The 576,716-nt window shown below is 40.5% G+C and overlaps 1 protein-coding gene across 1 annotated transcript; it reads right to left on the bottom strand.

Moving 5' to 3' along the window:
• Window positions 1–99,735: 99,735 nt before the first annotated feature.
• Window positions 99,736–337,079, bottom strand: UNC5D (unc-5 netrin receptor D). Its single transcript, XM_032593062.1, has 17 exons — window positions 337,073–337,079; window positions 336,281–336,499; window positions 322,911–323,054; window positions 296,656–296,759; window positions 208,678–208,858; window positions 207,624–207,791; window positions 205,706–205,870; window positions 188,041–188,073; window positions 172,457–172,642; window positions 168,438–168,815; window positions 163,487–163,571; window positions 142,827–142,995; window positions 140,943–141,170; window positions 131,890–132,039; window positions 125,438–125,602; window positions 119,309–119,487; window positions 99,736–105,943 (listed from the first exon to the last, which is right to left on the bottom strand). The coding sequence occupies exons 1-17, from the start codon at window positions 337,077–337,079 to the stop codon at window positions 105,739–105,741; spliced, it is 2,766 nt and encodes a 921-aa protein (XP_032448953.1). The 3' UTR covers window positions 99,736–105,738.
• Between the last annotated feature and the right edge of the window lie 239,637 nt (window positions 337,080–576,716).

Below are 576,716 nucleotides of genomic sequence, written 5' to 3' on the forward strand. Positions count from 1 at the left end.
ATTCATTAAGTGAATAAATTTTGACACCCCCTAAATGAAAAAAAAAAAAAAACAATAATTAAAGGAATGAATGGTGCTGTCTCCAAATGGAACTTGATACAATATTTACAATTGAAAAATTATAAACATTTTTCTCAGAGAAAATGTTTATAAAGCCTTAAGTGAAAAACACTTAAAAATAGGTTCTCAAACAATGCGTATGATCTTTAGAAAAAAGATATAAAGTGTGTACAATATCGTCAACAATAGCTGTCTCTGAGGGCAATTTTCATTTATTTTCCAGCTGCCTTCCATTTTATAAATATTCTGAAATGGAAATGTATAATGAGGAAAAAAAGGAGTCATATAAAATGTGTATTATAAATATAAATGAATATCATAATATAAAACACATATGTATTTTTTGCCTTTTAGTCTTCCCAAAGGCACACCTACCCTAGGAAGGAAGGAGTTTTCCAGCATAGGAACTCTGGGGAGCGATGGTAGAGTCAGAATAAATGTTTAAAGGTATCTGAGTTGCTTTGCTCCCAGCCAAAAAGTCCATGACCAGCTGTTAATAGAAATATAAGTAATAGGGCTTAACTTCTTCCTGAAGCAAAGCTTCGGATGAACAAATAAAGAAACTCTAAAATTCACCACCATTTTACTGGTTACTGAGTGTTTTCCACATATATTAACTCTGGTTAATCCTCACAGCCACCCTGTAAGTGGTCCCAAGTGAGTTTATTGCCAGAGTAAGACTATAAATTTTGAGTTTAAAATTTGCCAGCAAATAAAGGTAACTCTTCAAATGTTTTATTCCAAAGTATAAACCTTAGGGGTGCTTGGGTGGCTCGGTTGAGCATCTGACTTCGGCTCAGGTCATGATCTCACAGTTCCTGAGTTCTAGCCCCACATCGGGTTTGCAGCCGGCAGCATAGAACCCCCTTCAGATTCTCTCCCTGCTCCTGTCCCACCAGTGCACTCTCTCTCAAAAAAACAAAACAAAAAAAAAATAAATAAATAAACTTTAAAAAACCCAAAAGTATAAACTTTAATAGACATCACTTTATCAGAGGCTTACTTTGTACATCCCACATGTGCAGGTGCTTGAGGAGAAAAGCCACCATGGTGTGTTCCAGTGAAGGATATACTTGGAGATGCCTTCATACTGGCTGTGAGCAATCATGGAGCTATAAGTAGCAAGCTAGGTTCTGGGTCTCTGGAAGTAGATCCCTAAGTAAGAAGATGAAGGGTATTTTTTTCTTCATATATCTCCTCTTCCCTTGAATCTCTGCTCTCTCCCCATCTCTAATAATGTTCCCCTCAGTGACTCGTGAGTGAACCTAATTCTAAGACTTGAGTTGAGTAAACCCAGATCAGTGCCGTGAAAGCTTCATGGTGTTGAGTAGATCCTATAATGAATGCTCTCTCGGGTCCCTGCTCCAACCTTCTACAGGATTTTCCATTAGCTTTTCTTGGAAATGGGTAGGCGAACCAGAGACATGGAACTCACACATATGGAGCCAGGCTGAAATAGAGCAAAGTCACCTAACTCTCTTCCTCCAGAATTTTGAATCCTTTGCGGCTTCTATCTCTTTATTTATTCAATATATTTAATTTACTTTATTCACGTCTGCACTATGATTTTATACAAAATTTTTCCCAACCAGATTATAAGCCGTCTCTTATTTCTCCTCTTGCTCACCTCTGCATCATTTTTAGAACTTTGTAGAAAGCATAGTGGCTTTGTACATAGTAGGTGTTCAATATGTTAGTTGAATTGGTTTCATTGGTTTGCAGTCCGTTTTGCAAAATGCTAACAGATTAATCTGCCTTAACAAGCTGCTTTCCTCCTACTTTTTCTGGCTTGATGATCTTCAGGAGTGATCACATTGTCACCTAATGTGATAACCCAATGGAGACAATGGACTTTCTGTTTCTTTTGTGGGTTTGCTCTATGCTGCCCGCCCCCCCCTGCCAATTCCTCTTCCTCTCATCCCAGCAAGAGAAATACCTGCAATGGTCTCAGCATCTTCAGTGTGATTGGTGCTATTTCTAGTTCTGGCATGTAACTCCTCTGAACAGAATCAAGAACTGTGAAATTTTACTCCACTTGCAAGCTAACAGGTTAGCCTGCCACAGTTTCATGGGTTTTCTGGTAGAAAACAGACAGCTCCTATGTCAGAGAAAAGGACATTTATTACTCACAGCAACGGCAAGTGCCAGAGTATTAGCATTTATGCTGGTTTTCTGAGACAGTGACACAAAGAGGTCCTAGTGAAACCATCACACACAGTAGGTTCCATGATAGGAAAGGGGTCCTGAGCTTAGGGAACTGGAATCTCTTATCATGGTCCAAAATCAGGCCTACTTTTTGCTCCAGAAGGAGACTTCACTTCTATCTTCTAAGACTGTAAATAAATCTGTCCTTCTGTGGAGGGAAACATGACCTCTACCATCCAATGCTAGAGTAAAGGCCAGTCAATGCCTTGCTTCTCAAGTTACGTACCAATACAAGAGACTCAGAGAGAATTGTCTCCTAACAACATGTACCTTTTACTCCTGTGTCATCCCTGTTTCTAGAGAATTTTCCCATGAGTCTCTCACTCCAGTGCCTACTCTGATTAATCTGACCAGTAGAGGCTGGGACCAAATCCATTCAATTTGTCTCATATAGTATTTAATAAAGGCTACTATCAGCAGGACTCCAAGCAGCAAAATGAAGCCAACCTACAGTCATAGCCTCAACCATGCTTCCCAGGATCCCAGACTCAGCCAGCTGAACAAACCACATAAGCCATCAGAGTTTACTTTAGAAAGTCATGTGACTTTCTCTTTAAGTTTCTATATTGACTTTTCCACTTGACCTGAAACATTAATTCATGTACTGCATGATACATTTGCATGTTCCCAGATTCTGTGTCTTGGTCCATAAGAAGGAAGTCTAGAACAATTTCATAGTCCATAACAACTCTTACCAGAGAATTGGAGCTAAACGGGATGCTTTCTAGGGTAACGTTTGTGTAATTGAGACAAATTTCTTACCACTGTTTCTAATTGAATGGCATCTATCATATGGAAAACTGTCCATCATACAGATAACTGTGTACAGGGTAAGCATAAGTAATGAGCCATTTACCCCTCCAAGAATTTCCTTCTGATATCTAAGGGTAGCTTTACTTTAGAGAGATCTTGTAGTCACTTAAGGGCTTCATGATCTATTTTTGGTGTTTCCTTAAATGCTTGACAGTCTCATGATTGCCAACATGGTGTCCATCACCATATTTTTGGAGAGAGGCAAATTATTGAAATGTCTGGCTTCTTCACAAGAAGTACAATCTTGAGGGCACAAATAGTACCATTTGAAAGAGTTCACAATTATTATTAGGGCCTGCCAAGTGGACTCCATGTCAGTCTGATGGCAGAGGTTGAAAATACCTCCAGGATAGCCTCCCAGATGCCATCCTAAGATGACAAGTCTTAGGTTTTCCATTTCAATTTGAATAAGTGTTTTTGGAGGGACATACAAAGGGCAGTCAGTTCAATCTGTCCTGTTTATCCATGCCACAATGAATGACTGAGAACAGGGTGGAGAAGACATCAGAAAATGATGACGGGTAGAAACTGGGGCCATCCCTTGCTGTTATCAGTACCCTGATAGACATGTCAGAAGTTTAAGAGGAAATGTGATCAAATTCTGGTCAGGATTATCTCACTAGGAATGGCAGACCCAACATTCAGTTCACTTGAATAGTTTGGGAGCAGGGCAACAGGGTTTTTGTTTGTTTGTTTTGTTTTTAATGAAGAAAGCTCCAGAGACAACTCTGAAAGACAGAGATCATTAATATTTGCCACCCCCCAATATCTCTCAGGATCTAAGATGTTCCCTCCCAGATGTCAAGACTTGTTCTGACTCCATTGCCACAATAATGTAACCTATTCTCTACATGAACTCAGAACTTTTGTCTAGAAGGGCCAAGTGCAAGGGGGAAAAGTAAATGTTTATAAATCTTATATCGACCCATTATATCCCCAAATTTTGGCCCATGGGTGCCTCCATATAGGAATTCTGCAAGCAATGTACTCAACCAACTGGTTATTATCTTTATGCTCTTGGACCCAGTCAACCAAACAAGAGAGTCCGAAGGCATGAACCAGAACTAAATTTCAGTCTTCTGGGTCCCCTTTTGGTTGGGCTGTCATCCAGTGAGTGTGCTAACTGGACCTGGGTATTTCATTAGGGAAGAAAAAAAAGCAACATTCCCAAGAATGGTCATGGGAGAATCTCAAATTTTCAAAATAGGTCTGTATTATTTCCTATTTTATTCATCTTCACTATTACTCATAAAATAGCTAAGAGAAAACAATCTCTCTCTAGGGAGAACTCGTGCAAGGACCACACAGCTTTACTAAGGTAGAGAGCAGATAAAGGAGGTAGAGTCAGAAATCTTTTTGAGTCAACTTTTGAGGAGGCCATCCCAAACTCAATAATAGCAGGTGCCCATGTATGACAAGGAATGTGGAAAGTCCATCAAATATCTTTACTAATAACCATTGTCGAGTGGTTGTTGCAATAATATGTATCCCACTGCATCATATTTTTAGTCCGAAAATTATCTGAAAACCTGAAAACATGGCACGATTAGTTTCAAAGACCACATGGTGAGGCCCAGGTCAGCTGGTTGGACTGGCACAGCCACACGGTCACCTGAATCAGCTACATTACAGTCTTTTGCACCCAGTCTACAGTGGAAGATGCATCGCTGTGTATGGATGACAATAGACCCAGGCAGATTTGGTGATTTGTGTAGTTCAGGCTCCATGAATAGCTTGATTACAGTTGTTCTTATCAGAGAACAAAACCTTACCACAAGCTTCTTTGTGAGTGATACAGATGGTTCAATCAGCAGTCCCAAAAGTGCCTTTAATCTGCTCCAAAGGGTGCCTTTAATTTGCCCCAAAGGGTGTCTTTAATCTGTCTGCCTCTGGTTTTCCAAGAGGCAGACCAAACAGCCAGACCAAACAGCCAGCTGTCTGGCAACAGCTCATGAATCGGTAAAAATATAATAAATTCATAAAGGCAGGTATTGGCCAAAGCTATGAGAACAACCTTTGTCCTGTCCACTGGTGTAGAAGGGTTTAGAACAAGCACTTACATTTTCCCTGTTATATAGCTGATGCAGCAGCACAGTGAATGCCATCAAGTGTCAGTTTAGCCAAGTCATCTGTTAACCAGGCCCAATCATTTAGGAGAACCCCTGGAAATTGAGAGTCCCATTGAGCCAGTGACTTTGCTACAGACAGTGGAGTTGGAAGTGAAATTTCCCACAAATGGAATAGCTGTCACTTTTTATGAAAACTGAGATACTGGAAGAGCCAGGCCCTCTATATTCTTGAATATGTCATTTCCAATTGAAAAGCAAGTCTCTGGGGCGCCTGGGTGGCTCAGTCAGTTGGGCGTCCGACGTCGGCTCAGGTCATGATCTCACGGTCCATGGGTTCGAGACTCACGTCAGGCTCTGTGCTGACAGCTCAGAGCCTGGAGCCTGCTTCAGATTCTGTGTCTCCCTCTCTCTCTCCCCTCCCCTGCTCAAGCTCTTTCTCTGTCTCTCTCAAAAATAAATAAACATTAAAAAATATATTAAAAAAAAAAAGAAAAGCAAGTCTCCTTGGACCCCTCCCACCTTATCAGTCATTAAGTATGAATTGATCCGCTGCAAAATAGAAACATCAAGCTGTAGAGTATCAAATCCCCTATAAGTTAAGGTTTGGTTTTGACAAAAGTCCAATAGTAAACTAATAGCTGATTTTCAAAAGGGAGGCTACGAATCCAAAATGCTTCCAGGCAGAGGCTGGCTCTCACTGCCAGATGCTCCAATTGGTAAATTTGTAAGTCACAGAGACTTGTAATTCAAAGTATTTTGAGTTAAGGGACCTTTAGAGTTAAGGGACCCCAAAGGTATGACTATCTCTCTACATGCAACAATTCCCAATCAAAATAATCCTCTCTGTCATTTATGGGACAGAGAAGTAAAGGCATATAACACAAAGTTCTTCCAATGCATTCACTAATGTAGAAACATCAGTACATTGAATCCTCTCAAAGCCCCACCCACAAGGTCATATTAGCTTTCCTTTTTCACTATTCTTGCCGAAAACCCATGAGTTGGACCCTTCTTTCAAGAGAGTGAGTAGAAGGGCTTAGCCAAGTCATCTGTTAACCAGGCCCAATCATTTAGGAGAAAAATTTAGGAGAGTTTGACTTGGATGCCTGTATCAGTAGAACCAGAGGAGTTTAAGTCTTGACCCATCGAGAAGTTCCCTACCATACCCAGACTGCTACGGACTGGTATATATGGCCTTCGATAGTCATTAAGAACAGGGAAACCTCAGTCCTACTTCTAATCATCTTCTCCTTAAAACAGCTGGGTTTGGAGTGGAGGGGGAGAGTTTAGGTGGCACTAATCACAAGGTCTGCTTACTTTTTAGTTTTGAGAAATGGGGTGGCAGCTTGAGACTCAACCAAATGAAATCCACTCAAAGCCCATCTATTTCAGCTTTAGGAACCCTTTGACTCAGCAGCCTTAGGAGCAGGATATTCTGCCTAGGACGTTGGGGTTTACATTTTTTGTGAACTTGGGCTTGACGTGCATCGTAGCACCCTTTTTTATATACAGATAATAGGATATAAAGATTTATTAAACAATTTCCTTATTTATGGGTACTGCATAACTTTATACTTCTTAAGCAGATAAAATTTTTGTTCTTTTTATGACAGTTTTGTTGGTATATAATTCACATGCCATAAGGTTTACCTGTTTAAAGTATACAGTTCAGTGGATTTTCATGCATTTCATAGAGTTCTGCATCCACCACCACAATCAATTTTAAAACATTTTCTTCACCCCCAAAAGAAATCTCATACACATTGGCAGTCCCTACCCATTCACCACCACTCCCACCCCCACCCCAGCACCTGACAATCACTAATCTACTTTCTGTCTGTATGGACTTGCCTATTCTGGACATTTCCTGCGCAGGTTTTACTCACTCTCCAAAAGTAGAATGTCCCTATGAAACTTTCGTAAGCCAAAATGGCCTAAAGCAAAGAAGCAATTACCACTGCATGAAAGTGAAAATCCTCTTCATATTTCTTCCAGTTAACAACAACAGAATCTAACATGGGTCTTTTATGAAAGCCATGTGGCATAAAGCAAGCTTTCAGAATACAAGGGAAACCTGTAAACAGAATTTGACAATATGTGGCCTTTTGTGTGTTTTTTGCAGTATTTTACTATCGAGATATAATTCACACAACATAAACTTCACCATTTTTAAAGCACACGATTCAGTGGTTTTAGTATATTCCCAATGTTGTGCATCTATCACCACTATCTAATTCCAAAATATTTCCATCACCCCAAAGGGAAGCTGTGTACTTGTTAGCGATTCTCCATTGCTTCTATCCTCTGGCAAGATTCAACTATGTTATACCATGTGTCGGTTCTCCATTTTTTTTCTTATGAAATGTTCCATTATGTGAATACCATGTTTTATTTATCCATTAATTAGCTGATGAACATTTCAGTTTTTTCCACTTTTTAGCTATTATGCATAAGGCTGCTATTAACATTCATGTACCCATTTTTGTGTGGACATCTATTTTCAATATTCTTGGGGTATATGGCTAGGTGTGGAAATGTTGAGTCATATGGTAACCTAATGGTTAACTCTTGAAGGAGCTGCCAAACTATTTTCCAAATAAGTGGTTTTACCATCCCACCAATGATATACCAGGATTCTAATTTCTCATGTTCACCCATACTTATTATTATCTTTTTGATTATAGCCATCCTAATGTGTGTGATATCATATCGTGATTTTGACTTGCATTTTTAAAATGATTAATGATATTGAGCATGATTGCATGCTTAGTTATGCTTATACGTCTTTGGAGAAATGTCCACTTATGTTCATTGCTCATTTTTTAATTGGAGTGTTTACCAGTTTATTATTGAGCTAGACATTCTCTATATGTTTTATATGCAAATTCCTTATCAGATATATGATTTGCAAATATTTTATCCAATTCCAATATTAAATCCAATTTATCCAGGTTTTTTTCCATTTTCTTGATGATGTCCTTTGAGGCACAAAATATTTTAATTTTGATGACATTCAATTTATCTTTTTTCTTTTTCTTGAGATGTCTTATCAAAGAAATCTTTGCCTGATCCAAGGCCATGAAGATTTACTACTATAATTTCTTCTAAGAGTTTCAAAATTCTAACTCTTACATTTAGGGTTATGATCCATTTTGAGTTGTTTTTGTGTATGTGTAAGGAAGGGGTCCAGTTCCATTTTTTTTACACATGTACAGCAGTTGTCCCAGCACTTTTTAAAATTGAATTGTCTTATTATCCATGTTGAAAATCAATTGATCATGAATGTAAGGGTTTATTTCTAGATTTTTTAAATTCTATTTCATTGATCTATACATCTATTCTTATGCCACAGTAGCACTCTTTTTTGAGGAGTCCATCTTAATCCCAAGCATTCTCCCTCACTGTCATGGTGAGATCTTATAAATTCTTGCCTGACTTCAATACTAGGATTAAGAGAGTTTTCTAGGACAATGGGGCTGATCACAAGGATATATTTGAATTCCTTTGGGACAGTTTCTCATTCTCCAGTGGGTCACTTCATCAGCATTAAAACACTCCTGGGGCAATAAGAGCCAAGTATAATTCGCTGCCTTTTCTATGATTTTCCACAGGATTTTATCTCTTTCGGGGAAATCTCCCCAAGGAGCTAAACACTCTTAGAGCTGCCAGGTTCTACTGTAAAAAACTCTGAGACTTTTTGTTACCATCTTCAAATAGACGTAAGGTTTGCATAACAGGCTGCAGCCATAAGATGACCTTGCTGTTACCTTTCTTCCTTCACAAGTGTTACGTGTCCTTCCCAACCAAGAGAGTCAGCCAGTATTCTAACAAATTGCCTGGATTCTGACTATAATGGCTCTAAATGTCATGACTGCATAGATGCATATCCCTATAACTGTTAAGGGCCTGAAATGTTACCTTACTTACAAGCTAACGAGTTAACCTCCTGCATTTTCATGGAAGCTGGCAGAAGACATGAAACCTCTAAATCAGAGACCAAGGACAATTTGTTACTCACAGAAATAGCACTGATCAGAATAACAGCATTTGTTCCTACCTGGTGATACAAAGAGATCTTGAGAAGCTATGAGATCTTCACCAGCAGTGGATTGAATTCCATGTGTAAAACCCAGAGCTTTGGAATCCCAACCTTCTGTAATGGGCATAAGCATGTTTACCCCTTGTTCTGGAAGGAAACATCCTCTCTACCTTCCAAGGCTTTAATCCAACCTGCCTTTTGCTCCAGAGGAAGACATCATCTCTATCTTCTAAAGCTGTTCACTATATAAACATCTTTAACAAGATAATTTGAACAAAGGCTGGTCAATGTGTAGAAATGTGAGAGACACAAAGAATCGTCTCTCAACAAGCAGCAATTGCCAAAGTTCAGAAGTGTTTTTCTCCTGCTAGTGGGATCTTTCCCAAGCTTTTTTTGTAAAAACATCAAGTGTGACTCCACAGAATAGCAGTAGGGTATGGGGCCATACACTCTATTTTGTTTATTTTTTTTCTTGTAAGTTTCTCCAACAAAGCTTATTCAGTGCTTAAACCAAGTGATTTTTTGTGGGATTCTATGTTTTACAAAAGTCCTAGTTTAACAACCCCTCTTCCGAAAGACACTTGAATGGATCTTTGGTGGTAAAGGAGGGGCTGTGAGAGAGGCGTGTGTGTGTGTGTGTGTGTGTGTGTGAATGCATGTTGTGGATTTTTTCAAGGCTTTATTTTTTTGGAGAAGTTCTAGGTTTACAGCAAAATTGAGAGGGAGATACAAAGATTTCTCATATACCTTTTGCCCCCATGCACGCATAGCCTCCTCCATCACCAATATCACTCACCAGAAAAGTACTTTTTTTTTTTTTTTTACCAAGGATGAATCTACATGGATACATTATAATGACCCAAATATCATAGTTTATCTTAGGTTTCATTCCTGGTACTGTACGGTCTTATGGGTTTGAACAAATGTCTTATGACAAATCCATCATTATAACATCATACAGAGTATTTTCACTACGTCAAGTCCTTTGTCCTCCACTGATTTTATTGTCTCCATAGTTTTCCCTTCTTCAGAATGTCACGTAGTTGTAATCATATGTTATGTAGCCTTTTCAGTTTGACTTCTTTCATTTAGTGATATCGATTTAAGTTTCCTCCATGTCTCTTCATGCCTTGATTTCCTTTTAGTACTGAATAAGATTCCATTGTCCAGATGTGCAAACTTTATTTACCCATATACCTCCTGAAGGACATCTTGATTGCTTCCAAGTTTGGCCAATTATGGATAAAGTTGTTGTAAACCTTGTGTGCATAGGTTTTCATATGGACATAAGTTTTCATCTCCTTTGGTAAATACCAAGGAGTGCAACTGCTAGACTATATGGTAAGAGCATGTTTAGTTTTGTAAGAAAACACCAAACTGTATTCCAAAGTGTCCGTACCATTTTGCATCCCCTCCAACAATGAATGAGAGTTCCTGTTGCTCCATAGCCTCACCAGCATTTGGTGCTGTCAGTGTTCCACATTTTTACCATTCCAATAGGTGTGGAGTAGGTATTTCATTGTTTCAATTTTCATTTCACTCATGACACATGATGTGGAGCATCCTTTCGTGTGTTTATTTGCCATCACTATATCTTCTTTGCTAAGGTAGCTGTTAAAGCCTTTGGCTCATCTGTAATTGGATTGCTTATTTCCTTATTGTTTGTAGTCACCTTTTGAATTGCAGGACACTGCATTTTTCCTCTGCTTCTTTTCCTATCATTAAAAGGTGCTTTTTTTCTTCCTTTCTCCCCCCAAGTTTTATTGAGTCTTCCTTTTATTCTCTCTCCCAGAATCTATACGTTTGAAGACTGAACCTTCAAACTACACATATTTTTTAAGTTCTTTGACTACAGTCTGTGCTCTGATCCACTTGTATACTTTCTTAGCAATTTTACACTTAAGGTAGACTCAGTCTCTCTAGTGGTGTGTTGCGATTGACCCCCGGCTCCTTCACTGTCTTTCCTTTTCTGTCTTCCCTGCAGTTTTTCTTAGCCTGTCTTTGCATGACAAAAAGCCTGCTGTGGAGGAGAGGTGGGGTAGGAATCTGAGAAATAGTGCACTAAAATTTGGTCATTTTTCTCTACAGTTATTTTGAAGTTTGGGCACCCCCTGTCTTTAAGTTATGCTGAGGCATTGTTTTGGTGTCAGCTTGCCTTTCCCTGTTTATTATTCTGCATTGTTTTCTGGAGGAAATATTGGGAGATGGGAAGGTAAGCAACCCCCATTGCTTCAGCCTGAAACACCTAGAAAGTTAATTAAAATATGGATTGAAATATGGATTACTAAAGCACTTCCAGAGTTTCTGATTCAGTAGGTCAGGGGTGGGGCCTGCTAATTTATATGTCTTACAAATTCCTAAGTGATCGTTAATGCTGGTGGTCTAAGAACCACACATTGAAATCACTTTTTTGGTACAAAACAAGCCACATGAGGAAATGAAGCAAGAAGAAAGGACTGTCCTCCATGATGGAGGAGTGTGCACCTGACCCCAGATTACATTACACTTAACCTGATTGCACCCATCTAACATGACTTCAGAAAAAAAAATAAGATCAAATTATCTTAGAAATTTAAACTATGAAGTCATGGCTGTAGAAGATGGAGCTTAACTGGAATAGTAACTAGAGATGGAGTCTTAGCAGTGAGGCCATGAAAGTGCTATTATCAGAACTCAAAGTCTGAGAGAACAGACATACAGAGGGAAGGGACAGAGGATGAGACTGACACATGTCCATATTTTTAAGCACTGAGAAAGGCTATGAAGAAAATAATATAGGATTATGGAAAGGAAAGGAAGTGGTACAGAAGTGAAGTTGGGCAGGGAGGCAGACAGCTTGTGATTTGTATACATGGATGGATAAGCAAACAGCACACACAAACAAATATTTGTATAAATAAAAATAAATGTATATTTGTATAAATAAAGATAAATAAATAAAAAAGGTTTCTCTGAGGAAGTGATATTTGATTTGAGAAATAAATGATTGGCAGCAGTCAGCCATGCAAAAAATCAAGGGAAGAGAATTCCAAAGGGATTACCAAGTGTGACTGTCCTGAGTGGGAATGTAAATAACAAAAATGACAGCTTTGAATTGACATTTTCATAGCTCTATGACCAAAGGCCAAAATGTCTCTTTTCCACTAGATCTTGCCTGAAAAATCCTGGAATTGGAAACCTAATTGGTCCATATACTCATTGCTAAATCAATTACTGTGGCAAAAGAATTAGGTTCCTATCTGAAGGAGGGGGGGTAGAACACAATAGAAACAGCCACTGGGAATGTGTTGGAAGCCAGATAGTCACCCCAGTTTGTATCTAATACATTGTATCTCTTCTTGGTGTGTTCGTGAGTGTACAAACACACATGTACATGCACACACACACACTTTCCTATACATACAATTTAAAAAATGTTCTTGCTTTTCATAATATGATGCATTATATACAACCACAAATATATTGATCTTCCTCACTAGAGAACAGCCAGAGCTATGTCTACCTTCTGCATCCCATTTTCAAGTATAATCAGACCTTACATACTTTCCCAAGAATTTTTCAATTTGTGAACTAAAATGGCAACCATCTTTAATAATTTCAGTTCACAAGATATAAAAAAAAAAAAGATCATCACATTAAAAATTCCAGTATTGGGGGAGCCTGGGTGGCCCAGTCAGTTAAGCGTCTGACTTCAACTCAGGTCACTGTCTCCCAGTTTGTGAGTTTAAGCCCTGTGTCAGGCTCTGTGCTGATAGCTTCAAGCCTGGAACCTGGAACTTTCTTTGGATTCTGTGTCTCCCTCTCTTTCTACACCTCTGCCTCCCGTGACCTCTCTCTCTCTCTTTCTCTCTCTAAAAAATAAATTAAACATTAAAAATAGTTTGGGGGCAGGGATCCAAGATGGCGGAACAGCACAGAAGTTTTTTGTGTGTCTCGAGTCCATGAAATACAGCAAGACCAACACTAAACCATCCTGCCCACCTAGAAAACTGCTCTGAGGATTAACACAACAATCTGCACAACCTGAACTACAGAACTCAGGATGTACACGGTGCAGAGAGGTGAACTGGGGGAGAGAGAAGCCCCAGAGGGCAGGGAGCCACTTTTGCGTGCAGAGAAAGGACAGAGACAGGCAGGGGAGAATACAGGAAAAGCACCCCCTGCCAAAAGCAGCTGGAGAGAAAGTGGAAAAGTGGAAACAGCTGCAGGAACTGAACTAAAAAGGGAGCAAGGAGAAAGGAGAGGGTTTAAATTCCATTAAGACTCTATAAACAGGAGGAGCGCAGAGTCTGAAACTCCACAGCTCGATACCTGGCAGTGCTCTGGTGGGAAGGGAGAATCTCCAGGAGCAGAGTGGAGTCTGGGGTTCTTCAGGCCACAAGAGCAGAGGCAGTTCCCCTGCTGGGAGGACACCTGGTAGAAGCTGTGTGGTTCCCCCCAAAGGCGAGGCCACAGTGGATCAAGGAGAACAACCACATCCACTGGTGCTGGAACAACATCGTTAAGGGTGAAGCCTGGTGCCAGGTATGTATTGTGATTTTCCATCCCTGAAACGCTGCCGCTACACTGTCTCCCAAACTATTTCTGGGGTGGGCTAGCACCTGGCTGCAGTCTCTGGGTATCAGCAGCAGCACAGACCCACAAATGTTCCTGGGTGTGGCCGGCATCCAGCCATTGCTCAGTGAGACCATCCACAGAGGGGCAGAATGGGTCAAAACCACAGTCTCTCAGAGGTAAGGGATTGGGAAAAACAGTCGCATCTGAGACAAAATTCAGGAGGGAGGTACTACATGGGGCTTGGTCACGGTCTGTGTAAAAGTGGGGAGTAGACGGTAGCCAGAGACAAAGGACAGGTGGGCAATTGCTGATGGAGGAGAACAGAGTTCTGATACTAGATACTGGGTAGCTGGGTGACGCTATTTTCACCACTCCCGTGTATGTGCATACGCATGTACGAGAGCCACAACAATCCACCCCAGTAAACTAAGCAGTGCCATCTAGCAGAGAACGGACCCATTACACTAAGCCCCACGCAACTGGGCCAACCTTGCTCTTCAGGAACACAAGTCTCCCCCCCTGCTTAATTTATGGACTATGAAGCACTTAATAGTTTGACTTCAGGGGAAAACAAAGTAATTTCAGTCATATTTCAGTCTGTTTGCCTGTCCATCTGTTCAATTTTCTTTCTTTTTTTTCTCTTTTCTTTTTTCTCTTTTTCATTTCTTTTCTTTTTCTTGACTACAGAAAGAGAAGACATTCATTTTCATTTTCAATTTTTATTAAAAATATTTTTCTTTAATTTTTTTCTACTATATTTTCTACTTTTGTGTAAATTTTTTCAAATTCTATTTTACTTCCATCATTTCATTTTAGTCTATTTAGTGTACTCAGTTTTTCAAATTTTCAAAAAATTTCCTTTTTTTCCTTTCCCCTTTTTTCTCTAATCTATCAAACCCCCTTCAACACCCAGACTAAAACACACCTAGGACCTAGCATCATTTACTCGATTTGTGTGCGTGTTTGTTTTTAATTTTTTAATTTTAATATTTTTAAAATTTTAATTTTTTAAATTTTAATTTTTTTACCTCATTGATTCCTTTTCTCCCTTCAAAATGACAAAATGAAAGAATTCACCCCAAAAGAAAGAGCAGGAAGAAACAACAGCCAGGGACTTAACCAACACAGATACAAGCAAGAACCAGAATTTAGAATCACGATAGTAAGAATACTAGCTGAAGTTGAAAATAGATTAATATCCTTTTCTGCGGAGGTAAAAGAAGTAAAACCTAGTCAGGATGAAATAAAAAATGCTATAACTGAGCTGCAAACTCCAATGGATGCTATGGCCCCAGGGATGGATGAGGCAGAACAGAGAATCAGCAATATAGAAGACAAACTTATGGAGAATAATGAAGCAGAAAAAAGAGGTAGATTAAGGCAAAAGAGCATGATTTCAGAATTAGAGAAATCAGTGACTCATTAAAAAGGAACAACATCAGAATCCTAGGGGTCCCTGAAGAGAAAGAGAATGAAATTGAAGTAGGAGGGTTATGTGAGCAAATCACAGCAGAAAACTTTCCTAACCTGGGGAAAGACACAGACATCAAAATCCAGGAAGCACAGAGGACCCCCATTAGATTTAACAAAAACCAACCATCAACAAGGCATATCATAGTCAAATTCACAAAATACTCAGGCAAGGAAAGAATCATGAAAGCAGCAAGGGAAAAAAAGTCCCTAACATACAAGGGAAGACAGAACAGGTTTGCAGAAGACCTATCCACAGAAACCCGGCAGACCAGAAAGGAGTGGCAAGATATATTAAATGTCCTGAATCAGAAAAATATGCAGCCAAGAATTCTTTATCCAGCAAGGCTGTCATTCAAAATAGAAGGAGAGATAAAAAGTTTCCCAAACGAACAAAAATTAAAGGAGTTTGTGACCACTAAACCAGCCCTGCAAGAAATTTTAAGGGGAACTCTCTGAGGGGAGAAAAGATGCAAAAATATATATATATAAATAAATACCAAAATCAACAAAGATTAGAAAGGACCAGAGAACAGCACCAGAAACTCCAACTCTACAAGCATCATAATGGCAATAAATTTGTATCTTTCAGTACTCACTCTAAACATCAATGGACTCAATGCTCTCATCAAGACATAGGGTAACAGAATGGATAAGAAAACAAGATCCATCTATATGCTGTTTACAAGAGACCCACTTTAGACCTAAAGACACCTTCAGATTGAAAGTCAGGAGATCGAGAACCATCTATCATGTTAATGGTCAACAAAAGAAAGCCAGAGTAGCCATACTTAGACCAGACAATCTAGACTTTCATATAAAGACTGTATCAAGAGATGCAGAAGGGCATTATATCATAATTAAGGGGTCTATCCATCCAAGAAGACCTAACAATTGTAGATATTTATGCATCAAATGTGGAAGCACCCAATATATAAATCCATTAATCACAAACATAAAGAAGCTATAATAGTAGGGGACTTCAACACCCCACTCACAGCAATGGACAGATCATCTAATCAAAAAATCAACAAGGAAACAATGGCTTTGAATGACACACTGGACCAGATGCACTTAACAGATATATTCAGAACGTTTCATCCTCAAGCAGCAGAATATACATTCTTCTCCAGTGCACATGGAATATTCTCCAGATTAGACCACATACTGGGAAACAAATCAGCCCTAAGTAAGTACAAAAAGATCAAGATCATACCATGCATATTTTCAGACCACAACGCTATGAAACTCGAAATCAACCACAAGAAAAAATTTGGAAAGTTAACAAATACTTGGAGACTAAAGAACATCCTACTAAAGAATGAATGGGCCAACCAAGAAGTTAAAGAGGAAATTTAAAAGTTCACAGAAGCTAATGAAAATGATAACACCACAACCCAAAACCTCTGCGACACAGGAAAGGTGGTCCTAAGAGGAAAGTATATAGCAATCCAGGCCTTCCTAAAGAAGGAAGAAAGATCTCAGATACACAACCTAACCTTACGCCTTAAAGAGTTGGAGCAAGCACAGCAAATGAAACTTGAAACTAGCAGAAGACAGGACATAATAAAGATTAGAGCAGAAATTAATGCTATTGAAACAAAACAAAACAAAAACAAAAAAAAAACCCAGTAGAACAGACCAATGAAACCAGAAGCTGGTTCTTTGAAAGAATTAACAAAATTGGGAAACCACTAGCCAGCTTGATCAAGAAGAAAAAGGAAAGGGCCCAAATAAATAAAATCAAGAATTAAAGAGGAGAGGTCACAACCAACACAGCAGAAATAAAAACAATAATAAGAGAATATTATGAGCAATTATATGCCAATAAAATGGTAATCTGGAAGAAAGGGACACATTCCTAGAAACATATACACTACCAAAACTGAAACAGGAAGAAATAGAAAATTTGAACAGACCCATAACCAGTAAAGAAATCAAATTAGTAATCAAAAAACTCCCAAAACACAAGAGTCCCAGGCCAGATGGCTTACCAGGGGAATTCTACTAAACATTTAAAGAAGAGTTAACACCTATTCCCTTAAAGCTGTTCCAAAAAATAGAAACGGAAAGAAAACTTCCAAACTCTTTCTATGAAGCCAGCATTACCCTGATTCCAAAACCAGACAGAGACCCCACTAAAAAGGAGAACTATATACCAATTTCCCTGATGAACATGGATGCAAAAGTCCTCAACAAGATATTAGCCAACCAGCTCCAACAATACATTAAAAAAATTATTTGCCACAACAGAGTGGGATTTATACCTGGGATGCAGGGCTGCTTCAATATCTGCAAAACAATCAATGTGATTCATCACATCAATAAAAGAAAGGCAAGATCCATATGATCCTCTCAATAGATGCAGAGAAAACATTTGACAAAATACAGCATCCTTTCTTGATAAAAACCCTCAAGAAAGTAGGGATAGAAGGAGCATACCTCGAGATCATAAAAACCATATATGAACCACCCAACACTAATATCATCCTCAATGGGGAAAAACCGAGAGCTTTCCCCCTAAGGTCGGGAACAAGACAGGGATGTGCACTCTCACCACTGTTATTCAACATAGTATTGGAAGTCTTAGCCTCTGCAGTCAGACAACACAAAGAAATAAAAGGCATCCAAGTCAGTCAGGAGGAGGTCAAACTTTCACTCTTCGCAGATGACATGATACTCTATATGGAAAACCCAAAAGATTCCACCAAAAAACTGCTAGAACTGATTCATGAATTCAGCAAAGTTTTAGCGTATAAAATCAATGCACAGAAATGGGTTGCATTCCTATACACCAACAATGAAGCAACAGAAAGAGAATTCAAGGAATCGATCCCGTTTGCAGTTGCACAAAAAACCATAAAATACCTAGGAATAAATCTAACCAAAGAGGTGAAAAAACTATACACTGAAAACTATAGAAACCTTATGAAAGAAATTGAAGAAGACACAAAAAAATGGAAAAAGATCCCATGCTCCTGGATAGGAAGAACAAATATTGTTAAAATGTTGATACTACCCAAAGCAATCTACATATTCAATGCCATCCCTATCAAAGTAACACCAGCATTCTTCACAGAGCTAGAACAAATAATCCCAAAATTTGTATGGAACCAGAAAAGGCCCCGAATAGCCAAAGTGATCTTCAAAAAGACAACCAAAACAGAAGGCATCACAATCCCAGACTTCAAGCTATACTACAAAGCTGTAATCAACAAGGCAATATGGCACAGGCATAAGAACAGACACTCAGATCAATGGGACAGAATAGAGAGCCTGGAAATGGACCCACAAACATATGGCTAACTAATCTTTGACAAAGCAGGAAAGAATATCCAATGGAATAAAGACAGTCTCTTCAGCAAGTGGTGCTGGGAAAACTGGACAGTGACATGCGAAGAATGAACCTGGACCACTTTCTTACACCATACACAAAAATAAACTCAAAATGGATGAAGGACCTAAATGTAAGACAGGAAGCCATCAAAATCCTCGAGGAGAAAGCAGGCAAAAACCTCTTTGATGTTGGCCACAGCAACTTCTTACTCAACACATCTCCAGAGGCAAGGGAAACAAAAGCAAAAATGAACTACTGGGACCTCATCAAAATAAAAAGCTTCTGCACAGCAAAGGAAACAATCAGCAAAACTAAAAGGCAACCGACAGAATGGGAGAAGATATTTGCAAATGACCTATCAGATAAAGGGTTAGTATCCAAAATCTATAAAGAATTTATCAAACTCAACACCCACAAAACAAAAAATCCAGTGAAGAAATGGGCAAAAGACACGAATAGACACTTCTCCAAAGAAGACATCCAGATGGCCAACTGACACGTGAAAAAATGCTCAACATCACTCATCATCAGGGAACTACAAATCAAAACCACAATGAGATACCACCTCACACCTGTCAGAATGGCTAACATGAACAACTCAAGCAACAACAGATGTTGGTGAGGATGCGGAGAGAGAGGATCTCTTTTGCATTGCTGGTGGGAATGCAAGCTGGCGCAGCCACTCTGGAAAACAGTATGGAGGTTCCTCAAAAAATTAAAACTAGAACTACCCTATGACCCACGAATTGCACTACTAGGTATTTATCCACGGGATACAGGTGTGCTGTTTCAAAGGGACACATGCCCTTCGAACCCTATAAACCCCCATAAACCCCCATGCCCTATAAACCCCCATGTTTATAGCAGCACTCTTGACAATAGCCAATGTATGGAAAGAGCCCAAATGTCCATCAATGGATGAATGGATAAAGAAGATATGGTGAGTATATATATATATATATTGACACACACACAATGAAGTATTACTCGGCAATCAAAAAGAATGAAACCTTGCTATTTGCAACTACGTGGATGGAACTAGAGGGTATTAGAGAAAGACAAATATCATATGACTTCACTCACATGAGGACTTTAAGACACAGAACAGATGAACACAAGGGAAGGGAAGCAAAAATAATAAAAAACAGGGAGGGGGACAAAACATAAAAAACTCTTAAGTATGGAGAAAAAACAGAGGGTTACTAGAGGGGTTGTGGGAGGAGGGATGGGCTAAATGGGTAAGGGGCATTAAGGAATCTTCTCCTGAAATCATTGTTGCACTATATGCTAACTAACTTGGATGTAAATTTAAAAAATAAAATTAAAAAAATAAATTTTAATCCCAGTATTGAAAAGCAGAACATAGAGGGCAATATCTCATACCATACCTGCCTTTCTAGGAAAAGCACAGACTTCCTATTGAAGTAACCTGGCCACCTTCAGTTTTATTCTTTGGAAGAATTTCCCTTGTCCGTTATTCTTCATGGCTAAGAAGGTGCACCGCACAAGCCTTTTCTATTACAGACCATTCTTTTTCAGCAGATCCTTTATAGTTGGCACAAATATAGAAACCCAGAGTTTGCCTAAAATAAGATGAAAGTTCTAGATCTTAAAATGTGGGCCTGGCTGAGCCAGTGGTGAGCACAAGAAGTGACAGAAGACATCAGGTATGGTTAACTTACCTCTGACATAGGACTTGGTACTTTTAAACAAAACCTTGGTTCACGTAGGCAATGGCTTGCTCTTTGTGGTTTGCAGGAGATTATAAGTGTCGAAATCTGTGATACAATATTTCTAAGAGAGTACAAACATTTCTTAAATATTCACAATTTTGCCATTATGGATTTACTATTTCTGAACATATTTCTACTTTCAGTCTTTGTATATAGATTATATCTGGTGAAGAAAAGAAACTTCGTAAAAGGATCACTTTCTTTTCTTTCTTTCTCTTTCTTGGTGGGGGAGGGGTTATAATTTTATTTTCTAAACAAGTTTAATAAGGGCTTTATTTACAGACCACTCTGAGGGTGGGGAGCAGGGAAATATCCTCAACCCATGACCCTATAAAAAGGAAAAGAAGCAGTGATCTATAGAATTTAATTCTAATAGAGATCCTGGATAAGTTTTATAAAATCCATAATACATACATACACATATACACAGAGATACATACATGCATGTAACTTTAATCTAGTAATCTATCCAAATAAATTAGTAGATGTCAGTATGCCCTCAGACACACAAAAATATTTCTTTCCAGGTAGCTATTTTATCTAGATGTTAGCCAGTAGCTCTGATGCTTTTTATACACTCCTATTTTACTAGAAAAAGTACAGTGATTTTCAAAATTTGTAGACATAGAATCATGTGTATTTAATGAAATGCACACAAACTCCCGATGAATAAAACAAATAAAAGCACATTTATTCATGTATTTTGAAGTTACAAATATTAACTAAATTCAAGCTTATCACATATACTTGTAAAGCTAATCAATAAATAAAGCTAATGATTGGTCATCCTCAATGTGTTAAGTGTCATATAACACATTTGAATATGCATACTATATTTTTAATTCAGCTTTTAAAATAATTTGAAATAAAGTATAAATAGGAGATTTAAATCATTTGTAGAACCTATAAACACCTCTGAGGAATAAACATAGTTTGAAAGGCACAGCCTATATTGCTATATTGCTATATCTTGCTGTATTTCACTTAGCAAGTTTCTGTAAAGCACTCGCTGTACTAGTTTAACATCCTTGCAGTATAAAAAAAAGTCTTTCTCCAGTTTCTTTAAGAGCAAAGTACCTTCAGAGATATTAATTCACTTTTTAAAATTATCCTGGTTAGGTAGTAACTCCAAAAGCCATCAATAACTAATGCGTCTACTAGATGTCCAGAAAACATCAATCATAGGTTCTATCCTATCTCCCTCTGAGACACTCTTCTTGGAAATTTGCCAATATGGAGATTGCTATTTTCAACTTTCCATTGCTATAATTTTGTTAAATGTTAATTTATAAGAGACTATATTTAATATCCTGTTTGAATCAGCTTACGTACATGTTTATATAGGAAACTGGAACTCTGGATGGTGTGTGTGTGTGTGTGTGTGTGTCTGTGTGTGTGTGTGAGTATGTGTGTGCGTGTGCATGTGTGCACATGTAAGAAGATATATGGACAACCACTGATAAAATGAAAAGAAAAACACCAATAACTTCCTAATATGGAAAGATTTGGACATTCTTTGGGCAAATATTAGACAACTAAATAATTGGAACATTTTGACCCTGAGTTTTCCAAGAGGGGATGATTATAGAACTTAATTAATAAAAATACAACAAAATAAAAATGGTTAATACTGGCTGAAGGATTAGGACACCTGAGTTAGAGTTCAAATTAGTTCTATGACCTTGGTGAGCAATTTCATTTCTCAGAGGACCCCCTTCTTTCATTTGCGTAATGAGATTGTTTAACAAGTTGTAGACATCAATAGGAATCTCCTGAGGTGTTCTTAAAGATGCTGATTCCTCAGGCTCATCTCATACCAAACAAATCAGAATTTCTGAAACTGAAGCCAAACTTTGGTGCTTGGAATTTTTTCCCTAGGTAGTTCTGATGAACAGAATGGGTTGAGAACCGCTGTTTATCCTTAAAATCTCGTTGGCCACTAAGATCCTCTTTTTCATTAAAAGTCTTCTGGTACTCCAGCTCAGTGTTCTGCAAACTTAAATGAGCGTCAGAATCATCTGGGAGACTTACTAAACAGGTGTTGGGCCCCGTCCCCAGTGTTTCTAATTCAGGAGTTTAGAGGTGGAGCCCCACGATCTGCATCTCTAACACATTTCCAGGTGATACTGATGCTACTTGTCTGAAGATCACACTTTGAGAATTACTGCTCCAGCCCCAAGCTAACTCAGGCCTATTCCACAAGGTATAAGTGGGCAGACAGACATTATTTTTAGAAGCAGGGAAGTTTTCAACTTGCAAGCAAGCTTTGAGACCATCTCCTAAATACTTTATTTTACAGCTGAAATAAACTAAGGCCCAGAGAACTGAGTAATTAACAAGGTCATGGTTAAAGGCTGTATGGCTATTAGAATCCCCATCTCCTATATCCTTTCCAGTGCTTTAGAGAAGAAGAATGTTTGCTCCCTAAAGAATTGTTGTTGGGGACAACAATCTTCTTAATAATTATTATTAAATAATGAATTAATGAGAGCTAAATTCAATGAGTACCTACCATCATCACAGTCAAAAATAAAACTTAACTGAGGCCTTATATGCTAGGCACTGTCCTAAGTGGCTGTCCATGTATCGATCCATTTAATTTTCACTAAAGCCCTTGAATGTACACAATATTAACCTCCTGGTATAACAAATGAAGAACTAAAGCAGGGGAGGTGAAGAAACTTGCCCCAAATCACAGATTCAGATTCAGGCAGTCAAATACACTGTTTTGCCACCTTCTGCTCACGCAATCTTCCCAACAATCTCATGGGGTCATTATTAATATTCCTCATTTTGCAGGTGATCAGACAAGGTCAGAGACTATACAATTTGCTGATACTAACTGGCTTGCTAATAAACTGGTAAAGATAGCAGTTGAAGTTAACTACCTGGCTTTTTCTACTACGCCAGCTCCTTAATCTGTACATGTACATTAAGCTTAGGACCAGGCAGGCTAGGCCAAACCATGGAACTGGGGAAGATGGGCTTGTTCACTTATCTTTGGGCAAAAGAGCAAGTATGTCTCTCACCTTTCTATTTTCCAGTAGTGATTACACTGGAAAGTGGTGTGAACAGAGCATTGCTGATAAATTCTTTTCCTCCCGCTGTTCATTAGCTTTTCGTAACACAGCCTGTCCCAAACATCTCTCCCCTGTTCAGCTGCTAGGGGACATGTGTCAAATGCAGCTGGAGGGGGAGTTACATTGACTTAATTGTTTGGCTTTGCTTCACAGATTTTTCTCCTCTCCTAACTAAAATTAGGCTTCCATTTCTTACCAAGCAGCAAGAGTTTATTGAATGCCTACTATATATTCCTGGCACCGCACTAAGCATTACTGAGATAGAAAATACTGAGACCTTACCCGTGTTGTCTTCCCAGTCTGGGTTTCTGGTTGGAAAACCAAGAGAAATGAGTAAACAAAACAACACTAAATATGACAATAGAAAGAACTGGAGACTGAAACTGTCTATTAAAAAGTGTCCGATGTCCAGGGTGCCTGAGTGGCTCAGTCAGTTGAGGGTCTGACTTCCGCTCAGGTCATGATCTCACAGCTGGTGAGTTCAAGCCCCGCATCAGGCTCTGTGCTGACAGCTCAGAGCCTGGAGCCTGCTTCAGATTCTGTGTCCCCCTCTCTCTTTGCTCCTCCCCCACTCACGTTCTGTCTCTGTCTCTCTCAAAAATAAATACACCTAAAAAAGTGTCCAATGTCCAGTATACAAAATAGGTGCAAAGGAATCTGAGAACTGAGAAATGACATAAGCTAGAGTTATCATCTGAAAAGGCTTGACAGTGGTATCCAAAATTAATCACTGGTACTATAGTGATTATTACCTTTCAAAGAGAAAGTCTACACGAAGGGGGAGGGAAGAGAGGTCATTTATCGAGGAAGGAAAAGCCTAAGGAAAGTGTGTAGTGGGCTAAGGCAAAGACTACCACAGCGCTCAGTTTAGGCACTAAATAGACTGTTGGAGGAAAGCCTTAACGAAGACAGGAAACACACACACACACACACACACACACACACACACCTCTTACAACTCATCCTTTACCACCAAACAAAACTCCACTGAAGAATCTGACAGAAGAGCAGTAGTTGAACTAGGATTCTTATAAAATACTCAATACTACAAAGAGAAGGAAAAAAAAACAGCTAAACAAGAAAATCAACAGGTCCTTTCAGCAGTATTGCAAAAAGTCAGCAGACATCCATTTCAAAAGGTAAATACTACCCCCCCCCCCCGCAAAGAAACAATCATGAAACAGAAGAAAACTGCAAAATGACACTCTAACTGGAACTAGGTATACTCAAGCAGGCATGTGAGGACATGAAACCATTTTCCATGTGCAAGAACTTGAATTCTGTGCTTTACCTATTAGGGGTATGACTTTTAAAACTTCAGCAAGAGGTCTGATGGTGAACACTATAAATTCAGAATATGTCAGAGTTTTTCAACTTTGTGCCCATTGACGTTTTGTTGGAGGGATTATCCTATAAATTCAAGGATATTTAGCAGCATCCCTGTCCTAATATTTGTTAGATGCCAGGAGCAACACTACCCCCCATGCACTGTCACAATCAAAAATATCTCCAGACATTGCCAAAGGTCTGCAGAGAGGCTAAATTATTCTCAGTTAAGAACCACTGATAATACATCTGAGATTAAAACATCAGTAGGGATGGGAACGGAAGACTAATGGACAATATTCTATATTTTGACAAAGTCGAATAATAGAGAAATAAAATAAAATAATTGGTTGCCATATAGACAACAGGTAGAAGTTAAAGGATACCAATAAAAACCTGATAAAATATAAAATAGTACAACAATGGACTAAGTGATTTAAAAAGTACAGGCACAGGGCGCCTGAGTGACTCAGTCAGTCAAGCATCTGACTCTTGATTTTGGCTCAGGTCATGATCTCATGGTTTGTGGGATTGATCCCTGCACTGGGCTCTGCACCAGCAGTGAGGAACCTGCTTGGGATTCTCTATTTCCTCTCGCTCTGCCACTCCCCAACTCATGCTCTTTCTCTCTCAAAAATAAATAAATAAACTTAAAAAATATAGATAAGAACAAAACTAAAATAAAAATACAAGTATATCCAATACCAATTTTTCTAAATTACAGGATAGAGGACACAAATATTGTAGAGGTAAAAAATTGGAAATATAATGAAACATGCATAATTTCAAAATACTAAAACCAAACATATTAGTCATATCAATAAAAAAACAGACTTAACACACATATTAACTGAAGGGGATTTGCAATTTGTCTCATAAATAAATGCCAAGTATATTCTGGATATAAGAACCAAATCTAAAACAAGAAAAATAAGCAGAAAAATGAGTGATATTCAAAAGCATACCAGACAAATGGAAAGGAAAAAAGATCCTGGTAAAAGTAATGATCCTGGCATCAGACAAAGCAGAAGTCAAGCCAAAGCAGATGATAAGTAAGGACGCTTTTTATTGCTAAACAAGACAGTTCACAAAAGAAATATAAAACTGCTGAATAATTATGCACCAAATAACACAGTAGCCATCTTTATGAAGCAAAAAATACAGAAGGTACAAAGAGATGTGGACAAAAACCCACTAAAAATATACAATTTATGTAATCATTCACAGTATAAGTTGGATCAAGCAAATAAAAACTAAAGAGACAGAATACTTACACAACACAATCAATAAGGTAAAACTTTTGGGTATATATAAAATCTCCACAATATGATAATACATAAAGAAACTTCTCAAGGACTCATGGAACATTCACAAGAATTAACAAATATTAGGTAACAAAAATTTTGTAATTTCATATAGTAGGAATATTACAAACACTCTCGTATGACAGCACAGTAAAATTAGGAGCTATGAACAAAAACACAGAACATCCCTTTTACTGGAAATTATTTTAAAAACTATTATATAACTGTTAAATAATATAAACTGAAATCATAGAAATTTTTTTAAATAATGAAAATTAAAACACTATACACCAGAATTTATGGAATGTGTTTAAAACAATGATCAGAGTAAACTTTATAGTACTAAGCGTTTTCATCAGTAAAATAAAAGAATGGAAATAAATGAATTCAATTACCAGATCAAGAAATGAAAAAAAAAATACAATAAACCAAAAGAAAGAACGAGAGGAAGGAATAAAGATAAAAACAGAAATCAATGAGGTACAATAGACCAAACCAACAAATCAAAATCCCTGTTTAAAAAATAAAAATACAAAAGAATAGACAAACCACTAGCCAACTTGGAAGGAAAAAAAAAGAAAGCAATCACAGTATGTAAAATATGAAATGAAATAGAGATACAAACACAGAAATTTAAAAATAAATTCATAAGATACTACTTTGCAGATGCTTTTACAAGTAAATCAGAAAACCTAGATGAAACAGACAATTTCTTAGGAAAATAAAGATTGCCAAACTTGAGCCCATTAGAATTAGAAATTTTAGTAGAAAGATCAACCAGACTAATTTCCATTAAAAAAACTGAGAAATTTATCAAGGAACTATGCTACAAAAAGCACCAGGTTCAGATGGGTTCATATTGGAATTTTACCAAATCTTTAAAAAAAGATAGTTCCAATGTTCTACATATAGCTCAAGAACATTCAAACTGAAGAAAGGCTCCCTAATTATTCTTATCAAGCACCTTTAATATTAATACCTAAGGCTGACAGAGACAATACAAAAAAAAAAAAGAAAAATACAGACTAATATCATAATCATTTATGAATACTGATACAAAACTACTAGATTAAATTATTAACAAAGAGAATTCAACACCATAAGAAGAAAGTAACACACTATTACTAAGTGAGACATATTCTAGGAATGCCATGTAGATTTAATATTAGAAAGTCCACTGATATTGTACATAATATATCTAAAGAAACAATTATGTAATTATTTCTGTATGTGCTGAAAACTCCTTGAACAAAATTTGACACTCACCCATGATTAATGCATCCAAAAAAATAGGAATTGAAGGCTATTTCCATAAAATGGCAAAATACATATACCTCATTCTAAAGCCAGTATTCTACTTAATGGGCAAAAATATTAGAGGCATTTCCACTAGAGTCAGAAACAAGTGAAGGATGCTTACTATTTCTGCTGCTTTTCAATGTCATAGTTAAGATATTAATCAGTTCAGTTGGACAAGAAAAAAAAATCAGAGGCATAAGAAGGGGGTTAAAAGGAAAATGATCTCTGTTTGCAGAGTGAGGGACATTCTGCAAAATGCCTGACCAATACTCTTTGGAAGTGTCAAGGTTGTGAAAAATAGGTTATGAAAAAAAGACAAGAGTTCTCATAGCGCTGGGAAATACTAAGCAGAATACCAACTAAATCCAATGTGAGACACTGAATTATATCCTGAGAAGGAAAAAAGATAAAAAAGGAATATAACTGGGAAAACTGGTGAGATTTGAAAAAGGTTCATAAATTAGGACTATTACTGTGTCAGTGTTAGTTTCCTGGTATTGGTAAATTACACTGTGATTAAAGAAAACTGGATGGAGGGTATGTGGGAACTATTTTTGCATCTTTTCTGTAAGTCTAAAATTATTTAAAATAAAAAGTCATCAAATAAATGACTGTAGCAGTCCTTGCAGTTGATTCTGTTGCATGCTACAGTCTGAAAATCACTGCACTAGACTGACAGTCCTGGCCTCTTTCCTCTCATGTTATCTTTCCCCAGAGAGGTGACATTCATTTGTCTATATTCTCAAGTGGGAGAGTAAGAACCAGATGTACGTTCCTTCTATTTCTCTGTCTTCCTTCAATCTGTAAGAGGTCTTGCTCTATGGAACCAATCCTTCACTCAGGCTGACTTTCCTAAGGTCTGGACTTTGGGCAAGAGTAAGAGAGGAATGTTAGCTATTTTGACCAATGTCTCAGAGTCACATTTTACAATCACATAATCGATAATAAAACTAACATCTGCCCATTTCCTGCTTCTGTCTTTCCAGTGGTTTTGAACTTGTGAAGCAGAGACCTCCCTAAAACCCAACACCTTAGTCCAATCAGCTGTGACCACATGATTGGAGGTCACATGATCTGCACAGGATACCTCGTCAGTTCAGGCAGTAGGAAGGACAATTTCCTAATTCCTGAGTTTAGGTAGAAAGATACATCTACCAAAGGACAATAAAATCAAAACATATAGGGGAGTATATCTAAAACAATCAAGAAATGTTCCTAAAATTTGCTGTAAATACATGATACGGGCACCTGGGTGGCTCAGTCGGTTAAGCGTCCGACCTGATTTGGACTCAGGTCATGATCTCACGGTTTGTGAGTTTGACCCTTGCATCAGGCTCTGTGCTGACAGTGCAGAGCCCACTTGGGATTCTCTCTCTCCTTCTCTCTCTGCCCCTCTCCTGCTTGCGCTTTCTCCTTCTCTTTGAAAATAAATAAACTTTAAAAAAAATTTAAAAAAGAAAATTATACACAACGTGCCTAGCCAAGTCAATGGAGAAGAGTCTTCTTAATAAATGTGCTGGGACAATTGGATAACCACATGCAAACAAATGAAATTGAGCCCTTTCCTTACATTGTAAGAAAAAATTAACTCTAAATGAATCACAGACTAAAATGTAAAAGTTAAAACTTTGAAATGTTTAGAAGAAAACATGGGAGTAAGCTTTCATGATCTTCGATTAGGCAAAGCCTCCTTTGATATGTTACCCAAAGCACAAGAGAGAAAAGAATAAAATGGGTTACCTGAACCTCATCAAAGTAAAAAACATTTGTGCTTCAAAGAAAGTGAAACCAACTTTCAAGAAAGTGAAAAGATACACCATAAAATGGGAGACAATGTTTACAAATCATTTAACTGATAAGAGAATTCTATCCAGAGTATAAAAAGAACTTCTACAATTCATTCATAAAAGGATACATAACAAATTTAAAAAGAGGCAAAGGATCTGACTGTGCATTTCTTCAAAGAAGCTATAAATCATCAATAAGCATACGAATTGATGCTCGACATCATTAGTTATTAGGAAAATGCAATCAAAACCAAAATGAGATACCACTCCATATCCACTAGGATGTCTGTAATCAAAAAGTCAGATGACAAGTGTTGGCAAGGTTGTGGAGAAATTAGAACCTTCATACATTACTCAGTGTATGAGGGTGTAAAATGGTGCAGTTTTAGAAAATAGCTGGACAGCTCCTTAAAAAGTTAAAAATAGGGGTGACAGGGTGGCTCAGTCAGTTAAGCATCTGACTCTTGATTTCAGCTCAGGTCATGATCTCACAGTTTGTGAAATGGAGCCCCACATCGGGCTCTGCATTGACAACCAGAGCCTGCTTGGGATTCTCTCCCTTTCTCTCTGCTATTCCTCCACTTGTGTGCTCTCTCTCAAAATAAATAAATAAACTTTTTAAAAAAGTTTGGGGGGGACCTGGGTGGTTCAGTCGGTTGAGCATCTGCCTTCAGCTCAGGTCATGATCTCACAGCTCGTGAGTTCAAGCTCTCCGTCAAGCTGGCTGCTGTCAGTGCAGAACCCACTTCAGATATTCTGTACCCCTGTCTCTCTGCCCCTTCCCCACTTGTGCTCTCTCTCTCAAAAATAAATAAATATTTATTTTAAAAGTTAAAAATAGAATAACAATATGCTACAATAATTCCACTTCTAGGTACATACCTAAGAGAATAGAGAACATACATCCACATAAAGAGTTGCACACAAATGTTTAGAGCAGCACTACTCATAATGGCCAAAAAGTGGAAACCACTCAAATCAGTTCATCAACTGATGAATGGATAAATAAAAATGGTGTATGCCAATGGAGTATTATTCAATAATAAAAGGTAATGAAGTACCCATATGTGCTACAACAAAGATCAACGTTGAAAACATTATGCTAAGTGAAAGAAGCCAGTCACAAAAGCGCACATTTTATATGATTCCATTTATATAAAACATCCAGAGTAGGCCAATCCATAGAACCAGAAAGTAGATGAGTAATTTCCCAGGGCTGGGAGATGGGCAGGAGGGGGAGGGGAGCCATCACTCGATGGCTAAAGCAAGGCTTTGTTTTGCATGATGGAAGTCTTAAGTTGATTGTGCTGATGCTTCTAGAAATATGAGTATATGAAAAAAGTCATACAATGGGCAAATTTTACATTATGTGAATTATATTTTCATATGAATATGTGAATCAACAAGCCTGCTTTAAGAAAAGTCTTGAGGAAAAAGCAAAACCTCATACAACTCTTTTAAACAAAACTTAACCTCAAAACCTTTAAATTATTGACCACAATTATTTCTGGGTGACAAATTAAAGATTACCATTTTCTTCTTTACCCTGCTACTGGATTTCCAACAGGCACAAATGCTATTTTTAAGATGAAAAAATTAAACCTTTACTGTAAGTGATGAAAATGGAGGGGGGAAAAGCTGGCTAACGTAACAAGTTTCTCAGCATGCCAGAGAGAGCTATTTGAGGTAGAACACATCAATAAGAGGGGCCTATTAATCAAATCCTGAGATGATGATGTCTTGGGACTGGAATGCATTTGACCCAAGTTCTGGTTGGCCATGAGTGATTGACAGGACTCTTAGGGCCAATCTGGAGAAAGATCTTTCTAAACACCATTTTGATTTGCATCAGGTAGCCTGGAATTGGAATCTAAACTCCTGGAGCCACTTACTGTGTTGAGGCTTCCAATTCCTCATCTATAAAATGTGGAGAGAAAATAAATACATACCAGGTAATGATCCAGTTGTCCTAGATGAGTGGCTCCCAGCTTGCAGAATCAGCATCCCCTGTGAACCTGATAGAAAAGTAAATTCCTGGGCGCACCGCAGACCCAGGAATCAGAAACTCGGGAAACAGAGGCCAGCGATCTGTTTTATTTAACAAGCCCTCCTCATGAGTCTGATGCAGGCTGAATCTGAAAACTACTGTTCATTACGTGTTCAGGGGTCGAGAAAGAAAATCACCAATCGGTACCTGGAGAATATTTTCAAATCACATATCTTTAAACCTCAGGCATTCTGAAATGCCCCTTGGACTCTTTTCATATAACCTCCCAAACACACACACACACACACACTTGAATTGCTGTTTTAATGAGTCGCCATGACTCATGAGCATCTCTCCCTCAGGTGCCCAGGGATAGTCAAAACAGCTCAGTACTTTCATATAGATTCCCCCTAATTTCTCTCAGCTTCAAAATGCTGTGGTCTAGCAGAATGAAAGAAACCACCCCACCCATCTGGAACAACAACAGTGTCATTTCTGACAGGGGCGGGTAGACATCTTTTGAGTTGGGAAGTCATTTAACACCTCTGAATTCACACCCCCTTCTTTTTGGATATACCCCTATTGGAAATACTCGCCGTGCCTCTAACCATGGCTATTTCTCTCTCTCTCTCTCTCTTTTTTTTTTTTTACAACATTTTTCATTTCTTACTTTCATTTCATTTCATTTTAACTTTAGACTTTTTCCAAAAACTTCATGCTAACAGATTAAAGTATTCCTACCTCCTGCCTTCTTTCTCACTCGGTTCTCCTGCCCTTCATGTCTGTTGCAGAGTTTGGGGGCCAAGAGGCAGCTTGATTTTCAGAGAAGTGGTATGCCATTTAAAATTGACTAGACGTCTGAGTAGCAGGGGGCCTCTTCCTCTCTCTTTCTTTTTCTCTCTCTCACACACATGCACACCAATCTCATATGTACACACACTTAAAAGGAAAAGTGATGGCAAGGCAAAAATTTCAAAGAAAATTGCTTTCCCCACCTGAAGGAATCTGAATTCATATTTTATTTGCTTATATATTTCTTTTTCTCCACAGCTCTCTTCTGAGAGACCCATTTTCTTTGCCCAGCACGTTTTGCAATGCCCAAGACCTTCTATAAGTACCTTGATCTGAGAACCACACAGAAAATGTTTGCAGGCTGAGCAAGGAAGGGAGGATGGACCTCAAGTTAAATATCTTCTCTCACCTTTAGAAAACAGCAAAAATAAGCAGATGCAATTTGTTATACTCACATTGTTGACAAGATTACCATGAATGCTACAGGCAAAGACAGCAGCAAAGAGCTCACTTCATCTGCCAACTGCTTTGTGTCTTAAGGGAATGTGTTGACTCACTGAATGACTGAACTAAGCCATTTTGCAGAATACATGAATCTTGCCTCTGATCCTAGCACTTAATGGCTATGTCGCGGGACTGTGTTTTCCATGTCAGACACGATCTGTAACATGATAACAGCACTATATCCTTTCCTCCCTTTCTCTTCTTATTTTTCTAAGGATAAAGAAAAAAGATTCTGTCACCTACCACAAATATTTGGATCTTTCACCTAGTTTTCTAAATTCAGCCTAGAAGAGGTTGATGGAGCTCGTCATTTTTGTAGGCTTTGGTAATAATTTCTCATGCTCAGAGAATTTTATCATAATAGTAAGATGGTACTTGTCTATTTTTCACTCCTGTCAGACAAGGGACCTGAAGTAGTATGTCCATAATACATACGAAATCAACTTGGAAGGGCAATGGTATTCAAACACGTTTGTTCCCTAAAATCATCTGGTAGCCCATTTTAACACAACATGATGTTAGTTTGTATCTGGTAACCCTTTACTACCACTTCCCTCCTTAGATCTTTCTGGTATAATGGTCCTAATGGAAAGACTCGGGGCACTCAACTCCACTCTAGTTCCTTGCTTTCTTCTGAACCCATTTAACATACTCCAGGGATAGTTTTAGTTTCTTCCTGCCTCCAGAGCTTTATAGGACCAAAAGATGAAAGAATCATATTCTTTGTGGAGTGAAACCACACTGGGAGGGTTTGATGCCTTACACTGTGCCCACAAATCAACCCAACAGCTGCCTGTGGCCTTGACAGACTGGCCTAAACTTTTCCTCCATTCAGTTATTTAATCATGTCTTTGTCTGTCTTGGAGAATCCTGGACTGACGTCCCGTATCTTTAGTTGTTCCACAGGCTGCCAAGAAATGTCTGTCCTCTGGATCTGCTCCTCCCTCTCCACGTATTTGCTATAGAGCATATCCTTGGTTTTCACTCCAAACGCATCACAACAGCAATGAAGATAAGGAGGTGGGTCCCACCATGGGTGTCCTGAATCATCAGTAAGCTCGCTCACTGCAGTGGAATGAAGTGACATCACCACTTCACATCTAAGCTCCTCTACATAGAACCCTTGTGAGCTTTTCCAAGCCTTAGTTTCTCATATCTATAAGAGACTGATGATAATACCAATTCTAAGGTATTGCCACAAGAATTCACTTGTTATTTTAAAAGTTATAGGCAGCATATTCAATAACTATTCATTCTCTGTTTTGCCCCCATTTATATCATCGTAAATATATTCAGACTTATGGTATGAAGCATCATAACAGAATTCCAGACCTCAAGGAAACTAACAATGGCCTACAACTAAGCTTCTAGTGGTAGAATATTTTTTTAACCATATGGGCCTTAAGAAAACAACATGTTTCCTTTTTCTTGCCTCACTAAGTTTCCCAGCAAGAACAACCGACTGCTAGAGATGTGATCTCTATTCATAACCGATTCCTGTTACCTGATTCAAGCTTCACAATATTACCGAACTTGTGTTCTTCTGCCGAAGAAATTACTGACTCTCTTGGACATCTTTAGAAACTGCATTTTGCATTTGACACCACTGGTGGAGGAAATAAATATTTTTGCAATAGGTATGAAGGCTATTAAAACTGCAGATAATTTTTAAATTGGACTCCTCATAAGCATGTTTATTCTTTGACTTTTGACCATGATGGGCTGAAGCTCTTTTCAGTATTGAATCTCAAGGCCAGAGCCTTTCTGTGAGTATCTGCCTGGCTGTGTTTATATGCTATATACAGCTAATCAAGGCGAATGTAATCACAGGGACATGTTGCAATTGTCAGAGCTAATGACCCTCAACATTATCAACTAACACACCTTTGACATTTATTTAGTTGGAATAAGTATAATACCAAAGAGCAATTAAGATCTATTTCTTCAGGTGCTGGAGAAGCAACTGTGCCCTGAGTTAGAACACACACACACACACACACACACACACACACACAAAACAAACAAACAAACTATAGCTCTCAGATATTATGAACCCCTTGACTCAGTTCTTCACAAACTATTTTCATATACCACTACATTCGCCCCACATTTAAATCAGCAAGGTCATATGAAACTTAAAACTCTGACACTTTTTTGGAAAGTGCCTGATTAGAGAAACTCCCACTTCTGAATCACCAGTTGCTGTAAAATCACAGAGTGGTATGAAAAGAGAGCTCAGGGATAACACTTCTAGCTTGTCCCAACTGGCCTTCTCCTTTGCGGCCATTAGCCACAACAGATAGAACTTGTTGATTTTCAGGGATCCTGAAAAGCAATAAAAATCATGAAGCAATAAACACTGTTTACTTGGTACAACTCTCGTTTGTCAAATTTTGAAACTGTCACCTCAAGTCCTAAAAGTCAAGGTTTTTTTTTCCAGTCAACTCTTTGGCCCCAGCAGATTGATTTTCTCAGTAAATTTTTTCCCCGGAAAGCAGATTTTTTAAAGATAACATTGAAACCATTTCAACTAAGGCACAAGACTTCTGCTTGTGACTAAAATCAACACAGAGGAATTGCCAGTTCTTCAAAGACGCCGTTTCTGATTGTCACATAAATCCTCTGTCCGCCATCTCCCTTCAAAAAGAAGATGCATGCATGAGAAAGCAGGACGCGTAAAATCATTTACCTGAAGGAAAGCTTGTGTGTCATGAGAAGGTAGAACTTATCATTGTAAGGAAGGGAGGGAGGGAGGGACAAAGGGATGTAGAAGGAGGTAGAAAAGAAAGGATGATCATTTAATTCTGTTTGTATCCACCAGGTTTTCAAGTGTCAGAACTGACAAGCCGGGTGCAACATTGAACTCAACCCTCTTCTTAAACTGTTCGGCTTACACTGATGAAATTAATGCTCTGCAATCAATCCTTAGAATGTAGATGGATTTCTAGTGCCGGGTTCAGCAGAACTATTAAGAAGACGGTTAAGGTCTTACAGGCTACACCTATAAGCTTCGTTTATTTAGTGGCTAAAAGATGACAAATGTTCTTTTGTTTTCTAAATTGACAGAACTATTCAAATTATAAATGCAGAAGAACTTTCATTCGAACTAAATGCTAGTGTTTTGTCTAAAAGGTAATTCCGAAGTGATAATGTTAATGGGCCTTCTATTTCCTAATCTGATCAAGAAATGGCTCTTCGAATCTCTCCAGAGATCCCGTAACATTTTATACCTGCTTCATCATCATTCATCAATATTCATAGACACATCTATAATTTTTGAGACACTGAACAGAGCCCTGTTGGTGTGCAGAAACAGCGGTCCTTGTAAGGGCAGCATTATGAAGGAAGTAAAGTGTGTGCCCTTACGGACCATCTGCTCCTGCCCCCATTCTACCCGGATTAGGGTCTCCTCCCCTGGAGTGTCTTCCCACTGCCTGCTAGTACCCAGAGCCTGCTGGAACTCCCTCTGTGTTCTCCTCTCCTTCCTCTCTTCCCAAAACATCTCGCTGCGATGCTGCAGCCGTTGTAGTAACCTCATTTGCATGCACATATGAATGGTTTATAAGAGCTTCCTGTGTTCCCCTCCCAGGCAACATGCTTATATACTTGGCATTTCGGCTGCGGCTTCCAGGGCTTTAATCCAAAGGAGAAACCTAACATTCTCGAGACGGTATTTTCTGATTTTAATAGAGCCTCCAGCCACCTGCAGGAAGAGCAACTTCTCCCCACATCCTTTTCCCTGAAATATGGAAAATCAATAACCGACTTCTCGAAATGATTCTGCGACAGTGAGTCCACCGTGAGCAGCAGAAGGATCCTGTCCGGGTGACAGCGTCTGGACTAACACATCAGCTCCCCTGAACCACAACTGGAGGAAGTTGAGATGGATTTGTCACTCTGACAGCACTGCCAACTGCCCCTCAGTCACTGTGTCCAGTGAAAGGTGTGAGTGCCCCACCCCAAACACAGAAAAGCACCTTCTTTCTGGTAGTCGTCTACGGCAGGGGAAGGAGGATTCAGAAGAGCAGGTGATGTTCAAGGGCTCTAACCCAAACATTGCTAGGGCTAAGAACAGAAATATCTCCAGGGGTTCATTTGCTGCTGCCTTGACCCCTCCCCACGTTGTGAACTTCCTAGTGTCATCCCCTTTACCCCTCACTCTCTATCATCTTAACACCAGCAGGGAAGCAGGACCCAGTTTAAAGAGAAGACGTTTGTTGTTCTTTGTCACACAGAGCTCTCGGGCTACAGAATAAGGCATTTGCAGCGCTGATTATTTTTCAGAGAGAGAAAGAATCTGCAACCACTTGGAATGTTTTTTTTTTCTTTTTCTCCAGGTCCTCTAGCTTCAGATATCCATTGTGTGGATCTATTTTGGTGGCACCATTTTATACCGAAGACACTCTTCTGTCGGTATTTGTCCTTTCCCAAGTAACTGCGGAACCATCTGGCACGCAGTAAACAGGCTTATGCATTAACTGTGCTCAGGAAACCTAGCAGTTAGCAATTAATTTTATCCCTGAATAATGCAGTGGAAATGATAATCGATGGGACAGAAACAGACAGCATTGGAAAAGAGCTTGGAAATCACCGCATGTCTACAGATGTAGAAGTTCCTACGCATTCACTCAGATCAGAAATCAAATCAACGTCAGATTATCTTGTAGTTTATGGATCCTAGTTGGTTGCATAAATGGCAGCCCACTGATTACAGATTCCACACAGTCCTCCCTTAATGACCTTAATGGGTTGCCATTATTTTACTGTGCTATCATTCAAAAAAAGCCCATCTGGTATTCATAAATACATTCAGAGGAGGGTGGACTTTGACATTTATAAATGCAACTGAAGAATATCTTCAGTTCAGGTGGAATCGGGAGCTTCTCTGGCAAAGCAATTTTTCCCACAATGAGTTTCCATGATTCCTTCAACAGATGCATCAACCCAAATGCCCACCGTGAGGGACTAGGTAAAGTAAATTGTGTTTCTCTGACATGATGGATTATAATTTTCAAATATTCAAGTACTATGAAAACAATTAAGTGACAAGAGAATGACACACACTGCACATGTACCATGAACTCTACTGTCTAACAAACCTTCCCAGAGCTACCGGCAAGTGACATTCACTTTCTTGGTCTCAGTTCCCTCCTCTTCTCTATAACGAGAAGTGCCCCAGTTTGACCTCCTCCTGTGCACGCCCTGAATAAGGGTTTGGGTACAAGTAGTTTGTTAGGGCAATGACTCCAAGAGGCACAGTGAAGAGTGAGGAAATGAGATTCAGAAAAGAAAAAGCGTTAATCGATGAGTTAACCCTATGGAGAACTGGAGATAAATCCCGCCGAAGAAGCTCTGAGATGATGACTTCTCAGAATTGCCCACGAGGGTGCTTATTCATCGACACCTGCCCTTTATCGCTTGCCCGTGGCTCCTGAGACACTTAGTTCTATCTCATGTGGACCAAGTGTGCTTCCATTTGCAGAGTAGAGAGAGCTGCAGGAAACCACCAGTGCATGGGGAAAACCATCTCCAGGGTGGGCCATGGAGATGCAAGCAGGGTATCTACAGCATCTGCCAGGAGGTAATTGGTTTAGATAACCTCTAATATGCCTGCAATTGCTGAAACCTTATTTAGCAGACAGGGATATTACTGAATGATCTTGCTTTGTATCTTTTGCACGTTCTCCAATAAGCTTCAAAAGGCAGAAAATAACTAGCTGGTAGAAAGTTGGTAAGATTGCTGTCTTTGTTTGGGTTCCCCAGAGCTGATCCTTAGCCAGAGATTCACATACAAGTTGCTTAGCTGGGAGGTTATTCTAGGGAAAAAATCATAGAGGTATAGGGAAGTGAGAGAGATAAGAGTGAGACCCAGTGAAGAGTGTGTTATTAATTAGCTATTAGTTACCATAGTGGTAAACTAGCCCTCAATCCAACTGGTGAATACTGGGAGATCGTGTAGGTTAGCCCCAGAGATATTCTGTATGAGAGCCAAGGTACCCGAGTTTAAAGAGAACTCCCTGGGCTTTAACCCACCACCTCCCATCAGTCATTTGTTGAAAACCACTTCAACTGGGGCATTAATTCCCCAATATTTCTGGTCTACACCATGGGTGGCAGAGTTGGCTTGGATGGCCAAAGAGCATCCTCAGGTAAAGAGAGCAGGTGTTTGGCCTTGGAAGTCAGCCAGCTTGCATAAAAATGGCGAGGACGGTGGGAGGAGTGGGCGCACCAAGAACATCTGCCATGAAGGAAGTTAATTGCTCAAGCCCTTCGGTAGATACAGAAGCACCAGAGGACACTGTATTGTGTTATATATCCAACCTATAGCTTGCTGCTTTAATCTACAGAGGCCACTGGAGGGGTGGGGACACCACGCTGAACACACCCAATCCTACTGCCTGCATCAAGGTCCCCCAGTCACCACGGACAAACATCCTCATCTTCAAACTCTTCCCATGACAGTATTGTCTCTGCCACCTGTTCAGAACCTATAGCACCCTTTTTGGTTCTATAGCTGTAGAATTTCTGCAGAATAGAGTCTCTGTCTTATTCTATTCCACTCTCAATGCCTAGCACACATCAATATTCCACAAATACTTGTTTCTTTGGATAAACTGCAAAAAATTAAGTATAGAAAAACTAAAAGGAGACAAGCTTTTTAAAACGGCATCTACGGCTGGTGGAATTGTTTCCTGCTTTTGTTTTTGCTTTTGCTTTCTTTTATTTTTAACTTTTGTTTGTCATAAAAATAATATGTGCTTTTTTAGAGAGTTTGGAAAGCATAAAAAGAGGAATTTAATTTTTATTTTATAGAGAAAGAGAAAGAACACACACGAGTGGGGGGGGGAAGGGCAGAAGGAGAGAGAGAATCTTAAGCAGGCTCCAGGCTCAGCATGGAGCCCGATGAGGGGCTCAGTCTCACAACCATGAGATCACGACCTGAGTCGGATGCTTAACAGACTGAGCCACCCAGCTCCCCAAATCAGGAATCTTTTTAAAAATCTACTTTGCTTATAATGATGAAAGCAAGAAAACTGCCTCCTTCTTCAAATCAAACAGCCCTACATCCGTGATTGGATCTGTATAATATCGGAATGTTTCAACTCTTAGGTCACGTGGTAATTTTTAAGTGTTAATTATTCTTATACACCCACCTCAAATAGCAGTGCCACCTTTATTTTTTTTTAAGTATTAAATTTATTGTCAAACTGGTTTCCATACAACACCCAGTGCTCATTCCAACAGGTGCCCTCCTCAATGCCCATCACCCACTTTCCCCTCCCTCCCACCCCCATCAACCCTCAGTTAATTCTCAGTTTTTAAGGGTCTCTTATGGTTTGGCTCCCTCCCTCTCTTAACTTTTTTTTTCCTTCCCCTCCCCCATGGTCTTCTGTTAAGTTTCTCAGGATCCACATGAGAGTGAAAACATATGGTATCTGTCTTTCTCACTATAACTTACTTCACTTAGCATAATACCTTCCAGTTCCATCCATGTTGCTACAAAAGGCCAGATTTCATTCTTTCTCATTGCCAGCAGTGCCACCTTTCAATTAATAAGAGAAATGGTTAAGGTTGAACAGATGACACACGTAACCCATCCATGTTAATCTCCAGTATCTCAAAGCTTTCTTTACCTTGTTGCTTCTGGACTTCTCTGGATAATATAGACCACTTCCAGGTATAAAGCTTTTCTGATTTAATTTGGGAACTAAAATACACTTTAGCTTAGAACTAAGCTTGAGAGTGAGCTCTGAACTACAATGACCCTCTTTAATTTCAGTATATCATTATAACTACCAATTTAATTTCTCATGTTTTAGAGAAACCTAGGTTTCAATCACCACGTTATTAACAATTAATGGTCAGATTTCGGATGGGATACTCTAATTTTAATAAAAGCCTTCACAGGAAAGGTCAGTGAACTCTACAGAATCAATCATTTATAAGCAGTCTTTGGTTTTCACTGAAATATTTATGAATGATAAAATTATTTTGACAAGGCAAAGTTTGATATGGAGGCCATTTCTGACAACATGACATGGTTTCATAAAAATTCTTGGGTACAATTAAAATAAGGCAAAAAGTTAAGCCAGAGTAAATGGAATTCCATTTTAAGTTCTTCAAGGAACAACAGACATCTAGTGTGAACCTCCACATGATTATATATGCAAACTGTTTTCAGGATCAGACCAAAAGAGGCTGCCAGAATCAAACTTGAAGTAAAAATAATATAAGAAAATAAAACTAGCCTCCAATGTCTTAGCATAAGGATGGCATTCAGTCAAAAGCTGGTTATAAGCCTGAAGAATCAAGTCAACATTATTTTTTAATGTAGAAATGCCTACCCCTTCTAACACCAAATTCCTGTAACAGAAGCCAACTGCATTGTGTTTTTTAATACAAACATAGCAGAGATTAGAGGCAGCTAAATTAAGAATGTCCACATGATGGGCATAGTGAATTGGAGCCACCACCTTGCCTATCACTGGAGGAAAGAGCTCCGTTTCAAATACCTTTCTATGACATATGTATAAAATTAGTCCCTGTAACCCAGCGGCATCACCAAACGAAAAGGTGGTTGATGTTCCTTTGAACCAAATTGGGCATACATGGAAACAGGAATCCATTGATAAATGGGGTGACCTCACAGTGATTTGCTGCTGACCCCTAGGCAGCCCATACGTCCACAGGCCCTATGGGGGAGCAAATCAACAAGGCCTTAATGTTCACTTGGACCTACATTGTATTTGGGGAGCAGAATTAGGAATGGTGAAATGGATTCAACAACCCTAAAGTTCCACAGCTTGCTTTACTTTCTGTCGATATCACCCCATAACACAAAACATGTCTGGGTAAATTGGACTCAAGTCAAAACTGTCTGGAGCTAATCTGACCTTATTTAAATTTGATTAATTATGTCTAAACATAGGACTCTGTGAGCATGAGGAATATTAGAAGAAACAAAAATATTTTATGAATCTGATACATAGATTTGCAGTGTCAGTAAACTCACGTTAATTTAGGATCATTAGGCAGAAGTGAAATATCCAGAATATAGAAATGTTAACGTTATTTTAAGCACATATATATAATGTATTATATAATTAAACTATTTCGAACAGGAGGCTGTGAAACACTCCAGTTGCAATATTAATGAAACTTTTCTATTTTTTAACATTAATCATATGCGGGTGACTGTTGTTCAAGTGGTTTCAGAATACAGGAAAACAGTTAATTTCTTAGAGATTTTGAGGACAATGCTGGCCTCCCTTTATTAGTAATCTGCCGAAGGGGTAATTATTTTCTACAGATGGTAGAGAATTTTCAACTAATAGAGCCTGTTCAAGTGAGTACAGATTTCAAATTAGTAAAACTGTGGTTTTTTAGAGTACTTATTCCGTCTCCAAGATTATTTGTTTCTGGAGGAATAGAGTTTAGATTCCATCGTGACAATTACTAATGTAAGATTTAATTCTCTGAACTTATGAAAAATGAGTTTGGAAAATGTGGGATCCTGCAAAAAAATATGGCGTCTCTGCCAACGTGGAGATTTCCCAGTGCTAAGCCTTCTCCCTGAGCAAGCTCTTCTCCAGCACACTTGAGATTTCTCCTTCAGAGTCCCTTCAAAATCATCCCCTCTTTTTTCATTTAATATTTCACTAATATGGTCTCTTGTCCCTCCTGGGGACTGCCTCCCACCTCCTCTGAAGCATTCTAGATAGTTCCCCCAAACACAATTCTTTTTTTCTTCCCCCCAAACACAATTCTAATCTTGATATCTCTGTCTTTAGAAATCTTCGGTGGTCCCATCGTCCGGAGGTGTAAAGTTCAAGTTCATGAACAGTAAATGAACACAATTGAATAACACAGTTACACAGTTGTATCAGTCAAGTAAAAAAAATAAAATGCCCTTGTTTTTGTGATTTTCCCATGTGTTAATGTTCTCTTCTGTTGAAATGGGATACCTATGTTACCTGCATTTCAAAATAATTGGGAATGTTAATTAAAAGCATGAAAGTGAGGTTGCCCTGAAAATTTTCAGTGTAAAACTCCAAACACATGCAGGGTATCATGGTATTTCTGTAAGCCCATTGGCCTGTTGGCTTTTTTGCTCAGCAAAGCTCTGGTAGTTTTTCTGGTTACCAGATATAACATGAGGTGACACACTTCCTTCACCGGTCCTTAATTTCTGTTCTGCCACAGAGGTAAATAAGCTAGTCAGACACACTTAGCCCCTTGCTGTGAAAACCATTATTATTCTTTTGCATAATTATCATGCTTACACATTTTGTAATTCTTCCCTTGCGTTTGACATTTTACTTGGTGCTCTGTAACCAATTTTTGTGTAAATCAATTCAATTTAATCTCACCATCAGCCTCTTGAAACAACGGCTTCAAGACACCAGGCTTCAAAGTCTCTTACTCCCTGCCCTCTCTGACTCTTCACTTGGTATTTCCAACATTCATATGGTCTCTTTGGAGATCACCACATAAAAGAAAGGATGCAAAAGGCCATAAGTAAACATTCCAAGACGCTTGTAAACCTAATTTTCTGGGTCCTTACTAAGAGTCACATTTATAAAATGTGCACTAACAAAAGCTCAGTAACCTATTAGAGTGCATTAAACTTAATCCTCTGTGGACTTTTCTATTAGACTGAACTCCAACTTGATTAGGCGTAGGACATCCCAGGACATTAAAGCTGTCTAAAATGGATTGGGCACACACATACGCACACACAAAACCTAGCTGTTTGAAAACCACTGCAGAGCACATTCTGGCAAAGGTCTCTCAAGGTTTGAACTTGGTGGCTTTCACCTTCTGCATTTATGTGAATTCTCATGGGGCAGGTAATTTTATCGTGTCTTAGTTTTCCTCACCCAAGAAAAAAAGATGGAAGGAAGACAGGAAAGGAGGGAAAGAGGGAGAGAGAAACAGAGACAAGACAAGAAGAGATAAAAAAGGAAAGAAAATGGCTGCAAAAGAGTGAATGAGAATAAAGAAAGCATCCCTTGGGAAGGCCAAGTCTGATGCCTCTCGTCTCCCACTAAAAGGACGGCTTAAGCAGTCATTCACTGCTTGAGTTCCCTCCAATTCTGATTTTCAGGGCTATTAATGAGAAAGAGCCGCTTCTGTCTGCAGCTGAGGAATATGATAAAATAACAATAAAATATTGTGTTAACACATATTTTTGTGAATTAGCATGAGCCAACCTTGCTTCTGCATTAAGGCTTAGAGTAGTTCATCCTGGCTTAAAATTTATTGAAAGGCAAACACTTAACCTTTGCTACCTTCCATTCTCTGTGCAGAGTTATTTGGTAATTAGGCTAGAAGCATCTACATAATATATGTCTAGACTCTGTAATGTTCACTTTCTGTGGTTGCTGCTGGCACTTTACATTGCATTACAAAGTAATGACAAAATACGAGTTGTGTTAAGATTCTTGATGGAAGGCATGAAGTATAATTTTCAAAGGAAGGAGGAAGTTAGGCTCCTCTTTCAAAAAGGCCTTAGCAGGTACATCTTAAAATACACATTATTAATTGTTTTGGTCTTTGTATTTGGATAATACATCAAAAGGGAAATGTAGTGATAAAAATCATTACCATTTAGATAAAGTATGTTTCTTCCCTAAAAGATTATTCAAAGTTATTTTTAACTCACCTGAATGACTCCACGAACAACAACAACAGCAACAAAACAGAAATCAATAAACAAAGGGAGGGAAGTGAGAGCCAACTGTGTTGCATTATAAAACATAATCTACATCTCAACAGGAGTACTTTAATTTAGAAGAAAATTAGCAAGGTTCTGTTAACAGAATAATGAATAGTTTCCAAGGTTTACCCTATCAAAAAGCCCTAATTGTGTTCATTAATACCCAACTCAACATTATAGTGGGAAAACTAAATGTGAATAAAGCAATAATGTCCCTCATATTCTCAGAAATCTGCACTACCCCTTATACTGGCTTCGGAATGTCCCATCTTAATTACTACGGTGATATGATGAATACGACAGTCTCTCAAGATGAGGACATGCACTGATTTGAAATATGACTTTCGAGGGTTGTATGGAGAAAGGCTGAGAAGAATAAATGTGACCTTACAGCCCAACATAGAGTTATGGAGAATAAAACAAGGTCGTGTGATGGAGGAATTTATAGCAGATAGGGTAGATTTCCATCGGTGGTACCCCCCAAATGAACAAGAATCTCAGCTCTCAGAGAAACCCTGAATTTATACAATTTAGTGGGAAAACAAAATCAGTCAAACTGGTAATTTGGAAATGTGTAGACAAAATGTCCAGATGAGTGACTGGTGTTTTTCCTTTCTCAACCTGGTGTTTTTGGCACTATTAGACTCAATATTGATGTCTGTGTTCTGGGGAAAATAAGTTTCTCTGTTGCAATTTTTCATTTTTAATAATATTAGTTCAAATTTCTCCAGTGCCTCTCATTCCATTAGCTCAAAGCACTTTTCAGACCACTAATGAATTACACTTGCTGACATCCAAGCAAGGCAAAAAGCATCCCATCCATTTTCATAGCAAAATGCTTCAGTTCAAGCAGCACCAGCCCTTAGAGAATAGCCACAATTTTAAAATATATATTTTTTATTATTTGCCCACTTCACATTTTATCTCCCGCTTCACAGGTAAATCTGAGGCACTGAGAAGTTTAACGACATCATCCAAAAAAGGGAGAGATTGGACCTTCCAGCCCCACTAATTTTAGTCTGCCCTACACCTTAAATTATCCACCAGAAATTGATCCACTTAGTTTCCAGAACTCTCCATGGGAGGAGAAAGGAAAAAAGAGAGACGCTCCCAAATCTAGTCTCCTATCAGGAGGCACCTCCATTATCTTTTCAGTCTTCATCAGCCTGAAACATAAAGCATTGAAATGAACAGGTTAGGTGACAAAAGTTATTTCCCAAAACTGAGTGAATCATTGACAACATCATCCATTACACTGCGAGAGAGAAAGCAATTGCCAAAGAGAACAATGTTAATTTCAGGTCCATTTAAATTCCAAGTCACTTCTTTAGAGGAATCCATCCCGAGTCAGTCCTTTTGGGCTTATAAACAAACAAATGAGATGAGACGAAAGCAACGGAACGAGTCTATTTGTTCTCACATCAAACAATCAAATATGATAAGTTCTACAGTTACCATTTCTGAAATTTCCGTTTTGAAACTTTTCACCAAGGGCAAAGGATGACTTTTATCTTTTCTCTGTCTCCAGTACTGACCAGATTAAAATATGTAAAATAACCATGATATTCTCACCTGTGACTTGCCTCCCGCAATTATTGCATTTAGGTCCTTAACCGCGGGTTTCTATCCCTAGAAATTTAGACACTTGGTTTCTTTTTAAAGCACACAGTCCTTCCGTTTTTCCTATAGGCCCATGGAGTTGGAAAAGCCAGATGCCCCAAGTGACACGATTGTGACCTCATGACCCAAAGAATGGCAGAGCTGCGCAGGCAAGAATGGGCTGGCTGGAGAGCTTTATATTAATCTCAGAGGTGATACCGTCCCTGCTTTGTGCAAAGTGGAACAGAAAGGCAGAGCAGAGCAGAAGGACTCAGCAGAAAAATGAAACTACTTTCTAGAGTCTTCTGAGTCAGAACTTTATGCAGGATTGTAGTACTATCTTATAAAATCTCAAATTATCCCACATTTTCATCGTCAAATGGTAGTTCAAATGTCTTCTGAAGTCAAATCTGAAGCGTATGAAAATGAAACCATAACGTAGTAAAACCAGTACCAAAAAGGCAGCATAACTGCCCCCAGTCTACAGTGATAATGAAAGGCCTCCTGTACAGCCTGTCTGGATGTGTGGCGTGTGTTTCAAAACGCACAATGGAAAACACAAAGAGGTAGGACACACATTTCCTAAGCTTTCACAGAAACCCGTAGTTACTCCTCATTAACACCAGATGGCCTTCCGCCGCCAAGTCTTCACTTAGATTTTCCCCCACATTAAGGAAAAGTGACAGATATTCAGAATGCTGCCTGTAATAAATACTAAATACAAGTGTGTTGTAAGCATTTTTTTAGATAAGTATATCATCAAAATTTAAAGCTATCAAAAAGCAAAGACTACTTGTAAAGTGTTTTTTTTGCCCCTAAAGGGCTCAGGATATTAGTGTATTGATGTAATTCTATTTCATCATTGATATCCATAACAATTTCCTTTGGAAATAGAAAAATGGATATTACCCTTTCTATTTGATTAATAGTGATCAATGAGATACATAGGAATCAAATTATGCTAGAAGTCAGTGAAAGAAAAAAAAAGAATTTGGAGGAATAGAAATCACTCAAATCTTGGAACCCTAAGTAAAAACTGGATAAAATATAAATTAATAAAGTCACCAATATGTCATTTTCTATCTTCTTTGTGAAATTACCTTTCAGAAGAAGATCAGTCTCAGGCCTCAGGCAATATATGTTAAGATCCTAGAATAAAAGATACCTTATACTTTTTATTCGATACTCCTATGCCCTCCCTTTGTTTTTGTTCTTTAGATGTTACTAACTCTGGAGTATATGCACTTGTGAGACTTTGCTCAAGACGGAGAACACCAGTAACTGAGATGTTTCTGTTCCCATGTAGCTCAGACTCAACATGAATAAACAGAGCATATTAAGACAGAGAGACCAGATGAATTTCCCTTGAAAAGTTTCCATTCATGCTACTGAAGAAGTAAAATGCATCTTCAAATAACCCACTTGGCACACACACTCCTTGGTTAAGGGAATGCATTAGATTTCTTCAGTTTCCCAGAGTTGTATCAGGTAGTTAAAATGATGTCGCTAACTACTTTCTGTCACTGATAATAGTTACTGCTTTTTGTTTGAGTGTTGGGTGTTACTTAAGGATGGATGAATTACCCAATAGAAGAAAAAAAAAATTGGTGGCATTAAATTGGTGCTCAATGTGTAAATTTTGCATCTTCACCAAAGTTGGCTTCCAGCTTGCAAAGATCTTCACTTTCTGTAGACATCTGCTTAACATAGTACCAAAAATGCCACAGTTAGTTCCTCATTTGAGTGCTTCCAAAGGGCAGGGACCACATCTTCCCTGTATCTATATTTCCCATAAGACATAGCACAGTGTCTTGAACCAATTCGAGATCAGAAAATATGGGTAAATGAGCAAACTGGGCATGGTAAATAAACTTGTTGACATCAAATCAAGAAAAAAAAAAAAAAAAAAGGTTTTGGCTGAGTGTCCAACATAGTCCGGGATAAGATTTCACCAACTGGCTGAGATAGGCGTCATTCCCCTTCGGAAGTTGTGGATCCCAGCCTGACCGTACCATGGCCAAATACAGGCTTTGCTGGAGCTACACAGCATGTAACACGCAGGTAGGATCTAGAAGGGACTAATGGAACTAGTAAAAATTAACCCAAGAGACCTGATATCCTATATCACATAGGATAGGGATATACATGATATACGTATACGTAGCTTTAAAAGCTCAGAAACTTTTACATTAACCTGCTTTATACACCTCAGTAAGTATCCCTAATTCCTGAAGATAAGCTACCCAGCCTGACAATGATGAATTCCTCCTATGTTTCCGCTCCACCTGAGGAAGCACAGAGGTGATAAAACAAAAGGTAAGAATCATAGAATCATAGAAAGGGGAGACAGGGCCAAGCCAGCTGCTCATTTGTTTTCCTCATCCTCCACAGGCAACAATAATGCCTTCCCCCAACATCACTAAACAGAGGAGAAGATAGGAGTGGTAATGCCTGAGAGCTATTACTTTCATAAATAACAAAAAAAAAGACATTTTTCTGACGTTTTTGGGTGAGGTGGGGCCTTGGATCTAAAGTATCCAGCTAGGGGTGCACTGGTGGCTCAGTAGGTTAAGCATCTGACTTTGGCTCAGATCATGATCTCACAGCTTGTGGGTTTGAGCCCCGCATCAGGCTCTGTGCTGACAGCTCAGAGCTTGGAGCCCTCTTCGGATTCTACATCTCTCTCTCTCTCTCTGTGTCTCTCCCCTGCTCACACTCTGTCTCTCTCTGTCTCTCTCTCTCAAAAATAAATACTAAAAAAGTACAAAAATAAAATGACGGTGGGGGGCAGGGTGGATCACTACCAACAAAGAATTTTATATCCAGTAAAAATATACTTCAAAAATGAGTACAAAATAAAAAGTTTCCAAACAAGCAAAACCAAGTGATGCTTTTCACCAGTAGATGTGCACAAAAAGAATTATTAAATACTTCAGGCCAGAGGAAGGCAGTCCCAGACGAAAACGTGGATTTCAGGACAAATGCAGAACAACTGGAAGACTAAAAATGTGGATAAATCTACATAAATAGCGATTATGTGAAATCAGTCTTTTGGGGTAGAATGTAGATGTAATGCAAGTACTCTCCCTCTCTCAAAAGTAAATAAACATTAAAAAAAAGTTAAGGCCATAGCGTCTAATTTAAGAAATGGTTTCTTTATCCTAGTCACTATCCCATACAAATTAAGGAAAATTATCTGGTCTGCAGAACATCAAAATCTAAACATTTTTTTCAGTTTCTTCATCAAGAACTCATTTTGCCTAAAGCCTCAGAAAACATCTTCCCTTACTCCTTCTCTCCCTCCCTTCTCTCCTGCCTGCTTCCCTTCTTCCTCTTTTCCTCCCTCCCCCCTCCTTCCTTTGTTGCATGTTTCCTTTCTTCCTTCTTTGCTCCACTCTGTTTCCTTCCTTCCTATCTTGTTGTGCAAACGTCCCTTTATGTAGTCCCTAATTCTCTATTATCCTACACTTGCTACAGAGTCTCTCTCACATCCAAACAAAACCAAATTCTCTTCCAGATTCTTAAAGTGGAACAACCTGTTACCAAATAAGTGTGTGACTTTCTCACTTTCAAGTGGAAATGCTGAATCACAGAGGACGTGTATCTTCAGCTCTTCTAGGCAATGTCAACGTGTCTTTCATCGCAGACTTCATAGTTTTGCTCCTACCGGCAGTATGTGAGAGTTCCTGTTTTTCTTGGTTGGGGCCAACCAAGATGGATTGTTCAATTTGTTAATTTTTGCCAGTCTGATGGGCAGATAATGACATCCAATAATTTAATTTGCATGGCCTTGATTGCTGAGGAACTTGAGCTCCTTTTCAAATATTCATTGACCATTGGATTTCCTCTTGCCCAAAATGCTTATTCAAGACTTTTGGCCATTTTTCTATATGGTTGCAAGAGCTCTATTTTCATACTTGATACAAGCCCCTTAATGGTGATATGTGTGGCAAATATCTTTTCCCACTCTGTGGCTTCCCTTTTTGTTTGGTTCATACTATCTTTTTTTTTTATGAATAGGAGTTCTTGGATCTAATGTAGTCACTTTATTAATCATTTCCTTTGTGGTTAGTGCTTTTAACCTCTTCTAAAAGAAATTCTACTCTATCCTGATTTTATCAGTTCAATTTTCCTCCCCCTTGGTTTTCAAAGAAGATTGAGTTTACCAGGCATTCAAAGCTGCTGATTCAGCCTTGATTCAACAACGTTAAACCATACTTAGAACAATACTTTCCCATTAAATGGAAACGGCTTCAGAGAAAGAAACAATATTTCATCCTTGTATTGGTATGATGGTATGGTCAAATCTTCTCATTGTTTGTAGACCTGTAGATCTGCTGGTTTAAGGCAAAACCTTTCACACAAAGTCATCAGCAACAGATACATTCCTACCGATAGCTTGATCTTAGAGGAAATGCTGCAGAGATGTTGGTCCTTTACTAGATGACGTGGTAAAAGACAGAGGTAATGGAAAGATCACCAAAGTATCACGTAGTGTGCCTCAGTTGTATTCAGGAGGTAAGATTTTCCTCTATGGTAATAAAGAAAAATATTTTAAAAAGCAATTCGTACCAGCCCAGCTTGAAAGAGGTGAAAAAAATTAAAAAGAATAGGGTACCAAAATCCGTAGGACATGGTTAAAATCTCAACATCATCAGCCTCTTTCTGCCTGGGCTATATCACCTGAGAATTATAGGATTCTTTATTTCATTTTAATGAAATAAAATGCCTTCCGTTTTAATAAACGGCCTTCCATTTTAATAAACATGGTCAAGAACTTCCTCTTAAAAGATACCCTCCACCTCCTCACTAAGGTGAATGTTCCACACTCCACTTAGAAGTACGCCATCCTGGTTCCATGATTAATATTTACCCCTGGGCTCAAAATGCGCATTCAGACTGCCAGGGCTTGTAGGCACAAATCAGGAAAACAGAGCCACAAATTATTCTCCCTAAATAAAAAGGTCAACTGGTATTAAATTAGTTCATTTACAGAACTCATTGAAATTAGCAGCATGTTCTTAAATTGCTTCTTGATTGAGGACATTTGCCTCATTAATTCTGAACAACCTGAGAAGACTATTAAAGTCTCACAGAAAAAATTGACCAAAGGACAAGATGCACAACACACTTTACCTCAGGGGCAAATGGTAAATCCCAGAAAATGTATACGGAGAGAGGGAAATCGAAGATGAGGGAGTTCAACTTCTACCGAGGAAGTCCCCATTGTGTGTGTGTGTGTGTGTGTGTGTGTGTGTGTGTCTGTCTGTGAGTGTGAGCGCATGTGCATCTCCGACAGCCAGAGAGAGAACTTCCTAACACACAAACCCAGTCACATGATTCTCCAGTTCAGTGGTTCCCTTTTGTCTTTAAATAAAGGTCACGGAGATCTAGCTGTGGTTTCCCCTCCACCTGCCCCCCTAGCCTCACACCAGACCCTTGGTTCCCCGAATTTGCCAGTCTTGGGCTCACCATTGAAGTTGTTCACATGTGTCTCCTTCTGCACCCTCAGCCTAGGCCAATTTTGGCTCATCCTAGGACTCAACTCAGGTCTACCTTTCTCTGAAGAGATTTCTCTGAATCCAACAAGCTGCCCTCTGTGCCCCTTTTCACAGTTATCCTTACCATTAATACCTACCACATTAATACAGTTTCCTGTGAATACTTCTCTCTCCCCTACCGTAAGTTTTGTAAAGACAGAGACTAGGCGTACCTGCACAACTCATCAGTTAAGAGTCCAACTCTTGATTTCGGCTCAGGTCATGATCTCATGATTTGGGAGATGGAGGCCCATGTTGGGCTCTGTGATGACAGTGAGGACCTTGCTTGGGATTCTCTCTCTCTCCGTCTCTCTGCCTTTCCCCCACTTGCACACATGCTCTCTCTCTTTCAGAATAAATAAAATAAACTTAAAAAAAAGACAGAGACTATGTCTTGTTCATCATTTTATTTCTGGCATATTTATCTGGGTCTTAATGGAAGCTCAATAAATAGTTGAGTGAAGGAGCAAATGAATGATTTGATTAGCTTAGGTCTTGTTGAGCCCTTTTCCTGTACAAAGCCGTGTTCTTGTGGGGGATACATGATGTCGCTGTATTGGAACCTGTCCTCAATAAGCACTCACTATTTTACTGAAGAAGAGTCATGAACACAAGTTCCTAGACTGTACGTACCAGAAGCTTCAAACGATGAACATTTTGAGGAGGGAACAGCTATTTTCACTTAGAGACATCAGGAAATCCTGCCAGGGTGGGAGAAAGTGGGCAATACGGTATGGTTCATTTGGATATCAACTGATGGACTGTAGGATTTGGGTAAGAGAAATAGGGACAGAAAAGAGCATTCTGATACACAGAAGGAACAATATGAGCAAAAAGCCAAAAAAGAACATTATTCATCCATTCCTTCATTCGCTCACGTTATTAATCAGTCATCAAAAAGTTATTGAATACCTCCTTACTACAGCTTTGACATGGCCCTAGGCATTAACTGCTCAGTAATGAGTTAAACAAACCCATAACACTTTCATCAAGAGGAAAGAAAAACATTATATAGTGAATTATATCATTATTATATGCTTATAACTGTAGAGGTACTAGATATTATTGGTAAGAGCAATGTCAGTGGGGAGTGACAGTGAGAGAGGGTATTTTTACAGTGGATGAGATGTGAGCATGTTCTAGTCCTGGCAGCAGGGATCTAGGAGATAAAGGAAAGATACAAGCGAAAGAACAAGTTTAAAAACAGACAGGGGCGCCTGCGTGGCTCAGTTGGTTAGGCGTCCGACTTCAGCTCAGGTCATGATCTCACAGTCTGTGAGTTCGAGCCCTGCATCGGGCTCTGTGCTGACAGCTCGGAGCCTGGAGCCTGCTTCGGCTTCTGTGTCTCCCTCTCTCTCTGCCCCTCCCCTGCTCATGCTCTGTCTCTCTCTGTCTCAAAAATAAGTAAAAAACATTTTAAAAAAATTTTAAAAAACAAACAGACAAACACAGAAAAACAAGAGAAGATGAGCCCTGGGCATAGGGTTTGAAGATTCAGCCATGGTAAGTTGAGGTTGTACGTGTGGTTCTATGTGAAATTGGAGACCAGATCATTTCTTGATGGTAAAAAAGGAAGTTAGAAAAAGGGGCCACTGTGGGAGGTTTGAAGAACATGAAAATGGGCATCTTTGGAAAGAACAATGCAGTTCAGTTTGACTTGGGGTTTGAGTTGTGGGAAATTAGATTGGGAGCAGAAATTGGGGCCAAATTGTAGGGGGCACTGGTTATAAAGCTTAGCATGCCTGTCATTCAGCTTCTGGCTGAATTATTGGAGAAAAAGTGAGAAAAGAACAGGTAGCTAGGAGGTACCTTTTTTAAGTTAAATAAAAGAGACTTTTTAAACACCTTTATTCTTGGTTGTGCTAAAGGAGAGGAAAAGGTCTTGCCTTTCACCCTGGGCTACTCCTGGACTGGTGAGAGAATCAATTCTTGGAATAAAGGAAATCACAGAGCACCTCTTGCTGAAAAAGTACATAGACTGCCTCACAATCTGTGCATTATCAGTGACCAGAGACGGCCCTTATCAATGGTCTGTCACGGATGATCAGATGGCACCATAACACCAGATCGCCAGAACAGAGTTTGGAGATCATGTCATTTATTTACCTCATATCCCGGCTCACAAAGAACTGCTAGGAAGTTAAAACCCACTGCAGCATTCATCACAACATCACGGTTCCAATGTGGCTTCTGGATGACATTAAAATGATCACTTAAATCCTGGATTCCTTGTTTATACAAAAGAATCCCAGGGGCACCTGGGTGGCTCAGTAGATTCAGCATCTGACTTCGGCTCGGGTCATGACCTTGCAGTTTATGGGTTCGAGCCCCACATCGGGCTCTGTGCCGACAACTCACAGCCTGGAGCCTGCTTCAGATTCTGTGTGTGTGTCTCTCTCTGCCCCTCCTCTGCTCACTCTCTGTCTCTCTCTGTCTCTCAATAAATAAACGTTAAAAAAAAATTTTTTTTTGAAAGAATCCTTTGATTTCTCCAATTTTGGAGGACTTTAAATTGCAAGTTTTGCTAAATGCTATTTCTATCCCCAACAAAGCCACCAGTCAGTCATGCTTTGGCCATGGCTTCCCACAGTATATCGTTCAGAGAATATTCATCGGCCATCCTATAGCAAACTCCTTTCCTCTTCCAATTGGTGTGTCCTTTTCTAGATCCTATCAAGAGGTTACATCTTTTTTGAAACATAATCAAGTATATCATCCAATACTGGGAAGGCAAACACGATTTGGGACAAGGATAGGATTCTCTTTTCTATTTTCATCCTAATCTGCTTCAGTGATGCCTCAGATTGTGACTGCCTTTCGGTCTACAGAATAGCTGTAAGTTAATATCTTCAGTGGCCAATCTATAATGTCTCCCAGGTATCTTTTTCTTGTTTATTCATAGTCACTTTTGGCATTTTTCCCCCTGGGAGCATTCCCCTGAAGGGGGCATTTTCCATACTGAAAATATGGATAAATACCCCACCATATCTATAACCAGACTTTGGGAAATTATCTCAACGTTCCTGGTCCTGAAATGCAAAGAAATTAAATAAAAGAAAAGCACTGACATGAATCCAATCAACATCTTGCCCTGCCCCTGAGCTTTACCTAGACCCTAGTTGATACTGACTTTGAAGGGAATCATGAGGAGCGTTAACTGTAGAACAGATGCCTGTTTGTGCATATAATTATGTGCAAGATCATAACTGATGTCTACACACAAGCGAACACATTCTACAGACCAAAATATGAAAGCACATTCTAGGGGCGCCTGGGTGGCTCAGTCAGTTAAGCGTCTGACTCTTATTTTCATCTCAGGTCATGATCTCATGATTCAGGACATCAAGCCCCACATGGGGACCCACACTGACAGCATGGAGTCTGCTTGGGATTCTTTCTCTCCCTCTCTCTGTGCCTTCCCTTATTGCATGCGTGCACCTGCACATGCTCTCTCTCAAAATAAATAAACTTAAAAAAAAAGGAAAGCACATTCTGGAGAAAGTTTAAATAGTAGGTGTCCCACCACCCCTTTTGGTTTGTCTTCTTCCCCCAAAAAAGGCACTACTTTCAATGGAATAGTATTGAACTTAATTTTTTCTATCATATCTAGAGATCCTTTTATGTCAAACTACATAGTGTCAAGCATAGAGGAGACAGACTTACTGTAAAACTGCATGTGCTCAGGTTGAGTTATTAATTTAGCCCCAAATTTCAATTTCAGACAGCCCGAGGCTGGCCTCGCTAGTTACCAATGCTCTCCTCATCCAAAAGCCCTTTGCACCCCCTATAACCTTTGGCTACCTCATTACCCTCTCTTGCATAAATATCCACATTGAGTAAATGAGTTTGAGAGAAAATTGAGCAAAGCAATGCATGAGACAGCATGGAGGGGGTTCTCTACTCTGCCACCTCCAACTTGGTGACAAAATGGTCAGCATAACGTGAGTGCCAAGATAATTAGTGGGAATGCTTTTTATGGCTGCGTAATTTCTAGCACATCTTAAAAAAAATCTCCACCTGACCTTGTGTTCCAAGGTTACTTTTTTTAATGAGCTGCTATGTGTGAAATATTAATTCTGACACGTAAGAATGGAACCACTGCCGACAAGGAAGCCTAATGTGGTTTTTCAAATCTTATTTTTATTATTTTTAACTCAGTTTTGATACACGTATTATGTGGTCTGAAGACATAAAGGATTCCAGGCTCCAAAAATACAAATTCGAAATGTTCAGACCAATTGAATGAGTTACATTTCATGGCTTCATCACAGAAGAATTTATGCATCCACTGATTGGGAGTCTAAAAATCCTTTCCTTTTAGAAAACAACATCCTCTTGCTACCCTGTAATTTCCACATTTATCTTTGCAAATATGTAGGAATACATTTTAAAAAAATGAAATAAGAGAACTGTATCTGCAGCTGATATTTTGTCTTCTTTTCATGACCCAAGAAAAATATTCAGCCAAACTGTTAATCGCCAAAGACAGTTGAAAGAAAACACCGGAAAAAATGAAACTGGATTCACTTATCCAATTGTATCTTATAGGGATGTGTCAGTTAGGAATTCGTCTGGCTGTATGTCTAAGACTGGAACAAACAGTACATATACATTCATGCTCTCCTCTAAGTGATCTAATGGTAGATACTCCTGAGGTGATCAATGGTTCAGCAACGGCAGTGAGACTGTCCTCACCTTCTGGCTGCTCATCCTCACGCATGTGGTCTCTCCTTGTGTTTTGTTTGTTTCTTTTTCTTTGAGAGAGAGAGAGAGAGAGAGAGAGAGAGAGAGCAAGCAGGGAAAAGGGGCAGAGGGAGAGAAAGAGAGAATCTTAAGCAGGCTCCATACTCAACGCAGAGCCCAATGTGGGGGTCAATCCCATGAACAGCAAGATCATGACCTGAGCTGAAGCCAAGAGCTGGACACTCAAGGCAGCATCTCTTGATTGCGTGGCAGCCACCAAAGTCCTTCTATGATGAAGTCAAGGCAAGGAATAGAAACAGGAGAAAGGGTCTGTCTTTTTATACTGGAAGAGAAATTCCATCTCTCACACTTTCATTTTGTGCCTCATTGGCCAAAATTGAAACTTGAGCTCACGCTTAAGACGATCTCTGGCATGAGCGAACAGCATCACACATCCAACTGAAACCAAGCATAGTTCACCCACTGGGACTAGGAACAGAGGACTAGGAACAGAAGTCTATCCCAACTTCCACTGGGATAGAGAATCTTTTTCCACCTTAAAATTAGGGGTCTGTTACCAGAAAATAAGAGAAGGTGATTCTTGGGTAAGGAATGAATTGTGTCAGCCAAACAGAGTGGACACAGTGTCTCCAACCACTAGGATCATTAGGTGTTTCTTTCATTGACGACTGATTTGCCTCTACACGCCTTCACCCATTGACTTCAGCTCACAGCCCACTCCAGGCAGACCTCGGGGCTTCAGAAATCAGGACCCTCATTCTCAAGTCTGGCACACTTTCCCGCGCTCAGACTGTAACGTGAACCACCTTCTCATAACATATAAGAATATTTTCCAAAACAGCAACAGGAAATGATAGTTGATATCAATACAAACTTTACAGTTTATAAAGTTTTTCATAAGCATTACTTCATTTTACCACTAAAAGAAAGAAAGTGCAAGTTAGGCCAGACCTAGATGAAACTGAGGGAAGGAAATTGGCGGGCTTGTCCTAGGTTACATAGCTATTTGCTTACATAGGAAATACTCAACCGGAGATCATCTGACCCAAACCTCAAGCCTTTCTTCTGCTACTCCGAGGCTGTTCCACCTGCATCTACTTACAGCCTGCTCGGGCTGCCTCTCCCAGCCTCTGTGCTGGTTCCATAAGCATAGCATCACTATGTAACACTTTCACTTATCTTTTATATAGTTTCATCTTTTAGACAAAGACAATGAGGTACAGAGCTAAACTTACTTGACCAAAGTTCAAAGTGTCACCAGGTGAATTAAAACCCAAGCCCCTACCATTCCAAATTCTACACTCTTTCCAACACATGGCTTCTCGATCACTTTTTTGCCCTGCATGAGGAGGAAAAGGTGACAGAGAGGAAATGGGTTTTGAAATGCTACCTTTTCTCTCATGATGTTAATTTAAATTCTCAAAAAGCAGCCGATCCACTCTATCATCTTGAGTCGGGAGATCGGACAAATGGTCACTGGGAAGTTCACAGGTCAGAGGGTGACCCTGTAACTTATTTTTCTAATTGGAATATTCTTGAAAGTAGAAGACCCTTTTGAAAATTTCATTAGGATCACAAGTATAAACAAGGATTGTCCTAGGAAAATTAGGACATAGGGTTACCTGAACCATAAACTATAAAAACAAAAGCTTGCAGAAAACAAACCCTAAGGGGAGTAAAACCAAGTAATATCCAATTTAAGATTCCAGGCATCGACGTTCCCTTCCTATGCTCCAATTCTATCTCTAAGAAACTATTTCCATGACTGCTCCAAGTACAAAGTGCTTTTACAAAGTGTAACTCCCCTTATAAGATTTAAGTCAGGGATGTTTTGGCTTTTTTGTTCCAGCAAATCTTGTTTATCTGCCTTTTCCCGTCTCCCCAGCCTCATTCTCAGGCCAAGCTTTTAGGGAGGGAAGGTTCCAGGAGAGCCATATGATGAAAAGAGTTTTTATCCGCTAAAACTGTAGGGAGCAGTGCACCATGGATCCGAAAGAGATTTTAAGAGTTCTGTTTGTGCTGGTTTTCCTTCAGTGCCCTCTAGGGAAAACTCTCTGGGAAGAAAATTGGCACTTGAGCCTGACAGGATAGTGGGAAGATCTTTGTTCAACTTTATAGACTGTGTTGAACTATTTTGGGGCTTTAAGGAAATCCAGCTGGAAGGAAGCAAGCCAGGATCCCCTGTCAGGAAATGCAGGTATGACTTGAGAAAGACTATAAAACTTGGGGGGGGAGGGTGGGGTTGGTCTTGGGTTGTTTTTTTTTGTTTTTTGTTTTTTGTTTTTTTTTTGCCCTATGTCTCACTGATTGTGTAAGGTAAAAGCGTTCGGCCTTCTGACTGCTGGGAAAACGGGGAGGGGTAAAAGGGAATGTTCTCCCGCTTAGTCTGACTTCTGGGAATGCCGGAGGCAATCATAATAAGTTATCCCTGCCGCTGAAGGCAGCTCTGAGTCCCACCATCCAGGATGGGACTTGCTGGAGGACCGGCGCATGCCCCAAAGGCAGGGGGATGATTGACCTGTCTGGTCACATTCACTATTTCTGCAGTGCAGCTGTGTCTTGTATTCACGCCAGCCCTGACCGCAGGATGTGGTGATTGCAAAGGTCTAGGCCTTTCTGTTCTTCGGCCGGGGTAGAAAAACACATGTAGGCTTTGCCCAAGCTGGCCTTTGGCTCCATATGCTGCTTCCCTGCTACTCGGCCCCTGATTGATGAGAGGAGGCGGTTGGAGGGGAGAGGGAGGCGGCGGGGAGTGCCTCAGGTGCTCCAAATTAGGGATAATTCAGCATATTAGCCTAATGAAGTCAAAAAGTTAATTTGTAGCTGCCAGCTGTTGAAAGGAAAGTTATAGAACTCCACAGCCCCACACAGCCCAGTGGGGGGAACGCCGAGGCAGAGCGAGACCCGCAGAGGACTTTGAATAAACACAATCAACAGTGTCAGCTGAGAAACGCTTGGCAGTGGCCAGGTGGCCTCATGGAAGAAGAGATAATGGAAATAATGACGGAAGGTGGCCAGGGCTCCAGTGGGGAGAGAAAGGAATATTTCTTTGCTCTGGCACTGGATCTAATCCCTGGCTTACAGCACGCTGTTGTCAGTCGGTACCAGGCTTAGAGGCCCCCGTTACTTCGGGGGTGACACAGTAGTGTCATTTGTAGGTTTCCAGCCTCCCCTGGTCACTTATATTCAGCTCCCTCATAAGCTTGTTTGTTTGTTTGTTTGTTTTAAATCCACCAACTAGATAGAGGTTTTTTAAAAACTGGCTCATCCCCCCGCACCGACTCAGGACAAAAACGAACTCTGCGTTGTCATGAAGGAAGGAGAGTGGGTTCTTTTCTGAGCTCAGTGTTAGGTCCCGGTCACTATGTGATCTTCAACTTATCATGGCCCATCTACAGGTGAATCTTACCAGGCATCACAGTGGACCCCAGCATAAAGCAATTATTCACCTAACTTTGATCTATGAGAAAATGCACGCTGTCCGGGAAGGTAGTAAGTGCACTATGCTTCAAATAGTGTACAGGTGAATAAATAAAAATAAAAAATTTGCTTTATCTCTCAGTAGGTAGATATTGGTAATAGAGGATGTCTTGCACTTGTGTGTCTATGAATGTTCTGGATGTCTCGCACTTGTGTGTCTACGAATGGTCTGTTCCAGTATACTACCTTCTCCTCCATGGAGTTCCAGAAGAAGCAATAAGTCTGGAGAAATATCTACAAAATGAGTTAAAGGCTCCTCTTTAGGGGCACCTGGGTGGTTCAGTCGGTTGAGCATCTGACTCTTGATTTGGGGTCAGATCATGATCCCGGAGTGTTGGGATTGAGCCCCATCTTGGGCTCCACACAGAGCCAGCTTAAGATTCACTCTCCCCTTCTCTCTCTGCCCTTCCCCTACTCACTTGTGTGCATTCTCTCTCTCTCTCAAATTAAAAAAAAAAAGCTACTCTTTAGATGGAAGCCATCAAAATCAACCCCAGTTCTTATCTTTATTGCCATCAGATGGGAAAAGCTGTTCAAACACTTAATCATCCACAAAAGTTTTTTTAATTGCCTTATAGTTCCTCTTCCCTGAACGCTGCTCCTTAAAAGTATTGCAACCCATAATTCAGATGCATATTTAACTGGCCTGCCATCTCTGGACTGAGTTTGGGTTTTAACCTTAGAAAAGAAAAATGCTTCTTTTAGATCAGGGATTGGTCACATGTAAAATGATTATCCCCTTGCTTGTTGGAAAATTATGTAATGTTGTGGCTGTAAAACTGGGTCTTAATATCTGGCTGGTGATGAAGTCTATAATCACCCACTCAGTGCAATGATTTAGGAACTCCGCAAATGAACTGCTAAAGCTTTTTCCCCAGGGCTAGAGGCTCCATCAGCTGTACTATTTGTAAGGGCAACAAAGAGTTCCCAAACACTGTGCTCTGGCCGCGCACGGGGTCTGTCACAATTCATTAAATCCTCTCTTGGGGCGCCTGGGTGGCGCAGTCGGTTAAGCGTCCGACTTCAGCCAGGTCACGATCTCGCGGTCCGTGGGTTCGAGCCCCGCGTCGGGCTCTGGGCTGATGGCTCAGAGCCTGGAGCCTGTTTCTGATTCTGTGTCTCCCTCTCTCTCTGCCCCTCCCCCGTTCATGCTCTGTCTCTCTCTGTCCCAAAAATAAATAAAAAACGTTGAAAAAAAAAAAATCCTCTCACTACAGCTCCCCAACGTTGATTCTTCTCATGTGACCGGTGAGAATGATCATCATCTTACAAATAGGGAAAATGATGGCGCATCTGGGCGGCTCAGTCAGTTAAGTGTCCGACTCTTGATTTCAGCTCAGGTCATGATCCCACAGTTAGTGAGATCAATCCCCAGGTGGGGGGGCCTCCACGCTGATTGTGGAGCCTGCTTGGGATTCTCTCTCTCTCTCTCTCTCTCTCTCTCTCTCTCTCTCTCTCTCCCTCTCTCTCTCTCTCTCTCTCTCTCTCAAAATAAACAAACTTAAAAAAAAGTGGGGTGCAGACAAGTTAAGTAAACTGCCCAAGTTTGCATAGTTTATACGTTGTGAAGCTATCATTTGAGCTCAGAATCATGTAGAAACCCATATGTCTATGTTTCTCAATCTATAATGCAGACTCCTGCGCCCTCGGGCCAGTGAGATCTTTAAGAAAATGTGCTCATGTTGTACTTAGTCATAGTGGTCCCCAATATGAAAAACATAAGCACCTTTACCATCACTTTGACCATCTTATTTATTTATTTATTTATTTATTTATTTATTTATTTATTTTTAATGTCTATTTATTTTATTTATTTATTTATTTTTAATGTCTATTTATTTTTCAGATAGAGACAGACTGCAAGCAGGGGAGGGGCAGAGAGAGAGGGAGACACAGAATCTGAAGCAGGCTCCAGGCTCTGAGCTGTCAGCACAGAACCTGACGCAGGGCTCTGTCTCAGATCATGACCTGAGCCGAGCTGGACGCTTAACCTACTGAGCCACCCAGGCACCCCTCTTTGACCATCTTTTAACCAAATGTAACCATGTAGTAACCACATCATTTAAAAGTCTGAGTTTGTGTTTGTGGGTATATTTCATCCAAGTGATAACCAAATAATGTCAGGGGAACACCTTACAAATCAGTATTTTACCATGATTTAATTTTTTTTTTTTTTTTGAGAGACAGTGTGTGCATGAGAGTAGGGGGAGGGACAGAGGGGGGGTGACAGAGGATCCAAAGTGAGCTCTGCACTGACAGCAGAGAGCCCAATGTGGGGCTCGAACTCACAAACCATGAGATCTTGACCTGAGCCGAAGTCGGATCTTGACTTGAGCCAAAGTCAGAAGCTTAACTGAGCCACCTAGGCACCCCTTCCGCGATTTAACTAGAGAAATGGAGTAGGAAAATGGAGCCACCCCAAGCCATGCAACCTCAGACAACTAAAGTGGGACCAAAGCTGTCAGGGCCACAGGCAGATTGCTGGTCACCATCCTGCAAAGGTGCCCGTCTCTGGGTGGATCAGCACAGTAATAGGAAGCTGCAGTGAAAATTAAGTGGTTACTATTGCCATTCCCAATCCTACTGAAAATTGGCCATTTGAAAACAGACTTCAATAATGCAGCAATGCTAAGATTACCAGTATCTTTAATTGAACAAAACAACTTTACAGAATGAAACTTCATTAAAATTTGCTATCATGAATTGGTGGGCGGCAATTTTGATTAAGTAGGTGGTAGGATTAACTTGAACTAGCCAGTAATGCCTTAAAGGTATTAACACTCATTTGTAAGACACAATTACAAATTACCATTTTCTGTATTATTGAAGTAAAAATACTGAGAGAAATTAAATATAGGCTCAAATTTGAGACTGTATCATTCAATCGTTAAACCAAACATTTTGTGTCATCAAAATAGTACCATGCATCATATTAACATTATTAATTTGGATTTTATTGATTTTATAGTGTTGTTTTTATATTTAATTTATAAACTTCTTTGGTTTTACTTGAGAACTGTAAACATAGGAAGCATTGAGTTATATGTTAGTATATATTAAGTAACGTTTTCACAAAATAACCGAAGTCAGTACTCAGGGTTTACAATAACCTTATTTTGACTGTAAAATGATCCAAAATACTCAAGTTTGAGAGAGATCGCACTGCTTAACTTCGGAAAACAAACAAACGTTGAAATTACAACTTGAAAGTGAAACAAACTGGGGAAAGTTATGGATAAAATATTATACATCCCTCTAATATCCTGGTTAGAGATGCTGCATTGTTATTTATTTTTGAATAGATTCAGTGACTAAAAATAGCATTAGTGCTGTCCTTTTTTTGTTAAATATATATATATTTATGCATATATGTGTATATATATATGTATGTATATGTGTGTATATATATGTATGTATATGTGTGTATATATGTATGTAGGTATGTGTGTATATATGTATGCATGTGTATATGTGTACATATATGTGTTTGTGTGTATATATGTATGTATATGTGCATATATATGCATGTATGTATATGTGTGTATATATGTATGTGTATATAAGTATGCATGTAGGTATATGTGTATATGTGTGTGTATATGTGTGTATGTATGTGTGTACCTATGTGTATGTATGTGTGTATATGTATGTATATATGTATATGTGTATATATATATATAGGTGTGTGTGTGTGTGTGTGTATACACACATATACAAATGCCTGAAGACATGCCCGTAAGGATGATTTAACATAATACTGATAGTGGTATCTTAGGTGGTGAGATTTTAGTATCTCTTATTTTTCTTTTCATATTTTATGTGCTGTTCATTTCTTTCTCAAGGAGAATAACTGGAGTTGGGAGGGGTGGGGGGAGAGCCATTTTCATTATGGAAAAATTAAGTGAAAACATAAAATTCAGAAACAGTACCTATGTTATGCTTATCATTTTAAGATTATATCTATGCATGAACAATGGTTGGAAAGGAACATTGGCTATTGAAATCAACATTGAAAGGCTTAGGAGGTGAGAATACGGTGTGATTTTTTTAAGTAAAGGTTTCTGTTAGTATCTGCGCAATTATAAAGACAAACACTTATTTCAACAGCTCTCAGAAGAAGGGAACGACAAAGAGAGGGAGGAAAGGAATGAAGGACAAATTAAGCAGAACTTGGATTCCAGACCAGGCTTCCCAACTAGAAATCCAGAGTACTTTCCACAAATCACTTTAATTTATCAAATTATTTATTTATTAAAACTTCCTAATTTTAGTAAGTCACTTATTAAGTCTGTACTGAATGCCTATGTCACTATGGATGGCAAGCCATAGAAATCCCTGCCCTCATGGAGCTTACTTAGAGCGGGGAGAGAGATTAACGAGCAATCAGTAAGTTGTAGAGTATGTTAGAAACTGGTAAATGTTCCGGAAAATAAAATAGACCTGGGAAAGTAGCCAGGAGTGGAGGAGAGGCCATATAAAATGTGAAATGAGGTCCTCGCTGTTATTTGAGCAAACTCCAGGGAGTCAGCCAAGTGGTGGGGAGGAAGCCCTGCAGGTATTCGGGAGAACATTTCTGGCAGTGGGGGAGTAGCCAGTGCAAGGGCCCTGAGGTACGAGTGAGCCTGATGTGTTCCAGCATCAGCGAGGAAGCTAATGAGTCAGGAGTGGCATGACAGGGCAATAGAAATAAATTAAATGGGACGTATTGGGTGGTAGAAGGCAAATGTGCAGAGCCTATAGACCAGAGTTAAGAACTTTAGCATTTACTCTGAGAAAATACACAGCCACGAGTTTAAGCAGATGAGTGACATGACCCAGCACTACCAGTCCTAGCAGGATCATTCTAGCTGCTGTGTTAAAAATAGACTGGGGAGTGGGGGGAGGGTGGGCACAAGGCTATTGCTATAATCTGAGTGTATCAGTCAGGGTCCCAGCTGAAACACTGGCACACTAAAGTGGGTAATTTGAGGAACAGTTTAGCAAAGGGACTATTACCAAACAACGGGCAGGATGCCGGGAACCTGTAAGGAATGGAGCATTTACTGTTACCACCCCAAAGGCTGAAAAGGTGAGGGGAAAATTGTCGTAAAAACCCAGAGAGAGTGAGTACCCGATGGAGTGGGCTGCTTAATGGAAGCCGAGCTGTTGGTTGAGGGACATAGCCAGGCTGCCGTGACCTTGCAGGTGCCTGTGGAATACGTGTGCCAACATTCTCTCTCCCTCTCATTCCTGGCTAGTGTTCCCCCACTGACCAAACCCTGTAGGATCCACAGGGCAAGCGAGACCCTGATGGAGTCCAGGTGTTGGCCCCCAGGCCAAATCCAGCCCACTGCTTGTTTTTTGTTAAGAAAGTTTTATTGGAACAGAATCGTGCTCCTTCATTTTCTTATTATCTACAGCTGTTTCCACACCATAGCAGCACTGAGTATCTGCAACGGAGACTGTTTGGACTGCAAAGCCCTGAATATTTACCTTGCAGAAAAGGTTTGTTGGTGCCTAATTGCCCACACCAGTTTGCCTCCAGAGGACGAGAGAGAAAGCGTGGTAGATGGTGGATCGGAGGGGGCGAATGGAAGCCCTCTAGCGCCTTGGGAATGAGGTAATGATGGCTGAGATGTGCTTTATGTCCCGGATGTGGTCTATCTTGGTAAATGTTTCAGGAGCAACTGAAGGGCACGTGCACTTGCCTATTGTTTGGCGGGGTAGTCTATAAATGTCAGCTATGGCAGGCTGATTGTTAGCAGAGGAGATAGTGAGGAATGACTGCATTCGGGAATTATTTTGAAGTTAGACCCCAAAGGACTACAAATGAGTTAGATCTGGAGTTTGAGAGAAAGTGAGGAGTCCTGGGTGCCTCCAAGGACGTCAGCCTAAGGAATGGGAAGGGGGGGTCTGAGAAGAAAAGAGCTGATGAAGAGACAGGGGGTGCAGAGTGCAGTTGGAGATGTGTTTCGATGCCTGTTAGACATCCCAGAGGAGGCATCAGGTAGACAGTTTGATACATGAGTCTGCAGTTCAGGAGGGAGGTCAGTATTGGAGAAATAGAGTGGGGAGTCATCAGCATTACAGACATCTGAAGTCCTCTGAGACTTCATGAGACCGCCAAGGGAGTGAGTGTAGACAGAGGAGAAGAGGTCTAAATACTGAACGCTGGGCCATTTTAAGCGCGTCACAACTAATCACATGATGTAACTCAGTGAGTAGCCCTGATTTATAGATAAGAAAACCAATGCCCAGAGGACCACCCAGTCAAATGTCACACTGCTATAAGTACCTGTATGAGGATTTGAACTCGACTCTGAACTTCAGAGCCCATGCCTTTGCTATTCCAATGCGAGCCTGACTATGCTGTTGCCCTGTAAGCTTTTGTGTGTCACAGCCTCAGGTAGGACCCTCAGCCTGAAACCCAAAACTCTTGGGTTTTGTACCTCTCTGGTATATCCTTTTTGTGAGTCTCTCTAGGCTGCTGACAGAGGAACTGAGACGGCAAAAGGAAGCAGAGCTAACAACAAGAAAGAAGGAGAGGAGAAAAACAGGAAGCAAATATTTGGTTAATATAGGATGCTATCTAACTTAAAGTAATAATACTAATTTTTCTAATAAAACTATGAAAATATCTGTGAAGAGTAGTTCCAAATGTGTTTGCATGGTCACTGGATGGGTGATAGTTTCTTCACTAAGCTAATTCAAAAGCAAAATGAATTTTCATGTAAATGCAAATGTGTGTGTATGTGTTTATGTACAAATGTGTGCATACACAAACATGCACACAAATGTCTATATATATATACACACTAATACCCCACCCTAAAAGGCACTGAAGAATGGTAATAATCCTCTGTTATACATCAATAAAGTAGAGTCTCAGTGGTTGAACTGGTAAGTTTTTTATGTTGTGACATCAAAATCAATTTTAGTGCTGAACAATTTGGAGTTCTTGTACTATTTAAGTTAAAAGTAGGAGACCCCTCCATGACACCAGGGTGCGAGGCCAAGTATCTAACATTAATGAAGTGACAAATCAAGAAAACCAAAAGGCTTTTTTTCAAGAGCAGTCGAGCCACATGATGTCTAACACCTAGTTTTACTGTAAGATACCGCGGTATGAAGAAAACAAGATGTCTAAACAGAAGGCTATCAATCAGGTACGCATAAAGCCATGGGGTAGCTCTGAACATAACTTTAAACTGCTTTAAAGGCGCCTATGAGAATCTGTAAGGAAGTCATTCTGCATTCATCAATGCTGATAAACTTCACCATCCACCTTCTTCTTAACAAAAAGCTTACATTGAAAGTTATTTTTAATGAAATATCAATTTAAAAAAAAAAAAGAGCATGAAGCCCAAATGAACAGTAAGAATTTTATAGCGGCTCAGATGATCCTGTGTCATATTAAACATAAAATTTCATAATTACTTATGTTTCTGCCCTATCTAATCAATTTATACACAAGGTTTATAATTTCTATATATAATACATATTATATATTTCATATGTTATAAATATATTTATAATTTTATATATTATATAAATTATTAAATAAGTATTATAATATAATATTAAATAAGTCTAAATATGGTATATTTAATATATTTATTTAATATATAATTTATAGAATATATAGAATTAACATATACATAAAATAATATATATTTATATATAATATATTATATGATATATATAGTTTGGTAACACTGTGGAAGAGTTGGCCTGGAGCTCCCTGGCCGGAGTGAATCAACTAAAGACCAGTCTCACACTATATTCGAGTTTCTGCAGGAAAACCCTGCTGACTGAGAGCCCCTCTGGCAGGAATTTAAATTGCTGCCTTCAGAGTGCTTTGCACCGGTGTTCTCTCCATCAGCGTGGGCCTGTTGCAGTAAAAGAAAGTCGGCCAGCCCCCCTCTCGGCCACGTAGGCTGCAAAGACACATGGAGCCTTCCTCCTCCGGGTCATCAGTTCACACCCGCCAAGCCCGGGGCTGGCTCCCAGAGCCTGGGTTGGAGACAGTGACAGCTCTGCCCTCACCTGGGCCCCGCCAGCCTGCTGAGCGGGGAGAAAAGTCAACACAACCGCTCCTGGGCCAGCTGCTTGGGCCGGTAGTGAAAAATGTTGAATAATCAAATTGCCCATTTCTGCTCAATTGCTCTAATTTATTATCCCGGGCATTCGGCATGCAAATGAAAACTACCCATCATCCCAGTCCATGTCACTCTACTTTATGATCTTATTAAAACCTCCGCGTTTCTTAGCCTGATGACAACGAGTAGAGTTGGGGACAGCTGTCCTCATGCCTCCAGTGTGGTTCATACACCCGCCCTGTCATCGCTAACGGCTGAATGATTTAGGCCAAATGAGCCGCCTTGGAGTGATATTTTTATACCCGTGACAGGATTATATAACTTCGAGAAAGGCCATTAGCGAATACAAAGGAATAAGCAGGAGGGGGAAGCAGGTGACAAATGGGCAAGTAAATCTTTGGATTTGACTCTTCGTAATAAAATGCCCTTCACATTGAGATTTAATGAGCTGGTTATCTCACCAAAAGGGAAGGGGGGATCTGTAGCCAGAGCTTCGCAGCTTTCCTCAAGATGGACCCAATTACAAAGGGGCGACGCCGCAGACGACAGATGCCCGGCGCTCGCTGGTGCATGGTGACATTGTAGCCCGAAAGCCGCCCCGTGGGAACAATTAGTGGCCCTCAGATCTCCTGACTGGGACCGGGAAGAGAACCCAGGAGTTCGTGTGCATGACCCAAATACGACACAGAGTTAATGAACTGTTAGCTATTTAGGCTTTTAGCGGTTTGTCAGTTCTTTGTAGCCACTTCATTGAGAATGGAAATAGCAGTGTTTTGTTAGCACCATATGGTGGGAACTATTTGACAGAGCGGTGGCCTAAAGCCATATCGCTGAGGGGCCAGAGGGGCTGGGAAGAGCCAAACCAAGATTCTCCATCGCAATATTTCAGTTTCGTATTAACTATGAAAACATAGCACCTGAAAGCTTCCAGAAGAAAGGTATCACTACCATTTTCCACTCAAGAAATACATGCATTTGGTTGCCTCTTGGATGTGGTTTATTCGTAAGAGAAAAATAATACACTTGATAGTTATGTGCATGTCTTATCACTTCTCAGAGTTCTCTGAGTTTTTTAGTTGTAAAGCAAACATTAGTCTTTGTTTTATTTTTTTCATAATGTTTATTATTTTATTTTATTATTTATTTATTTATTTATTTATTTATTTATTTATTTATTTATTTATTTTGAGAGAGAGAGAGAGAGAGAGAAAACACTAGCGGGGAGGGGCGGAGAGGGAGACAGAGGCTGAAGTGGGCTCTGTACTGACTGCAGAGAGACCAGTATGGGCTCAAACACATGTACTATGAGATCATGACCTGAGCTGAAGTCCCGTGCTCAACCCACTGAGCCACCCAGTGCCCCTAGCCTTTGTTACAGATGAGGCTCGTATATAAAGCTGTGCCATTTTTATTATAGACAATATGCAGATAATATACGTATATATTCATTTATGTGTCTATATGTATATGTTAACCATATAAAATTTTTTTTCAGTGTTTTTATTTATTTTTGAGACAGAGAGAGACAGAGCATGAGCAGGGGAGGGGCAGAGAGAGGGGGAGACACAGAATCCGAAGCAGGTTCTAGGCTCCGAGCCATCAGCACAGAGCCCGACGCGGGGCTCGAACTCACGGATTGTGAGATCATGACCTGAGCCGAAGTTGGACGCCCAACCGACTGAGCCACCCAGGTGCCCCAACCTTATGAAATTTCTTAATGCCCACCAAGCTCACCACCTTATGGGTCCTAAGTCAGATCCCTGTAATCATTAGACCCTACATCCATAATATTGATAATCTTCTGCTGAATAGCAGGAGTTCATTGTATTTCTCCAGGCATTCAAAGAGAGTTATGAAAAGGACATGGAAGTTTGTTTTACATTTAGTTGGGCCCCAGACTCTGCTCTTCTTGCCACCCCAGTATCTTCTAGTGCTTGCCCTAGTTGATATCACCTACCCCTGCTCAAAATGGATTGTGTTAATATTACTTTCTGTCCCTCAACCCCTGCTGCACATATACCCCCTATTCACTGGCCTCTGGGCTTCTGAACTCACCTCCTCACTGTTTGGAATTCCCACCTTACCTCCAGATGCCTGATGCGCAGGTCTCTCGCTGTCTCTGTCTCTCTCTCTCTTGCTTGTAGGGAAATTCTTTCCCCCTTTACTTTTAGAATCATAAAATTTACTGAGGAGGTGGTGGGATGGTTATAGCCGTAAGGCATGTCCCAACACAGGCTCTTGCCACCACCTGCAAAAAATGCAGTCAATACAAGTTTAGCACCCAGACCTCTCCTCCCAAGGGAGCTGTGTTCCCTTTAGGGTACTGAATTGAGATTCATTCAAACATAGCTTCAATGTACACAGAAATATCCTTCCCTCCACTTTATGCCATATTATTGGGCTGGACTCTCCTTCCCTCTTTATGCTGATATTTTTTCTCAAAGCCTGATAGTTCCTCCCTGCAGTCCGGTTTCTATCAGGCTCTATTCAGTTCCTCACAAATATCTGTACTATTCTGAATCCCTGTAGCGGTCAGGGTTTACATTCTTACCCATCGGTTGCCTCAATTCAAGGCAATTCATCGAATGTGGTTATTCTTAGGGGTGGGGATTAATAAAATGATTTCTTAACCTCACATTCCTGCATATGCTAGATTGAGCCGCGTTTAGCTGAAACTACTACCAGATGGGAGAAGGATGAGAAGAAAAGCAAATGAAAGAAACTAAGTCTGGATCTAGCTAGCCCTGACATTAACTGATGTAGCTGGACATTCACTAAATGATACATTAAGATCCAAGCTACCAAGGGGAAACGAATGTTAGCTGCATGCTGTTAAACCTCAACCTAATGATCGTGTCAATATTGCCCATGGAGAAATTGCATTCTCAAACTTGTGAAATGTAACCAAAAAATGTGAATAAAGAAAATACTGGTTTTCTATTCTATACATCACCTGCAGTTCAAACTGTTTAATCTGTCTGAAGGTATCTTTGTGGATGCCAGCAAAGCAAAACTGTTTTCATGTTAGACTCTTTTGGTTTTGTTATTCTACTCACTCACTATTGGAAGCAACACTGCTGTAGAAGGAAAAAGACGGGATACAGCGGGAGTTCTTACTCAGCAGGCCAAAATCAAGCCCCATAGTCAATTTCATTCTTCTTTAGGTGGCTTTCTGCACGTAGATGTGTGTGTGTGTGTGTGTGTGTGTGTGTGTGTGTGCATGCGCACATGTGTGTGAGAGTGTGTGGGTATGCTAATCATCATTTCCATTCACCTTTGAAGAAAAATCTTCAAAGAGAGATTAGACTAATACTTATGGCCTTTAAAGGCAAGGCCCATTTATTATACATTCCAAGGGATGATAGGGTATGTATGTTACTATCTCAAACCCAGCTAATGCTGTGTCCTTTGGTGCTTCAACAAACATAAAGAATCCTATGGCAGAGGTGGGCAGGGTAAATCTGTAAAACAAGAAAAACTTCTTTACTATTGCTGTCTTCCCTTTATTAGCCTTTCAATGCCACCCTGTTTCTCTCTGCCATAGGAAAAAATATATGCACGATCTGGTCACACTACCATATTGGTTACTCTGGTAATCAACCTCCTTCTAGTAAGCATATGCATTTTCACAGAAGGGTATCAAGATAACCTAATAACTAAAAAGAAGGAAATAAATTGTTGAAAGTAAAATCCAAAATATCAATAAAGACAGTGGGGTAGATGTTTAAAGGGGAGTAGAGAGAGATATGCTGCCATTCCTCCAAATTCTATGTAGGCTATCTATTCCTCTCCCAACATTGATAAGCTACATGTAAAAAAACGGAAGTCATAGACTGTGAGTTTAGCTTTACTGAGAGAAGTTTTCCAGTTTGGGTAGGAAGCTTAGAGAGAAGCCACAGCATATATCCTAAAACTATACAAAAGAAAAAAAATTGAGGCAAATGTTAACTCCAAGGAAAACAAATGGTACATGAAGACAATATATTACCCCACCTGGCTCAACTGTAAACACTGAATAGTTATTTAATAAGTATGTTGGGAGGATAGAGCAATAAAAGTTATGTGGAGGGGTGCCTTGGGTGGCTCAGTCGGTTAAGCGTCCAACTTCTGCTTAGGTCATGATCTCATGGTTCATGAGTTCAAGCCCTGCGTTAGGTTCTGTGCTGACAGCTCAGAACCTGGAGCCTGCTTCAGATTCTGTGTCTCCCTCTCTCTCTGCCCCTCCCCTGCTTGTACTCTGTCTCTCTTTCTCTCTCTCAAAAATAAATAAACATCAAAAAAAAATTTTTTTTAAGTTATGTGGAAGTTGTAGTGTAAGAGTTAAATCTTCATCTTTTATCAAGAAAAATTTTTAAATGTGAGTTGCCCGGGTGGCTTAGTGGGTTAAGCGTCCAACTTCAGCTCAGGTCATGATCTTGTAGTCTGTGAGTTCGAGCCCAATGGCAGGGCCTGTGCTGACAGCTTGGAGCCTGGAGCGTGCTCTGATTTTATGTCTCCCTCTCTCTCTGCCCCTCCCCTGCTCACACTCTGTTTCTCTCTCTCTCTCTCTCTCTCTCAAAAATAAATAAATGATAAAAAATATAGAAAAAAAGAAAAAAATTAAATGTCTAAATCTAAAAATCTAAGAAATAGCAATGTTATTTAAAAACATGGAAGTAGATAGAAGAAAATTAAAGAGTTAATAGCATCTACCTCTGTTGAATGAATGATTGGGAATGGGTACAAGGGGCTGCTAATTATCATTAGAATAAATATTGTAGATCATTTTATCTTTTTCAAGTAAGTACATGTATTTTGACAAAAATAAAAAACAAAAATGTTTTTTAGAAGCCCCAAGACAGGGAAATCAAGAGTTCCCATTTTACAAGATATGTTGTAGTTCCAGGAATCCAGACCAATAGAAGAAAGGGACTATATTTTCCTTGTCTGTCCCTCTTTAAGAATGAGGAAACTTCTCCCCCAAAATCTCCCAGCAAGATCTCACCTCATATCACAGTATCTGGAGCTGGTTAGATACCCATCCTTAAACCAACTGCTGACAAAGAAATGAGATACCGTGAGTAACTTGGACAAATCAGAAATTAACCCTGAGTCATATGATGAGTGGAGGAAGAACACCCAAACACAACAGATGCTCTACCAGTAAGGAAGATCAGAACTGGGTTGGTTGGGTGGTCAACCAAAAGTGTCTGTTGTCACACAAAACAATTTTTGTAAGACCCATCCTCTATTGCTTTGCCTTTTGTTTTTGTTTTAAATCAGCGGAGGAATAATAAAAGGCTATAGGAATAAGACATATTTGGGATCTTATAAATGTGAGCAAATCAGGACTTGATGTTTATGGGAGTTAGGTTTATGTTCATGATGAAGTAAAAGTGTCACATACATAATACTGACGCACCTACATCTGTAACTATGTGTTACTGACTTTTATCTAGTTTTTACGAAAGGATCTGCTTTTATTCCTCATTATGGATTGGTTCTTAGTATTGAGTTAAACAGTCATAGGAGTTTGACAACAAGTAATCTTAGTTCACCAATAGCTTGAAGTATGTAAAGAACTTTAAACTATACATCTGTGATATGTACCAAGAGGGGGGCTTGACTCTAACAAACCACACACTTCCAGATAGTGCTTTGCTCTAAATCATATTTCCTAAAGGACTAGGCCTGTCCAATATAGTTGTGTAATGCATTGCATGGCTTATGGACATCTTATAAGCTTAGTCAATGCAGTCTATAACTCATGCAGGTGTGCTCAGTATCTCATGTGAGATACTTAAATATAACCAGTTAGTATTAACTTGAAGGTATGCTTAACAGTACCACTGCTGAACTACCTACGGGGGCTACATTAACAACTGTTATGATGTGAATGACTCAGCCTGGAGTTGGGCAACCCAGTGTCCCCACATGGGAATGTCCAATGCCTGCTAGATATTATTATTATTAATAATAATTCCTGATCCTTCTTCTCCGAGGCCAAATGAGTGATCTGCCCCTACTCTTTATGCATAGAGTGTTTGGGCTACATATTGCTATTAACTTTTTCAAGAAGGCTCTGAGATTTTTCCAGTTTTATTAAGATATAATGGACATATAGCACTATATAAGTTTAAGGTGTACAATAGAAAGATTTTATATATATACACACACACATAATAGCAAATATATACATATATATTTATACATATATACATCTATATATACATATAGCAAAATGATTACTATAATAAGTTTAGTTAAGATCCACATGTCACATAGTTACAATTTTTTTCTTGTGATGAGAACTTAAGAAAATGTGGTGTATGTTCACACACACACACACACACACACACACAGGAATACTGTACTATTCAGCCATTAAAAGAAGGAATCCTACCATTTGTGACAATATGGATAGACCATGAAAGGCATTACGGTAAGTGAAACAAGTCAGATGGAGAAAGACAGATATTGTTTCACTTCACTTATATGGGAAATCTAAAAATTCCAAACCCAGAAACATCTTAGATTTGTGGTTACCAGAGGCAGGGGGCATGGGTGGAGGATGGGAAAATTGGGGGAAGGTGGTCAAAAGTTACAAACTTTCAATTATAATATACATAAAATTCTGAGGATATAATATATAACATGATGTTCATTTTATTTTTTTCATGATGTTCATTTGAAATAATTTCTTCTTAGAATGGAGAGAAAGGTACATGATAGAATTTGCTCCTGAGGCTGCTACTCTAGTGACAACTAAAGAGATAGCATGACAGGCTCCTGGCAGGGTCATGTGTGCCTAGGCTCCCAGCACACCCCAGCACTTGTGGGTTTCCATGGCCCTGGGCTGATCCTGTGGCCCCAGGATCCTAATAAACTCCTACAAATCTAAGGTCCAAATGGTCACCTAAAAAACCCAGGACCCTGGCCAGGTTCAGCATGAGGATGGTTATCATGGACCCATGATTTTGACCCACCCCAGGACCTGGCCACCCCAACATCAGAATGGCTCTCTTAGATCCAACATCAATCTGGCCCCCAAACCTCAAGTTATAGGCTAGCTAGGCAGGTCCCCAAAGGCCCCAGCTTCCAGGTTGACTTCTGTGAAGCCAGACTCCTTGCCCATCCCCCTACTGAACCAGTTTCTGCAGACCCAGATACCAGGTTCACCCCAGTAGTCCCCAGTTTCTGGCTGGCCCTGTAGAACCCAGCATTCAGATCCCCCCAGACAGACCCAGATCCCAGGCCCATCACCACAGACTCAAGCACCAGGTCTGCCTCATTGAATACAGGGCTCAAGGCTGCCCCAACAGACCCAGGCACCAGGCTAGTTCCACGTACCCATATACCAGGACTTCCCAGCTTTTGACCCAGGCAACAGATCTACTTGCTAAAGCTTCCCACAGACACCTCCAGATGGCCCAAACAGAATATCTGGCTGGGCTGACTGGTGAAGGGCTTTCTCTGCTGAAGCCAGTGTGTAAAGACTGGAAAGGGTGCTATTTCCTCAAATGTGCAGACACGAACTAAGACCACAAGGATCATGAATAATCAAGGAAACACGACACCACCAAAGGAAACTAATAAAACTCCCATGACTGAAACTAAAAGAATGAAGAACTATGTCTAAGGAAGAATTCAGGATAATCCTGTTAAAGAAATTCAATGAAGTACAAGAAAATACAAATGAACAACGAAAGGAAATTACAAAAGATTGCATAAACAAAAAGAGAAATTCAACAAAGGAGTAGAAACTCTTAAAAATTAAATCCAGAAATCCTAGATTTGAAGAACACAATGACTGAACTGAAGAATTCAATAAATCCTTCAACAACAGACTTTATGAGGGTGAGAAACTATTAGTGAACTATAATAGTTTATAGTTTATAGGCCTATAGGATTTATAGGTTACTTGATATCATCCAGAGGAGCAAAAAGAAGAAAAATGAAAAAGGTTGAAGAAAGACTATGTGAATTATAGGATATCAGTAAAAGAAACAATCTATGAATTATTGTGGTCCCAGAAAGAAAGGAGAGGGAGAGAGGTGAGAAAAAACTTATTTAAAGAAACAATAGCTAAGAACTCCCCAAATCTGAGAAGAGGTTTGGACATCCAATTCATGATTTTAACAGATCACCTCACAATTCAACCCAAAACAATTTTCCCCACGATACATTATAACAGTCTAAAATCAAAGAAAAAAAGAGAATTTTTAAAGTAACAAGAGGAAAAATGTTTTCTCATATCTTAAGGAAATCCCTATTGAAATATCAGTAGATTTCTCAGCAGAAACCTTGCAGTCCAGGAGAAAGTGGGATGATACATTCAAAATGCTGAAAGAGAAAAACCAAAATCCATCAACCAAGAAAACTTTATCTGGCAAAGTTATCTCAGGAATAAAGGAGAGATTGAGACTTTCTGAAAGAGAAAAGCTGAGGGATTTCATCACCACTACACCTGCCTTATAAGAAATACTGTAAGGAGTTCTTCAAGCTAAAATGAAAGGATGATAATTAGTAGCATGTATAAAAATATACAATACACTGATAAAACTATATAGTCAGATTCAGAATATTCTAACACTGTAGTGTTAATCTAATACTAACGTGTTAATCACTTAACTCTAGTATAAAGATCTAAAATCAAAAGTATTGGAACACCTGGGTGGCTCAGTCATTAAGCATCCAACTCTTGATTTCAGCCCAGGTCACAATCTCATACTTTGGGGGTTTGAACCCTGCATCAGGCTCTGCACTGAGAGTGTGGAGCCTGCTTGGGATTCTCTCTCTCTCCCACTCTCTCTGCCCCTCTGCCACATTCATGTGCACATACACTCTCTCTCTCTCTCTCCAAATAAATAAACTTTAAAAAATAAAAACAAAAATAAAAAGCACGAGTATTAATAATAGGGGCACCTGGGTGGCTCAGTAAGTTAAGTGTCTGACTTCAGCTCAGGCCATGACCTCTTGGCGTTTGAGTGCCAGCCGTGAATCCAGCTCACTGCTGTCAGTGCAGAGCCCTGTCTTCAGATCCTCTGTCTCCCTCTCTTTCTGCCCCTCCCCCACTAGCATGCATGCTCTCTCTCTCTCTGTCTCTCTGTCAAAAATAAACATTTTTTTAAAAGTACTAGTAACTATAGCTATAATAATTTGTTAATGGATACACAATATAAAAAGAGCTAGGTTATGTCATCAAAAATGTAAAATATGGAGGAGTGGATTATAAAGTTGGTGTTTTATATGCAATCAAGGTTAAATGGTTAGCAGTATAAATGAGTAAAAAAGGAACAAGAGAACTAGACAACAGCCAGAACACAATAAGAAGGCAATACTAAGTCCTTACCTATCAGTAATTACTGTAAATGTAAGTGGATTGAATTTTCCAGTCAGAAAACATAATAGTGGCTGGATGGCTAAAAAAACAAGACCCAACTATATGCTACCTACAATTGACTCACTTCAGGTTTAAGAACACACATAGGCTCCTAGAATCATACAACCTACCAAAACTGAATCATAAGGAAATAGAAAATTTCAATAGACCAATAATGAGTAGGGAGATTTAAACTGTAATCCAGAACTTTCCAACAAAGAAAAGGCCTGGATCAAATGGTTTACTGGCAAAGTCTACCAAATTTTTACATAATTGATAAAACTTTTTAACTCTTCCAAAAGATCAAAGAGAAGGTAATACTTCAAAGTTCATTCCCCCCCCCAAAGTTTTCCTTTTTCCATTTGCTAACAAGAATAATTCTCAGTAGCAACAAAGTCAGATCCATTATCTAAATTTCAGGAAAAATTGTAACTGCTATTCAAGATTTAATACTTCAAAACAAAGGTCAGTGTTCTGAAAATTAAGCTTTGGTATTTCTACAGGGAAAATTTTATTTCTCTGCTACTTTTCTATTGAAGTATACTTGACACACCATGTTACATTAATTTCAGGTGTACAACACTGTGATTGGACAACTCTATGCATTGCGTGATGGTCACCATAAGTGCAGCCACTATGTGTCACCATACAACACTATTGCAATACCATTGACTATATTCTCTAGTATATATAATGGGAAAACATATTTATAAACCATCTATCTGATAAGGAATTAATATTCAAAATATTTAAGGAACTCATACAACTCAATAGCAATGATGATGATGATGATGTCGATAATATGTTTAAAACATGGACAGAAGACTTGTACAGACATTTTTCCAGAGAAGACATACACATGGCCAACAGACACATGAGAAAAATGCTCACCATCATTTATCATCATGGAAATACAAATCAAATCACATGAGATATCACCTCACATGTGTTATAATGGCCATCATCAAAATTACAAGAGGTAACAAGTATTGTCAAGGATGTGGAGGAAAGGGAACTCTGATGCTATGGAGGAAAGGGAACCCTTATTCCTACTGTTGGTAGGAATATAATTAGTGCAACCACTGTGGAAAATAGTGTGGAGATCACTCAAGAAATTAGGGGTGCCTGGCTGGCTCAGTCGGTGGAAACTGCCATTCTTGATCTCAGGGTTGTAAGTCCAAGCCCCATGCTGGGTGTGGAGATTACTTAAAAACAAAATCTTTTTAAAAATTAAAAATAGAATTATCATCAGATTCAGCCTCCTATTCCTGGTTGTATCCTAAGGAAATGAAATCACTACCTTGGAAATATATCTGCATTCCTATGTTCATTGCAGCATCATATATATGTGTTCATCATCAGATGGATGAATAAAGAAAATGTGATTATATATATTAGGCAACTATAAGAAGGAAATCCTGCCTTTTGTGACAATGTGGATGGACCTCGATAGCATATGCCAAGAGAAATAAGTTCGACATAGAAAGACAAAGACTGTAAGTTCTCACTTTCATGTAGACTCTAGAAAACCTAAACTGATAGAAATAGTAGAATGGTGGTTGCCAGGGGCTGGGGGTGGAGAGATGGTAAGGTATGGGGCAAAGGATACAAATTCTAGTAAAAAATGGATAAGTTCTAGGGATCTAATTTACAGCATGCTGAACATAATTAACAGTACTGTATTATATACCTGAAAGTTGTCGAGAGAAATCTTAAATATTATCACCATACACACACGAACACACGCACAAACATAATTATGTGAGAGTATCAAGGTGTTAACTAACCGTATTGTGATAATCATTTCACAATATATGTGTGTCAAATCATCAAGTTGTACATGTTAAACTTATCTAAGTTATGTGTTAATATTATCTCAATAATGCTGGAAAAAAAGCAATATTGCACATTTATTGAAAAAAATTAGAGAATATTGAAGAGTATCAGGAAGTATATTAAAAGCACTAAAAATCCCACTACCCAGAGGTGACCCCATTAATGGTATTAACATATCGAGGAATTTCCTTTCTGGTCACTTAACCCTTGGGTATAGGGTAAAACTGGAATAATAATTGGTAAACTGTTTTTGTTTTTTCCTTAACATCATGAATATTTCTCAAGTCATTCCAGTCTGTGACAACATAGTTTAAAGAGAGCGAGAACCTGATGGAATGAATTGTCCCAATATAAAACTTTAAATGGAGGACAGCCAAGAAATTCACCTCATTGTACTCCACCTCATTCAGTATCAATATTAATAGCAAAAACAATGTGGGCAATGCCCTACTTATCAGGAAATCAGATTTCAGGCATCATCAACCATCTGTAACAGAAGAATGACATTTTTTTTAGTAGAGAGGAATCTAAGCACAATATACTCTGTAAATGATTCTGTTCTATGAGGTCTATAGGAATGCTCCTTTCATTATCAGATATACTGCATCCCTTTTAACAAACAGAAATGATCTTCTGTGTATATTATATGGCTGTGTTAATGTCTTTGATCCTCTCTTGAATGTTCTTTCCCTCCTAGTTGTCTGTTATGCAATGATAATGGTGATACCAATGATGTATCTAAATGTTTTAATAGCTTCTGATATGTCGCAGGCATTTCATAAAGTTTAATTGTTTTTTATACACCATCATAGTACTTCCAGCTGTGTTCAGCAGCTCATGTATTCTCAGGTCACCTTTGCATATATTGTTAATAATAAGTCCTTAAAGCAGTCCACAGGCAAGGTAGGATTCTTGGCAGTCCATGTATGCTGATGGAGAAGTTGAGGCACTAGAAACTTTAGATTTTACAAGATTATGTGGGTGTTGGGGTACCTACCTGGCTGTGACAGGAATCCAGGTTCTTTGGCCTCTAGCTACAGGATCCTGCTTGGAACAAGTGTGGTCTCTGCATACAATGGAAGATCTAGAACAAATTCTTTATAGTCATAGCCCTAATTTGACCCCCAAATGCTGTTTAATTCTATATTATTAAGGACAGAATTCTGTTAGAAAGCTCTGCCTTTACATCATAGATGAAATATGATCTTTCCATTATACTTAGGGAGCCAGCAAGCAGGGAAAGATAAACACAATCTAATTCCTGGACCTAATAATAACAACCACTAACAGTTATGGAACATTTGCTACATGCCAAGTCACTGTGCTAGTGACTTTCTTATACATTCTCTTATTCAGTCTTCAAATAAAACAAAACCTCACTGAAGTATATACTATTATTTTCCCCAAATTACAGAAGAGACATATGACTTTTAGAAAGGTCGAGTAACTCACCCAAGGTCAGACAACTAGTAAATGGGATGAAATGGGAGCTCAGATCCAGGTTTTTCCAATTCCAAACCTCAGGCTCTTTGAACACTAATTTCTAGTTCTCCCTACCTATTTCCATGAACAGCCTCTCCATTAAAGATGCTATTTAGTCTAAAATTCTCTGTTAAACATTCTGAGCTTAGTCTTGATTCTCTGCTTGGTTGAGGCAATCATCTAATCTTCATGGGCTTGGCTCTACAAAACCCAAAGAAAACACAGTTAAGATGTTTTCAGGAGACCAGCTACCTCCAAACTCACTCTCTAGAGTTTCAGTACTCCTTCATTTACATTCTTTACTCTGGACTGATCTACTCCTGTTAAGTGATTACTGAGATAAAATGGGAACCTGCTTACTTTACTCCTTGTGATATTATACTTTATAATAAGTATATATTTGATCTTTGTTCCCATTTCTGGCATAGGGCTCCTAAAACCTTTGGAATTTCCAGTGATGAGAGTGGTAAAGGTGTCTTTTGTTACATTAATGAGGAAACTATTGGAAAGCACCTGAGAGTGGGGCTGCCAGTAAAGCCAAACAGGTGATTAAAGGGTTGGAACTTTCAGTCCCACCTCTGACCTCAGGGGAGGGGAGAGGGGCTTGAGGTGGAGTTCAATCACCAATGATTTGACCTGCCAAGACCCTGTAATGGAAGCTTCCATAAACCCAAAAGGACGGGGGTCGGAGAGCTTTTGTGTTGATGAAGATATGGCGGCTGGCGAAGAGTGGCTGCCTGAATCATGGTAGCTTACCCTATGCATTTTTCCATCTGGCTGTTTCTTTTTCTTTCTTTCTTTCTTTTTTGTTTTTTGTGTTTTTTTTTTTGTTTTGTTTTGTTTTTTTACTGTCCACAATATTTGTTAGTTTATTTATCAAGAGAAACTACTCCATAACCCAGGATTCATGTTTCATTGTTCAGGAACACAGGTCAGTAACAAACTTCCATGGAACTGAAACCAAAGAAATTCCTTATATTCCAAAATCACTTTGCACTCTGAAAGATACCAGCCTTCTTCATCTTCTCAAAATCTTTCATGGAATCATAATTTCTGTAGAAATCTGCATATGCCTTCTTTCCTGGTTTGGCCACAGCAAACTTCAAGAAAGCTGCAACCCCAAGGGACACAGCAAATGCTCCAACAATATGAAATCGCAGACGCTTAGCCAGAAGGCCTCATCTCTGAGATTTCATCAGAGCACTGAAGTCTCCTCAACACCAACTTCAAAAGCAACGTCCATCCTAACTGATACCCCATCTGGCTATTTCTGAAGAAAGCAGCAAGCTAGTAAGTAAAATGTTTCTCTGAGTTCTGAGAGCTGTTCTAGCAAAGTAACTAAACCCAAGGAGGGGTTGTGGGATCCTCCTATCTATAGTCAGTGGGTCAGAAGCACAGGTGACAATTTCAGTTTGTAGTTGATATCTATAGAGGGGGGGCCACAGCCCTTTGGGACTGAGCCCTCAACTTTTTGGGTCTGATGGTATCTCTTGATAATGTCATAACTGAGTTATATTGTATGATACCCAGCAGCATTGGAGGGTTGCTTGGTGGTGTGGGGGGTGGGGGTGAAGAATTATACATTGAACTTGGTGTCAGAATTCAATATCTCTCCTTGCTGGGCATTTTGTGTATTTTGTATCTTGCATATTTTGAGTATTATTTATATTGCTGGCTTAGTGTTGGGCTCCTTCTCTGTCACTCTTGCTTAGGTGATTTGTATTACTGAATTTTGCCTACGACACTGCAGACAGTATTAAATACTTTAAAAATACTTTCTTTCCCTGCTTCCCACACCCCCGCCCAGCTTCCTTTGGCCTTTTACATTTAATAATTAAAGCAATAATCGTCATCCTGTCATAAGAATTTCCAGGGATGAGAGGCTCACATTTAAAGAAACTCCATGTATACAACTTTCCCTTTAAGGTAGGAGTTCTAGTCTGAATCTTATTAACATTTAATGCCTCTGATCTCAAAGCAGATCAGAAAACTTAAATAGGCTCAGAAGGGTCATGGCTAAATTAGATTATTAACCTTACCTGGGTAAAGACAGGGATGAAGGTCCTTACCCTGAGAGGCTGTGTGAGGAACAGTGGAGTTGAGAGAGGTCAATATAAAACTAGAACAACAATAAAGTCCAGGCAAGTGTCCATACAGCCAAGATCTATTCACCCAGAAGTAAGAAGAGAAAGGATGCCTCTTTCCGGAGACATTTCTTTCCAGCCATTAGGGAAGTTATATGAAGCCATTTTTATCACTTGACTAATTCTTGCCAATATCTTGTAAAATATTTTTGCAAATATCATAAAATTGGATGTGACAGAAAGCAGACTCTGAATCTCTATTATGGATAGTCTAGTATCAGATTAGTAGAAATTATTTTTTTTTCCTATTTAGCAGCAATCCTTTCTTAATTAAGTATATAGATGGCTTAACCAACCAACATACAGAATCCGAGAACAACTGGACTGAGATAGTTAAGAGAAAGATCCATCTTTCCCCTCTTTACTCAGTTTTTCTGATTGATCTGAATTTAGAATGGCCCACGATTTTAGGTCTGTAGGTCTCCATGATTTCTTCTAGCTATCTGCAAAGTGAACAGTGGGAATTTAAGGGATGTCCTAATGGTCCACTGGCATCTGTCAGTCTTAAAGATCTAGTTTCTACAGAGTATTTCCCAAAAGGCCCTCGGGGGAGCAGTGGCACAGGTTGCTGATGGAAATACCTTGGCTGCAGAAAAGCTAAACTCCCAACTTGTTGTTAGTTTCCCCCATTTTGTTTAAAATGAATGGCCAATCACTTTCAAATGCATTTTTCACTTCCTGATCCCCAACTTTATGCTAGACGAAACGTTCAATGGTGTGTTCAAGACAGTACTCGCAGTCAGCAATAATTTTACTAGGAAAATGACTTTAATATAAAAAACCACTGTTGCAACAAAGGAAATTTAAAAGTAAGACAACAGTGAAAAATGTTTTTTACCATGTGGGTATTAGGTAACTGATGCTGGCATAGTCTCCCGAAGAAAAAGTTAAAGGACTAGAAGGGAACTAAAGCCAGAATTTAGAGCAAATTCATAAAAAGCAAACATGATACACTCTGACCACTTTCCTCTTGCTCCCCTCCACCCACCCCCCCAACCCTAAACACAGTGTGATTGCTTCCAACTTAAGTTTCTAAAGTATAAATAATTCAAGCCTTGTCCAGTCACCAGCCCAAACCCCTACCCATTTCCCAAAGTTTCACTGAAGGCCATTTTCCCCATGAACCCTCTTGCCCCTAATTCCCTTGTTCTGAGTCCTGTATTCTCCACCTTTGCCTTTAGTTTTGGTTACTTATTATTCATCCTAAGAGTTTCCAAATCTTGTCTTTACATTTCACGGATGCCAGTCATGAATCCCCAACAAACGGCCTACCTCTTGAGAGCAAGAACCATATCTTACACTTCCTTTGTATTTCACAAAGAACCTAGCCCAATGGGAAGGATATAGTTGATTTTTGTTGAATGATCTAATTCCTTGTATAGCTCATGTTTCCTGATCAAACTATGCTGAGCATTCACTTTCTAGGGCTTGAAATACTTTTTTTTCTTTTTAATTCGGCACAGAGAGATGTTTGATGTCTGATGAGATATTTGGTTGTTTGTGTTTCTGGTAGGCAATTTATCTTTCTTGCCACTGTAGCACTGACCTGTCTCAGCTCCCACAGCCTGAAGTGATGTTACATCATTGATCTGACTTGGATTGAATCTTCTATGTGTCAGGAAAGACATCTACTCGTGGTATATTTTTAATCAGGTTTAATACACATAACAACCCCTAAGAACACCATGTGGCCTGAGGATAATTATAATTTTAATTGCATCTGTAAAAGTGTGCTTGGTACTGAAGGTGGTGAGGGAACTGTAAAACTTCACAGAAACAACAATCACAGGGTTAACCAGTGGCCTCCTGCTGGTTTCTGCTCCACTCAGTTGCGGTTTTTTAAGTGCATTGACATGATTGATAAAGTTTCTTTTTTTAATCCGTCCTGCAGTTTAAAGTGAACAAATGCATGTTGGGGGCATTCCACTTCATGTAGGCACTTATTCTTTCCTTCGACCATGAATTGCCTTTGCCAGGGAAATCCTTTTGTTTTTATGAAAATACCCCCATTGTCTAGTTGCATAGTAGTTTGTTTCTGCCTTTATTACAGTAAAATACACATAAAAATTTTAAACTGTTAAATGGTACCTCTAAGCTTACCCTGAAAATTAGCAGTTTTCTCCTCTATGCCATTCACTCCTAATTCTTGCTCCCCTGAGGAAACCTCTTTCAATTTTTGGCTACTCTTTCATACTTACTTCTGTATTTGTAAATACTATTCCTGTACTACTTTCTTGAATTTTCTTTAAGCTTTATATATTCTCCATAAAATACCAATTAGCGAGGATAAGAACCTAGTTTTCTTAAGTACTTAGCATACCCACTCACATACATACATACACAAAGTCACACAACACAACTACATTCACTCATAAATATCTCTCAATCTAGTTATTCTCTTCTTCCGATGAAGTTATAGCTCATTTCTTGTTAAATTACTATTATGTGTTTATATTGTCAAGACTAGGAAATAGTCATTCACGGCTGATCCATGCAGTACATTACAATCACATTTTCTGGTAAAATGTTAGGTCCTTCCTGGTGGCCCTCATGATATTTTATTTATTTATTTATTCATTCATTTATTCATTTGTTTATTTATGAGAGAATGAGTCGGGGAAGGACAGAGAAAGAGGGGGATAGATGATCTGAAGCAGGTTCCATGCTGACAGCAGAAGGCAGATGGGGGGCTCAAATTCACCAACCGCAAGATCATGACCTGAGACAAAGTCAGATGCTTAACCCACTGAGCCACCCAGGAACCCCATGACCACGTTTTAATTTTGCTTAGTGATCTCTGTATAACTCACAAATCTATCTCCAGAGCCTCTAACAGTTTTGAAGATATCACCTGAATATATTCAAACATATCAGGTGTTCTGTTTTATTTTCTTGCTGGAGATCTTGCTCACAGAACCCAGATACTTCCTGCTCCAATTTTGATTGGTTACCCTCTAAGCTTGAAGCACAGCAGCCATCTCAGAACCCATCATCCTGGGAATCCCTTTTGCTTCTCTTTTGTTTTGCATCTCCATTTTCTGGGTTCCAGATTTTTCTCTTCCGAGTTTTCTCCCTCGTTTTCATGTGTGGATCTTCCCGGAGTTCCCTAAGAAAAGAAAATGTTGAGACCTTTCCTGTCTGAAAAGGCCTTTTTTTTGTGTGTGTCCCCCTAAATTAGTGATAGCTTGGTTAGGTATAGAATTCCAGATTGCAAATCATTTCCCTTTGAATAGAAAAGACCAATGATAACCTTCTTCATGTTCTTTTGTGTTTTTTACTCTAGTAACATTTAAGAACTTCTGTTAGGGGTGTTGTGAAATTTTAAAGTAACATGTCTTATTGTGGATCTTTTATTTTCTTTCATTCTGTATTTCACAAGCATTCTCAATGTATGTCATGCCCTGTCATTTGAGTTTTGTCTGTTTTGTTTTTTGGGGGACAATGTCTTCTAAATGTTAGAAGTATTTAACATTCTTTTTAAATGTTCAATGTTTCTTGAATTGCCATTATATGAATACTAGTTTCCAAATTTAATTACTTAATTTACTTATGTTTTCTTGTCTAATTTTCATGTCTTTTGTTCTAAGTTTAGGAGTTTTCCTCAACCATTAAGTTGAAACCACAAATATTTCTAAGGAATTATTTTATTTATTTATTTTGAAAAAGAGAGACAGGATGCTTGAGCAGGGGAGGGGCAGAGAAAGGCGGGGGGAGAGAGAGAATCCCAAGCAGGCTCTGCACTGTCAGCATGGAGCCTGATGTGGGGCTTGATTCCATGAACTATGGGATCATGACCTGAGCTGAAATCCAGAGTCAGATGCTTAGCCAGCTGAGCTATCCAGGCACCCCTCTATGGAATTATTTTACAATTTTGTTGTCCTATTTTTGGTTCTCCAAGCTCTTTTTAGTTTTCTGATACTTTTATAAATACGTTATTTTCATGTTCTATACTTGTATATCTTATCCCTCTAAGAATAGTAACCACAGATATTTTTAAGTATTTTTTGTTGTTTTGTATTTGATTTTTATTTTAAGTCTTCTATTGTCTTTATTTTCCTCAGTTATTTTATTCTCTTTCCATTTTGATATCCTTTTGGCTTCTTGAGGCTTTCTCAAATGTCTGGTTGTCATTGGCCTTCTATTCATATTTTAAAATGAAGAACATAAGCAGACCCCTATTCAAAAACTCCGTGGCTGGGCAGGGCTTGTCAACTGATAAGTTTCATGGTTGCGTAATTAGGTTGACCCTGCCTGTCTTGTTTGAGGACCTCCAAACAGCAGCATCCAATGTTCTCTCTCAGGAGTGTTTATTTCCTCACAGAAGAATCCACCGGTTTCCTGCATGAGTGGTACAAGCATTGTCTGAGACAAGAGGTGTGGGAAGGGTGTACCATGGTCTCACTGTTCAATGTATCCCTTGTCACTCTCATGGTCCTAAGGATGGCACACATTCCTTTCTGGAGCTGTACCTGAACTCTTTTCTCTACAGCTTGTTTCTTTCAGCTTCTACAAACTAAACAACTCCACAGTCCACACAGGGAAGCCACCTGGTGTGATGGGGGAAGGATCTGGGAGTCTCTCTGCAATTGTTAAAGCCTATTTCACAGGATTATTGAAAATGAATCCTGCTTGCTGAGTGACTCTGCATCCCTCCACCCCCTTCACCATTTGGTTGCTACTTATCCCCACTTAGAACAGCACTGGGCACATATGAGGCCCTCAATAAATATTTGTGGAACTAATGAATGATTTATAATTTGACTGATTGCTAAGCATCGTGAATGCTTTACTGTAGACTCCTACCCTGCAGGTCTGGGGTTCAGCCTACTCAGATAAGCTACTTCAATTACACTCCTGTACCCAGATTAATTTCTCCCCACTGCTCTTTGATTCTTTTCCATTCATCCTGTCTTTGTGGGTTTATAGACTGTGTATATTTTTTTTTTTGCCATTTTCATCCTTTTGTGCCATTTTTGTAAGCAGCAGAGATGGAAGAGATGAAGACTTAATGTGTCACAGAGCTCCATGAAAGATTTTCTGCTCGAATTTTGTTGTAATTACATATATTTTAAATGAAAATTTTCATGCATCGAGAAAGTATAGGAAGTATAAAAAACAAAATAACATATGTATCCACACCTGCTTCAAAAAAGGCTTTTCATTTTAGTCCTCTTTGCTTCAGATTCATCTTTGTCTTAGTCTCTATCCCTGCTCCTGTCATGCTCTATCACTCGTGTGCTCACTCTATCTTCTCCCATTTTTAAAGAACCAAAATATTTCAGAGATGTATGAGTAAAGCTTCTCTTAACTTTCTGCAATTTGTTTCTTTCTCTTCACTCCTCAGAGGTAGCTACTTCATTTGATATATTTTATTCCCATCCATGTGGATATCTTAACATCTACGTATGTAGCCCCAAGTAACTTATAGTTTTATTTTATGTGTTTGAAATTCTATGTAAATAGTGTCATATTATACATTATACATATTCATGATGTATACATGTGGATGCATTCACTTAACAGCTGTCAGGCATTCCAAGCATATATTCTACATCTTTTACTTCTATTTTAGATTAAAATGTGTCATGGGACACAAATTGCGTCCATAAAGTTCATTGCACACTACCACTATAAAGAAGCAGCATAGTTTTATTTTAATTTTTTTTTTCAAGGTTTCTTATTTATTTTTGGGACAGAGAGAGACAGAGCATGAACGGGGGAGGGGCAGAGAGAGAGGGAGACACAGAATCGGAAACAGTCTCCAGGCTCTGAGCCATCAGCCCAGAGCCTGACGCGGGGCTCAAACTCACGGACCGCGAGATCTGACCTGGCTAAAGTCGGACGCTTAACCGACTGCGCCACCCAGGCGCCCCAGCATAGTTTTATTTTAATGTTTTTAAGTGTGTTTATCTGGTGAGAGCGAAGCGAGAGTGGGGGAGGGGCAGAGAGAGAGGGCAAGAGAGAGAATCCCAAGCAGATTCCATGCCATGAGCACAGAGCCCGACGTGGAGCTTGAACTCGGAAACCGTGAGATCATGACCTGAGCCGAAACCAGGAGTTGGACCTCAACTGACTGAGCTACCCAGGTGCCCCAAGCAGCATAAATTTTAAAAACCTGGATTCAAATCTAGAATCTCTCATTTGCTAGCTCTGTAATTTAGGGCAAGTTGCTTAACCTCTCAGGCCTTGATATCATTTGTAAAATTTAAATACCAGTAGTACACACCGTATTGTCGTATTAAGTATGTAGCTTTCCGGAGAGTACATGACAATAGTAAACCATCTTATAATGCTGTTGCTATTATTACATAATGGCAACAATTCACTGACTCAGGATCTTTGAACTGGAAGTAAAAAAAAAAAAAGTTCTCCCTGGTAGTTTCTTCAGAACTGGTTGTGGTTCTACCGCTTGGGAATGGGGAAAGCAAGTCTAATCCCTTTTCCATATGACAGACTTCCAAATATTTGAAGACAAATATCAAGGCCCCCTGAGTCTAATTATATTGAAAATGAAAAAAAAAAAAAAAAGAAAAGAAAAGGAGGGGAATTGGTACACAGCAGTGATGGATGAAACCTCATCTATTGAGACAAACAGGTAAAAAACTGAATGAAATACCTTAAAACTTGCCCGTCTCCTGGTTCCTCCAGCAGAACCTCCCTTTGAAAAAAATCTTATAAGTGCTATGGAAATTTTTTGTTCCTACCTTTTGGGGATCTGCTTGATGGTATTCACATAAGTGCTACCAAATGGACTGGGAGATAATTTTTAAACCTATCTTATGAAGACAGTCTTTATTGTAATCTATTATATTTAAGCCTGAAATGGATAATAGAAAGGAATGCTCTGGTTTTACAAGGCAATAACGTCGTGTCTGAGCAGTCAAACTTTATTGTGAGCCAGACTACGGAGTAGTTTATCCCAAAGAAGCTCTCTGACAAGCGTAGAACCAACAACTTGAGCTGGGATTGGCCAGCTCAGAAAGAGTTGTGTTAACAAATACAGTTGTGCCTCCTACTTCCCTAATGGAGTTTCTGATTCTTACACCAGGTATTGTGTTCAACACACACACACACACACACACACACACACACACACGCACACACCCCTATCATTATATCTTCAACTGAAACCACTTTCTAAAACTGCCCACTTAGATAAAAAGCATCAATACTTGAAGACTTCTTTTCCCTAAACCTCAGCAGATTCTCAACCTGCAGAGTCATTTTTGAGATGTCAATGAGTTTAACTTTGTTCTTTGGACAAGTTGTCCGTCCTGAAGGTAATGAGAGGCTAGGGCAGAGGTTGGCAAACTGTGGCCCTCGGGCCAACCCCAGGCTGCTATCTGCTTATTTAAGATAAGAATAGTTTAAAATTTTTTAAATTCTTGAAAAAAAATCAAGTGATGTTATGTGACACATAAAAATTGTACGGAAAGCAAATTTCAGTGTCTATAAATAAAGTTTTATTGCAACCCAGCCCCTCTCACTAGTTTATATATGGTCTACGACTGCTCTCTTGTGGCAGTGGCAGAGTTGAATAGTTTCAGTGGAGACCTTGTAGCCCCTAATGTTTACACTCTGCCCTTATCAAAACAGTTTCTCATCCCTAAACTAGTGAATGTAGATCTGGTTAGGAGGAGGAACAAAGAATCTCAATTTGAAGGGAAAGAGAAGAGAGTCTTTAGTAACGTCTTGGGATGGAAGGACTTACTCAAAACTGAAAAAAAAAATGTCAATAAAGAGAGTATAGGCACTATTTGCATGCTTCAGCGAAAGCTGTAGATCAAAATGACCAGAAGCTTTTCAGATTCCTTAAAAGCTCATCCCAGATTTGAACAGCTCTGTGAAAATTGTGCCTCCTATAAGGGGGTAAAAAAAAAAAAAAAAAAAAAGAAAAAAAAGAAAAAATCTTGTAATTTCTGCAGAATTGGCTCGAGTTCTTCCACTTGGGACCAGGCAGGACTAGTGTAATCTGTCTTCCATATGACAGATTTTCAAATATTTGAAGACAATATCAAGTCCCCCAGAGTCTAATTATATTGAAAATGGGGGGAAACAGGAAAGATAGAAAAAGAGGGGCACTGGTACATGGCAGTGATGGATGAAGCCTCACACATCAAAACAGAGTCTGTCCACCCCTTTCCCCTCTTCCCCCACAGGCTCACTGCTCTCTAGTAACTAAGAAAAACCGTCCTCAAACGAGTTCAGGATTGGCAATTGTTTCGATTTCCACAAAGATGGACATGATAGTAGGAGAGGCCATGTGACTTCTGTCTTCCCCCAAGGGCTTCAGATGTTGAGTTACTGATGTTGGTGGCAAAGAGGAGAAACAGACCTGCCAATTCTTGGGGCAATGGAAGGAAAACACACACACACACACACACACACACACACACACACACAAAACAAAGCACAGTAGTGACTTGGAAAGTTGTTGAGAGATGCTGCACAAATAAAAGTCTCCCAGGAGATTTTTCAAGACACACTGAGTCTCGTCAAGAACAACTTGTCAAAGACTTGAACACGGACAAAAGGATGTACTGAGTGTCTCTTCAGTGAAGTGCTGGGTGGTGTTCAGCTGGCCAGCTGGGGACCGTTTGATTCTGCAGGGGTGTGTAGCTTTAGACCCCTGTTGACTTGCTTACATTATAGGTCTGTAGGGGGAGAAGTTAAACTATAGCAAGCCGAGAGTAATGCAAATGAATTTTGTCCAGATACAACTGCGTTATACTTCGCAGAGAAGATAACCACAAACAGTATATATTTTTTGTACTACAGGATATTAATATATACTGGCCACAAAATTGGCCAGTATCCTATGAGGCATGAGACATTAACCGGTGTTGCATCTATTAGCATTTTCCTTTCAGAATTCCCATGCGCATGTACATGTATGTGTGTACATACGTGTATATGCGTTCTTCAGGTTCTCCTTTGAACTAATATTAACCAGTTTCTTCATTAATCAGTTAAGTATATCTTTGACATATGTTCATGTTGTGTTTGCGTGTTTTTAACTTTGTGAGAAACATTTTCTTTTCACAATACAAAGAATTACATAAATATATTCACTACAAAGATAATCTTTCAGATATATGAATACATTCCAGGACACTTTTTTTTTTTTTTTAATGTATTCATTTCTTCTGATTGCACCAGGAAGAAAGGAAGGCTCAGGAGGTGCTAACATGTCTTGACCAACTCTTGTGTCTTCTGATGATTTCCAATCTGTCAGGGCTGCTGATCTCTCCTTAAAACAGGAGCACTGGGCTCCCAGAAGCCTCTTGTGAGCAGCACCTGATGGGAAGCCCATGCAGGAGGGCACCCTTACAGACCCCAGAAGCTTCAGCTAGTAGAATTCTTTAACTGTGTGCCTGGGTGATTCATTCTGTTAGAAACCCTGCAGTCTGCCCTTGAATTAAGACTTTCTGTTCTACACACAGTGTGGCTAAAAACAAAAACTTTATTTGTTTTGGAGAAATAGCACTCCAGAAGACCTGGTTTAAACTCTGCCACCGACTAGCTTTGGAATTTTTTTGCCAAGCGCTGTATTTCCCTTCTATTTCTGTTTTGTTTGAATAAGCGTATAATTATCTACCTCACAGGACTTCGAAGAAAGTTTCTAGACACAAAACAGATAATGTCTAAATGGGTAAACCTAGCGAACTTTTAATCAATTGCTTAATTAATTTATTCAGTTTTAATGACTACTCTTACCACGTCCTTCATCCCTGCTGAGGTGAGCCACCAGAGGCTGTCCGTTGGACCATGAGTCTTGTGAGGGGTTGTACGTCTGACCTATTTCCCACTTTCGCAACTTGTGAAACCTTTCCCTGGTGCTTTCCGTCCTCACCAAAATGCCTTACATTATTTAATATGCCAAGGTGCCATATTTTAAGGTTCAGGACACCTTGGCATATTGAATACCTTAAGCTGACGGAGCTTGAGAAAATGGCGGAAACAGGAAACCACCCTGACCTCTCCTCTCCCCCTTCTTCCCTGAAGGCAGGAGCTACGTGTCCCCTGCAGAAGGGATCCTCCCTGTATGGCGAGGAAAGAAGACATCCTTATCACCAGAGACAGGGAATGTAGGGCCCAGAAGGCTGTTTAAACAGGCCCTGTTACTTCTTCACCATTTACTACCCTGCACCCAAATCCCTTCATCTTTTGAATTCGTCGCCAATTTATTGTTTCCTTGTCCAAAGGGTATAAAAGTTTCCCGTTCTGGTCACTTCAGTGGCTTGGGAAGGCTCCCCTGCACATGTGAAAATTCAATAGAATGTGCATGCTTTCCTCCCGTTCACATGTTTTGTATCAGTTAAAAAAATTTTTTTTAATGTTTTATTTTTGAAAGAGAGACAGAGTGCAAGTAGGGGAGGGGCAGACAGGGAGGGAGACACAGAATCCGAAGCAGGCTCCAGGCTCTGAGCTGTCTGCACAGAGCCGGAAGTGCGGTTCCAACTCATGAACCGTGGTGACCTAAGCGGAAGTCGGATGCTTAACCTACTGATACATCCGCGTGCCCCTGTGTCAGTTTGCTAGGCCCAGCCAGGGACCCAATGAGAGCAGAGGAGAATTCTTCCTCCTTCGCATATCATGTCTCTGAACATTTCCTTCTTTTTCTTGCTCTTAGTGAAGCCTGGCTCTTAAACTACTGTGATCTTTTCTGTGATCGCTGTTTTCTCGCCTATACCTTCTGTATCACCAGAAATGGGGGAGAGTTCTCTTTCCTTCTCATGGCCATTTCCAGACCACCTCTCTCTCTTCTCCCTAATATTTTCCATGGTCTGATACTCCTATTTTGAGATAATATCAACCACGATCTCTGCTGGTTGTAATAATCTACAGATGCCCAAATCCATTCCTGTTATTCACGGAAGTGTTAGCTTCTGACTTACTGTCATCGTCTGCAACACATTCCCATTTAAATTTCTGGATTTTTGAATATACATATAGATGATTCTTCTACTTCCCTGCTCTAATTCCTCGAATTTTGATTCTCCAATGACTTGATCTTTGATCCTAGCTCAGCTGCTTACTGTGACCTAGTAGCATCTTCTAGACCAGTGGTTCTCAGCTTTGGTTGCTCCGTAGAAGATCTTCGGAAATGTCTGGAGATGTTTTGGAGCTGTCATAGTTGGTAGGAACTATTGGCATTTTGTAGGTACGGATCAGGGATGCTGCTGACTATTGTATAAGGCACAGAAAGCCCTTCGCTAAAAAGAATTATCTGGCCCTAAATGTCACTAGTGCCAATCTTGGTAAGATTTTGCCTGACAGCCATATTTAAAAAATACAACCCCAATCACACCTCCAGAAACTCCATTCTTGTATCCTTTGTCTAATTCACTCTAGATCTTCCTTATTTAGTCCTTATTCTCAGTCTTCCTTTGGAAGAATGAAATCTCTGTGAGTGGGATAGTTTTTGTTCCCTTTGTTCATAGGCTGCTTCCCCCAAAGAAGACAATAACTATTATTATTATTTTTTTAATAAACTGAACACCTGGGTAAAGGGGTGAGTCAAGAGAAGGCACACTTAAATGCTAAGTTGTTTCTGTTTTTGCTAAGAGTGTAAAGGATGACAAAAAGGATTGATAGTTTGGGCCCCTAAAGCCAGAAGTATTAACTCCTCAGCTCTTTTGGTGATGATAAATCTGTAGCTGACCTAAGCATTTATGTAATCTTTTGCTTTTGATATTGTCAAGCATACCCTCCTAATGACGATCTTTCTCAAAGTATGTGGATGTTTAGAGCTCAGGTGCTAGAAGAAGACCATCTCTATTGTTCTGGGTACTCTACCCAAATTTTTCAAGCTAGGGATCCGAGGAGATGAACATGTCTGTGTCACTTAAAATCTCTTACCCGCATGTCTAGCAATTTGGTCTAATATTTTGATCTGTAATATCTTCTTTTGGCTGTAGACAGATATAGGAAGTAGGAGAGGGCATGCATGATGCTGATTTTAGAGTTGAAGCAATTGAGACTCAAAAAGTAAAATGAATTGTCTGAGACTCCATTGGTAGGCATGACAGCTAAGATTAGAGCCTTCGTTAGTTAATGCCTTCTTAACCTACTCTGGGCTCTTTTTATTTAACTGGGCAGCATTTTCTTCAGCTGCCAGGTGACTGGACACCTAACACTCACCCCTTTACAAGGAAGGATGTGTTGGCGTTTCCTCTGAGCTTACAAAAAGCAAGTTTATTTGATACAAGTCATTTAATTGTACAGAGGCGTCCAGGCTTTAAAGTAGTCTTTATAAGGTGGGGAAAAATATTTGCAACTCATTCTTGTCAGTTTTAAGTGTGTATTTTTAACTTAACTATCGAGGAACGTGGCTCAATCAAACGTTCACGGCCAAGAACTAAAATGTTAGAAAGGTTGCCACGGGCTTAGCACATGCTCACAGATGAGAAATTTTGCAAACTTCAAAGAAATGGGTTGGTAGATGAGGAAAAAAAAAAAAAGTTGAAGAAAACCTAGACTGAATTAATTTAGAATGGAGGACCCGCCCTATGTCTTCTACATCTTTACAAAAGCGAATCCCAAAATGTTAACTGTGAGATGTTACTACATGCTCATTAAGTAGGAGGAAGTGATAAATATTTGGAAAATGTTGTAGACATTGTAGCCTTGGCTAAATGATTAAAAATTCCTATTAGCATAATTCTTTTTTTAGCTGTCCTATTTACAAAATGTTAGTAATAATAGCACTGGCTTCATATGGTTGCCAGGGGATTATGTGGGTGAATCCATGCAAGGTACTTAGCAGATTGAAGGTATTCAATAAGTATTGCAAACCCTTTGAGAATTCCTACAATAAAGAAGAATGTGAGTAAGCGTTTCCCAAATATGGCTAAACGTAAGGATCATTACCTAATAACCTAGCATAGAAGTTTGGAAAATGCTATTGTGGAAGATCCAGTGGATCAAAGACTAGAAGCATGAAAAGCAATATGGTAGGCTCTCCTGAATAAAATACTTAGGAATCTAGTTATCAATATTAATATTCTTGTTTGAATGCTTTTCCTCCCTTATTTTCGTCTGACAAATTCTTACTCTTCTTTGATGGAGAAACTGAAACCATGACCCAAATTCTCCATCCTTCCTGCATCCATACCCTTTAAAGCACTGTGATTTTTGCAGCAATTCCCATCAAGAGTTGGATTCTATTTCTCTATGTCTTGAATGAGCTGATCTCAGGGTTATGTTGGCCAGTAGAATATCACAGAAATGATGGTGTTCCAAGACTATTCTTCAAAACACTCTACGTGCTTTCTTCCTCTGCCTTTACCAGGAGAACATACCCAGCCTAACCTATTGCATCCTAAGACCTATGGGGCAGAGCTTTGTCCTACTGGTCTAGCCCTTCGACATGTAAGGAGCCTAGTCTGGAAGAGCCAGCCCAGCTGACCCCCAGAATAACAACACATACAGGAATGAATTCAGCTGAGATAGGCAAGCAGGGCTCAGATCAAGAGGACCTCCCTGCTGACCCATTAATTTGTAGGAATGATAAATGGTTACTTTAAGTTACAAATTATGGGGCTTATTGCAGAGTGTTATTATAGAAATAACTCTATGTTAATATACCATCTTGAAATCTTAGCCCAATGACCACGTATCTATGTTCTTTTCCCTCCTACACCACCACCTGGTTTTACCTGTCTATTCTCCCTTCACAGTCCGTGCTCACCTCTTTCGTAGCACTTGTTTGATGGTATGATAACCTCTTGACAGAGAGTAAGCTTCGTGAAGGTTGAGTCGATGTTTTTTTATTTATGAATGCCCACCTTAGAGTAGAGGGTCTGGCATATAGAGACTAATTACGCCCAAGCTACTCTTTAATTTGTGTATACTCTTATGATTTTAAGGACTTTGTGTTGTCTGAAAACCAGAAAATGGGCCATCTCGTTAATGGAGCATCTACTCTATGCAAGATCAGTATTTTAAACAAAATGTTACTGGTCTTAGTGACAGGTTTATTTTATTAATTTTATTTAATTTTATTTATTTTTGAGAGAAAGAGAGGGAGCAAGTGTGTGAGGGGCAGAGAGAGAGAGAGAGAAGAGAGAGAATCCCATGAGGGGCAGAGAGAAGGAGGAAGGGAGAGACAGGCAGACAGACAGAGACAGAAGTGGGGCTCACCCGAAGTGGGGCTCGAGCTCACCAACTGTGAGATAATGACCTGAGCCGAAGTCAAATACTTAACAGCTAAGCCACCCAGGAACTCCCATAGATATATTTTAAATATGTATTTGCTTCATCATCTGACTCCAATTCTTTCTTTCCTAAAATCATTTTATGTAGGTGGATATAGTGGACCTTATTAGAGTATTTTTTAAGCTTAATGTATTAAGGATTAACCTTTATATTTCACTTATTTCAGGGTTTAAGACTTTTTTTTTTTTTTTTTGCCTTAAGTAACTGAGCTAGCTATCAGAAAGATGAAAATCAAGTACATCTGTGGCCCTGTTACTTTACAATGTTTATAGAAGGAACACTCTAAGATACCTCTGCTCAGAAGCAGGACCGGCCAGAGAGAGCTAGAGATGTGTATAGTCCTTATACTATTTCTTGAACATTGACTTTGTACCCAGTGAACTTGATAGGATTATCTCCTTTCAAAGGTAGTTTCTTGGCCAAGTCATGTGTCCAGAGAATGGCTGACTCAGCATTGCTATGTTGATCTCAAACACATTTTGTTAGCTACCATGCATACATACTGCCTTTCTAAAGTAAGGTAAAAGCACTCATTAGTTGCTCACTAAGGACCATATAGTGTGCTAAGGACTTTACATGTATCTGTGTTGTTTTTTTTTTTTCTTTCACTTAATCTTCACACTTTGGAGACAATCTAAAATTCTATTATGAAGTATTATCAAGTAGAAACAGTAAGTATTTTGTCTGATATTAAATGCTAAATGACAGAGGCAGGATTTGAACCCAGGCTTTGTTATCATGTAGTCAATCTAAATATATATTTTTGAATGAATAAGTCAATCCTATCAGAATAAGTTTGATCAGATTCTAACACATGTTGGCTACAGAGAATAAACATTAGCCCAAAGTAGGTTAATCCACTCAGAATCAGCTCCTAGGTAGACAAAATATTTTTTAGATAAAACCTAAAAAACAAAACAAAACAAAACAAAAAAAGATTTTGAACAGCTAATTACAGACTCAAGCTGATAGGTTCCATTTTTGTGAAAATGAGATAGTTTTATCTGAATCTCTCTTCTGGCCACAGCATTCTTCCACCTGACCAACTCAGATTGGACTTGTTTGTTCTATTAAAATAGTTGTAGGGCACCTGGGTGGCTCAGTTGGTTAAACGTCCGACTTCAGCTCAGGTCATGATCTCAGGGTTTTGGGGTTCAAGCCCCATATTGGGCTCTGTGCTGACAGCTCAGAGCCTGGAGCCTGCTTCGGATTCTATGTCTCCCTCTCTCTGCTCACTCTCTGTCTCTCTAGGTCTCTCAAAAATGAATAAACGTTAAAAAAAAAAAAGTTCTAGGGGCACCTGGGTGGCTCAGTTGGTTGAGTGTCTGACTCTTGATTTCAGCTCAGGTCATAATCTCACAGTTCCTGGGATCGAGCCCCACTTCAGGATCCGTGCTGAACAAAGAGCCTGCTGAAGATTCTCTCTCTCACTCTGCCCCTCTTCCCTGCTTGTGCATTCTTTCTCTCCCTCTAAAACAAAAACAAGCATGCCAGCAAATAGTTCTGAAATTTTTGGCTTGGTTCGGCCTAATCCTACTGATTTACCTAGTTAACGAAATTAATTCTCCTTCCCCCAGTAACTTAAATATATTTTAATTAGCTTTAAAGCACGGGAATGACTCACAGCCACTTTGTGGATATTCCTACCCATCCCTACTAGTCCTATAAGATGATCCATGAAAAGAATGACGTGGTCCAAAATGTTTAGAAAATGTTGCGTATACTCCTCTTTTAGAGATCCACCCTTTACGTTAGCTCCATCATACACCTAATGGTTTTCAGGAATCTAGAGAATGTAGTGTCATTTAATGCCATAGTTTTCCAAACTTAATTTGAGGGGTAGGGGGGTCCTAAAGCTGTTATCTTACTATGCAGATTATATTTTGTTTAAAGACGATTTTCACCGGTGCCTGGGTGGCTCAGTCAAGTTAAGCATCCAACTTCGGCTCAGATCCTGATCTCATGGTTCCTGGGTTCAGGCCCCACGTTGGGCTCTCTGCTGTCAGTATAGGGCCTGCTTGGGATCCTCTGCCCGCCCGCCCCCTCTCTGCCCTTGCCCTGCTCGCGTGCATGCTCGCTCTCTCTTTCAAAAAGGAATAAACATTTAAATATGAATTTTGGAAATTTTGGAATTTTGACCTCTTTTAATTTGTAACGATCTAACTTAAATAGCCCAGAAATCATCTTTGAGTAGATCATACTGTTTAAACTGGGTCTGACTCTGATCAGCTCTAAGTAGTTATGATTAAATTCCTGGGAGCACTCAGCATTTTTAAAACCATTTGAACAGATTCAGGGAAGCTGCATTTGAAACGTGCAACCCCATACTTATTTTGGTAACATTTTTTCTCCCATGGAGAGGCAGAGAATTTCTATACTGTCTGTAAAAAAATAACCCAAGCATTTTGAGGACTAAAGTGAATGAATGATACCCCAATTACGGTGTAGGGCTGGATTCTCTCACAGTTGCTAAAACTATAACCGAAGGGTACTTATGTGTATGTGCGTGGTGGGTGGGTTGAGAAAAGTAGAAGATAGTCTCATCTTTGTTTCCAGTAGCCTCTGGGTGTCTCATTCTTGAGGCCAGAAGGAGAAATTAGGTTCAATATATTAACAGGTATCTGGAAATTGTCCTTGATGTGGAGGGGATTCTGTTCCTGCTAGGATGTGGCAGGAGGGTGTATAGAGGGGGTCCTTATTGGCATTTCAAATTTCCACTCATGGAGTATCCTAAAATGTCAATAAAAGACTCTTTATTCATAAATAACTGATATGCGGTCATTTACGTCTGTACATTGAGCTCGAAAAGTCTGTAACCATCCAGTTTTTTTTTTTTGTTTTTGTTTTTTTTGTTTTTTTTTTGTTTTTTTTTTTTTTCAACTCTTCATAAAACATCCAAACGGTCCATTTTGTTCAGTACAATATAACACAGCTGTTTGGCATTACCAAATATATATGTATATATATATATATAGATATGTACATGTGCTGAAAAAGAAGCCAGTGCAGTCTTTTCTAAGAAGTCCATCCAAGTATTTACTGTACAACATTCAGAATTTACATTGATAATACAAGGCACAGAAAGTATGGTATGAAGCCAAGGCCATGCTTTATTCAAACTCTCCTCTGGCTTTGCTCAGTCCTTCAGCTTCATGTCAAACTAAGTGTTCAGTTCTGCTTTTTGTTTTTTTTTTGTTTTTTGTTTTTTTGTTTTTTTGGCTTTGAACACATCAAATGAAAGTTGAGAGTGGTATGGGTTTGAAATATGAATCACTTGAAAAAACCACCCCCCCCCGCACCTTCCCAAAATAAACAGGACAAAATGAAATCTGCTTTAAAATTCTTCCATACAGAAATGGTGGTAAACAATTACTCATATTTTTTGATTCTGGGTTAGAAGGAGCAACCAGTTAATCCTCTAACTGCTTGTATTTGCAATATTTCTAGGTCAACACATACCGCATTGTGTGTACCAATTAGAAACAATTGTGAAGAAGGGGAAATCTTAAGATCTGTCTTGATTCCAACTTGGGAAAGGAGAATACTGTTTTCCTCACCAGAAAATTCCCACACTGAATTTTTTTTCATCTTCTTGAGACGTGTTGAATGGGAAGGGCCTTCATAATCTAGGCTGGACTGTAGAGAGTGTTTCTGATTGAAATTTTTTAGCTAATTCTGATAAGGCTTAGATAAAAGCCTCTTGATAAGGGGTGCTCTTATTTCAGGCATCATCAGAGCTTGCTAATGAGGGATATTGGAATTATTAGATCTCTTTCTGATTGTAATGTCTGTTTCAATAATGGAGGTGATAAGGCAAGATATTCTGCTTACAAACTCCCTCATGATATTCTCATGATTCAAAAGAACCATAGTTAAATGTCTATCTTCCATATGTTTAATTTTAAGGGACTTGTAGCATTTATCCAACTTTGGAATTTGTACGGAAGTAATGCTTGCAATAGTGAAATACTCTTGGGGGTTAAGAAAGATTTGAGGCAAAAGGACATTTTTGTTGTAATCATGCCTTTTGTAAAAGTAGTTGAGACACATTGCCACTCACGCAAAGAGTTACCTTACGAAATTTAGTGATCAATTTTGTAATTCAGGGCTATACCTTTTTGGAAAAGAGGATGTATCCTCTGCCCAACTTAATCTTAAAGGTGGAGGAGGACATTGTTAAGCTCAGGCCTAAACATGAAGCTTACTGCCTTTTTAATCTTTGGGTTCAGATGGAGGGTGGGTGCTAAGACGCACAGTTCACTGTCACCGTCTTAGGCCCACCTCATGAGGACATTCCAAATCCGTGATCTTCACAGCAAAAGGAAAAAGCAAAGTAGCTGCTTCAAAAACCACAATTATTCTATGTGAGTTAAATTTCCTACTTCAGATCACAGTACTACACACTAGTGACTAACGGCCAGGTCTGATTTCCATCCCCTTTTGTCTTTTGAAAAAACACAGCACACGAATTGCCATTTTGATTTTTGCTGACGACCCTGGAGGGGGATGTGAGGAGTCCATGGTAGACGCTGGCTCTCCTAGAACTGCTTTTGCAAAAAACACCACATGCTGTCAATACAGCCAAACAGCTTTATAACTGCAGCTTTTGAAAGAGTGTGGAAAGTAAAAACACAAAATATGTAACACATCTAAGATTAGCAACATTTTCACTTTGTGACATTTGACAAAATACATTTTTGCTTTGTAGTTCAGGAAAATTCTATGCAGACAAAACAGTGGAAGCTGCGGGAAGGGTGGCCGTTCAGCTTTTGGAGAAAACATCGATTTTTCAAATACACCGCTATGGTAACTAACACCGAAGGGCTCATAAAATTTTGTCACTATCTGTAGGACAACATTTTACTCTCCCATTTGCTATGGATGTGACCCCTAGTCCGGTCAATGGGAGGTACCAGGATTCAGAACTCTGCAATGTTTCATGAGAAAAAGTAATGGAAATGGGCCATGCCATGGGCCACAGAAGCACATTTCTCAGCAACTTCAGGTTCCTGTGACTTTCACAGATCTGGAACAAAGACCTCTGAGGAACTTCACCTTCAACACATCTGATAGTTACTATTCCACACCTTTGGGGAAGGACTAAGAAATCGCAGCAAAAATGGCGAAAAGGAAAAACAAGCACATTAAAAGATTTTTATAACATTTGAAATTCACAGATTTGCCACAAGTTTGGCAAGTGTAGAGTACTATCTAAAACCAATTATAGATGGTCCCCAACTCACGGCAGTTCGACTGACCATCTTCTGACTTTACGATGGTATGAAGGTGATAGGCATTCAGTAGAACTGTACTAGAAACTCTGAATTTGGATCTTCTCCGGGGCTAGCCATATGTGGGAGGACTCTCTGATGATGTTTGGGCATGGGCAGCCGCAGCCCCCCTCCGCCACACCATCGCAGGGGTGAACAACCAATACACCGGTAACCATTCTGTTGTTCACTTTCAGTACGGTATTCAATCACATGAGACTTTCAACACTTCCATTGTAAACTAGACTCTGTGTTGGATGATTTTGCCCAAATGTAGGCTAAGGCTAACGGAAGTAGTCTGAGCACATTGAAGTTACCCTAGGCTAAGCTATGGTGTTTGACAGGTTAGGCGTATTAAGTGTTTTTTTCGAGTTATAATATTTTCAACTTACGATGGGTTTATGGGGACATAACCCTCTCATAAGTCAAGGAAGATCTGTACACCATTTTAATATTCCGCCTTCGCTTATCAGTTGCGATGTGGAGAATTTTTGTCAAGGAAAATAGTTGCAATAAATCCAGAACTTTTTAATCCAAAGAGAACCCGGTTTTAGTCATCTGACTTAATAACCCCTCTCAAAGTCAACTGAAAGAAAAATGTAGGGACCATGGCAAAGGATAACACCTGCAGCTGGAGATAAAAATAATAAAAAGGGAGAAAAATTTCTCCTCTTTAAACAGAACTGTGTCAATTCCTATTCATCTCTTACAAAAAGGCCAATAAAATTTTTGTGGGCATACATCTGAGTTTTATGAGACTTTCTGCACCGGTAAATGAAGTTTGCGTTGAAATCCATAGAGTGAGCTTCCCTTTGGCTTAAAGGATTTTAATGTAAACCAGTAAGACTGCACGAGCAATGTTGTAAAAACTGTAAATTAACTTTATGATGTGGCAGTCTGGTGCAGCTGGGAAGTACACCCTTTTGGTGGCATAATTTGAAGTCCTGTTTTAAAGCATGACCGTTAGACTTAAATGCTTTTGAGGACTGACAGATGTGTCCTTAAGTGGGATATCTTGTGAAAATTCTAAGTAACCTACCAGGTATCACAGCCCACTTTTAACTTCTTGGTTCGTTTTGCACTGGGACAATAACACTTCTGCGGTAAGCACTTGCACTGACCAGGGACTCTGTTTCTAGAGGGGCGGCGTTTGTGTTGTGACAGGAAAATGTTAACATAGAACAAGGGTTTAGGTCACAGTAACCACAAGTTCCAGTGTCAGTTAAGTCTATCTGGTCTGCATTTTCCACTCCTCCCTGACACACCCCCAGCTGTGTCTGTGAATCTCATGAACGTGGGTTCTCTTTGGAATTCTATTGTAAAATACCATACAATCCTGCCATGTGACAGCCACAGAATTTCATACATTTCTGTAGAAATCCTATGCAGAATTCTAACAGAAATAAGAGAAAGGAAAAGAGGGAGCAGAATGGACTGACAGATGGATTTGAACCTTAGGAAGAAGTCAGAGGTGAATCATGCTCATTCGCATCCTTAGTTACTCAATATGGTATGATGATCATGAGCATTTATAAAAACCCAGGCCAAGAAAAGAAAAAAAAAAAATCCATAGGAGGAAATTCTAGACATTGAGGAATTGATGATAATCTCTTTTCTTAAAATAATTTAGATTCTAGGGAAAACATTAAAATTTTTCATTTAATATATAAAAATATCAGGTCTAAAAAGAATCTGTTTGAATGCATGCAATATAGAAAGCAATTATAAGGCCAATTAGAAGGAAAGGCGGGGGGGAGGGGGAGGCAGGATGATTTTTAAATCCCTATTAACATCTCCAAGATGGAAACTAACAAAAGTTCTCTCTAATGTGTTTTCTGTAAGTTATTATCCAACAGTCAATGCAGATTCTTTCTGTATACCACCATGCCAATCAACTCTCTAGTTCATTTTGGGTGACTGACCATCTACTTCAACTTCTTGCTCCTTCAGAAATGATAGCAAGGGTGTCAGATGATTTACACTCTCATGCCCTTCTCTCTGTTGCTCCCCCGAAGGAATAAACAAGTAGAGGACATTAGTAAAAGGGCGTTTTCCTTATCTAGAGATGGTATTTTGAAAATATGCTCAGCAGTTCTAAGAGGATTTGCTCGTTCTGTATAAGATGCCTTTGGTTCCTGAGAAAAGAAAGATGCTTTTGGATTTCATGTAGCAAAGCCTTTCATCCAATACAGGGGACTGTATATACCACGTTAGTTAGAGAACATGGCTAACACATTTAAGAGTTCTTAATGCCTTACCCATGGTATCATAAATTCCACCTATCTCTAGTTCTTTTTTACTTCGGTGGGGATTTACATTTTTTCTTCCTACATGGGACTTATAAAAACGTTTTTTTTTTAAATGACCATATCCCACTGCCAAGTAGTCCCTAATTTCCCTATTTTTATTCTAATGAAGCCAACTTCTAAGTAGCTGATCAGCCCCGTGGTTGATCTAGGTCCTTGACCTTGCTTGTCCTGATTGTGGACAGCTAATTAAAACATCAACCAGAGCAGAAACAGATCTGTTCATCTTTAGTCTACCAGGACACCTTATCAAAATGATTTAATAGTATAAAAGATGGAGTCATGTTAAGATGGGGGGGGGTCACGAATTATCTGTGGACTTCAGTTTTCCACAATACCATTGCTTCTTTTTTTCAAAAAAGAATCTGAAAGCAATAGTCCTGTGTTAATGGTCTTGTAGAAAAAGCCTACTTGGTAAGGCTGAGCAACCAGGTGTTGAAACTTCCTGAACAACGCATGTGGTTTCTGGGACATTGTGGTCGACATATTCCTCAGGTCTACTGACCCCTATCATTTAGACCAAAGACTATCTGCTGATTTTCGGAGAGGCAAAGGAGGATGCCCTATAGCCCTATGGGGAGATATTGTGATAACAGACTAGAAAGTTTCAAGAACCTGGATTGAAAAGTGTAGCAGAACCCCTCAGCCCCTTATATCAATGTTGGGCAACTGAGTCAACACCTTCATCCTCCATCCCAGAGTGACAGCTTCTCAAAGGCGTGTGGCATCTGTAGTTCATGTATTTCCTTGGGCTCGATTTGACCTCCCCTCCAAATCCATGTAATATGTCGTGTTCTAACAGCACTCTGCAATTTGAGAGGCTTAGCTGGGAAGAGAGACAGCTCTGCTTCGTTGACTTAGAAGACATAAGTTTCCATATTGAGCAGTTTACTTATGCTCCTTGAAACCACTCCTATGTAATGGGTAAGGAAGGGGGGGGGGGAAATGTGGGTAGATTTGTCTCTGGGATAAAATGAAGGTGGTCATGGCAAGAACTAGTTTGTGGTCTATCTTACCTTCTGGTCTTGTTTCCACTAAGTGGCTAGGATAAATGGGGAACTGGTGCTGGTGTGATGTACTCAGATTCTAAATTCTAAATGCCCTCCTCGACGTTATTGAAGTCCTACAAATAAATGGGTTGGCAACCCCGTTTCACTCCTAAAAGCCAACGTTACAATGATTGCTGACATCACAGATGCCAGTTGGTAGAGAACCCTGGCAATCTGGTACCAGAATCAGCTGGCCCTTTGGGGCACGTCATTAAAAACCTGCTTCAAAACATGCACTATTCAATCTCTACCTTCCCAGCTTTATTGTAGCTCATCTTTTCCCACAGTCCCTTTTATCTAGCTGTGCCCTCACTTTTATTCTCGCCACTCCAAATCTGAGAAAGTTCATAAAGTGTTAACCCGAGTGTGGATTCAGACGAGACAGTAGAGCCCTCTTATATTTAAGAGAGCTTGTACTTCTCCCTATTAACATAGTACACCTATATAGAATGCAGTTTCTTCAACCAGGGATTCTGAGTGTAAATGAAGGCTGAATTCCCCAAGTGCCACTGGGCCGAAAGCTGCCTCTTTCCCATTTAAAGCAAATGTCCCGAAGCTGGCCGTCACTGTCTCATGAACGATAGTGGACTAGAGTCCATTTTGCCTGCTGTAGTTGAAGTCGGCTTCATCGAGTTGGGATTCTGTAATGTTTGAGAGTTTCGTGTGTGTCCGCCCAATCTCTTCAAGGGCACAGGCCAGGGAGTCAAGATCACCATCGTGCTGATGACGAGCTTCCCACAGGTTCAAAATGACAGCGGATGGACTACTTTGTGTAGCAAAATAAGATAAATTCCTAGACAGATTTGAAGAAACAAAAAGAATAACAAAAAATGAAAATAGAAATAAAGGAACAAATAAAAATCACTATAAGGGAATTAAAAATGAATTGCAATGGATATTACTACAATAGGAATAGGAGGCTCCACTATGGCAGGTCTGGAGGCACTGAACCTGAAAGCTCAACTGTGGAATGTTGCCAATGGCCTTCTTATCTCCCAGGTCCTCACCTCCCTGGACGGGTGTGTGTGTGCGAGCGTGCGTGTGTGTGTGTGTGTGTGTGTGTGTTTCCCTCTTCACCACCTGCTTGAAAAAGTTCATTCATTAAGTTACACAATGACATAACTCATTCCTATTTTCCAAAATATCTGACCCCTTTATCTCTCCCTTGGTAAACAGAGGACTGTCAAGGTTTTATCTTTGATTTCTTCTTTCTTTCCGAGGTGAGCTCATATACTAAGTGGAGTAGTTATCAACTCCAAGCAGACAGTGTTTAAATTGGCACCTCCAATCTTACAGGTTAATGTCAGCTAGTTACAGATCTCCAAATGACCTTGAGAGTGCCTGGATTAGCTATGTCTCCACCTCCTCAAACTCAATGCATCAGAAATTGGTATCCTCTCCATGCCTCCGAATTGGGCCCCTTTTAAACTATAACAGGTATCCTAGTAATTACAAATGTCCTTCTAATCTCTCACACCGGGACATTTATTTTTGACTCTTCCCTTTATATTGTTGCTTTCTTTTTGACATACACATCAGCTCACATTTCCTCTACATTCATGCTATGTATATGTAATTGATGCTCTATCATCTTTTGCCTGAATCACAGCAAAATCCTTGTAGATCTTTATGCCTGTAAAGTTTCTAATATATCCTGAATTCTATTTTTTCAATGATCAGGTATTACTCTCCTTGTTTTCGATGCCTTCCTCTGTCTGGCCCCACCTAGGTACGGCAATATATATTTTTATTTAATCTTCCTTTGCCCTCTGAGCCATTAATGCTGACTTAGGTAATACTTTGCTTCTTGCTTTTATTCAATCGATTCTCTCCATTTGGAATACCCACTTCCTGTCTTTACTCTCTGTTTATCAAAATCTTACACCCCTGCAATGCCTGGTTCACTTCTCTACTCTGCTCAAAATGCTTTATTTCTTCTCTGAATTCTGTCACTGTGCTTAAATTTTCATATGAACAAAGTGCTGATATATTTCATGTGAGTTTTGACTACCCAGCATGATTACGGACACCTGAAGAGAGAGGATCATAGCTGATAATCTTCTGATTCTGTGACAGTCCCTATCCTAATACGATGACAGGTGTTTACTCAATATCCATTGTCTGAGTAATTGATTGCTATGAGCTTTTTCCAAGTGACATGAGATCTCCAGTGAAAACAAATGGTAACCTTTTGGACAATGACTTTTCTATGGCGAAGACTAAGACAACACAAAAGATTAAAGGTCACAGTTTTTCGTAGGCACTTTTACAGCACAGATAGAAATGTCACCTCTGGAGAAATTTTGATAAGTTGAACAGATTTTTGAGAGTCAACCACGAATTGCCCGTTTTGAGGATGGCACAATTTTCCATCACCACATTCAGCATATAATCACAAAGTGGACTCATGTAGCTAAGAGCACTTGGAAGAGAAGACCAGCTTTTAAGGGCACATTACCATTTACAAGCACCACACACACATCCAGTAATTCCGAGTGAATAAAGGGCTACTCAAAGATCTTAAGGGACTGCTTAAAGCTAGTTGGTTGCCACGTGGCATTATTTTATCGGGGTGCTATATATACTTTCTACTACATCTGAATCCTTAATTGAGAAAGGGAGAAGGCCAGCTTAAAACTATTCTCTCTGGTTTCTTCTTCAAATATAGTTATTTCTGCACTAATAGAAATGGCAAACCAAACTCTGCGTGGGTAGTTGAAGGGATCCCAGTTCCTCTTGTTTAAGAACTTTGTTTTGAATACTGTCCCTTCTACCTGGTCATGGGCCAGTGTTTGCAGAGAAAGCTGCTATGTCTCCAGGTCTGGAAGTAAATTGGTACCACCCCTCCCAACATTCAGGCAGAACATGAACTGGAGGACTAGCGGAGAAGAAGGCAAACTGAGAGACTAGGTGTGAGTGAACTCTTGGGCGGGCTTGTGTGACAAACTCTTCCCATGTCCTTTTTGAGACTGATGACCATAAACATACATTTGTTTCTGGAACGGGTAAATTTCTCTCCAATGTTGTTTCAAAAAGAGAAAGAACAGCAAGAACAACAACAAAAGGACAGATTTTTTATCATCCTATTGAGGGCTTATTTATAGTTTGTAGTTTCCCTTGAAAAACAATGGACCAGTGTCCTATGGGACAGACTAGAATCTTGTGATCCTATTACCCCCAAATTAAGCTTTATTCGATACCAGGGGTTGACCAATGTTTCTGTAAAGACCAGATGGTAAATCTTTTTGACTTTAAGGGCCACACATGGTCCCTAAAGCAGCTACCCGACTTTACTATGGTGGTGTGAAAGCAGCCACAGACGATACATATGAATGAGCATGGCTGTGTTGCAATAAAACTTTTCCGAGAGACCCTAAAATGTGAATGTCCTGCAGTTTTCACCTATCACACAATATTCCTCTTCTTTTGATTTTTAAAAAAATTTTTTCCTGACCATTTCAAAATCCTGAAACCATTCTAGCTCCTGGGCTATAGGCAAGCAGGTGGTGGGCCAAATTTGGCCGTTAGGCCATAGTGCTGATCCCTGTCCTATGTTTTACACCATAAGCTAGATTTCCAGTAGCTCTTTGAGAGAAGATTGGACTGAAGTTTTTGTTTTGTGCTGCATTTGAAAATAAGCATCCAGAGTGCCAAAGTCATTGAAACCACAAGTCACACATCCTGCCTCAAGCACTTTGAGAGCTTTGTGCTCAGTAAATGTTCAGGGACCTTTGACATTTTAAGACCTGACAGGAAGACCCGGCTATAAAAATGCAATAGTGAAATTTTGGGAGAGGCATGCAGAATGTGTTTTGGAGGTTGGGATAAATCTTTGTCCTAACACAATATTAAACATTTCCATGAATCTGTGGTGGGGGTGGGAGTGGGAAGGTGTTCTACCTGCCTAGAGGACCAGGGGCAGAGCTGGAGAAGGACTCCTGCCGGCCATTTGGTCCTCACATGTCCTGATTTGTAGGGTAGGCACCCGGGGCTACAGGAAGCCGACTAGTCAAAAGAGGCAGAAATACAACTTTCACTTGGCACAGGTCTCTGAACATATTATAACAAGTGAAAGGTGCTCTCCAAAGCGTGGCTCAGATTTATTCTCTATGCAAGCACATTCATCCTAACACACACAAATCTCAAATTCCACTAAATCTTAGTAGGTACATGCAGGATGGTACCAGTCTTATTAAAAGTGATTCAGTTAGCTTTGTGATAAACAGACCTCCCATTAAGTTGCATTTCCCGGTCTACACCGGGAACAGTTAGATATAAAAGACCCTAAAGTCCCAATGCAGTAGGCTGTTACTCAAAGATAGGCGGGTTATTTTAACTATTTACATATGTGCAAACGCACTGGTTTTTTGTTTGTTTGTTTGTTTGTTTTGTTTTGAAAGTTGGTATACCATGCATCTATTGGGTTTTTTCCATACTGCCCTTTTGCAATTATTCGGATCCCAGTCTGTGTGACCCATTTGTCTTCATAATGGCGGTACATTTGGACACCAGTAGGTAAATTCACACACAATTTAGGGAATAATATTAATACCAGAGAACAGAGTTCATAGCAACAGTTGGTATTAAGTAATTTTGTGAGTGTCTTTGAAACCAGAATATTTAGCAAAAGTAGTAAAGTGGTAGCCCTGAATTTAGGTGGATGCCTCAAAATAAAACAATGTTTTTACTTTCCCTTTGAAAACTGTTTACAGAAGTGAACGTTTATTATGCTGGTCTCAGATGTTTCCAATTGTTACTTTTTTATGCTCTGAACTTTGGGTGACCTTTTGTGGTAGCCTTTTTGAATTTTGATAGACTGAGGTAATTTTGAAAAAAAATTAAAAAAAAAATTTTGTGGTGTCCTAAAGATGCTGCCTACTATGCAGGTGAGATTGCTCTCTAAATTTTAGGAATTTACTTTAGAATCTTTCTATGTCTTCAGGTCAGTTCATTTGTCCTAAGCCTTGTAGATTCAATGACTTTATCTTTTCTGTCGTAACTCCCACCGAAAAGAGCAGAGAGAAACTACAAAAAACTCATGCTGAGACAGCCGGATAAGTTTATCCATGCAAGTTCATTGAGTAGTAATGGCTTATGAAATTCAATTTTGTTTTGTTGAGCCTATATGCCTACTATTTACCTGAGTTCCCGGTTGGGGGGGGGGCAATTAGTTTATTACGATGATTAATTTCATCTTTCTAAGACTTTGCTGTTCCCATCCCTTATCCCCAATTAGAATCCCATGCTTTATGTGGAAGCCAGGAGAGAATTGGGAGCATGAATCTATCTTAGCAATTTCACTAGCTAGACACAGGCCGACGCATAGTGATTGATGTATACAGTCAAAAACTGAATTTTTACACAGAATCCCAGTTTTCAGAACACATCTTCAAACTCATGACCATGTTAAACTAATAATGGAAATTAGGTTAAATTTGAGGATTTCTGGAAATAGTGACTCGTGCCTTCTGTTTTCTTCTTTTGGGGAAGAATTAAGGGCCCCTGCTAAAATTCTGCCCTCCAATGTCTTTATACACTATTATACCTTGGGCTAGTTTTTTGAAAAGGAAAAGTGGCTAGGCATCCATTTGGTATGAATTTAGAGATACCACCTTTTCTTTAGTACTTGAAAGCAGCATTCAAATGTAAATGTCTTTGGGAATAGTAACCTCTAAATCTTCAATCAGTTAGCAAAAAGATAACAGTAATAGAGGGAGGTGAGTGTCTGAGGCTCAATCTTAGCCCTGGGGAAACGCACTGAAGGGCAAACTGTACTGATGCTGGAGTTGGCCTGGCTCGGTGTTCTTCTATCTGTGTGTGGCCCTTTCATTCTGAACTGCAGATGACAAACTTTCAGTTTCTCAGAATCCTGCTACCATGGGGCCGATCTACCTATCTGCAAGCTGTAAGCTCTTCTTGTGAATGGATTTCCTACTGAAATATAGTTGGGGACCACATTAGAGCTGCTGCCGCTTAATGTCTTTAGCACAGAAGACATCTCATACCAGGTGCATGCCGTGAATGCATTCAGAATTTAGGATTTCACCCAACACCTTTTTAAGCAGAAGGGGGCAAATGCACCTGTAACAAGAGGGCACCAAATAGGTTTATATTCTACAAACTTGCCATTTACATCTAAGTCAACTGACGGTTTTTAGCTTTTAAAAGCCTATTTTAAAAGTATTGGGGTGCCTGGATGGCTCAGTCGGTTAAATGCCCAACTCTTGGTTTCGGCTCAGGTCATGATCTCATGGTTCATGGGTTCGGGCCCCACGTTGGGTTCTCTGCTGATGGCAGGGAGCCTGCTTGGGATTCTCTCTCTCTCCCTTTCTCTCCACCCCTGCAACTCCCCCCTGCCCCTCACTCACTTGCTCACTCTCTCTCAAAAGAAATAAATAAACTTAAAAAAAAAAAACTTTAAAAATAAATCTATCTTCTTTCCAAGTGGGCTTGTAGTACAAAAAGTGAAAACTAAGTTAAGCTGCCTATAATAAATTGGGAACCATCATTACAGGAACAGCGTAGAATCCTACTGCTAGTGCCAAGGAGGGAATTGAAACACAGTCCTAATGAAAAAATATTAATAACCATGCTATCATCCTAATTGTCTCATTTAATGAAAGCCTCTTATGTGACCAAAACCAACCCTCCATATGGTTCTTTCAATGCAAATAGCAAAGCCATTCACACTGAACGGCAGTAATTGGGCACCACACAAGCATTTGTCTCATCTATCGAGCTCTCATCCCCAAACTTCAGCCTCAGTGGGTACTCAACAAACAGCAAAGCAGCTTTCAGGATAAAGCAAGTGGGTGTTTCCTTTTCCAAGAATAAGTAAAAGATGGACGCCATGATGAAACCTCTGTCTATTGCCCCCTGTGCCTTCAAAAAAAAAAAAAGGGAAATTGTCATGGGAAACCCGCGAGGACAGGATACAGGCAATTAAAACCAACAAACCAATATACTGAGTTCCACTCTGTCTTGCCCTCAGACTGGTGCATCAATTCTTTTAGGGCCATTAATCTGACGATGAAATTCTGAAATTCCTCTTGGGGTTTCCTTCTGCCAGTTCTGTTACCTGGTTCTTGAAGGGGGAACGGCAAGGATCTTTCTTTCCTTCTTTGCCAAACATTTAAAGACCTGGAGTTCTCGGGGCCACCAGTGAGCTGCCCAACGAGATTCAGGCCAGTTGCAGACCCTGGTTTTGATTCTCCAGTTTCATTCCTGACAGGATGAAATTGTCTATGACAGTGTGTCATGTTTGGAAGTGAAAGGCCATGAAAACTACCAAATCAAATTTCTAGTTTTCTTTACATTGGGATATATCAAGGAAAAATGGGTCTCATTTAAACTGATTTTCCGCACTCGATAACCCTGAGCCATTTTAAGCATCCTGAGGGTGAAGGAGAATGACCACCATTTGTTTCGAGAGGAAAGACCACTGCGCTAATGCCGGATGAGGGAAGAGTGAAATATTTACACTTCTTTCTTTATGGTAATACTCAATATGTGTTTCAATGACGCCTCACAAATCATTGAAAAGAAACGGTTAATCCCTAAAGGATACTCTAATGAATTGGGTTAAAATTCTTTGTAGAATTTAATTTTCTCAAATGATGAAAACATCATCTTCAGGCATACTGATGCTGCCAAGCTTTTTCAGTGCTGTTTGAGACCGCTCTTATGAACTGGATTACTGAGGCTATAAAGGGGCCTTGGCATGGTCATCTTTTCTGAAAACTCTATTAGCAGAAAGGAGGAGAGCCTATTCCTTCAGGGCACCAGCACAAACTCACCACTTGCCTAAGAAGGAATGCAGTGCCCTTATCACCAACCCCTGGGGCTACAGGGAGCGTGGCTTTGGTTCTCTGGGAGGGACCTGAGAAGTTTCTTTTCCATATTGCCTTTAGGATGAACACCTGCCACTTATAAACCATATACAGCTTGTTCATGGCTACACTGGTCCCAGGTTGTCTGCTTCAGCTTCATATTAGTGGGCATCTTCATGAGTCATTGACCTCCGTGGAATGAAGCCCAAACATCCACCACTTTGCTGTGTTGGGTCCTTCTGGCTTCACTGTAAGGGCTCTTCACAGTTCAGACCCTGCAGAAGTCTCCTGGGCCAGAATCAGAAAAATCTGATTTGGCTCACCATCTCTTGCCTCCAAGGACCTGTGTAATGCTATCCCCCTATATATTCACTTTCCTTGGAAGAGTCCTACAGGTGATTTTTTGGAAATGACAGCCTCACATCCATTTATTTTCATTATTTTTAAATTTTTTTTTGAGAGAGAGAGCATGCGCACAAGGGAGGGTCAGAGGGACACAGAGAATCTCAGGCTCCATGCTCAGCGCAGAACCCGATGCTGGGCTCGATCTCATGACCGTGAGACCATAACCTGAGTGGGTCTCAAGAGGTGGGTACTTAACCGACCGAGCCACCCAGGCGCCCCTCACATCCATTTTTATTACTCGAAGGTCAAGATGTGTTTGCTAGCCTCTAGCCTGCAGAACCAAGAAAGCTGAGTTTGGTTTCATCAAAGTAAATCCCGAACCACAGGAATGAGAACATCTAGTCTCAATGGTCACTGCGTGGCCATCCTCAGTGGCCTGCCTGTGAAGCAGGCATCCCATATGGATTTTGTTCTCTTCTCCCCTCACCCCAAGTGGCAGCTGGCACTGTGACTGTTCTACTTGTAGTGAATTCTCAACAGTTATTCCAAGATAGATTAGGAAGCTGCTTTGCGACCTTCGTCTGTCCTTTTGCACTGCCCTCTGGCCATTTCACTGTTCCTGTGCATCCAATTAAACGGGTGGACAGAGGAATAAAAGGAGATGACCTCAATATGAGAAGATTCTGTTTCTCATTAGATGTCCTGGTGGAAAAACTAGTTATATAGCACTGCTTATCAGCCATGAGGTTTGAGGAATTTCATTTGCTCACAATTGCTACACCATCACCCATGAACGTTAACATTCCAGATGAACTCTTCTAACCTCTGCATGAGAAATATGTTTTAGTTGACCCTTGAAAAATGTGGGGAGTTAGTCGCCCCCCCCACAGTCGAAAATCCAGTATAATTTTGACTCCCCTAAAACTCAACTACCAATAGCCTACTGTAGACGAGAAGCCTTACTGATAACATATAAACAGTGAGTTAACACATACTTTGAATGTTAACGTTCATTAGACTATTCTTATAATGAAGTCAGCTAGAGAAAAGAAAACGTTATTAAGAAAATCCTAAGGAAGAGAAAATACATTCATAGCACTAGACTGTATTTACTGAAAAAAAATCCTATATAAGCAAGCCTGCGCAGTTCAAGGGTTCAACTGTGTTGTTCAAGATTCAGCTGTGTACTACTATGAAAAACCGTTAATAAGGTGTAATTATGTGCTTCTCTCCATCTTGGCACCCTTTCTTCCATCTCGCCTGCCTCCTCTCCGCTCACACTCTCGTGTCTCCTGCACTTTATCCAGCATCTGTTCCCATAGCAACGTGGTCAAGCTGGCTATGTTTTCACAAGAGTTTCTGGAATATGAAAATCATGAGGCCTTAAAGACGAATGATCTAATGGTAGAATTTCAGCTACTGCTGCAGAGCTGAGGGAAAAGACAGGAATCCTCCCTCACATCAGCCGTGCAAACTGTCTTCCTTTGAGACCCATTCTTATTCCTGTCAAGTCTGTTCATTAGGAAGGAAGTTTCTGAGGTCAAGTACAGTTAGTATCCGATGAAGAAGTTCATGTCCTTCATTCAAGGAAGGATTACTGAGTTTCCCCTAAGTAGACAGTATGGTCTTGGTGGGTTTAACTGTAACTTATAAAAAAAAAAAAAAAAAAGTGTGGTTACAGGGGTATCTGGGTGGCTCAGTCGGTTGAGCATCTGATTTCGGTTCAGGTCATGATGTCATGGTTCGTGGGTTTGAGCCCCACGCAGAGCCTGCTTCGGATTCTCTGTCTCCCTCTCCCTCTCTCTCTGCCCCTCCCCCACTCGTGCATGCTCTTGCTCACTGTCTAATATTTTAAAAAAATTTTTAAAAAGCATTGTGACAATACAAAGTGCTACCGAAGTTTAGACACAGGAGGATACTTCTGGCTGAAGCAGCTAGTTTCCGATACTGATCTGTTCGGCATCTGTTCAGCGATTCTGCCCACCGTCTACTTCCTTTCCTGTGACCAATTCTCCATTTCGCCGTGCTACCCACCTAGCCATCCCAGGGGGCCAAGAGCCCTGAAGCACAGGGTTACTGCAGCTGAACGTAGAGAACAAATGTGCCACCTCAGCTTTGAAATGCAGCGAGTATGGACCCTGAGTAATCGTCAAAGTTTGCTCACAGAATCTGTAATTGCAACTTTTATCTCTGACATTCTTTGCTCGGCGGTGTGGCTTATTTAGCGTGATCCGTATGCCAGGCAAGTCGCAAGGCCACCTGTGTTGCTGCCTCATAGCACACACTACTGACATTTCTCCCATTCTCGGCGATTGCTAAGCCTTTCACTTTATATTCCCAGTCTTCCCCCCCACCCCCCATTCAGATCAAAGTAGAAACTTGTTTGGCAAAAAGGCAGATTATCATCAGTGACATTTGCATTTTAGCAAAAGGAGGGTACAAGAGCATTTTCACTGGCAATAAAATAAAAGCGAATGTCTCCCTCCCCTCCCTTTGAAAACGTTTCTTTCATGATTTGAGGGCGACTGCTTTGCTAGCTTTTCGATACTTCTGGAAGCTGAAAGGAGGGGGAGAGTCAGGTAAAAAGTGCTGTCACAAGATCAAGGACGGTGAATTCTCTAACAGAAAGTCTGTGTGCTATGGGACAGCTCTCAGTGATACTGGCACATATTGGCAATATCAGATTTTTGTGTTTTAACACACGTTAATGATCAGTTCCATGCTATATTGTTTGCAACCCTAAGAGAGGCCAGTGACTCGGCATTATGCAGCAGGAAGTTGTGACAAATGACATCTGAAAATCCCGTTCCTCTCTGTCACGTAGATTTCTTCCCACGTAGGAGAAGCTATATTTTTTGGTATAATAATGAAAACCTAAAAGGAACGTGACGATTTCTGCAAAGTGAGAATGAGCTAATAACATGGTACAAGGTGATCTTCAGTAGTCTTTTCTTTATTCTGCTTCTGTGAATATGTTGGTGGCCTTTCTGCTGGAACCAACCAGTCTGCAGAAGAAGATTCTATGCTGTGTCTGCCCCCTCTCGCTCCCCTCAAACTTGGTTGCTGAGCTGACTGAGCTGAGAAGCCTCATCTCCAGGTGTCGCTCTGACTGAAGCCACAGGATCCTATGGAAGTTTTACTAAATGAGAGCAGATTTACTTAAATAAGAGGTGAGCAAACTCCGTTAGGTTGCCTGTTTTTATAAATGGAGTTTGTTAGACAAATCGGCATAGCTGTGTTGCACGTATTTTCTCTGGCTGATTCTCACTGCAGAAGCAGAGCCAAACGGTGCTGAGTAATTACAACAGACCCTATATGGCCTAAACTATTTGCTCTCTGGTTCTTTAACAGAATAAAGTTTTGCTGATTCTCAATTTAAACCATTCTCATTCCATAGTTAGACCAATTTTTGGAAGGTTAAGCTTGAGAGTAAAGAGGTAGGCAGGGCATGCCATTCACTGAAGTTGAATATATTCACCAAAGAAGATGTAAAGATAGTAAATTATATCGACCCATGCCATCCTAATTTGCTATTAGTGAAAACTGCAAAAAGTGACACTGATTGAAAACCAACCTTTTCTGGTCACCGTGTTAGAAACTTTCCATAAAGTGGGCTATTTGTATTCCTTATGTCAAGGAAATTTATTATTTTTTAATGTTTATTTATTTTTGAGAGAGAGAGCAAGACAGAGTGTGAGCGGGGGAGGGTCAGAGAGAGGCAGACACAGAATCCGAAGCAGGCTCCAGGCTCCGAGCGGTCAGCACAGAGCCCGACGCGGAACTCGAATTCACGGACCGCGAGATCATGACCTGAGCTGAAGCTGGACGCCCAACTGACTGAGCCACCCAGGTACCCCTATGTCAAGGAAATTTAGGCTTTCCTGGAGAAGGGCTCTTAGGGCATACCCAAAGCAAGGAAACAGGCACACCCGGTGTTCACACTGGATGATCCTGGACACCGGAGGGGCAGTGCCCCTGTGCGGCCACTTCCTGCTCATTAGAGCCCAGACACAAAAGGTTGTTTACCTCAGTCTCCCATTTTGAAATGCATTTTCCCTACTGTGGAAGGGCCCAGACTGATGACTTTGGGGCACTCTCTGTACCTCTCGTAGGTATCCTATAAGTGGAGAGTAACATGAAATGGAACATGTGCATATTCAGCAAACGAATGACAGCATCATAGATATTTTGTGGCAATTATTTTCATGTGAATGGTGAATTAAAAGTCATCAATTCTCGGGGTGCCTGGGTGGATCAGTCGGTTAAGCATCCGACTCTTGATTTCAGCGCAGCTAGTGATCTCATGGTTCATGAGTTCGAGCCCTGCATCGGGCTCTGTGCTGACAGCGCGGAGCCTGCTTGGGATTCTCTGTCTCCCTCTCTCTCTGCCTCTCCCCTCTTCGTGCTCGCTCTCCTTTTCTCAATATAAAAAATACAAACTTTAAAATTATATATATCAAAATTAAGAAAGTAAAAATCATCAACTCTTATGTTCAGAATGGATTAGGGAACTGATATAGTTCAAACTGTATGATCTGCATTTGCAGAAAAAGGAACAGGGCTGCTAAGCCGTGTGCTTTGGCAGATTGGTACAGGTTATAGAACCAGGGATACCCTGCGGGTCCAAGGCCCATGTCCCCCCTTTTTTTCTTTGTGAACCAAATTCTGTTCTCTGGGCTGGTTTTTCATTCTTGTCCCTGTGTTGATCAGAAAGTGAGCTTGACATAGTCATGGTGTGCATGGGTTATAAGCGCGACATCTCCTCCTTTGTCAAAATTGCTGGGAAATATTCAACCTAATTTTTTTCTTCCCTGTACACTCATACGTTTCTGTATTCTTTCATTTTCAATATACGCCTTTCAAGAATGTATCTATTCTTTCCGGGCTTGCCTGTCTCTGCAAATTCCGTTTTCTTTTAGCAGCAATGCCTCCTCTCTTGATTTTCCTCTCTCAGCCTGACTGCTTTCTAGTTGGGTCCTCCCTTCTTGGATTCTGGATCCCTTTTAAACTGGGGAGTGGCACTCTATCATTTCTTGGCAGACACCTACCTCCCTTTCAGAGAAGAAAGTCAGGTAGGATGGCTGTGAAAATAAAGAACCATGGAAATGACAGAGCAAGCCAAACAGTAAGAAAGGAAGGCTTTGTCTCAAAAGAAAAAAAAAAAAGTACCAGAGGAAAAGAGAAAGAAGATGGTTCTGGCAAAACTTGGTCTGTTTTCTATTCATTCTGGGACCGGAGGGGCGGTGGGGGGAGAGAGGAGTGATTGGGGAGAGAGAGAGGTATTGCCCTCTCCCTGTTGGTTATCTTTCAAGCTGAGTCAAAGCTGCCCGCCCATCAGTGCTCATAGGAATGGCATCACTCTTGCTCCTCCTCATCGCAACTAATAAAGCCCTACCCTCTACTGCTCTGCTGTCACCCACAAGGTTAGCACAGAGTCGAGGGTCTGGTGAAGCAGCAGGCCACATTCACGTGCCTGGGCAACCTGCTCGTTTTAAGTCCTCTGCCTTCCGATCTGGGAGCTATCATCCTCAAACGTTTAATACTGAGGCACCCGCTTTTCAGGCTGGCATGTCCCCGTTAAGGGTTACGTACGTAACGCTTAAGGTGACCTGATGATGGGAGGTGTGAGAAGCTTTCTTTGTTTCTAGACCACTGGTTCAAGACTGTGCTGGGATCTCCCACAAGCACCAAGAAGACAGAGTCTGTACCCCATGTGGGTGGCCCAGTTAGCCAACCTAAAGACGGGACCAGGACCAAAGTTAAGACTTTTCTATTGTGTCCCTCAAGGCAGAGTGGGTGGAAGGAAATGCCACACAGTGTCCTGTTCTTGTTCTTTCCCCACATATGAAGGCAGGCCTCACATGAAATACGACCAGAGGAATCTACAAAGATATCAGGGCCTGGAAACTGCATGGATACACCCAACCCACTTTGTTTTTCAAAACTCTCAGTGACATCCTCTTTCAGAAGTTGCCCCCGATTACCTGTTGATGCTGTTTTTCTGTGCTAACATCTGCCAGTCCTTGCCTTTGGCATTAGGGGTATCGAATGTAGCACAAATCCGCTGTCTGATGGAGTAGGGAATTTTGAAGGCTTTGGGGCCAGTCTGTGCAGGGAAAGTGCTGTCCTCTTGTGCAAAGAAAGTGATGGTTTCTCTTTCACTCTACAAACAAAGAAAGCATGGTCAGGTCTGAATGGAAGCATGACTGATCGATACCGTTATTTTTTTATGAAAATCTATTAACACCATGCACAAAACGCTTGCCTATAGTGATGGGCTCTATAAAATACACTGACACGTTCCCCTTTCTTCTAAAACTGTAAATAACTTCTCTAGTAGCCTGGTGAATCACGTACTGGAGATTTACAATGTGGCTTCCAATCAGGGGAGTCATAATCATCAGCCTTCTACATCCAAAGAGATGTCAGGTGACAGCAGAATTAAACCTTTTTTCTTTTCTTTTTTTCCTTTGTCTCTCAGAGATATATCTAGAATCAGTAGGAAGAAGCCCCCAAGTGACAGATTTTAATTCAATGTAAGGAATGACTCTTTGACAGAGCTGACCTAAGATGAACGGGCTAATCAAAGGAGCTAGCTGGGCAGGTGCCTGTCACGAAAGCTACAAAGGGGAACTGATTGTATATTGATCATCTCAAAGTTTGTGTTGCCCGTCTGAGTCGAGAAGTGTGTGATTCCATAGTAAATATTTTGGTCTTGTTTCAGAATGACATTGCTTTGGTAACACGTGGTCAGTGATGAGGTCTAGACTAGCCTGAGGACTGGTGGCGGCTGGAAAGCTTCTGCCTGCTGTCTGCCCAACCCGCTTCTGATTTAGAGCTCTCTGATGAGGACTGGTTATTTCCATACATACCAGCAATCGTATCCAACATGAGACCATGCAGACATCCAGCAGATTGCAATAGCTGCTGATAAATTTATATGAACCAACAGAATTTTAAAACCTGAAAAGTATCTAACTGAATCACGCCTGTGATTATGATGTGTTACAAGACACAAGGGATTCTACAGATGTAATTAAGGTCTCTAATCAGTTGACTACATCCTGAGCAAGAGGTATTTTTTTCTGGGTGGGCCTGACCTAATCAGGTGGCCCTTAGAAGAGAGAAGCAGCTCTTATCTGGAGGCATCTCTCCTGCTGGCCTGGAGGAAAGCAAATAGTCAGGCTGTGAAATGCCTATAGAGTAGGACATGGGGTGAGGACCTGAGGGCACCCCCTAGAAGCTGAGAGTGACCCCAGTCCAATAGCCGGCAAGAAAGTGTGTACCTCATTCCTGACAGCTTCCTGGAGGAGACATTTGGGTTGGCCTTGAAGGATGAGTAGTCATTGATTGAAAAGAAATTGAGTGGGTAACTAGTTATTTTAGGCAAAATGAGTGATTCTTTTCTGATATGTTGGACGGTTATAAAATGAACCAACTCAGGCTTCTTACTGAACAAAAGAGGTTATGAGGAACATCATTTTGAATCATGGTTTGTAAAATTTCTTTTAGCCTTTAAAAATGTAAATCAAGTAAAAATAGTTTCCTTAAATTTCCTGACTGAAGGCAGGCTGATGTCCTTAAAAAAGATGGTAGAAACTAGAGAGGAAAAAAAAAAGGGATTCTATGCAAGATAACATGGTAGCTGTCACTGGGAAAGGGCATCAAACAGTGTTAACATGTGAAAATGTGGCTTGCCAATGAAAACTGAAAACACTGTATGTGTCCATGACAAAGGACTGCAATAGAATGGGCTTTGGGGAGCTTTTATGGCCTCATTGAGTTGATCAAGCTGACCAAGCTCTGACGTTACTGTTGGCAGGGGAAAGGCCACCCTGATACATAGTCTTCAGGACAGAGGTGGTTATGACTGCAAAGCGAAAAAATGTTACAGAAGACTGACTCTTCAGGCTTTTTTCTCTTTCCTACACTTTAATAAGTGGGCCCCCCTTTCTCTCGTAAAGTTTCCAAATTTCAATATTTGCCATGCACAAGGATGACAATTTATGTAACATTTACGGTGCGTTCTAAAAGACATCTGGGCCACGTAATAAGAATCCTGTAGATACATCACATTTTCTGATTGTTTAAATTAAATATGCAAAGGAACAGCAGATTTCCATGCTCTGCACATCTGAGATAAGCGGCTGCTACTTGGCTAGCTGGGGAGTTGTAAATCAATGAGAAATTCCAAGTATTATGTCTATTTTGTAACAGAAAAGTCATCCCCCAACCTTCCACCACTTTTGGAAGAAAGATAAGAGAATTGCTTGAAGGGAAAATTGTAAGTTCCCATATAAGTTCTTTCTCTCCCCCAAATGGTATTCTTCAATATTATTCCATCAATAAGGAAGGATGTAGTAAATTACTTAGCAATTCCTTCCTTCTCTTCACGTTTAGTAAAATTATTTTGCTCCAGTCCCCAATTTTTAGATCGGTGATACTGTTGCTTTTACAGACTAATCAGTTGGTGATCATTGTTAGGTAATTCAGTGAGGTTACATTTAAAGAAAATCAACCTGCTTCTACAGATTGACCCAATAATGGGCACTCTAAAGAACAGAAAAAAAATACATTATCTTGATCACTGAAATAATTTTTAAATCTGAGAATGGCATGAATGATTATATTCATGTGGAAAGCCATTTACATGAGAGGCATGGAAGAATATGATGGATATGAGGCTGAACACTAAGAACCACAGGCCTTCAAAGAGGATAGTCATTGCGCTGATTTAGATATTTAAAATAAATATTTTACAGATCATGATACACGTATATACGTATCTCTTTTACCTCTCCTGTTAAATTACCTCCGTTGTTAAACCCATGAAACAGACACTAGGACATCCATTAAAGTTAGGAAGATGCTGAGGGCCCTGTGCTTAAATATGCAGGGATTTGTTTTGGGGGATGAAGGGCAGATGATTAAAAAAAAAAAATTCAGGTATCTATTGAAAGCTTCAAAATATTTATTTCCTTATTATTGTTAATATTGCTATTTTTAATCAACAAAACCCTAGTTACTAGTTTCTTAAAAGCACCTAATCACTAGCTTATTAAAAGCACCTTTGGCCTAGAGGTTATAAAATATGCACTTTAACACCTGATCTATTATTCCCACCTCCCCGATCAACAGAGGGTCATGTCTAGAATGTATCTTGTCTCCACCGTAGGTAATCCCGATTTTGTAGCGCTTTATGTATCTTCTTTTTTTTCTGGGACCATCTGTCACAAAAATCCAAGACATTTTTAGGGAGAAGGGGATGCTTTGTATTCAACTGGATCTATGACCAGACGTATGCTTCTGCCAAGAGTGAAACAATTCTAGGGTTAGAAGGATCATGAGTGATCGTTCGCTCAAGACCCTTCTTTGCAGGAGGACTGTCATGTGAGAAATCTATTCTGTTCTTGAAGACTTATCAAATGATCACTTATTCCAGCCCATGCCATCCTTCTACAGTCTTGAGGAAAGAACTTCCCAATTTTCACCTACTTGCATACTTAAAGATAAAATTTTAATGGTGTCATTTTTGTCACTAGTGCCTAAGGCCACTAAAACAAAGGCTTACGTTATGGACAAGGCCCACACTCAGGACTGCTAAATTAGACTTCCTTGACTGAGATCCTGAAGTAGTCTAGTATGGAAATCCAGACTTTGACCTTGAAGGCAGGTATCTCCGTTGGGAACTCTGGCTCCCCATTATTCATTTTATCATCTTGGACAAGAAGGTTGACCTCTCTGAGAATGTTACATCATGTCAAATTGTGATAGTATGGTATATAATCCACACAGAGTTAGGGTGGTTATATGTGAAAGCACATGAAATGGTACCTGACATACAGCAGCTTTCAAAAGTTCTTAATTTTCTTCTTTTTTTTTTTTAACTTTTTTTAAACATTTATTTATTTTTGGGACAGAGAGAGACAGAGCATGAACTGGGGAGGGGCAGGGAGAGAGGGAGACACAGAATCGGAAGCAGGCTCCAGGCTCTGAGCCATCAGCCCAGAGCATGACGCGGGGCTCGAACTCAAGGACCGTGAGATCATGACCTGAGCTGAAGTCGGACGCTTAACCGACTGAGCCACCCAGGCGCCCCTCAAAAGTTCTTAATTTTCTTCTGACACAGAAAATAACAGATTTGCCTAAGAACTATGGTTTATTACAAAGAGATGGGGATGTGCTGGGCCAAATGCAAGCAGTAACACTTGAAGTGATTAATAATGTGATCCTTCCAAGACCAAAAGGGTAATAAAGCTTCTAAAAGGCATATACAGAACGGATGGTGGTAGCCCAACGGTGACTAAGTATTTTTCTGAGGCTGGCCTCTTATTATCAAGAGATACTGCGATGTCGTCTTTTTCAAGGCATTGCAAAGTGATTGTAAGCTTGCGAAGCATTAGACAAGGAGATGGAGAGTAAAGGTCATGATTGTGTTTATTAGCTCACTTTCCTTCCATGCACTTTGCACTCCGAAAATTTGTTTAAGCAAGGAGCAGAGGTACCATGATGTATGGAGCCTATCACATTCCTTTTACATAAAGATTTCCTGTAATAGCAGAAGTTGGTCTACAATATTGTGAGCGCCTTAAAGAATAAAAGCCCCTTAAACGTGGAATTGTTTCATTGACCTGTGAATAGACGTTTAGGGCAATTTGCATCAGAGGCATCTTCATGTCCTGTCTTTTCACACTTGCTTCTGAATATGAGAAGGAAAATCTGCTTGGGCTTTCCTTTTGTGTTTATGTTAAAACTTTCCTAAAATTTTTCATTTTACTTTGAAATGTATTATGTTCAAGATGCCATGACTGTTCAAGAAAGAGACTCTAAAAATATCCTACCCTACCTTTCTGGATCTACCTTTCCCATCAAAACTGCTTTAGCACATAATGCTAATTGGCAATAATGAATGCAAATACTGTACAAACATGTCAGTTAAGACAGCTATCAATTTTGAGGTGCAATCCTTTGGAAAGCCATCCACTCTTCAGAAAACCTATTTGGGGAATTAGCAAGACTCATCTTGCGTAAACAATGAATTAAAATGAGAATGGAGAGAAGTGATGATTTTGTAAGGCTATGAAATTGAGTTGTACGTATATAAAACTTATTACGCCTTTTGCCAAGCCCGAATGAATAAATATATATTATGTATATATTTATACATATCTGTGTCTGTACACACACACACATATGTACATATTCTACTGCTGAACAATAGAATGTGCTCGTCGTCACTAGCCAGGGATTATCTTAAGAGTTGCTCAGAAAAGCCTTCCATGTCTCCCTTCATTCTGCATCTCAGCTACTCTCTCCCTCTCCCCTCAAACAACCATTCAGGAGGGAATGCCGGTGTCTACTCTAGAAGCCCAAGTCTACAGCCACGAAGCCATTCAGTGATTTAGGTAAATCAGAGCCATGGCAGACATCAGGTGTCTTTGTGCAAAAACTCCCAAGTGAATGCCCCCCTGACTCCCATTCTAACTCTGCCCTTCAATAGTGACACGACCTTGGACAATACCCTTTCCCTCTCTGCAGTTCCATTGCCTTACTTTGTAGAAAGAAACTTCTATCGACTCTGTCGTATGTTATAGCATCGATGAATCTAGATTTAATGGAAATGGGGCTCTGCAGAACCCTGAACCTGGAGGATGTGAGAAACTGTAAGGCAGTAGGGAACCAATCCCCTGAAGATGACTTCTGGAAGACTAGTGAGAACCAGCAGAAAAACCACCCAGTGGTGACCCTGCGCTTCTTCATGGTATGTATCTGCCATAACGTACCATCAGCCAATGATGACTCTCTGGTCCAAGCCCACAGTGGACGATTAGATTGTTTGTGGTTTTGTGTATAAAAAGCCCTGTACCAGTTCTTTCCCCAAAAGTGTCTCCACAGAGCCGAAGCTCTGACGCGTTGAGTTGTTTCTCTCATCGGGGAGCTCAGCTCACTCCTGAGCCTGAGAAAAAGTTTATTTGCCCTGGTTGGTAATGAGGATTAAGAGCGAGTGCATTTGGAAGCTCTTTTACAACCTATGTAGCACGATTGAAACAGGCGCATTACTCTTACTGTCCTTTAGAAATGGAGTCAAGTGGTCGTGCAGACCGAGGACTCACCTCTAGGATTGATGTTTGCACTTGGAGGATCTGTTCATGGCCTTTGAGCTGCCGGATGCAGATTTTGCAGGACAGCTGGGTGGTGGTGGGTGTGTAGCGCTCCAGGGAGAAGGCACAGTGCAGGGGCTGTTGGTTACTGCACCACACGCGGGAGAACGGTACCTCCTGCGGGCAAAGGGGGGAAAGAAGAGGCGTGTGGCGTGCAGAGCCCGGCCGAGATGGCTGGCGAATAGGAGAGACTTAAGAGCGATAATTATGAGGATGATGACAGTGATTGCAGCAGAGATAATTGCCTAAGCGACTTTGGTGGAATTGTTGTAGAAATAATGTTCCAGCATATGCCAAGCAGCACAAAAAGTAATTAATGTCAATTCCAATTGATAACATTTGAATTCCAAAACCACAGTGCAAGCACTCAGATTTCATTTAGTGACACACACAATGAGAATACTATCAAAAATTAATCCTCATGTTTTTCCACTAAAAAAAAAAGAAAAAAAAAAGAAAACATTCTTTAGAAGACTCCAGTGGTCCGTCCTTCTCCCTAAGCCTGGAGTAGGATGATAGCTTTTCACTTTAATGAACATTATACTAAAGAACAGACCGATCAGAACTTACCCCAACACCACAAACTCATACAACTGTATAAACAGGCCACAATACTGCTAATGTAACCAGCAAAAGAATTTCACCCAATGCCAATCACATACACACAGACACATCCCAGAGAGAGACACAAACACACTGGGCTGCCCACAGCAGTCTTGTTTGCCAACTCCTCATTTCACACAATTCAACTGCCAACAATTATGTGTATAGTGCCCGCTAATGACCAGACGCTGTAGAAGATAAACAGTAAAAAACGAGGTTCATTCTCTACTGTCATGGGACCTACAGATAACTGAGTGTGGCAAAAGCAATTTTTACTAAATGAGGGGGAACATAATAAAATCTACATACACCACCCTTTCCCCCTGACCCCTTACTTGCCAGTGCTAGCCAGTGCTGCTCAGGCACGTGGCTTTACAATAATGCAAAGCAGAGGTCAGTCGTTGATATTCTTTATCTAAAAGGTCTCTCCTTCCTACTCAAATCAAGCTGAGATTCTTGGCAATGAGCACAGAGGCCCAGCCTCTGATAATGTTCGTCTCCATCTTTTTCTTTTTCTCATCTCATGAATGTGCTTTTCACCTGCTGCTATTAATATAATTTCTTCCAATATTGACACTGACGGGTGGCAAAAGATGTCTCAAGTTTGGACATTTGATACTCTTTAGTGTGACTGGTGATGAAGCCATCACAGATTATAAGACCAGGGGCCATGATTAAAATTCAATTTGCTCACTTTGAGGAACTGGGAGTCACCTCGTTTTTTGTGAGCTCTGATGTGCACACTGGTTCCTAATTTTCTCTGCTGGAAGTCTCACGGATTTGGATTTGGGATGCTTCCTGGGGGAACCAGCAAGGAGGGGCGGGCTTTGATTTTTGCCCACTCGAAGAGCAGAGGGCTCGCTTGGGGCAGTCTGAGAGAAGAAAGTCGCGCACTAACCCCTACCACACATCCCGGCAAGAAGCATAAGGGCTTTGTGGCTTTGTTTCCTTTGTTCTTCATCCTGAGCCAAGGGAGAGGCAGTGGGGTTTTGTCTCAAGAAGCAGAGACAAGGACTGAGAGAAGGTCCAGTTGGGGAGGCCCCCGGCAATCTTTGGAGGAAGTCATTTTCCCAACAACATGCGAAAGTGACTTTTCATCTGCACCAAATCCCACACCAGATAAAAGAAATAATGATACGTGTTTTACAAGTTCTACCATTTCTTCTTGTTCAACCCAACTCTTTTCGTGCTTCTCCTCCTAAGGCTTCTTCCATTTTGTAAACTGTGGGCAACGCTTACTTCGTATCTCAGCCTCCCATACTTCTGTGTCTGCTTCCTGAACTCTTCAAGGTCCTGTGTGCTCACAGATGCCCACTGCCACCTCTCTGTGGAGAACTCGCAAGAGCTACGTGTCTGGAATTTATCTCATTATTATCCATCACCGACATTATACTCTTCGCCACTACAAATCATTTTATTTGGCCTTTACTATCTTCAAAACTGACTATCACCGTTCACTGTCGTTGTCCTTCTCCAATTTTCCTATCCCCATTAAGGATCCTCATCTCTCCTCATTAGAGCTAACTGTAGTGACCCACTCCCCAGTCTCCTGCCTTCAGTCTCTACCATACTGAGCTAATGAGGGGGTTAGGGCTTGACCGTAGAGGGAAACAGGAAGCAGCGGATTGGCGTTCTTCAGGAAATAGCATTGCAGTATCTTTTTTACCTCTAATCACGAGTGGGGGACACTAGCGTTACCAGATCGCCTGGGAACTCTGCTTTCATTACAAGAATCCTTTGCATGGGGGCCCTGTATGGCCCCCTGATGTCCGCCATATTAAACAGTCTCAAGGGCGTCCATTATCTACGGTCCCATTTCATTTCAATAGCCCTCAAATGGACTCTGCTTCAAACCAGTACACTTTTTATAGAGTTACTTTGCACCGTCCCCTTTCATGAAAGTAACTGTAACACGGGGCTCTGTGGTTAATAGGTGCTTTTGCCTAATTAAGAACACTAAGAAGGTTTTTGGTTTTTTAAACTGAAATTTGAGTAGTTACAGCATAGTAAAAGTTGTTGGGCTTCAGGGCCAGACAGAGCTGAATTCAAGGTCCTGCTCTTAAACTGCCTCCCCCCCACCTCTGCATTTTCTGCAGTGGATTTGAACACTTGATAATGCTTACCTTCCTAAACAACAACAACGGCACTGACCATTTATTACTGAAAAGTGTCCTCTCTGGTATCATTTGCTACATTTCTTATATTTTCTCCAGTAAACATTGCAAGAAAGGTAATAGAATAATGCCCACTTGTAGAGATCATCTTTCCTCGCAGAGAGACATGAGACTCAGCACACACACAAAATCCTCTCTTTTCTCTTTATGTTCCACTGCACACAGTGAAAACATTTTAAAAACCTGATTTTAAGACTGTATCAAAAATAATATATATATATTTAATTGTTGGCTCAAGTAGCCACTGCCAGTAGTGCTCGACAGAACATTTCAAAGTAATGGAATTAGAAGTACTGAAATTAGTGTGTTTTCAGGGCAATCATCTTTGCTTTTATTTATTTATTTAAAAAAAAAACTATCAAGATGCTCACTGAGCTAAGAGGAATGCTGTTGCAAGTAATATGGGAGGACCAAGTGTAGCAAAGTTATGGGTGTTTAAAGAATTCCGGAAATGTTTTCATTTTGATTCCCATTATAATTAGGTTCCTAGCAGATGGAGAGAATGTAAATCACATCCTAGCAGGAGACAGACACTGGGTTGCCCAAGACACAAAGCATGCTGAAGAGACAGCTGCTTTTATCCTAGGGAGGTGAAAGCCTGACTTTGTGTTTTGTAGGATTAAAAAAAAAATATTGTATACTGTTTATTGCAGCTTCTGTACCCTACAGTCAGCAAGAAATAGCGGAATGTGTGATTAAGTAGCACCTAGGTCCTGCTAACCGATTGAGAGCAGAGTTATTGACCTCCTAGACGAGGTCTGCTAAATCTGTGGAGGGGACGACAGCATATCTCTCACTGGGGTCAAGTCTCAAAAACCTGAGAAGAAGAGAAGGGATACTGGTATTTTTGCAGGGGGAAGACTAGAATCTTTCCTTTGGATCAAAGTCAATGGGTGCTGCTGTAACCAGCTCTCCTAAGAACTCATGTAGCCTTCCTGGAGCCATCACAGCTGGCCTCATGGGCAATAAGAGTTGTAGTACAGTATTTCATTAAATGTAATCCTCCAGAATCTAACCCAACAAGATTTCAAAGCTAGTTGGTCTGCCTATACACAGGGTCTCCTCACACAGCTCTGGATCCAACCTCAATTCACACTGTTCTAAAAACATTTCTCATGCAGTTGATTGATGTCCGATAGGGCAAATATTCTAGGCAGTGTGTATCTCCCAGGCCTGAAAATACTTGGTAAACTCTACCTTTCTGAGAAGAAGAAAGTAAGGTTTCTTATGAGAGTAGGCATTGGGTACCAATTGGAATATGTCGCTTCTCAGATTCCTGGCTTGAAGTTAGAGAAAGGGGGAGAGGAAGCCCAGTGGTCTTCCACGTGCTGAGTTGGGAGATGGCAGAAGATGACAGGGAGATTTACCAGTTGAAGGAGAGACCTATAAGTGATGTCAGGAAGAGTGAGATTTTCTGCCTCTGTAATAGCTCTTGGTTAGTTCCCATCCACTAAGCCCTAATGAAAAGCCATTCTCTATCATCCACGCCAAGTTTGTCAGTACACATCATGTTCTACATGAGGTTCAAGCAGGATGAACACACACCCTCCCCAAAGTGCTGACATCTGATGCCTGGAGCAAACACAGCATGGCCGTTAAGACCAGCACAATATGTATTCACATAAGCAAGGGGATTTCAGTGATGATGGCAGGGGCAAGAAAACTGGAGGCTGAGGTGGTGAGGGGGGAGAAAAAAAAGGAATGGAGCAGAAAGCCATTTGTGGGTAAGTAAAATGGAGTGGAAATGAAAACTCAGTGGCAAACCTCTTGGTGCAGAGAAAATTAAATTATTTCTCAGCCTTCCAAGACTCTTGCAAATTATGGTCAATTACAGAAGGCAAATATTTATCCGAGTTCCCAACGTCCGGGCAATCCAACCCATCCTGGCAGTAAAGCATGTTGGGTTTCCTTGTGAGCCAATGCCCTTTGGCTTTGGCTGGCCCTGTTGTATCCTCTGAGGTCCACAGGCTCTTAGCACCCCCATGCCTTTCCTGCCCTGGGCTCCCCGTGGCATCCCTGGTGTTGGAATTATTGTTTAAGTGCTCGTGCAAGATGATGGTTCTTTCATCTGATTTTTTATCTCTAAACATTAAACTTGATAGTTACTTTGGACTGAGCCACTTGCATTAGATCCAGTGGAATGCTGCCTTTAAGCCTACAAAGATTATACAGAGGAGTTTACAGGACTATCAGGATTTGTAACAGTGCCCTAAAGTTCAATCTGGACTGGAAACTTTGAATACTGCTTTCCCAGATACAGAAACACCTAGGTCTCAGAACATCATAAACAATACATTTATTCACAGAAAACCTATTGCCATAGGGAATGTGCCCCCAAAAAGTTGTTTGGAGCCACGAGATGCTCTAATTGCCCTGAATGTCCTGAAAGAGTACACAGAGGGGCAATCCCCCAGGTAATGAGAAGCCTGTAAAGTAAACAGGAAAATACAACCTTGTCCAATTTCAAAACGGTGAATTTTCGAAGGCGAGAGCATTGGTGGTTCAACTCTTTTCTAACACTCGTGGCTCAGCCAAGGTTTTTCTCTCCGTGATTGGCCTCGTTCCCATTCTGACAAGCTGGTTTACCTGGTGCAAGCTTCTCCCTTCTCCTTCCTTCCTTCCTTCCTTCCTTCCTTCCTTCCTTCCTTCCTTTCTTTCTTTCTTTCTTTCTTTCTTTTTTTTTTTTTTTTTTTTTTTTTTTTTTTTTTTTTTTTTTTTTTAATGAATGCTGCATGGATGGAAAGGTTAAAACCCTCCAGGGCTCTGCAGGCTATGTTGACAGACACAACAAAGATGTGTGAAAGCCTCCTGTGATTCCAGATCAATATGAGCCCACCAGAAGCTTTTCCAAAGTTAAGGACATGTCCTGTCACCTGAAGCACAGATGACTTTGGCTTAAGAAACTCTTGTGGACCAGCCAGCTGCTGCTGCTGATGGTACCCATCACTAGGAATTTCTAGAGAAATCGGTGGCAGGGTCCCACATGGATAAGAGATCTTTCTATGCTAAGCAATTACTCAAATTCCCTAAAAGTCATCTGAGAAGACTCTAAGCCATTTTGCAACATTTAAAAATTCTCTGATATGGAGATATGTGAACAATAATATAGAAATATCTTTATATGTTTGTAAAGGGATTCTAAGAGGCATTCTTCCTTAGCCTCTCAGTTCATAATTTCTTCTTCCCACCTTGCCCAACATACATGACAGCAAGCACTTCATATATTCAGGACAAAATCTCTTGTTCCTACCTGGCCAGCCCGGGGTCCCTACATCTCAAAACTGTCACCCTTAAAAGCATCGACCTCCAGATCGTTTACTGCTGACCAGGATGAAAACAATGTCTCGTAATGAACTGGTTTTCATAAACCAACCTCCCTTAAGTGGGAGAAAATTTCCATTACGTGGCATCACGTACCTCCCCCCCCTCCGTTAGAAACCCGTGAACTTATGACAATATGATTAATTCCCTGTGTGTAGTCCAAACTGCTGCATTTCTGTGACAGTTTTGAGGTTAAACCCATACTTTTAAAGGAGGAGGTTAGTTAGGAGTACCCTCGCCAGGGTTTGTGACATGCTTGTGGGTTAAAGCAGAGCCATTTCTGTTAGCAGCCCATCTGGCCAGTACCTGGCATGCAGTGAAGGGTTTAATCCTCCAGAGGAACGGGGGGATGTCAAGGACAGAGATCTGAAGACTAAAGGTATTCCCTTTGAAATGCAGCAACTTTGGTTCTTCCAGAAGCTGTCCACCTTGATGCCTTTCATCTGAAACCACTTCCTATAGGGCAGGGAAGAGAAAAGAGGCACAACAGTGAAGTATCCAATTTCTGCCACATTTCTTTCCATAGGTAGGCATGCTCACTCCCAGGTGTCTCCCAGAAATAGACAGCATGAAAGACACACACTTCTTGTATACCCCTCTAGCCTTGCAAGGTCAGGACTAAGGATGAAAAGCTGCTAAGAAGGATCTGGGCAGGAAGAAATGGTTGCTTTCCATTATTTGCACTGCTTAGGCTTCTAAACATGCCATGCCTTTCTTTAAAACTCAAAGACCTCCCCTACCACCAGCAAACAGTTATACTGTGGGGTTTCTAGGGCTGCGTGAATTTCATTTGCCAGGACCATAATCAAGGGATGGGTTCACATTTCACACCGACAGTAGGAGCAGTGCCCCCTCCGCCCTGTCATGTGTTGGTCACGAACACAGGCATCATGTAACGCTTATTCTTCAGTTCAGAACAAATGTTACACGGTGTGTGTGTCATTTGTATTTATAATAATGTTAATAAAAGTTGGGCCAAAAGGCCAAGAGAAAGTAAGTTGTTTACCAAGTTTGGTTTAGGTCAGAAAAAAGAAACCTGGTTCCTGAAGATAAACACTCCTATTATCTTTTGCTGAGAAATCTTTATAATTACATTTAACACAAACGCAATTCACCTCCATTCCATTGAGCAAACCATTTAATTCATCCTGAATCTGTGGTGCTTAGAATCATACTAGAGAGATGACAAGCCAAATAAAATAACAGACATCAATTCTGTAAAAGGTTAAACTCCCAACTGGGGTGAGGCTGTTAGTGTTCCTGGAGATAAGAGAGATCTCCCTAAATCTATTTCTTAAAATCACCATTAATTGACTTATAATTCCCTTGCAGCGTTACCATAAATAAGAAAACTGAGATCCTTTAATTCTGTCCTATAATCTTCCCAGATTCTAAAAAGAGATTGTGAGAAGTCAGGCAAATAGGCTTATAAATACAATAAAACTTACATTTCAATTATCAGTGAGTAAAAGCAGCTACAGAGGTTATCTTGTCCGACTCTTGCCTATGTACAGAATAACAGTAATAAAAACCTTTCTTACTAAGATGCAGCTGTCCAGCTTTTATCCATCACATATCTGCAACTCTTAGTTGGTTGCTAGTATCTTTTTCTCAGGACTAAATGATTCAATTGCAAGGTCATTGTCTCCAGTTCTTCATTTTAGTGAGAGGGGTGTTTCTTGGGGGCTCTTAAGCCAGCGCTGAACTGTCCGTGATGTTGGCAGTGTTCCGTGTGTGTGCTGCTCAATGTGGTGGCCACTGGCCACGTGGCTATTAAGCACTTGAAATACGGCTACCGTGAGTAGAGACCTGAATTTGTCCTTTACATCAAGTTAAATTTAAGTATCCACATGTGGTTAGTTGTTACTGTGCTGAACAGCGCAGTGCTGGGTAATTCCTAACATTGTGGGTCCAGGAGTTGGGCGGGACAACATGGTGGCCGGCATCTGTTGGGGGTCATAAAAAGTGGATGGAACATGGTAGGGTAGGGTGGGGAGGAGAGGGAATCCATTCCCGATGCTGACTTGAGGCCTTTTACAGATGCTGGTCACCGGTTCCTTGTTGAGATTTAATGAGTGTCCACTGGAGAGCTATGCTTGATGGGGGCTCTAAGTTTATAGAAATAAAACTGTGTCTGCCACCAGGCAGCTCACAGTCTAGTGACAGAATAGCAGCCATCGGATTATGATATAGTATCTGACTCTTACAAATACAGGGATGCCTTGGAGGTTAAGGGAAGGCAGAGGGTATAGCCTTGTCAAATGGGAGGAGAGGCTAGGAAAGGAACTGGGAAATCAATAGAAGAAGTGATATTCAAGCTGAGCCTGGAAGTAAATACAGAGCAAGCTATAGAAAAAGGAAGGGGGTGTGCACTCCGGGCAGTGAGCAGGATAGGCCCAAAAGGACGGAGATGAGACAGAGATGGGATAGATTAGGGTAGACAGCGAGTGGCTGAAGATGATGCAAATGTAGGGCAGTGACCAAATCATGAATTCTCGCTTGCTGTGCTAAGGGCTTTGTAGTTTATTGTAGATCATTGATATTCAGATTTTAAGGAGCATAAGAATCTTCTGAGACTACATACACTGTGAGGAGTATGAATCTTATAAACTGAACGTGGAGGCACACGATTCCAATCAATTTTCCATGTGATCTTGGGCAAGTTACTTATTTTCTTTAGGCTTCTACTCCTTAGCTGGGCTTATTCATGGCCAAGCAAAATAGTCAGCATGTGACCGTATGTTAACCTCTTTTCTGCAAATTCTAGCATGAGGTTAGAAACAATCACGAATAAGAAGTGTGCTTATTAAAACCACATTAAAGCCACAGAGTAACAACAGTGTGGACTCCCCAAAGTATATTTGACTAGGATCTCTAATACCCCTTTCCTTTAAAAATCTAACTTGCCTGCATGTACAGAGAAGTAAACTGAGGTCAGAAGATGAAGGGCCTTGTGCAAGGTCACACATTCCTTAGTGGAGAGCTAGGCTGTTTTCACATTTGGAAACTACACGGCCTCCTCACAGTAGAAGAGGACTTCGGTTTTAAATCACCATGTACCTTATGTACAGATGAAAATATGGAGCCCACTCCCAGTCCCAAAGACAGCCATCTTCCTAAAGCTATAGGGTTAGTGACAGAGCTAAAACTAAAACAGGGCAACCTTACTATGGTCCAGTATTTCTTCTACATTTCCCTGCCTTTTTCTACGCTATGCTCAAATTTTTTTTTTTTTTTTAGAGTCAAGTGAAGGTCAGACTATTATGAACTCTATCCCATAAATAATTTTTCTAATGTTTATTTATTTTTGAGAGAGTTTATTTATTTTTGAGGGGGAGACAGAGAGAGAGCATGAGCAGGGAAGGGACAGAGAGAGAGGGAGACAGAATCGGAAGCAGGCTCCAGGCTCTGAGCTGTCAACACACAGCCTAACATGGGGCTCGAACTCACCAACGGTGAGATCATGACCTGAGCTGAAGTCAGCCGCTTAACCGACTGAGCCACCCAGGGACCCCCATAGATAATTTTTCAATGGTGCAAGATATATATAAAGATAACATAAGTTCGTCTGTATTTGCACTACTGTTACATATACTGTCTAAGCAGAATGGAGAACATTAGAAATTTAATAGATGTCTACTTATAATTATCACAGAAGAAAATGGTACCTTTTAAAAATTTCTGCTTTAGGGCCCCTAATTTAAATACAACCATGATTTATTTTTGCTGTTTTTAGCTTGCTTTCCTCTCCACCCATTGAACCAACTACCTACAACTAATGGGGTCTCACGATTTTGCAGAGAATAATAAGCAATTATAGTTCTTCTGTAACAAAACAAGCAGTTATTAAGACGAAGAAGCCCAATAATGAACTAATCATCATATTTATTTTTCAAGGCACAACTGGCTTCAGAGTTAAAGAAATAAACTCCTGAGTAAACGTTTTAAAACACTCCCCAAATATAATAAATTATACTTAGCACAGAGTTCCCAGTTTCGCCCACAACCTATTGCAGTCCCCTCGGGGCCGGGCCTTGACCTCTGTATTTTTAAAGATGATTCTGATGCCCAGATAAGTTTGAGAATCAGTGATACAAACAGTTCTGCTGAGCGGGTTGTGAGTCATTCATTCAGTGGATATATTACCCTGAGTGTGAGGCGTGATCCTCATTTGATTTTTTTCTCTCTGCTTCCTATATGGCAAGGACCTTATGGTAAATCTCTGGTTCTATTGTTAAATTGATATCTGCATTAATTAAACTCGAAAATAGGTTCTGGCCAGTTTCTTGTCTATAAAGTGTACCCAAAGGCGAGGGTTGGTGCTGGTTCTAGTCTGTCTGCCTCCTCATTTCACACTGGGGGCTGTTAGTTATCCAGTTCCTGGAGTTGTGGCCAGGAGAAACCTGGGCTTTGTGCCTCAGTGAGCTCTTTATGTTGATTTAATGAGACAGGCAGCAATATTCAGGTGTGCTTCAGGGATACTAAAACAGGCAGGCTGAATTTACATATTTATGAGACAAAACTGTTTGAACTTAAGCATGTGCACACAAACACACACACACACACACAGAAATTGTGTCGCTGTGGTGTTTTCCTTTAAATGCTTTACATGAACAATATTTCCCAAGGTTGCATTATTGATAAACACAAGAACTACATCTGGAGGAAATCCTTTGAAATTAGATTCTAAATCCACATTAATGCCAAGTAAGTAATGAGTACCGAGAGGTACTGAATAGGAGAGCTGGGAGCAGTGGAGAAGAAAACGAGTCGTTTTTCCTTTTTTCTGTCTAAGATGGGGCAAGTGCTTAATTCCTTGCTTTCCCTGTGTCAAGGTTTGTTTGAGCTGTGTGTGCATACGTGTGTGGTGAGGGAGAGGGAAAGAGATAAAACACGATAACAAAAACCTAGGTCGTAAAATGTCGCTGCTTCGTAAATATGCCATCATTCCTCAACCCTTGGTTTGAAAGGGGGCGATGTCAAACACACACATATAAAATGGCAGCTCTAATCATCGCAGAAACATTGGGGCAGGAAGGACAGAAGTCATTGCTTGTTCTCTTACTCTCCTCTCACCTTAGGGCAGATTTTTATTAAAACAAAACAAAACACAACAGAAACATATCTGAGCCGATTTAATTTCCTAGAGATAGCTGTAAATGTATTTATCAAAACAGATCTTCAAAAACCTGAAACTAAATTATGCCTTACTGAGTTGTATGAGGTATTTTGTTTTTTACATTCAGAGAAACTGGTACTATTGTTCAGATGATATAGCCTGGGAGCAAAGGAGAGGCCAGCATAGCAGGCCTGCAGGAGGTATAGGGGACAAGGGCATGTCTGGAAAGGGACAACATGTCTGAGTACTAAAATCTTCTGAAGGAATACTGTTTGGTGGGACCATAACGCTGCCAGACCCTTGCTTGGTTCTAAGAGGACAGAAGACTTGGGTCTGGAAACTGTCTTCCTTCCAAGGGTTCCCGTGAGGGGGGAAATTTTCAGTATTTTGTTGGACGTAACTTCCCAGTGAGCTATGAATGAAAGATGTCCCTATGATCTTCAACCAGGCTTCTTTCTTGGTGAGGAGGAGAGTCCTAGTTGGGCCCATAGGTGTTCTTTCTTTGAGATACGAAAGATGCACTGAAATAAATATAGCAACGATCGCGACCAACCTTGTATCTATTTCCAAATCACAACAAAACATTTTTATCATAGTGATAACGGAGACTAATTCCAGAATAGGCAATTGCGGCAGAATTGCTTCTGGAAAAATGACATTACTTTTGATTAAGAAGTCAGGGTTCCATCAGAGTTACAGACCATGAATCATCACTGTATCTAGTATATTCAGCTCACACCACATAAGTTGGGGGAACTAATATCAACGTGTGAAGTCTGCTAGAGGTTCAAAAAGTAAACTGTTGCTAAGGCTTTCCTAAAATGGAATGGTTTTAATGGCTTAGTAACTATAGAATTTTCTCCTCCAATTAAATGCCACAGATGATGCCATGAAAAATGTGACACAGATGATCTGGGATATTAAGACTTTCATGCTTTAAATGAACCTGTGTAGAAGGTCTCGAACATGTTTACCTGGTAAGGGAAGAATCCAGAAAGCCAGATGCTTTCAGAAACAGAAAACCCAGACACTAAGGCTGCAGAGTAAATGACTGTGTTCCAAAAAGCTACAAGTTACGTTTTAATCTTTCTGTGGGCCAGAAGAGTTATTCAACCAAGGCTGACACTCTCTCACAACCCCAGGGGGAAGCATGGCCTTTGCTGCTCATGACAGCTGTCACATACATCCTGTCAATAACAAGCACAACCAAAGCTAACTTTAAAATCAGCTTTATTTGACATAATAGGAAAGAGAATCACTGGAGGTAAATAGATGATGACAAATGGGGTCAAAAGAATTTCTACTGGAAAACATCACTCTAAAGCAAAATTAACGTGCTTTAAAAAGTATCCCTAAGTGATGACATAAAGATATTTGGATTCAATTTAGACGCAGAACGCCATTTTCCCCAGCACTGATGAAGAAGTTGTATATTACCCATAGGAAAGGATAGTGGTTTGAAAAGCTGTGTTTAGGGCCTCATTTTCGTGACTTCCACTGAAGTTCACAGTTATCTGTGAACAGTTGAGCTGTTGTAGAATCTGGTAGCAGTCACCAGGAATGAAAATAGACGATCTGAAAGTCACTTACTTTTTTCTTTAGGCAAATGTCTAACTCACTGGTATATAATATACATGAGCATTATTCAAAGTGAGACCAAACTGGTTATGAGGGCTGACTTCCAAGGCAGATGTGATGAATGGGTCCTCACGGGCACACTGGTTGGCAGTAGGTTACCCCTATGAGCCTGGGGGCTGGAAATGCTCCAAGGCACCCCATGTTCCCTTTAGTTTACTCAGCCTTCAAAATCCAGCTGAATTACTAAACATCAAACTTGGGTCATGATGCATTTTACAACTATTCAGTGGTAGCAAGGGTCTCAGTTCATTCTTTGTTTTGTTTTGTGTTTTGATGGAGAGGGTGTGAGCAGGGGAGGGGCAGAAAGAGGGTGAATCTCAAGCAGGCTCCACTCCCAGCTCCGAGCCTGACATGGGGCTCAATCTCACGAACCATGAGATCATGAACTGAGGCAAAATCAAGAGTCGGATGCTTAACTGACTGAGCCATCCAGGTGCCCCACATTCTTTTTTTTCTTTTTAATTGTTAATGTTTCTTTATGTATTTATTTATTTTGAGAGAGAGAGAGAGAGAGAGAGAGAGAGAGAGAGAGAGAGAGAGAAGCAGAGAGAGAAGGAAAGAGAGAATCCTGAGCAGGTTCCAAGCTATCAGCACAGACCCCAGTGCGAAGCTCGAACTGATGAACTGGGAGATCATGACCTGAGCCGAAACCAAGTGTCGGATACTTAACCGACGGAGCCACCCAGGTGCCCCTCACTCTTTGTTTTTGATTGCCAAACATCTGTTAAGTATTTTATTTTCGAAAAATGTTCTTATTAGGGGTGGCAAGAGAAGATGAAGATTATCAAATAGCTATCATACGATGAGATTTAACTACTTACACTGAAGTTCTTTCCTCTAAAAAATGGCACCCCTCTGACAGAAGGCCCTTTTATGCAGCCATATATTAAGTGTGCCTTTTTAAAACAAATTTTTCTAATGTTTATTTTTGAGAGAGAGAGCGAGCAAGCGAGAGCGCACAAGCAGGGGAGGGGCAGAGAGAAAGGGAGACACAGAATCAGAAGCAGGCTCCAGGCTCTGAGCTGTCAGCACAGAGCCTGATGTAGGGCTTGAACTCACAAAATGCAAGATCATGACCTGGGCTGAAGTCAGATGCTAACTGACTAAGCCACCCAGGAGCCTCTAAGTGTGCCTTTCAAAAATGCCCTGTGCTACTTAAGAGATAGTCAGGGAAGGTTCAGGAACACAGGTGGCACTGCGTCACCTTTACTGGCTTATGCTCAGGATTCAGGTCGTTGTAGCTCTTCTATTGGTAAACATGAGTTTTCCAGTTCAGTGTCTTAAAAGCTAGTTACTGAGGAAATGCTCTTCATAATGGACTTAATGATCCAGGACTGGAATAGCAGGGATCTGGGATGAGGTGTGTCAGGAGAGCTAGGCTATTTATATATGGGCAAAGATTACATAGTCACTCCTGCATTATCCTTGCTGTTAATAACCTCACACTCTTCGCGAGTAGCTAATTTAAAATGAATTTTACGTGATTGAAAGTACCCAAAATGGAAAGGAACCTTGAACTATCTCTGCCCTAGTAGCCCTAATTATTAATAGATTGTGTATCCAGGATATAATATGACTGCCTGCTGATAGGTATGATTTATAATTGTTGTTCCCTAACTACCACTTTTAGGTGGTTTAAGCGATTTTCTCACTGCCTTCTGCACATCAAGTAACTCTTACTGTTCCTGGGACTCATGCCATTCTACTTTCTTGACATGGTGGCCCTTTCTCTTTTGCTACTAAGTCACACCCATTCATGAAGGTTGACTAAGGGCTCTTAGAGACTGTTCTCCAATATCTCTATTGCAATGGGGCCTCTGTTTTCTTTTCTGTTCTTTTTTTAAACATATTTATTTATTTTTGAGATGGAGAGATAGTGGGAGCACGAGTCGGGGAGGGGCAGAGGGAGAAGGAGACACAGGATCAGAAGCAGACTCCAGGCCCTGAGCTGTCAGCACAGAACCCAATGCAGGGCACACATTCACACACCATGAGATCATGACCTGAGCCCAAGTCAGATGCTTAACCGGCTGAGCCACCCACGCACCCTGGAGTCTCTGTTTTCTGAATTCTGATTACTCCTGTAGTCAGTTTATCATTCAGCACACGATGTTCTCTATATGTGTTTATTTAACCCTTGTCTCTTCTTGAGTGCCAGCTACCTCATGTCCTTGGAACTCAGCATTGTTAGACGTATAGTAACACAACTCTTGCTTCAAGATGGGTATCCCCACCAAGCCAGTGAGGTGGCTTCATTTTGCAGACCCTCAGCAACAGAATTCTCTATTGATACCGATCTTTGGGAGACCTCAGGCTTTCATGACACCAAAAGAAGAATTCTAGGGGCGCCTGGGTGACTCAGTCGGTTGAGCATCTGACTTCTGCTTGAGTCATGATCTCTCAGTTCCTGAGTTTGAGTCCCATGTCGGGCTCTGTGCTGATAGCTCAGAGCCTGGAGCCTGCTTCAGATTCCGTGTCTCTCTCTCTCTCTCTCTGCCCCTTCCCTGCTCATGCTCTGTCTCTTTCTCTCTGTCTCTCAAAAATGAATAGACATTAAAAAAAATTAAAAAAAAAAAAAAAGAATTCTAGAGAAAAGGCTGACCTGAAATGCCCAAGGAGTATTGTCCACACAGTAGACTCTCAAGTTGTAATCCAAAGAGTTACAGGACATGCAGCCAAAAACCGCCACCTTGAGTTGCTTCACGGCACAGTCTGTGATTGGTTCTCCGGTGAGGGCGTAGGTCCCAAAGCTGTCCAGGAGCACATGACATGCAAAGGGGTCCAAAAGGCAGTAACAGGATGTGGATTCATCCTCCACTGACATCACTTCCTGTTGGGAAAAGGTGTTTTAAATTCTCTCAGCTTGGAAAGAATATGTGATTTAACAATGACTTTGCATGGACATACATGATTTTTTTGAGAATATTTTTACTGTCCTGTTTTTCTTGATGTTGAATGCTCTTTTTCTATCAAAATACATTGTAACTGCTCATGTAGGGAACTTACGTGAGTTATATTAAGTTAATTGAAATTCTATAGGTTACAACAAACTTCATTTCCAAAGTTCTCCTTTTTTCAGTGATTTGTTCAGTGCCCAATTTATGAAAATCTGTAACAGTTGAAAGCAAACTTTGTTTTGAAAAAGGTCTATTTCTGAAGATCTCTTCCAATATCGTGAAGGTAATACTTCTTTTCTCTCAAATATTTTATCCTCTTTCTACCGGATTCATTCGTGAGGGACCATTAAATAAACGGTTTCAATAAGATGGGCTAGAATACTTCCCCGTCCTTGATAAGAACTTTGGTGTGTGTGTGACTGGTTGGGGAGAGCATAAATATAACACCATCTGGATGAAAAGCTTGTGAGGAAGTGCTCAACAGAAAAAACTGAAATGGTAAAAAATCAAGGCAAAGCAAAACATAATGGAAAAAAGAGCAAAATCTGGCCCCTTTATGAAGCCCATGGAATAAATAGCCCATGGGCTATCATGCCCGGGAAATGTGCCCCTGGTTGTACCAGGACCGAATAAACAGCAGAATGCATTTTCAGCAAAGAGTACAGGCCAGTTTAGAGATAGCTGGGCAGGGTAAATGTAATCCATTTGCAGCAACTGGGAATTTTCTTCTCCTAAAGAAACAAGATTTTCCTTTTACTCCTTTTGCTGGGAGCACCTCCTGGGAGGCAAGATCCCAAGGCTAGCGGGAGCAGGTCACTGTGTTCCAGCAAGATAATTCACCTGCTTTCATGCAAACTGACTTCAGACAGACAGAAAAGGAATCCCTATCAAATCAGAGGTTTCACATAAAAATAGCAATTCCACTGCAATCTCTGTTGTGTCCGTCTCTTGTTGTTACCTTCCTCACATGCTTTCTCGTTTTCTTGCCCCTCTCTTCTGTTCTCTCCTTGTGCTGCATCTCTTTCAAATGTACTCATATCCACAGGGAGACAGACGTTCAATAATTTTCGGTGCATTCATTAATGCATCAAAATACAGTTAGCCAACTACTGTGTTGCTGAACATTTCAACATGTTATAATCCCTATGATGGTAAAGTCAGACAGAAGTTTCTTTTATGAACACCACCTGTGTGCCCTGAGCCTCCTCTCTGTCTCCACAGAGATGACAGGGAAAGTCAATTCAAACAGGGACATGGTCTGGGAGGAAGGACAGGAGTAACGGTTTTATGGACCAAGGATGGGCACATAAAGGTAACATGCCTGTGTGAGTAAATACATACGAGTGATGTATTCTAAAACCAAACAGAAAAGCCCCAGATCCTCCCTTCCTCCTCTTTTCCATTATCATGGAAAAACACTAGCCAGTACCTTGAGGATGTCGTAAAACACACACCATCAACCCTTTGAAAAAACAAGAAAATGCTTACAGATTTCACAGCAGACTCGTGTTAAGGAGAACATAAGGTTAAATCTATCCCATAGGTGAAAACCAAATCCCATTTTTTATAAAGGAAGAATAGGGTCTCACCTCCCACTTGCCCTGCTGCGTCCTCTTCTTTAAATGGATGTTCCAGTGCTCAGAACTGACGTCCGCACAGTGTGGTATGGTCAATGCAAAGGGTGTGGTGACGGTCATGTCTGGGGGGCCACAGGTGACTTCAGGACTCAGGAGCACCTCAGATCCATCCGACTGGAGGCTTGATGGTTGGGAAAGGATACAAGAAGCATGTAAAGAAGGGGGTACGTTTCAATGAGAAGTTAGTTACAGACTGGGGTTTTGTTCAGGTTGAGCAAAACTGTTTCCCAGGATTCTCTCCTGGACGGCACCTTACATGCACATGGCTGGTCTGGGCAATAGCCATTTATTCTGAACCACTCAAGCACATGGACCGAGTTTAGCTTAGGTTTCAAATCTAGGTTGTGACGAAATGAGAAGTGCTTCTTCAGAAATATAGGCAGAATAGAATACAGTGAACACCTGGTTGGTATGCCACACGCCGGCTGCTGAATTCTTATTCTTTTTTTTTTTTTTTTTAATTTTTTTTTCAACGTTTATTTATTTTTGGGACAGAGAGAGACAGAGCATGAATGGGGGAGGGGCAGAGAGAGAGAGGGAGACACAGATTCGGAAACAGGCTCCAGACTCTGAGCCATCAGCCCAGAGCCCGACGCGGGGCTCGAACTCACAGACCGCGAGATCGTGACCTGGCTGAAGTCGGACGCTTAACCGACTGCGCCACCCAGGCACCCCTGAATTCTTATTCTTGTTGATGACGTTGTCAACGACCGAAGCCGAGAGCTTTATAGGAACGACTGATCCCTTTCTCCCAACAACACAATCTACAGATATTTTTAATGCTAGTAAGTGATAAAACAACTTATTAGGGAACAAAGCAATGCGTCAACTATGCCCAGATTGAGTGTGTCACTTCTGCTTTCGAAAACCTTTGTTTTCTGCCAATGCATAAACACACAGGTTATAGAGTGATCAAGCAGGAGACAGTTATAAATGTGCGCCACCAAATACATAAATGTATATCTTTCAATTCTTTCCTATTTTAGTTCTAAAGTCAAAGTCATTCCATTTAAACCTAGTGTTCAGATTTTTCTGGACTGTGAATTATTGACAGTGGGAATAGTCATGAAACAAGTAAAAGAAAGGGAAATTTAACTAAAGGGAAATGATATCACCTCATTGAATGTTTCTTTCATTTTCCTGTCTTTTAGTTTTAATCTCTGCCCCCAAATGATGCGAAGAGCCCCAAAGTCTGCTCATTCTTCCCCCAACTGCTTATGTGTTTTTGAACAAGCTTTTTTTTTTTTTTCCCCTGGGGAGAGGGCTGTATTTTTCACTTGTAAGAATTCAGTGTTACAGAATATAGACAACAAAGCAATTTAAGACTCTCAGATGGACATGAGAGCTATGATTGGTGTTATTTATTACTGAAGTTTTCTCTTACCCGACTTAGGAAGGGCATTTAAATATGTCATCCCTCATCAAAAAAGCAACCCCTTGAGCAAGATAGAAGATGGAATTTAGCACTAAAAGATACCCCCTTTTCCACGATCTTGTATAAACACACAGTTTTTCTAGGAGTATATCTAATATGTTATTAATTTCTGAATTGATTTAGTTGACACTGCTTGTTCTCTCTCAAGATAGGAACGGCCATCCTATAGCTTACGATTCCTAATGTGCTCTGCAAAAGAAGTCCAGGTGAATAAGTGGGCGGAAGCATCTTCTATCTAAAACAGACCTGAATGTGAATACACTATCCCCTTCCTTCTCCAGGAAGCCCTGAAGACAGACTTAAAACATTCAGTCTTCCACCTAGGCAACCGTAGTCCAAAGTGGACAGTTCCTCCCGTACAACCAGGGCTACAGGTGCACTGAAAATATGTCTGCATTCACCTTTAAGCAGAGCAGGCAAGCAAGGTGGGCAGAGTTGGAAAGTAGTGTATTAGCAAGAACAAACGCTCTCTGAACAGCCTAGAACGATATACTTGAGGTTCGGGGGGGGGGGGAATGTAAAATTCCAGCGCGAGCTACAAGCCGCCAGAAGCAGCAGCCTGCATGTGGATGCCTGCCAGCGGCCATTAGAGAAGGTTAAGCGCTTTCCGTGTAATTGCTGTTTGCATTCATCACAGGCAGGAAAGGCAGGGATGCTTATGAGTGACCGATGACAAGCTCTCCTAAAAGAACGATTTAATTGCTTTCAGAGAATCATCCCCCTTGTTGAACATATTGTTCAAACATATGGGAATTTGGGGAATTATTTAATGCCAAATGAACTGAAATCAGCTAATTAGATGAACTCTCACACTCGTGAATAGCAAGGCTCCTCTCCGTAACAACTTAAACAGCATTAGGAATCAGAGGCAGAGCACGGCGAGTCTTCGGCAGAGCAGGGAACAGGAGCTTTGCGTTAAACAGGCACTGGGCATTTCCACAAGTGCAAAGGAAGTAAATCAAGATTTATATCTAATCCTCCTACCGTGAAAACAGTGTCTGTGGGTGTAGGTCTCTGGGGAAGGAGCAAAACTTAAATCTCACCGTTTTTCTTCCCCAAGATTAATAATCATTTATCTCTTTCTGCCATCTTCTACCTATGGCAATCAGGGAGATTTACCAATATTAATTAAAGCTCTTCACACACCTGTGGAGGCAGGTGTTCACAGCATAAAGTCACAGAGAAGTCTTCAAAGTGGTGGAGCTGCAAAATACACCCGAAATTTCTGACTCCATGTGGGCTCCTGCCCTCTGTGACCAGATGCACTTCCCTTCCCTGTAACCACTAGCAGATTTCTGGTCCAACTGCTGGCTCTTGTGACATCCCAAGTAAAGATGGGGGGGGGGATGGAGTCCAAGTGTAGTCATGGATACAGACTTAGGACATTTGAGGACAGAAGTCTGGGGAGAGAAGCCTTTAACTGGGTCTGAACAAAATAAAGATTCATAAGGACAGTATGGATGGCATTTCAGTTTTCCCATAGTACCTATGACAAGGACGTGTCCATGCTCTTGCTAAGCAAAAAAAAAAAAAAAAAAAAAAAAAAACAACAACAACACAGGTTTCTAAAATTGCTGTGAGCTAATGATAACTGTGAATAACAGCAGTGACTTCAAAGCCATCATATGAATCACCGTGGTGCATCACACACTCTAGTGTACATGGGAAAGTCTGGTTCTTTTCGACTTTTGCTACTTGTCTTTTTCCTTGTGTTTGACCCACCCATCCATCCATCCATCCGCCCACCCACCCATGCACATATCCACCCACACATCCACCCACCCATGCATCCATCCATCCACCCGCCTACCCACGCATCCATCCATCCAGCCTACCATATGCCATGCATATTTATGAACACTTACAGATATAAAAAGATCAATAATTTAAGAGCTAGTACTGTGTAGCCAGGTGGCTTGTTGGGCAAGTGTATGGAAACAAGGCTGTTGAATTCAAATTTCTGCTTACACAGTGCAGCTGAGGGTTCTGGGGAAACCTCTGCCAGCTTTGCAGAGATGATGCCCCCAACCACAAATACTCATGGCGGGAAAGGGTGCTTCCAATGGCCACAAGAGCATTTTGCCCAGTAATCTGGTAAGACAGACTCACATTGCGACTTTTTTTCAGTTCCAGGAAGGGAAACCATGAGAAGAGTTGTTGCAGAGAACATTAGAAAAGTGAATAAAAGAACATGCTAAGGTCCCACTTGTGTCCTCCCTGTGCTCTTCACAGCATTGTGCTGGAGACCACATCCCTCGTGGCAGAAGAGAAAGCCAGGTCTTTCTGAGCCTCACTTCCCTTACGTGCAAAATAACACGGACTCTAAGATTGTTGAGAGTTAAAAAAAAATAATAAAACTAAAAATCACCTAATATGTGCTCAGCGGGTAGAGATTTTCTGCTTCTCCAACGCTGAATGCCCACCTTTCCTTCCTCCTTAAGAGTCTTATTTTCACAGGCACTGTGCTTTTGAAGATGGCTAAGTAAGTCGATAAATTGTCATTATAACGAGATACGCTTTAACAAAAATTTCGCGGCCTTAGAGATGTGCGCTATTTAAGGGAATTTAAGGCACATTGGCAATGCATCCACCCTTACCTCCCACAGTCAGTCCTCAACTCGGCAACCAGCAGGATCCCACTGAAAATGCCACCGTGTTCCCACCTCCAGGAATCACAGCTGTTCTGCTGTTCTGGAGTGCTGGGTGCTGTCTGGAAATCTTCCTCCAGCCACATGACCAGCTCCCTCATGCCCTTCAGGTCTTTGTTCAAATGATGCCTTCTAGCGAGGCATTCCCTGACCTTTCCCAACACCAAAGCTGGTCTTCACTTGTCTCCACAACACTTACTGTCCTCTAGTGCAATATACTGTTTACATATTTATTTATTTTTGTCTCCCGCAAACAAGAATGTAAGCTCTATGAGGCCAGGGATTTTTTTTTCCCCTTTCATCATTGTCTATAATGCCACTTGTAAGCACTCAGAAATATTTCTTGAGAAGAATGGAGGAGCCAGCTTGAAGTGGTTCCTACTGGCCCCAAATTGGAACATTTTGAGTATTAAAGTAAATAATGGTAGTAGAGGATTGTAACCCATTGAATAATGTAACTCATGAGATCTATGGATATGAATGAATGAGGGAAAACTGTCCTATGCAACAGAAAGCCAGCTAATAAATGTTGGAAGTCATTTGGTAACCAACCACGTTAATACTTGATTCAGTCAAGAATTATGAATGGATGTTAACCTACTTGGTGAACACTTGGAAAGTAATAAAGAACTCTTCATAGGGTTTGAAAGTATCTTCCCACTTAGTACTTACCTAGTAAGTACGTACTTAGTACTGAGTACTTATTAGTACTTACTAATCACAAAGGGTAAAATACTACTTTACGGCGCAAAACCTTGATGGACAGCACCTACCCAAAGTTATCAAAGTCAACATTGGCAGCGATGGGATGGACGGAGAATATCACTCCCGATATGACACAGTGAAAAGAATGTAGCATCCGTCTGTAACATTCCTGCCAATAACACATAATCAGAGTCTAGCCACAGGAAACTATGAATCAGACAAGCCCCAATTGAGGGACATTGTGCAAAAGAACTGATCTGCACTCTTAAATTAAAACTGTCCATGTCATAAAATAGAGACAGACTTAGGAACTGCTCCACATTACAGGGGACTAAAAGGCACATGATGGTAGATATAAAGGACGTTATTCAGATAACAGGCGAAATCTGAGTAAGGTTGGTGGGATAGATCATAGAATTGTCTCACTGTTAACTTCCTGATTTTGAAAATTGTGCTGTGGTTATGCAAGATAATTCCTTTCTCGGATATATACAATCAAGTATCCAGGGATCAAAGCACATCTTGTTCATAACAGTTACAAGAATACATATGTATACTTGTGTGTTTGTAGATATGTATTTTGTGCATATATGCACACAAGTACACATATGGAGAGAAGAGAGCAGAATACAGCCAACTGGTAAGATGTCAACACTGGTGAATATGGGTATGGGATGGTTGGAAGTGGTATTATTCTTGCAACCTTTCTTTAAGTTTGAAGTTGTGTCAAAAGTAGGTTTTTTTTTTTTGAATGAATGAATGAATGAATGGAGATAGGGGCCCAGGGAAAATTTTTCTAGACTTCTTATAATGAAATCAGCAGGGTCACTGACTTCTGCATAAACGTGTGCTGGAGGGTGAGGGGTGCTGCTGCTGGCAGTGCAAAGCTGGTCCAAGCTTGGCCACGCTGGCCACACCAGCCAGCCACGTAGTGACTGTCACTCGGCAGCGTCCACCTGCACACCACTGGCCACGAAGGTCGCGCTGAACAAGGGCGGCTCCGAGGTGGCAGCTGCTAACCACTGCAGGTCTGGAGGTGGATCTGTGCACATTTTGCTTTTGCTCTCAACATTACTTGACCCGATTCTGGGCTGGGAATGCGTCACTCTCTTCAAGGGAAACAACCGGCTCCAGATTTCGAGATGAGATTTTCATTGTTGTTGTTGTCTGCCATGCTGTGCTTGGTAATTACGGTTCCCACCTTTCCTCCTTATGGTCTATATTATAGATTAATGTAGGTTTGATCACCTTTACCCAGAGTATCACTCAGGAATGCAGGCAGGAGAGTAATGATAGTTTTACTATGCCAGACCCCGGGTCGATACATAATTAAATCATATTTTAATGGAATAGACATAAAGGGCAGATAGATGGAAGCTGTACTTAGTCTTAAAATTAGAGCTCAGAAAACAATGTAGCTCCAGCTTCCTAAGTTTCCTACCCAAGAAGGTACACACTGTTAACTATTATTCTTTCTCTCTTTTCATTAAAATCCTCCTATATTGACCTGAATGTTAACATTGCTGTGGATGAAAATCACAGGGTTTGGGTTTCTTATTTCTGTTGTTTTGAATTAGACACCTGTCTCATTCTCCAGCTCTGACCAGACCTTTCAGATAAGCCCCAGGAAAATGACATCATAGAACCTCCTACAGAAATGGGCCCCTGAAAGCCAGCGTGGCTCATCACTCAACCCCAGCCAGGTCACCTGAGGATTTTTGTTCCATAACTGCCATTTAAGAAAAGACTTTTGGAAAGGGAGAATAGGGGGTGAGGAGCAGAACAGGGGAAAAAGAGAGAAGTTAAGCAAAATATTCTCTTTATCACAGTAGATTCCTTGAAGGTGTTTAAATGGTCCTGAAACTATAAAGTGGTCCATACATCTTTGGGAAGCTATTTAAAATTATACTTGTGGACACCAGCAATTAAGAGTTCAATTCCATATTTCTGGGACAAGGCCCAGGAACCAATGCTTTTTCCTTTCTTCCTCACATGCAAGGTAGCCCTGGCATGAACGTTTGAGAAAAGTTGTGTAGATCTTGAGAAAATAGCCAGAGCTACACCTCACACAGTGGGGGCTTGGCAGCTGTCAAATACAGAGAGGGAAGGTTTCTGAAATGCAAGTTGGTGGCTGGTCAAGGTTAAATACTCAATGTTAAGGCCTTGGATGATGCTATGGTGTTGGAAAAGACAACCACACGGGGACTGTCCTACCTCTCTTGTCTCTAAACAGCCTGTGGATTGATAAGCAAGGATGTCGGGTTGGGAGGGTTGATTAGCAGTGACTGAAAATAATGCTATCGGGGTGCCTGGGTGGCTCAGTCGGTTGAGCGTCTGACTTCGGCTCAGGTCATGATCTCACAGCTCATGGGTTCAAGCCCTACGTCGGGCTCTGTGCTGACAGCTCAGAGCCTGCTTCTGCTTCTGCGTGTCTTTCTCTCTGCCCCTAACCCACTCGCATTCTGTCTCTGTCTCTCTCAAAAATAAACATTAAAATAAATAAATAAATGAAAATAATGCTATAACTCATCAAGTCATTATATTCCATTAGTTGGGGTGGGGAAAGGAGCAGTCAGAACAGTGGATTACAACAAGCGACAAGCACAATTCGCTGAGGATAGAAGCATAAGGCTCAACCAGGTAAGGGTTTAAAGATCTGGGTCACCCACACGACATTATCTGAAATAGGATCACAGGAGGGGAGATGGCATGAGGGGGGGATGGGGTAGGAGGGGAATTACGATTGGCACCAGAGTGCGTATCTGAGTTTGCTGCGATGTGAGCAAAACCACACTGAGAGACTAAAGTGTTTGCATATGTTAAACGGCTCTAGTTTACCCACACGTGCATAGGTGTTTACCAATTAATATACTAAAGGAATCACAAATCACCTGTAAACCACCAGTTCCTAGATACAATTTAAGCCTCATCTTTCATGCAGTGTCGGGCTTGTGTTCAGCTTGTTTACCAGGAGAAGTGGAATGACAGCTCATTGAGACACTTTACAGTGACAGGCAACAGGGGTGTGTGGGTCTATGCAGCACATGGCTAGGATAGTTTTATACCTACTTTTCTGTTCATTTACACTTATTATTAAAAAAACATTTTTATTGTTTATTGAGAGAGACAGAGCATGAGTGGGGGAGGGGCAGAGAGAGAAAGAGGCACAGAATCCAAAGCAGGCTCCAGGCTCTGAGCTGTCAGCACAGAGCCCGACGCGGGGCTCGAACTCACAAACCACGAGATCATGACCTGAGGCAAAGTCAGACGCTTAACCAACTGAGCCACCCAGGTGCCCCCAGTTCATTTACATTTTGAATGGGGGAACCAGACTCCTCTGGACCAAACCCTGAGTCCTATTTCTAGGATCATTTTATTTGAGGCTGGGAAAGGACCTACAAGGTGTCAGCCCCCATACCATCATTGTGCAGATGAGGAAACACAGGGCATAACATGGGGTGGAGTGACATGGCCAAAGTCATACCTCACTTGAGATAGAGCGGGGGACTAGAATCTCCCTTCCTGTTAGTGGTGGTGGTTGAGGGTTATGTGCAGAGGCAGGCAGTCGAAGGAACAGATGTTCCTCGGGACACATTCCCCCAAACCTGGCATTTCTAAGGTAAAACATTGGCATGAGAGTTAGGAGGGGATATTTGTAGGGACTGAGCCTTAGGAAAGCAGGGCACTGAGGTACACTGGTTGCAACAGAAGCTTGTGGTAGTTTCCATTGTTGCTGTACCACAGACTTGCTTAAAACAACACAGATGTTTTATCATACAGTTCTGCAGGTCGGAAGCTCACTGAGCTCAAGTGAAGGTGTCAGAGAGGTTGTGTTCCTTTTTGGGGTGCTAGAGAGGAATCCATTTCCTTGCCTCTTCCAGCTTCTAGAGGCCACTCACATTTTTTTAGCTGGAGACCCCTGTTCCACCTGCCACTACATGTTTCTTACATGTCTCTGATACTCATGCTTTCCTCTTAATTTTTTTTTTAATGTTTTTATTTATTTTTGAGACAGAGCACGAGCAGGGGAGGGGCAGAGAGAGAGGGAGACACAGAATCCGAAGCAGGCTCCAGGTTCTGAGCTGTCAGCACAGAGCCCAATGCGGGGCTCGAACTCACAGACCGTGAGACCATGACCTGGGCTGAAGTCGGAAGCTCAACTGACTGAGCCACCCAGGCGCCCTCCCGCCTTCCTCTTATAAGGACCCTTCCATGAGCCCACCTGCACGGTAATTTCTCCTTTTCAAGGTCCTTAACCTTAATCACACCCATAAAGTCCCTTTTACCATGTAGGATAACATTCACAGGCTCCAGGGATTAGAACGTGGACATCTTTGGGTGGGTGAGGGGAGCATTCTTCGGTCTACCACCTGGCTTTTCGTGGCTTGTTCACTTTAAAGTCAGAACCTAGGGATCTCTCTGCTTCTGCTTCCTGGTCCCCTGTGGTCTCCAAGACACCACACCACTGGACTAAGGTATCAGTTGACCTTTGGGTTATCTCCACTGTGTCAGCCACCAGCATGCCTGTCCTTATTTCCGGAATGAGACTCCATGTCTGCCTACAGCTTTATGGAGTCCTAGGAAGTTACTACTGGTTTGTCTCAGAGATTAGAACTGAGGGACTTAGGAGGTTCATCATTCAGATTTTTTAAAGGGTGTGTGGATTGTCTTAGAAAGCACAGAGGGCAGCCTCAGTGTGGGCTGGTGTGTTCTCCCAGCATTTTTATGAGGCTATAACTAAGTGAAGTGGAAAGGATGATATATATTAAATATCTTAATAGGACAGGTTATTTCTACTTCCAGCATGGGCAATAAAAGAGATGATGACACATACAAATAAAAATAATTACAGTATGTGGTGTTCCTTTACAATGCGCAATCAAACTCATGAACCGATGACTTTCCTCTTATTGAATTAGGGTCCACCTTCCATTCAGATCTATTAACAACATTCACAAACCATTGTTATCTTGTCAATGGCATCTTTAATTAAAGACTCCTCTAGACCGTTCTAATCACTTCACATTGTGAGCTCACAGGGGCTTCAAATATACTTTGATTAAAGTGATGGCAATTTTTATTTATGCGTATTTGTTTGTGGACCAAGGGGCATGACGTGGAAGGAACGGTAATGAGCATCGTAGGGGGAAATTCTCTCCAAAAAAAAAAAAAAAAGCAGATCATAAAATGACAACGTGAGAATTCTCCTCCCTCTTCCCTCTGTCTCAATTCTTCTCTTCCCATCCTCTCGTTTTGGGGGCAATGGCATGATATTCTAACCTAAATGACTCTGTGAGGAAGCCACTGTGATTTCAGTGCAGTCAAGAGCACAGTCTTTGGCTAAAGGTGCATTAACCCTTCAAGACACCATTTGATTAACTGCCCCTTTGATCACACTGCATGGCACTGGTAACCTGAAAGAATTAATGTGTTTCCCAAATGGCTGCAATTTGCTCCCCCTTGCACTAGAGGTCAAGAGTACCTTTTCTTGTTACTTAAAAAGCCTTCCCTCCTCAGCAGCTCCCTCTGCCTGATAGAGGGTTCATTATTGCCAAATCCCCTTCAAGGGATAGATGTTTGTCATTCTGATTCTTCTAATAAAAATTTCTAAAACTCACTTCAAGCAACAGGCAGGATTCCAGTCTATGTCCGGGCATTGAACACAAATGGTGCCAAACAATTTGTTTGCTTCTATCCATCACTATCTAGCAAGAAAAGCCTGACAAAGTTCATTCAATGTGGCATCAGCCGCCTGTCCAGCTTGACTGGTCACTGATCTCCTAATATGAACACCAGCCCCCTGGATTCCAATGTTGGACCCATATCATATGCCTCTGAGGTAGAAGTCATAGGTCACAATGAGAGAGGTAGACTCAAAGGAATTGATGCAGGGAGTCCTTTGTATCTTCATAAGGCTCTGGTTTTAAAGTGAGCAGTTAATATGTTTGTCTCACCGAATTAATCTTTCTTCTGAGTCTAGAAATGTGGTAGCAGTCAAAAGAGAAGAGCCCAGCATCACTGGGACAGACTAAAGCAAATGCCACGGACTCTAGAGAACTTGGTATCTATGTAATTAAAAAAAAATAATAATAATGTTAGGGGCGCCTGGGTGGCTCAGTTAGGTGTCTGACTCTTGATTTCAGCTCAGGTCATGATCTTACATTTGGGGGGATCGAGCCCCATGTCAGACTCTGCACTGGCATTGTGGAGCCTGCTGGGAATTCGCTCTCTCTCTCTCTCTCTCTCAAAATAAATAAATAAACATTAAAAAAAATAAGGCTATATGAAAGAAAATATCAAAATGTAGCATCTGTATGGCACTTTATATTTCACATGGGACTTCTCATATATGATGTCACTTTATTGTCCTCACCAAAATCCTGGAATGCTGCTAATAATATGCAAGACCTCTGGATGATAAATTGAGGCCCAGAGAAAGAAAATGACTTGCTCACAGCCAAGCAGGCTGTAGATGGCATGGCGGGGTGGGAACTTCGGCCTTGGGAACCCCTCTGTTCTCACTCTCCTCCATCATTGCCTTTCGAAACAGTCTTTATCTCTCAGGTGATGCCAATGAGTGAGTCTGTACAAGTTTCCTGACAAGTTATGCATGTTATCAGTTCACCTCAGTGGACTCCAGGGTTGGCGGATTCTTACCCAGCCAGGGGGGCAAAGAAAACAAAGGCAAGCAGAAGACTGTGCTCTGCACGCAGCAGGCAGGCATAGTCTATGCCCACTATTGTCACATTTTGCTGCCACATGGTCTGGCCCAAAGCTCCACATGGGACTTTTCTGTTCAGGAATTGTCTTTTGTCTTGGTTATAAATAGTATTTTTGCCTTTCATTGATTTATTCTTTAATTTCCTTTCTACCCCCGTTCCTATACGTCAAAGGGTTGTGTTTACTCCTTGGAAAGAAATCCAAAGTGGCTCCTGGTGCAACTATTATCGCAAACTCTCAGGTGACCTTCAGCTGGCAAATCTCTCTCGACTAGTTAATCATCAGTTCCCGAGGCAGAATTCTGAGAATTATCTTCAACACCTTTATCTCTTTCACATTAACACCACCACCCCCCTCCACAATCTCTTGTGCACAACAAAGACAAGGACACTCAAAAGTAGAGTGACTACGATTTATTGTCCAAACTCAGATACTTTTGAGGATGAAGAAGGGCGTTATTAATAACTGTGCAGGCAAACAAGGCATATTTTCACTGTGCTTGCAAGGAGGGTACTGATAGAAGGAAGACTTGAACTTGGGGAGTGGTGGTGGAAATAAAGCTGAAGATAATATATGGGAAATGTAAATATGAGCAGGTCTCCTGAAGTTTAAGCCACCTCAACACCTATGTGCCAGGTAAATGTCAGTTTCCCCTCAGCAGCAAGTAACCCTCTACGTGATCTAGTCTTTATTACTCTTCCTTTCAAATTTTGTTGAGATTTGCTTAGTTCCAAAATAAACGATGCTGTGCAAAGGCACTATTCTATTCCCTTTGACTGGAATGTCTTTTACTCATTTTCGGTTTTTAGGTCAATTGTTACTTCCTCTTGGAAACCTTCCCTGAGCCTTTAAACAGAGTCTATCCCTTTACTCCTGGTTACCATTTGTTTACCTTTGTTACCCCAGGTATCACACTGCAGTATCATCAGTGACTTGATTATGTGGATTTGCTTTGGGGGCTTCATCTATTATGATATTAGGGGGCCCTAGTTTTCCTAGTACAAGTTGACGCTTGGGCAATGCAGAGGTTGGGGGGTGCTGACCCTCACACAGTTGAAAACCTCTGTAGAAGTCTGACTCCCCCAAAACTTAATAGCCAAACTATTGACTGGAAGCCTTACCAATAACATAGACAGCTGATTCATCTGTATTTTGTATGTTACATGTATTATATACTGTACTCTTCCAATAAAGTAAGCTGGAGAAAATAATATGTTAAGAAAATCATAAGAGAAGATACATTTACAGTAGTGTACTTATAGAAAAAGAATCAGCATGTAAGTGGACCCGCACAGTTCAAACCCATGTCAAGGGGTCAGCTATAATTGCTAACAAGTATGCTTAGTGGAACCGCTCGTGGTAGCAGGGTCCCTTGAAGACCTCTCATTTTGATTCTGTAACTATTAAATGTTTTATTTACTAAACTGATGAAACCCAAAAACCATTTTAAAAAGTTAATCTTATATCGGAATCAAAATTCCACCCGCACCCTCCAGTACCCATGCGCACAGACACACGTGTCCACACACTCATGCACACGCACATACACAGGGCTCTAGAACTTGGTCTGGAACTAGGGAGCAGGCTGTCTGCTCCCTCCTGTGTTCCCTCCTCCATGAGCTTATGCATAAGGCATTATGGTAGAAAGGAGGGAGGGGAAAACACACACCGTCTCCTTACATAACTCTGTGTGGCAAGGTGGTGGTATTTTCTTGGATGACTTAAGATGATCCTTAATGGCTTCGGTACAGGTAGGGGTGGTGACTATGCTCCAAAAGACCTCCCCGACAGAGGGTGCGGGTGATGGGATTGCAAACAGTTACTGTTACGGATCTGCAATTCCTTGTGGGTTCCAGTTACTTCTGCCACCTGCCCCCCATCTGGCAGCATCTTGACCCTGCTCTCTGACTTCTTTGCCTCACACTGAAGTGGCCCCTGGCAAACCTGTTTTCAATCCACGTACCCTCCCTGGCTAGGGTTAATCCTCTCCATCCCTTGGGAATATGGCAACCTGGGAATGACGCCCCTCTCTCGTTGGCGTTAGCAGCATGGAACAAGTCAGCAAACTTATAAACGATGAGGAAATCAAGTGTTAGTGTGCCCAGTGATCCTGCAGATGATCCAAATGTTAGGAGTAATTCTCTTGGGGCTACTCTCTTTGACTTTGGTGGGAGTGGACTCAGCCATTTCTGATACCTGTACTCCTGCAAAATGTGACTTCCTATTTTCTTATTATTTGATACCTGTAGTCCTACAAAATGTGACATTCCCATTCTTCTATCAATAGGAAGAGAGAGGATATGGTGCGTGAGTGGGTCGTGGAGCGGTGGTATCCATGCTCATGAAATGCTGCTTCTTGGGAGGTTCCACAAGGAGGTGGGAAAATTAGCTCTTGGCATAATAGCTGGAAAAGCTCTGAAATTAGAATGTTGGGGACACTTCTCTCTCTCTCTTTTTATAAATCAGCTCTGACTCTTGCCAATTTTAGAAATCCAGAAAAAGTCCACTGTACTCCCAAACATCATTCTGCTACATATATACAACCTCTGTCCTCCACAACCATCCACCTCCAGCAGAAATAAACTCCTTAGAGAAGGGATTGTATTTTATCCTGCTCCGCTGTACCAGAGACACTGGGGGCTTAATAGTCATCGACTACACTAAGCTCTAATAATCACTGTGAAAACTTCCAGAAGTCCCCAACTTTTTTGCGGTGAGAAGGTGCCTTGTTTTTTTGCTTGAGCTGCGGACAGCTTGCCACAGAACCCAGTGAGGAAGTCCCCCAAGCTGGAGAAGGCGGATAATTGTGCAATAATTGTGGATAGAGGTGCAAATCCACCCAGAAGCTTTGAGCCGGGTTTTCTCCCCTGGGGCAGGGGCCTGACCAGTCACCTGGTGTCAGTCAGGGTAGAGCCAAAGCTCTTGTTCCGGGGACCGCCGCACTAATTGCAGGAGCCTGGTGGCAGGGGTTCCTTACCTTGTGAGAAATCAGAGCACCGGGGAGCCCCAGGAAAAGTGAATGGGGCTTCCCCTTTTACTGGGGCGAGAGGTTTTAGAATGGCCTCAAATGCCTGCTTTAACATAAACACTGATCTATACTACAGACTCATTTCTTTAAAATTTCAATATTGCAAGTATGGCCATACATATCCAGGTTTTCTTTTTACTCTTCTAGAAATGAGGTCAAACAGCCTACAGGTGTTTCTGAGTGCTTATATCTCCTGTCAGGCACGATGTGCGAGGGTGTGTGTGTGTGTGTGTGTGTGTGTGTGTGTGTGTGTGCGCGCGCGCGCGCGCTGTCCTTGCTATCAGGGAGGCAAAGCTACAGGAAGTCGTTCCTCGGGAGTGGCCTCCACCGCCATGTTTAATTGTGAGCCATTACTAGGGGAAAGAAATTCTCTTCATTTCCCAGGGTGACTTTTTGTGTCCTCCTAGTCTCGCATTTGGTCTTACCTCACGCTTTTGCTACTAAAACCACTGAACTGTCGAGGCACCCTAAAAACAGGTAACGTGTCATTACACAACCATGTCCGCTTTCTGATCTTCACCCCAAAAAGCACCCACGGCGCCATCCATTCAAACAAAGCAAACAAACAAAAAACAGAAGAAAAAAATCGTTGAAATACTCTATCTGGGGTGAGCTCACATGCCAAAATATGTGTCCTTTTGTAAATTCTTGGGTAAGATTACTTATATTTCCAATTCCAGTTTAAGCATTTGGTCAGGGATATTCACATGACAGTGTAATTGGAAAAAGAGATGAGTGTTTGCCTTTGGTTTCATTTTATTGCTTCTTGGAAGAAAGCTCCATATAATAATTTTCTGGTCCAGTTCTCTACTCTCCGACTAAGGGGTGGGGAGGGGTGCAGGCGCTGGGGGAGGGGCAGAGGGAAGGCTGTGCCACATCCACATCATTTTCTTATTGCAATATATGTGGGGGGGCGGGTCTCTGAAATGACATTTTGATTCCCTTGCCGAAACACCTTCATTTTTTTAAAGTTTATTAATTTTGAGACAGAGTGAGGGTGCTCACGAGTGGGAAAGGGGCAGAGAGAGAGAGAGAGGGAGAGAATCCCAAGCAGGCTCCGTGCTGTCAGCACAGAGTCCTATGTGCGGCTCAATACCTCGAACCATGAGATCATGACCTGCACCAAAATCAAGAGTCAGACGCTCAACCGAACGAGCCTCCCAAGTACCCCTAGAACACCTAGACTTCATAAAAAATTATCAAAACCTGATCAGAGAGGATGAAAAAAATGTCCCCCAGAAAGCTCCTGTAGAAATGTAACAACAACAACCCCAAATTTCTTTCAAATTGAAGTTTGGGAAAAGAGACATGCTTTCTGAGAATGATCAGTGCTGGTTTCCTGCCCTCCGAAGGGGGTCAACAGTAAAGGAGGTTAAGTCTAGCATTGGGCCAGCTGCTTAAATACCCTCGATCCTGGAGGAGGAGCCCAAGGGGTTCTACCAGAAATTAGTTCCGGCAGCCCCAACTTCATGCCATTGCCTTTCTGCGAGGCTAGTCTAATTCCTGTTCCTGTGACGTCACTAAGCATCCTCTAATCTGTGAACAGGGCAGTGTGTGAAACCTAACTCTTTGTCCTATCTATGCCAGGTCTGGGGTACAGCTGGAAGGAAGCTGCTTAAGATAATGACTTCAAAGCAGGGAAAAATATCTGATTTAGTCACTCTTACAGACTTCTCCCCTACCCCTCTTATACTATAACGATAATGGAAAATGTATCCTGGGCCTGGAAATCATTGAGGTACTGCCCTTACACCTTTCCTTGCCTGGCTAATTTCTACTGATGTTTTAGAATCAGGTGAAGTGACATCTCCTGGAATCCACTCCCTTCACACCCCATTTGTAAATCCTTAGACTAGATTAGGGGTCATTTTCTTTTTTTTTTTTTTTTCTTTTTCCCATTGTTTTCTATGAGATCCCACACTGAGTTGCAAAGTCATCACTGTCTTCCCAAATTTGGGCCCCTCCCTGTCCGTTTCATGGTGTATTTCCATTATTAGGCATAAGCCTCATTTCTCTCCAAACATGCCTTACTAGATTCATGGATAATATACCTAATTGTGCTTTTTTTTTTTTTTCAACGTTTTTTATTTATTTTTGGGACAGAGAGAGACAGAGCATGAACGGGGGAGGGGCCGAGAGAGAGAGGGAGACACAGAATCGGAAACAGGCTCCAGGCTCTGAGCCATCAGCCCAGAGCCTGACGCGGGGCTCGAACCCACGGACCGCGAGATCGTGACCTGGCTGAAGTCGGACGCTTAACCGACTGCGCCACCCAGGCGCCCCTAATTGTGCTTTAAGGTAGGGATTGTGATGTCATATCAAAACACATGATAAGCCAGACAATCTACACCCTAAGTCAAGCTTACTGACTTTTCTTGGTGTTCATTTTCAAATCTATTAAAGTTCGGATACTTCTATAATTGTTTGCCATAAAGGACTGGGGTGACGATTAGAGCACATACTGTAGGTAGAATGCTTTGTCAAATATTACGTGTAGCAATTAGGAAAAGAATACGTATTTTGTCATCTTTTAGATTTTTGTATCTCTGTGTATCGTGCAATCCCACAACATCCCTATAAGGCAGAGACCAACTGTTTTCCAGACGAGGACACATCTGAGTTACAAAGAGTCTTATGAACTTACCTAAGGTCATGTGGATAATAGTGAAACTTAGATCTGAACCCAGGGCTTCTGATGCCTGAGCTCACACGCCTAGCCACTGAGCTCAGGAAACAGATTCAGCAACTTAGTGGAACCTGTTTCCAGTCTTTGTTCTCTCAATTCTATAATGCAACAAAGCAATTTACCCAATGTACTTCTCAGGAAAGTTCAACTTGATCCTGCCTTTCTGCCTCTCCTAATTTTCCACACTCATACAGACCAATTCCCGAGGATGCCTCTTTACAGGGGCCAAGAAGCGGAGTGCAAAGTCAGAAAGTGGTTTCCGTAAAGTCTCACACATCAGGAAGAGACGGCATCCTTTAGTTTGTGAGCACTGGAATTGTGGTCCGATATCTGGAAGTCAAATCCCAGCTCAGCCGGTGAGGTAACACGCCCTTGGAAATCTGCTCTGCTTCTTGGAACCTTCATTTTTTTAGATTTTTTTCCCCTCATCTCTAAAATTGGTACAAAATCCTCTTCTTTTGAACACTAAAAACCAAATGAGTCAATGCATGGGAGAGCACTTTGCAAGTTGCAATGAAACAGAGGTAATTATTACTTTTCCAGGAATGCAAAGTCTTTGGCCAGCACACCATTTAATACGTATATATGTACAAAAAGTCAACAGAGTTAATTTCCTAAGCATTATGAGCAACCAAAGGTCCAGATTGCTGCTGGAGGTGGAAACGATTCAGTAGAATGATTGTTCAAGTCTGAAAGTATAGACAGAGCAGGGACATTGAGGAAGAGTGACATCATTCAATTTAGCGGAAAGTACAAAGTGATCTTGGAGGCTTCCCAGCAATAGAAGTAGGACCTCCCAAGAGAGACTGGGTACATTCAGTTCATACAGTGAACCACCTTACTTAAAACCTACCCAAATTTCAAAAGATAAGCATCGGAGCCTATTTGAATACAGGGAGTTATTTTAAGCCTGTGATTCATTCCACACAGCCCCGTCTCTGGGAATCTGGTACTGAATTTGGATCAATGGGATCAGTGACAGTTCCGCTAAATCATCAACCTGTTATGCCAGGGATGTAACTCAGAAAAAAGCAACAGATATATCTCCTCAATAGGAAAATGGAATAGACTTTAAATATGGCACAAAGTTTGGAAGATTTGACTGCAATTCTGTGTGTGCAAGTGACGGAAAGTCAGAGGTTAAGGAGACAGAGCAGTGCTGTTCCAGGTCTGTGGACTTTGAGAAAACCAGGCCACTCTGAGCACAGGTTCAGAATGACAGAAAGGCAGCGTAAGATGAAAATGAGTTTTTAAGTGACGTTACAAGGAAAGATGACACTAGATAGCTATGTAAGTGGCCTTCTGATGAATCACAGGATTAAAAGCTGAAGAACTTAGAGCCAAGCAGCGTCCTGGCAGGGATGGAAAAAAATTCACCAAGTTTAAGAAAAGTTGTAGAAAGGAATTTGCTATTTTTAGTGGAGTTGTTTGTTTTGTTTTGTTTTGTTTTTTGTAAGTTGTTTGGAGCTTCTCAAAAGGGAGTGAGGACAAATGAGCAGTAGCCTGGAGACTGGCCATTTTCTTAACAGGCAGGAACATCTGGGAAGGTTTTAGCAACATGAAAAGGAACATGTGCCGCTTACAATTGCATTTTATCCTCAGTTTACTAGGAAAAGGCACACCTCCTAGATCGGAAGTCTTGGATGAACTAGCTGTTCCTGCTTCTATCTTCCTGGACAGCAGTAATAAACACACACCTTAGTTCCAGATGGAGAAACCAAACTGGTTACCTTCACAAAGCTAGTGGTGTGGTCCAGGGAATGACCACCTCAGGCCAAACCTGTCTTTTGAGGTCTGTGGGGTCTGGCATGTTTTTAATGTATTTCTCCTTCCTATTTTTCAATTGCAAGATGCCTCAAGTAGTATTTCCCACATAAGTCCTTGTCTGTTTAATGCCTGTTGGCACATTCTAGCTCTGACCTCCTAAGCGGCAGCTTCTAGTAAGAGACGGGGATTGAGGTAATTGTAAATTGGGTGCCTTTGAAAATGTGCACTAGCCCTAGGTTGCTTCTCATGTCATGAGGTAGAAGTACACTGGGTTTGAGAGGACAGATATGAACGCAGACTCAGTGCATGGACTGTAAGGAGAAGGGAGCAGGAGGTGAAGGTTTGCATAACGCCGTGTTTCAGGTAGGCTGACTAGATCCTGCCTCATCCTTGATATATGTATAAGGGACCCTGACCTAAACTTTTAAACAAGTATGATTTCTTCTATAAACCAACCAAAGGGATACAAAAGAGGTGATTCTTATCCAGGAAACTCCCATTTCTAGGTTTGCTTAACTGAGATTCTAAGTAAACTCTCCCACTCCCTTCTGCGCCTTGGTTGCCCCTGTTTGCACGTGGAGATGTTTAGACCACAGCATGCCTTCAGCTGTGCAGGTAAGGGATCTAGTTCCACAGGACTGAGGAAATAGCAAGGCCTATTCGTGAACCCTCTTGAGAGCCTTGCCAATAGCCAGCTAGCAGAACCTTTTCTTCCATTCCGCCCAAGCTCTCTCGAGCAGAAAGTTAAAACCACTGGGCACCAACAAATCCTTTTATGGAGACAGCTATCAGAATCTGTTCAAACCATCTGCTTCTCTGGCTGTTTTTCCTTCCAGTGTTTTTCCTTCATGTGTTCTTTGCTCACAACAACAACAACAAAAATCTAGTCTAAAATAATCAAGATGTTAAGACTGAAAATGCCAGAGGTATATATATCCAGTTTAGGAGAGAAATTGCTTTCTAAAGAGGAGTGAGGTTTATCTTGTGTGGAGGCAAGCAACATTTCCACAAATATTATACTTGCGCCAAGAAAACAACCCACTACTTTCATTAAAAGACTGTGACAAGATTTGTATTTGTTCATGTAATTGAATTTAATGCTGCTGAAATCTGTCAGATCTGAAAGCTATTGCAACACAGACGGTATTTTTACATGGAGGAAAATTAGCTGAGACATCCTCTCTCTCAGCCTGGAGCAGGGCTTCTGCTGACCTGAAGAGGTGACAGGTCCGTCATTTTCAGGATGTGCACAAGGTCTGCCACCGAAGAGCACCTCCTGGAATGTTTTTTGTTTTGTTTTGAGAGGAGGAGTATGCGAGGTGGTCAGTGTTTATGGAGACGCCCTGCTAAGGACCTGCCCACCGATTCACTGTTTTATATTTGGCGTCTGCGGTCTAGATGTCGGTGAGCTAGATTAGCTACCCAAAATTGTGGAACTGGCTACGGGTGTTTTCATTTTGGCCAATAGTTGTGCAACTGGTTTTTCCCTCCATATGGTCAAGTAACGCAAATCTCAGCTATAGCTCTCCCTGTCAGATTATCTTAACAAACTTCAGATTTTCAGCAACTCCGCCGGCCCACATTTAAGATGTCATGAATATGCCGCCCTTTTCTGTCTCTCACCTGGGTTCACCTTGGTTGATGGACATATAAATCTCCCAAGAATTCTCTTCTGGGATGGCGCCATGTGGTATGAGCAAACTCACCCCTAAAACAGAAAAAGCCAAGAGGTTATCTGTAGAGTTTCCGATTATCCTGAAGCACTCAGCTGAGCACTGTGAGGGGCTCATACATCACAGCAATTTATGAAATCCTGATCGTCCTTGGGAAGTTTAAATGGAGAAATTGTGGTTTCCCAACAGTGACATAAAAGAGGACCATGTTACTCGTCTGTGTAGTCAAGTTAGTTTTTTCGTTAGGGCCTTCCAAGCGTTTTTAAAAATTCTCTTAAAAGACTGGGTGTCCAGAGACCAGGCACGAGCAAAAGTATCTGAGAATGTAAGAGTTGATCAGTGTATCAGTTAATCCGTTGCTAAATTTACAAAGGTATTGCTGTGTCTTGTCTCTATCCAGTCACTTCCTAAAAAGGTGTCTGAGATGATGGGCGAGCCATCTAATGCTTTGCGAAGGCCTGGTATGAAACTGTCTTAGAATTATGCACCTTAAAGTAAGTTTAAAGAGGCGATCAACGGAGTACTGCCTTTTGTCAAGAAAACTGCAGGAAAAAGGAAAAAAAGCATGGATAAACTTAGGGACCCCGTAGGTTGTTGTATAGCCAGTATTTGATCCTATGTTTGCAAACAGAAGCTAAAATAGATGACAGGTAAAAGGCGACGTAACCATATTCACATTGGTGTCAAATCGGAAAAGACTCAGTAGCCTAACTTTAGTAAAATCCCATCACCCAGGCCCAGGAAGGCACATCACACTGCGCTTGAAAGGGCCCCTTCTCTCCACTTGCCTCCTGCGAAGTCACTATTTCACACTGGCCGAGAGAGGGGAGTCCCAAGAGGGCAGAGAATCTCTTTAACGTAGCTTCTTGTTTATAAAAAGAAATGAAATAGGGGCACAGTAAGATCACAAAATAAAATCTCAGGGCATCCTCCTATTCTTTGAATAATGCAGTTCTCACTTTCCCGCCCTTCATTAGAGCTAATGTAATTGCACAGAAAGCTTTCAGGTTGCCGATGGTAATTTACATCCAGAGATGGCAGTCTTTCCTGATAGCCTTCTGTGTGCCTGTTCGCCGCGGCAGAATCAAGGAATGCAAGGACGCGCTGCAAAACAAGTTATTTGTGATGAACATTTATGAGCATTATTCAGTAACATGCTAGTTATCATCAGTATCTTTTGCCAGCACTAAGAATGAGGCACGTTTAAATCTTGCTTACAGCTTTTCAGCAAGAGTATCCATTTATATGCTGGGCTTTGATGTCCATGGAACTGTAATTGCCATACTTAGAAGCCTCTGATCAGGTTCCTCTTTTATTTCCCATCCTTTTTTCAAATGCAGTTGCTAAATGAAGTGGACTCCAGGACATCTTTCTCTTCTGCTGAGCAGAAGTTGTAATGCACAGGCTACTCAGTGTGTGTGGCTGTCAGTCTGAATATACACCCTAGAACATTCTGTATTCTCCCTCAGTCTGACACAGCGCTTGTTCTCAGGTGCCTCCCTTTTGGCTTATCTAGGCCCTTATGGCAACAGAGACATTCAGCCTTTATTCTTTAGATACAGAGGCAAGGGTGGCTATCCTCAAGCAATGATGCCACCTTAGGCAATTGACCGCAAAGATGAACTTCATTGTGTTCTCATTTTTCTTGTCCTGTTTTCTCCTTTAGTGAAGTACAGTTCCCATGCAATAAATTGTACCCATTGTGAGAGTACAAACTGATGAGTTTCTGACATGAATACTGTCACGTAATCACCACCATAATCAAGATACAGAACGCTGCCTCTGGCCAGGGTTGCCTTGTGCCCCCTGTATAGTCAATTCTTCGACTGCCACCCCAGATAATCACTTTGTGTTTTCTGACACGTTGATTAATTCGCCTTTTCTAAACTTTGAAATAGTGTGTTTAAAATAAAAAAGCAATGATGGCTTATTACATCAATAACGTTGCATACTGTCTGGCACAGAGTAGGCATTTGAAACACAAATCCTGAATACATGAAGGATTAGGATCCAGAACTGTTTTTTAAAAAAAGCCAGGAGGCACTTGGGTGGCTCAGTCGGTTGGGCATCCAGCTCTTGATATGGGCTCAGCTCATTCTCGGTTCGTGAGATTGAGCCTGTGTGGGGCTCTTTACTGATGACACGGAACCTGCTTGGGATTCTCTCCCTCTCTCTGTGCCCCTCCCTCACTGTCCCTCTTCTGCTCATGCTCTCTCTCTCTCTCTCCAAAAAAAAAAAATAAAGTTGTTTGTTTTTTTTTTAAGCCAGATTCTGAGACATAATCTTTTCTTGAGCTCATCAGTGCCTGATGGTCAACTCCCAGATCAAATCAGAATAAATATGTATGTGGACTTTTGAGAAAGGGATGAACAGATCATATCTCATTCAAGTGTTCAGGCTGAAACATTATTCATGATACTCCTAAATACGACCTGACTCTACAGGATCCTTAGCACTTTAAACTATGTCATCTATCCTTCAATCAGAAATTGTATGATTATCTTTCAAACATGCTTCTCCTACTTAAACATGCAAACTGTCAATGGAGATAGAAGACAGTCATACACAGAGGCAGGGTTGTGGTTGGTGGTAAGTTTTATCTTAAGAAGGAGAGGCATGGTGGGGAAGCTTTATGTCTGCGTCCATTTTCTTTCTTTTTTACAGAGAGAGAAAGAGCATGAACAGGGGAGGAGCAGAGAGAAAGGGAGAGAGAAAATCCTAAGCAGGCTCTGTGCTGTCAGTGCAGAGCCCAAGGAAGGGCTTGAACTCACAACTCGTGAGATTATGACATGAGCTGAGGTCAAGAGTTGGAAGCCTGACGGGGCCACCCAACTGCCCCAATGAGTGCCCATTTTCAGTATGTCACTCACCAGTTATCTCTGATTACAAAAATATACTCTCCCCCAAACTCCGCCTGCTACCCCAACAGCGTTTTATTTGATATGACAACAGAACCACCTGTCTGAGTTTCTCGTTTCATATTTTGCATAATAAATGATTTCTACAGCAAGGGGACCATCCCAACCTTTTTGAAAAATCATTGCCAGGCACCATACGATAATTCGGGATGGATGGCATTAGAACAATTTAATTGCTATGTCTTGCTTCTTTACACTTTAGTCCCCTAGGGCATATTTTGCATTTATGTTCTGCAAATAACAGAGCATATGTTTCAATTCCCCACACTTATTTTTCCTCAAACTCATTCCCAGTGAACAGCTTCAATCTTGTCCAGGGCTTCCTTATGAAACTCTGAAAATGCCTCTTCACAGAGGAAATGTTTGGGAGTCAGACAGTGCTATCAGAACTTTTAGTTTTCAGGGTACCTGCGGGGCTCAGTTGGTCAAGCATCGGACTCTTGGTTTTGGTTCGGGTCATGATCTTGCAGTTCATGGGTTTGATTCCCACATTGGGCTCTGTGCTGACAGCGTGGAGCCTAACTGGGATTCTCCCTCTCCCTCTCTGCCCCTTTCCTGCTCTTTCTCTCTCTCACTCTCAAAACAAATCAACATTTTCTTTTTTTTTTTTTTTAAAGAAAAGAACTTTCAGTTTTCAACACAAGTGCTTCTCGAGTCAAAGGGGAAGAAAAAGAAAAATCTGTTTTATGATTTTATCTCACTTTCTTTGATGAACATTAAAGCCAATGAATGGGTTGATCTTGGCCCACCCTCCACATATGTGTAAACAAACACAATGATGGGAAGAGAGAGGAGGGGTGTGGGCCAACTGATTGAACCAATAACTACCTGGGGCCTCTCAAGTGCCACCTACTAGGTTAGGAAGCAAAGATAAGACAAAATGCAATTTTCTATGATTCTGATGACTATTTCCTATCCTTAGGGAGGGGTTTGCATCATTTTCTTTCTTCAGAATCCATGCTTCCAGTTTATAGATTCCTCCAAGAAGAGTGCTTGGTAAGTAGGGCTGACCAACTCCTTCTGCATTGAGGCTCCTGACTACCAATTATGACCAGGGAGGATTACATCACACAATGACGTAATCGTTCTCCATATTTAAATGGAGATTCTTACTATGTCTTAAACCACTGACCAAAGATTTCGAGAATTCCAAGTCTAGAAAAGAAAATCATGAGTAGGGCTGCATTTGAGGGCTATTTTTAAGGAAGCAACTGACGTAGGAGAACAAGACAACACTTATCAACGTAAAACATGGTGTCAAGTCACTAAGCTACCATCAGGCCAGTTAGCTGGAATGGTGGCTTCGGGCTAGTCCTTGTACAGATTTCATTTTAGAGGACAAAATGATTGATTTGGAGAGGGCGGTCAGCTGGACCTCAGGGAGAAGTCTGTCGAGGCCCCCAATGGTCCTGATTCAGTGCGGTCTGGTGGTTCTAGAACACAGATGCAGAATCCTCTTTTCTGTCTGTGGCCAACGGCGATGATTCATTGCACTACCTAACTCTTGTTGCTTAGAAATCAGAGGAGACATTGCCCTCTTCTGCCAGCCAGTTAGGTCTCAGATGGAAACTAATCCATTGATAGGATGTCATGTTAAAGTGCACTGGCCTGTATACCTTAAGTAGCCTTGTCAAAACATTAAGAAACTCTCCCCTCTAACCAAAAGGAAGAAGAAAATTCTTGAGAACTAATTGTACGCATGGTATAGCCCTGGCACCGAAGTTTGCGTTCAAAAGGGCAACTCCATAATGAACCTTTATCATTGCTTGTCATAAAGTAACATCACAGCAAGGTCTATGGACACTGATACTATGTATTGGGTCAGTTACTGTGTAAATCGAGTAGACTTCTGGAATCACAGTGTTTGTAGCTGTGACACAAGGATGGTAAACATCTTAAAAAATGGAACTTATGGGACATAACTGTGCAAATTTAAAATGCTGAAACAGATCGGAAAGACACAAACGCACACTTACCACCCACCTGTATTTGGCATGACTAAGCGTCCTCCCAAGTGGCCAAAGACACCAGTGGTCCTCAGTTCTGTCCTTGTGGGAAGTGATGATAGATTCTGGATGTAGGGTGTTTTATTTCTGGGGTGCATCGTACTAAAGCTACGGTTGTTTCCATGGGGAAAAGTCCCGGAATGATTCTTGCCATGGTACTCAGCTCTTTCAGACACTCCCAGGGAAACCATGAATGAGCTCTGAACTTTGACTTTGATGTCGGACAAAGGGTTAAAGAGCGAAGACTCTGTCATGAGTTCTTTGTCCAGCGGGTCCTGTAGGCAGATGGGCCCGCTGTATGTTCGGCTGACCGTGAGGTCTGGTTGCATGGAGGAATTCAGAAGCAGGGGGTTACCTGGTGAAAGAAAATCGATCTGTCACTCGGAAACGAAAAGGCGTCACGGTTACCCCCTCGCCTCTGACTCTACTGACTGCACAACCGCCTGTGAGCTTGCCAGCCGCCCTTCAGGCCCATGCTGAGTGTCTACGGCAGCTCTCACAGGCCAGTCAACGGTGACCAGAGCCTTGGGATGGGGAGCTCCGGCTCTCACAGCGGGTTCTCTGAATGCCACTGACCACAATCACTCATTCTCCAGAGTTCCTGGCATGCCATCTTTTCAAAACAAGTATTTCTGGCACTGTGTCAGGCAACTGACTACGGTATTATTGTTTATGTGATTATTTTAACTGGCAGAGAGAAGCTTCAAGAAAAAAAAAAGGAAGAAATGTTTTGCAATCCAGTTTGGAGCAAAAATAACATCTGTTCATTTTAAATGGTAAAAGGTGACACAGCGCGGTGACTAGGTAGTGCTGTTTATAACCAGAGAGGCGTTGGTGACAGCCCGTCTCACGTGGAATTCTGGGCAGTTTGTGGAGCTGGGAGAGGAAATGATGCGTCCTCAGAACAAAAGGGTCAGGGGACCATGTGGATCATATCACTCCATGTCTGAGTATATGTCACTCTGAGAGGGAAAGGAGGCACCACATGGGGACAGCGAGGCTCCGATTCTACGTGGGGAGCAGCTTAGAAGGGCTTCCTTTCTGTCTTGAAACAAATGAAAAAAAAAAATCTTTACAAAACCATGAGAAATTGGACTTTCATCGGCTGGGGCTCACCGATCTTTTTCTCAGCCTAATATTAAAAAGAAATGCTGTGATATTTTCTTGTGATGAAATAATCCCATTTATTAGTGAATAACGAAATAACCCTCAGTCCCAAACCTCCCACCCATATCAGTCCGTCAATGTGACTTCTCAAATTGAAACCCAAACCATATTAAACAATTTTCCTTTGGGGGCCTGACAAAATGTTTAAAGAATATTTTTGAAAATGTTGCAATTCCAGGCCATATTGTATTGTTTTTCCATCTTCATAATTTGTAGCAATGCCAGTAGGAAATCTATAACCCTGACTTTCCCAACCTCTTGTTCTGATGCTCGAGGAATCCAAAGTCAGAGAGGACTTTGTAGATCTAAAGGCTCCTTGATGAGGCTTTTTTTTTTTCCCCCCATGCTGGAGGTTCTCGTGTCAAGACACAGGCACAATCAAGGAGCTGAGCTTTTTAATGGAACTGCACTTTTTAATGGAACTGCACTGAATTCTACAGGCATCAGCCTTGTTCTTGTTTTGGTTTTCCCAGGCAAGGCAGGGGACGTAAGAACCGTGTCACAACTGAAAAGCATTCAGGTCTCAGGCCTTTCCGCTGAGACCTGAAAAATCGCATCCCTGAGGCTCATGGCTATTTTATCACAAACCTTCACCTTCTGAAGTTTAGCTTTTGGCCACTCTTAAAAGACCCTCCCAGCTTATGGAAAAGACCCTCCAAGTTTATGGGAAGCCAAGCAGCAAAAATATTGCCTAGAGTTACACTGAAGTCTAACTTAAGGAGAAAATGCCTGATTATAAAAGTATGTACATATGATAAAAGTCCATGGTTGAAGAGAGTGAGCGTATCAGGGACAACGACCTGATCACCCCACAGTTCATTTTGGAAATCCTTTTGAAACTTCCTGGTCAACTCCATGGTCTTCTGTTTAAAAGTCTGTTCGCCTTCCTGGGGTTCCAGCTCTATGTGCCCAGAAAGGGAGGTCTCTACAACAACGTGGGGTGCAAATCATCGGAGCATCAAGGTGAGGTGCATCATCACAATGAACGTAGGATAGAGTAGAATTTGAATAAAGGATTTTTGCTTTTATCACTAGCTTTGGGATAGTCTTGGTTAAAAATAAAAACAAAATGGTAAAGGAAGTCTGAAAAGGCTATATATTCTTTTCGAGAGTCACAATACATGCAAGCTCTAAGGAGACCCGCAAGATGGAGATGTGTTTGAGCTTACCCAAGTCAGCATTCTCCAAATGCTTCGGCGAGGGAACCACCCCCTCACCTGCTGCTCTATGGAACACACTGGCATCCTGTGCCAAAGTAAGAGGAAACCACTAGCTTCTGGACTGATACTCGCTACATTCGTTGAGCACCTTCCATAAACCAAGGGCTTTTAATCCTTGTCATTCCAAGTAGTTTAATCCTCACAAGAACCCTTTGAGGTGGATATTAGTATCGCCATTTTAAAGCTGTAAACACTGAGAATAATTAACTAGGTCATATAGCAATTTTGGATTCACTCTCTCTGACTTCAAAGCCTCTGTCTCGCATACTACTGTCGTTCTTCTGTTTTACAAGGTTATTGTCTAAGACACTGGTATCTTATTTGATGGAAAGATTTCTAGTTTCTCATGTAGTATAAAAATAAGTTCTTGGGGCACCTGGGTGACTCAGCGGGTTAAGCGTCCGACTTCGGCTCAGGTCATGACCTCGCGGTTCGTGAGTTCGAGCCCCACAGCTCAGAGCCTGGAGCCTGCTTTGGATTCTGTGTCTCCCTCTCTCTCTCCCCCTCCACTCTCTCTGTCCCTCAAAATATAAAGGTTAAAAAGAAAATTAAAAACAAATCCGTTCTTCATTACATTTATTTCTAATGAAACAAGTCAAGGGGATGTGTCCCTTTCTGAGGCCAAGCAGACTCAGCCCTGAAACTCTGGTGCCCAGAAGTGAGTGGCAAGCAGGAAAGCATTTTGTCTCTGCCAGACATTTCCCCATTTCTCGCATGCTTGGGTTCCACTTCAGAACCCGACTGCTACTCAATCACGGCCATGCAGCGAGACTTCTTGTCCGGGGCTACTGGCGCTAGTTATGCGCAATAAATAGAAATAAAGGTGACAATATCGACAGTAAGGGTCAAGGTGGAACACTTCACCCTTTCTGAAGGGAGACAGCTTCATTTTTTTTCTAAGCCCGAAACCAGAAACCACGTATGGCTCATCTCCATCTTGCAATCAGAAACGGATTTGGTTCACATAAGAGAATTAAATGTCTCTGTTTGGAAAAGGAGTACTGCCATAGTTTGACATGACAGATTTCCTTCTCCCTCCAACAAAAGATTGCCTCCACTGGGCAGCAGGTGAGAGTCGTTAAGGCTGGGAACTTCATCCCTCCCCTCCCCCGCTGGCTAACTGACCTATCGTATATTATCTAAAGTCCTTTTAACTTATATAAGATAGAAGTAACCCAAATAACTCCACCTAGTACATAGTATATAATACCTATGCATGGGAGGTTATAGTAAAGTGGTTGGTTTTCAGACTTGAATAATCAGCGTTTTAGTTCACTAAATATCCTCAGAGCAGGCTTGTTAAAACAGAACGTTGGCTAATCTGAGATAAAATAACGTGCTAAGTTTACTACATATCAAAGATGGAAGTGCCTCATTAAAAATGTTGTGAATGAATGGGAAACTGAGATCCATTCATTCTCATAGTAGCCAAGGACTTGGGCAGACTACGCGACCGAGCCTGGCTTCCTAATGTGTGAAGACAACTAGGTTAGCGGCTCCCAGTGCCAAGAGCTACCTTCACACAGGGCCGAAGAACACTGGGGGTCCTGTGTGAGCGTAGTCTCTATGGTCCTGAGGATGAGGTGTTGGGGGGCCCTACGCCGCTGACCTTGACGGACTGTTTTGAAGTTGAAGGTCTGGAAGCCACCTGTCAATGCAGAAGAGTCGATGACGTCCACGCCATAGTCACTCTGGCTCCGTCTGTAAAGGGTGACACCAATGACCAGGACTGCAACGGCCACCACGGCAGCGCCCAAGCCCGAGTACAAAGCAATGTCGCTGGCATTCTCAATGCCTGAAAGACACAAGAGAAATCCTAAATGGCCAGCATGGGCACAGAGCCGAAGAACCACCCTGGGATACAAAATGAAATGCTATTGGATTTTTGGAGCTACTTTTCAGAGAAAATGACATATGCAGCTAGCCATAAGTTATACTCTCTTTCACACATAATCATGTTTCTAAAATACCCTGTATAAATCAGAGGGATGCTAGTCAAATATCTTGACTGCATTAGGGCAGCTTACCACATAATAAAATCTTAAAGACAATCAATTTTGCAAAGAATGTAATATTTTTCAAGTAAAAGCAGACAACTCCTTAATTTACTTGGTTTAGAAAGTCATATTTACCTGCAAAGTATTTTTTTTTTGCATCTTATTTTTATTTGAGGGAGGACATGAGATCCACATACAATGACAAAATATGGGTGAACTGTTCTGCTTATATATGACGTGGGGCACATGCATTCACAGAGAGTGGGCTAGGGTGAGAAGGTCAGACACAGTCTAGGAGTCAAGAGAGAGAAGACCAGAGCTCACAAATAGGCATTTTAGCTTTGGCACAAATCATTCAGTTTAAGAGAACATCGACAACATCAGGTTAGCGTATTTACAATCATCATGAGAGAATTTCTGTTGTGAGATATGGAGATTTTGGTCCTAGGTGCTCCGATGTCCACGGTCAACGTTTTCCAGCACCATTAAATGCTAGACTTAATACATTTTTGCGAAAGAGGACTGGTCTCTAAAAGGGCACATGCTGTTTCTCCCATACCTCTCCTACTCCATCCTATTGAATGCATAGGCAAAGCAAAAATAAAAGCGTTAGTTTGAATTGAGAATGTGGGTGTCTTCCCAACCCCCAAGATAGGTTGTAGCTGTTTCCCAACTCGTCTGCTAGTTGTACTTTGCGTGTGGTTCGTTCCTGAAGACCTTCATCATGGCTACTGCAGTTCAGCATGAGATTGATCCAAGGCCACGCGACCCTACAAGAGGCATAATCTTGCAAAGTATGTGGAAAGAGAAGGTGGCAAGTGCCAGCTATGTTATCCATCCCCTTACAGATTATGGGGTGAGTACACATAATAGGTCCAGAGGTACTTGCTCTGTCACCCTGTATTAGGTTTAGAGGCTAAAACAGAGCTATCATATATTCACCTGGTAATTGCATGGTGCTTACTATGCATTCACTGCAGCCTAATACAGTACTTATGTTATCACACGAGTACTACTAACCAACAAAGTTAGTGGACTGTAAAATAAGGCGCCACCAAATTAAAGAGTGAACAAGGAAACCAAGCAGAACCGGTTCAGCAATAGGGCAGTAAACACACACAAATAATTCGCAAGGGAGCGAAACCATCCGAAAGAACGGTATTTGAAAGGTGAGAGGATTGTAAGACATTTTCAATAACCACAGCGGCCTAGGAGGTGTTGAGAAACAGGCTGTGACTTAGGTTTTAGTTCCAATGTCATGATGGTCCCCACGGGAGAGGGACAGGGATGGAGGCATCTGTGTGGTCGGCTCTGGCCACCCAGAACCATGTGTGTGCTGACTAGCACCGGTCCCAAAGTTCCAGTGTCTGCCTGTGTCCCACAGGGAAAGGGAGGGGCAGCTGGGCTCTCACTGATGTTCCCTCCCTCCCTCTACCCAATTCAGTTCCGTGAAGGGAGTCGCTGTGCTCAGAGCAGAGAGGACACAACACCGCAGAGGTAGCAAGCCAGGGTACTGGGAGTAGGGAAAGAACTTTGGATTGAAACCAATTAGCCTTCCCCCTCCCCACCCCCCTGCTTCCCACCAGTTCCTCGGGCACTACTGACTGATGACACTATCATTTTAAAAGGTGTATCTGGGGAGAACACACCTGCCCAGCAACCGAGCACACACAGAGAAACAGCCTGGCGGCATACTGAGTGCAGCTGCTGAGTTGGCAAAGTAGAGCCAAAGACCCCTTTCGCTTCCCAGGTACTAAAAATAGGCAGGAGCCGAGGCCAGGGGGATGATCAGGGCAAAATACTTCTGGAAATGGACATCCCCAGACAGGAACATCCTGAGCCCAAACAGTAGCGGGAACCAGTTGGGTGAGTTCCTCTGTATTTCTGTCTTGTTTTCTAGGTTTCCACCCTCCTGCTACCCACACACGCAGAATCTCCCTTCTCTCAGACACAAACCCTGTCTTTAGGAAAGGACCCTACATAGGCCTTCAGACTGAGATTTAAGTGTTTGATATGGTTCAGTGCGTTTCCCAGGAATATTTGCAGAATCTATTTGACTTAAGAGAATGAAATACTGAATTATAGAATTAAAAAAAATGAGTATAGGGACTGTGGAGCTGGGGGGTGAGAGAGAAAGGGGAGAGACCTGTATGGAGAGCACTGCGTCCTTATAAGGCTCACCCTGGCATTTGGTGGGACAGTCTAATCTAAAAGACAAAAGTCAATCGACTCCCTACAGGAAGATAAGCAAAGTGGTGTTTACTTTACAAGAACAATCTGTCCTGGGAATTAAAACCTTCAGAATCTAATAATTTCATTTATTCCACAAACATTTGTGGAGGGCCAACCATGCAATGGAAATGAGGGTGCACGGAGGAATTAACATATTCTTAGTTGTTTCTTGTCTAACGGTTCTAACGGTGGTAAAAGACAAGTGGTGAGATCCTGACAGGGAGACACAAATACTCGAAGCCACATGTATACATCTCAAGAGACATCCTTACCAACAGCTCAAGCCCTTCCAAAGTTGGGCCACAGTGCTTCTTTCTTTCTTTCTTTCTTTCTTTCTTTTCTTTTCTTTTCTTTTCTTTTCTTTTCTTTTCTTTTCTTTTCTTTTTGCTCTTCTATCTACTGTTTTTACTTCACCTCCTTCCTTTCTTTTTCTCACTCTGCCTCACTCTTTTCTAATCCATCCTCCAGGACAGTAGAGTGGTTTTCCCTGTAAGGATACCTGAGTGCTTATAAACATAATTCACTTTTCTTGTGTGTTCAGGACTGGGTCCAGAAGAATCTGAGATTTCGTTCCATATTTGCCACCACAAGTTCATGGGAGAAGGGAGGACGCTGGGTGTAAGCCTGTCCGTGAGCACGCAGGCACCTAGGGGGAGCTGCTGCAGAGTCACTGCATACACGCGTGCGCACAGTCATCACTTGTCCAAACGTTAGAAGCCACCACTGGTCCTTCCCAGGGGAGTCGTTCTAAGGACATGACCGCGTGGTGCAGGCACTACCCAGGCCCCAATGGCTTTCTCCGTGTCCATTTCAATGCTCATGCTCCACTCTGCAGCACTGCCTCACACCCCAAATTCAACTGTAATTTACCTGCCAGATGGATGCCTGTTAGTGAATAGCCCTGTATGACAGGTCATTGTAAAATAAACCCTTGGTCGCGTGCCAGCTCAAGGTCCTCCACCTTCAAGAAGGTAACCCTGTCCAGGGGCGCCCGGGTGGCTTAGTCGGTTAAGCATCCGACTCTTGATTTCAGCTCAGGTCATGATCTCATGGGTCATGAGTTCGAGCCCCGCATCAGGCTCTGGATGACAGTGCAGAGCCTGTTTGGGATTCTCTCTCCCTCTTTCTCTGTTCTTCCTCCACTTGTGCTCTCTCTCTCTCTCAAAATAAACAAACTTAAAAAAAAAAAAGTAATACATACAGCAACACATACACACATGTGTTGCTGGTTTGTTTGCTCCAAGTTAATTTGAACAAAAGCACTGATAACCCCATGACTGATAATGCTATTCTTTCTGTGGGCACAGGTCTTTGTTTCACAGACGAAGCTTTACAGATCAATGTGTTATTGATGTCTTTCCTGTGTTTTCATCCCTATTTTCCTTGAACCGAGAGTCACAAAAGCTCTAGGTAAGCATGGAAGAACGCAACGTGAGGTACAAAACAAACAAACAAACAAAAAACTGTTGCATAAAATCCCCAGCTAGAGCTGACGGCGAAATTTCTTGTATTCCAAATTACTCAGGAACTACTGAGGAATACGTTCATTGCTGGAAAGGAGTGTAGAGACAGACTGCAGAGACAGTCTGCATAAATTAACAGAGCTCTGCGGAAATTAGGACCCAAGAGAGGAAATGTTTATGGGTTCCCTTGGCCCAGAGAAGGCAGAGCTGTAAAGTGACTGGAGGTGATCTTTAATGCGGAGAGGGTTGTCACAAGAGGAGAGCAGGTCTATGATAGGAACTCAATGACTCTTCCTTTACGATGACGCTAGTAACCAACTCTTTGCCATCTCTAACAAGGACTGAAAAGGAGGATGTGGCCTTTTATGACAGACATTGGGACTCTGGTTAGATATTAAAATGACCTTTTCTACAATGAGGGTTGTTAAAAAAAAAAAAAAAGCTTGTAGTTCTGAGGGAGATTGTGACACTTCCTTTCAGAAAGTCTCCCTCTAAAAAAAAAAAAAAAGAGAAGCAGCAGCATAACTTTACAATAGTCTGCAGTCATTTTATTTATTTTTGGTCAAAGCTGGTGAGATGGTCTAAATGGCCTTTCACAGCCCCTTTGAATTTCGTAGTGCAAGGGACAGGGATCAATAAGTTCGATGTCTTTATGAATTGTCATCACACCTAGTTGTTGCGAGGAACTGATGTCCCCAAAGGACTAAATACAAGGGCTGTTTACATGGTTTGCCTTTCTCTCTTCACATGATTCCCCTCAGAAAGACCGATTCTTGCCACTAATTAATGGGAATATAACTCAAGTCTCATGTTATGAGATTAACTATATTACCACTTTGAAATCTATCTTATAGGATCAGATAGCTACAGAAAATTAACAAAGGAGCATAGCAAATGCCTTTCTAACACAGAATATTCTATCTCCTATTAAATACTGCAGAACGGCCATTGCTACCCCTTCAGGAGAAAAACCAATAACTTGAATGGACATATACTAGAGAGAGTGAATTGCTAAGGAATCCACACAATCAAAATTCACACAGAGGCCTAGGAGAGACAAAACAAATGGAAGGCTAAAGAAGCTGTTGCTGTGCTGAACTCCCATAGACAGCCAGTACCCGGCCATCTCAGGACCTGCCCCTGGCCCCTTGCACAGGCGGTGTTGTGGATACAGACTCACGTGCCAAAATATTTAATTAGATGTTGAAATACGATATAATAGAAGATACTGTTTATACTTGCTGTCATTGAGAAGCAACTTTTTTTTTAATACCACATCAAAAAATAGCTTTTGGGTGGTCAGCCGTGGCCAACCATGGTGAATAATTCCAACTATATTTGCAGTGCTTGGGGTCTTACAACCCCGTAACCCATCAACACCTCAGCTTTTCTAATCTCCTGTCAAAAACCTCATTATTGTTACTGTGATTGTTGATTTACTGTTGTAATGAAGGACAAAAGTAGCAAATTTTTGAATAGTGCTTACTACGTGCCAGGCACTGTTCTAGTTCAACGGCAGCCCTCCTTCTCACCTGCCCTTCTTTCTAGCTGAAAAAAAGGGAGGCTGTCCTATGTGAGCTCACTTTCCTACCACTCAGGATTTCTCTGCTCCTTCACAAGTGTTTCCTCCTTTTTCTCTGTTCCCAGAAGAGCTGCTCTTCTGTATCAAGTCAGCTATGATCCCGTCCCCTCCTGCCTCCACAGGGACTTGGCCTCATTCATTATTCCCTTTTGGTCTTACATCTTCAAACTTTTCCTCTGCACCTGAGCCTTGCCCTCTGTCTCCAAACACAGTCTGGTCTTCTTAATCACATCTCCCCAAATCTTTCCCCCAACTTCCTCTCAGATAACTTCTCAAAGATGTGGTCTTCTCTACACCCATGTTCTTAGCTCTTTCTTTTTTTTTTTTTTTAATGTTTTTTTATTTTCGAGACAGAGACAGAGCATGAACAGGGGAGGAGCAGAGAGAGAGGGAGACACAGAATCTGAAACAGGCTCCAGGCTCTGAGCTGCCAGCACAGAGCCCGACGCAGGGCTCGAACTCACAGACCGTGAGATCATGACCTGAGCCGAAGTCGGACGCTTAACCGACCAAGCCACCCAGGCGCCCCCTTAGCTCTTTCTTTAAAAGAACTCAGAGCATTGGTTTTTAACATTCAAGATTTCTTAATGCATGCTTTCTTAATACATAATTGCCCTAACCGGTTGGCTGCTGTCCCTGTTAAAAGAATAAATGAAAGGCATCTGGGTGGCTCAGTGGTTAAAATGAGTTAAGCTCAGTCAAAAATAGTTAAGCATCCTATTTCAGCTCAGGTCATGATCTTGCAGTTCATGAGTTCCAGCCCCATGTCAGGCTCTGTGCTGGCAGCTTGGAGTCTGGAGCATGCTTCGGATTCTGTGTCCCCCCTCTCTATCTGCCCCTCCCCGGCTCGCACTCTCTCTCTCTCTCTCAAAAATAAACAAACATTTAGAAAAAAAGAATGAAATACATATTTAAGATGAGGAAATGTTTAGTAAGTATAAAAAGGGACAGTATTCAAGGAGAAAACACATTCTCAAACTACTCTTTCTTCAGAAGTAATCACTCTTGACAATATCTTTGAGACCTTTTGGGAAAAAAAAGAAGAGTAAATATCCTTCATTCATTCATTCATTCATTCATTTATTTATTTAACCCTAAAGGCTCCATATTATATTTCCTTTACTGTACTTTGTTTTGTTTTCTACATACAATATTTTGTAGGTCTTTCCTATCAGAATCTATAGACTGACTTCATTTCTTTTTACATTTGCCTGGCCTGTTGTCAGGCTGCAGATAATTTAATTAGTCCAGTATTTCTATGTCCTTTGATTGTTCTCTTACCCTTTAAAGTCTGCCTTTCCCCCAAATCACTGTTCCTTCTTGACGGTTGTTTATAACTACTGCATCAATAGTAATGTTCTCTGTCTTATTCCTTTCCACTACTCTCTAGCAGTAGACAAGCCAAGCCAACCCTCTTTCCAGAGAGGAAAAAAAAAAGTCCCTTAAACTGGATTCACCTCCCTTCTTCCTTATTGTTTAGTAACTACCCTTCACTCTCAACGTTCTATAAACAGACTTCAAAGCTCAGTTCTTAGCCCTCTTCCTGCCCCCTTGCCAAAATAATGGGATAATTGTTCACAGTGCTATTTCCTTGATGCCTAACACTCTCCATTGGAGATGTCTTGCCTCGACTCCTGTGCGCAGACCTGATCCCATATCTCCTTCCTGCTCAGTGGACGAAACCACCTGCATGTTGTGCTAACGTCTCAAACTGGTCATCTGACTTACAGATTTGTCATTCTTATCTCTTCAAATATTTTCTCCTCTTGAATTCCCTTTTTCAGGTAATGTGACACCATGAGTGAGAATGGAGAGTCATCTTTCATTCTGTCCCCATTGATTCTTCCCCAAACCACTCACATGCCTTACTCATTACATCTCCAGTGCCTCTCGCATCTCCACTTCCATAGGAGACACCCTACTTGACGCTCACATTGTACAGTCTCATCTTACCTAGGACACAGTCTTTGGTCACTCAGAGCCATTTTCCACTGGATTACTCTTCTTAAGAAGAGTACCACAGTTCTGGTACTGCCACTCTAACATCTTTAGACAACTCTCTAGTATGAAGTGATTCCACTCCAAAAGGGATTTATCTTATGGCTCAAGACACTTTATGCTCTACATCACCCCAGTTTTCAACAACTTTTGCCCATTTCTCATCCATATGGACCCTACTCTCTGGCCAACTCCGATTACTCATTTTTTCAAGTAGATCTTGTACTTCAGGCAAGTTTTTCTTTTTTTTTTTTTTGTTCAGAGGTTTTGCTCCTACTGAAAGGCTCTCCCCTCCAATATCTCTTTCAATTTTAACCATTCTTCCCAGATTGACAATTAGGGAGCCTATTTTATAAAACGTTTCTTGATATGCACATTTCTCCTTTTAAGCAAAGCTGCCAGATTTAGCAAATAAAGATATGACGCAGTTAAACTTGAATTTCAGATCAACGAATAATTTTACTGTATCTCCCATGCAATATCTAGATATGCTTATGCTAAAAATTTATTTATCTGAAATCAAATTTAACTAGGGGTCCTCTGTTTTGTCTGGTAACTCTACATTTGGCTACAAAATATCTGTGCTTTTTCCCATCAGATAGGAAGACCGGGTTAAGGCAGGGGTTAGAGTAAAGAAAAAAATAGGATTTGAACTCCAGCTTTTGAGAAAATGACTTCACCTTATTTAATTTCCTATCCTAAAAACTGAAGCCACAAACTCTATCAACTTTGAAAATACACACAGGTGGAGAGACGGAGCCTGTGAATTCACAGTTTAACAAGGGACCCGGGTTATTCTGATGGTGAAGAACACATTGGTCAACCAGCTACTTTCCTGTCTCTGCACAGTTCTGAGGTACATGATGAACAAAATCCTGTTGCATTAAGGGCAGAGTCAACAAAGTCATTGAACACGGTAGTAAGAAAAGGCACACACTTATGATAGGATGAAAATTGGATAATAAGGACATTGGAGATGCTAAGAAAATGACAAATGTTGCCTATAAAGATGGGTTGGATTGATTCACAGTAGGGGGTGACCTGAAGGACAAAGTAAGTCATGCAGTTTGCAAAAAGTGCTCTATGTATGCAATAGAAAATAATCAGGAGATGAAGCAAAATGATTAGGGAAAAAAAAATGTTTAAAGCATTGCTAGAAGATGAGCATTGATGCCAGTAGCCTAACGTTAGTTTAGAAGAGCCTAGAAGTCTGTTGAGGATGTAAAGGTATGTCCCAAAGTCGCAAACAGTCCGATGGGATCAAGGCACTATTCAAGTCCTCACAGCCTGAAAGAAGAATGTCCAAATGTAGTGTGGGCCACATGTCTTCTGAGGTATTCCCTAACCTTTGTGAAGATCACAAAGGATGTAGATTCCACATGATTCCACTGTGGATGAAACCAGTGTATTTTTGGAAAAGACGCAGAATGGGATGGGTGTTGGTGAGAAGCGCATACTTAGTTTTTAGACTTTAAGGACACATTTGGGCCATTCTTTGATGGACAGGATTCTGGGAAGTAACACCTTTTAGGCTTTAACTTCCTATCTGGTACAGAACAAAGGCTTATTAAAGATTGTTTCCTTTCTTCCCCTTTTCTCAAGTCATTTATCATCTTCTAACTTGTATTGGAGTTGTGGAGAAGAAACATTAATTTTTTTCCCTCACATTTCACTGGGACAAGACTATTTATATAGAACTGCATAATAAACAGCTAGCATATGAATGAGTAAAAATAAATATTTAGAAGCAAAGACTTTATTTTCACCTGAACAGTAAAAGGCCCGGTGAGGAGTTTTCAGGAGGATGTAAGGCATTAACTCAAGTGGTTTTTGAACATCTAACACTAGGCCAGTGGTTAATGCTACAGGTGGAAGAGTAAGACTCTATACTGTCTGCCTACAGGCAGAGATGGTGTCTATAAGAAAGGGAATCCAGACCAGTACAAGGGCAATGAAAATATAGCACAGAATTAGGGAAATACTTTGATCCTGGGTACATTTCAGGAGTCACCAATGCAGCCTTGGTGGGGGGAAGGCCTTGCAGAGGAAGTAAAACGCAAGCTGAAATTGGAAGGAAGAATGCGTCTAACAAGGATTCGGTGGAGAAAAAGAGTTTTCAGGGAGAAGTAACAGAATGTATAAGTAATAGGCACTATATGCCAAATGGGCAGAGGGTATTCTGAAAGTTCAGAAGCTTTATTTGACTGCAGAAGACAGGAACTGGAGAGCAGGCAGGCAGGAATTTACCTAATGATTAAACTGACTGAGAGAAGCTGATAGGATTAAGAAAAGAAAGTTGAGACCATATCATATACATATTCAGTACCTCGGACTTTATTTTATAAATACTGGTGAGCAAATGAAGAGTCGTGTTTTTTTTTGTTTTTTTTTTTTAAGTTTATTTTTTTTTAATTTAGTTTGAGAGAGAGCAAGCAGAAGAGGGGCAGAGAGTGAGGGAGACAAAATCCCAAGCAGGCTCTGCACCGTCAGTGGAGAGCCTTACGAGGGCTGGAACTCACAAACCGTGAGATCATGACCTAAGCTGAAGTCAAGAGTCGGATGCTTAACCGATTGAGCCACCCAGGCGCCCCCAAGCAATTGAAGAGCTTTAAATATTGCAGGTGGTATGACTAGAATCCATGTTTAGAAAGATCAGATAAATTGGTGTAGGGCAAGACTAGAAACAGGGAGGCAACTGCAGAAATCCTAATTAGGAATGCAGACGGCCTCAACTTTTTAAATTTTCTTCTGGGACACCATTTTCTTTTAGTTTTTCTCTTACTATGCTGGCTGTAACTTTTCTGTCTTCTCTGCAGTGACTTCTGACCTCCTCTGCATCTAAACGTTGACGCCCTTCAGGGCTCAGTCATCCGCTATCGTCCCTTCTCCATGCACGCTCATTATCCGGGGATCTTTTTCAACCTAACGGCTTTAAATATCATCTGGACACTGACAAGCCCCAGATTTATGTCACCAGCCAGGACTCTGACCTCCAGACTCCTATAATTCCACTGCCTGCTCAACCTCTCCATTTAGATGTTTAATAGGTATCTCAAAGTTAGCGTCAGGAACACTGAACTCCTGATCCCCCGTGTAGATTTGCTATACCACATTCTCTCTGGATCAGCAATGGCAACCCCATCTTTCTAGCTGCAAAGCCAAACTTTGGAAATCATGCCTGATACCTTTCTTTCTCTCATGCTCAATATCCAACCCATCAACAAATCCTTTCTGCCTTCAATAGATATGCCAAGATGACCCATTTTTACAATGTCTAATGCCCTGTGTCTACCCCAAGCCACAATCATCTTGGACTTTGCTACTGGAAGAGCCTAGGTGTTGTAATAGCCTAGATTACTCTTACTGATTACTGTTACAATGCATCACTGTAACAGGTCTTGCTTCCACTCTGATCCCCTATATATTTATACTCAACACAGCAGGTAGAGTTTATCCTTGAAAATACGAAGTCATGTCACTATAACAAAAAATCCTCAGAGGGGTTCAGAGTAAAGGTCAGAGTCGTGACAACGGCCTATAATCCGTGTGGCAGTTTCCTCTCTCATCCCACTTCTCTGGTCTTAACTATTAGGACCTTTCCCTCTGCCACTCTGCTCCAGGTGTCCTGCCTGCTGTTCCTCAGACATTCCAAGCATGTTCACATCTCACAGCCTTTTCATCTGGTGTTCCCTTTGTCTGGAACGCTCTCTTCCCAGACATCCAGAATGTTTGTTTGTTTTTTCTGTTTTTTGGTTTTTTTTTTCTAGGTCTCCTCTTTTTTTTTTTTTTTTTTTTTAAGTTTATTTATTTATGTTAAGAGAGAGCGAGCACGAGCAGGGGAGGAGCAGAGAGAGAGAGGGAGAGTGAGAATCCCAAGAAGGCTCTGGCTGTCAGGGAGAAGCCGGACGTGGGGTTTGATCTCACAAACGGTGAGATCATGGCCTGAGCTGAAACCAAGAGTCAGATGCTCAACCGACCCAGCCACCCAGGTGCCCCCCGAGGTCTCTTCTTAAATGTAATTTTAATACAGAGATCTGCTCTGAACACCTTCTACCAAAAAAGCAATGTTCCCTTCAGCCCCGCTGGAGTGTCTCACCCTGCTTTATTTCTCTTCACAACACTGACCATTAGCACTATATGTTTTCTGGTTTGCCTACATCCATCCATCTCTACTCGAACTGTATGCTCTGTGGAAGCAGAATCTGTACCTGTCCCTCTCAGGGCCGCTTCTCTACAACTGCTTCCTACAGCATGGTAAGCGCTCAGTCAACAGCTGTTGAGTGAATGGAGGGACAGAGAGAGGCAGTGTGAAAACGGAGAGTCGGTGATGAACATGAACTCCCTTTGGATGGAATAACAGACTGTAGGGACGTAATGAGTAACGAGTAGGACAAAGGAAAAAGAGGGCTCTCGGAGGGCGCCCAAGTTTCGCACATGGACAAAGTGAAGAGATGGTGAGGTACTGAGCGAACTAGAGAAGATGGGAAGCAGGACAGGAGTAAGGACAGGGGCGGAGAAGGAGAGATTCAATTCTGAAACAGTTAAGATTCAAGTAATTGGGAGACACTCATCTGGAGCCGTCCTGGAAATGGCTGACCCTGCCAGTGTTCGCTGGATTTGTGCTTAGCGTGCGTGCCCTCGGCACCCGGTGCAAAACAACTATACGGGAAGGAGATGAAGAGAAGGCTGTGTGTGTGGTCCTGGGTTACTTCTTTCAGGGACAGAGAAATCCTTTTCATCCCTAAGGTGAACGTGCTGGATGAGTCACTCCTCAGGAAGCCACTGCCTCTCGGAAAGCCGCGGCCCCAAGCCTCCAAGGAGCCCCATTGTCTGAACGCAACCGTTTTTCAGTCTGACTCTGGGGGTGCGTGTTTGCCATTCAGAACCTACTATATTTTACTGCACCTCCTGACATTGTTACACAACATTTATTGAAAGCACATTTGATGGTAATGAAGTTTCTATTAACTATGATTAAATCTCATAAAGCACCTGAAGATAATTTAAGATGTGCAGAAGCAGAAAATGAAACATTCGGTTTAGTACATTAGGAAACATAATTGATTAAATTATCTCATTTACAATAAGTGCTTTCATGAGCTATGCGGCGCACATATTTCCCCCAGTTTGTCATTATGACTTGCCAGCAGTTATCCTAAGACTTCACTTTCTCCTTACACCTTCCTGCAACTTAAAGCTCGCTCTTTGGCCCACCCGTTCATGGAGGACTGCGTGCGAGGCTCTGGGTGATGTTTTCTATCCACCAGGCCTTGTGGAGAATCATGTGCACAGCTATATACAGGAACAGGTTGTTTCTCAATTATCTTCATAATTGACTTTGATTTTGCATCAGTGATGATTCATGTAGTCTTAAACTAAGCCCCTCTTTCACTGAACAACCGCAGCCTGAATTTGTATAACGCACTCCTAACCATGCATTTTACAGAACCCCGGCTGGACTCCTCTGGGAGCCTTTTGCAATCACATTGATTCTGTTCAGGTTTTATTTTTAGGAAATCACAAATTAAAACAGTTTAAGCGATTCCGTGGCAGTATCCAGCAATTAAGCATGGTGTTCATGAGCGAGAACCCCAAGCAAAAACTAATTCAGGAGTCCCTGAGGGCTAGAAATAGCTAGTGTGGGGTTTATGGCTGGAAGTACAGATGTAACCAAATTAGAATGGCACAGGACTCACAAACTAAGCATGAAATTAATTTTTAAAAAACACATTTCTAAGTAACTCTCACGGTGGCCACGACATGGATACTCATGATCTTGCTGGTGCCATACATGAGGATCAGTGGGTGGCTTGGCTATGTCACTGGGAGGCAGCTGGGGGTCTATTTACTCCAGCTCTCACCCTGAGATCTGGACAGAGGCACACACCAAATATTCACCGACCCGATTGCTTCCTCCCTCCCTCAACGTACACACATACACATACATCTACAACCAGGTTTCCCCACCTCCAACCTCTCTGAATTCAAAATCAGGCATGCAGGAGGTCAGCGGACCACTAGCTAAGTACCAATAATGACTTTATGGGCAGTGGACCTCAGGGAGAAAAAAAAGGATATTTGTTTTTGGGTGTTCTGCAAAGTTCTCAGACTCTGCAGGTAACGGCATTGTTGTATCCCAAGCCTGCCTGAAGCAACGTAACAAAGTATGAACAATGGCTTTCCTGGATCTTTCTTCATGTCTCCTGACCCCGGTCCCAGAGCTCCTATTTCCATCTAACCTCACAAGAAGGAATCCTTAATTCCTTCCAAGAAGTTAGCTAATAAAAGCTATTAGCTCTCCCAAGCTATCTGAATTATAATACCCTAGGATTTAAAAGATCAAAAGTCATTCATTTTATACGAAAATGGGAGATAACCGGCCAGGACACCTTCTACAAGCTTATTTATAAACCAACCGGGCAGCTCAGTAACTCTTCTATTGCTAAGAGCTGTGTTGCTGAGGCCCTTCTATCTGGAGGTTTCCCTAGGATGCTGTACATACTTCTGAGAGCTTCAGAATCATTTGGGGAACATATGAAAATGTAGATTCTCAGGCACATCCCTGCCCCGCCATCCCCTCCCCCCCCCACCCCGTATGCTGAGGATTCGAATTCATTTGTCCTATTCTGAGATGGGGTGTATTTAACAAGCTCCCACCAAACCCCAAGATTCCGATGCACACGGTTGCTGATCTGCTTTTTGAGAAATATTTTTCTAAGATAGTTACTCTCAACCCAAGCTGCACATTGGAGTCTGAGGATCTTTTAAAAATAAGCATTCCTACCCTTATACATGGAATCTAAAAAAACAAAACAAATGAACAGATAAAACGGAAACAGACTTATAAATACAGAGAACAAGCTGGTGGTTGCCAGAGGGGTGGGGAATGGGCAAAATAGGTGAAGTGGATTAAGAGGCACAAACTTCCAGTTATAAAATAAATAAGTCACAGGATATAAAGTACAGCATAAAGAATATCATCAATAATATTGTCATAACTATGTATGGTGATAGACGGTAACTAGATTTAATCATGGTGATCATTTCGTAATGTACATAAAAGTTGAATTACTATGTTGTATACCCCCAAACGAACATAATCATATATATTTCAAGGAAAAAGAAAAAGAAAAAAAATCCTACATATTGAACTATGCATTGAAGTTTTAAAATCCTAAACAAAAATATAGGGATTCTAACCCACCCCAATTCTGATTCCATTGGTCTGGGGGTACAGCCTGAGAACTGGGGTTTTTAAAAGGCCTCCGGGTTGCTCTAAAGTTCAGCCATGACTGAAAACCTTAGGGTCAAATGCCGAGATGCTAACCATTCTCACTGTGCTGTTATGCCCAAATCTACTGGATGTGTAAGATAGAGATAATGCAAAGGCGGGCCTTCCCAGGAACCAAGCCTGCGTGTGGGGAGCTCAAACTGGCACGGCCACCAACATTTTCAGTTTCTGCTGATTTCACTGTGGAATCCTGGTTTCTAACCTACCAAGTTGCCATGGATTTCTCGGTTGCGTGTTAGGCGCCCCCGTCTCCTCCTAGGTGCAGAGGCTCGGAGTCAGTCTCGGCTCTTGCCCAAGGCTGCTCTCATGAAAGCTTGTACTGGCAGATATTTATTAACTTTAATGCTACCAATCTGCTCAGCAATAAGAATCCTAGACGGCATTTGCAGAGAAATGGACTTTGAGGCAGGCAGCATCACAGGGGAGATTTACTCCTACTCTGAGGGAGGGGTGTGTATATGTCCTTTCGATTTCAACCTCTGATCTGTGACCCAAACCCAAGGAGGAGGTGCCCTCAAAACCCTGGGTCTTTTCCTACAACCTCCCATTCTCTTTGGCTCCTAAACAAATACAACAGTAAGGCAGCAAATATGAGAATAAATTATATTCACAAGAGGAAAAATAACTTACTTTGGGGTTTTATTTCATGAAGAGGTTTTTTATCTAAAAGAAAGAGAAAAAGAGAGTTTCATTTAATAAATTTACATGGAGCAGATAGATTTCCTATATCACTTTATGTCCACCTCTATACAAGAAACATTTTCTCTGTTTTTTGCAGACAATATGGATTATGTTGTCCATATTTTTCCTTTCCTTTCCTTTCTAATTTCTTATTTTTCTCCTTTGCAATATTTTTCTAGGGTGATTGCTTCATTCTCTCTCTTTTTTTTTTTTTTAATTTCCCCTCAGGCTTACTAGAGTTTCTCTCTGTTGCATTTGCTAGATTCTTATCAGCATCATGAGAGCACTGAGCTGGCAACATGTCCCCTTGTTTCTCTACAGCCCGAAGACTGCTCAGGTAAGGAAGGGATGCTATTTCACTGTATGTGATGATTGAAAAGTGAGCTGGTGAATACACATTTAAAGGGATCCTACGTTGGCTTAGCAGTTATCATAGCCTGGATAAAAAGGTCCGAACCACGCCATTTGTCCATTCTTGTGGAGTATGGGTGCAATATTATGAGCTTGTTGGAGGCTTTTAATAAATCGTTTTGCTTCCTTGCTCTGTTATGTTACTATTTGTACGATCTCTCTTCATTACAGTGTCATTCTGTAATCACAGCAGCAAGCACAGGAAGTGGACAGAGAAAAAAACATTTCAGGCTCAGGTGAGATTTTTTTTTTAAATTTTTTTTAATGTTTATTTATTTTTGAGAGAGAGAGAAAGAGACAGAGCACGAGCAGGGGAGGAGCAGAGAGAAAGGGAGACACAGAATCTGAAACAGGTTCCAGGCTCAGCACAGAGCCTGATGCGGGGCTCGAACTCACAAACCGTGAGATCATCACCTGAGCCGAAGCCAGACGCTCAACTGACTGAGCCACCCAGGTGCCCCTCAGGTGAGATCTTTTTATCCTTTCTCCCCACTGCCCTCCAGCCACTCTCTCCTGCCCTGTCTGCCATCACTGCATAACCTTGTAAATCACTCTGGGACTTGGTGCCTGTGGCTAAGTTTGCCTTCGACTATAGTCTTTCTACTTCCCAGTCCCCATTTCCTGGCTGTCCCAGGCCAACACAATGCCACCATGACACAGAAACCTGAGAAGACTGTGCTTTGGTCACCAATGCAAGATTCCAGAAGATTTGCATGGGGTGACCTCCCTTTGATCAGTCCCCCTCTTCCGACTTAGATGGAACATGATCAGATGACAAGCTTTGAGGCTGCTGCTCATCATTCACAGAATCACACTACGGTAGGGGGACCCTGAGAGGTCACCTTGCAGGGTCCCTTACCTCCACCAGCCTGAAGGTAAGCCAAGTGGGGGACGGGGGGACACTGTCAATTTGGATTATGTTTTTCACGGAATCAAATACAGCCTGGTATATACTGGAGAACTTTATAAATACTCTCTGACTGAACCATAGCCCCTCCCAAGCAGACAGACCCAGCTATATTCTGAATCCTCTACCAGATATGTGTTCCCCCTAACCCACTCCTGCACTTAATACCAATTTTGACAGAAAACCTTTGTGGTGTGCTTTACTGAACCCAGCCCTTTTGTGTCCTGCCGTCTGATTCGTTATGGAAGTAGCTTTTCAAAGTTGTAGGTCACACTCTTGCAAATGGACCGCCATTTTTGTTTTTTTCTCATTATAAGGAGAAAGTTAACTGGCGAAGGATGATTTCTGGCAAATCTCTCTTTAAATGAAAAATCTTCATAAAAGATAATTATTTGCTCAAGTGGGCATGATCGCATTCAGATTTTTACAGTCAGGTGTCTTAAAACAGACAACGCCTGCACCCCCCTCTCTGCACAGATTCAGTGCTGCTACTTTTTCTGAGAGCAGGTTGGCGCCTCCCCAAGTCCAGATGCTAATGCACTCAAGGAGTAGAATCCAGTGACTTTGGTGGTTTTAACCTGACTTTGGGTTTTGCTTATTGCAGGCTATCTGAAAGCATTTGGCATGGGCGCAGGACGCCGGCAGGCCAGGCCGAGACGTCTGGAAGTGATGCATTGCTAACACAACACACAGGGACATGCAGAACATCTGTTTAGGACTCTGGCTGAGTTTAACAGCATTTTCTTCCTTCTAAGCCACAGGAACAAAGATTATGCTGGGTAGCAAAATGAAACTCCATTAAAAACAGGTGAGATACAGAACCACTTCTCAGAAAATAAATTAAATAACAGCCAGGCTATTAAAAAAACTGGAGTGAGAGTTCTTCCAGGTACAGCTCTAAAGGAACAAAGAGCGAATGAGGCTAAAACGCCAGGGCTGGGCGCCTGGGTGGCTCAGTCAGTTAAGCCTCCAACTCCTGGTTTCAGCTCAGGTCATGATCTCATAGTTCATGAGTTTGAGCCCTGCATGGGGCTTTGTGCTCACAGTGTGGCGCCTGCTTGGGATTCTCTCTCTCTCCCTCTCTCTCTCCTTCTGCTCTTCCCCAGCTTGCTCTATCTAAAAGTATCAAAGAAAAGAGAAAAGCCAGAGCTAACTAGGGTAATGAGAAACACTCAGGCCACAAGGGCTCATAAGGCAAGAGAGGTGGGGCATTTCCCCCTGTGACTCAGGTCTGGTGTCATTACTGGCAATGGCACAGTGGAATTAGTGTAGACACTCAGCATTAGAACAGGATTTCAATCCTGAATGGTCTTCATTCCCTCTGTGTGACCACAGTGTCCGCCACAGTACGATGGGAATAATACCATCCTTGAACATTGCTACTGAGATTAAACATGATAAATACAAAGCCAATAGCTTAGGGTTAGCACATGATCCATATCAATAAATAATATAATTTCAACATACTATGAATAAAATCAACATTATCACTGGTTCAGAGTAAAAACATGACCCTTTATGCCAGTACTGGGAGGCAAGTCATATCTCCAAATCAGAAATAGTAGTGAATATTAGGAGTACTTGAAGGGAGTACTTGAATATAGGAGTACTTGAAGGGAGTTAAGAAACTTGTGTTCAAGTCCTAGTCTCTGCTTTATGAAACATATCAATTTCCTGGTAGGAAAAAAGAAAGGCAATGACCAGAAGATTGATCCCTGCGGGGTCCCTAGCTTTGGCCCACTATAAATCTACAGAAAACCACCGAAGAAGTTCTACAGAAATCCATGTGGAATGAGTTCCCAAAGCAGAGTAAAATGATTCAAAGGGCACTGCTCTACTGTGGGATTTGTTATGCTGAGGTCTAGTGGGTCAGTGTGTATTCTCTAATGAAAAAGTCTGGAAGCCTCTGGTGCCAAGAGAACTTCAGTACCCTGGCATCAGCATCAAAATTGGGTTCCGCCGGATTTTGTGAGATACCAGTATCCTGACAACAAGTTGCTACCATTAAACATTTTCCCCAGTTTGAAATATCTGATCAGAGATTATTCTACCGTGAACTTGAGGGAGAGGGCTACCCATTCACCATTCACTATCTTTTGAAAGAACTGCCCACCCCACACTCCATGTTCTTTTATTCTGTCTGCAAAATCTTATTTTCACAAGGCCTAGGGCCATGCATCCCCTTGGCCCTGGTCAACCACATCCTCTCTGCTTTTGTTTTACCTCTCTCGAAGGCCATATTCAAATAACCCCTTAGTAAATTAATCCATTAGGGCCATGGTTCTTGATGTTGGCTGCACATTAGAATCACCTGGGGAGCTTTTTAAACAAATACCCATACCTGGGCCCCAGTCCAAGACCTTATGACTAACTGGGATCTGTGTTTTTGTGATTACCGAGTGCACACCACTTCCTGTCCACAAATCTGGGGCTGTATGTACCCAACTTCAGTTAGTCATTGCCTCCCTGAGAAGCTCTGGGGTAGCTGTAGTATACACATGGACCCGGAAGCATCCCTTCTGTATCTTGCAGGCAGAGAAATATAATTTTGAGCGAGTGGCAGCTGAGTTGTAGTTTGGGGGAATCACTAATTTGCCTAGGGTCTAACTTATGCACCGAGAGGTACCTTCTGGGTAAATGGAAATTGATGTCATTATAATTCAGTCTTATAATGATTGTGTGTATTTGCAAGTGAAAAATGCAGAAGTATATCTTAAATTGTCATGTTTTCTTTAAAAATCCTTTTTTAATATTTACACAGTCGCTATACAGTGTATCCAAATAAATAATAAATGCGTGTGTGTGTGTGTGTACACAAAAAAAAAACCCAACCCATAATTCCACACCAAGAGATAACTATCATTAATATTAAGTTATATATACAAAGTGCAGGCTTTTTCCCCCTTAAGATTTATGCATGCATATATATACATATATATTTGCAGGAAATTATGGAAGATCAATACTAATTGATCACTTTTACTATAAAGACATGGAGTAGTCTTTTATATATTGTTTTGCAATCTGCCTTTGTGCAGTGCGTGTGTGTTTATAGAAGTATACATATTTATATACAAGAAAAAGTGAAAAAGGACAATCTATATTTTCATTTTTGGAAATGATTCATTTCTTTCTCATCTCTACTTCTCTTGCTTCCTTTGTTATAGGAGATGCTCCCAAAGCATTTCCATGGTATCCATTGTTCTTAGAAGCTATTTATAGCTGTACCCCTCCCTTCCCACCCACACCCACCCTTATCCTTTCTCTGCTAGGAAACAAGTGTGGCCAGCTACCTATAGCCTAGCCCATACCCTAGGGTTGTAAAGAGAGCAGGCCTGAGGAGACATTGGACATGAGGACAGATGGTTTCAACTCCAACTCACAGACTGGGCAAGAGACTGTTCCTCAAAACCTGTGGGTGATTATCTGAAATCCGCTCCTATGCCTTTTAAAGACTACACAGGTATGTTTGATACCAGAGTCTATGTCCCTATTTTTTTTTTTTTTTTTTTTTTTAATTCAGGCAAAGAGCCCACTCAGTATGACTAAATACCCACCAGGACAGTGAGCCCAGACAGCAACTCTCATCCAAGGCAGTAATTTACATATGTCACTATAGTTAGTGATTATTACCATTCTTTAATTTCACTAAACCAGTCATGTCCCATTTTTTCATCTCCAAAAACCATTTTTATTATTATTTCCTTCATAGGTCCTATGCTTTGAAATCCTTTTCATCATCCTCCCCTGCCCAAGAAAAAAGATATGTGTTGATTGTTTTGACTCTCCATATTCTTTGTAATCTTAAAGTATTTAAGAGCGGATTCTGAAGTTGGTAGAATAGTCAGTCTTCTTTCTTGCCCATTCTCTATTCTTTTATTCATTGAAATCATTCTCTAGCATCGGCACACAGGAGGGTCTACAATGATTCCACATTGCCTGCAAGTCATAGCCAACTGCTCTGCCTGCCTTTCCAGTCTTCTAGGAACTGGTCCCATCATCTCAAAAATGACTTAGTTTCTGTAGCACCTCAACACAAATCCAAGCTCTAGTCTGATTGATCCCTGAATTCTTCAGGCTCACCTCAGTGCCGTTGCCCACCATATTGCCTTCCATGGGATGCCCTTCTCCCTCCTATATAAAGATATCCTGTTTCCAAGGCATATACAAGTTTCTGACTCCTTCATGAACTTTTTGGTCCTGACTTGGTTCACAGGAATGTCTCACCTCTCTGGATAGTTTATCTTACTTATAGTCACTACAATACAATGTTGGGGAGGAGGTGCCTGGCTGGCTTAGTTGGTAGAGCATGAGACTTGATCTCAGGGTCATGAATTCATAGAGCTCACTGTGCTAGGGGTTCCTTAAAACTATATACAATGTGGATTTTGTTTTCAAATGTATTACTTCAGAACTGTTCATTTGATTTATTTAATACTTTTTAATCAGTGTCAGTTATGGGTCCCTAACATATAAATCATATTTAAATGATTAGCTCATGAATAAGTGGCACAGCAACCAGAGAATCACAGCAAGAAAAAAAAACAGGAAAAATGAAATTAAAAGTTATTTGCTTGATTATTTACTGATTGGTAGAAAAGAAATTGCCATTATTGATTACCAATGTGTTTCATTAATTCCTGCTTTCCCTCTCCCTCATAACTAGAAATAATTAAGGACCAGTGTTATGCTCTCTGAATGCTATCCAAGGCTGCAGGAAATCCCAGGGCCTGGCCAATCTGCCTTGTATCAGCTCTGGCAGATAATTAGATAAACACAAGGCCTGCTTTGCATTGGCAACACCGCTGTGATTGAATATGTCAGGCAGACCCTGAAGATGACAAGTGGGAATTCTATTCTCTTCTCCTCTTGGTGCTGAAAGTTCCTTTAGGCAGTAGAACCCACAGACACATCACCACCAGCTCTTGTGTTTCTCAAACGCTTCCAATGATCAAAACCACAGAAAAACCCAAAAAGCATAAAACATATCACACCTCCAGTTTTTACTCTCTTTAGTTTTTAATTTCCTTATTGTATTTTTCTTTTTGTTCACGTTTCAAAGCTCCTGCTCAGAAATTACTCTTCAGAGGGCGGATTTACGATGCACATTACTTCAATTCTTGGTTCCTCATGAATCCCTCCCACCCTTGTCCCATCATGTTAATTAGGGAAAGTCAGGCAGTTACTACAACAGGGAACTTATGGGTGTCACTTCTGATGACAATGACTTTCCAGAATTGCCCCTCAGTCACAACACGATTAGTGTGCATCAGGAGATAGAAGATCCCCCCCTTTCAAATCCAAGGTCTCTCTATAGGAATGTCCTTTGCATATCCTAAACTGAGACAAGTCAGTGTCTCAACATTCACAAGGAACATTTGCATATTTCATTTTTGAGCTAAATCATTTGAATTTCTAGAATTCATACCATCTCTATCACAAAGTTCTATCCATTCTCACTGGTTCTTTATGTGTTGGTTTCTTTCTCTGATAGATTAACAGAGTAAACTATGCTCTTGGGTCACTGCAAACACTTTTAAGAATGGGTCCACAAAGACTTCATCAGAAATTGGTCTCAAAGTGATAAAATGCAATGTTTCTAACTCTGCTCCAAGGAAAATTGTCTATTAAAATCCTTTTTCTATCCAATAAATTAATTTGCTTTGATTCCCTCCCTCCCAACCACAATAGAAATACATACACGTTCAAAACTAAACAATGATTAGATTATATAATTTAAGGAATTAAGGAAATCATTTATTGGTTAACGTCCAGAGGATTACTTTTTTAACCTTATGGTACAAGTGATACCCAAATTCTTTAAAAATGTAACAGCTTTTAGGGCATCTGGGTGGCTCAGCTAGTTAAGCATCTGGACTTTGGGCTCAGGTCATGATCTCACAGTTTGTGAGTTTGAGCTCTGCATTGGGCTCTCTGTGGTCAGCACAGAACCTGCTTCAGATCCTCTGTCTCCCTTTCTGCCCCTCCCCAATTTACGCACACATGCGTGCACACACACACACACACACACACACACACTCTCAAAATAAATAAACTTAAAAAAAAAAAAAAAAGAAAATCCAGACGTGACATGGGGTCATGGTGGCTTCCGATGTGTCTAGACTTGTCCCTTTTGTTGCTGGATCATAGGAAAGTTTGGGTAGATGGGGATGGTGAGATTCAGAAGGGTGGTTATTATAATGACTATTTACAATTGCTAAGAAAATACTTAACCACTGAAATACAAAGGATATCAGTCTTGCCTTAAAAAAAAATTGCTTAAAGAGGGGTGCCTGGCTGGCTCAGTTGGAAGAGCATGCAACTCTTGATTTTGGGGTTGTGAGTTCGAGCCCCATGTTGGGTGTAGAGATTACTTAAGTTAATAGCACTTAAAAGTTTTTTAGGGGCGCTTGGGTGGCTCAGTTAGTTGAGCCTCCGACTTCAGCTCAGGTCATGATCTCACGGTCTGTGGGTTCGAGCCCTGCGTCGGGCTCTGTGCTGACAGCTCAGAGCCTGGAGCCTGCTTCGGATTCTGTGTCTCCCTCTCTCTCTGACCCTCCCCCGTTCATGCTTTGTCTCTCTCTGTCTCAAAAATAAATAAACATTAAAAAAAAAAGTTTTTAAAAAATTGCTTAAAGAGAAATTATGATGAACCCTTTGTACATTTTTTTAAGCTTCATCAGTCCCGAAGCTACCTTACCTACATTATAGACTGAGCTACTTGCATGTAAGGTCTATTTATGTGTTTTCCACCTACTCTAAGTCCCTAGAACAGTAAATGGAATATAGTATTTGTTGAATACTTATCCAAGTTTTTGTTGAATACAAAATCAGGGTCCATAAATTTCCTACAGTCTGTACAAATTCCTAGGATAGTGTAGTTTCTCAATGAAGGGATCGGAATGGAATGCTAAAGGCCTAATGTGATGATTCATTTCCTAGGTAAGACTAGCATGGTTTTATGTTTTTTTTTTTTTTTTAATCTAAAAGTTGTCCTTCCTCACGCTGCATAATAATTGTCCAAATGGTTAATTTTGGGTGGGAACGAATTAAAATTACTCCTCAAAATTGGCTAAAAAGCAAATGTCTGAAAGCACTGACATATCAGTGGTGTTATTTTCATATTTTACATGTACACATGTATTAACTATGTTATTCAAAATAACCTATGAAATATATATGCATACACATATATATGCAAGCTACTTTTAAGATATAATAATTTCATGTTTGTTTGTTTGTTTAGTGGGATGAAACCTAGAAATCATCTTGCCCAACCTGCTCTTTTTAATAGATATGAACACACAAGGCACAGGATCTGGAGAGATTTGCTCAAGGTCAAGCGTTAGTTAACGAAACAACTGAACTAAGACCCAGGACTCCTGATTCCTGGTGCAGAGCCCTTTTCGCTACCCCATGGTCTCTTTCTAAATGATCATGGCAATTTTCCATTCCACTGAGCACTAACACCGTCCTCTGCCAAACACATGTGAGCAAAGCCAGGTTTTTTTCTTACTGTAATACTGACACTTCTCTGGAGAAAGGGGAAGGCCAGGGTGATGTTGATGTCTATTGATGATGTTAATATCTTCATTTTAGGTACCGCCTTTCTCCATGATCTTGAAGAGACACATGCATTTGTAATTTAAGGAGAAATGGTAGGATCAACACAAAGAGGTTTCCTCTCTATTAATTCACTTTGCTCAGTACACCCCAGAGGCCGCTGAATCCTTTACTCAGTTTTAAATCACTTCCTTGATTGGGTTCTTGCCATTTCTTTTACAGCTGGACCACTCTATGATCTCAGGCATTAAATCTTTCTCTAGTCTAGACTAATATTTCTTACCCAGGGTTGTGTACTGTTGAATCCTGATTAGATATACTGCAAATGCAGAATCTGGATTCTCAGAACGAATGAAATGGACATAGTTTGTTTTATATGCAGAAAGCCTAATTTGGGAGAACTTCCAAAAAGGAACTTGGATATCCAGAGCTACTGACAACCAAATCTAATAAGCATTTTTTTAAGTATGGGAAAATATGGCAAAATTGCTAATTTTAAGATGTGGGAATGTACAATCGGGGAGGTACCAGACGGGTAACAAATACCATTAATCTAGAATGACTGGCAACAGATGGGTAATACTGGAAACTGTAGGTTGCTATACAGTATAATAATGTGTATGTTGAATTATTTTCCAGAGAACAAGAAGTTTTGAATTTGTGTTGGAGACATGAGGACTTGCTTTATAAAAGTGGATTTTCTGGGGGCGCACAGGTGGCTCAGTCAGTTAGGCGGCCGACTTCGGCTCAGGTCATGATCTCGCAGGGGTCTGTGGGTTTGAGCCCCGCGTCAGGCTCTGTGCTGGCAGCTCAGAGCCTGGAGCCTGCTTTGGATTCTGTGTCTCCCTCTCTCTCTGCCCCTCTTTCTCAAATAATAAACATTAAAAAAAATTTAAAAAATGGATATTCTGATGAGGTGGTCAGAACATGTGTATTTTATAGCATGAAGGAAACCTATCTAATCCCCGAGTCGGTATTGTGAGGACTGGTGGTCTCCCTTGGGGATCACCCAGGTCCCTCTCTGTGGCCTTCCCCTTGAGTGACTTTTTTTTTTTTAATTTTTTTTTAACGTTTATTTATTTTTGAGACAGAGAGAGACGGAGCATGAATGGGGGAGGGGCAGAGAGAGAGGGAGACACAGAATCGGAAGCAGGCTCCAGGCTCTGAGCCATCAGCCCAGAGCCCGACGCAGGGCTCGAACTCACGGACGGCGAGATCGTGACCTGAGCTGAAGTCGGACGCTTAACCCACTGCGCCACCCAGGAGCCCCGAGTGACTTTTAATTAGTGGTGAGAATCATACAATTTTTAATACTAGCTGGGACCTCATAAATCACCTGTCTCCTGTGGGACCAAATCCCACCTGCAAAGGACGATTGGCAGATCAAGAGCTATTTGTTCAGCCACTCAGAAGTTCTGAGAAAGGATATTGAAACTTCGGTTCGACACAAAGTCTTACGAATCAGCCTGATTCCTAAACTCTGTTTTCCAACAACTATGAATCAGAACTGGCTGGTATAAAGAACACAATTTGTGTCTCTTAAAAATTTTCCTGACAAGTACCTTTTATTTCGTTAGATACACTATATTCATCAGATGCATTAGGAAATGTTTTAAATTTTTTTTTTTCAACGTTTATTTATTTTTGGGACAGAGAGAGACAGAGCATGAACGGGGGAGGGGCAGAGAGAGAGGGAGACACAGAATCGGAAACAGGCTCCAGGCTCCGAGCCATCAGCCCAGAGCCCGACGCGGGGCTCGAACTCCCGGACCGCGAGATCGTGACCTGGCTGAAGTCGGACGCTTAACTGACTGCGCCACCGAGGCGCCCCTGAAATGTTTTAAGAAAATATCTAAAGCATCACAGTGTCAATACTTTGCAGAATATGGAAAACATACTTTTTCTGCCACAGGAATCCCTTTACTAGAACATACACACACTCACACACGCACATACACACAGAATAATTATTTACTCAAATGGAGTGCTTACTATGGATGCTAAATGCCTTGTGTGAATAATTTCCTCCTCAAAAAGAACCCTTCTAATAGGCACTATTAGAACTTTTATCTTATAGATGAATAAATTTAGGCTTAGAGAAGTTAAGAAACTTGGTCATAGGATTGCAAAAACAATTCAAACTCAAGCAATCTGACCCCAGAGCTTTGATTCTTCATCTATGGGATGAATGTTCGAATCCTCAAGGCTCAGCTCATTCATTTCTAGGTCCAGGTCCGTTTCTAACCTTTCAAAAAGAGAATAATCAGGGCGTCTGGGTAGCTCAGTTGGTTAAGCGTCCGACTCTTGGTTTTGGCTCAGGCCATGATCTCACTGTTCGTGAGTTTGAGCCCTGCGTCAGGCTCTGTGCAGAGTCTGCCTGGGATTCTCTCTCCCCTTCGGTCTCTATCCCTTCCTTGCTCTCTCTCTCTTGAAATTAAATAATCTTTAAAAAAGAGAGAGAGAATAACCAGTGTCAACTCAGAATCACAGAGGACCTTTGAAAGCTAGTCAGTCTTTGCTCTGAATGCTAGATCTAGTAAGCCTCATCCTGGGCCAGCCAACCCCGCCCTTGAGCTCAACTTCTGTACCTTCCTACTGATGCCTTCCCTGTGCTTCCTGGGTACAGCATCTACAAAATATTTCTCTCTTCTTTGTAATAGACATGTGTTCCCATCAACGCTCTGGTTCTACAGCTGACATTTCACTTCCTTAAGAAATGCTTTTAAGCTTTCTAATGGGCTGTCTTGAGTTCACATTGTCATGGGGATCTGTTCTTATTTGTCTGTTTACTTTTCTTGGGTTTTTGTTTTTTCCAATCTAAGTAATATGATCAGGAGGTAATGTATCCTGCTCTCCAGCTGCCCAAATTTAATTTTAAAGTCCTTCCTATTTACAGTGGAGGTGTTTTATTTCAATTCTGCTCATAAAATGAACAAAGTTAACAAGATGTGCCTGAGATAAACAGTCTTCCAGAGATCATGTTTCTGAAGCACGACTTAGCACATTCTGTCCAATTCCACCAAAAGAACGTAAGCCTAGTATAAAAGGACATATTGAAATATGTGGGCAGGGAGTGGATAGGAATAGGAAACAGTGGATGGAAGAGAGAGATGGGCACAATAATTGCCTTGATTTCAATGAGCTGAGAGAGAAATTCTTCCCTAGATTCGTCTGTCATGACAGTGTAGGTAGAGCACCCGGGTCTATGAGGAAGTAAAGAGAAAGTGGTGACGGAATTTCCTGGATAGGAAAAGGCATCTTAACTGTTTCAGAGCTGGTTGATAAGGAGGGTCATAGATTTTCAATAACTTATGAAATACACATCTGTCACAGACCAGTGGATGAAAGCCAGTCCTTACTTGGAAGGAGGATTATGTTCAAAAAACGATCCGATGTCTTTATCTTTTTTATTAACAAGGCTACAAGTAGAGAAGTCTACAGTGGGTGGATGACAAAGGGGAGAGATTTTGTGGTAATTTGTTGAATATGGTTTATTCTTTATCCTCTTTATGCTCCATTCCACTCAGGGCATGGCACAAAAAAAAATGATAGTTTTAGCCTTGTACAACTAAAAAAAAAAAATGCTTTCATTTAAACACATGAGTATTGCGATATCTCTGCTTTATTTTCTTTTTTAATTAAGCACAATGGAAACTTTAGTCATGAGCCACTCCACTCTGTCTCATTAAAGCTTGTGACTCACAGGCTTTGTGATTGGGTCCCATAATGGGAAAGTGTTTATTGGGGCATGGGGGAGAGATTGTTGCTGAGCTGCTAATGATACCATATGTGTCCAAATCTACATTCTTATTACTCCCGTGGGTCTGCAATATTATATCCATTTCTGCCATGCAGTGTCCATGATGGCAACTCTGAATTGATCAACTGTTACTCAGAAAGGCGGCTGTTGGGTATTTCTAGGAAAAATCTTTGTGGAAAAAGGAGCACCTACTATGTACTATTAATGGAATGGAAATGGGTTTTTAATATTAAAACTACTTGGGAGGATTAGCAAGCAGTAGTAAACTGCATGACAACTTAAGAATGCTTTGCACTAGCATGCTATCCTGCTGTTGCCATTTTCATTTTGCTATGCAGAGTTTATGCTATAATTAAGCAATTGTGCTGTACAGCTGGCTCTGAAATATGAACTTACCCAACAAAACATTTAAGAATGAGTCAAGCAGGTATTCCTGACTCCTTTACCCAGAGAAAGGAAAGGACGGATTTTGCTTTGGTAAACGGAAACTTGCCCTTTATAACCCTATGTACAAGAAGTAGGCATCCTGTAAACCACCAGCAGAAAGGGTTGCAATAGATGCACTGAGCTAAACCAGAATGAAAATTGTCTTCTTCGGTGCCCCAGGAAAGACAGGGAAGGGGCCCAGGTAATCACTGTAATGGATAACAATGACGCTTAGAGTGTCCAAGAGAAAATGCTTACCCAGGCAACCTTTACTTTGATGTGATTACAGGCTCTCCTTTTCAGGTGTTTCCTTTAGGTCATTTAAGTAGATCATTCAGTAGACAATGTGGTTAGATTATTAGATGTAGCCTGGGGATGTTGATTGGAACCTGCTATTGTATAGATGTCTTTACCCTTGATTTAGTTTCCCAACTGCCTATTCAGCCTTCTCTTATCCATGTACCCATCAGAAATGAGAACAAACCAGCATTCAACTGATATTTTGGTTGTTGAACTGTGGATGTTGAACTGACCTATATTACATCTTGACAAGAAGGATGGATTAGCTATCAGGTAGCTCAGCCTCAAAGATTTCCTCTCTCCTTCAGACCCCTGTGGCATTTCTCTGGCTTCAGTCTTATGACACATCTGGGTAACTAATCCCCTCTGAAGCAGACTGATTTAATCTTCTCAAACCGCAGCCCTTAGTTTTATATCTGCTAGAATAAAGGGAGAGGGAGTGGCCTTCTCTTATTCCTCAGCTTCAGGCTGAACACCCCACCAATTTCACCCTTCTGTTCTTGTCAATGAGGCATGCACCTGCTATTGACCCCTGGCTGTGATCCTCAGAGGATAGAAGCCACTAGGTTCACAGCAAGTAGAAAGGGCAGTGGTCAGAAAACTACCTGACTCTGGTTTTTAAGCTTAGAAAAGTTTCTTGACAATCATACCACATAATTATCTTTCTGGAAGATAAATGTTCTGGCATAAAAGCGTTGGATGTTTAGTTTAGCTTGTAATTTCGATCCTTGGACCGTTATTGGCAAAGACTGCCGAATCTTATTCTCACTAGTCTTGGGGCATTTATTTTCTTGGGGAGAGCATTTAGGTGTGGCCATCTGTGATAGCAGAACACTGAGGTTCTGTGCTCCAGTCACAACTGACCAAGCAACAATCACACCCAAATATTAAAGCGATCATTCAGGGCTGGCGGCTGCATTTCTAGGAGAAATGCAACCCTCGGGGACAACCAAGGAAATCCAGCTATTCTGTTCAAAGCTAAATAAAACCTAAGAATTGTAGGTCATCCGAGAGTCAAGCAATGTCATTGTTAAACCACCAAAAGAAGTTAGGAATTGAGGAACTGCTTCAGGGTCATGTTTGGCACAAAAGGAAAAAAATTAGGATGGAAATTCCCAAATTATAACGTGACCTAGATCCCTCACAAAGCTCTTGCTCCCATAAAGCTGTCGCCCACTGCTATTTTAATCAAACCCAGCCTTCATTGGAGCACTATCCTGATGCAGCTAGTTTTAGCAAGAGCACTTTGGCGGAGTACCAGTGACAAGCGCAGTGACGTTGGCACTATTTAACCAGACTGCGGTTCGTCGCTTCCTGCAGAGATGGTAAAATGTAATTCATTTCTGTTGGTATTGGTAGCCGTTCTCTGTCTAAAAGGGCAGAACATGTTCTGCTGCTGGGCTCTTACAAACACATCCCTTTCCCACTGATGTTAAAACAGACCTCATACGCCTCCATGGTTTCATAGGCTTCGCTCTTTTTCCCTCAAAAAGCTGAGTCGCTGTTGCCATCAAGGGTCTCTGATCATATCTGACAGACATCTCAATATGAGTACTCGGGAAGCAAAGGATGCTAGAAAAACCATGCTTCAGGAGGAAAGGAAATAGAGGAATGGAGAGAGAGAGGAAAGGCTCACCCAGCATTTTAAATTCATGGAGGGATTTAACAGAGATCTTGGCTCCAGTGCCACACATAGGCCAAGCCTCCTTGTCCTCTATTTTATTTCCACTACAGAAAAATGGATACCGAACAGCCACTGAATTACACACGTGTGACTAAAACCATACATGGCCAAGATCCACAGAGAGGTTCGTTCACTTTACTAACAAACTGCCTAGAACAACTGCCAGAACTATGGCCATGGCTGGCTCTAAGGAAAGAGCTAAGCTTTGGAACTTCACAAGCACATATGCCTACGTGTCAACTCGACTAGGTCATCAGGTACCCAAATATTTGGTTGAAAATCATTCTGTGAGAGTGTTTTCAGATGAAACCAACGTTTACACTGGCAGATGGAGAAAAGCAGAGCGTCCCCCATGATGTGGGTGGGCCTCGTCCAAGCCGTTTCAGGCATAACCGTCCCCTGAGTAAGAGAATTCTCCTGCCAAACAGTCTTTGAATAGACACTTGGGCCCTAAAGATTTTGGACTTGCCAGCTTTCATAATCACATGAGTCATTTCCTTATAAATAATTAATATATATCATATATAGATAGATATAAGTATACTTCTGTATAAGTATATATATATATGATATATATATGACATATATATATATATACACACACACATATACACACACCTTATGTATATATAAACCTTAAAACAGCTCTCCAATTTTAGACTTGAGATCTAGGCTGACCTAGTACACTTTCAGTGCTGGGAACTCCTTTTGGCCCTGAACAGAACTCTTACTCCAGTGACAAATGCCTGTGTACCACAGTACAAGTGGGAATAAGTAGCATTCACATATTTGATCATTCTTTCTTACCTTAAGGGCTAACCATCGTCTGTCTTCTTCCATTAGTACCTCTAAGACTTAAGTTTCAGTCAACTATGGTTGAAGCCTGATAGCCTCAGATTTTCCCCAGGTGTTAATCCAAACGATGATGAATAAAGAAGATTATTATCATGATCATCTAAAATTCAGCCAGTAGCCAAATAGTTATATTGTTGATGGTTTCTTAGAACACAGCCAAGATTTGCAGGCCTCATTGTATCGAAATATATGGCTCCGTGTTAAAAAAAAAAAAAAAAAAAAGTCACACCTCAAAAGTGTTTCAGAAAAAATGTGGTAGTCAAGGGTGGTCAAAAACACATTTCCTTAAACTTCATGCTATTGTTTGTGTTAAGTTTCCTTACATTTTGGAAGAGAGATGGCCTTCTGAGGAAAGCAGATGGTTGGAATATTAGAGAGCATGGCCCTGCCATCACAGAAACTGGTGGTGAGGTTGTCTTCTGTCACAGTCTCTGCGGTATATCTGACACATTTAGGGTCCTCAGCACTTGCACTGAGAAAATGAAGGCACTATGGGCTATCAGTAAGTGGTCACTTCAATGTATTATCCTTTTAACTAATGTTTTAGCCATCTAGATTTATTGTGAAAATACAACAGTTAGCATGTTTGAATATGCTGGCTTTCAAGGCTATCCAGTCATATTGATGCAGAAAAATAAATCCAACTTAGATAATCCCTTCATACTGTCATGTTTCCAAATAAAAAGCAACACATATTCCTGAAAAGATGACAAACTACTGAGCTATATTATTTTTTGCCAGCTATTTTCCAAGACAGCTATTTAGTTCCAGAGAACACGTGTCCTGAATCTCTTGTTTTTTAAGGGCCTCAGCAAAACCAAGTAGCTCATCTGAGTAGGCAAGTGAAAAAGGGATTAATATTTACTGAGCACCTACTCTGTGCCATGAAATATTCATGTATATTCTTTTCTCATTGAGCCTTGACAGTAATCAAGTTTTCAGTACTCACATAAAGGAGTTAAGCAGTTAGGTGATTTGTTCAAGTCACAAAGCTAGTAAGGGACAGCACCAAATTAAAACCTATGTGATGACTCGCTCTTCCCATACTGTCTTACTCAGGCAGACTGTCACTCGCAGACGGTAATAGTATAACCTCAGGAACCAAGCAAAGCTTGGGAGTTTTGAACCCAACATTCTATTTTGATGCAAAGTCACCCATCTTTGCAAGTGTTGTTTTTTTTCCCTCCATTTGTAAGGTAACAGTCACAACACATGTCCTGGACCATAGAACCATGGTCTCTGGAGATTATTAAAATTATACATATACACACACAAACATACACACACCCCTTTACATATATGCATATATATATTATAAATGCTTTATGGTGCGGTGAAACTCTTGGAAGAAATAAAAGCATATGGTGATCAGTAACAGAATTTCATCAAACTTAAAAATGGCGGGTACTAAAAGAACTGCTAATCTAAAAGGTAATTTTAAACATTTTCTTAAATGAGTTCTCCAAAAACGTTACTCGTTCAATTAATAAGTACACTCGCTTATGGAAGTTCCAGTGAGAAAATATTTAAAATGACCCCATCTCTACTACAAATGTATTTGCCTACGTTTCTACTCTTTTCACTCATTTCCTTTTTGCTCTTGGCAAATGACTTTGCTTTCTGCTAACATATTTAAGCAAATGAATGGTCACCATGTTTCCTTTCATATTGTGGACAAACATTGAAGATGTGAAGCAGAAGGTGTTACCTAGAATGCAGAGACCATCTGTGCAGTTTTCAGATTCCTGGCTGAGCCCTTCACAGAATTTGCCCCCGTTTCTTGGGGGTGGTGCCGTGCACTCCCGGATCCGCAAATGCTCGCACTCTGGGCTGCAGACTGACCATTCACTCCATACTTCCCAGCTCCCATCCACTTTAAGGGAAACAAATGGAAGCCTTGTTAGAATGAATCGGGCAGCTGTCAGGAGACTCACCCCAGGACTGCTGTTGTCCTTAAAGCTGGATTTTAAAGAAATCACCACCACCATAAAAAACAAAATAATTCTGCTTATCTTCTCTCCGTGATTTCCTTCCTAAAGACGGAGGCTAACAAAAGCGGTGGTGTAATTCTCTTGCTATTTCAGGAGACCAGTTACTGAATTTAGGCAAGCATTCGCATTATCAGTGTTCTTGGATTGGCTAATAATGTCATTACCCATTCCATTCTCAGTCTTTCATGCCCAGCTGTGTCTTAGATGGACGGGTAAAATATGTGCAGTAACCACTAGTAATCGCTGCTTCCTTGTGGGTTGACAGTTTAGAACTAGACAGTAGTAGGAACTATCTTTAAGCCCTAAAAGCCCTAAACAATAAAAAGTTAAACCTATATGTATTTTGACAGTATTAAAGTAAAACAGGTCAGTCAAAGCCCCAAGACACCAGGACTTAACATAAATAGAATTTCATGGGTCATGGATTGCTGCTGTATGTAGAAACGAACAAACTAATTTTAATTCCACTAAAAATTGACCCTAGAGATAATGGCAGCTGTTTGAGGCAATTGTCCCTTTACCTCCTAGGAATAGTCCAACCATGCTTATGTGGGTTAAGATCGTGCAATTTTTAATCGAGAGCAATTAGTCAAGAATAGGGTAACAAAAAAAAAAAAAAATACTGAACTTGAAAGCAAAATGTCCAAGAACTTGTCTTGAGTGTGTTCACTTATTGGCTCCTCAGCAATCCCTTTGACTTACTTTACTATTTCTGTCAACTGGGGGGTAAGAAAACTCACAACACAGAGTTAAATGACATCGCATTTATAAAAGTAGCTTGCACAGTACCTGGCACATAGTAAGCACTCAATAAATGTTGACTGAATAGGAGTTTGGAAGGAAACTCCAGGAATAAGCTGTTGGTGAGAGCCTCAGCTTAGCTTTCAGTGGAAGTAGATCTGAAATTTTAAAGACCCGAGGCTCTAGCCTAGCATCCTTGGAGTTAATGTTTTATAATGCACGGGAGGCCTAGGATCAATTTGTTTCTCAGTGGGAGGACATGCTTTCCATAAAGAAAGTCATCTCCATCTCATCTACTCCTCATTGTATAAATTGGGCTAGAGCCAGGAAGAGATGAACAAAAGAGCTTATAAAAGCCATATTTGGTAACGGAAGTGTCTATTCAGAAAGGAAGGCGAACATAGGCCAAATGCAAAATAGCAACTCTGTGATACTGTACAATCTCTGCTGGTTTTACTGTCAACAAATACAAAGCTGATAAGGTGAGTTGATTGGTAATTGATGATAAAGGGTCAGATGTCTGCTACCTGCTTTGTGCTCACAGACAACTCAATCCCTGCTAGGTATTGTGCCATCAGATGGGAGAACCCAAGGAGAGAAGCAGATGGCTCAGCCCCACCAAACACGGCTAGTAAAGAGACACTTCAGAGCATGATGGCTTACTGATGGTGAGTGTCCAGGATCATCTATATATATATATATGTCCCCCAGTGGAGGTATTTCACCCACGTTCTTGCTATTATAGTGAGTTCCACATTAGCACTTTGGACAAAGGCTGCATTCTGAGAACGTGGGAGAGGATAACTTTGGGAAGGAAGGTTATATTCAGTGCTTCACACCAGCTTAATCGTGTTGGTGGATGAGAAGGGAAAAGGGAATCTACACATATCTCACCAGGACAAAGAGAAGTGCACGTTATTTTCTGCACTGACATTCCCTCACAAAAGGCCCCACCATTGAGAGGAGCTGGGTTGGTGCAGGTCCGGGAACGTTTCTGCCATCCTCTACCACAGCGAACATTGCAGGCTGACCACTCTGTCCAGGAAGACCAGCCTCCATTCACTGAGAGAGAAAAATGGGGAGGGGAGAAAAAAAGGAGAGAGGTTTTTACTGATTGCCTACTATGTGCTAGCCACTGTGCCAAGGTGTTGTGAGTTTGGCATCCAGGGACCAAGAGACCCTGCAGACCCACACTGGCCACTCGATCATGGGGCAACAGTGGGGCTTACCTCATCTCTGTCCCTCAGTCTACTCATCTGACACAAGAGGGACACAGGATTTTCTTTGTGGGGAATTAGGAAAAATAGGATGAATTCATCAACCTATCTCTAAAGCACTTGGAAATCTAGAGTACAGGCAGAAAATATCAGCATTTGAATTTCTATTACTTAAAATGCTTCAAAACCCAATCCCAGGACTCTTCGACTGTGGAGGGGAATGATTTTACTTAAATAGCCGGGAAGTTTTGTTTTGTTTTGTTTTGTTTTGTTTTTTAATGTAATACCTGAGACATTCAGCAAATAGTGATGTTTGCTTTTGAGGCATTTCCTATGCCAGGAGAGAAAACTGCCCACAGCAGGTCTGGGGAGGCTGGGGGTGGATGCTGGGTTTGGGAGGGCTGGGAAGCAGAAGTTGCCCACCTCAATTCTTTTCAAATATAAACACAGTGGGAGAAAAGAAACTTTTAAGATTAGTTTTAAAAGACAGGGATCGGAAATGTCACTGTCGGAGGGATCGGGAATGTCACTATCTCATGGACGTCCCATACTGGAGGTGAGAGCAAACACAGTACAAGCAACAGGGACGTGTTCTCACCTACCAAATGGGAGAGGCAGGAGAGAGCACAGTAGTGGATGACCCCTGAAGTCCTTTCAGCTCTACACACTGAAATCCCTCTACTTTGCTTTCCGTCCTCCCTATCCATTCCTGGCATTTGGGCTGGTCTTACCATAAACCACCACCGTGGCTGACAGGCTCCTCCTCTTGGCCACGATGTTGGCTGCCATGCAGGTGTAATTGCCGGAGTCGGAGAGGCGCGCCTGCCGGATGATGAGGTTGTGGTCAGCCCTGGTATCAATGTTTTCATCTTGCTCGGAGTCAATGGGCTCCTCATTTTTCAACCATTCCACCTATAAGAAGAAAGGAATGTTCACTTTACCAGTCATTTGTAAACAAAACAAAACAAAACAAGCAAAAAAACCAACAAACCTCTTTCCTGGAATTGGAAGGTGGGTAGTTCTGGCATATGGGAGGGAGACAGACGTTCCTAACCTCTAGAGCCACAGCAGTGATTTTTTATTTCTCTTTATTCCATTTCCCATCCCTTTTATTTAGCAAATTTGGTATATTCAGGAAATGAACACTCAAGTTAATAAACTGGAGGCAGGAAAGGAACATAAATACCTACTGACTTTGACCCATTTTTAAGAAACGCGGTGGAAGAGAGAAAAGAGGTGACTACAATTAGGTCATTTCATTATATTTCATCTTAGTGCAAACTCTGATGGTAATGACTACGTGTCTATAACAAGCCCAAAATGCAGCTCACAAAATCAACACATCCATGCAGAACTTGTACTTTGTGCTGAGAGGATATTGTGCTGTCAGACAAGGTTTCATGTCCATGTTTGCATTTGAACAAATTTTAAGAAAGGTGTGATAATGTATAAAAGGCCAATGTAATACACATTTGGGCAATCACAGGCAATTAAATTCAAATCTCAGTGTTCTCTAGTTTTGGAGATACATATCTTTGGTGATCAATTGCGTTACTCTTTCAATGATGCAACAGACAGTGGGTTAGATGCCCGGCACATTTAATGCCCAGCCTTTCTTTTGGAGGAGAGGACTTTTAATACCCTCTGGGCACAAGCTACTTCCATCTTGATTTATTTTCTCTAGATCACTCCTGGATAACCTGTTTTCCTCTTTCTAGTTCCACTTTTATCCTACCCTTGGCGTTATACTAACTAGTATAAAGTGATTATTTAACATTACTACGGTTATTATGATAGAGATAATATCATCCCTTCTATGCCTAGATGATATTATCTTCCCTTCTAGGCACAGAAGGGATGATATTAGGTGGGGACGATATATTAGCAGTCCTATAACGGACATGATGAAGGCCAGGAAGATATACACTATAGATATTTGATAATTATAGTATTAACCATAATCTAATGAGTCGAAATCACTTGACTTTAATTATCATATTCAGTCCATTCTAGTCCTTTTTGTGTTCATTCAGAGGCTAGACTTATGGCTAACAGTGAAATTAATAGAACTGCCATGGTAAGCATGGTTGACAGGTTATTTGCCCGTGAGGCTCAGGGTAGAGGCAGGAGGAGAGCTATTTCCAGGTCAAGTGATGAGAATGCAATGGCGACTAGGAAAAATTGGATGGAGAAAGGCAGGTGGGCTGATCCTATCGGGTCAAATCCGCACTCATAAGGACTTGCTTTTTCTGCATTGACGTTTAATTGGGGCAATCATACTACCCCTTCACTTTCCTTCAGCACCTAGAGAAGACACAGATGGAACCTACTGCTCCTCTAGCCCCTCATCCTCGCCCAGCTGGGGTGTTCCACACTTAGTGCCCCTATTTTATCAGGCAAGCCAGTTTCACCCAGAACAAACCGCCTTCCTTCCTCATTCTGTCCTCTGCTTCCACATCCAAACATCTCCACTTCCTAGTGTCATCTTGGTAGCACTACATGTATCTCATTTGACAATAAACATTTAGCTCCAGCTACCAGCATGTGGTATATACACAGACATTGAACAGACGCATTATAACCATAATTTAACCCAGAAAGCAAGAGCGGTGGCTACACCAAAGAGACATCACACAGAAGGAAGCATATGCACTGGGGGACTTTGCATCATACCCTGCCCACCACTGGTGAAGATAACTGAAAGTTGGTTTTAGTGTAAGATGCCTCATTCCTGGGTGTCTGGGAGGCTCAGTCAGTTGAGCGTCCGACTTTGGCTCAGGTCATGATCTCACTCACTGTTTGTGGGTTTGAGCCCCGCATCAGGCACTCTGGTGTCGGCACAGAGCCTGCTTCAGATCCTCTGTCCCCTCTCTCTCTGCTCCACCCCCGCTCACGTTCCCTTGCTCTCAAAAATGAATATTAAAAAAAAATAAAAAGATACCTCATTCCTGTTTAAATCCAAAGAATTCTAATTTACCAATAAACAAGGGGCAACAGTTGTAGAACAATTTGTAGAACAATTTGTAGAACAAATTGTTTATCAGTCTCTAATAAAAAGGGATTTACCTGTCATAAGAAAACCTATTATGGGGCGCCTGGGTGGCTCAGTCGGTTAAGCTTCTGACTTTGGCTCAGGTCATGATCTAGCGGTTCATGAGTTGGAGCCCCGCACTGGGCTCTATGCTGACAGCTTGGAGCCTGGAGCCTGCTTTGGATTCTGTGTCTCCCTCTCTCTCTGCCCCTCCCCCATTCATGCTCTGTCTCTGTCTCTCTCTCAAAAATAAGTAAACATTAAAAAGAAAGAAGAAAACCTATTATGATCTTTATAATGAAATTTACCCCAAGTACCGCTCCATTAATGAGAGTTTAGAATACCTAAAATCATCACCATCCAAAAGCTACCCTCGAAGAGGTCAATTTTAGAAAATAAAATGGCACACAACAGCCAAAAGAAGTCTCAGAACAGCTTTTACTATCAAGAGGGGATGAAAAAGGAATGTGGTGCAGGGCCAACCATGAAGTAAAGAAGAAAGCCTGATCACCACCCCCAGGAGTTCCTGGAGGGCTCAGCCATGTTCCAGCCTGGATGGGAAGGTGCTAATAATGACCCCAAGCCCAAAAGCACTGCTCAGTGTGACAAAGCAGGAGAGTGGAATGGATTTTAAAACACACCTGGCCACCAGTCTGTGGCAAAATGCCCTCCATTACCCACTGACACTCATATTTTGCAGTCATTCATTTATTTATCTGATGAATATTCAAACACGCACTGAATGTCAGAGGTGGTCTTGAGAATTGGGTAAAATGAGATCAACAAAACCCTCATTGCCTCTTCTTACATGGATCTTATGGTTAATGGGTAAGATGGAAATAAAGAAGTCAATCTACATCGCCACCAGAAAACAAGAGCTGGGAGTAACACTGTCACCAATATCTGGGATGAAATGCTTACTGTAAGGCCAAGAGGAATGGACTTTTACAATCACCATCATGGCTATGACACTGGAAAGAACAAACTGGTCTGCTTAAATTAGGTCTGGGAGCTTCTGTTCCACTCTACTCTCCTAGTTCAGAAACTCTGAGTGTAAACTGCCTGGTTTTCTGATTGCTAATTGCCTTACTCTTGCTATTTGTGGTACCTAGAAAGCTGCTCCCTCATGTCCCCACCCACGTCTTCATTTACCAGAGATCCCCACAGTATGTTGGGCAAATCTGACCCATAAGCAAATTACTTCCAGAGAGTAAACAGCCAGAAAGGGCTCTGGAGACCAAAACCAAAGGAGTCCCAGCACCTGAAAATAAAAGAAAGCCTTTTTTTTTTTTTTTAATAATAACATTTATTTATTTTTGAGAGGGAGAGACAGAGCACAAGTGGGGGATGGGCAGAGAGAGAGGGGGACACAGAATCCGAAGCAGGCTCTAGGCTCCGAGCTGTCAGCACAGAGCCCAATACAGGGCGTGAACTCACGAATCCCGAGATTATGCCCTAAGCTAAAGTTGGATGCACAACAGACTGAGCCACCCAGGTACCCCATCAAAGAAAGCCTTCCTGAAGGAATTTCAGCTCAGAGGAAATTAAAACCACCATAACCAAGTAGAGGTTTGGCTTCAAATTGAAAACTTATATAAAAATAAACCATACACAAAAGTAAATAGCCAACAGACTAGGAAAATATTTGCTAGAAGTCTGGAAGAAAGGAAAAAATATGATCCAAGGAACCTTAATCTCAATAGCCCGAGCTCTCATAAATTGATAAAATTTTTTTTCTTTGGTAAAAAGGATTTTTTCCTTTTTTTTTTTTTTCTGTATTTTTCCTTTTTTTCCTGTATTTCCATCCTTGGTAATACAGCATAAAGATAAAGGAAAAAAGAGATACATGGCAATTAGAAATTGAGTAATTATCCTACACAACTAATAGAAAAGTTAGACAATGTAATGAAGTTTTCCTACCAAAATGCCAAAGAGTAAAATTATACACACATACATAGACACACACATACATATAGTTTTTATTTTTGTGGTTTGATCTTTGCTCACCTTGCAGAGAATGGGGCATTTCTGCTATTGCTTCTCTACCATTAACCCCTTTCTTAGCAACCCCTTTCAGTAGCAGCCTCTACCTGGGCTGTCTGCTGCTTCCATACTTGCCTCCACAGTCGATTGTCCACAAAGGGATCAGATCATGTCACTTTCTGGGTCTAAATATTTCAATGGTCTTGAATCCCACTTAGAACAAAATCGCAAATCCTTACACCAAGGCTAACAAAGTCCTTCTCAGTCTGGCCCCCCAATTAGTTCTCCACCTCAGAATCCCCAAGTAGCCCCTGCTCACTCTACTCCAGCCCTACTGAAATCCTTCATGTCCTAGAATGCTCAAAGCAAGTTCCCAACTCAGGGCCTTAACACGTGTGGATTCCTCTGCCTGGAAGGGCTTTCCCACAGGCACCCCATGGCTCAATCTCACTTTCCATTCAGGTCTCAGAGCAAAGTTACCTCCTCAGGTCTTGCCTAACAGTCCTTTTTATTATAGCAACCCCCCTCTCCTCTCTACTGCTCGCCCTGTCCACTTCAATCTTCTTCCTAATATTTATCTCCATCTGATAGTCTTTTTTTTTTTAAGTTTGTTTATTTATTTGGGGAGAGACAGAGATAGTATGAGTGGGGGAGGGGCAGAGAGAGAGGGAGAGAGAGAACCTCAAGCAGGCTCCCTACTGTCAGCAATGAGCCCAACACAGGGCTCAAACTCACGAAGCCGCGAGATCATGACCTGAGCTGAAAGCAAGAGTTGGATGCTTAACCAACTGAGCCATCCAGGCATCCCTCCATCTGATAATCTTAAAGATAGTAATGCTTTATATGTTCTCATTATCATGATCCCAGGAATTTACTAGGAAAGTATTGGGGCTACAAATGAGGATTTAGTTATTTATTTTTCCTCATTATTGTAAATTTTCTTTCTTTCTTTCTTTTTAATATAATCGTCAAATTGGTAACATACAGTGTGTAAGGTGTGCTCTTGGTTTTGGGGGTAGATTCCTGTGGTTCATCGCTTACATACAACACCCAGGGCTCACCCCAATAAGTGCCCTCCTCAATACCCATCACCCATTCTCCGCTCTTCCCCCCTCCCATCTACCCTCAGTCTGTTCTCTGTATTTTAGAGTCTCTTATGGTCTGCCTCCCTCCCTCTCTGTACAAACAAGGATTTAAACACCATAAATTGTTTTTGGTGGAGAAAGGGAGGGAGGGGGAGAGGGAAGGAAGAGGAAAAAAGAAAAACGTGTGCTAAAGCCACACATCAAATAGAACTTTGTTTAAATTAATTATGATTCAAAAACATGATTTCATGTTACATAGACATGAAAAGTCATGATTTTAACTAGTGAAAACAGAAAAAGCTCCTCACGTATGAAGAGTCAAAATTAGATGTTTAGTGTTACCACAAAGTTATAAAACAAACATACATATACTTAAAAAAAATGACTGGAAGAAAATGTAGTGTGTTTACAGGTGCTTTAGGAGAACACTACAGGTAACTGTTCTTTTCTTCCTGGTGGTTAATTGTGGCACATTCAACGAAAAGCTATTTAGTGATCTGAAAAAAAATCACGTTAGCTTAAAAAAAGTCTCATTTAATTACCATGTGGCACAGTGGTTTTCAAATTTATATTTAACCCTGGAATGTTTCCTCAGTTCAATGCTCCTATGAAAGCACAAGATGAAAAATAGATAAGGAAATTTCTTATAACTGATGAAGAGCCACAGATGTGAGGGACCCTTAGGTGTTATACCATGGCCATTCCCAGACCACTGTTTGCAGAACTCCAGGAGAGATCATTCATGTCCTTCCCTACGACAATCATGCCCTGTAGAGATGTTCAGTGTACCACCATATAAGTTGAACCCCCCATACAATTGACCCCCTACCCACCCACCCACCCACATGTACTATGGATGTATACAATGGTCTGCTGCTGGGACTCCCCATGTCATAGCTTGAAAAACACTGACAAAGGATGAATTAGGGATCATAGTTACATATACACGTTGTGGTGTACTTAGTGTTTATGGTGTCATGACTGAGGTCCCTCAATCCAATTATGTTTATAAATAAGCAGTGCATTAGTAGACTTCTAACTGTGGGCCCGTTTTTTATCTGTAAACTAATAGTTTATCCATTAAACGGACGGCAGGATCTTTATGAGGAAATCAGTTTGGTGTTTTCCGGGCTTATAAAAATGACAAATTGCTTTTGGATTTATGCTTTTGTCACTTAAAGAAATTTTAAAACATTTTTGATGAGCTAAGTGCTCCTAAATGGAGAATAGTTTAATAAATAAGATAGAAAAAGCACTCCCTACACCAGAAGTTGCAAACTCAAATGTTCCTAGGGGCCAAGGAGGGAACATAAATTACTGAAGTGGCCCTGGGTGCAAGACATCCATGCGCATTGCTTGCATATTAAAGACAAGGGGCTGTTCTTCATTTCCACGAAGGGATGAGCTCATGCTCATTTGTCTTAAAAAATGTTATTTCTTTCTGTCTCCTTTTGTTTTCCCACTTTAGGGAGAGACATGGGTATTAAAAAAATAATAAAACGAGTGCAGTAAAAATGGCAATGACCTAATTTTTGCTTAAAAATCTCTTGCTTTTGGGGTGTCTGAGTGGTTCGGTCAATTAAGTGTCCAACTTTGGCTCAGGTCATGATCTCAGAGCTCATGGGTTCGAGCCCCGCGTTGGGCTCTATGCTGAAATCTCAGAGCCTGGAGCCTGCTTTGCATTCTGTGTCTCCCTCTCTGTCTGCCCCTCCCTCCCTCCCTCCCCTCCCTCCCTCCCTCTCTCTCTCTCTCTCTCTCTCTCTCTCTCTCTCACACACACACACACACACACACACACACACACACATAAATAAACATTAAAAAATTAAGGGGTGCCTGGGTGGCTTAGTTGGTTGAGCGACCGACTTTGGTTCAGGTCATGATCTCACGGTTTGTGAGTTCGAGCCCCGCATCGTGCTCTGGGCTGACAGCTCAGAGACTGGAGCCTGCTTCTGATTCTGTGTCTCCTTCTCTCTCTGCCCCTCCCCCACTCATGCTGTGTCTCTGTCTCAGAAATAAATAAACATTAAAAAAAATTTTTTTTAAAAGAGAAAAATTAAAAAAAAATCTCTCGCTTTTCATGTATCACAGTAGAAGTCAAATTTCTGGAGTATTCCGTCTCAGTGTCAGGATGTATGGGGAAGTGGTGGCCATTTATGACAAAATGTAGATTACATGACCCAAGCAAAGGTGCAGCCACCAGTCACGTTCAGACTGTTGCAACCAGTGTAACCAGGGCTTCAAATTTTCAGGGGAAAATGGGGATGTATATTCTAATGTATTACTTCTTTCTTTCTTTCTTTCTTTCTTTCTTTCTTTCTTTCTTTCTTTCTTTCTTAAAGATTTTTTAAAAAGTTTATTTATTTTGAAAGAGGGGCAGAGGGGTAGAGAGAGATGCAGAGAGAGAATCCCAGACAGGGACGTGGGGCTCGAACCCATGAACCATGAGATCATGACCTGAGCGGCAGTCAGACACACGACTGACTGAGCCACCCAGGTGCCTCACTCATGTATTATTTCTTGATTCTAACATGATGCCTCAAAATATATTGTGAGGGCCAAACAAAATATATTCATGAACTAGACTCACTCCCTCTTCTCCATAGATACACACCAGCTTTCTGGCCCCTCGTGCACATTACCACAAAGAGGAGTTCAATCTCCGTCACTAAAGTTCATTCTATTTCATTAACTCTGCCTCCCCCATCATTCTAACATGTTATGGTTCAGATGTATCAGAGGCCACTCTCAAGGCTTTCTCAGAGAAATGTCTGACAAGTATCATAAGGGCATGAATATTGAGTCAGATTATTTTGCAAGAGCTTGCCAGCGCTGGAGGGCCCTAATTATGCGCTTAACGAAAGCCACACAAATTTTCAAATTAGCATTATAGGATCAATACATTGACTACCTTGAGGCTAAGGGACATTTGTATCACTAAAGTCAAATGACCTCGTGCTAAGAGGTCATCTCTTTGACAGAGAGGCTTACCAGTGCAGAAGGTAACTGGAGGCATTCACCCCTCAGAGAAACAATTCTTCACATGCTTCTCCTTATTTGGTATAGATGGATAATCCCAGTTAGGAGTGTGTGAAGAAACTAGTTACTTAGACATAATGAGCTTATGGATTTGCAGGATGCCCGCATCTATTAGCATAGTGTTATGTACAGATGGCCTGCAATTTGCAGATTTTTCCAGTTTATAAACAAATCTGGAAAAGCAGACCATCAAAGACAATTAGATTTCATGCCAGATAGCAGGTTCCTGATCAGTCATTCCGGTTAGCCAGGGACCCAAGGTATGGAATCCACAAGCCTACAGATGTTCTCAACAATAGGCAGCAAGGAGTAATTAGATGGGGAAGGGACCTCTTTTGGAAGACTAATGGATTGAGGCTTTGTGGGAAGTTAATCTTATTCGAGACCTGGGTTATAGGTGAAAATGGCTGCATGAGACCTAACATTTCACCTCTTCTGACCTTTGTCAAAGACATTTATGTATATACACATATAAACCTTATACTTAAATGTTTATTTCCATCAGACAGTATGTTAGAATTCTAATGCTCGTGTTCTTCTTCTTAATATTCCAAAAGAGAATGAGAAGGCAGTTTTATTAACCTTTAAGAAATGTAAAAAAAGAAAAAAAAGAAAAAAAAAAAAAAAAAAAAAAAAAAAAAGAAAACCAGACCAGAAAGAAAAAAATCCATTTTAATAGGCAAGCTCTCTTCCCAGACAGGATCCCAAACCTCTTCTCCTTTGAATTCTAGATAACATCAACCTGACACTTTTCCTTCATATCCCAGAGAAAATGCCAATGAGGACCCATTTGTTGATAGCATCTACCAAGTATTCCTATCCTCCAATTCCAGCCATCTCTCTCAGGATTTGCTAGACTGGTTAAAAAATCGAGTTGCTCATATATACTATAGATGTAACCTCAGATTTATGACCTTTGAAGGTACTCCATTCAGCTATTCATTGCCTGTGATCATTTTCTTAACAATACTACCCAGTGGCACTCTAAGAACATGAACAATGTTTTAAATATTCTTATGTCTTGCATAGAACTTTCTCCTGAGGATGTTCAATAGCACCTATTGAACACATTTTCTAGCTCAAACTGATGTGCCTACAAATTTAGAGAGTGGTGTGATTTGCATACACACATAAAACTTCAAACTACATCGTGGAGTAGGGTCAAAAGAGAAGAATAGCCTTGTTTTGGATCCCAGGGTTGAACACAGACATGATCTAGAGAGACATTTTTGGTGTAGTTGTTCTTAAATATATTCTGGGAGCCACTTGATAATTGCTACATATGGTCTTACGTCGAATTTCAGGTATTTGCTCCGAAGTATGGATTACATCAGAGGAATCAATGTTTCTTTCCTCCCTACTACATCTAAAGATGGCTTGGGAAGGCAACCTTGTCTAATAAGACAGGGTGGAGAGACAGACTACCTTAGGGAGTAGGAGACACAGAGCCAAGGAAATACTGGATGGCTGGAGCAACTTCCAACGCGTTCATTCCCTTCGTAACCTCTCAAACTTTCTGTGAAGTTACCATCTTACAAAATGACAAGCGTGATGACTTCTGTAAGAAAATGAACAGAAAGCAAAGGAATTCATTCTAGCTGGTAAGGGCCTAAATTGGGATGGCATCTAAGGATAGAGAGGTGGAAGAGAGTAGAGCAGACAGAGGTAAAGACAGGGTTCCATAGGAACTAAAGGGAAGGCTCTGGACTTCCACCTCTTAGGAAATTGGTCTAGCCAGTAAATTTCTCATTTACTTGAAGTCACATTCATCAGTGAGTATTTCCCAGGCATTTCTTCTGCAATCACTAACACTATACATGTGTTGATATAATCCTCAGAAGGTCTCCATGATATGACCAACATTTTTATCACCTCCATTTTACAGATATAGAAACCGAGATGGATGTTAAGTACCTTGCCCAGGGTGATACAGGGTAGTCAATGGCAAGGCCAGAATTGGAATCCCAGAATTGCCTGCAACCACTGTGCTCAGTCATCCATATCACTTTCAAGATTTCGGTAGAATGACCATATGCTATTTGCAAAATTACATCAAAACATAGAGGATTGCCACCATGGAAGATAATTTTGAAAATATATGTCAGGATTTCATGATCATTCCTAAGGAAGAGCTGCAAATATTTTCTTGATAAAAGCCACATTGTTAGAGCGTATTGTCTCCTAGAGGGCTGATTTAAAGGACAGCTCTCATTTGACTATGTACATTCTGGTTATATTATACTCACTAACAGGTCAGAATGTGGCCGGAATTATTCTGACATCAAAAATTACTCAATATTTGTCCACGTACATAACTCAAGAAAAGTTATGGTTAGCCCTCTCAAAGCGATCTGGTGTTTTATTTGTTTTTATGGTCATAAGCAGAAGTGAGTGGAACACATAGTCCATGAAATCAGGCTGTGACGATACAGCCTGCAGTCTTAAAATATTAAAGAAGGCCAACTGTATCTAAGTCTGTTGGGTGACGTGTAGAAAAGCATTCACTTTCCTGAGAAAAGGGCTAGGTACTTCTGGCCTTTTCCCTGTTTGGGCACGAATGGGATTCTAAAGACATGACAGCCATCCTGTGACCATGAAGAAAAGGCAGGAACTCACAGAAGTCTTGGTCATGGTCTTTGTATTCACAAGTGAACACACTGAGATCTAATACATTATCTCATTTGATCCTCAGAACTCCAAGGTAGGCAAAGAAAACCTTTTCGTCCCATTCCACAGGTTACAGAATTTGCCTAACAGAACATCCTAGGAAAATAGAACCAGAACCATAGCCTTCAAATACTTACTCTGCCACAAAACATTGGCCATTTTCTTATATCTTTTATTGACCACATAAAAGTACCACTCTTTAACATTTCCCACAATTTGACTTGGCATTCTTGAATAAGTCTTAACTGGGACTCTTCTATTGTGTAGAGTGACATTCCTCAGGTCATAATGGAGCGTATGGTCTTCTAAGGTTAGGTTAGGCCATTACTTGCTTTGCTACTTTCAGATTAGATGTCACCTGTCTTCCCCTCTCTCCTTGATAAGACTTCCTTCAAGTTATTTATAACAGTACTATTAGGTTTCCCCCTTTGTCTTCCTTTACTTGCCAGGCTGTATAGATTGATTCTAAAGCCACCTACGCTGCAGTGTCTTCAATTTAACTCCACTTATCTGATTATGCATCACAAAAGGAAGCAGGAATTCAGCTTAATTGTGAAAACACAGCAGCAGAACCAGGCAAATGATAGAAACCTAATGATCACAGATTGAATGGCACTCACTGATGCTGAATGAAATGACAGATGTGTGTACCTGTTTAGAAACCTGAATTCTGATGATGGAGTTTCATGTTCTGACATTGTAGGTCTCCTGTCAGATCAGTATCGTCCTTCAACTTCCCCTTAGTTATGAAAGTCAGCCACAGTCTCATGTTATTTTTTTTAATTCATTTTGACAGGTAAATGGTCTCTGAGAAAGTGAACACCCTGATCCACTGTTTACTGACACTGTAACACCGTCACGAGGGAAGAGTGAGCCTTGTATACATTAATGTAAAACATTTACAAGAATGATGATCAGAGGCAGAAGACAACACTGAACACACTTGGCATCAATAGAAGAACAGGGAGGGAGACACAATGGACAGGTGATTTGTAAGGGAAGGCATATGCTACCATTTGCTTTTCAGCTGTGTTTTCGATAGTGCAGTCCATCCTACTTTTTGCTAATTCTACCTTTGCTCATTCCCATCTGCTAGGGAAAAAGGAATTCTGGGTTTGAACCATTGATGATGCAACATCTAGAAGATGCTTCCAAAGCGTGATATCCCAAGGAGTGATCAGAAACATAGTGTAACATGCCATCTCATTTTAAAAGACTATTTTAGGATGGCAAGAACTCTCTAACAAGATTACAAAGAGCTGGCATTCAGAGAGACTCAAAACTGTTTCCGTCGTCACATTTCCTCCCATAATTTCTGGTAGGTAAATAAGGTTTAAAGGTGGTGGCTGCGACACTCTCAACAATAGCCAAATTATAGAAAGAGCCTAAATGTCCACCAACTGATGAATGGATAAAAATATTGTGGTTTATATACACAATGGAGTACTACGTGGCAATGAGAAAGAATGAAATATGGCCCTTTGTAGCAACATGGATGGAACTGGAGAGTGTGATGCTAAGTGAAATAAGCCATACAGAGAAAGACAGATACCATAAGGTTTCACTCTTATGTGGATCCTGAGAAACTTAACAGAAACCCATGGGGGAGGGGAAGGAAAAAAAAAAAAAAAGAGGTTAGAGTGGGAGAGAGCCAAAGCATAAGAGACTCTTAAAAACTGAGAACAAACTGAAGGTTGATGGGGGTGGGAGGGAGGGGAGGGTGGGTGATGGGTATTGAGGAGGGCACCTTTTGGGATGAGCACTGGGTGTTGTAATGGAAACCAATTTGACAATAAACTTCATATATTGAAAAAAAATAAAGGTGGTGGCTGCAAGACAGTAATTAACAGTTCCCTTTTTCTGTTCTTTGCTACCATGTAATGTATATTCAAGTGCTGAGAAAATAGCCAGCTTTTTAAGGATTAAAGCATTAAAGGCTCCAAATGTTCATATCATAAACTGGTTTTAAAAGCTGATATCTAGTTACATACAATTGGATAAAGATACACCAACACGTATCACTTACACATATATACACACCATTTGAGAAATCACGTCTGCTCAGAATAAAAATGTCTCCATCAGCCACAGTGAAAGGCTAATCATGTAATGATCTACAAAGGAAATGCATGGACAGGTATGGATTAGCTCAGCTTCTGTATACTGGGTGGCTGAGAAGGAATTAGCATAATCATAAATTTGTTCCAATTACAGAAGGCAATTATCAGAGACCAGCTACAGCATTATCAAAATGAAATCACCAAAGTGCATCTACATTCCAGGTAGACGCCACTGAGTTAATAGTGCTTAAAAAAAAAAAAAGCTCTACACTCATTCATCTTTCATCTCTTTGATTACTATACACTCCATACAAGTTCCTTTCTAGCTGACAGACACAAAGCCACTATGAAAGAAGAAAAAAAAAATACATGCTGTAAGAAAAAATAAATCATGCCTAATATAATAACACCACTGTAAAGTCTAAAGCCTTGTATGGATAATTTCTCTAGATCAGTGGTTTCAGCTAGTGCTTTTTCAACTTTAGACTGTAATTCCCATCACCTCCTTTGTGTTCTCCCCAAAATATTGATTAAGAATAGAACTGTGACTAAACCTGTCATCATCTGCTCCAAACAAAAGTTCTCTGTGCAGAAACGTGGTGCTGTTTTGCTTGGGTCACTCCACTGCTGTTCATACTGTTTTCACTCTGCAAAAATGATGAAAATCCTAAATGGCCTTGTTAACCACTCCCAACCTACAAAGACTACAGGAGAGTCAAACCTATTTTATAAAGAGGGCAACAGATTTAGTCTCCAAATTTTAGAGCTGAAAAGACAAGTCAATCTAATTAGCTGAGATTATACGTATCTATTAGAATGTGCCCAGCACTTAGGGGAACAGACATTAAAGAGTTAACTCAAGAGACGGCAGATTACAGAGAGAGACAGAAAGGTATTTCCACTGTGACTACATACAGTGGGTTGTACTGTTACAAATGATGGTGAGCCCAGGGGAGCTGGAGGAGGGAAAAGAGGAAGGAAGGAAAGGGAAGGGAGACTAATGACATTTTACTCGTACTGATGGTCTGCTATGTATTAGACCATTCTAGGATCTTCTACATCTTACGCCAGTTGGCGAGTGGGACATCTTTAAGTATGTTTTTACAGTTAAAAAATAACTAAGCAGTCAAGAACTGAAATATTCAAACATGCTCAAAATTCTAGCATCTTCATCAGCAAGAAAACAAAATCTCCTTCCTTTCTTGAATTCTTTGGCAAATACTCATTTCTAAGTCATTACGAGCTTCCTTCCACCCCCACCAACTCACTGGAGTTGCGCCTGCTAAGACCACCAGTGATCTCCAAGTTGCTACATTCACTGAATGCACACTGTTTTGCATCCTTACTTAACTTTCAGGGATGCGAACATTCTCGCAATTTCTCTCTCTTTTTTTTTTTTTTTTTTTTTTTTTTTTTTTTTTTTTTTAAATAATGCCACATGTTCTCTCTTCCTACCCTTCTGGCCAATCCTGTCCTGTCTCTTTTGTTGGCTTCTCCTCTATCCAAACATGTTGCATTTATTTATTTTTTTTTTTTTTATAGCCCTCAGGATTAGGGCCCTCTCCACACCTCACTGTGCAGCGTCTTTGCATATCATATCACCAGACTCATGTGTCTTTCATGGATACACACTGGACATTTCCAAACCAGTAACTTCAGTTCACTGACCTTGAGCTATAGCCTCTTCTATTCAAATGCCTATTCAGCATCTTTTTGTGTGTGCTTCGAAGATACTTTAAGTTCAACCTGTGGAACTGGATTTGAAATTTTTTTCTTGCAAAAGTAAGAAAAAGGCAGAAGATTTCTTTACGTGTTTGACATTACAATATTTGAACCTTACCATCTGAAAGTACAGATTCACTGAAAAAATTGGGAGGGTTGGTGACATAATAATTTCACATTAAAAAGCATACTTGATATAATGTATAGAATATATGACACAAGGAGGGCCAGGCAAAGCTAGGGCAGAGAAACCCTTCAAAGACTGTGATGGGTATGCACTAGGAGCCCTGATAAGAAGTGAGGGGGTAAAACAGAATGAATAGAAATTTGTGACTGATTTGATGTAAGACTTAAAGAGGTGGCAGTCAAAATATGGCACCTGTATTTCTGACTTGGACAAGTGATATAGGGAACATCAGATGAAAAGGGCATCTTTAGATGCTGTACTGATAGGCACTGACTGAATATCACCTTGGTCCTAATATACACAGAGTACTCTCAAATCAGAAAGAAACAGACAAACAAACATGGTAACAGAAAAATAAGCTGAGTACTTAAATAATTAATGCAGTGACACTGTTAAGTTTATGACGCAAATAAGGCATTGAAATAAACATTAAATTTTTTTTAAATGTTTACTTTTAAAAGAGAGAGAGAGAGAGAGGGGGACAGGCAGAAAGACGGAGACACAGAATCCAAAGCAGGCTCCAGGCTCTGAGCTGTCAGCACAGAGCCCTATGTGGGGCTCGAACTGACAAACTGCCAGATCATGACCTGAGTCAAAGTCGGACACTTAAGCGGCTGAGGCACCCAGGCGCCCCTGAAATAAACATAAACCCAGATCTCTCTTCAGCTTCAGACCAACATAGTCAACTGGTGCATATTTACTTCACAGGCTTCAGGATAAATTGTATCCAAGCCTATAGGCATATATAAAATCAAGCAGAAAGTGTAAGATGTGGGGGGAGGGGGCAAGGGGAGGGGAGTTAAGATACAACCATGAAGAAAAGCAGCATTTTAAGATCACAAAAGGGAAGAAGAGACTGCAAAAATGCATCGTTGATATTAAGGTAAGACAGAAATCAGAAATATACACATCATGGAAACCAAGAAAGAAAACATTTTTTTTTTTTAATTTTTTTTTCAACGTTTATTTATTTTTGGGACAGAGAGAGACAGAGCATGAACGGGCGAGGGGCAGAGAGAGAGGGAGACACAGAATCAGAAACAGGCTCCAGGCTCTGAGCCATCAGCCCAGAGCCCGACGCGGGGCTCGAACTCACGGACCGCGAGATCGTGACCTGGCTGAAGTCGGACGCTTAACCGACTGCGCCACCCAGGCGCCCCAAGAAAACATTTTAAGTAGCACTTAAAAATTACCACTGAAGTAAAAGGTAAGGATAGAAAAATCCCAGGCTCCATTTCAACATGAAGCTCCTCCTTTAGCATGTTAACTAAAGAACATTACTCTACCTTTGTTAATGTAAATAACAATAATTATGATAACAATAATGTTTTCCTCTTCTGTTCACTTTCCTCATTATTCCCTCAAATTTCTCCAAAGTTAACTGGCCACTTGAAAAATCAAATGGTATCTCTATCTCACTCCTTACAGTAAAGCAAACCCCAGGTATATAAAATATTAAAAATATAGTAAGAGAAGCCACAAAAGTACCACAAGAAAGCATGGGTGAATATTCTGGTGATTTTAGACTAGAAAAGGATTTCCTGCATGGTATAAAAGCAAAAGCCACAAAGACTATTCAAATTTAGAAGTTCAACATATCTAAAAAATGCCTTAAAGATAAACATAAAAATATGTTTCAAACATATGACACAGTGTTATAATACTAAAATCAATGGAGATATTAAATTTGTTTTGAAATTTGGAAAGCATGATGCCTCCCATAAAAATGGATGCTGGATAGTATGTTCTACCAGTATGTACTGAATAAATATCAGCCTGCTTTGTAATATACATGGATCATCCTAAAATCAATAGGAAATACATTGTGGTGTCTGGGTGGCTCAACTGGTTAAGCATCTGACTCTTGATTTCGGCTCAGGTCATGAGCTCAGTTTGCGAGATCGAGCCCTGCACTGGGCTCTGTGCTGACAGCACAGAGTCTGCTTGGGATTCTCTCTCTCTCACTCACTCTCTCTCAAAATAAATAAATAAACATTAAAAAAATAAAATCAGTAGGAAACACAAATTCCTACAGAACATGAGATAAGAATTTGAATAGATTATTTAGAGGAGAAAAATATACATGGAAACTCACATATAAAGAGTCTCTAATAATGCAAATGAAAATATTACTGTTAGCTTAATACCATGGCAAATCCTAAAAATATGCAGGGTTATCAAAATTGTAGAGAAATACATGTTTTCATTTAGTTAGGCAATGGTCTAAATGAGTACATCCCTTTTGTGGGACCATCTGTCATTTTTACCAAAACCGAACATACTGACATTGTTTGATGTAAATTCCCGCTGGTTTCAGTGGGAAAATCATCAGTTAAAATCCAGAGATATGGACTAAGATGATAATTATAGCCTTGTTTACAATAATGAGGAAACTGGAAACTTAATTGGTCACTAACAGGTTAAATCAATTATGAGCATTTATTCACTGGAATACTACAGAAATATCAAAAAGAATGATGCAATTCTTAAAATACTCATAAATAAAATCATGAATAAATGGAAGGTAGTTCACCAAATGTTATTTGGGTGACAGAATTTTCAGTGATCAAAATTTCATTTTTTTTTTTTTTAGGGTTTATTTATTTATTTTGAGAGAGAGAGGGAGAAAGAGCCAGAGAGTGAACAGGGGAGGGGTGGAGAGAGCGAACCCCAAGCAGGCTCTGAGCTGTCAGTGGGGAGCCCAACATGGAGCTCGATCCCACGATCCTGAGATCACAACCTGAGCTGAAATCCAGAGTTGGACGATTAACTGGCTGAGCCAGCCAGGTGCCCCATTTCCTTCTTTATAAATACCTACACTGCTGAGATTTTCAGTATGAGCTAGTCAACAAAACTTCTGGCTCTCTCTTTTCAAAGTATGGTCTTAGCTCCTGGTCCTTGTTTTGTTTGGTGAGGTCATGTGACTAGTTCTGGTCAATGAGTTTGCAGAAGTCACTTGTCAGTTTCAGGCCTGAGTGTTTAATTTCCTGTGTTGAGACTCTTTTGACTTCTCTTTCTCCCTCTGCCACAGCAGCTCACAGCGTTTTTGAGAATGGCGATTCCATTAACCTTGGAGCTGCAGAAAGAGCATCATGAAGCTGAGCTCCTAGATGACATGTGACGGCCATGTCACACAAGAGAGAAATCAATCTTTGTTGTTTTAAGGCTATTGAGATTTCTAGGTTAGTTGTTACTTTATCATAATCTAGTTTACCTTATTTTCTGCAATCCATGTTATGTTTTTAAACAGAAGGAAAAAGCTATTTTCATTAAACCAAGTTATGTTCCTCAAAATGTTTGTAACACTCCTGGTCTGTAAGAGGTAAACAAATTATCTTAAATTGCATATCTTTTCCCCTGCCACAAACTAATACATTAACTAAAAAAGCAATCCATTTCTAGATGGCTAGCAGGCCAAGAGAGGGTGTCCCACATCGCATTTTATCTTCATAGGTGTCCTTACCTGGTTATTTGAGGTGACTCCTTGATTTCTGCACAATTCTTACACGGTGCAAATCATGGGTAGTGAGTCACTGCGTTAAAACTCTAACCTCCAAATCCACGGAGGAGAATTTACATGAAATTAGATTGCTTTTACATGTCATGGTTACTTCAGTTAACTATACAATTTCATTAACAAAATTGGTTTTTTTCCAATTCTGTTCTTATTTATTCACTTTCTTAAAAACACAGGTAGTTTCATGGGTTATAAACATTCCAAACATACACAAAGAAGTGACTTTGCACATCCACCATTTTCTCATTCGGGGAGGGCATTTACATTTTCCATTCTAATCAGCCTGGTCAATTAAATCGGACAGTTTCCTATTTGTTTCTTCCCAGTTTATCCCTCTTTTCTTTGCATTCTGTTTTTTATGAACTAGCTCAAAGCTGCTGTTTGGTCATCACGACACTACAGGGAATGTTTAGAAAATAAACTAAATTGCCTCCGTGATGTTTTTTTTTTTTTTTTTCAAATTTGCTGAAAATGAGATTTTTCAACAACCTCTATTCCATAGCCTCCTCCTTCCTTTTTAATTTAAATTTTGTACTAAAATGAGCTTACAATACTCCATTAATATCATTAGGGGAGAGACTTTTTTCCTATGCAGTGTACAGGTTAATCTATAATTCTCTCCTCTCGTCTCATTCATGTTCTGTGACATGTATTATATATATTTTATATCTGTATATAACATATTTAGCAGTTTATCTGCCTTAAAAATTCTACCTTTCCATATTACTTATCAAAATTAATTGATGATCAAATGATCAAAACTGTTGAAAAAAGAAAAGTATAATCTACTTTGGAATTAAATATTTGATCATTTTGGGAAAAGTAAATGTACATATGTGTATCTTAAGTGAGTACATTGTTCTTAAAGACTTAGCTGAATATAAGGCTCAGAAGACCAGTAGTCTAGTATGCTAGACCATAAAAATATACATTGCACTTTCTCTACTGATAACTCACAAATTCTACAATCTACATAAAGATTATCCAGAGTTGATTCTGTGTAGTATTTCCCTGTTAAATCAGTGTGGAGTTAATGCCCCATTACTCCTCTGTTAAATGGAAAAAAAATAAAATAAAAAAAAAACCTTTCTTTCCCCTACTCACAGGGCCCTTGGGAGGTTGAAAATAAAGTATGGACGAAGGGATTTTTGTACAAGTGTAAAGCAATAAATTAATGTAACGTGGTAGCAGATTCCAGAACAGATGGTCAGGTGGCTTCACTCATGATACAAAGTCAATGGTTCAAAAGGATGAGACCAGACAACAGCAGGTTGAATACGTGCCCTGCATGCCACTCAAGGAATCTGAACTCGACCCTGAAGGCACTAAGCAGCCACTCACTGATGGGTTTTAACCAAACCCAAAGAGCTTTGGTTAAGAAAAACATCATTCTGGTATCAATGCAGAAGGGGCCAAGTGACACTGGATTAGAGATGCCAGATAGGGAGTTACTACTTCACCAAGGGAGAGACACGATGAAGATCCCCGAATGAGGCGATCAGTAAAGACAGGGAAGAGGCAATGGAGAATAAATACAACTGAGAAGTAGTGGTAATTGAAAATCAGAGAAGGGGTGAATGAAGGACCTGAGGAAATGTGCATAATTCAGAAGTCCCTAGCTTGGGCAACTTGTATCCATAAGCAAGACAAGGGGTCCCAGATTTTCAAGGTCAAGTACCTGCTTTGTACATGTTTCTTACACTGCTGGACACTTTCAAGAACTGATCATCAACAAGCAACGGGACTCATCCAGCTAAACAGACATCCCAGCAACATGCAACAATCAGGGTTTCTGGCTGAAAAATAAAGTATGCTTACACCAAGTGCTGTGGAATCATCATCAATAAAAGCAATGATTCTTTGTGGGCTTGGAGTTGGTGGTGATCATGTTATAGGTCAAACCATAAAATAACTTTATAATTCTTGAGTTACGAGGAGGCTACTCTGCCCTTTAAATACGTCTGACTTTTCGACTGTACTCAATAAGTGGAGTATACAAACATCAGAGATATCGCATCCAGAATGTCAGCACTCCTTGAAGACAGCAATCAATCATTTTCTGGATGCAAGATGAAACTGTAGCCAGTACAAAATAAAAAAAGGTCAACATCTGGCTGGTGGTCACGACTCATTTTCTCATTGACTGTTCTTTTTAGTTTATAAGCCTGCATTCTTGTTATTTTATTTTTAAATGTTTATTTATTTTTCAGAGAGAGAGGGAGAGAACACAAGCAGGGGAAGGACAGACAGAGAAGGAGACACAGAATCTGAAGTGGGCTCCAGGCTGAGCTGTCAGCGCAGAGCCTGACGTGGGGCTCGAATTCATGAACTCTGAGATCATGACCTGATCTGAAATCGGACGCTTAACCGACCGAGCCACCCAGGTGCCCTTACCCTTTATTTTTAAACCAGCCGCTTCTCATCGGCATTTTCTAGTTTAAGTGGGATACATCAAAATAAACAACTACTGAATATTTTTTGTACTCATTTCACAAAGTGCCACAGTACCTGGGATACAAATGAGGGCATTATGTTTGGGAATAATTAGGATCAAACTCTTTCTCCCATTTTGAAAACATTCTCTCTCCCTCTGTGTCTTTCTCTCCCACACATCTAGACATATTTACCCTAACCGCTACCCACCCCCCTCCTCACTACCCCTCATCACCCCGAGCGATCTAGACAGACATGATTACCGAAAATGAGTCCCTTCCTTATTTTCCTGTGGATTCTTAGCTTATCATGAATACTTACGTCACCTTTAGGCCAAAAGGCTCAAATCATCAAAAATGCACTACAGCTGCCACTGCAATCAATAGTGTCAATCTGACTAGTGCTTAAGAAGGGCAAAAATGTGAGCTGATTGGATTTGTCTTTAGAGTACAATGAATCGGAATAAGGGCAGGGAAGCTGGTTGGCCGCGAGGTGCTAAAAAGATCAACCGTTTTCTATGAGGCTCTGGGCTGCCTGAAGCCATGGAATGGGCTGGCTGTTTGCCTCCTCCCTGAGCACTGTATCTGGCACATATCAGTACCAAGAATACCCAGGTGTATACATACACAATGGTTAGTAATAAGTACATTTCCTCAGTGAGGCCCTGAAAGAGATGTATGGTAACAGCAAACTTACAACCGTTTAGGACTGTGTTTCCTTTTTCAGGGCTGTTCATTTTTAGCCTGGATTTGCTTGTGTGAAAATATCAGCAGAGGTGTGGTCAGTTTATAGGGGGGAGGTACCTGGGTTCAGCATTTTCCCTTCCCCTCAGGACCCTGGAGCGCTACGAGCCTTTCCCTTTCCTTACAAGCATTTCCTTTGCTTTGAACCAAGACGCATCTCCCACAAGTTCATATTTTTTACACAAATCACAGAGTGAGTGTGGTTGTTCACTTTCTCATCCACGCGTCTGCAATCCCTATCAACCTTGGCGGTAACGCAGTATCACCAGAGGGCATTGTCTGCTTTACGAACCGCTACACTTCGCCAGAGCACAGGGCCTGCCTTGACTCTACCAGTCTAGTCTGTAACTCTGACTATAGATGGGGCTGCCAGACCACATCTTATTACAGAACCAGGTTTCACGGACATCAGTCTACACTGTGTACAGTTTTATTTTTTCTAAGCTTTTGTTTCTTTTTCGATCCTGCTAAAAGCAAGAGACTCAAAGAAGCACGCGTCCTATCCACTTCATACAGAGACGGTGCTGGAACTGATGCCTGTTTATGGGAGTAATCAGTCCTGGCAGCAGCAAATGTGCTTTGCAACCCATTGTCCTATTTCCTATGAGAAGACAGTATTGGCAACATGATGCTAGGTCCTCGGCCACAGAATCTGGAGCTGGAAGTGAGGTGAATGCACCCTCTTAGAACAGAAGTGCCTCGAGATCAGGGCTGGGGTCCACTCGGGAGTCGCAGACAAGAAACCTGAAGAGTGAGAAGATCATACACTAACTAAACAGATACAGTTATGGGTTTGTTTAGTCAATGAAATCTACTTCACCTGTGACTGATGTGATTACCCGGAAGTGATAAAATATGGTAAGACAGGGTGGATAACGGATAGAAGCTTTACTTATGGCTCATCAAAAGGTTGATGTGTCCTGATGTGTCTAATAGATTGGCCCAGGGCTCCTCAGATTTCCTGAATCTTGCAGAGGATGGGTTCTAGAATCTGACATCAAAGATCAACCTAGAGGTGGGGCTAAGGGTCCTGAGCATGAAGTCTAAAGCAGTGTAAGGGCAGAAGGAAAGCTAATAATGGATGTAAGTGGTAATTAGTATATGTTCTCTTTGTATGGCTTCTTTCCAACAAACTCTGCCAATACAGGGCTCATTCCCAAGGCCTTCCTTCCCAAAATTCTCCCATGGGGATTTTAAACCAGAACCAAGATTAAACCAGAAACGAAGTTAGAAATTACACCAGGGAACAATATCTTAAAAAATATATTCGGAGTTTTTTAAAAAATGAAATTGATTTTTAAACAGAAACAAGGAAGGCACTAACATGGGCATGCCTAATCCAAATCTTGGGTTCCAGATCCTGAATCTTCTCTATCCTCAGCCGAAGATGCCTTAGGATGTTAACCATTTGAAACAAGCAACGTATACAATAGTACCTTGCAAACAAGCTCCTTTCCACAGCAATGAATTTCATAAGCATTCTTGCCTGAGGCACCCTATGCAAAAGTGCTGTGTCCTGCAGTATTTCCTCTGAAAGGAGAGCCACAGAAACTTACATGCCATCTTTCTACCATCCTTACTGGTCTTGGACCCTCACCAAGTAATCAGAACCCCTAAACACACACCTTAGGCCTGCAGGTGTATGGAAGAGAGTGAGAAGGTAGCTTGTTCTAAGCTCTGTTCTTGGAAGAAGAGAAATCAGAACCAGGCAGAATCAGGCAGTAGGGGGTTGGTTGTTGTCTGCCGGAATTTGCTGTAAATAGGCAGCCCTGAAGGGAGGGAATCCATTTATTCCCAACCCTACTCCCTAATTGTCTAGCGCCATGACTTTATTTTATCTCAATGCATATATATATATATATATATATATATATATGTGTGTGTGTGTGTGTGTATATGTGTATATATGTGTGTGTATATATATATATACACACACACACACACACACACATACATACACACACATACACACACAACTCTGCTTCCCTCTGGCTTCCTTTTTTTCCATTTCCCCTGTTTTATAACATAAACTAACTCCCAGCAGAATGAGAGTGATGAAGGGGTGTCTTTGGTTCTGCATACATTACAAGGATCAAAACTAAATGCTGGGTGATAAATACCACTGGAGAGTACAAAATGCTCCAGGAGAAAATGATCTTTAATGGAGTCGCTCTTAAAAGTATCTGCATGTGGCAATGCTAAATACCATGAAGTCTCGGTTACAGATCACAGAACTCAAATACATGAATATTAAAGAAGAAAACAGCAGTGGAACAGCTAAAAGTGAGTGGAGGAAGTGACTAAGAGAAAACCACATTCATCAGGCTTACTTCCTGTTGTACGGACCCCTCTCGGCAAAACCACAATTGACATAAAACTTTTCCTTTTTGATACATTGCTTCACCTGTTCTCTCTTCTTTCCATGCTCCTTAATCATTCCATTTCTATCATGTTCTGTCCACAGAGATAGAATCTAAAAATAACTATTTGGAGGTTACAAAAATGATAGTCTCTGACATCTGCATTTAAATTGGGACAAAAGGTTTAATCTAACAAATGACTCTCTAAAGGTGAACTCTCAGCAAGAATGAGAAAACGAAGGGTAGCTGGAAATGGATGGACATTTTGGTAAATTACATCTTCTTTAAATTATAGCCTATAAATGGTTTTCTTCATTCATACAAATTCTTTTCTACAGGGCTGACTGCTACTCTCTCTGTATTGTTTTCCCTTCTAAGAATGGGTGGGGTGATGGTGGTAGGGTGCTTAGAGCTTGGATTTATCAGGCTTTTCAAATGTTGACCCTGTGAAGGTCCAGTTACCACTCATGCCTTTGCTCCAGCAAAGCTGAGGTGTCACAGAAATCATTCTGGTTGAGCAAGCACTTGCAGTGAGGACAATACCCATTTTAACTGCTGTGACCTACAAGATTGAAGATGAGGTTGATAGGGTTCACAGGGAAAGCCACTCCAGAATGTGCCGCTTTGGTATGCAGATTATTTCAAGCTGAAGACAATCAAATTCAAGAGGAGCTTTTTACTTCTCTCTTAACTGCCTAAAATAATCTAGAGAGATGACCTGTATCAGGAAGTAAGTGGTTACCAAAGAACTCTTAGTGTTTTATTCAATCAAGCAATCGATTACCAAACATTTGCCCCTCCCATCTTTGTGTGAATTGTCTTCTTCCTCTTTGAAGTCACAACCTCTTTCCCCTTTCTCCTTAGGGCACAGCGGCATATAAGCCTCAATTGCCTGTCAGGGGGCTCCTCATGCCTCTGTGGGACTCCTGAATATACATAATTAAATTTGTTTTTCTCTTGTTACACTGTTTTCTATCAATTTGATTATGAGTCCAACCAAAGAACCTAGAATGGAGAAGGGAAAAGTGCTTCTCCCCTGCAGATTTCATGCACCAACATGGAGTTCCACACTCACTGGACCCTGCTCACCCCAGAGGTGCTACAGCTGAGAGATCCTGGGACCTCTGACAGGGGCCAGGAGAAGGTAAGAATTCTTACAGTCACCTGGATCTCTGCCGGCAGATCTGGTAGAAGTGAAAGTGGTGAAAGTCCTTTTCTTTTTTTCCAAATTCACATTAGCAGGAGAAAACAGTTGTGTGAACTAGTTCCTTCAGTAGAGCAATTCTGGTAAAAATCTCTTAAGAGTACCCTTGTTTCCTATAGATCCCTTTCCTCCAAGGGACGGCCACAGTCTATCTAAGTCTTTTGTGTCATTGTCCTAAGAGAGAAAACCACAGGGTAGAACACAGGCATAGGTCCGACTAACCGACATTTCCAGCTGGCCTCACAGACTGGCCAGTTCACAGTTCTTACTGGACCGGTGTCTGTTTAAACTTTGCTGTGGGTCTGCTACGTAAAAATCAGATAGGTTTTCCTTTTATCTTGTTTTATGTCCTGAGAGCCTGGTTTTGTGACCAGTGAGAATATTCTCTCGGGTTTTTGCCAGCAGAAATGCACAAGTTGTGTGGCCCATTGAGTAGACTGAGGTTTTAAGACTGAGGTTCACAAGAGCACTCTCATTGTCCAGCCATACCAACCCCCAGGTAAACTTTGTCATACGGGTCCCAGTCTATTAAGGGCCTTTGTCATCTCAATCTCCATTGCCTTGTTAGTGCTAGAAAAGTCTCATTCCAGTAGTGCCTACCTGTTTGCCACAGATTGGTGGGTCTATGACCAGAGGTGTCTCATGACCCCGTGAGGGATCACAGACACTGTTTCTACTATACCATTTTTACCAACCATGACCTGAAGGTCTCTGCTTTCTTACGCTAACTCTGGAGTGAACTCTCTGGATAAGGGCTGCATTATTTGCACTCCTCTTTAGGATGCTTCTTGCATCTTTAGTTACATGATAAAGAAGGCCTACTGGTAGGGGTGCCAGGGTGGCTCATTTAGTTGAGCCTCTGACTCTTGTTTTCAGCTCAGGTCATGATCTCACGATTTGTGAGTTAAAGCCCCACATCAGTCTGTGCTGACAGTGTGGAGCCTGCTTGGGATTCTCTCTCCCCCCTCTCTCTGCCCCTCCTCCACTCTCTCCCTTTCTCTCTCAGAAATGAATAAACTTAAAAAAAATAAGGCTTATTGGTTTGAGTTGCTATAGAGATTAATAGATCCTGTGCATCAATAGCCAGAGGTTTCTTTTGAAATAGAAAAACTTCAGTATTAAAAAAAAAAATTTTAGAGTATTCTAAACAACTGTTCTATTGGTATCTATGATACTCAATTAAAAGGTAGATATAAAGGAGCATAACGGCTACCCTTGGGCACTCCCGTAATAAGAGGAAAAAACAAAAATTAAACTTAGAACATAATTCAAGTCTATATTCAACATAAATTCCCCTTCTTAAAATCCAATCACATCTCTTCCATTCCCAAACTTCTCTACCTTCCCCAGGAAATTCCTTAAACAATCAGTGCCTGTTTCAGCTTCCCTTTCCCTACAAGATTTACAGAGCACTCCAGCCTCATCTCTAGGCCCAGGGTAGACAGTGTTTTTCTGTCCCTTGAACATGTAAATCTTACATGTCTTTGACATGTAAACACCCCAGGAGGTAACTAACAGTTGCTTGAAACTAAAAGGGGGTAGTGGAGGTGGTGGTGGTTGAGAAGGAGGAGGGGGAGGGGGAGGAAGAGGAGGAGGAGAAAACGAATTAGAAAAGAGACCCGTTAAAATGATAAACAATAGCAAAGCTTACTGATGGTCACTATGTGCACTCAATATGAGTACTTACATATATGTTTTCACACTCAACAATATTGCAAGGGGTATGTAATTATCTTCAATTCACAAGTAAGGACTGAGAGGTTAATTAGCTTGCCCAAAGTCACAGCACTGCTATGACAAAAAAAGAATAAAGAGACCATTTTCAAGTAAACAACAACAACAACATACATATGTGCATTAATACAAACTGCCAAAAAGTCTCTTTTGCCCAAACTCTACACCACAGCCTCATTAAGACAAGGACAAACACAAATCCTGAAAGTTTTCTCCACAAGTAGTAAAAAGCTTTACTCATCTGAGCAGATAACTTACTCCAACTATTATTTATACATTAGTGAGTTTTATATTGTTATACCTGATCATGGTTAAAATTTTAAAATGGAAGCTTACAAGATCTCTGTTCATCTGCGTGTTTATGTAAGTCTATGTAGATCCTGGAGAGACAGGGATCATAGGAAGACCCCCCTGGGAACAGAGGAGCTGGCAGGTGCCATCTGCTTCCTCCACACCCAGCATCAACACAAGGCCACCTGTGGGAACCAGCCATATGACTGCATTCACGCCATTGGATCCACCCTTCCCAACAATGTGGGCCTCAGTCCCTGAGCTGTGGGTCCCCTCCCCAAAAAGACCAGCACAAACCTTGCCAACACATCTCCCCACCTGCATGCTTTGCATGGCCTCATTCTTAACTGCAGTGACGGCCAGGCCGTGGAAGACCAGTATGTATCTTGTTAACATTGTGCCTGCTGCCCATGTGGAGTGTGCACCACCCAGGCCAACCTGGCCCCAACAGCCCAGCAGCAGATCTCACTTGGCAAGCAGACCAGCATCTACTCCATCAACCGTGTACCCCATACCAGCCCACTCCTGGGGTAGCACACATCCTCTCCTATACACCCTCAGATGCAGCCCATCCAAAGTGGTGCGACGAGCACTGCATGTGCAAGCAGCTCCTACAGAAGACAGCACCACTCCAGAGTGACTCCTTCCCTGGGTGAGGGGGAGAGAACCACACACACCAGTCGATGCTGGCCCAGCAATGGCTTGGAGGCAGACAGTTGGTCTGATTGCAGGCCCCACCCACCAATGAAAACTTATCAAGGGACAACACAGGGAAAGTGCCCTGGGGTTTTGGAGCTACTACATTTCTAGCAAACTCCTGATCGCCTCAACTCAAGCCTAAGGCAGCTCCAAACTGGTCCCCTAACAGCACGGGGACCAAACACTGCCCACAAAATGTAACAAGAGCCACTGAAGACAACAGGACTGAAGGACAAAGTGGACAAGACACAACAGCAGAGTGCACACAAAGGAAGCGCCCCTGAAATGCCAGGTTCTGGTGAACAGGGGACACTGCCTGTTCCTCTTCACAAGGCTACTACTTTCCAAAGCAGAAGATGTAGCTGACTTTCCTAACACACAGAAAGAGACACAAAGAGTTAGGCAAAATGAGGAAGCAAAGGACTCTGTTCCCAATAAAAGAACAGGACAAAACCAAAGCAAGAGACCTAAGTGAAACAGATATAAATAATATGCCTTATGGAGAATTTAATGTAATGATCATAAAGATTCTCAATGGACTTGAGAAAAGAATGGCAGACATCCATAAAACCTGTAACAAAGACACAGAAAACAAACAAAAATCAGAGATGAAGAACACAATAAATGAAATTTAAAATATACTAGATGAAATAAGTAGCAGGCTACAGGAAGCACAGGAATGAATTAACAACCCGGAGGACAGAGTAACACAAACTAATCAAGCTGACCAGGTGAGAGAAAAAAAAAAAATATGCAAAATGAGAACAGACTTAGGTAGCTCAGTGATTCCATCAACTGTGATAACATTCACATTATTGGGATACCAGAAGAAGAAGAGAGAGAAGAGGGGGCAGAGAATTTATTCGAAACTAACAAGTTCCCTATTCTGGGGAAGAAAACAGATATCCAGATCCAGGAGAAACAGAGACCTCCCAACAAAATTAAACCAAGGAGGTCTAAACCATGACACATAGTAATTAAAATGGCAAAAAATAGCAATTAAGGAAGGATTTTAAAAACAGGAAAAGAAAAGAAGGCTGTTTCATACCAGGGAATCCCTATAAAGCTATCAGCCGATTTTTCAGTAGAAACTTTGAAGGCCAGAAGACATGATATACTCAAAATGCTAAAAAGAAACCAAAACCAAAACCAAAACCAAAAAGCCTGCAGCCAAGAATACTCTATTATCAAGCAAGGCTATCATTCAGAATAGAAGGAGAGATAAAGAGTTTCCCAGACAAACAAAAGCTGAAGGAGTTCATGACCACTAAATGAGCTCTACAGCAAATGTTAATGGAAGTAACATTAAGACAAGTAGGAAACATAAAAGCAGTAAAAGTATCATATCTGTAAGACTCACTCAAGGAACTCACAAAATAAAAGGACATAAAGTATAACACCATATGCCTATAATATGAAGGGTGGAGAAAAGTAAAGAATGTGTCCAAATAAGCAACCATCAACTTAATATATACTACTATATAGAAAAGGTTATATACAAACTTAATGGTAACCACAAATCAAAAAACAGGAACAGGTATACAAAAAATAAAGTCAAAGGAATCCAAGTGTATCGCTAATGAAAGCCAGCAAACAACAAGAGAAGGAGCAAGGCAAAAACAACTAAAAACAAGTAACAAAATGGCAGTAGGCACATACCTATCAGTGATTAAATTGAATGTAAATGGACTAAATGCTCCCATCAAAAGACACAGGTAATTAAATCGATAAAAAAAGCAAGAGCCTTTTGTATGCTATCTGAAGAGACTCATTTTAGACCTAAAGATATGCAGATTGAAAGTGAGGTGATGGACAAACATGTATCGTGCAAATAGATGTCAAAAGAAATCTAGGCTAGTGATACTTAACATCAGACAAGACAAAGACTATACCCAGAGACAAAGAAGGAAACTATAATAAAGGGGACAATCCACCAAGAAGATGTAACAAGTGTAAATATTTATGTACTCAACATGAAAGCACCCAAATATAGAAAACATTTAATGATGATGACAACAACAATAACAACAACAAAAACTAATTGATAGGAATACAGCAATAGTAGAGATCTTTAACACCCCACTTACATCAATGGACAGATTATCCCTACAGAAAATCAACAAAGAAACAGTGACTTTAAATGACACACTAGACCACAAGGATTTAATGGATATATTCAGAACTTTGCATCCTAAAGCAGAACACACATTCTTTTTGATTGTACATGAAACAGCCTCCAGAATAGATCATATATTAGACCACAAAACAAGCCTCAATAAATTCACAAAGTCTGAAGTCATACCATGTACCTTTTCTTTTTTCTTTTTGTAATGTTTGTTTTTGAGAGAAAGAGACAGAGTGCAAGCCAGGCAGCGGCAGCAGGGGAGGGGCAGAGAGAGGGAGACACAGAATCTGAAGCAGGCCCCAGGCTCTGAGCTGTCAGTGTAGAGCCCAACTTGGGACTCGAACTCACGAACTGAGGTCATGCCCTGAGCTGAAATCAGACACTCAACCAAATGCACCACCCAGGCACCTCCCCCGTCATGTACCTTTTCTGACCATAACACTTAAACTAGAAATCAACCATAAGAAAAAATCTGGACAGACTATAAATACATGGAGGCTAAGTAACATGCTACTAAACAATGAATGGGTCAACCAAGAAATCAAAGAATAAAAAATTACCCAGAGAGAAATGAAAATCAAAATATAGGGGCACCTGGGTGGCTCAGTTGGTTAAGCATCTGACTTTGGCTCAGCTCATGATATCACGGTTCATGCGTTCAAGCCCTACATTGGGCTCCGTGCTGATAGAGCCCAGAGGATGCTTCAGTTTCTGTGTCTACCTTTTACTCTGCCCCTCCCCCACTTGTGTTCTGTTTTTCTCTCTCTTAAATATGAATAAAGATTTTTTAAAAAAAGGAAAGAAAATCAAAATACGATGGGCAAAATGTTTGGGATGCAGCAAAAGCAGTTCTAAAAGGCGAGTTTATAGTAATACAGTACTACCTGTAAAAGAGCTGTAAAAAAGCAAAAAAAACAAAACAACCCCCCCCCATCTCAAACAACCTAACCTACCTCCTAAAGGAGCTAGAAAAAGAAGAACAAATAAAATCCCAAACCAACAGAAGGAAGGAAACAATAATGATTAGAGCAGAAACGAAGGATATAGAAATTAAAAACAAACAAACAAACAAAAACAACAATGGACTGGATCAACGAAACCAGGATATGGTTCTTTGAAAAGACAAACAATACTGATAAACCTCTAGCCAGATTCATCAGAAAGAAAAAGAGAGACAGAGAGAGAGAGAGAAAGGACTCAAACAAAATCACAAATTAAAGAGAAGAAATAACAAATGGTAACAAAAAGTACAAAGGACTGTAAGATAACATTATGAAAAGCTACATGGCAACAAATTGGACATTCTAGAAGAAATGGATAAATTCCTTGAAACATATAAACTACCGAATCTGAAGCAGGAACAAATAGAAAATTTGAACAGACCAATTACTAGTGATGCAATTGAATCAGTAGTCAAAAAACTCCCAACAAACAAAAGTCCAGGACAGGGGGCTTCACAGATGACTTATATCAAACATTTAAAGGAGAATTAATACCTGTTATTCTAAAACCTTTCCAAAATACAGAAGAGGTAGTACAACTTCCAAATTCATTCTATGAGGCCAGCATTACTCTGATACCAAAACCAGATAAAGAAACTACAAAAAAACAGAACTGCAGACAGATATCTCTGATGAACATAGAGGTAAAAATTCTCAACAAAATATTGGTAAATGAAATCCAACCATACATTAAGAGAAAATGATTTATCATGATCAAGTGGGATTTGTTTCTGGGTAGTAAACATGGTTCAATGTTCACAAATCGATCAATGCGATACATCGTATCTATAAGAGGAAGGGTAAGAACATGATCATAGATGCAGAAAAAGCCTTTGACAAAATACAACATCCATTTATAATAAAAGTTCTCAACAAAGTAGGTTTAGAGGGAATACACCTCCACATAATAACGGCCTTATGTTAAAAACAAAAAAAAAACACAAAAACCCTCAGCTGACATACTCAATGGGGAAAATCTAGAGCTTTTACCCTAAGGTCAGGAATAAGACAAGGATTTCCACTCTCACCACTTTTATTTAACACAGTACCAGAAGTCCTAGTCATAGCAATCAGACAACAAAAAGAAAAGGCATCTATATCAGTAAGGAAGAAGTAAAACTTTTATTATTTACAGACGACCTGGTACTATATATAGAAAAGCCTAAAGCCTCCGCCAGTAGACTTATAAATGAATTTATAGTATTATGTAATTATATTATAATTATATCATAATTATATTATAAAGTAGCTTATAAATGAATTCAGTAAAGTCACAAAATTAATATATAGAAATCTGTTGCATTTCTATACGCCAATAAAGAAGCAGCACAGGGGCGCCTGGGTGGCGCAGTCGGTTAAGCGACCGACTTCAGCCAGGTCACGATCTCGCGGTCCGGGAGTTCGAGCCCCGCGTCAGGCTCTGGGCTGATGGCTCCAAGCCTGGAGCCTGTTTCCGATTCTGTGTCTCCCTCTCTCTCTGCCCCTCCCCCGTTCATGCTCTGTCTCTCTCTGTCCCAAAAATAAATAAAAAACGTTGAAAAAAAAATTAAAAAAAAAAAAAAAGAAGCAGCACAAAGAGAAATTACGAAAACAGTCTTATTTACGATTGCACCAAAAAGAATAAAATACCTAGGAGTAAACTTAACCAAAAAGGTGAAATATTTGTACTCCAAAAACTATAAAACACTAATGAAAGAAATTGAAGATGACACAAATAGAAAGATACTCCATGCTCATCAATTGAAAGAACCAATATTGTTAAAATGTCCATTTTGCCTCAAGCCATCTACAGGTTCAATGCATTCTCTATCTAAATACCAACATTTTTCATGGAACTAGAACAAATAATCCTAAAATCTACATGGAATAACAAAATAACCCAATAGCTAAAGCAATCATGAAAATGGAAAACAAAACTGGAGGTATCACAATTCCAGATGTCAAGATATATTAGAAACATGTAGTAATCTAAACAGTATGGCACTGACACAAAAATAGACACAAAGATCAGTGGAATAGAATAGAAAGGCAAGAAATCAACCCACGATTATAGAGTCAACTAACCTTCAACAAAGGAGGAAACAGTATCCAATGGGAAAAAGACAGTTTCTTCAGCAAACCGTGCTGGGAAAACTGGACAGTTACATGCAAAAGAATGAAACTGGACCATATACTTTCGTATATGTCCATGAAAATGAACTTAAAATTGATTAAGTACCTAAATATGAGACCTTACACCATAAAAATCCTAGAAGAGAGGATAGGCAGTAATTTCTCTGACCCTGGCCCTAGCACCATCTTCCTAGATATGTTTCCTGAGGCAAGGGAAACAAAAACAAAATTATGTGGGCTTTTGTTTCTTGGTTTTTGGGGTTTTTTTTTTTTTTTTTTTTGGTTAGAAAAGGTTAGGAAGTGTGGATATGCATTTTTGTTGAGAGAAATAAAAAAATACTTTGCCCTAAAATGAAGCTGGTTAATTTTGAATAGAAGGGAGGAAAATAAAGAATAAACTATGGATACAGAAGGTTGATGAGAAAGCAAAAGATGAAATTGTGTGGTCACGTTGGCTAAAAACTGAATTGTTATTATAAGTTTTTATAATTAAGTTTTAATCACAATAGTGTCTTTATGCAAAACTGAAACTTAATTTTACTTCATCTGCTAAAAGGACAAAGTTTTCTTGGACAAATGATCTACTCTTGATATTCGGTAATGTTTTCCTTTGCATTTTAAGTAATGTGCCTAAAACAAAGATTTTGTCTTGACAAAATCATTTCCTGTGTTTCATATCAAGTCTTTGATTATTTAAGAAGCCTGGGTCTCATAAATACAGAGAACTGATGGTTCCCAGAAGAGAGGGGGTGAGGGATGGGAAGAATGGGTGAAGGGGTGTGGGAGATACAGGCTTCCAGTCATGGAATGAGTAAGTCATGGGAATACAGAGTTCAGCATAGGGAATAAAGTCAATGGTATTGTAAAAGCACTGCATGGTGACAGATGTCCACTAAGAACATGTCCTCCTTCTAATAGAACACAATTGGAAACATTGATTATATCACCGAAGCTTTGGCTAGAATGTCATATTTAGAATGAAAGAAATGTACAAAGATTCAGATGTACCCAGACAGCTTTTAAGGAACTCACGTTGACTTTATGGAGTCAAGAAGATCCCCTGGAAAAACTGGCCTGGTACCTTGCTTACAGGGTACTCACCAGTCTTATCAGGTGAGTGACGAAGGTCACTTTCTGGCAGGTGCAAGAACCTCAGGATATTTTGGGGACCTTGAGAAGAGACAAATTAACCCAAATATATATATGAACTGCAGGTGTAATTTGATGGCAAGTTCTTGGTATGGCTTCCTATCCTCAAGAAGCGTTTGAAAGTTCAAGTGGAGATTCCTTAGAAAAAGTTCCAGCAGGGGCGCCTGGGTGGCGCAGTCGGTTAGGCGTCCGACTTCAGCCAGGTCACGATCTCGCGGTCCGGGAGTTCGAGCCCCGCGTCAGGCTCTGGGCTGATGGCTCAGAGCCTGGAGCCTGTTTCCAATTCTGTGTCTCCCTCTCTCTCTGCCCCTCCCCCGTTCATGCTCTGTCTCTCTCTGTCCCAAAAATAAATAAACGTTGAAAAAAAAAAAAGAAAAAGTTCCAGCAAAGTGGATTAAAAGATTCTGTATGGCCAATTGTTATTCTTGCTGCCCTTATGTAAGTAATCAAGCCAACGTTTTTGAAATGATGCAATTGGCAAACCAATCAGTCTTCCTGGTTATCTTTGATAGAAATGGGGGAGAGTGTAGCGAGAAAAATTATGTTTCAGTAGACTCTGTAACAATACATACTTGTGGATATTAGATTCTAGTTCTGTTAATTGTCCTTGAGGTTTTGTTTTTTACCTGTACACTGAACCGAATCCTAACTTCTTACTGTTTCCTCCAATATTTGGCTACAACTCTCCAAACTAACACTTTCAATTTTTATCCCACCCTTATGACTTGGCATTAACTGAGAACTAAAACTGTTTTTTTGTTTGTTTGTTTGTTTCAAAATCATGCCAACTAAAGTTGGTCCACTTGATATAAACTTCAGAAAAATCACAACAGGTCATGTATAGATAATCTTCATGGCTGTTGCTGTGTGGGCCACTCAGAAAGGTCACCGGAGATGTTCAAACTGTAAACCAGGAAAATCTGTCAGACTGCTACTGCCAACCCTCACTCTGTCTGAAGAGGGTTTGAGTTTGACAGCGAGAAATCTTCTTGACTGGCTCTCCTCAGAACTCAAAAACTGGTTTATAATTTGCTCCAATCACGGATCATTGTTTTTGTTTCCATAAAATTTCCTTATTAAACACCTGATTGCTCACACAATATAGGCCTAACTTTGGGAGCCCAGCTGTGTATCACTTCCTAAAACGAGACACAACTGTTTAAATGAACTGACTAAAAGATTAATTTTCATGACTAAAAGATTAACTCAATGAAATACCGGAGCAAACTGACAGCTCAGCTTTCAGTATGTGTAATTTCTAGGGAAAAAGTTTCAGAGGAGGTAAATGATGGGGTTCAAAGCCGGAGCCCAGAATGTTCCATCCTAGTAGGCAGATTATTTCAAGCTGAAGAAAATCAAAGCCAACAGACTCAAGAAAAGCTTTTTACCTCTCCTTTAACTGCCTAAAATAATTTAGATAGGGAGCCTGCACCAGAAAGATGGCTCATCTCCGAGATAGCATTTTATGTCAGACTTACCTGCATGCCATGGCAAACATTTGTTTACCAGGCATTTGATCCTCCCATCCTCCTATAAATGGTCTTCCTCCCCTTTTGAACTCCCAGACCATTACTTGGTTTCTCCTTGGCTCAAGATGGTATGCAAAGCTGAATTGCTTGACTGTTGGGGGGCCGCTCATTTCTTTGTGGGGCCCTCATATGTACATAATTAAATTTGTTTTTCTTGGGGCACCTCGGTGGCTCAGTCAGTTAAGAAAGCTCAGACTCTTGGTTTCGGCTCAGGTCATGATCTCATAGCTCATGAGTTTGAGCCCCGCATCGGGCTCCATGCTGATAGTGCAGAGCCTGCTTGGAATTCTTTCTCCCTCTCTCTCTGCCCCTTCCTTGCTTGCTCATGCTAAACAAGTCAACTTAGAAAACATTAAACTTGTTTTTCTCTTGTTAATCTCTGTTCTATCAATTCCATTATTGTTTCAGCCAAAGGAACCTAGAAGGGAAGAAGGACAAAGTTTTCTTCCCCCATAAGGTCATAATTTTCTGCGTGTGTGTATGGGGGTATGAGCACATGCACGCCTGTGTGTGTTTACAAAACTGTACCTTGAAGATTTAAATTAAAGGGTAAATACAGGCTCATAACTGCATTGACACAAGGAAGTCCGCAGTCCCCATAAAATGCAACACAGGTGATTAATCTCAGCAGACCTCCACAATACCCATAATGCATCCTCTCGTTTCCTAGTTCCACTTTGTGCGTGTTTGCTTCTGTGATCATATTGTTATGTCATCAGAATAATAAAAGACATAAATCTTCATTTCACAGAATTGATCACAAACCTAGGGGAAGAGGAGGTCACTTTACCTGTGATATTGTCTAAACAAATCCACGGAGGGATCTTGAGCTGTTTAATCGTGGCACTGTCGTTTGGTTTGGGTAAGCATATTTTCCCTTCATTAGATTTAATATATAATCTCATTATAGAAACCTGACACTCTGCACTGACTCTCACTCATAAATCAGCTTCTACTTCTATTCCTAAGGTCCAAGAAAAGGGGGTGGGGAGCAACAAAGTGTGATAAAAATGCAAAGCATAACATAATTTGAGCCGTTCAGATAATACTCCCTTGCTGCTCCACTTCTTGCTTTCGTTGTTGATTCATCCTTGTCGTACTGCCACGTGGACTATCACATGGACTTCCACTTTTCTATGAAATCAGACAATATTTCACTCATTAATCTTCCCAAAAGGTCACTTCCTAACTCCCTCCACCATCTGATCACATCAGCTATTCACCGTTTTTTTTTTTTTTTTTTAATACACATATATATATATAACGTCATGCAACGTCTAGGCACTCTCAGACCACGAACGTATCTATTTACAGAGCATCTATGACATGTCTTGCACTTCGCCTGCTGTTAAATGGGATGGAGAAGTAGAAGATGTATTCCCTGGCTTCAAAGGTGATGTAATACATTTTGGGGGGAAAAAAAAGTATCATAATTTTAATCCCAAGAGGGGTTTGAAACACTGGTATGTACAGGCTGACATACCTACAATGAACAGACATCACTTATAAAATAAATTACGTGGCGCAAGAGACTTCTGCCTAAAAATTTTTTAAAGAGTTTGAAAGCAAATAATTTCCTGGGGCGCCTGGGTGGCTCCGTTGGTTACGCGGCCGACTCTTGGTTTTGGCTCAGGTCATGACCTCCCGGCTTTGTGGGTTGGAGCCCCCAAGTGGGCTCTGCAGTGGCAGTGTGGAGCCTGCGTGAGATTCTCTCTCACCCTCTCTCTCTGCCCCGCCCCCACTCCTGCTGTCTCTGTCTCTCTCAAAAGAAATAAACTTAAAAAAATAATTTTTTGTATAGATAAAATGAAGTTGTTTCTCCATTTTTAAAAATGTTTAATTATTTTTAAGAGTATGAGTGGGGAATGGGCAGAGGGGGAGGCAGACAGAGAGAATCCCACTGTCAGTGCAGAGCCCGATGCAGGGATCAAACTCACAAACTGTGAGATCATGACCTGAGCCAAAACCAAGAGTTAGACACTTAACCAACTGAGCCACCCAGGCACCCGTTTCTCCATTTTATAATATTGTGACCCCTAAAAAAAACATTAGTCTATCAAGAACACGTGTCTTATGTCCAAAGAGGAACAATATCGACCTAAGCAGATGTGAATTTACTAAGGATGAAAAAAATATTAAAAAATGTATTTGTTGCCTCACACATAATGTTAAGATGCAATCTTGTGTCACACATATGTAGTCATTATGTCTTTGATAACAAGTTACAGAGCATATTATTCAAACCTCTTGTCTTGATGATGGACTTTTCCAAGCTCATTTAAATTTTCATTTTACTGGGGCGCCTGGGTGGTTAAGTCGGTTAAGCGTCCGACTTCGGCTCAGGTCATGATCTCACGGCTCATGAGTTCGAGCCCCGCGTCGGGCTCTGTGCCGACAGCTGAGAGCCTGGAGCCTATTTCAGATTCTGTGTCTCCCTCTCTCTCTCTGACCCTCCCCCGTTCATGCTCTGTCTCTCTCTGTCTCAAAAGTAAATAAACATTAAAAAAAAATAAAAAAACAATAAATTTTCATTTTACTTATGAAGTTTTAATAGTGTGTCTGGTTGGTCCACTAATATTTTGAAGATGAAAAATTCCTCTTCTCTTGATTTCAAATGTATAGAAGATCTGCTAAATTTTAAAGACTATAAAATAACACAATCTCAGGCAAAATGCCAGAAATAATCAAGAATTCTAATTTATAACTGGAACATAGCCCTTCAGGTTATTTGGATAAAAACTATAAATCTTTATACTGCCCCCTTTTGCATATGGGTATTAATATAAATATATACTGTACCTGGTCTGACCAAAGGTGCAAAAAAACAACAAAAAATTCCAAGCTATTTCAAACTTTCAACAAGATCTATGTGTAGACAGAGAATGGGCATTAAAGAACAACTGGTTCTATTCTATATATATATAGAGAATATATAATATTATATAGAATATATACTTGTTTTGGGAGGAGTGTATGTGCATGTATGTATGTGTGTCTGCCTATTGTATTTTTTTAAAGCTGCTGGAAGATGGGAAGAATGAGAAGGCATGTGTGCACTTTTCCTTCTATAGGTTGACAAACGATAGCAAATTCTACTCTAGACTGTTGCTAAATCTTCTCTGTGTGCAGTCTAAACTGAATAACTCAGACTTTGAGAAATGTACTGTGACTGGCACTTATGTTCCTGGGATTGCAAAAGTAAGGGGAAAGAGAGATGGATTCTGGGACTGAGACCAAACCTAACAGTGATGGAGCTTTGGGGTCAAGCTCCCCAAAAAGGGTTAAGGTTTACATTATGGAAGTTCAAAAGAAGTAAGTCTATGGTCTGACTTAATGATAGGGAGGGAAAGCAAGGAAAGATAGGAATTAGGCTATGTTTAAGAAGGGAAGCCCTGTGAAGTGATTAACTCTTGATCCACTTACCTTGAATGATGAGGAAAATAATTTTTAACTGGCCCTATTCAAAATTTTTTTTTTTTTTTTGCTTTGGTTGTGTATACCATGCTATCTAATTGAGTTATTCTCCTCGTAATGATTTGTCCCTTCCTCCACAAAATTCCTAGAGCACTTATTCTCCACACCTTCAACTGGGACTTGTTATCTTTTATCTTATATTATTAATTACTTTTTCATAAATTCTGTCTCCTCACCTAAACTGGAAATTCTGCAAACGAATGAAGTGTATCTCTGGGGATTCCAATATCTAACTATTGTTTATTATGCTACCGTTATTATTAAAATGATGACCCCATTGCTTCATTTTGTGAATAAATGCAAAATGATTACCATCCTTCTAACAGCGTAGCTGAAATAAAAAGGAGTTAGAGAGATGGTTATACAGTCCATTATTTCCATGCACAGCTCCTTAGATACCAATTAAATACCTAAAGAAATGGGCATTCGCCCAATACCACCAATTGAGAAGACAATGTATATGAATACTCATTACAGAACCAGACGACTTAGATCTCAGTAAGAGAAGATGACACTCTTTTTGGCTAATATCCAAGTGATAATTGGCTAACACCAGATGAACAAGAAAAACTTAATAATAGAGAGAGACAGTTTAAGCAGTTTTAGGATCCACGTGGAATAACTGGTAATCTCATGAACCCTAAAAAAATTACGCTATGAAGAAACTTCTGTAATTTTATTACTATTTTTGTTATCAAAAAAAAAAAAGAAAAGAAAAGAAAAACTGAATAGTTGAATTTTATAAGCCAGCATGCTATATACCTAGTCACTTATTTCTGTTGAACACCCTGGCACAGTCAATCCATTTAATCGACCTTCTATGTCACAAAGGACATCTCGCACTCCATTCTCACCACCTTGAGTCATAGGATTTCAGAGATGGTAGAGCCATCTAGCCAGGGTAGAGTTTATCTAGCTTAGTCCCCTTGCTTTTGATCTGAGAAACCTAGGGGCAAAGGAGTGACACAAGTTACTTGAAGTCACATGACTCATCTGTAATTGCTGGCCTAGCATATTAATCAAAGTTAGCCACTCACATCATGGAAAGACATACCAAGCTCTGCCAAAAAAGAAAAAGAAAAAGAAAAAAGCTGGGAATGCTGGTTCTATGACAAAGTGGACATACAGGGAACCCCTTATTAGTACAGAGTAACTAAAAAGCTAGATAAAATATGAAAAAGCATTTGAAAGCATAACTAACCTGGAGATAAAGTAAGATAAACAATTAGAAACCAGGTATCGCAAAGTGTTTTCTGGGTAAGTGAGGCTAGGAACAGGCATTTTCCATTGATATGCCCTCTAGTCCCTGGGGTAGTGAGACACGCATCCAGGATGGGACGAAGCCTGACATCCAGGTAGAGTAGGAGGCCATCAGAGACCCTGGCATAAAGCAGGTGCTGACAAAGGGCAACACCTCATTGAAGGTTCACCAGAAAAAAACACAGTTGGAGCTGACACGAAGTGAAACAAAAACAACAGGTCTCTCCTGAGAAACTTCTTACCCAAAGTCCATTTTCCGAAGAGTGAAGCCAGGATTCATAGGATAAGAAAAATCTCAGGAAGCGTCAAATGAGAAGCATCCCTAAGTACCTCAAAGAAACAGTTTACAAATATTATCTATAGAAACACATTCTAAGCACAGGCCACAAAGAATTCCTATAGATGAATTTCAACAAACATGAGCTCATCATAAAGGAAAGAAGTCCTATAAATGAATCTGCAGAAACAAATGAAAAAAAAAAGATTTGATTTGCAAGACCGATTATATATAATGAATAAGTACAGAAAATAATATAGTCTCAATATATTTAAATAAAAGAATATATGAAAGTATAATACATGAAAACAAGCCTATTAAAATTGATCAGGAAATTCTGAAATAGAAACAGCTTACAGAAATGCGAAGTATTCAAATTTAAGACTCGTGAATAAAATTGAAAATAAAAAATTTGGCAGGAGAAGAGAAATTCTGTAAACTGACACACACAGATCAAGAAATTACATGCAAAGAAGCAGCAAAAGAGACAGGAAATAGGGCATATATAATCAAGTGGTTAAGAGGAGTGGGGAAAGAGAATAAGGTCTAACACAGTTTGGTCCAAATGTGGTCCCCAGACTAACAACACTGGCATCAGCATATTCTCAAGACACAATATGGACCTATACTGTCGAAAATGTATTAAATTAATGAATGACACCAACCCTCAAGAAGTTGTGTTGACTCAAGAAGTTCAATTCATCCTGAACAGGATAAATAAAAAGAAATCCACACTTACAGTAAAAATAAAAATAAAAAAAAATAATAATAAAACACCAAAGACAACAACAAGATCTTAAAAACGGTCAGTGAAGAAATTCGATGTAGAGTCACAGGAAATCATAAGAAGACAGTCTGGCCTAGAGAGAGATCAGTCCAGATAAAAGAAGATGAGAGGCCTAGAGGAAAGATTTCTTTAAGATGGTAACATTCACTGAACGCTCAATACCTAACATGCTGGAATATATAAAAAGAAAATTTTCATACCTGCTAAAAATCATAGGGGTTGAATGTTTGATATCACACACAAAGGTAAGAAAATGAAAAAAAAAAATAAGGCTAGGAAAACAATATATTGTGCAATAAAAGTAATCCTTCTATACTTGCTTATCTGTGAACAGCTTTTATATACTCCTGATATAAACGATCATATAATGACCTAACATAGTACAACCATATTGGGAAGACAGGCACTGGAAAGTGTGCGTGTATGACGTAATGAGGGCCAACAGGGAAAAGGAAGGTAAATCCTCATTTTATATGAGCGATACAGTGAGTGGTAACTCAATTTGAGAAATCAAGACACAGTAGTTGAAACAGGGATAGAAATGCCAAAAAAAAAAAAAAAAAAAAAAAAAAAAAAAAAACTTAAATGGTAAGTAGTTGATTCTGTAGAGCAATGAATAGGTTTTACTTTTTTAGCAAGCTTTCTTCAACCAGTTGATTCTTTAAATACAAACTTAACTTTCATAACATGCTATATTACCTTCCTGCTTACTAGCAAAAAGTTGGAAGTCTGAAAACAAAGTGTTGCTGAGTGAGGCCATAAGGATCAGTCATGGCTGGTTAAGAGTTTACTTTTGTATAACCACTTTGAAAAAGAATTTGGCTTGGCATGGCATGGCAAAGTTGGATAGGCACAAACTCGGTTAGCCAGCTTATTCATTTTTTTGTTTAATATAATTTATTGTCAAATTGGTTTCCATACAACACCCAGTGCTCATCCCAACAAGTGCCCTCTTCCCTGCCCATCACCCACTTTCCCCTCCCCCCAACCCCCATCTACCGTTAGTTTGTTCTCAGTCCTTAAGAGTCTCTTATGGTTTGCCTCCATCCCTCTCTGTAACTTTTCCCCCCTTTCCCCTCCCCCATAGTCTCCTGTTAAGTTTCTCAAGATCCACCTATGAGTGAAAACATATGGTATCTGTCTTTCTCTGTATGACTTATTTCACTTAGCATAACACTCTCCAGTTCCATCCACGTTGCTACAAATGGCCAATATCATTCTTTCTCCTTGCCAAGTAGTATTCCATTACATATCTAAACCACATCTTCTTTATCCGTTCATCAGTTGATGGACATTTAGGCTCTTTCCATAATTTGGCTATTGTTGAAAGTGCTGTTATAAACATTGGGGTACAAGTGCTCCTATGCATCAATACAAATCAAAACTACAATGAGATATCACCTCATGCCGGTCAGAGTGGCTAAAATGAACAAATCAAGAGACCATAGGTGCTGGCGAGGATATGGAGAAATAGGAACCAGCTTATTCTTAGGTATGTTCCCTAGAGAAACTCTAGGCATATCTGTGCAGGAAACATGTCAAGAGTGGAAATAATAGCACTGCTTGCATATAAAGCCTGGATATAATCCAAAGGATTTTTTGTTTTAAGTTTTTACTTAAATTCCAGGTAGTCAACATACAGAATAGTATCATTAGTTTCAGGTGTGTCAATCACTTCACAGTGATTCAACAGTTCCATACAACACCTGGCGCTCCTCACAAGTGCACTCCTTAATCCCCATCAACAGTTTAACCCATCCCCCCACCCCCCTCCGTCTGGTAACCATGAGTTTGTTCTGTATAATTAAGAGTCTGTCTCAGGGCGCCTGGGTGGCTGGCTCAATCGGTTGAGCGTCTGACTTCTGCTCAGGTCATGACCTCGTGGTTGACAAGTTCGGGCCCCGAGTCGGGCTCTGTGCTGACAGCTCAGAGCCTGGAGCCTGCTTCAGATTCTGTGTCTCCCTCCCTCTCTGACCCTCCCCTGCACATGCTCTGTCTCTGTCTTGAAAATAAATAAATATTTAAGAAAATTAAAAAAAAAAAGAGTCTGTTTCTTGGTTTCTCTCCCCTTTGTTCATTTGTTTTCTTCAGTTCCACATACGAGTGAAATCTCATGGTATTTGTCTTTCTCTGACTTATTTCGCTTAGCCTAGTACCCTCTAGCTCCATACATGTTGTTGCAAACGGCAAGATCTCATGTCGAGTAATATTCCATTATATCTATGTGTATATCTATATCGATATAGATATCTATATGTATGTGTGTGTGTGTCTATATGTATGTATGTATACATACATATGTATGTATACAAACAGACCTCCTCGCCCAACACCTGTTCCTTCTTGTGTTGATTGTAGCCATTCTGACAGGTTTGTGAAATGATAGTTCATTGTAGTTTTAGATTTCCTGGATGATCAGTGATGATGAGCATCTTTTCATGTGTCTATTGGCCAACTGGATGTCTTCTTGGAAAAATATCTACTCAGGTTTTCTGCCCATTTTAAATTGGATTATTCATTTTGGGGGCTGCTGAGTTGTATAAGTTCTTTACATATTTTGTACACTAACCTTTAATCAGATATGTCATTTGTAAAGATCTTTTCCCATTCTATAGGCTGCCTTTCAGTTTTGTTGGTCATTTCCATTGCTGTGCAGCAGCTTTTAATTTGATGTAGTTCCAAGAGTTTATTTTTGCTTTTGTTTCCCTTGCTCTGGAGACATATATAAAAAGAAGTTGCTATGGCCAATGTCTAAGAGCTCACCGCCTGTGTTTTCCTCTAGGATTTAATGGTTTCAGGTTTCACATTGAAGTCTTTCATCCACTTTGAACTTCTTTTTGTGTATGGTATAAGAAAGTAGTCCAGTTTCATTCTTACGCCACACAGTTTTCTCAAGATCATCTGTTGAAGACACTGTCTTTTATCCATTGCATATTCTTTCCTCCTTTGTCAAAGATCAATTGGGCATATAGTTATGGGTTCATTTCTGGGGTTTCTATCCTGTTCTATTGATCTATTTGTCTGTTTGTGTCAGTGCCATACCGCTTTGATTACTACAGCTTTATTATATAACTTGAAGTCCAGAATTACGATGCTTCCAGCATTGCTTTTCAAAGGTTCTTAAGTAGGAGAATGACTACATAAACTGTGGCATAAGCAGTGAATATGAATGAACCAGACTCATTTATATCAACTTAGATGGATCTCAATCATACGCGATTTTATGAATGAAGACCCCGAAGAGTGCAACTTCACCTACATAAAATTCAAAATTAGACAAAATAGCATATTATTTAGGGATGCATCCTATACGTAAAGCAGAACAAAAAACTCCAGAAAATAAAGGAGTGAATAGCCCAAATTTCAAAATGTAAGTGATCTTTAGTAGGAAGAGAAATAAGCTGCAAGGCAGGGATGGGACTGGAGGGGTCGGTCACCCAGAAGTTTTATTTATTAATTTTTAAATTTTTTTTTACATTTATTTATTTTTGAGAGACAGAGCACAAGTGGGGGAAGGGCAGGGAGAGAAGGAGACACAGAATCTGAAGCAGACTCCAGGCTCTGAGCTGACTGTACAGAGCCCGATGCGGGGCTCAAACTCACAAACCGTGAGATCATGACTTGAGCTGAAGTCAGATGCTTAACTGACTGAGCCACCTAGGTGTCCCCAGAAGTTTTATTTTTTAAACTGTTTCAGTGAATTTTCTTATTCTTATTTAAGCTGAAACTGTAAGTTACATATAGGCTTTATATTTCCCATTAAAAAAAAAAAGTAAAGCATAACTTGATTCATGCCACATACCCAGATTTTGATTTCTCAAAATGTCTGGTCTGCAAACTTGGCTCTCAACTGACTTCTCTTCACTTCCTGCTTCTGTGTTCTCTTCATTTATATATCTTCTATGGTGACTCTTAGCTTCTAACCTTGGGTCTCTCCAGGTAGGCTTTTCTTCTTTTTCTTTGGCTCCCTGTATTTACATACAACCTTCCTGTTCCGGCCTGGCCCCTGCGAACTCCTATTCACATACACAGTTTCCAGAAAAAAAAAAAAAAAATCCTAGCTGGACTGACCCAATTTATGTATAGATTTCAGAAAAAATGAAGGTTGTGTGTCTTTACTCCCCACTCAAGGTCGTCATTTAAACCACACTAACTCTGTTGTATCAAGCAATACAACAGGGGCCACACAACATGAACATAGCACGATCTCCGATAGATGCAGAAAGTTCTATGTGCAGAGCCTAGCACATGCCCACAGAGCCAACCCCCTGGCAAGCTACTGAGAATATAAGACCTTGAAGGGATTATTAAGGAACAAATTATTTTAAAAAGCTTAATTCTTGATAAAGTATCTCTTTCTTGTTGAAAATCATCAGGACTTGCATAGATGCTCATTAGCAGTTGCAAATTCTAGCGCCCTGGCTCTTTTCCTGCAACTGTGGGCCCAGTCCTACATCAAAAAATAGCAACCATTCCCACAGTGCCTCCACTTTGTAATCCAGGGTACTGACCATTAAGAAGAGTGAAAAATATTCCTGCTCTCAACAATCAATCGTATCAGAAATGGCTTCATCAAGACTAATGCAGGCTCCTGACAACCCACAGGAAGTTAGTATGACCTCAGAGAGGAAGCAGGGAGAGCCAGGGGATAAATGACCACAAGATTCACACCAAGTCACTTACAGAGCAGAAGCCAGAGCCTTAGTCATCAACTACTCTCTGTTCTCAATTCCTGGTGCTGTGGAATTATTTGCCAGATATGGGTCACTGCAGTTGCTTTTCTTAATCCCCGTCTTCATGGTCTGAGCTGAGGGTTTGCAACTTCCCTGGTCTGTTCAATATAACAGTGTTCCTATATTACTTTGAGAAGTTTTCCCCATTCTAGAAATATTCTCATCCAATGATTCTAAAAATCTGATTTATAAATGTGATTATGGAAATGTGACAAGATTCCTTTCCTTTGTTCTTTCTCTAAGAATGTAATTTCAGTGACAAGCTAAGTCTTCGTATGTGACAAAAATGCAATATCATCTCCTGCGGATAATTCTTGTTCTTGACATTGCATTGCCTCACTAGAGCCTATCCAGTAGCTTGCATAGTGAAATCATTGTGAGGTATTTTACATGATCGTCACTTGACAAGGTGGTATTTGCCCTGTCCAGTAGACTTCTGGGACACACCCTGCCAAAGTATAATGAACTCCATCTGTCAATTACATAGCTTTACATTATTAGTTCTTAACTTAAATATCACCCACAGTTCTCACTTTAACACTTGTTCTTTGCAGCTTCTCTCACTATTGACTTTAGAAGGAGCTGGGGATCTTTAACTTCTTTAACGATTCAGGCCTGTGAGGATATTGTGAGAGTGGATGCCCACGTTCCATTTGTTAATGATGTTAACAGTCACATGATGAACATTATTGCAGAGTATGTGGTTCAGGCCCTAGATCTAGGCCATATAATTACATCATGACTGTGTACTTTAAAGATGTGCATCAAATGGCTAATGGGAGACCACATTCTATAAGGAAGAGCTACTTGGTTCCCTCCCCCCCCACCCCTCCGTTTTAATTGGAACACTCACTCAGTCCTTCCTTACTGCAGATGCTGTACGACGATTCACTGTTGACACAAGGGACTACAGATAGTTCAGATAGTTCAGTACATGTCTGTGGTACACTTTCAAGTGATACACAACAGAGGGATCAGTTTACTTCCCTTACTCTCTAGTAAGAAATAAATGACCTGACTATTGCTAAAACTCTGGATCCCTTGACTATTGTTCATGGGAATGAGAACAGCAAATTATGTGAATTGTCTTTTGAATAGTACTTTATCTTGCTAACCTGGGGAGTAAAGATGAAGAGAAACACAAAGCCTTGCTTTCTACAACGCTTATGTAAGCAGATTTCTCAAATCTAGATCAACAGATAAAAGAAGTCCAAAGCCATTGTCTAAACTTATTTCTAGTTTGTCTTCATTTATAATTAACCAGGAAGTGCCTGCACATTGCCAATAGATAAACTGTGAAAAAGGACAACTACAGATAAAATGCGGCAACTGTATTTTTGCATAATCTACTAAGAGAGCATTTGTCTATATAGCATTCATTTCAAAGATCAGGATCTGGAAAATATAGAAAACTAATGCAGTAAATCAATAAAGTTATTGCATACCTCCTGTCCCTTAACATGAAGATTAAATATTAAAAAGACTGAGTAAAATTTACTAAAAAAAATGTAATACTTGTATAATGTTGGAGGTTCCAAAAGAAACATAATCGATGCACATAAATGGACAGGTTCTCTCTCTCTCTCTCTTTCTCAGATAAACACACACACACCATAGGAGCTCAAAACTAGGATCTTTAATGTTAATGAAGCATCTTGATAAATGTACCATGGTCAGAAAAAATAAATTATGTTCCACTGCTGGCTTGTGTGGTCCTTGTTTTTGATTATAACAGCAACTTGAATATTTCTGCACTGTGTATAAAAAGCAATAGAGTCTACATGTGATTATGTTTAGAGTTATAGTTAACCAGGAAGGCTGCAGATATAAGACATTTTCTCTTGATAAACAGTTACTTTCAAAGAGTACATTTTTTGTTTGTTTATAAGATGCAGGTGAAGGCAGACAGATAGAAACATCATTAAGATCTGCTAATGAATCATCCTCCTATTTGCACTGGGAATAAGCGTTTGAACTCAATGCTGCATCTATGTTTGAAGAAATATAATTATTGGTTAACAAATGTGTTACATTTAGGTGGTAGGGCTGGATGAATACTAACTACGAGCAAGCACAGGGTCTGTTATATTAAAGAAAAAAAAAGTACATCGATGGCAACATTCCATTTTCACCTAAGCAAATACACATTTATATTATGTTAAATATATTTATCAAGTCAGAGTTACCGTTTTAAAATTAACACTGTTCTTTTTCACGGATAACACATTTATTATAAAAACCGTAGAAAACAAAGAATACTCATCAACGATTCTATCATTCAGTGATAAACCCTGTTTATAAACACTGCTATAATTTTGGTGTCTTTGCTATCTGTCTTATATTGTAGATGCACATCTGATTTATATGTATACACATACTCCTATTTGGAGCAGAGGGAAAGGTATATGGACATACAGAGGCACGAATCTTTAAGTACTACCATACTGCCATTTAATTTCCACCTCCCTCAACACATTACTGACAAATATCGATCATGCTACCAATGTCCACAATTTACAATCCTAAGTGTTTCAATGACCATGTTGAAGCACTGTAGTTAGTGGTAATAATGTCCAAACTAAAGGCAACATAAGGAACAGAGACAGATAATGGTAAGCGGATTTTCACGGGCTCATGAGCACTTCCCAGTGTTCTTCCCAGGGTTCTCTCTGCTCCATTCTGAAGTCTTCGACTCCAATGGCTTGTGACATGTTATGACTTTAAAAAAAAACAAAAAACAAAAAACAAAAAACAAGTTTTATCTCTTTAAAGTGAAGTGTGTTTCTATTTGATTTTTCCACATCTAAATAGGTAACCCTTGCTTCTCAACTTCACTTGCTCCTTAATTATCTACACATTTAAAGCAGAGATTGTAGGGGCGCCTGGGTGGCTCAGTCAGTTAAGCGTCCGACTTCAGCTCCGGTCACGATCTCACGGTCCATGAGTTCGAGCCCCGTGTTGGGCTCTGGGCTGATGATGGCCCAGAGCCTGGAGCCTGCTTCCGATTCTGTGTCTCCCTCTCTCTCTGACCCTCCCCCGTTCATGGTCTGCCTCTCTCTGTCTCAAAAATAAATAAACGTTAAAAAAAAAAATTAAAAAAAAATAAAAATAAAGCAGAGATTGTATTTCATCTGCCTGTTCCGGAACCAGCATAACACCTGACACATTTTAAGTACTCAGAATATGTTAAATGTGCTCAACTGTATGCGCCAGTTCCCTGCATTAAATAAAAACTTTATTTAATATCACTCTTCTTTTTTTTCAGATGTTCTCATGTCACATATTACTCCATGGGTCAATAGTCTCTGCTGAACTCAGCAGACAGAAGTTGTTATTGCTTTGGGGGCATTTAAGTGGCTTAATAGGTTCAATGTCTGACTCTTGATTTTGGCTCAGGTTATGATCCCAAGGTCGTGGGATCAAGCCCACATCAGGCTCCGTACTGAGGCTCCACAGTCTACTTAAGATTCTCTCTCTCCCTCTGCCCCTTTCCTCCACTCGCACTCTCTCGCTCTCTAAAATAAAATTTTAAAAAATGTTAAAAAACAAGTTATTACTAGTTTTATTTGGGAATTTGCTGTTATTTCTGGTATTGGTTTCATTTTGGAACACCTTAGCACAATCTCTTGAGCATAGGAGATGTATTTACATATCTTTTAAAAACAAAACCTAAAAATAAAATGTTTTTAGAGAATTTAAGCCCTAAAAGAACACAGACCTCACTCTCATCAAGGACCAATAAATAGGCTAAGAAAGAAAGACAAGAAAGACAAAAGACAAAAGAAAGACAAAAGAAAGTTGGGTCTCAGTCATCATTCTCTGACTTAAATGTCTTATTTGTCTTGACCTGGACCCGCAAGAGTCTAAGAGGGCAGAAAAGAGAACAAAACTCTCAGCATTATAATGTAATTTCTGAAACACACCCACATCTACTTGAAACTGTCCTAGTTCCTCTATGCTACTGCAAGAAAGCGAGGCTCCAGATTTTGTGCCCAGGAAAACACCTCACTTAGATTACATTTGCTGAAAAAGAGAGTGGCAGTACTCGACACAAGTGATAACTCGCTCAAAAAAAAAAGTGTATGTGTATACACACACACACACACACACACACACACACACATATATATATATATATGATGGAGAAATGTTGCAAGTGGGTAAAAGGATCTTATGGTTTGCATGCAACTTTTTCCTCCAGTTTCTTGCATTGTTCCGGGAAAGGGTCACCTAGAGGCTAAAACTGCAAACCAGGCAGCCTGAGTGCATCTTCTGAACAGAACACAATGCATGCCCAATGGACTCAATAATTGATTAATTAGGAGACCAGGCTGCTGCTTCAGCTTCCTCAAAAGCAGCATATTAAGCCAAATAAGGGTTCTGCCACCCATCCAGAGGAAATTCCTCTATGTAGCTAGCTCAGGGAAGCTCGTGCAAGATTTCCAGGGTACATCAAAGAGATATTTATATTAAGACAACAAAATCAGATTTGTGCAGAAAGAAGACGTGGGTCACGGGCAGGTTGCAGAGTACGTGTGTGCACGTGTGTGCACTCTCAAAGTGCCAGAAATGGGAGCCGATAAACATGGAATATTGCAGCTCCCCTTTGTCCAAGAGAAAACAGATCTGTGGGATGGAGAGACAAAGACCTTTAGAATCCTAGATATTATTACATTTATATCAGCTATTCTGAAAAGAATCAATCCCAGAATCCCACTTGTTACTGCTCCAAATCTTACTGTTCAATGTGCATCTATGTCAACTGAAATTCCAGTTCTAGGGATGCTTGGGTGGCTCAGTCGGATAAGTGCCCAACTTTGGCTCAGGTCATGACCTCTGTCCGATTTTGGCTCAGGTCATGATCTTGTGGTTCATGAGTTCCAGCCCTGCACAGGGATGTCTGCTGTCAGCACAGAGCCTGCTTTGAATCCTCTGTCCCCTGCCCTCTCTCTGCCTGTCCCCTCTCCCCTGCTCACATTCTCTCTCTCAAAAATAAATAAACATTAAAAAAAAGAAATTCTGGTTCTAAAACATCTCTTAGTGATTTCATCTCATTTGGATTATGTATGATGAAAAGAAGAGTGGAAATACCAGAAACAAGTCAGAGTTCACTTAAAAACAGGTTTTTTTGAGGGGATAGGGAAAGGTTGCCTGTGGGTTCAAGGAATCTTAGTGTCTGCATGTATTTCTCCCAGTTAGGCACAAATGTGATTAACCATAACCCTTCAAGATGATCAGAGAATTTTCCCATGAAGGGAGAAAATGGTATGAATTCTTGAGATAGAATCTTAGATGCTCTTTATTAATGAGGGCAGAAATAAGCAGCAATGTGAGGAGAACCTGGGTGAAGGTTATAGCAGGAGCAAGCTTAGTGCTCACTGATTTATTTTCAATCTGATACAATAGTCCAGAGAGCTTTGAAGATGCTCAAAAGCATGCTAGGTTGTAGACCCAAGAACTGAGTGTGATGAGAAACTTTCTGTTCTGAGACCCACAGTCAACTTTAATGCTCAAGATCTTACAAGTATCTGGGGTGATGGAGGGAGAGGGAAGATGTGGAATCTGCACAAATAACACAGCCACAGTGAAGTGAACACAGCCACAGGATTGAAAGCGGGCCTCTTGGTCCCCTGTTGGTGGATTACTGGCATCAGTGGTGCTAAGGAGAAATCAGGGTTTCCTTTAAATACTCAAAGCATGGCCAAGGACATGACTGCAATAGGTGCAAGGGAAATCCCACTCTCCCTTTCTCTATTAACTGCTAATACCCCAAACCTTTCTTTCCAATCTATTCTTACTAAAAAGGATCAGATCAAAAACCTTGAAGAAATGGGAAAAAGACATGAATAGACAATTTTCCAGAGAAGACATCCAGATGGCTAACAGACACATGAAAAGATGCTCAATGTCACTCATCATCAGGGAACTACAAATCAAAACCACAATGAGGTACCACCCCACACCAGTCAGAGTGGCTAAAATGAAAAACAAATCAGGAGACTATAGATGCTGATGAGGATGTGGAGAAACAGGAACCCTCTTGCACTGTTGGTGGAATGCAAACTGGTGCAGCCACTCTGGAAAACAGTGTGGAGGTTCCTTAAAAAGTTAAAAATAGAACTACCCTATAACCCAGCAATAGCACTACTAGGAATTTACCCAAGGGATATAGGAGTGCTGACGCATAGGGGCACTTGTACCCCAATGTTTACAGCAGCGCCTTCAACAATAGCCAAATTATGGAGAGAGCCTAAATGTCCATCAACTGATGAATGGATAAAGATATACATGGTTTAGATATACAATGGGATACTACTTGGCAATGAGAAAGAATGAAATCACACCATTTGCAGCAACATGGAAGGAACTGGAAAGTATTATGCTAAGTGAAATAAGTCAGTCAGAGAAGGACAGATATCATATATTTTCACTCACATGTGAATCTTGATAAACTTAACAGAAGACCATGGAGGGGAGGGAAGGGGAAAAAATACTTACAAACAGACAGAGAGGGAGATAAACCATAGGAGACTCTTAAATACAGAGAACAAACTGAGGGTTGATGGGGGGTGGGGAAGAGGGGAAAGTGGGTGACGGGCACTGATGAGGGCACTTGTTGGGATGAGCACTGGGTGTTGTATGCAAGTCAATCTGACAATAAATTATATTAAAAAAACAAAGTCTTAGCCTTCCAACTTAAAAAAAATTAATTAAAAACAAAAACAAAAACAAACCTGGACTCCATAGAAGCCTCAGTTTCAACGCAGAAGACCCTGGATTTTTGACTACGTGCTAACAATTACAAATGCCCGTGATACACTATAATTTCTAATTTTGTGGAGGGACAAATGTGGAAAGTGCCCAGGGAAACCATGGGCAGAAATGAATCTTGAAACTGGTGAGCTATACAGCTGATGGCCCAACACCTACAACAGCTTTACTGTTCTCCCCTTGTGACCTGTGGATAGGAGAGAAATGATGGGCTGCATGTGAGGCTGGGAAATGCGGACAGTCTTGGGCTATCAGCCTGATGAAGACTGGGGCTTTATTCTTTATCCTATTTCAGTTTTGCTGATACAGCTTAATTAGAATGGTAAAGCCACCTCTCCAGATTTCATTCCCTTCTCCATTCTCTTTCTTGACCCATTGGCATTCTGCAACACTTTTAGACATTTAGAAACCACTAAATGATGTCAAAGTCATGTAAGGACTGATCTGTTTTGTAAATCTCAATTGTAGAGCTTTTAAAACAGAGATGGATCACGTGAAGGAGACTCAGGAGTTGAAGACAGAATCAGAGCAGTGCTATCAACTGAGGGGTGATACCTGCCCCCACACCCTCACTCCGTGCCAGGAATATTTGGTAATGTCTGAAGACATTTTTAGTGGTCACAACTGGATGGAGGTCCTAGTGGCTTCTAGTGGGTAGAAGCCAGGGATGCTATTATACACCCTACTGTGCACAGGATAGACCCTCACAGCGAAGGGTTATCTGGTCCCAAATGTCCCTGATATAGGGAGATGAATAACTCTGACTTTCCTGGAGACAGAATTAGCAGGATGACCAGAAGATATTGTGTCCCTTCCACTAGGGATGACTTCCTGGCATGTTTCTAAGCCAGAGATAATAAACCACTCAGTGGGTGTTAACTATTCAACAAAGGACACATGTTTAGCCAGATTTAGAGTGGGACAGGGAGAAGAGGAAAACAATTCTTGGAACTAAAGATAGAGGGGAAAAAAAAGTAATTTGTAATTATGCAAAAATGTACCTTCTGTGAGCTTAGTGCATCATTAAAATGTCTTATAGGTGCTTAATGCCTCATTAAAATTAAATCTGTACCTGCCAAAAAAACAGTACTTTCCAGTAATCTTTGGAGTATGTACTAATTAAATTTAGCAAATGCTCTGAGATTAGCCAAGAAGCTAGCTAGGAGAGCAATCTGTTGATATGCTTCCTCTCTCGCCTGTTTTGATAAGTAGTCTGTGCTGTCTTGCACTTGGTAGGGTTCAGAAGAGCGCCGTTAGCCAGTGACATGTGGCTTATCAGGGAAAATACACACCCTCTGGTTAAAGCCTGAGTGTAAACCTAGATGTACAACGATAGCTTGCCCAGGGAAAGACATGGGGTAAGAGAAGAATGGAAAACCTCCAAAAGAAAACATACTTTCTCCTGTTGTTCCCATCCCTTTTGTGAGAAGAGACCTGCAAAAACTCAGAAATAGGATATACTATATACAATTAATAAAATATGGGGTGCCTGGGTGGCTTAGTCGTTAAGCATCTGACTTTGGCTCAGGTCATGATCTCACGGTTTGTGAGTTTGAGTCCCACATTGGTGAGCACAAGCCCTGCTTCCCTCTCTTTCCTCTCTCTCTCTCTACCTCCCTCTGCCCCTCCTGGGATTCTCTCTCTGTCTGTGCCCTGGCTCACTTGCACCCCCCACCCCACTCAAATAAATAAATAAGTAAAATAAAATAATAAAATAAGGACAAAGGAAAGATGCAGTAAAAGAAAAATCTCTCCATCCCAGGACCCAGGATCTAATACTGCTTTCGTCAACACTCAGGACCCAGAAATCATATGCTTAATCTGCAGCAACGAGAGGAGGTGAGGACACCAGCACTACAGTCAATTCGTGTATCAATGTGAGATTAGTGCGTTAAGATCTGCCCTATCGGTACACCTGCAAGAGTAAAATCAGGTGTAACAAGAGTACTGGGGGAGTCTCACCCAGAGGAGAGGTTACTCCTGAGGCCAGTGAGCCAGGGGACAATTCAGAGTCTCAGACTGAAAATGTAAACGGACAGCAAGAGGCTTCATGGAGACATTTCATCTCCTTGCTCTTAACTGATGTCTCGGAATGTCTGTGATTTTCAGGGTTTTAAGTTGTGACCTGGGGAAATAAGGTCCCTGTGATATTGTGCCAGCCCTTTATATTTAGATTACAAAAGTCTCAGATAGCATTTGGAATTGAGAGCCACGAGCGCAGGGTTTCACATAAATGATACTGTTCTCGAGGTCCATCTACTTAGAGGTCCTGCAGTACTATTTCCTCAAGTGACCTTGAAACAGCAGTATTTTGCACAGGCTCTGTGAGTGGAGCCCATGAATCTGAGTCCCGGTTTCTGCTTTCCTTTTTTTCTGCCGGTGAAATGCTACGGAATATGTCCCACTGTCATAAAATATTACAAATTGGAAAATATGACTCAATCTCTAATGAAGACTAGTATTACTTTTGAAATGAAGGTTAGATGTGTTCTCACTGAGGGAAAGGTCATTAGGGCCCTGCAGGCCATCGACTTTAAGTCAGCAGCTGGCAAAGATCTCATCAGGCCCACCATCCAGTGACCTCTGCCTCCCCAAATGTTGTAGACTCCTTTTTTCTTCCTGGTTGGCAGTACGATACGTTATACAGCCATATTCTGCTGGCCTAAAACTGAGAAGACAGTGAATGCTTTAGGAACTTGCAGCAGCTGTAAAATATCACTTAGTAGACTTTGCTTTTGTATCAAACAAGATGAATAGGAACATAGGAACAAAAAAAAAACAAAAAAAAAATCGCACATTAGTCTATATAGGTCAGAGAAATGTCAGATGTTTGTCTCTTTGAGACACCTTCCCAATCCTAATCCATACTTGGTGAACATCTATGTTAAACAACTTATAGTTCTAGGCTTTGATTGGGCCCAAAGGCTATCCTACACGTGAAAAGAAACCAAAGAGGGGACATTCTCTTGGGTGTTAAAAGTTGCACCCAGAGAATTATTAGAGAGAACAGAGTAAAGGAGACAGAGATGAGGGGCGGGGTCAGAGAGCTAGATTGAAAGAAAAACAGGACAAAAATTCTACAAAATCGATTCCACCGGAAGTATTCCCTTGCTCACATAGAAGGACTCTGGCATATTTTAAAATCTGTCATCTGTTAAATAAGAACTGCTCGATAGATAAGAATTCAAAAAACCTGACAGTTGACAAATGTGAAAACATCTCTGAGCTTCCAGGGAGTTTAGATTTTAGAAGATACGGTTATTTAGAATCAGGGCAGAACGTGTTGTTTAACCACCTTTGACTGTAGTATTCTTTTAGGTTATCTTTTGCAGGCAGGTCTGTGATAATGGAAGATGCCAGAGATTCCTAACACAGGGCTTCTTGCTTGTGTTGAGTCACTCATGGGACCTTCATGTCATCATCTAACGCTCAGACTCCAGAGCCTGAATTAAAGCCACTCAGTCCATCGAGCATCACATCAAGAAAGAAAAAATTAGTGTTGAGCACATGCTTATTGTGAGTTGCATTCTTCTGGGTTCATGTGAACTCTTGAGGGCTGTGTGCTTCATTCCATAATCCTCAGTGCAGAGATACATTTTGATCAGGATATGAAAGTTTAAGGCCAGGGAGTGAATGAACCCTCCATTTTGAATAAGCAAGGAACTTTGAGAGCTAGAATGTATTTGACCTAGTTTGGGTTTCACCTCATGACACGTAAAGTAGGAATAAAAGTGTAAGCTTTTATAATTGGTAGAAAACACCATTTCACTTTCTTTAGATTTTTCTTTTTACATTTTATGAGGGTCCATAGGAGATACCTTAGGTATTTTTCAAAAGGATAAAATGAGATAAACGCACAGAACTTTAAAAGCCAGATTTTACACGACTTAAAAGAAAAAGAGCAGTTTCCCTCCCCTACTCTTTCCTGCCTTTGAGTTTTATCTTTTAGTATTTATATCAATATTTTTTAAATAATATGCTCCTCTGGTTATCAATAAGATGTTAGATTCCAAATTTATCTATTTACTAATCACTATTGAGGATGAGGATTTAATATTACACTACCCTTCAGCAGGATTTTCCCTGATCATCCCACCAATAAATATTTTATGCTTTCGATTACATTAATACTCAAGGTTTATAGGGTTGTGACTATTTAGCATTGTCCGCATTTCAATGACTTAGTTTACTCTGATTGCTTTTCTTTTTTCCTCCTGGAGTTTGTAATTTCATTAATCTTTGATGGAGGCAATTTTTCATCTAAATCTCCAAAAACCTGTAAACCTCTCGATATATACAGATAAATGATAGAGATAAATTAGGTAACCTATAGTTTTGCTCTTTTCTTGGAGACGTGATTCCTCAATCTCCATATACCTCAGTTTCAATTATGGTTACCTGCCTCGGTAATTCAAAGAGAAAAAGGTATACTTATCATGATATCTAAAGCACCTTTCCTGAATCTGACCTATAGGAGACTTAACAAATGTTAATTAGAAAAAAAAAAAAATCATTCACTGATTCAAACTAAATCTATTATGTGCCAGACACTATTTTCAGGCACTAAATTCTTATTCAGGGAAATTCTGAACCTAACCCAGTCTTCACATGCATACACTGTACCTATTTTTGTTGGCTCTTGTTATCACCCTTCTCAAAGCAAAGCATCTAAGCTCCTATGCCTTATGGTTTAATCAATACGACACAAGTGTTTATTCTCATAACAAAAATATGTGCAGGAAATACAGATGAAATACCTTTTTTCACTGTTTTGGGTTAAACAGCGAATAACTGCCTTTCCTTACAGATGAGAAAGTGTGAAATATCTTTAATTGGTATACACACAGTTCTCAAGATAAAAGCGTGAAGAAAAGGTGCCATGCGAGGATGTGCCATAGACATTTTCATTTTTTTCCTTGCCATCCTTCTCAAGACCCAGAAACCTTGTCTTGGAGACAAGACACTGGACGGTGAGGGCCGGTAGTGACAGCCGGGCCCAAATTAGAAACATAATAAAGGGACATCATCTATCATGTGGCACACTCGTTGGCTGGTGCATGGGGACTAAAGAGCAGGGTCAGCAAGACCCACAGTTCAAAACACGGCTCTTGAATAATATCAGAGGGCGAGCGTCTCTTGCAAGTATCCTCATTACCAGGCGGGGATGAAGAAACCCTCTCTTAGGAAACAGAGCACACCGTGTTTTTACCCCTTTGATTTTAACCCGTGAACAATCCCAATCAGCTCCAAGAGACACCCATGCCAACCGAGTAGGCTGAACTGTGTTCAGATATTACCACCACGTGTTTACTTCACCATCAGGGTGTAATATATGGATACTGTCCAGCCCCAGACTAACCCAGACCATTTAGAGAGGCCTATGAAAATGTGAATTCTGATCCCATCCGTCCCTGAAATGGGTTCATCACCCCCAGCTCCATCTCCATTTTATAGAGGGATTGTAAAGGTAATTGTCAAGATACTCCACAGTGCCTTGAAGACTTTAGATGGAAAGGAGAAGAGAACTAGACAGAGATTAATTTATTCTATGCACCTGGGAAGCTTGGCCTCCACATGACATCCAAATAAGACAGTATTTTCTATTGGTGTAACCACTGAACCTGAGCTGAGCTAAAGTATACTTGTGACTCAGTCACCAAGAAAAGGTGGGGTGATTAAAAAAAAAAAAAAAGACAAAAGAGGTAAAGCTCTTCGGAGCACAAATCTGTCTATGGACTTAACATATAAACAATGCGTACTCCTAAATTGGGAACCACTTTAGGAAATTGGCGATTGGCTCTCCACTTGGAAAACTAACAGCAATTAATTGCACTACGTGCTTGGGCATATGATCATACTGCAATTCAACTTTCTAGGTTTCCAACATTTCTTCTCGGTTGAATTAGAGGAGGATTTATTAGCATTTTCTCCATTGGAAGTCAGAATGAGTGCAAGGACAGACCTCAGGCAGAAATGAAGAACTGTTCCCACGTGGGAACGTACCTGTGACACTGACTTGCGATTTACTGACTGTCAGTAAACACAGCAATGGTTATTTTGCATGGTACTGGAGTTGCATGTATCTGCTAAGCATGCAGGAATGCAGTTTCCAAAATTTTTGCATAGGCAAGATACACAAAGACGTCATGAGGACAGGAGGGAAGGATATGCTTCTAGAGGACCCAGTGGGAATTTCCACACCAGTAGGCATTTCCTTGGCAGATGAACTCCCTCATTGGGGATGAGAGATCCAGGAGAAGATGCTTCAGTGTCACCTGTCCCATGAAGCAGTCTGTGCACAGGTCTTTACCTAAACCAATGGTTACACTGGGGGCAATTTTGCCCACCACTCAGCCGGGGCATTGGGCAATGTGTGGAGCCATTTCTGATTGACACAAGTGAGGCAGGTTAGGGATTCTATGGGCATCAAATGGGTGAAGCCCAGGGATGCCAGTAAACTTCCTACAATTCACAGGCCAGCTCCTGTGATAAGGGCCCCAAATGTCAACACTGCCTGATCTAAATCCAAAGAATGTATCCTTTACTTATTTAATTTTAGGTCATTCACCATCTCCTTTGTGATGGATACTCAGTTACTAAAAATGATTCCTTGTAGGTATCAAATCTATTATTAGACTCTGTTTGCTTTATCCCCCCCCCCCTCCATGAAATTGATTTACACAAATGAGTACAGAACAAATCAATAGCTCCTGCATAATGCCGGGCAAGTGCAATATAGAACTGGGCAGGAGGTAATCAGAACTCTAAATGATTAGGAAAAATATAATCACTACATAGTTTTGCCTTCTCTGCTATACCTCCTCTCAGCCCAAAATAAGATCTTCCAAGATTTCTACTTTGTTTCTAAATATAGCTTCCTCCCCTACATCCACCATAGTAATTTTACTTGTTTTATTTCTGTGAGGGTGTGAATTACACGTCTCCTCTTCAGTGCACCTCAGTGAGTCTGCGAGAGGCCAGGCGGAGACCATAATCTTCTACTGCCTTGATGAGGAGGAAAACACTACAAGCATAACTCTTTTCCTTTCTCCATTCCATATGATTTTTGATCTTCCATTTCTACATACATAACAATCTTATTGTATATGTGTCTTTCATTGTCAGCCAGCTCAAATCCTTTTGTGAAAGTAGGCAGGGCATAAATTACAAATAAATAAATGCCACACAGAAGAACCCTTTACGACATGCATCGTGTGCTATTTATAGCAGGTTTCACATAGCCTTCATCAATGAACTGCCACCAGTCAGTGTTGTTAAAATGATTTCTTACAACTAAGGAGCATTATCATGTTTTCCAAGCAGGCAGGGCAATGAGTTATTATAACTTCTGTTCAACTTCTTATTAAGAGCTGAACTGCCTCAGAGCCAGAACCAGTTTCCCGGGTAGGTGAGTAGACCTTGGATGAATGACAGGAAAAGCAGAAGACAGACACTTAAGGGGTTAAGATCAACTGTACATGCCTTTCAAAGTCAAGATTTTGTTGTGTACAGACGTGCTGTGTGACAGCAATCCAAGGAATCACTCGACAGGTTTACCACCGTAACCCAAAGGAAACGCTTGGATGCAAATACTTAATACGAGACCTCTGAGCTGGGGCAGGGATGGGAGTCAGGAGGGAAAATGCAGGGTACATTCTCCTCACAACAGGATGGGGATGATGGTGCTAAAGGGTAGCGGGGACGGGGGGGGGGTAGGGGTAAGGAGACGAATAAAACCCTAATGGACCCTTCTAAGAACTCTGTATCTGTCCTGGGTAACTTTGTAGAAAAATCAGAGAGGAAAAAAAAAAAACAAAAAACAAAACCAAACCCACCATAAGAACAGTTCCTTTTATTTGCGTTACAAATGCCCAGCCAGCCTTTTAAAATCAATATGCACCATCACATCATCTATTTTTCTTCCCCTGCATCAGTGTTTGTAACCTTTCAGAACTAAATAACTTGTCTCTCTGTACCCTGGAACTCAGTATACTTCTTCTAATGCTCTTAATTCTATCAAACAGATCCATTTAGGTCACCCTGGGCCCAGGAAATGAATTCACACAGCTCTAACAGGAGCTATCTAGTCAGGGCCAGAGGACATGGTGATGCAAATCTGTCTCATTTGAGCGCTCCCATTAGTGGGGATGTGTTTGCTCCAGCATTTCATTTCTGTAACCTTTGTTACTCCTCTGCGCACTGCCTTGTTTCGTTTACGGTTTAACACAGAAGCAAAAATGTGCTAGCTTCTTGGTTCTTAGGGAAGAGCACCATGATAGCTTGCCTTGACTGTATGGAAATTCTACGTGATTCTGGGGAAAGGCACAATGAGTTTATAAACCACTTTTCAAACAATTTTGCCTTTATGCTTTACCAACAACCGAGGGATATAGGTATTATTATCTGGACCGGGATTCAGAAACCTTAAGATAGTATAGGTTAATGAGTAGTCCAGTTAAAATTCAAAGGTCAGTTGTTTCTTTGGTTTTACTAAAACAAAACAAAAAAAACCCAACTGTGTTCTTCTTTGTAAACTCTCACGGGTGACTGGTTTGGACCATTTCTGGGCTCTGATCTGGTTTCTTGCCAAGATTCTTCTGCCTTCCGCATGACCATTCGTGGCTCCATGGACTCTGCCCTGCAGGTAAGTGACTTTTTGCCTCATGCCTAACCCAGGCTCTGTGATGCCACACTGTGCCTGAATCCCACTGATGTGGGTCTCCGCGTGACTGGATGTTTGTGTTGGACTACAGAAATTGCGTATCTGGGGGTGCCCGTGTGGCTCAGTCGGTTAAGCGTCCGACTTCAGCTCGGGTCATAATCTCGCGGTTCGTGGGTTGAAGCCCCACGTCGGGCTCTGTGCTGACAGCTCGGAGCCTGGAGCCTGCTTCGGATTCTGTGTCTCCCTCGCTCTCTGCCCCTCCCCCATTCGTGCGCGCGCGTGCTCTCTCTCTCTCTCTCTCTCAAGAAGAAACATTAAAAAAAAAAAATTTAAAAATTTAAAAAAAGAAGAAAAAGAAACTGCAGATCTAGTCATTCTGACCAGATATTTTAGAGGCTGCACCTGGGATCCAAACAGAGAATGATTATTTCTTTATTCCACAGAACAAAGAGAGGTTAAAAGAAATTGCTCAATATGGGACTAGAAGGTATACATACCGCTAAAATTATCCACTGTGGTTTAGAAAAAGTGTTTATAAATCAGGAACAGGCGGGACACAGAGGCCCACCTGCAAGGAAGCAGTTAGGTTTTGAATCTGGTGGCAAGTTAACAAGAAGGTCAGAGACCGCCGATTTACCTAAACACGGTGGAGCTGTGATCCCAACATGTCACATGCTAAATCTTATCCCCACGGGAGCACAGGACCTCAAGAGCAGGAACTATCTGGGGCAGCGTGGCTGCAGGCTCTGCTGTCCGAGGAAGGCAGAGAGCCTTTCAGAACAGACCCCAGGCCCACTGACTTGGTGAGAATTACCTGACACACCTAGACTTGCGGATCTGCAAGTCGTATTGGAGAACCAACTTCCCTTCTGGAAGGATGGAGTGGATTATTAAAAGCAGAGTCCAAACAGAGGAGGCGGAAACCTATCGGCAGGCAGTTTGTGGTGATGTGGGCTGTCAAGGGGTAGTTTGGGACTAGGAAAGGGGCCCTAAAGACACCATGTCAGCAGCTGAGAGACAGAGGACTACTGGAACTGGCTGGACCACACCCCCCCTGGTGGCGAGGGAGGGAATGAACCTAACCACTGGGAGGAGCAGACCAGCCCTGTGAGGTGTGACGTTGCATGGACCACGTGCCCTGTCCTGCAGTGGACAAGGCAGTGAAAAGAGGGGCCAGCCCTGACCTCAGGAATGGGATCTTCAGAGAACTCCATTTCCCCTCTTACCTGTGAATGCAGCAGCCACAGCAGCACAGGGATGAGGAAGTTCTCTCATCCCCTTGGATTAGAGGGGACCCGTACCAGAGGACAATTACATGGATTTGAGGTCAAATGACCCTCAGCCTTCAGGGATCCCAGGCCCCCTTCCTCAACTTTCTAATCGTGGTGGTTACTGTGTTCACAAGGAAGACATGTCTGTGTCATCCTGTATAACAGGCCCAGTAAAAGGAGCTCGGTTTTCAGTTCCAGGCCACGGAGGGAATCAATGCCACGGGTAAGAGATCCATTCTCCAAATAATGCAGGATTTCCTCACTCACATCTTGACAAGGAAGCATGAGTGGACAAAGGACTGAATTTCACCCCGGACAGGAGAAATGGAAAACTCCATTCTCCAGGGGCAGATCCAGGGGCAGCAGGGTTACAGATTTGCCACTGGCCCCATCTCACACATGCACATATCAGAGTAAACACTTTGGTTCTGGCTGGTTCTTGGTCTTATGTGCAAGAAGGCCCTGGCTGCTCTGTGGGAACGCAGCCAATTTCTGTGCCTACATCTGGAAAGTGCGGCAGGGCTGAGCCTGACAGGGTGTGAGTGAGGCCAGGTACATAGGCACATGCAGAGTGCACGTGCCTGTACGGACCCCGGTTAGAATTCCTCTTTTCCTTACAGTATTGGATAAATGATGCATAGGAATTATTGTTTGGCTAATATAAGATCATAATAAATATGAAATATGTTAAAACACATCCTAGAGAAAGGGCAAGGCTGATGGAACACGGATCCCAAAACTCTAGGACCACTGTAAATAATCCATATAATCACAGAAGGTCAACCCTAAGGGTCACCACAGTCAATATCCTCATATTTCAAGCATGGAACCAAGGCAGTGGAAGGCAAAATACATTGCCTGAGGGCTCTAAGCAGAATGAGAGGAAGTTCTTTCTTCACCTACTTTGTTCAGACTAACCTGCTGTGGAAGTGAACACCTTGGGCACTTTTGTGCTTCAAGAAACTGTAATTCCCCTAGTCCATGCATGTGTTGGAGGGACCAAGACACAAGAGGCTTGCCACTTGCTAATCAGAGGGAACTGGGTCAACACCAAGAGTGGACAGGTGCAGCCACCCAGCAAGGCTGACTTTGCGTAAATCGTCAGGCCTCTCTGGACCTCATTTCACCTTCCATAAGATGAGGAGGTATGGTGAAATGATCTCGAAGACTCCTTCCAGCTCAAATCATTCCAGGTTTCCACAAAGCAGAGGTCACAGACTCTCATCCAAATGAACTGCTTTCCTTCACAAATGATCGCTGTGCACACAAATGATCGCAGTGCAGCACACTGTCTTAAATCCCTGAGACCCACAATTACGCCCTTGGGTGGAGCCTACCTTATATTAGGGAGGAAGTTTGCAAACTTCTGGCAGATTTCCATCCCCTGCCTCACCCCCACCGCCACCCATTCTGGCTCTGAATTAATCCTAATAGCTCTGGTAGTACTTTAAACCAGTTAACTGAATTAGATGGGGGAGATTTAACTAACCACCTTTTTTTATTCTCTAGGAACTAGCAGGGGAGAGCGAGAAATTGGATTAGATGGTGCAGTCTTAAAATTCTAGCAAGAATCCCAGGAAATTACGTAAGACAAGAATTTGCAGTGTGGCCCCTCGAGAGAGAGAGCCAGATCACTGTCAAACACCCTTAACTGCCATAGTATTCCCGGCTGGACAATACAGAAACAGGAAAAAGACATCACTGTTTCTTGTGTGCTAACATGACTTAGCTTTGCCTTATCCTCTGCTCCAGGTATAACCAGTTTGGACAACTCAAGTCAGTGTCAAAGGAACACTAACTATCTATGAAGTAAGTCTTATTTTCTTAGATTAGGGCCACTCAGAATGTGTATGAGTGACTACTAATCCCCGATCATACACTGACATACAAAGCAACTGAAAGTATGGGGCACCTGGGTGGCTCAGTCGGTTAAGCATCCGACTTTGGCTCAGGTCATGCATGAGCTCACGGTTTGTGGGTTCGAGCAGCATTGGGCTCTGTGCTGACAACTTGGAGCCTAGAGCCTGCTTCGAATTCTGTGTCTTCCTCTCTCTTCCCCTTCCTTGCTCACACTCTCTCTCTCAAAAATAATCAAACATTAAAAAAAAATTAACAAAGCAACTGCAAGTAAGGGAAAAATAAAATCTGCAAATCAAAAAACATAAGTGTGTCTATATACGGTCCAAGTTGCTGAAATAAAATCTTTACCACCAAATCCATTTTCATAAAAAAGCATTTCCTGTGTGAAGTAGGGCAAGTCCAGTATAAAAAGTTCAGAGTTCATCTATTGTCAGGGAAGCAGTTTATTATACTTATTTCATTGGATTAATCAACTTTAGCCCAGAAAATAACAGACCAAATTAAAGCCTTTCCACATATAAATATCCATTACATGTTTTTTATTTATTTTTTAATTTTTTTTACATTTATTCATTTTTGAGAGACAGGAGAGACATAGTGCAAGCAGGGGAGGGGCAGAGAGAGAGGGAGACACAGAATCTGAAGCAGGTTCCAGGCTCCGAGCTGTCGGCACAGAGCCCAGTGTGGGCCTCGAACTCATGAACTGTGAGATCATGACCTGAGCTGAAGTCGGACGCTTAACTGACTGAATCATCCAGGTGCCCCACCAAGGTTACCCAGTAAGAAAAAATTCTAAATAAATCATTCAATTTTAAAAAGGAAATGAAAAGGAAAACAAACAAAAAAGCTTATGATTACCCCAAAAGACAACACAATTCAGTCCAGGCATCGTATGATTACCTTTTATAACGATCTCAACACTTTTACAACTCAGAGGGGAACTAGCTTGAAGACTGTGATAAATGGACAATCCATTAGTGCACAGAGGTCAAAGCTGTGTTCTAGAATTTGTATTCACTTTTGTGAAACTAAAGCATTCCCTTTTCTAATTATGGGAAGAATGAACAACTCAAAATGTAGGAAAGTGCTCGTGTTCAAGTAGCTTTCTACTCTGATTTAAAACAACAGAAAACACTGCTGCCATTATTTGGTAGGAAAAAAAATGGTTCGCTATTGAAAGGGTGCTGGGAGTTTGGGAGAAAAATGGCAAACACAAAAGGCACAGGTTAGAAGCTCTGGATGGAAACTCTACCACAGGTCTGCTCCCTATCTCTGTACCAAAGAGACCCCTAAGAATCCCCACATGGAGGATAGAGCACCAGACAGGAACCTGTGTTTGCATCTGAGATTGATTTCCTCATCTGTAGAGTGGAGGTTGGACAACTCTGAATAATTATTATAATTCTATCCAGATTTGACAATCCCCAGTGCTAGGAGATATACAGATAATCTCTGGAAGGGGCAACCCTGTTGGAAATTTCTAATTATTCTATCACCAAGAATAAGGCTCATACTGTGATAGAACGTTAAGCCAGCTCTCATGGTGCTTATGATAACAATCTTGTTCTTTATTCCCTTCATAAACCTAACTTATTTTTGAACCTATAAAACCTACTGCTCTAGGGTTATGTAGTACCCAGTATTTTAATATCTAATCCCTTTCCAAGAACACTATGGACAGAGTTCTGTTTTCTGGTTTTCAAGACAACTGTTTGTGGAGCCGCAAAGTTTCTAAGCTTCTGTACTAAGAAAAGGGAAAGAGAGAAAAGTCAGAGAGCAGACACAGCACACATTTCTCTGATTCTACAATGTACATGCACACTTTTAATTTTGACACCTTGAAATCAGGACAGGTTTTATAGTTGATAACATCTTAAAATTAAAAAGTGCCCTTTTTTCAGTGGTATATAAAGTAATGGTTCTTGTTACAGCTGATGTCACCTTAATGTCTATGAAATATGGTATTACCTGTCACATAAAGACCAAATGCACACCATTCTTCCAAAAAAAAAAAAAAGAGGGAGAGTGACAGTAAATACAAAAGGAGAGTATATTATTTTTATAAAGTATTATCAACTGGAGAATGGCATTTGCAACTTCCTTCAATGATGACGATTTTAAAATCTTGGGTTATTTTCCACAGAAACAAAAGGGCTGGATTTTGCTAAGTAAAGATGGCTGCCTTCTCAGGCAGAAGACGACCCACGTACTATAAATTATTCACCAGGGCAAAAGACTGCATGAATGCTAGGAGGGGCATGCTGACGAATTAATACAATAAAGATGCCCCAGGTATGTTAAGAATCTGCAAACCCTTTGCTCCTCTGTCACTGCAAGGTGATGAATCAAACAAATTAGGGCAGAAATTACTAGATTAATTAAGACAGGTGATTATGTCTGAACGTCATTGTTCGGTACCCGTAACTCTACCTTAAAGGTCATTGGGTTTTACTCTACAGGGTGTGTATAAAGCTGGTAAGACGAATTAGGGAGGAAGAGGCTAACATGATAGAACTTATGGAGAGCTTTTTTTTTCCACTTCTTTTTATTTTGGGTTTAAAAATACCCGAAAAAAATTTGTTCACAGCTGCACTTAATTTAGAAATATGAACATAGTTATTGTCTTTCTAACCATTTCCTAGTGGATGGGTGTCGGAGGGTAAGTGAGAGTGGGGCATCAGTTTCCATGGAAACTTAGAGTTAGCACACACTAGGTTATGAGCACTGAGCGTTCGCCAACATGCTAAGCACCAGTCTGTAGAATCTTACTAAGTGAGTTATATCTCTAGTACCAACAGGTCAGATGTCTGGGCAAACCAGAAATTACAAACCAGCCAGGCAATGTCATATACAGATCTGGGCTCTACATGTATATGTAGGTTTGCCTGATAGTATTATCCTGAAAGTGTTTGAACTCGTACAAAGCAATAATGAAATATCTCTTGCTAGCACACTGAGGATGTCTGGATGATACATATTCGTAGTCGGTGCTCTAGGGAAAGTAATAGCAGCACAGCAAGTGGAAATTGTACCTTGCTAGCTCTGCTTTAATCATTTTCAAGCACTCCTATCTTTCAGATGGCTTTGAACCCAAATGAGCTGAAGGCTACATGTGCCCTGCTATAAACGCAACACCTTACAGAATCTAATTAATCATTTTCATTCATTTCTAGCCTAGGAGCATGGTTTCCATGGTTTACCAAGCACCATAATCACATATATGCATATAGCTAATCAGAGTCAAATTCCAACGGGAGGCTCTATTTTAATCTTTCGGTTATAATTACAATTTGAAACTAAGTCCTATGCGAAACACAAATGGACATTTTTTGAGGATTTCTAAGATATTATGATTATTTTGGCACCTGGACGTTACGGAAAGTAATGCCTAGAGTTTATGCCTTGAGACTTTCTTAAACATGGAGATTTCCTTCTTTCCTTTTTTTTTTTTTTTTTCTGAGTAGCCCAAGGGAGGAAATTCCACGTGGTATTTTGCAGACACAATGGAACATGGGGTCAGCTGCCCCCTTACTGCATACAGTTCCCATTAGTATTAATGAGAATGCCACACATACATCAAGAGGAAAAAGAGACCCCACAGGTTCTAAACCACAGCTGAAAGACAGCCCTGCTATCTGCCAAGGAGCAATTTAATTAAACTCTTATTTATTGCCACTCACTCCAGCTTCATGGGTTTCAGAGAATAGCAGGAACACACGTGTTTGCTTATTACAAAACGAGCCTTGCTTACTTTCAACGGGGCTTTTAGATCAATAATCATTGAGACATATATTGCACACTCTGACTTGAAAAGTGAAGCTGGTATGTCTTCAATGAAAAATGAAACACACTTATTGTATTTGTAACTAATGTTCCTTAAAAGTAAAGCAAATATTGATATTCCAGGCACACATAAAAACCAAGATCTATAACTAAGTGTGTAAAATGCACACTGCACGCATTCAATAATCATACTCCATTTTCAATAACGGGAAACAAGGTACAATCACTACTATAATTCACCACCACCCCCCCTTTTTTTTCCTCCAGCAAGCACCACATTGTTTTATTACAATACAGCAATCTTGCCACATTACATTTTACAGTATGTGTAGGAGAACCATAAATACACCAGCCCATCTGAAATATGTAGCAATGACTCTCTCCGCTTTAGTGATACTTCCTTCCAACTTTGCTTTTTTATGTGGATTTCACATTTTGTTGATGTGTTTGCAATGAAATCGGTACTGCCCAGAAGAGAAATTATTTTACATTTCCATTAAAAGCTACAGTAGTAAATAAACCATCAGAGTTTATGTAGATATCCACTAGAACACCGAGGAGAGCCCATTAAAGTGCCAAACCCTGTGTTAAACATTTGATAAAAGAGTATCTGAAAGGCACATTCCTAACATTTTTTTCAAGTGATAGAGTTTTAAAGATATTTTATAATACTGTACCGACCTCTGCAGAACACTCAAAAATCAAGAGAAGTTTATGTTTGTCAGTAAAGCAGCTGCAGAGCACACATCAGGGCTGGAAAGGAAATGGTGATGGTAGAAAACAGACGACTATCAGAGACTGAAGTTCACAGACGGTTGGCTTGAAACACACACGCGTACTCAAAATAAGCGTGTAGTCGATTACAATAATTAAGGAGTGATAAATAATAATTAACATTCCCGTAATTGAAAAGGCCCTATTTTAAAGAATAAATTAACAAGGAGGTTTAAGGCAAATACATATATGGGATGTGACTCAAAACAGCTGGCTGACTGTGGAGAGGGAAGAACCACAGCAATTAGTTAATTTGGAGATACTGTGAATGGTTTTAAGACGCCCAGGTTTTCCCTTAAAGAAACGTGCTTGCAGTGAATAAGGGAATGCGTGGATATCCCATAAAGCTATGTGCCAAGCAGTTTACCAGTCATTGTTACATACTTCCTTTCATTCAAATCCTAGAACAATCCAGATGGGGGCATCATCACTACTTTCATTCCTGCCGGTGAATAAATCAGCTTAGGGAAAGGAATTTGTCCAAGATCACACAGCCAGTGACTGTCAGAAGGAGGGTTTGAATTCTTGTCTGTTGATTCCCAAAACTCAGACCTCCTATGTCAAATGCAAAAGCAAAACAAACATTACGGGTCATGCATGTCGTGAATGAGAGATACACGCTGTCAATCTTAAAGGCGATTCACAGTTCACTCATGTAACACGTGTGTTTACCAAAGGGCTTCACATGTTCGTGGGCTCTGCTCCATGTGACGTTCTCATGGATATCTACACAAACTCCTATGTGCAGCTTTTAAGGCAAATATAAAATTATTTCTCTCCTGGGCAGTGATGATTTCATTGCAAGCGCGTCAACAAAATGTTGAGAGAGGTATTCCTGAAAATGAGAGTAATGCACAGGAACTGGTCAAAGAACTAAAGGAATCTTCAACTTCTGAGTCAGCTCTAGATGGTCTCTGCCACTGTTCTCCACCAGCGTTTCTTGAGGATGGCGACCAACATCATTCATTCACAAAATGCATTGTCTGTAATGACTTTTTTTTTTTTAGTTTTGCAAAATGAGAATAATACAATGAATTTATTATAAAACAATGTTTCTTTAAAATGTGCAATTCTTAGATTGTGTGTTGTTTTTAAACGTCATTTTCCCGATGGAATTATGGTTACGGAAAATGGCTGTTATTATATCTTCACATCCTTCCCTGACCGCGCCTCCCCCCCCCCAAAAAAAAACAGTTAAAAGTGGGCAGCAGTCAGCCCCTCTTCTTAGGGAAGGGTGAAGGGAGTAATTTTACGAAGTCTGTGAATTTAGAAGTCTGGGAACCATTCACTGATCTGAAGGAGAAAGGCCAAGGCATGGCATGAGCTCACTACTGTGCAGCTCAAATGAATACACGGTGAAAGCAAAGAAGAGGATGCTGAAAGAGAGAGGAAGGGAGAAAAACAATTTTGGAAAAACTCAGGCAGGAGGGAATAATGAAGTCATCACAAAAAAAATAATAAAAATAAAATAAAATGCACGCCTTGGGTGTTCACAGCACATTCTCCGTTCCTGAGCCCAAAGTAATAGAGATTTTACTCAGCCAAAGAAAGTAATAACAGGAACAAACAAACATAAAAATGACTCAAAGCTTGACACGCTGGATGTATTGACCAAGTGCTTCCCAGCCTTGGCTTGTGTTGGTCTGACAGCCACCATGGAGAACACGGCGCTGGCTATCACAGAACAGGCAGCGAGAAGAAATTACCATCCAGGAGGCATGGGGGAAGCGATAATTTATCCTTTTTGCTGACTCTATCACTTAGAGCTTGGATCCATTAGTCATATTGATTCTGGATCTTCCACCTTGACTGGTACAGAGCATCTCCAATGACAAAATCAAGTTGTTCACATTCTTCACTGTTTTTCTTTGAAAGTAAATGGATTTGTCACCGAGAAAACATGGTCCCAATGGTTGCCATGTCCCTAAAATCGAGAGAGATCGTGATCGCTTGGAAAGAATGAATTAGCCCTGACTGGAAATGATGAGCTATTACAGTTGTGGGGATGAAGTTGAACCACACGGTTTTAGGAAGAGGGAAAAATGGAGGCAAACCTCAACATGACCTCATGTCCACAACATGTTACACACAGTGGGAGAGTAACACAGAGCCACAGATAGTTGCTCAAACTTGCTAGTGGGATGCTATGGACAGAGAGGAAAATTAAAGCATTAATAGATTCCATTGTCTAATCCAACGATAGCCAATAACTAATAACAACAGCCATTTACTGTGCTATGTGCTAAGAATCAAAGTAAATGCTATAGGAGATTATCTAAGTGTGGGCTCCTAGGTGGCTCAGTTGGTTAGGCCTGTGACTCTTGGTTTCAGCTCACGTCATGATCTCATGGTTTGTGAGACTGAGCACCGCATAGGGCTCTGTGCTGACAGTGCGTTGCCTGCTTGGGATTCTCTCTCTCTCCCTCTCTCTGCTCCTTCCGCTCTCAGGCTCCCTCTCCCTCCCTCCCTCTCTCTCTCAAAATAAATAAACATTAAAAAAAAAAAGGTATTAACTAGGTTAAGTCAATATTCACAGTAACCTCATGAGGTATTATCATCCCATTTTTCATATGAGGGCCCTGAAACTCAGAAAGGTTACAGAATTAGCCCAAGATCGTGCAGCTACTAAAAGGAGGGGCTTGGATTGAACCACACCAGCCTTACTTAAGATTCCAAGATACACGTTTTTAGTAACATGTTGATAGTAAATGATGCCTCCCTCGGATATTAAGAGACCTTCAAAAGACTGTTTTATCCAAAACCTTGCCTTTCAAGTAGGAAAGGTTAACAGCTCCATTTAAAGAAACTCCAAAGGACTTTAACTTTCCTAGTTATGAGGTTGAGAAGGGGGATCTGGGAGGGACCCAGGTCTCCTGCCTTCAACATGTCACATCTCCTCTGCAGTCATGGCAAGTGGAGCTATGGGGAGTGTGGACATCCTGGGTTTTGAAAGGAACCCACCCCTCCCCAGCGGAAACTGAGGCACACACTCCAGGAATATGTTGTTCTCCCTGCTGTCCACCTTTTGGGGTTGTCAGCAGGCTCCCTGCTTTGAGCTGACTTCCTCTGCATGGTGGTGGCCCAATGGGATTCATCAATGGTGTATTGTTGACCCACCAGTTTAAGACCCTGGATGCAGTCTACAGTTATGTGATGTGGCTTTTTTTTTTTTTCATGTGGAGGAGTAGAGGCAGAGTAAAGACTGAGACCACTCTGTAGGGAACAGAACTTATACCTGCCTGACCACTGTGTTGCTCATACCAATTTTCTGTTCATCCGTCTCTTGTACATATTCATTTCATCCTTCACAGTCCAGCTCATGCCCACCCAATACATGTAACTCCTTGATTAATCAGCAAAATCTAACAATCATTTTCACTAGAGCTTCCTGCCTACTCCTCTCATTTAAGCATTCCCTTGACATATATTTTCTGAGTGCCTATTACATGCCAGGTTCTGTGCGAGGGGCTGGCTATAAAGAGATGAATATGGCATGGTTTCCACTGCCTAAATGTCATCACAGGCCAGCAGGCATATGTTAACAGCTATCGGTTGATGTGGGGCTCAATCCAACAAAAAATTATTGAGTAGCTGCTCTATGACAGCCAGTGTATTAGGCACTGCACATAGCATCTTGGGGAGATTGTAAATTACACCAAGGAGCTGTGTCTCAGGGATTCTCGACAAGAGCGACATTTGGCAATGTCTGGAGACACTTCTGGTTGTCACAAAATGGGGTGTGAGGGTGGAGGTGCTGCTAGATTCTAATGGGTAGAGGCCAAGAATGCCCCTAAACATCCTGCATAGAGCAAGGCGGCCCCCCAGCAAAGGAGTATGAGGCCCCAAGTGTGAAGAGTGATTAGGCTCAGAACGCTGCTCTGTTCTATGCTCCTCTGGGTCCAAGTCAGAGTTAAGTACTGAGTGACCAGCATCAGAAAAGAGAAAGGAATGATCTCTGATAGAAGCTGTCCTCAATTGCTTCGGGGATCTATCGCGGCTTCTGGGAGCCAGAAAGTCAATAGAAACCAGAAAACTCAGTGATGAAAACCCAGTAATAAGAGCATGATTAGGCGCAGGTATAGAAGTGAATGCGAGGCAGATTTTAGACTTTAAAGCAGGCAAATCAAAGGAATAATGGTCCCTGCACTCTCAATGCAGGAGGTAAGGCAAACCATAATAGCACGAGGAGACTTGACTGAATACGCCCAACTGAACAAATGAGTACAGGGTGAAATCAAATGCAAAGGGTAATTGAGACAATGGGGAAAGGGTAGGATGTGAGGAGAAACTCCACATGATGAGTTGCAGAGGTAATCTGAGAGAAAACAAAAGCTCTTTCCACGACTGTGGTTCCAAAGAACCTTTGAGAGGATATCCACATTATCTGGATGAAAAGATCCTGCCTCCTAGAAACAATAATGACAACACTCCACTGTCCTTTGTCTGCCCCGGAGCCAGGGACCCAGGCTTTAGTGAAATGCCCTAACAACGTGGTACAGCTTGAAAAGCCCGACTTTCGCACATGCCTCTGATGGGCTCAAAGTCACTGGCAAATGGAAGGATCTCACGTTTGAAGGAAAACGTGGAGGAAGCACAGAGGAGGGAAAGGCCACCTCAAAGGCTCTGTCACATAGTTCGGGAAGCCCAGGCTGAACACAGAGGTGAAGGGCTAGTGCCAGGGCATCTACTGACATCAAGATCTTTGACCCCTGTCTTCCACAGCTACTTTTGTTCTCAGTCAGGGAAGGGGAGGGCACCCTTTAGGAAAGCTGTGTTGCGAGAATGAAGTGAGTCGAGGCTATCGTGCTTGGAGGCCGTGGCACCAAGGCCGGGGCACACACATCACCGACACTTTCTCCCATCAGCAGAAACGACAAGAGGGTTTGGAAAGCCAGGTCGGCCACTTGCCGGGGCGATGGAGGCAGTGACAGCAGTCAGGGCGCGTGGCAGCGTATGCCGTGGAAAGCAGGCTTCTGCTGTCGATTTCCTATTCTCATTCTCGAGACTATTCTGCAAGTTCACAATTATTTCTAAGTAAGTAGCTTTTAAAAAGTGCCAACAATGACACAGACATATATGTATTTAAAACCTCCTCTAGGCTTTCCTGTTACAGTCTCATTACCGGGTCCTTGAACTAAAAAACAATACGGACACTGAAGAAACAGACAAATCAATCTGCTATCTCCCTTCTCCGATTCAAATCCTTCAGTGGCTCCCTACCACTTACGAGCAAAAAATCAGTTTTTCAGGATGGCAGACAAGGCCTCCTCGGATCTGACCCCTGCCTACCATGTACAGTCTCCACACCAGTGATTCTCCTACTTGTTCCTTAGGCTCTCTCAAAACAACAGTAACTACTTCCTGGCCAACCATGCTGTTTCATAGCTGTGTGCTTTTGACCACGCTGATCTTGTGCCTTGAGACTTCTGTAGGACTTCACACTGCAATGCTCTCTTACTCGTCCTTCAAAGACCTGTGTGGGGAATGTAGTTTGCAAAGTCCTGGTTGACCACTCTGGCCAACAGAAATAATTATACACCTCCTATTTTATTGTTGTTAGTGTTATAGGTAGCACACTGCCTTAGATAGTTATTTACATATTTATTCCATTTATTGGATGCTTGAGCTAGTCAGGAATAAAGATCATCTCTCATTTATTGTTGTATGCCATCTATTAAAGTAACAACAGATTAAAGCTGTATTAGACCACCCTAGAGACCGTCCATGAATCGTCTTTAAGTCATGTTCTGATATCCGATACAACGAAGCTGACCCAGCACCAGTGGGTGGGTACTGTGATGGTACAGAAAGGACTCGACATCGGAATCAGATATATCTCTGCTGGAATCTCGATTTCCTTGCTTCCCAAGTGCATGGTATATGGTAAATAACAAGAGACTCTGTTGGTTTATCTTAAGATTTGGGCTTTGAAACCAAAGAGAACTAGTCCTCTCACTTCCTAAGGGACTTTGGGAATTTATTTCACCGAAGCCTCAGTTTCCACACCTGTAAAAGGGAAATGATAATTCATCTGAGAGACTGAAATCGATGACATACGGTAAGTGCCTACAGCCTGGCTTGTAGTCCTCAATATATGATAACCAACAATGACACCCATTAATGGGGAGTCTATTATCTTGGAAAATCACAAGATGGAGCAAAATGGCATATAAACACAATCCCATCTCTACTTTGAGGTTTCTTCTCCTGTTAGCTTTGTTATCCTTTTTTCCTGTTATCTCTCCAGAGCACCAATTCATGCTGCCTATTATTTGAATGATTTAATTAAGAACGAGAATGTTGGCGAGCCTGGGTGGCTCAGTCAGTTAAGCATCTGATTCTTGATTTTGGCTCAGGTCATAATCTCTTGGTTCCTGAGATAGAGCCTCAAGTTGGGTTCCGTGGTGATAGTGTGAAGCCTGCTTGGGATTCTCTCTCCTTCTCTCTCTATCCCTCCCATGCTCATATATGCTCTCTCTCTCTCTCAAACATAAAAAATAAATAAACAGATAAATAAAAGTAAATAAAAATGAGAATGTGAGTCCCCTGGCCATCAAGAGACAACATTTTTCCAGGGAAATATACAATGTCCATTATCACATAATACTTTACTCCTTCTAAACATACCAGATTTTCAGGCAGTATTTCAGGCAGTGCATTAATGACTATGTCAAAAGGAAAGATTAAACGAACCACCCAGCCTCACACACAATTGATGCACCAGAGTGATGCCTATCAAACATGGAGGGTGATTACACAGATCTGTTCTTTCGTTTCCCTGAAGTGGCATGCCAGAGCTGCTTCCTAAAGGTGATCTCCAAATGATACTGTGGAGCTGACACATGAATCATCAGTCTGACTCTTCCCTGCACACAGAAATCAAGGTTTAAACCATCACTTGTAACTATGAGGAGCCAGTGCATGCAGGAGTGAGGAATATTGCACATGATTAGTAAACACACCTATAGAGATTCTGTTGCAAGGACTGACAGCCAGATCTCTAGGTCAATACTGAATCAACAATTAAAAGAACGGTTCCAATGTAACTAAAGCAGAGTCAAGAAAGACTCCGTTATACTTAAACCAGAATTCATGGCAGAGGAGTTTCCTTCCTTCCTTCCTTCCTTCCTTCCTTCCTTCCTTCCTTCCTCCCTCCCTCCCTCCCTCCCTCCCTCCCTCTACCTACCTTCCTTCCTTCCTTCCTTCCTTCCTTCCTTCCTTCCTTCCTTCCTTCCTCTTTCTTCCTTCCTTCCTTTCTGGAAGCTTAACTGATATAGCCAAGGGAATCTGAGTTCTGTGTGGATTTGAGCCGTGCAGCTGCTAAGCCAGGGTGGTGAGCCTGTAATCTGTGGTGTGTAAACCACTGCGATTCACACAAACCGAAGTTCTGGGAGTTTCAATAAGTCACACTTTCACTAGCAGTTACTGCACTGAATCTAAGGTGGCTCCAGGGGAGAGATCACAGCTCCTTTCAATGTTACAAAGTGGAGAAGTTTGAGAGCTGTGTGGTGCAATGAAAGAGGCCTACCTAGGATTCTTTCAGCAGGCACAGAGTCTGGAACTGAAGCTAAACTGCAATAATATCAGCTGGTGGATCTCAATAGTACCTGCAGGCAGGTGCTTAGTCTGCAGGTCTTTACCCCACAAAGCCGAAATGGGCATGCTCTATTTCACTAGCAGTTACGCGAAGAACTGCCCATGGTGCTGATGCACCTTCTAGTCACCCACAGTTAACTACAAACAAAAGGCATTCCAGAAGGTGGCATTTTCCTCCCCAAAAGACTGTACGGACAACAGTTAGGATTTGGGTATCACTGCAAAAGATGACCAGTACAAGCTGTTATGGTAGTGGTCGGTCGTTTCTGTTTTAATAAGGTCTGCTTACAAAACGAAAGCATTTACTAAGTGAATCAGGAGGGTGTGTGGTGTGCTTCACAGAAACATTAAAATCCATGCTGTCTCAGCAGGATCGGGATGGAGTTCTTGATTCATGCCCATGGAGCATTACTGCTGAATTACAGAACTGCAGCTCTTTATGTGGAGGCCTCCCAGACTGCTTTTGCTTCTGCATAATTCAAGATATAAAGACTGTTTATTGCTGCTAAACTGTGAAAAAAAGGCACAGGACAGAGAAATAGCTCTATGCCTTCATTAGGTTAATTTAGAAATCATACATTTCCTTGCCTTATGTGTTTTTCTTTAAATTTTTTACTACTGATTGATTGACTGCTAGCCTTCTGTTTTTTTTTTTTTCTCCAAACTGCTTTCCCTCGTGATCCATTTGCTTCCTCTCTCAATTTGAGAAACCTTAAACACAATATGCAGATTTTATTTTATTTTTTTGAAAGGATAAAGGATGTCATTTCCTATCAGGGAAAAAAATGGAGAGCAGGTTAAAGAGATATTCTGTCAGCAGTCTTTCTGTATCCCATCAAAGTCCCCTCCCAAGTTGTCACTGGCACTGAGCTGCTCTGCAAAACCATCTCTGAACTTGAACACAATGCAGATGCCAATGCCATCAAGTGATGGGGTTTAACTGCAAATGGGGAGCAATAAGGTCAGGCCTGTACTCAGAGACATGAGCAATAAAATGGAGGACATACAGTAGGTTTGCATGTGTGCACACACAGTCCTGTATATTTATAAATGCCATTATCTTACTTTAATACTTACAGCTGTATATGCATGAAACAAGATGGTGGACTAGTTAACGACAGACATGTATGTCACTCCGTTGGTACTCAGCATGCAATGTCTGACACATAAAGAAGCTTCATCGGGTGAATTTTAAGAGAATAGGCTCCGAGGCCAGGTTATCTGGGTTCAATCATTGGCTCAATCACTCAGTAAATGTGCCCTCAAGTACACATGTGCTTCACCTGGCTGTGCCTCAGTCGCCTTATTTACAAAACTGACAGGTGATTTTACCATCTACCTCAGAGATCTGTCTGGAGGATTCACTGAACAGTGCCTGGCACAGAGTGCATATGCAATGAGTGTTAGCTATCTTGTAGTTTCTGCATTCATTTACATATGGAATAAAGGACTCTACAAATAGAGTTATTGCACTATGAACTCTCAGAAAGACAAATTAAGAAAATAGTCTCATTTTCCATTGAATTAAAAAAAAAAGTATAATGGCTAGAAGTAAACTTAACCAAGGAGGGGAAAGACCTGTACTCTGATAACTATGACACTGATAGAAGAAACCGAAGATGACACAAATAAATGGAAAATATATGATGATCATGGATTGGAAGAATTAATACTGTTAAGATGTCCATACTACTTCAAAGCAATCTACAGATTCACTGCAATCCCTCTCAAAATACCAATGGCATTTTTCACAGGGATAGAATATATAATCCTACAACTTGTATGGAACCCCAAAAGATCTCAAATAGCCAAAGCAATCTTGAGAAAGAAAAATGAAGCTGGAGGCATCACACTTTCAGATTTCAAACTATACTACAAAACTATAGCAATCAAAACTAGCACAAAAACAGACACACAGATCGATGGAATAGAGAGTCCAAAAATGAACCCAAACCTACATTGTCAATATTCATCAAAAGAGGAAAGATATACAGTAGGAAAAAGACAGTCTCTTCAATAAATGATCTTGAGAAAACTAGACAACTACATGCAAAAGAATGGAACTGGACTACTGTCCTATATCATACACAAATATCAACTCAAAATGGATTAAAGAACAAAAGCCATAAAACTCCTAGAATAAAACCTAGGCAGCAAGCTCTTGGACATCAGTCGAAGCAATATTTTTTTGGATCTGTCTCCTCAAGCAATGGCAATAAAAAACAAAAATAAACAAATGGAACTACATCAAACCAAAAAGCTTTTGCACCACAAAGGAAACTGTGAGTGAAATGAAAAGACAACCTACTGAATGAGAGAACATGTTTGCAAACAATATAGCTGATAAGGGGTTAATATCCAAAATATATAAAGAACTCACACAATTCAACATCAAACAAAGAAAAATAAAACCAAAAAAGCAATCCAATTAAAAATATTGACAAGAGGACCTGCGTAAGACCTTTCTCCAAAGGAGACAAAGATGGCCAACAGGCCCATGAAAAGATGCTTCACACCACTAATCAATGCAAATCAAAACCACAATGAGGATCACCTCATCCCTCTTAGAAAGGGTATTATTTAGAAAGACAAGAAATAACAAGTATTGGCAACGATGTAGAGAAAAGACAACACTCACTACTGTTGGCAGGAAGGAAAAATGGTACAACGGTTAGGAAAAACAGTATGGAGGCTTCTCAGAAAATTCTCAGAAAAATAGAACTACCATATCATCCAGTAATTCTACTTGTGGGTATTTATCCAAAGAAAATGAAAAAAAAAGAAAAACCACCCTTATTTGAAAAGATAAATGCATTTCTGTGTTCACGGCAGCATTCACAGTAGCCAAGATAAGGAGGCAACCTAAGGTCCACCAGTAGATAAATAGATAGAGAAGACGTGGTATATATATCCAATGGAATATTACTCAGCCATTAAATGAAACCTTGCTATCTGTGATAACATAGATGGACCCAGAAGGTATTATGCTAAGCCAGATAAGTCAGATAGAGAAGGACTATTGCTGTTATGATTTCACTTAGGTGTGGAATCTAAAACGAACAAACAAAAAACCAAATGAACAAACAAAACAGAAACAGACTCACAGATACAGGGAATAGTCTGGTGTTAGCCAGGTGGGATGGGTTGGCGGGGAGGAAAGGCATAATAAAGGAAGGGGATTAAAAGATACAAACTTCCAGTTATAAAATAAATAAGGCACAGGGACACAATGTACAGCATAGGGAATATAGTCAATAATACATAACACCTTTGTATGGTGACAGATGGCAGCTAGATTTACGGTAGCAATCACTTCCTAATGTATATAAATGTTGAATCACTATGTTGTATACCTGAAACCAACAGAATATTGTAGGCCAACTACAGTTCAATAATAAATAAACAACAGAGATATTGCTTTATTTGCCTACCTACAAATTGTAGCTTTAAGAATCCAATGAGTCAATATACATGAAAATCTATGTAAAATTCAAAGTGATAAATTTAAGAGTTTATTACTATGTATACCACACAGCAGTTGTGTGAATATTCATCCATTAAGTCACAAATGCTTGCCAGGTACCTACTACATCCCCAGGTAGATTTGTGTTATCTGCTAAGGGGGGTGGGAAAGGACACTGAAAAGTGTAATTTGCATTTGCTATCATGAGGGGAATTACCTTGAGGAAATAGGACATACAATCATGAAAAGTTAAACACAAGAAGATGGGAGAAGAACAAAACAAAACATTCCAAGCAATGTGCTATGAAAGTCTTCAGGGGAGGGAGAAAATGCCATCCTTCCCTGAGCAGTCCACACCAATTAGATTAGGGGTCTCTAGGAAAGAGAGACCAGGGTCAGCTGGGGTGGCCAAGGGAGAAGTGGGGAAATGGGCTGGGTGAAAATGGATCCTCCCAGACGGTGCATGCCACAGGTAGATGTTGGAGGTCAAGAGCATTCCAGACAAGGGGAAATCGGGGAGACACAGAGATAGGACTGGAAATAACAGAGACTAGTGCTTGGAATGAAAAACACTGAATGTGTAGAGATAACATGGGAGACGAAGAGGGGGGAAAAAAAAAGCAGCTAAGCAACTTTTGTAATCTCATCTTGGGTCCCTGTCCTTGGCTTTGAGCAATGTAATTCTAACTTCCACGTTCTACCCACCAAGGAATAGAAAACAAGAAGAGAAAAGAAAATAAATATAAATCAGAAGCTTCAGATATCTTCTATCATTTTCATCCTCAGTAAGGAAAGAGAGCTTCCCAGATAAGGATAAGGTGAAAGTCAGTACATTGATAAGATTTACTTAAGGACCAGTATTAATGATGAGGGTATTTGGGCTGAAACTCACTTTTTAAATAACTTACATTAACTTCATTTTCCCATCTCTCCTACGATAGCGATTCTTTTTTTTTTTTGGTAGAAATGTTTTTAGAGAAGTAATTTACTGGCACTTAATTACTAGTATTTAACCAATTCAACATTCTCTTTTCTTAAGAGTCCATTAGGTTTCTATTACAATATTATACATTCTAATCAAATGTGGCTTTCTGCAAAGGTCCTCATTGTCAGTCTCCTCAAAGCAAAGTTTATCTGGACTATTAGACATTCTCTCCGCTTTGGCTGCACCAAATTAGATCAATTATTTATACCTGAGGTCCACTGCTTCAGAACTTGGGCACCTCACTTAACATTTCTCTTGTGAATTATTAAGAGTCTTATTTTTAAAATAAAGTTCTCATTTCATAGTCTGTTTGATTGAGGTTAAACACAATAGTCTAGTGATTCTTGTATTAAACAGTTCAATGTCATAAGATTCTCTCCTGGGTTTTATGCCAATGAACACATTTGAAACAAATGAACCTTTCATTAAGAATACCCTCACTGGGGATAAGGGGCAAAGGGCTTCTGACTTAAAAAACTGTCTGGCACCAGTCTGGGCAGAATTATTAAAACAAGCCATAGATAGCAGGCAGATTCTACTGTTTATACATCAGCGATAATTAGAGATATGAAAGGGGCCTTAGGGTTTTCTAGTGCCCCTCCTTATTCTACAGGCAAAGAAAAAACATATCAACATTCCATAATGTCAGTTCATAGTGACTTGCTTTGTTCCAAAGGCCACTTTGAGGTATTGTTCAAAGGCATTCTTAAAGTAGTAAGACACGGTGGATGCATGTGGGGATTCTTGAATGCAAATAATAAACCCTGCTCTGGCTTGTTCATGCAGGAAAAGACTTTATTAAAAAATATTAGTAGTACCCAAAACCTCCAGGAAGATCAAAGAGCCAGGCCAGGCTGGCAAGCAGCCAGGGACAATGTTTAACCACACCATAGGGAAAGGGACAGTCACTTGTCAATACCCTGTCAGTTCAAAAATCATGACACTGCTCACTTCTCCACCCCATCTATGTAAGAACACCAGGCTAATAGGGCTTAATCACAAAGACTAAACAATCTTTTTTTTTTTTTTTGGCTTTTACCTTAGAAAAGGGACACACACACACACACACACACACACACACACACACACACAATTCCACAAACATTAGAAAGCATGTCAAATGGTCCACCAAGTGTACCAAAATTAAAGCTTCTCAAAAAACTTGATTTCCACCTGGGCATCTGGAAAGGATCCCTTTCCCCCAAACTCCTGTCCTTATTCCCCGCCCCCCTCACAACAACCCTAACAATAATATGCATGACAATAATATACTTGCATGACACACTTTATGAAACAGAAAATACATCCCTTCACTCCACTCTTGGAACCTCCCCTTGCTATACAAACATTCCAACCAAGTGATCAGTCAATGACAGAACTGATTTGGTGTCCCGCAGAAAGAAGGGAACCTTCTCCTTACCCACAGTGCATGGACTAAGGCCTCTGACCTTCTTAAGTTTTCTAATTCCAGCAGGTCATGACTCCTCGGTGAGATTAAAACAAGAACAGTGCCTGGCAGGCAATGGCTCAAGGCTGGAATCTGTCAGTCGCTTAGCTTTGGGGCCTTAATTCTCAAAGACATTGAATTATTTTGAGTAGGCTGTTTACCTTGATGTGAGCAGAATTAGCCTTAGACACTAAGCCTTTATGGCAAGTTTTATTGTCCAAGGCAAATATAACCTGTTAAGATTTACAGGCTTTATTAACAGCAATAACCATTTTATGGCCAACATCAGTAAATCAGGGTTTATTGAGAACTCTACAATTTTAATCTGTGGAAAACCATTAAAATGTCGGATTTTCATTGGACATAATTTCTAACTTTTATGAAAGATAGATTTTCCATTTAATTGGGGAGTATAAAAAAGTGCAGTGTGGGATAACGAATTGTTTTGAAAAGAGCCAATTGGTTTTAGCTCAACAACAAGTGTCAAACACTAAAGTTGCTATCTTTAGTTAGAACTGTCCCAAGGCTAAGGTTAACAGTAACTGCAGTGACAAAATGCTCTAATACATCCAGCAATAGGAGCTCGTGGAGTTTAGGAAAGGTTCAATTATCATCTGTTCAAACGGTAGGTATTTTGGAAAGAGTGTGTGACCTGTTATTTCATCCAAACCAGCATGCAAACGAGTCTGGTAAGAATCTTCAAATTCATATGCTACTTTTGAGAAAGTGTATTTACTACTCCTGCAACTACCATTCATAAGACTCTTCAATGGGGTAAGCAAGGTACAGAAACACAGATACTCACCAGCTTCTGTCAATAACCATTTATTTCTTCCCTGTGATAGATTAAAAGAGAGGGAAGCAGAGAGCTTTTGATAAGGGTCTTTGTCCTTGGATGAGCTTGTGAAGGAAGAACAGGGGGCCCAGGCTGGAGGGGCAGAGCTCACGTACAGTCTGGGGTGAGGAGGGATGGTCTGAGAAGCACACTGTTTTTTCATAGGGTTGAAAATGCATCAGATATCACAAGAGTCTCTGTTTTAATCTGGTTCTCTGACCACCAGGCTGCCCTCCATCTTTGCTGAGAATTAAAGGTTTGTGAAGCTTTATGAAAGACTAGGCTAAAAAGGAAGAAGATAAACCACAATAATCTCTACTATTTGATACTAAAGACTGTTTTGAATGTTCTTGTTTCCCCACCCCCCCTTCTTTGTCTCCCAGCAATCCTACAAGGAAAATATCGTTCCTATTTCCAGATGAGGAATCAGAGGTTCAGGGTGGCTAGTAAATTGCTATCAGTCACAGCATTGGGAAGTGCTAGTCAGTGTTTGACCCTTCATGACAATGAGCTCTGTCATGGCTACAGCCAGATGTAGGAAAAATTGTAGTAAGGGTAGAGATCACCCTGGGGTCTCTTGTCTCCCCTTTCATATGTCTCCTTTTCTTCTCCATGGCCTCCTTCTTGTAACTCTGGAAATCCTGTACCTTCCTATCACCTAGGACAGCATCAAACCCAGACTCCTGGCCCTTGGGAGCACAGAGGTTCTAGACATGCCCCACTCCAGGCTCCTCGTCCTCCTGAGCTCCCAACACCTCTATTTTTATCACTGCTCTATTCGTCGTTTTGCCAGCAGATTACTTATTTGAAACAAAAGAACAAAGAATTTACAGAAGGTTTAGGATTGGCATATTAGCTAGAAGAAATTTTAATCTCTATTTCTAATGGTGGAAGGTCCGGAGCATAGCAAACAGATATGTTACCACTGGCCTCTGGGCTCTCAAACTTCAAAAAGCTTGGGGAAAACTAAATGAACCCAGAGTCTCATTAAAAACAAAAAAAATATTAGAGAAGAAAAAATGATCTGAGCTTTAACGTTAGAATAACTTTCTAGTGATCCAAGAGCTTGGACAAGTTCCTATAAGATGGACATGAAAATACCTCTAACTTTCTACCATCTCACTTGCAAATCAAGTGAAATGACATAGAGAAGGGAGTCCTGGGTGGCTCAGTCTATTAAGCATCCAACTCTCGATTTCGGCTCAGGTCATGACCTCACAGTTCAGGAGTTCGAGCTCCATGTCGGGCTCCTCGCTGACAGTGTGGAGCCTGCTTGGATTCTCGGTCTCCGTCTCTCTCTGCCTCTCTTTCTCTCTCAAAAATAAATAAATAAACATAAAAACAAGAGAAACAACAGTGAAGGCACTTAACACAGTACCTGGCACATGGGGACATTCTATAAAGGGTAGCTCTTCCTGAGCTTACACAAACCACCTTCTGTGGTCAACAGATGAATTAGTTGCCAGGGAAGTTCTACCTTACAGAGAGAAGACAATTGTACATGTCTTAGGAAAACATGACTTGGACCTGCCCGCAAGACGCCTCTCAATGTGTCAAGGAGGAGACCTTCTAGGCCACTGCAGGGCAAAATCCGCTGAGATACCAGTGGCCCTGCTAGCCACAACCCCTTCCAGTGATGACCCCATGGCCCCACAGGAGGTGGGCAGCAAGGGAACCACGTGGTGGAGAGGGAGGAACATTCCCATGCAAAGAAGATGATGGAAGGTGCCTCACAGTGACAATTACATCACTGATCAATTTCCAAACACAGTTCCTATCACTGCCACCCTGGAGAGTCGTTAGCTAACTACAGGATCCTCACTTGACTGTGAAGTCAGAAAGCACAGTGGTGCACTCTTGCAGACCTGGAGACCGCATGACGGGCACTGCAGACATCTTCATCATGGGAGACCCTGACCGGGGAAGGGTATGTACATTTTCCCTTTCCTTCTCTACCCTTTTTGATTTCTTCTGTCATTCTGCCCGCCCATCAGCAAAAACACAGATGTCGATGGTAATACCAACCATGTAAGCTATTGCACATACTAAGAGAGCTGTAAATACTGGTGTGCAGATATAGGTAGTAACCAACACATAAATTCCAAGGAAACCCTGGTGTTTGGATTTGAGATGCTTTCTTGCATTAAGATGATGCTATAAATGCCTGTCAGGGCTCCATAATAGCCCATTAACCCACAATGTAGCCGAAACACTCTCCAGATCCATCCTATAACACAAAATGTAGAAAACACAGCTCTCCCTCATTCTCAGCTCAGAATGTCTGTTTTCAACCATCCTGTAGCCCTGGCTACTCCTTGGGATGGCCCTCATTTAATATCAGCCAGCCTGGTTCTGAGATTTATTCCTAATAACATAAACATGATTAAAATAAAGTGTCATTTGTTGTCAAAGGGAGAATAGGAAGGTGTAGGGAGTTGAACAGGGATCACCCCTCCCCCCCCCCCAAGATTTCCTGTCCACACAGACATTTGGTTTTTTTTGTTTGGCTGGTTGGCTGTTTGTTTGTTTTTAAGGTTTATTTATTTTTGAGAGGAAGGGGAGGGTGAGAGCAGCGGAGGTGCAGAGAGAATCCAAGCAGGCTCCAGGCTCCCAGCTGTTAGCACAGAGACTGACATGGGGCTCAAACTCGCAAACCTTGAGATCATGACCCGAGTTGACTGACTTAACTGACTGAGCCACCCAGGCGCCCCCCAAATGGACATTTGTAAATCAGGATTTTGAGAGGTAGGTGGTGCTTATAGCAAACTGTTGACGCCCACGCTAGACTCCTGGGAGCAGTAGGGTGTCCTGAATGAGAGTGATGCATTCCCCTATGCACTGAACGCCCTGCGGCCTCTCACCCTGCTCTGGAAACTACAGCACACTCTGCAAGAAACGGAAAGGTAGCAAGAGAAGGACCAAAAACCTTCCTGTTTCACATTAAATAACAATCTAAAAATAAGCATTTTCCTTTCTAATCATTTCCTATCATGCATGGAATGTTCACTTTAATTTTCAAGTCCGTTTGCTTCATTTCTGTGAACCACTTGAGCTTTCAATATGCCCACCCAGCATGCTTTCTGTCTAAACATGCAAGTGTGTGTGTTTTTCCGCTCCCTTTTATTTTCTCGATTCCTTTGTCCTTCCAATTACAAAATCCCACAGCAATTTTAGCGAAAATGTGAGGTAAAGGCTTCTTCTTCTTTTTTGTTAAATCTCTACCTCTCAGTGAATAAACAAACCACAGCTCTAAAGACATTTTCCTAGCTTCCCATAGAAGATCCACGACTGAACTATCTACTGCTCAACTCGGGCCTTCATTTATAAACTTATCATTCTATTAAGCCTTCCTTGTACTTCCCCCCTTCACCCTCAGTATTACCTTCATGACTGTATTACTCATCTATGAGAACATCTTTTAAGAGGGGCTGAAAGGTTTAGGAAGGCTTTTCCATGACCACAATGTGTCATCATTGACAATTAGATTCTAATAGTATAGGAGAAGTCCTAGAAAACATGCAAGGACAAAAACCAAGAGTGACTCTGGATTCTAGGCTCCCACTGTGAAGGAGACCTGTGGCTTCATCACTTTTTATATTCCCCATGCCCAGCACAGTGCCTACAGCATAATAAACGCTCAGTGGATGTTTGTTCCATAAGTAAACAGAGACTGAGTACAAACATTAGTGAAACTTGTGACACTAGGGTCATGTCCTTCCCTGGGCACTTTTTCACGTGACAGGTTGAGCCATGACGCAAGGTGCATGTCAGAGTGTCCCAGGCGACTGACTGAGGACACAGAGGATGCCACCTATGAGATCCGAGGTCACTGAAATCAAGAACACAGACCAAAATCCTACTCAGGCTACCTTGCAAGAGCTTTGTGTCAACAACAAAGTAGGCGAGAGACAACCTCCTCTTCCAACTTACTTCCTTCGCAGTATCTTCACCTTTAGTAACTGGGTCCAGAGAGCAAGAATGCCAGACACAGACTCTTTCACTTCACTTATGACCACATAGGACTCTGCTCTCCCTCCTGGGACCAGGGCTGGTGTCTTACCTCAGCAGCAGGGACTCCCTCAGGTGGCCGGCAATGCAGCACTATCATGCCTTCAATGGGCACCTCCCTTCCTTGTGGATCTTGTTCGAAGTTTTTCCTTAAATCTGCAAAACAAACAAACAAACAACAACAACAACAAAAGTGTGAGGTATAGGACAATTTGCTCTAGGGCCAATATTCTTCACATGTGGTCCAAATACAATAAAATAGTGAGCTTAATGTCACAAACTGGGTCGACACAGAAGAGCCACTGTTTTTAGGAGTTCCAGACATAAGAAAATCGTTTTCCCAAATATTTGAAATAAACCATAACAGAACTTCCTATGCTCCATGCTGCCGTGAAGGAGGAAAGGTTTACTGGGGGCGCAGAGAGAAAACAAACAAAAAACAACTCATTTCCTGAGTCTTTGCCAACATAATCTGCTTAGCATCTGATGACACACTTGACCTAATAAGTTGCCATCCACAGCCATAATTGTGCAGTTGAGATGCACATGATTTTTTTTTTTTATTAACTAAAGAATGCATTATTAATCTGTAACCTCTGCCTTTTCCTTAACCCTCTAGGGGGCTCTAGAAGATGGTAATAGAGTGAGATTACCTATTAGTCTTTATGTGTAACCAGGGAGAATGGGGCAACATTCAACCACCACGAAATCTATAACCCATCCAACCAAACATATAATTAAAAAATACAACGCCCTCCAGTCAAACAGCAATGCTGCGTATCTGTGTAGTGCCCTTCATGGAAGGCTCGAGGCACTTTGCAAACAAGCTGCACTATTAACCTTTTACACATGGAAGGGTGATGCCCGGGGAGGTTAATTGGCTTGCCAGTGGTCATGGAGAACATCGATGCCAGCGAGGGGGAAAAACTGCACAGAGCTTCCTGACATCCGGTCTCTGCCTGCTATAGCCAGCAAAAACTTTCTTAGGGAGAAGGACCCAGAGAGTTCAGAGAGAAAGCATGGCTTGAGTGGCTTTCCAGTTGAGCGCTTGCTGCAAGAACCAAAGTGTGAGCGGGCCTCCGCTTGTTGCGAGGTGTCACAAAGCACTGATGATTTTACAGCACAGGCTTAACTCTTGCCATCACCTGAAATCCTGCACTAGTAAAACAAAGGCGGCTTTTACAAGTCTTTCTCGATGTGAACGGTTCCCCCTCCCTCCCAGACAATGTATTTTTCTTCAATTGAGTATCTCAAATTACAGGCTGTGGATTTATTGATTTAATTTTCTTTAGTGCTTACACTAACATGAAATATGTTCCCTGTAAAGAGCAGAGCTCCAGAATCAGTTACATCTTTACAAATTGTATAAATACATTAAACTTGCTTTTAGCAAGTCAGAAACACTGGATGAATAACAAGCAGAACCATCCATGTATTCACTTTCTTCCCAATTCTAGTCTTAATGTTTTCCCTCCCAGAGGCAACTGACGCCTTTTGTCAGTAGTGCTATATATTCAGGGATCTTCATGAGTATATACGAGGCAACAGATCTTAAAAGGACTTGCATTGCAGGCAGGGGGCACATCCTTCTTCTCATTCCTCTCCTGCCCCCCAAATCATGAAGCCAGATTCCTTCTATTCCAGATCCATAAACTGCCATAGCACTTATGATTCAGAATTTCTTTTTTTTTTATTATTTTTCTTTCTTTCTTTTTTTTAATTCACCCTCAGTTTGTTTACTGTATTTAAGAGTCTGATTCAGAATTTCTGACTGCAAGTGTGATAAGGGTCACCTGACTGCTGATAAAACCATGAGTGAAGAACTGTGAATAAACCCTAGAGTGAAAAATCTCTAGTTTCCTGCACCATTTGACCACAAAGTTTCCTTTGCTTTCCCCCAGGGGAGCTGTGAGTCAAAAATCCTTCCTCCTTCTGATTCATTCACTCATCAGGGCTGGACTGAAACCAGTGTAGCACAGAGTGTGAGCATGACTTCAACAGGAGTTTTGTGAACACTCAGTTTGCTAAAGGAAAGGGTTGAGTTTTTGTGGCTATTTTTGTTTGGTTTGTTTGCCATTTTGTTTTTCTTGATTGCTTTGTTTTCCAAATGAAGCCTCCCTTGGTGCTGCTGAATAATGGTTGCTGCTTTGACAACACCACATAATCTGTATTCAACCAGATGAAGCACAGAAAACAGCGAGTGGGACTTTCTGTTTTGTCTTCCAGCTCTATTTCCTTTCTTTGCTCAGGAGAAATGGAAATGGTAACCAAATGCATAGTTTATGGTTAGCTCCTCACTCCACTACTCTAATACGCTGGCAGGTGAAAGGAAAGTTGGGATGAAAACATCCAATATACTTCCCCATTCCCAACAGCTCCATAAAATAGGAAAACATGCAGCTAAAAAAGGAAGCCCTGCATTCCCACTGGGATGTAGGAAAGGGTAATGTCTATAAAGAAGAAACACCTAGTGGGTCTCATCCAGCCAGGATCAAACTACAGGAGGGACCTACCCAACCTCTTGCTTCTCCCCAAGTGACATTGGGCATCACTGGCAGGGTTCCGGCCAGAAGCATATTAATACTCCTCGGTAAGGAGAGACAAAGATGACAGGCAAATCAGCGATGGAGTAGGGGGTCGGGGAAAAGTATGATGTCATGCATCAGGATCCAGCTCATAACGAGCTGCCAGCCACACACCAGATACCACACCAAGTAAGAAACACAAGCATCACCGAGTCCTGCCCCATACCTGAGGCTAATGGTAGAACTTTGGTATTTGACTCCTAAGGAGAGAAAACAGACCAAATTCCAGCTGGCTATGAAATATACTAAAAATCATGGAAATAAACCCTTAGACACAGAGGTACATGCTTCCAGCTCTACCTCTGATTCCCACCACAGGTCATCTAACCTGATTAGTTTCTTAATTGGCAAAGTTACATACTTTGATCACCTATGTTAGTTCTGAGGCTTGAAAGATTTAGATAGGAACCCATGCAACTTCCAGTAGTAGAGAAAATATCTCCAGCCATATAAAAAGAATTCTACAAATAAAGGAGGCAAACCATAGAAATGAGATTCAATGGTTTCCTCTAAGACAAGAAACAAGAGACATTTTTATAGAACTTCTAATTTGAGCTTTTTAAAGTCAAAACGAAATAGCAACTGAGAATCTAGAGTAGGGAGTTATAAATAGGATAACATCTGAGATCAAGAAAACTGCCACTATGCAGGGGGAAGAAAAAAACAACATAAGTGCTGAATTAGAAATATACATACCATGGAGACCGTAAACAGCATCCTGAATATTGCAGAAAACTAAACTAGTGAGGATCCAGTCAGGATCCAGGCAGGAAAAGGAAAAAAGCAGAGGGGTTGGAGGGGGCCAAAAGAAGAGGTTGGGGTTACAGAGCTGTGAAGCACTGGGCATGGGTGCTGCACCTCAGGAACGTGGAAGAGGGATTTAAGAAATCAAGACCAAGACCTCTGAAGAAAGACTGTCCATCAATCTGGTGCTGGAACCTCTGTGGGTCCTAACAAAGCTGGTTCTGTTAGTACTTGAAACAAAATAATAAGCTGGAAACAAGAAGCAACTGCCACTTTCAGGATGAAGAAACTCTACTAGGGTGATGCTGACAGGGACAGAAAATTAACAAGTAGACTTCCTCCCTCTTCTGCTGTTTAGTCTCCTCCCCCGCCCCCTACTGGTGGAGCCTTACAGGGAGCCAGGATCTGGCAAAGAGGTACCTGCTCCAGCTTTACAAACTATATGCCAGTGGTCTTAGAGGCAAGAGACAACAGCTATGTAACCAACAAAACCCAGTTTATGAGGCTGCCTCTAGTAGGGCTCTTAAAATTTCTTACTCCTCACTGTTTTCCTCATTTCTATAAAGGGGGGGGCTTTATATCTGAGATGGTTGCCCTCATACACTCAGGGCTACTGAACACCCGATACAGAGCATGTCCTTAACAAATATATGTTGCATGCATGTGCTAAGAGGAAAATTATAAAATGATAATAAATTTTCCAGCAAAAGAACAAAATAAATAACAAAAGATAATGTTGAGATAGAGAAATGTAGTATTAAATAGAATAGGAATTTTAGAAAGAAACAAGCTGAAAGAAAATAAATGATAACCTATTTAAGAATGATAATAATTCTTCTCTGAGGTGAAAAAGGACTTGAGTTTGCAAAAGAGCTCACTGGATACAAGGCAAAATAGTATTAGAAAGAAAAAAAAAAAGATCCTAAATATGTCATAGTTAAAAAATTTTGAATTTTAACAAAATTAAGAAAATTAGAAACATAATAATTTTATAAGTATCTCAGGAGTAAACAAACTGATGTAACTAACAATTTCATGGACTAGAATAATTAATATTGTTAAAATTTCTATACTATCCAAAGTCATCAATGGATTCAATGCAATCTCTATACAAATTCCAGTGGCATTATTTAATGAAATGGAAAACACAATCCTATAATTCACAGGGAACCACAAAAGACATTGAAGGCAAGGCCCAAAGCAACCTTGAAAAAAAAAAAAAAGAACAAAGCTAGAGGCATCATACTTCCTGATTTCAAACTACACTACACAGCTACAGTAACCAAAACAATACAGTATCAGCATAGAAACAGACACATGGATCAGTGGGGCAGAATGGAGACCCCAGAAATAAAACCTCACATATACAGATATCTAATATTTGACAGGTATACAATTATTCTAAACGAGGAAAGGGTATCTCTTCAATAAATGGTGGTGGGAAAACTGGGTAACCACATGCAAAAGAAATAAATTGGACCCCTAACTTGTAACACAAAAATTAACTCAAAATGTAATAAAGACCTAATTGTATGACCTGAAACCATAAAACGACTAAAAGAAACTCTAGGGAAAAAGCTTATTGACAGTGGCCTTGACAACAACTTTTTGGACATGACAACAAAAGACACAAGTAACAAAAGCAAAAATAAACAGTTAGGACTATGTCAAAAAGTTCTTGTGCAGCAGAAGAAATGATCAACAAAGTGAAAGGCAACTTATGGAATGGGAGGAAATATTTGCAAACCATATTTCTAATAAGGGGCTAATCTTCAAAATATCCAAAGAATTCATTCAACTCAACAGCAAAAGAACAAACAATCCATTAAAAAAAATGGGGAAAGGACCCAGATAAACGTTATTCCAAAGACAACACACAAATGTCCACCATGCACTTGAAAAGGTGCTCAACATCATTAATCATCAGATAAATGCAAATTCAACCCACAGTGAGATACCACCTTGCTCGTGTTAGAATTGCTATCATCAAAAAGACAAGAGATAAATGTGGATGACAATGTGGAGAAAAGGGAAGCATTGTGCACTGGTGGAGGGGCAGTAAATTGGAGGAGCCACTATGAAAAACAATATGAAGACTCCTCCCCCCACCCCAGATTAAATACAGAACGACCATAAGATGCAGCAAACCCATTCCAAAAGAAATAAAATCACCATCTCGAAAAGATGTCTATATCTTATGCTCACTGCAACATTATTCAGAAAAACATGAAAACAACCTAAGTGTACATCAACGCATGAATGGATGGAGTGGGGTGTGTGTGTGTGTGCATGTGTGTTTATATAGACGTGTATGTGCACACACATACACACACACAAAATGGAGTGTTATTCAGCTTAAAAAACAAAAATAAAAAAACAGGGGCACCCAGGTAGCTCAATCAGTTAAGCATCTGACTCTTGATTTTGGTTCAGCTCAAGTTCTCATCAACCATGAGATCAAGCCCTGCATTGGGCTCTGTGCTCACAGCATGGAGCCTGCTGGGGATTGTCTCTCTCTCTCTCTCTCTCTGCCTCTCCCCTGCTCATGCTCTTTTTCTCCCTCTCTCTCTCAAAATAAAGAAACATTTAAAAAATAAAATAAAAATAAAGAACCAAATCCTGCCATTTGAGACAACACAGATGGGACTTTGAGGGCATTACGCTAAATGAAGTAAGTCAGACGAATACTGTATGATCTCACTTATATATAGAATACAAAAAAGCTGAACTCACAAACGAGGAGAAGACTAGTGGTTGCCAGGAGCTGGCAAGTGAGGGAAAGGATGGAGGTCAAAGGGTACAACTTCCAGTGAAAACATGAGTAAGTTCCGCGGACCTAACATACAGCATGGTGAATATAGTTGACAATATTGTGCTGTTTACCTAAAAGTTACAGAGAGAGTAAATTTAAAAAAAAAGAAAAGAATGTAGCTATGTGAGGTGATGGATGTGTTGACTAACCTTACTGTGATAATCATTCCACAACAAAAACGGATACCAAATCATGGCAAATTGTAAGTTACACAAGGTTATTGGTTAGGTATATCTCAATAAAGCTACATAAATATTTTTTTTTAAAAAAGAAGTGACTGACAATGAAACAAAAATCAGGCTAGGATTAGAACTTTTTCCTATATTAGCATATACCAGGGTATAATTAATCATACCTATTTATTTTTTTTAATGTTTATTATTTATTTTTGAGAGAGAGACAGAGCATGAGTCGGAGAGGGGGAGAGAAAGAGGGAGACACAGAATCTGAAGCAGGATCCAGGCTCTGAGGTGTCACCACAGAGCCCGATGTGGGGCTCAAACCCACAAACCATGAGATCATGACCTGAGCCGAAGTCGGATACTTAACCAACTGAGCCACCCAGGTACCCCTATGTTTTTATTTTTGAGGAAAAGAAAAAACAAAAGAGCACAGGTACCAAATTTTTCTTCCCAAACAAGTTATTATACACGAGCAAACTAACAAAAATACAGTCTCAGACACGGCAGAGATGAGAGATTTTAATCAGCTGCACCCCCTTCCTGAAAAAACAATTACCTTTTTTAAAAATGAGGCTCAAAGTAATGAATTAGTAAGTATTTGGAAGTTGTGGTTTCAAAACATTTGGCAGTGGGCAATAAAACACACTTGAAAATGTTCAAATCTAATTTTTTTATGATATAGCAAGGAATATTCGTGTAATTATCCAAAAACTCTGGAAAAAGAAATGCATAACACCTCATAAGCATGCATGTTAAGTAATGATAAGGATTTAAACTCCTAGGTCATTTGTTCTAGAACTCGACTGGTAAGACTGCACACTTTTGAAGAAGGTGGGGCTGGAGACTGAGCATCCATTTGAATTCTGGGTCTGCCACCTACTAGAACCTTGATTTGGTAAGTATTTTTATCTCTCTTTGCCTCAGGTTCCTCATCTGCCCAATGCGGATAATAATTTTCATCACATATAGTTTTTGTGGGCATTAAATGCTAATACGTGTAAAATCGTCTTAAGAGCACTGGGTACATAACACAGCTTAATAAAGGTCACAATTACTAAATCCTATTATAAGGCTGCAGTGATTAAAAGGAGGAGGCTTTTTCATAAATCAGATATACATATTAATTATAAACTGGAAAATTTTTCAAAGACTCTCAAATGAAAAGTATAAATTAATATATGATAAAACCATAGCAGTCACAAGATACTTATTTGGATCTTAGGGTAGGGAAAGCCCTTCTAAAGAAAATTAAAAGAAGAATCCTTAAGGAAATGATTGGTAGATAATGTTTGGTAGACATGTCAAACTAAAAACTGTTTCAATCTTGAAGGGGCACGTGCACCCCAAAGTTTATAGCAGCCCTATCAACATAGCCAAATAATGGAAAGAACCCAAATGTCCATCGACTGACGAATGGACAAAGAAGGTGTGGTATGTATACATACATATGCACACACAGACACACACAATTGAATATTACTCAGCCATCGAAAAGAATGAAATCTTTCCATCTGCAAAGATGTGGATGGATAGACAGTATCATGCTACGTGAAGTAACAGAGACACACAAATATCACACGATTTCACTCATATGGAATTTAAGAAACAAAACAGATGAACATAGGAGAAGGAAAGGAAAATCAAATAAGATAAAAACAGAGAGGGAGGCAAACCATAAGAGACTATTAACCACAGAGAACAAACTGAGGGTTGCTGGAGGGGAGGGGGGCAGGGAATGGGGCTAAATGAGTGATGGGCATTAAGGAGGGCACTTGTTGTGATGAACACAGGGTGTTATATGGAAATGATGAATCACTAAATTCTACTCCTAAAACCAATACTACACTATATGCTAACAAACTTGAATTTAAATAAAATCCTGGAAGGAAAAAAAAATGGCCTCAATCTCAAACATTACAAGCAACATTATAGGCAGAGGCTGGACAGCCTTAATACACAAACGGCACTATTACAACAAACAAAAAAGATAAATACCCTAAAACAAAATGGCAAAGGGGCATTCAGGCAACATTCATAAGAGAGAAACAACTAATAGAGATAATCATAAGGCCAATATCCCTAATCATGAAAGAAATGCCCATTTAAAAAGCATCAATATGTCTCTTTACTTTTCCAAAGAGGCTTGGTTTTATTAGTTTCTTTAAGTACTAATTCCCAGTGCTGGAAAGAGGATGGAAAACTAGATAGTCTTAAACACTGCTAGGTAGTGTGAAAACGGGTCAACATGAAGGGCAAGCTAGAGGATGTGTCAAAATTACTTTAACAGTTCATTTATATGTTCACTTTCTAATGAATAAATGCACAACATGTGGGATATTATTTGACAATAATCCCATACCGTGGGATATTATTTGACAATACAAAGAAATAAAATACTGGAGTACTTTCTGCAACACAGAGGAATTTTGAAAGGAATATGCTCAGTAAAAGAGGCCAGACACAAAAGACTACGTATCGTATGATCCCACGTATATGAAATGTCCTGAAGAGGCAAATCCATACAGCCAGAAAGATTCATGATGGCCAAGCACTGCAGGTGTCAGGGCAAGGGGCGAGGGGAATGTTACGGCTAATGGAAACGGTTTTACTTTTCGGCGTGATGGAAGTGTTCTAAAATAGACTCTGAACATGGTTGCACAACTCTGAGAATGTACCAAAAACTAGCAAATTGTAGGGGCGCCTGTGTGACTCGGTTGAGCATCTGAATATTGATTTCGGCTCAAGTCACGATCCCACGGTGGTGGAATCAAGCCCTGCGTTGGGCTCCACGCTGAGCATGGAACCTGCTTAAGATTCTCTCTCTCGCTCACTCTGCCCCTCTCCCCCTGCTTATGCTCCCTAACTCTATGAATGAATGAATGAATGAATGAATGAATAAATAAATAAAATTTTAAAAGACCTATTAAATTGTATACTTTACATGCATTGGCTGCAGGGTATTATGGATTATATCTCAATAAAGTTATTATTTAAAAGGATCCATTTATATAATTCATTGCTCAATTCTCCACTTATAATGCTGAACAGTTGTTAATAATCTAAATGTCCAATAATATAAGAATCGCTAATATCTTTTGGTGCGTTCCTATAATGGAATACTACACAGACGTTATAAAGCTCAAAGAATATTTACATTGCAAGTAAATGTTTGAATAAATTGCTACATAAGATAAAAGAGCATGGAGTGAATGGTGTCTATCATTTATATATATTTTCTAATATGTGAGAACTGGCCTCCTCAAAATGTAATACATTTTTTATAGAATGCATCTACTTCCAAATAAAAGTAGGTACATCTGCATTAAAAACCTGCTTTGGTCGGCAGGCCTTCTCCTACTTTGCCTTCAGGTTTTCAGTATATGTGCAACAGCTTCCTTCATTCACTCATGTTGTTGACCATGGGCAGTGGAGTGCATTAGTGAACCTCACACAGACCATCCCAATACTCCCACAGCATACATGCTAACAGGAAGAACAGACATTAAACAAGAGATTAAGATTAATGGGGGCGCCTGGATGGCTAAGTCGGTTGAGCATCCGACTCTTGATTTTGGCTCAGGTCATGACCTCACCATTCCTGAGTTTGAGCTCCACGCCAGGCTCTGTGCCAGCAGCGTGGAGCCTCCTTCGAATCTTTCTCTCTCCCTCTCTCTCTGCCCCTCCCGTGCTTGTGAGCTCTCTCTTCCAAAGGAATAAACAAACATTAAAAATGTGTATTCATTGGGGCGCCTGGGTGGCTTGGTCGGTTGGGCGTCCGACTTCGGCTCAGGTCATGATCTCACAGTCTGTGAGTTCGAGCCCCGCGTCGAGCTCTGTGCTGACAGCTCAGAGCCTGGAGCCTGTTTCGGATTCTGTGTCTCCCTCTCTCTCTGCTCCTCCCCTGTTCATGCTCTGTCTCTCTCTGTCTCAAAAATAAAAATAAATGTTAAAAAAATTAAAAAAAAATGTGTATTCATGAGTGACGAGATAGAGAAGTAGTAAGTTCAGTAAAAATCTATCACAGTGGGACCCAACTTAATCGAGTGATTCCAGGAAAGTTCCTCAGAAAAGTTATAGGTCTAAACAGAGGTAGAGCCTCACACAGCCTACATAATACACACTGTACCACTTTTACTATTCCAATCGGGCTTTGCTGGCTTAGAACATTCTTCTTGCATACATATGCTCTTGTTTCTTTCTTGCAAATCGCTTGCAAAATGCCTGCCTAGCTACCTCTCTTTCCAGAAGTTATCACATCACATAAGGACACTCTTTTATTAGACTTGGTCTTCTATTCATATATATTGAGAGGGTGGAATATAAATAGATTTCCACCTTCTGATCTCACTTACAATCATGCTCACATGGGTCTCTGGGAAGAAGAGAAATAATAATTTTCACATTACTTTGTATCAGGGAACTGAACCAAACTGCATACATACACATCAAGACTGAAGGTTTTAAAATTCTAAAATAGCAACTGGTGTGGGATTACTATATATGCTATAGGAAAAGCCCTACAGAGGAGAAACTCAACATTTCAAAGACTTGCTACAGGGTGAATATGGGTATACTAATTCTCTGCTTCATTTGTTTCTGCATTTTCTAAACTTTCCATAATGAGCATGGATTATTTTTATAGCCAGAAAAAATAATGTCCAAAAAAAGCCACTCTTTCCTAGGAGTTGTCAAGATTCTCTAAACTAGATCAGAAACCAGGGAAGAAGTCCATTTTGTTTCCATTTATTGTAGCAAGTTTCACTCCTATCATGTCTGTTAAAGAAGGAAGTGGGGCACCTGGGTGGCTTAATCGGTTAAGCAACCGACTCTTGGTTTCAGCTCAGGTCATGATCTCATGGCTTCGTGGGTTCGAGCCCCGCATCAGACTCTGCTCTGGCAGTGCAGAATCAGCTCAGGATTCTCCCTCTCCCTCTCTCTCTGTGCCCCTCCCCCACTTGCACTCTGTCTCTCTCAGAATAAGCCTCAAAATAAGCTTTTTTTTTTAAAGGAGGCCAAAAGGACTGTTATTTTTCAATCTTTTGTGAATTCTAAAATATTAATTTTACTCATAGGAATCTGTGCACAAGGACAACATTTTTCATTTGTTTTGCTCACCGCCTTGCCTCTAGTGTCTGGACTACACAGGAGCCATCAATAAATATTTGTTGAATGAGTGAACGCATTTCCCTTTCAACTCACGTGAATGACTATTATAAACTTAATATACAACTAGGTCTCCAGGAGTCAAGATAACTAGAAAAAGCAAAACCACGAAGAGATGAAGGTACTATAATGATGCTAAAGTAACACTGACTCATGCTGCCCGTGTGTGCGCCCATGTGTGCACGCGTTAAGGCGCTAACAAACATCAGCACTGACCGGTGTGGAACATTACCCTCTCTACTTCTGCTCCTCCTTCACCCCATCGTGTCTACAGCAGAATGCCAACAAGGCCCAAAGCGACTGGAAACAAAGACAGCAGAAGGGAAGAGGAGGGCAAGGTGATGATGCCAGGTGCTTGGCTAACCTGTAAATCATCTCATCGGCAACAAGATCACCCCAAGTCAGCGGTGCCTGCCAATAAGTAGTCCATCGGGGTGAGGCCATGGGAAGCGGCAGCCTCCCCTTCCTCACCCTATGCCCTACTTGGCCTTTTTCTCATTTTCCTTTCATGCTACTATGTTAGAAAAGTCATTGTAGCACAAGAAAATCAATAAAAATTCAATTCCGAATAATAGTTCTTTGCGGCTCAGCAACACCAGGGAGTTATCGGCTCATTCAATGTTCTGGCAGTTAATGCAATGAAATAAAAATAATTTACTCATTCAAACCAAATCAGGCAGTGAAAAATCATAGTCATTTTTTTAATAGTCATAGTCCTAGTCATTTGTTAAGATTTCAGGAGGACAGTACGATGTCCCATTAGTGTCCAGCAACACCAGTATGCAAATCAGCTCTCAATCTTTCCCACCCATACTTTTCTGAAGGAACAGCAAATCCTGTTTGTCATACATAAAAGGAATTTGTAACTTAGCCAAATACAGATCATTTGTTGGAATAAAAAAGCTGGTCCAAGTGCAGAACAGACGGATGCCAGCAAAATGAAAGTCAAGGCCCGGTGCCCCCATTTGGTTCTGCCTCAGTCCTCCAGCCCTAGATGCTTATGGCCTGAGAAGTCAGCTACCAACTCTAGTTCCCAGAGGAAGTATATAAAAGGCTTCCTGTCAGGTCAATTCCTTCTTCTGTATGGGCTTTCCTTGCCAGCCTGTCTTAAGCCCTCTGCCTTGCCGAGATCAATGAACTCTGCACATTTCTTGACCACTGATCCACACTGATGCCAGGCTGTTCCTATCTTTCACTTCATGTCTTTGCTCTGGATCTTTTAGTTCTGATTTCGCCATGTCTCCTTGCGGGACAACTGGCACCAAAGCCCAATTCCACATGTGCGTTTCTCTTTCCTAAAATTGTTGAATACTGTAGGCTTACCTCCTGCCGAGTGAAAGCTTGCAGCAATAGCAAAGGGGTGACCCCTCTGGCCATAGTTGAGTCCCATGGGCCTCTCTGCATTGTCCCTGATCCCATCCCGGTGCCAAGCAACGAGCAGGCTCTCTTGATTGGGACAGTAAGGCATTTGACTGATGCCAGGGATCCTGTCACGCAGAGACTCCTCAAGGCTGTTTTTCAGGGCCACGGAAGAACTCTGGGGCTTTGCTAGATCCCCTGTGCTCTGCAATCCCTCTGATGTCCAATTGCTTTCATCCATAAATCACTTTATAAGTAGTACTGTGTGTCACGACCCCTTGCACACCAAGTGGCACAGTCTGTCAAGCAAACAGTGGTGTTGCGAAGGCAGCGTTCGGCAACAGAGACACATTATGGTGGAGTGAAGCAGTTGTGATTTTACAAAATGCTTTGAGCAGTGATTTAACTTGCTCTCTATTGAGCTATTCCCAATGCAATACATTCCATTGCATTTGGCCTCTTTTGTTTACAAGGAAGCAAAATTCATTCAGATTCCATCAAAAATTGAGTATTTACTGAAAATTAGAAGGACAAGAATGTTAATTTTGAGTCCAGGGCTGACTGGAAACCAAGAAAGACCACAGACTAGGCTTGAGAGAAAGAGTAAGCATCACAGACAAGTAGGTCTTAAAGAGACCCTAACAAAGCCCAGCGAGAGGACGTGGAGATCCAGTGTTATTGTACTAACTGCGTAACTGCAGAGTCCTCCTAGCACACAGGCAGCCTGTCACTTCTGCCCCTCCTAATCAATTGCCTCCTGTCTACTGTCTTAATGGCCCCTACTTCTCTGTTGCTTGCACCCACTCATGCCTTCTCATGTCTCAGGGCCACCACAACATGCTTCTTTGCCCTCTTCTGTTGCCTCTGCCAACAACCGATTCTTCTTCAGGATCAAGTCATACACAGAAAAGCAAGAATCTCGAAGTACATAATCACTTTAATCCTTCTTGAGAAGGTCTCTCAGACTGGATTTACTCCTATGCAGCAAACTCAGGTGTACATTCTTGGTCCCACGGACATGACAGGTACACAGCATGGCCACCCAGGCTGACCAACACTGCTTCCCACAGCAAAGGACTATGGGTAGGACTCCATACAAGGGACCATGCTTATAGAAGGCTTTCTGAGGTTGGCTTTGACTCCAAGTTCCCGTAAAGGCACCTTCTGTGTATCAATTATATTGATTTGGCTGTATCAGTATGTAAAGGATGGCTGAAGTTTGACCTAAATAGCAGATCTTAACAATCTTCAATAGGGAAAAGTTATTAGGTGAAAATATAGACACTCTGTGCTCCCTTGTTTTCAAAATACTAAATTAAAATAAAGCTAATAAATCACACATTATATCTTTATATCATGTTCCACTGAATGCTCTAGGGACAACATACCTATAAAGCTCCATATCTTATGGGTTTGAGAGTATGACTGCTCTACTTGCTGTGCGAATGGGGACACTGAGTCTTAGATGAACACAGAAAGAGACACTGAATCAAAGTCCTTTTGATGGAGGAAAAAAAAATAGTGCAGTCCCAGGAATCATTGACAAGACTAGGATGCCCAGCTCTGAAGAAGTGTAACGAAAGGTCCCACTGCTCATCTTTCTACTGTCCGGATTCCCTGTCCACGATGTCGCTTAGCCACACACCCCCATGCCGCTCCGCCCCACAAAGCCGCACCAGTGTTCACTTATAGCTAATGCAAAACGAACTCCATGGTTGATCAGACAGAGTTTTAAGAACAACAAAGACATGAAGAATCATTCCTGACTTTCTCAGTGCCCTGCAGCCCTCCACAGATTAGAAGGATGTGAATGAGCAATGAGGTTAAAAAGAAATGACCCAAAAGTAACCTTAAGCTTTCAATACTCACCATCTCATTACAATTCAGTACTAGTACTGCTGAGATGGGGGTGGGGAATAAAAGGAGGGGGAAGAGAGTCAAAAAGAAAAAGCCAACCTAACAGTGAGAAGAATACATTTTTTTAACCTGCAATGTTAGCTTTTTTGATTCTTCTCCCACTCCAGGTCTCCCCGAGGCTGGGAAGGTCGATCAGGACAGGATGTGGCCAGTGGCCAGTGTCTGAAGCACGTAAACACTGGAATATACCACAAACATCTAGTATCCCTGTCTTCTGCTTGGCCCCATATAGCAACTGAGTGGAAGAAAGGAACACTGTCTTTTGCTTTCCCTTAAATCAATCTTGCCAGAACAGGAAGGATCTAAGACGCCACGTCAGCACAAATTGTTCACTTTTTTGGTAGCAAAATCCATGTTTTAGACTAAGTTTTATAAAGAGACCTAACAAAAAATGTGGAGGGACTAAAGTTGACATGAAAGAGCTGGCCCCCTGGAGGTCTGGGGGAGTTTTCCAGGGAAAGCGAATGGCAAAAGGCTATGAAATAGGGACAATCATGGATATTTGAAGAAGAAACATAGTCCCAGTGTTTGGGACAGTGAAAGAAAGCATTGTGGTATAAGGGTAAGTAAGAGGAGCCGGTTAATTCCCACGGAGCCAGTGGGAGAAGTATGGCCAAGGGAACGACATGATCTGGGTTGTACTTTTTTTTTTTTTAAAGTTTATTCAATTATTTTGAGAGAGACAGAGACAGTGCAAGCAGGGGAGGGACAGAGAGACAGAAAGAGCAAATCCTAAGCAGGCTCAGTACTGCCAGTACAGAGCCTGACTTGGGGCTTGAACTCATGAGCAGTGAGATCGCGACCTGAGCTGAAACCAAGAGTCAGACGCTTTAAACCACTGAGCCATCCAGGCACCCTTGTATTTTTTTTTTTTTTTTAAATAACCATTCTGGCTTCAGTGTGGAGAATGGGTTTTAAGATGTTAAGACTAGAAGGAGGGAGGCGATTATCACGGTAAAGAAATAACAATTGTTAGTATTCATGCTTGTATTAAATTGCAGTCTAGTCTTCAAATGGTTAACTCTAGCTCTTTCTCTAGCTTTTCTCTTTGGTCAAATTTTTGGAATGGGATGTTCATACTGCCCCTGCTTTCTCAGCTCCTATGGATTCTTAGATCCACTATGATCTTCTAACCCCTCCTCTCATTACACTGCTTTGCCCAGATCCACAGAAACCTTTATGTTCTCAAATTGCACTGAGCCCGCTCACTTGATCTTTGGATGGCATGGACACTGAGGACCATTTATTCCTTCATACAAGTCTGCACCCCCTCTTGCACATTCCTGGGCCTCTTCAACTTTTCTTTCCCATCTTCAGTCTTCTTCATGGCTCTTCCTCTGTTCATCCCTTAACCATTTACATAATTTCACTCCTGGACTGCTGCTCTGATCTTGTCCCCCTTAACTCTGTCTCTAGTGAATGGGATGGCAGGGGATTTAGAAAATAAAGCCACATCATTGTCCTTCTTATGACACTTCGATGGCACCAGACCACATCCTGGATGAATGTAAACCCAGCAGAGAATTCAAACACCCTCCATAATGTGATCTCTCTAACTTCTAGCTGGTAGCTGCATCTCCTTGTTTCCCATGTGGTAGTTCCTACTGTTCCACCTTCCGTGCTTTTACCCAAGCTCTGTCTTTAGCCTGAAGATCTGTTTTGGTTTTTTGTTTTTTGTTTTTTGTTTTTTAATTATTAATGCTCCTTCTTCCTTGGGAATTAGCTCGGATATTAACTGAGGAAGTATATCATAGATCTTGACAAGCAGCAAATTGTCCCTCCTATGGGCTCCTAAAACATGTGGAGTTTACCATGGGCCACGAACCACTGAAAATACTTGTTTTTAAGTATGGCCCATCACTAGACTGTAAACTCTTCAAGGGAAGGGATAGAATTTTATTTATGGTTGTGCTATCCAGAACATGGTGGATACTTAATTACGCATAGATAGCTAACACTGCCTCATCTAAGTTAGCATTCCTTTGCTACTTATCAAATTTCTGGAATGTTCTTATTCTGGTAGACAGATGCAAAACTAATTTAAGAATACTATCACTAAGTTCAGAGTCCTCAAAGATTTAACAAAGTTTTATTTCTGTTTTGCTTCTCTGTCAGAAGGTTTCTTTAGTAGAGAAAATAAGGGATGAAATAAAACCTATATCCTCTTCCCTGATAAACTTTTACTGAAGTGTTTATAGACACGGCCATTTTCTTGGGAGTTTAAGGTTTATTAATTACCACAAGAGCAGCAGACTGAATCGAGCCTTTATTTCCCAAAAAGGTAGAGGCTGTGTTTTTTTTTTTTTTTTTTTTTTCGCAAATTCTTCTTGGTCAAATAATGGTTGGCAATAAGCAGCATGAAGGAATATTATTTGGGGAGGGTTCCCCTGCCCCATCATCCACAGTGGGGTATGTTGTAAAGCAAAGTGCTGCTAACTGGGAATACCCATTTTTAAGGTGGGTGTTTTCAACTGTGCACACGTGAAGCAAAAGTAGCACAATTTATATCAATTCCATACAAATCATTCTACTCTGTTCATAGAATCACAATCTCTTATTGTACAGTATTTCTCACACTTTCTACTGAAGTGCCCCCTGTTGGCAGAAGAGAACAAATTCCTATCTCCACAGCATTTATGGGTGGAGCCTAAGAAGACCTGACATGCACAAATTTATTTTGTTTTGTTTTGTTTTTGAAAGAGAAGAGGTGGGGAGGGGCAGAGAGAGACAGGGAGAATCCCAGCCAAGCAGGCTCCTCTCTGTCAGTGCAGAGCCCGATGAGGAGCTCATACCCACAAACCCATGAGATCGACCTGAGCCGAAATCAAGAGTCGGACATTTAACCAACTAAGCCACTCAGGCGTCCCACACAAAGTGGCTTTGAAGCATGAAGTTGCATTTTCACAATTTAAGGACATATTGCCTTCTACCCCTTGTATCCATGTTTATACTTGACTGACCTAAAAGAGGAATGATAACTGATGCTACAGAAAGATGTAGCATGTCTATCTTGAAGTTTCTTGTATCCCCAGAACATCCCTGCGGTTTTACACACAGGGCTGGCATTTTGAGAGACATGTGAAGTTAAAAATGACCTATTATGTAAAACGTTCCTCAATTTAGGTTTGTCCAACGTTTCCCTCCGGTTAAATATAGATCAGACATTTTTGGAAGAAACATCACTAAGTGATTCAGTCCGCTCTGTCCATCACATTTGGAGACATACACTGCCGACAGGTCCCATTGCTGTCGTCAACACTGATCACTTGATTAAGATGGTATAGGGCTGGATTTTCCACTGAAAAGCTACTCATTTCCCGTTGGTAATTATTAAGAAGTATCTTGTGGAGAGATACTTTGAGGATATACAAACATCCTGTTACTCCTGAAACTTCTACCCTCTAGTTTAAGCATCCGTGATACTTGTCTGAATCAATTAATATTCTGATATTCTAATGGTGCCACTATGATTTTCCATTTCCATCATTCCTTTCACACTGATCCATTTACTCTACCATGAGGGAGGGCTCTCCCTTTGCCCTCCATTATTTATATGTTCATTCAGTCATGTTTTTCAAAATACCAGTATGGATTTCTGGGTTCTTATTCACTGAGTTATAATCCATCACTCTCAATCATTTTGATACTCAAATTGTCCCAGATGTGACCAATGGGAGTCCTTTTTCGGTGGCTGCTGTTTCCTTTTACATGTTCAAATTAAAGGACATTGTACAAAATAAGTGACATTTACACTTCAAAAACTCAATGTCATGAATGACAAAAGAGGACTGAGAAATAACCCGGATTGAAGAAAACTAAAGTGACCTCTCAGCCGAATGTAACCCATGATCTAGAATTTTTGTTGTTATTGTAACAAAGGAGATTACTGAACCATGGGTGAAATATGAATAAGGTCTCAAGACTAGATAATAGTATTGTATCAGGGTTAATTTCTTCATAATTATACTACTAGTTATGTCAAAAAATACCCTTGTTCTTTAAAAAGCATACACGATTAAGTATTTAAGGGAAAGGGGGCATCCTGTCTGCAATTTAATCTTAAACGTGTCAGAAAACAAACCACAATAGTCTATATACGAAAGCATATTATCAACACAGAAAGAGAACTCCAAAGCAACATTTGATGATTCTCAGTAGAAGACTTAGGGGAATTCTTTGTACTACACACTGCAACTTTTCTGAAGTCTGAAATTATGTCAAAATTAAAAAAAAAATAAAACCTCTATTAGTGTGTATTTCACCTGCTCACGTCATGCAGTTATTCCTTCTAGAGAATCACCAACAGGCATGCACCCCTTGCTTGCCTAGCTAGGCACAGTTTACAGGAGAATGTGGCCAAAAGAATAATGTGCCAATGGGCATATCTAGTTACCAGCTTGACCCCAAACATGCATTTTAAAACTCAGACCCTACGATGTTACCTCGTAGGAGGTGATTTCCTGAACCATCGCATCACTGCCACTGACATCCAGCTTCACGGGCATGGGACCAGTGGGCTTCCCAGGGCCCCATGCTCGACTGCTCGATGGCCTCAAATTGTTAATTTTTGAACAAGGGACCCCACGTTGTTATTTTGCACTCGGTACCACAAATTATGTACCTAGTCCTGTGGCTACAAGCCAATGTGACACCTTTGTGTAAATCAGACACATGCAAACACAAGGCTTGAAAATACCACCTCTGTGCATAGGAAAACCAGACCCTTCCCTCAGGCGGTTGCAACCATGTGCCAGGTACACATCCTGGCTGCTGGCGTGTGGGATGCTTCTCAGTCTCCCCATTCCCTTCCACAGCTAGATGCCCTTACACAGTGCACAGCTTCATCTAGAGGCCCAGGCTCTCATATCCTTCAGTAATTTTCACATACAGCTGACACTTGGACAACACAGGTTTGAACTGTGTAGGTACACGTCTGTGTGGATTTTTTTCTACACATACTGGACAGTAATGAACATGTATTTTCTCTTCCTTATGACTTTGGATTTTTAAATTAATTTATTTTGAGAAAGAGAGCGAGCATGGGAGGGGGAGAGAGAAAACCCCAAGCAGGCTCCACGTTGTCAGTGCAGAGCCAGATGCGGGACTTGAACTCACAAACTGTAAGATCATGACCTGAGTGGAAACCAAGAGTAAAGACATTTAATCGACTGAGCCACCCAGGCGCCCCATCTTCCTTAGGGTTTTCTTAATAGCATTTCCTTTTCTCTAGCTTGCTTTATTTGAGAATGCAGTATATAATATACATAGCATACAAAATATTTGTTAATCGGTAGTGTTATAGGTAAGGCTTCCAGTCAACAATAGGGTATTAGCAGTTAAGTCACTGGGAGTCAAACGTTACAAATGTGGATTTCTGACTGCGTGGGAGGAGGTCAGTGCTCCTAACTCCCATGTTGTTCAAGGGTCAACTGCAAATTAATTTCAGTCTAAAGGAAAGGACTGACCGTTGACAGAGTAAAATCATATCTTTTCTTCACTTTGGCCACATTCTTCCACGAAGAGGGGAAGGAAGGAGGGCTTCAGGGTTTTGTGCAATCGCCACCAAGTACAGAGAGGTCTTGACAAGTTTTTCCCATAATCTGTGAGTAAATTCCATGTTCTGGAAAGGGAGGAAGGGAACAGAGCAGGTGGAGCTGGCGGCCAAGGTCTCCTTCAGAGCCATATACTGCGTATCACAGAGTTGTATGGTTGAAATGATTCACCTGCTCCCAAATCCCTTTTGACCCTCTCTTTATGGCAGTAAAGATTATTAGGAGTAGTGCACAAGGCAGGGAGGACAAATATGACCCTTATAATAACGTCCCGGTAAGCCACAGATTTGCTAAGAAGCCAGACACCATGTCGGCATCGTGGCCCAATCAAGATAACTAACAAATGCCCTTTCAGAGAATCATATCTGGCATTGATAAGGTTGCCTTTTCAAACCAAACATTCCTAATACAAGGGTCATATAGAAGTCTCTGCAGTAGGCTCAGGGGTCAAGACAATGAGGGTAATACAGTCGAATCTCACATCAGATTACATTCTAAGAAAGGGAACAAATCCACAAGCAAGTTCACAGTACCTGTGACTCTATGCAAATTATAATAAATACCATGGGATAAGTGCTAAATAAATGCTATGAGAACTCAGAGAGGTGGGTATTTAGATTTTTCAGTTTTGAAGCTGGAGATACCACAGGGGAGGTATCTTGTCGATGGCTCAGTTGGTGTGTCAGCTGCTGAGGTCAATTAGTATTAAGGGATTTGTTCAACTAGGTTTCATAAAGGAGACAGCATACGAGACGGGCCTCGGATGTAGGAATTAGGTGGGAAGCTGCAGGATGGTGCACAGTGGGGCTGAGAATATGCTCCAGGGAAGAGAAAGAATATGAGCACATCACAGAGGGGAAAAGTGAGTCTCATGTCCCAGAGTCTAAGCTGTGCTACCATAGTGGGATCTCAGCACGCTTGCAGGGATGTAGTGGGAGACAAAGCTACAAAAGTAGGTTAAGGCTGCATTTGAATATCAGGCAGATGTGCCTACATTTATTCTTATTATTTAATTTGCTGTCAGGAGGGGGTCATCGGCAGTTTTTAGCAGGTGAAGTTATTTATCAGAGCCATGAAGCTGAGATCCATAATGGAGGCTTAATTGGATGTCTCTCTTCTATAGTTTTCAAAAAGATACCACTACCCTCCAAAAAGAAACAAATAAAAATAATACTGTTTTAATGTGTGCCTGGAAAATGAGGTAGAGAATTTCATAGCTTTTAAATGAGGTTCTCCTTTAAACTCTTCACTCATTCTTGGCACAACTGCATAGGTATTTTAGGCGTGCCTCAAAAAAGCAGCCTATTTAAATGATATTCAGGCTGTATACTTTATAGATGTTTTCTTTAAAAAAAAAATCAACAAAGGGGCACCTGGGTGGCTCAGTGGGTTGAGCGTCCAACTTCAGCTCAGGTCATGCATGATCTCACGGTCCAGGAGTTCGAGCCCTATGTCAGGCTCTGTGCTGACAGCTCAGAGCCTGGAGCCTCCTTTGTGTCTCCCTCTATCTGTCTCTCATGCTCTCTCTCTTGCTCTCCCTCAAAAATAAATAAACACTAAAAAAAAAATGAAAAGCTGAAGTAAAATAAATCGAGCAAACAGTGGTTTCCTGCTGTGTTTCATTCTAAGCGGCCAACTTGCTATGTGACTCTAACAAGCACAGGCTCCCATCTCTCCAGCCCCAGCTCTTCTACTGGGAAAAAAGGCCCAAGTCTCAAGAAGCAAGTGATCGACCAAGGGTTAATGATACAGGCAAAACATTGTATAAGCAGATGAAGAAGAGGGAGAAAAGCGGGAAAGAAAAGCAATAGCTAAGCAGCCAAATGTTCACACATGAAAATAAACAACCCCGAATAATTGAATATTCCTGGTTTTGACAACCGTCCAGCAGCAGAACCAACAGATGCTACAGCGGCCCGACCACCTCCAGCTGGATAGAATCAGACAAACGAGAGAAGGCCTGTGGGAGTCCCTCCCTGGAGAGGGGCTTCTGCCAACCTGGTGGGGGTACGTGTGGGTTGGCTTTATTTATTTATTTTTACCTTTAGAAAATCGTTTTTGAGACAGGGCCTCGGCTATTTCCAGCCCCGGGCATTTGGAAGGCAGCCAACATCTCTCTGACACACTGTGGAATTATTAAGGAGAAGACAATAGTTTAAGATGACAGGCACTTTGGTTACTAAAACAAAGCCTGTACTGGTTTTTGGACACGAAGGCAGTGATGCGTTTGACTTCATGTACACGTACAACGCGTGTAATTTATATGCACTGAAATATATTCAACATATGCAGGAACTTCACCATGAGGAGGAATTTCCTCAGCAATGGAATGGAAAAGCAATCACTGCTTCCCTCAAGGAAACAACTTACGTGCACGTGAACCTTTCTTGCTAGGACGGTTCTCAAATTCCAGTTGATAGAAAGGAGTCAACAAGGTTTAGTAGCAAAGCACCATCTGCTGGGTGACCTGTGGTCAAGCCACCTACCTCTTCTGAACATCAATTATTCAGCTATTAAATGATGACGCGTTATCAATATATTCAGCTATTAAATGGATGAATGGGTTAAATCAGTATTTCCCAAATCGTGTGTCATAAAGGTTCTGTTCCTTTGTTTGTTTTTATGGTCTTGCTACTCCATGGATGGCCCACAGACCGGCTGGCAACATCAGTGTCATCTAGGAGCTCTTGAAAATAATAGAACCTCAGACCTTGCACTGGACTTACTGAGTCATGGGTCAGAATCTGACCGAACAGGCCTGGGGTGGAAGCCAGGCATCTGCATATCTAACCGAAAATGCGGGTGGGGCCGTGTCAAGAAAAATACGAGTTAAATAAATAAAGTACTTGTATCTATCCCATTTCCCTTTAAAGTCGAACGATGTCGAGGTGATATCATGCCAGTGATTACCTAGTGCGATCATGTCAAGTCACCGCAGTCGATACATACACCCCTTGGTGGGAGGCGCCAGCTGCCAGGGAAGGTCTGCTGGCTGTGGTTTCAAAATTGTTAAATTCTTAATGCATCACTGGCTAAATGTAGGAGGCATAAGGAGCTCTGATGTTGAACTACAATAATTTAATGAATAATATAAAAATGATACTAATTTTGCAAAGTCCCCTCAAGACAATTGTCATCAGATTCATAAGCTACATTCATCTATCAAAATCCTTATTTAGCACATTAAGATGTCTTTAGTACTTCAAAAACCAATCTCAAAAAGGAGAAACATAGTGACAATTATATCCAATTTGGCTTTTCATTTATTGGGAATAAAGACTATCCTCATGTGCAATGTGTTATTTGCTGGGAAGTACTTGCAAATAGCAGCCAGAAATCTTATTTCAACAAAACATGAAAGTTATTAAAAAAAAAAAAAAGTGCTTTTTTTTTTCTTTTCCTACAAGCAAATGAAAAGAATTTCAAGCAAGGTCCTAAAGGCAGTTTTTTTCCCTCCACTTTTGATGCTTAATGGCATTAAACATAGTTAAATTTCAATTTACATTTTAATGTACACTGGTCCCCAAGTCAAATGCAATATTTAATGATGAACCATGTCTTGACTTGCATAAATAATTTTAAATCAATTAAAAAATCTGTCACTTGCGACATAGGAGGAAACTAAAAATATGTTACAAATATAGGAGATACCATTAATTGCATAATATAGGGTTTAATGGTAATTTTTTACGTAAAAATCACATCTTCATCACATTCATATGTGCATATCATATGCAAGAATGTCAAAACGATGTTTTGAACCTTGAAGAGATTGGTGTAATTGTTACCATAAAAGTATCAGATGCCTCTAAAAAAGTCAAGAAATGATGGAAAAGGTTTCTCCATTTGTAACATCCTTTGATCCTATCATGCTTGGAAGAGTTAGATCCTAGGGCTGCCCCAGCATGGATTTTTAAGAGACTGTATTAGCCATGATCTGCATAAAATTGACTGAGGCGCTACAATTTTAATTCAGTGCAATTAGTTTTAGTAAGTATTAACACGCCTCCGAAAGAGTGATGCTGGTTCTATGGAGGCTCAAATAGCTCATGACTGATAAGCCTAACTCGGTGCCAGGTACAATCTGAAATACTTTCTAGTTATCAGTCCCTGTAAGTCTTGCGATAATTCTATGAAGTAGGCACCCTTTCATCACTGGAAACATGAAGACACAGAGAGATGCGTAAACTGTCCGCCATCACAAAACTAAGGAGTAGAGCTGGAACCAGTGACCAGCAAGGCTGCCATGTCTCCTGGGGTCTTAACCACCATGGTCCACATGGTCAAAGCGGAAACTGCAGGAGCAAAGGCACGTGTCAGAGAAGCGACGGTGATTTGCAGAACAGCCAATGGCTTGGAAGGATATAGCGCACATGATCGAAGGTTATGGGAAATGAACAAAGGTGAGTTGGGAGCCATTCTTTGCTAAACTTTGTAAGCCAGGGGAAAACCCGGAGCTTTCTAGCAAGCAGGTGACAATCAGAAATTAAATGAGCAAGTATGGAGGTGAGAGAGACTGGAGGTGACAGATCAGTGTGATGTTATTTATAATAAATCACAGAATAGGTCACCTGGACCTCAGAGACATAGAGGAAGAGGAGGAACAGGAAAAGTGATGTGGAAAAGCCACAAATTGAGGAAGGCCATGTTGAAATCCCTGTGCTGCTTGTTCTCTCTTTTTTTCCCAGAGAGAGACTGGGAAATTTGACCCTGACAAGGGTCAAATGCGCCGACTAGCCTAGCCGAAGCCGTGCAGGGATCACAGAGCTGGTTGTGTTAAGGTAAAACCAAACATATCCCCTCTGTCAGCTGACCTGCTACTTCAGAGTCAAAAAGTATTTGTTGGCTAAAATTAACTAAATAACTACAGGACAACGGTTTCCCATGGCTCTTACATCAAAGAGCACAGCTTACAAAATGACCTCTTCTCCTTGGCCTACTAGGGCCCAGTCAACATGCAGGAGAGGGCCTCTCAAATTGCCAGGAGAGTGAAGGTGAAATGCGTATTTTGAGAAGAAGATTTCATTTCCCAAGAAACATAAATGTCTCTGCAAATAGCAATTCATTCCTATTCTCAATCCCTAAAACCATCGACATCTGCTATGAATTCCTTGAGTCCTCAAATAAATCCCCCTTGTCCCATATTCTTTATGGCACTCTCAAAAGGCAGCATTTGAATAAAACAACAATAACCAAGTCTGTCCTCCTTCTCTCAATTTCTTTCTGGAGGAGCTTTTACACTCCTGGGCTCACAAAAGAGATTTTATGGGGACCCATCACGGTGGGATAATGGTGGTAGGGGAATGAAGACATTTTAAGGGAGGAGGAAGGAAGTTTCTGTCCTTCTAAGTCTGTTTGAGATGATGAAAACATTGATGCTGAAATATGATAAAAACATCTTGGACTCTCCTGAAAAGCAATTTTCTTCTTCTTCCCCCACCCCCCCTTTTCTTTTTTGGAGTTCTACGTGGGTCAAACAAATGCAGTTTTAAAGCCCATTTCCATGTTTTAAGATACAGAAGCAAGAGGCTGAACAGCAGGCTATTACAAATCCCTTAATCTCTAATGTCTTATTTTTGCAGATCTGCTGGAAAGTGCAGTAAATAGTCACTGCTCACCTTTTCCCATCAATGCCCCCTTGAACTTTGTCATTGATAACGAATAGTAGAACCCATTTACGCGGGTTTCTTTCTCTCAGGAACCATTCCCCTCCCCACCCCCGGCATTGTCAAGACACCTGCGATCTGACAATCTCGGCAGAATCTCGGAGCCAACCTGATTTGCGGATTGTACTCCAGAGGCAATTTTCAACATTTAAAACACAACTTTAAAGAGTAAATTTGGTAGAGACAGAGACAGTTGTGATGCCTCCTGGATGTCCTCTGATCGATATTCCGCAGAAGCACCTGGCACCTCCAAAGCCCCCTCTTCAGCTCCGATGAACTCTGGCCCTTGTTCGCACCAGACAAGAACATCACCCAGAATGTACTCACAAGCTATGCGCACGGAGGCCTTCCTGCTTTTGGAGGTCCCCAGGTGGCTCCATGCCACGCACTGGCACCAGTAGTCCTCTGGCCCGTGGAAGTCCTCTACCTGCTGCCTGGTGACGTTGATAAACACCTCCCGGACCTTCAAGCCTGATGGGGAGACAGAGCAAATCAACTGAGGCTGCTGTATTTTTCAAACCAAAAGTTAAGGATAGCCAAACCTTCTCTTGTTAATTAAACAATTCTGTTTTTAATCAAGGCGAGGTTTTAATTACTCTGACAATAATATATTGCTGCTAATTAAATTCCAACAGCTGAGTAAGCTAGAAAGAATGAGTGCAAAGTATTACCAGCCAATGTGGCTCCAATACCATACAATAATTTTCACAGTAACTCGACTTGATGCTTTTTCTTTGTCTTGCTTGGTGTAAAGCCTACAGTGAGGAATGCAGTACCACAATTAACTGCTGGGATTCTAGAGGCTAATGAGGCCTCAGCACACAGACTGCAGAGATGTAGTTCCAGGTGGTTCTAAATGGCCCTATCCCTGGGTATGGCAGTGGGCAAGGATCTAGCAGTGTGGCTCAGGAGAAAGAGGGAACAGTGAATGTGTGTGAACAGGCCGGGAAACCAGGGAAGGGCCCTGCCTCGGCTTCAAAGGCTTCAGACAACAAATACAATGCAGGCAATTTGAACTACGTGGGTCTCAAAGCCCTGAGGAGAGAGCCCAGCAAGGCCACTGTAGCAATGGTGTGAGGAGGTAAAGGAAGGAGAGGCTCTTATTGAAAGAGGAGCTCAGACTACCCCTGCAAAATAAGATAAAACTAAGACAGCCACCTCTCAATATTTATTATCATTATTAATTGCTTTGCATCCTCCCAAGGGTTAGAAAATGTGCTTGGTACTTCTTACTGGGGAGCGTGAGTTTCTTCCAAACCTCTGGCCAAGGACAATCGGCCTTTCTTTCTTTGGGAAGAACAGTCACCTTGCATAGAGCGCCAAGGATGAAAGGGGACACGCATCACTAGCCATATCAGTTCAATCATCACGGGCAGGACAGCAGCCCTGACAGTCAGCAAGCACTCTCCGTTCACCGGACATGCTGAGGCTGTGCCTTTCTCTGGGACAGGCAGTGTGGGAGAAAAAGAGACCATGCCTATTGAATTGCACTTATGTACTAGCATCATATAAGCCTTCAACCTACTCACTCACTACATTTTCACAACAGACTGATGCGGTAGGAACTATGGCATCCCCACTATGCAGACAAAAGAACCGTCTTAAGAGAGACGAAGTCATTTGTCTGCAGTTACACAGTCTCTTAATGGAAGATCTGGGGTCTGAACCTAGATCTGTCTTACAGAAAAACCAGCACCACGTGCACATCCTTCTCAAAAATTAAAATTCTGTCCCTGTATTTTAGGTACTTATACTTAATTATGGAAATAAGACTAACACAGGGAACATTTAAAGAAACAAGAAGTGCATAATTATGCTTTTTCCTTTAAATTCAAAAGGAATTCATGGGACAGAATCATCAGTACAATCCAATGAACCAGGGGCTCTTGATGGAGGAGGTGGAATGTGATTTTATCTTGGGTGGTGGTAGGATTTAAAGAACAAGAACGGAGGTGTGCCATCAGTCAAGGCTTGGGAGACATTCCTTTCTACCCAATCAATAACATGTTATTGACGGCGTGTGATGGAGAGAGTTTTATGACCACATAAATCACCACGTACAATTGGAGTTATACTTCCTCACATTTTAGAAGGTATCACACATAGAAAATCATCTTGATGACAGTTGATAATCTATGTTTCCCTGTTTGTGCCAAGTGCAAAAGTACACTCTCCCCCCCCCCCCCCGCCGAGATGTAAGGGTCTCAAAAGCTGAGTTCCACAGGGAATAGGAAAAAAAAGCCCTACAGGTGTTTTTATTGATGGTGGTGTTTTTGTCTTCGCACTTAAAGAAACAAAAAGTGTGAGTGGAAGGATGAGGGCGAGGAGGAGGCAGAGTTGAGAGGTGAAGAGAAAAGGAGAATAAAAACGAAGCAGAGAACAAAACAGGATGGTTAGGACAGAAAGCAGAGCGGAGTGTGGCCGCCCATGCTGGGGATTCGAAAATAATGTGAAATAAACAAAACTAAGGAACGAGACTGCAGGGATGAGGGCTTGTGTTATATTTTTCTCTTTTATTTGAGGCAAACGGTGGATGACCCTACTTTGAATAGTGAAAGGGATGAGACAGAACATCAAATCAATGCACCCAGAGGTCAGAGACACTCTGTCACAGTGCAGAGACATGCGGAGACAGAATATGCCTACCATTTAGGAATCAGGGGTCTCATCAGAGAAGCATTCTATAGGCTTGAGAGGTCAGAAATGGGTTCAAGCTGATGGGGAACAATTTACTCTCACAAATCCCCAGAAACAAGAGGCAAATTACACCATGCAGGGCCACCTGGGGAAGCTAGGCGGCAGAAGGGGCACAGGAAAATGGGGGCAAGAGCCTTTATTGTGGTTTCCATGGGAAGACACGGGACCTGGTAAACAGGTGTAAAATTGTCTAGTTTGAATCATTTCAGTGGGCTCAGGAACATAATGGCTGTCCCCAGTTGTCAGGTAGCTGGTCCTGAAATGAGCATAAGTGAATATTGCCCTGAAGTGTAAGAGCTTAATAAAAGTAGTAGCTCAGGGTCTGGGCTCTGGATAGTTTGTTTGCATATAAAAGGCACTCTTACAGGCAAGTTATCTGCTCTCTCCAGGAATCAGGCAGCCCCCTCTGGCAGGACATCCCTCCAGGGTGAGTAAGACCCCAACATGTCAGTGCATCCCATACAGAAACTAAACGTGGACACATGAACAGACAGCTGCATATTTGTTTTGGGGAAGCATAAACCGTATACCGCGGACCATCACCATGAAGGTCCGACCTTACCTTACCCCGTGTCCAGAAGTCTGCAACCCTTCCTTCAGACTAACTGCAGGTGAAAGCACAATGCTAAAGTCACAATTGCAATACTGGGACAGCTCAGTTACAAGTTCTTCACAGGGGCTTTCCCATCAGATTGAAGCAGCCAAACGAATATAAACCAACTATTTGCAAACACAGTATATTTTTCCTGCAGGCTGCATCAGGGTGGCAGGCTCCCTGCAAAGGCCACAAGTGGGGCGCCTGGGAGGCTCAGTAGGTTAAGCATCTGACTTTTGATGTCGGTTCAGGTCATGATCTTAAGGTCCGTGAGATCAAGCGCCACATCAGGCTCAGCACTGATAGCATGGAGACTGCTTGGGATTCTCTCTCTACCTCCCTCTCTCTGTCCCTCCTCCACTTGCACCTACACGTGCATGCTGTTTCTCTCTCTCTCTCTCTCAAAATAAATAGATTAAAAAAAATAAAAATAAAAGGCCACAAGTGACATGACCTCCACCCCTGTCTGGCCAAATATACTATCTGGATTAGACCTTTCTTCTAACATGAAGTCTTCAGTCTTGTCACATCATTCCCTCTAGGAGACCTCTTGGAAAATCATGACCATTGTGGATCTATTATGCTTATCTCTACCATAACAAGAAATAATTCTATTGAATAAAAAAAATTTAAATAGTATATTCTCTCTCAAATCTCCATTATAGCTCTGTCTAGTGATACACACACACACACACACACAAAGTGTGAGTGTCACCAAACATCCAGGGAAAGCAGTTCTATTTAAGGAAACCACTGCCCATACCCCTCCGCTGAAGTTCATCCAACAGCATTGCAGGGATGGCCATCTACTTCCCCACCTCGAGAGACGGCAGCTAACTTGTTCACGGGAAATACTACAGAGGAGCAAAAATCCCAGGCACACAGAAGGTGACATCTCATAAATAAGAGCAGCACTGCACCTGATGACTTGTGTAACTCTAATAAGCACAGAAAAGTCCAACCCTTTAAATTACTGTGTAAATTATAACCATCAGCCTTTGTAATGGACTGGCGTCTTACAGAATATATAAAAATATGACTATGGGACTGATATGCTAATAAGCTTTCGACGCTGTTGGATGGTTCGGTTGTACGGAGACTAATGTTGGCAGCAGATGAATAATTGCTCTGCATGTTCTAAACATAACAGAACAGCACAGACCTTCATCATTTGTCAGCTTTATTTGTTTAAATGAGAAAAATGCTGACAGCAGTTATTGCTGTAATCCCCTTATTTATCAGATAGAAAACACTAGTTACTCTTAGCAGGTCTAATCCTGGTGGGAGACTGAAAGTTACAGAATTTTCAAACTAATTGAAGGTATACGTGTTAGTGTTCCAAGAAGAGAAATACAGAAGACAGCGGGAAGGCAACGGTGAGAGAAAAAGAAGGCAAATCATTTATTCCTGGCTACCGTTTATGAAAAGGGTTTTAAGTCTTAGTCTTGACTTGTTCCCTAGCAAAGAAAGAATTCTGGAATAGTATTTCGCATTCAGCACCACACCCACTGCAGCCCAGGGCCTAATAGCTGTCCCACACCTTTTATCTACTGCTCATTATCGCACTTCCACAAATCCCAAAGGTAGCATCCTGCCATGGTTATTGTTGCCAGCCTGCTCTCAGATACACCTGGTGATGGGCACCTGGGGAGGAATTTGACATCATTCCCTGATGCTTCCCACCCCTCCTAGCTTCATGTTCCTCAATCTTTTGGAAGTTCTCTATAGCAGGATGCTTAGCTTTACTAAACTGAATAACTAAGTTTCAAGAAGGGAAGTCAAGGATCCCTCTTCCTCCTTGGCGTATCTTTCATATCCCAAAACCACACAGAAGAAGTAAAAAAACCAGCAAACTAGGTTTTGGCGAATTGTTTTCTCAACTGATGCTCTGTACCCTCTCCTTGGGCCAGCTTAGCTCTGCGTTTCACCAACTCCGTGCTTTATTTTCCACATTGTAATGGCTCACAATTGGGGATTAACCAAGAGAATGAGTAAACTGCTCTCCAGAGACAAAGCTCCAAGCAACTATTTCCAATACAACTTCATGAGTAGCACAGGGCCCTCCTCCCTCAATTCTTTGGGAAAGAAAAAGGAAAAATGAAACTCCTGTTGAAAAGCAACAGTCTCATATTCAAGAGCCTTCTCCAATGAACCATTGCCTGCTTAGGTTTCTCACTCCCCTCCAATGCCTGCATTCAGCTGTGAGATCATCCTTCCTTACCCATGGTCCCTGGAGAAGACAGAAAACAACTCACACATCAGGAGGCAGAAAGCCCACCACTTCCACAAGGGAATATTTTTCATGTGCCTCTTACTAGTCCAGGGCTAGAGCCTAGAAAACATGCTTCAGGGCACCCGGGTGGCTCAGTCGCTCGTGAGTCTGACTCTTGATTTTGGCTCAAGTCATGATCTCATGGTCCTGGGATTGAACCCTGCATCAGGCTCTGTGCTGAGCATGAAGCCTGCTTGGGATTCTCTCTTTCCCTCTTTGCCCTTCCCTCACTTGTGCTTTCTGTCTCTCTCTCAAAATAAATAAACATTTAAAAAAAGATGTTTGAAAAATGAGAAGCTTCCCCATATTTTGAATAGCATTATCATTGCTGATTACTGTACCCTTTTATAGCCCTTTACTTTTATTATTAAGGTAACCACATGTAGTATCTGATTTCATCTTAACATCATGTTATTATTGTCTCTATGCATACCTTGTTGCAGGTCCCCTATCATAGGCAATACATCAGAGATGTTATACAGTTTGTAATGTACATTATTTGAACAAAATAAGTGAGTCATCATACTGTGCCTGCCACTACACCAGGTGCTGAGGATACTGTGACAAAGCAGATGATCAAGATTCTTGCCCTCAAGGAGCTTATAGGTTAAAGGGGGGAGACATTTCAACCTACCCCGACAAGGCGGCATGGGAACTGCCATGACAGGAGAAGCGCTATGGGACCACACAAGAGGGGCTGCTCACCCCTCCATGCAGCAAGAGCTTCTGGGGATGGATGCCATTCTACCGGGGACATGAAGGCTGTCTCCTTACCCAGTCAGCTTGACGTCTAAAGCAAGGCTCTGGGAAGGACACACAGATGGGACACATATTTAAAGTTTCAGAAGTCTGACATATTAAGGAAGCATTTTCACGGAAGCCTGCCTCCATTACTTTGGGGACCTTAGATATCTTCAGGCCAACATGCTATTGAAAATAGTAAGTTAAATGTAGATAATTAAAAGGTAGAACTGTATTTCATTTTCCTGGCAGATGCTTAATTAGGGCTAAATGTCTTTTGCCACTCCATCCTAGCAACAAGATTAAAATGTATTTTGATAAAAAAAAATAGTCATCCTTTGAATGTGTGCGATGCCTAATGAATACTCTTTAGTTTCCCCTAGATAATAACCACTACACGTATTCCTCAGAAGCACAAGTTCAGAGTTAAGTACAGAAACCAAGAATACACTCAAGCTCTCCAGTTTCTTCCACACCAGAGATTAGAATTAATCAGCACAGAGGTGTCTGGCAGAGGAAAGCAAATTAACTGGATAGTGTTGTCTGATAGCAGAGAGAGGGAAACTCTAGAGCCAGGAGTAGACAAAGTAGGGTTATTTAGAGGACAGCACCCTGCAGATGACTCACTGGGACATCACACTCATAGCTTGGTGGGCAACAATTGTGACTTCCAACCCAGCTGCCTCAATAAGTGACTTCTGTTTCCTGAGGTCACTCAAATTACCTCCGGGGAGTAGATCATGCCCTGAGGGCAAGGCATATATCATACAGCTTCTACCTCTCACAGCGCTCCCAATGGCTGGGAGAATTACATACAGCGTGAATGTAAACTGAAGGAATGAATCACGAGCCAGTGAGAGGTTATTCTATGCAAGACAGTTACTTGCATGTGAATAATACTGGCCCTTTTGTCTATTTGAAATTATAAAAGTTCACAACTTTCTGTTTGTTTTTGGAAGAGTAATCAACAGCCGCTTGCCCCTTGAAAAAATAATAATAATAATGAACAATTTCAGATTTATCCCTTTCAAGGCTACCCTTAATTGAGCACTTGCTGTATCTACACTGGGCCCTGGGACTCTGCACTCCTCACAGCAGTTCTATGTGAAAGATATAATTACAGCTATTTTACATCTGGGGAAACTGAGCTTGAAGGAAGCTAGGTAACATATGTACCTCAAAGCTTGTAAAGTGAGGGCCAGATTCCAAACAAACCTGGTATCGTCTAACACTGATACCCATGCTCTTAACCACTACATGGTCTTCAGGGTTTCTTTTAGATTCTTGTAATTCCTACTTCAAATAAATATACTTCTGAGTGTCGTATGAACAGAAAAAACTGAAAATGTCCAAAGGCACCGGTAAAGAATTTAGTATGTACAACAAATCTCTGGTCCCTGTCAGAAATTGTTATTAAATTACATAAATGGTGAGCTGCTGTCTCTCTCTGCTAAGGATGGAGTGAGTGTAAGTGGCCGCCAATTTTTTTGTAGGTAAGGTTCAACTGGACAGGAGAGACAAGGTCTTCTATACTCTGTCACAAGGTTATGGAAAGAATGCATAGTATTTTCGTGAAAACCTTTTAAGAATATGTCAGTCCTCTCTGAAAAGCACAGGGATGAGCAAGATGAAATCCAGGGTGGGATGGGAGAACATTTCTATAAAAGTGAGTTTTAAACCCACAAACTGTCAATGGAACACTTGAGAGATTGATTATTTCTGTGTTATGTGGACTAAAATATATGCTTCCCAAATGTACCTTGGTGATTTGTGAATCATTGAAGGCAACTTCAAATTAATGGTTTTCTGGAAGAAACTATATTCAAATCCCCATCACCAGCACAGAAAAGTTCTTAGATACAAACTTTAAAGATTTAATACATTTTTATTTCTACTCTTCTCCCTTTTCTCAACACAATCCATTAACCTTTTATCCCCAGAGAGGGACTCCAGTTGTTTAAAAAGGAAATCACACACAATGAAAGCCCTGAAATGATATTCTTTAAGAAGAAAAATATTAGTTTACCGGAGTTGAGACTTTTCCCATAACACATTGGAATACACATTATTTCACTCATTAGAGTTCAATATCTCCAAGGTAGAATAAGATAAGAGCCATGGAGCATTGTTAAGGGAACTTCTGTTTTTATTGAACAATAAAGAAGTGGTTTAGCTTATTGATAACTCAAGCTTCCCACAGGCTACATTACCTTCATTGCCAAGGATGGGTTTTGCTGGTTCTTGTTGTTTCTTTTCTGTGTGTGTGTGTGTGTGTGTGTGTGTGTGTGTGTGTATGTGTCTGTTTACTACATTAAATCTCTTAATTTCTCTGTTACTGAGCACTCTGGCCGTTTCTCAGGGGCGTGATTCCTAGGTAGGGATTACCTCTCAACTCCAGATGTTAACAGAGGAAAATCACAAGGAAGAAGAGTTCTCATATTTCCAAATGAAATGAGGCAAAACAAAAGAGGACCCCTTGGCTTGTGCAGAGAACTGAAAGTGTACATTACTAAGAGGTATGGCCATGTCTGTGCAAACACAGTAACTCATGTCAAATAAATTGTGCCTTTTGCAGGAAAGAACTCTAGCTCTGGGTTTTCTGAGCTAAATTGTGTGAAAACACACAATCCTTTTTCTTCTTATTTGAACTCTTAGATGACGGGGCCAAATTACCAGAAAGACCAAAGGCAGTTTGCAGCCTTTAACAACTGAAAGGACTTATTGCTTCCAATTTGGAAAATACAAAAGATTCTATGTCTACTCCAAACACTCCCGGTCTTATGCATTTCCCAGTAGGAGTTTGAAGAAAGAAAATGTTAAGTAAAGAGAATATCAAGGTTCTCTGGGAGCGTTCAGATGGAGACTATGTTGGCCAACGATAGATAAGCAGTTACTTCTGACTTCTTAAAAGAACATGAACAATTCTCTACCTCTGCTCAAATGTGGTCCTACTTCCTTGTCCTCTTGGCGTCCTTCCCTCCTGGACCAGCAGGAATTGTCTTACAGACCCAATCAAAAGCCATTAAGTCTGTAAAGGTAGTCAAGCCCTGTGCTGGAGCTCCACACTGAAGAACCCAAGGGAAGTAATGCATCTATTTTTCAATACCTGAGGCCATTTTGCTTCCAACCTTAATTGCACTTATGTATTGGCTCGACATACACCATCTGCACTCATCTTGCTCCGATTTCCACTATTCTTCTATTAATACAGAGCTTAGGAAACATAATTGCAGTGTGCAGTAGACAGCGATTTTCATTAACTACACAGAAGAAAACTGTTTAGGGAGAGACATTTTTTTTTCCTATTGATTCAATCAAAATGACTTGGAAGAAAAGGTTGTACTTATTAAATTCTTTCCAAAAAGGTAGCTGTTAAAATTTAAATTCTTTCGCAACAAAAAATTGGTACATAATCTTTTCAGGTTTTGTCATTTATGATTTTTTTTTGTTCTTCCCAGTTCCTTTGAAATTCGTGACTTTTTATTGGTCTTTTTTTTTTCTTTTTTTCTTTAAGTGGAGAGAAGAGACTTTTACATGGAAACAGAGAATGTAATCAACGCTGCTATTTGCAAGACATGGAGTTGCCTAGCAATGCTAGGGGAATTAAAAGGGGGAAGCAATAACAAAACAGAATGTTGTGAAATTACAAGAGGGTGCAGTGTTAAATTGGCTTGCAATACTTACCAAGAGGTCTTCCAATGAGAATGGATATAGGATTTTCTAGGACTGGTATAAAAAAAATACCTGGCCATTTTCAATGTTCTTCCCATCTTTCATTTGGAGCAGTTTACCCAATGGGATTCTGCTATTGTGAGTTCATTACTGGATAGAATCTAGGCCAGAAACATCGGACAATAAAACACAGCCTCATTGAGCCACTGGTATTTGAGTCCTTTCCAGTTGGACTAATTGAATATAAGATATATAAGCCTTTCACATTCTCCCATTGTTTTACAGGCTTTTGCTCACATGGCAAATGCTCTTCCCTTTGTTGCCCTCTCCCAGATTTCAGAATCTTCCTTTCAAGTGTACACACCAAGATAAATGGGGCTGCTCTGCTCATGACTCAGTCTCTCCCAATGCATGGAGTATCTAAGATCCCAATCCTGGGGGCACAAATGCAGACATTTTGCTGACACTGAGGTTGGCTCTGTCTTCCTCTTTTGCCTGAATTATGTTAAATCATTTGAAGAAAGATACTATATATTTGCAATCCTAGAAATTTCTCTGTATCGTCAGTTGCTATAAACTCTTGTCTACCAGAAACATGACATAGGAAAAAGGATTGGCTCTCACAGAGATGGCAGAAATGATGAAGGATAAAGAAATCCCAAAGGAATAACTATGGGATTATAAACGTGGGAAATGGAAACATGAAAAAGCTTCACGATGGAAAATGATGAGCCATGGGCTAAAAGCCATCCTTATGTCAGTAAGGGAATTTGTGAAAATTCTTATTAGGAAGGAAAGCACAGGAATCTGTATGTAAAGATGGCTTACAGTGTGGAGGAAATATATCTGAAGTAGAAACCAGGAGATCTGGGTTCTAGAAACAGCTATGCCATAAACTAGTTGTAGCTCTTGGAACTGAAGATTTGTATTTTGTAAAACAGGGTTGCTAGGTTATTACTAAGGTCCTTCCAGCTCTCAGATCTAGATTCCAGAATTCCAAGCATGCTTTTGGTCAGAAGAACAACATCTCTAAAGCAGACCCATTTTTTTTCCTTCCTCATATTGGTTCCAAACTGCAAAAGGAAATTGTGATAAAGTTTTAGGTGTTTCTCTACCTTTTGAAGTTATGCATTTATACTGCAGTCCCAAATGAGTTCAGAATTCTATAAGGTTTAACATATATATATATATATATATATATATATATATATATATATATGTGTGTGTGTGTGTATGTATATGTGTGTATATATATGTGTGTATATATACATGTGCGTGTGTGTGTATACACACACATATACACACACACACACACACACACACACACATACACACACATACAACGTTTAGTTCTCTGTCTTCTTTATTGATCCCCACGCAGCAACAGAGTATTACCTGAAGATCTTTTGGAACTAAGTTTCACTTCTTGCTTTGGAACAGAGTGTAATCTGGTTGCTTGTTTGTTACCTGTTGATACTCCTCTTCCTGACTCCTAAGGAAGTCACTCTCTGGATCCATTTCCTTTTCATATTCCTTACTGCCTGTGGACAACTCATTTCCATGGCTTCGTTATTTCTGGATGACCACCACGTCTACTGTTCTAGCTCTGAACTCTACAAGCTCCAGATCTACAGCTCTTAATGATCTCTCCTAAGTATTTCAAATTCAGCTTGTCCAATGATCTCAGCCTTTTCTCCTTGCTAATGTAATCACTCACAGCAATAGCACCCACCCCCCTTCTGCTTCTTTTGAGATTAATATTCCATCTTCTTCATTGATTCCATCAGTTAGCTATTTTTTTAAGTTTATTTATTTGTTTTGAGAGAGAGACGTGGGGCGGCGGGGGGAGAGATAAGAGAGAGAGAGACAGAGAGAAACAGAGAGAGATAGAGAAGAGAAAATCCCAAGCAGGCTCCATGCTCTCAGGGGCTCGAATCCACAAACCAAGAGATCATGACCTGAGCTGGAACCCAGAATCCGACACTTAACAAACTGAGCCAGCTACCCAGACACCCCCGTCAGTCAGCTATTAAGTCTGATTTGTTAAAGTGCTTCTCACATCAGAAGTCCAGTTCTTAGTTCTGTGGTCACCACTTGAAGCAGACCTTTCTTTCCCCCAACTGAAATATCCAAGTCTCCTGACTCATCCATTCTTGCTTCTTACCATTCCAAACACCTGTGCAGACTCATTTCACAAAGCAGAGCTCCAGCCATCGCATTCTCAAACGTCAGTATAATCAATCCCCACCACCACCAAGATACTCATAAAAGTAAGGTACTCTTCACTTCATATGTGAGGTCTTTTGAGCCCTCTAATGAATGAAGTTTGACAGCCATCAGCTGCTATTCCACACCAATATTCTATCTCAACCAGATCAAACTTCCAGCTGAAGAGATACTAAGCTTTCTTTCATTTACTAATGTTGACATCCAGGCTACTGAGACCCCTCTCTCTCCCATTTAGTGTAGCATCTATTACACCTAATTAAGTTACCTAGTCATCAATGTCCCTTTCAAATGTGAATGCTTCCACACCTTTCCTGATAATCCTAATTAGGCATAATCTTTTTTTTTTAATCCTCCATAGGATAAGTGCACTTATGGGCATAATGGACTTCCACTTATCAGCAGGAATCAAGCCTCAGAGATTAGTGTTTGTATCTTAGCCTTCTTTGAACACTCTGAAAGGCCATTAGCATATAGAAGAGCAGTGGTATATAGTTAATAAATGAAGCTGACTTGCAACTTCCTAATTATACTCAGGCTGCTTGACTTATTCAAAATCTGTCATCTAGAGAGTGACTCAGGACCAACAAAGTCAGTAATTTAGGGTGAGAACAGTTTGGATTTAGGGTGAGGCTACATTTTCAGGTAGTCCGAGCAGCCAGAATTCAAAAGCATAGGCAGTTTCTGTTATACACTAAAATTTAACAACTTACAAATTTTGGAACTTGTAAGTCCAATGATTTTGCTTTCAGTTCTAGCACAAGCCTACAGTAGTTTACCTAATGTCTTTGAGTCTCAGTTTCCTTATCTATAAGAAGGTAATGATGGTGTGATTTACCAGAGGGCTGTTGTGATGACAGTGAGATAATGTGTGTCAAATGTTTACATGAGACCTGGTACACAGTAAGTGCTCAGTAAACACCAGCTGGTAATCATTATTCTTATCACCACTCATCAGCCATATTAGCCAAATTAATAAAGAAGGTCCCTAAATTCTCTCATACTGGAGATCCCATTCAAATCTGGTAATCAAATGTGGGCTCTACCAGTTACCAAAAGAACCTGAAGAAGTCCCAGAAACCACCAACCATGGAGAATGAAGTACCCAAGAATAATATCTAGGGGGGAAGATCAGAGCAACTAAAATTACGCTGTTTAAAAACGTGTTCGGTAGATCTGCCTCCAAAAATATTTAGAATTAAGACAATGAAAGCAGTGACTGGTTGGCTTTATTTCCAGTGAGAATATTCACTTCCATCCCAAACTGGGTGTTAAAGTTATATAGAGCAGGATAAAAAGATGCCCATGTACCATAGAGGAGTAGACTAGCCAAGGAGCTGTGGAGTCATTTAAACACACAATTGCACTTTATCTTATATTCCTGGATGATGTTAATATGACCTCATTCAAATAAAGAACTGGTGGGTGCCTTTCACACTTATCCCCAGCAATGTAGCAACGTGAGGATCTGCTCCCATTGCTTCCCATTCTTACCTGAACTCTCATCCAGACTCTCCTCAGAGACGTGCTCATTTTGATGGACCCACTCGCCATTACATTTGAAGAATATTTGCATGGCTGGTCTCGCTTTGCACCTCAGTGCGATGGGGTTGCTCTTGATGATATAAGCATCATCTGGCTCCTCTATGAAATGAGGCAGTGTCCCAGGAGCTGAGGGGATGGACTCGGGGAGGGCTTCGCCGTTGTCAGCTCCTGCGAAATTGAAGAGGCCGTTAGAATGCTGCCCATACTGACAGCACACACATCAGGATGCAAAGCACAGCCCACACCGGCTCTAAGAATCTGTCCTGAAAAACACTGCATCATATGAATACAGTATGCTCGTAAGGCCCGTGCAGATGACTTCTCATCTAGAGGCTGAACTATATAACATGGTACCATTATCAGAACACACCCTCAGGGTCACGGGACAAATGAAAATAAGGAATAGGAGACTCCCTCAAACCACAGTTGTGAGTCTGCAGGTCTTTGCTGAAAGAACAGAGTCAAGTATCTGTGGGGTGAGAGACTGATTCTGAACATCCAGTCTGGTGAGTGGTTACCTCAATGCCGGCCCCAAGCTGCCTCAAAACTTTGAAATGATGGTGGAAATAGCTTTTGTTCTCCTATAAATGAGTGTGGATAATGACGATGTTGTCGGAGGGTACTCAGTCATAAGACATGTTAAAAACAAACAAACAAAAAACAAGTGCTTTATCTACGTATAAAACTGGAGATTGGCTGGCATCCTATCTTAGGGTTTTCTCCAAAACCTCACCAACTTACTGAACATTCTAAAAGGAATGTATTTTTGTCCTGCTTGCCCATGGCTAAAAAATTCTCTGCCCTCAACACCCCCCTCCATATACTGTGAATCTCACTTTCAAGGCTATGAACTAAACAAATCACTAAAACAGCCATAAGCTTTTACTTTTGGACCCATAATTACATTTTTTCAAAGATAAAAAATGGACATGACTCTCCCCTAAATTTAGGGAACTGATGAGAGAAGCAAAATAAAAAGGAAAAAAAAAACAGAAGCCAAGATTTTGATTCACTCCTTCTTCACTACACTTCTCAAGGACTTAAGTCCCAGGAAACTAGCACAAAGTCAACGAAAGCAAGATCTGAACACTGAGCACTGTGGAAATGACCAGGGGGAACAAGTGTGCCTTCAATGGCCATTCCAGGGAAAGAATGAAGAAAGCAAGAATTTCAGTACCCAGATCAACTGTGCCCTGGAAAGGGTTATTCACATTCAGAGCAAACCAGTCTCCAGGATGAAGCTGGAAAAAGGGACCTAGAAAAAGCACTGGGAGAATAATCCAGTTCATCAGGAGGGAGCCTAGGAGGTAGGGTGAGTCCAGGGACCTAACCTGGCTCTCTGTGCACCTTCAGTGTAATTCAGGACAACAAACAGCCCTCTTACTATTTGCACTCAAGTCAACAACCTACATCAGTAAGCATTGTCAAAGGTAAACAGAAGCCACAATATTAGGGGGGTAAGAATTTAAGTTTTAGAGGGCATTCTCAAATGCAAATAAAGGGTAAGGGGCTAGGACATAAGAGGTGTTACTGCCTATAATTATATTTCTGTGTGAAGAAGAAAACAAAAGACACCGAGTTGTGAAAAATATGTCTTGCCAGGGGGAACAAACACCATGTGCGCCACCATGATGAATGAAAACAAGAGTTTGATTCTCCAAATTATTTTTTCCCACTAAATACATCAACTTAAGGGCAAAAAACCTCACACACCAAAGAGTTTCGGATACTATGACCTTCCAAGTGTATTTGCAATAGAAAAGCCAGCTCATGTGTAAGTAAGTGGAAGTCTCAAAAATTCATCATAAAGCATGCACCCTAAATAGCAAGAGAACAAACAGTTTATGTCTTAAAAGTACAATGAACTCAGAAAATAAAATGTGTCTAGGTCATATGGAATAAGAAGGGTCAGGACAGAATCTGAGAGGTATACTTTTTTTTCTTCTTAAAGTTTTAAATTATATTTTCAATAGGCTTCATAAAATAGATCATATATTAATTCATTTCGTTACTGACTGCTCACGCCAATTTCCATCTTCAATAAATACTAAGTCCCCTCAGGCTTTTGTAAATCCATGCATTAGAGGAAATGACAAAGGTATTAAGAGATTTTATATGGACATCAAACAGGTTCCACTCCCATCAGGGCCTTGCGTTCTGTCCAAAGTAATTCATTGCTGCAGAAAAGGGTCACCCCATAAGGAATACCCAAACCTTGTGGTGGGAGCCTGAATGAATAGCCACCGGCATACATTTTGAATGATGCGTTGTTTTTTTTTTTTTTTTTATTTTTTTTTTATTTTTTTATTTATTTATTTTTATGAAATTTATTGACAAATTGGTTAGGTTCCTCAGAAAATTAAAAATAGACCTACCCTATGACCCAGCAATAGCACTGCTAGGAATTTATCCAAGGGATACAGGAGTACTGATGCATAGGGGCACTTGTACCCCAATGTTCATAGCAGCACTCTCAACAATAGCCAAATTATGGAATGATGCGTTTTAACTTAACTAGTAACAATGCACGAATTTCCAAAGTAACTCCTAAAACGGGAGTAGGGAGCATCATAAATAACTGTCTCTAAATAAATAGAAAGGCCACCTTTATTCAGAATAAATAAAATGACAAAGGCACTAGATCACAAAATACATCAAGCTCACACCATCCAATTCACAAAACAGAGATCTGAGTGCAATTAGGCTACCCTCCTGCTATTTTAATAAATACCCTTTAAATAAAGTAACAAGTTCGGCTTTTATGTGAAACAAAGCAGGAGAGTGGAATAGAAAAGTAGGTAGGTAAGTGTCCTGGATATCTCCATTAAGAATTGATCAATCTTAATGTTCAGACAAGGGGAAAAAAAAAAACAAAAAAGGCAGACTATAACATTACATCTTAATTATTATTGAAGCCATGTCAAAGTCATGTATGCATAGGAAAAGGGCCAGGATCCATGAAAACAAGAAACAAAGAGAAAAGGGGTGGCAGTGGGAAGGTGAGATCACAGGTATATTTGCATATGTATCACCATTTATTTGTATCCTTCCAACAAAGAAATGAAATAAGTGTGATTGATTGATTGATTTAGTTGTCTATAGTGAAGTGTTGGGAGTGGTGTTTACCTAACACTGCTCCCAAGCTCCACTTCCCTCCTCCAAGTTCCTCACTGGGCTCAGGATCAAATTCCTGCTCTTCAGATGGCTTCTGTGATGCTAGAAGGGTGGATTTTCCCAGCAGGCTTACCTCCAGGAAGATACCACTTCCTTACCCCACAAGGCTGAGGGTCATCTACCTCCTTCTTGCACTGGAGAGACCTGCCATGCTCAACCCCACCTAGTGGCTTAGAACTAAATTGCTCATGAAATTCTCAGGATTCATCAAGCCAAAGGGATGTGATGGGAAAAAAAGGAGGTGAAGTGGACACTTTTCAGGCGCTTGGAAGTTGCTGACAGCACCTGTTCTTTGAAGGGGGTGGGAGGCAGCAACTTATTTTAATAAATGGTTTTATAGAAGACCGCATGAATACTTTTGGGCTCCAGGGTAAATGTTCTTATAATCTCAATGCATCTGCCACTGCTTTCTAATTCAGAGAAATGTTTCAAACCTGGTGTGACAAATGCTGGTGACCATATGACCCAGTTAACTGCCTTTTCCCATACTGCTTTTACAGTAGAGGTTGGAGAAATCATAAACTCAGTTTACTTCTTTGCAGGTAGGAATGGTCATGTAACAACCATCTAGCAAATGAGTCATAAACAGAAAAATATCTGAGAAAGCTTTTATTTTCCTAATAAAAGAAATAGGTATGGTGGGTACTGTCCCTTCTCCCTTTGTCCCTGCCTTAACTAGGGAAGATCAAGAGGAAAAAAAAATCCCAGAGGAGCACAGAGCTACCAGCTCCGACAACGTACAGGCGGAAATAACACCACGAGGCATCCCCCTCCAGAAAAATTTTTTAAAATATTTACTTATTTAAGCTACTAATAGTAAGATTTTCTGTTGTTTTTGCAGAAAATAATCTTCACTGCTACAATGAGATCTTCCTTTTTAAAATTTATTTTTAATTATTTTTTAATTATTTTTTTAACAATTATTATTCAGAGACAGAGAGACACAGAGCATGAGCAGGGGAGGGGGAGAAAGAGGGGGAGGCATATAATCTGAAGTAGGCTCCAGGCTCTGAGCTGCCAGCACAGAACCCAACGTGGGGCTCGAACTCACAAACTGTGAGATCATGACCTGAGCCAAAGTCGGTCGCTTAACCAACTGAGCCACCCAGGTGCCCCAAGATCTTCCTTTTTAAACAAAGCCAGAGCTCCAGGCTTCACTTTATTGAAATCCAACACTCTCAGTGTTAAAGAATTTGGGACAGGGGCGTCTGCATGGCTCGATGGGTTAAGTTCCAACCCCTGATTTAGGCTCATGTCACAATCTCTGCGTTTGTGAGATTGAGCCCCTCATCAGGCTCTGCACAGACAGCTTGGAGCCTGCTTGGGATTCTCTCTTTTGCTCTCTCTCTGCCCCTTCCCTGCTTGTGCTCTCTCTCAAAATAAATACATAAACTTAAAAAGAATTTTGGAGAGCTAAAAAACATGGGAACTAGGATAGCAGAGAGCAAAAGTAAGAGCTGCCATTTACTGAATCATTGGAGATAATTGTGATATGCCTTCTTCATGGATTAGGTCACTTAAGCTTCATACAAACTCTGTGGTGGGATGGTAAGTATCCGGTTTTGCATTTGCAAAAATGCTTCAATTATGTGCCTCATCTAAGGTCATACAGCTGGTAAATGGGGCTCCACATTTGAACTCAGGTCTTGGACTCCAATCACCTCACAACTTCATTCTAGTCTGATACGTTGAGTGAGTGCCTTATGGCAGTAGCATGCAGTTGGTAAAACCAAGAGTAGATATAAAATATTATCTGTGTGTTAACTCACAGCTTGCATTAAGTATAATATACATCTTAAAGATCACTCAGTTATCCTGTTAGCAGGACTGTGATTCCAGGTCAGAAAGGGTATATTATGGACACAGTCTAGAGGGGGTGTTGAGAAAAGAAATATTTTTATTTAATTTTTATATATTTTTGAGAGAGAGAGACAGAGACAGAGACAGAGAGCATGAGCAGGGTAGGAGCAGAGAAAGAGAATGAGAAGCGGGCTCTACATGACCAGCACAGAGCCTGATGTGGGGCTTGAACTCATGAACCATGAGATCATGACCTGAGCCGAAGCTGGACACTTAACCAAATGAGCCACCCAGGTGCCCCAAGAAAAATATTTTTGAGAGAACAGCACAGTGAGTGCTTAACTAATTAAAATCAAATGACTAGCCATCCTCACTAAGCTCCGAAAACAAAGAAGGCAAAGAGTAAGTGCTAGAGAATAAAGTAATGAGAAAGCTTTCTCAATGTGTCATCCGGAAAAAGTTTCATCTCTAAGCAGGAATATTTAACCACTAAAACTAAAATAACAAGGAGAGTTTCTGACAGTGAACCTCAGAAAGAAAAAGAGACTGGGGTCAGGGGATTGCCATTCTATCATGTTTAACCCTACAAAACGGCCAACAGTCCACTGGTTGATCTTTCAATCTGTAACAGGACTGGGCATACTGGAGGCCAGAGTCATTCCAAGGTGGGATTCATAAGACCCTGGACTATCAGCATGGCATTGCACGGCGTTAGAGTATAAATGAAGCTGAGCTTTAAAGGGCCTTGAGAAATTTTAAATTATTTTCATTTTTTTTCCAAGAGTAATTTGCAATGCACTTCATTTTTTTTTTTTCCCTCTTCTAGCTTCAAAGTATGCCTATATTCTCCCTGGTACAAAACATTCATATTTGTTTCAATGTCCACCCAATAAACCTACCATAAAACAAAGACTACATCTGGCAAAAGCGAGGAAGTTTAGAATCAAATAATCTGACTTTGAGGTACCTCTGTGACCTTGAAGAACTTAATTATGAGGTTCTATTTCTCTCATTCATAAAAATGAGTGATGGGGTACCTGGATGGCTCAGTCAGTTAAGCGTCTGACTTCAGCTCAGGTCATGATCTTGCGGTCCATGGGTTCGAGCCCTACGTCAGGCTCTGTGCTGACAGCTCAGAGCCTGGAGCCTGCTTCAGATTCTGTGTCTCCCTCTCTCTGCTCCTCCCCTGTGTGCACTGTCTCTTTCTCTCTCCCAAAAATAAGCAAACATTAAAAAAAAATTAAAAATGAGTGATTAGAGGCACCTGGACGGCTCAGTGAATTAAGCATCTGACTCTTGATTTTGGCTCAGGTCATGATCTCAAGGTAGTGGAATCCAGCCCAGAATCAGGCTTCACACCGAGTGTGGAGGCTGCTTAAGATTCTCTCTCTGACCCTCCCCTATACCCTCCCTCTCTCTCTCAAAAACAAACAAAAAATGAGTGAATAACATTCATTAGTGAAAAAAGTTTATTAGTGTTTTATGATGTTAAAAGTGAGATAACATAGATAAAAAGTACACAGTAAATGGCTAAATGTTATATAAATAAAATATGCCACCACTACCACCACCATTGACATTATTGTCTCGATAAAGAACAGAAAACAAAAGGAAGACATTTATGGGGTACCTGGGTGGCTCAGTTGGTTAAGCGTCCAACTCTTGATTTCGGCTCAGGTCATGATCTCACAGTTCATGAGATCAAGCACTGCGTCTGGCTCTGCACTGACAGCCAGAGCCTGCTTGGGATTCTCTCTCTCCCTCTCTCTCTCTCTGCCCCTCCCCCCAAGTGCTCTCTCTCCCTCTCTCTAATAAATAAACTTTTACAAAAAAGAAACATATTTATAATTACGATCTCTATGATTTCCATTCCCAAGCTTAGTATCCTAATATTTGTACTAATATTCATATTTCAGCTTTGTGATGACGACTATTATTTTCATCTGGACCCCTCATGATAGGAACTGCTGGTTGTAACCTGTTTTTACTATTTGGTACCCACATGTATGTTAGCATAACTCTGTTACGTCAAAACCCATGAAAACATGCTGTGAAGCATTTATTCAATAAACATGTAGCAAATGTGTATACCATACACCAGGCACTTGGTTGCCATGCAAAGCAGTGTGACAACACAATGGATCTTCTGCTGGCCAGATCCCCAAACCATTTCCTTTTAATAGGCAGGCACTTATTAACCACAGGAGATGTCATAGCATTCCAGAGCCCCTGTCACTGCAATATGTAAATGAAGGCACCTTCGAAATCGCTCTTTAAATTCCACTCAGTGTCTGTGAACACACTGGTCCACAATACGTGAGTTGGAGCAGAAAGCCAGAGGAGGGAAACCAAGTTACATAATCTAAGACAACAAAATGGAGCCGGGGTTCTTTGCGTTCATTTACAGAAATGTGGCTTGTCTCCATATGGTTATTTAATTAGATTGGGGATGCATGGCACCCACAGAGTGAAAGAGCAAAGCCAGAATTTTACATACCAAATATTTAATGCGATTTATGAAACACAGACTCTTTCCCTAGGCCTCAATAAGAGATTTCTTTTTCAAACTCAAACTATTCCACCTTCTTCCAAACATCTAATAAAATTGCAATGTTTTATATTTCCCTGCATTTGCATGGTTCACTTTACCTGTGTCACTCTTCTATACTGTCAGTCTAAGATATTACTGCATTGAGCAGATCTTAAATTTTGCAGAATAGAAGATCGTACACGATCTTTACAACACAAAGAAACATGGAGAGTTTCTCTGTTCTTGGTCCCTCGAACGAGAAACTTTAGATTTCCGGAGAGCTTAGAAAAGCACATTCACTGCTTCCTAAAGTTTCATAGTTTACCTTAATATATTAATTTCTTTTAAGTTGACATATGTGTCCATGCCTACTAAGGTCAGCCAATGTTCTCTGGAGATCCAAAGATGAATAGGACACAGTTAATTTACTCAAGGAGCTCACACACTAAATTAGACACAAAAAATTAGAGAGCAACAACAAACATGCAAACAGTATATTGGAAGTATACACACAATGTGAGAGGAGCACTGTGGAAAGGCAGCCCAACTTGCCTTGGGAGGGTTTGTGGCAAACATCACGAGGAAGAAAACATTTCAGCACAGATGGGACATAGGAAGTAAACAGGGAAACAAATGGGAGAAGGCATTCCAACTGAGGTCATGGCATGTACCATGGAATGCAAGTTAGAAACTTAGGGACAATTAAATATATCTTCATTAGAAATCACATTTTGGGGGCACCTGGATGGCTCAGTCGGTTAAGTGTCTGACTTCAGCTCAGCTTCAGCTCACCTCACAGCTCGTGAGTTTGAGTCCCATGTTGGGCTCCGTGCTGACAGTATGGAGACTTTTTGGGATTCTCTCCCTCTCTCTTTGCCCTTCCCCTTCTCACTCTCTCTCTCAAAATAAATAAAATAAACCTTTAAAAAATAAAAATAAATAAACATTAAAAAAACTAAAAAGAAAAGAACTCACATTTTGAAAAGTTTGCTTTGATACCTGTGCTAAATCAGTGGCCCTAATTGGCTCTAACATCTCTGTTTCTATGTGTCTTTGACTAAGAGCCTTCTGAGATGTAGACACAGAGTAGCCTCCAAATTACAGAAAGAGAACATTCTTGGTTTAACAACATGGGCCCCGAAGCCAGGTTAAACTAATTCTTTGTGTACACTATGAATGAGGGAGAAACCACATTTGCTCTGATCCATGGGATGGAGTTATTCTTTCAGCCACACCAACAAAAGTAGTCTATCTCCCAAGGCCACGGGGAAAGGTTTTGTTTCTGTTTTTAAAGTGACCACCACTTGGGTTCTCACTTGACCTATACGAAAAACAGACTTCTGACATTGCGTCTAAGTCAAGAGGTTTTGTAGTATGCCTGATGGCAGGCCTTATTCCTTAATAGAAACACTCAGTGTACAATCAGATTCAGCATGAGACACTTGTTCCCGTGATAAGAGTTTTTCCAAAGGGACTCTGAAATAAGAGGCCAAATGTGGTCCAATGGTTCTATATGTGTGATGAGATTAGTGGGATTTAAATTTTTGTTTGCTTTCACCACACTTTTTAAACGAGCTCTAAAATAAACATTAAAAAAAGAAAATTATATATATATATATATATATATACACACAAATAGAATTATATACCTATATAAATATGTAAACACATATGTTGTAGGTGTGTGAATATATACATAAACAATTCTTTGTTCCTGTGAAGGAATATAAAAGGCTCCATAAACTATGGCAACTTCCAGATTTTACTTCATAGTGTCTAACTTGTATTGTATGGAAATTCATAAATCAGGGAAAAACTAACAAATCTGCCCCTAGGAAAAAATGTAAAGGGTTAGATTATAAGATTTCTAAAACTTATTCATTCTAAAATGTAGTAATATTTCACTGAGAATAGTAGATAAGATGAAGCTTAGAAATTGTTTCCTAATTTTTCCCCCCAACAATGGATACATTTGTGTATGAATGTGTATCACTGACTAGTTTTCAAATTCTTCCGAAAACCTAGCGGGATTTGGGAAAGGTTTTGCTTTTCAAAGTGTTATCGCTTTTCATTTGTAACTGACAGTTTTCAAGAGTGAGGCCATTCATAGTTATGGAAAAATGGTTGTTTTAATGCAACGTTGAATGACAGAAAACCAAACAATCAAACACTATTCTCATATTTTTCATTCTTGGAAAATTACCTTTCAGGAAGAGCTTCGTGTTTTATGTTCTGCACACGAATACGGCAGAGACTTTCAATCTTTTTATGACAAAAAGAAGAAACAAAAGGTGGGAAACAAAAGCATAAGGAACAAACACTAAATTCCCTTTGAAATAAACACACTTCCATTACATGTCAGGTCACATTTGAAAAACTCAGATGGTGATTCATAAATCACAGATCTCAAAATTTTAATATGGGCCAATTTGACTGCAACATGGTTTGATACATTTTTTTTTTTTTTTGTATGTAAACTGGACTCAGGCAAAACAGAGTGGTAGTTCATCTTAGATAAAATCTGGGCCAACTCTTATCTCAGGCCCACAGAGGTGAAACAACTTGTCAAAGAGCTACAAGGAGCAAACTTAAGTTGAAATCTCTCTGTTGACATCTACAATAATATTCTCCCCATTATGCTATGCTGCTTTCATTTGGACAGGATACAAAAGACAACATTTACAACTAAGTCTTGTGTTATCATCTACTGAGAAATTTTACCCAGAATATAATCTTGTAAAATCTCTTTCATGATGACCCTGTAGCTTGACAATGTTCTAGTAAAATCAAACACAAAAAACGTAGTCTTTTAACATTTTATGGTATGTTTTCTATTGCAAAGTATGTCTTATTATGAGACATAAAATTACAGAAAAAAAAAAAACACTAAGTATATATATTCCCCAAAACATTGTTATCCATTGTCACCCAATTCCCAAAGACTATCAGTATTCATAGTTTGGTATATTTCATTCCCGTAGCTTTCTTTATCAGACATCTATTGAATATTTGGGTTTTCTATGCATATTCGTGAGATGTTATTTCATTTTGTCATGGTATCATTTTTCATTAACCTGATTTTTTAACCAGATTTTTTTTTATTTTATTTTTTTTTTTAATTTTTTTTTTCAACGTTTATTTATTTTTGGGACAGAGAGAGACAGAGCATGAACGGGGGAGGGGCAAAGAGAGAGGGAGACACAGAATCGGAAGCAGGCTCCAGGCTCTGGGCCATCATCAGCCCAGAGCCCGACGCGGGGCTCGAACTCACGGACCGCGAGATCGTGACCTGGCTGAAGTCGGACGCTTAACCGACTGCGCCACCCAGGCGCCCCGCTTAACCAGATTTTTAATGATTGAGAAATACATCAGTTTTGATCTTGCCATTTCCTTACTATATAAGCATTATTTCCAAACTTTAATTTTACATTGATATTATAATGCTCCACTCATCTATATTCCAATTAGACTCAAATGTGTAACTTCAGTCCATTTCTCTCTCTGGACATTCAAATATGTACAAGAAAACACCTAAGGATATATTCACATAAATGTCCCCACAAACCCCTCAAAGTTCTTATGCCTAAAACACAGCTTAATACTTGGCCCCTCAGATTTGTTCTTTGGTCTAAGTTCTTTCTATGAAAGAGTGACCTTAGCAGTCACTGGGTTCCCCAAGTTTCTCAGGGCTGCACATCACCTACTTTTCTCCTCAGCACCCACATCCAATTTATCACTAAGCCCTTCTAGTTCTGTCTCCTAAATATCTTCCTAATTCACTAACTGCTTCTCATCCCTATTCCTAATGCCCTGCATCTAATCATTACCACTGTTATCTGAATTACTACCATTGATCCAGACTCCATCTGCTTGTTTCCCTTCACACCTAATCATGTCACCACCAGGAGGCTACAGGGATGGTCAATTCTTCCAGGGATTCAATGCTCTTCACATGGGATCTATCTGCACCATGACTTTCCTTCTGCCTACATTATTAATTTCTCCCTGTTTTCTTAGAGCCTGTTCTCATCTCTCAGGCTCTGTTCAGTTAATACGTCATATGTGAAGTCCTACTGGAATAACAAAAATTCTGGGATACATTCCTCTTCTGCATCCTTCCATGATACTTTGTACTACTCTATCATCATTCATGCCTACCAATGTACCTTCCTTTAGACTGTCGGTTCCATGAAGGTAAAGAACAAGAAAATCTAAATAAACAGATAAACCAAGCCCTGATGAAACTCTGTCACCATTCTCTTTGTGCCAAATATGTATTAAATGCACATGATGTGCGGCTACATTTATTTTCAAAAAGACTTTGCAAATCGACATCACCACCAACATTGTAGAACTTTACCAATTTTCCTCATGCTGACCAGCACTAAACATTCTGTGGTATTTGTTCATTGATGGGTAAAATGAATATTAATTAACATACACTTCTTGGTTGCCAGCCAAGCTAAATATTAAAGCATGTTTATCAACTGTTTTCATTTACCCTTTTATAAACTGCATATTCACATTTGTACCATTTTAACTGTTTTATAGTTTCAAGAAAAATGTAGCTACAGATCTCTAAAAATAAGTACAAGGTAATTTAAATGCATAGATTCCATTGTTTCAGGATCAAGTGCCTAATCATGCTAATTACACCTTACTTACACGTTATTTCTTCCAATCCATTAACTCCTTCATTTATCACCAATTTTGAGTTACAGATATCAAAAGATCAGGTATGCTATTCCACAAGCAACAGAATTTTGACTAAAATGGTTAGCTCTAGACAAAAAGGGTCTTATGCAGGGAAGAACTTACATCTTTAAAAAAATCAATATTTTATGAGGAGGATTCATAAAGAAAAGTAAAGGCACAAGATTTGTCTTCCATTTCTTAATGAGATGAACTTCTTTGCACAACAAAATCTTTCTTCTGGAAATCACAGAAGATGTTGATATGAGGATGAAGCTTTGATGCTCAGATGAAATCCTTTAATTCTTTTGTTATTTTTCCTAATACACAGATTTAGCTGAGCCTGCCGAGATGTGGTATTTGGTAAGGACTGACAATGCGCCACTAGTGACCAGCAACAGAGTGTGTCCTGATTTGATGTGACAGTCATCTGATTGGGCGGTGGAATATGTACAAGAGAGGGGGCTTAGTTTCCTTATTCTCCTTAGAGAGGATGTCAGACACTGTCAGAAACAGATTTATACCAAGTTGTCTTAGAAACCCCAAATACTGTTCCTTCTGGTATTTTTTTTTTTATCAAGAGGCAGCTTGAGACAAGGGAACAAAAGTGAGTTTGGAGTTAGAGCTTGAGTCAAATTAAGTCTCTCTTACAATTAGTTATAAGATCTTAGGCAAGATATCTAACCTACTTTATCCTCCAAATCCTTCCACATAGAAAAAGCATACTATAGTACTGCAAACATTGTATATATTCAAGGAGGTTAAGTTTACCAAGTTATTATATGGCATATAATAAGCACTCAATATATAGTAGAATAATTAGCATATTATTAATTATTAAATGAAAATTCAGAGATGGAAGGATAGGAAAAAGACTAATGTGGACTTCCATCCAATAGATTATTTTGTTTGTGAGGAAAAAAAAAAATTGCCACAGCAAGAACCCTGAGTACTCAGCACTACAAAAAATGCCTAAGAATTTTGTGTATTTTTTCCTTACAAAGTGAGAGGGAGAAGAATACGTGACCCAAAAATATACCACGCTGACATGTGGATTATTTTAAGATGAAGACAATCAGGCCAACAGCCTCAAGAAGAGCTTTTTACTTCTCCCTTAACTGTCTAAAAGAATTTAGAGAGTGTGGACCAGGAGCAGAGCTAATACCAGAGATAACTTTTTACACCACAAAGGCAAGGCCTTGTCACATGACAAGGCAAACATTTGTTGATGGAGCATTTGCTTCTCCCACCTTCCTATGAATTATTGCCCTCCCCTTTGAAGTCTCATAGCCCCACCTCTTCTCCTCAGCTCAGGATGGCATATAAGCCCCAGCTGCCTATCTGGGAGCCTCAACTCTCTGGGGTTGCAGGAAATTAACCATTTTTTCTCCTGTTAACCTGTCTTATACCAATTTAATTATGAGTCCAGCCAAAGAACCTAGAATGGAGAAGGGAAAAGTGTTCCTCCCCTGCAGATCTCATGCACCAACATGGAGCCCTCCACTCACTAGGCACTACTCACCCCAGAACTGCTACAGCTGAGACATCCTGGGACCTCTGACAGGGGCCAGGAGAAGATAAGAATTTTTCCCACAACAGTCACCAGGATCTCTGCCTATAGGATCTGGTGGAAGAGAAGGTGGTTAAAGTCCTTTTATTTTTTTCCAAATTCAGATTAGCAGGAGAAAATATTTGTGTGAACTAGTTCCTTTGGTATAGCGACGCTGGTAAAAATCTCTTAAGAGTACCCTTGTTTACTATAGATCCCTTTCCTCCAAGCGATGGCCACTGTTTTAGTCTTTTATGTCATTGTCCTAGAGAGAAAACCACAGGGTAGAACACAGGCATAGGTTCTATTAGGCGACATTTCCAGATGGCCTCACAGACTGGTGAGTTCCTGGACGCATGTCTGTTTAAACTTTGCTGTGGGTCTGCTATGTAAAAACCAGATAGGTTTTCCTTTCATCTTGTTTTATGTCCTGAGAGCCTGGTTTTGTGACCAGTGAGAATATTCTCTCAGGTTTCTGCCAGCAGAATGGGGCAAGTGCAGGTATGTGTTGTGTGGCCCATTGAGTAGACTGACATTCTAAGACTGAGGTTCACAAGAGCACTCTTGTTGTCCAGCAATGCCAGCCCCCAGAGAAATTTTTTCATATGGGTCCCAGTCTAATAAGGGCCTTTGTCATCTCAATCTCCATTGTCTTGTTAGTGCTGGAAAAGTCTCATTCCAGTAGTGCCTTCCCGGTGTCACAAATTGGTGGGTCTGTGACTAGAGGTTTCCCATGATCCTGTGAGAGACCACAGACACCATTTCCACTATACCATTCTTACCACCCATGACCCTAAGGTCTCTGTTTTCTTAGGCTAACTCTATAGTGAACTCCCTGGATAAGGGCTTCTTTAGGATGCCTCTTGCATCTTTGGTTAAGCCATAAAAATGTTTATTGGTTTGAGTAGCTATGAAAAATAAGAGATCTTACTCATCAATAGCGAGATTCTTTGAATTAAGAAAACTATATTTGGTAAAAAAAAAAAAAAAAAAATTAGAGAGCTTTCATCCTAAAGAAATTGTCTTACTGGTTCCTAGTGAAAGACCAAATTAAAAAAGGAGATACAAAGAAATGTAATGGCTAGCCTTAGTGACTCCCTTAATAAGATGAAAGAACAGAAATTAGACTTAGAAAAAAACTAAACTCCACGGCCAACATATATTTCCCTTTGAGACCTGGCACTACTGCCTCCCCCAAATTCCCTTACCTCCCAAACACCTCCACCTTCCCCAGAAAACAGCTGCCTGTTTTAGCTTCCCTTTTCCTCCAAGATTTACAGAGCACTCCAGCCTTATCTCTAGGCCCAAAATGTACACGTTGCTCACGTAAATGCAGAAGGCCAGGGAGCATATTTATCAGAAGTATATCCGGGGTAAATTTATCCCAGAAGTTTATCTCAGATAAACAATAAGGCTCTTTTTGCTGGGCTCTATAATCAGCCTCTACCAGCTTCAGTGCTTCCTAAGCAATGGCTTTTATACACATATCATGGTCTTCCACTCAAAGAACTCAAGTTCCCTGAACAGCAGCAGATGTCATTTATAGAGCCCTTTATCCCTACTTTTAGAAGAATCTACCAGTTTTAAAGGGGAATTAAAAAGATTAATGGTCAGGGGTGCCCGGCTGGCTCAGTTGGTTGGGGATCCGACTCTTGGTCTTAGCTCAGGTCATGATCCCACAGTTTGTGACTTTGAGCCCTGCACCAGGCTCTGTGCCGATGGTGCAGAGCCTGCTTGGGATTCTGTCTCTCCTTTCTGCCGCTCCCCTGCTTGTGCAAGCACTCTCTCTCTGAAAATAAATAAATTCAAAAAAAAAAATTTAAAAAAAGATTGCCCAAAATATTAAAAAAAAAAAAGCTTAATGGTCATTCACAACCCCACTCACAGGGAACTTGTTTGGCTACTAATGGTTGCTCTTTCCAACCACGATAATACTGTAGTTACCACTCAAGCTGGCACCCCAACCCCCTCATATAAAACCTCCCTCAAAGAGGCAACAGATGGCCAGAAATCCCCTGGGCCCTCCTGCACGTGACCAGGAAATGGTCCAGCTAGAGGCTGATATTCAAGGGCTAAACCAAACATAAGGAGAGGCTTTATCCCCTAAGGTGAATTGATCTAAGGTTAAATTTGCCACTCAAAAAGCAGGAGAACATCCAAAGGCCTTTGCTGGACGCCTTACACAGATCTTTCAAAGGCACACTGCTCTAAACCCAGCAGCTTCAGAACACAAAAACCTTGGAATTTATGTATTAATAGACACTACTCTCCCTGATATAAAAGGGCAAATTCAAAATCGTGTGCTTGGGTGGGCTAGCAAACTCTATAAATAATGGATTTTTACAACGGAAAAGGCCACTCAATTCTTTCAACATAGCTTGCAGGAATGTAAGCCAAACGAAAGCAAACCAAAAGAAACAAGCAAACAAGAGTTAGAATCAACAATTTCTGAGTTACAACTCGAATCTTGAGAGACACAAAATGCTAATTCAAAGAGCAACTCCAAGTCCACCCACCCTTTCCTGTTTGCCTTCATACATGTGAAGATACTGTAAAAATCAGGACACTGGAAGCACAATAGTCATGCAGTTAAGAAAAAAGGAAAAATTACCTAGATTTCAGAGGCAAACACACTCCAAACATCCTAGGAGAAAACATGCATTCTTTCTTATCTGTCCCTTGTAGATGTAAATCTAACCATGTTTCTGAAGTGTAAACACCCCAGGAGGAATTAAAACTATACCCTAAGACTAAAAAAAAAAAAAAAAAAAAAAAGAGGAGAGATTGCTACAAAAGCTCCTTTGCCCAAATCTGGCCTCCATAAGATCACTTGTCAAGGGCAAATACAAATCTTAAAAGACTTCTCCACAGGGATGCCTGGATGGCTCAGTTGGTTAAACATCGGACTTTGGCTCAGGTCATGATCTCATGGCTCTTGAGTTGGAGCTGCGCTTGGGGCTCCCTGCTATCAGCACAGCGTCCACTTTGGATCCTCTCTCTGCCTACCCCCCTCCCCAACACTTTCTCTCTCTCTCAAAAATAAACATTAAAAAAAGAAAAGACTTCTCCACGAATATCAGTAAAAACCTTGAACCACTTAAGTGGGTAACTTTATCTTGTTCCACCTGCCAGAGACACCAGGATTCATAAACCAGTGAGTTTTGCATTGCACGTGATTTATAGCTAGAATTTTATAACGGAAGTTATGGAGTCTCTGTGTCTGCCTTTTTATATTTGTTGGTGGACGTATGTTATATATACATGACATTTTCTACCTCCAGATGTTATTGCCAAAATTAATTTGTGAAGAGCTCTATTTAATTGGCTGAAAGACAAATAAATGCTTATCATATTCAATAATTCTAAATCTCACAAATATAATGGAAATTAACTCAAATGTTAAGTTCACAAGATCTCATATGAGTTTTCTGGTAAAAAAAGCTAGTTTAATTTTTTGGTTTATTTTTTAAATGTTTTATTTATTTATTTTTATTTTATTTACTTATTTATTTTTGAGAGACAGAGAGAGACAGAACATGAGTGGGGAAGGGGCAGAGAGAGAGGGAGACACAGAATCCAAAGCAGGCTCCAGGTTCTGAGCTGTCATCACAGAGCCCAACGTGGGGCTTGAAATCACGAACCACGAGATCATGACCTGAGCTGAAGTCTGATTCTCAACCGACTGAGCCACCCAGGTGCCCCCTAATTATCTTGGTTTATTAAATACAGACATATCTTTTAGAGTTATCAGCATTAAGTACAATTATTTATATTCTGTGTTTACTAAAAGTCAAACTCAAGCTATCTCTTACAAAACTTGTCAAGGTAACTTAAGATAACTTAAGAAAGGTAAGATGATGGCTAACTGCTTTAGTGTCTCATGTGATCTTCAAAAGGAATCTAAAAATTGTTGTTAAAAAGGTGTGTTAAATAGATATAAGTAGGGTGAGAATTTTTAGGGAAACTTTTCAACAATGATTGTTTTATGCCATGTTTACTTAAAAATAGCTAAATTTCTTTGACTTCCATTGGTAAAAGTTGTGCTAGGTTTAAAAAATGGCATTTCATGGACTATCTAGATCATTTGCAAATAAAACACAGGAACAATGGTTACTGAATGCAAGTTTTCCCACTTTGGGCTTCTTATTACAGACAAACTAAAGATATATAGAATCTATCACTAAAAATGTCTGGTGCCACATACAAAATAAACTGTACTATGAGAAAGTGTATGCTTCAAAGAAATTTTGAAATAAATTCACAAATTTGCCAATTTATTTTAATATTTTTGAGAGAGAAAGAGAGAGAGAGAGAGAGAGAGAGAGACTGAGGGAAGGGGAGAGGGAGAGACACAGAATCCCCAGCAGGCTCCAGGCTCTCAGCTGTCAGCACAGACCCTGACACAAGGCTCGAACCCACCAAACTCAAAATCATGACCTGAGCCCAAGTCAGATATTTGCTTAACCAACTGAGCCAGCCAGGCACCCCACAAATTTGCCAATTTAAAGAATGTTGGTATGACAGTTCGCAAGCGCTTGGTTTTAACTAGAAATTGAAGTTTCTAAGGGTTAAGAATTCTAATGTACAATTAAAGCTACTAAAAATAATGGGGCAAAAAATTCTATATGTAAGGAAAATTCTACATGTAAGTAAAATTGTCATTGTTAGAAAAGGTACAAGGTACAGAGATGCATTTTTGTGGAAGAACATGAAAGTGAGGGGCACTTGAGTGGCTCAGTCAGTTAAGCTTTCAACTTTAGCTCAGGCCATGATCTTGCGGTTCATGGGTTCAAGTCCTGCATCGGGCTCTGTGCTGACAGTTCAGCTGCTTCAGATTCTGTTTCCCTCTCTCTGTGCCTCCCCTGCTAGTGTTCTGCCTGTTTGTCTCTCTCTCTCAAAAATAAACAAACATGAAAGGGAGGGGAGGGGAGGAAGGTGATTTTGCCTCAATGGTTATTTCAGAATGGGAAGGAGGAAAATGAAGCACCAACTATGGGCAAAGAAAGTTGACCAGGAAGTTAAGGAAAAAAAAAAAAGTAATCTTGAATGATAGAGTTGGCTACAAATTGAATTATTATGAGTTTTAAAATTAAGCTTTAATACCAATAGTGTGCTCGTATAAATCTAAATCTGCTGGAAGGACAAAGTTTCTTGCACTATCAGTCAGCTCTTGATAAGATTTGTGAAAGGTTTTTACCTTTTAAGTAATTCACTTAGAAACAAATATTTAATGTTTTATCAAATTAATTACCTGTGCTTCATATTATCTTTATCATCAGGTTCTTTGTTACTTAAGTAAACCCAAATATTCTGATATTAAAAGAGTGGAGTCTGGCTTAGACTAAGTACCCTTCTATACTTGTCTCTGAAATCTTTTTGTCAGTTTGGTTAAATGGAGAATTCAGTATTTTTCATAGTTATCTGTAATCCTAGTAAAATGTCTAAAGCTTTTTGGTATTTCAGACAAAATTCCCAAAATTCAGTTTCTAAATGAAGTCTTTTTGGCCTCAAACTAACTTTTAGGAACCCGTGAAATGTCTCAAAAGATTTGTTCTCCCTGCATATTAAAAAGGGGGGGAGGGAAAAAGAGAAAGAGGTAAGTTACACTAATTAGGCTTATTTGGTCTATTAATTCCATCGGAAATATTGTCAAACAAATGGTAATAAATCTTCTTAGGTCATATTTGGGGTGTCTGGCTGTCTTCGTCTGAAGAGCATCTGACTCTTGATCTTAGGGTCATGAGTTCAAGTCCCACATTGGGGGAAGAAATTACTTAAATAAATTAAAACTTAAAAAAAAGCTTCTTAGATTATATAGGTAAATATTATTAATACGAATGTCCTACAAATTGCATGAAATTTCTACAAATCTGGTATGTCACGGTATAACATTATGCTGTGCACCACAGAAATAACCAAATTTTCTTAGCAATGATGAACGATTCCCTGACCTTCAGTGACTATGATTTTTAAGTTTGTCATTCACAGGAAGTTAGCTGTTTTACCCAGATGCTTCTGCAACACTGCTCCTGCCTGATTCGCTTTCATTTTTGGAGACATTCATGGAAAGGATTGTGACAAGTACTCTATGACAGAGCTTTCTAATGACTTTCAGGTTCTATCACTGAACTGGATATGAAATTACAGAACTTTAATGGGGGAAGAACAAACACTGATGGCTTCATAAAATTGCTAACCAAATATCATGATCAACAAGAATTACAAGGGACTGAAAAAGGTGATGAGGATAATTATTATTACGACTTTTTGTTTGAAACACTACTGGTTAGTATTTTGTTTTCCAGATATAAGGAAACCTTTCCTCTTAAGTGAACAATGACAGCACTTTGGTAAAATATACCTTTGTAATATAAGCAGGACTGAAATGTCTTTTTCTCCTGGACCTGATCCCTTCAGAATTCACCTCCAGAATTCAGAAACTCTTTGCATTCTTATTTTCATGGTAATGTAATTATTTGCATACGTTCCTTAAGAATCTATTTTCCTTGTAACAGGACACAAGTGAAAACATTAGTTATAGTACCAACGCTTTGGTTAGAATGCAATGTTTGGGAGAGTCATGCACAGAGTCGGATACAAGCCAGACAACTTGAAGGAACTTCGGTTGACTTTATGGAGCCAAAAAGATCCCTTGGAACCTTGGCCTGCCACTTTGTTTATAGGGTTCCCAGCAGCCTTACAGGGTAAGGAAGGTCATGTCCTGACAGGCAATGGGTACAAGATTCTCAGGGTATCTGAAAGCCTTGAAAAGCTTTTAAGTCTAATCTGAGATTCCTTATAAAAAGTCCCAGCAAAACAGATTAAAAGATTCTCTATGGTCAATCACTATTCTTGCTTCCCTTATGTAAGTAATCAAGCCAACTTCACTGAAACTAGACTTAACTGGTAAACAAATCAGTCTTGCTATGGTTATCTTAGATAGAAATGGGGGTGGACCATGGAGAGAAAAATTACGTTTCAGTAGAATACACACTTATGGAAATCAGATTCTCATTCTTTTCATTGTCTTTGAGGTTTTATTTCCACCTGTAAGCAGGGTTGTACCCTAGATTATTGTAGTTTTCTCCAATTTTTGGCTATAACTCTGCCAATTAACCCCTCCAATTATTCTCCAACTTTCTGATTTGAAATCCTTGAGAAATGACACTGTCCTTTTACTGAAGCAATGCAAGCTAAAGTGATATATACTTCAAAGAAATCACAACAGGTTATGTATGTATAGACGATCTTTGCGCCTACAGCTGCGTAGGCCACTCAGATCACCCGAGACATTCAAACTGCAAACCAGGAAAATGTGTACGATTGCCAATGCCCACCCTCCTTCTATCTGAAGATGGCTCGAGGGTGACAGTTAGAAATCTTCTTGACTGGCTCTCCTCAGAACTCAGAAACCAGGACTAGAGTCTGCTCCAATCATCAATTCCTGTTTTTCTTCTGTTTCTATAGATCTGCCTCTTAATAAATACTTGACTGCTTGCTTGAAAGGATTTTAATTGGACTGACCTAGTATCAGGACAAAGAGACTAGTTCAAAGACAGCAATCTACCAACTCAACTTCTGGACTGTGAAATTTCTTGGCGAAGTTTCAAAGGTGGGATTCATAGGGAGGAGAATGCATGACCCCAAAATATGACCCTTTGACATGTGGATTATTGTGAGCTCAAGGCAATCAAGACCTAAAATACTCAGTGAGAGGTTTTTGTTTTTGTTTTTTTACACCTCTCTCTGAACTGCCTAAAAGAATTTGGATAGAGAGCCTATACCATGAAGAGAACTAATACCATAGACAACTTTTTATATCAGAAATACTTATTCCTGAGGAAAAAAATATGTTAAAAAATCGTATCTATATATAGATATCTATATCTATCATAAAGTTAGATATGATTTTTTTAACCAAACACTTGTTCCTCCCATCTTATGAATTATCTCCCCCTGCCTTGAAGTTCCAGACCCCAGCCCCTTCTTCTTCTTAGCTCAGAATGACATATAAACCTCAATATTCTACCTGCCTGGTAACCCCAGACCTTTGGGGTTCCTATGTGTATACAATTAAATTTCTATGTTTTTGTTTTTGTTTTTTTTTCCTCCTGTAACCCTGCCTTGTGTCAGTTTAATTATTATACCAGCCAAAGAACCTAGAAGGGAGAAGTAAAAGTTCTTCTTCCCTAAGAAAACAGTATTGGGTCACTTGGGTGGCTCATTCAGTTACGCATCTGACTCTTGATTTCGGCTCAGGTCATGATCTCACGGTTCGTGAGTTCGAGCCCCGCATCGGGCTCTGTGCTGACAGCATGAAGCCTGCTTGGGATATTCTCTCTCTCTCTCTCCCTGCCCTTTCCCTGCTGTCTCTCTCTCAAAATAAATTAAAAAAAAAAGAAAAAAAAAGAAAACAATGTCTAAGATCACAACCCAGTGACCAATTCTGGGAACATGAATATTCTCTGAGGATTAAGGCCACCAGCCTTTGTTTTAATGTGTTTAGTAAAGAGCTTTATGTACATCATCTGAAAACCCGAAGTTGTACATCGAGAATCTGGCATTTGACTTATGGAGCTTAAGGGGAAAGGGGGGGGGGGAAGCAACAATAGAAAAGCCTACTACATACTTGAGCGGCTTAGTATTACCTAATCAGCTTAATTGCACTGGGGTGAAACCTGGTATGCATGCTGTCAGCAAGAACAATGGAAGGAAAGAGAGCACTCTAACAGAGTAAGTTTAATTACATGATGTGATTTAATTATTTAGCTATCTCAGCACTCCACCTCTCTATATAAATGAATATGAATCAGACAACACGTCCATATCACCATTCCAGTTGCTATCTGTCATCACTAGGTTGAAACCTTGGAGCGATCCACGGCTTAGAGCAAGCATTTCATTTTTTGGCACCTAAGGTCTGGGTCAGGAGATCAGTAATGACCTGTGTTACTACTGAACAGGTTTTGAAATTTAAAGAAACAACCAATACTAGTTGGTACTTTGGGGGGAGATATTAAACCATCAATCAAAAAGATCTATGTGTCCTAGAAGGAATGAAACACTTCCTAACATTTAGAGGTAAATTCCAGGGCAAAGATGTGGGGAGTCCAGGAAACGATCAAAATTTTCTTATTAGGTTAAGAGGGGAAAAGAAAGAATGGATGCTGATATCACTACATTATCAATCTTCTACCTCTCCTGTCTCAGAGTCTGTTTGGAAGCTGAAATACACATTAAAGCAAGCTGGACTACAATACTCACCTAGTCAAATAACGGTTTCTGTGACCATTTCCAATATTAATTTACAGAAGCAATGGCATTGGAAAATCTGGGGAAGGAAATATTTTCTGGTATCCTTACTTTCAAAACAGAACTGTATCCTCTTCAGGTACAATTTCATCTAAATGGTTTAACTTAACACTTGTTTGGAATTGATCTTTAGGTAACTCTAGAATCATCATCCTAAGGGCCCTCAAACAGGAGGTCAACAACGGAGGTTATAGTTGATTAGAATTAAAATTTAACACATTCACTGCAAAGTGGACAGAAAACACACTAAGTACTTTTATCAGAAGAAAACAAAGTCAAGGCATTAAAAATCAGCGTACGACGGTACTTGAAGTTGACAGTATGAGGTTTAATATGGCAGCACAAAAGTCCTGGAGAGAGCTAACTAGAATGACATTAGAATCTGCTCACTAAAAAACCCCCTAGATGCATGCTATATTACCCTTCCATCCCTATTATATAATCCCTAGGATGCAAACTATAAAAGTAAACTGAGGACTTAAAAATGCATTTTCCCACTGGATGGTAATATACTACATTGTCTATAAAAATGACCAGTTGATTTTAGAGGTCACAGTAAATCTGACTGGACATTGCCCATCTTTCGGGAAGGGGCCTCTGGAGCACAATGATTAACCACCACATACAAGGGATTCCAATCAAAACACCACCTCTTGTTTACCTGCTATAGGTAATGCCACTAGCAAGACAAGGGTCCTTTGGGCAAAAGAATAAGGGAAGATCCTGAAAGTCTCAATTCAGAACAAAGAGGGAAAAAAAAAAAGTAATGTCTGAGTGCAACTTACAAAGTGTTTTCATTTGATTTTTTTTGTCCAAGTGACTTTTCTTTACCTGCCCACAATAAAATGTGATAAAAACAGAAGTGAGGGCACACAAAGTTTTGACCCATAATAAATACCAGTAATCATTTGCTCATACATGGGCAGTGTGCCTGGCTCTGGGGCCTGAACAAAAGTCATTATGGAGGGTACTGAAAGATCAGATATGCCAATAGGCGCTTAATAGAGCAAAACGGGCATTCACAGGTCGTTAGAAATTATTGGAAATTGGGGGCCACTGAATACTCAGAGGAAACCAGTACAGGTGACAAAAACATTTATTCCTCTTGGATACTTCCCTTTTCTTGGATGGCAGAAACACGATTTCCTTCATATGGGAAAAAATAAAATAAATAAACCACCTCTCAACATTTAAAGTTCTTGGACACAATCCCGTAGAGATCAAAATGCTGACACTGCAAAGAACAAAACAATTCACTTGTCTTCCATTTTAGCCTACATCTGTAGTCCCCACCTCACACGAATCCCAGAAGAAACCACCAGGAAAACCACAAAAATGGAGGAGATATGGGAATCCACTTGGCTTCCAAGAAACTCCATGCTTCTGAGGCCGCGTGTGTGTTACAGACCCAGCCAAGATTGATGAGGCAAGCTTCCCCTCTTATTATAACTCTGGTGTCCAAGGACTCAAGGAGTTGCTTTCTGAAGAATGTGCTTCTCTCCCTATGACTGCAGGGAACAACACAAACCTGCAAGATAAATGTGGGCTCCCGGTTTAGTTGAAGGTCTGGGCTTGCCGCAAATGCAGATTACTGGTTTTCTATTAGTAAGTGCAGAACACTAGACTTCAGTTAGATTAATTATACATCAAAGCAATGTTCTCAATTGACAACAGTAGACTTAAAGGTAAAACTATGAGAACAGAATCGTGCTTTTTTCCCCTTTGTCTCACAGGAAACCATTTCACTCCTGGGCCATTGTCACAGTGCAGTGATCCACAGAAGAATGTAATGCTTAATGAGCCAAATATGAAGATAATTATGCCAGTTATATTTGGGACACACACAAAATAACAGACCATATCTGTAGACTCTTTATGAACACTCTAGGGCAGGGAGAGAAAAGAAGATTTTCTTTTTAATAGCTGCACTGGATTTTTACTATGACTGAATATCTTTGAAGTAATACATTGCTTTTCTGCCCAATTAAAACAAAAAAAAAATTAAAGAGTCAAGAGTGCATTCTTAATTTCAGAGGTTCTAAAAGGAATTTTAAGTTGCTCTGAAACTCTAATTTTATCCATGTGACTGTCCAAGTGAATAATCAGATCGGTAGTTTCTCAAAAATTGTCTACTGATATAGCATTATCTCTTCATAGTTGCTTTTTTGATCGCAAAGTAATATTTTAGATCTGCCTACACAACAACGCCATTGCAAGTGGGAGTAAAAATAGGTCTTAAATCACCAAAGGACTTAAAGGAGGAAGCAATTCTAGATCTGTTTAATGCAATTTGTTTCCTATAGATCTGTTTTAAGCAAAGTTAGTAGATAGCAAAGATAATCACTAATTGGTAAACACTGTTAATCAGGTTTCTGAGGCAAGTATTCAGAGCAAGGGCAAAAGTCAACATTATGCTGTATTTTGGAGACATGTGCTTAAGCAAAAAATACTTTATATGGACATTTGGGGTGTCTTTGTTATGCAAAAGGCAGAAAGTGGCAGGTTGTCCAAAGCCACCTTTGGAAACTTTGTGTGCTAATGATAGCAGGTACTATTGAAGTCAAACGATTTAACTCATTTCACAGACAAGAAAAGTGCCAATCATAGAACCTAAGTGACTTGGCCAAGTTTACTCAACTAGCTAGTGATGGAGTCCAGACTAGGGAACTAGAAACACATCTCTTAATAGAGTTCTTTCTGCCACATGAAACCAAGATTCAAGTGAAAAAATCTGACATTTAAACCCAAAGTTACCTTGAAGTTTTTCTTTCCTCCTAGATGAAACTTCCTCTCTTTGCATAAACATCTTGCAGGGTAAAAATATGCCAAGGCATTTCAGGAATTGGTTGAAATCTCAGAGCTCATTGTAATCATCTTAGCAAGCCTGTGGAGTTCTGGGAGGGCTCTACTGATCAGAAAAAGGGCAAGTGAAACATTGCTCTTTGAGGGAATTTAGATTTGGCTCCACATGAGAGCTCATCAAAGACTAAGAGAATTGAGTTTAGATCAGATTACTGCCAAGTGGGTGCACAACTGATTAGAAAAATGATTTCTAAAATCTGGTTTTAGACATCCAAGTGTGACACCACTTGTCACAGAATTCATTCCAAAAATAGTCTGAGAGCAAAATAAACATATTTAAATGTTCACTTTTAGAATTAACAGATATTACTCGAGGATATTAGGATTAGTAAAGGGTGCCGTGTGCAATGTTGGTGGGGCTGGATATTATGAGCTCGTAAAACCTCAGACTTTGGATATTCGAACAATCACGTGGATGGTTCTTCAAGGCATCTCAAATTTTAATATCTAAGGGAGGCACATAGAGCTGCTCATTGCTTTAATTTTAAAAAACATTTTGATTAAGGCTGGGTTAGAGAGAGTTTGTTCATTAAGGTGCTGATGAAACCCAATTTAAATAAGTGTGTAACAACTGCAGAGCAGCTGCTTAAAAAATACCAGATTACTTTTACAATTTTGAAAAATGGACATAGACACAAGGAGAAAGACATTTTAAAAAGTCAACGGGCGCCTGGGTGGCTTAGTCAGTTAAGCGTCTGATTTCAGCTCAGGTCATGATCTCACAGTCAATGAGTTCGAACCCCACATCGGGCTCTGTGCTGACAGCTTGGAGCCTGGAGCCGGCTTCAGATTCTGTGTCTCCCTCTCTCTGCCCCTCCCATGTTCATGCTCTGTCTCTGTCTCTCAATAATAAATAAATGTTAAAAAAGAAAAAAAAAAAAAGTCAATAGGGATGGTCCAGAGGGTAGAATAATCTTACAACCCAAGGATAAACATATATATGTTTGTTTCTATTTTAAGATTCGAATGGGATTTCAAGTGAAATTCTCACCAACCAAACCATTTGTGGGGTTGGAAATCTCAGCATGAGGATCAACTCTTCCTAATCTCGGCAAGGAGTCAATGGGAGAAGTCTGGCAGACGAAGCATTTCTTAGCTCCTATATTTTTCTCCCTTTCTATGCTAGTTCAGTTTATCTACTGTCTCTTTATGTCACTGATGCAATTCCTCTTCTGTGACAGGAAAACAATCACAATTGGTTTCCAATAGTCATTTTCATAAAAGGAATTTTTCCACTTCCCTGTGTAGTTTCAACCTTTTTCTACTACCTTACCTCTCACCCTTACCTATTCCTCCTGTGCTACTCTCTAAGAGTAAAACAAACAAACAAACAAACAAAACCTTCCTTTAGGGAAAAAAAAATGTATTCCCTCCATTTTCTAATTCAAAACAATTCAGATTTATACAACTGGAAACTAATTAACATGCTGGCTATGCAACGGGCCACCCCTACTGGACGTCACCCTTTGTCTCATGCTTTGTCTGATGGTCTAGAAATGGTATAAACATCTACAGCTCTAGTAATATCAGGGGCACTATCTCCTTCAAAAGGTAGAGAAGGCTGCATTCCAATTTTTATTATAAAGTCCTTGATGCATGTAAACATTTTCATAGTAAGCAATGGTTAAAACGATATACATAATGTAAATACATAAGGAATGAAGCATGGTAACCCAAGGAACTCTCCACTCATCCTAAGGAAACAGAACATTCCCAACACCATGGCTCCATAGTTCCCCCTGATAGGATGTCCTGTCTGGAACCTACTGTTAACCACCACCATTCTATGCTATATTTTTACTTCTTCTTTTCTTTTGTTAAGATCACTTCCTTCTTTATGTTTAGGGTTTCACCCTATGGGTATATAACTATAGACAACATATTCTTTAGTTGATTGTTTCTGAGCTTCATCAAAATTGCAATAGACTACATGGATTTTTCTGATTGCTTTTAAAAATATATATCTTTGAGATACAATTCTATACCATAAAATTTCCCCACTTCAAGTGTCTAATTCAATGGTTCTAGCATAATTTTGTATCCATTAGTAGTTAGTCTTCCTTCCCCCCCACCCTGTCCTAGCAACCATTAAAACACTTCTGTCTCTACAGATTGGCCTATTCTGGATGTTCCATATAAATGAAATCATATAACACGGATTGTAATTGGCTTCTCTGGGCAGAATGTTTTCAAGGTTCATATTGTAGCATATCTCAGGGCTTCCTTCCTTTTTATTATCAAGTAATATTATCCAATAACATACCATGGTTTGTTTATCCATTCATCAGTTCATGGGCATTGGGGAAACTTTCACTATTATGAATAACATTGCTATGGATATTCACAAGCACTGTTTTTTGTGTGGATATACAATTCCTTTTGGGTATATACTCCTAGGAATAAAACTGATGGGTCATATGGTAGCTATGCTTAACTCTTTGAGAAATAGCCAACTCTTGCATACTACCTATACCATTTCACATTCCCACCAACCACATTCAAAGGTTCAAATTTCTCCACATCCTCTTTAAAACTTAGGATCTTTCTTTTTGGTTACAGCCATCCTACTGTGAGTGTGAAGCAGTATCTCAGTATGACTTTCATTTGTATTTCCCTAATGGCTACTGATGTTGAGCACCTTTTCATATGTTTATTGGCCATTTCGGGTCTTCTGATTGCTATTTGCACTCAACATTGTTTTGTTTTGTTTTGTTTTGTTTTAATATATGAAATTTATTGCCAAATTGGTTTCCATACAACAGCCAGTGCTCATCCCAAAAGATGCCCTCTTCAATACCCATCACCCACCCTCCCCTCCCCTTCCCACCCACCATCAACCCTCAGTTTGTTCTCAGTTTTTAAGAGTCTCTTATCAACATTGTTTTTAAAATCCATCCTTGTCACATGGTTAGAGTTCGTGCATTTCACTGCAGTATTCTATTGTGTGAATATATCATGATTTACTTACCCATTCTCTTATCAGCGGCCATTTTACTTTGTGTTGTTTTGCTCTGCTATTGAAAACAATCCTGCTACTTACTTTCCTTACATAGCTTCTAGTAAATAAAAAATCATATCCTCCACCTTTTATCAACTAAATAAATGTCTAATAGTGAAAACTGCCTCTGTGTAACATATCAAAAGGAATAACTGGTCAACCTAATAGGCTACATGCTAAATATAATCCAGCCACCCAGTACTGTCAGTGTGTGATGTGTGCCGAGTATATATATTCGTTATATATTTTAAAAGCTTGCTAAGAAGAAGGAACATGAGATATATATATATATATATATATATATATATATATATATATATATTTCCTGAATAAAGGGACAGATATATACATATCTACACATAAGTATAAATACTGAAAGTCATACATAAAACCTAAGAGGGAATAGAGTCATCCATGTTCAAGGCAATCATAAGATTTTTTTTGGTTTGTTTGCTTCTTCTTGTTTTCTTTTTTTAAGTTTTGAGCTCTGTAAACTAAGTAAGATATGAATCAATCTGAAAAAACCTCAATTAGAACTACACACATGACCTAAGGCAAGAAATCCTAGGAGAACAACTTAAGAGACTGGACTTATGCAGGCAGAAGGAAAAAACAAAAACAAAACACTTCCAGTCAGTCAGCGTATGAGAACACATGGTTATGTTACGGACAGAGGTAAAGCTGGTCTTCATTACTTCCAAAGAAAAGTAAGAGAAAATGGGACTTTAATTAGATAAGTAAGATTTTAGGTCAAATGTTATGAAAAATTTCCTAACTCTAGTGTTCTGAGATACTAAAATATGTAACCAAGGGATTTGTGGACTCCTACTGATGTAGGAGGGAAGAGACACAAGAGAGACAATTTGACCAAAGTAAAGTCATTTTTGTTTTAGGATGACCCTTAACCTGAAGGTCAGCAATTCATAAAAGGAGTCACAAGATCTGACTCAAAGAAAACAACAAGACTTTACTTCCTCAGGCAGTAAAGGCCATATAGACTGGGCATTCCTATACAGTTAGCTAAACAAAACAAAACACAACCAAAACAAACAAAAAGACAACCACAAAAACAAACAAAAAAACTTATAAAATCCTCCATTAGAGGCAAAGAGGTAGGGGTCCTCTTCCCCATCTGAGAAGAGACATTGCTACTTTGTCTATGAACTAGCTCCTTTCTTACTTCTCAACTTAATTTTTTTACCTTTTCTCAAATGGCCTCCTTTTAAATTCTTTCTCATGCAAAGCCAAGAACCCTCTTGGTGAGGGGCATGAGGCCTTCCTTCATGGGGCTTTAGCCCATCCAGCATCATTAGTCCAGTATTTTTTCCAAGGGTAAAAAGATAATTTCTGAGATGACTTAAATTCAACCCTATTCATAGAGAGAGGGTACATTATATCAATGACTTTTGATGCCTTTGAGCACTCCTTCCTTTGGAGTATATCATTTAAAAGATTCTGCCTACCAACCAGTATTTTTTAAGTAATAATTTCACCCACTGCTTTTTAATTAGAAACATACAGAAATTTCCACCAGGACATGAGCCAAAATAAGCATGCATAAATATGTTCTAGATGTTTTCTAGACAAAAAGTAAAATCAATATCCCTCTATACTATGAACAGAATAAATCAAGTAAAACATTTGTGGAATAGAATACTATACTGCAATAAGAAGGAACCATCGATCAATCTACCAACATGGATAAATCTCAACTTATAAGAAAAAGAACACATTACAGAATGTATCTGTAGGATTCCATGTTCATAAAATTTTATAAAGCATAGTCATAAAGCAATGTAATAAATATTACTCACAAGTACATAAATGTATGCTAAGATATAAAAATAAAATATAAGGATATTAAATTATCAAGAGGAGCTGTGGCTGGGAAAATAGAGAAAGATTATGGAAAGAGGTATGAAAGAAAAAGTACTTTGATTTTATCTATACTGTTTATTTCTTGTGTTAAAAATATACCAAGAAGGGGTGCCTGGATGGCTCAGTTGGCTGAGCATCTGAGTCTTGATTTCAGCTTAGGTCATGATACCAGGGTTGCAGGATCAAGCCCCCCATCTGGCTCCACACTGAGCATGAAGTCTACTTAAGATTCTCTCTCTCTCTCTGTTTCACTCTCTCTCTCTTTCTCTCTGCCCCCTCCCTGACTCAGGTATTCTCTCTTAAAAAAAAAATACCAAGTAGATACAGAAAAATAGTATCACTTCATAATAAATAATAATTAAAAATAACCAGGGTTAAAGATAGGTATCTGTGTTTTTTTTTACTGTACTTTTTTAAATTGTCAGACAACAAATAATCAGAATCTCTGATTAATCCATTATTTCCAACATAACCCAACTGAATTTCAAAAGTTCCAGCCCAAATCAGAAAAATGTGTTATGAATAAATGCACATTTTTTCATTAGGCTTTGTGAAATGCTGGAAATAGTGGGCTTTCCCCAACTGCTCTGTAACCCTGTGGCATCCCAGGTTTAAGTCAAGGAGGTGGCAACAGCTCGCTGAAATATCTTCTAGTTCTAGAACAGCACAGGTATACGTACAAATGAGTAGACAGACCTTCCCAATCTCATTTCCCTCCCTTTACAAATGGAATCAAACAGGGTACCGGGATGGCTCAGTGGGTTAAGCCTCCAACTCTTGATTTCGGCTCAGGTCATGATCTCATGGTTCATGAGTTTGAGCCCATCAGGCTCAGCACTGACAGCATGGAGCCTACTTGGGATTCACTCTCTCCCTGCTCTCTTCCAAAATAAATACATAAACATTAAAAAAATAAAATAAAAATAAAATGAAACAACAAAAACACCACTTATTTTAAATTAACCCTCCATGTTCAGATTTGCTTTGTTGAAGAACCACCATGCCACTGGCAGGAACCAGTTCCTACTTTTCCATTCTTCTCTACCCATACATCTGGTTCCCAAATTCTTTGACCAAGATTGCACGACAGTCTAGTTGTTCAATCAACCTTCCAGCTGTCCTGGTCACAGAAATCAAAGAGAGGCACATTCCCAACGATAGGGCAGAAACAGTTGGTTTTTGGGGAGAAGAGAAGGCAAAGTCTTGAAAAAGAAGATAATGAGAGAGAACAAAATCTATCAGCTACAAACATTCTAATCCTAATGTTTTTAAATTATTGTATTGAAATAATCCTAAAGGCAGAGAAGAACATAGATCTCTTATGAGCATCACAGATCTCTTATGAGAGAACCATGTGACCACATACAAGGCATTTTTTTGCTATCAACTATTCCATCTTAACATCCAGGTAAATTTTGAATTTTATGATATATCTAGTTAATGAAAACAAAACAAAAAAAATGACCCCATATATGCAAGTAAAATTAACACTCCAAAAGGATGTTGCATGTGGATTCCTTGTACATTTGCACACTGTCTGGACCCAGCATGTTAAAGCTCTCCTTGAGAAGCACAACGTAGGGAAGCAAAGATATTCGCTGGATTTGTGCCCTAAGAAGGAGGAGCTCAGAGGTGAGCCTGGAGGGAAAGGTCTGGGAAGGTACATCTGGGAGGGAACACAGAGAGAAGGAAAGCTAAGGATGTATGGTCAGCTCTTCCATTCCATGTCTTGGGTACACCTAGTGTGAATGTTGTTGTGCTTCCATCAGTTGACAACGTGACACAAGGACAGATTATGATCAACACCAGCTTCTAGCAGTTTGGTGAAGCCCTCAGCACACTGGGGTGGCTCTGCCAGGGGTGGACCAACACCAAATGACAAGCCAGGTGACACTAATGAGCTATGCAAAGCATAAACATCCTGTACAAACCGGGAGCAGGTTTTCAGAAGAAAATACACACAACTCAGTTTGAAGCAACATTATCATGTCCATGTAAACAACCTAACGAAATGCTCTTAATAATAGAATCTGTCTTATTGTAGATTTGTACGCAATCGATGGAAATAAAAAAATAGAAGCCGAAAGATTCCATAAACAAGGTCTATGAAGGGATCTGAGTTCACAAAGTAAGGCATTTTTTCCAGCTGCATGCTTCATAGAAGTATTTTTGGAAAGAGCAGAATTTGTCTTAAGTCATAATGGGTAGTTAAAACTTAAATTTGATAAATAGGATGAGAAACAACAACTAAAGTACGGCAATTTGGGTCATTGGCAAGGAATATGCAGGAAACAACTGTTGGGTTTGACTGGCTTGTAAGATACAGAGGGTAGGGGAAAATAAGATAGAAAATCCAAAAGGCGCCTGGGTGGCGCAGTCGGTTAAGCGTCCGACTTCAGCCAGGTCACGATCTCGCTGTCCGTGAGTTCGAGCCCCGTGTCAGGCTCTGGGCTGATGGCTCGGAGCCTGGAGCCTGTTTCCGATTCTGTGTCTCCCTCTCTCTCTGCCCCTCCCCCGTTCATGCTCTGTCTCTCTCTGTCCCAAAAATAAAAATAAAAAACGTTGAAAAAAAAAAAAGATAGAAAATCCAAATCAGGGTCTCATTATCCAGGGACAGTCAGCCGACGAATGTGAGCCCTTCCTCTGAGTTAACTGAACAATCCTGATACAGCACAGTAAAACCCATGCTTCAGAAAAATTCTTCTGACAGCAGCGATATTATTATTACTTACAATGTCCATAAAGTGTTTGAAGAAACAAGGGAAAAACAGTTTTATATTTATTCTGACAGTTTAAAAGGTTGCTGCCATTATGCATGGATTTTTGAAATCTGTTTTTGTTGATTGCACAGACTATGCTGGCTCTATACCTAACAAACTACACAGGAATATAAAACTCAATGGACACAGTCAATTACATGAACCCGAAATCAAATGACAATTTCATTTGTACCCATGCACCACTGCTTCTCTTTGGTTCCATTTACCAGGAAGATGAATAACAATAATTTCAGGCAATTAATTCAGATCTTTGGCAAGGCCACGGGAGTTTTGCTGAATACAAGAATACAACGCAAAAGAAGAAAAACATCAACTGCCACGCAGCCAGTTGAGAAAGTGCGCACAAACACACGTACGTTTCTGTCCCTGAAACTAGTCTTTTGGAAATTGCCCCAACCACCAGAAATCCCTCCACAGCTCCATAGACGCCTTAGCAAGCTGGACCCTGATATCAGGTTAGTAGTTTCATTAGGCACCTCTCACTTCCAAAGGATCCACAGTATAAACTTTCAGAGCCGGCAACATAATCCTTCTCATCAAATATTTGGGCGACAGGTGGAAAATTGTTCTGCCAGCTGAAGAAGACAAAATCCATTCCTTCTGGCAATTTTCTGCAATGAAAACTCCAGAAATGAATGTGCAATAACTTGTGGAAATAAATTTCAAATATTATCACACAAAAGCAGTGTGCTCACAATCTCTAACTGTAAACTAACTCCTGCTTATCTGAATTTTTAAAATGTTGATTTCTCTTTGTGTTTGAATTGCCACTAAGGAAAGAGAGAATATTTCCAGACATAAAGAGCCAAGGAAACGCTCAATTCGAACAAAGTAAAGCCACGTTAAAAGCTGTAAGGGGTTTGTGGCATCTCTGAGGTCTGGATGCAAAGAACAAAAAGACCATTTTCTGCCATCACCTCATTCCTAGAAACTGTGAGATTATCCCCTCAGATTAGAACACTGTACACAAGCCAGCCTGTCAATATATGTTGGGCTTTGACTCTTTCTGGTTGGTTAGAGTGACTTCCTTCTGCTCTGGGAGGCAGAGATAGATCACACGCATCCTGATAATGTTTCTTTTAAAGATTTCCCTCAAAAGCCCTCATTTGCTCACTCCCTAACTAGAGAAGAGCCTGGCAGACGGGTATGTGATGGCATGGGGGGCTAAATGGGTTTGCAGCCAGTTAATGACAGAGAGAGGATTGCAAACAAGCACTGTGTGTCTTCAGTCTTGTGCATGAACTGTTCAACCAGGCTTCCCTGGGTAGGGCTCATGCATGTCAGTTCACGTGGCTGCTAAGAGATAAAATGGGTCCAGTTGGATAAGAGGAGGGCAATAAGGATTCTACTATTAAAACACTGTACTGAACAACTTAATGTCATCTATTTTCTTTTATTTGGAAGACATTCCCCTCCCTCGACTTTGTATCAACGGCTTTTTTATGTGGCTTGTGTTTGCAACGATAACCAATGGATTCCAACTTACTTAGACAGGACTTTTATGCAATCCACTCAGGAAGTGTATTTTTGTAACAGCTTAAAAATGTTAAAGGATGTGAACAAAATGACCAGTTTAATGCATTATTTGGTTTTAAAAAGCAAACTCTTCTCTCAGATTTTGAAAGAACCTATTTAACAAGCCAACAACTGCCACGTACACGTGATTCAGTCATCCCAAAACAGTATCTGTGATGCCTTCTCAGTGCCAGACACTGTACTATGAGTGGAATACTCAGTGATCTACGAGGTCAAAATCCTTCCCCTTCAGGTTGACATTCTTGGGAGGAGATAGACAATACATACATTTTTACTGATTTTAAGTGTATAGCATGTTTGATGACGATAATGTGCTAAAGAGAAAAAGAGAGCAGGTAAGAGGGCTTGAAGCTCTTGGGTCAGAGGGAATTGCAACTTAAGATAGCACAGTTAAGGAGGGTTTAGGAAAGCAGAGGAGGTGAGGTAACATACAGATATTTAGCCAAGTATATTTCAAGTACTCAAAACAGCAAGTGCAAAGGTCCTCAGGTGGGAGCATGGCTGAAATACCAGAATAACCAAAGGAAGCAATGTGGAGCCAGATGTGCATGGGATGAGGAGGAGATGAAAATAAAGAGGAGAAGGCCCAGCACACACATGGGGCCTTTCAGGACATGGGAATCTGAGTCTGAGTGAGGTGATAAACCTTTGGTGTTTCTTGACAAGAGAGGTCATGATCCCACTTCCTTCTCATCAGTTCAGATATTACCTTTTCTCTGAGGCCTACCTTGACAACCCTATTTAATAACAACCTGTGCTGGTCTTCAATCTCAATTCTTCATACTCTAAAATGCTCACTTCTTATCCCATCATGCTTTACCCCTTCTAACTTCTTAGATCTTTTTCTGATTTATAATGTATGTGGTTTATTCCGGTGTCCTCTACTAGAAATATCTGATATACCAAGGCAGGGACTTGTATCCAGTTGGCCCACAGATGAATCCCGAGCAGCTCCACGAGTCCCTGGCACTCAGCAGGTGCTCAGTAAGGCGGTGAATCTTGTCAGTTGTTCTGGGTGATGCAAGCAGGTCCTTAAAATGCTAAGAAGGATTTCAGAACAGCTCTTAAAAAACTTCTGTATCTTGAATACTAAAGGGAAAATTGTGAGCAAGTGGGTACTAAAAAGAATAGTTATATATCACCCTTCTTTATGAGGTAGGAGAAGAGAAAGGGCAGAAGGAGAGAGAGAGTCCTTACCTGGACTAAGTCTCTGGGAGAAGGTAACTAAAATATTTGCCAGTGTTTCTCTTCAAGATTGTTATACCCTCCCAAGTTCAAGAAATTGCTCTTTGTCAGATTATTAGAATTCTATGTAATAATTGGCAAGGGAAGAAATGTAATTTAAATTCTTCTTAGCAAACCTAATTAGTTTTGTTATAGATAATGGTAAAACTTTCTAAGAGCCAACGAGAATGAAGTCAGGTAACTAATGAAGGCAACTGCAGGCCAGATTGCTCTTTTAGTGTCTTAATATGTGAAGACAGACCTCCTTCCCGTATTCATTTTTTTTCCCTATGTATGTGTCTTTGGGTAATAGACCTCAGAATGCACGCTAAATCGCAGTACAGTATAACAAAGACATCAAAACCTGGCCTCAAGTTCAGTAACTTAATGGCTATAAACAGTTTATTGTAAAGTATTCTTAATTTATACCCTAATTTTAAGCGATCATCTTTTGGGGTGCCTGGGTGGCTCAGTAGGTTAAGCATCTGACTTCTGGCTCAGGTCATGTTGTGGTTCACGGGTATGAGCCCCGTGGTGGGGCTCTGTGCTGACACATCGTGCGGATCCTGCTTTGGATCCTCTGTCTCTCTCTCTACCCTTCCCCTGCTTGTGCTCACTCACTCTCTCAAAAATAAATAAACATAAAAAAAAAAACATTGGGATGATGATATTTTATCCTGATACACCTCTAAGTTCTCTATAAAAGGAGAGTTCACCAAGTCAATTAAAAATGTAAATAAGACCAGGGAAGGAAAAAATTTGAAACTAGTGACAAGATTTGTGTTTTTCAAGGACTCCAGAAGACTCCATTCCACATGGAGTCCAAGTATGTCCACTCAGTAATCTAGCTGGAGAGCTCATTAACTGCATGGCTAAATGAACGGGAAATTTACCAATTTTTTAAATTTATACTTTATATATGTAATGTGTCATACCCTAGTTGATATCCATTAGTCAATATCAACCCTAGTTGATATCCCCATTATCACCTATGGGGATAAGGTGTTTGGCCAGGTATATTTCCTGGTTAGAATTATAGTAGCTCAGAGTTGGAATAAGATTTAAATATAATCTCATCTCAATATACTTTATTATTTTTTAATACTTATTTTTGAGACAGAGCACGAGCGATTGAGCAGAGAAGGAGACACAGAATCCCAAGCAGGCTCCAGGCTCCAGGCTCCAAGCTGTCAGCACACACAGACTGATCGGGCTCGAACCCACAAACGTGAGATCATGACCTGAGCAGAAGTCGGATGCTCAACTGACTGAGCCACTCAGGCGCCCCTCATCTCAATATACTTTAAATGTTTGAACTCTCGTCAGCGTATTGTCCATCTCCTGTTGGAGCACATCTGATGATGCAGTCCATCACTGCCTCTGAAGACCATCTCTCTTTCCAATAGCCTGATGCTCAGAAGGTTCTGGCGGTGGCTAAGTGATCCAGCTCTGAGGTCAGATAGCATGGATTCAGATCCCTACTACCACATACAAGTATGACCTTTAGTAATTAACTCAACCCCTCTGAACCTCCATTTTCTTATAGGTAAAAGAGGGGTAAACACAGAAGTTTCTTCCAAGGGTAGTTGTGAAAATTAAGACTTAAACCACAGAAAACGCTGGTTATCGAGTTAACTATATTGAAATCTGCATTGTTGTTATTATTATCATGAACTTGGTTCTGCACACTGGTCCTGAGCTGCTGAGGGCGAGCTAGAGATCATGTTAATCAGAATTACCCAAGACTTCATTTGGGTATTTTCTTGGCATCTCAGGATTTTGTAGCATTTCATGTAGCTAAGTAGAGGGAAAGACCGGATTTCAGTGAAAGAGTCAGTGCTCTTGCATTGACCCTAAGACACAATCAAGAAATTACTTTTGAGGGGGAAAGGCCCTGAAAGCTTGATTTTCCTAAGAGTTGTGAATTCTCTTACAAATGCCGGAGGACCCGGAATTGATTGATTTGGTCTTGTTAGTTGGATTCCAGGTAATGGAGGCTTTGCTCCATAATTGGCCTTTCCCTCAATTAGTCTAAATTAGTAAATTTTACTGTACATTTGTTACTGTCAAGAATGAATTAATAATTTAAGTATGACATTATATAAATACCAGACATTGATTTATTCATGTCATCTTTAGTATCTTTAGTACACATCAATTTTCCTGTTAAGTCCTTCACGCTGACAAGAGCACAGAGCAGGGAAGGTGATCAGGAGAACTTTCATGACACCTATGTAAGCCACAATCAATCAATCAATCAATAAAAGTTACCCCCAACAAGCCAAAGATCTTTATTCTTCTTAAACATTTAATTTTTTTTTTAATTTTTTTTTTTTTGAGAGAAAGATAGAGAGAGAGAGAGAGAGAGAGAGAGAGAATTGGGGGAGGGGCAGAGAGAGAGGGAGACACCGAATCTGAAGCAGACTCTAGGCTCTGAGCTGTCAGCACAGAGCCTGACGTGGGGCTTGAACTCATGAACCATAAGATCACGACCTGAGAGGAAGTGGGACGCTTAACCAACTGAGCCACTCAGATGCCCCCTAAGCTGAAGATCTTTAAATGGGATCTATGTGGGCCTTGGATTCCCATCCTGACTGCAGGGACCCTAGTAATCAGTCCCCATTCCTGGACCTCCCTTCTCCCTTCTCTGCGCTGATGCACCTCCCAGGAAGGGCTGAGTCCAGGCCTCTCGCCCTTATTGCTACTACCTTGATGTGACAATACATGCGCTGTCCCTGATGGAGCCACAGGAAAGAAAACAAGGTGTTCCTCCTGTGATGCTGCTACTCCCCACTTCCCCAAACTCCATCCACCACGTACTACTTCTGGTGTCTACCCAATTTCAGAGTACAGACCTTTATCCTAGGACACAGCAGAAACCATGGGAAGACAGCATGTGCCGGCAACCAGCCACACCTGAATGTGCCAAGTATCAGCTTCTCAGGAGACATGTCGACTCCTGAGGGGCTTATCTATTAAGATGCGATTTATACAATCTGCCTTGAGGAGTGGCAGCCGTGCTCCAAGAAGATAAACGAGTTTTACATTTTCATTAGACATTAGCTATTAATAATAAATTCAAACGATTATTTTAAGTTTTGAAAACAGGCTCACGAAATCACACCTGAGGTATGCACCCTGCTCACTTCCATTTTTTGAAGGTGACAGGATTCTGCCAAATACCTCCAGCTCGTTCCTAGACTGCAAACAAACCCCTACATCTTTATTTTCCAGTGCTCCCCCTCTCGGCTCTGTGTAAGCTTATCACCAGCCTGTGTAATTAAGAGGCTTAGTGCTTCAACAGCGTTCAGAGAGACACAGCCCCTACCCTCCTGCCACCTGGCCTTCTGTCAAAATTGGTTTTCTGCCATTGTGTCAGTGCCTTCTCTAGAATCCTCTTTCTGAGGAGAAAGTTGGGAAAGATGTGAAGCCAGTCTCTACTTCCCCGCAGTACTTCAAAGAGGGTGAGGTTCATCCTTTTGGAGGCCTCACTCTGGACTTGTCTATTTTGTCATGAAAAGAGGAGACCCCAATGTATCAGCCTAGTGCAAACCACCCCTGTCTTTGTTTCCCACTGGTCTCCAGAGAGAAAGGCAATCTTTTTCCTTAGAAAATTCCCAGTGCTCTGACAAAGTCAAAATGTCAGGCCCTCAGTAAATGAGGATAATTTAAAAAATTGAAATGATCTAGACCGAGGTCAGAGTTTTCACTTTTCTCCCCAGCTGCATCTGAAAATTTAAATAGAACAGACAAAAGAACCTCCAAAGTCACTGCACTGAGAATGCACTGATGTCTCAACAGTGAGGTGACAGAGTGTCCGGATGACAGGAGGTTCCTAGGTGGCAGTGTCTAACTTTTAAACTGTTCCTACATGCATTCAACCCTTTCATTTCTTAGAAGAACTCTGGGAGTTGAATCAGGACCAGGGAGCGACAGAGCGAGGGCTTCTGACTCTGTGTCCAGCATTGTTCCATTAAACTGGAGCTTTTGCAACCTACTCAGTTCTAAGAGCAAGGTTTCTATGATTTTTCTGGAATCCTCTCTGATCAGTAACCAGGGACCCCTGACAATTACTCCATCTACCATATTCTATTGTCATTGTCCTCCAGCACCTTCGCCATGAAGCCATTCTTAATTACACAGAGCGAAGGGTACACTTCTTTTAATGGAATCAATAACCACAGTGTTTCACCCACACTGTGGGTCTGTCAACAAGGACTGATAAGAAGGGAAGCCATGATAGAGATGTGCCCCCAAAGACTCACCCCTCCAAAACACCTTCAAAGGGTATGAATTAATATGTCAAACATGACTCTGAAAAGCCAGCATGACATTAAATAAATCAGTTAAGGCAATATGGTCCATCTCATTTAGTCCTGGATGGCTGACACCTCTTTTCCAAGATCCCTGACCTACAAAGTCATGTGTGCCCCATTCTGGATTCACAGGTCACTTCCAACTCACAATCCTTAGACGCCTGCAGAGTCATGGGCCCATGCTGGACACACAGCTGCCCTGTTCTGAACACTCCATTTCATAATATCCCCTGCAATGACTTCATTGGTGCTCTCAGACTCCAAAAAGATGTATGTGCGACTCAAAGCAAATAGATCTATGAATCACATTGTAAGGAAGAGTTTTTAAATCATGAGCTTTAGAGTCAAACACTCTAGTTCAAAAACTGGTTCATCATGTTCTAACTATGTGATCTTCAGCAAACTATTTAAATTTTTGAAGCTCAGATTCTTTGTTTACGATGCTGAATGACTCTACCTGTATCTCTAATGGATACTACTGTTTACTAATGTCTTCCTCCTTTTGAAGAAAAAGCCTATCTAGTCCTCTCCTTAATGATGCCCTGCAATTTCTTACATCAATCAGGAAAATTCCAAACCATTTGCTTTGCCAGTAATAGGCACAGGAAGCAATTTTGACCATTGAGATATGAATCACAGTATGCTGGGGGACTCTGGGACTTAAAAAGATACACCCAAGAAGAAAGGACCTTTTTTCTTCTACTAGACAATGTTGTGTCTGGATGTGATGGCTAGAACTACTATAGTGATCTAGTTACCAGTGGTGGAGCCAGCCTGAGGCTGCCCTCAATTCACTGGGGATTACAGAGTATAAAGTTCAAAAGAACTTGGTTGTCTGATATCCTTACTGAACTGCTAAAGTAATACCTTATGTTGCATCAAATAATAAACATCCATATAATTTAAATAGTCTAAGTTAGGCCTTTTTTCTACCACTTGAAGCTGCTTAAAAAAACATAATGACACTATCTAACATCAAGACATTTCTCAGTGTCAAGTATTATTTGAAACATTTCACTATATTAACTTACTTATCTCAACGATCCTCTGGATCTGAGGAAACAGCACAGACAGGTTACATAACCTGTTCCGTTCACCCAATGGGGGAGCAGAAAATCAGGCATTTGAGCACAGACAGGTCTGGGTCCAGAGCCAACACTGTGAAAACCTCTTCCCCAACTTGTATACACTATGTCATAAGGGGTAACAGACTTAGTGTTAAAAATAAATCCGCCTAGACCATTCTTAATGTAAAGCTGAAGGATTTCAAATATGTGGCTAATTTTGTAATAACAACGATATGTTCCATTTGCGTCCTATACTATCAGGCAGCTAGCTACTGCCCCACTGGAATTGCATATTCTTGTCCCCTTAGGATCTGTATTTTTGAGTTTATTATTCACACTGACCCTCACCATGAACCGCCCAATGGTATAAGGATGGCATACATCCCTATCCTACAGCTGGTCTCAAATTAGCCCAACTTAACACCTGATTCTCAAGGCTAACTTCCCTTCCATCACAAGTTTCCAATACTGCATGCCCCTCCTCAGATCCCCATGTTATTTCTTCAACACCCGATTCTACTTCTTCAAGCCAGCCTACCAGAGTAGCTTCTGACATTCAGTTGTACTGGGATCCTTTTTTTTCCCCCAATCTTCGAAGTATTCTGTAACTTGCTGACATCCTTACCCATTGTTCCCAATTTGATCCAAATCACCCTCAGCAAGCTCATACCATCAAAGTGTACCCAGTCCAGAACCATGGTTCCTTTATCTTTCTGGCATGTGGGGATGTCTGTCCTAGTCATTCCTCCATTTACAGAGGGAACCTGAGGGTTGAGACAGGTTGTTGGGCAGTGAAAAACAAAGATGGATTCTGTTTTCCTATAAGGGAAAAAGCCATCATAGAACCACCATTACCAAATGAGGGACTTTTGAGAACTCAGATGTCTGAGTCCTACACCAGACTTTACACAAGGCTTTTAGAGACAAGGCTCAAGGATATGCATTTTAAACCATTCCCCAGAACATTGTGATGCACATTAAAATCTGGGACTCTATCATAATGGCCAGAAAGAACAAAGGAGCCAACAAAGTAGAGGGTCTGAATGGTATGTAAACACTGTAAGATAGTAAGATACTTATTTAAGCCTGGGGCAAACCTGTCTTCCTTCTTTTGTTCTCACGCAATCAACGAACTACATCCCACTTAGACATTTCTGCACTCTTTCACAAGTAGATTGTTAGTTCCCTAGCAATACTTCTTTGTATTCCCAAAGTGGCTTGAATACGAAGAGCTGACACTGAAAAAGCACTCATGGTAGGCAATGCCTAAGCGCTTGTGTGTATGAACTCTCCACAGTGCTCTTCCTTCCACATTGCAAAGATAAAACCAGAAAGGTTACATAACGTGCCTAAGGTCGCACAGTTGATCATGCCTGATCCAAGATTCAATCCTGGTCCTGTGGTTCCAGAGTCAGTGCCCTTTAACAACAGTACTTCAATGCCAGAACGAAGTGACAAGTTATCAGTAATTATTGCCTCACTCCAGCCATAAAGTCCCAAGAATGTGACACTCTCTCTCTCTAAACTCAATCTCCTACTTTCCCCCAACTGGGATAACCCCATACCTTGCTTATCTTCCTGCCTCTCACTCATCCTTTAAGACCCATTGTAAATTAAGGTCAGCCAAACATGGCAACCATTTCATGGGTTCAAATCATAGGAGATAATATTCCCTACTTTATAGGTTTCTTGAAATTGAAATGATATGTAAATGGTAATAAGCACTGGGCCAGCACACAGCTAGCATGCATAGCAGGTAGCTATATTTAATGTTCTTCTCACTGTCCCACTCGCTTTCTTTAGATCTTAAGATAGCACGAGACACAAGGAGGCACTTTTAATATACACTCTTCCAGGGTGATGATTCAGAGGGAGAGAGGAACACCAGGGGTGAGAGTGGGAATAAAAATTCTAACTCCCTTCCTATTAAGAAAACTTCCCGCACAGCTTTTAAGCATTTTAATTAACAAAAACTCACGCTCTCCTTACTCTTAATTTCTCCATAAGTGAATACAACTGTAGCACAGAGAGTGAACTATGCAGAGTCTTGGGTGGGGTCAAATCCTATCTGACACTTGCCAGCTTGTGATCTCGGGCAAGTCATTTTACCTGGATGTGAAGGCTGGTACCAACTATGCCTCTGAGTCCTGGACTTGCCACAGTATTAGCTGTGTGAATTTGGGGAATGCTGCAAATGCAAATCACAGGAGAATGTTGTTGTTCTTTTAAAGTTTATTGATTTTGAGAGAGAGAGAGAGAGGAAGGAAGAGAATCCCAAGCAGGCTCCACTGTCAGCACAGAGCCCAACAAGGGGCTCGATCTCATGAACCCTGAGATTGTGACCTGAGCCAGAATCAAGAGTTGGATGCTTAACCTACTGAACCACCCGGGCATCCCACCTGGGAAAGCTGTTAAAATGTAGGCTCTGATTAAGTCATTTGGGGGAAAGGTACGGCATATTGTATTTCTAACAAATTCTGAAGTGATACTGAAGCTCGTGGCTTATGGACCACGCTTTGAGAAGCACAGTTTCCTTGTCTCTTAAAATATAAATTGAAAATAGCAGTATCTAAAAAAAAAAAAAAATAGCAGTGTTTACATCACAGAGTCTTCTTGAGGATTAAATGAGAAAATCCATATAAAGTACTTAGTACACAGTCTTAGAAAGCACTAGGGGGCCCTTTGAGATACTATATGTTAATAAAAGCTAGTTATTAAATATCAGGACTGAAGTTCAGCGAGCTTTCATCCAGGGTAGTAAGGACAGCCCTGAAATCTGAGCCTGCTCACAGACAGCCAAAACAACCCTGCTTGCTTCTGCATAGTACCTGTTCTTATATTAGAGAGGACTCTGGCTAGTAGGAAGGATAACTTTTTGGGCAGCCCTCATCTCTAAGTTCACCCCACCCTGTTCTGTGTGTGCTTGAGGTGAGCTCTTCTAGGAGGTGCTTACCCGTAGGGAGACTGTGCAGAAATTAAGAGGGGGGGGTAACTTTCCATAAACCATGTCGATAATTGGCTCCAGGAGAGAAACACATTCATATCTACCAAAGAGGACTAATATGCTCATAAAACCTTAGTGGTAGCTGAAAAGTAGCGTCATCACAATGCAGTTTCTTCTGCATTTTAAATTCTCATTTTTACATATAAAATACATACACACCACACAAATTTTAAATATTAAGTAGAATGCAAGTCATAACAACACCTACCACACTTATTTAATGCAGAGATTAAGAAAGGAAACCACATGTGGGGTGCCTGGGTGGCTCAGCTGGTTGGGCATCCGAGTCTTGGTTTTGGCTCAGGTCATGATCTCATGGTTTTGTGGGTTCAAGCCCCATATGGGGCTCTATGCTGGTGGGGTAGAGCCTACTTGGGATTCTCTCTCTCCCTCTCTCTCTGTCCCTCCCCCACTCACACTGTCTCAATCTCTCTCAAACTAAATAAACTTAAAAAAAAAAAAAAGGAAACCATATTGAATAAACATGAATTAGTCCCTCAAGCACACACAAAGCTTTATTTGTTAATACATCAAATAAAGCAGAAGATAGTTATTTGCTCACAGGTAAAATGAAAGAGTGGGAAGTATATAAGGCTCAAGGAAATCTGTATTCATTAAATATGATCTCATGATGGCAAGACAGGTAATTCAATGGGGGTAATTACTAAGTGTGGGGTAATGTAATCTAAATAATTATTTCAATTCTGAACGAGAAGAGCAGTGATTTTAAACTTTTGTTTCTTCCTTCCTTCTTGTCTTTTTTTTTTTTCCTTTTTTTTTTTTAAGATGCTAACTACTCAGAACTAGAGAGGTTTCCTGGCATGCTTGGTTTACAGAATCTGTCCACCTGCCCTTGCACAGAGACATCAACAACCCCAGAAAGACAGATGCCAAAGTTTGGCTTTGGCTCTGGGTAACTTGAGAACATTTCCCGGAAGCCTTTTCTCTCCCTCCCAGCACTGACTGGGTCCTGGGTGATCTGCACATGAGAGCTCTCTTCCTGCTTTCTTAGGATGCTTTGTACAGAAACCTAACAGAAAGCAGCCACCAGCACAAAAGCCAGACCTAGGGGACGAGCAAGCTCTAGGCTGGCCACTTTAGTCTGTTTTTGCTTTTAACCTTGGTCAGGAAGCACCTGGAAGTGATGGAATTCTTATGAGAATTTATTTCTGACACTAAGCCTCTCTATACAGAGAGGCTTCTATCGACTGCCCTGGTGATCACGTTTTGTGACCTGTGTGAACCTTTCCACAGAGCACTCTCATGGCTGTCCATCTGTTTTTGATCATCAGACATCAGATTTTTACTTAGCACCTACTATACATCAGGGAATGTGCCAGGCAGTGGTGCACAACTCAGACACATTCCCTGATGTCACCAGGCTCACAGTGCACCCAGAGAGGAACCGCTAAGAACTGTGGTATTCTAAATGCCTAAAGAAACCTTCCTTGCTACTTTTTCTTCACTTATTGCCTTATAATTTTACTTAATAATTATAACAGTTTTATGAGTCCCTATTACAGGATAGTTTTGGTTATACTTTTAACCAATTAAAAAATTATGTTTATTTTTTGAAAGAGAGCAAGAGAGCGAGAGCTAGCAAACCAGGGAGGGGCATAAAAAGAGGGAGGGGGACATCCCAAACAGGCTCTAAGCTGAGCGGGGCTTGAAATCACGAGCCTTGAGATCACGACCTGAGCTTAACCAACTGAGCCACCCAGGTGCCCCTTAACCAATTTCTTAAATGTCACATTTACCCACACCTATCCCTCAGAGTGGACAACATCTTGTGAGTTTCCCAATGATCTGGCCTAATCTATTGCCCTAATATTCATTCATATGCATGCAATTAACCCCACTCCTTACTGATCATCCATGGTTTGCAAAGCCTCAGAAGAACTAGCCCTCAAGATGTTCACAGTCTAGGGGCGCCTGGGTGGCGCAGTCGGTTAAGCGTCCGACTTCAGCCAGGTCACGATCTCGCGGTCCGGGAGTTCGAGCCCCGCGTCGGGCTCTGGGCTGATGGCTCAGAGCCTGGAGCTTGTTTCCGATTCTGTGTCTCCCTCTCTCTCTGCCCCTCCCCCGTTCATGCTCTGTCTCTCTCTGTCCCAAAAATAAATAAACGTTGAAAAAAAAAAAAAAAAAAAAAAAGATGTTCACAGTCTAGTAGGCAAAGTGGAAACGCTCCCAGGGCACATGATTTGATGTGTACTATAACAGCAAGCTCAGAAAAGAGATGTCAAATGGACTTTCCAGAGGAGGAAATACTTAAGTCATTGTACACACAGCTTGACTAGTCACATAGGAAGTTAACAGAAGCATTTAACATCTTATAAGCCTAGCAGAGTCAGTAAAAGAGGTAAAAACAAATCTCCTTGAAAACTAAGTAAAAGTAATAGAATATATGGCTTGATGCCATTCAAATATGAAATAAATTATCTAAAATGAAAGGTGATGGTACCAATTTGTTTTTGTTGCTGCTGGATGCTGTCTAGGGTTTGAGTGGGGATAAGGTAACATTTACCCATTCCCAGTGTGATATTTTCATTTGCACAAAATCTGATGAGAATATCCAATGTTTTCCATTTCTAGCATGAACATTAACATTGAGGGGGGGTGGTGAGATATCTGAATGTGCATGATTCATGGAGGTTTTTCTGTATCATGCAATGTTCCAACTAATGAGCAATAACCAAGAAGCAAGATAGGGCATTACCCATTACAAATTAATGATGCCCTGCTTGGAAATAAAGATGGGCCTCTCTTTTAATTTTTTTTTTAATGTTTATTTTTGAGAGAGAGACAGAGAGAGCACAGGGGAGAGGCAGAGAAAGATGGAGACACAGAATCCAAAGCAGGCTCCAGGCTCTGAGCTGTTAGCACAGAGCCCAACGTGGGGCCCAAACTCACAAACTGTGAGATCATGACCTGAGCTAAAGCCGGATGCTTAACCAACTGAGCCACCCAGGTGCCCCAAAGATGGGCCTTTTTTATGTGCCTTACAAAAAGCCTGTAACATCTCCCCTACCCCCCTCTCGCCCTCCAAGCTGCCCTACTCAAAAGCCTTCCAACGTTAAAACCAGAACTTTCAAGGGCGATTCAATAAGTTCCTCAAAAATTGCTTCCTGTGGCTCAATGAAGCTGGACCAGGCATAATTAAAATTTATTTATAACATTTGTTTAAAAGTCTTGGCCCCAGAGAACAAAGTTTTCCCAACAAGAGAACCTGATGCAGTCACTGAATCACGTGTGGTCTTCCTGGTGGGAAGATTTCTGCCATTTTGGTCAATTAAGTTATAATGAATCAAAGAGAAAAATGTCCATGAGGGAGAACTAACCCAGAGCAGGGCTACCACTCCATCTTACACAGAGGAGGGGACTAAATAAACCAAGATTCCTCCCAAGTGCAATTACTGACATAAGGTAGATGCTTATAAGGCCTCTGGTCTGAACTGTTTGCTAACGCATGGACTTACAAACTGGCAGGAGGACAGGAATAAATGAAACTGAATCTTGCTCCCCGTCATAATTGCACCTGTGGTGTGCTGTGTATTCTTAGCTGGAGAAACATTTCATTTACTGAAGCTATTGGTCTGAACCAATCCCCAAGCTCTTCCCTCAACTTGATTTGCAGATCAATTGTTGTGATTAAAGTACAGAGATTCCAAGGAGCCAAATGCTGATTCAAACGTTAGAGGTGCTTACCGCAGTGTTATTCGCATCCTGCTTTGGACTAAGCTGGTAGAGTTCCTGTTTCCAAGCAAAGAAATTTCAAAAAATTGCTGAATGCTTGAAAGCCAATGTTAGGGAGCAGGATCTACCCAGGGAAAGAAAGAAGGGCGTATGGACTGAAAGTCATGGAAATATATAGGGTAAGTTCTGAAAAACTCTGCTCTTGTCAGCTATATAGGGTTCGCATGTTCCATATAGTGATGATGAGTTTCGACCTAATGAAGCCAAGTTTGTGGCTCCTCTATATACATGGCTATGTGATCAAGCCTCATGACTAAATCCAGCCAACCGCCCCTAAGGAAACAGGCCAGCCATATCAACGCAAAGGTATCAACAGGGCAGCAACGGAAGTCCTAAACCCAACCATAAATCTACTCACAGCTCTACCCTCAGTCCTACATTTTCATCCTGGTGTATTGGAGGGCCATACATCTTCCCGTTCCTGCAAGCATGCCTTTGATCCTATTCTTCCACTTTCCTAGGATGCTCACCTACCATGTTGCCTTTCTTTCTTACACACAGCTTTTCAGTTTTCCTGCACTGATTCTCCTGGTCAATATTTAGTTGCCCTAATATCTCTATCATGTTACCAAAAAACAGCATTCAGATCTATATCCCAGTATCTTTCTTCTCCTTCACAAAAGGTGGCCCTACACTCATTTTTCCTTGTAACCCAACCTTTAACCTACTCAAACCAAAATCAACCAATCCACATAACTCTCACCAACATCACCAATGGCTTTCATGACAATCAACGAATGGAAATTTTCAGCACCCAACTTAAGTGACATACTTGTATCATTTGACACATTTAACGACTCCCTTGTCCTAGAAATGTTCTCATCACTTTGCTGTTGTCCTCTTATCTCAAAGAATATTTCCTCTTGGTTTCTTTCAAATTCATCCTATACTCAACTATTAACATGTTGGACTCCCCAAGGTCCAGTCCTAGGCCACTTCTTTTTTCTTTTTTCTTTTGCTTTTTAATCCATGCTCAGAGTTTTGATTACCATCTATAAATTAGATAATCCCATTGGATATCTAAGAGGCACCTTACTCTTGACATATCTAAAACCTAACTCATCACCTCTCCCTTCTTCATTGTCGATCCTGTCTCTATTCTGGTGCTACCTCTATAAAAGAAAGGACCCACTAGGTTTCAAACTGCATGGGTAAACTACAACATAGATGCACCTCAAATATACTGTTGAGTAAAAAAAGCCAGACAGAAAACACACTGTGTGGTTCCATTGATATGAAATGTCCAGAAAAGGCAAGTCTACAGAGGACAAAAGTAGATTAGCTGTTGCCTTGGGGCGCCTGGATGGCTCAGTCAGTTAAGCATCTGACTCTTGGTTTTAGCTCAGGTCATGATCTTAAGGTTTTTGAGTTCGAGCCCCACATCAGCCTCCGTGCTGACAGTGGGGAGCCTACTTGGGACTCTCTATCTCTTTCTCTGCCCCTCTCCTGCTCATTCTCTCTTTCTCTCTCTCTCTTAAAATAAATAAACTTCAAAAAAAAAAAAAAGACTAGCTGTTGCCTCGGGCTAGAGATGGGAATGGGATAAAATGGGACTAAAAATGGGCTTGAGTTCCTTTTTTAGGGTGATGAAAGCATTTTAAAATTAGACTGAATAAAATGACGGTTGCCAGAGAAGAGCGGGGAATAGGGGGTTGGGCAAAATAGGTGAAGGGGAAAGAGAGATACAGGCTTCCAGTTATGGAATGAGTAAGTCACGAGAATAAAAGGCACAGCATAGAAAATATAGTCGGTGGTATTGTCATAGTGCTGTATGGGGTGGGAGATAGTTACACTGCGGTTAGCCTAGCTTAACGTACAGAGAAACTGAATCACTGTTGTATACCTGAAACTAATGTGACATTGTGTATCAATGATACTCAATTTTTTAAAACTATACTGTGATGTTGGCAATGGAACTCTACAACTATGCTAAAATCTACAGAGTTGTACATTTAAAAATGGGTGAATTTTGTGGTGTGTCAATTGATTCACAATGAAATAGTTTTCAAAAATCACATGGATAGGAGTCATGCTGATTCCCTCCCTTCTCTCTCTCATCTCTATTTTCAACCTATTCCTAAATTCTGCCAATAAGACTACCAAAATATTTCAATTCACCCAACTTTTTGCTCTGCTTTAAAGTAGCACCATGTTAGGCACCTGGGTAGCTCAGTTGGTTAAGCGTCCAACTTTGGCTCTGGTCATGATCTTGCATTTCATGAGTTCGCACCCCGCATCAGGCTGTATGCTGACTGCATGGAGCCTGGTTCAGATCCTCAGTCTCCCTCTCTCTCTGCCCCTCCCCTACCCTCCTCTCTCTCTCTCTCTCTCTCTCTCTCTCTCTCTCTCAAAAATAAACAAACATTAAAAAATAAATAGATAAAATAGCATCATCTTTCTGGAAAGCAACAGCTTTCACCATTGTGCCCATCAGCTCTGGTACCCACGACATACTCTTCTCCATACTTCAGCCAGAAAGATCTTTTCTGCTTAAAAACCCTTTATTGGCTTCCAAATGTCTTTACACCAACTCCACATTCCTAAATTAACATAAAAGACCCAGCATGACTGCCCTGCTGACCTTCACCCATCCCTCCCTCCCCACACCTCTCCTGGGTCAGTGACATTCTCGCCTACAACCCTCTTCCACCCCATCTTCACCTGCTCCATTTCTACTCCCCCTTGGGTGGGAGCCCAAGAATCAGCATGAGGGGAATGACCCTGACCCCTCAGCCTAAATCTGCCCCATTGGCTATTGGTCTCATAGAACAAAAATTCTTGCCTTCAGAAAACACAGTTTGTAACTAAACCTTCACCACCATGATGACTCGGGTTAATAACCGCCCTTCCTTCCACCCATGTAAGTTGCACAAGCAGAGAATGCATGTGCTTCTGCCCTTTTGCCCATCTTCAGCACCTGGACTGGTACCTGACTGTAAATAATTCTCCAGAGGCTCCTGGGTGGCTCAGTTGTTTAAGCGACTCACTCTTGATTTTGGCTCACGTCATGATCTCACCGTGAGACAGAGTCCCACTTAAGGCTCTTCACTGACAGTGCAGAACCTGTTTGGTATTCTCTCCCCTCTCCTCTCTCTCTGCCCCTCCCCTGCTCGCTCACTCCCTCTGTCTCTCTGTCTGTCTCTCTCTCTCTGTCAAAAATAAATAAATAGGGGCACCTGGGTGGCTCAGTTGGTTAAGCATCCAACTTCGGCTCAGATCTCACAGTTTGTGAGTTCGAGCCCCGCATCGGGCTCTGTGCTAATAGTTCAGAGCCTGGAGCCTACTTCGGATTCTGTGTCTCCCTCTCTCTCTGCCCCTCCCTCACTCATACTCTCTGTCTCAAAATAAACAAAACATTAAAAAAGTAAATAAACAAACTTAAAATAATAACAAATAAATAAATAAACATTGTCCAAAGAATAACTTCTCTGCTGGCAAGAGTTAATAGCAATGCCTTTTATGAAGGAATATTAAATTCCTTTCTTGATGGGCCAAAGGATAGGAGATTGTTGCTGTTATTTAGTATTAAATTTTCACACAGACATACACACACAGTTTTTAATATACCTGGGAAATAACCTAGCATCCTTTTCTCCACTGTACCCAGGTAAACTGAGGACTGAAATGAACAAGCTGGCTGGTCTCTGAGCTCCCAGGGGAGCAGCCAGAATGCAAATATGGCAAAGTTCTACCTCCTTAAAGATCAGGCAGAAATTATTACAAAGCTTGTTTCAGAATCATGGCTTTTCTCCTGTAGAAGGAGCCTCTGCCAGCCAAATAGAAATGTTCACACTACTCCAAAATTTTGCTGGGGAAAAAAAAAATGTTTTGACATCCTCTCCTTATCTCTGCGTACACTGACTTCTCCCTGCACCTCTGCTCTGAGCTATGACAGCACCTACGGCAAGTCCAGATTCTTCAGCCTCTCTGGCTTTTTCCTGTGATTGAAAATAAGCTCCCAACCATCACTTGGCAATAAGGTTAGCTGTCAGGTGTCCGGTCCCACCCCATCACTCCTTTGTAAGCCCCAAGACTCACGAGAGCCCCTCTCCTGCATATCATTCCTTAATCCAAACCCAGAACCCTAAAGACCATGCCTAGGGGAAAGAAATCTGAAACTGTGGGTAAAAAAGTGTTAAAATGAGATTTCTAAAGCAGGGGAAAGGAAAGTCCCTTTTTGTAAGACAGAATTGGGGCACCTGGCTGGCTCAGTCGGCAGAGCCATGTGACTCTTGATCTCCGGGTTGTGAGTTCAAGCCCCATGTTGGGTGTAGAGATTACTTGAAAAAAATAATAACATCTTAAAAATATATATGTAAAACAGAATTAAAATGCACTTGAACTAAATCACAAAAATGATAACTGACAATTTTTGATGTAGATGGGGACAAATTTCTCATCTGTCACAATTATTCTGGACAATTGCATCTGAATAAATATTCCAAACATTTGACTCAACTTATGCAAGGCACACACTTTAAAAATTAGAATTCTACCAGTGTGTACAAATAGTTTGAATAGCAAACAGTTGAATGGAGAGTAGGGCTTTTCATAAATGGTCACCATCTATCTGTAATTCTTAGGAAATCAATTCTTTCTAGAGGTTATAGATTTTCTATCTGTAACATGAGTATAATAATACTTGGCTTCACACACAGGATTTTCCTAAACAGTAACAAAAATACTGCAGTAAAAGTAAAGGTTCTAGGGTTAGGAAAGATGTTATTATATTATCATACTTCTGTTAAGGTTAATTATCCTAAGATGTCCCCAAAAGTTCATTATAATGTAAAACACTGTTTAATACATTATTTCATTTTCTTCAGAAACATTTTGCACTATGCACTTAGGAACTGTTCTGCAGAGATGGTAAAGATTTAATCAGACACTCCATTACTGCAAGTTAAACATAAAATGATGCAGTTTAACTAAAGCACTAAGTGCCAATAATCTCACAGAGAAGGTAGTTTGTGTATTTGCATAGTGTTTGGGACAAGGAGAGCCAACTAAAAGGAAAGTGTAAACATTCAGAAGAGACAAGCATGATGGGTAAATATTTAGAAGAGTCAAGCAAAGGGGCGCCTGGGTGGCTCAGTCAGTTAAGCGTCCGACTTTGGCTCAGGTCAGGATCTCATGAATCATGGGTTCAAGCCCCACATTGGGCTCTGCGCTGACAGCTCAGAGCCTGGAGCCTGCTTTGGATTCTGCGTCTCCCTCTCTCTGCCCCTACTCAGCTTGTGCTTGCTTGCTCTCTCTCTCTCTCTCTCTCTCTCTCTCTCAAAAATAAATAAAAATTTTTAAAAAATGGAGCCAAGCATGACAAGACAATGAGAAAGATCATGTTGAGAATTCGACTCTTCAGTTGGCATCCATTTTATCAAAGGGATCCATCTACTAGTAAAAGACGGTTTAAGCCCTCTCTCCTTGTGCTCAAATGTTAGTCATCTCAAAATTATGAAAAATAAAATTAATTTAAAAATATTTTCAAAGATGTTCTATTTGCTTAAGAGAAAAATCCACCTATCAATTTCAGTAACTTTCTCCTGGACATATTTTAGTAAAGCCTAGAAATGCAAAGTCTCCTGCTCATAGAAATATTGTGGGCAGTTTTTCAATTAAAGAAAATAAAGTATCCATTAAAACCCATTATAAAGCATGCTACAAACCAAACTTTACATCGAAACCTCAATATTCTCTTTAATTCAAACAATTTCAAATACTCAATATTAGATTTGTTTTCTTTCATATTTATAACAGCAACTGTTTGTTTTGTTTTAATCCCATTTCTGGGTTTGAATTTTTTTGATGGTTCACTTTTTTTTTTTTTTTAATTCCATGATCTAAACAACCCAAAGCTCCCTTTATATTATGTGCCGACTGGAAAAGTAAATTTAGTATTTATAAACATAGGACCAACAACATAAGGAAACACAATGGAGTTTTAAGGCAATTGGCTTCCAGACTCTCTGTGACACAACATTTAAAAACACATACAACCTTGACACTCCCTCTCAGCCACATGGATAACAGGCTGCCTATTTTCAAGACTAGAAACAGATGCTTAACTACAAAGTCAACTGGTTTTTGTCACAGGCTTCACTGAAGCAAATCTCAATTGTTAATAACATTAAAGTACAGATACAAGGGGATGTTTAGTGTCATAATGCATGTGATGGCTTCTGAGACCCAAGTTCTCAACCGCTGATGGCTAACTCCATCATTTCCTCGATTCAGGATGAATATGCTGGTAAACACCTTCCAGTTCTCTGCCTTTTGCACACTGATGTAGCCGCATTCCCCACTGACAGAGTTATCTCGTCTAAGTCACATCGTGTCATAGTTAAGATAAAAAGAAAACAGGTGAAAGAGAGGAGAAATCAATCTGTAAGCCCTGCAAACTGAGGAATAATGCAGCTATCTGTTTCATTTGACCACAAGTTGAAGCTCATTCTTTGCTTAAGGAAATGAAGGCCAGAAATGCAGACTCACATTTAGACTCTCGGAAAGAGCGCAAAGAAGAAAAGTGCAGCATTCGGGAAGCAATAGAAAAGAAAGACAATTAGCTAGTTAAATATTTGAGATGAGGTGATTATTGTTTATCAGATGCATGTCTCATGCAACATGGTCTACCCAAGTTCAAAGGTGCACTGGTCCTCTTAAGACAGAGAAGAACAGAGTAAAACAAAACAAAACAAAACAAAACAGAAAACACCCCCTCCACCCCAAGACAAAAAACACGCAGACCACAAAAGCACATGATCTAGTTAAGTATTCCTATGGAAACAAATGACAGTAATACCCGTAGTTGATAGTTTCTGGCAGATCGAGGTCCAAGCGGAGAGTAAATAAGAAAATGCATTTCAATATCAGAAGCATATGGCAAGGGATAGGAAAAGTAAATCAAACCAAAAGGATACATGTGTCACAGAGTACCATTTTCTCAATCCCTAAAGACAGTTCCTAGAAGCTGAAAGAAAAAAAAAATATTTTGAGTTGTGGATCTCCTCCCACAGGGAAACAATTCCTCAAGTGCTGCCCTCTTCTTGAGATCTGTTTTTTAGTATGTTGCTAGCTACCACGGATAATAATGCTTGGGTTCCTCATTTACAGAAACGAAGCATCTAAAACATCTAGTTTGTAAAAATCAGTTAAAGTACATCGTAATGTAAGGCTCTTGTATTATGATACCCTTAAATAAGGACATCTCTGATGTAAGTCAAGTGGAGTCTAATTTATCAAACGTAGGCCTATTGTTTAAAGACTTAGGTCTGTCACATTAACAGTCACATTTAAAAGCCAAGATCTTCAGAACTCCATTAATGTTTGTTGTGAAAGTTACTGCATGGTAAATGAATGATATGTTCTCTAAAACAAAGCATTTACATTTCACTTGCACAAAAACTTAAAACAGCAGGAAGAGATACTTTCTGGAAGAGGTCCTTGCTTGATGTTATCTGCTATAAAAATACTTTCTTTCCCTAAAGCTCAGCTCAGCAGCCTCAACTACCTGAACATAGACAAGCAAATGGAAAGCACTGGTAATCTCTTAAAGATGAATGTTAATACTGTGAAGTTCAAGTGCTATAAATTAGGCCTATAATCACAGCCTGTCTGTGCTTACTTTTGCAAACAACGGTAGGCAGTTCAATTATATAAGCACGCAGTGGTTTTTAAAAAAGAAAATAAGGAATGGGGAGAAGGAATGCTATAGACAAATGTGTGAAGAGGAAGAAAATGAAACTACCAGATACAGTTATGAAAGATTTTGATAAAAAAGTAAAAATCCTAAAACTATCCCCAAGAGCTCAAAGCACAGAGGAAACGGAAGCCATTTGGTGAAATGACAACCAGCACCAAAGTCGTTAGTATCTCCTCAGCTCCCCTGTCTCCCAGAGGTCAGAAGAATAATAATGTTCATAACAAAAATCCTAAATCAAAAATACTTAACGCAGGTCCACTCTATCTGATGTACCAAGCGAAGGCATTATATAATGTGCTTCAAGACATCTCCATCCAAGATTATTAGGGTGTTTGTTTCAGTTTGGGTACACAAAAGACAACTTTGGTTATCTAGACATTTCCCTTCCACAAGCCTCTGAAATCCTCAATAAAGCCAAATAAGTAAGGCAATTCTGTACTGCTGTTTCTAATGGCTGCCAAAAGAGAGAAAATGGAACTGCTAAATCAGGAAAGATCTGGTTATAAATAACAACTAACACAATTTTAAGAAGAAAATATATTATAATAAATATGCTATCTTTACAATGTATCCTTCCCACTGGGGCTTTATGTAAGTGAAGTCAAAGTTTGTGTATGAATAGTGATTAGCTCTCGCTTTTAAATGGGCGATATTTTATTAACTGTGGAAACTGAAAAATGATCTTCGACATGAACAAACAACATATGCATACAATTAAAGCTGAATGTAATTGTGATTCAGTATAAATTTTTGTTGGACCTAGACCAGACAGTGTCTCAGGATTGCAAAATAGGTAGAATACCCTGGGCTACAATGTTTAACTTTTACAATAACTAACCCAAAGCATCATGTATATGGAAGGAAATCTCAGATACAGCTGACCTTAACAAGTGAACAGTTGAGAATGATATACTCAAGAAAAGTTTGCCAAGTGTATTTGTTTTCTAAGACTGCCATAACAGGGGCCCCTGGGTGGCTCAGTCCGTTAAGCATTAGACTGCTGATTTTGGCTCAGGTCATCATCTCACAGTTCATGAGATAGAGCCCTGCATCAGGCTCTGTGCTGGCAGTGTGGAGTCTGCTTGGGATTCTCTCTATATCCTCTTTCCCTCCGCCCCTATTCCACTGGCACACACACTCTCTCTCAAAATAAATAAATAAATAAACTTAAAAAATTAAAAAAAAAAAGACTGCCATAACAAAGTATCGCAGAGTACGTGGCTTAAAGAACAGAAATTTAATTCCTTGCAGGTGTGAAGACTCTATGTCTAAGATCAAGGTATGGACAACTTTGTCTTATCCTGAGACACTCCCTGGCTCGCAGATGGCCACCTTCTCACTGTGTCCTCACATGGCCTTTCTCTCTGTGTGTTGTCATCCCCAATGTCTTTGTGTGCCAAACTTCCTCTTATGATGACACTACTCAGGTTGGATTAGGGCCCAACCTAATGGCATCATTTTAACTTAATCACCTCTCCAAAAGTCCTATCACTAAACACAGTCACATTCTGAGGTACTGGGCTCTTGGGCTTCAACATATGAAATGTGGGGGGACACGGTTCAGCTCATAATACTCCATCTTCTGGCCCCCCAAAATCCATGTCCTTGTCACACACAAAACACACTCGCCCTCCTTCCCAATAATTCCCAAAGTTTAAACCAGCATCAACAGAAAGTCCCAGATCTTATGTAAATCACGCACAGGTGTGACTTGAGGTATGATTTATTTTGAGGAAAGATTCCCCTCCAGCTGTGAACTGTGAAATTGGACACAGTATATGCTTCCAAAACACAGTGGTGAGTGGGACAGGCATCAGGTAGACAGTCTCCTTTCAAAAGAGAAAAACAGGAAAGGAGAAAAGAATCATGGGTCTCAAGCGAGTCTGAAACCTAGCAGGGCAAAGTCCATTTGACTCTGAGGCTCAAGAATAATCCACTTTGGTTTGATGCTTTGTCCTCTGCACCCTTGACGGTGATGGCCCTTGCCTTCCCATGGGTTGGCAGTGCAGCCCCTGTGGTCCTGAGTAGCAAGCTGTCCCAGTGAGACCTAGGAGGTGACCTGCCTTCTGAAACCAAGGCAGAGACGATCTTGACTCCCAAACCTGTGCCCTCTGAGCCCCGGGTGGCAATGGCAGCTTTGTCAATCTCTCAATTTCCTTCTGGGTCATTCTTCCCTTTCCTTGAAGGACAAGGCATGGGCACTGCCAGACAACTCTACTGTTCCATCCCATAGAAGCCCAGATATCGGACAGTCTGCTTTCATTTCATCCTATTTCTTTCCCTTTATTCCAAACTGGCAGTGTTTCTGCTGGTATAACCCCATCTCTATTCCTGTCTTCTGCTGACACGGCTGACTGGATCCATGAGTCACACCCTAAATCTCTTTATTAAATGATTGCCCACCTTTGCAGTTCTCTCCAGAAAAGCTTTCTCATTTTTTTTACAACGTGGATAGGCTGAGAATTTTATAAATGTTCCAGTTCTGGTTTCTTTTTAACAACTCCTTTAATTTATCTCTCTCCATTGGCATTTTACTCTAAGCAAAAAGCTAAAACCCAGCTACACCTTCAACATTTTGCTTAGAAATTCACTCAACGAAACATCCAACTTCATTACTTACAAATTCTATCTACCACAAAACCTTTAACATCTGAATTTCTACCAACCAGGTCTCCAAGGCAATCTAGGTCTTTTCTAACAAGTACCTCAAGAATCTTCCAGCCTCTGCCCATTACCTGGTTCCAAAGCCATGTCCACATTTTTAGGTATTTGTTACAGCAACAACGACTTCCCAATACTAACATCTATATTAATCAGGGATCAACTGGAGAAAGAATAATGTGGTCTCTGCCACTTGCTTACACCATACACAAAAATAATCTCAAAATGGATGAAAGACCTCAATGTACAACAAGAAGCCATCAAAATCCTCAAGAAGAAAGCAGGCAAAAACCCCTTTGATCTTGGCCGCATCAACTTCTTACTCAACACGTCTCCGGAGGCAAGGGAAACAAAACCAAAAATGAACTACTGGGATCTCATCAAAATAAAAAGCTTCTGCACAGCGAAGGAAACAATCAGCAAAAAAGGCAAACGACAGAATGGGAGAAGATATTTGCAAATGTCATATCAGATAAAGGGTTAATATCCAAAATCTATAAAGAACTTATCAAACTCTACACCCACAAAACAAATAATCCAGTGAAGAAATGGGAAAAAGACATGAATAGACACTTCTCCAAAGAAGATATCCAGATGGCCAACCAACACATGAAAAAATGCTCAACATCACTCAGCATCAGGGAAATACAAATCAAAACCACACTGAGATACCACCTCACACCTGTCAGAATGGCTAACATTAACAACTCAGGCAACAACAGATGTTGGTGAGGATGCAAAGAAAGAGGATTTCTTTTGCACTGTTGGTGGGAATGCAAGCTGATGCAGCCACTCTGGAAAACAGTATGGAGGTTCCTCAAAAAACTAAAAATAGAACTACCCTACGACACAGCAATTGCACTACTAGGCATTTATCCACGGGATACAGGTGTGCTATTTCAAAGGAACACATGCACCCCCATGTTTATAGCAGCACTATCAACAATAGCCAAAGTATGGAAAGAACCCAAATGTCCATTGATGGATGAATGGATAAAGATGTGGTGTATATATACAATGGAGTATTACTTGGCAATCAAAAAGAATGAAATCTTGCCATTTGCAACTACGTGGATGGAACTGGAGGGTATTATGCTAAGTGAAATTAGAGAAAGACAAAAATCATATGACTTCACTCGTATGAGGACTTTAAGAGACAAAACAGATGAACATAAGGGACGGGAAGCAAAAAGAATATGAAAACAGGGAGGGGGACAAAACAGAAGAGACTCATAAATATGGAGAACAAACAGAGGGTTACTGGAGGGGGTGTGGGAGGGGGGATGGGCTAAATGGGTAAGGGGCATTAAGGAATCTACTCCCGAAATCACTGTTGCACTATATGCTAACTAATTTGGATGTAAATTTTAAAAAATAAAAAATAAATTTAAAAAAATGTCCCTGTGGCCACACATAAAAAAAAATAATATGGTCTCTGCTAAGTTTCATGAGGTATGACACTATATGCAAAGAGAGAAGTAGGATTGAGAGATTTATCATTGGCTCCCATGTTTGTGGAGGTGTGGTAAATCCAAAATGTGCAGGGATGGCCAGCAGACTGGAGACTCAGGGAAGAGTTTGAGTTTAAAGGCCATCTACTGGCAGAATTCTTCCTTGCTTGGGGAACAGGCTTAGTTTAATGAATGCCTTCAACTGATTTGATGAGGTCCATCCACATTACAGTGGTTAATCTGCTTTACTCCAAGTCCATCAGTTTAAATGTTAACCCCAGGAGCCCCTGGGTGACACAATCAGGTTGAGGTCTGCCTCTTGATTTTGGTTCAGGTCATGATCTCACAATTTGTGAGTTCGAGCTCTGTGCTGATGGCATGGAGCCTGCTTGGAATTCTGTCTCCTTCTCTCTGCCTCTCACCAGCTCATGCATGCTCACTCTTGCTCACTCTTGCTCACTCTCTCAAAATAAATAAACTTCAAAAATTAAAAACAAATAAATAAATGTTAATCACATTCCAAAAAACAAACACCTTCACTGAAATATCAAGAATAATGTTTGACCAAGTATCTGGGCACCATTGTCCAGCCACATTGACACATAAAATTACTCATGATGCCAGGTACCATTTTAGTTTCAAAAGGTATACGCATCGGATGTCGTGCAGCAGTCCGCTACAAGAGGGGCAGCAATGGCGAGGTTCCACAGACTCTGAAAATGTTTACCTTCTGATAAGAGGAGTAACTGGACCAAAATCGCTTAAGGCATTAAGCATAATAAAAATCATCTCCTAAATCTCAGTTATGACATTATGACCTGAGGTTGGACAGTATGACTAGGATTCTGCCACTGTCCAGTTGTAAGCAGGAGTCCTGTGCTGGGAGTCTTAAGACTCAGGATCCAACCTTATGAACAGTCAGTTGTATGATCCAGGGAAAGTCACTCCACATCTCTTGGCCTTGGTTCCCTAAACTGTGCAGTCACAGGATACATTAGAAGATAAGGATTCTTCCTTCGATAGAAGGACAACACTCTGGGCACCCTCTTCCTGGACAAATTGGCAATGTGTGATACTTGTATATGAATAATGACACTGAATTCACTGAAGTACGGGGTTGGGTTTCTTTTTGTTTCCCCTAGTTTTTGCATTTTTTTTTCTACTTTAAAGATAGACATATTATTTAATTAGATTTTCTCACCCGATTCCCTCACGACACATCACACACATTCTATGACTGGTTTGCTGCATGAGACCAAAGCCAGTTAACGATGATTAAACTAAAACCAAGTGAATAATGTTATACTTTGACTCTAAGTTCAGATTTTTTTCAGAGTCGAATCCTTGTAAGTTTCCCATGGAGTAGGAAAGGTCAAAGACCATTTTCACATTTATCAAAAAGAGACACTCAGACAAAGATTTCACATGTCTCTTTGGGCCACACTCACAGTCAGCACCTGTACCTGGATGGAACCTGTAGCTCACTGTCCTCAACCCGGGCACTAGGTTATGTATTTAGGGGATGGATCCCATTAGACAGTGTCTGCTGGATGAATCCCCACCGCAGAGGAATTTGAACCACATGTATGCATACAGGACTTAGAACGTGCTCCTCACCGAGCTCAGCAAATGGCTTTTCTATCTACTCATGCTAATTAGGAAATTACTGAAAATATTTCCCATATTTAAAACAGCAGCACTCCTCATTGATATGCCACTCCGTCCTTATAAGGCAACCCTGCTATGAATCAAAGCTGAATAATAATCCATCACTGTCAAAGGTAAATTACTGCCTAGAAAAAGCAGCAGAATGACATTTGAAGCATTGAGAAATAGTCAGCTGGTCCCCCGTGCGATCCCCAAGCTGCAGAAAGGCATGAGGGACAGCAGCAGCAGGAAGGACCAGAGCCGGGGGAGGCCGTGAGCAACTCCTACCTGAGATATCAATGCCAACAGTGGAGACCATGGTGAGGAAACACCGTTTGATCACCTCCCCTTGGCGTACCGTGGTTTTACACATGCTATTTCATTTGGTTCTTAGAACCGCTCTTAGATTCGGATGATCTCCACTATATCATCAGAAGCCTCAGCCACCGCAGAAGTACAACTGTGTCAGGGTCTCACTGCTAGTAAAAGGGCGAACAAGGATAGGCAAGCAAAGTGTGGGTCTTCAACACCTTTGTCGTTTTTCACTGGCCCCACCACAGTGCTACTGAGGAGATCAGCGGTATTTTCATGGGGAGCACCACAAAGCAGCAGGGCAAGCAGGTTACCTTGCTGGATATTAACGTATGCTCTGGAATATCCAATTGCCTAAATTTTTATGTGAATCTGACTGCATCACTCTATAATGGAGTAACAGTTACCTACCTTATGTTATGGAGATTAAATGAGAAGCTCTCCGTATAAAGTCACCGTGTGTAGCACACACCTACATATGATACACCAGAAGGCTTATTTCACTCAATTCCGAAAATAGTACTAAATTTAAGGAAAACATATACCAGCTATCTTGTCCATCTCTCAGTAAACTCATTTTGAAGGTATTCCGGAAACAAATATTGGTTCTGTCCTAGGGATACAGGGACAACTATTACTGTTAAGTTCATAACCACCAAAATGAACATTAAGGCTGACAGTAAAATAGATCGTAGGAGATTTTACCCATCACGGCATTACCTACCTTCCCACCTAGCCTGCTTTCTCTGCATTCACCTTCTCAGGTTTTTTTGTTTTTGTTTTTTGTTTTTGTTTTTGTTTTTGTTTTTGTTTTTAATCTTAAATGTTTATTTTTGAGGGAGAAAGAGAGCATGCAAGCAAGCAGGGGGAAGGGCAGAGACAAAGGGAGACTGAGGATCCAAAGCAGGCTCTGCATGAGAGCCTGACATGGGTCTTGAACTCATGAACCGTGAGATCATAACCGGAGCTGAAGTTGGACGCTTAACCAACTGAGCCACCCAGGAATTCCCAGGGTTTGTCTCTTCTCAATGTATTTCTCTGTCACAGAGGAGAGTGAACCAATGAAATTATTGAAATATTGTGTGGTGACTGAGAATGTTACTACCAGAACACCCCTGCCTCAGCGAAAATAAAACAATTTAGAAGGGTAGGTTCTTAGGGCACCTGGGTGACTCAGTCAGTTAAATGTCCAACTTCAGCTCAGGTCATGATCTCATGGTTTGTGAGTTTGAGCCCTGAGCTGGGCTCTGTAATGACTCAGAGCCTGGAGCCTGCTTTGGATTCTGTGTGTGTCTTTCTCTCTCTCTCCCCTTGTCCCTCCCCCATTCATGCTGGCTCTCTGTCTCATAAATAAACTTAAAAAAATTAAAAAATAGGGGCGCCTGGGTGGCGCAGTCGGTTAAGCGTCCGACTTCAGCCAGGTCACGATCTCGCGGTCCGGGAGTTCGAGCCCCGCGTCAGGCTCTGGGCTGATGGCTCAGAGCCTGGAGCCTGTTTCCGATTCTGTGTCTCCCTCTCTCTCTGCCCCTCCCCCGTTCATGCTCTGTCTCTCTCTGTCCCAAAAATAAATAAACATTGGAAAAAAAAATTAAAAAAAAAATTAAAAAATAGTAATAATATACAACAAAAGGGGAGGCCCTTTATTTATACCAAATGTATGTATTAGCATTAAGATAGCGAGAACTGGCATCAGAATGGCCGATTATAATCCAGGATCTGCTGGCTACATCAACACTGGGCAAACTATCCAACCTCTGTCAGCCTCACCTTCTCCACGAAGATGGTGATAATAATACCATTCCCAAAGGGTGGTTATAAAGGAGGCAAAGAACTTGGCATGGTGAAACACACATAGTATCTTGATACATTTTTGTTTTTGGAATGCTAGAACCCGTATCAATTAAGTCAAGGAAAACCGTTACGAGTACTGGGATGATCCTTGCACAAATCATGCCATACTGGCACCACCTATCCACCAAGCAGACTGTGGCTGAACATGCAGCATGTGACATCTGCATAAGAAACTGTACTGGGGGGCACCTGGGTGGCTCCATCGGTTAAGCATCCGACTTCAGCTCCAGTCATGATCTCGCAGTTCAAGAATTTAAGCCCTGTGTCAGGTTCTGTGCTGAAAGCTCCAAGCCTGGAGTCTCCTTTGGATTCTGTGTAACCTCTCTCTCTGTCCCTCCCCTGCTCATGCTCTGTCTCCCTCTCTCTTAAACATCAATAAACTTTTAAAAATATTAAAAAAAAAAAAAAAGAAACTGTACTAGGATTGCACCACAGAGCCCTGCTTTCTTATAGGGGCATACCATTAAATTCAGTCTCATCTCTGGCTCCAACCTACAGGTAAGGGCATAGAAAGACTACTTCAGTGGTAATGATTACCAATAAATATTTATTTATTGGGCACTAACAGTGCTCACACACCAAGCTGGCTGCTTGGGAAAACAACAACGAACAAGACTGGCATGGTCCCTTATCTCATGAAATATATATTCTATCACGGGAGAAAGACTAAAACAAAAGTAGATAAAAAATTAATTAGTTTGTGATGTATTACCTGAAGGAAACAAACAAGATAGAGGCGAATAGGGTCAAAAGTATTGTAAGGACCTATTTTAAATAGGCTGATCAGAACCACCTCTCTGAAATGGTGGCCTCTATCTGAGACCTGCAAAATACTGCAGAGGGAAACTGTTATGCACAGTTAGGGAAGGATATTCAAAGCAGAGAAAAGACCGCTCTGGTCCTGAGGCAGGACAGAGATCAGTGTATTCCAGGCACTGGACAACCAAAGTGAGAAGGAAGAAGAATGACCTAAGAAGAGCCACAGAGCATGAGGGGAGCCCTTGGAGGCCCCTGAAGAATGTGGTATTAATTTCACTGCAAAGTCAGCAGGAAGCCACCAGAAAGTCTAAGCAGGGGAGCGGTGCCTCCCAAGTTACTTCTAAGAAGATCACTCTTCCAGGTGAAGAATGCCCTTCAATGTGCCAGAGTGAGTGCTGGGAGATCAGTCCGGAGGCTGTTTCAGTGACACGAGCCATGAAATGGTGCCCAACACAAGAAACTGGTAGTGAGGATGGAGAAAATGATGGGAATAGAAATAGATGTTGATGCATAAGTGATAAAACTTTCTGATAAAACAAAACAAAAAACCACACCTTTCTGATGGCAGACTGAGGGAGAGTTAGGAAAAGAGGACTGACCAGAGATTCTGGCTTAAAGAGTATGCTGGATGGCCCAGGGGAAGCCTAGACAATGAGCAGAAGCCACACCAAACTTTGGCTCTTTGGTAAGGTTCACACAAAATTGGAGTAGAAAGGTTCTGTGGTGGTTGCCAGGGATATCCTTTTTTTTTTTTTTTTCTTTCCTTCCCCCCCCGACCCCCAGCAGGTTTTTGACAAGGAACTTGACATTGATGTCTTGGTGATTAAATATAAATATGCGTAATTTATTACAGGCAAAGATAAAGGAACTCAGCTTTCCCTTAAGGGTCATTATCTAGATATTATTATATTGTGAACTGAAGCCAGGTCTCTAGAGGCAGCCGATCGATTGGCCCAGTGTTCACAAAACCCTCCCACTCTCCCCACATTTGGATGCAGCACAAATAACCAGTCTGAATCTCTACTCGCAGCAACCCTGTGTTCACTACACTTTGAGCCTCAGATGTCAGAAAAACAGTCTGACTGCCTAAAGAAGAAAATAATTAAAATGTTTGTTTCTGTTCCTATGTCTCATCCTACACTAATTGATTAATTCAACCATGGCTCCTATGAGTGGTGTTTTTGAATCAGTATCTTCTAGGATCTTCTAGGTTGGGGGGGTGGGTAAAGAAAAACCCTTAGTTTTGTGTCTTAACAACTGTCTCTTATAATAATGGAGAAAAATAAATTCTTGGATCACTCTGAGAGGGAGTTCAACACTGGAGGAAGAATCATATTGCTACAAAGACATGAAACAAATTAAAATTCTCCAGTTCTTCGATAAGTTTCCACCTTTCCAGCCAAATTCTGCTCCATGTAAACCACCCTTATGAGTGACCCAAATCAATCTGTGCTTCAGGGAGACTAGTCTGGTGGCAGTACAGAATGTGACCAACCTACCTCTCACATACGCCCCATTGGTAACTGATGATGAATACCAATTACGTATCTTGAATCATCTATGGCCAGTAAACTTAGCAGATACATAAATTCATCCAACCTGGCCACTGTGGGGGAAGAAGAATAACTTGCTCTACTGTTTCAAGTTCTTGACTAAGACACCCTTGTAATAAAAAGATTAACAGGAGAAAAAAAACAAACACAAGTTTAACAACGTGTAGAGCTCCTATACATATGGGAGAGACTCAGGAAAACTGAGCAACTCTCCAAAATGGCCCAAGCTACGCCCATAAACAACATCTTTAGCTAAAGACACAAAGATATTGGAAGTGGGGGGGGGGGGCGACACAGTTATGGGAGGTTACCAGGAAAAACACACTAAACAGGAGTAAGGTTGTTATACAGATTTATGTTATTGTCTTCTACATAGATCAGAGCTTATAGAGATTTAAGTCGTCCTTCCCTTCCTGGTACAGAGAAGGAAACACCCTCACAAATGGAGATTTCCCTTTTAAGCATAAATGTCTCTTACAAAAAGGTAACTTTTCCATTTTCTGAGCTGTTTGTTAAAAAAATGATCAGCCTAAAAGAATCTTATGCCAAAGAGGCATATTTTTGGGTGACAAATTCTGTTCCCATTCACCACCATCAGTAGACAACTCTAATAGTTGGTGGTGAGAAGTCATTCTGAATTAGCAAGAAGGAATCTTCTCTAACTTACATAGCTAATGATTAGAGATATATGTATCACCTTGTGCTGCTAACAGTTGGATCTAAAATGTGGAGGCCTGTCCACCAAGATCTAAAACTCCTGCTGAGAAGTCTCACTCCTATTTCATGTGGGACTGAACAGCACACATGAAACTAAAGAATCTCTTCACGAAACTAAAACTAGAAGGATCTCTTTTTAATTTTTAAAAAATATTTTACTTATTTTTGATGGAGAGAGACAGAGCATAAGTGGAGGAGGGGCAGAGAGAGAAGCAGACATAGAATCCGAAGCAGGCTCCAGGTTTCGAGCTGTCAGCACAGAGCCCGACGTGGGGCTTGAACTCACAAATTGCGAGATCATGACCTGAGCTGAAGTCGGACGCTCAACCGACTGAGCCACCCAGGCGCCCCTGGAAGGATCTCTTTAATGACAATTGTAGTTACTTTGCAAACTATATCCATTTTTAGATTTAACATCTATATTTGTGGTCTCTCCTAAGTTTCAGAAGGTTAGTACTTGTGTTTCTTTATTCATTTGACATACCGAATCTGTACAAGGTAAGTACCATTAAATACAAGACACCAGGCTCAAAATAGAGTCACTACGATAAGCACCACGCCATGAAACTGAGACTTAGTTTTGGTTCTCCCAGAAATGGCATCTCCCAGTCAATCAAGAACCACCTTTTCAGGGATGCCTGGGCGGCTCAGTTCATTAAGCATATGACTCTTGACCTCAAGGGTCTTCAGTTCAAGCCCCCATGGGCCCTGTGCTGGGCGTGGAGCCTCCTTAAAAATAAATAAATAAATAAATAAATAAATAAATAAATAAATAAATAAATAAATAAATAAAATAATCACCTAATCAGCATGAGTTAGGTAATCTCTCTGATAGATCCCTATTATCCCCTAAGGGAATGTGACCTTGAAATAGCCAACCAGCTTTTTTGTCTAGTGTAATTTCTTTGTTCATACTCCCTTCTGCCTACTAACTCACATCTTTCATTTTGTACAGCTTCTTAGAGCTCCTTTCTATCTGCTAGATTGGATGCTGCCTGATTCATAATTCTTTGAATAAAGCCAATAAGATCTTTAAAATTTACTCAAATTTTTTAACAGTATTCAAACAGATACTGGTGAATTAATGAATTCTTTCTCAATTAGACAACTGTTTTCAATGCTCAAGTCTATATTTTAAGAGGATTTTTACTACATTCATAATGGGCTGACCACGAATGGCAAGGAACTAGAAAGTTTGTTATATTAGCAACATAAAAGTCAGAAGTTGCATCCAAGAATGGGATCCATGATACAGTAGTACTCTGCATGGACTTGAAAATTATATTTCACAGAAATGAGACTTATTCTCGTATTTCAAAATGAAAAATTAAGAAAAATCTGTGGATAGAATGTTTAACACAAGTTTGGGAAGAACATACTCAAAATCTAAGTGATCTAAGACTTAAACATCTCCCTTGGGAAGAAGTGAAGATCACACTGTCAGATGTACCCAAACCACCACTTAAAGACCATGGCCATGTTGAATTCCACAGAAGAGATGCCTTGTTCTAGTGTAATGTCTCTTCCCCAAAAAATGCCATGATTTGGTGACTTCCAATCTGTAGATTAAAAGGTGAATTTTGGCTTTAGATAGAAAATGATATGCATAAAGCATGTTCTAACATCTTAATTTGGTATACAGTAGGATATATTTGACAGGATACAGACAGAAGCATGTCATTAGGTTTGAGGTCATAAGTATTTTAATTAGGAAAAAATGAGGATAAATGGGGAAAAAAAGGTATCTGAGGGACTAAGGAGGAATCCAATCCACATATTATTGTGATTAACTGGATGTGGAGGTGAAGGCATTAAAAGGGTACAGGATGGTGAGTTGTAGGCACAAATGAGTAAAGGAATATTGGTAATATTGATACAATTATCTTTTAATTTAGGGGAGAACTAGCACTGGAGGAACAACTCAAATTTGTGTTTCAAATCAAAAGTTTAGAGTGAAATATTATATATATGGAAATATCCATCATAAGGTCAGACATTGGTCTCAAATTCAAAGAGGAGCTTAAGACTCAGAAGCATTCTAGCTGTTACCGAAGGAGGAATGGAGAGTGAGGAGGAGAAAGAGAAGGGGGAAGTTGTGGGGGGATGGGGGGAGTTCTAGCAACCATGTTGGAGTACAGGCTTAGGAGACAGAGAGAAATGGTCTCCAATTTTGGCACTTACCATGCCAAATCTGTCAATAATAGCTAGCATTTACTGTGTGGTTAGTCTATGCCACACACCGCATAAGGTGCTTAGTGAGCAGTACAAAAACGTCAGTATAAAATGACGTTAGAAAAAGGTAAAACCATCTTGATTGTCCATCAGTAGAGGAAAAACTAAAAGTCATGATAAATTAATAAAGAATATTGTGTAGATCTTAAAAAGAACGATCACACCTGTATCTGTAGTCCTGGAGAGATACTCACTATTCAGTCTAGCTACAGAGAAATGTGTTAAGATCCTAAAAGGACACACATTATGTATACTCTGGGGGTATTTCTATCACATTTAAATCTAATTTTTCAGAAAATTCTTTTGATGTGCTCTTTAATATATAACAAACACCACACACAAAGGTGCAGTGGACTAACCATCAGGTTGTTCACATTGGTTACCTAGAAAATTCATGGGTGTTGGAATGGGATATTTAAAACCAAACCAAACAAAAAAAGACAAAAACCAAAACCCAAATGAACATAAAGCATCCAGCATCTTATAAAGCTAAGTGAAAAATTTTAAATATCAAGTTCTACCCATATTCGCATAACATCCAAACATCACATATGCCTATAGACCATAATTAGAAAGTAACATTTTTTTAATGAAACCACTGACTTGAGGAGATCATGAGATTGTGAGCAGTTTGAGATTTACATATCTGTTGTTTTAACCCTTTTTCAGTATTAAACTTTGTATAAGAATAACCCTTACACCTGAACCCAGTGGTGGACAAGAAAGTACTCTCAATGAAGAGTATTTATTCGTTGGGTATTTATGCTAGAGAAATATGTCATCAAATGATAGGTATATGGGGGTTAGAGAGCCAATACAAATCCATTGTATATGATGAGGTTTGGTTTTACTTATTTTTTTGTGTGTGTGTGTGGTTGTTATCCACTCACTAATTGCACTACTAAGAGCAAATACACACTGCCTCAGCACTGATAAGAACAGGAATGATATCACCTTTCTGCCTTCTGTGCTCTAATCCTCTGCCCGTTGGGTGGGATGTGAGCACTTTATTCAATGTTAAAGGTCAAGTATTTCCTCTGGTAGGAAATGTTTGCTGGATAAAGTATGTGCACAGCTTTACATGCTAAAAAGCAAATAAAGTCAGTTGGTTTGACCAATGATTATTTCATCCACAGAATTAACGAAGAGTGTGTAGCACAGAGACCCTTTGCAAAAAGACCTATTACCTTCTCAGTTTCTCACTTAGTTCACCAATGACAGATGTTCAGATGCAACTCAACTCCACATCTCGACTTGGCATCTCTCCACTTAGGAGTCTTAACTGTCATCTTCAACTACACACAATCCCTACCCTTTACTCATTCTAACCAAATTCTCTTCAACCTTAGTTAAGGGCAACTTTATCATTATAGGAAGCCAGATCAAGAAGACTGGAGTCATTGTTGACAGACTTTTCTCACATCCTAAATTCAACTTATCCAGAAATCCTGGTGGCTCTCCTTCCAGGATATATTCAAATTAGACCTGTTCGTTAATACAGCCACTGCTACTAGAATGATCAAAGCAAACACAATATCTTGCGGGTACAAATAATTTACTAGCCTCACAACTATTTTCTCCTTGGGCTCGTGATGGAAACCAGAGTGATGGCTTGGAAGTGTAAGTCACATCATTTCATGCTTTGATCAGAACCCTCACATGACTCCTCATTCCCATATATTTTCCTTGTCAAATATACATGCATTCTTGTACAATCCCAGTGGTTTCTTCCACTGTAGAGGGTGTGCTTGGGCTTTTCCTTCTGCCTACAATGTTCTTATTTGATATTATAGGGGCCCGAGGTAAGCATATTGATTTTTTTTAAATTAAAGTTACTTAAGAAACAACCAGTGGGAGAAGAACACTCTGAGACTCCTCTGTCTCCAGAAAGTTGGAAATAAAACTCCCATGTCAAAAGTACCCTCCCTAAACCAGGAAATAGAGACATCCTTAGGGTCAGAAATAGGGAATTCAGGTCCAAAGAAGCCAATATAAATATTGCTATTTTTCCTTACTATTTGAAGCTCCTAAACATAAGATTTCTTTGTTCCATCAATTCCTTACAGATTTATGTTTCTTTAAGATGTGTTAAAGGTGCATGCCTTGGCCATTTCTTTGGGTTCCAACTCTATTACTGGGCCTCCGTATGTGTGAAGTGTTTGGTTCCCCCCTCCCCCATTAATTTGTTTCAAGTCAATATCATTCTTAGACCAGCTAGAAGAAACTTGAAGGATAAAGTAAAATTTTCCTAACAACATCTACATTTTTTATTGAGACAGACAGAGAGAGAGAGAGAGAGAGAGAGAGAGAGAGAACGAACACGCACACGCAAGTGGGGAAGAGGCAGAGAGAGAGGGAAACAGAAGAATCTGAAGCAGGTTCCAGGCCATGAACTGTCAGCACAGAGCCCTACACAGGGCTTGAAACCACAGACTGCGAGATCATGACCTGAGCCGAAGTCGGATGCTCAACTGAGTCAGCCAGGCACCCCAATGATGTCTGCAACTTCCCTGTTTTTAATTTCAAAGGCTATCTTTTCAATAAGGACCATGCTAACTACTCCTGATAAGTGGCAACCTTTCCCAACTTCCTTTATCTTATTCTGTTTTTCTCTCACAGCTCCTACCACCTGCTAGTCTTCTATAGAATTCACTTAGTTATAAGGCTTATTATATATTTCTTGTTCCACCCCTGCCAGAATGTAAGCCCTGGAACAGAGATCTGTGTCTTCTAATTACTGATGTATCCCACAAGCTAGAACAGACCCTTACATACAGTAGGCCCTCAAAAATATTTATTTTTGTTTTACCATACCAACCAGAATTGAACAATGACAAATACTTTGTCTTCATCTTTCTCTACTAAGGAATCTCTTTAAGATACTTCAGGAACTCCAAAGAAAAAAAAAAAGATCAGATGCCTGTAATTCCTAAACAAAGTAATTCTCAAATTATAGTGACTTCTTAATCTCATTGACAACTCTTCTGATAAAACAAAGCCTTTCTTCTAGATATTCTAAAATGCCTCAGGGCTCTTTTGTTTAGTTTCATTTTTTTTTTAGTTTAGTGTTTTGTTTTGTTTTTTAATTTTAGTGTGTATTGCTACTTACGACTTTTGTTTCCCTATTCCTTGGAAGAATCATGTTATAATAGTGCAATCACATACATTTAAGAACAAATATAGGAAAATCCGCCATCAGTAAAGACTATGTGTTTAATATACTACATCTAAATCACTAATTTCTTACTGAAACACAACACAATAAATGGAAACTAAAATGATCTTGAATCGATTTCTAGCATTTCATTGCTAACTCAAAAAGATAGTAGTTATCAGGGGATCATCATTAGAACCACATGGTAGAGATAGGTCAGTAGTGTCACCCAAAGGACAGAGCAATGGATTCCCCAAATTTTAATGCATATATTGTTAATGGATGGCTCCGCAGTCCTAGGATTGACACTTTTCCCCTGGAATCAGATACTTAGAGAACAGCAATTACTGATTTTTAAAAATTTTTTTAAACGTTTATTTATTTTTGAGACAGAGAGAGACAGAGCATGAACAGGAGAGGGGCAGAGAGAGAGGGAGACACAGAATCAGAAGCAGGCTCCAGGCTCTGAGCCATCAGCCCAGAGCCTGATGCGGGGCTCGAACTCATGGACCGCGAGATTGTGACCTGAGCTGAAGTCGGACGCTTAACCGACTGAGCCACCCAGGCGCCCCAGCAATTACTGATTTTAATTTCTTTGCACTTCCTTTCTGATAAAGGTAATTCTTTACCTTCATAAAGAATCAAAGGCCTCTCAAAGGTTAAATAATTTATTCAAAATTCCAGGTGACTTTCTGCCCCATGTGAAGCACAGTAGACTTAGTACTTCTGCGTGTGTCCACACCATCAAAAGGCAGGAATAAATGTTCTTCAAAGCCCCTCAAAGCAAACAGTATGATGAGACACAAAATGAAGCAAACCAGGACTGAAGATGTTTCTATAAACTACCTTCCTATTTCTGAGCTCCAAAGACAAATGACATTTCTTTAAGTCTCTTTAGTCTAAAAAGACATCATGCTCTACAAAGAGTTGTCCTTTATTTCGCCCAGAAAATTTTCTAAAACCTTCTTCTATAATGACTAGTTTGAAATGTAATTTAAATAAACTCAATAGCTAAGAGTGAGGAACTGCAGTGTAATTCAACCAATCGAGCCTTAAATCCCTAATGATCTAATTAAAAGCAGGTTAAAGAATGTTGTACTTGACTTTTTGCTTCCTCGGATACCTCACACTTGATCAAAAAGCATAGAATGTTTAATGTTATTAACACATTTCAATACCATCAGCTTCAGATCTGAGATTCAAAAACATTTAAAATAAAACCGAAATTAAGGATCAGAACTCAGTGTTGATTTCTCCTTCCAGAGATGGATATATGCCTGTAGGTAAAACATGGTCTTCTGCTTGAAATTTGGTTCCTTTATGAACAAGTAACTTTTGTACCAAGCATGCGGGTTGGTGGAACACAGGGTTTTGAAATATGAATCTTAGAAGAAATCACAAAAGCCAAGTCCGCTTACATGTCTTTATCATAATATTAGAGTATAAGGTTACAGCCTTATGATAACAAGTCGCTTACTTCCATAAGAGCTACTGAAGGAAAAAGAGCTGTTGTATGGCATGCTTCTAACCTATGGACTGTTGAAGTCCACTTCCAAGTCATTTTGGTCACCAGTTTGAAAGAACCAAAGTCAGTATGGTAACATTTAAGCTAAGGTCACTGTGTTGACTATCTCAAGGGGGCTCACATAGGTTTGTCACATAATGAAATAAGCAAAATAAAAAGTCAAAACACTTTTTTGAAGTAGCCAACCCAACTGTATTTGATTAGTCTGGATTCTTATCTTCTTTCACGATAGCTTCTGAATACCTAAGATGTGTCAATATCTAAGGGCAATGGAAAGGAAGAGCACTGGTAAGAGCAAGATTATATCTGCCTGCAGTTTCTTAAAATGAAATAATCTATTGATTAATAGGAGGCCTTTTATCCATCTTCATTCGTGATGACAGTTCCCTAGCATGGAATTAAAAATTCTTTATGAATATTTACTTGCATGTACCGACGATCATGTTCAAAGAGTATCTTCCAACTTAAGTCACTGGTTTTGATAATGAAAATAGAAATAGAAACTCAATTGAAGTGGTTCATTACTTTTGTCTGTGTGATTACTTGCAAGCATTCAAGACATGGCAGGATTTTTGTAATTTTTTGTAAGTTGTACTGTGTATCCAGATGCAACCACTGAGTGTTGATTAATGAGTATTTGGTAGAATGCGCAGAATAATAACTAGAACGTGCAGAATAATAACGCAGCATTAAGTTTCTTGTACAGGAGACTCTGGATGTAGCTAGTTTTTAGTTTTTACTATTGTTCTTCTTTCAGTGTTGCTTAATAGCCACACATGATTGTCTTGGGTTGGGTGTCAGAATAGTCTGTGCTCGGTTCAAATTTTCTCCATATGCACAAATTCAAGAAATTTTTTTCTGGTACAAAAAAACCATCATTAGCAGTGGCGTCTTTTAATAATGAGCATCATAAAAATCCTCTGTGAAGAGAAAAGAAGCTGATTTTCAATGATGTGATACAGACTCATGCAGGTAAATACCCAAATGAAATGCAATGGATGAGAAAGAAACAAAACACCAAAACAAAATAAGGAAAGGTAAAATACAATCATGAGTCTCGAGCTTGTGGAAGCAATATGTACAGTAGGAATAATTATTATAAAAAAATGAAAATGAATTCTTAAACTAATCAAAGAGAGAGAAAGAAAAGGACTATGTTCTAAGTTTTGAATGCATTAAAACTAAACCCTGGAATAACTTCAAAATTAAGTGAAATGAATCTCAAAAGCAGGCAAATGTCTTTTACAGTACAAAGGAAATTACCTTAGAAGATTAGATGGAGGGTCTTTTCAAGTGCAACACATCAGATAAACCAGAAGGACCCACAAGGGGGCTAGCTGCCTGATAAATGAAATGGCTGTTGCTCAACATTCAAATGCGTGCCCTGCTATAATGATAACAAAAGGAATGAGATGCAGACATTGAAGAGAAGGGCCTAACTCCAGAAGCAAGGGAAGAGGTGGGGGGAAAAAGAGGGAGAGAGAGAACAGAATGGAAGTAAGTATTAATGCCAGAATGGGTGATCAAAGCATCGCAACTCAACCTCCAGACCCTGGGCCATGAAGCTTGAAAGAAATACTAAGATACATATGCATAATCCTTGGTTTCTTTTTCCAGCCTGAGTTTGCAGGAGAAAAACAAACAGGAAGGCTGTAGAGAGAGGCCATCTTATTTTCCGCAGAGGTCTGTACTGCACTTGAGGATAATCTAGGACAAATGGCCTTGTAGAAGTCAGGGCAGGAAACAACAGAGAAGGGAAACCTGGCTTGGAAATAAACTTCAGGAAGCTATTTGTCAGTGGTGGTATTGAGGACAGGCATTTACTGCTCTCAGCCTGTATCGTGAGGGCCAAGTCAAGGCCAGGGAGCGTTCATGTTGTCTGTCACAGAAGATGTCCCTTTCTCCTTATCAGTCTTCATACACAACACCCAAACTGCACTCCTGGGAAAATGCAGATATGAATAAAAGAATTCAAATTGTAGAGCTGGGAGGAAACTTTGCAGGCATTTAGTAGCACACCTTTAGAGCTACATGAATAAAGCAATACCCAGAGAGGTGAAATGTCACAGCGGAGCCAGGCCTAGACCCCAGGCATCTGTTCCTCAAGGCTGATGTTCTGCTATTCCAGCATACTTTCAAGGGTCCATAACCCAACTCACTGGTTCCTAAAACAGGTGTCTGCAGCAGTGTCTTTAGGAGACTTATTAAAAAGTGATCCCGGGACACTGGTCCTAACCCAATATCGAGAGTTGACAATACACAGGGCCAAGCTACAAATAATTATTCCAACTCTCACACAGCAGCACTACCTGAAATCCAGTGCGAGAGACATTCATTGAGGTCTCTCTGTATGCAAGGTACTGCTCCATGATGGAAATCAATGATAACAAAACACTGCCCTCAAAGAGTGTTCATGGATGTAGTCACTGAACTGCTTATTTCAGGGCAAGCACCCAATGGGTGCTTTGTAGATCAAGTTGACAGGGAGGATGCTAGAACCTGCCAGTTGCTAATCAACAGATGCTCAAGAGTATGAAGAAATGACACCTCTCCAAAATGGTGTAGATGGCCGGCTCCTCACATATACCCAGAACACAAAAAGCATTAATGCACAAAAGGGCATTAATGGTCATGGTGTGTCAAGTGCATGTATCGATGCCACAATTTTTAAAAACTTCAGACCAAGAATTAGAATACAGACTAATTTGCCCCCACCTTCTTGTTGAAACAAAATACAAAACAGAAGGTTCTGGGGACAAATAATTCTCTAGGAGGTGCCAAATTTACCTCCCTTCCCCCTTCTCCTCCCACATACCTGTTCACAGGGGTCAGACCTAGGCTATAGTTGGTTGGGTCCCTTGGGGGCTCACTAGGAAGGGCTGCTCAGAGCTGGAGGCACAAGATAAGCTTGCAGTACTTTAGAAGGCTAAAGGTCCTACAGATCACGTGCAAAAGAACAGCTTGCCCAAAGTTCATGTCCTGGGACAAAGCCAGCACAGGGAAGAAGGTGGCCAGTTTCTAAGTGGTTGTAGCTGCTTTTAAGTCACCTCTGGAGTCTGAATGTGACTGCTGTGTAGGCATATCTAGCAAACAAAGGCAGGGTGGAGAAAAACAGACTGGCAGCGATCCCAGACTCAGCTCTCTCTGCCTCACCATCACACTGGGGTGCTCTCCTTTTGATGGTCACTGATAGCATTAAGGATTTCTGAATTAAACTCCTTCTTGTTTAACATTTTTGTTAAAGTTTAAGAAAAATACAAGCAATGCAAAAGCAAAACCAAACAAGCAAAGAACATTCCCCTTACTCCCGGAATATTCTTTCCTATTCCCCCAAATGTTAAAAGTCCAGGTTAATCCTCCCAGAATCCTCTGGGAAGGACAGGGACCTCAGCTGCTGTTTTCTTCTCACAATTCAATCCCCTGTATTTAAGTGATTTACATAATGAAAGATCTCACCTACTGAGGCTCCGATTATCAGCCCCACCCACCTAAGGAGATCTTTATGATTCACTCCTCTGGTGGGCCTCCTTTCCACCACTATAAAGTGGTTCAGTTCACTAAAACCTTATATAAAACTTTATTAGGCAGGATAATTTAGCTTAGCTAGTGCAACAAGCAATGAAATCCCAGTGGCCTAATACAATAAAGGGTTATTCCTTGCTCACATAAAATCTGAAGCAGGTCAATGGGGGACCACCCCCATCCAAGACTCAGGGACCCTTAACCCTGCCATCTTGTGATGCCACCTTCATGTCTCAACATGTGGCCTTCAGGGTTGCTGAAGCAGCAAAAAGGAGAGACAAAGCATCACGCTGGCTTTTAACGACCTCTGCCCCAGAGTAACGCATCACATTTCTGTTCAGTGGCCAGAACTAGTCCCATGGCTTCACTCTAGTTTCAGGAGACCAGAAAAAAAAAAAAAAAAGGAAGCTCATGAACTATTTAGTGAGTACAATCTCTGCTATGACAGCAATAATTATTATTCACATACAATATTAGCATATATGTCATATCTAGAAGGATCTTTTCCCCTATATTCCCATAGTGTCCACCTCTCAAAAGTTGGTTTTTCCTGGGTTTGAATGCTGGGAAACATTTTCTTCTGGAGTTCTAACAAGGTAGCCAAGTAGACTGAAAATGATTAAAAACAAACAAAACAAAACGTTGTCAAACAAAAATTCTTGTTTTGTTTTGGCATAGTAAGGATCAAAAAGTAGACAAGGAGAGGAATGAACTGTGGGAAATCATCAGGAGAGGGTGAATAAAATAAAGGGCAAAAATAAACCACAATTGGTTTTACCTCCTTGATTTGCCTCTGAATGTAAACATCCTGTGGTACACATACATGTACATACACACACCACAAAATAACACCTTTGCATTGTCAGTTGTGTGGACACATGGCAAGTTCATGATTCACGTCCCCAAGCAAATGGAATCTAAGTATCATCATAGTGGTCTCTACCCATTACCATTCAATGCCCCTAGTTGACCACACTGATTTAAGAGGAAGAGATGTCCTTCAAGTCATTCTTAGAGCTGCAGGGGGCTCTTGAGTTTGTAAAGGGAATTCTTTCAACTTAAATAAAAAGTATTTTTAACAGGGATCTTTTAATTCAGTGTGAGCACCAATTCATATGCAAAGGTTGGGGGAGAAAAGTATCAGAGGGATGTGCTTATCATCCAAACATTCAACAAACACTGGATTCCTCCCATGTGTCTGGCACTAATCTGAAGTTTGAGGACACAGCAGTGAACAGAGCTTACAAAAAAATATGTGCCTTCATGGAACTCATCTTCTAGAATAACTGCATTTCCCAGTTTACAATGTATTTTTTTTTTCTAGTTGGTTGTTTTCTTCAGTCTTCCTTTTATTCCCCACCCCCCAAGATGAACTTGATTGGTCTATTTCCAGATACTACATCATCTCTCAGTTCTCCCATGTTGTCAACTGAGGTTGACACCTTCTTCGTAATAGAGGTCATCTGCTCACTCGTTTCTTGGAAGTTTTGTCACCTACTGTCAGGGCCATCGCGTTGAAAGAAACCTTACACTCTACAATTGACAACTCGAATATTATTTTCACATTCTATTTTGCCTGGTTCACTGCTCAGTCAGCCTATAGGACAATAATTCTGGTTTGCCTCTCTGACGTGCTTTTGGTATTCCCACACCTGAGCCATTAAACCCCCATGAAAAAGTCGGCTTCCAACATCCCACCATTATGTGAGGCTTTCCACCTCCCAAATCTTTGTTTTGTATCTCTCACACTTTCTCATTATTCCTCAAGTCAGGACAAGCCACATATCTTGGAAAGATCCAGTCCAAGAGGACATATGGGTCCCATACTAATCTGGCCAACCAAATACTTCTTGGACTTTTAAGCAAGTCACTTTTCCTCTTTTGTACTTCAAGAAGATTCTTGGGTCAGAGTATCTGAGCAAAGATCATTTCTCCCCCCTTTTATTTACCAAGGGGCTTTATGGTGATAGTGACTATATGGCCTATTTTAATTTTTATTTTCCTGGAATGGTCTCTATTTCCCACATCCTTTCCCATAAGTATGCCATCATTCTTGTCAGACCGTATCTTAATTTCCATTAAAAACACAAGGTTACAGTTCATCTGCTTGCTTACTAGGGCATTTCACATTCAGATCAAAAGCCTCACACTTTTCTCAAAATTTTCCCAAATAATCCTTGGTTTTTTTTGTTGTTGTTGTTTTTTTTTAACTTCTACCCACTCAACCATCCACCTCAGCTTGAGACCACGTATCAACCTCCCGCTCATCCTGACAACCCTCTCATGGCTCTAGAAATCATTCACCATCACCTGCTTTATGGGCAGCTCTCCTAGTCCAGCGCTCACCAAAGCTTCTCTACCTCTCTTCCATGTAGCTTTGAAACTACTACTGCTCACTCCTGCATGGGCAGCATTCCCCTGTCTATACCCCAAACCCCTACACATACATGCTCCTTCACCAGGAAGTTTGTTCTGACCTATGGGTGAGGTAGGTGTTCTTTTGAGGAGATCTTATCTAACTCTACAAATCTCAAGTTTCCTTTTGCTATTTTATAATGGATTCAATCCCTAGTTTCTGCCTCATGGAAAACTTCATTTAAACACTATGTATTTGAGGCCTGTCTTGTCTTTTTTTTTGGGGGGGGGTATAGTGGACATTGGTTTCAGGCATACAACATAGCGATTCCACAATGCTGTTATGCTAGGCTCACCATGAGTATGGCCACCATCTGTCTCCATACAGCACTATTACGATACCATTGACTATATTCCCTATGCTGCCCCCTTAATTTCCCATGACTTATCTGTTGCATAACTAGAAGCCAGTATCTTCCACTTCCCCTCACCCACTTTGCCCATTCCCCCATCCCCCTTTCCTCTGACAACCACCAGCTTTTTCTCTGTATTTATAGGTCTGATTCTGCTGTTTGTTTGCTTATTCATTTTATTCTTGTTGTTTTAATTCCTTAGACAGGGACTAAGAAAATTCAACAGCTTTACTTTGTCCAGTACTGAATCACAAAGCAAACAGTGAAGTATTTGCTTGCTTTGTTTTGTTTTAATTTATGTAGCCATTAACTGGTTGGCAGTAATCCACAATAAAGCATCAATATATCTCGTGGTAATGGCAGCTTCCTCTTTTAATAACTCAATGGATCTTTAAATACTCACCAAACACCACATTCTACAATAGCCATCAGGCAAAAGATGTGCCTACCAGTATGTGCTTGCTTAATTCATTAAGTAAAATATATTAAAAAAAAAAAAAAGTAGTTGTGGTCTATCGCATCATGAAAACATTACCAGATCTCAGAGTATTAATTAAGTCTTTGCTATGAAGAAGAACAAGGATATACAGCAACAAGAGAAAGATGTAATACGACAGAATATGCTAAAGCAATAGTTAGATGTTTTCACTACTTTTGGTATTAACTGTTTTAAAGTCCACTAGGGAACTTGAATTAACACAGGAAAAAATTCAGTGTTTTTTCCAGTGTTTTATATGTTGGTTTGCAAGGTGTTGCAATTCACTGCAATTATGAGAGCCTTCAACGAATGTGTTCTTAGCTAGAACAGGATGAGTTTTATGCCATGCCTTCCAGCTGCAGGGTTGGGGAAGACATTCCACCATTCTCTATTCCTATGGAGTCTTTTTAATTTTTAAGATTTTAAGCAATCTCCATACCCAACATGGGGCTCGAATTTACAACCTCAAGATCAAGAGTCACATGCTCTACTGATGGAGCAAGCCCAGTGCCCCTATGTTTTTAAGTAATCTGTATACCCAAAGGGGGATCAGATACACAACCTAGAGGTCAAGAGTCTCATGCTCTAATGACAGAGATAGCCAGGCACCCGACTTGTGAAATCTTTTAATCAAACCTTCTACAGCATATATCCAATCAAGAGAGATTATTTACTTAAGGAGTATCTTAGAGTGGTGATTCCCTGGATATTGGGGGTTTTAAATAAATGTTGAGGTGATCAAGGTGTTAGTGGGTAAACATTATCCGTCACCCCTAGATACAGAGCAAGGTCATCAAACAGTCCTCAGGCAATGGCTCTGAACAAAAGGCAGTGGGTGGGCAGACAGCTTATAATCAAGGAATTAGCTGCAAGATACTAGAATCAGGAAATCTAGGTTCAAGTACTGGAATCTATAATAACATGCGGTGTGAACTTAAGACTATCCTTTAAAGCTCCGAGTCAGTTTTTGTAGTTACAAAACAGGAAGTCAACCTCAAAGGGTTGTTACAAAGCTTAAATAAGCTAATCTCTAGGAAAGCATGTTTTAATATAGGTAATAAAAATTCAAAGCCTTGGTGGTGATGGGGGGTGGGTGGTAGGTTGTCACCCACTGATGCTAAGCTGTGCTCTACCAGTCAAGGCAAAACAATCCTATGCTAATTCTCACACTGAGTGTTTATGCGTAGGTTCTCCTTTCTCAGTTAGACCATCACCTCCTTAATGACAGAATGCACAATTGATTTTCCACAAACCAACAAATCTCCAGGACCAGAAGATGCTCAACACGTTTGTTGTGTTAATGAATAAATTACATAGAATTGTATCATGTTATGCTACGGCCATAAGAGCTTTCTCAAAGAGGAGAGTCTTTCCGTACAATCCCCCACACCATCCTGGGGTGTTTCCAAACCAATTTTGAGCAGAGCTACATCAATACAGGTCTTAGTTAATTGGAAGCATTTACGCGTGATTGTCTCCTCAATTACTAGTCGTATCTACTTTTTAATCCTTAGCTCCTGGCTGAATACTTGTTCATGATTCTACTTAACTTTCTACTGGAAAATCATTCAGAAATCAAATCTGAAAAGCAGTTACCAGGACCAGTGTTTTGCCCAATACCATGTTTACAATGTCCTTCACCCCTGGTACTCAGTCGACAAGGAAGAAGCAGCTTAGCCATTATGTGGTGTCCATCAGGCATTCAGGAAGGACAAAGAGTTCCAACAATTCTTTCCTTCACTCAAAGAATTTCCTGTACTCAAAACAAAACAAAACAAAAAAAGCCTTTGCCATATCCCTAAATCTCTATCATATTTTGAGATTTCTTCTTCTCTTAAGGTATAAAAACTGATGTATGTCAGGCATAAATGTAATAATGCGGTCAGGAGATCTGATTTTGAGCTGAAAACCTCATATTGATCACTCAGGTCTTGAGGAAACACATTACAGTTTCCTTCAAATGCCCTTCTTTGGTACAATGAAAATATTGCATAGATTCGTAATATCTACCTTTGTGGCTTCTCTGTGAGAAAGGAGCAGTTAGTGTTATGAAACTCATGGAATGGTCGAGAAATTAAAGCACAGACGTGTGATTAAATAGGTCTCCTGAAGCACTATGAGTTATTAACTAAAGGCTGCAGTTTCTTACCCACCCACCCCCACCCCTACAAATATATGCACTCAATATGGGCTGTTCCAGGAAAGGGGAGCAGTATTTTTGGGAACTTATATGTTCCTTAGCTTGGGTCCTGAAAATGCCATTTAATTCTAATTCTTGAATACTACCTCTGGGTGGATACCAGCCCAAACACCTTCACTGCATTATTTCATTTCCTTTAACTTGCAAGATAATGGGATTAGGCAAGCATTATTGTGCAAGCTTTAAAGATGAAGAAAATGAGCCTCATGGAGCCTAAATGAATGGTCTAAGTTTAAGTCGAATCTAGTTGGCTCCAAGTTTTAACTAAGTATATGTCCTCTTGATAATTAGAAGCTTTTACCTATGCTGGTCTGATAACAAACGTCATCCATAAAACTTGCTTTTTGTTTGATCAGAACAGGCTAATAGCTCCTGTCACATCTCTAGAACATTTTTAACTTGCTGAAAAAAGGTGTAATCATAGATTATTTCCTATTATCAGCTACCACCCTCATCACCTCCCACCTTCCACACTGCAGAGCCTTCTCTGGCCACTTCTCTCCCATTTCTAACACCAATTAACAAGAGCTCTCCCATTTCCCAAGCTCTCCCACAGCCTCATTTATTTTTCTAACCCACCTATTAAGGTAGCACGCTAAAAAGAAGAATCCTAATTAAAAAGTCCTCAGCACTGCCCCAAGGAAATCACACCTTCATTGCCAGGAGGTATTTAGTGACAGCAGAATGGGACTCCAGGCATTCTGCAAGATTCAAAGTCCCTGAGCAATTTGCTGCCACTGGCCAGGTGATAATCCAGTTAGTGCTGGAAACCATCCAGGCTGTGACAGAACTTGAATGAATAGAGAATCTTGACCCCCATAATACAATCCCTCAAGGAGACAGAGGCCTTAGACAGAAGCCCCTACCAACATGGGGGCCAGAGCTGTGCAAAGGAAAGCTTGGGATTTGGTACCCATGGTTGACAACTCATTCCTCCTTCACAGGGGGGAAAAAAGAGCACTGAAGTACAACTCTCACTGCAATCAGTTACTCTACCCAACATGAAGGAGAATTTTAGTATTTCAAAGAGTGCAGGCAAAACAGAGAGGTATCAGCTGCTAAAAAGGGCTGGTGAGCTCTTTCACCAGCACTTTCCTATCCCTATTTACCTGAGGCTTCATCTCACACTGTTCCCAGGGTTCATTCATAACCTCTAGCATTGGCAAACCCAATACCAGAAAGATGCTTCCAGCTTAAGTTGGTTCCAACAACCACTGCATTGGGTTTGCCATCTTCATTTATCTGACAAAAGTCAACAGCTAGTAAAGTCTGTTCTAGTAGTCATTTTAATTTTGGTTATTATTTCTTTTACAGAAACTTACAAAACTCATAAAGTGTGTGTGTGTGTGTGTGTGTTTGTGTGTGTGTGTGTGTGTGTGTGTGTGTGTGTGTGTGTGTATCTTTTTGAGAACACCACAGAATTTTAGGCTTGGTAGGAAAAAAATCAAGAAGGTCATCCAAGATCACTTGCCATCCAACATTTCCCTAGAACATGACCATCTAGACTTTTGGGGAAAGCTTTTGGTTACTGTAAGTGTGCTCCATGATGACACAGCTCTTGTTGTAAGACAATGCTTTGTAAGAGTGAGCAAACTCTACCTCCCCCCAACGTCTGCCCATTGGTTCTATAGTTTTGCCCTACATGCCACACTAAATGAGATAATTTTCTTCCTTCTCCATCTGCAAGTTCTTTAAATATTTGGAGACCATTACTGACAGGTTACTCAAACAAGCCTGAAGTTTCTTTTTTTGCCAGTCTTAGTGTCATTATGGCTAGGATGTGTTCAGATATAAAATAATGGCCCTGGATTACTCTGAACATTAATGCTGCATATCTAAGGGAAAGGATCCAACAATCTCATGTTATTTCAACTGAATTTAAATTATTCCCATCCTGCCTTCATGGCTTATCTTGTGCTTTCAAACTGTCAGTCCACCCACTCTGAAACCAACTAATTCGGCACGTCCACACACCCTCCCACGTTCCTTCTCATCTTTCCAGAACACAGTTCTGGGATGAATTTGGCATTGGAAAGAGAACAGGTAGCTTCAGCTGAGTTCTCAGAAAAGGGCATTGGACATTAGAAACTATCCATCCATTACTTAGCAGGTATCTTAAAAACTGATGAGGGCGTATGAATTTCTCAACGCAAATATCCAAAACCTGCCTATCAGGAGAAGATTCAGAAGATATCCCGCGTGTGCTCATTCTCATCTTTTTACAGCTGTGTATGTTCACACAATCTGGAATTTTGCCCCTTATCAAAGAGTCCCTGGGAGAGAGCATCCTTGACTTTAATTTGTATTCCAATGGAAAACTTGAAATTAAATTGTAGCAAGACAGTTTCCTCATTTTCTCCTGACCTCTTCCTAACTAGAATACAGAAAATGTACTATGTAACACAACAATGCTCAATGAGACGGTCCACCATCAGCCATACTGCATTGGTGAACATGTTCCCCTGCTGTTTACAGAAGTCCTCTTAAGCAAATATATTTAATTCCAATATATGTGCAGACCAGCCTTTATTTTAAAATAGTCAATGAAATTTTCATTTTATTTTTTAGTCGTAAGCTACAATTACAAATACAAGACTGTTGAAATGCCACTGTTTTCATTTTCAACCAAAAAGAAATGAGTTTCCATTTCCAAAATGGGTCAAAGAGAAATGGTCTCATGGGATAAGGAAATTATTTTTTTTAAGGAAATATCTCCATCTTGTGGGCATTCAGGACTCACGTTTAGCACCATATACAGTGTGTTGCATTTTTACAATTTGATGCAAAAAAAAAAAAAAAAAAAGCAAAGCACTGGCTTGAATGTAAAGCTTCGGTGAAGGGATACAAAAATAAATAATGTATGAATCCTACCTTCCAGACACTCACAATACAAGGTTAGAGAGGTACACACACGTATCTAATAAAAGAGAGAAAATGCTGACAGAGGGAGGACACAAGGTTTTAGGTAAGCATGGTAGGGTTACAGACATGGGTTTTGACTACAAGTATCTAGGAAGTCTGGGAGCAGGTAAGATTTACACTAGACCCCGCAGTCTGTCTGATTTCAAGAAGTCAGTGGAAGGGGAAGCTTGCCTTCAACAATATGATCAGCTTGAGTAGAAGCATGAAGGTGGGTATGGTAGTTTCCTATCGCTGCTGTAACAAATTACTTCCTGAACGCATAGTGGCCGAAAACACAAATTCATTACCTTACAGTTCTGTAGAAGTCTGACATGCATCTCACTAGGCTAACTCAAGGTGTGATGTTTCTTTCTGGAGGCCCTAAGGGAGGTTCTTCGTCTCGGCCCTTTCCGACTTCCGGAAGCTACTCACATGCCTTGGCTTGGGGGTACCTTCCTCTACCTTCAAAGCCAGCAATGGCAGATGGGAGTTCATCTCACACATATCTTCTTCTGAAGTCACACCCTCCCCAGACTCTCTCTCCTGCCCTTGTCCTCCACTTTTAAGAACACCTGTGATTACACTGGGCCCACCTGAATAATCCAGGATGCTTTCCCTATTTTAAGATTGACTGATTATTACCCTCAATCCAGCTGCATCTTAACTCCCCTTTCCCAGGCATCCTAACATCTTCTCAGGTTCTAGAAATTAGAACAGGGGTGGAGGGTATTATTGTGCCTGTCACAGTGGGACAAGACCACGTAAGAGATGGTGGGTAGCCTGGGTGTCACGTAAAGAAACAAAGGTATATGGGAAGGATGTAAGGGGAAGTCAAGCTGGGAATGAGAGAACAGAGACTCTCCAGAGGCTTCTGAGCATGGAGAAAGATTATATGATTTTGTTATGAAGAACACAACTTTAGCAGCACCATGCAAGTGGGTGAGGAAGTGTCTGACGGAGGTAGGGAGGCCAGTGAGAAGAGCGCCGATGGTAACGATAAGGGTCTGAACAGATACGGTGATCGTGTGACTAGCAGATGTGGAGACCACTGTATAGGGAGGACAGACACGACACTGACTGCCATCGGGGTTCTGGGGGAGAGAATGGAGGACTCTAACACCACTAATGTCTCAAGTGTGAGAAAAATACTATTCTGCTATCAGAGCTTGGGAACACAGTAGACATTATGCGAGGGGGGAGGGTCATGATTTAGGAAATGGTCAGGGATAGGGGTCTGTAAGGTGGGCCAGGAAGACTAGATAAAATATGAAACTAAATTGCCGAGAAATGGCCTTCAGCGACTGCCTCCAAGTGAAGGGCGCACGAAAGAAGAAAACCGGAAAAAGGCTGAGAGTGAAAGAAGACTGACAAGACAGATTAAAGAAAAAAACAGAACAGGGAAAAACGAACGTTGCACACATGCTGAGCCGAAGACCCAAGGGCCCCAGAAGTTAAAACTAACCCGGGCACTCCAGCGCTGGAGTAATTCAGCTTACCAAGGGTTTTCTCCAGGTGAAATTAACAGCACATACCACAAATCAATACAGGCATGAAACTACTGGGATGGGAATCATCGTCAACTGTTTCCCTGTAGAGCAGTGTGAGATTAGGCTGTAGGCATGTGGTCCCCAAAACATGATCATCACCCACTTGCATTTGGAAACTTTCTACATGCTGGTCACCGTTTTAAGCACTTCACGTTTAGCTAAATGAACAAATATCATATCCAGGTGCTACTGCAGGTGCGGAAGAGACACCAATCATCAAACAGATGCAACTGTTGGTGTTCTCGAAGCTTCCGTTCCAGGGCTCTGGGACAGGACTTGCTACTACCGTTTTCTAGACGAGCCACCAGAGAAGCAGGTAGTACAGACACAGCCATGAGAGACAGAGCTGGAGGCAAAGCCAGGTGGTCTGGCTTCAGAGTAAGTGCTGCAGGTGTTGCCTCCCTTGAGATCATTAGCGCCCCATGTAAAGAAGCTATGCCTAACATACTTTTAAAAAGAGCTGTATTTCACATTAGCATGGGTGACTTTCCAGGTTTGCATACATACTCCCATTTGCCTTCTTGCTCTGTCTTTTGTAAGTACTGTTAAGGGCTAGATCAATAAAGGAAACACATCCTGGGATTCAGCACGCAGCAGTATAGTGGGGCGGATGCTATGTGGGAGAAACGGGACATCGCTTCAGTCTGTGGGAACACATTCAGGCAAGGCTGTGACACATGCAAATCCAATTGGAAATGCTTTTAGCATCTACCCAAACAAGTTGTGGTTGTGCCAGGAAGAAAACATTTGTTGAGAATACAGAGTCAACATTCATCCACTCCGAAGAGGTATCAGAAACATTACATAAGGATGTGATGCTCCAGAGGGGAAGACTTAAGAAAGTACAAACAATGGGGGGGCCTGGGTGGCTCAGTTAGTTAAGCATCCAACTCCTGATTTTGGCTCAGGTCCTGATCTCACTCACAGTTCCTGGAATCGAGCCCCACGTCAGGCTCTGCTGCTTTGGATCCTCCCTCTCTCTCCCCCTCCCCCGCTGGTGGGTGTTCTCTCTCTCAGGCTTAAAGAAAAAAGTAGCAACAATGAAAACTCTGCCTTGTGAGCTACATGCCTAGAGGCGGTTACAACTTTGTGAGGAGATTCCGAAATTGCTTAAACTGGAGATGCAGAGCTATGAGATCAAACCCCTTTTAAAGTTCTACTTTATTGCACCCAACATTAGGGCAATGTCTTTGGCAAAAACCAAGTTGTTTGTTCCATCCTGTTATTTTGGGTCTATAGCTCACCTATGCTAGGACAAGAACCCCATTCCCCTTGGTATGACATTTTCTTCTTATTGGGTGTAGGTGTCATTTAATCCTAGGGAAATTTAGAAAAAAAAAAGTACAGGGACTCCTGGGTGGATCAGTCACTTAAGTGTGTGACTCTTGATTTTGGCTCAGATCATGATCTCATGGTTGTGAGATCGAGCCCCACATCAGGCTCCAAGCTGAGTGTGGAACCAGCTTAGGATTCTCTACCTCCCCCTCTCCCTGTTCCTCCCCTGCTTGCATGTGCACGCACATGTGTCTCTCCCTCTCTCTCTCAAGAATAAAAATAAACACTAAAAAAAAGTACAAAAATTAGAAATTCAATCAGTCTTAGCCTATTATTATATTTGTTAAATTTAATAATATTCTGTGTGCAATTGATTTTTTTATTTTTTATGCTTATTCATTTATTTCTGAGAGAGAGAACCAAGTAGGGGAGGGACAGAGAGAGAGAATGTGAAGCAGGCTTCACATGGGGCTTAAACTCACAAAACATGAGATCGTGACTTGAGCTGAAGTCAAATGCTTAATTGGCTGAGCCACCCAGACACCCCATGCAGCTGATATTTTAAATACACTATTGTATTGTTTAAGAGAATTCAACATAGAATACCTAAGAAATCATGTGTATTATTCAAGTTTTAAATAAGGCATAACTGAATAACTTTTGTCTTTTTAAGTAGGTACCACACCCAGTGTGGGGCTTAAACTCATGACCCCGAGATAAACAAGTCACATGCTCTAACGACTGAGCCAGCCAGGTACCCCTAACTTTTAAAACTTTAAGTTGGTAGCTATAAGAAAATTTTCCTAAAGTTTTAAATAATCTTGTAATGTGCAGAAGAATTAAGACCCACCATATCTACAACTTTAATTTATGGGATTTACAAGTGTTATTTAAGCACATGAGAAAGTTTATTTGTTAGACAATTTAAGTGCTTAAAAAGAAAATCGAGTATCTTAAATTTATAAGTGCAGTTTAAAATATTTAAGTGATTCAATTAACTAGGTTGTGAAAAAAAAAAAAAAAACCTTTGAAAGTGATTGCTAAAGTTGCCAGATTTAGTAAAATAATTAGATTTGTAAATTGAACCCAAAGCTTAAGAAAGAACTCAATTTTTGAATCTAATTTTAATAAAGCAAATGTTCTTACTCAAAATGAAAGTACCTCTTAAATAGTTTTTCTAAGGATTAAAATCACATTTAAGAACACCAGAAAGCTCACACAGGTATCATGTGACTACCCAGGGTATCTGTCTCCTGATTACGAAAGGCCTGGGTTCAAGAACCTCTAACATCCGCCAGCTCCATAGAGAGAGCCGAAGGTCTTGTATCCGGCCCAGTGGGCAGTTTGTTATTCATTGTTGATCCCACTTACAGCCTTCTCCAAAGGGCGATTGGATCCAATTTCGGTTTTATTCCAGAAACATAGTTATGACCTTAAGCAAAGGGTTTCCCACCCTCACCTGCCCAAGAAGCAGACTTCCCAGGCCCTGCTCACTGGGGTGCCATGAGGACCAAGGAAGTAGTGTTTCTTCATTCATGTAGAGGCTGCATCTCGCCAAGACATGCTTATAACCACTTCCTGTTCCCTCATTTGCTCCTCCAGTTCTAACAACATTCAAAGAGCGGGATAGATGCATCTCTTCTCCAAACTGCAATGGAATTGCTCTCATTACATGCTACGATCCATTAATGGTCGTGTATATTGGATTTTCTCACCTCCTTCAGGTCATGGAGGGGCTCTCCACCACCTGACACAGCTCTGCTTTGCTTCTGCTTATGGAATCTTTCCAGACACAAGCCTCAACACTCCTCTTTCCCTCGGAACATGGCATAGAAGTAGGAGCTTCGAAATGCAAGCAATATTGAAGCCTGAGATATAAACCCAGAAACAGGGAGCCCCGGAACTGAAAGACCCTAGCCCACCTACGGAACATGGAATCTCTCAACAATCACCCTTCAGTAAATGCCCATTCTCTACCAGCTCCCCCAATCACCTCTCCTGTCAAAGGGTATAATGAACTGTAACTTTATTCTAACGACTCAGGGAACGACATCATCATGTCAATCCCCCCATCTCGCACTCAAAACCCTGTCACATCCAGCAACCCCAAGCACCAGAATCTAGTCTGCCTCACTTGCCTATATGCAGAAGTGGAATCATAATTGGGTAAGGATCCGCTCAGGAGCCAATAATGAGAATCATTCTAACCACATTTCCTGTTTTGCTTTCCAAATAAACAGACCACCGGATGGACAAAGTCCGAAAATATAAATAAAATGAATCACTGCCGCTGATGGCGAGGGCAAGTGAATCTTCTAACTGCGCTGGATTAAAGGACAGGGCGATCCAAATTAGCTTGAAGGGCATATGCACAGAACAGAGGGAGAAACAGAGAAAAACACCTAGAAAAACAGACCGATCAGGAAAATTGTCCCCAACACGTGAGCAAAGGCTTCGGGCAGCTTGCAAACCTTTAAAGGCTCCTGCATCACTCTAAACAAAGAGGGAGAAAGATGCAGGCGTGATAAATAAAACATACTGTCAAAAAATCAATGGATAAAAATTAATTGGCATTGTGGTTTAGCACTGTGGCCACCGCATTTCCTTGGTTCAAACCCTATCCACCCAGGGGATTCTGAGTCCGTTGACGACGCCACGTGTGTTTCGTAGGTTTTGTGGTTCTGGTGTAACTGCAAGGCTCAAGTTCAACCTTTGCATTTCATGTTACAGCCCCTGGTCCGTTTCCTGATGTGGACTTGGTTTTAACCTGCATTTCCACGAGGTGTCTTGAGTTGCTCCAAACTAGCATCTCTCAAACTGTCGAAGGCAGTCCCCCTGGGGAGATTATAACCTCTTTTAGGGAAAGCAAGCCTCAGCAACGTTTTGCAAAGGGAACACTTCCCGCTCTGTTGCTCGGAAAGCAGCCACGCTAGCAACTGCCATCTCACTGCCTAGTGCAGAGTCTTTTTAATGTTCCAGGAGGAAATAAAATTTGAAAATCCAAGTTTTCTAACTTTATGCAAAAGTGAGCTTATTTTCCCTTTCCCTTCACGCCAAACTTCCAGATCAGTTAGGGACCGGCTCTCCTGCTCAAAGGAGCTGGCTGACCCCCTCACAAGCGGCTGTCACCGCTTCCCGTGTTTAGGGAGCTGAATCCTGTGCGATAGAACTCTCCAGTTCAGTCACATTCTGCAAAGGCCGGGGCAGATCTAAAAATACTTAATGAGCCGTGTTCATGCAAATGTTTGCCAGTTATAGAAGGAGTGTCCAATGGCATAAAATCAACCCTAAAAACATATACGATAGCACAGAAGAAATCAAAGCAGAAGGCTCGTTAGTTTAACAGGAAGGGTCTATAGTTGAAATAAGAGGCTTTCCCATTTGACTGTTAGTACCAGTGGACTCCACCCACCACCACAACTAAGCCCTGTATAAACAAACAAACAAACAAACAAATAAAAGCATTTCCTTCACCTAATCTAATAAGTAATGCATTGGTGATGGTGACAGGTTTGTAAAGACTGTGCAAGAGATCGTGGGGGCTATGTATCTTCTTAATTCTTCCTTGTCTAATACACACCACGACCTTCAGCTTTGTGATTTGAACATTTGGCCTCAAATGTCAAAAGGCTTATGCAGTGAGCTGGTGAATTCAGCTATGTGTGATTGGATTCACCACAAATTCCAGAATTAATGTGTGTTCAACAAGCAGTTATACTTCAATAACATTTCAGCGTGAAAGAAAAACGGGGCCAAGAATGTAAAAATTGAAATGTTATTAGCCTGCTTCTCCTTGTTATTGGCAATACTATAATTTCTAGTTAAAGACTTTGCAGTGTGGCTGGAAATTCTCTAGCATCACCCAACTGAGACACCCCAAATGAATGAAGGCAGCAGTCTCTTGCTTGCACCAGGGTACAAAAGGTTGTCATCAAATCAATCAGCCTCTTTAATATTACCCTCCTTCTGGCCATACCACACCCTGAAAAAGAACGAGGAAAAATTAACTATTAATATATCAATCAATGATTTCCATTGAGATATCTACTGGCTCACAGGCCTACTGAGATGTTTTAACCACACGTGCATGGTAGCAGAGACCAAAAAAGGAAAAAAGGGAGGAGAATACAAAGCAGAGGAGAGTGAAGTGATTTGTTTACCTAATGAAAACGCTACTTGTTCGGATAAAAATAAGAAATAACAGTAAAACCCAATAAAATCTGAAGCTTGCATGAAGTCCCCCTGGCCTTAAAAAGGCTGCTTGGAATGTTTTATTTCATTGCTTTCCTTTTGGATCATGTCTCTGACCCTGGACGTGTCCCAACAATTTCCACTATCCCTGGGCTCTGCTCTTGGTGCACCTGTTTTCATCCATCTGGAAGTGTCTCGTTACTTAAGATCAGCCTCTTGGTTTTCCTTGGTGGCCTAAGTGAGGGCTTTCCATGGCAGCCCCGTTCTCTTATTTGTTTTCCTTTAGATGCTATTAATTAAAGATTCTTTGTTGGAGTGAAGAGGGACTGAATCCCATGGCCAACAGGTCAGTGCTGGTGGCCTCGGAAAATGGTAGCACTCTTCAACTACCAATCAAGGTGAGCCCTCAGCAGCAAGCAACTGACAGGGTCAATAACCACCATTAGCAGGGCTTCTCTGTGGAACGTATCCTGATGGTCATTCGTATTAAATTACACAACTCATTTCTGGGTTCACTACAAGGTAGGAAAAGGTATCGGTAGGCATTTCTGTGCCAGAAAACACAGTCTCCCCAGAAGGGCGGTGAGTTTCCTCCTCTGTACAATGAGGGGACTGCCCTGGGCAATCTCTAAGAAATGGCTCCAACATTCTGTTCTGTAGGAGTGGGGACGGTCCTGCAGCTACATTATTAAGGTGCAAAGCAGTCCACCAAAGAGCTGAAAACTAATACAGTTTCACAAGGCCTTAATAGGATGCTTCCTGCTTCACTGCCAATTTGAATGGGTCTTTTAAAAAGGTGCTTGCCAATCTCTCATGAGATTCTTGGATGACTTGGGATCACACAGAAATTCTTTTATTACTTCCTTTTATTCAAAAATCGTGATGGAGCCCATACTGTGTGGACACCGCACCAAGCACAAGGAAAAAGAGTAAACAAGACCGTGTCCTCAAAGAGATTCTGCCCATTAGTTTCCTAAGGGACTCAGGGAACGAGGGCCCTGGAAAATTAGTAAAGCAGCAGAGCACTGCCCTTAGACATGTCCCTGACTCATGGATTTGGGGTATTAGATGCCATTCCAAGCTTTCTTGCCCACTTAGAGTCAGGTTCTATATCCCTGCCTGCAGGGAGCTCCCAAGCCAAAAGGGATAGACCTATTTCAAACAGCCTGACAGACTCCTTTGAAAGGGACCTACTTGGCTCTATTATGATGGAAACTGGCAAGTTATCAGTAGCTATCAGAAGTGTAAAGACATATTCAAACTTGCCACCTTAGGGATGATAAATAGTATGGCAAAAATGGACTAGCTGGACACAGTTAGACCCTGGCCACTGCACCCTGTTCAGACAGAGGAGGAAAGACAGGAAGGGGAGCAGGTGGCCAGAATCTGAAGTTGCTCAGTCTTTGACTGGGAGGCCTCCAGTCTGAGTCTTAAAGAACACAGAAACGTCCTGAGACCAAAAAATCTTTCCAATTATGTCTGAAATCGGGAATTTCAATTAATTTTTAAAAATTTTAATATTAAGCAAATGACATACAAAGAAAGGGAAAGAATTAAGTATTTATTACATGTCGCTCATTTCACAAGCTATAAGATTTCATCTTTGAAGCAACCCTAATTAAGGCTAGGTACCAGTATCCCCTCAGCAGAGGAGGAAATGTGGCCCAGTTGGAAACAATAAGAAAATCTGCTCCAGGGCATACATTAATAAATTTCTGAGCCAAGACAAAATCTTGTCTAAATGCACTCCAAGTCAGATAGGTAACAGCATAGTATCATCTATGTATCTCAGAGACCACAGCTGCTAAGAAACTTAAGAGTGAGATACATGTTTAGTGAGTGCCATCTTGCAACACCTAAGAAAATGGCCCAATACCCAGCCACAAATTGTGTTTCCCATTGTCCTTTCCTAACAAGCCAGATAACATTACTAAGAAATGCAGCATTAAGACCCAGATGCCTATGTAATGATGGGAAGCAGTATTGGATCTAATAACTCTTGACTTTTAACAAATAATCTGACAGATAAGGTCAATTACATCAATAACTCTTTCTCCTGTGGCCCATTGTGGTCAGGCAGGTCCTGCCTCACCAAACACATTTCTACTTTAAGCAAAGTGATGCTGTGATTGTCACCCTAGGCTCACAGGGCAGTAAGGACACAATAGGTGCACGTGATGATCCCCAACTGTCCACTAAACATCCACAAAGAGGGGTTAACCTTACCCAAGCTTTTCTAATTTTGGTGACCTGCTGTGTCCCTGAGGGCTGGATCTCAAGGTGCATTTCCATGACCAGCAACATGAGCCGGACCTGCAAATGCAGATTCCAGGCCCTGTCCCTGGAATCATCCACCCCCACAGAGTCAAAATTTGAAGTTCACCAATCTTTAACTCGGGAGGGCCTCCAATCCAAGGCTTGAAAAAACTAAATGGAGCCTGGGGACGGTACCCAGCCCATCTGTGTTTTCACATCTAGCAAGCCCTCCAGGTGACTCTGATACCAGTTTACAATGACTGGCCTAAAGACAATAGCAGCCTAGTGACCCACGTTCCACCATGAGGGAAAAAATCAGAAGCGCCAACTAATTATGATGCTAGGTAACATTCCAATGAGATTCCTCACAGCATATGGAATCCGCAATATGCTTGCCTCTCTGGATAAATGGATTCTCTTCTTAAAATAATACTTAAATATCTCAGTTATTCAGGCCATTAGGTTTACCTTAAATAGAAAGTACAGTCTCTAAATTCCTGGCCATTTTGTATTTTGTTTCACAGCTGTCATCTGTAGTTTTTACATGATATTAGAACACCCATTTCTAATTTATTTTTTTTTAATTTTAAGTATTTAAAAGTTTAAAACATTATTTTACTATGGTTACTACTTTATATAGCCCATATCTGAAAGCACAACAATGTAAATAGATGGACTGAAAGATGGATGAATGACTAACAGATAGATAGATGCATGATGGGTCTAGATAGCATGGTACCTTCCATCTATATGGTAATTTTTACCAGAACAAATCTAAACTCTCTATGGACCCTAAAAAATCATCTCTGCTAGACTGTCAGCCACATGAGAGCAAGAAATAAGCCTTACTAATGAAGGGGTTCAATAAATGTTTGTTGGATAAAAGGAGAAAATTCATGGGGCACCTGGGTGGCTCAGTTCCTTAAGCATCCGACTTTGGCTCAGGTCATGATCTTGCGGTCCGTGGGTTCAAGCCCTGTATCGGGCTCTGTGCTGACAGCACAGAGAATGGAGACTGCTTTGGATTCTCTCTCTCTCTCTCTCTGTCCCTCCCCTACTCACGCCTCTCCCTCTCTCTCTCCCTTTCCTTCTCTCTCGCAAAAGTAAATAAACACTAAAAAATATTCAAGAAAAAAAAAGGAGGAAATTCATGGCATGGGATATTTTTCATTTGAAGCTCAGAGTTATAAATAAGTTCTAGAGAAGTTTTTTTTCTGAGTCTAGAAAGAGGATAAATAAGAAACAGTTCTTCACCAGTGTAGGAGAGGATAAACTTGCCCCCTACACTCTTAGGCGTGTCACTGGGGTTGGTGAATGGAACAGAAAAAACTCCAGGTTAACAGGAAAAAAGGTAAATATATTTCAGTGTTTTTCATTTTTATGAGTATGGGTAGGTTCACAGTAAACAAGCAAAAACCCAATTAAATCATTAGGCTTGAGAACTCACCTATCATCTTAATAAAGAGTGATAAGTTGTGGAGAAGGGACTGGACAAAGGCAAAGGGGCTTGAGCTCTCACAAGCAGGAAACTGAGAAAGTGACCATGCTTGGAAACTAATGAAAGATAAGGGTTATTTTAGTAACATCAGTTTGCACAGACATCTCTCAGGGCAAACTTTCTACCTGTCGTGCTTTGGGGGTTGTTTTCTTTCTACTAGCACAGGAAAAGGGAGGAGGGTGCATTCACCACTGGAAAAAAAAAATTGATGCCCTGCTTTTAGGCAAAGAAGGAGAAAGCAGAGGGCTCTTCTTGGGTTTGCTTTTCCTCAAGTGCTTTTGGCTCAAAATAACCCCTGTGACAGAGTGGCATATTTTGAGGTGGCATATTCTGATCCCCTTCACCAGTAACTCCTGAATCTCTGAATCAGTGAAAACAAAAACAAAAACAAAAAAACATCTGCTTGCATTTTCTCACATGTCTCTTCTGGTGTCTTGTGACCTCCTGTAAGCTCTGGATCTCTACCTATCTGGGCCAAGAGGTTTAAGAACCACTACTACAACAGTCATGGCCACAGGTTATTTTCCCCCTTCCATGCGTTTCTTTCGTGTTTTTTTAAGTTTATTTATTTATTGAGAGAGAGAGGAAGAGAGAGAGAACAGGGGAGGGACAAAGAGAGAAGGAGAGAGAAAAAATCCCAAGCAGGCTCCGTGCTGTCAGCACAGAGCCCAACGCAGGGCTCGATCTCACGAACCGAGAGATCATGACCTGAGCTGAAATCAAGAGTCCCACACTTTGGTCCAACGAATGAACCACCCAGGCAACCCTCCATTCACTTCTATATAATATAAAAAACTGGGCAAGAGAGATGTTGGTAGATCATAATGGTGGGTCATAAACCCAAGACCCCAAGACCCAGTGTATTGTGCAATTTAATACGCTATGCAATGGAAACAGTCAAGTATTAATATATTTTTTGCTTTAAAAATTTTTTAAATGTTTTATTTATTTTTGAGACAGAGTGTGAGCAGGGGAGGAGCAGAGAGAGAGTGAGACACAGAATCCAAAGCAGGCTCCAGGCTCTGAGCTGTCAGCACAGAGCCCGACGCGGGGCTCGAACTCACAGACCGCAAGATCATGACCTGAGCCAAAGTCAGACGCTCAACCGACTGAGCCACCCAGGCGCCCCTATCTTTTTTTCTTAATGCTTTCATCTATTTCTCTGATTCTGTATTTTTCTGCCATTAGGAGATATGCTGTGTGGGGAGGTGGGGGGAGGAGAGGAAAGAAAACGATGGCTTACAAAAACCAAAGCCAGCCCCTTCCACTGAGTGTGGGCAGGAGGTTAATTTTACACTCCAGCTAAAGGAGAATGAGGAATGTCCTGGTAGGCAGGAGAGTGGGTGGGTGGCAGATGTCTCACTCTGCCTTTTGGAAACCCACACTGGAAAGTGGAGTCCTGAATATGCTACCCCCTTGAGATGCAAAGCAGCCAGGAGCCCTGCAAGGAGGGAACACAGACAAAAAAAGAACTAGGCCAAACAGCAATTAGGAGGAGACATTAACCCAGAAAATGCCAGAGGACTTTATACCCTCTTTTCCATTCCCACGGAAACAAATTTAAAACCAACTGTTACAGAAACAGAACAAGGAGCGCCTGGGTGGCTCAGTTCCTTGAGCATCTGACTTCGGCTCAGATCATGATCTCCCAGCTCTTGAGCTCGAGCCCCGTGTCAGGCTCTGTGCTGACAGCTCAGAGACTGGAGCCTGCTTTGATTCTGTGTCTCCCTCTCTCTGCCCCTCCCCTCAAAAATAAACATTAAAAAAAAAACCAGAATGATTCTCTTATTTGATTTGCTTTACTCCTAACTGCTCTTAGAACTCTGTTGTCAAGGCAGATTCTGGCCATCCCTCAAGTTACAATCATTTAGATTAGTGTGACCAAGAGTTGCCAGAAATTTGAACTTGGATGGTTAATGCCACCCACTTCCAAGTTAACTTTGCCTTGGATATCCTTCCTAATGCATCCATTTTTCAAGGCTGACAAAATACAATACATTCACTTCCTAAATCTTAAATCTCCACATCGATGGAGATGGTGTACAGAATGGGCACCACTGGTGATGACTAGAAAAAAACTTCCGGAATGTGAAGATGATAATTCATTTCCTCAGTGTCAGCAAATGCTATTGGAGACAGGCACAGAAACTCAGATGTAGAAATGCAACCTCATCCTCCTGCCATTCATTTGAGGTCAGTAATTAAATAGACTGCCTCCCATTCCAATGAAGACATCTGACATTCAAAAAAGAGGCTGTGGGTATTCTACCGATTTTGCATAAGTGTGAGAGCCAGAAGCCTGCAGGACAAATGCATTATTTAATTTTCTACTATCACATACTAAACAGCTTTTTTGGACTCTAGACATCAATTTGTTCCAATACTAAAGGCCCCAGTGGTAAAAAGATATGAAAATATTCAAAGTAAACTAATGCCTCTGATGCTCTTGGATCAGAATACTAATGTCTCCATCTGAAGAGGCCTTACGTCTGTTATCTTTCCATTAGAAACCTTTCACATAAGTCCATTTGGACAATACATACCTGCGGCTCATGGAATGGTAGTAATATCCATTTATTTTTCTATGTAATGCCCTTCTTTGCATGCCTCGTGCAAATTCATCAGCAACACTGTTTTTGTGCTTTAAATCCTAAAGAATTCAAAAAAGGCCTCTACTGTGTCTCCTTTAAGCTAACTTTGGGTGGCAACTAAGATAGCATCATGTGGATTTGGGCTTGATAATGTTTGTTAATGAAGGAAATTGGAATTCTCTTTTCTACACACACACACACACACACACACACACACACACTGAAGCTCAATTAAGTTAACAGATTTGCATAGTGCACTTGTGACTCAACATCCATTCACACACTAAGAATTTGTTAAGTGGTTGCTACTGGTTTGTGGGTTTTTTAAAATTATGTTCTTTTTTATGTTTATTTAGAGAGGAAGAGGGGGCAGGTGGGTGAGGGGCAAAGAGAGAGGAGACAGAGAATCCGAGCTGTCAGCACAGAGTCCGCCATGGGGCTCCATCCCACACACTGTGAGATGGTGACCTGAATCAAAATCAAGAGTTGGACGCTTAACCCAGCGAGCCACCCAGACGCCTCAAGTACCGCACTTCGAATTGGACAGGTACTGCTAGTCCAAACACCTTATATGGAGAAGAATCTATGTAACTCTTTCATTAAACAAATATGTCAAATGCCTGCTCATTGCATGAGCATGGGGAGTGACGAAAGGGGATTCATAGGAAGTATGGGGGCCTCACAAAAGAAAGTTCTAGTTTAGGTTTGTTTCCCAACAGAAGTGGCTTTCCCTTATCAAAGGAACCTCAAATTTCTCCTCACAATCACAGTATGCAAAACAACATCAACTTGAAGAAAGAACTATGAGAAAGACCAAAGGCAGTGAAGGCTTAGTGACAGAGCTAACGGACTTTTAGGAACAAGTGCAAACTGAAACTGACTTCCATTCGGTGACAGAGGAAAGAAGTGTCCCAGCAGGGCCCACATAGATACACAGATAAGAATATGTTAGAGCCAAAGTTTCAACAGAGCATACAGTTTAAGAGTGTGACAAGATTATAAAACTCCAGACCATTTCTTCCGGAGTTGAAACCTTAGCTCAACACCTTTGGGTGAGCACATCTTACCTCTTCACACCTGTTTCTTCATTTGTAAAACTGAGATAATAATAGTTCCAACCACAGGGTGCCTGAGCTGGCAACTCTTGATTTCGGCTCACATCATGATCCCAGGGCAGTGGGAATGAACCCCACATCAGCATGGACCCTCCTTAAGTTTCTCTCTCTCTCTCTCTCTCTCTGCCCCTCTCGCCCACTCCCATGCTCTCTTTCACTAACAACTTTTTAAAAATTAAAGGAATACATACACAAAACTTAACATGCTTGGCACCTAGTGCCAAGGATTGGCTAATAAATGAACAACTCAATTAGCCACCTAGATTATAAAAAAAAATATTACTAATTTCTTACTGAAGGGGATGAAAATGGCTTTCAGAAACTACTGTGGTTAATTTTCATTTGTTCGTGAGTAGATTTTATAAACAGTACATAGCTCTCCCCATATAATGTAGATGACAGAACCTGTGTCACATGGTGTCACATGGATTATTACTTTATCATTATACAAACTCAAAAGCCCTTTTGCCTTCCTAAGTCTCAATGTAAAGAACCAATCTGCAGATTATTATAGATCTCAGGGTAATTAATAACTGAGAGTACGCCAGAATAGAAAATGCAGATAAGCGTATGGATGGCTATCTCGTGGAGGATATTTTCTTTATTGGTAGAGGACAGTAATACCTCTGCTGTGGGCAAGGCACAGGGCATGCAAGCTAATGGTCACCAGAAGTGACAAGGATGAAATTTTACTGAGCCATGTGGGTGTGGATTAGCATACGTGCCCTCAATCTAGATTTATTCAGCACTCCTGGACAAGACATATTACTAAGTACTAAACAGGTTACATTTGTATTTTTGGCCTTCGAGGAGTTTAACATTTAGCTGAGGTATCACGTCTAGTATAACATAAACTTAACAAAAATGTGTCACTAAACAGTTCCAGAAAAATCCAGAGTAATATCCAGAGTAGAGGATTTTATAAGGAAACATTATGGGTCCACATGGTCTAAAAAGGCTTTGTGGAGCAGGAAGATAAATAGTAAGGTTCTAGGACTAATTCAGATGCCTGCAAGTTTTCCCCCTGTACCACTAGGCAATTCTCCCCCAGGAGCTGGGTGTCTTACAATTCACTTCAATTCTGACTCTATCTACCCTGAGGGCTCAGTCCCACAAGACTGTCCCTTCTTCATATGCCAATCGGAAGTCCAGGTTCTTACCTTCTGCTTCTGACCAATGAGCTATAAATCAGGGCTACCTCTTCTTGCATTCAATTAATTTTCTAGAGAGGCTCACAGAACTCAGCAAACTAGCTTACTCCCTAGATTACCAACTTGTTACAAAGGACATAAAAGGATAAGAATCAACAGCCAGATGCTGAGTTACATATGGTGAGGTAGTGAACAAAGGAGCTTCTGTCCTCATGGGAGTATACAGCCCAGCATGGTGGCACATGGAAGCATCGTAGGCACTAACCTAGAAGCTCCCTGAAGCTCATCCTCTTTGGTTTTTATGGAGGCTTCATTACTTGGGCATAATTGATCGAAATATTTGCTCATTAGCAATTGTCCTCAACCCTCAGCCCCTCTTGTGGGGGAGGGGTGCCTGAAAGTTCCAATCCTCCAATCCTGGGATCCATTCTCCAGGCAACCAGCCCCCACCCTTAGGTGCTTTTGGAAAACCTCTTTAACATGACAAAAACACCTTTATTACTCTCATTTCTGGAAATTCCAGGCGTTTTAGGAGTTCAGTGCCAGAAAAGGGGTCAAAGACTAAATATATGTTACCTATCATAAATCACAACATCACAAATGGGAATAGATTCCTGAAAGGCAGAAATGCATAGAACAGTTACAAAGGTCAGGCTAAACAGATCAACGCTGCAGGCAAAAGGTCAAAAACTGGCAATCACAACACACGTTAGATAGAGTCCCTTTAGTTATAATATGGAGAGGTCCTCAACGGAACTAAAATATACTGAACTACTATGTATAAACAACAGCAAGCTAAAGAGAGGCAGGATGATCTCATGGAGCTTTCAATACAGTTAAACACGTAAAAGAAGGAAAAATACTGACAACATGATGTGAAATGAGTTAAATTACATGAGAAAATAGAAATTCTAGTTCCCAAGCACAGAAAATATAAGCTCCATAAGGGCAGGAACTAAATCTGTTTTCTTACTTTGTTGGCAAAGCAGACACTCAGTAAATATTTGTTTAATGAAGAAATATCAAGGAGATACAAGATATTTGAGATGAAAGTGGGGGCACAGATCAGTATTCTAGAGGGGGAGTTTGAGAGTCAGGAAACGCTTCATGAATGAACTACCACGCATACAGCGTCCTGGAAAATGGGCAGATTTCGGTGACAGAGCAGAGTGGAGATGTAATGTGCCAGTGGAAGGGCCCAATGAGGGAAAAACCTGAGGGTGGGGGACAGAGGAAAATCTGGACTTTGGTCCAGTAATGACGAGCAGTTCAACACAGTTAGCAACAACTTGGAATTAGAAAGTTTTGAAGTCTCCATACTAACAAACGCTAGTCACTAGGAGTTGAAGGGGGACAGACTACGTCACCCCATAATATGCCACTTTGGCATATTAATTATCTTGAATTAAAGGGATTGCACACATAGCCGTGCAAGAAGGACCCTCTGACCCTTGTTGCCCTTAAATAAATCCCCCAAGTGAAAGGTACCCTCCCTGTACCAGTCCTATCCAAAAACTCATTGCCAAGGCCAACATCCAAGAGCTTATTGCCTCTATTTTCTTCTTGGAGTTTTACTGTTTCAGGTCTTACACTTAAATCTTTAATGCATTTTGAGTTGATTTTCGTGAAGGGTATAAAAGAGGGATCTAATTTTATTCTTTTGCATGTGAATAATCTGTTTTCTCTCCACTACTTATTCAAAAGACTATCCTTTCCCCATTGAGTATTCTTGGCCCCCTTGTCAAATATTAGTTGACTGTATACGTATGGCTTTATTTTTGGGCTTCCGATTCTGTTCCATTGGTTGATGTGTCCATATTTATGCTGGTCCTACACTGATTTTGTAACTATTGATTTGTAGTGTAATTTGAAACCAGAAAATGGGACACTTTCAACTATGTTTTCTTCCTCAAGATTGCTTTGGCTACTCAGGATCTTTTATGGTTCCATTTGAATTTTAGGATCATTTGTTCTGTTTCTGTGAAAAATGAGATTGGAATTTTGATAGGGATCACACCCAATCTGTGGATGGCTTTAACTGGTATAGACGTTTTACCGACCCTAATTCTTCTGGTGCAAGAACATAAAATGTCTTTCCTCTTCGTCTTCTTTTTTTCAGCAAAGTCCGTTTTCAGTGTACAGATCTTTCACCTTCCTTAAACATATTTCTAAATATTGTATTGTTTGAGATGCTACTGTAAATAAGATAGTTTATTTCTTTTTCAGACATTTCACTGTTCATGTCTAGAAATGAAACTGATTTTTGCATGTCGATTTTGCTTCTCGCAACTTTACTGAATTTATTACAGTTCTGAAATTTGAAAGATGCTGCTGACGCTGCCTGTCCTCCCTCCACGTTTTAAGCAGCACTGCTCTACAGAGTTATGACCTTGCAGAGCAAGGAATCTGGGTCAGGTGAGTCTATCTAGGAAAGTAATTAGGGCTGGGGAGAAAACATTTATTAAGGAAAAATAAGGCATTATGTTTCAGCTTTCCAAACAACTCATGATCACCACCGCCAAATTTAAGGTAAATGAATTAATCCTTCACTTAAGTCCTTTCCTCAATGCAGGTCTTTAAAACATTCTCTAATGGCCTTAATACAATAACTAATAAAACTCCAGGAGTCAAAAAGCATATGGAACAACAATCAGCCTAATCTGATGGAGGCAGAAAGCAATGGAATTTCCATAGTAATGGTTTTTCTTTTCCTTTCCTTTCCTTCCTTGTTGCCTTCCTTCTTTCTTTACTCTAGGCCAGTCAGTTTATTAAAAGAGATTAATTTCAAATGAATGAGAAAATGTGTTGCTGCTGCAGCTAAAAATTCTACAAGGAGCAAGAAAGGAAGTGGTGGGAGGGGGAAAATACTGGAAAAGAGCCTCAAAAACGACAGGATTTTTTGAAGGAAAATTTCGGAAACTTTCAAGACAGGGGAGTATTATTTCCTGATAGAATGTGTTGGAATTTCCAGACCTTCTGAAGTTCTCCTGTGACTGTTTTAACACTGTAATTATAGCAACAGACTCCAAAGGAGAAGATGCAGAATAACTTGGAGTTAAGTTTTCTGAAATTCTCTACACTAGATGGAGAGAAGGGCATGAACAATAAATCCCCCCAGGTTATGTTTCCTCTTACGATGTGGTGTGCCCGACTTAGCTCACCCAAATTACCTTCTGTTTTAATGCAACTGACCATTTATTGGGCACTACAGCCCAATCAGCAGACACATTTTTAAGTAATTTAAATGTCCTTTAAGACTCACAATATGTCCTAGAAAAATACTATTTTACTAGGAACTTTTAAAGAATTAAAAAGAGTGAAAATGAGACACCTGGGTGGCTCAACTGACCAAAAGTCCGTTGGTTAGGCATCTGACTCTTGATTTCAGCTCAGGTCATGATCTCAGGGTTTGTGAGTTAGAGCCCTGTATTGGGCTCCGCTCTGACAGTGAGGAGATTAGTTGTGATTCTCTCTTTCTCTCGCTGCCCCTCCCCAGCTCTCTCTCCCTCTTCCTCAAAGAGAGACAGAGAGAGAGACAGAGAGAGAGACAGAGAGACAGACAGAGGAAGGGAGGAAGAAAGAAACAAACAAACAAACAATGAATTGGATCCCAGGATAAAAACATCACCCACAGCTAAAGTGACTTTGTAATTTCTCATCCAAATTGGGACACTTTAAAAGTGAAGAAAGGGAGGTAATATGAATTATTACAATGGACCAGAAATTATAAATAAGACTTCTAGCCATAGTTTCCCCTTCCTTTAATATCACAATTACTCATCAAAATTATCCTTTTCTTACAGTCAACAATGATAATTCTTACCAGATTTGTATTACCTCGGGCTGTTGGGATTCAGATACAGTTCTAGAAGGAAGCATGATATCATTGAAAGAATAGAAACCTTGGAGTCAAAGAGACCTGGATTCAAGATGGCCCAGGCCAGAAAAGTGTAACCTATAATTTCTGTTGCTGTTGACTTTCCTAAGGTAAGCATTATTTACAAACAAGAGTTTTTCCTTCCCTGGTATGATTTTAGCAGATGAATGAATTTGGGAAAAGTGTGTGTGTATATGTATTCATCATCACATACACACGCATTACAAACATACACACACACACACTCTCTCTCTCTCTCATTCTATGTGTTACATTAAAAGGGAAAAGAAAACCAATCAGGTCCTTCCACAAAGACCAGGGAAAAATCTAACTGATTACTTTCTAGGAGGTAAACATTTTCTAAACATTTCCAGTAATCTTGGATTGAATATGCTTCCAAACTGAATCTAGCCAAGTCCCCGAAACAGCTTATCACTTGATTTAGTAGAAAGAACTAGCAGAATGTACAAAAGGTATGAAGTAAAGCATAAAACCAAGCACTGTAACACATATACAGTTCAACAGGACAGAAAGGAGATAGGGACCTTGATGTTTGTTCCACTAAAGACTGCAAACTCGGTCACCTGCTGTCAGGAGAATGAAGATTCAGAAAGAAGTTAAGAAAACGTCCCCTCAAGAAGTGTAGTTAACATGTGTCTTGGTGAGAATTTTTTAAGGCATGTAATTGTTGAGTCACTAGGCTATACACCTGAATCTAATATAATATTATGTCAACTAAACCTTAATTAAAAGTAAAACCAAATTTATACATAGCAAAAAATAAACAAAAGTCCCCTCACAAATGCCTTTGAAAATTGGATAAGAAATAATACCAAATTATCTTATTAGGCTATATCACAGAATTTCATTTTTTCAGCCAAAATATATGTTTAAAAATAAGCCACGGAAAGCACATAAATATCATCAATTTCCATATTAGAAGCAGGGAAGAAAGTGGCCCTTTCTTATGTATCTAAGAGGATCAACATAGAACATACAATTCCTGTTTCTGTTCCCATGATGAAAGATGATCAGCTACTTTGACCTAATATATCACCTTCAGATACATTAACATATAGAATTCTGTATGTAAATCAAATTCTATATTGTATCTCAGGTGCTAACTTTATGGCAGCAATCAGACCTCAAGGGAATGACTTCAGAAAGCACCACTTCATTAAAAAGAAATCTTAACACTTTTAACCATGGTTTGTTAGAAAAGAGAATTCTTTGTAGTGTGAAGCTATTACCATCAGCAGGAAAAGATATGGAGCAGAAATAATACAGTGCTGTCCTTCTTGATTAGAACTAGATATTTATCACATTCTCATTGGAATCCATAGTCTATCTTTTGGAAATCACCAAAGAACTAAACCAACATCATTTACCCAAGTTGCATCCACATGGAGTCAGAACACACCTTTTCTATGCAGTATCTAGCTGGGAGCTTTTCCACTCCCGTCTCTCTTACTTTTTCCCATTTAGTTCAATCTGGGCATGCCAGCTTCTGTGGCTTGCTTCCCCGTGCCAGCAGTAATTTACTGACCTGTTGATACTAACTCCTACTCAATCATCTCCATGCTCTTCTCCAGACACGGTACCTCATTGTCATCCACAGCAAACTGACTAACACAGAAGTCGCTATGTGCCCCAAGAAATAAGTCGCAACAGATAAATATTTTACAGCAGTCCTTAGCATTTCCTTCTTGGTACCAAGGAGAACATCATGCTTAGTGAAATAAATAGGGCTATTTGAATTTTAGCACCCAGAGATAGAATAAGCTCACGAGGAATAATGGGGTATAAAGAACATGCATGAATATGTAGTCTAAGGCCATAAGAGAGGGGTCAACACTCTCTTTTCCCAGTTACTAGTTGTAAATTCAGAGTCAAGTTGATTAACCTCTCTGAGCTTAATGGTCCTCATTATAAAATGATGTTGTAATATCTGTAATATATGCTAAAATACTTAAGGATAGTCAGGTGTGTGTGTGTGTGTGTGTGCACGCATGCATTTGTGTGTGAATATATGATAAGCAGAGCTTTAATTTACAACCAAGGGTAGTTACTTCTCTTAACTGGGTTGGCTCTCAGATAATCTAAAGGATATAGTAGCTACTAAAACATTCCAGTTATCTTTATCTCTGATTAGAAAAAGAGATTTTTATTAAATAGCATAAAAGATTTTTGAAATGGGTTTTCACTGGCAAATTTTGTGGTGCAATTTCAAATTGTGTGGATAGGCTAGAAATATTATATATCTCCTTGACTGAACTAGTTACACAAATTCTGTATCATTGAAATGGCACCTGAGATTTGGTTTTTAAACAGACTTGAACCTCACCACAATTACAGAAGATTCTGATTATGAAGACCAATTATAATATTCAATAATTCTTGCCTCTAGAATAGCTGTTGTGTTTGCTGTAGTCAACTTTTTAATACAAGCTGTAGGTGGAACTCTTAAAAGAACAGACCACTGCATATCACTATTGAGTTAACACAATTATGACTAATTTCACATTTTTATTCCAATAAATATTGGTTTTTGTAGGATGGTTTGGTCCAAAATATACTTTGGCATATGGCAACAAGTGTATGAAGGAAGATATATGAAACTGTCCCTACCTCCAATGAATGCTCATTAAAAAGCAAAGAAAAACAATAATAAATCAGCACCAAAACTACTTAATGATTATGAATAACCAAATTTGGTTCAGTTAATTTACAAAATATAGGGAAAATAAGTAAAAATAATAATTGTATTTTACTGGGATACACAAGATCGACAGTATGCATAGGCTTTAGTAAGGACAACAGGTGATGTACAAAGACAACACTAATAAGTTAGTATGTTATTGTGTAAACCAAATAGGTCCTAGAATCAGGATTTTATTGGCAAATTACTGGATCCCTATTTGAAGAATATCTCCTTCTTGTTGGTTGCTCCCTTCTTGATCTTAGACGAATGATAATGATACATGATCAAAAACTGGATTCTGTTGCATATGGAAACGATTCTCCCTTGCCTCTCACAGGTAACACCTAGTATAGACTTTTCAATCAGCATCACTCATTAACCTATTTTGTTGCCCCACACTGACCCAAATATCTGCCCTACTTAATATCTCAGTATATAATATGCTGAAATGTGAAAATATGTAAATTGTGGCATCAATATAAAAAATGATACAAATTGTGACATCAATAACATAAAACATATGGAGGAGTGAAGTAAAATTATGGAGTGATTTTCCTAATACAACTATATTATATTTTGTGTAAATCTCATGATAATTACAAGAAAAAACCTTTTCTGTAGTAGACACCCAAAACAGAAAGAGAAAATACTCAGAATACATCACCACAAAAATATTAACAAACCTTTATTCAACACAGTATTGGAAGTACTGGTTGCAAACAATCAAAAGAACAAAGAAATAAAAGGCACCCGAATTGGTAAGAAAGAAGTAAAACTGTCACTATATGTAGATGACATGATACTATACGCAGAAAACCCTGACGACTCTACCATAAAGCACACACACATACACACACATACTCTCTCTCTCATTCTCTCTCATTCTAAAGAATGAATTTAGTAAAATTATAGACTATAAAATTAATATAGAGAAATCTGTTTGGTTTCTATACACTAAGATGAATTATCAGAAAGAGAAATTAAGAAAACAACCCAATTTATGAGTGCATCAACAAATTTTAGGAATTTAACAAAGGAGGTAAAATTTCTATACTCTGAAAACTGTTTAAGACACAGATGAAATAAACGGAAGATGACACAAATAAATGGAAAAATAAATCATGACCATGGATTAGAGAAATTAGTATTGTCAAAATGTCACTATTACCCAAGACAATTTATAGATCCAATTGAATACCTATCAAAATACCCACTGGTATTTTGGGGGGGGATTTTTTCACAAAACTAGAACAAATAATCTTAAAATATATGAAGAATCACAAAAGAGGGGCGCCTGGGTGGCGCAGTCGGTTAAGCGTCCGACTTCAGCCAGGTCACGATCTCGCGGTCTGTGAGTTCGAGCCCCGCGTCGGGCTCTGGGCTGATGGCTCAGAGCCTGGAGCCTGTTTCCGATTCTGTGTCTCCCTCTCTCTCTCTGCTCCTCCCCCGTTCATGCTCTGTCTCTCTCTGTCCCAAAATAAATAAACGTTGAAAAAAAAAAAAAAAAAAAGAATCACAAAAGACCCCAGATGTCCAAAGCAACTGAAGAAGAACAGGCTGGAGGTATTATGTTCCCAGATTTCAAACTATACCACAAAGCTAAAACAAGTGAAACAATATGGTATTGGCACAAAAAGAGACACATAGATCAAAAGAAAAGAGAACTAAGAAATAAACTCAGGCTTACATGGTTAATTAATCTATGACTGAGGAGGCAACAATGTACAATAAAGAAAAGACAGTCTCTACAATAAATGACATTAGAAAAACTGGACAACTACAAGAAAAAGCATGAGACTGGACCATTTTCTAACACCATATACAAAAATAAACTCAAAGTGGAGTAAAGACCTAAATGTAAGGCCTGAAACCTTACATTGACAGGAAACATTGACAGGAAACACTTGGACAAAGGTTTTAGCAATATGTTTTTTAATCTATCTCTACAAGCAAGGGCAACAACAGCAAAAATAAACAATTAGGACTACATCAAGCTAAACAGCTTTTGAAAATGAAGGAAACCATCAATTAAACAATGCAACCTACTGAATGGAAGGAGATATTTGCAAATGACCCATTCAGTAAGAAGTTAATACTCAAATATAAAAATTACTCCTACAAGTTAACACCAAAAAACTAACAATCTGATTAAAAAATGCACAGACCAGAATAGACATTTTCCCAAAGACATACAGATGGTCAACAGACACAGAGAAATATGCTCAACATGATAATCATCAAGGAAATGCAAATCAAAACCATAATGAGATATGCCCTAATACCAGTCAGACTAGCTAGTATCAAAAAGATAAGAAATAGGGGCGCCTGGGTGGCTCAGTCGGTTAAGCGTCCGACTTCAGCCAGGTCACGATCTCGCGGTCCGTGAGTTCGAGCCCCGCGTCGGGCTCTGGGCTGATGGCTCAGAGCCTGGAGCCTGCTTCCGATTCTGTGTCTCCCTGTCTCTCTGCCCCTCCCCCGTTCATGCTCTGTCTCTGTCTCAAAAATAAATAAACGTTAAAAAAAAAAGATAAGAAATAATAAACAGTTGGTGAGGATGTGGAAAAAGGAAACCCTTGTTCCCTTGTTCACTATTAGTGAAAATGTAAATTGGTATAGTCACTATGGAAAATAGTATGGAGGTTCCTCAAAAAAATTAAAAATACAACTATTACACTATCCAGCAATTCCACTTCTGAGTATTTATTAAAAGAAAACAAAAACACTGACTTGAGAAGATATATGCACCCTTATGTTCACTGCAGTGTTATTTACAATAGTCAAGATAAGAACAACCTAAGTTTCCATCAATAGATTAATAAATAAAAACGTGATATAATTACACATTTGAATATTACTCAGCCACAAAAAAGAATAGTTCATTTTACAGCAACATGGATCCATCTAGAGAAAGTATTAAACAAAATGAAACAAGTCAGACTAAGAAAGGCAAATACCCTTGTATGTGGAATCTAAAAAAATAAAATAAATAAAAACATGGAAACAAACTCATAAATACAGAGAACTGGGGGTTGCCAAAGGGAATGAGGGTAGAAAATGGGTGAAATAGGTAAAGGGGATTAAGAGATACCAACTTTCAGTTATAAACAAATAAATTGTGGGATGCAAAATATAGTACTGGGAATACAGACAATAACGGTGCAATAATTTTGTATGGTGAGAGATGGTAACTAGTCTTACTGTTGTGATCATTTCATAACATATGTAAAAGTCAAACCACTAGGTTGTACACACAAAGGAGACTTCAATACCCCACTTTCAACAATGGATAGATCATCCAGACAGAAAGTTATTAAGAGTGGACTTAATACTATTGAGCAAATGTACCTAACAGACATATACAGGACATTCCTTCTAATGGCAGTAAAATACAATTTTTGTCTAAACTGCACATGGATATTCTCCAGGATATATCATAGATGAGGATACAAAAAAAGTCTTTAAACTTCATAAGGACAAAATCATAACAAATATCTTTTTCCAACCACAATGATATGAAAGTGGAAATCAAGAGGAGGAAAAATTGGGAAATTCATAAATAGGTATAAAAATGACACACTCCTGAACAACCAATAGATCTAATAAGAAATCAAAGGAGAAATCAAAAAATATCTTGTTACAAACAAAAATGGAAAGACAACATACCAAAACACTTAGGATGCAGCAACAGCAAGGCTGAACGAAGTGTATCGTGATAAACAACTAATATGCATTAATATTAAAGAATGATCTCAAACACCTTAATTTTACACCTCAAAGAACTAGAAATGAAAAAATAAACCCAAATTTAGCAGAAGGAAGGAAATAGAGATCAAGACAGAAATAAATAAAATCGAGATAAGAAAAGCTACAGAAAATATTAGCAAACCTAAGAGTTGCTTTCTTAAAGGATAAACATCGTCAAACTCTTTACTAAGAAAAATGAAAATAAAAGAAATTATAAATGAAAGAGGAGGCATTATAACTGATACAATAAATACCGTTAAATAACATAGAAATGCATATATTCCTAGAAAAATAAAACTTACCAAGACTGAATCATGAAGTGACAGAAAATCTAAACGGATCAATAATGAGGAAGAAGACTGACTCAGGAATCAAAAATCTTCCCACAATTCTCTCTCCCTCTCTGTCTCTGCCCCTTCCCTGCTCGTGTGTGCGTGCACTCTCTCGCTCTCTCTCTCTCTCTCTCTCTCTCTCAGAATAAACAAACGTTAAAAAAAATTTAATTAAAAAAATCTTCCCACAAAAACAAACAAAAAGAAGCAGATGGCTTCATAAGTGAATTCTACCAAATGTCTGAAGAAGATTTACTGCCAATCTTGCTCAATCTTTTCCAAAAATTAAAGAGGAATGACACAGTAAAACTCTATGAGAGAAGCATTACTCTGATACCAAAATCATACAAAGACACTGTAAGAAAAGAATATTATGGGCCAATTTCCTAATGAACTAACATAGATGCCAACACCCTCAACAAAACGCTAGGGCACCAAGTTCAAAAGCTCATTAAAGAAATCACACAAAATTATCAAGTGGCATTTATCCCTGGGATGCAAGGATGGTTCAACACACAAATCAACACATGTGATATACCATATTAGAATGAAAGATAAAAGCGTATGATTACATCAATAGGTGCAGAAAAAGCATTTGACAAAATAAAACATTTTTCGTGATAAAAACTCAACAAATTAGACACAAAAGGAATATGCTTAAACATAATAGAGGTCATAATGACAAGATAATATACTCAAAGGTAAAAAGCTGAGAGGTTTTCTTATAAAATCAAGAACAAGAATGCACACTCTCACCACTTCTATTGAGCGTGGTAGTGGAAATCCTAGCCAGTGCAATTAGGCAAAAATAAAAAATAGAAAACACTCAAATCAGAAAGTCTTTCTTTATAGATGACATGATTCTTTACATAGAAAACCCTGAAGACCCCATCAAAAAAAGTTTAGAGCTAATAAATGAATTCAGTAAAGATGCAGGATACAAAATAAACATATAAAAATCACTTACGTTTTTATCCACTAACAATGACCCATTTGAAAAAGAAATTAAGAAACAATCCTGTTTATAATACAACTGAAAAAATAGAATACTTAATAAATTTACCAAAAAGGTTAAAGATCTATACACTAAAAACTACAAAACACTGAAAGAAATCATTGAAAGAAACTGAAGACACAAATAAATGGAAAGGTATCCCATGTTCGTAAGTTGGAAGAATTAACATTGCATAACAACATGGAATAAATGTCAATAGTATCCAAAGCATTCTACAGATTTAAGGCAATCCCTAACAAAAACGTCAATGGCGTTTTTCATAGTAAGAGAAAAAAAAATCCCATAAGAACACAAATATCCAAGGCAATCTTGAGGAAGAAGAAACAAGGTTGGAGGCATCACATACTCTGATTTCAAATTATATCCCAAAGCTATTCAGACATACTTCCGAGATACTGCAAACTCAGTTCTAGACCACTGCAATAAAATAAAATGAATAAAGTGACTCAAATGAATTTTTTGGTCTCCCAGTGCATATAAAATTTATGTTTACACTATATTGTAGTCTATTAAGTATGCAATAACATTATTTATTTAAAAAATCTATGTACCTTAATTAAAAATATTTTATTGCTAAGAAGTGTTAACCATCATATGAGCTTCCACTAAGTCATAATCACTAATCACAGATCATAGTAGATATAAGAATTAAGAAGTTTGTAATTTTGTGAGAATTACCAAAATAGCACACAGAAACACAGAGCAAGTGCCATTGGGAAAACGGTGCTGGTAAGACTTACTCAATGCAAGGTTGCCACAAACCTTCAGTTTGTAAAAGTGCTGTATCTGTGAAGCACAATATTACAAAGCAGAGTAAAATGAGGCTTGCAAACCGTAGGGTACTGGAATAAAAATAGACATATCCACCAGGGGAACACAATAGAGAGCCCAGAAATATACTCACATTTTCATGGTAAATTAGTTTTATTAAAGGTGCCAAAAATATACAGTGGAAAAAGGAATAAATGGTATTGAGAAAACTAAATATCCACGTGCAAAAGAATGAAATTGGACTCCTATCTCACACCATATTACAAAAACCAACTCAAAGTGGATTCATGAATTAATGTAAGACTTGAAACTGTAAAACTCCTAGAAGAAAACATAAGGAAAAAGCTCCTAAACATTGGTCTTGACAATGATTTTTTTGGCTATAACACTAAAAGCACAGACAACAAAAACAGAAGTTAACAAGTGGCACAACACCAAGCTAAAAAGCTTCTTCACGACAAAGCAAATAATCAACAAAATAAAAAGTCAACCAAGGGAATGGGAGGACATATTTGCAAGCCATATATCTGATAGGGGATTAATATCCAAAATATTTAAGGAACTGCTACAACTCCACAGCAAGAAAAACAACCCAATTAAGTAAGAAGAGGTTCTGAACAGACATTTCTCCAAAGACGACATACAAAAGGCCAACAGGTATATAAAAGGGTGTTCAAACCATTAATCATCAGGAAAATACAAATCAAAACCATAATGAGATAGCACCTCACACCAATTAGGACGGCTACTATTAAAAAATCAGTTTATTTTTTTTAATGTTTATTTTTGAGAGAGAGACAGAGCACGAGGGAGGGAAGGGCAGAGAGGGAGACACAGAATCCAAAGCAGGCTCCAGGCTCTGAGCTGTCAGCACAGAGCCCGACACAGGGTTCGAACTCACAGACCATGAGATCATGACCTGAGCTGAAGTTGGACACTCAACCTACTGAGCCACCCAGGCACCCCTAAAAAGTCAAAACATCAAGTGTGGGTGAGAAAATGTTAACTGGTACAGCTATTATACAAATCAGTATGGTGATGACTCAAAAAAAATAAAAATAGAACTAACATAGGGTTCACCAATCTCACTTTTGATTATTACCCAAAGGAACTGAAATCAGAATCTCAGAGAAGTATCTGCACCCCCAGGCCCACTGCTGTTACTCACAATACCCAAGATATGTAATTGGCCTGTATGCCCATCAAAGAGTGAATGGGTAGTAAATGTGGTGTCTACACACAACAGAATATTATTCAGCCTTAAAAAAGAAGAAAACCATACCATTTGCAACAAAAATGAATGGATATGCAGGACCTTACGCCATATGAAATAAGACAGACATAAAAAGACCACATTTTCCATCCATTCACTCTTCGATGGGCACATAGGCCAATTACTCTTGATCTCAGCTCAGGTCATGATCTCACAGTTCGTGGGTTTGAGTCCCACATCAGGCTCTGTGCTGACAGAGTGGAGCCTGCTTGGGATTCTCTCTCTCCTTAGCAGTCTGCCCCTCCTGGCGCTCGCTCTCTCTCAATTTGGGGCACCTGGGTGGCTTAGTCGGTTAAGTGTCTGACTCTTAATTTTGGCTCAGGTCACAATCTCACAGTTCAGGAGCCCGAGCCCCACAGTGGGCTCTGCACTGGGAGTGCAGAGCATGAGTGGGATTGTCTGCCTCCTCTGTCTCTGCCCCTCCTCTGCTTGTGCTTTCTGTCTCTCAAAATAAATAAATGTTAAAATACACACATACATACATAAATAATCTTTAAAAAATAATAAAATAAAATAGTTACCCTCATAGGAGCAGAGTTTTACCAGTTGCTGAGGGGAAGAGAAAATGGGGAAAGGGTGGGCAAAGGGTACAAAGATTCAGTTAGGCAAGATAAACAACAGGTATCCACTCTACAGCATAGTGCCTATGTCTAACAATACTGTATACGGAAACTTTGCGACATGGGTAAATCGTATGTTAAGATCCACACTCAAACTCACATATACAATATATCAATAATAATAAAGGAAAGGAAGGCAAGCAAACAGTAGTGCTAAATATGTCTGTGGCTTTGCTCTCAGTGTTGGTTTCGCCATCAGTGATGATACTCCAAACTCATCAGGTTTACACATTAAACATACACAGCTATTTACATGCCCATCACACCTCAACAAGGTGTTTGAAAAAATAAAGATCTTACGGTACAAGAAGACCAAGTGTTATGGCAGAGAATGGGGAGTTAGGAGTTAGGTACACCAAGAGGAAACTGCATGCCCCAAAGACCTGCAAATCTTTCACCAGCCAGAATTTTAGCAAATATCTAAACAGCGGACCTTTATTAAGCACAGTTAAGGAAACAGAACAGATAATATCTGGTCCTTGCCTTCATCTTAGAACATTAATAGTCTAGTCATGGAGATAAGATCACCATGTATGAATCATCGAACAATATATTTGAAAACACATGAATCAGGGACAGTACTAGGAAGACAAAAATAACACTCATTAATCAAAGAATATATACAAATTAATTTGTGACAAACGTTTTATGTGGCAGAGTTGTTTAGGGGAGATAAAAATTGGCGACAGTAACTAATATTTGCATAGCACTTCTACGTGCATTAATATTCCTTGCCTTTAATCAAGACAAGAGCAGTCAAGGCAGGCTGTGTGGAGAAAGTGAGATTTGAAGGGTTTTCAAGTTCAGTGTGGTTCAAGTTTAACAACGGGCCAGAAAGCAGGAGAAAGGCCCAAAAGAAGTAGTCACTATACTATGTGTCTATGCAGATACTGGATCAAATTAAAAAAACACAAACACGCAGGCCTGCACACGCATGCACACACACACAAAACAGAAAAATTAAAATCTTAAAATTCATGCTTTAATTTTTTCCCCTCCCAAGTCGTGCTTCATGAAAAGCTGCCGGAAGTGGATGTATTTTCTGAGAGACACAAACTGAGTTTGGAAGAATGCACTCTCTAAAAGTGATTTGTGTTCCTGTGATGTGCTCCAATGATGCACTGGGGACTCTAAAATGAGACCATCAACACACATTCGGAGGACTTTTAGGATCTTAGATAAGCCCAGATGGCGATGCTTAGTTTCTTACCTACGAAGAAACATTTCTCGGAAACAAAAGGATGGAGTTAGTTAGAACCGCCAGGGACCTATTGCTACTGCTCAGGGATACAGGTCACTAGAGTGACAGAGTTGAACTTTAGGACAATTGTGGGAAGAAAACAGAATTAGTAAGCAAGTTGGGAGGGGGGATGCCAAATCTCCAAGTATCTGCTTTGTGTTAGATCCCTACATAGTAAACTGAATATATCATCTTGTAACTGAAAATCATTTTCTTATCTCATTTACCTTTAAAACATGAATTATGCCAGTCTGAGAGATTTTTTTGACACTTCGATTCAAGCAGGAAGTCAGTAAAGGGTGTGGATTATTTCTCTCTTCTGTAAACTGTCCTAGGAAAAGATACTTCCATAGCTAGAAAATGACACTTTCTGGGAGTGACAGGAAACTCGGGTCTAGTTTTGTCCAACCATCCCTTTGGAGGAAGGAAAGCTGAAGCCTGAGAAATGAGGAAGTTGCTGTTCATGGCCTCCAGAGATTTCTAAAACAAGCATTCATTATGTCGGACACACGGCGTTCTGAAGCAGACAGTGGTTCTTAAAGTTGCCCAAGTAGTGAAACACTTGGAATTTGTTGATTTGGGAAGAACAGCATGAAATATTGATACTGCTCATTCATTTGTTTTGTCATCTGTTGCTGCCCACCGGCAGGCAAGGAGCGGTAAACACCAAAGGGCAAAGACATCGATCTCAGAGAAACCGTCAATTGAGAATATCACAACCATATTCAGGCTTCCCACGAATGAAGAACGAGGCTACCTTCATGCTATTTTATTAACAGTGGCACACACTGGGTCTGCCCGCGGAAGGCAGCCACTGCACCGGGGAACAATGATAATTACCATTTACTGACAGCCTAACGGGCAGCAGGCACTATTTTAAGTACTTTTCAGATCTTCAAAGCGATCTGTGAGGTGGGTATTCTTACACACTTAGAAGATCTAGAAAGAGGTCTCAGAGAGTTTTAAAAGCTTGCTTATACACACTCAGCTTGGCAAAATGAATATTTGAACCATACTTGTCTAATTTATTAGACAGATTTCCAGCCTCGGTATCGTTCTATCCCTCACACACAAGTCCTTTTATTCCCATATACAGGTTTACCCCTATTGTCCCTGAAGCCAGATCTGACCTCTGAATTACCTGACATTTCATTATAACCTCATACCCTAATTATAGTAAATGGGCTTCTGATAAGTGTTCCCTGCTCCTGGCTAAGCTGATATTCTAAATTCTCTAGCGCTGATTCTCTACGTTACATGCTCTTGATCTTTCATTAATGGAAGGTTTTTGGTGTTTTTCTAATGTTTATTTATTTTTGAGAGAGAGAGAGAGAGAGAGAAAGATAGCATGAGTGGGAGAGGGGCAAAGAGGGTCAGGGAGACACAGAATCTGAAGCAGGCTCCAGGCTCTGAGCTGTCAGCACAGAGCCCGAAACGGAGCTCGAACTCAGGAACCTTAAGATCATGACCTGAGCTGAAGTCAGATGCTTAACCAACTGAGCCACCCAGGCGCCCATAACAGAAGTTTTAGCCTGAACTTCAAACTTGTATTTTAGTTCTTGCAATCTGAGGCAGATTTTGCCAAAGCAAACAAACTGTGTGAAAGCCAAGATGAACACAAACCTTCCACTAAAGGTGGTATGTTTGTCTTATGTTAAATGGTCTTTGAAATACATACATATGTACATATATGTACACGTATATATGTGTGTGTATATATATATATATTACCATAAATAGTGATCCTTGATAGCATGTGTCAATGTAAAGGCATTTATAGTTTTCTGTATACAAGGTGACCATACGTCTCTACCTAGACCAGGCCTGATTTCATGCTGACTGTCCTGAATAATTAGTAATAGTATCTCCTTTTAACCCTCAAAGCAGTCTGTTTGAATGATAAACTTTAAGGTTATCCTAATCATGTGCACTATTGAGACACTGTGAAGGCACTCTACAAACAAATGTAATTTTAATTTTCACATAAGCTTGAACATATAGCTAACTTTATTCCCATTAGATAGATGAGTTAAATGAAAATTAGCTTAAAATAGCTGATTCAAAGACACACGACTACTAAACGGAGGGAAAATTCAAACCCAGGTCGTTCTGAAGCAAGACTCCAGGCTGCCTTCTTCCTGTATCATACCATTTTCAAACAGGGCTTTCTTAAGAACCTCTGGAACACCAGTTTGTCTGTCTGCCTGTCCAGTGCATTTTTTTTTTCTTTTTGGCCTTTTTGAACGTAGATGTAAAGTGGTTTACAATTAGATATAAAATATACCAAGAAAATATAAATCTGAAGAAACGGGAATTAAAATGCTAGAACACAGAGACTTAAAATGGAGACAGAACTAAAATACTGAATCATTCAACACATGACTCAGTATTCTGGCTTCACATGAGAAAAAGCTATTCAGTTTACAAAAGATCAACAAGAAGAGAAAAAAAAATCAACTGATGAGAAGAAACCTGTTGCTGGTAGTAAGTCCAGAAAGCTGCAAACCAACTCACCTTATGAGCACCTGTAAGGGGTTCCTGGATAGCTCATTTGGTTAAGCATCTGACTCTTAATTGTGGCTCAGATCATGATGCCAGGGAGATGGGATCCAGCCCCCTGCTTAGGCTCTGCACTAAGCTTAGAATTCTCTCTCTCTCTTCCTCTGCACCTCTAGGGCTTGTGCATATGCTCATGCTCTCTCTCAAAAAAAATACATAAAAATGTGTGTATATATATACATGTAAATATACATACACACACACACACTTTAAAAAAAGAGCACTCATAAAAGGGACATTGTACCCAATGAACAAAAATCGTAACAATATCTGTACAGTAAACCTAAAAATATTCTAGGGGCTCCTGGGTGGCTCAGTCAGTTAAGCAAACAACTTTGGCTCATGGTTTGAGCTCCATGTTCAGCTCTGCACTGACAGTGTAGAGCCTGCTTTGGATTCTCTCTCTCCCTGTCCTGTCTCTCTGTCCCTCCCCCACTCTCTCTCCCCTCTCTCAAACTTTAAAAAAAAATTCTAAAGGTCGCTTTTCTATAGTGTCCTTTGATAGTGGTTAATGGCACCACTGCAAAGCATAATTCAGGAGAGAGGGAGTCAGGATGGAGAAGACACACTGATGTTACAAGAAGCTAATAAAACACAATTCAGGGTGTGAATGTTAGTTGGCCTTAATTCTGGAATAGATATTAGCACTTATTTAATGGGTATTCATCAGGCAATCACCTACAGATGTTGTTACATTCAGCTTACCACTGTGACATACAGGGGGGAAAGTCTGTATTGCCAGAAGAGAAATTTGCTGACCATTCTACACAGATCAGAGGGATTATATATCTTTTTCATTGTAGCTTTATTTTACATATGTATCATCTACTCATTCCATGCTAAAGAAAAAAAAATGTCATACATTGGTAAATCAAGAAGTCAATGATATGGGCAAAATACGAGGATTTTCAAGGAAACACTAGTCATGCCATATGTCTAGATTTTTATAATGAAAATGAGAAATGCAATATCTAAGAACATGAAAGCATACTTTGTCCCTTAGAATAACCAAACATGAAAATGAGAGGTTTTAATGAAGTTTCATTATAGTAGTAAATTGAACATCCCAGTATTGCTATTAAAGATGCATTTAAAATAGTTTGTAGATATTTTCCTTTTTTCCCCAATGGAGAATCATATGCTAATTAGCACTAAATGTTTCATTTTAAAAAAGGCTCCAGGCTTCCCCCCACCCCCCGCCCCATACTGGACCCACAGTAGGGAATCTAACAAGTTATAGTGCCTAAAGAGTTCAGGAGCTACCAGGAACCTCTGCCTCATGATCCAATGATCACATTCTGATTCTCTCCTATGGTGACCCCTGAATGGAGTTTTTTTTTAGCATTTATATGGTAAAATCTAATGTTAGTTCCAAAGACTTCAAGATGACTTCATCCGTTAACAAAACTGAATGCCAATTGCTGAAAATACCAGAAACTTTCTCAGCTAAGTATATGGTTTTGGGTGCCCTGAATAATAATTTTTGAGAACAGAAAGTTTATTCAGAGCTTTACTTTAGTTTGTTATAAAATTCAATTTTTAAAAAATATATAAGCTCAAACTCTTCCTTAAATTTTTAAACTAAATCAATTTGCTATTTCCAAATCTAATAAACTTATTTTAAGGGTGCTTTGAATAATGTTTTCTTTCATTATAAATTTAAACATCTTCAAACATTTGAAACTGCATTTATACATTTAGAATTTTGTCATATAGGCCTTAGTGAGTAATTAAATTACTATTAAAATCAATATATTTAAAATATAATGTGAAGAAATGCAAAATTTATAAGTTAAGTGTTCCAATAATGTTTACAAGCTTACTAAGACTCAATTTAAAATCATGGTTATAACTTAATTATTCAAATTATAAATTTGAGTAAGTTAAAACTGTAGTTACAGGCTAATCTACTTTTTCCAGCAGTTCAAATATTTTTAAATATTATAACCACAAGTTTTTTAAACCTTTTTTATATAAATATTAAAACAGTGAGATCCAATTCTACTTTACCTCATAAGTTTTTAAGACTTTAACAAATGCTTACTCCCAAGGAAATAAGCGTTTCGACCACCACAGTGTAACCTTCCAAAGTAATTTTGGAATTAATTTCCCAGTGTTCCACAATTCCCAAAATGACCAGAAATTCAAGCTCAGAGGTTGACTGCATTTTTGAGTTATCCTTAGAGGGAAGTCTGAATACTCTTTATAGGCTATGTGTCAATACCCCAAAAGACCTAGGTTCTAACACCTAAAACTCAAGTTTTATAGTATATCTCCCCACCCCCCACTAAGATATCTCAGTTGATTAGATCTTACATTTCTTTGCCGTTAAGAAAATTTTCACTTCATCTCCAAAAAAGGTTTTTTCCCCTTAGTTCATATGCTTAGAAACGTTGTAATAATACATCCAATTGGATTATGGCTAACAGGTGGTTCTGTTGTACTGTATGGTTACCACTTTCATGGCCATTCTACCTATAAACTGCAGTTCTCAGAAAGTAGAGCATTTCTGTATCACCAAGTCAGTCACACTCTAGATAGCAATTTATTTTTTCAGTTTTCCCTAGAAATTAATGGCAGAAATGATGAGAATTTAAGAATGAAGATAGAGAATGTTTTCATGCTATTATAAAGTTACATGGTAGCCTTTCCTCTTATTCCTGAAGTGAAATGCAATCCTTAATGTATTAGTATGTGGATCACATTTAATTCTTCATAAGTATTCCTGAATTAATCTGTTTTTCATGTTAAGACATCACAAAACAGAATTCCAGATAGTCATGTATGAAATAAAGATGAAAAGACTTGGTGAAACTCTCATATAACCAAATAAAAGATCATTGTTTTTGACCCCTTATAATCACTTAACCCCTTTCAGAAAATCAAACTCCACACTCACTCCAGTCATAACAATGCTAACAATTAAAAATAAAAATTAGCACTAGCTAATGTAAAACATAACAAAACAAAACAAAAAACCTCTCTTTCTCTGTGTGTGTGTCTCGCTCTTACACACACACAACTTGAATAATAAAAGACCAAGGACTGATTCCTATCCTTAAATTAATAATTGACAGCATCATTGCTCTGGGTCTATCGTTTTCCAAAGAATATATTTTGATTCTTACAACATAAATTATAGGGTTTTTCAAATATGAAACTTGATCTAGTAAAGAACTCTCATGACAGTTTTCAGGCACCTAACTCACTTAAATTTTGGTGTATCTTTAGAAATACAATCTTCCTAAGGAATGGTATATGAGCCACTTCTAAATTAAATGTACCACTGTAGTAATCACACAAAATTTATAGCAAGTGAATAACAAATATGCAAGGAGGGAGAGGAGGGAAAATGAAGAGTAGCAAGAAAAATGCTAATTTTATTTGTGGGAAAGTGTCTTATCAAAATAAGTTAATACTGTATAAAAAGTTAAAACAAATGTTCCACATTTCCATGTCAGAAGTTAAAAAGATATTGTTTCTGTTGTTACATAGCTATTACTTAAAATAATTTAAAAACCGCTCCTTCTGGGGAGCCTGGGTGGCTCAGTCGGCTGAGCGTCTGACTTCAGCTCAGGTCATGATCCTGCGGTTCGTGAGTTTGAGCCCCACGTCGGGCTCTGTGCTGACAGCTCAGAGCCTGGAGCCTGCTTTGGATTCTGTGTCTCCCTCTCCCTCTGCCTCTCCCCCACTCATGCTTGCTCGCACTCTGTCTCTCTCTCTCTCAAAAATAACTAAACCTTAGAAAAAAATTTTAAGTAAAAACCTTTCCTTTTCCAACACCCAATGAAAAAAATAATTTCATAGAAATTCTAATGCAACAATTTATATCTTTTGAAATCTAAAATTAAACCACTTATTCTTTTTAAAAAATTTTTAATGTTTATTTTTGAGAGAGAGAGAGAGAGAAACAGAGCGTGAGCAGGTAAGAGGCAGAAGAGAGAGGGAGACACAATCTAAAACAGCTCCAGGCTCTGAGCTGTCAGCACAGAGCCCAACATGGGGCTTGAACCCACGAACCATGAGCTCATGACCTCAGCCGAAGTTGGATGCTTAACCGACTGAGCTGCCCAGACGCCCCTAAACCACTTATTAGAACTTGCTACCTTTTCACTAAAATGTTACCAAATTTATTTCTATATTTCAGTATTATAAATGAGCTAATATATAAAAATCCATATGAAATTGATTAGATTTAATTTAATGTCAAGTCTAGCATAAGATTTCATAAAATCCACCAGACTTTTCAATAAAGGCTAAAATTCTTACTTCCCTTACTTTTTAAATAATAGATTTTAGTGTTTTATCCCAAGACTTATTATGATGTTACATATTTTGACTCCTTCATTTAAAAAAAATGCAACTTTAAAAGTTATTCTAAACAAGGTAAGAATAATAAAATATACTACAATCATATATCACAAAAGAGACTAGGAAGCAGAAAAAGGTAACTTGATAGCATCATCATTTAACTGATATAAATTAGAAAGCAGGGTGATTATCACTAAAAGTTGTCCTTTTCATTAACATGAAGCTAAGAATTATTTTACATTATAATATTTACAATAGTACTTTATTATTATGGCTTCTGAGTATTGATGGTTTATTAAAAAGATATAAAAATTAAATATAAATATACTGCCCAAGACTATTCTATTCATTTTTGTTTGTATTCTATGCTAGTAAAATATACAATTATTTTTAACAGTACTCTTTCAAAACAGAATTGATTAAAGTTTTATGATTACATTTTGTTGGGGGGCATTGATAGAAATTAGTTCATTTAAACTCGTATAAACTACAATTGCTTTTTTTATGAGTTACTCGTGAGTTTTTCTTCTATTTCCAGTATCAAAGAAAGTAATTTTAGAAAATCCAGATAGAGGATATTCTATTTAATTTCAGACTCAATATTCTACTCTTCGTAAATGGACCAAGGACATAAAGATTTTGAGATGCAAAGGGAGATTTCAAGGTACCTGTGCGTATCACAGACTAGGTGGACCTATCTCATCTTGGGCCCTAACCACTACATTAGATTATCCATCCTATAATTTGATTCTTACTATTTTTAGAGAAATTTGGCATACCAATGGAAACTTATCATCCAAGTGTTCAAAAATATGATGGTCAATGAAGAGAAATTTTAGCTTTCAGACTCAGCCTTGGAAATCTGTTAAGTATTCAATTCAATTACATAACAATTTATGCACCTACTATGTGTCAACACTATTAACTGTCAAGGACATAATGTTGTATATGACACAGACCTTGACCTCCAGAAATCTCACAAATTTATGAATATCCTTTCTGTTTAACTACAGATTCACTATTTACCTGCATAACTAAATAAAACACTCTTTATTAGAGTTTCGGTAAGTTAATTGTTCCTGGCACTAAACAAAGTTGCCTTGGCCTTCAAAGTGACTGCAGACCAAAGGTACTCAGGCAGGACAGCCAACTATTTGGCGAACTGAATTGAGAAATTGGAAACCTTTACTCTTATGCAAATATGAAAAGTACACAAAATGCTATTTCGGTGCAAGAGAGATAAGGGATGGTTTGTTATTTAACTGACAAGCAACCCACTTTCCCAAGTATTTCCATCATCAAACACTTTTCTCGTGCTTTTCTGCCACTGAGCAGACAACATTAATTTCATAGAATTATGCCTAACCTTGATGTTCTAACCCAAGTGATTCTAGTCAGAATTAAAATATTCAGTATAAAGGGTAACAGTAACAGTAAAAGTGTATGGGTCTTTTCAGAACTTTGGACAGTACCACAGGGCCAGAATGGGAGAAACTATTTCATGAAACAAGTCAACAAAAATTAGATATCTTTCAGCTAAGTGTTTCCCAAGTTTTTCTGATTTATTTAACTGTCATAATAATATATTATCTTTTAAGAACATAGGAGAATTAAGAAACTATTTTGGGGAGGGATGGTGATAATAATAATAATAATAACAAGAGGTCATTCCATCTGCCTGATACTGTTTTAAATATTATTTGTGGATGGGGCGCCTGGGTGGCGCAGTCGGGTAAGCGTCCGACTTCAGCCAGGTCACGATCTCGCGGTCCGTGAGTTCGAGCCCCGCGTCAGGCTCTGGGCTGATGGCTCAGAGCCTGGAGCCTGTTTCCGATTCTGTGTCTCCCTCTCTCTCTGCCCCTCCCCCGTTCATGCTCTGTCTCTCTCTGTCCCAAAAATAAATAAACGTTGAAAAAAAAAATATTATTTGTGGCTAAACCAGTTTAACCCTCACTATGACGTAGTTGGCATTACTTTCCCTGTTTTATAATTACACTGAGGTTAAATAACTTTCCCAAGGTTACACAGAGGGTACACTACAAAATCAGGATTCCATGACAAATATCTTGACAGATATATTCTGAGGGGTTTTTTTTAGATTTTACTCATAAAAAACCCTTTTGGCATAAACATATAATGTTTGTGTTTTATTAATGTAAATGATGACATAACAGAGTCTTTATACCCCAAAAATGAAAAGCAAAACTGAGTATAATCTTTACTCTATTTTTCATTCTACCATTGTTTGCCAAAAGCAAAAAATTAGGTCTTGACATTTTAAAAGGTAGTTCCAGGGAAAATTATAACAAAATATTAGACTCTACATAAACACAGAATGTAAGATCAATAGTTGTCATAGGGTGGGGCTGGGGCAAGGAAAGACCACAATGGGATATCAAGAAATTTCTGGAAGTAATGGAAATGTTCTGTATCTTAATTAGGATGGTGTCAAAACTCATCAAAGAGTACCCTTTAAATAGATAGTTTATTATACATAAGTTGCACTGTGATAACACTGATAAAATTGGGAAATACGTGTTATTTTATACCATGCAGAATACGCTTATGAAACTCATTTGCCCAAGGGATATTTTCAAACCTGAAAGGTTAAGGAATAACAATAATATAATAACAATAACAATAATAGCAAAAACAATAACAATAAATATAATACAAAAATAAAAACAAAAAACAAAAACAATAACAACAATAATATAATCAAAAATAATTTAGATTCAAGGCATTAAAGATGTTGTGGCACATATATCTAGAGTTTTGAGGCTGACATTGTAAATAACAGATGTGGTTGAACAAACTTGCTTTGGTTTCCACCACAGAGATAAAACACTAAGTTAGTGATACTCTATCCACTGAAATATTCATATGGGAAAACAGGTCATATGGTAAAACATCTAATCCAGTGCTTAATTTACAACCTCAGTTCATTGGTATCTCTATGAAAAACCTATACGTTCAAAATCTCTGGCCAACACTTCTTGACCTTTTAAAGATACTAACCCCCACTGCACCCAGTTCTGCCTTATCAAAAAAGAGATAAAAGGGGACAAATGTAGTTTTTGAAAAGCACAGTCCACATTCATGCTGACAATCAACTATGATGTGTGCTGTATACAATGTAAATGAAGCAGAAAATAACCAACAGATTTCACTTTCATCGCTACCATATTTTCCATTTAACTAGCAAACTGGGGCAAAGAGATGGATTTGCTCCAGCCTAGCAACAACTCCCATCCTCTCAATGACTGATCAATTACCATATTAAATTTCTTTGTAAACTGTCTACTATTCCAGTGATTATTTACTATTTATTTGAAGACTGGAACACCTTTAATAAAAAGCAAAAACGGTCAGGAGAGCAACCACTATCCCCCTCAGTGAGGAATGGTTTGCTGTTTTTCATTAGTGAGCTGTCTCTTCCTTACTACGGCAGAATTGTTTTTCCCCAAGCTAAGCTGTGATAGAAAACTCTGAGAGAGGGGTCCTTTGCTGGTCAAGGGTTCAACACTGACTCGTTAATTAATTTCAAGTATTCATTAAGATGCACGGATATCCAACAAGAATTATAGTGCGTGTGTGTGTGCATTCTATGTGTTTGTGTAAGTCATAGTTTCTGAAAACAAGCATAGCGTCCTTATGCTGCACAATGCAAAATGCATCCTAAGTGGGGCAGAAGAGAGCCAAGAAACACCATCCATATTTTACAAGAAGTAGGATTAAAAATGTGGGGTGACATACTGTTGAGTTCCCCAGACTCATGTCAGTGAAAGAGGGTAGGTCACATGAGCAAGGTTTTCAGCCTATCAGTGCCCTAGGCTTCTGGACTCGCCATCCTCGCTTCAACCTGAGAACTATGCCATTTATCTGTTTCGAATATTGGGCTTCCAGACCAGATCTAGTCTGAAAAAAAAATTTTGTTGATAAGTGTTTGTAAACTACAACTCTATTAACACTCACCAGACCCACTGCATCAATGAGTTTTAGATGCATAGGCGCTCGGCTGCCTTGACACAGAGCACCTTGCCATTTTATTAGCAGAAAAAGGAAAATATTCCCCAGAAGCTTGTGACATATAAATGAGCCTTTCAGAGCAAACCTTAGTCTGATCAGGTTGATTTCATGCTGGAGATGATCAGGGAGGGCAAAACTGTCCAAGAGAACCAAAAATAAAAGCTAGTCTAGTCTGGTCAGTGTACAAAAAGGGACAAAGGATCTTAGGATCCTCCTCTATGATCTAAGGATCATAGAACAGGAAATACCCTAATGAAATAACCTACAATCAACAATTTATCCCTACTTCACCCACACTTTGTTACCCCTGTATCTACTATATATGGCTACCCATTATTTAAAAAGCAGCCTGTCTCTCAAGGCTGATAGTGGACAAAGATATCAAGTTCTGTTTGGCATCCATCCTGCTAAAGCATGAGGAATTCTTTGATCCCAGAAGCAGTTCAGCAAAGAGAATTTCGTACAGTAGTAGTATGAAAAATTTCTGGACTTCTCATTCCATTTTTGTGTCTGGGTAGATGCTGCCTGACGTAGCCACAGGTGAATTTATGAAGATCTGCATTTACCTGTGCACGTATCCACACTTGTGTTTGTGTGTGTGTGTACACTCACCTATGTGTGTGTGTGAACATTCACTGGAAGAAGCAAAAGTAGGGGCTTAGGTAGACAGAGGTGAAAACTGTCCCTCAGTCCCAGGCATGTCTACATCTCCTTATGGGTGATTTTATCCAGCAAAAAATTCAATGGGGAATTGATTCAAAAGAGGAAAAAAGAAACCCTGAATTCTACATACTGTATCCAGCTAGAACTATATACTGTAGATCCTCCAATTCTCCCAAAAGCTGTTTTGTCAATGCAAGAGGAATAAATCAAGGAAGAGGTATTTCACCTTTAGTGGAGCCAAGTGATTGCATGAATCAACTCGTTCATCATCTTCCATCAGTAAGAAATTTAGTAAATAGTAGCAGAATAGGAGTCGATAAATGTGCTTAAATAATACCTTGGCTTTTACTTGCTGTGCTTTTAATTTGGTAAATAAATGCCTTCCATTGGGCGCGCACCCTAGAGTCCTGGCAATGACGTGGATTAAGTACTCTGTTAGTTCTGCAAAGCTGAATGCATCTCAGAGGTCTAGCTAACTATAATGGTCCTGGAACATTCCGCCTAAATCTCCCTGCTGTTTAATTTCAAACACTCAAAAGGGGCATATGGGGGCAACTCTGAAGTTAAAAATACCACCCTTTTAATAGTTTAAAGTTTGCCAAGGATACAAGAGATCTATGCTTTCAAGTTAAGAAACAGGAGTAGATAGATGCCTATACAACATCATCACAAGATATTTTACTAATCATATTAAGTTAACCTCAAAACAACTCTCCTAGTGTAATACTAGAAAGGAGAGTTAGCAAAGGAAAGTTGACTACTGTCTTCCTACTTGGTTTCACAAAAGTAATGCAAGCAGTGGAATGCATGAGTATTTTCTAAATTGTGAATTCTATGATTATTCAAAAAAGAAAAGCCTCACATAGGTTTCTGCTGCTCCTTTATTTTCCTTATTTCTTCCATCTTTTTATGAATCTGCCTTTGTCAGATTATATATAAAGTACCACCTTCACTCCATAGTCCTTGAAGTCCATTCAGAGGAGAATAAGGAAACTTAGAACCATGTTTTAGGAGGAGCGCTTGAAAGAACTCAGGATCACACAGCCCAAAGAAGAAAAGGCAGGTGGCATATATTGATGGAGGGGCGAGGAATCACAGCCAAGATCCTTATTTTCAAATACTTGAAGGCTTGTCATGTTTAGGCGTCCTACACAGCTTCAAAGGAAGGAAGTTACAGGAATAGTATTTCAGCTAAATTAAAAGAGAAAATACGTGACATGGACTATCTTAGGAGGTGGTGAAATTCCTATCACTGGTGTGGTTAAAAAATAAACTAGAGGGGGAAATGTCAGGATATTAGAAAGGATGCTCAAAATATCATATAAGGGGTTAAACTAGATAGTTTTTAGGTTTGCTCCAACCCTGAGAGGGTTAGAAAACAGGTCACTATTATGTCACCAAAAAGCAAACCTTCACCAACCCAAAGCCTGCCAATCTACCCCCTCTGAAGGGCAGGCAGAGAAGCCAGAAGACTTGAGCACTAAATAGGAGAAAGTCAATTGGCTCTGAGGGAGAAGAATCAGAGCCCTTGAGAAATGTATTGTCCTTGAGCAAGTCAATCTGACCTTCTAAAGTACAGCTTTGTTCAAATTTCTATAAACACTCACTTAACTTACGGGCATGCTGTGTAGCTTACCATAATCCTAAGGTGACACGGTATACTGAGCACAGCAGTGTTTTCACCTGGGGGTCTCTGAGGGCTTATACATCAGCATTTACCACATTTTGTGGCTGGATAAACAGAAGCATCAAGAAACTAAAAGGGTAGCTAAAAGAATAATGCATTTAGCCACAGGCTGAAATAGAACCTTCCCACATTTCTGCCTTTTTACTGACTCTGTTTCTACACAGAGCATTAACAAGTACTGGGCATCTGAGCCAGGCTGCAAACAGAGTGAAGACAACTTCCCTGGCACTCACCTTTGCTGGAAGAGAGACACTTTCAACTCTCCACTTGCCCATCCACATTAACAAACAGCCCTCGTGGCGCCGGGGCGGCTCAGCCGGTTAAGAGTCCGACTTCAGCTCAGGTCATGATCTCACAGTTCAGGAGTTCTAGCCCCACGTCGGGCTCTGTGCTGACAGCTCAGAGCCTGGAGCCTGCTTGGGATTCTGTGTCTCCCTCTCTTTCTGCCCCTCCCCCCTTGTGCTGTGTCTCTCTAAAAAATGAATAAACATTAAAACTAAAAACAAAAACAAATAGCCCCCATGACTATCCCACAACCAAGGGTTAAACAAAGAGAAGAAGAGGTTAGCATTCCTGTAAGATTGATATTTGAGTGTTAGCTTCCAGTGAGTCAACCCCTTGCTTACATGAAGACAAAGTTGTTATGTGAGGAGTTACCTTTTGAAAAGCAGAGCCATTAGAACTGAACAGAGGCCTGAAGCCTTAGTCCAGCCTTGGGAGGTTGGTGTGAGGAACTGAAGCTCAGAGGCTCCTCAAAATCACCTAAAGAGCTCCAGAAACGGATGCAGAGACCTCACCCCAGACTCACCAAGGCAAAACCGCTATGAAGAGGGTATAGAACACCTTTTTTAAAAAAAGATTTCTAGAGAATTTTGCAACTCACACGAGAACAGGGTTTGTGCACCATTCCTACCCACTACCCTAGATCTGCTTTGTCTAGTACGGGAGGCACATGAGTTGCTGAGCACTTGAAATATGCCTCATCCAAGGGGAGATGTGCTGTACATGTAGACAACACACCCGGTTCCCAATGACTGCATTTTAAATGGTATTACTTTGGATGTATCATGTTAAATAAGCTGCATCATTAAAAGTACCTTCCTCCTGTTCCCCTTTATTGTTTTAATGTGATAAACAGAATGTTAAAACTTACGTATGTGACCTATAGGAACTGTATTAATTACCTCTCACATTTCCATAGATTGTCATAGCTTCAAAGCATACTCTTCCTCACAGTCTCATACAAAAGCTCAGCAGAAGGAAATCACATGAGCTCATTCAGAACTATACTCTTTATGAACGCCTTTCAGTTTACAAACCCATCACCGCTATTTCAGGTCTTAATTCACTGCAGCTTCTTTTCAACTCTTTGGTTTCGATTCATGTCAGTGGTAGTCACCCTTCATACTTCTGTAGAAATGATGTTATCTTTAGTTTGCCATCCTTTGGGAGATATGTTTCCAATGACTTTATCCTCAAAACATGGCACCCGTCCAAAACCATAGTCATAATTACATATTTGGCGATCAATGGTTACTTGCCAAAAAATGGTGATGGCTCAAGTGTCTGCCATTTTCCTACTGAGCCCAAGCATTGCAAAACTGAGTCAATTTCTATGCCCATGTGTCTACTAATCACGTGAGGGATAAAAATGAAATAAGGTATATGGTTTTTAACCCAAAGAAAGTTAGTCTCATTAGGGAAAAAGACTACTACCACTCATGTGTGTCTATAACCCACACCTGGAGTATGAACAGCTGACTTGGCAGAAAGAGAGGGACATGTCAGAGAGGAAAAATGTCATTAGCGAAGGTCTGAAGACAGCCATAAGGATGGCATCTGTGGGGCACACATGGCCAGCATGGCTCCTAAGAAGGTGCTTAAAGACACAAGCGGTGACAGAGGCTCATGATGTGTGTATGTGAGGGGTTAAGTTCTGAAGAGGTGCCCTATTCAAAACAATAATCTTACATCTTCTGGCCTCACCAACTGAGTTATAAACACTGTTCCCCATGCAAATGGAATAATGTCATGCCATATTGGCCATCAAACCACTGGCTAAGTTGCACTGCATCTGTCTCTCAAAAGCAAAAGGGTAATTTCCACTTGAGAGGGATCGGTATTCTGCCACCAGCTCTGCAAGTAGTAACTGTATTACCTGAGGCAAGTCAATAGAATATGGGGGCTTTGTATCCTCTTCAGTGAGATGCTTGTTTGAGGACCTCAAGTAAGACATCGGCACCCTTTCCCACTTTTAATTTACTATGATCGCAACGTGGTGGACCAGAAGAAGCGTGGATTTTGAAGACTGACCATTAGTATCTCTCAATCCCAGCTTTCAAATTTTAAAAGAGAGAAATTGCCACGTATCTCACAGTTGTTACAAAAATTAAATGGGATCATTTATGGAAAGCACCTGGCACGTAGTAGGAGTTCAATACATGATAGGGCCATTCTCCCCATTATTATTTCAAGTGCTGTCAAGCCATATTCAAATTTTTATGCACCCAAAACCAGCACTCATTTTAGTCAAATACAAAAAAATAATAATTCTCTTTGTGCATAAATATTGAAATTTATGGGGAAATAGACTGCAGTATTCATGGGAAAATGTGTCACCTTTTGTCATGTTATATTGTGGAGGCAATTCTTCTGCTCATTAATGCTTGGATCCAAGGACTGGTCTCCTGCTAGGCACGGTGACTATTTCTAGACCTTCACTGACAATGAAAGAAGATTGTTTCTTCACAGGACAATCAAACCCTCTCGCACACCAGGACCGATTCAAACATCTTCCGCTCAGCAAAACAAAGAGTAACTGAGAGAATGGTCTCCCAATGAAACTCAGTCTTCTCCAACTTTTCTAGGCATAGGCACACACATTTTTATGAGCACAGTCATCTGTTTTGCCATCCCCGTAGAGTCCCATGAACAGCCATCAACTGTTGCCATTATCGCGTGCCATCAGCTCACAGGAAAGGAGCCATATTGAGGTCTGCTACAACTGGCCACAACTTGGAGAACATAAGGGTTTTCTGCATACTTGACACGGCTCCAGCGACCCTGGTGCATATACAATCAGCTAACCACACACAAATAATCACTTCAGAGCTAAAACAGCCCAAACGTCATTGTTGAAAAAGTGTTCCATTAATGGACAAGAAGAAGGCAGAATGTATATTGCCCTACTCAAAATTCAGTTTTTATCTTGTGTTAGGGGGACACCAATGAAAAATTTATTTATTCAGAAAGGCCCACTGCAGAATATATGGGATATGTAGTGTCCAGTTTAAGTTTTCCTTTTCACTGTTTTTAAAAAGGTAAACAATGGTATAAAGAAAGGTTTAGATTGGTCAAAAGAAACCTACACCTGAAGGGTGGGGTTATTTGGATATACACACACACATATACACACATATATTTGATATATAAATATTTTATGGCTATAAAAATACAAGCTCATAAAAAAGAACTAATGCAATCAATACTGAAGTGTATAAATTATAACACTAATTTATATACAACGTTGCTGCCAAATAACAAGCAGATGCATTACAAACAATTCCCATTATTAACGCATAATTTAAAAGTCTCCAAAAACAGGAGCTGTACTTATGCACCGAATCTCTTCAATAGGTATCTGATACATATTTGTCAACAATAGAAATCCTTCCTCCCTAAATTATGTTTATTCCACAGTACTCATAATGTTCTTCTCCTCTCCCCCATATAGTTATTAGGTGAGGTCTTGAGGCCAAGGCCATGGCTAGCTCATCAGGCCAGGCTGGTAAAGAGAGGGCCTGTCTCCTCTCCAAGTACAGGGGTCTATGAGACTGCATTTCTGCCTGTGCCATCTCAGCTGTGCAGGGACGCCACGCTTGGCCCCCAAATGCCACAGCTCTCTCACCTACTGAGACTGTGCATCTGAGAGAAGTGACACGTGATCAGATGACAACTAATGCCAGAACACTTCTGGAAATCAAACTTTAACTGGGGGTTGGGGGAGAGGTGGAAGAAGTAGTGTTTTGAGACACAGAGTCCCTAAACGGGGGGAGAAGATGCAAAGGGAGAAAGACACGCCACAGGGCAAGAAAAGGGGGCCCTTTATACCTTCGCAAAGTAGCCTAGGCCCAGCCTTGCAGAGGAAGATAGCAGCGACCAAGCTATAACTGAAGTCAAAGTCTCTGGTAATGCCAGAACAGAGGAGTCACACATCATTTCTGACCTGTATCCTACATGACTTGTCAGACACTTTATATAATGGTGATTTTTATAGCTCTCTGGGGTCTACCCTTTCTATACAAAGGTATGAGAGAAACAGACACATTCCCTTCCAACACACTGAAATAGCAGTCTCTCCAGAAAAAGCCATGGTATCCATGTATTTTATTAATACGGCATCAGTATGACTTTTGCACTCACTTAACCCCTTAACTATAGGCTCAAGGGAGGAAGAGGACAGGAAGCACATCTGGCTCCCTGCGGGGGAACCGGTGTCTTCACAAATGCATCTGCTAGACTACTCTTGAGTTGTGGCTTCCGCAGACTCCAGACTAATCGGAGTCCAATTAATGGAGGCAGCAGGCACTTTATCGTGAGCTCCGTTCTCACATCTTCCTTCAAGATAATCACAGGGCAGCTCATACAGTATCACATTAACAATTACCTTTACAAACAGTGAGAAAGGCATCAGTGCAGGGGAAATTGGTAAAAAGAGAAAATGCTGTGTTAGTTCTTTTTTTTTCCAAAAAAATTTAATGTTTATTTAGTTTTGAGAGAGAGTGTATGCATGTGAGCTGGGGAGGGGCAGACAGAGAGGGAGAGAGGATCCCAAGCAGGCTCTAAGCTGTCAGCACAAAGCCCAATGTGGGGCTCGAACCCAAAAACTGTGCGATCATGGCCTGAGCCGAGGTTAGATGCTCGACCGACTGAGCCACCCAGGTGCCCCTATGTTAGTTGATTCTAATGAGAAGTTTCCTAGAAGGTCAGATCTAGTTCTCAAATCTCTAATCAAGAGGATGCTTATGAGCTATTCAGCAGATTTGTTTATTTGATTATAAATATATTAATAAAAGCTTTACAGCTTCTACGAGGCAGCTCTTTAATTTTATATTCTTTTCTTATAAAAAAGAGGAAAAGGAAAAATACTTCCTCCAATGATTCTTCATTAGCTGCCCACAAAGATGCAAGGATGTCTCCCTGAGGGAAGTCCAGGCCAGTCAGCTGTTTAATTAGCATGACTTGTGATACTACAGCATTCTTGCTGCACCGAAATCCACATGCAATTTGTATCCTACTTACTGCAAGGCAGTGATGCCACTGAAGGGATGCAGCGGTTTAAAAGTAGGTGCTAATGATACCCATGGCGGTATTTTGGGGAACCATGGAGAACGGTGAATTTTTTCCACTAATAAGCAATTCTTGAAGATTTCTGGCTGCTTCAGCCACCCTAATAGTTTGGTCCCACTTCCAAAGTCCCAATGACCAGCTGAAGTCAGGGACCATGCTGTGAGTTCTCAGGCTGTTTCCATACAAAACTTATACCACTCCATCCTTGCAACCCTCAAAATACGTCCCTGACTCAACAGTGAAGATTCTTGGAGTCTGTGCTGAACAGTTTTGGACATATCTTTTATTTGTGTATTTTTAATTTTTATTTAGTTATTTTTGAGAGAGTGAGCGAGCAAGAGAGCTCATGAGCTGGGGAGGGGCAGAGAGAGAGGGGAACAGAGGAACTGAAGCAGGCTCTGTGCTGACTGAGCCACCCAACTGAGCCACCCAGGCGCCCCAGGACATTTCTTTTAAGATACAGTAGGGTCAAAGGGAATGTGCCAGAGTCTGAGGTGAGAATAAGCCTATTCCACCATATTGTTTTCGGCAGAACATGATACTATTAATGAGATGTGCAGTAGTAATGTGGTAAGGCTTTCCTTTACATGGCCCTTCCAATTAATTTCCAACTTTTCTTTTTTTTTTATTTGTGTTTCCTGCATCCCAATCAGGAACTCTGGCCAGACTTTGAATGGCATCCTGACATATTTTGAAGACAGGAAAGCAAATGTCTTAGCATTTGTCCAATTCAACAGAGGTACTTCTGTGTTTAATCAACCTAGAACAGCACTCTAAAGCAGGTGGGAAAGTGGGAAGGCAACAAGGACTTTAAAATCATCATTAACGTACACTGAAATGAACAACACTATGTCCTAAATGCCTTTACATGTCAACTATGAAGTAAGCTTCTGGCACCTGCAGATGGAAAGACAATGCAATGAAATGCTGGCAACAGCTCCACAGCCCTGTGAGGGAACAGGATGAGTATCTGGTAACAACCGCTCCCCTACAAGGCTGTGAGCTGGCTCCTTGCAAACCAAGGTGGGGAGAGGATACCATAACCAAGCGCTGAGATTTTTTCTGAACACCACTGACAGAGGACCTGGGCAGTAAGACTCAAAGCAGAGCAGAGAAAACTTTTTTTTTTTTTTTTAACATTTATTTGAGAGAGAGAGAGAGCGCATGCGCACATGCACGCGCGTGAGCGAGCATGCATGAGTTGGGGAGGGGCAGAGAGAGAGGGGGGGGGGAGAATCCCAATCAGGCTCCGTGCTGTAAGTGCAGAGACAGATAGGGGGAGGGAACCCATGAACCGTGAGATCATGACCTGAGCAGAAACCAAGAGTCAGATGCTCAACCGACTGAGCCACCCAGGCGTCCCCAGACTTTTTTTTTTTAATTAAGTAAAAGTTATATTTAAAACCAATTAGCTCCAAGGTGATTCTATCCGCATCTCTATTTTCAAAACCAGGCACTCACTCTGTAGCGAACTCAGGGCATGGAAGGAGGATATCTCAGGACTTTCTATGAGAAATGAATGCACTCACCGGATTTAAACTACCTCACCTCAGCACTGTTCAGTGGAGTTGAAAATGAGCATGGTTAAAATCGGGAAATCAGAGTCAGAAGTCCCATTGTCTTCACTCCACTGATTTATGTGTGACACAAATACTCTGCCTTGGATGTTCTCACATCTGTGGGTCTGGGATAATGACTCTTTTGTTGGTCTGCTCAGAAATATGGAAGCAGAAATAAAACATGCCCAGGGGTCTCTTCGGCAATCACTTTTAAAATGAAAGACAATTTCCATTTCAACAGAGAAATTCAATAACCAAAAGGTGAGTACATGTCATAATAAATAAGCAAATGAAAAGGCATTAGCATGTTTAAAGGGAAAAAATTATTTGCGTAACACGTAGACTTGTGTCATTTAAAAAAAAAATCTATACGTTTGACCTGTTACTTCAAGCAAAATAAGAATAGAGTGCTGTACTGGCTGATTCATTCCATGTTATATTGCTTTTCTGCACACTAACTTTTTTCAAATGGCTCTGTTGGAGAAAATAAATCATCTGTACAATCCACTCCTTAGCCACATCAATCCTACTTAAAATGTATATCCAAACGTAATGTAAGTACCCAAGCTCATCCTGCATGACCGAATCTGATATAAAAATCACTCCACACATCCTTTTCTTGACCAACTTCTAGATGTTAACTCTTAATAGCACACCCCACATTCAAATGGTTCCTTGTAAAAGAACCCTCTGATTGCCAAGTTCCATCTCCATAACTGAGCTTGCAGTTAGACCACGGACACTACACGCTGCACAATTATTGCCGGATATTTATCCGCTGCCTTTCAGGTGAAGTTAGTCTGCAACTGAGGCAAAACTGTATGTGGCACGTTATCGTTAGTAAATCAAGGTCACTCCCGCTCTCCTCTCTCCCAGATGGAAAAATCACAACAGTTACTACTGACTTGATTCTTACGATGAGAAAGGAAATGCTATAACCTCAAATACTTGCTACAACACAACAAAAGTGAGAGACAGTGAGGCCACCTGTATCTTCTTCACACATTTATCCAATTAGATATTTTTAGGGTTATCTTCAATTTTCCCTCTTAGGACTGGCTAAGGGTTTTGTTTTTTGTTTTTTAATTTACATTGTCCAAGGTTTTATAAATCAACTGATTTATGAAATACCAGTTAAAATAAATGCCAGATTTGAATATGCTCTCAGTCATTTTTAAGTGAAAACAAAAAAAATCAGTGCAATACAAAAGTTAGTTTCAATTTTTCTGGGTTTTTTTCTGTTTTTTTGTTTTTTTTGTTTTGTTTTGTTTTTTGGGTTGTTTTTTTTTTTTTGGCTGAGCTATCTGCTTCTTTTTTTCGTCTTATCCCTTCATCTCCTTTCTGTGCCTGAAATCTTATTCTCCTTTTCTAATTCAGTGATTAATTTAACAAAGTAGCCAGCAGATACAATCCCTAGAGGAAGTCAATCTTCCTATGGTTATGCCTGACCCTTCTTGGTACTTTGGAATCTTTCATCATATAAGGGAGATAGCAACAGTGATTAGCAATAGCAAAATTTTACTCTGTTCAGTACTTTACTGTTTGCAAGGTGCATTCCCAGAGGAAATCAAATCCAGACCTTTATTATTTTTCTTTTTTTTTTTTTTTTTAAATCCAAATGCTTTAATAGAAACTCAGTCATCTTCCCAATCTAGCATGGTCCACTTTTCTGAAGCATAAAAAAACTACAAATTTTGGGATACCTGGGTGGCTCAGTCAGTTGAGCATCCAACTTTGACTCAGGTCATGATCTCGCGGTTCGTGAGTTCAAGTCCCATATCGGGTTTGTTGCTGGCAGTGCAGAGCCCACTCCATATCCTCTCTCCCCACTCTCTCTCCCTGCCCTTCCCCTGCTTATGCTCTCTCAAAAATAAATAAACGTTAAAAAAAAAAACAACTCCACATTTTAAGTAGTTTACACAGTTGACAATAGGAAAGTAGGGAGTCTAGAAGGGGGACTATCATGGGTTTCATAACTGCTGGTGTAATTTTGGAAATACTCAGTACTCAAAAGGATATAACTAACAGTGGACACACACATCAGGAAAGTAGCAGAAACAACTGGTGACTGGAAATTAAAAAGAACAACCTAGATAATTACCCATAAGCAAGTGGGGGGCACTGTATGCACCCTCCATGGTCAACATGTAAAAGGAGTATATAGGTACCCAGTAGAAAAAAGTCAGATGGAGAATATTCAGGAAACTGAAGAGTGATTGCTCTGGGACATAGGGGAAGATTAAGTGGCCAAGGAAAGCAGAGGGGAGCACTCTCCTCTCTAACCCTGAATAGATTTTAAACAATTCAACATGTGCATCTATAGGTCCTTTAATACATAAATAAAGAAAAGAAAAAAGAAAAGAAGCCAGATGGAATGCATTGTCATAGAGGGTCTGGAAATCTGCTTTTCAACCCTGACTTCACATCAGTATTATTGAGTCACATTGAGTCACTTAGCTATTCACTTAGAAAAAAATAAACCAAGATCCTGAGGTTTGTCAGACCCTAACCATACACAATTATGTCAAGATCAGTTATGTATTTAGAAATTAAACTATAAAACAACTAGCAGAAAATCTACAATAATTTTTTGTACTAACATTGGGTGGGAGATGCAAAATTTTTTAAGTAGAATCACCTAGCAATTTTGTTATAGTTCAGTCACCTAAGTCCCAGACCTCCCCTCCTCCAAACAAAATTCTGATTTAGTGGGTCTGAGATGAGGTCTAGCCATATGCCTTAAGGTAATTCTGTAGATGATGTGGATTCACACTGCTAACTAGGCAGTGTTCTCTTAAACACAGTGGTAGTTATTACAGATTTTTTTCTTTTCTGTTATTTTAGAGAGACAGCATAAGTGAGACAGAGCATAAGTGAGAGAGAGGGTATCGGAGGAGAGAAGGAGAGAGGGGGAGAGAGGGGAGAGAGAGAGAGAGAGAGAGAGAGAGAGAGAGAGAGAGAGAGAATCTTAAAGACACTCCACCCTCAGTGCAGAGCCCGATGTGGGGCTCGATCCTACAACCCTGGGATCATGACCTGGGGCCAAATTAAGAGTCAGACACTCAACTGATAGAGCCACCCAGGCACCCCAAGAATATTTTCTAATGAATGATAAAAGATGAAGCAAAATAATAAGTCTTCCTATTCAAGCCCCAATGCATTATTTCCATGCTCACTACTGAGATGGGAAAAAGAGATCAAGTTTATTATGATTTGGAAAACTGACCCAAAAAGAGACGAAGGAAAATTATGAATGAATGGAGCAACCACTGAGATAGACAAGAGAATATCTTCAAAAGTAAATTCCAAAACCTCCAAAGACAACAGAATTTGCATTAGTCGGTGGTAAAATGTTACAAAAACTGTGTCCTTTTTAATATTTTGGTTCTTAAATCTCTCTTTTCAAAAGTGAAATTATCCTGATGTAAATCATAGCTTTTGTTTTCATTGTGGAGATTTATTTATTTATTTGAGAGAGAGAGAGAGAGAGAGAGAGAGAGAGAGCGCGCGCGTGCATGCAAGTGAGGGAGGAGCAGAGGGAGAGAGAGAATCCTAAGCAGGCTCCACACCCAGCAAGGAGCCAGAGTGGGACTCAATCACATGAGATCCCAGGAGATCATGACCTGAGCTGAAATCAAGAATTTGACAGTCAAACAACTGAGCTACCCAGGCGCTCCCATTGTGGAGTTTTAGACCAATAAATAAGGACTAACAACTGGGCTAGAAGATTTGTTAAATAAGACAAAGAAATATTGTAAGAAGACTATATTAAAGGTAGAAAAAGAAGGCTACAATTGGAGAATGGATAAGATACCATGTGTTAGAACTACATGAAAACAAGGTAATCCACATAACTTAAACATGAATGGCAACTAAAAATCCTACATTAAGATGTACAACATAAATATTCAAGAGAATGTGAAGAAAACACACATTCCTGCCCTTGATTAACTTATATTCACAATTTCAACAGGGGTTTTTGGATCTCTTTTGGATTTCCGTGGGAATCAAGACTGCATACCTTATGGTTACCTTATGGTAAGATTAATATAATAGAGCTAGGGGGAAACTGAGCTAGCAGGATCAATTAATGCTACAACAGGAGATTCACAACATTAACAGCACTTTGAAACAACTTAGGGAACTTTACAAACACGTAACCCATTGAGAGTTGGGTCCCATTCCAATCAAGAATTGAAGGATGGCTCCAGGACACAGGTAATTTTTAAAAGCTTTCAAGATGATTCTAATGTGCAGCCAGAATTAAGACCCATTGATGGTGAGTCTATACTCCTGAAATTCTATACGAAAGAAAATCTGTAGGCCTATTCTATTAAGGGGAAAAAACCTTTTCGCTACCAATTTAAGAGATGGATTAGAGTAGCTCCTCTTTCCTTCACTTTTTATGATTTCCTAGGCCAGTCTCACTACTTTCACAGGGCATTTGAAAAGATCTTAGCCATTCTTTGAGTTGAATGGATGATTTGAGGAATTTGAAATAAGTATTTTGGGCTTTGCACATTATTACACGTTCCCTGGGTGGTAGAGAGACCCTTTCATCAAGATCAAATTGTCTCATTCTACATTCTGTCATGTGACTTAGATGATGGCAGAAAGTCAAAGGGCAATCACGATCATCACCATCACCACCATCCTCCTCCCCATCACCATTCCATTTAGAGCCTGCCAGCAGTGTGCCGATAGCTGCTATTTTCACATTTAGAATGCAGCAGTAAAAGGCTCTTGGTAGCATCAGGCTTCTGGCTATATTCTTAATGAGTTTAAGAGGAGAGAGAACAAACAGCTGAATGTTTTGTTTTGTTGCAGAGTCCAGATGTCCATCCCCAATTTGCTTAGGACTGCAAAGAAGTGGGGGGAATAAATCAAACCCCCTAATTGGAAAACCTGAGAGGGGTATCTTTAGAAACCTAAAATTCAGGGAGATGGAACACAGCTAATATAGATTTGTTTTGCACTGACTGCACAGTGTAATTCATGGCTGTTCTTCAAAATAAACAGCCCAATGCTGGCAAACTCTGTATGCAGCACCTAGCATTAATCCACTACATGGTGCACTCATGGCCACTCAATGTAAACAAGAAACTATATGACTAGTGAAATTCAATAGAACCAGGTCACTTTATATGCTGAAAAGGAAGCCAGGGAGACCCACACGTGTGTTACAAAGCTCCTTCTACGTAGACTGCACATCCGCCTCTCTCTCAAAAGAATTTTCTGCAGCTCTCCATGGAACTGTGGTTCTGTTTCCAGATTACTAGTCCTGGGAGTTGGAATAAACACCTAACTAGTTGTGCATGATAGACAGGAGTGCACCAGGGTACTGATAACAAGTCTAGTCAGCGGTCTACTCATACTCAGTAGGAAAGGCTCATCACAACAATGAGCTGAATGGCAAATCCAACACTGTCTTCTCTTACTGTGAGAATTTCCTTTCCAAAAAGGCTGAGTGCTTTATTTACATGTATTGATTCATTTTTTTTAAGACTCCCATTTCTAAAAAGGAAGACACCGTTTTGTCACGTTAAAGATGATAAATTCATGGCAGGGAGAGGTTACGTACTCTGCCTGAGATCATAAAAAGATTCTACAGTATTTGAAATTAGAAGTCATAGTCATATCTTTCTGGGGTGCCTGGGTGGCTCAGTCAGTTAAGCGTCCTACTTCGGCCCGGGTCATGATCTCATGGCCCTTGAGTTCGAGCCCCACATTAGGCTCTGTGCTGACAGCTTGGAGCCTGCTTCAGATTCTGTGTCTCCCTCTCTCTCTCTCTCTCTGCCCCTCCCCCATTTGTGCTCTCTCTGTCAAAAACAAATAAACATTTAAAAAAAAGTTAAAAAAAAAAGTCATATCTTTCTGATTTGTGGTTCATGTTCCCCATGCCTCCCGTCATTACATACAAAAAGCAAGGACTTAAGCAATGCAAATGGTGAGCATCCTTAGCCCAAGGGAACATCTCTGAGGTATCCGCCAAATCATTTGTTTTTACTTAACCTGATAGTGGGTATATTTTTAGGATAAGATCGGATCAGAAGAGCCAATACCATCCATCTGTGCAGAACACTTTATCCCTATTACTGTCAGTGTGGACAATTTAAGGATATTCCTAACTGGTGCCCATTGGAGGGTGGTTCTAAAAATAGGACAAGAGGCAGGAGCCCAAAGAACCTAACAGTCAATACTGCATTCAAGAGGGGAAAGTGGGTGCTGGGCACGGAGGAGGGCACCTGTTGGGATGAGCACTGGGTGCTGTATGGAAGCCAATTTGACAATAAATCATATTTTAAAAAAATACCACATTCAAGATACATCTGAAGCATTCACACCAAAGGGGGTGTAAAGGAGAACACCAGACATTTACCAGAGGCAGTTTGGACACCAATAAATAACAAAGGGATAAAACCTATCAGGAAACACAAGGACGGAAACCACTGCAGATAAGAAATCTTTTTCAATAAAAGATGTTCTGTTCATTGTGAAAGTCCCTCCTCTCTTTAATACTTCCCTAGTGCCACAGGGGCAGGACAGGACATAAGGTGATATATGATCTATTCTTTAATTTTTAATAGAACTATTAAAAGCAGGTAAGAATCATTTTATTCATTTAGTCAAGGAACACGCATGGAACACTTTTTTTTTTTTTTTTTTTTTAATTTTTTTTTTCAACGTTTATTTATTTTTGGGACTGAGAGAGACAGAGCATGAACGGGGGAGGGGCAGAGAGAGAGGGAGACACAGAATCGGAAGCAGGCTCCAGGCTCTGAGCCATCAGCCCAGAGCCCGACGCGGGGCTCGAACTCACGGACCGTGAGATCGTGACCTGGCTGAAGTCGGATGCTTAACCGACTGCGCCACCCAGGCGCCCCAAGAACACTTTTTAATATAATATGCAAAGGGCCATACTAAAGATATACTGGTAAACAAAGCAAACACAACCTCTGCCATCCTGGAAACTACATTCAAGAGGAGGAAGAGAGAAAGTAAGTATATATGTAATATAATGTGAGTGTTATTTATTATAAGAGATTAAAAGAAAATAAAGTTGGCTAGTGGAATCAAGAGTGACAGGGACTACGTATGTAGATAAGGTGGCCAAGATGGACTTCTCCAAGTAGGTGACATTCAACTTGAGGTCTAAATGAGAAATATTTCATTTACTCGGTCTTTCAATTCATAAAAAATTGGGTCAGTGTCTACTACATGCCCAGCACTATTCTGGATGTTTGGCAGACATTAGGAATCTGCTCTGTAAGAAATATTTAGAGGTAGGAAAGGAAAGATATGATAATGCCGTTCTGAAATTAGGCACAGCATTTGTAGTTGTATATATGACTCATGTGATTTATGTTCTAGATTTCTTGTTTCTTCTCTATGCAGCAAATCAAACTCACATATTTAAGAAATCATAAATACAACAGGTTTAATGAGCTTACCTATAAAATCTCAGGATGGACTTTCATGTATTCTGAGACAACAAGAGACATTTAACTCCAGGGTGAAAGCAAACTTTTGAGGTCCTAAAGCACATGAATGATTCATGTGCCCTATGTAACCCATGGGCCATGGGTCATGGCTGGAAAAGTAACCATCCTGTGCCAGGAAGCCTCATTAAACTAACCTGACACCTAGTTTTTGGTGATCTCTCTCTCAAGTCTGTTGTCTGTGAGTGTTTTCCACCTGGATTACAGGCATAACAAAGTAATGAAATCTTGATCGTGGAGACTTAGCTACCGACTAGGGCTCCTTACTACAGGGGAGGGGCCCCAAGACATCCTTCTCTCAAATCAAACATTCAAGCTAAGATAAAGTCCAGTCACATTTCTGACTATAGCATACAAAGAAAACAAAAAACAGAGTTTCCATAGAAACATACAATCCAGCTTCAGGAAAATCTGAAAAGGCAGTCATTTGTAGCTTTGTCCTAAGAATCAGGAGATGGCAACTCTATTTATGCTTTTGCAACAGTGTGCTGTGCAACCTTGGGCGAGTTACATAATCTCTTTGAGGCTCATTCCTCTCCTTGCTGCATTAATAATATGAGGCTTTCAAATACCTCCTCAGAGTCCAGTTCAACCGGAGCAGTTCTGCTTTTATCTATTTTGACTATATTTCTGAGTAAGATTTCATTTGAAATGCATGTGCCCTAATGAAAAAAAAAAAAAGAAAAGAAAATGTGATAATCGCTGGAAGAGATATCCTCGGAAGCCTCTTTCTACTCTACAGTACCAGGATTTCTAAGACCTCTCAGACTTGAGGTCATAGCTGGGCAGAGGAAGGGGAACCTTTTTGAGAACCAAATCCTTATCTGGCCTTACAAAGCTACATGCCACCTTCCACTTTTCAAGGATACAAGAAGGTACTATCATGATACCAAGATTTCATTTGGCAACTGAGCACAGTAACCATTGCAATGAATGAGCCCAAGGCTTCTTTTGTCTTTTTTTTTTCCAAAAAAATTGTGTAGTCTCCTTTACCCCTAAAGGTTTCCCTTGAATAAAGTGAATGAGGAGCAAAGACAAAATCAATAGCATCTTTGCTAAGCTGCTGCTTTATCTAATAAATATTTATTGAATGCTTACTGCATACTTACTAGACACTAGTTACTCTTGGGAGTTAACTAGATGTTCTCAAGTTAGAGCACAATCCTCAGTTAAATATAAACCCCGCACCTAAACAAATGGAGTTACTTGTGCTCACAGATTGTTAAAATGTCAATTCTTCCCAACCAACTTTATTCATAGATTCGACAAAATCCTAATCCCAGCAACTTTTTTGGAGACACTGACCAGGTGAATCTAAAATTTATATGGAAAGGCAAAGGCACTAAATAATCAACAATTCTGAAGAAGAGAGCCGGAGGACACACAGCCCAATTTCGAGACTTATAACAAATGGCAGTGATCAAGAGAAGGCAGTATATCAGGTTTCCAGTAATGGAATGAAGAAGTTATGGGGATAGAAAGCATACCATAAGGAATTTAGTCAATGATATCGTAATAGGGATATATTGGGACAGATGGTAGGTCACTTGTGGTGAACACAGTATAATGTATAAACTTGTCGAATCACTATATTGTACACCTGAAACTAACATAGCATTGTATGTCAACTATACTCAAATTTAAAGAGAAATAGAGAAGAGAAAGCACTACTGGTGAAAGCACAGAGATACAGACTAATGGAACATGAAAGGGAACCAAGAAATAGAACCACAACAAATACAGTCCACTGATTTTTGACAAAGTACAAATGCAAGTGAATGGAGAAAAGATACTTTTTCAACAAATGGTGCTTTAACAGCTGGCTATTCTATGTAAATAAAAAAAGAACCTAAAAACATAAATCCTGCTTCATACAAAAATTGATTCAAAATGGATTATAGACCTACATGTAAAATGTAAAGCTATAACATTTCTAGAAGAAAACAGGAGAAAATCCATATGGCCTCAGGTTTGGTGATGCTGGTTTTGATGTTAGATAGGACATCAAAAGCATTATCACAAAAGAAAGACTTGACAAATCAGGCTTTATCAAGACTCAGAATCTTTGCTTTGCTAAACACAGAGAAAATAAAGACACGACACAGACTGGGAGAAAATGTTTGCATATCACATATTCAATTAAAGAAACTTGTACATACACACACACGCACATATTTTAGAACTCTCAAAGCTCAACAAGAAAACAAAAATTCCACTTTAAAACTGGGCAAAAGATCTGAATAGACACATTACCAAAAAAGATCTATATGTATCAAAAAAAAGCATTTAGAAAAACTAAAACCATACTGAGATACCAGTTTCTACCTGTTAGAAGGCTAAGACTAAAACAAACAATGAGGCACTACGGTGCTCAGAAGCTATGGATAGGAACACAAAATGCTAAGTAGCTACACCACTCTGAAAAGAGTCTGGAAGGTTTCCGGGTTTTGGTTTTTGTTTTAAATAAATTTAATATGTACTTACCATATGACTTAGCATTCCCACTTCTAGATACCTAGCCATGAGAAATGAACTTAGGTCCACACAAAAACCTGTGTGAGAATTTTTAAAGCATCTTTAATCACAACTGTCCAAAACTGTACACAGTTTAAATGGCTCTCAACTGGTGACTGGATAAGCAAACAGTAATACATTCCTACAGTGGGATGCCACTCAGAAATGAAAGGAACCAACCATGGGTACATGCGACAATATGGATGAAATAGTAAGGCATTAAGCAAAGGGCAATAAACCAGACTTCAAAGCTACATACTCTATTTACTGGATATTTTGAAAAAATGCAAAACTGTAGGGGGATCGGTGGTTGTTAGCAGCTAAGGGTGGAGAGTGTGTTCAACTACAAAATGATGGCCAGAGGGAGGTGTTTGGGGGATAACAGAAGTGCTCTAATCTTGAACATCATGGTGATTACAAGACTACACCTTTGTCAAGACTCATGGAAATATGTAGGCACTTTACCGTTTGTAATTAAAAATATACTGGAACCAACTTAAATACATGGGAATATGTGACAGCCATAAATACAGATTTTTCTACCTCTATTTTTATCTCTAACTACCTACGAATCTCAACGTGTAGTTACACTGTGGAATTTTTTTTCCTGAAATTTTACAGGTGAATATGAGTTTTAAATTGTGCTGGCATTGAAGCGTGTAATATTTATGAGCACACTTTGGATTTAATACAGGAAACATTCCTTTTGGTTTTTTCCCCCTGTTAAATAATACATTTTAGCCATGCTCTGACAGCCATGTAAATGAACAGTCAAATATTAGGAGAAAGGAATATCATTGGAGCTAACTGTCCGGATTTTGCTCCCCATGTAATCCTAGTTCAACATGTGACAAAATCTCAGACACACACACACACACACACGCACGCCAGTGGTTACCCTAATGACCTTTATATTCTGTCCTTTTATTTTGCCTAATTATGAGTTAAGACGCTATTGGGTGTTTTTTTTTTAGTTTATTTTAAAATTTCATTTATTTGCAGAGAGAGACACTGTGAGCAAGGCAGGGGAGGGGGAGGGAGAGACAGAGAGAGAGAGAGAGAGAGAGAGAGAGCGCGCGAGTGAGCTAGCGAGCGCACGCCCAAAAGAGTGAGAATCCTAAGGTAGACTCTTCACAGCTCGGAACCCAAGGTAGGGCTTGAACTCAAGAAACTGCTATATCATGACCTATGCCAAAATCGAGAGTCTGAAGCTCAGCCTACTGAGCCACCCAAGCACCCCAAGACCCTATTAGTATTAAAATAAGGATGCTTATTCCATGATTGTCATTGATATGTCATAATTAAAAAATAAAACGGAAAGAATTTTTAGGGATACAAGCAATTATAAAGAAGCAAAGTGAACCAAAGAGGTATTTAATTTTGAAATGCTGTGTCAACTTAAAACAATATGATGAAATCAAATGATTATTAATAAATGGCTAATTTTACAAAACATTTTTTATAAAAAGTACCTACCTGAAATTTTATGAGTTGATGACAAATTTTCCTGAACAGAGAGGTGATCCCAAATGAACTAAAAGTACAAAAATAACTATAGTTTACTCTTCCATTTTAAAACTGACATTTCTATAATATGGCCTTCGGGATTTTTTCAGAAAGTAATCAAATTAAAAAAAAAAAAAAAAAAAGAAAACAGAGAGAGAGAGAGACAATCAAATTCAGTGTAATAGTGTGTGTGCCTATCTGAAAGTATATTACTGGACAATCAAAAAATAGTGTATGCTCAAAAATATTATCCAGTGTTGTTTGCTTATACATATATATGCATGTATATACTTTTCATTTATACGTATACATACAAACACGTATACATATACATACATATATATACATATACCATATATTACATGTATATGTAATTCTGGATGTTTGAGTTCATTGTGCAATGAAAATACTGATGGAGGGGCACCTGGGTGGCTTAGTAGGTTACGTGTCTGACTTTAGCTCAGGTCATGATCCCATGGTTCATGAGTTCAAGCCTGGCGTTGGGCTGTGCTGACAGCTAGGAGCCCGGATCCTGCTTCAGACTCTGTGTGTGTGTGTGTGTGTGTGTGTGTGTGTGTGTGTGTGTGTCTGCCCCTCCCCCACTCATGCTCTCAAAATAAACTTTAAAAAAAAAAAAAAAAGAAAGAAAATACTCCTAGAATATAAGACAATACATGAGGAGACTATAATCCTAAGCATGGGACCTTGGAAAAGGTATTTGTTTTCCTTCACCTTTACTTTCCTAAATCTAGAAGGTCACTTCAAGTTCTAAAATTTTATCAGAGTCCTAAGGAAGCCCTTCAAGGGAACTTAACTGCCTCTTGTTTCTTTCCCCTGCCTGGCCTGTCCTCCATATCCCTCAGTATCAAATTCTCTCAGGGAAATACACTCTCGGAGGCTGAGGCTACCAGTCTCTTTCACTATTAAAACTTTTTTTAGAGCAAACAACTGTCTACGATGATCTTTTAGGACCAGCCCATTATGACTGTGATAAAGCACAGTCTTGGAAAATTAAACTAGCCAAGTTTTATCAAGGTAAAGGTGTCCTTGAAAAGCAATATTACTCATAATTCTTAAAAATATGTGTAACTTGTCCACACCTCAGTATGTAAGGTAAAAATAAACAAGGTTTACCAATTACTATTATCTTTTGGTATGGCCTTCAACATACATCATGGGAGAGGACTCAGTTATTGCTTTTTAAAAAATAATAAAAGGTAATTATAATCTGGAGAACCTTTGGTTATCTCTAGTCCACCTTATTTGAGGCACTATTTCACCATCAAGCCCAAAATGGGATAAAATGGAAGGAGAGGTGAGATCTCACAAAACACATTGCATTATTTGTACTTGATAATTAATCTGAATGTTATGTTAATAAATATAGAGTCCTCAGAAACATGTATGTTTGCATTTCTTTTTCTTTTAGCCCATTTAAATCTACAAACAGATTGCAGCTAAGTCTTTGAGTTACATATGTCAGGATTCTAAATTCAGTAAATTATATTCATATAGATATTATTTTTACATACTCCAGTTCAGCACATCAAATTTATAGTCACATGTAATAATATTTTCCTACAGGAAAGAAGTGCTAAAAGCTGGTCAGAGTCGTAACTAGAAATGAAGTTGAAAATTAGAAAATGAATCAACTGTGATAATGTGATTTCAGAACCTATAAAAAAAAAGTTGTGACTAGAGAATGTTAACTCCTGAAAACAGTTTAACATTAGAGGAAACTTCATTACCAAATGAACATGAAGTTTTCTGAAAATAAAGAATGTGGGGGGATTATTTTTAACTTCTCCTTCCACATTTAACATTGGCTAAATTTTTTCAATTATCAGCCAATATATATATAACATCATCACCAGGCAAGCTTTCTGTGTAATTGGTCAAATCAGACACAAGGCACTATGTGAACCACAGGCTTGGCTTGAACTCACAAGTATCTCTGATATTTTGTCTACCAGATTTCTAGAATTTCAGAATACCGTAACATATTAATTAGGGTATAGGATTCATTTTCACTGGGAGCCAGTATGCAACACCAACAACCCAATATACTACCCCAACCTTCACTTCCAGCTCCTCCCACTTTCTCCAACATCTAGGTGAGAACAGCTACAATCATGTGGGTTGCAACTGCTGCTGCTCAAATGAGCTTCTTTGTGCAAAGTCTCTGAACTCTTGACATCTCTGTTTACATATTATCCTAAAAACTGCTTATGCTTTTCTAAGTGCTAATATGTAATTATTTATAAAATATTTACAATAGTGAGATAGGTACTGAAAATCCTCATTTTGTAGATAAGGACACTAAAACACCAAAAGCCTACTATTAGCAGCTTAGACTAATGCTTATCAAGCCTGAATGTGCCTAAGAATCACCTGGGAAACAAGACAAGGGTGCCCACTGTCGCCACTCTTATTCAACACAGTACTAGAAGTCCTAGCTAGAGCAATGAGGCAAGAAAAGAGATAGAAGGCATCAGAATTGAAAAGGAAGAAGTAAAATTGTCTCTATTTGAGCCCCAGTTTTTTCAGAGTCCTAGCATCCCAGAGCCTCACTGCTTCATAAATAATATCTATTTTATTTTCTTCCTTCTCAAATTCACTGCTGGGCATCAGGACGGCACCGTGTATCTCACAATGGGCACTCCATCTTGAACGACTCTGCTGGCCTCTTCCCAAACCATTAAGAGGCCTATTCTTCCAGAAATACCTAACGGTGCTAGGCAAATCCTCTCTTCCGTCCCATTACCACACATTCTTGTGTTTTCTAACAGACCCAGCAGAAGTTACCATTTATCAGAATAGACTTTTTGTTTTCAACCCTAGAAAGACTACAGGCACTTCATGTCCTCTAACAGGGCTGTCTCAGGCCCCCAGGGAGGTGAGACTGGAGAAGGGAACACCATCTGCAGGACCTCGGGCTAGCAGAACAAGTGCAGACAGCACATGTCCACACCCACGCTGTGATCTCCACACAGGCAACTGGAGAGCTGGCATCAGAAAGGATTTGGCGAGAGGAACAGAAAAAAGTCAGAGGAAGGAACAGAGGGCAAGATGGTCAGGGAGGCACCATCCAGGGACAGGGCACTGCACTCTGCAGGGAGTGACTAACTGGATTTAGTTTGGTCTAGTCAGTCAAGAGGACAGCTGAAGAAGATGACGATTATTTCTTTCTGAGATAATTCTCCGCCTCCACAGCAGAATTTTCCTACTGTAAGTCAACTCTAGGCACTGAGGTACTGGACACTTTCTTCTACTCCAGGGACCTCTCCAGACTGTTTCTGTCCCCAGTGCCTAGTTTGGCATCTTCCATGCAGTAGATGCCACAGGAAGGCGCTTGGGATGATAAAGAGGATTTCAGGTCTAAGGAGCAGGGCTCAGGCTGGATATAGAAACATCCTCTCCCACGTGTCCTGAGCATCCAGAATAGGAAGCAACATGAAGGTGTTAACCCACAGCATCTTTGCTGAGGAGGTGACCTGAATGTGGCTTTTATAAATGTGACACAGGGCCCGGAGACTGCTGGCCAGCAACCTTCATCAGAAGGTGAGATCATTACAAAGAGCTTATGCTTTCACTTCCATGATTTATACCTTGTAATGTGATGGCTGAGCTTGATTAATACATATCAGGTGGCAGGGAGTAGAAACAGCTACCAAGGTAGCAAATATTAACTCACATACTCCCTGACTTTCAGGACATGAAAACGCCTGTTTTGCAATGATCTAGCAGGATCTGACTGTGACACAAGAAGGAAAGAAGAGGTCTCTGAGGAGAAATGAATGTTGATGTGGGTCTGGCTTTCAAAGATTGGGGTAGCACTAGAAGTCAACCCTGGACCATTAGAACACAAAGGGACGACATATATGAACCCATAAATGAACCAAGTATAGGATGATCTGAGGGACATCAAACAGTTCCCAATCCCCTTCAGGGTCACAGTTCTTAACCTCTCGCTATTATTTTGGGGCCAATAAAGAAGAGGGCATAAGGATAATAAAGATGTTCAGAAGAGAAAAGTTATCAAGCTCCTAAGGGAGAATCCTAATGCCTCCTCCATTGGAGGGTCAAGGTGAGAAGTCAATGTCAGACAGCTTAATTGGTCATCAAGTTGGTCAACGGTCTAAAGAAACCAATGTCCTCATGTCTTGTGAGAACACAGAGTTTGCATAAATTTCAAATTCCTACTTAGGAGGAAAAGAGATAATGACAGACACATTAGATCAATATTCAGTTTTCCGTAAGCCACTCGACAGAACTTAAACCATCCAAACGCCTTGTAGATTAGATTGAACATTCAGAAATTCAGGACATTTCAATGACCTAACTGGACCCGTGAATAATGGAGAAAAGGATTCATACAAAGACTGATCAGAGAGTACATTGGCACGCAAGTGAACAAAAGCTTTCGAGGTTAAATCTGTAAGTCATGAGGCCAAATTAAGATCAGTATTAAGCTAATTATTAACCTAATATTTTTTTTTCCCAGCTTCTTGCCCTCATTTTCTTTTTTAGCAGTATCTTTGTCATTAAGTGGACTCTGCTCACTCCGTATTATGAGTATTTCATCTTCCTTTACAAAAGGGGTATAGCTCATCTGGGCGTATTTCTTGAGATCACGCAATTCTGTTTATTCCTGATAATTCTAGAAAACATTACGAATGTAAACTGTGTCACTGGAGCCAAGATTACAGTAAGATGGACTGCTTCCAGGGGATTCTTCTAGCATTAATGAACAGGCATTATGGATCATTTACACATATAACCCCGTCCACTGTGGATACGCACACACATGACTCGGTAAGAGAAACAGCTGAAGTTAAGACCAACAGTGGCAGTTACAGACTTTCTAACCCCTCTTCTCCTAATTCTCCCTAACAGGTGAACTGAGCAGGGAGGAGTGTAATCCATTGTAACTGCATTGTGAGTGTGGGGGGAGAGGAGGACCATGGTGGAATATCTACAAACCTTTGTCAAAATGTAGCACTTTCCATAATCTGGTCTAGAAATGTATCACTTTCATCAACTAGTCAAACAACGCCTGTGCTGATAAAAACCAAGGCACCATGTTGATTATTTCTGTGCTCTAACAACCTGAAGGAGAACACAGCTAGGAGAGACGAATGTAGGGTTTTGTTTTATGAATGAAAAAAAGGAAACCTATGCCTGTGATCAGGCCTATAAGGAAGAAAAGAGGAGGCCAGTAAAGGAGAGAGTGTCCCTTGCTAACAAAATTTTGCCTGAATTGTTGTTAATATAATCCAGGATAACGAACAGCTTGATTGTTAAGCCCAGTGGTAAAACATCTATTGCCCAAACTCAGGTACTGACTAAAGTATTTCACCCAAACACACAGACACACACACACACACACACACACACACACACACACCAAATGGGCATCTTAAGGATAAATTTATTATAATGCATTTGAACTTTTAAACTAATTCTCCCAGTGTATCTAGAAATGTTTTGTCTCCTTTTTTCTTTAAGAAACAGAATCTCCACTAAAAGTGGCTTAAACTACAAGGACATGTATTATTTCACATGCTTAAGTGTTGGAGGACACTTGATGCTTCCAAGGTTGATGCAACTGCCCAATAAAGTCATTACAGGTGCATCTCTTTTCTTTTTTCAACCTGGGTATCATCAAGCTTGGCTTTTCATGGTCAAAAGATGGCTGCCACTGCTCCAGGCATCACATGCTTATTGACCTTATCCAAAGGCAAAAAATAAAAAAAAAAAAAAAGCAGTTTCTCTACACATAGCTGTCTTCATTATGGGGGAGCATTTCCAGGAGTTTCCAAGCTGACTACATTTGGACACACTGTCAGACTTCCGCTCTGGTCTCACTGTGACATTTGCCTATTTCCTGGCTGCTGGGGCTTCAGAAGAAGTGAGTATTGTATTTTTTAGCCCTAGAGTTGAAGGCAGCTTGCTGGCAAAGAGGAACCCTAGTGGGTAGGCAATCAACTGTGTCCACAGCCAGCTTTCACAATCAAAATTTAAACTGTTGTATCGAATTAAGATCAATGAAAAGCTTTTATTCTGTAATTAAAGCAGTCTCAATTCCAATTCTCAATTTTTTCTTATCCCTTAAAAAGACACAGATGTTAAATATACTAACTTTTGACATATATATGCATGGGAATTTGTGATGCCCAGATGCAGAAATCAGTATATAAACACATTTCCAAAGATAGTGCAAAGTACGTGGCTTGAAAATTGATACACAAACCCTTCACTCTGGGTTGAATCTGAAACAAAATAAAAGCTCTCACTCTCTAGAGAAGACGGTATCAGAAGAGGATGACAGCAGCTGGGCCAAATTTTTAATTCTACCCACAACTGTAGGCCTATTTGACTTGTTTAGACCTTTGAAGAAAAGCAAGGCAGCCTGGCCTGGATCACCACCTAAGAGGTTGGGAAATGTTAGAGAGTTTTCCTAGCATTTGGAGTACATCGCTTTGTTCAGAGAAACCAATTTTGTGCTTGACCGGTTCCAGGAGATCAGAGCAAATTCATACCTACAAAGGTGAGATGAATTAATTGATATGAAGAGGACCATTTTTCATTGAATAGTATTCCTGTTTAGACAAAATGAATGGAATGAGATTTGGAGCATGCCCATTTCAAATGCACACAAATCACGAGCAAGCCAATATGCCTGAGAGTTTTTGCAGAGGTGAAATGTCAACACATAACCAAATGGATTCTTTTCCATGCTCATTAAGACAAAAACTGGAAGAAAAATCCAAGAATTTTATGAAGAGCTCCCAAATACAATCTGGGAGAAAAAATAAAGCAGGGGAATGAAGAAAAGGCAGATCAAAAAAATACCTCATTGGAAGCACTGCCATTATGTAATTATGAATTTAGGGACTATTTATAACATGTCCACTGGGGCAGCTGCTGGTTGCTGGCTACAATACCCACAAACCTGTGACACTTCCGAGCATAGTCGAGATAAAAAATGTTAAACAAATCATCACATATAGTGGTATATAATGATTACGACATGAGTAGTATAAAGGAAAATGATAGGTTATCACAGAGGGGAAGACAGTCATCCAGTTTAAAAGGATGGTTCAAGAAAGAGCTCTTCAAGGAAGAGACCAATTACTAGGATGACAGCATTGCCAAGGTTACACCTGTTGACCTGGAAGAATTACAAACATTCCCTTATCCTCTAAAGAGGATTTATCATCCAAAAAATATGATGATAAATTATGTGGTTGCCCTACCCTTAAAGTAAGCTGTAAACAATAGGCAGGTATTAGTCTAAGAATAAGAAAGAAAACTAGTGTTCCAGGTATATGGATGAGCTTATGGGAAGCCTGACAGAGTGAGCTTGGGGCATTTGGAGAAATCCGGGAAGGCTGGTGTCACTGCAAAATAAGAGACAGAATGGTCCTAGATGGGGCTGGATGGGTCAGGGCTAGTTGAGGTCCCATTACAGTCTTTGTAATTCATCTTAAGAGTAATGTGAGATCCTGGAAGAACTTTAAGTAAAGGTGTAATGTTACCCAGTTTTAAGAAACAGTCTTGGGCTGCTCTGTGCCATGTGGATTAATGAAGTCAAATGTTGAAAAGAGAGCAGCTGTCTGAAGGCCACTGCAATAGTCTTATCAAGAGATGACTGGCTTGAACTAGGACAGGACAAAAGAGAGAAACTGGGTGGACTCTGGATATATTTTACCAGATGTAGAGGACACAGAACTTAGAGGATTGTGTGCTGGGACAGGGAAGAGAGGAAGTAAAGCACCTACTAAGAGTTCAGCAAAATGGTGGGATATAATCAGAGTTTTCAACCAGCACCTACTCCACATAAAGCATCAGAATCTCTGACAAAGAAGTTGACAAGATTAGAGATTAATACACAGATCGTGCAGAAAAGGGTTAGCACAGCAGGCCACATGATTATCGTTCAAGGGCCTGTTTACAAGGTCGGTTCTTAACTGGACTCCGCAAATTTCGATTTCAAGAGGGTTTTCAGCCCCCTATTTACATTCTTACGAGAACTGGTCAGAATGGTGCATTGTGACTGACCCGTCTACATCAACATGGTTTGTGTTGAACATCTACTTTCCTCACGGGTGTATGGAATCTGGGCTCATGCCAGGCAGAGGGGGCCTAACTTACCAGCCCCTAACAAAAACCTTGGGCAGAGTGTCTGATGAGCTTGCCTGACTGGCAGCATCTCACATGTATGATGACAATTTTGGGGGGGAGGGATTAAGTGCCTCCTGTGTAACTCCATTGAGAAAGGACCCTTGGATGTTTGTGTCTTATCTTCCTTGGATTTCGCCTGTGAGCCTTTTCCCTTTGTGGACTTTGCTCTGTACCTTTAATACACCATGGCCCTGAGTCCCCCTAGTGATGAACCACCAAACCCAAGGGTGACCCTGCAGACCTCTGGCGCAATGATCAAATGCCAAAATGGAGATTTCGACATTAACAGACAATAGAAGATAAAGAAGGGAGCGTGAACAATACAGAATAAATATATCAGAGACAGGAGGACTTCAGGAACTACTGAGTCTAAAAAATACCAAATGCTAAATGCGCTCCAAACTGATGTTTACACGGCTCACGCTCTGGGGAGTTTCCTTCCTCTCCCCAGGGAGATAAAGTCACCATACCCAGAAAAGAAATTACCGATAACAGTATTCTCTTGACATTCAGGTTAAATTTGCCAGTATCCCAGTACCCAGGCTCTCCACTGTGTTGAAGAATCAAGTTTAAATTCTGCAGCTGTGGGCCACACAGGACACTTGGGGGCTGTGACAGAGGGAAGGAGGGGCTTGCTGATGTCTGAGGAAAATAGTATCAGAGGCTGAGGAAGTGCCTGTGGATTTTTTTTTTCCTGAATAAGAGATGCTTTGTTATCTTGTGAAATATAGAGTTAGCCATTGCCTGCCTATCTGGATGGAAAAGAACAGGGACTAAACATAGAGATGGGAATTTTGAGCAGGTTTGGTGCTGCTACGTTAATTATTCATGACTTCTCCATGCATCTGAAATGATTTACTCTCTAGTATTACATCTAAAAATAAGTTCTTCAGAGAAAAACTTCTTTAAATACAAAATAACAATTCTAGCAATATAGGCAAAAGAGAATCCAAATAAACTTTAGGATAATTATAACATTAACTCTACCCCACAGTCTCTTCTGGCTAGCTTTCCCTTTTTTCTTCGTCTTATCATTTATTTATTTTAAAGACAGAGCAAGCAGGAGAGAGCGGCAGAGGGAGGAGGAGGGCGGGAGGAAGAGAGGGAGAGAGAGAGAGAGGGAGGGAGAGGGAGAGAGAGAGAATCTTAAGGCTCCACACTCAGTGCAGAGCCTGATGTGGGGCTCGATCCCAGGACCCTGAGATCATAACCCGAGCTGAATTCAAGAGTTAGATGCTCAACCAAATGAGCTCCCCAGGCACCCCAACTTTTTCTCTTCTTTTAAATGATGGTGAGAAGTCTGCTCAAGTGAGTGTTGCCTTTTACTCTATCAGATGTGCCAACACCTGATTCAGTTAGGCCCTCTATTTTGATGGTCACATATTTATGGAAAAACAATATTTACCTCTTCTTCATTTTTATAATTAAACAGCAGTATCGACCATCCAAATACTCAAGTACAGTGCTGGATCCTGGCAGAAAAGTAATAAAAATTGCAACAGTCCCTGTTCTTTAAGATTCTAACATTGTACCACCACTACTACTTGGAATAAAAGTTGTTGACCTGAGGTTCCCAAAGCACTGAAGATACACTATCCATGTAATTTCCCCCCAGTTCCATTAAGAAAAGAGAAGAGCCCTATGGTTTTGGGGGTTTTTTGTCTTTGTTTTTACTTTTTAAATGTAACTACTCAAGGCACTACAAAGGGAAAACCAATCACCGTTTGCCATAGAAAGGTGACGTAGGCAGAGGTGTTCCCACTACTCCGTCCATCTACTCATCAACAAATGTATTTGGCAACAAGTTCCAGGTTCTCTGCCAGATTCTAGAGATTTAAAAAAGAGTATGAAACCCAATGTACATTACTACCCTGGAGCTAAAGCTTGGCCCTTGTGCAGCTCTCACTGCTAATGGGACCTGACAGTTGTAATAACAAGATTTCTGGCAATAAGAAAAATAATACCTCTTCATATACACATAGAAATTCTCATCCCATTTTCTTAATTTTCTTGCTATCTGGAGGACATGGAAGTTAGCATTAGTTTGCACAATTTCGTTTCATAGTCGTGGCATCTTATAGTTTTTGATCTTCCATTTGCTTTAAACAGTTTTACTAAGCGGTGTTACATACCGCAAATTCACTAGTCTCCTTAATTTTTATTTCTTTCTCTAGGCAGTAAAAATAAATGCTGGTCATTAATTTCAAACTATCCAGATGTGTATGAAGCAGGAAGTGAAAGCGCCAACACTACTCTAATCTTGTTAAGTCTTTGTTTTGTTTTTTTATTTAAGTTTATTTACTTATTTTTGAGAGAAAAGTGCAATGGGGTAGGAGCAGAGAGACAGGGGAGAGAGATAATCCCCAGCAGGGTCCGCATCACGAGGGCAGAGCCGGACGCAGGGCTCGAGCTCATGAACTGTGAGATCATGACCGAATGGGAAATCAAGAGTCAGACTCTCAACCGACTGAGCCACCTAGGCACCCTGAATCCTGTTAAGTTTTAATATAGCCTTTCGCATGCTTCTATCTCAGCATAAATATACACAGCTTTTAATATTATTAAAATAAATTGTATATACACCAAAGTGCACATATCATTCCTGCACACACTCTGTATTTTCATACCTCTGTATTGGGTCCCCAGACAAAGAAATATTGTAAATATACCACAAACGGGATGCTACCGTCTTCAACTTTCCATGTCTGCCAATATTCACTAACATGCATTGCTTTCACAGATTATGTAACTTAACTCTATCTGGTAGGCATTTAGGTAATTGCCAATTCTTCATCATGTGGAGAATCACATAATAAATATTCTAATGCATAGAATTCTCTTCTGCTTGAAAGTAGCCTCTCTCATATCACAAACCTTGTTGGGTCCATGACAGATTGGGTTATCCCAATCTAATTCTAAATGAACATTAGAAAAAGGCCAATTTTGACAGCTTAACAAAGCTAGTTCTTTTCCCTTGCCTTCAAACAGACCTCACATAGGAGTCACAGGGTAGTCTTGAAGTGGCTTGAGGCTTAGTAGGGATACTTTCCATGGCTAAGAGACCTTACACCAACTCATGGGGAAAAGGAGTCTTTCCTGAATCACAGGTGTTTTCCTGATCAGTTTCTGAAGTAGGACACTCAAATGTATGTGTGTCATTGATGCTTTTCAAATGAGGCCAAGTCTGTGCTGTTGATGCCTTCAAGTTGGGGAATCCTATCTGCAGTGCATCTCAAAGAAAGGAGGATTCCTAATGTATGCAAAACAATACTGAGAGGATCTATAGGACGTACGATATAAAAAGCTAAATGCAAGCCATTTCTTACTGAAGATAATGTGAAATCGTATTGTACCAAGGGAGTCACTAGATTACAGAGGATAAAATGTAGGAATCGGTATTCAGATATTTAGCTCTATTTGCATAATCATCTCAAGTAGGTATCCTATGTTCTCCTGGGGCTAACTAGCACACAGAGAACAGAATGGTAGTTTCCTCTAAAAAACACCACGTATTTTTTTTTTTAAAGAGCAGAATACATGAATGTTATCCAACAGATTTCGCTGACATCCATCTCATTACAGGAAGAAGTCCTACAATCCTTGCTTTTTATGAACATAAACAAACACTCCAAGACTTACCAAAGAACTCTCTGTACCATGAGGTCATTCTGGTAGCCAAAGGGTGCCAGAGGATAGATAAGCTTTTCCCAATTTCTGGACAACCTATCACACATGTGGTAGGCCAAATACTGCAACATCCCCACTCCTCCAGATATCCTCATCCTCATCTCCAGAATGTGTAAATATGTTATCTTACATGGCAACAGGGACTTTGGGGATGTGACCTTGCACTGGGAGGGATATCTTGGGTCATCCAAGTGGACCCGATGCAATCATAAGTGTCCTTCAAAGTGTAAGTCGTGCACGTAACTTCAGGAAAGGTCAGAGGGCCGCCTGGGTGGCTCAGTCAGTTAAGTGTCCGACTTCGGCTCAGGTCATGATCACACTGTTTCTGAGTTCCAGCCCTGCATTGAGCTCTATGCTGACAACCTAGAGCCTGGTGCCTGCTTCGGATTCTGTGTCTCCCTCTCTCTCTCTGCCCTTCTCCTGCTTGTGGTCTCTGTCCCTCAAAAATAAATAAACAAAAAATTAAAAAAAAAAAAGGGTCAGAGAGACACTGCTGTCTCCTCATAGCCTACTTTGGATCCTCTGACCCCTTTTCTCTCTACTCCTCCCCCATTCTCTCTCAAAAATGAATAAGCATTTAAAAAAAAAAGGGTCAGAGGGATCCAAGTTTGCTGGCTTTAAAGGTAGAGGAAGGGGCCACTAGTCAAGGTGTGTGGGCAACCTCTAGAAGCTGAGAAGTTCAGGGAAACAGAGTCTCCCTGGGAAACACCAAAGAGGAACACAGCCCTACTGACACCATGATGTGAGCCCAGTGTGCCCCATGTGGGAATTTTCACTGACAGAACAGTAAATATACATGTGCTGTTTTAAGCCACTATGATTCTGGTAATTTTTGGTAGCAATGCGACATTAATGCATACCCTTTCTCCATAATGAAGTTTGAGAATTGAAACTACCACACACTCCAGTTCCTGTCGTAAGGAATACTGGAACCAGGCAAAAGGAAATATTTTGTGGTTTTGTTTGTTTTGTCTCTGGAAACTAGGACTGTAAACCAAGTAAAATAGGTAACTTATTAGCAGACTAAAGCCTGGCTCACCAATAGTAACATCCAGACCCTGATCTCACTGTACCCTCCAGACCCGTTTTTTTATGCAAAGAACTCCACAGTCCTAACTGGCTCCTCATTTGCTAAGACATGCCTCAAACTCGCCCACCCAGGCTTTTTATCTCATAAACCTCCTCCCTCATTTTCCTCCTGTTGCAAGACTACTATGACTCCTCAAATTGGTATTCTTCCTTATTGCAATAAGTCTACTGAACTTACTTTTCTTCATCAACAGCATTTCCTGTTCGAGGGGAGGTCACACACAACATGGACATTTCTTCCACTGGCATAACCGAAAATTTCTTTGCCTAACTATAAAAGGTGAAGGTATACAGAGCCAAAGTATACTTTTGACTGAAACATAACAATGGGATTATAGAAATGAAAACGTGCATTGAAGACTACGTGGTTTCATTTGTATTTTTTTAAATGATACACCCCAATTTTACATGGAGATAGGTAAGTCCATCCCAACAGGTAATTTGCTTGGCTCAGACTGAACTGAACAATTCAATATGGAGCTGAGGACTGACGACAGGGAAGAAGAGGTCTGCGAATCTACCCAGGGAAAACAAAAGAGACAGCTTTTCCCCCACTTAACAACCATGTTATTTCACAACACAAAGACATATCAAATGTGCCACCTCAACAGAATCATCCCAGCCACAACCTTCTTCATCAAGACTCTTCCACCTATGCCTAACACACAGGACATCGGGCTTTTATCCCCCCAACCCCATCCCAGCACATGCCTGGTGGTCAGTCCAGGATGGCAGGTCAGGAACTTAGCTCCCACAAGCTCCAACCTCACACAAAGGCTCAGAGAACACCATGAAGCTTTCCCACATCAACACTAAAAGCAAATGCTTTGGGCACACTTAATTTAGCTTTGGCTCTTATTCTTACTTTTTAAATCTTTTAAAGTTTTAGTTAATATACAGTGCAATGGTTTCAGGAGTAGAATTCAGTGATTCATCACTTACATGCCACACGGAGGGCTCATCACAACAAGAGCCCTCCTTAATACCCACCACCCATCTAGCCCATCTTCCACCCACCTCCCTCCATCAACCCTCAGTTTCTTCTCTATCATTAAGATACTCTTGTGGTTTGTTTCCGTCTCTGCTCTTCCCCCCCCATATGTTCATCTGTTTTGTTTCTTAAATTCCACATGAGTGAAATCATATGGTACTTGTCTTTCTCTGATTGACTTACTTCACTTAGCATAATACATTCTAGCTCCATCCACGTCACTGCAAGTAGCAAGATCTCATTTTTTGATGGTTGAATAATATTGCATGATGTGCATGCATGTGTGTGTGTGTGTGTGTGTGTGTGTGTGTGCGTGCGTGTGTGTATCTCGCATCTTCTTTATCCATTCGTCACTTGATGGACATGTGGGCTCTATAAATATCAGAGTGCATGTATACCCTTCACTCCTGCATTTTTCTCTCCTTTGTTTAAATACCCAATAGTGCAATGCTGGTTCATAGGCTACTTCTATTTTTACTTTTCTGTGGACCTCCATACTGTTCTCCAGCATGGCTGCACCAGTTTGCATTCCCAGCAACAAACAGTGCAAGAGGGTTCCCCTTTCCTCTCATCCTCACCAACACCTGTTGTTTCTTATGTTGTTAATTTTAGCCACTCTGACAGGTATGAGGTGGTATCCCATCCTGGTTTTGATTTGTTTTCTTTTTTTTTTTTTTTTTAAACTGAAAACAATAAGGAAAGCAGACTGGCATGATGGTTTAACCAGTTCAAAGGACAAGGAGGAAGAGCTATCCTCCACTACATGCAAATTACACCTGTGCCTTGAACTGGGTGTTCGCTAGTGAACATGAACGTGTAGTCCATAAGGAGGAACTAATGCGATATTTGAAAACGGAATCCACGCATCAGTAAATTGAAAGATTTTGCTAGGATTAATGACATGCCGGAATATTACCAATGAACAGGAAAAAATCTTTCTTTAGGATGTTTACTTCACAAAAAAAGCACTTTTGCTCTTTTTTCCCTAAGTTTTGATATTTCAGTTTTATCCTATCCCATAACAATTTTGATTCTCAGAATGTTTCCCTTCAGAATTGTTCTTTTCTTCTTATATTGTAACGGACACTGTGAGAGTTCTCTTAAAGGGCCTTATGAAAAATGAGCATTGCCACCAGCAATGATGATGTTAACAACAAGAATGATGACAATCACTGATACTTACTGAGAATTTACTACATACGCCGAGCTTTTCAAACCAAAAATATTTTAAGCTAATGCTCTTAACAGGTAGGTATAACAAGTAAGTATCTTCTCTTAATAGGCAATGATGATTATAATTATGTAGTTATAACTGCATCTGGGTATCCATGTACATATTCTCTCTCATTTCCTTTTAACTTCTTATTACTTCTATATACTGCCCCCAAAGACTGGCTTTTTTATCAGTCAGAACATTAACTTCTAGAATTCCATTAAGGAGGTGAACCGTGCTTACAAAATCCTTTCTATACTACAAAGTCATTTTCAGGCTTGGTAATATACATTTAATCATGTAAAGAAAGAAAGGGCAAGTTATTTAGCAAGTCATAATATTCTTTTCTATTGTTATAAAACAGGCAGGGGGAGAACATGGGAGTCAGGACTGTCATAATTAGAGTCACAGTATGCCATTATTTGTTTGAAGTGTAGATCGTGATCTAGTTCTTTATGACTTAAGGCATGGGCCAAAAACCTACGGTGTCTGCATCACCCCCAACTTCTCAGAAATGCAGAGCCCCAGGCCCTACCCCCAGTTGAACAAAATACCCAGGTGATTTGCATGCACATTAAAATATGAGAGCAATGACCTAGATTTATTTTTTCTCTTCTAACTTGAGAACACCTGTGCCAGGAGTCAAGAATAAATGCAGGGCCCCTGACACTAGCTGCCCATTAGAACCAGGGCAGAATGACCTTCTGAGTCACAATCTCTAGAAATGGACTCCAAGCTTCTGTATTTTTTTAAATATTATTTATTGGGGGGAGGGCAGAGAGAGAGAGAGAGAGAGAGAGACAGAGAGACAGAGAGACAGAGAGACAGAGAGAGAGAGAGAGAGAGAGAGAGAGAGAATGAATCAGTCAGGGAGGGGCAGAGAGAGTGGACAGAGGATCTGAAGTGGGCCACACACTGACAGATGCAAGCCTGATGTGGAGCTCATACTCCCAAATCTCAAGATCAGGACCAGAGCAGAAATCGGATGCTCAACCGACCAAGCCACCCAGGTGCTCCCTAAGAGTCTGTATTTTTAAAGAAAATTGCACACAGGTGGTTCTGATGTAGTTAGGGTTGAAAACCACAGGCAAAGGTATAAAGAATCTTGTTTCCATCCAGTTAAGAAATAACTACACATACACATACATACACACACACACACCCTCCCAAACATTCCTCAGTCTATTTGTCAACTCTGAAGTGCAAGAAAGATGCATAAAAAGCCATACAATGAACTCTGAATGAATTCAGTAAAAGGAACCACTCCATTCACTCCAAGAGATGCTGGAGTCTCTTGGGGGAAAAAAAATCTTACTCATTTTACTAAGCTGGGAAATCATAGTGTACATGAACTGCAATTTTTTCATCTCTAAATGTTGACTTCCTTATCAATGCTCACATTTTACCTCAAAAGATAATTAATTCAAATACATTCTGGAACTTATCCGTGGCTCTCAATTCAAAAATCAGAAAAACAAAAGAGAAGAGCCATTTGCATTTAGGAAAACACCGCGTTGGACTCTTGATAGCATGGACTATCTTTTGCACACGTTTATATCTATAGCGTTGAGCATGGGGATTTCACGGAATGCCTGCAGTTAACTGAATTGACTGAAAACATGTCTATTGATTGGTATTAGTACTAGCCCTCACTGAAAATCTATACTTGCCCCACACACTTGGCCAGCAATCTGACTTTACAACCCTTCTATGTTATTTTGGCTACAAAACTGTAGAATATCCTGATTTAAATCTGTGAAGCTGAGAAAACAAGAAAACACACCGCCTTTTGAAGAATATGTCACATGTGCTCGAAGTGTGGTGAAATGAACATTCAGTGCTCAGTAATATAGGGAAAAGAAGGCAGTGTTATGGCCTCTGGAATAGCTTCCATTTTCAAATCTTCCTTCTTAACCAAAGGCTGATCCCTGAACAGGACTTAAGGAAATACCTCTTCACAGTATTACTCTTTACCCATTCTTGATCCTTTCCTCATATACTGTTCTTTTGGAAATTTGATATTATTTCCCCACTTAATTGATTATCCCATCAAAACCTGCCTTCAGAAAAGAGCCTGACAGCATTCACTGACACATTTTCATAATACTAAATACACAGATCATCCCTTATTTTTATTGTTAGTCATAATTAAACTAATTGGTAATTTGTACCACATACTTACTAGGTCCCAGGCACTGTCTCTAAACATACAGATACTCACAAAATCTGTGAAGATGGATAATGTAATAATGATTCCCATGTCATCCCGATCCTACCCATGAAGACACGCAAAGTGGTTCATGGTTGACACAGGATCTCAATCCTGTTGGTCTCCTGAGGACCTTTCATTTATTCAATCAATGTTGAAGAAATCCACAGTAGCCAACAGAGAGAAGTATTTTGAACAGGTAAAGCAAGTCATTTGGAGACTAGAGAAGGGCTCATTTATGAAAACTGCTTAGATCCGAAGGTCTCATACTTCAGTGTGTCGGATGGACCTGGAGGGCCTGGGAATTTGCATTTCTACTAAGTACCCAGATGATGCATAGGCTGCCACTATGGGGAGGGGGCAGGGAGAGTAGTTCTCACCATCCATCATTTGCAAATTACAATAATCACATTTCATAAGTCACTTCTCATTTTCATTCTTCGAGTCCGTCTCATTATCACCTTCAGAAAAGTCTCAGTTGTAAATAAGAAAAAAAAAATTAAAAAAAGGAAGCCCTGTGTATATCATTTTCTTCCAGAGCTTTCAAAAAAAAGGTAAACTCAAATTGTTCCTTCCTATAGTCACAGATTTAGCCACTTCTTGAGTTTAAATTTAATGTGGAAAGCCTCCTGCATGCCACTTTTGATAACAAATAACCCCGGACACTCTTCAATGCCATTTCTTCAATTATATTTTCTTTACTGCTCAAACAAGATAAATGGGGGGAATCCAAACAATTTTTCATAGGTCAGAGATTCGGCGCACCTGATGCAGCTGGAGTTTGGTTACCAATACAGAGATAGCTCTTCTAAAATTATAACCTACACATTTTTCCCTCCTCAGGCTTTTCGGCGATTTCCCTTGCATAGCACTGAGTGTCCTTTTACAAAAAAATAATTAACAGAAGAAATCACTCCATCTTTCAGTTAAAAAACAATGAGGTACTATTGTTAAAAAGGCTAGCAATAGATTTACAGGCTCTGGAGCTGAGCAATTTCCTTAAATTGCATGTGTCTGTGTATATGTGTGTATGTCTCCCTTTAAAAAGAAAGATACACCATATTTCTGCTCTTAGCTAATAGTTCTACTATTTCCTGATTGAAAAGTCCATCTTTAAATTTAAGCACTTGGTGCTCTTATAGAGAGTTTGGGATACACAGATAGCTGACTTTGCTTTGCTTCAGAATTTTTTACTAAAAAAAAAAGAGAAACTGGGGGAAAGAAGTGAAAAAAAAATCAAATTAGGCATGAATGTTGACATTTCAAATAGAGAATAACCTCCTTTATAATTCTGAGTATATATAATTGTTCCACGCCACAAGACATGCCTGAGAACTGAATTGACAATTACAGACAACATTGGATCAGGGTCAGAAGGGAAAGTGCAGGCAAATCGACTAGCACCAAACGCAGAATCACTGCCTGCATATGGTTAGAGATGTCAGAAATTATTGTGAAACGTGAGAGAAATTTCTGGCTAAAAAGGCAACCCCCCCTTTTGCGTATATCTGAAGAGGGTGCCTCTCCTGCTGTCTTTGTTGAGAAGAGGAAGCAGAAGGAGGTGAGAACAAAGTCACTAGCGTGACCCTGTCTAATAGAGTAACCATCCCATTGAAAGCCTGGTGGCATGTAGGTTTCAGGTGGTGCAGGAATCTTAACGAGGAGCTACAAGAGTTTGTGTGCAGAATGACAGCTTGGACAAATCGAAAGAAATTCACCACCGGGAAAGATCAATACCTTATCACTTGCGTCAGTTCAAAGTGGACTAGACAAAGAACTAGAGACTCAACTGTAAGGGACGATCCCCAGGCTGGCAGAGAGGGAAGGGGCTGATGACATCAAAGACCATTCCCGTCTTAATTTCTATGATGTCACAGCACTAGCCAAGCCAAGGAAATTTCACTAAGGAAGCAGTGTGCTTCCAGCAGTGGCTTCTTGCCAAACTCCTGTGACTTTACACTGCCATTCTCAGAATACCACGTGGGGTACATTTCCAACACATGACATGAAGGGTTTAGACTTTGTTTACCACCTCAACTGTAGTGCCTGTTCCCAAAGATCTCCCATGTAATTTACTATCCTTTCGCGCAGATTCCAAAGTTACGTCCCCACGCCTTCCAGGGTGCCTGGACGCTCCCTGGCTGCTGCCCAGACCTAAAGATATGTAAACCTTTAGTCCTATAGAATCCTAGGGCTACATTCATGGCCCACAGATAAACCTGCCTTCGGGGGCGCGGGGGGCAAAATCTCCACTCAGCCTGTCACATTAAAAAATGATAATGAAGTAAAGTGTACCTTTCACCTGCTAATTAATTAGCACAATCTGTAGATGTGGGTCAACGGCTCACCTCCTTCTTTTCCGTGTCCCAGTTTGGGTTTGTGCAAGTGCTACCATCTGTAACTTTAAGAGTCTGGCATTTTACTAAGCGGCCAAAAGTGTTTAGGGGAACAAACAGACTCTTTTGGAAGTAAAGTTCCACCGAATAAATAGGCATTAACAACAGAAGGTGCTTTTAGAGGGCTGACTCCATCAGCATGGACTTGAAAGATACAAAGTACTTCCAACTTAACTGGGGAAGGAGAGGGACACTGGAACCAAAGACCAGGCGTGTCAGAATGCACATATACCGATGCACCCACATTTTAAGTGCATTCATGTGGCAAATCAAGTCTCCACTGGGACCCTATTCTATGTACACAGCCTATTCTAAATCCTGTGAGAGACAGAGTTCATAAATACACCAAAAATTTTCTAAGACCTTATTATCTTAATTGTTGTTGTTATTTTTCTTTTACTGCTGTCACACATTTATGTGCAATGAACTTAGCTTTATTTTAAAAATAAGGACATTTCGGGGCGCCCGGGTGGCTCAGTTGGTTAAGCCTCCTCAGCTCAGGTCATGATCTCATAGTTGGTGAGTTTGAGCCCCACGTTGGGCTATGTGCTGACAGCTCGGAGCCTGGAGCCTGCTTCAGATTCTGCATGTGTCTCTCTCTCTGCCCCTCTCCTGCTCACACTTGGTCTCTCTCTCTCTCAAAAATAAACATTAAAAAAAAAAAATAACTAAGGACATTTCAACTACAAAACAAGGTCGAAATGGAAGCTGAGCTTAAGTCTAAATTTTATTTTAAACCCCACCTGTTCAGGAGTGCCTCAGTGGTTCAGTAGGTTAGGCATCTGACTCTTGGTTTCGGCTCAGGTCATGATCTCACAAGCTCGTGGGTATGAGCCCCACACTGGGCTCCATGCTGGTAATATGAAGCCTACTTGGGATTCTTTCTCTCTCCTTCTCTGTGCCCCTCCCCTGCTCATGCTCTCTCTCTCTCTCTCTCAAAATAAATAAAGCTTAAAAAAATTAAAAAAAAAACACCTGTTCAGTCTCAGTGGCTACTATTTCTTCCTATGCTCTACCATAAACCACACTCATTCACACCACCATGCTTTTGCCTACACCATGCCCCCTAACCTGAGATGCACCTCACCTACTTATTTATCCTTCAAGCCCCTAGAGAACAATCTTTACTCCTGGAAATCTCTCAGATAAAATCAGTCAGTTTTTCCCCCTGAGAACTCAAAGGAATGGGTATATAATTATCTTTTTTTTATTTTACTTTATTTTAATTTTATTTTATTTTTTTATTAGAGAGAGAGAGCACACATGTGCAAGCAGGGGAGAGGTGCAGAGGGAGAGGGAGAGAGAGGGAGGGAGGGAGGGGGGGAGAGAGAGAGAGAGAGAGAGAGAGAGAGAGAGAGAATGAATCTTAACCAAGTCTGCAAGCTCAGTGGAGAGGCCAACCTGGGGCTCGATCCCTAGACCCTGGGCTTGTGATCTGGGCCAAAATCAAGAGTCGGACACTCAGCCAACTGAGCCACCCAGGAACCTCTATTATAATTATCTAATATTAATAGCAATTCTCAACTTGCCTTGCAATGTTCACCATTTCCATGTGACTACGGACTCCTCAAGGGCATGGTCTATTTAATGTAATACGTATACAGGTATTCCTAACATTCAACTAGGATGTTTAACTGGAACACTTGTTTGTGACAGGTGCTACAGGAAATGACACAGATCAGTGAAGCAAGTATGGCCCGGAAATATACTCTGGTTTTACCAGTGGGTGAGCTACTGGACACCCTGCTCAATTGCCATCGTGAGGAAGTTTCCTTCTCTGCAAAATCAGGAAGTTAAATCGCCCTCCCATTGAGTTGCTTAAATCTGATCACCGAAATGAACGTGTTCCTTACACCGTAATGGGCTGTCAAGTTACCATGAAACGCAGGTTCTTCCCTCATACGTCTCACAAGGGAATGTTTTAAGCAAGGTTCCATCTAACACTTAAAGGTTACTGAGCCCGTGCAGTCTTATAGCACAGAACTTCCGGGACTTTCAACCAAAAGTAGATGATGAAAGTATTAACAAAATGTCAGCAGCATCTATAAATGGGTGAAGTGGTTCTGATCAAGGATATGAACATGAGACACAAACTCTCACAGAAACATCAAAGCCAAGGTCACAGTCCGGGGGCACGAACACCCTCACCAGCATGCCGAGCTCCGTAAACAAGCAATGTTACACTGGCGGGCGTGAATGTCCTCCTCAAGATGTAATAGCAGGAACGAGGCGCAGACACAGCCACTGTAAATCTACAAAGCAAAAATCTCCTTTGCAATTCTTATTCATCTTTTGGAATTTATCACCAATGAAATATTAAAGCTTAGCCTCAAGACAATACAAAAGATAAAGTACTTTAGCCAGTAAACACTAAGGTGAATAAAAAACTGTATTTTTTAAATAAATAAAATATCCGTAAAATCCCAAATCAGCAAAAGGGAGCATTGCATTTTTTTTAAGTCAAAAAAAAATAAAATAAAAAGGGGCATCTCTGTTCACAGTTTTGTATGCTGAGGACTCACGTTCAGTTTTCTCTTAGAAAAAGTGACTTGAGACAATTCTGAAAGGCTCTCCAGTGTTTTTTGGGTTTTGTTTTGTTTTGTTTTTTTTGTTTGGTTTCTTTTCTCTTCTGTTTAAGGACATCACAGGCACGTAAAGGAGGGTAAGAAATACAGTTGTCTGGCCCAAGTTACATATCAAAAAATGTCATCAACTGCTGTAGGGGAAAATACAGAACCTCAAACTCCAGGCTTCTAGATGCCTTTCAACTCACCTTGACAGATTTTATCTCCTTCTGGGCAGAACTGCCAAGAGCTCATCAAGGTTATTCGAGATTGCTTTATGCTGGGTCTACGGGGTCAAGATTTTCAGGCGCTTGTTACTTAAAAATGCATTTGCACTGAAATAATCCATAATTACAAAGTTACTTTAAAATCCCAAAAGGCCAAAGAATTCTTTCAAAATGCTGCAACACTCACTTTTGAGATCACATCCAACCTTCAAACAGGTGATCCTGGCAGTGCTGCGTACTCACATCCACCCACCTTTTAAGTTAATGAAGATTTCAAATGAAATGAAAACTCTGGCACAAAACAAAAGCAGCCGAAATCTGTGACAAGAAAGCATGAAGAGGAAAGGAAGCGGGGGGCTCTGTTAAATCAAACCCAGGCAAATGTGCGCTGCGCAGGGGGACTATACGCTTTGTGATAAGGCTTTCTGCTCGAATCAAAGGAGCAAAACTTCAATATTTCACGTTACCGTAGTGGCTTGGTGGGGCTAAAAATTTAATAAGTGCTATCTAAACTAATGGCAGTGCTTCAGACTGGAAAAAAAAAAGATGCATGAGATTAAGCATTCTAATGACCACTTAATGAAACTTAAATGAATATAGATCATCTTTGCTTGAATTAAATTACTCAGTCTAAATAATAACAGTTAGGAAACATAATGATGGCCCACAGCCAAGGGCTGTGTGAGATCCCACCACAGAGCTGGTGAGGAGGCTAGGATCTCACTAAAGCTGAATCCCTGAGTGGGGGGCTTGTGTAATTCAACAGCTGGAAGGGATCTGTTAACCGAGTCACAGCTGGCCCAGCTCCTCTCCAGTGTGAACATCTACAGTTACAAATCACCCAGGATTCAGGGCCCTGAAAAAGGCAGAGGTGAAAAGAACAAGATAAATTATTTGGACTCTAAAGGCAAAATTTAAGTGTCATTTGCTCCATAAAGGCTTTCATGATCACCCCAGTCAACCCACACAGATCTCATTCCAATTCCTAGGAGTTCCCTCTTCCACTCATCTGGAACATTTAGGAAGCTGATTTTTAATGCTGATTATCATATTAATTTGACTACCTTATGTATCTCACCAAATCGGTAATTCTTCCTGGTAGAATTTTCTCATTCATACACACACATGTGCATGCATGCTCACATATCCTAGTATCTATCCACGGGGTCTGCCATAATACGTTCCCATTCTACTGGTTATTTGGTGAACGTTTTTTGGTTGATTAGAAGGTTAACACTTAGAGCAAGAGGATGGGAAGCAGAGCCCTGGAGAACACAATGTTAGACAAAGCACTTCATCTTCAGGAATGTTCTATTTCTCTAGAGAGAAGATATGAACGCTGCTACAGGTTTAAGAACTATGACTCGAATGTATACATACTATCAGTTTCCACACAATATACACAGATTGACATACTCCCATAATTATCAGTGTACATCGTTCCTGTGTAAGATCCCACATTTTCTTCATCTAATTTGTAAGTGTACAATAAACTGTTTGCTTCCTCTGCTTTGTGAGATCAAGATCAAAGAGCCTTACGTTCAACTTTCTGATCCAGAAACCACTCTTAACAGCATGAAATTATAATTAAAAAGTATAATCAACATGAGTAAAAACCATATCCCCGAAATTCTTACCTTGTATTCCTCATGAAGAGATTTAAACTTCCCCTACATAAAAGATCATGCTTTAGAGGCAACATCATTCTCTCCAGCATAATAGAGAGTCCATGTGCCCTTACTTGCATACATTCAAACATATTCATACATACTTGTGTTTGAGCATGTGTGGACATAAATGCATACAAGTCTATCCGACAAATGTATATAAAAATAGCAGCCTAACATGGCAAAGTGCACACTGTTTAGGCTACAAGACAAGGGCAAGCTAACCTTAAGAAGCACAGGTATGCCCTCTTTGTCTCCTCACATAAGCCTTTGCATACATGTGAGCTATGGTTTGCTTTCTCCACATTAAGTCACTGGGTTTCCTAACTCAGGGTCCCAGATGCTCTAAGGCAGTTGAGAGTCCAGGGAGACTTGGATGATAGGGGATGCAAAAGAGAGAAAAAGGGAGCCATGCATTTGGTAGGTAGATCTGGGAGTGGGCAGGATACCCCAGAAAGTCAGGAAAACCCACTGCAGTCCAGTCCCTAGTGGATTTGTTCTGGAAAAGAGTCACGTGGACACAAGTGCCAAGTCCAAAGAAGACAAAGATAATGGAAGGAAGAGGACAAGAACAGATCTGGAGACGGTAGAATCCACCAGTGCTAGTGATGGACAGAGGTCAAGAGAAAGGGTAAAGAGGATGTTAAGAGCTCCAGCTTGGAAGACTGAGGAGCTGGTGTGATGCCATTTGCACAAAGAAGGAAAAGAAGAAGATAAACTGTTGGTGGGAAATGAGCTGAAATTTAAGTAAACGACGTGGACGGTGTCACAGAAAATGGGCAGAACACTGCAGAGGGACTCAGGTACCCTCGCCGAGCAGCTCTGACCTTGGCAGGACACGTAAATCACCCTAGGCTTCAGTTATCTCCTGTCAAATGAGCAGACTAAATTAGAGGACTTTTATTTTTTCCTCATCTCAGGAGACTACAACTCTAGTGTTATCGCTCCTATTTCCCCAATCAGCAATATAGGAAATCAAAAGAAACATCTATTCTCCTTGACATGGGCAGTAGCTATAAAAAAAAAATCAGAGAATTTTCTGCTAACCTTCTTCTTTCTGGGGCTTTCAAAATAATCAAGGACACCTGCTGGGACACCTCCACACACTTGGGACCTGACACGACCATGGACTTGGCCTTCTGCTTTTTACTGGCACAAAAGGAGCCTAATGAGAAGGTAATCGGACTGGGGTCACTGGAGGAATTTCTAGCCCACAACTGCAGGGTCCACCTCTTCTATTCCTCTTTCTTCTTTCCATGGTGCTCTGTCACCCCCACGGAGCTTTCACAACCCAGGGGTTAGGCTAAAAGACTGATGCTGAAGCACCACGTCCTACGTGGACATATGGCTTACTTCCAGGAAGGGTGAGAACCAGAAACCAGGCCAAGATCAGGCAGGTGCAGCCAAAAACATATGGCAGGAAGACCTTGGCCGGTTACACAGTCCATCAGGGAGCACTTGGATATTGCAGAGGGAGGGTAGGACTACATTGGAGAAGGTGTTGAAGAGACTCCGTTATCCCTTCAGGGGAGGAGCTACTGAAGGTTTCAGAGTCGGAGACTGACTTCCAAGAAGAACGAAGGAGTCACAGGACTGGAGGATGAGTCTTCCCACGTATTCTTATCAATGGCAGGAAGGCGTATACTGTCATTGATGGAGGATGCTTCACATTGCTAGCAGGAGATACCTGAACATATCAACTCACAGGGTAGGGCACAGTCTTGGATTTGGCCAAACAGGAGGAGGCAGACCCCCCCGACACCATCTAGGCCTGTAGTTTTGGGTCATGAGCAGGGGTAAGTGTCAAAGAGGAAGGTCAGGCCACAATCTGGGTCACAGGAATTGTCAGGCAAGGGGACCTGAGACAAAGAGGACACCCAGGGCCTGGCTACTGATTCTGGAGGACAGGAGCCTCTGCTTCAAATGTCATGTGATGCATCCTTTTCAGTGGGACATGGAATGGAAGGCTGGCCAGACTCTTCAGAACTGGGCCCATTTCTTCAAACCCTTTTGCTCTGCCTGGAACCCATGCAGGAGACTGGAAGCTCCAGAGAAACACTACAAGAGTTCTGGAGGGTTGAGGCCAAGTGCAAAGGGAATCCCAAGCTAAAATTTCCTCTGTGAGCAGAAAACAGCACTCATCAGGTCTCTCTCTCTCTGACAAGAGATGTACTTAAGGACCCTCTGTTTATGATTCTATGGGAAGGGCTGTCACAAGACACTGGAAGCAAGGAGACAGGGCATAGGAGTTAAGAAGCCAGAATGTTTATCCTCACAGAATTTAAAAAAAACACTAAAAATTTAGGAGTGCCTGGGTGGCTCAGTTGTTGAGCATCTGACTCTTGATTTTGGCTCAGGTCATGATCCCAGGGTCGTGGGATCAAGCCCCATACTGGGCTCCATAGTGAGCATGGAGCCTGCTTGAGATGCTCTTTCTCGCTCTCCTTCTCTCCCTCTGCCCCTCTCCTCCACTCGTGCACGTGTCCTCTCTCTCAAATTAAATAAATACGTACATATAGGCTTGCATACAGACATACACTAAAAATTTGGATGGAGGTCAAGATGGACAGGAGGTGAATCATGAGATGTGGTAGCTATAAGTGATTTGTAATCACGTAATCACTGGACACCAAGTGTCACACAATCAGTTCCAGGGAGGATCACACAAAGGCAGCAAAGGCCCTGGATGACGATGGAATGTACATAATAAGGTAGGAGGATAATGATTGAACCTCATAAAAAGGAAAACAGAAATAAAGTATATATAATAAAAAAAAAAAGGACAACTTGTCTCAGGAGGAAAACTAACTGGACACTCAGAGCAAATGGACAGACTCAGAAGAAGAGCACATAAAACAAAACAAGCCAAACAAAAAAGTGCAGATGTGACCCTTTTGCTAAATCCTTCAGAAAAGTGACCCACAATGTCCCAGTGACCCAGCAGTATCCACATATACGAATGTCTTCCTCATGGCTCACCTGGAGACTCTTCTAATATATACCACCACCTTTCTATGTAAACACAGATAAACTAGAGGGAAAAGGGCAGATGAATCAAAGGAATTCAAGCTGTCCCCGCAGTCCTATAGAGGCTTACTAATATATTCCCAGGCTGCACAGTAGGAAGCAGGGGTCAGCAGACAAGAAGGTGATGTGGGGAGCTTTCCCACTGTGCCACACTTACGGAAACACTCTGCTTTAATAACCCCAAACCCAGGACGTGCAGAGACACACGGCACTCAACCCTCTCTGCCCTTGTGCTCCCGCTGTGCCCTGCAGAAGGCTGTGCACCGTGGGAGCCAGGGGCTCCTGAAAGATTTAAAATGCAGATAAGAGACCTATGCTCCACATGACAGGACAGCAGTCATTCCGCACCTGAGCCAGGATAGGGTTCCACCAGAAAGTGTCACCCTGTTACAAAGGCAAGAGGGCTACTGTGCCCCAGATCAGGTCGGACATCCAAAGGCAGTTTTGTCCCAAAGGTCTGCAATGATCCATATGGCCAGACAAAAAAAAATATGTGCTAAGCAACAAGGCACTCCACGGCGTCTGGTCTGAGAAGGAGACAAAATGAAACACCTCATGGAGTTTTGTGGAAAAGCCTCATATCCAACTGAAGAAGATGACATATCCACAAATATCTAAGGAGACGTAAGGACTCACGGATGGCAACCCCAGTTTACCAAAGGCAAGTCAAAAAGAGAACAACCATCATGAGATGAGGCAGTCAAGGACATTTTTATGAGAAAGTTATGATTTTTGCTGCCCGTGACAATGGTAGGCATGTGTGCCATGGTGGGCTGGGGCAATGGCTCCTGGCTAATGGAATCCCATGAGCAGAGGGAAGAAGGAAGACCATGGCCAATTACACAGCACAGACGTCACATCAGGGAGCACTTGGATATGGAAGGGGGAGGGTAGGACCACATTGGAGAAGCCTCTAAAGAGACTCCATTATCAGGCATGAGGAGCCACTAAACGTTTTGGAGTGGGAGACTGACTTCTAAGAAGAACGAAAGGAGTCACAGGATTGGAGGACAAGTCTTCCCACATATTCTTATCAACTCTTTATCAATGGCAGATACCAGGAGCAAAAAAGCATCTGCTTTTTCCTCCCTCTAAATACCCACAGTCACCCACACACATAGAACTTGAGGATTTTTAGCCCAGAGCTCTTCGCAACCCAGCTAAGCAGCCACCATTCCGTGGGTTTTACTCACTGACCAACCACATCTTATATTTGTTCTGCCTCACCAAGGACACCCCGTAAGCCACCATCATTTTCCTTACCAAATACTTTTCTGTGCAGATATTCTCTCTGGACTATTGTTCAAAGTTATGATAAGAAAAACCTGTTAAGCAAAGGTCTTTTGGGAGAGGCTTAAAATGCCTACGTGCCTGTCCGTTGCTTCTGTTGCTGGTGCTTACGTGCTTGCTAGTGCAAAAGAAAGTGCATGATACAAAGTACCCTTGTTGATAATCAATTGACCGTTAAGTATGAGTGTCGACTTCTAGACCGTCAGTTGTATGCCACCAATCCGTTTCTCTATCCTAACCTGCCCTGGATTGGTCTTTGCATTATTCACCACGGAAATGCAAATCAAAACGACAGTGAGCTGCCCCTTCACACCCACCAGGATGGCCAGAATCAAAGACACACAATACAAGTGTTGATGAAGAAGCACAAATCAAAGGGGTTCCCCCAAGAAGACAATACTCAGTGTGCTTTACTCATACTTTAGCTCCACGGGAGTGCCTTGTAATCCATTTTTGAAATATCAATTTTACTAAAGATAGAAACTGGTAAGATCCTCTGTGACTAAAAAAAAATGCACAGGGGTGCCTGGGTGGCTCAGTTATTTAAGCATCCAACTTTGGCTCAGCTCATGATCTCACTATTTGTAGGTTTGAGCCCCACATCAGGCTCTGTGCTGACAGCTCAGAGCCTGGATCCTGCTTCAGATTCTGTGTCTCCCTCTTTCTGCCCCTCCCCCACTTGCATTCTCTAAGAAAAAAAATTTTTTAAATGCACAATATAAGAACTTCTTTAGCGCAATGAGATATGGACTGCAGTCTGCAAAAACCAATTTCTGGGTTTGTCTCACATTTCTTCTGAGATTCAGAGGTACAAAAAGTACAGAGAGGTATCTTTACCTTCAATTTTCATATTGAAAGAATCTAAAAATGATCAGCATTTGGGATTCCAAATACCACCTGGGTTCCTTTCCTAAAGGGATTAAAAATGTAATTCCTCTTTTCAAAAAAGCAATTGAACTAATGGGACAAATTCAGTTGCCCGGCAAATCCTCTATAGCATTAGGAACTGCAGACTCCATGAAACTCCGCTGAAATCAATAGTTTGGATTAGAGAAGAAAATTCTCAATGACCTTTATTTATTCTACTGCTCTAAGATGTTAGCGATTTCTAACAAGTGGGATTCCCACTGTTAAAATTAAATATAGATTGTAAAGCCACCACCATTAATCTTATTTGTTGCTATTGTTATTGTATGAGGATTGGTTTGCCATCATTGCGCGTGGTCTGAACTGTAACTCACATTTATGTTTGGTGTGCATGTTGTCTTTTTTATTAGGTAAGAGCTCGACAGCAGGTGGAGGGTTTCTTAACCAACTCTAATCCCTATAGGTAGAAGTGGTCTTGCCCACTTTCTTTCTCCTCTCTCCTTCCCCAGCACCAGCCAGTACGACAATTATCAGTGTAGGAACTATTTAGGAAGGCATAGTTCAGTAATTCATACTAAATTCCTTGGCCCTGTAACAAAGCGTTGGCAACAGACACTTTCTGCTTCAAATACTTTGTCGTTCTGTGGACAGTCTTTCATAGGAGGCCAACGTACAGAACTTTTTCTTCCCCTCACCTTCCAACATGAGAGAGATGACAGAAACTCACATGTAATTTTTTTCCCCATTCTACATTAAATTTCACATATTGTCCCCTATGAAACAATCTCACTACTGTCAACCATTTATTATAGTCTCCAGTAATTTGAATGTAATTCTTGCTGAATTCCACCTTTATACTATACATGATTTTAAAAACTAGGCCAATAAATAATAAGGAAAAGGTTGTAAAAAGAACATTTAGCGCCTTATAACAGGACGGATTTTTCTCATTGTCTGACAGTTCATTTATATATGAAAATCTGACCTGTGAAAGCTAATTACAATTCACCTTACCTCCTTATTAAAGCAGACCTTCAAAGAATCTCAGGCAAAACTGTGAGCATTTAATGCTAATGTATTAACCAGCAATAAAATGTGCTTCAGTTTTTAGATTCTGCAATCCAAAATGGCCACCAAATCCACTCGTGTCACAAAGGGTCTGAATCAATGGAGACCCTGGATGTACGTTTGGGACCTCTGTTAGGAAGCAGAGGAAGATTATGTATAATTGAAAGGAATATTGAGTATTTTTTTTTTGAGACAGTAACAGAAGCATTTGGGAGCCTGCTTCATGTTCAACATGGAGGTGAATGTGGATAGAGGGAGTGGGGAGGGAGCAAGGGAGCTGCTAATTCCTAATAGGCTACTTTGGGTTTGGTCTCGTGATGGACCCAACCTAGCTCTACCAGACCTAGTCCGTTCTTCACACACAGATGCTTTGTGCCTTCTCCAAGCTGTGTTCCCTTTCTTGTAACGCCACAGGAGACTGTTCTCATGGCAGCTTCTCATCCTACCCAGAAATGGGTGAATACTCCTTGAAAAGCCATTCTCCTTAGGATTTCTTTCCTCCAACTGCTTTTGGATCAGTGCAACTTTAAACCCTTACCATGACATCATCATCTTTGGACACCTGGCTGGGAACAGCAGACGAACTCTATTTGAAACATATACGTTCTGTCATCATTTAAGTGAATTACTTCTTGTACTAAACAGCAGAGGAACCATTTATGGTGAAAGCAGAGTGAAACACAGCGGTAATTTCTCCAACCAAAATGCAGTATCATCAATACACATTTAAGATGTACATAAACTACTAGGATGTCACCAAAAACAAAACAAAAAACAAACAAAAGAAAACAAACAACAACAACAAAAACCATGGTTCCTCTGCAAAGTTGTGGTATTCTCTGAAGCTAATCCACTGCATTAAAAACATAGCCTTTTAAATGCACATCATTCACTCACTTGCTCATCTCTTCCCTTAAGACAAAACAGTTCCCAACCCATCTTGGAAAACAAAGCACACCAAAGAAAGAAAGACCAGTTTGATCTCTAGAATCCTGGTGCTCAAATGAGATAAGGAAGTATCTACACTGATGTATTCATCCACATTTTTTTTATATAATGGTATCAAAAAGTGAAGATGACTTTAGACTCATGAATTCTGAGCTAACTCTGGGGTGTAAATGTTCACACAGTGTACAACTACAGATGGTTGATTCTCGCCTCTCCTCCCAATTCCCTATCCACCTTCCAGGGTAAGCAATCCTAAATGCATTGCTGATAAGTTCTCAAGACAGGGTAAATCCAAAATAACAACATCATCTGCCTTATCAGGGGGCCCCTTGGCTGCACGAACTGTGGCTTTATTGCACCAGAGATAGTAATTAAACCTTCACCAGGCTCACTCATATGTCCCAGTGCAGAGTAGAACAAGCATGCAGCTTCCTATTATGTGATGCTTATTAACTAAAAAATAAAAGCTGTGTTAAAAAAAATGTGCTTGACACAAGAGAAAGATAAATATGGCCATGTTTTATTGCTACATGTATTTTTTTAAAGAAATGCCTATTGTACCGTGGAGTAGGTAGCATTTCCCAGTATGTTTGAAATCATTCAGTGTAGCACCATATGGTGCGGTAATGTCACTGAACAGCGGGGCACGAATAACTCACAATTCATTTCACTTTGTACTCTTATTTGTTTAGAAAGTAAAACTATTTTGAGAACGCTGCCATTTGAGGTCCTTCAGAGTCAGGAAAGGCTGAGCATTCATGAAGCTATTCTTTTCCACGTAGGAAGCCACTGAAGAAACATAAGAGGAAAGGCTATCCTTCTGGAAAGGATATCTAAATTAGCCAATGCGTGAGATGGGAGAGGACCGGGCGGAGAACGGAGAGGCTGTTTATCTGGCATACAAAATAAGGCAAACCACTGGCCCTGAATTGAACAGTATTCTGGCACTCACTGGGGTGGACAAAAGGATGATTCGGTCAAAGGGAATGTGAATGAAATGGGTGAATTAAAGTATTCAGACTGTCTGACCCATTATGAAATTACTCCTCTTCATTCTGAAGCTCCAGCTTCACCTGGAGGCAATGGCTTTGGTAGATAAGCCAGTCTGGTTCTTCTGCAAAATTATACTGACTCCTAAAAATATACAAGATCAATGCAGACCAAAAACTAGTGATGAGCCACATCAAGTAATGCATCTTCTCAGGTCATTGGCAAAGGTGAGTGTGTGAGCAGGGGAAGTGAAAGCAAGAGCAAGACTCCGATCAGAGGCTAAGATCAAAGAACCAAAGACTAGATGCTACACATCACCAGGACATCTCCATAACCCACCCAATTAGACAACTATTCGTATCCATACTCGATCTGTTCAAAAGGACCAAAGCGCGTAGGTCCTAACCAAGAAGACTGTAGAACACCCTAATTCTAAACATCCTAAACTAAACATCTAAATGTCTAAAAACTTCCTGGTGGGACACTGTGTAGACACAGTTACCCTAATATACAGTGAGGCAAGTAAAACTAGAACCAAATAAGAAACCTCTAGAATTCGGAATTGTAAAAGGTTGTACAATGAGTGTCCAGAGATAAAGACTTCCAGAATTCTGACCCGGACCAACTTTTCTTTCCAGTAGGAGTCCTGGGAAGTGCTGACAGCTGTCAACAGTTAAGAAATGGTAAAAGGGTTCCAGTTCCTTTTACCAAGCCAGGAAAGGCAGACGTTCAGTCAGTGGTATTCCTTTCTCATACCAGCTATTTACTGGACAAAAGCTCGACACCCAGCCATGATCTTCGATGAGCTTTTTCGTTCCTTTAACATCTCCTAACTTCACCTGTGCCAAAACAGAAAACATCATCGAACACAAGGGAGGGGGGTATTTAATACCTACTGGCCTGGAAATAGCAACACTAGTCTACTTTTCTCTCGTCCACATTAGTGGGACCCGGGCGTTAAGAGCACAACAAAGACACAGCCATCCAACAACAAAGCAGCATGAGACATAAATCAGAACACATCTTACAACTACACTTCCCCATCCCCACTGCCTAATATGCTTTTAGAAAAAATTCAAGGGGCGCCTGGGTCACTCAGTCGGTTAAGCGTCCGACTTCGACTCAGGTCATGATCTTGTGGTTCGTGAGTTCAAGCCCCGCATCGGGCTGTGTGCTGATGGCTCAGAGCCAGGGGCCTGTTTCAGATTCTGTGTCTCCCTCTCTCTCTCTCTGACCCTCCCCCGTTCATGTTCTGTCTCTCTCTGTCTCAAAAATAAATAAACGTTAAAAAAAAAGAAAGAAAAAATTTAAAAAATCAATTTTGTATGAAATGTTTTAACAGGTACACATAATTCAACAGAAACTTTCCTTAGGTTTCGTTAGATGTGATTGACAAGGCTGTTTTACCACTTCCCTGGTGACTTTATTTTTCAGCTCATCTCCACAAAGGGTAACAATCCTCATTATGCTACAACTATAATTTCTTATATTGTTAGAAAACTACTGTGGTACTTGGCTCCATACCAACAAATACAATGAATTCAATGGCCTCAGCATGGCTTTCATGTATGTTTCATTTTCATGACTAAAGTTACTTTTATTATTTTGTCCCAGTTTTTTTTTTTTTTTTTTTTTTGCAGCTAACAGGAAATAAAGAAGTTGACAGACTATTTAAAAAATATACAACATTCTAAACAGCACAAATAAAAGTGAACCGTAAAAATCTTGGGAAAATTACTGTTTTTTTCCTCCAACGACAGTTTTAAACATTCAATATTCTTATGAAATCTTCTAGACACAATTACACAGAAAAGGCTTCATACATTTAAAAAGAATATGACAGAACACTTAGTTAAATGTTATATTAAAGATTCATTGTAAATTAAATATTAAAAAGTATTCAACAGATCCAAGTGTGGTTCAAATCCATCTGTTACTACAAACTATATTCTTTCTTTATCTTAGCCTTGCCATATGCCATAGCAGAGCACCCAAGCTTTTTTTTTTTAATTTTCCATTTGAAAACCTTCCTTAGAAATGAATAGCCATGGTTAGTATATGGCATTTACTCTGCACTATAGATTATCAGAGTCATATTTCACTAGGTTAAGTGAGAAAGACCACAGATAGAATTTAATTAGAAAAATCCCATCCCCCCACCAAAGGTATGTTAGCTTCTTAGACACTGTGGATAAAATGTTCATCACTAAATTCTCTCAAGGAGTAAGAGAAATAAAGAAAAGAAGAAAGGAGGTGCACCTGGGTGGCTCAGTCGGTTGAGCATCCGTCTCAGGTCTGATCTCAGGGCTTGCGAGTTCGAACCCCACATCAAGCTCTGTGCTGACAGCTCAGAGACTGGAACCTACTTCAGATTCTGTGTCTCCCTCTCTCTGCTCCTCCCCCTTCCCTCCCTCTCACTCTCTCTCAGTAATAAGCAAACATTAAAAAATTTTTTTAAAAAAGAAGAAAGGAAAAGACAGCTAGAATATCCCTAAGAGTGGGAAATAAGAAAGCAGGAAGGAAAGAGATGCCAAAAGCAAAAAGACAGAAAACTGCAGCCCAGGGGCACCTGGGTGGCTCAGTCCATTGAGGGTCTGACTTAGGCTCAGGTCATGATCTCGCGGTTTGTGAGTTCGAGCCCCGCGTCAGGCTCTGTGCTGACAGCTCAGAGCCTGTAGCCTGCTTCAGATTCTGTGTCTCCCTCTCTCTCTGCCCCTCCCCTACTCATGCTCTATCTCTCTCTCTCTCTGTCAAAAATAAATATTAATTTTTTTTAAGAAAAAAGAAAACTGCAGCCCAGAAAACAAGTGAACAGGTTTACCTTTCCATTCCTTATGCCACTAACAATACGATTATTGGATACACAGGGAAAGTATGGGAGAGAAAGATCGCATAAAATCCTTACAGAACAAAAGCTCTTGAGATGTAGGTCTGCTCATGATCATCTATTTGGAGGGAAAATGAAGAAAACAAAAAATGGAGAGAAAACCTAGAATTGTCTCCATACCATCCCAGAACAACCAACACGCCTGTTCCGCGGGGAGCCACTTGCCACAAAAAAGGAGGTCTACAGGACACATCTATGGAGGAACACAGCCAATTAAATCAACTCAGTACTACTGGAGCAAGGCAAAGGAGGGAAGCTGTCGAAAATAAGTATCTGCATTAGTGTTTTCCACCCGACTATAAAAGCACCATCACTAAACCTTTGAGGCTCTAAAACCTGACTGTTGAAAGGAAGATCATTGTACTCGTTAATTTAAATAAAATGAATTCACGGGATAGCTCTACTTGCCATGTTTTCTGCATGCCACTCCACATTATCTCGATGCTGAAAATACGAAGATGAATAGTATGTGAATCCCCAATTCCACCTGATTCTTCACCTTTAGAAGCTCACTCCTAAGGACAGAGACAACTGAAGAGGCCCGTCTTGTCATCACCATATGCTAATCACCAACACTGTTCTTCTGCAAAGTAATCCCTTACATCGCTAGATATAACGTAATTAAAGTAGGATTATGATGTATCATCTGGGGTGCCTCAGTGGCTCTGATCATGATCCCCCGGTTTGTGAGTTTGAGCCCCGTGCTGGACTCCATGCTGACAGCTCAGGGCCTGGACCCTGCTTCAGATTCTGTGTCTCCCTCTCTCTCTCTCTGCCCCTCCCACACTTGTGCGCTCGCTCTCTCTCTCTCTCTCTCTCTCTTTCTCTCTCTTTCTCTCAAAAATAAGTAAACATTTAAAAACTTACGGGGTGCCTGGGTGGCTCAGTCGGTTGAGCGTCCGACTTCGGCTCAGGTCATGATCTCACGGTCCGTGAGTTTGAGCCCTGCGTTGGGCTCTGTGCTGACAGCTCAGAGCCTGGAGCCTGTTTCAGATTCTGTGTCTCCCTCTCTCTATGCCCCTCCCCTGTTCATGCTCTGTCTCAAAAATAAATAAACGTTAAAAAAAATAAAAAAAAAAACTTAAAAAAAATAATGGACCTCACTTGTTCTGTTCTGTTCCCCCATGATAACCTTCTGCCACATTATGAAACCACAACTTCCAATGAAAACCCAAAGCAGATACACCTGTGTGCAAGAGCACACCTTAAAGGAAATCTTGTGAATAAACTTAAAATAGAGGTATAGCGAAGTATACAAAAGTATAGAGGAGAGAGAGAGAAGCAAGCATAGAGAAACAAGAAAGGCAGGGAGAAAGGAAGGAGCAAGGGGAACTATACATGAATTATGTACCAACAACCTTCTTGTTAGGTCCCACACCACACAGAAGGTTTAACTGTTTGGCTCATCTGTTCAAACAAGCCTGTAAAAACCAACTTCATGGCTCCCACAGCCCAAAGAATGATAGATGGTTCATTATCAATTTTCTCTTCTTGCCTATTTTCTTTTACAGAGGTCTGTAGCTAATGCCATGTGTTTTGTTTTAATTGCCGACGTCACTATTTTTATATCTGCTGTTTTATACAGAGGTCAAGTATTTTCAGACTGTACAGAATTGAGATAAGCACATTCGATAGTTCTATCTTGTTTCTAGTACTTAAGGGATGTTTCTCCCTCTGTGAAGGTGTAAGGACACATTCTCCCATCCACCCCCAACACATGGGTCCCCAACATGATTCATTTACGATCAGATTATCATCTGTGGAGAGCAGGGTTCCTGCCAAAGTGAGAAAGTCTAAAATGTCTGAAATCTTACTTTTTTTTTTTAGTACAGGGAGTAGAAAATTAGAAAAACAAAACAAGTTTAAATGCAAACAGGAATTGTGGAAGGTCAAGAAAGCACGAGGACAGTGAAGACTTAAAAACATGTAATCATTCTCTCAATAGGCAGGTAGTGGGGGATGGGGTAGGGAGAACAAGGGAGAAAGAGACAAAGGGTGAAAAATATGAATCGCTAGTTCTACAAGATGCTTAGTTGTGGGGAGAAAGAAAAAGAAGAAAGAGTGTTCCACAGTCACTGGGGAAATGCCATACACTGTATTCTCTGCGAGATTCACAGGGGAGAGTAGTGTAGACATGACAGGCTCAAAGACAGGTTCTGCAATAACATAATTACTAGGATCATTTAAGTCAAGAGATCTTGCAGTGAGTTGTTACCTCCACTAACTCAATTATAGCCCATTCAGCGATGCCCTTCCCCACTTCTCCCAGTGCCTGCCATCTCTAGATTATTCCTGCCGTCTTTGACCAAGGAAGTTCTCAAATGCTTCATCTCCCCTGCTGTAAGAGACGACTGGTAACTCTGAGTTACTTCATTATTCCTCCTCAACCCCCACCCCCACCCCACCCCAGCCCCCCCCTTTTTTTTTTTTATAAAAACTACATCTAAAGAGAAAAAATCCTCCATTGAAGAGAGTTTTAGACAAAGAGCAGCAGGGAAACAACTTCAGGAAGGTACATGGTATAAGGATTTCCAGTTGGGACCTTCTCTTAAAGCTATTCCTTAAGTACTTTTTTTTGTTGTTTTAATTTTATAATATACCCTGGAATCATCTCCAAATAAGTTCAAAGAGATCTTCTTATGGCTACACAGCACTCCATCCTATGGATGTATAATGTAAAATAGTTAATTCAACCTTTCTTCTATATGTGGACATTTAGATTGGTTACAATATTTTGCCATTGCAAACAACGCTACAATAAAAATACTTTACACGTATGCATTCCTGTGGCTGGATACAGAATAATGTATAAAAGCATGCCTGTATCTGGCTCACTTGTATACAGTGTAACATAGCATATACTAGGCACTATGGAGATTAGTTATACCCAAGGGATAAGTGGGGGCAGAACGAAAAACAATGTATAAATGGGACAGGGATAGAAATGACAGAAAGAGTGACATTTCTCTGACTATAACTTTTCATGTATTTCTCACTTTAGAACTATGGTAAGGTTTTGTACATTATATAATAAGTAATTAAAATAAATAAATATGGGAAGATGGTACACAAACACTAAGAAATGAAATTAACTTCACTACAAATGGACAGCATAGCTACACTGAAGGAGAGTACCCTAGGTAACCCTGGAAAATAATATACTGACTACATCATCTAAGGCTAAGGCAAAAAAAAAAAAAAAAAAGAAAGAAAACACACACACACACACACAAACAGTATTTCATAAAAGAATAGGGTAGTTTCATAAAAGTGTGTTTCATAAAAGAAAGTGTTTTTCATAGTGTTTCATAAAAGAATAGGGTAGCAATTTCAAAAGTACCTTGTTTTATTCCATGATTGTAGAAATAAGTATATCTTGCATAATGGGAGCCAGCTTTCTTACTGGAATGGAAGGCAATTATAAATAAGGAATAGGGAAAGGCTGGACTCCCATATGTTGGACTGAAATTAAAGGTACTGGGAGGCGCCTGGGTGGCTCAGTTGGTTAAGCATCCGACCTCTGCTCAGGACACAATCTCACAGTTCCTGAGTTCAAGCCCTACATCCGGCTCTCTGCTGTCAGTGCAGAGCCCTCTTTGGATCCTCTGTAACCCACCCGCCACCTGCCCCTGTCCCTCTCCTACTGGCATGCACACTTTCTCTCAAAAATGAATACACATTTTTTTAAAAAGAGGTATTGGTGTGAATTTTAATATATACACTGACAAATATAGACACAGACAAATGGGTGGTGTGTGTGTGTGTGTACATTTATGTATATATTTTATGGCTCTATTCACTTAAAGGGCATAAAGCCTATGGTACTCGAGTAACAAAAGAATACTTAACTCCTCTCTTTCTTGTTTCTAAATATGATTACTTAATATTACACGCTGGCAATTCTTAGTAAAATGCCCTGATTCCAGGGCCGGAGTAAGCAAAGCACAAGATGAACCTGGAACATCTTGTGGCTCCAGAACATAAGGAAGCACTTACAAAGTGATGGGGACATTCAAAAGGATACAGAGCCAACTGGAGGGGCCTCCCAGCAGCCAAATCTGTGATGTTTCGAGAAACAAAATGACTTAGCCCAATGTACAAAATAACAATCTGTGAACTCCTACTAATAAAAACAAACAAGGAATAAGGGAAAGCAGGTCCTTACGGTGAAATTCTAACCAATAAATGAAAAAGGAATATGGAAACTACAAGGGCACCTTCTGACAAACAATATGGTATTATCTGTTTAAGGGAAGACTAAAAAATAAAATTAAGGGACAAAACTAGGAATACGTAGTCTCATACACATAGTCACAAAGTATGATCATTGCAAAGGGAAAAACTAACTTTTTTTCCAAGATTTTTATTTTTAAGTAACCCCCACACCCAACATAGGGCTCGAACCTACAATCCGACGTCAAGAGTGGCATGCTTTACTGACTGAGCCAGCCAGACGGCCCTTAAGATTTAAATTGAAAATGGAAGGAGAGTAACTTTACAGTGGAAACACCTGGCAGATACCACACCATTCAAATCACCCATATCAGCATCACCAATAAGGGGGCAAATAAACAGTGTGCTTCCTGAGCGAGTGTACAGGGAAGGTCAGTGTCATCTCTGTGTTATTAACAAAAACGTACAGTCTAAATACAACCAGGCAGAAATATCAGAAAAGCCCAAACTGACATACAACCTAAAACATACGTGGCCAATATGCTTCAGAAGTTTTAAAGTCACAAAATGTAAAAGGAGACCGAGGAACTGTTCTCCCCAAAAACGAGAGGAGACATGAGGTCATGTAACGCGGCACCTGGGATTGGACTCTGGGCCCAAGAAAGGATACGAGGAAGGAAATGGATACATTTCAAAAAAGGTCTTAGGTTTCACAGGTTGGAAAACTAAGGCCAACTGGTCACCTATTATTTATGATTGAAGTTTCTGAAACACAGCCATTACTGTTCATCTCAGTATCATCCACAGATGTTCTTAAACTACAACAGAGATGAGCAGTGGCTACCAAGACCTCACGGCCACTAAGGCCAAAAATACTTATTCTTTGGCCCTTTACAGAAAAAGTGTGCTCATCTCTGGATTAGAAAATGGTACTACTGAATTGGGACACCTGGGTGGTTCAGTTGGTCAAGTGTCAAACTCTTGATTTCCGCTCAAGTCATGATCTCACAGTTGGTGAGTTCAAGCCCCTGCTTAGGATTGTGTCTGTCTGTCTGTGTGTCTCTCTCTGCCCTTTCTCCCCATGCTCAAGATAAATGAATAAACTTTTAAAAGAAGAAAATAATGTTAACTTCATGATTTTGGTCACTTCACTGTAGTTCTTGAAAAGGTCAGTGTGAGGAATCTGAGAGAAGGGTTTACAGGAGTCTGTTTTCACAACTGTTTTGCAATCTGTCCGAAAATATTTCAAAATGAAAAATCCAAAAATAATCTATACCTTGGGGTCTAGTTATTTCCATTGTCAGAGTGGTTCACACGTCAGATGGATTCTTCCTTGGCTTATTACACTACACTTCGGCCCTTGGTCGCCTCTGGTAAGAGATGGCTACTTTTACAGGATGCTAAATATGGAAATGCAACATCCATGCACCCAGCCAGAAAGTGCTCTTACCCAGAAGGCACTTTATGGTTGCCATTTATTCTGTGTCAGGCTCTGGGCTAAGTGCTTAACACCTATCTTCTTGTAAGGAAGTGCATTTGCAAAAAGGAAAATCCATTTACTTAGAGATTTCTAATTCCATAAAAACACTTTTTACTAGACACTAAAGTAAGCAAGCAAAGGCTACAGAGGAGTGGCATGAGGGCCATCAAGGGCACCTCGTGAAAAGGTTATCTTTAGCACAATTCCTTCATCTCAACATCCCAAACATATACTGGAGGTTTTCTGTCTCTACAGTGAATATTGTTTGAATAAAGAGACTCATAGCCTTGTTGGTGAGACAGGTGAATTTCATAATCCACCCAATCCAAAGTATCATTGATTGTAAGATGCACCAGTATTTTACAGACCACGAAGAAAAAAAGGTTTTGCCAAGTTTACGTGGAAGATGCCATCAATTTTAAGTACTTCCAAATTCAAAACTAGTAAAATGTGTATCTTTGAATGAATTACAATATACAACATGTACTTGATACGTGATCAATATGCATTCTGGGAGGTACCTTTTACCTTTACCAATCTGGACTGCTCTATGCAGAATGGTACTCCAGGTCTGCCTTAGCAAAGAAAATAACAACTGAAGCAGATGGCCAGTTAAAGCCGTTGCTAAGATTCACACTAATGGGAATGCTGGTCAACACTGGAAAATTTCAGCTCTGACGCACGAAAGAAGCTGCGCAAGCGATTCTGGGAGCCCAAATTACCTCCCGCGCAGCCTCTGCTGGCTGCAAACTAATGACCTCCTCACACATCCCTACATTTCTATGAGTGCTCTGCTACCAGTATCCATGACAGTCAATATTCCACCTGAAAGACACCAGTCCAGGATCCGAATTTCTACACGTTCAGAGTTGGCCTCTTGAAGACACTGCAACAAGTGGCTAATTTTTTGTGACTTTAGTCCTGAATATTTGTTGTTCTGCAGAGGCTGTACAGTCTGACAATTTACTGTCAAATTGCCCTATGCCTGCCCTTATTTGTTTGTTATCCATGTTAAAGTCAAGGGCAGCCAGGAGATTTCACAATTGGGTCTTAGATACCGTCTAGTCTCACTCCTTCATTCTACAAAGGAGGAAACTGAAGCAGAGAGGTGAGAATATTTGCATAAAGAAAGGCAGTACAGGAGACCGGTGCAGAGCCTGGACCAGAACCCAGTGTTCTCACTCCTGGTCCGGCAGGCATTCCATTTCATCATACAGAAGATTGAACCTCACTTAATATTTGCATCCACTACCCACATACCATCATCACAATCCTGGCAAAGCATGCTTGTTTTCAGATATTTTCGCATTCTTTAAACCTATTTTCTTTTTAAAAAATGAATCAAGACGTGGTTTTAAAGTTTGAGGGTATGTACTTTTTTTTTGAATCTTTTTAAAAGGAAGTTGTATAAAAATAAAGCTATCTAAAGCAACAGCGATTTTGTAATGGGATTCCAATCACAACTCTCCCACCTGGGGAGACCAACTAAAAAAAACACAGGAGGACTTTTCAACTATTGTCAGTAGCTGTGGTGTCTATTTTTAAAAAACATATTGCCAATTTCATATTGCCCCTTGGAATATATATGTTCCTATGAATACAGCCATACTTTAAACCTACCACCAACCCCATACTCCTGAATACATTGTCAGAGAGCAGGAATTAATAGATTGAATTCAGAATGCACACATTTGACTTAGAGCACAGCTGCAGTTAAAATTCAGATGCATGGAACAGAGAAGACAATTTTCTTTCCAAATAATGACTGGTAACCTATAGGCAGTGCACTAAACAAAACAGAGCACATAATCCTGGAACACACTCAGCATTCCAGAGAATATGCTGAGTAGCACATTAGGCCAGTCAGCAGCTCAGCAAAGCCCGAGATCAGAGACCGCATCTTCTGTAACTCTGACTTAATGAAGTTCACAAAAGCTGCTTTAAAGGAAGAAGCATTTGACAAAATTAAGAGTATAGAGATTCTCTAATGGAAGCGCTCCCTATAGAAGAGATGTGTGAATTACAGGAATTCAACCCATCACAACCATTCGGAAGAGCTATTCACATTCACACGTGACAGAAGACAGGAGGCTGATGTAGAGGCAGGAGATGAGCACAACATGTGACCCACACTTGATTAATGTGTTGCAGGAAGAGCCTTCAAGCACAGGGAAAGAAACTGGGAATGGCCCAGGGACATGGGGGGGGAACTCTAACCAAAACCAAATTTCTAGTTCATTCTTGAGTTTGTACACTAAGTACAATAATTTCAACTAATTCAGAGCAAAATGGAAAGTGATCACAGTGTCAGCTAATGCACAGAAACTCTCCATTAACCCTCACTTCCAAGCTTTTATGGTAGAATGATAATTGGTTTTCATAATTTTAGATCCTATACCACTTTCTGAATCATCATAGAAAATGGTCAGAAATATCTCCTTAATGAACACAACACAAACTATCCTTTTTTAAAAAAAAAATTTTTTTAATGTTTATTTTTGAGAGAGAGAGAGAGGGAGAATGAGTGGGGAAGGAGCAGAGTGAGAGGGAGATACAGAATCCGAAGCAGGCTCCAGGCTCTGAGCTGTCAGCACAGAGCCCAACGCAGGGCTCGAACACACTAATCACAAGATCATGACCTGAGCCAAAGTCGGTGCTTAACCTACGGAGCCACCGAGGCACCCCAACAGAGTATCCTTTGGAGAAGCTCCTATACTCAATGCTGAGAGACCAGAAAATGCAAGAGTCATAATGCAGGTATCAAAAGGAATAGGAGACTAGAGATATTACAACATATTTTTCAACACTAGGCGATCCATGTAGGGTATAAATGGTACCTTCATTAATCAGATATTCAATTAACCACAATACCACAGGCCAAGGAATACAGGGTTCACATGGATTGCCACATGAACCACAATCCTCTCACACATAGGAGATTTTGATAATACTGTAAATGTCCACACATAAAGATATATACAAAGGGATGTATATTCTAAAGGAATGATGCCTTCTTGTCCCATGATTTAACAACCATATGGAGGCTGGTAGCTGTGTAAAGAATTTCTGTTTTGAGAGTGTCGATAGTTCATGTGCAAAGAGAAAGAAGAAAGAAAGAAAGAAAGAAAGAAGAAAGAAAGAAGAAAGAAAGAAAGAAAAGAAAGAAAGAAGAGAGAAGAAAGAAAGAAAAGAAGAGAAGAAGAGAGAAGAAAGAGAGAAAAAGAGACGAAAGAAAAGAAGAAAGAACTCAGAGAAGAAAGAGAGAAAGAGAGAATGAGAAAGAGACTAAAAAGAAGAAAGAGACCTCAGATCTCCCCCCTCCATAACCGACCCTCCACGTAAAGACTCCTCACTCCTATACTGTCAGAAAAACTACAGGTCACAGAAGTGCTCAGGACTTTTGCTAAGTGTAAAAAAGCAACAATGTAAAACCAAACAAAAATATGTCCCTTCAAAAACAAATACAATGTCTTCTTTAAAAGGCTTATAATCTCTAGGTCCATTTTCCACCTGTATCTTACATCTTCACAAGCAATCATAATTTTAAATAGGTTAATTCTTAACTTACTCATATAAAAATCCAGTTTTCAGTTAACCTAACAAAGGCTTATATGGTATCAGCTCCACTAGTTCCTAAAATTTTCTAAATAGGAAATCATGAATAACTGTCACTGGACAAAACTGTGTGTATCACAAATCTAAGGATGCTTCCTAAGGATGGAGGTAGTTGGAATGGAATCGCTCAAGGGTTAAAAGAGATCTTATGAAGAAGAGATGAATATTGGGGGCACGTGGGTGGCTTAGCCGGTTAAGCGTCCGACTTCAGCTCAGGTCATGATCTCACTGTTCGTGGGTTCGAGTCCTGCATCAGGCTCTGTGCTGACAGCTCAGAGCCTGGAGCCTGCTTTGGGTTCTGTGTCTCCCTCTCTGTGCCCCTCCCCCATTTGCACTCAGTCTCTGTCTCTCAAAAATAAACATTTAAAAAAAGAAGAGATGAATATTGAACTGTGATTGCAAACATGATATAGCAGATACTAGAACAGAGCACTTGGATCTAAAATATCTGGAGAGAAAGCAAAGATCTGGAGGCCAAAGAAGAATTTCCCAGTGCTCCAAATTTGACATAAATATGGAAAGATGCTGTTATAAATTATAGTAACTTCCCACTCATCTGGAAGTCGGTCATATGGAAATGTCAACTATCTAGATTAAAACACAACAAAAAGGAAGGAAGGGAAGGAGGAAGGGAAGGAGGAAGGGAAGGAGGGAGGGGAGTGGAGGGGAGGGGATTTTTACGTGGGGCCTAGGATATACCAGGTACTGTTCAAAGCAGTGGCAACATAGCACTCAAAAAACTCTAGTCTCTTGCCCCTGAAACTAATGTAGTGTTGTGTGTCAACTATTTTCAAATTTAAAAACAAAACAAAACAACAAAACAGACAAATATCCAGTCTCCAGCCCTGCAAGCTTCCAGTCTATGAGAAGATATGAGACTAGCAAATGAGCAAAGCCAACACAGCCACATGCAATGATATGTACCATGGAGAAAATAAAAGAGTGAATTAGAAGCATTTGACAGCAGTGGAGACCCGGCTTTGGTAGGTCAAGGAAGATCCCTTGAAGGAACTATCTCCAGCCTGAGACCTAAGAAGTGGAAAGGTGAGGGAAAGAAAAGGGAAGGGGGAGAGGACACAGGCAGAGACACCAAGCACACGACCTAAAGTTAAGAATAAGCAAGGCAAGGGAGAGGAGCAAGAGTAGTTCAAACAGATAGAACATCAAGAAAGAAGGGGAATCTGGGTCACAGTGAGGCCTGAGGAAACCAAGAGCCAATCAGTGAGAGGCATCGAGATTATTTCACTCTAGTGGCAACAGAGCCATTAAAGAAATTTAAGCAGGGATATCACATCATTAGATTTTCACATTAGGAGGATCACTTCAGCTGCAATGTGAAAAAAAATAAAACAGAAAAGGGACAAGACTGGTATCAGGGAAATCAACTGGTAGACTTCAGATGAATGAGATATACAAGAGTAGCCAAAAGAGAGGTAACCGTGAAGAGGAGGGACAAAAAGGGTGGGGAGCAGGTTCATGAAATTCACCATTTGTTTATGTAGGTATATTGCGCACTGGCCATACTCCAAGAGCCTCTTAGGGCTGGGGAAACACACACAAGCAAGATGCTTAGCCTATTCTTACATACTCCCGGGGTCCACAGCAATGGTTAAATGACAGCTGAAGAACCGGAAATAAGCCCCAGTGTCTTGTTAATGATGGGACTGCATAACAAGTTCTCAGCAGCCACTTCAGTCTGTCAGACGTACCAAGATGGCAGACCAAGGAAGAATGAAGAAGCAGCACAGCTTTGGGGCTAAGGGTCAGGTTACAGACTGCTAGGATTAAGACAAAGAACAGAAGCTGAGCTCACTATTCACGACTCCCATCTAGGCAGGTATTTCCTAATGAGGTAAAGAACATTAAGTTGCTTTGACTTGGCACAGAAGCACAGGCTAATTGCTAACACGGAAGGAAGGTGAACTTTGGGGTTTGAGCTCAATGAGGGCATTTTAAAACTTTCCAATAAAGTCCTTAGGATCTTGTCCAAGTTATTTGGAAGGAAGGAAGGAAGGAAGGAAGGAAGGAAGGAAGGAGGGAGGGAGGGAGGGAGGGAGGGAGGGAAGGAAGGAAGGAAGGAAGGAAGGAAGGAAGGAAGGAAGGAAGGAAGGAAGGAAGGGTGGGGATGGATTAAAATTGGTCACAAATCCTCTGACATGCCACCCACCAGCAGGCTGTCTAGGTCTCCTTCTCTTGAACCAGAGTCAACTCTCAGACTGCACTGACTAGAAGAATTATAGCAGAAGTGATTCGGCCCAGCTTCCAGGTCCATCCTAAAGACCCTGGAAGCTCTCATTGCCTGTCTCTTAGAAAACTCGCTCTAGGAAGCCAGCTCTCATGGAAGAAAAGGGACTACCTTCATACCACCCTACTGTGAGAATCTCAAGCCACACAGAAAGGCCCGTGTAGGACAACATGCTGTGTGGACAGAGAAGTCACAGAAAATTGAGATGCCTCACATTTGAGCCAAGACACCATCTTAGAAATGGATCCTCCAGCCTCAGGCACAGATGAAAACGAATCCACAGAGTCAGGCCCTTCCTAACATCCTTACCCAAAGGAAAACTGTGACTATATAAAATGGTAGGCCTGTAAGTTTTGAGGTAGTTTCTTATGCAGCAATTATCTCAGGATAAGTGGGACAGAATTATAAGTGAACTAAGAAAACAAGGCCACCTTTTTAGGATCCTAAGTTTAAAAATTGTTTCTTTGGTATCAAAAGAGCCTCTCCCTCTTCTCAGTGAAAGTATACTAGCAACATAAAAAGTGACCAGGCCAATGATGGTAGTTACTACATAGACTAAAGCAAAATAGAAAAAAATTATGCATAAGAACAAAAAAACCCTCTGTCACCTTGAAAACACGTGCATATAAAATAGCTCAAGTTGCATTGAAGTTCACAACACCCCTCTGTTAACATCCTGTAAGATGATAATTTTAAGTGCTTATTAACAAAGATGTCATAAACTCATGAAAATTCCCACAATGAACTCTTCCAATGACAGGCTGTCATTCATGTACTTGAGCACTGTCCCTGCTTTGCCTACTATATCAGAAGAAAGAAAAGACAAGAACAGGGGTAAGAAAAAAGAATAAACCCATGGCCCAGAAAGAAGTGACCCACTTATTTTTTTTTATCCTGCTTGCATAATTAAGACTTTTGAGACAGGAAAAAGAGATAATAGCACTCAGGGATTCCAATAAATTTTCCTGTATTCAATACAACCTTGCGAGTAATTACCGAACAAACCTGAAACAAACTGCAGGCAGGCATATTAATATCTCATTTATATTTAAATATATATGTTTCCTTTACTTTCAGGCCAAGTAACATATGTATATTATTCAAACTTTCAAGTCTGTAAAGGGAATAGAGAGAAAAGTCACTCTCTCTACCCTATCTCCAGTCACACAGTGCCATTCTCTGGAGACAACAAATATATTCCGTTTCCTGTGCATATTTCTAGAAATACATTATTCAATGAAAGCACATTTGCTTTTATATAGTGATATCACACACATTCATATACATTTGTGGGGGGTATATACACACATACATATTATATAAAAATTTTATGTTCCCCCTTTTAACGTTCCCCCTTTTCTACACATTCATCATACAACGTCCTAGACCTTCCCTTTTCCAATACATTTTTGGGAGATTTTCTGATATTAATATATAGAGAGAGGTATCTTGTTCATTTCTGGTGTAATAATACATAACACACTGCTCTATATTTAATCAGAGCCCTTGATGAACATTAGATGCCAGCAATCTGTGCACCTTGCCAGCAATGCTATGATGAATGACCTCTTATGCACATCATTTGCTAACATGCAAAATCTCTAGCATTTCTAAGATGTGAAGCTTCTGGGTGAAAAGGTACATACAGTTGACCCTTGTACACAGGTTTGAACTGTGCAAATCCACTTAACATGTGTTTTTTTTCCCCAATAAATACAGTATAGTACTGGAAATGTATTTTCTCTTCCTTACAACTTTCATAACATTTTCTTTTCTACGGCCTGCTTTGTTGTAAGAATACAGCATATAAAACATACACACAATGTATTAATCAACTGTTTATGTTACTGGTAAGGCTTCTGGTCAACAGTAGGCGAGTAGTTTTTTGAGGGTATAAAGTTATACAAAGATCTTCAACTGCACAGGTGGGCAGATGGCATTGTTAAAGGGTAAACTCTCTCTGTATTTATAACTTAGAAAACTACAGACAATTTTGCCTGCACAGAGACTGTATAAAGTTACAATCCTAAAGGCAATGGTTATCTGTATCCACAGATATGACAACAGTCTTATTAAGTGGTTAGATTTTTGCCAATTTGACAGATAAAAATTTGGTATTTTGGAGTTCTGTTTTACAATTCTGTTGATTGTTTATGTATGAAATCCCTTTGTGCTTTCTATTCTGTGAGCCCTTGGTTCATATTCTCTTGCTGTTTTCCTACTGAGCTACTGGTCATCTTCCCATTGATTTCTAGGAATTCTTTATTTTATAAGAATTAGCCATTTAGTTGTGATAGAAGTTCCAAAACTTATTTTCCCAAATTGTCTTTCAAATTTGCTTATGAGGGTTTTGCTGTGAGAATTTTTAAAATGTAGTTGTATTTATCACTTTTTCCTAGGAGCCTGTCCATCTAAGGTCATAGTTGCAAAGATTACTTTTTTCACTTAATTGGCTTTAATGCATCCACTATCCTGCTCTATAAAAAGCAAACAGATATTAGTCAAGGGTCATTAGGAAATGCCATCATTGAGAACATCTTTATATAACAAAAGTCTTCTAATCTCCTTGTTAATGAATCATTTCTTTCTAGCAACATTTGAATCAATGCAATTATGGAGCAATTAAAAAAAAACAATGGAGACATCTTCTTGGTTTTCACTAGACAACAGCATTTTCTGTAATTTTTGATGTTGACAGTGTTTTACTTTTAAAATTATTGAGGAGGTGATACTAGCAAGATGGGGGGCTAGAGGGTCCCAAAGCTCACTTCTCCTGCCAAAACAACAAAAACAGCAAGTACACAACCACAAACTTATGAAAATGGTTTTGGGAAAGTTCAGGACTGTAACAAACTCGCGGAAACCCTGTAGAGCCCCAAAACCAAGGATGCCCACATAGAAAAACCTAGAGAGTATTTTTCCTGAATCACCCCATTCCAGAATCCAGAGCAACGTGGCACCAGGAAGGATCCCCTCAAGAGGATATTACCCCACCAAGAAAAGGAGAGTAGAAGACACTCAGCAAGCCTCACCTCCATAAATGTTTGCACTCTCTGCTACCAAAGACCCAGAGTCTTCGCCAACACCAAATACAGATGATGGAGCTGCCCAGAGTCCAGACAGTAGGTCTCTTCCCCAGGACAGGAAATACTACGTCCCTGCACCCCACCATCAAGGTCCAAGTTGGGACTCTGATCCACCATAACCTGACTGATCTCCCCCTCTTTCCACTGTATCCTCACACTCTGGGTCCCAAATCCGAGTTCTGACCCACCAAAACCAGGGCTGCAGTCATGCTGCTTTGCACGGGGACCCTAGATCTTAGGTCACTGCTCTGACTTGTCATCACTGGTACCCTGTTGCCGCTCCGCACTCCAACCTGAGGGGCCCGACAGGAGGTATTAATGGGCCGTCACCAGGGCCATGCCACTGCTCTTTTGCAACTGCTCACGGTGGGTCCTCAATCTTGGCTTTGACCTGCCATCATTGGGGTGCATCACTGCAGGTCTGTGCCCCGCCCCAAGGGTTGTAAGTTGTGGCTTTGACCAGTCATTACAGAGGAACACTGCTGCTGTTCTGCACCCCAAGACACAACAAACAGAAATTATAGAACTGAACAATATAATGAATAAAATGATAAATGTAATAGAGAACTACCACAGCAGATTCAATCAATCAGAAGAGAAAACGTGAAATGGAAATCTCAGTGTTAATCAGGAGAAAAGAAAGAATGGGGTGCCTGGGTGGTTCCATTGGTTAAGCGTCCAACTTCAGCTCAGGTCATGATCTCACCGTTGACGGGCTCAAGCCCCACATCAGGCTCTATGCTGACAGCTCAGAGCCTGGAGCCTGCTTGGGATTCTGTGTCTCCCGCTCTCTCTCTCTGCCCTTCCTCTGCTAGCGCTCTCTCTCAAAAATAAAAATGTTAAAAAGAAGAAGAATGAAAGAGAGAAAAACCTTGCATGAATTAATGGATACCACCAAAGAAACAATATGAGCAATATGGGAGTCCCAGAAAAAGAGAGAATGGGATCAAAATTTATCCCAAAAAATCATGGCTGGAAACTTCCCAACCCTGGGGAGATGTATGGCCATCCAGGCACATGAAGCTCAAAGATCTCCAAATGGAATCAACCTAAGGAAATCTTCACCCAGACACATTATAATCAAACTTTCAAAAATTAAAGACAAATGAGAGTTTTGAAGGCAGCAAGAGAAAAAAGACTGATCATGTACAATGGAAACTTGATAAGGCTAACATCAAATTTATCAGCATTAAATCGTAATAAGAAACAAAGAAGGTCATCGTATAATGATAAAGGGGTTAACTTAGAGAACATAACTGTAAATATATATACACTCAATATCATAACACCTAAATACAGTAAATTATTATTAACAAATCTGAAGGTAGAAATAGACAGTAGTGCAATAACAGTAGGGGACTTTAATACCCCCAGTTTCAACAACGAATAGATCATCCAGAAAGTCAATAAGGAAATAATGGACTTGAACCACACTTTAGACCAGATGTACCTAATTGACACCTGCAGAACATTCCGTCTCACAGAAGTATATATGTTCTTCTCAAGCACACACAGAACATTCTTTAGGACAGATCATATATTACCTACATTATGTACTAGTATACCATCATATACTAAATAAATTTAGGGGCACCTGGGTGGTTCAATTGGTTAAGCCTCCAACTTCAGCTCAGATCATGATCTCACGGTTCGTGGGTTCAAGCCCCAGGTTGGACTCTGGGCTGACAGCTCAGAGCCTGGAGCCTGCTTCGGATTCTGTGTCTGCCCCTCCCCTGCTCATGCTCTGTCTCTCTCAAAATAAATAAAAAAAATAAAAAATTAATAAATGTAAAGAGACTGACAAAACCACAGTAAATTATCACCTCACACCTGTTACAATGGCTCCTATGAAAAAACAAAAACCAAACGTGAAGTAACAAGTGCTGGTGAGGATATGCGGAAAAGGGATACCTTGAGGACTAGTGGTGGGAATGCAACTTGTGCAGCAACTGTGGGAAACAGTATGGAGGTTTCTCAAAAAACTAAAACTATAAAACATCATAAGACCCAGTAATTCCACTACTGGGTATATATCTGAAGGAAATGAAATCAACAACTCAAAGAGCTACCTGCACTCCTGTGTCACCGTGGCATTCTTCACAATAATCAAAATACAGAAACAACCTAAATTCCCTTTGACAGATGAATAGGTGAAGAAAATGTGATATACGTACACACACATAGACACATACGAACACACCCCCAGTGGAATGTGACACACAGCCATAAAGAGAAGATAGAAATCCCAACATTTGAGACTTTAGAGGAAACTGGTGGATGTTATACAAAGTGAAATAAACAAGCACAAATAATGTCTATTATTACTTATAGGTACAATCTTCAAAAATAATTTTTAAAAATTTGATTTTGGGGCGCCTGGGTGGTTTAGCAGATTAAGCATCTGACTTCAGCTCTGGTCGTGATCTTGCGGTTCGCGAGTTCGAACCCCCATCAGGCACTGTACTGACAGCTCGGAGCCTGGGGTCTGTTTCACATTCTGTGTCTCCCTCTCTCTACCCCGCTTCTGCTCTTTTACTCTCCCCCTCAAAAATAAACGTTAACTTTTTTAAAAAATATCTGATTCTACAGAAACAGAGAATAAACTGGTGGTTGCCAAGGGCTGGGGTGAAAGGGAAATGAGATACAGGTGAAAGTACAAAATTTTCAGTTGTAAGAAGATTAAGTTTTGAGGATACAGCACAGTGTCTATAATTTAAAATATCGTATTATATATTCAAAAGTTGCTGAAGAGTAAATCTAAAGTGTTCTTAGCACAAAAAAATAAAAAGTTAACTATGTGAGGTGATAAATGTGTTAATTATCTCCATGTTGGTAATCATTCTAAGATATGTGTATACATATGTGTCAGTATGTTGGGAAAAAATTATATACACAACAAATGATTAACAGGGAAAGCCTGAAAAGAGAGTATGGACCAAGCAAATCAATCCAAAATTGTTGGACATCACTCCAATCAGAAAGACGGTTATCACTTGTGTAAATCTTTCCTGCACGTGTACATATAATTTTTAATAAGAATTGAAACTGACTGCTTCGTTTAACATTGTAAAAACATCCTTATATATCAGTAACTCTAGAATTATATACTTACTTTAATGGTGATGCAATACCCTCTCAATTTATATATTTTTCCAACCCCCTAATGTTGGAGTTAGCTTATTTTTTGATTTTTACAAATACTAGAAATATTTGGATGTGTTCTTATGTAAAAACATCTTTGTATATTTACACTATTATTATCTTCTGTTTATTACAAAAATTTCAGAAAAGGGAATACATGAATCACTTTTACGGAATTTGGATAATGAGAAATTACCATCACGACCATCGTCCGGTACCAATTTCCCAGTGCATGCATGTGCCAAGAACATGTCCAGGCCAATAACAGCACCGGTTATCATCAAACTTTTAATCCTTTGTTAATCTTAAGAGGGTAAACAATGGTACTTTCCTATTTTAACTTGCATTTTTTTTAATTATTAATAATTTTATTTTTTATTTTATTTTTTTTTAATGTTTGTTTTTGAGAGAGAGAGAGAGAGAGAGAGTTAGCGCGCGCACACAAGTGAGCATAAACAGGGAAGGGGCAGAGAGAGAGGGAGATACAGAATCCGAAGCAGGCACCAGGATCCAAGCTGTCAGCAGAGCCCGACGTGGGGCTTGAACTCACAAATTGCGAGATCATGACCTGAGCCGAAGTCAGACACCCAACCGACTGAGCCACCCAGGTACCCCAAATTATCAATAATTTTAAAGATAAAATTAAAGCTTTATCATTTCTAAGTCCACTCACACAAACCATTTCTTGTATTAGGCAATAGCCAAATGCATGCCAGGTAGGGACAATGAAATTAGTAAGCTTCACTTCTGTGGGTGGTAGTTATTTCATGGCATCAATGTTTTCTTTCCTCGGGGATAACTCCTTGTCTTCACGTGCAGAACAGCAGCTGTTTGGTTCAGTGATCTTCGAGATTACCATAGGTAGAATGGCCCCAACTATAATTCAGCAGGGAAGATGCCACCCTGATGGTGCCACTGCCATAATATAGGAGACATGAAAAATATTTGCACTGGCATATGTCAACCTGTCCAGCTCTGCAAAATGTATAGATTTATTTAATATTCTGAGTGCAGCTGCTTTAAATGCCACTACGAGGAATATTTTAGAAATCTCTCTAGAAGATCACCTCTAACTTTTAAAAGCTGTATCGGTTTAAAAGTTTCATGAGCCACGTGGGGACTAGCTCAGTAAAAGAAAGAAAAAAGATAAGAATTTTCAATGATCTATTAGGAGAAAAAAAGGTTTTCATGTCTTTGGAAATGGGGCCTCTGTTACAAGGTACTTGCACACATGTGGACTCCTGCAGCTCATTTTCAGCCGTCGAAAGATGAAGCAGGTTTATGCTAGTGTGTTCAACTTGGCTGTTTATAAAGCTTAACCACACACACACACGCACGCACGCACATACACACACATAGAAAGAAATCTCCTCACCAGAATAACATGGAGCCTCAGGACAGATGCTCCTATTTAAAAGAAGGTTTTAATTTTCAGAATCCACCATTTCCCCACTAAATAAAATCTCAACACTTTTCACGTAATGAATATAGGGAACTGTACTCAAAACAACAAAAGCAACAGCAAACTCAACAGTCCGCAAGCACTTCGTGGTCACGAAAGAAGAGGGTGTACAGATTGTAAATCAAAACAAACTCAAACACAGAAAACAGGATGTTCTTACACGTTTTTCTCAACATAACTCCCCCACCCCTGGTTTACTGAATTAACTATAAATGTCACTTCCATGAAGACTTGGAAGATGGAAGATAGGGAATTTGACTGTTTCTAATAATTATGCCAAAAACAATCCTTTGGAAAATACGAGCTCACTGTCGGAGTCCATTTTAAAGCCAGAAGTGACTTACAGAATCCGAAGTGGGAAGGGGCGAGGGAGTTTATTATTTCCTCAGTGTTTTCTATTGCTTACTTTTGCACACTCTTGAATTTTATTAACGGCAACTATTGACTTGTTGAAAACTACTTACTGAGTGCCTAGTATGTACTGGGCACTTGAACTCATTTAAGATGCAAGCATGAATGAAACAGACAGAGATACCCGCCCTCATGGAGACCACATCACCTGCTGGAATCTTTTTCACCTAACGTGCTCTACAGATAGAACCCCGTGCTATGACTATACTACAGTTTATTTATCCATCCCCCAGCTAATGGGCAATGGGGTTATTTCTATTTCTCTATTACACACAATGGAACGGTAAACGTACTTGTACTAATACATTGGTAGATACGTGCCAGGTTTTCCAAAGCCATTATTCTCAAAATGTGGTCCACACGACGCCACGGGTTCCAACACTCTTTGAGGGGACCCAGGAAGAAAAAACGATTCCACTAATACTACCAAAATATGATTTTTTTCTTTCACTGCACAGACATTGCCCTTATGGTATAAAATCAATGGTGGTTTAAACTTCAAGCACCTTAGCAGAATTAAAACAGCAGCACCAAAGCTACCAGTCTAGTAAGGCTGCTTTTTTCTTTTTTTTAATATTTATTTATTTTTGAGACAGAAACAGAGCATGTGCAGGGGAGGGGCAGAGAGAGAGGGGGAGACACAGAATCCGAAGCAGGCTCCAGGCTCTGACCTGTCAGCACAGAGCCCGACACTGGGCCCGAACGCATCAACAGCAAGATCATGACCTGAGCAGAAGTCGGACACTCAACAGACTGAGCCAACCAGGTGCCCCACGGCCGCTCTACTTTTCATTGCTACACACCTGCAGCCAAAGTAAGCGCCAGCCTCAAATTCTTAAGGAAGTAGTAAAAATTCATTAACTTTTTTGTTAAGTGTATTTATTTTTGACAGAGAGAGAGAGAGAGAGAGAGTGAGTTCAAGTGTGAGCTAGGGAGGGGCAGAGAGAGAGGGAGACAGAATCCGAAGCAGGCTCCAGGCTCCGAGCTGTCAGCACAGAGCCTGACACGGGGCTCGAACTCATGAGCCATGAGATCATGACCTGCGTGGAAGTCAAACACTCAACCGACTGAGCCACCCAGGGGGGCCAAAATTCAGGGGCGCCCAGGTGGCTCAGTCGGTTAGGTGTCTGACTCTTGGTTTCGATGCAGATCATGATCTCACGGTTCATGAGTTCGAGCCCTGCATTGGGCTCTGTGCTGACTGTGTGGAGCTTGCTTGGGATTCACTTTCTCTCCTTCTCTCTCTGCCTCTCCCCCACTGTGTGTGAGCACACACGGGTGCTCTCTCTCAAAAATGGATAAACTTTTAAAAATTCATTAATTTTATTAGGTCTTCACCCTTGAGTGCATGTTTGTTTTAATAACAACAATTACGCATAAATGCCTTCTGGTGCATACCAGACCAGGAGGCCCGTCTACAGGAAAAGCTCTTGTGTAACTCAGTTATAAGTGAAAGTTTTTTGTTTTTTCTCACGGAACCTCACATTCGACTTGAAAGAAAGATTAAAAAATTATTATTCAAACTGGGTATTTAGCAGACATTTTCATAAACATAAAAAGATTGTCATTTCAAAAGAAAAACTGACAGGACTCATTGCTTGTAACTAAATGTGTGTTCTCCTTTGAAAATTAGAATTTTGGGGGTGCCTGGTGGTTCAGCCAGTTAAGTGTCTGACTCTTGATTTTGACTCAGATCATGATCTGAAGTCCCTGGGATCAAGTCCTGCGCCTGGCTCTGCACTGACAGGGTGGAGCCTGTGTGGGATTCTCTCTCTCCACTCTCTCTCTCCCTCAAAATAAATAACTATTAAAAAAATACAAGAAAATTAGAATTTTTGAAGACTTTTACTTTTCATAGTGAATCTTACACTTTCCTAATACCCAAAGACTTTTCAGTGGCATCAGTAGTAATATTAATGAAAGTAATTATTATTTTTTTATGTTTATTTTTGAGAGAGAGAGACAAAGCACGAGTAGGGCAGGGGCAGAGAGAGAGGGAGACAAAGAATCCTAAGCAGGATCCAGGTTCTGAGCTGTCAGCACAGAGCCCAATGTAGGACTCGGGAACCATGAGATCATGACCTGAGCCGAAGTTGGATGCCTAACTGACTGAGTCACCCAGACTCCCCTGGATATACAGTATAAACGTAAATTGAATTCTAAAGCATTCTACAATTAAAATCATACAACAATCAGGAGGAAAAGCATAAAGTGCAAGCAGCACTGATCTTGAGGCCAGGTCACGTTCTCTCTTTCTTACCTGTGACCACACCGTGCTCACAGGAGTGGACTTAGCAAGGAAGGGTGTGATGGCACTCAAATATCCTCCAACCAAACCCTAAAAGAACTGAGTCACAGGTTTAAAAAAATGAGTTCTAAGTATTCCCCAGGGGGAAGGGGGGTGCACAGGGTGTGATGCCAGTTATGACAATCTTTGCAAAACTTTTGCATCAGTATTATTTAAGTTTACTTATTTTCGAGAGAGATAAAGCGTGTGTGTGTGTGCGTGTGTGTGTGTGTGTGTGTGCGCGCACGCGCGCACGGAGCGGAGAAGGGCAGAGGGAGACAGAAAAGAATCCCAAGCAGGCTCCATGCCGTCAGCACAGAGACTGGCACGGGGCTCATTCCCACAAACTGTGAGATGATGACCTGAGCCAAGTTCAGGAGTCGGATGCTTAACCGACTGAGCCACACAGGTGCCTCTGCCATCAGTATTCTTCAGAGAATTCTCACTTTATCCCAGAAAATGCACATCAGCTGCAACTCAAGAGACCACATAATAGACTAAAGATGGTCACTGCCTTAGTTCCATCACACAATGTAAGCCATCTCCTAAAAAGTTAAAAGGAAGCATGGGTTACAAAGCCTCTGAGGACCATGACTAAATACACCCTACAAAACCTAGTACATGGGTAGATTTGTAGCTCATGAGCCAACACAGCTGCTGCTCATGGAATCAGCCTCCATTTAGGTTTTTGTGACACAGAACCTATTTCTGGTCCAAATGAGTCAACTTTTCTTACTTGTCAATTGCTGTGATCTGTTGACCACACTCATATTACAAGCCTCCAAGGCCATTTTCCAAAACATTAAGTTGTTCTTCACTATCCTTTTAATGATGGCAAGCATTCCTCTCTTATATTTGCTTAATTTCAGTTCAACTTCTGCCAAGCTTCCTTTAACCTAAAGAATAGTGGCTATTGTGCTCTAATGTATATGTTGTCTTGTCTACATTGATGTATTGTGTTACTCTGAAGAGACCCAATGTGGTTTTACAGAAACACAAAACAAAAAGAGAAAATCACTGCTGTGGATGCCAACATTCGACACACAGAACCATTAGGCAGGAAGAAAAATTAAAAAGATGTGCATGTGAAGGAGTAGTGAAGGCTAACTTCTGAGAATATGCACACTCATTGTAATTCTACTAGATTAATATTTAGAACAGTGACACTCCAGTATCTGTCTAAATGAGCAATTGATTCCATTGTGTATTCAAAACAAAAGAAATTTATCTGATTCTTTATTGTATCAAATACTTTATAAGCTTAAAAATTCTTGGTTCTGGGCACCTGGGTGGATTAGTTGGTTAAGTGTCTGACTTCGGCTCAGGTCATGATCTTGTGGCTCATGGGATCGAGCGCCACGTTGGGCTCTATGCTGACAGCTCAGCGCCTAGAGCCTGCTTTGGATTCTGTGTCTCCCTTTCTTTCTCTGCCCCTTCCCTGCTCATGCTCTCTCTCAAAAATAAACACTAAAAAAAATTCTTGTTTCTATGAAGACATAATACAATATTTACACGTATATACAAATATAACCTAATATCTGTATTATATATGTGTATATATTTATATATATTTAATGGTTTTGTATTTTTCCTGAAGATGTTCATTGGAAATTCTTCTCTGCTATATTCGCTCTCCAATTTCTTTTGACCATTAAGCCTGCTCTGACTAGAATGCACACACTGTGCAACTGTATGTTGATAAAAAGCAGCAAACAGCACATATGACTGAAGATGGAAATACATCTTGAAATTCCATATATCCCCAGTATTTTCTGATTCTTCAAACCTTTGCAGTCCTCATCAGTTTTCATGACTTTCTACATAAATATATATTTAATTAGTCATTATCACCGGAAGCCTCTAATCTGATTTTGCACTTCCACACAAAGCCAATGACTGTTTCCACAAGGCTCCTCTGACAGTTCCTACTAGTCTAAATAATGGTGATATCATGGCTGCTACTGATGGTTTCCGTCTACTTTACAGGCTACAGTTCATTTCCCTCCCCTCCCCCCCCCCCCCCCCGGAGAATATACAAAATAGAGGAGCATCAGGTAAGCAAAGCTTTTTTTTTTTTTTTTTTTGGACCTACAGAATATTTTTTTCTCTTTTAAGAATTCCAACAGGAGGGGCGCCTGGGTGGCACAGTCGGTTAAGCGTCCGACTTCAGCCAGGTCACGATCTCGCGGTCCGTGAGTTCGAGCCCCGCGTCGGGCTCTGGGCTGATGGCTCAGAGCCTGGAGCCTGTTTCCGATTCTGTGTCTCCCTCTTTCTCTGCCCCTCCCCCGTTCGTGCTCTGTCTCTCTCTGTCCAAAAATAAATAAACGTTGAAAAAAAAAATTAAAAAAAAAATAAAATAAAATAAAATAAAAAAAAAAAAGAATTCCAACAGGATAAGAATGACTTGGAACCCCTCCATGGAAAATATGTACCATGACCCCAAAAGTCCGAATAGACTACAGAGAGACACTAAAGACCACCAGAAATTAAATGTGCAAATCTTCTTTATCTTTCCACTCGTTGGTGATACACCTCACAGAGAGAGGACTCTGCTTTTTAACTTAATTTTTTTTCTGTCAGGTCTGTATTAAAATCATAAAATCCTTGTTCCTTCCTTTGGACATTATCCATTTTATTAGGCACTTTCATGCATGAGTTTTTATTCAGTGTTTGAGGTAAAAAAAATCTAATATATGTTTCATATCCTCTAAATTTTTGTGAGCACACAGAAGAACATTTAAAATAAAAGTTTATAGCAAAGTCCCAGAGATATAAAGTTGGCATATTGTGTTTCTGAGCACACAGCTACGTTTACTTTTCTTCCCATGCCTTACGCTGTCAAGATGATGAAAATTCCTTCCCTAAATAAAAGAAATCTCTCTCTTTAAATGAAAATGAAAGTGGAACCAAAGGAAACTTACTAAGATTGAGATGTGTTATCCCAGTGTACCTAAGGCCGAGTACAGCAGAGTTTTTGTCTCCAGAAAGGCTCCACATGACAAGAACCACACAGTAGGAAAGTTCTTTCCGGGTTCCCTTGGAAAAGTTTTAAGTGTTTTCTAGCCGGTATTCTTCTCTGCTACTTCTGCTATTTTACATCAACTTATTTTCTCTTCTGATGTAAGCAAAGGGGTCACGGAAAATTCTCAATGAAAACTCATTAAATGAAGATACAATAGGTCAGGAATAAATGTAGGCATTATGAAATGTCAACAGCACTGGATACCAATATAATTAGATTACAAGAATTCTTTTCAGCTCCCACATGGAGAAAAATATGCATTTTAAGGTAAATATGACCTAGCAAATTTAAAAGCTAATATACAGGTTAAACTTTGCCATATTGGAAACATTAAATGTAACTGAGTTGCACTGTAAAACCCTTCTGGCATTGACTACTGCAAACGCTTTCTCAATAGGCTAGAGACATACGTACATTACCATTTTGTTATTTCTATACAAGCACACAAACCTACTTATGTAAGTATTGGTATTTACCTAGGATGTTAAACACTAACATGAAGACATCATCTCACATTTTGAAACTTGTACTTCTTAAGTAAATTTTTATCTATTAACAACACCATGTTCTGGCCACAATGACAAACCCCTCCAGCCCCCAAGTAACATTTCTAAGTTGTTGAAAGATGAAATCTAAGTGGTTCGAAACATCAGAGTACCGGATAACCATTCAGAAAAGCAAAAGATTCTGTGCACTAAACCTCTTTATGAGACTGTAGTAGTTGGAGACGAAATTGTAAATGGAGAAGGGTAGATTGCTTTGATTTAGAAAATTGTTGCCATTAAACAGTTTACAAAGAGCCTACTGTTTCTGCATCATTATCCCCAATGTGTCAAAGTCAGCATTTTCACAATATTTAAAGCACTCCCAACTTGCTCATAAATATCATTTATATTCCTGCACAGCTATTCAGCATATCAGGAATATCATTCACAGTGTTCTATGGTTACACAGTATGATTATCTGAGCCAATGCATGTGAACCCAAAATAAAGGCAGAGAAGAGGGCACAATCCTCTCCAAGCAGAATCGTGGAAATCATGTACTTTTACTGCCAACGTTGACCCAAGACTCAAGGCCATCATGTGCTTTTATGTGGAGAGTAGCCCAGAAGGTCATCTGACCTTACGCAGGCAGCAGGATCTTGCTACTGGGCAACTCAAATGTGGATGAACAGCTGGCCCCTGGACTGGCATTCCCATTTATTTTTATTTATTTGCTTTGTACTGAAAGAGGCCTCTCTTGTGTCAACCTTAAAAATAAACCAAATGGTTATTTTATGAGCAAAATGAGTTTATTCAGGAATAGCAGAGGAATTACAATTAGGGACATGCAAGATACTGTGAACCACAGGCAAGTCCAAAGAGGCAAAGGAGAGATCAGTTTTTATTAGGTTTTAGGAGGAAGTCAAGGAAGGTTGTCTTAAATAAAATTCAGTGTAGAAGACCAGGAGTTTGGGGTGGTGGTGGTATCTCACTGGGTACAAGTGTAATGGTGAGTGCATTGTTGCTGAGGCAGGGAAGGATCTTCTTCCTTCTTTCTTCTTAAAAGCAGGGATGATATTCCTATGTGAAAAATGTCCTCCCTTGTCAAGATAATTCTTATCTTCCTTCCTTCTGCTGGTTATGCAGGCTGCAATGAATGGCATGTGCATGAGAGCGCCCCCTTCGGGGATTCCCGACTCCATTAAAAAAAATTTTTTTTAATGTTAATTTATTTTTGAGAGAGACAGAGTGTGAGTGGGGGAGAGGAAGAGAGAGAGGGAGACACAGAATGCGAAGCAGGCTCCAGGCTCCGAGCTGTCAGCGCAGTGCCCTACACGGAACTCTAACTCTTGAACCATGAGATCATGACCAGAGCAGAAGTCAGACGCTTAACCAACTGAGCCACCCAGGCACCGCCCCCCCCACCCCCGCCGCCAACTCCATTTTAAATGTGGTTTCCTTTATTTTCACACTTGCTGAAGGAAAAATAGAACCAGACTCAAAATTGCCTTTTCTACTACTCTACCTACTGAAACCCCAACAGAGCCATTTCAAGCCACTGCTTGGACGAGCAGCTACAGCCCCCACTGACAATGGTCACTGCCTTCTCTCAAACCCTCTCACATTTGTCAGTAACACCAATCCTGATACGCAATCTGCTGTACCCTCTGACGAGCCCCTCATGACATTCCTATGTACATGAGTAACTTTAAGCCGGGAGAATGTTAAAAGTTGTCTTTAATTGGAATTTGCAAACACATTCATTTACATGTGTAATAGCAACACTACAGCATTATAAGTGCCTTCCTGTTTCTGAGGCTCTGAAGAAAACAATGGCCACCATAGACAACAAGGTACTCCTGCTGCTATGACTAAAACTGAAGCCTGTAGCAATCACAGGGTAAAAGGGAATCAATCAGAAAAGAAGGCTGTTCATTTGTTTATTAAACGTGGAAATCCGGGGGGGGGTGCGCCTGGGTGGTTCAGCTGCTTAAGCGTCCAACTTTGGCTCAGGTCACAATCTCACAGTTTGTGGGTTCAAGCCCCATGTCAGGCTCTGTGCTGACAGCATAGAGCCTGCTTGAGATTCTCTCTCTCCTCCCTGTTTCTGCCCCTTCTCCCCCCCACGCCCTCAAAATAAATTTTTTTTTTTTTTAAAGTATGTCTTCAAGTAGCCAGTGTAAAAGCTTAACGTGCAAAGAAGAAAATGCCAAACTGGGAAATATTGCCCAGAAAAAGAGGTAACTTCTTTTATCTATTAAGCACTCCAACACAAAACATCAAGACTAACAATATCTCACTGAAAAAGTGAGCCACAGATAGAAAAGCAATTTGCCCAGTGAAAAGAGATTTTTCTAACACACCAAAAGAAGTGTCAATATTGTGATCAAAAAAAAAAAAAAAAAGTTTTACAAGACACTGTTTACTGATTTATTTACCTATCAGAGTGACAAAGATTAAGACAGAATGATGACTTCTTAGGTTTCTGAGGTCCTGGCAAAAACACCACAGCCATACATGTACTGCTGGAAGATTACTCAGCAACATATATCAGAATATTTGAAAACTGCAATCTCCAACCTAGTAATTCCATTGATACAAATGATCCCAAGGAAATTAGCAAGTCAGTTCATAAATATGTGTGCAGCACAATTTATTACAGGAGAAAAAAATGGAAATACCAACCATGCCTAGTATGCAACTAGGCAGATAAATTATAGTCTTTCATTGAACCTATGAAGTCCAGTAGAAATGACTGTGCACACATAATTATCAAAAAGGAAAGTATATAATGCATCGCAAGTGCAAAAAAAACTTGTCACAGGAAAGTAAGGCACACTATAAATAGCTGTGTAATAGAACACATATTATTAATTAATTAATGTCGTCAGGTGGTCCCAGCCCCGCCCAACCTGCTAAGGGAGACTAGGAATCTGCTTCTGCAGCTACTTCTCTCCCAACCTTATAAGGAGGGACCCAGACACGCACTTTCTTTCAGATTTCTAATATCACATAAATTTAGGAAGAAAACCGAAGGGAGTGGTGGCTACGTGACACCAATCTGATTCTGGGTAGCGTTTTTTTTGTTGTTGTTGTTTTGTTTTGTTTTTTTTTTTTTGAGAGTTTTAATCAAAGTTGTACTTAAAAAAAAAAGTGCAGGAGCTACAGTAGCATTTGACAGGTGTGGATAGAACAAAAGGGTATGTGAGAGGTGAATTACTATGTTTCACATACTTCACCTTTAAATACGCCAAGAAATACAATTAAAGGATTTCTGCTACTTAAATTTCATCGCCATTGATGGATTTGTCCTTTTGAACAGAACACTGCACTGAGACTAGACCCTGGGGGTCCTGGTGAGGGGTACGAGACGGTGCGTAATTTGACACCCACGTTCACTTCCTGCTACTATGTGACTTAAACATTCAAGCTTCGGGACACGAAATTTCTGGTTCTTCGATAATGAACGTCCATTGCTAATAAAATAGGTATACTTCACAAAGAGTTATTCAAAACCTGAGTTGCTATACAAATGTTTCTTGGGCGCTCTTTCTAGTTTCCCGGCAGTAAGTTTTTCCTCCCCACACCCAAATCACCTACGAGACAGGGATGTAAGTGAAAGTTGGTTTCTTTGGGATGTATTGCTAGGAAGTGCTGGCACGTGATTGGATAATAGCAAAGCCTGTAGGTAGAGTGATCCAAAGGGAGAGGGAAGGGAAGGAGGGCAATACAGGGTATAGATCTGAGCAGGTTACTCTGTACCATGGGGCCCAACCCTCCTGGGGACCTCGGAGAGATGCTGTCAGATACCTTCAGAGCTATTTATCCACCAGTTCTCTTGGACTAATTCCTCTGGCATTTCCATTTCTAACATACCCACACTCAGGTCCAGCACGGTCAGCCAGAGAAAACCCACCAGAGTGCCCAAGAGTAGCCCCAATCTTTCTGGGTAGATAATGGAGTGTCATCTACATAGTGACAATGTTATACATTATTTTTAAAGTTCCCTCCTCTCCTATACCCTCCCCGTGGTAGCACACAGACTGGATAAGAAATGTTATAAGGTAACACCAATCTTACCCAATACATCTGAGTCCTACCTAGATCTAATGTCCTTAGAATGCAAGCCCATGGAGAGCAACCCACCATGAGAACACTGTCCACTGTACTTTGTCTTTACCTCTTCTCACCCAGGATATTGAGTTCTTAGCAATGAACTTAGTGAACAAACAAAAAAGACATTCAATGAGAATATAAAAATATGGTGTAATTTAAAGTGTGATTCCATTTTCAGCAGATTATAGACATTTGAGGCAGGAAACAAAAAGAGGAACTTGACAGGGGCGCCTGGGTGGCTCAGTCGGTTAAGCGTCCGACTTCGGCTCAGGTCATGATCTCATGGTCTGTGAGTTCCAGCCCCGCATTGGGCTCTGTGCTGACAGCTCAGAGCCTGGAGCCTGTTTCAGATTCTGTGTCTCCCTCTCTCTCTCTGCCCCTCCCCCACTTGCGCTCTGTCTCCCTCTGTCTCAAAGATAAACAAACATTAAAAAAAAAAATTTTTTTTAAAAAAAGAGGAATTTGACAGTCTGGATGAGAAACAGTGGTTTTTGACTCCTCATTAAAAACAATTTGTGTCTCAACACACTACAACAGAGATTCTCCTCTCCAAGTGTTCCCAGACCAGCTGTGTCAGTCTCACCTAGTAGTTTGTTGGAACCACACATTTCTAGCCCTCAGCCCAGACCCACTAAACTTGCCAGAAACTCTCTAACAAGACCTCCAGGAGATTCCGATGCATGCTCAAGCTAGGGAACCACTACTCAGAAGACTGGTTTCAAATTGTAGCTTGTAGAACATGTTGCTGCAGAAACTTACGTAAAACGTTAGGTCACCCCCAGCCCCAGCAGTTAGAGATGAAATGTCATGGCACCCACACCATTAGAGATGAAGTATCACATTGTCTGCAGCTTACTTTGAAATAGGACAACAACATTAGATAGATGAACAACAGCATTAGATATAAGAAGAGATAGAAAGGAAATCTGGCAAATTCTAACAACCGTGGAATCACCAATGGAGAGTATATGACATGCAGTCTTCCCAGAGACCGTGTTACAATAGATCTGTACTCAGGAATCAGGTTTTTACCAAGTATCCTGTGTGTTCCTTAGGATGATGGCTTATATGACTCTAAAAAACACAGTTGAAAAACACTGCTCCAGACACCTTTCCTCTTTCTTGGTAAACAGTGGATTTGGCAGAGCAGTCATCTACCCCTGAAGATACAAGCAACTTATATTTAACGGTCCAAACCTGCGGATGGTTTTATGGGGGTGTTTCTCTTGCCCACAGTCCCATTAGCTGCACACAGTGGGTTACCAATAATTCTCCTGATGGTTCCTATTTTCCTGTACGTATCACAGAGGATCACAGTCAATGTGTTTTGAATCAGGACACGTGGCAAGCAATTTTATAAACTCATCACATGGTCCCTCGATAGAAGATCAAGTCAGTCCCACACAATGAATGAGTATCAGGGTACAAGAGCAACCTTCCTTCTTTCTGCCTATCCACCAGACGAAATCTGACCTACTTGGGATTCTCAGGTCACAGGGAATAATCAGAATTCACAGACATGCCTCACTGAGTTTTATTTTATTCACAAGACCCCTATCTGTGAGCTCCACTGAGCCCTAAAAATTCCACGGAGGACTTTTTTTTTTTTTTTTAGACCACAAATCACACTGGGAAGAAATCACTTCAATTATTACATCAATGGTAAGTTAAATTTTTCAAAATGTTACAAGATTGAGAACCAAGAAAGTCTTGATGATGGGGGTGGGGGCAGGGCAAAACCTATATTCTATAATATTGATACCATGAAGCATGGCATTTAGGCCACTGGAAAATTACAGTGTCCAACATTTTACCCTATTCTCCTAAATATAAATAACGGGGGGAAAATAACACATGTTACTGAAGCCATTTATACAACATCTTTTTCAATATGTTTGTCTCATAAAGTTGAATTAACTATGATTTTCTCATTTTAAAACTATTAGCTGGCGGCTGCATGTTTCACTATTAATTCCATGTGTACAAAATATTTGTCACATCACTGGCCATTTGTTAATAACATGTTTCGGTATTAGTTCCTTCTCCCATCAAAGATGTGTCTGTTCTGCCTAATTTACATGATTATTAAGGATCTTGACTTTCTTCTGAGTACTTGTGCAAAGGTTATAACAAGATGACAAGCCAAGATGTTTCCAAAGGAGGAAGCAGTAAATTCAGTGGCTGTTAGCATATCCAAGGATCAGTTCAATCAACTGCAAATCTGTCCCCTCTAAAAACAAAAGCTTCTCCCTCATAGTCCTGTCCCAATTTTGGTTTTGGCTTGTCTTTCTTACTACCTTTCTACCTGGAAGACTAGCTGTGCAATGAATAAGTCAGAATTAAAACCCATGTAACATGGAACTTTACTCAAAGAGAATCATCTAAGCCCTGCCTTTTGTTATTTTTTCACCTTATATATCAAATATGGGTGACATCTTATCTTTCACACATTTAGTTTTGAGTATTTACAAAAATCATTTCTAGGTTATAATGGAAAGATGCTGAATTACTGCAATATAACTTATATGAAGAAAATTCTAGGGATTTTGCTCTGAGTGTTAGTTACAGCTCTCAAAAATTGGTATCGTTGTGGTTTAGTTGTGTTAACACAGAATAATCACAAATTATAAGCAAATAATCACAAATAATAGTCATAGATCAGGGCATGATCCCAGGTTCTCAAACCAGTAATTTTTAAACTATGGAAGATTCGATTGAGAAAACCATTCTGTTCTCCTGTAAATATCTTCCACTCTCAGGAAGGCGGGTATCAAAGGAATAGATTTGTGACCAAAATACTTTCTAACCACCTAACCTATCACTAGAAACACGTGACTTCTGAGCTTCGAGGCTGGAATAAATCAACAAATGTTTATGTCCCCTATGTAAATCTCAACACCAGGGCCACCAAGTCTGAGTCCAATGTGTTATCCAAGCTTTGCATGCTGGTATATACATGTTCTGGTTTTTCTCCCAGTGTGACATCCCATATACTCAAATACACTGTGACATGGGGAGCAGAGAATTCTGAATCTGGGTGCCAGAGACAAAGGAGATAAATTTTCTGTAAATTGTAAATGGAAGACGTCAAATCATCCCACTGACCAGGAAGAGATATTCACTTTCTCCAACCTGATTGGCTGCCTTATTTTTTTATCTACAGTTTTTAATGACCACATAAACCCTCAAACACACCAAACTAGTAGCTATATTGCAAATAAAGCAGTCAGTCACTAAATTAAACACCACAGACTAAGAACAGCTCTGGTCCACACACAACCATGGGCTATGGTGATGCATGGGTCATTCAGTAGTTTACAATATTCCTCCATGATCCCAAACAGAGGCATTCCCAAGAATATCTATCTGTATTTAGGAACATATATTCCTGCTATGGGACAGAGAAGTATTCCATACTATAGGGATAAAATGATTTTGCGTACTTTTGTGAGCACAGGGTGTGCAAGGGTGCCTTTGAAAATCTTCCACTAGTCCTGTCTTCCTGCCTTATTAAATGCACCCTGGAAAGGGTCACAGACCAGAAGGAAAGTAAGCAGGTAGGAAGGCAGAGGAGAAACTGGCATGTCAAAAAAAGTGAGGCAGGGAAAAAAGTACATTGAAGTCAGAGATGGGAACAGACCTTCCGCAGTGGCCCAAAGCCAATCCTGCAATGGTCTCTAACAGAAAATCTCCATGGTCACTGGAAACTCTGAATATGAGTTATGTACCCACTGCTCTTTGGCTCAAATGATCTAGCTCTTAAGTCTATCCTAGGGAATCAAACATTGCTTTTTGGCAAATCATCTCATGGTTCTTTTTTATACACACACACACACACACACACACACACACACACACACAGCCAAACTTGATTGAATGAATATTGCTAAAGGTATCACTGAATTTTAGACACAAATCCCTTATGCCACAGTTATTAGTTGCTCAACCTTTAAAAAAACCCTTAAGAATAGCAAATTTGAAAATTTAGACAAATCTCCTCTTAGGGAGACTGGCATTGGGCAAACTATCCTATGCAAATGTATTCTAGTGAAGTTGCTACATTCTAAAGGAGAATATATTACCTTTGTGTTAAATGATCATTTAATTCCCCAGAAATTAGGTTGAAAAAATACAGACATTCAAGAAGATCAATGGATGAATGTTGAAAGGTTTCATTTTGAGGATCCTTTTAAAACACTGAACTAGCACACTGATTATGAATAGTGTACAACAATTTTAATATGATCATTTGCATTCTGAAAACATTTTAAAGCAATGAGAAAGCAAAAGGCAAATTAAATTTTTACCGCATGCCAATCAATTTGGATAATGCAGCAGTGAAAAAATATCACAAACACAGACCTTTAATAATTTATAACTTTGACAGTAATAACTAAAAATATGATTACCACTGTGGAAATATTGAAATTAAACCAACAGTTGACTTTCTTGACTATCTGATTTTGCTTTTTGTTTTTAGCCCCAGAATAGGGAAAGGAAATACAGTTTTTCCATATTTGCATAGAATGAGGCTTTTACATAGTTTTTCCAACAAACATGATCAGAAGTTGAGTTTGTTTGAGAGAAAATATTCTAGCGAGTTACTGAAGGAAGCAAAATCCAACGTATGCTGTGTACCACACTGGAATGCTAAGAGAAACTGCCCACAAATTGGGGCATAGTCTCTGAACTCAGTAGCAAAAGCCGACTGCTTTCTTGATGACTGCAAGCTGAAGTCCATGCATGCGCTCAGTCCCAGCAGACCCACTGAATAGGCTACCTGCATGAATAAAATGTCAGTAGTGACCCAAAACATTATTTCCTTATGTCAGAATGGAAAGAAATCATTCTGCTCAAAAGCAAGATCTAAATAAGTTATGGCCACATAAGTTTCTCCTGCCTTTGAGGATACCTCAAAAGTAACCAATTTTTAATTGAAGCGATATTAGCAGCAACCTTGGAAACTCCTATCAAATATCGTCTCCTGCATATGCTCTGGGGGTCATGTTGAGATGTGGGGGGGGGGCAGGGAGGCTGAAATTTATGAGAGACGCTGATGTCTCCTCAAGTGCACATCTGAAAAAGACAGCATGAAGATCATTCTGCAGTTCAGGTCTATGATATATTGTATCAGAATTTATAACCACTGCAGTATTTCTAAATCATTACTCTCCCACAATGGGGTCAGCATTTTGAATATTACTCAGGAAAAAGCAGCTATACATATAAATAAATAAACGTGAAAAATGCAAATAACAGTCCTGACAAAACAGGGCAGGATGGTTATTGGACAGCAATTCCTCACTGGCATCTGTTCATCCAGCTGCTAGTTGAGAAGACAGAGAGCAGGTGTCAATTTAAGTGCGGCGTTATGGTTAATTTCATAGAAGGCAGCGCTGAAAAGAAAAGAGTATCCAAACAACAGGAAAATTCAAAATCAAACAGAAGAATCACCATTTCCTTGTGTCTATCTGGGCTTGGTGTTTCAAAAACCACATCCTCAGAAGAGGGTCCTTTCTTCACGTACTGCTCCACAGTTGCGAGCAAAGAAAAAATTCTGTGTAATGCTCAGGTCTAGGCGACTTTCAGACAAACTTGGAGAGAGGGCACTGCCAGGCTCTGACCCCTCGGTCAGTGGTGATAAAACTGGGGAGCTCGGCTATGTCTCTTGTGATACGTGGCTTGTTTTTGGCATGCAGACCAGAAAGATAACAGCACTGAATCAGGACACCTAGTGAGGACTCCTGCATAAACGCATTAATATCTACACCTCTCCTTAAGCAATCATAAAACTCTCCATGGGCATAATTAAAAAATGATTCCAACTCAATGTTTAGATTTTAGGGAGTGCCAGAATGGTTAAAGAAGTATCATGTCATATAATGTGTCACAGAATCATAGACTTTGGAGCTGGAGGCTAATTCTTCTAAGTGGCAGAGAGGTTAAATGATGTCCCCAAAGCAACACAGCTAATAAGGAAAGTGGATTCACATTCAACCTAGAGATCACTCCTCAATTACTACACACGAACTAAAAGAGAAGCTTCAGAATTGCATTTTCTTTATCTTAGCTCTTTTATCATTGAGTCTTCATATATAATGGATATTTATTATTAACTCTCATTAAACTGGTTACACATTCTGTGAATTTTAATATATGGATAGCTTTCCAGAGACTGAAATCTCTCATTTCAATCTCTCATCTCAAAGGTTGCCGGCCTGGTAAGTATTCTTTGTATTTCATTAGCTAATAACCATGCACATACCTCCTGTTACAAGTAAACCTATCTTTTAAATAGAGTATTTATCAGTCCCACCATGATGCAGCTTGATGGAATAATCCCTTTCCTCTTGAATGAATTTTCCCAAGAAGCAAAGCTAAGAAATTCCAACACTGAAACTTTCTAAAGCTTTAAAATATTTAAAGTTAAAAAAATTACATGCAAGATGATAGATGCTTACTACACGGTAGGCACATTGCTAAATGCTTCACATGAACTATATTATTTAATCCTTCTAACAGACCTGTCCCTTACATACCAACAGATTAAATAAATGACTAACTCCATGTCATAAGCTCTGGGTGGTACAACAGAGATTTAAATCCAAGTAGTCAATGCGCATCTAGCATATGACCCAGTCACTTCCCTCCTAGGTATTTAACCAAGAGATGGAATGCATGGCCAAAGACCGGCACACGAAGGCTCACAGCAGGTTTATCTGAAACAGCCAAATAGTAAAGACAATCTAAATGTCCATCAACAGGTAAATGGATAAACACTGTCACATGTACACGCAACCAAATACCCAGCAATAAAAAGCAACTACAGCAGCATGCGTGAATCTCAAAACAATTGATCTGAGTCAGAATTTTCACACACACACACACACACACACACACACACACACACACACAAAACACATATAATTCCATTTATACAAACTTTTAGAAAATGCAAACTAATCTGTAGCAACACAAAGCCTATCAGTGAATGCCTGGAAGGAGAGTACAGAAGAGGCAGGGAGGGACTCATAAGGGTACGAGGAAATGTTTCAGGGTGATGGTTACGTTTATTATTTTCATTAGGGTGACAGTTTCACACAGGACTATACAGGTCAAAATTCATCACACTGTGCACTTTAAGTATGTACAGTTTACTGTACAGTAATTATATCTCAATAAAAAAATCTGGCATTCCAACTCCAATGTTTGTGCCTCAGCCAACACAGCCTGCAGCCTCACGTGTGATAAAATTTCTACTTCGAAGAAGTATACTGACTTTAATTCAGTTTTACTTGGTGCAACACCACTTATTTTCCTCTATAAGATATAAAGGGATAACTAATGCCTGTTGTTCTAATGTGCGATTCTGTTACCTCCCTGCAAGTGAAATCCCCAGGGACAGACAACCTCAGTTTTGATCAACTCCATTTCTCACTGATGCTGCCTATCTTTCCCAGCTGTCTGTGATCTCTGCAGTTCTGCTGGTCTACGTGGGTTGTTTTTTTGTTTTTGTTTTTGTTTTTGTTTTTTTTAACTTTCTCTTTTCATCTATTTTCCTCGGTGTCCGCTATTCCAATCCCCGGGGTTGTGAAGTTATGTAAAAATGAGAAGCACACACTGCATATAAAATTAAGTGAAAAAACCATCAAATTGGATCTGTGCTGAAGGAGACTGTCCGCCACACCTTATCTACATAGTAAAATGCTCTGTTCGAGGAGTTTTATTGATGCTGATGGCTGATTCACTTAGCATACTTAGATCTGAACTTGAGGCCCTCCCAAAGTTTCCCAGATCTGAACATTGAGGTAAGTGGTAACTGACACAAGTTACAGTATTATTTTACCACTTTAAAATGCTGTAGTAGGGGCGCCTGGGTGGCGCAGTCGGTTAAGCGTCCGACTTCAGCCAGGTCACGATCTCGAGGTCCGTGAGTTCGAGCCCTGCGTCGGGCTCTGGGCTGATGGCTCAGAGCCTGGAGCCTGTTTCCGATTCTGTGTCTCCCTCTCTCTCTGCCCCTCCCCCATTCATGCTCTGTCTCTCTCTGTCCCAAAAATAAATAAACGTTGAAAAAAAAAATTTTAAATGCTGTAGTACAGCACTCTATGTTCTAACTTAACTTTGTAGTATGAGGTTTACCTCCAAATAACGATTAAAATAAATACTCATTCCCCACATTGAGAGACCTAGAAGTTACACCATTTGAGGGGGCCACATTAGGATTACAAAATAAAAAATACAAAATTCTGTCAGGACTCGTGGAACCAGCCCCATACAAGTAAGAGGTATAATGCTTAAATGTCTTTAGCTGCATGGGAAATCCATCTTTGACCTCAGAGTGGATTTTTTAAATTATATTTTTTATTCTTATTATTTTAAGAGAGAGAGAGATAGAGAATGCACATGGGGCAGGGGCAGAGGGACAGAGAGAGAGAATCCTAAGCAGGCTCCACTCTCAGTGCAGAGGCTGGATGCGGGGCTCAGTCCCCCAACCCCGGGATGACTGGAGCTGAAATCAAGGGTCAGACCTCTACCAACTGAGCTACCCAGGTGCCCCGGAGCAGCTTATTTGGAAGGACAACTGCGACAAGTTCCTCACCCCAACTGGGTGGGAATACTGTCAGCAAACACTTGACAGAGCCGTGTGTTAACCACACTCAGAGTTGTTAAGGAGTTGGAGCTCTGAGGGGAGCCTACCCGACTTCAGTCAGTGCCAGAATGAGGACCAGCTGGTCCCAATGCTGCAGCTGTCCAGACCTCAAACTAAACCCACGCTCTGACCCCCCTGCAGTTACCAGGCCAGGCCGGACAGAGGGGGCATTCAACGCTCACCAGCAGCGGCCCATTATCAGATTTCTTAGCCCAGAAGTGAAAGGTCTAGAACTTGCTTGGTCTTAATCAGGACTGGTCAGCCCCTACAGAACTGCAAGCTGATTATGTATAACTACAGTGTTTAATTACCACTATTTTATGTTTTAAAACGGTATAATATTGTTGGCAACAATGATACGACGTCAGTACTCAAAGTATGTAACTGCAACCACTAACACAAAAGAGCTGTCTAAATTTAACAAGAGTTCCGATGAAGTCTTTGCATTTTGAAAAATACGTAAGGTTATTATGAGACAATTAAAGAAAGACACCGGCTTGGTGGCGGTGGGGGTGGTGCTGCCACCATCTTCACTAGTACTTGGAAGATCTGCATTCGAGAATGCCAGGAATGTCGAGACTGAGCTTTTAATATACCTGTTCTGCAATATTACAGTGCAATAGTAAAAGACTCCAAAATAGGTCCAGACTGAAAGCTAACCCTGTTTCTGATATTATTACATTTAAACACTGCCAGGTGAGCACACTCCTAGCTTCAGGCCTACCCTGATTTTAGCCTCTTTTGGCCTGAATCAGCAAGCTTATGATCTTATCCCTCAACAGAGGGTCCTCACCGAGTTATTCTGAAGTCAGAACATACAGTAGATGGTTCAACTGCAAGCCTCCCTATATTAAAACAAGAGTCTACTCCCTTCAGGCAAGAGAGAAAATAAGTACAATCAAAATAATAATGACTACCAAATATTGAACATGACCTACATGCAAGGAATTTTGCCTTATAGGTAAGTGCACCCTAAGTGCACTCTCCTAAGATCTGGGCCAAGGACACACTGTAATCCCCTTTTCAGATGAGACATACAGGTAGAAGCCCTTGGCAAATACCCTACAGTTAGTAGTAACAGAGGATGGATGTAAGGCAGAATCCAAACCTCATTCTTATTTTGTTTCAGGCAGTTCGACCATGTTCACGTCCTGTCCATTATCCCTCCTGGTGAGAAGCACCCGTTTGCAATGGAAAGAAACATTATACAAAACTGTACATAAGTTAGGCCTGACCTCAAAGGTTGTTCCATGTCCAAAGACTGGTAATAAAAACTCGAGTTGCTTTCTCTCTGGTCAATAAGTACTGAGCAATCAGACAAGAAGTGCAAATGACAGAGGACCTGAGGACAAGACAGGTAGACACAGCTCGCACCCGCTCCGCCAGCCTGCAGGTCCTCTTGAAGCCCTGTGGTCACTGCTACCATGACAGATGGAACCGGCTACCATACAAGAGGAGCAAAGGAGTTTGTGTGGCCCATTCACGGCACTCAGGCTGGGGAGAGGCAATGCCAAGCTCAGGGACTGATAAACTGCTAGAGAAGGGAACGACCGTAATCATCAACCTTGGTTGTTTTCACTTTTTTGAATCATTGGACTTAAACCCAGTGGCCTCCCCAAGGTATAAACCCTGTGCCTTTATACGGTTTCAATTATCTATATATAGGCTTATGAATTAATATCTATTTCTCTCTCTCTTTTCTCTTTTTTTCAGCCCTTATCTTTCTCAGTCTTGCTGCATTTATGTTTTCTGCCTCTCAAAAAATCCCCTTTGGATAACAATTCCTTAAAAAAAATTTTTTTTTCAAGACTAAGATTATCTTAATTTAGCAAACAACAAACCAACCAACCCATCACTGGCAACCCTAAGCAACCCAGAAAATACTTAAAAGAAAGGAAATGAGGTTGCCTTACATTTTTTGGTCTCCCTAGGGCAAAATGCTTTACAGTGTGACAGTGCACTTCACTTATACAATCATTTCTAAACTCACTTATCACTTTATCCACATTTCGTATAATGCAGTGAAAGAATACACTTGAAAGCCAAAGCATCCGTGCATTAAGGAGGCCTGTCATGGTTCATATCGAGTTCAATTTTATAAGTTTCTTTTTTTTTATTGCAGCCCCCAGCTATGTCACTATACGGTAATCAAAGTCAGCCTCGTTCATATCATCTTATGTATATTTCAGATTTCCAAACTAAGGTTAGAAGCCCAAATGTATTTTGTTTTTCAAACATTCTGAAAAATGATAGAGGCCCTGCAAAAACGTATCTAGATTGGATCTAAATGGAATTATACCACTACAGCCGAAGTGAGGACCAACTGGAATAAAGCAATAGCTATTTGCCCAATAACTGGTGCACCAGCTGGCGGTTTTGGATGATTTTTCTAGTCACCACTTCTGATTTTATTCATCAGAGTTTAGAAGAGATCTTAGCGCTCATTTAACCCCTTCCACCACATTTTACGGCTGATTCAGAAAATAGAGTCCAGAGAGATGATGTGAATTACTGGGGTCTCAAAGCAAACAGTGGCATAAATGCAATTCAAACCTTAATCTTCTAATGAGAAGCCTCAATTTGTTTCAGTAGAATACAGTCTCGCTCTTGTCAATTCAAGAAGCCCTTGTGAGCAACCAATACGTGACAAAAACTGTGTTAGATAACAGTAACCTAGTACCAACTACCGCCAAGGCTGTGGAGTCAGAAGAATTAAGAGTTGGAATCTGACTCGCCTACTTACTATCTCTGTGACTTTTGGCAAATAACTTAGCAGCTGCGAAATGCCAGACAAGTTACTAAATTTCCAAAGGTTATTCCATAGTTATTCTCTCCTTTGTAAGTGCGAACAATTAAATGAGATAATGCAGCTGAAGTGTTCAGCACAGTGCCTGGAATTTATTAAGGGGGCATTAAATGTTAGCTATTATTATTACAACTTGAATAAAGCAGTGCCCATACCTGCTTTAAGGGCCATAAGTACAAGTCTAGAGACCAGCAGAGAAGTGGTAAATAACATAGTGGAGTTGAGTTCAGAACAATCCTGGAGGCAAAGGCCAAGGGCACAGGTGTCATTGACCCTGGTTAGGGTGAGGTATCCTCAGGTACACTGGGCTAGGCCCCAGTTACAGACTTCTTTATTTTTATTACTGTTAGTTTTGGAGGCTTTGTTTTACTGGTCCAACTTTCTAGCAAATCTGACCCTAGCCTAACGTATGGAAAGGAGTCACGAAAGAGGAAATACCAAAATACAACTGAAAAAATGAATGAGACTTTAGCTATTCCTAACAAAAGTTAATAACCAGGTTTCTGGTGCTTATCTATTCTCTAGTCTCATTGGAACTCCAATCTAATTTATTGCTTTTGGGACTGACATCTAATTTCTCTTTCATTTTCCAGATATGTCACCTGAATAAAAACCAGGAAATGGGGAATATTCTCTACTTAAACTACTTTCATATGCTGAAAGATGCTTATCTTTTTCTTTTTTGATCAGCAATAGGTAATCTTCTTATCTACAGAAAAAGGGTATCAGCACTGGGGACTACTGCATGGCGGTGGGGGTGGGGAATGGATTTTAGAAGTGAACAATTCCAAAATCAAACTTTGGCTCTGACTTCCAGAAAGTAATTCAACCTGAGTGCAATTTCCTGGACAAGAGAGAAATCATATCTATTTTATAGGTGCCAGTGATGAGCAGCAGGTATAATACACATCGGAGATTAAGCAGACCAAAAACAGAAAAAAGCCAAAAGGTTATACTCCACAAAATTAAATTAAAAAAAAACAAAACAAACCTGGAGAAAAAGATGACTTTATAACTAAAAGAACTCTGGAACTCAATCACTCATTCGAATCTCAGAGCATAAGATTGAGATAATAAACTCATGCAGGAATGTGTTTTAAAACAGGGATATGGGGCAAAGAGATGCAAAAAAAAAATTAATTAAAAAAATTAAAAAATAAAAAAAAAAACGAGAAAGACAAATAGTGTAATGAGCATGTGTTTCGGGAAGAAACAACAATAGAATACTTCCAAAATGTATCATGAAAGAACCAGTTCATATGGGTAATAAGCCCAATGATACCCCTGTGGCCTCAAAGAGTAAATGCAGCTCCTGATGCAGACTGACTACCTTGGAAGAAGCGTTTACACGTTGGGCCAATCTGACTTTATTAAATTTATATGTGATGTCTCAGCTGATATATTAAAATTTTCTCTCAAATTCAAGTCCTAGCTGCCTTGGAGACTGGCATCGGAAGGCCTAATGTGTTATATCAGGAGGCCTGATACCAACTGAAGTTTACAAGAAGGGTGATCCATAGACACACTTTTTGAAGTGTAATTTGCATCATTATTATGGAGGGAAGAAAGAGTTTGAGCTTCTGCTGTGACTGGAGCTACTATCTCACAAAAATAAGATGATCCTAGGTCCCTGCCAGGAAATTAATGTCAAAAGTCTTGCTAGAAGCCACTGTTTAGACTTGATAATGAAAACAAACAAACAAACAAAAAACCCAGCATGGCAAATGATGATTTAATTTTACTTCCCTGGGAGGAGGAAAGGGCTCACAATCTGAAGAGCACAGCTGTCATCACCTCTGATTAAAAAGGATTTGAACCAATGTTATATGTCTTTTCAAAGGGATTATCAGGTTGCCTGGGTGGCTCAGTCATTTAAGTGTCTGGCTCTTGATTTCGGCTCAGGTCATGATCTCATGGTTAATAAGTTCGAGCCCCAAGTCTGGCTTTATCGGGGAGCCTGCTTCAGATTCCTCTCGTCTCTCTCTGCCCCTTCCCTGCACTCTCTCTCTCTCAAAACACATGAACTTTTTAAAAAATTTAAATTCAAACAAATTATCATCTCACCACTAATAGAGCATTAGACACACACACACAAAAATAAGTCGTTCTTTAAAAATGATTTCCGTGTCATCTCTTCCTTAGGGTTTAATATTTTTCTACAAATTCATACACACACATTATATAAGGGTTACGGCAACCGAAATTTGGCTCACCCACCACTCTGGCATTGAAATAGCAGAAATATCCATGGTGATCTTTCCTTACCACAATTTCCCAGTCACAGAGACCAAAAATGAACAAATGTACCCAACTGTCTTCTATCAAAGACTGTCTTATCCTAATCTTCTGTGAGTTATTTCTCTAAGCAGTGTGTCTAACAGCTGTCACCTCAAACATTCAAATCTCTGGGTTCACGCTTCTGATAAATGACTCTTCCAACACTGTACTTGTGAAATCAACTGACCAGCTGGGAGCTCAGAACTTTAACTCAGACTGTCACCTTCAATCCGTCACTGCGGATCGCCAGGCAGTCATAGTTCAACAACCACAGACCAGGCTAAGCTCACAAAGAGCAGTTGTAGTCAATTAAGCAGTTTAGGAACCAACTTTCCACATTCCCCCTATAAAAGATAAGCGCCTTGTTCAAAGGAGACATTTGTACGGTCAACGCAGAAGACAAGGGTTCTGGCAAAGAAGCCCTGTCAATCCTCCCCTAGAGTCACAGAACTCTGGAAGGAGGAAAATGGTCTTCCTGCCAAATACACACCACATGGCATTTGCTGTAAGTTGGGAATTCTTAGACTGTGGGATGTTGGGATGAACCAGGTGTGCATGGGTCACTGACAGCAGATGGGTCAGCACACACGCTGCATGGGACGCATACGTGCAGAAAATGCATCCCAGAGCAAAGAGCACTGCTACAATCAACTGAAAAGGCCATTTAGTCCATGTAAAAATTAACTGATACGATTTACGTAGTTTCAAGTGAGTGAGCTGTGTGCTCATGACTGAAATATCCTTTGGGAAACACGATTTAGAAAGTACCATTAGAGCTACGGGTTTCAGAACTCCGCGGGCATCTGATTTTAACAGACAATTCTCTTCCTGTTCATCTCTCCGCCAAGACACTTGGGTAACGCACCTTGGGTAATGCTCCCCTCATGTAACTATGCATCTGCGCACCACCAATCCACAGACATCCCCCTCCCTCCACAAGTCAATCTGGTTGGGGGCAACGTGCACTATGAGTCCATCACAGTTGCACCTGAAAACAAAATGATGCCACCCCTGGATGTCCAACACATTTATATAGTTAGGACCATCCAGGACCCCATACTACACACAGGCTGGTGTGGCATGTGTCGCTGGGGATTGCTGACTCTGCAGAATTGCACCTCCCAGCGCACAGGGGCCCACTGATGGCCTGTTTCTTATTTCTCCTCCATGTGAAACCCTGCTCTTGGGGTTCCTGTGGATCCTGTGCTCTTTAACCATTATCTGGGCCCTCCCTGCCTCGCCTTTTATAAGTGTCTTCTTGGGGTGCCTGGGTAGCTCAGTCAGTTGAGCATCCAACTTTGGCTCAGGTCACAATCGCGCGGTTTGCAGGTTTGAGCCCCGCATCGGGCTGGGTGCTGACAGCTCAGAGCCTGGAGCCTGCTTTGGATTCTGTGTGTCCCTCTCTCTCTCTGCACCTCCTCCACTTGCACTCTGTGTGTGTGTGTGTGTGTGTGTGTGTGTGTGTGTGTGTGTGTGCGTGTGTGTGTGTCTCTCAAAAATAAACATCGAAAAATGTTTTTAAAATTTAAAAAATAAAAAATAAAAATAAAAGTGTCTTCTGGTTTCTGTCTGCCTTGACCTGTCTTTTGTCTCCCCGCCTTCAGTTTCCCTCCATCATTTCCGATGTGCTACCACACTTGGACACCCTGTGGTAGGGTCCCTTAAGGAATGAAAAAAAAAAAAAAAAAAGACAAAAACCTCAAGGCAACCTGGCTATACAGCGTCGGTGACATTGCTCACGACCTTGCAACAGGAGACCACTCAATCAGACTGCATGTTTGTGTGTTACCAGTATGGGAGACAAAGAAAAAGAAATTGTATAAAAAACTACTCCACATGGCATTAGGGGCTCAGTTCTTCTGGCAGGAACCCAACTGAGCTGTGCTGGCACAAAATAAGTTGCTTCCTGGAAAGAAAAGCCTGTTGTCATCACTCTCTGTGTGAGAATTCTGCAACAGGTCAATCTGGGTTTTTATTTTTTATAATTTTTTTTTTCCTAAGAAAGAGAGAGCACATGCAGGGGAGGGGCAGAGAGACAGAGACAGAGAGAGACAGAGACAGAGAGAGAGAGAGACAGAGAGAATGAATATCCCAAGCAGGTTCCCCAGTGTCAGCGCAGAGTCCAATGTAGGGCTAGAATTCACGAACCGTGAGATCATGACCTGAGCCAAAGTCAGACACTTAAGTGACTGCTCCACCCAGATGAACCCCCAGCCTCTTAACTGTGCTTTAAGGATCTGTTTTGAAAGTTAGCTGCTTTCACTCTCAACAACAGCCAAATTATGGAAAGAGCCTAAATGTCCATCAACTGATGAATGGATAAAGAAATGGAGTGCTACGTGGCAATGAGAAAGAATGAAATATGGCCCTTTGTAGCAACATGGATGGAACTGGAGAGTGTGATGCTAAGTGAAATAAGCCATACAGAGAAAGACAGGTACCATATGGTTTCACTCTTATGTGGATCCTGAGAAACTTAACAGAAACCCATGGGGGAGGGGAAGGAAAAAAAAAAGAGGTTAGAGTGGGAGAGAGCCAAAGCATAAGAGACTCTTAAAAACTGAGAACTGAGGATTGATGGGGAGTGGGAGGGAGGGGAGGGTGGGTGATGGGTATTGAGGAGGGCACCTTTTGGGATGAGCACTGGGTGTTATATGGAAACCAATTTGACAATAAATTTCATATATTGAATGAATGAATGAATGAATGAATGAATAAATAAATAAATAAATAAATAAATAAAAGTTAGCTGCTTTGCCACTGACCCCAAAGCCCAAAATACTTTACTCAACGATAAAGACTGCTTTATCATTTCCCTACTGGATTCCACTTGCCTGTCTTAGCCCTGAATCCAAGAGTCCCCTCATCTGTTGGCCTTTATCGGTTTCAGGGTTTCCCTGGCAGGGAACAGCCCATTTCATTTGGAACCCCCGGGCTTTCCAAGGCTGGCTTCTACTGGAAGACATGACTATTTCAGGTTCAGTCATGCCAATAAATGTGGTGATGAGTGGTTATCATTAAACACAGCTCTTGGCACACAACAATGATTCTCTCCTGCCCTTTCTTCATGTCAGAGCCAGCAGAAAAGAGGGCAAGAATAATCCTTGCAGAATGGAGACTGCTTTACCAACACCGTCCCGGGGCAGGGATGGGATGCCTTTGGCAGAACAGAGAACTAATTAGCATTCATCTTCGGTAACAAGCAAGCTGCTAATTTGATAGAAAAATCCAAGTAAATTTGCAGCTTCCCTTCATCATATAAAATGCATTTTCATTTAGCGACACGGCCATCTCATATTGAATATTAGTTTTGAAATTTTAATTGACTATGTGTCTTTTACCCAGTAACCACAAACACCAAGTTTAATCATTAGGAAAGAATATAAATGGAATTAACAAATGGCTAAAGTCACCTACGAGAAGGGCACATGAAATGTTGTTCAATAAAACAAGCAATGATAAAAATAAAACCTAATATTTGCACAGCGGTTTGGAATTTATGGAATGTTCTTTAATATCTACATTATCTACATTATCCTTTTTAAGTACTTTAAAGCAGCAGGAAAATGAAAGATGAAAATGATGTAATGAACAACCAAAGCTACGTATGAAATTGGGGAAAAGATTTTTATTATTCCTCTTTATGGCTCCCAGGGTCTTATACTGTACTTGGTACATAGTAAGTACTCAATAAACATCCATTTAACGAAGAGAGAATGGAATGACTCAACCATTATTCTTATGTGTGCACAGAACCTGTATACACACGGCATGTTCTCGGGAGCAGTGAACAGGGGACTTTACCTAACAAAACTGGACACCTTGCCAGCCCAACCCATGAGCCGGATGAAGGCAGTGACTTTGCCATCAATCACCCATGTGCAAGTGGTTAACTGTCCAACGAATTTGTCAAAAAGAAAACCACAGGCTCAAAAGGCAGTCACTTCTGCTAAGTGTCAGAAAAGCAGGCTTCATACCTAACCTAACTGCAGTTTCAACCTACCCCCAAAACGGAGTTTTAACCAGTCAGGAATTTTCAGGTCCGTACCAAGGAAGTAATCTGTCACAATGATGCAGTTCTCTAGCCCCCAAAGGATGGTGAGTTAATCTGCATGATAAAACCTCTGCTCTTCCCCCCTGAGGAAAAGTTACTTTGCCAGAAACAATCCCTTCTCTTTTGCTAAGAACATCCTTAAAAACCTCCCACCTTGGACAGCTCCTAGCTCCTTTCTACTTGCTAGACTGGATGCTGCCGAATTCAAGCCTTGCTGAATAAAGCCAATTAGATCTTCGAGTTTACCGGTTAAATTTTACTTTTTGACAAGTTTAAAAGGGTAGATTCCAGAGACCAACTGCTTAGGTACAGATTCGGCTCCATCCTGGAGAAGTAACAAGCTTTCTGTGCTTCCATTTATTCACTGCTAATATGGAAATGATAATAGTACCTGCCCCATATGGATGTTCCAGGAAAACTAGAATTAGTATATGTAAAAATGCATGGAACTCTGCTTCACACACTATAGACATCCCATACATGTCTGGAGTTAGTGGTAGCACTATTTCCAGTGCCCAATATATCTTTGTCACAAAGAGCTGCTAAAGTTACATTTGTTGAGTAAGTGAATGATCCTCCAGACTTGATTCTACCTGGAAAAACTGTTTCTTTTCATAGTTTACATTGTCTAGAATGACTCAAAATTAATAAAGGACTAGAAGGTGGGCAGATGAGTAATTTTGCAGCTCATTAAAAGATGGTGCACTGGCTGCATTGCCTTACAGGCCAACTGACCCAGAGGAAAGGCTATGTCAAATAAACAGAACAAAACCAAAAAGATACCAATTAGGTAGCCTGTTCCTAGTCTGTTGAGGCAAAGATTAGTAACTGGTTAGCTCCTCAAGATGGTTCCAGGCCTCATACTGTCTGAAGACAGGCTTTTTTCTAAAGTTTAATTCATGTGCAAAAGGAAAGAAGGAAGAAAAAGCAGTAAAATGTCAAGTTGCTTTTTTTCTAATGTCAGAAATGGAAATGATGTAATGAATTAATATCTACTTTCTCTGATGGATAGTATTAGTTCAGCTTTCAGATTAAATATTGTGCGATTCTCTTCTGATATATGTGAAGGTCATTATGAGCACTACTGTTAAACTGGATTGCCAAAGAAGAAAAGTCTGGGCTCAAAGGAAAAAGCCGAAAGACACATCAACCAGAAATACGGTTTGCTTAATAGAAGGATCTGCTGGTGTAACTAGATATTATGTGGCAAAAAAAAGTACTGTATGATTTGTCTCTTTAAACCTGTCAATCCGACCTCTTCGGAGAGTAGTAAACTCATCAAATCATTATAATGATTTAGAAAGATCATTTAAGAAATCGTAGTACTGAGCCAAAACCTTGCGCCATGATTAGGAAAAATTAGAAGCATTAAGTTACCTATAAATAGGAAATCAACATATTAACCTTTACTTTATTTAAAGAGGCAGACACAACATGCATTGCAAATGAGGGACATTCACATACAGTTATTCCCTATTCACAACATGATTAAATCCTCTTGAGAAGGCAGGGTCAGGGAGGGGATTAAAGCACAATGTTCCATTTAGTCCCCTGGGGGAATCCAAAACTGTATCACTGTGTGAATGCAACAGATTGATACAGGGAATATGTGACCACAAGGAAAGGAATGTATCCAAAACAGATGCTAATCCCAAGAAACTAAGAAGGTGAGTATGTAAAATGAAGATTTACACATGTTTTGTCTTAGTCAATTTATGAGGTACTCTAGCAGAAAACACACTGTTTTCTAATTTAAAGGAACTCAGATGGGGGGGGGGGGCGGGAGAAAGGAAAGGAGGGAGGGAAGGAAGGGACACTTTTCAATTCTTTATGTAAAGACTAAGAAGCATTAAGTATTGAAATTTAGTCTGAGAGGCGCGCCTGGGTGGCTCATTCAGTTAAGCGTCCGACTTCAGCTCAGGTCACGATCTCACAGACCGTGAGTTCGAGCCCCGCGTCGGGCTCTGGGCTGATGGCTCAGAGCCTGGAGCCTGCTTCCGATTCTGTGTCTCCCTCTCTCTCTGCCCCTCCCCCGTTCATGGTCTGTCTCTCTCTGTCTCAAAAATAAATAAACATTAAAAAAAATTTTTTTAAAGGTTTTAAAGAAATTTAGTCTGAGAAATGAGCAGGTAATAAATATTAGTATGTGCCATTTAAAGAAGGATGGGAGGGAGGGAGGAAGAAAAAAATCCTTAACCAAGTAAACAAACAACCCTTCACTCTGACTAACTCTTAACACTAGAATCTGCTCATATGACAATATTATGTCCTAGGTTCATAGCAGTTGTTAAAAATATTTTTTCCTCCTACGACCAATGATCGACCACATGGATGATATGAAAGCAAACATCTACTATGTTGAAGGCACCACCACCCTCAGCATTTCACATATACATTCCTAATGCATTCCTAAGAAACCCTGTGATGCAAGTACTGTGGGTTTTTGTTTCCTGCCTATAAGACAGATACAAACATCCACTTAGCAGTTCAAAAGGCTTCCTTAAAATTTATATCACAGCATTTGTTAATCAGTTTAAGGGATGGTGAAATGAGAGGTGATCACAGCACAGAAAGCCAGCAGCCTCCTAGCAGCTTAGAGACGGCACCTACAATATTAAACACTGGTTACCCCGGGACCCCAACTTCAAGGGAGACTCTGGTCTCTGATCTGCTAATGTGGTTGCCTGGTCCTAGAATCTGCATGTTATTGAACCTGCTACAGAGTTAACCTTCCAAGTCCAATGCCTGCTGCAGTCATGAGGACAGAAGGTCCTACGTGAGCTTACAGAAAGACTGTGTGATAGCTTTGGGCTGCCTCATAACAGAAGTTTGTGTGTTGAACAGAATCTGGTTTAAGACCTACAATCACTGTAGCCCACTGACCAAAAGCAAGTCATGGTGCAAGGAACAGACAGTCCCCACTTCTCTTTGGTCTCCAGATGCTACAGACATATCCTAGAAGAACATGAGATTTATGAAGGCATACCTTTGGTTGCTTTACAACGTTTCAATCATACCACAACGTTATGGCCAAAATACAGTCTTGTTCTTTCTTTTCTGGCTTCTTCACTATGTAAGTTCAAATCAATTTATCTCAGACTGGTGGCTCCCTTAGCTAACCACCACTTTCAAGGAGAAAAAGGCAGGAGCTCACAGAAAGTAAGTTGACAGCAAAGTGGTAGTAACCGAAATACACATTTCCGAGAGATAAAACCTATTCTATATCATAGGGAAATAGACAATCTTATTAAGGAATACAAGATGAATCTGACCTTTATCCAAGTGCACACTGTATCAAGGATTCAGACAGCCTTGCATGCAGCCCTTAAAGATTCTCAGGCTGCTGCTTACGCAACAACAAAAACAAACTGACAAATAGAAGAGCAAATTAAAAATGTATTCTAAACACTGTAGCAAGTCAAAACTGTTGAAGCCAGTGGGGGGAGGGGCAGAGGGAGATATGTTTCATGTTTCCATAAATGAGATGTTAAGTCGGCCTGAAGGGTATGTTTTAATAGGAAGTTATAATGTGGTTGTACACTTCATACAAGGGAGAAAAAATCCAAACTTTATCACCACACTTGTGCAGCTGAGCTCAAAGATGCCTTGTCAGCTAAGTACTAAACACAGACAACATATGGTTATGAATGCTACCATGGGGGATCATAGAATCCTTTCTTTTCCTAAAGACTTGAAAGGAGAACAGAGGACTCTTGTTCAGGGAAATGTTGATGAGGTCTTTCTCTAAGATGTTATGTACTTAGGCAGATTAGCTGTTATAGGAAACTCCTAAGTGAGTATTAATTTTTGTGTGTTATAAGGATAGACTCAGGTACACCCAGAATGGATAAGTTGCAGCTATTCCAGAAACTCCCATATTTGCAGTTTAGGTGTCCAAAGGCCTGCAGTCAAAATTTATATTCTTACTGCGGAAATTAGGAAAGGGAAACCTCAGGAACATGGAGTTGGGAGGACAGAAGTGGGAGCAGTGCCCCTCAACATCAATTATACGAAGAACTGTCGATTACAGACCCCAACAGAAGAATCTTCAACGGGAAAAAAAAATCCTCAGCTACAGCACCCACCTGGAAAAGATGCACATTGTATGTCCCACATGGAATCGACTGCCCATGCAACTCAGCCAATGAGAAACTATTATCACCCTCGACTCTTGCTTTTCTCCAATCGACTTTCATTCCAAACACCCCCTCCCAACTTCCTCCTTCTCCATCAAGTAACACTTCCCTCCTTTGGGTGCTGGATTTGCCTATGGTTTTGCTGTTCCTTGCTTATTCTGAACTGTAAATCTGCTATTCCTGAAGAAACCTATTTTGCTGGTAAAAATAACTATTTTTAAGATCAGCATGACTTGGTGTCAGAGCAGCAGAATCCAGAGGAGACGGCCAACAATTCCAAGGCTGGTAAGCAAACAGGTGCTAGTATCCATAAGGCCCAATGAGTGCTTTGCTTTCTTGCTGACCCTGGACTTTCCAGGGAAGTTTCTCCCAGATTCCAAGCTCCACCCTCCTTGAGTTTTGAGCCCTCCAAGCTTTACTTGGGCTACATTTTAAGGCTTTGTCCTTTCCAAGAGTACTCGTTGGAACTTTGGTCCAGCTCGTTTCTAGAACCAGACTATTCCTACAAAACTGTGCCGGCCTTTCATCCAATTACTTTGGAAGCAGGCCCTTCCTGTGTGCAACTGAGCAGTTTAGGAATTTTTCTCTTTGCTCTAGAGGAAAAATCTCTAAGAAATGAGACCCTTGTCATCAACATGTTTTGAGGGTACACACCCCACCTGGGACCCTGGCCAGTTTTTATGTTTAAAAACTGTGGTCCCTCCTCAAGCACATTTCTAATTAAATGGGCTGATTCAACCAAACATCATTTAGAACTTCAATGGCCATATAGGGACCTTTCAATCTCTCTGATTGAAATCTCCAATTTTGTTTTCCTAAAAATTAAATTAGAAAGTCACAGCTCAAAAATGAATGAATGAATGAATATTTCTTTGAAAAAACTGAATGAGATGCCCATTTTGATTGGTATTTTGAAGGTTCCAAATGTTATTACGAATCTAAAACTGGCTGTCTGAGAAATACAATTACTGGACTGAGGCAAATAAACAATCAAAGAAAAAGTCAAAAAGACTCCTCTCTTCCCTCCCCCATTTCCTTGGCCACCCGCTGTTCAGGCTCCACCTTTGCTACCACGTTCCTCCTTCATTTCTGCATGTCTCCACCTCCTCTACGCCCTCAGTTTCCCCATTCTAATTCCCTCCATGAACTCTAGTCTTCTATATACAGATGGCAAACAACACATGAAAAGATGCTGCGTGTTAATTACAAATTAAAAAACAAAATAAAAATGACGTCTCCTTAAGATCCAAGGAAACCCCAAATTTCTTTTGTTCCCAAGACTAAAGCTGAATTGTGGACCATAGTTAGAGTTTCCCAATGTGACTGAGGACCCACACAGGTCTTCAGAAAAATTTAGCATATTCAAACTCAGCAGCCTTACCAGCTTGGTTTCTCAGATTTAGATCTTTTAGTCCACATGCTTGTTGGTGAGGGTCAGGCCAAACACTGGATGAAACCAGCCCAGTGGGAACATCCTAAAAGGGGTTTAGAGAAACGATGCCTATCTTTTGGCAATATGCCAGAACACTCACTGGAAATCTCCACTGAGCAACTACAGCAGCTCTTCCTAAGCTTACTGATTGGAACAAAATTCAGGCTTGCACACCAAAGCCCAGTGAATCTGTTCATTACTATCACAATCACTTCTAAATTGTGTTTAAAGAAAATTCTGGTCTTCTTTACCCCTCTACGGGGTAGAATAGACTTTACCCCTCTACGGTTATTAATGGGCTGAACCAGGATCTTTCTCCTTAGTTAAAGGGACCAGGACAGAATGAGAAACTATGTCCACTTCAGACTTAATTCATTTGGCAAACCAGGTTGTTCACACCTTAGATGAGTCCAAGAAAGACCTCTAAAATTCTTAATTTTCAACTTTGGCAAATGAAACCAAAAACCTCCCAGTACCTGTTATTATTGCAAAGGGCCAGGACATTTAGAGATGGTTACAACATTAAGCACCTCGCTGAGTGCCTTTGGCCCCCTACTCAGTCTTTCCAATGTCTTTCTAATAGCCCAATGAGGAGGCTCCAAGAACTACAAGGGCTCTTCCCAATCCTCCCTCCTAATCAGCTCAGAAAAACCACTCTCCACATTGGGGAGCTTTCACTCTGTCCTTGTTGACACCACAACTACCCCCTGGATGCTCAACCCCATTGCCATAAAGCAGCCTCTGCCTCGAGGTACCAAAATATCTCAAATACTGGGGATCTCTGATCAACTATAGCAACAGGTTCCTGTCTCAGAACCTATTCCCTTTGGGTTGGGCCCTTTGAGAGACACCCACTCTTTTTTCTTTAGTTTCTCTGTTCTTATTCACTTATTGGGCTAACATTTCTTAGAAAAATATGCCAGAATTAGCTTTCTCCCAAAAGGTGAAAATAACTCTGGAATCTGAGAGTAGTACTCAAAATAGCCAACCAGAGCAATTAAATGACTCCTGAGCATCTTTTATTTGCTCTGACTCATGGCACTATGGCTGAGTCTGGGGACACTGATCATTGGTCCCAATGGGATTAGCTACCATCCCCTTTACGGGTGAAATCTTCAACTGATATCGGGAGAACTCACAGTGTACCTCTGATCAAGATTCAAACAGATCTCTCAAAAGCTCTCCACCAAATTAATCAATATCCTGTAAATAAAGAATCCTTCAAAGCATAAAGCCTACAATAGAATATTCCAAGGCTCAGGGTCTCATTATCCCCCAACTAGTCACTGTAAAAACCCTATTTTACCTGTAAGAAAACCTGATGGCAGATGACAGAGGTTTTCCCAGGACCTCTGAGCAATAAATAACATTATTATCCCTTGGCATCCTCTTGTCCCTAACTTCCATGACATCCATTCTCAATGAAAGCATTTTTTTTACTATAACTGATGTATGCATTGCATTTTTAAAAAATATTTCAGTTGATGAAGACAGCCAATATCTTTTTGCTTTCACTTGGGAAGAACAACAATACACCTGCACAGTAATGTCCCAGGGTTATACAGAGAGTCCTTCTCACTTTTCACGAAACTTAAAGATTTATTTGGGTGATAGTTTTATGCAAACTATTTTGTTACAGTGGTAGATGATTTGCTTCTCTGCAAAGCAAAACCTTTTCTAACCTCTTCACAGGAAGCCAGCATCCACCTGTTAAAACTTCTGGCCTTAAAAGGACATGAACTCAGGGCACCTTGGTAGCTCAGTCAGTCCAGCTGACTTGTTTTCAGCTCAGGTCATCTCACAGTGCATGAGATCACGCCCGGAGTTGGGCTATGCACTGATTGAGTAGAGCTTGCTTGGGATTCTCTCTCCCTCCCTCTCTCTCTCAAAATAAATAAATAAGCCTTAAAAAAAAGAAAAAGGATATAAAGTCTCCAAACAAAAATTGCAGTTCATTCCATTTGAGGTTTGAAACTTAGGACATGTGATCTCAGAACAAGGATCACATCTGAATCCAGACAGACTTCATGGCACCCTTAACTTCCCAAAACCTAAAACTAAGCACCAATTACAAAGTTCTCCTAGACTGGTTGGCTACTGTTGAAATTAGATTCCAAACTTCTCTCTTATGGCTCAATCGCAATATGCTTTATTAAAAAAAAAAAACAACAAACCTGACCCTAGTATTTGGAAAGATCAAGAAGACACAGCTTTGGGGACCTTAAAGAAAACCCTTTAATAAAGGCCCCTGATCTTGAACATCCTAATTATTAACTTCCCTCCTCTATTATTATTTTTTAAAGTTTTATTCTATTTGAGAGGTGGCGGGGGGGGGGGGCGGGGAGCGGGGAGAGAATCCCAAGCAGACTCTGTGCTCTCAGCACAGAGCCAGATGTGGGCTCACACTCGCAAACCGTGAAATTGTGACCTGAGCCAAAATAAAGAGTCAGACACTTACCTGACTGAGCCACCCAGGGGCTCCCTCTTTTCTCTTTGTATGTGAGAGGGAAGCAAATGCCCTGGGAGTACTTACCAAAAACATGGGGACCATCATGGCCCCACTGGGTAACATAGCAAACAACTAGACCCTGTGGCACAGGAATATTCCTGTTGCCTCAGAGCTATGCCTGCCACTGCCCTTTTAGTTAAGGCCACTGGAGAAATAATCATGGGATCCCCTGTACCCAGCCATGTACCTTAGCCAAAAATAAGAACACAAATATTTATACCAATAGTCATTATGCCTTTGAGGTAGGTCATGACTTTAAAATGTTATGGAAACTGGACTTTCCTTACCTCCAATGGGGATAACATTAGAAAAGGTTTCCATGTCCAAAATATATTAAATGCCACACTTTTGCCAGCTGCTCTGGCAATTACTAAGGTTCTTGGGCATTCCAGACTCAACTCCCTGGAGACCAAAGTAATCTACCTCACTGATATTTCTGCCAAAAATGCTGCTCTTAAGGAAACCAACAGCCAAACTTCTGTCATGATCCAAAAAGATGCTCTCCCAAATGATAATTTGGAAAAACTGACCAGAGATGCCCAACAATTGGCCCTAGGAAAAGAAAGGTGATACAGAATACCCAAGAATTGCTTGTTCCACAAAAAGAGAGAACTCTGGTTTGGACCAAACAATCCAGCCCTCCCCAAAATTCTAAAATTCCCACTACTTACCCCTGTACGTGCATTAAACCACTGGTCTACTGACAAAACCATAGCGTTCATAAACCAAAAGTGGCAGGGAAATGATAATAAGGCCACCAAAAGTGCCTACTTTACTTGTCCCACCTGTCCAAAGCACATACCAGGGAAATGTGTGCATACAAATGGATTTCATACAGCTTCCCCTGTATCTCATGGATATAAACATGTTTTAGTCATGGCTTGTGTTGACTCACTGGAGTGAAGTTTTCTCTT

This window comes from Lynx canadensis, chromosome B1 (assembly GCF_007474595.2).
Source record: "Lynx canadensis isolate LIC74 chromosome B1, mLynCan4.pri.v2, whole genome shotgun sequence".
Classification (NCBI taxonomy): Eukaryota; Metazoa; Chordata; class Mammalia; order Carnivora; family Felidae; genus Lynx; species Lynx canadensis.

Coding starts and splice junctions, on each gene's coding strand:
- UNC5D (XM_032593062.1), bottom strand. Junction 205,871..207,623: donor GTGCACTTCTCTTTGTCCTG/GTGAGATATGTG, acceptor TTTCCCTTAAAG/TGGATGGGAGCTGGGAAGTA. Junction 141,171..142,826: donor CGCAGCAGGGCAAGTGGGAG/GTGAGACCCTAT, acceptor TTTTCCCAACAG/GAAGTGATGTCAGTGGAGGA.